A 576,716-nucleotide genomic window follows, 5' to 3' on the forward strand; every position below is an offset into this window, starting at 1 on the left:
TGATAGGAACAGCGCTGCTGCTTGGAATCTCTGAAGGCCAGTGCCAAAGCTTTAAATGAATGTAATGCACTGCTCAGCTGGAAGACAGAGCTGATGTCTCTGATGAGGAGAAATGTGATGGCGACACGAGACTCTCCTAATGAATCTATCAGAAGCATTATATATTAACTGGAGAATGCATATCAGATATGCAGGAAGAACAAAGTACAGGCTGTTTGAGTTGTCACCCGAAAAGAGCTGGAGGCTCACAACTAAAGGAGGCCACTCAACCTTGGAGTATGGAGGCTTCTCAGGGCAGGGCCTACCTCTATCACAGTGACAAGAGTTGGGAGTACTCTGAACTGCCTAAATGAAGACTTCAAACCTTCAGGGAAAATACTTTGGCGTCTGATCCCTTTTTTCGCCTATCAGACCCCACACTGTTCATGCCTAGTTCTTTATCTTCAGTAAGGTCTTAAATCTCAAAACATAATACGTTCTGAATATAATTGCTTGTCACAGAAGATAGGATGTAATTTCGTTGGCAGAGACGTAGGAAAAGATGAGATTTTCCTGGAATGTAAAAATAAACAATTGCTTCGATATGATCTTTCACCAGTTTTACTCATTAGAGTAGACTTGTGGGATTTCCAACGTTGAAGTATTTCTCATTGCTACCCAGAAACTAGATTGTCAGTGCTGGATTTATAAAGGGCCAGTGCGTACCGTGTAAACTCTTGTAAACTCGATGCAAACTCTTGCCAAAGTGAGGCTTTATCGTAAAGAAACGTGGTATAATAAATCAGTGTAACAGATTTGTATCTATCAGAAATGGTTCAGATCACTTCAAGGCTGAATGAGTCTTAATCGATTTGCCATTCAAGGTCGTTTACAAATGAAACTGCACAATGCAGCACTTCAGACCCTGCATAGATCACGGTGGCATTCATTCAGTAGAGACCAAATCAATACAGCGCGCTAGACCCTGATCGTTTCCGCGCCAGGGTTTTTCCTGTGTTTGTTCTTTCCCCTTCTCTGTGTTTGTGTATTCTACGATGCCACGATGCACAGAAGGCCCCTGAAGCTTAATCAATCTCTCAGAAAGTTATCAGTTTAGTATTGCTCACACTAAAATGCAGAAATTGCAATGTTATAAATACACTGATAATTTCTTTTAGGAATTAAGGGGCATATTATCAAGAAAGGGCGATACATTCTTGCCGCTTTTATCCACAGGAAACTGCCCCTAAAGCGGCGATAATGGTCTTGATAATATGCCCTTATGAATTCCCATAGAAGCCCAGGTTAACACCAGAATCTGGGCTTCTATGAGCTGCAGTTTCCTGACGATAAAAACGGCGATAATGTATTGCCCTTTCTTGATAATATGGCCCTATGTCTTCAGGCATTTACAAAGATCGCCATTGCGCATTCAACATTATTAACTGTTGTAAAACCTTATAATGTATCATGGCGCTTATTTGCAAGCCTTTTGCGCCGCTTGTCCTTTAATGACTCGCGCAACAAGCATCACTCTTTGGATTACGTGCATATGCCTCATTCAATATTGCAAGGCTAGTGAGGCATTCTCTTTCGTCTAGGTTGGATTTCCTCTCCTCATTATCACCTATCGACAAGAAATCACTTATGGAAGCTTGTGTCAATTGCAGCATTGGAGGAAAGAACAGAGTCAGCTAGAAAAAAACAAGCATGGGCAATGCCAGGAGGTCTGGCTTATAAATGAAAGTGCCTGCTTACATATACATCATTTATCTATCAATTGACTCATTCGTGCATTTGTCCACTTACTCAATAAAACAGACGCTCAATCTCAGCAAGCATGCAGCATAAATAAAAAGAAGAAAGGTTGTTGAGTGCTACCAGAAATTTAGAGAACTCCTTTTGTTGCTCTGACTGGATATGTTCAACGAGGGCACAGAAAATGGCCACCTGCCCGGCGAACTAGATCTAGTAACCATAGTTCAGCTTCACAAGGACGGGAGAAACCCAGACCAATGTGCCTCATATTGCCCAATCTTATTGACCAACAACAAATCTAAACTTTATGTAAAAATGCTGGCTAATAGACTACTTCAGGCAATGCCCACCCTAATACATACAGACCAGTGCAGCTTCATGACTCCAACATAGCACTCAACGTTGCATGTGTAGGGGGCAGACTGTGGTAGCATAGGAGAATGCTTAGCAGAGGAGAACGTATTCCTGCTAATCAATTTTGAAAATGTTTGACACTATAGATTTTGACTTCTTCGGTGAAGGTTTTATATAACATCCCCAGGGCAAGAGTGTATTGTGCTTTATCATATAAATTCCCAATAGAATGAGGTACTAGACAGGGAGGATTCCTGTCTTCTCTGTCAGGTACTCTGGCAATGGACACGCTGGTTACGTGGGTAAGATGCTCAAATGGAGGGGTTTCTCTGCAGACATGAGGGCCCATTATGATGTTGGGCGGATTGCGGATCCGCCTTTGTTTCCCCCCGCCATATTAGTATGGCAGGGGGACCTCGGCGGACGGACAGACAGTCCGCCGCTTTTCTGCCCCGGTCACCTTGCGGCCGGGGCAGAAAATGCAGAGAGTCCCTGCGGGGCCTGTTGCGGGCCCCCAAGGACTCCGGGGGATGGGGGGCGCAAATGGGGGGTACCTATGATACCCCCCAGCAGTTCCATGCACAGCATGGCAAGCACCGCGCGGTGCCTGCCATGCTGTGCATGGAAGTGCACAGCATGCTTTCCTGCCATTGTGGCGGGCGGTGCTAAGTGCACCGTCCACCACAATGGTAGGAATGCGGTGTGGTTGGTGCATCCTAATGCTGCAGACGGGAACCCCGCCCTTATGGCGGGTGGTCCCTACTACCGCAAGGATGGTTTGGAAGACTGCATAGCCTAAATGTAGATGATTTGTTGCTCTTCATATTCCTCCCGGAGTCTACAGGCCCATGAATATTTTAAATGGTAGACCTTTATGGGCAGGCCTCAGGCCTCTAAGTCAATTGATCCAAATCAAGCATGGTGCCTCTGATGGGCCACCGCAGAAACAACGAACTGGCAGAAGCAAATCGCAGACTGTAGACTGAGCTTTTAATTCCTAGGTTTACACATAGCATTATTACCGGACCTACCGGGTCCCTAAATCTGACCCCTTTGATGGCCAGAATGCAGGCAGACCTGGAGAAATGAGTTAATCTCTTCCTTATTATCCTCGGCAGAGCTGCCCTGTTTAAAATGCTGGTATTGCCGTGCTTCCTTGCGCCCTTCAAAATTATCCGCATGAGATTACTTTGAGTTGGTCCAGGCTACAATATGAACCTAACTATGGGATAAACAGGTCCCTTCCATAGTGCTTGGGAAATGCACTGAATGTACATTTAATGGGGGACAGCTGCTTTATGGCTGTATTTTCGGCCACAAATCTCATCATGCTAAAAGAATTGCTTCAGGGAGGGTGGGATGATCCAGCTTTCCAGACAGAAGTAACAATCATATGTATGGTCAAAATTATGAATATGCTCTATGGTGTGCCACTCCATGGCTCCCTACTGGAGTTGAAACAAAAACATTTTCAGGTGTAAAGATCAGCTTTATCTGGACAGGGTGGGACAGAACTGCGCGTTACAGACTATTATGCAAAGGGATATGATTTGGCCAAATTCCGCAGTTGGACGGGGTTAGAAATTGGGTCACTAGTTGGCAGAGGTGTGTGCGATTTATACTGACTAGGACCACAATCCTAGTCAGGGTACCTCACACACACAACCTCAATTCACCTGTGCTCACCCTCTGGTAGCTTGGCACACAACAATCAGGCTTAACTTAAGATGCAATGTGTAAAGTATGTGTGCAACACTTAAATTACAATAACACAGTGAAAACACCACAAAAAGACTTCACACCAGGCTTGAGATAGGAATTTTAAATATTAAACTGCAATATAGTGCTTTAAAGCATAAAGCGTCTAACAGGGACATCTGTTTGCGGTTGACAGGAGCATATCCAAACGTTTGTGCTGACATATACAGGAGGCATGCAGGCCATGCTGAAAACAGTACCTTTCTGCAGGCAGCGTAGACAGTGAGAGCATTGACGTCCCGGTTACAAGTCAAGCAGTCAGGTCCCGTTTCATCGGCGAACCCGTTTCTAATGAAGGCGATGCGTCATCATTGAGCCTCACAGTTTGGTCCTGCATTGTTGTCGAACCTCTTATGATGAAGGCGCTGTATCATTGTCGAGCCTTGCAGTCGTGTCCTGCGTCATCATCGAGATACGCAGGGATGTCCTCGAAGCAGTGCTGCATCCATGTTGATCTGGTGCGTTGGCTCAGATCAGCACAAAGTTGACGATGCATGGGTTTTGAAGAGAAGTCAGTTTTGGGCTCTGTACCCCAAGCTGACAAGGCAACAATGTAGCCAACAATAGCAAAGCACCACAGAGGGAATTGCATGACAGGCAAAAGATGCAACACAGAAAACACAAGTATCAGTGTCTGAATGGACTGAAGACCCTGTTACCCCGTCTAAATATGTGATGGGGGCAAACAGTTCGGTAATGTTGAAGTCACACATAGAGCATGGGGCACAGGCAACAAAATGCACAGCCCAAAATAACTTTATTCGGCAAGGACACTGACAAAACAGACAACAGGATTAACTGTCTTTATTGACATATTGCACAGATGTGACAGTAGAACAAAAGTAGACAAGAGCAGGGCACAAAATGCTGTTTAAATGCAATACAATCTGCACAGGCAAACTACAAACAGGAAGGCCAGTGTCCATGGCACAGGGGGGAGTCCAACACAGCAGAGCAACAGGGCAAGTGTCCATGGCACAGGAGGAGTCCAACACAGCAGAGCAACAGGGCAAGTGTCCATTGCACAGGGGGGAGTCCAACACAGCAGAGCAGCAGGGCCAGTGTCCATTGCACAGGGGGGAGTCCAACACAGCAGAGCAGCAGGGCCAGCGTCTATGGCACAGGTGAGAGCCCAACACAGCAGAGCAACAGGGCCAGTGTCCATGGCACGGAGGGGAGTCCAACACAGAAGAGCAGCAGAGCCAGTGTCTATGGCACAGGTGAAAGTCCAACACAGGAGAGCAACAGGGCCAGTGTTCATGGCACAGGGGGAGTCCAAAACACAAGAGCAACAGGACCAGTGTCCATGGCACGGGGGAGTCCAACACAGCAGAGCAACAGGGCAAGTGTCTATGGCACAGGTGAGAGCCCAACACAGCAGATCAACAGGGCCAGTGTCCATGGCACAGGGGGGTCCAACACAGCAGAGCAGCAGGGCCAGTATCTATGGCACAGGTGAGAGCCCAACACAGCAGAGCAACAGGGCCAGTGTCCATGGCACAGGGGGCGGTCCAACACAGCAGAGCAGCAGGGCCAGTGTCTATGGCACTGGTGAGAGCCCAACACAGCAGAGCAACAGGGCCAGTGTCCATGGCACAGGGGGGAGTCCTACACAGCAGAGCAGCAGGGCCAGTGTCTATGGGACGGGGGGAGTCCAACACAGCATAGCAACAGGGCCAGTGTCAACTACAGGGCGCTCAACAAGTACATGTGAAGCTGCACAGGCAAGGGCAGAGCAGCAGTGAGTGACAAGGCCAGTGGCCAGGGAGAAGTGCAGAGTCAGGACATGAGAAGCTGCACAGGCAAGGGCAGAGCAGCAGTGAGTGACAAGGCCAGTCGCCAGGGAGAAGTGCAGAGTCAGGACATGAGAAGCTGCACAGGCAAGGGCAGAGCAGCAGTGAGTGACAAGGCCAGTGGCAGGGAGAAGTGCAGAGTCAGGACATGAGAAGCTGCACAGGCAAGGGCAGAGCAGCAGTGAGTGACAGGGCCAGTGGCCAGGGAGCAGTGCAGAGTCAGGACATGAGAAGCTGCACAGTGTGTGTGTGTGACTGTAGCCTTCCATGGCCAGCCGCACCCCCAGGTGGCAAACAAAGGCCAGGACTAGCACACCTGTATGAGATATAGTTGTATGAGGGGGACTGCAATTCACATCTGTGTGTCATGCAGGCTTGGAGCTGGCTGTGTGTCGGGGACAGCAGGAGCACTTGACTGGGGAGACAGAGGCACAGATGATGAAGGCCTATCAATGGTTTGGCAAGCTGGAGGGCTGTTTGGACCAGGTGGTATAGTGGCACGTGGAGGTGGAGTCATGCAGACCTGTGACACAGTGTGGGTGGGAGAGGTTGGAGAGGTGCCCTTATACTTTTTGGGAATATTAAATGGCCTCCCTGTTTTGGGGTTAATGGGAACTGGTGAAGACACAACAGGCACACACACCAACAGTTCTGCATCAGGTGCAGAAACTGGCACTCCCTCTGGTGATGTGCTGGATCCTGCGTAATGCTTTGTCTGGCTATGCCTCTGGACCATCTTTCCCTGTTTGTCCGGTGTCCCACCTACAGTGCTCTCCTTTTCCTGTTTGCCCGGTGTCCCACCTACAGTGCCCTCCTTTGTGTGTTTGCCAGGTGTAGCACCTACAGTGCCATCCTTTGCGTGTTTGCCAGGTGTAGCACCTACAGTGCCCTCCTTTGCCTCCTTGCCAGGTGTCCCACCTACAGTGCCCTCCTTTGTGTGTTTGCCAGGTGTAGGACCTACAGTGCCCTCCTTTGTGAGTTTGCCAGGTGTATCACCTACAGTGCCCTCCTTCGCCTCCTTGCCAGATGTCCCACCTACAGTACCCACTTCCAAATGCTTCACTGGGCTTGGATTAGGAGTTGACGTGGTGGGGGGATGTTACCCTGTGCCCTTCCTGGGTGTAAACTTGCCAAACAACACCTCCTCAGTGGGCATAGACACTGCACGCCTACTTCTGCATGAGGTCTTAGGGACAGTAGAGTCCTTTGCTGGTGATGCCTCTGAGGCATGGGAGCCTGATGCCACCCTCACTGCTTTATCTGCCTTGTTCTTCCCTGACGGGCTCTTGTCTATGCATTCTGAGGTGGCTCTGCTCTTCCTAGGGGATGGTGTCTGTGGGCGGGATCGTTTGACTTGTGTTTGCTGTGTGCTCCTTGTACTGTATCGTGTTTGTGACGCATGCGCATCGTGGTCACTTGCATCTGATGTGGCCACTGACGGGGGATGGACAAAGGCACCTGAGCAGGAATGGGAGCATGTGCCTGGTGAAGGGCAAAGGTCACTGCGGATGACAAAGCCTGGACTGTATGGTGTGGCCCACCCAAGTCACAGTGTATACCCTCCATGTATGCAACCGCCTCGCCTAATTTCTTGTCATGCTCGCTGAAGGCATTGATCAGGGCAGTCTGGCCCAAACAAAGCTGGCGCAGGAGCTCTACTGACTCTGCAGTGAGGCCAGCAGGGGGGACAGGTGCAGGCTCAGCGGTGCCATGTGTGAATGTAACTCGTCCCCTCTTACGGATACGGGCAGCACCAGAGGAAGTCGATGGGAAGCCGGCCGCTGTGTGGTAGATGATGACGCTGACTCACCATCCCCTGTGCCTAACAACAAAGATGCATCACCACTGGCATCAGATGAAGTAGTACTCTGTGTCTCAGGCACGGATTCCTCCTGCATACTACGGTCCCCCTCAGATGCGCTGGTGAGCTCTGTTTCACTGACCTCCAGTGCAGCTGTGGTGCTACTTTCGCCACCACTGGTTTCCAGGTCCCGGGCCTCCGTGTCCACAGTTGATTCTGCTTGAGAGAGAGAGACAGGGTTGTGTTAGTGTCAATATCAGGACAAACCAATCCAATCACTGCAGTACAGGAGATGCCCAAATTGACATGCTGAACAACACACCCTGCAATCACATAGCAGCACCACACGACATAGATGACTACAGTGCCTGTAACACTGAATCTCTGCCATGACTGAGCCATTTTGAGGACACACACCACAACACCCTGCCTGTGGATTAAGTGTACCAGACATACAACTTGACCATCCCACACTTAAGGGCCTGATGTGTGGACAACACTCATTACTACAGACATACCTTCAGGGTACAGGAGGGGAACCCCCCCACCCCATGGGACATGACTGGACACAATGCCAAATGGGCCATACCAAGCATCATTTGGTACTCTGGCCACCTTGTTGTCAGATGTCCGGGCCTCAACGATCATGGGGCATGCAAAGTATGCATACATGAACTCACACTCAGATAGTAGACCCTGCTGTTCCCACCCTTATAGATTCCTCACACTCTACAAATGCTGAAGTACCATGTGTATCTTTACACATCTGGCAATGAGGAAGAATATCATGGAGGGTCACCTTTGTGAGGGAATTTTGTCACAATGCATGACACTGGCACACATCCCAGCAAACACTCATATGGTCCCCCGCTGCAACAGGCCCTGTACACATGCATTCACAGTCACCTTCCCCAAAAACTCACCCCTGCCTTCTTGCCGATGCTCCTTCAGACGTGCATCCAGCTCAGGATGAGTCACTGTCAATATGCGGACCATCAGTGGAGTCATGGTGTGCCGTGTTAAAAACGCCCAGTGCGCGGTATCATGCCCAATGTCAATTCAGCCACGGTTTTTTCAAGCCGACTGATGTCGTCCCTCCTCTTGTGGCAGTGTGTGCATTGTCTGTTGGAGACCCCCAGGGCTTGTACCTTTGCTGCAATGGCCCTCCACACGGCCTTACGCTGGTGTACCTTGAGCTGCAGGTATGGGAGAGAAGAAGGGGAAATGATCAGTCACACAGTGTCATGTACCAACATCTATCACCACAGTAGCAAGACACCTACTCATGACCATTTTTAAACTCCCAGCATCACATACTGGGGGATACCTCACAAGGGGACTCTGCATGGGCCAAAACCATGTGATTGCATGCATTCATGAGGGCGTACAGGGTCACAGATAATCACACACACATGCAGGATGACTGCACTGAACACCCTCGGTGGCTTGCAGACATCACCAGTCCCATGCATGTCTGCACACTACATACTTCACATTCATACCTGTGTGTGTTTTGAAGCACTGTGTGCAGGCACTGGGCCGAGTCTCTGGGTTCACAGTGATTCAGCCAAGAGTGGCACACAGAAACAATCTCCCAAGCAATTCCTGTCCTGGCACCTACATGTCCAACATCCTGTGGCCCTTGATGGCTGATAATGTAACATACACCACTCACACATAGAACTGCAGGCCGGTAAAACAGTGACATTGGGACACACACACTCCCTCGTCCTAGAGACAGCTTGTTTGTCAGTGTATGACACAACCCCACACCCTCAGGCATATCATGCTGCAGCACAAGTACATGTCTTACACCCCACCTGCCCTACAGCTACCTCGACAATGACTTACCACTACATTAGGGCCACCATACAGCCTTGTGTACTGTGCCAGCACCTCGTCCACCAGGACCTCCAGCTCCTCGTTTGTGAATGGACTGGCACGGATCTTCTCTGTCCTTGCCATCCCTGTGGCCACGGAACACCTGTGTTGGAAGTGACTGGTGAGGGGTCCCAGGCAGCAGAAGGAGAGGGTCCCAGGCAGCAGGCACTTCAGGCAGGAGAGGGTCCCAGGCAGCAGCAGGAGAGGGTTCCAGGCAGCAGGCACTTCAGGCAGGAGAGAGTCCCAGACAGCAGCAGGAGAGGGTCCCAGGCAGCAGCAGGAGAGGGTCCCAGGTAGCAGGCACTTCAGGCAGGAGAGAGTCCCAGGCAGCAGGCACTTCAGGCAGGAGAGGGTCCCAGGCAGCAGGCTCTGTGAGCATTGGAAATGTGAGGCTCACTCCCACAGATTTATAGCCCCCTGAGGTCATTTCTAAGCTGCAAAACTGCAACAATTGGTTGGTAAGTTCTGCCTCATTCAAATTTGACCAATGACCGCCTCCGCGGTGGTGGAGCACGCATACCGTGATTTTCAAAACTGCATCTACCACCGTAATCGTAGCTCCCATTGGCTGTAGGCAGCACTGCAGGGTCCGGGGTGCACTACCTCGATGGTGCGGCAATTGCAAAAACAACAAGTGATGGACCGAATGTGGATCAATGTCACACATTCCCCCAGTCAAAAGATCTGGGCCGAAATCCATCGTTTGTTTGCACTCCACACCACCCTGGGTTAGACAATGGCGATATGCAAATCAGCTCTGACCCTGTTGCCCCATGGGAACAGTCCAGTTCGAACTACAAAAGCCATGTCCTTCCCAGAAAGGAATCAAGCATCCGAGGACCGGACCGGTTTCGAGGTAACACCTCTCATCAGCCCGGCTAGCTTGACTCCAAGTGGTGTGGAGTGCCTGGGACCCACGTCTGGGCATCCCCAGCGCACTTAGGGCGGCAATTGCAAAAACAACAAGTGATGGACCGAATGTGGATCAATGTCACACATTCCCCCAGTCAAAAGATCTGGGCCCAAATCCATCGTTTGGGACTCCACACCACTTGGAGTCAAGCTAGCCAGGCTGATGAGAGGTGTTACCTCGAAACCGGTCCGGTCCTCGGATGCTTGATTCCGTTCTGGGAAGGACATGGCTTTTGTAGTTCGGTCTGGACTGTTCCCATGGGGCAACAGGGTCAGAGCTGATTTGCATATCGCCATTGTCTAACCCAGGGTGGTGTGGAGTGCAAAAAAACGATGGATTTGGGCCCAGATCTTTTGACTGGGGGAATGTGTGACATTGATCCACATTCGGTCCATCACTTGTTGTTTTTGCAATTGCCGCCCTAAGTGCACTGGGGATGCCCAGACGTGGGTCCCAGGCACTCCACACCACTTAGAGTCAAGCTAGCCGGGCTGATGAGAGGTGTTACCTCGAAACCGGTCCGGTCCTCGGATGCTTGATTCCGTTCTGGGAAGGACATGGCTTTTGTAGTTCGGTCTGGACTGTTCCCATGGGGCAACAGGGTCAGAGCTGATTTGCATATCGCCATTGTCTAACCCAGGGTGGTGTGGAGTGCAAAAAAACGATGGATTTGGGCCCAGATCTTTTGACTGGGGGAATGTGTGACATTGATCCACATTCGGTCCATCACTTGTTGTTTTTGCAATTGCCGCCCTAAGTGCACTGGGGATGCCCAGACGTGGGTCCCAGGCGCTCCACACCACTTGGAGTCAAGCTAGCCGGGCTGATGAGAGGTGTTACCTCGAAACCGGTCCGGTCCTCGGATGCTTGATTCCGTTCTGGGAAGGACATGGCTTTTGTAGTTCGGTCTGGACTGTTCCCATGGGGCAACAGGGTCAGAGCTGATTTGCATATCGCCATTGTCTAACCCAGGGTGGTGTGGAGTGCAAAAAAACGATGGATTTGGGCCCAGATCTTTTGACTGGGGGAATGTGTGACATTGATCCACATTCGGTCCATCACTTGTTGTTTTTGCAATTGCCGCCCTAAGTGCACTGGGGATGCCCAGACGTGGGTCCCAGGCACTCCACACCACTTGGAGTCAAGCTAGCCGGGCTGATGAGAGGTGTTACCTCGAAACCGGTCCGGTCCTCGGATGCTTGATTCTGTTCTGGGAAGGACATGACTTTTGTAGTTCGGTCTGGACTGTTCCCATGGGGCAACAGGGTCAGAGCTGATTTGCATATCGCCATTGTCTAACCCAGGGTGGTGTGGAGTGCAAAAAAACGATGGATTTGGGCCCAGATCTTTTGACTGGGGGAATGTGTGACATTGATCCACATTCGGTCCATCACTTGTTGTTTTTGCAATTGCCGCCCTAAGTGCACTGGGGATGCCCAGACGTGGGTCCCAGGCACTCCACACCACTTGGAGTCAAGCTAGCCGGGCTGATGAGAGGTGTTACCTCGAAACCGGTCCGGTCCTCGGATGCTTGATTCCGTTCTGGGAAGGACATGGCTTTTGTAGTTCGGTCTGGACTGTTCCCATGGGGCAACAGGGTCAGAGCTGATTTGCATATCGCCATTGTCTAACCCAGGGTGGTGTGGAGTGCAAAAAAACGATGGATTTGGGCCCAGATCTTTTGACTGGGGGAATGTGTGACATTGATCCACATTCGGTCCATCACTTGTTGTTTTTGCAATTGCCGCCCTAAGTGCACTGGGGATGCCCAGACGTGGGTCCCAGGCACTCCACACCACTTGGAGTCAAGCTAGCCGGGCTGATGAGAGGTGTTACCTCGAAACCGGTCCGGTCCTCGGATGCTTGATTCCGTTCTGGGAAGGACATGGCTTTTGTAGTTCGGTCTGGACTGTTCCCATGGGGCAACAGGGTCAGAGCAGATTTGCATATCGCCATTGTCTAACCCAGGGTGGTGTGGAGTGCAAAAAAACGATGGATTTGGGCCCAGATCTTTTGACTGGGGGAATGTGTGACATTGATCCACATTCGGTCCATCACTTGTTGTTTTTGCAATTGCCGCCCTAAGTGCACTGGGGATGCCCAGACGTGGGTCCCAGGCACTCCACACCACTTGGAGTCAAGCTAGCCGGGGTGATGAGAGGTGTTACCTCGAAACCGGTCCGGTCCTCGGATGCTTGATTCCGTTCTGGGAAGGACATGGCTTTTGTAGTTCGGTCTGGACTGTTCCCATGGGGCAACAGGGTCAGAGCTGATTTGCATATCGCCATTGTCTAACCCAGGGTGGTGTGGAGTGCAAAAAAACGATGGATTTGGGCCCAGATCTTTTGACTGGGGGAATGTGTGACATTGATCCACATTCGGTCCATCACTTGTTGTTTTTGCAATTGCCGCCCTAAGTGCACTGGGGATGCCCAGACGTGGGTCCCAGGCACTCCACACCACTTGGAGTCAAGCTAGCCGGGCTGATGAGAGGTGTTACCTCGAAACCGGTCCGGTCCTCGGATGCTTTATTCCGTTCTGGGAAGGACATGGCTTTTGTAGTTCGGTCTGGACTGTTCCCATGGGGCAACAGGGTCAGAGCTGATTTGCATATCGCCATTGTCTAACCCAGGGTGGTGTGGAGTGCAAAAAAACGATGGATTTGGGCCCAGATCTTTTGACTGGGGGAATGTGTGACATTGATCCACATTCGGTCCATCACTTGTTGTTTTTGCAACTACCTCGATGGTGCATCATTCAAATTCATCCAATGACCGCCTCCGCGGTGGCGGAGCACGCATACCGTGATTTTCAAAATTGCATCATGCCACCGCGATTGTCGCTCCCATTGGCTGTAGACAATGCTCCATGGCGGTGATGCACCGCAGGGTCCTGCGGTGCGCTACCGCGATGGTGCATCGTTCAAATTCATCCAATGACTCCCTCCGTGGTGGGGGAGCACGCATACCGCAATTTTCAAAACTGCATCATGCCACCGCAATCGTCGCTTGCATTGGCTGTAGGCAATGCTTCATGGCGGTGATGCACCGCCGGGGCCAGGCGGTAGCTACCACGACTTGGGCGGCGGAGCATGCCCAACGCCATCTACACATGTCCATATGCCAATGGCTACCACACTAGTGAAAGGGGTGGTGCTGGTGTCGCACCACCAGGGCCAGGCGGTAGCTACCGCGATTTGGGCGGCAGAGCATGCCCACCGCCATCTAACAATGTCCATATGCCAAAGGCTACCGCACTTGTGAAAGGGGTAGTGCTGGTCTCGCACCGCCAAGGCAAGGCGGTAGCTACAGCGATTTGAGGCAAATGCTATGGCAATGTCCATCGTGAACATTGCATCAGTAGACAGCAGCGACCTGGTTAAGGGCACATGATAGGGCACACAATGGCATTATCACATATGATACACAGATGGACGCATGTTATGTGTGAGGCACATATGTCTGTGGTCCTTCCCAAGTCACTTAGGCATTTGATGGTTGCTCATGCTACACAGTGTAAAGCTGGTGTGAATACTGTGTTCGGAATCAATGTGTTAAGTGTCAGTGCTGGTCTTGGCAATGCTTGTCCCACTGTATGGTGTTGTCACTTACATCTGCTTTCATTTTAAGCTCATGCACACTAGGGACATTTTTAATGCTACTGTCATCATTGTGTTTTGAATGTTTGCCAAGTTACATACATGTATTAATGTGTGACAGGTACAGCAGATTTGAATGAGACAGTCATGTTCATCTTACACACGTTGGATGGTACGGTACAAGGCGTACTAGTGTGTAATGTGTGTTTCTGTATGTGTGCATTCACATTGACCAATGTGTTGTTTGTGGCACTTGTGTATTGCTAATGGATAGGTGTGCACTCGGTGTGTCTTATATGTCCACCCATGTGACATGGTGTGACACGCATATATCAAGGCAGTCTATGCTTTACTGTCACATCCTTACATGTATGTGCAGTGTCCATCTCAGTATGGTTGTCAGTGACATGTGCCCATTTACATCTCTACTAGGAGGAGGCATAATCTCATACGTCACCTGACAGTGCTGGGGGACTTGGAGGATATAGCGATCATGCGCAAGTTTCGCCTCGACAGGCCAACACTGAAGGCCCTTTGTGATCTGTTGGAGCCCCACCTGCAGCCTCGTCGCCACTACCCAACAGCATTCACACCCACATACAAAGTGATGGCAGCCCTCCACTTTTTTTGCTACTGGTTCCTTCTAGGAGACTGTGGCCAGCGCTGCAGAGATGTCGCAACCCACGTTCAGCCTGGTGCTGAGGGATGTACTTGCAGCCATGATGTTCTTTAAGGATAGATACATACATTTCCCTAGGGGGGCAGAATTGGCTGGTGTGAATGGTGACTTCTATCCCCTTGGGCACATCCCACATGTTGTTGGTGCCATCGATTGCACCCATGTAGGTCTGGTGCAACCACAGGCGAGTGAGCACATTTTCAGAAATCGGAAACATTATCATTCGATCAATGTGTAGGTGGTGTGCCTTGCGAACATGACCATATGTTATGTTATGTTATGTTAAAATGGGACTTTTATAGCGCAACGGCTACTCCAAAGGAGTGTCCCGGCGCTTTGTGCTCCAGACCAAAGAAAAGCTGGAAAACATAACAGTAAAGAACAGGGGCCTGAAAGAGGGGACGGACTATCCAGAAAACAGCCAAGTTTTTAAGTCTTTCCTGAAGACAAGCAGGTTCGCGGTATTCCGCAGAGACACCGGTAAGGAATTCCATAGCTGGGGAGCAAGGAATCTAAAGGACCGGCCGCCTAGCCGAGCCCTTTTGATACGTGGTACCCGAGCCAAAGCCAATGTTTCTGACCTGAGGGATCGTGTAGGTCGGTAGAAATCCAACCTCTTCTGAAGATATTTAGCACCATTGCCATGCAAGGCCTTATGGGCAAGGGTCATGGCCTTGAACAGTATCCTCTTCCGCACCGGAAGCCAGTGGAGGGATACAAGAAGGTTCGAGGCGCTGGTGCGACGGTGCAGGCCAAAAATTGCACGAGCGGCAGCATTCTGGGTAACCTGCAGACGCTGGAGGAGATATTCTGGCAGACCCAGATAAAGGACCTTTGCATAGTCCAATCTGGATCCTATAAGTGCCTGAACAGTGATCCTCCGATGTTCCTCCGAGAGAAGGGGAAAGAACTTGCGTAGCATTCTGAGGATCCCAAAGCATGTTCCCGTAAGAGTCGAAACCTGGGATTTGAGCGAAAGCTCGTTGTCAATTTTAACTCCCAGGTTCTTAGCCCACTTGGAGGACTGAGTGGGAGGGAACATGTCAGCAGGCCACCATCCATGCCAATCTGGTTCCGATGGGCATCCGAAGAATAGTATTTCGGATTTGTCCGAGTTGCACTTGAGGCTGTTATGATGAAACCAGTTAAAAACAGCCCCAAGGCACTCGCGGATCCTTTCTCCATCGAACTCTTCGCTCTTACGGCAGGTGAACAGAAGCTGGGTGTCGTCAGCATAAGAGACGATCCGGGCCCCATAGGACTCCGCCAGTGTCGCCAGAGGGGTCATAAGGATGTTAAATAGAGTGGGGCTCAGTACAGAGCCCTGAGGCACTCCGACTCCCAATGGCGGCATCTCGGCGGACCCAGGTGGGACCCAGACCGTCTGCCGGCGGTTGGCAAGAAAGGAACGAAACCAGTTGAGCACCGTCCCCCCTAGACCGATGTCATGAAGTCTAGTGAGGAGATCCTCATGGGGGACGGTGTCGAACGCCGCCGACAGGTCTAACATGACTAACATCACCCTGCCTCCGGTATCCAGCACCTCCTTAACGATCTCAGAAACTTCCAGGAGCGCCGTCTCGGTGCTTAAGTTGGAACGAAAGCCCGATTGGGATTCATGGAGTAACTCATTAGACTCCAGGAAGTTAGAAAGCACGCTATGCACGTGTTTCTCCAAGATCTTGGTCAGTGCTGGAAGGAGCGAGATTGGCCTATAGTTGGAAGGCACCTCAGGGTCAAGATTAGGCTTTTTGATAAGGGGGATGACCATGGCCTGCTTCCAGGCCTGGGGCAGAAATCCCTGACTCAGGGAGAGATTAAGGATGGGATTAGCCATGGGGTTAACTGCGTCTGCCATTCTCGCTAAGAATTTAGCTGGGCAAGGATCTAACGGTGAGCCCGATTTAAGGTTCCTCATCAGGGCTAAGGATGCGGCAACCGGAAGGGGCGGAAAGTCTAGCAGAACAGGGCCAGAAGGCGACAAGAGAGCTGTCTCAGTCGGCATAGTAGACAGGTCATCTATAGATCTCAAAGGGAAAGAATCCTGGATTTGCCTGATTTTGGTGGTGAAAAAATCAGCAATAGTGTTGGCCCAGGTCTCCGCCGGAGCGTCCTGAGTAGAGATTGACCGGGGGCTGGTGAATTCACGCACAATTGAAAAAATCTCCTTACAGGAGTTAGCCGCGTCTTCAATCCTTTTGGCAAAGTAACATTTCTTGCCCTGAAGAATTAAATCATGATATGACTTCATCTTGATTTTATACCGTTGTTTAGCTTCAAGTTCATACTGGGCTCTCCAAGCCCGCTCTGCAACTTTACATTGCCTACGGGCATGGGCCAGTTCCTCCGTGAACCAGGGTGCAGAAACCCGTTGGGTAGCAGACCTGGGTGACTGTAAAGGAGCGAGCTCATTTAATCTGGCAATAAGCCAGGATTGCAGGCTCTCCAGATCTTTCTCCAAGTCGCCCGTACAAGACATGGGGTGATCTACCAGAGCCTGCGTAAGCAGATCCGGAGTCACCCGGTGGAATGCCCTATAACTGCTACCCTGCTGCCTCATGGCACTAGCTGGAGAAATCGTAATAGATGGTATTTCGAAATGGGCAAGATAATGATCAGACCATACGACTGGCAGAAGTGTTACAGCCATAATAGGTGAGGTGGAAAAACCTGATCAAGTGTGTGGCCTTTGTCGTGGGTCGGACCAGAGAGATAGGGGGAAAGGCCTAAAGTAGATGCAATATCCAGCAATTTAATGGCATCCTGATCTTGGTGGTCGTCTATGTGAAAGTTAAAATCTCCCGCCAATATACACCGTTCCGATCTAAGGACAAGGACCGACATAGCCTGCTGGAGATCATCAAAAAAGGATCCCACTGGGCCCGGAGGTCTGTAAACAATCAGACCCTTCAGCGCTTGTTGCGGCGATAGGGAGATGGTAAAGGCTAAGGAGTCAGCCCCTGCGATGGTATGTGCATGCGTGACCGTGCACGGAAGAGATTTTTTCACAACCAGGGCCACTCCTCCCCACCTGCCCTTGTCTCTATCCTGTCGATGGATGGTATAGTCAGTGGGGATGGCTGCCGCAATGTCCGGATGGGAGGAATCATTGAGCCATGTCTCCATATCACATGTGTGTGCAAGATTCCCCAGCTCTACCCATGATTCTTACATCTTGAGGAACAGCATTGTGCCCCGGATGATGGCAAATCTGGTACCCAAGCGTGCTTGGATTGTGGGTGAGTATGCCTAGTGGTATGGTGTGCTGTGTGTGTGACCTGCTGCCCTCTGCCTGTGCAAAATTGCAATGTGTGTTTGTCTGTCCTAGGTGACTCTGCATATCCCAGTCGGACATGGCTGCTAAGCCCACTATGGAATCCCAGAACCCCGGCTGACATCAGGTACAATAAGGCCCATGGCAGGACCCGACGTGTCATTGAGCGGACTTTTGGCCTACTCAAATCGAGATTCCGCTGCCTTGACAGGACAGGAGGAGCACTGACATACTCGCCTGGGAAGGTCTGCAAGATCGTTGTGGCATACTGTATGCTGCACAACCTGGCCATTCACAAGGGGATCCCCCTGCTCCTGGACCATGGTGAGGACCGAAGACCCCCGCCTGTTCAGGGCCATGAGTCCAGTGATGAGGACAGTGGAGAGGAGGAAGGAGTTGACATGCGTCAACAGCTCATCAACCGCTACTTCACTTGAAGGTGTGTAAAGATGTATGACTTCTACATTGTCTGTTGTGTTTGTTGTTGTTGTGCAGGGCTATCTGCAGATGGTACAGACAGGCACATGTTGAGTCACCTGTGTGTAGGAAAGGTGGCATTGATGTTCCATATGTGGAGGTATGCTGGACTCTATTTGTTAACACCTGCTGCACATGGTCTTGTATGCCTGTAGTCTCATGTATTTTCTGTGTAGTGTTATGTCCGTGATGCCACAATTACACCAGTTACTGTTGTTCTGTTGTGTCTCCCTATGTGCTTCAGAATAATCCTGCCCTACATACTGTACATCATTTGGACACATCATGGACATTTTCTAAACTGTAAATATTGCACTATAAACGATACAGCACAAGATCTGGTGCTTCAGGTTTTTTATTTGCAAAGTGGACATGTGAGGGGTGCGGGAATATTTACATGAAGGTGGTGAATGTGCAGTGATTTGACAGTCATGGTAGATGAGATGCAAGAGTAGACACCACATGGATGTGGTGACCCAGTCCAACAGACAATTGCCATTGCCAAGGCAGTGTGGGGAAGGACAGTCCAAACAGTCAATACAGTGGGGAAGAGGGTTGCCATCAGGGCTGGCTCCTTGACTGGCGTGTGGCTGGTGCTTTGCCTCCGGAGACTCCCAGGCTCTTCTTTGGACGCCCCCTTGATATTTTTGGCCGGGGGGGGGCCTACTGAATGGCAGGTGGCGTCTGAGGACTCGCCCCTCTCTGTTGCCGCAGGTGAGGATGGTGCAATTTCATCCTGTGGCACAACAGAAGGGGCGGAGGAGTTGGTTGTGATGCAGGCCTGTCCCTCAGCAACGCCACTTGCTGGGCCATGAGGTCCACCATTTGACCAATGCGTGTGTCGATGGACGTCATCAGCAGGATGAGCTCATGTAAAAGTTCGTCTGACCGGCCACTTTGTCCCTGGACCTGTTTATTTGAACCGATGACTCTGGTGAAGTGGTCCAGGGATGGTGTGCCAACCTCCTGAGGTCTGTGGGGGACCCTGGCCCTCCCACCTGCCCTGCTGCCACAGACCTGTTGCCTCACCACGGTGGGTCCTCGCACACTCTCCCTGCCCTCCACAGTTGGTGTTGTGTCCTGGTCGTCCCCTGGGACAGGGAGGGTGCTGGTGATGGTGGTGGCCTAAGTGGCAGCGGTGGAGGCACAGGCCATGACTGCAGGGGTCTGCTGTGCATTTGTTGGACAGCAGACGTGGTGGTGGGGAGAATTGGGTCCTGGGGCCTGTTGGGCCTTGGCACACCAGATGAGGAGGCCTGGAGCTCATCGTCCAAACTATCCTGGGAGTCAACATCCGAGAGTCCATGTACCGGGGGTGGAGACTGGCTCTGCTGATCGTTGTTGTCATCAGCAGCGAGTTCTTCATCACCTGTGGATTAGATTGTGAATGGTCAGTGTTGGTCTCTGTGCAAGTATTCTGTTAGCTGCATGTAATCAACTGTCTGTACACTACACAATTGAGAGATCTTCACTATTATTAGTAATGACATTACTGGCGGTAATTACATGGTGGAGAGGAACATGAATAACTGGTACATGTAATGTATCGATGCATTTCATGCAACTGCTGCTGTGTGTTGTGGTACAGACCTCCCTCCCCCATACAGGACTCTCATGCAAGATGGATACCTACCTGTTAGGTGAGGGTGGACAATGCAATGGCTGACACATGCTCCTGGGTGGTGTGGGGGGAGGGCTCCATCTTGGTAGGCTGTGTGACATGGGGCATGGTGGGAGTAGTAGTACAGGCCTCCCTCCCCCAAACAGACCTCCCATGCAAGATGGATACCTACCTGTTAGTTTGTTTGGTGTAATGCAATGGCTGCCACATGTTCCTGGGTGGAGGAGGGCTCCATCTTGATGGTTCTGTGGGACAGGGGGCACGGTGGGAGTAGTAGTGCAGGCCTCCCTACCCCAAACAGACCTCCCATGCAAGATGGATACCTACCTGTCAGTTTGTTTGGTGTGCTGCAATGGCTGCCACATGCTCCTGGGTGGGGGAGGGCTCCATCTTGATGGGCTGTGGGACGGGGCATGGTGGTAGTAGTAGTACAGGACAATGCAATGGCGGACACATGCTCCTGGGTGGTGTGGGGAGAGGGCTCCATCTTGGTAGGCTGTGGGACAGGGGGCATGGTGGGAGTAGTAGTACAGGCCTCCCTCCCCCAGACAGACCTAACATGCAAGATGGATACCTACCTGTCAGTTTGTTTGGTGTGCTGCAATGGCTGCCACATGCTCCTGGGTGGGGAAGGGCTCCATCTTGATGGGCTGTGGGACAGGGGACATGGTGGTAGTAGTAGTACAGGACAATGCAATGGCAGACACATGCTCCTGGGTGGTGTGGGAGAGGGCTCCATCTTGGTGGGCTGTGGGACAGAGGGCATGGTGGGAGTAGTAGTACAGGCCTCCCTCACCCAAACAGAACTCTCATGCAAGATGGTTACATACCTGTTAGGTGAGGGTGGACAATGCAATGGTGTTTGGGTTGTGCAAGGTAGTACTTATCAGTGTGTTAGTTGACATTAGTTTGTACTTACCAGCCTCCACTCCCCCGGCTACTCCTGTGAGACTTTCAGGATGCAGTATTGCAAGCACCTTCTCCTCCCATGGTGTGAATGTTTTTGGTGGAATGGAAGGGCCACCGTCAGTCCTCTCAGCCAGCTCCCGGTTCTTGCTCCTCTTCTCCTTGACAACCCTCTTGAGATCATGCCACCGCTTCATGATCTCCTTCTTGGATCTTTGGGTGGTCCCTACTGCATTGACCCTTTGAACTATCCTTTCCCACATGTGTGTCCTTGTGGCTAATGGTGTCTGTTGGACCAGGCTACCAAACAGTTGTGGTTCCACTCTCACTATCTCATCGACCATGCCTGTCAACTCACTCTCTGTGAATTTGGGCATTTTCTGTGCTGCCATGGTGCGTGGTGTATGAAGTGTTTATGGGTGCAGGGGTGGGTGTGGTGGGTGTGGGGTTGAGGTGTGAGGTGTGTTGTGTGGTGAGGTATTGTTGGTGCTGGTGTGTTGGTGGTTGTGATGGTGGTAGTTGTGGTGTTGTGTTCTTTTGCCTCTCCTGTCAGATGTGGTGTATGGCCTTTTCTTCTGGAGTGTTGCAAAGGATTGTGTTCAGTGAAGGGGCTGGTTTTATGCTCAGCTGTGTGGGTGTGTCCAAATGGTATTTTGATGTCAGGTGTGTTGTGGCTGTAGGCCAATGGATTTGTGTTATTTTTCGGGGATCTGTTTTTTAATTGTTATGCGTTTTGTGTATTTGTGGGGCATGGCTACTTTACTTTGTGCCAGTTTTGGCATGTTTGCGGTGTTTCGGCATCGCTGCGGTAACTATGCTGTGGCTCATCCGCTGTCTCTCCCATTCACTCCTGTTAGCGACCGCGGTGGTCGGAAACACCGGATCGTACCGCGGGACCATCAGGGATTTACTAATTTCCCGTGCGGAGTCTCCGCTTTGCTTGCGGCGGGTAATGATTTTTCCACTGTGTTTCCGACCGCTGTGGTTGGTTTTTGGACGTCTCCGCCCGCGTCGAGCATTTTTTGTTAGCCCGCTACCGCCATGGTCGGTCTTTTTTGGTGGTTGATCCTAATTTGACCGCCGGTTTATCTGCGTCCCGGCGGGCGGTTGTTTCCCGCCTCCATGGCGGTCGGGGTGATTTCCTCCCCGATATCCTAATGGCGATGGCAGGCCTGAGACATGTTTAAAGGGCCACCTGAGTGGGTGGCACAATCAGTGCTGCAGGCCCACTAGTAGCATCTAATTTACAGGCCCCGGGCACATGTAGTTCACTTAGCTACGGACATGGAAGTACATGAAATGTGCTAATTGAAGATATGGGAATGTTACCATGTTTTAGGGAAAGAGCACATGCACTTTAGCACTGGTTAGCAGTGGAAAAGTGGCCAGAGTTGTAAAGCAAATAAAAACAAAATTCACCAAAAAGGGAGGGAGGAAAGCAAAAAGGGCCAGATCCAACAGAGGGGAGCGCCAAGTGGGACCTCATTGGTAATTCTCAGCTAGGGGCACCCCAAATTGAATATTTCTGGGTTTAAATGTGGTATGCAACTTAAATCAGTCTCAATCCTAAAAATGCCTTCAACTCTTGCACGCTTTGAAGGCTCATAGGGACTCCATGGAAAACCCCGCTGAATTCAACCAGCTGGACGCCCAGTTGTGGCTAAGATTGAGGGGTGGGGTTTTTTTTCAGGTTGTATAGGTCACTAGTCATTAACTGGAAAGACCTGTTCACCTAAGTGAGTGTCAAATGGGAATACACAGAAGCCAGGATGAGAGGCTGTTGTTGAGGATGGGAACTTTGATCTCAAAGAGAGACATTGCTCTATTATGGAAATCCAACACCCTTTCAATGTTGGCAGCACGGTACAAGGTGATGGCCAAACTGTGGCAAGAATTTGCCCACACAAGCATGTAAAAATCCATACTGTCCTACAAAATGGTGGGTTTTTATTGGCTGAGCTGAGCAGTATGCCATGGTAACAAGAAGATCGGTAGTGGTGCTTCCCATAGAGAAAGAACAGCACATACACTAGCTCTATTTAGTTAGACAATAGTACTGGGTTTACAATGTGAAATGAAATCTTCAATTTGAGACGGAGTGCTACATAGACCACTGTCACTCACTACCAAGTGTGACTACTGCCCATCAAAGATCGGCAATTATTTAACTACAAAAGGAAGGGTCAAGAAGAGCACAATCCTAAGAACAAGTGACATTGAATGACTTATTAGTCGCAATAAATAATAACATCAGTTCAATTTCAAGTATCGTTGAGTCTTCATATTTAGACTGGATAACAGAGCAAATAGTTCATATTATATTTTTCTTTATTTGGAGTTCCGTCATGAAAGTAAATGTAGCATCAACAGAAACAGCCAACACATGTTTGGTTGGTACCTTCAATCAGTACCATGACTTTCTCAAGGCTAAGCGAAAGATAGTAACCATGATGCGTCGAGGCCTTTTCTGTGAGATAAAATATGACTTTGAAGTCAAGAACCACAAATGTGTACAATTAAGGTGAACACAGGATGTCGGAAATCGACACAGTAGTCTTGAAAGAGAAGAAGTCACACCCCTGCCGGAGTATCGGACCACAATGTAGATCAGGATTGATGATCATCCACGCAATAAAGCATAATTGATGTCAAAATCAAAATATAGTATTGTGAACCCGAAAAAGATAAGATTAAAGCCCTGACTAAGAATAAGAAGGACAGCAGTCCCAGGTGGAGAACCGCTGTCAAGTCGATACTTATAAATAAACAAGTCGCAGGGTATCGGCGAACTGAAGAGCTGCCCCAAAGTATCTAGAGGCTGTGATTGAGCAAAAAGGTCCGCATAGTAACGAGACCAAGTCTCGTTCAGTTCGCCGAAAGTCATATTTTATCTCACAGAAAAGGCCTCGACGCATCATGGTTACTATCTTTCGCTTTGCCTTGAGAAAGTCATGGTACTGATTGATGGTACCGAGGAAACACGTGTTTGCTGTTTCTGTTGATGCTACATTTACTTTCATGACGGAACTCCAAACAGAGAAAATTATAATATGAACTTTTTGCTTTGTTATCCTGTCTAAATATGAAGACTCTACGATACTTGGAATTGGACTGATGTTATTATTTGTTGCGACTAATAAGTCATTCAATCTCACTTGTTCTTAGGATTGTGCTCTTCTTGACCCCTCCTTTTGCAGTATGCCATGGTAACATGTGATCCGTGGTGTATGCAATACCGGAGATTGAGCGCTATGCATGCTAATGTTTACTTTTGCAGAAAAATTTATAAAATATAGTGTATTAAAAAAATATTTAAGTTGAAAAAAGCACAAGCCGCCAACTAAACTTGGCAAATACATGCATTCAATACAAAACTAAAATTGAACATAGCAGCAGGTGGCCTTCTTGCAAAGGTATTGTACATAATGTATTTAAAGTTTCAACTTTGTTGTCATATCTAAAGGCTATATATGGGTCATCTGGATTGAAAAAGCAATGATACTTGATGCATAGTATCATTCCATGGCTGATCAGTAAGCATCAGATTGGGTATCAAGTTTCGAAATGCCTAAATCTTTAGTGTATCACTGTGGTACTGATCCAAGGCAGCCAATCTAATGCTTTTAAACTTGGTGAATATCTTTCAATGGTAAGACAATGCTACACTGTGAGCATTACTATTCAAGATGGCCACTCAGTATAGAAATACTAGCCACACACTGCAGTTGAAGTCAGCATCAAGCAAGAGGCTGAGGAGGTCTATCTTTAGAACAGCAGGAAAAAAGAGCGCAAAGGAAAACAATTAAAGAAAGATAGCATAGCCCTAACTGCAGTTGATGTGTTCTTGTTCATATCCTGACCTATAAAAGGAAAAAAAAACTAAAGGAATGACCACCAGCCCAGACACAATGCACATGGAGGATTTGCACATGTGATCAGGCAGAATGACATTGCTTACAGGGCACTATTGAAAAAATGACAGAAATTGGCTAGGATATTGCCCCATGAACTGTGAGTCTTTGAAGTGACACATAATGTTAATGACACTCAAATAGTTAGAAGTGATCTGACGCAAAGGCCCTCAATGTTTGTATATGTTATTTTTTATTTATTTATTTGCATTACAAAGACTGGCCAAGCTCTCCCGAGATGATCTAGCAAGGGATGGGAATGTTCTACTTCCTGGGTTTATCAAAATAAGAATTCAGCACCAAAGCGCTTGCTAGCCACAGTAAATTGTGAAATGGTATATACAAAAAATATACCTGTCTACAGGCATTAACTTGTTATGATATCAGTCCACCCTTAAAGGCCTTTTGGCTTTAACAGATGATTTTCACAATAAGTATTCTAGACCTACTCCATATGTTGTTCTTTTTCATTATAAACAGATCAGACCTATAACATTTGACCTAACTTTGTGTCCTTTCCCAAGGAGCATGCAGCTCCACATACAAAGTCGTCCCCTTAAGCACCTGGAACTACTACGGAACTTTGGGGTCTATTAGGATGGCAGATGGACTTCAGTTCGCCCGCCTCCCTAGCGGTGCTGGGACTGGCCGCCAGTGGTGCTGCGGTCCCGCACCGGCAGTTAGGATGCCACTGCCACAGTGGTGGTGGCATCCCCCATATATTGCATTGTACCGGGCGGTGCTCTGAGCAGCATCCCCCACAATGCAATATATGCATGTTGTGCATTGGCATTGGTATGCACAACGAGAGAGGCACCGCGGGGTGCCGGCCACCTTGTGCATACCAATGTTGGGAGGTACCATCTGTACCCCCCAAATGCAACTTCCCACCTCCCAGGGGGGCCGCAACATGGCGGTGTCTACACCATGGAAGGCATGAAACCGCCACCATCCTAATATGGATGGTGGTGCCTGTAAGGCACCACCACCATGTTGTGGGCCATTTCCGCCCGGTAGGCAATCGTGACGATTGGCTACCGGCGTAAAAGCAGCAGATGGTCTTTCCATCCGCCGCGGTACCCCCACCATGCTAATGTGGCGAGGGTAAAAGGCCGACCGGCGGGGTGTTTTGGCGTGCGGATCCGCACAACATCCTAATAGACCCCTTTGTGGGGTAAAAAATATATTTTGCTTTTAGGAAATGTGATTATTGAGGGCCCTGCAGGTTACCAAATAATAAAGCTTTGCACTACCAAGACAAAACAAAACAAACATTGATAGTACTAGTACCAGACCTGTTGGCTTTGACAATCCTTATTCTTGGTTGGGAGGCTGCAAATTCTTGTGTACCAGCTGGTATAATAATTAAGGCCTCAACGAAGAGAGGCATTGCTAGGTATTATCCTGCAGAATTTAATGGAAATGTATGCACCGTTGCAAACATGTGCAAGCAAGTAATATTTCTTCCACAGTGTTGTTTAGGACTTCTTTATTAGCTCGGTCTCCAAAACTTCACAATATACAGATTCTCACCAATGCATTTCATCTTGTATGTTAAAAGACATTGATTTCCTCAAGGCTAGAAAAGATTAACATATATTGCAATCAACCTGAATACAGTAATCTTCCCCATTGTTGCCATAAAAGAAATTAACACCTAGGTGTAAAATTCCAAATCAATAAGTGTGTTGTGTGTCAAGACGGGACAAAATATCAAGTCACCCAACTGGGTTCATAGTGAAAGAAAAAAGAACATAAAATTATCCCAATAGGGTTGTCCCCAAAAATAAATTCTCTAACATGCAGAGCAGAAGTGCTCATCCTCGTAGACTTAATAATGTAAAGATTGTGGAAGTGTGTCAAGATCTCCATGCAAAAATTAATTTCACAACAAGGTGCAGATTAACAATATTTGTTATTCACTGAAAAAACAAAGGTTAGAGAGAAGTTATAGCTTGGAAGTAAAATTTAAACAACCCTATAAATTCACTAAAAAAACAAAAGGTTACAGGGATGTTATAGTTAGGTTCAGATTTTATACATGCACAGCCATAGAAATGCAGAAGTTATAGTTATCTCAAGTGACTATAACTCATGCCCTAAGGTAACTATAACTGCGTTGTCACCAATTCAGCTTTTCAAGGCAACAATTTTCCATTTAGAGCTTGGAAAAAGTTGGAATTCATCCTGCTGGACCATCATTACTACAGCATTCCCAATTTACCCTAGTCCTAATTGATGTTTATTCTCAATGGACAGAAAGAAATTCAATTAATTTCTGAACCAAACTCAAAAAGTATCACCAGTTTCCTAAAAGACTTTTTCTATGTGAGGGTTGCTACCAATTCTGAATGTCAGTCAATGGAGTCCAATTTGTCAGTGAGGAGGTCTAGAACTTCTTGATATTAGGTACATTAAACACTTGAGATTCTCACTTGATAACCCACAGACAGATGTTGAACACATGAAGCACATTTGGTTGAAAGCATCTTCTTAGCTCTTTCAATGAAGTGCATAATAGCCAATGGTGTGTGCTCTATGACTCCTTATTCTTCTACCAAAATATTACTATTTAAATTATTCAGCGGTCATAAACCAGGCACCAAGTTGTGTTCAGGATGGATGGCTAAGTGAGTCAAGCAGAGAGTGTTTTTTGATTTACTTGATAAGACTGCTAGACTTCATGTTACTAAATGAATGAATGAATTGAGTTTTATAGAGCGCACATAGCTGCCCTGAGGCGTCCAAGCGCTGAGGTTACCAACTGATGCTTAGAATGCTTGAGGGAAGGTTATCTACCCAACTACTAATTAGTGAACAGGAACGTTTTCAGCTGATCAACTAAATACACAGCAAGCAGCAGTTAGATGCGTAAATCCTGTGTGGAGGAGAAATAGTATGGGCTGAAGGAACTGTAGTTAGGTTTGTGGCTTTATCAAGAATATTCAGGAAATGAGAACACAGTTTAACATTTAGGGCTATAACACAACATTAACAGAAAATTTCAATAGAGGTGTTGAGGTGCTAAATTGAGAGCTCATGCTCATTCCAAAGAAGAAGAGCAGGGGGCTGACAATGTTTGTAGACTTGTGACATCCTCTGACACTAATATTGGTACATTTAGTAAAATACTGAACCAACATTAGTCCCTAATTGCTGGGGACGGAGGTCCTGGCACACCACCATGGAAGACAATTAAATTAAATTAAATACCTAAATAGTGCCAGTAAGACAATATATGTTAGTATTCAAAATTGGCTATGGATGAACAATAAGGGCATTTCCAAATATGGGGATGTAGTATGTGCAGATATGCTATAGATTTAAGAAGTTGTGTTATTAGTTGATAGGGGTGAGAACCCAATATAAATATTAATCACAATCCTTGGCAGATTGAACCAATAACTTTGCTAAGTAAACCTGAGTTCAACCCCCTGCTAGCTATGGCACAGGGCAGACAGGCTCAACTTTAGGTAATGAGTAAAATATTTAGGAACTATCACAATAGTAATTACATTTACAGGCAAAAAAATTGAAATCCAAAAATTATTTAGATAATTTGTGTAAAATGTAATCAGCAAAATGACCCAAAATTGAAAGAAATTTAAAAAGGGAAATCAGAGATATAGTTTTTAAAATTTAAATAAAAAATAGTGCCAAGAAGCACAAAGTGCCACTGATAGTGAATAGCTTTGGTTGAACCGGACCTAGGAGCAAATTGATGCGGACCCCAATGGAGTATGTATCAGATATACTAACCAGGGTTGTTTTAGTCAAAGACGTTTTCTTCTGACTTACTTTCTTTAAGTTCCAATCCACCACAGGAGTACACTTTCAAGGACCCACAGGATCACTAATATTAAAATTTCAAAGGAAGGTTTAGGCTTGTCAAAAGAGTTTGTGTTGATAAGTTGAAATGACAGTTAAAAGTGCACAGCCAAGCCACAGTGTTAGGCCCAGGGATATGCTTTGACCCTTCACTGTAGCGGTTGGCAGATATGGTTTTGCAGTCCACAAGTAACATTTCACTTGCATTCCCTAGATACACTTTGTAACATATACTATAGATTTAAAACTAAGTTAAATACACCAATCAGGTGTGTACCAGCGTTATCATTTTAAATATAGGAGCACAAGCACTTCACCACTGGTTACGAGTGAATGAATGAATGAGTACTTTATTGTATGATTACTTTAAATCATCACATTGATAGAAAAGAGAATGCAATAAAAACATACGGTTAAAACAAGGTGAATTCATCTAAAATTCAAGCAAGTGATTTTGATTACTTCGATGTCTTGCCTTAGGTGTAGAAATGGATGTGATGTTGTCTTTGGGCACATTCCTTGAGGCTGTTGTCAATTTGAGCAGTGAGGTACATCCTGGTGCTCAAGGAGCAGTATGCATTAGGACCGGCCCTCTTGTTGTAGTCCGGGTAGCCTGTTGTTTATCAGTGTCTGCACATGATCTATGTGGTAACTAGTCACAATATCGAAAAAAAAATATCGAATGGACAGAATATCGAATTGCAAAAATATAGTTGTGCGGAATATCAAAATGCAGGTAAGAAATATCGAATTCCACAATATCAGTGTTAGTATATGTGTTAAGAGTGTGTATTTTTTCGTAATGTATGTTTGAATTTTGTAAAAGTAATGCATTTTATGTTAATTTTTGTGTAATTTAATTCCGTAGCAGGTGGTGGGGTTATGGGGGGAATAGGGTAGGAAGTAATTTATTATAATATATATTTTTAACATTATTTAGAATTAATTATGTATATGTTAAAAATGTTTTGCAGGATTTAATTCTTTAGTGGGTTGTCCCTCGTGCGTTTATAGGGGAGTAGGGTGGGAAGTAATTGAATTGAAATAAATTAATTTATTATTGTATTACTTAATAATTTAATATTTAATATTTATATGGTTAATTAAGTTAATTAATTTATTAATAATATTTATAAATTGATTGATAATAATTAATTGGTCATTATGTTAAGTGTGTAATACTTTTTTATTAATTAGTAATTAATTAGATATTAATTATTAACAATTAATTTGTACGTATGTTAGTTAATTATATTGTTAATTGTAATGCATTAAATAATTATTTTGTCATTAAACAAGTTAATTTATTAATATGTTACAATATTGTAGGTGATATAGGGGGAAATGGTGGAAGGTTAATGAATTTTTACAAAATAAATAATTTTTTATTATTATTAATTATATTTCAGTAGTTTATATATTAAATGATTTCCCTATGCTATCCTTCACTTCCCTTACTTTTGCACTCCCTAGAGTGGGAATAGTAATTATTACCCTTTGGCTATCCAATGCTTTCCCTACTGTTGCAATCACTTGAGTGGGAATAGTAATTTTTACGCTCCCGCTATCCAAAGCTTTCCCTACTGTTAAAAATGTTTTGCGTAATTTAATTCTTTAGAGGGTTGTGCATTTATAGGGGAATAGGGTGAGAAGTAATTTAATTGAAATAAATTAATGTATTATTGTATTACTTAATAATGTAATATTTAATAATGTATATTGTTAATTAAGTTAATTCATTTATTAATAATTATTATTAATTGATTATTAATTCATTATAAATTGATTGATAATAATTATTTGGTCATTATGTTAAGTGTGTAATAATGTTTATAATTGGTAATTAATTAGATAAATATTAACTATTAATTTGTAAGTATGTTAATTAAATATTTGTTAATTTTAATTAGTTAATTAATTAATTGGTAATGACATATGTTAATTTATTAATATGTTACAATATTGTAGGTGATATAGGGGAAACTAGTGGGAGGTTAATTCATTTGTGCCAAATAATTAATTGTTAATTAACATTAATTATTTTTCAGGCTTGGGTATATTAAATTATTCCCCTACGCTATCCAACACTTTCCTTACTGTTGGACTCACTGGAGTGGGAATAGTAATTTTTATCCTTCCCCTATCCAACGCTTTCCCTACTGTTGCACTCACTGGAGTGGGAATAGTATTTTTTACTCTCCCACTATCCAACGCTTTCCCTACTGTTGCACTCACTGAAGTGGGAATAGTAATTTTTACCCTCCCGCTATCCAATGCTTTCCCTACTGTTGCATTCACTGGAGTGGTAATAGTAATTATTACCCTTCCGCTATCCAACGCTTTCCCTACTGTTGCACTCCCTGGAGTGGGAATAGTAATTTTTACCCTCCCGCTAGCTAACGCTTTCCCTACTGTTGCACTGACTGGAGTGGGAATAGTAATTTTTACCCTCCCGCTATCCAACGTTTTCCCTACTGTTGCACTCACCGGAGTGGGAATATTAAATTTGACCATTCCACTATCCAATGCTTTCCATACTGTTGCATTCACTGGAGTGGGAAAAGTAATTGTTACCCTCCCGCTATCCAGCGCTTTCCCTATTTATAGTATAGGTTTATTTATTTATATATGTAATTATATTTAAAATGATCCTTTTAACATTTCATTATTAAAAAAAGATAATTTTTTAATATTATTAAGTTAATACATATGTAATTAAAAATAAAATTGCATTTTTTTACGTACATTTAATATTTATAAGTTGTAAGGTTATTTAAGTATTTTCAAGTATATTTTACTTAATTATAGTTATTAATTCAAAAATGTTACATTAATTTTAGTAGATTTAAAAAATTCGATATTCTAACAAACTATATTATTTGAAACTATATTTAGGATTCAATATTTTTGTACTTACCTGTTTGTAGATAGGAGTTCGATATTCTGGTAGTCGATATTTTGTCAGGGATATTCTGGCAGCTCGATATTTTCATTGTCGATATTCTGTCAGTGATCCGTTCTATGTATTTGCTGAATTTTGCCAAGTGTGACGGGGAGTATAATTAAAACAAGAGGTTCAATGCCTCCATCACCGTGAGTGAGCCATACTGTAGGAAAATTTACTTTGAGAGCATGCAGCGAGCATTGAGCAAGACTGGGCAGCAACATATAGGGTGGAATAATGATTCATTTATAGTCACCTCATCTGCAACGTGTGACCTTAGAGAGGCTTTTCCAGTTGACATTCAGCTCCTTTATAGGTAGGGGGACTAGTGTAGCTCACATTGTTTGTCTTAGACATTGTTTTCCTAGTGATTGGTGTAGGTATATTTGTATTTTGTGTGCTATAAAGAAAACAGAATTAAGAGCGCATATGTGCCTTTCTCTAATAGCACTGTGGTGTCTGCTGTCCACTGGTTAAGAGTGGTAAAGAGCACCAAGGTCTACAGCCAACAAAATTAGGGTCAAGCAAAAACATTTTTAAATTCGGGGGACCCTGAGGAAAGGGCAATTTCTAACACTATCCCTTCATTTTCTAATTAATATTTACATCCACAACTTGAACACATGGATATCACTGTATCACTGTATAAGCATGTTATCATATTACACCATTATCTAAGTGTCCTTGCACTACATTGTCCGTTTAAAAAAAAAAATTTGACCTAAATTTTATGTCTTGCCTTTATCATAGGAGAAGGTGATTATGTTTAAAATCAAATTGTGAATGTGCTGAACATTTCAAAATCGTAAGTAAAATTCACAATCACAGCAATGGTTTCCATACTAATTTTTTGGGGTTTTGAAATATGACTGGCACAATGCAACAGCAAAATCCCTGAAAACAAAGGAAATTTGTATTTTTAAATGTTTATATTATTTTATTTAACAAAATGAATATCTTAAATAATTTGTTTAAATAAAAATACATTTGGAACAAAGGAACTTACCATATATTTTAGATGTGTATTGTTATAAAATAAATATTTCAAATATGTGCATTATATTACAAATTGAAATAATTTCAGCCATTTTCCTTGCTTCATTTGGACTTCAACCTTTTGTACTCCTCAAGGGAATGGTCTCCAATCAGGAGCTGGTGTTTCTCCAGTACCTTACTTATAGGGGGTTAGGGCAGAGACTAATTTCTTTGATTGGGGTCAGGTAAGGATAATTCTGGGTGGGACTGGGAATGGGTTTAGTGAGGTGTGTTTTGTGTGTGTGTGTTTGTAATTGTGTTTATTTATCTTTCTTTACATTTGCTTGTATCTGATTCTGCATGTTTTTAGTATGTGTTTCAGTTGTGTGCAGTAGTATTTTGGAATGTGTTTCTGTTTGTTTAAGCGTATGTGCCTGTTTTTGTGTTTTTTTGTTTAGAAGGTGTTTTGGGTGTGTGTTTGGGTGCATGCTGGTTAGTTATTTTGGATGAGTCTGTGGCTGTTTGCTTTTTGAAATCTATAGTGCTTTATGATGTCCTTGCAGCAGTGGTGTGGTTATGTTTAATGGTAGGTTTGGACAGTGGGTTTTGGGGATAAGCTAATTTTAAGGCCAGCTAGGAGTTTAGGAGTATGAGAGGAACCAGGATGGGTGGTGGGTTTAAGATTTAAGAGTAAGTGTAAATTTAGGAGCAGGGAAGGGTTTAGGGGTATGACATTTTTTTTCTTTTATGCCATTAATTATGATGTTATTAATTTAGTTAGCATTTCCATTAATAGGCAAAAGCACAGATTACTGCAAAAAATGATACTTAAAATCCAACTGCAAATTTTATCACATATTCACTAATTTTCTTGGTATTTTGTCATTTTCCATTATAAATATATCTATCAAAAGGTTTTTTAATTCAGTGGATGGCCTATGTTTTGCTACAATTTAGGCCTATCCTGAACAGCATTTTATACTATCCTTTACTCATGTCTACATTGTAATACACAGGAATAAAGATGTATTATGTTCATTATGCAGTATCCCTATGGCCTAATGATTATTCAGACCATTCTTCTGTATTACTCCATGTTCCTGCAAAGTAAGAAACCTTTTATGTTGCTAAATGATTAAACAGTCCTTACAATTTAAAAAAAATGAAATTATAAAAATGTTTTTCAATTGACCTATGGTTATATAATCAAACATGCTTTAGATAATTTATCACCATGTCAGCAATTAAACCCCAGCCTAAAGTTCTGACATTTGAAGACTCTAATGATACACGTAGATGTCCATGTGCAATAATACCCACCAAAAAATTCATTTTGAGAAGTATATGTGGTAAATATTTAATAATGCCATTCATTTCATTCAAATGATGGTTTTTTATTTTGTACACTCACATTTGTTGTTTTTACATTAAATATACTTCTTTAGCACTTGTAAATCAAAGTACTGTTGAATTGTTTACAAAGGTGAAAAACTAATAATAATTAGTTTACCATGGTAGTCTGGCATGTACACATGCCTCTCAAAAATTCATATTTCATGCCATTTCCTTGGTTCTAAGACAACTATTACTAATGTTCTTATATCATTACATAGATCCCTGAAATTAATTATGGTGCCTTCTATTTTCAAACTTCACTTAGGGGCCGATTCCGATTCAGTAACATCCTGTACGAATAGCCGTACGGAGCATTTTTCACATACGAATCGTATCCACGAATGTCCGCGTACGTACCATGTAGTATGATGCGTACCCAAAGCAGTTCTCCGTCCGAATCGTACCAAAGCCCATACGACTCAATAATCCGTACGAATCACATTCGGAACGCTAGTACGCGATGTCCATATGGATTGAAGCATCATTTTCCGACCCAGCAAGTACGATTCGTCCAGTCAACACTCCGCATGACTCTTTTTTTATGAGACCTCAAAACGTCCAGAAAAGTAGACTTCGACTTGAAATGCTTGCAAAACGGACCCCCGGTACGGTTTGTACATCCCATGATCTTAGGGGTAAGGTTCATACACCTACGATCATGGGGTAAGGTTTGTATACCCCATGATCGTAGGGGTACGGTTCATACACCTATAATCTTGGGGTACGGTTCAAACACCCCATGATCATAGGGGTGCGGTTTGTACACCTACGATCGTGGGGTAAGGTTCGTACCCCCCATGATTGTAGGGATACGGTTTGTACACCTACGATCATGGAGTACGGTTCCTACAACCCATGATCGGAGGGGTACGGTTCGTACACCCCATGATCGAAGGGGTACGGTTCGTACTCCTATCGTAATAGTCAACTAAAACTCTCTGCTTACGCAGACGATATTCTTCTATTTATATATAATCCTGAAACTTCTGTTCCCCCTTTATTATCTGAATTTCAATCTTTTTCACGGGTATCTGGCTATAAAATCAACTCGGATCAGACCGAAATTCTTCCTCTTACAAAATGTTGTCTTCCCCATCCCTTTTTCTCCACCGGGTTTGCCTGGAATAACTCAAAGATCAAATACCAAGGTATCTGGTTTTCCAATTCCATTGCCTCTTCGCTTAAATTAAATATGTCTGCAGTGTTATCCCGAATTGAGAAATTACTCTCTTCCTGGAATCCCCTCTTTCTCTCTTGGTGGGGTCGGTTGGATTCTATTAAAATGATGGTTACCCCAATTTTAATCTACACCCTCTCTATGCTCCCCGTTCATATTCCTGCCCTTTATTTTAAACGGATTTATTCATGTCTCTCTAAATTTCTCTGGAAAAATGAAAAAGCCAGAATAGCTCTGTCCTCTCTTCATAAACCAAAGTCTAATGGACGTGTGACCTTTCCGAATTTTCGTATATATCACACTTCTTTCTCCTTTCGTCATGCTTCAAAATGGCTCATATCTGATCCCTCCCCCTTTACTCCCCTTTGGCTCTCCATTGAACACATTTTACTATCACCCTTTTCTTTTAAGGAAGTAATTACTTTTTCTGCCTAAACTTCTCGAACCTCCCATCCCTTATTCAGACACACTCCTTCCCTCCTAAAACCTTTGGTCCAATCTGATACTATATCTCGTGAAGTTTTCTTGGACTCCCCAATTTGGCATAACTCTCTAATGCTTCTAAATAATAGACCTATTTTGTGGAAGACATGGAGATTAAAAGTTATTATTTGGGTTAAACATCTTTTGGTCTTACACCTTGTTTCTTCCCTCAGTTTCAGGCATAATTCCATTGCCCCCGTTCCTTTTTACAAAAGTTTACTATTCTTATGGCAATTATTCTTGATTTTTATTATTCCCTCCCCTCTTCAATTTCAATTTCTGTCCATCATCCCCTTTTTAAGATACTCCTATCCCTACCCAAAGCTAACCTTCTATTCAAATACTTCTTAGCCCCCAACTCAGATGGTCCTAAATCTAAACAGGAACTCTCTTGGGAATCGGATCTGGGATGCGAATGGTCTGTCTCCATCTGGGATAAACTTTGGTCCAGGTCTTTAAAAATTTCTCGTTCTGCCTCTCTTACTCAATCTGTGTTTTTTCTCTACCACAGGCTTTATCTTACCCCTGTCTCTATGGCTAATTTTTTTCCTTCTACTGACACAGACTGTTGGAGTTGTGGTTCCTCTAACGCTGACCTCATACATCTTCTCTTTCTCTGTCCTTTGGTTTCCCGCTTTTGGGAGAAGGTTTGGTCATATATTTCCCGACTGTTTAAGATTTCCATTTCCTATTCTATACCTCTTATCTTTCCTGACAGCCTCTCCGATTCTTTAGATCTTCCCTCACATAGCTGAGGTATTTTTGATCTCATGCATGCCCTAACCTTCCAACACATCTTTTTTAATTGACAATCTTCATGAAAATCTCCATTCACCACAGGTGGAATAGTCTCGGTCATTTTCATAGACTTGATGTTGCCTTCACCTCCTCCAGTAAACTAACGATAAATAGAGATCTCTTCTGGTTGCCACTAACGACCTTTTTAAACCATATTGTTTTTAAAAATAACTCACCCCTGACCTCCGAAAGCTTCAAACCCCCTTGAATGATATTTTTTTTGTTCTATTTTCTCACCCATGTTGACTTGCTAATGAGTTTTAATTAATTGATTGCTCACTCTGTTTTATATATGGTATGCATTGCAATATTTGATTATTCTTTTATACTAACTTGTTAGAATTTCTCCCTTACCCTCCCTCTTTCCATCTCTTGCCTTCCTTTCCTTCCTTATATGATATAAAATCCCCAAAATATGATTTTATTTTGCCTCTTCAATGTACTAGTCAACTTTCATGTACTATTTTTTGCTTTTACCCATTATCTCTGTATCGCTGGTGTTTATATTTTTTATGAACTTTCAAATAAGGCATTTTTAACACAAAAAAAGAGATGCCCCCTGAAAAACGGCCAGCCTCTGATGTGTTCCCTGACTGGTATACCCCAGCCTGCCACCACAAGACATGTTTCTGTACCCCTAGGGTGCGACCCTCAGCCTCTCCTTCTATCCGGAGCAGGCCCCCTTCCCGACTCCCATCCTTTTCAGTGGGAAGAAAGGTGGGAAAAATTAGCCAGCCCAGAAGGGGGAGGCAAGGTGAAGCCCACTCTTCAGTGCCTGCCATCTTGGCACTCCCCAAACAGGATTAGGGATTGCACTTACACCTCTACGTGGGATGAGTACACCAAGGGTGTAGTCAACCTAAGGCCAGAAGCCCATTGGCTACTAACATTGAGACTCCTAAAACACCCCTAAATACATTATTAGGGGTCAGCCCTGAACCAAGAAGTCAGACAAGAAACCACAAGAAGCAAAGAAGAAGAAGGACCGAATAGCTGTACAGAAGAGGAAGACGCCTACTGACTTGGCACCAGCCCTACCGGCCTGACTCCATCTCGAACCTGCTCCTCCGAAATACCGGTGTGTCCTGCAGCCAGGAATCTTGAGAAACCCGGAGGACCTGCATGCCTTCAATCCCAAAAGACTTTGTCTCCAGTGAACACCAGATTTGTTCAATCCACTCCACTCTGCACCCGCCGTGCACGGCCCGAGCTCGAGTGGGCAAACATCATGAGAAGGTCTCCCGGTGATCTTGACCCGAGAACTAGGGATCCCTGACCTGCCTCAAGCCTCCAGGCGACGCCTGCAGCCTAAATATAGAATCTCCCCCCAACCGCGACCATGAGCTAGTAAAAAGATCCGACCCTAAAAGGCACCCCTGCACCCGACACCCCACAGCCTTGTGTGGCCCAACCAACGGTGCCTAAAACAGCTCTCTGCACCCGGCCGCCCCAGTGCCGCTGAGGGTGCATCTTTTGGGCTGGCATAATCCCCCATTTGGCCTGAGCTTAAGTCCAGGAGCTTTGAGCAAACAGTGGCCTGCTCAACAGCAGCCGCAAACAGGAGGCACCCTATCCCCATTGCATAACATTGGGCCTCAGCACTCTGCACCCGGCCGCCCTAGTGCCGCTGACGGTGTAACAAGACTGCATCCTTGACCCTGGGGAACCCCTGAGTCTCACCCCAGACTACCAACTCCCACATCAAAGTCCTTACCTTTGAACCACTAACACTATGTTCCTCCTTAGGATAACATTGACTGTTTTTGTGTAGAGTTGGAAAACCTAAGAAATCCTTTTGAAATTGTACCAAATAACAAAAACGCTTTTACTTATCTGTTTTCAGGAAATGTCCCAGTGCAGTATCCAGGTATACTGCACTGTGTACAAAAAGTAATCTAAAGAGTAACTTACCTGTAATTTGACTCCAAAGCCTATACAAAGTATATGTACTGTATTTTCAAAGAATTGCATTTCTCAGTAGCAGTACTGTAATTCAAAACAAAGTGCATATACAATTACAATCCAAACTGAGGGGTCGATTATGATTGAGGTAAATCCGCATCCTCCTGGCTGGTGGAAGCCACCGCCGGCCCGGAGGTTGCGGATTCACCGCCGCGGACCCTGAAAACGCCCCCGCCAGATCATGATGGCTGTGGGAAAAGCGGCGGACATCAGGTCCGTCCGCCGCTGATCCGCGGGGTGTTGACCACAATTTGGTGGTGGTGCAAGACACCGTCCAGCCAAATTACCATGTGTGTGCAAACATGCTTTTCCGCTGCAGATTTTCCGCCGTGGAAAAGCATGTGGAGATTTGTTTCTGGGGGCCCTAGCGGGCCCCCAGGGTGTCAGGGGTGCACATGGGGTTACCTATGGTACCCCCCTGCATTTACATGCACAAAGCAGCAGGCACCGAGCGGTGCCTGCCGCTATGTGCATGTAAATGTAAAGCATGCATTTTGAACCTTGCGGCGGGTGCTGCTTCAAGCAGCACCCACCGCAAGGTTAAAGATACGGGATGTGACCGCCAGGGTGGCGGTCACATCCTAATTGGTATTGAGGGACCGCCGCTGCCCCTGCGGACGGTCCCTCCACCTCAGGTTGGCGGACGGACGCAGGTCCGTCCGCCATCCTAATAGGCCTCTGTGTTACAACTGTATATTTACTGCAAAGTATTTATCACTTACCTGTGCCAGGCTTGCTTAGTTCTAGTATATAAAGTACCTAAAAAAACTATTGGTCTGATGTTCTGTCTTTGAGTGTGTGAAATCATTTGCTGATTGAGTGTGTACAGCAAATGCTTAACACTGTCCTCTGTTAAACCCTTACTGCTCAGCCACACTACCACAAATAGAGAGTAAGGTGCTATCTAACTTTATCTCTGCCTACCTTTGGGGTTCCAATGGACTCTGCGCACACTATACCTCCCTTTGGTATAGTATATACAGAGCCAGCTTCCTACAACTAGGTCTACCCAACGCATCTGCTGCTCACTTGTTCAACAAGTATAAAAATCCACTGCACTGTAAATCCTGCAATGTCTGCTCAGATTGGCAGGCAATTTGAATTGCTCAACAGAATCTCTCAGTCCCCATTCAGTTGAGGGGAGTTCTGGGGGACCATAACTCGATGACTCACACTTCCTCTGGAGAAAAGGCTCTCTTATCTTTACTTATCAGATGTTTTGGTGGCCTTTTAGGATGGTCCCAGCAGCAGGATGGAGGAACTGTGCTCAGGTGCAAGATTGCCTGAGGAATGGCCATGCTTTCTGTTTTTTTAGTGAGTAGTTTATTATGTGTCGCTCCACTGATAATTTCCATGCCTATGTAGGAGAGGTGTAGAAATATACCACAGCTACATTATAGTATACTGCACAGGCATTGAAACTATTAAAAAAAGAAAAAGCAAATCGCACAACAATCCAGGTTTATGGGTGGTAACACATATCGCATTACAGTAAACTTATACAATGGGAAAGAAATATATGCAAAATGTGTAACATATGGCTTTTAGCCCTACTCCGAATACACAAATGTTGATGAGAGAATGCTTCAAGCCTCTTGTTCTTTTACCAATCATGCCACCTCAAATTAGACCCAGACATATGCAAATCAGTCTTGAACGTGGCCCAACAGGAACAGTCAAACCTGAACTACTAAGCCAGGTCCTCTCCAAAACAGAACACAAGCAACCCAAGACCAGTTATGTCCTTAGAAAATGTTCAAGTATTCCTCCAACCACCTTTTGTGTGTTTGATGAACCACCCCAAGCTAAATGTAAGCCACACCTGACTGAAACCCCCCAGTCTTGCTAATGAGCACTTATCAAGTTGAAACCGGCCTCAGTTTTTTTGGCTCTGGTTCTAAAGTGTCAAGTTTACCTATAATGAAGTTAATTATATTCTGGATATAAAAATATACTCTTCCTTAATATTAACCTCTCATACTGTAATGTGTTCATACACTGAGACTTTGTTATCTCAAAATATGTTGCTATAGCTTGCTTAAGTTCTTCTCTAAACACATTATCTAGTAGCATGGAGGGTTGAAATCCCCACAGTCATTGCGCACTTCCAGTATCCAATACACTTCTTTCTTAAAATTAAAGGTGAGGGGTCAGGCAGGCTTCGTGACATGTGCACCCTTTAGTTCAGCCTGTTATATCTCTAGTTCGCATACAGAAGTCTTGTCTTTATGCCAACCCATGTACGGTTTAGTGAAATGTTTCGTTTAGATCCTTCTCTAGCATCCAGATGTCCACCAATTATTGTTGGTGCATTATATCCATGAGGGTACTTCAGGCCCTGGCATGTTGCTGTTCCCTGGTAATAGAACTATAAAGTGTACTGGGTAAAGTAGTGTTGTATTCCCCTCCTCATATCAGCATGCGAGGCTGCAATTTGTAAAGAAAACTGTTAAATTCATCTTTCACTTCTGCAAGATCTATCTTTCCTATAGATTATCTTTGGGATTGCCTTAAAACATGTTTTAAGTAATTTCCAATTGGGGAAAAATAGAGATTTTCAGCCAGATTCATGAAGCATTTTTGCGGGCGCAAACGGTGCGAATCGCAGAATTCGGCCGTTTGCGCCCGCAAAAATTGCATTAGAAATTCATCATTGGGTCATGTACTCGCAAATTGAGAAATCGCAAAATATTGCGATTTTTCAAATTGCGATCACATTTAAGGAATCTCAATTTGAGATTCCTTAAATGATATTCATGACCCAATATAAAATTGTGAATTCGCTATTTTTGGACGCAATTTACCGCGAGGTCAAACCTCGCGGTAAATTGCGAAAACTCAGAAAAATGCATTTAAATGCATTTTTCTGAGTTGCATGTTACACACACACATGTCCTTTGGACATGTGTGTGTGCAACACCTGTGTCACATTTCATTTGAGGGGTGCTACAGGGTGTCCTGTGGACACCCCTGGCACCCTTCAAATCGCAATCTTATTTGCGATTAGCTAATTGCTAATCGCAAATAAGGAATACTCCCCATTCATTCCTATGGGCCTTTTGGCCCATAGGAATGAATGGCGAGTTATTCCTTATTTGCGATTAGCAATTTGCTAATCGCAAATATGGAATCAGTAGGAATCGCATTTTATTATGCGATTCCTACATGAATGCCGTTTTGCGAGTCATTAATAGCGAATCGCTATGATTCGCTATTAGGGGCTCGCAAAACGTCCCGTTGATGAATCAGGCGGTTAGAGTTTGGTGTCTCTGGACTTTCGATTTAAAATCATAATTTATGGTGAAGTTAGATTTTAAGTTGTAAGTCTGAAAATGGCATTTTGTAAAAGTTGACATTTTCTCACTTTAACCATTCTGTGCTTCTGCCTGTCTCCTGGGTTGGGTGACAGCTGTGCTTTGTGACTTCCCTCTAGACAGTCACACAAAGTGAAAAGAAGTGTGGCATTTGCATCATGATGGCCCATCACCAGGCTTATGGGCCTTCCTCAGGTAGATTGGGTGGGAGGAGTTGACACTTGCACCTTCATAGGGTTGTGCCTGTCCCCACAGACAGAGCTGCATACTCCCTTGTAGCGAATCTGGTCTTCAAAGGCCTCTTTGATGTCTACCCACTTGAAGGGCACATTTGAGTAGAATTACTGGACCCCTGACATCACCAAATCAGAACTTTGCCGGAACCAAGGACATTCTTCCAGGGAGATGAGCTGCTGTGCTCTAGGAAGGGCTGCCACTTTGCTAACTGCAGTGCTGTATTGACCTGGTGCCTAATGATTACTGTGCTCTAAGAGGGACTGCCACTTTGCTACCTGCTCTTTTGTGTTGGACTACTGCCTGCTGCTTCTTGCCTTCGAGTGAAAGGGACTTGCCCTGTTCTCTACATCCTTGAACCTAGGTTTCTCCAAGTGCTTGCTGACTTGCCTCCTGTTTTCTGAAGTCTGAGGGACACAAAAGACTTCTTGCAACTCAGCAGATTCTGCTGTACTCTGCCATCTGGGATTCCTACCCTTGCCTCAGGTGCGCCTCCAGTCGTGAGCCTCAGAATTCATTTCTGCAGCTGTTTTCTGCAAAAATCAGTGCAGTGACACCTTTTCTCTTATCGGATCCAATGCAGTGCCCTCTGATGCCAACACAGTGCTGATTAGAAGACGGCGTGGGTCCTGACTGCACACTTTGACGATGACACAGCTTCAATACAAAGATGCCGCGTGACTTCGACTCAGTGCTGATCCTTCAACACCAACTGTGAGGCTCAACTCCAACCCATCAACCAGTTTGCATGAATCAAAATCGATGCAGGGAGTCCTTGACGCCAACACTTGCTCCATACAGGGTATTTTTTCAGCGTGCCCTTCATGGGTCCTGTAGGCTGCTTTCCCTCCATCTCGGTCAGCATGAACTTTGAATTTATACCAGTCTAGTATGACCTCAGGTAACATTTTAGCGCTATTGACTTCTAAGCACTGTCTTTGCATTTAATCTTTAAAATGACATATCTTGACTTCTACAGATTGGATTGTTGTCATGTTGGTCCTGTTTAACTCAGAGAAATATTCTCTATTATGCTAAACTGTTTGGAGTCTTTTTGTGGTGCTTTTACTGTGTCACTGTAATTAAAGTGGGCACAAATACTTTATACAGTGCCTCTTAAGTTAAGCCTGACTTCTCTGTGCCAAGCTATCAGAGCCTGAGCACAGGTTAATTTAGGTTGTGTTTTTTACGTACCCTGAATCGGATTGTGGCTCCTGCTTGGACAGGGTGTATACTCTGCCAACCAGAAACTTCAATTTCTAACATATCCCAGCAAAGTTGCTAGACCTCTCCATCAGGGTTCTTTGCAGAGGTCAGTGTAGTCTCTCTGCAGTCAGTGTCCTCACTTTTTGCGTTGTTTCACATCAATAAGTCCTTGGTTTGTCATATTTTCATCTCCACTACAATTCAAATTCCTATTTTTACTGTTCTTATTACGGAATTCAGCAGTCATCAGGTGATCAGTTAATATATGCAGTTTGCCGTAGATATGGAATTGCAGTTTTCAAGGATAAACCATTGCGTATTGAGTGTTCAGTTCTTTCAGCTTTTGCTTTAGCAGAGAAATGTATTTTAGGTTTCTTGAACAGCTCGTATATGGTCTCAATACATCAACAGTTTCACTCCATCACAGCTGATGCATTTCATGCCCTTTTGCCCTATTTCAGTAACTGAGAAGTTATGCGATAATGGACACGGCAGTTCACCGGCCTTGCCATGTTCCCAACATTCAGTAGCCTCTCTCAACCACAATATTGGGGAAAGTTTGCTCGTCCAAAAATCGATATCAGCAATTTCTTTGGGAATTCTACCACCTTCCCATTGGCTCCCCGCTCCAGGATAGTGATAATACCTATGTTGGATTTCTGAGATCTTGCTTCCAAATCTTTATTTTTCTTTTTTATCTGTTCAAGTTCATCCACCATGTGTTTTAAGTTTTGTCACGGTGTTCAGAGCATCTTGTGTTTTTGATATTTGATGCTCTCAGTGACTAAGCATTGTTCATGTTCTTACAGTTTCCTTTACATTGAGCCTAACCTTTGTGTCAAGGCATATATTTTATTATCAGTGTTTGTGACTGCCTTGCGTCGTCAAAATTAACGTATAGAGGCTCTCATCAGTGTCTGTGTTTATAGGCAATTCAAACGTCAGGTTCACAAAGTTTATCATGGGCACAGGTAATTTTCTTAGTTTTGAAAGCTAGTTTGCCTTGCTTTGATTCACCTTTGTTTGTGCACCTCTGTATGTGCCTGTAAACCAAAGATGACTGTGTACAATATATTTTTCTTGTGTAATGCAAAGTTCTTAAATGATCGTTACTTAGGCCACAATGGTGAGCTACAAGTATATTGTCCTTCTGGGGATATTAGGCCTATATTATGATGCCAGTTGGACAAGCGTCCATCTGGCATTGTCGCAGTGAAGGGACTGGCCGAAAGGTAGTCGGCAGTCCCGACCGCCTAATTAGGATCCGACCACTGTGGAGGCAGTTGGAAACATGTCTTTTGGCATTGAGGCGTGTGCTGTGGACCCGGAAAATTGCCGCAGCACAAGCCCCAATGCTAAAAGGCATGTTTTTAAACATCCCTGCTCCCTGTGGCAGGCACCTCACTGTGCCCCCTGGCCACATACCCACATAATGGAGGCTGTGGAGGGACGGGGTCCAGCTAGGGGCCACAAAAGTCAGTTTACGATTGACTTTCAATGGCGGTTCCTTGCTTGCCATTTAGGCATCCGCATAACTAATTCTGCCATAAAATAAGTCAGTTAATCTGAATCTGCACTGCATTCAGCCAGGTGCAGTTGGGCTCAGGCGATTGCTCATGTTGGGGAGTTTCCAGAAGACCCGCTTCATGGCCCCCGATTGCATTGCTTATTGTCCCCCCAACCCATTTCAAGTAATCTCCTAGTCTGCGGCGCCTCTCTACTTGCACTGCTGGCCAAGCGTGACTATGCCTGGCCACTCATCCTCACTGGAGCTCGTCCACTGTGGTGGCCCACCTTCCTCCAGCTGCTAACCAGGTTTCATGGGATTTACTGGATGGGAACTGGAGCTTACAGATGCTCATTCTATTGTTGTGGCTTCCACCCACATAATACAGCTTGTAGCAGGCTCTTCTGTGAAGTAATTGCGCTTTTCTGCACAAGGCCACCGAGGCTATCTCAAAACGGGGCCATCTTTGTTAGGCTCTCTAGCCATGCCCCATTAAGTCCATCTGTAGCTCTGGGGCTGCAGGTAAGGGGGAAAACTCCTATCTCTTTTCTGAAAATATGGGTGAAGTTCGCTATTTCTATAGCCTTTGTGATTCTGATACATATTACTTGAATTGACATCAATGGAAGTTCCATGGAGGCTAAAGCAGCCCATAGGGGAAATTTCTACAAAGCAGTCACATGGGTATCTCTTCATACATTGATTTCCCCTTACAGACTGATTGGCCTACCCAGTCAGTCTAGAACCCTTACAGAACATATTCTTCACACATTCGCTCTTGAGATAGCAATCAACCAAGTAAAGGTCTCTCATGTTTCAGCACAGTCCTGATATTCTTCTTTACTAGATGGAAGCAGGGTGATGAACTGTTTTATGAACTGTTTTAACAGCTTGGTTCATCCACATGACATAACATTGTGAAGGGGGAGACACACAAGGAGGTAAGAGCCCAATTAGTTATCAGTATTCTGTATAATTAAATGTTCAGCATTCCTTGCCACAGCCCTGCACCTTGCCGGTCCTCCAGTGGGGAGGCAGTGAACGCACATTAATGACAGTCCATGTTTGGGATGAAGGCTTGATTGTGGCTCCCATGGGGCCATAGCAGGAGAGGAAGGAAAGGGGAGAAACTAATATTCGCAATGGATTGTCTTCATGGTTAGAGCCAGAACCACTGGAATTATACGGCAGGGGAGGCCAAAATATGCATCAGGATTGGCTATGTTACTCTTCAAGAAAAGGCGATTGTCCCGTATTGTGAAGCAGTATTAAGTCAATATGTTGAAATGTATAAACATGTTAACAATGTATTGGCAAAATGTTAATCTTTATAATATTTGTTTAACACTTAAATACAGCAATGAGCAACTGAAAGGTGTCCTATCTCTGTGTGAGAAATGATCTTCCACAGCACTGCAACATGCAGCGCAGTTTTAGTAACATTTGATTCTTTAGAGCTAGAAATATTGTTGTGTAAAAAAAATCTGCACTTAATGCAGAAATTGATGGATTACGTAGCAAAGGCAGAAAATGTATAAATATGAGGCAAGCACTGCAGCCACAGAATCACATCATTCCAATAATAATGTATCTTGCATGATTATTTTAAAACCACTACATGTGATAACGATTCATATGGACAAGTGTAAAATGGTAAGACAGTTACAATTAATATCAACTCATCTGCTTAAAGAAACACTATAATTTTCTAAAAGAAAGTATAGAAATACTGCAAATATGAGTAAAATTGCCTCTTGGCGAAGTTTGTCAAACAGTGCCCTGTGCCTCTCCAACATTACTGAAAGAGTACCACAACGAAGTCAGTCTGTATTAAAACTATTATAAACACAAAAAAGTGAAGATCTTGGCAAAGTTAATCACAGTGTGGATTAACAGTTTTATGCTTAAATTGTTTTATGCTGTAATGGCAAAATGGGACCTGCATTCCATAAGGATCAGGAGAAACCAAATGGGTAGGGTGAGCCAATATTCAGTGGGTTGACCTAAATGCTGCATTTCCCTCCTTTGACACCCAGGCTCATTTCAAGCTCGACTATGAAGAGTGTGTGCACTTTCATCCAGTATATATATTTTTTTGGTGTTCAAAATAGTTTATTCAATTTTATATTAAACAACTGACAATACAAAAAATAGAACTATGAAAATACCCAATAAGAACATAGGGAAATTATCAATGTCAATTACATTTCAACAAGTACAATATAATACAGCATAATTGAAAATTAAAAGAGAAGGAAAAGAAAATAGATATACATATATTATTAATAATCATTAAATTACAGCTACTAACATATATAAACTAAGCTATAATATCAATAAATAATTAGAGAAAAATACATTGTAAGTAGATAAATAATTATCAATAGGCTTCCAAAATAAATGATAAGGATTACAATTAAGATTAATACCATTCATAGATAAATGGGCTCCTCTTATAGTAAAAATAATCCATGACCACCAAACATGAACAGATAATAATGAAACATCTTTCCAACATGTTGTAATGGATTTTAAAGCTTCTGATAACAGGAAATTAAAAAATGTACCTTCTAATTCAAGCAATTTTTTCAGAAAGAATAACAGATTTACAAATTAATTGAAAAATCATCATGAATATTAATAGGGCCCCATTAGGATGACGGGCGGACATTGTCCGCCCGCCACCCTATCATAAAACGGGACCGCCCGCCATAAGGGCGGGGGTCCCGTGGGGGGAATTAGGATGTGCCCGCCACAGTGGCGGGCACATCCTGTAGTTTTTGCATTGTGGTGGGCGGTGCACTCTGCACCGCTCGCCACAATGTAAAAAATGCTGTTTTGCATTTGCATATGCAAAGCGGCAGGCACCGCGCGGTACCTGCCGCTTTGCATATGCAAATGTGGGGGGTACCATAGGTACCCCCCATGTGCCCCCCAGACAGTGGTGCCAACCTGGGGGCCCTGCAGGGGGCCCCCGCAGCAATCACCGCATGCCTTTCCGTGGCGGCATTGCCGCCGCAGAAAGGCCTCTGCTTTGTGCCATTGTAATATGGCTGGCGGTGTCCATTGGACACCGCCACCATATTAATCTATTACCGCCGCGGTCGCAAGCCGACCGCGGCGGTAAAGTGGCGGATGGTCTTTCCGTCCGCCGCTGTCCCCTCCGCCATCCTAATCAGGTGGAGGGGAACACGAGAGTGGTTGTCGGCGGATTGCCTCTGCCTGGGTGGCGGTGGCCACCGCCACCCTGGCGGAGGCAATCCGCCCGATATCGTAATGGGGCCCTAAGTATTTTTTTATAACATCCCAAACTTCAGTCCAAAATTTAAAACAGAAGGATGTTCAAAAAGCATATGTTTTAATTGAACAGAATGTAAAAAACAGTGCCAACAATTTGAAGTCGGGAGAAGTTTAGCTTGAAACAGTCCCAATGGAGACCATAAACAATTATATAAAATATAAGAATTTGTTTTCTAAAGCAAAACAGGTAACCATCCTGAAATATTATTAAGCCAAATAGTTTTCCATGTATAAATGAGACAATGAGATTGAAAGCTCATAATTCCAGAATGTTGAAATCACATTAATGTTGTTACTTTGAAATGCAATTATCTTTTTATACAATATTGAAACACCATGAGATAAAGTGGATGCAATTTAAATATCAATTGATAAATCTAATTTTACATTAAAAGGTATTTCATGAGGAAATGAATATAATATAGAATTACATAAAATTTCATATTTGAGGAAATCAGAGGAATGTAAATAAAATGTTGTCTTAAAAACAGCAAACTAAATGAAAGCATTTTTAGTAAATGTAATGCTCCAATTATACCATAATGAAATATTTTCAGTAATGGACATGGGTGATTGGAAAATGAAATCGAAATCATGTAATATTAACTTAGTGGATTTTTAAATAATAGATATATTAAAAAATATTTATTTATTGGACATAGTTAACAAAGTAGGTAAAGGAAAGTGTTCTATTAAACTTTTTTCTATAGATAGTCATGAAGGCGGATTAAACACATGAGAATGATTAAACCAAAGAGAACTTTGTTTTAATATAAAAGCTTTATGATAACAAAACTAGTCTGGGACACCAAAACCTCCATTACATTTAGGTAATTTTATTTTTTTATAACCAATACTAGGTACTTTATTGCTCCAAAGAAATTTAGAAAGGAGTTGATCTATAATTTTTTTAAACTTCATAGGAAATTGAGTAGGAATCATGGCTAGGGAATAAAAAACAAATTGGTGCTATAGTCATTTTTATGAAGTCCATTTTTCCCCACCATGAAAGATGAAGTGAAGACCATTTGGATATTTTATCCTTGATGTAACTTAAAATAAAATCACAATTTAATGACATTGTAGTTTTTTATAGAAGAGGAAAACAAAATGCCTAGGTATTTAAATGTATCTCTTTGCCAAATTGTATCCTTCATGGGTAACATATCTGGGGTGCAGTGCATCTTTATAGGGGACAAATCCGTTTTATTAGTATTTAACTAATAACCAGAAATCATGGAATAAGATGAAATAATCTCAAATAAAGGAGGGAATGAGGATAAAGGATTGCTAATAAATACAAGTACATCATCTGCATATACTAATGTTTTAATAGTAACCTCCTTAATATTAATTCCAGAAATATCATTACATTTCCTGAGGGAAACAAGCAAAAGTTTAAAAACAAGAAGAAATAAAAGCGGGGAGAGAGGACATCCCTGAGACCTATGAAAAGAGGAAATTGGTTTGAAGTTTGGCCATTAATAAATAAACGATATGTAGGAGTAGAATAAAGAGCAGATATCACATGAATAAATAAATCACCAAAATGTAATGCTATTACAGTACAAAATAAAAATTGCCAATGAACATTATCAAAAGCTTTTTCAGCCACTAATGCTAGTACTGCTGATGATAAAGCTAAATTGGACCCTTGTTCCATAACATGTAGTAATGTTATTGTATAATTTGCAGAATATCTATTTCTCATAAACCCAGACTAATCTGAATGAATAATATAATATAAAACAGAGGATAACCTAGTTGCAAGTATTTTGGCATAAAGCTTTTTTTTATTAATGAAATAGGGCGATAATTTGATACCAGTGTAGGGTCTTTAAAACATTCCCCTGGTATGCCATCTGGTCCCAGGGATTTATTTTGTTTAGGAGATTTAATGGCTAATAGAATTTCATCTTCAGTAATGGGCAAATCTAATTAATTTTTTGTTAATTGGGAAATCCTGGGTAGTCCACATTTAGTTAAAAAGGAGTCAATTAAAGAAGAATCATCAAAGTTAGGTTCATTACATAGAGTAGCGTAATAATTTAGAAATTCATTAACAATAACATTTTGCGATAGGGCGTTTTTCCCATTGGGGCCATGAATTGAATTTATTTGTGTTTTATCTTTTTTAAGACATAGATAATAAGCTAAAAACTGTCCTGATCTGTTAGCATTAAAACAGAATTAGGCTTTAGAATTAGAGTTGAATATCAGCTCTTCTGCTAAGGATTGAATTAAATTCATATCTAGGTTTTTGCAATTTCAACCTATACTGGGGGTCATTGGAAGCAATAAAAAGTCTTTCAAATTTTGAAATATGCTCATCCAATTCCTTAATTCTTGATTTACAAGTTTTGTTTTCATGTGCCGTGAGAGAAATGGAAGCACCCCTAATGTAAGCTTTAAAAGTGTCCCATCTATTCACCATGGATGTAGAACCTTCTGGGTTGAGATGAAAATATTCTTGAAGAGCATTTAAGAGTTTGGATTTTTGTTTTGTTCATTAAGAACAATACTAGTAATCATTTGCCATATGAATTGTGTTTTAAAATTTGAGGTCAATTGTGGAACAAATGATATTAGGTATGATCCAAAATATCAATATTACCAATAGTAGGAGTAACCACATAATTAATACGTTGTCTGGAAATTAAAAAATAATCAAGTCTGGAGGGTGAGTTATGTGGGTTAGAGAAAAAGGTTAAAAAAAATGTTTGGAGGAAAATGTAGTCGCCAAATATCTACCAATTTTGTAGTTTTAAGAAAATATTTAAAAGTAATAAGAACTTTAGGAAGTTGATATTTAGTAAGAAAAGTTCTATTTAATAAAGGACCAGATATAAGTTTAAAATCTCCTCCAACTATAAGAGGAATGTTACCTGACTTTAGTACTTCAGTAGTTAGCTTAGACCAAAACATAGGATCATCAGCAGTTGGACCGTATATAGTAAATAAAAACATAACCAAATCAATAATTTTATTTTAGCTATGACATATCTACCTTCAGAATCTGAACGATTTACTTAAAATTTGACAATGTAGTCTTTTTGCAAAAAGAATAGCAACACCGTTTTTTCTACCATTCGCAAGAAAAGAGATAATAGTATCAACTCACTTTTTTCATATAATCTAAGACTTTGTATTCAATATGTGTTTCCTGTTTGAAGCAAATATCAGCTTCACAACTTCCTAAATAGTCCAAAATCTTTGTGCGTTTTACAGGATATCTCAGACCCTTGACATTTAAAGAGATTATTTTAATATTATGAACATTAGCCATAGTAAAATAGAAAAGAAAAAAAAATTAAGAAGTGGAGAAAATTTAAAAGAGAACATAAACAATATTAGCCCTAGAACATGGAATAAGGAAAAAGAAGGAAAAAAGAAAAGACAAACAAACATGAAAAAGACGAAAACAATTAAACAGATTTGAAACGCACACACGCTTTACAAGCATGACTAAACCGTTGGAGCCCAATGTGGAAAAAACAGTTGAATTAGTCAGAAATACAGATTAAAGCAATATTCAAGTAGCAGAATCATGCGTATCCATTGAATGCTGTGAATGTTGATCCAGGATAAATTTTAAATCTTCCGTATGCCAGAAGGACTCTGAAAAATTATCTTTCCAAATTCGCATTGTTGAAGGATCAAAAAGACCCTATTTTAATCCAAGACTATCCAAGACTTTTCAATTGAGGACGAATGTCAGTGAATTCTTTACGAATCTTCACAATATCTTTTACGAAGTCTTGATGAATAACAAGTGTATTACCATTGACCATTAAGGAAGGAATTTCCCTTGCTGCTTTCCTTATCAAGACCAAATGATTATACGTAAAACCTTAAAAATCATTTGTCTTGGCTTAGTGTGATGAGGATTGCGATGAGATGGAATTCTATGCGCTTTATCGATTTCAAATTTCTCCGGAAACTTGAGGGACCATTAGAATGTTGGGCGGCACCACCGCGGTGCAGAAAAACACATTTTTCCACCCGCGAGCAGTGGCAAACACGTCCGCGATATTGGTATTGCTAAACATAGGTCAATTCCCGTCCGCCGCGGAGTGACGCACACCGCCATCAAAGAGAGCCGCCCACCACGGAGGTGGGAGTCAATGGAGACTCACCGCCACGCGGAATGACGTCCATCCCGCTCTACAAATTAGAATGCCCCAAACAAGCAGATGCACCGCAGCGGAGTCGCCGCACAATCAGAGACGGTGGATGCTCGACAGCGGAGCACGAAACCAGAGTCCCAGTCCCCTCCACCCGGTCACGTCGGACTCCATCTAGCACCAGACGCGTGAGGGTCAGACACTTACAGAGTCTTGTTTACATCAGAATTATCGCCAAACATCATTGTGAACATCGATCTGACCCCCATTCATTATCGCTTACAACCTCAGAGCCAGAGTTTACACTGCTGATATCCCTATGGTCATCTGACTAGCATTATCAGATATTTATTCCCCCCGAGTATCCGTAAGGAATATTAGACGCTCACAACCTCAGAGCCAGGGTTTACATCTCTGATATCCCTGAGGCATTCCGATTTCTACTATCAAATATATTTCCAATCTGAGTATCCAAGAGGAATTTTATGTCACTATCAACGGTGTCGAAGGACACCTTATTTCTATCAAAAATTTGAACCCATTCATTACTCACAACGACGTTTGGTATACAATATTGAAGAACTATATATATACAATTTTTAATCAGCTCTTCTACACATCTTGAGCTGCTCTAAGTCAAAGACGGGTCACCTGATGAAGGCTTCCAAGCCGAAACGCGCGTAGTGCATCTACCGCTGTGCCTGCATCATGCCTCTCTTTTCATGTTTTATGTCCAGTCATATGTCTGTCTTTATATATATGAATGAAAAACTCTAAATTATTTTAAAATATATTGAAATGTATTCTAAAAATATTTATCTACAATAATCAAAAATATATTTTTCACAAAAACAAAAAAATACATTTTGAAAATATATGTACTTGTGTAGTTAGTGATATTTTATGTATAGTGGGCCACTAAATATTTATACCCAATTGACTTATATGTCTAGTTATAGGCCTTTTTCAAATTACATGACCGCCATGGACCCAGCTCTACACGTGTTCCCGGAGCTGTACCGGCTACATCACTATCAACACATGGCCCACCGTGGAGGCCGCCACAGGTACGCAACTACACAAATACAACACACAACACACAGGCTGAAACAGGGTTCAAATCTACAACAGACACCCTGCTGGGGCAGTAACACATCCACAAGGTCACCCACACATGACCCACCTGCCACCAAGTCACCCCTCTGCATTCTGGGCACACATCGTCTGCGATCATTCACCAATGTCCAGGTCACGTCACCGCAGGGTCAATACAAGGGAATTCATGCGCACAATGCAGAAGACAGGGCCTGTCCAAGGCATGGGCCACACCATGCACTACACAACAAACAACCAGGGAGACAGACACTGCAGGAGTAGCTGCACAATAACACACAACACAGTTCCAGGGGAACACACACACCACAACACCATCACACACATGGAAATAAACATGAGTACAAGCACCAAATGAACACCTACAAGGAACAAACATGCACATGGACACACAGCCTGCACAGTTACACATACATACCACACACTGACACACAGACACCCACAATGCCAACAACAATTGAGCACAACAAATCTGCAAGCCAAAGTGGGATGTACACAAATGGAAGGCCATGGAGACACACAACAATCATGTGCACATCACATGCAAGACAAGGAACACAGAACACCCCACCCCCCTCAGACCATAAAACCACACATGGCTGGTACAGTCAGTAAAGTCAAACCACAGGCACCACAGTACAACAACACAGGGAGACAGCAAGGCATACCAGGTAAAGGCACAAGGAACAAAGGAAGGCCTGGAAGTCAGGGAACAGCCACACTTGCATACAACCACCTCACAGGAGTACACCAACAGCACAACACACAGGACCCATATACATCCTCCATTACTGACAAACACGAGGAGGAATGTACACACATACCCTCTCACAACAGCAGCACACAACACCAGTGCCACACACACTGAAGGCTGCCAATACTTGCCAGTCCATACACACAAATACAAACACACACCCTGGGTGTAGCCACAAACATCACCCACAGGGATGCCACAGCAAATGTATGTTGACACTTTTTGCACATTGTGTTTTCCACATGTTGGTTTATGTAGATGGTTGGTGCAGTGTAATATGTTGTTCTGTTGTGTTTCCCTAGGTGCCTCAAACTTCTCCTTGCCTAAATACAGTACATACTTCTGATACATGATGGACATTTTGAAGACTGTACATCCTGCACTAAAGACAATTCAGACTCAAAAACAGTGTGTAATGTATTTTATTTACAAAGTTGACATCTGAGAGGGTGAGCAGATTTACATGGAGCTGATGATGGGGCAGTAAGTTGACAGTCATGGTAAATGAGATGTAAGAGTAGATACCACTTTGATGTGGTGACCCAGTCCAACAAACAGGTGACTTTCACAAGGCAGTGTGGGGAAGGACAGTACAAACAGTAAATGCAGTGGGGAAGAGGGTTGCCATCAGGGTTGGCTCCGTGACTGGCGTTTGGCTGGTGCTTGCCACAAGAGACTCCCAGGCTCTTCTTTGGACGGCCCCTTGGTCGCCTCTCTCTGTGGCCGCAGGGGAGGATGGTGCACTGTCATCCTGCTGCAAAACACAGGGGGGTGGAGGTGTTGGTTGGGTGCATGCCTGTCCCTCAGTAACGCCACTTGCTGGCCTATGAGGTCCACCAGTTGTGCAATGCGGGCATCAATGGACCTCATCAGCAGGATAAGCTCACGTAAAAGATCGTCCGACCGGCCACTCTGTCCCTGGGCCGGTTCGTATGCTCCAAGGACTCTGATGATGTGTTCCAGGGATGGGGTCTCAGCCTCCTCGTGTCTGAGGGTGACCCTGGCCCTTCCACCTGCCCTGCTGCCACAGACCTGTTGCCTCGCCACGGTGGGTCCCCGCACACTCTCCCTGCCATCTTCAGTTTTTGGTGTGGGGTGGACATCCCCTGGGACGCGGAGGGTGTTGTAGGTGGCACTGGTGGTGGAGGTGATAGCCGTGGACGCACAGGCCATAACAGCAGGGGTCTGCTGTGCAGTTGGTGTAGCAGCAGACGTGGTGGTGGGGAGGATGGGGTCCTTGGACCTGTTGCTCTATGGCACACCAGATGGGCCGGCCCGGAGCTCATCATCCAGAAAATATTGGGAGTCTACATCTGAGAGTCCAGGTACCGGGGGGGAAACTGGCTCTGCTGGTCATTGGTGTTGTCCTCAGCAGTAAGTTCTTTCTCACTTGTGGATTAGACGGTGAATGGTCATTGTTGTGCACTCTGCGGGCATTCTGTTAGCTGTGTGTCATCAACTGTCTGTACACTACACAATTGACAGATCTTCACAATTTTTTCTATGTGCACTACTGTGTCTCATAACATGGTGCAGAGGTACATACATTTCTTGTACATGTTGTGATGTATCAATGCATAGCATGCAAATGGTACTGTAGTCATGTTCACAGGGACCTGTTGCCATGTAGGGACCGGCAAATCATCTTTTCATTGTTGTCACCTTGTTGATTGTAGGGGTAGGCGGAATTTGCATAATTAGGTTACGCAACTCTTAGCGAAAATGTCAAAAATCTTCACAAACACGCGGAAATATCGCAAAGACACTGAAGTTCTTTTCCCGCCTGTTCGCGATATTTTCTGCGTGATCGCGTTGGAAATGTCTTGCCAACTTGCCCATGTGGTCGCCTATGGGCGGTCCATCTTGTTTTTACTTGTCCCGCCCGCCCGCGATGCTTATTTCCTGCGCCGGGTCGCGCAATGCATGCTCGCGCCTGTTCGCGATACGTATTTCCTGTTCAGGAACGCTTTTATATGTTCGTGCCGCTTTTTTGCGTGCTCGGGGGAAAATATGGCACAAACTTGCCCATGCGGTCGCAATGAGCGTGGCCATCATGTTTTTCACTGTATTGCCAGCGACGGCTCGTGGAGGGAGTTACGGTGGGGCAGGAGGGTGGGGAGGGGGAGGGGCAGGGTGGAGGTTGCTAAAAACCGGCATATGGATAATTGCAGGTAAGTAAACAATTTAATTAATAAAACGAATTTCGTAGCTCGCACTGCATTGCATTTTGCGATGCAAGGCGCACTACGAAATTCGTTTTATTAATTAAATTGTTTACTTACCTGCAATTATCCATATGCCGGTTTTTAGCAACCTCCACCCTGCCCCTCCCCCTCCCCACCCTCCTGCCCCACCGTAACTCCCTCCACGAGCCGTCGCTGTGTATTGCTATGGTTCTGGGGCCTGCTTTTGAATCCTCCTTCTATCTTTTCAATCCTTTGTTTCTAGAAACTGTTTATTATCTCTCAGACTATTTTCCTGATTCTATATTTTTTGTTTTTGTGTACTTTTTGTGTGTTTTTAACTACTTTTTCACTCTTTTTCTATTACCTGCTCTTTTTATTTCTTTTACTTACTTTTTTTATTTTTACCTTTTCCTTCCCGCCCCACCTACCCCAGAACCATGTCCAAAGGGCAAAGGGCTAGATGCCGGAGCCAGAGTCGCCACAGCCTTCCTTGCGGAAGGCAGAGCAAACAAGGGGTGCAGGCACGGGCCTTATTTGGGGAGGTGGAGTTGGCTGCACTGGTTTTCTTTGTGCAGCCCCATCTCCCCTTAACCCTGGCAGCAGGTGGCAGGCCTGGGTCAGGGTATGGGCTCTGGGAGCGTCGACAGCGGTGGGGGAAGGGACGCCGGGCAGTGTTTCGCTGCTCTGGTTTCCGGGTGCGCCCAGACCCAAATGACGCACTGGTGGTTTGATATCCTGGAACGGGAGCAGGACCTGCTGAACCTGCTAGGAGTGGAGGTCCCAGGTCTTGATGAATAACTATTTAATTATTACTACTTTGTGTCTGTTCTTCTGCTCTGTGTTATATATTGCAAATATCTTTTTTTCCAACTAGCTTGAATGCTGCTGCTTACATTACAGTTAAATTACGTTTAAAAGTCTTCTGTGATTGTTATGACACAGGTGCTCTTCTGCGCTACTAATCTTACTTGTTTGCAACTTTGCGTTTGCGCTCGCTTGGCGTTATTATGTAAGAGTTTATTTTAGAGAAATTAAGTTACGTAATGCTATAGTGACTCTAGTCCTTACTTTGTCCTGTCACTAAGAGATAGGGGTGGATTGATACTTAGGTTTAGTTACTTATTAGTATGAGTTTGTAATTTTTTAGTGGTATGCGTGATGCCCCCTCTGTTACGGTATGTGCTGCTAGTTCTTACCCCAGTCCTTATTAGAACCTTTTGTAGTTTGTTCAATGAGTGGTAATAGGCTTAGCACTAGCAGAGCATCAGCACCAATCAATCAACCAACAATTTGGTGTATGCAAAAATGTAGTCATATGTCCTCCATTTGACCATTTATGCATTTTTTTAGAACTAAAAGAAGTGGAAATGCATACTTAATGTACAATTGGCACGCCTGTAATAGGTGTGCTAGGTCAGGTGGTACATACTACTTAGGCTTAGTTAATATTCTGGAATCAGAATGGAAGACAGGATTAGTGTTGATAAATAGTAAGTAGTCGATCCGGGAATCCCTCGATACTACTTGCTGACCAGATGAGATAGGTCAATTTATTTATTGCAATTGACAGTCCTTTAAAAATATTTTATTTGTTTCACACCAATCATCAATGTTTGTCTCTTTCTTATATCTTTCATTTTCAGCACCCAGGGACAAGCAAACAGGGTCTCAGTCGGCAGAAGGAGCAGAACAACAGGAGAAAAGTGACGAGGGCTCTTCTGCTGGCCCTGGTAAGCCTTCTTGTTTTTAATATTATTAATTCTTATTCCCGAACTTTTACTGCACCATATTTTTTCCGAACTATTGTTTCCGTTTCCTAATGCTATTTTTTACCAGCAAAAATCCTTTGATCTGTACTATTTGTTTCTAAATTTGTGTTATCCCAGCCTTTACTATGATGACTCTCTGTACTACTACTATTAGTCTGTCTGTAGCTAAGCTTGCCCAGTTGGCCACTCTTTATTTAAAAGGTTTTAAATAAAACTCAGATTATCCAGTAGCTCTAGCCATTGAGTCTAGTCCTTTGGGTTGTCCTCTTGTACTACTTCTATTTTTTTTGAGTCTTTGTTAATCGTGAGGCTTATTGACAATTCCCACCAACAGATGCCCAACCAGATTTTACTATTTTGATAGGATAGGACATACTACTACTGTTGTAGGGATCCTTTTGCTCGCTCACTCGTGTAAGTCCACACCAAATACCACTGAGTCTATGTAAGTTCAAAAGTTTGATTTTCAATTGACAAGCTCTGTACGTTGTTCTATAATGCAGCACCAACATGAAAATGCATAAGATTAAAACAATAAACATTGTTACACTTAGTTACAGTTACAACAACTACAAGTCCATAGATAAAAATGGGAAATCATGATAACTGAACAGTGGTGGAAGCACCACCATCCCCTTGGTAGGAATATAGTTTATATAAAATTATAAATGAAGATCTGGGCGAAGCGAATTCTGGGGACCCCTCACCTAGTACTGGTAATTGTTACATCATAAGCTCTGCAAAGCTCTGTTTCGTAGAAGGGAATCTTCCGTCTGTAATGAGAAAAATGGTGCGCGTTACTATATTGTAAGCATTTCTCAGCCATGCCAAAAAGTGTAGCATTTTTATGGGTAAGCAATATGGACTAACACCAGAACTCCATAATGTGGCTTGTTAATGTTTTGGTTGACCTGGTACGCAGCGCTTAGGCAGTAGCAGTATGAGGTCATGTGGGCTCAAAAGTGTCTTATACAACAAGCTGCGAGGTAACGTCACATGTGCAAAAATAAAAGACACGAAAAATGGTTGCATGGCTCTGGCTAACTAAGCAAAGACTAGAATGACCCTAGGGACCATATATAACTACTAATGTCTACACTACTACTACCTGATTTGCACTAGTGATGTATGTTGTATATGTATGTATTACTATTAACTCATGTTTCAATCTTGCTATTGAACAATAGGGGGAGGTGTATATGACACCTAAAAAATGTGTAATTATTTTTCTAGGCGCACTACCAACCACCAGTACCGGGGCCAGCGGCTGGTGAGGATGCAGCAGTTGCAGATGGAGCTGCAGGGGGTGAACCAGCACCAGTGGTGGGCGGTGGTAAGTTAGATTCCTAATTCTTAACTATTGACATTACACTCACTGCAAGGGTGTACAGTATGTATACTGTACTGTTGAGACTTGGTAAGTAAGAAGTTGTTGTGAACGTTTGAAGAGTGAAGACACCCTTTAATTGGCATTAGTAAAGACATTAGCGGCAGGAGTATTGAGTAACCAATGGCCTCTTCTATCTGATTTCACCTCTGCCTTGAAAGTTTTATGGAGAATACTAAAAGTCAGATCAGATCACCTGGTGCTGAACTAAAAGGGAAAGATGGGTGGAAGGAAGAAGGACGGGCGAGATTTCATATTTATGACTGACAGAGAGAAGGATACATGTGATGCCTGCATGCAATGCATGCATAGGTGGCTGATAGGTATCAGATGCATGGTTGTGGTTGAATGCCTGAAAAAATCCCACAAATGTTATTGCCCAAGGAAGTGGGAGGATAGGTACATACCACAAATGTTATGTACTGTGCTTCATAGTGCTACCATGCCTCTATGTGTATAATTAACTTGTCTTACTGTTTTTCTAAGAGTATATTTTACAATAGTCTTATTTTTCTTTTTGATATATAGCTACTCCTTCCACGGGGAAACGGGATCGGAAGGAGTTGGCCGTCAAGGCACGGCGCCAGAAGCTGGAGGCCATCCAGCGGGAATATCCTCGGCTGGTGGTCCTGGAAGAGGAGGAGGAGGAGGCCGCAACAGCTACAGCCTCCTCCAATGCCCCTGGGCCCAGCCACCGCCCTCCAGTGGTACGGCGCCACCGTCTGGCAGCCGCCTGCCACTGCCATTCCCTTACCATCATTGGTGCCCCTCCACTGAGGCTGCAACTGCAGCGGTTTGAAGTGCCGCGTCGCCCTTCTTGAGGAAGCAATGCGTGTCCTCCAAAGTCAATCCCCCGAACAAAAAGAAGAGACCCTGTTCATTGCCCCTTTTTTATCTATTGTTTTGGTGGGTGGGAATCGGGCATTGGGGTTTCTTTGTACAATTGGAAATTAGGTTAGACTTTTTCTTTATGGACATTGGTTGCGGTTAGGGAGAGGGGTGGGTCAGGTTTTGTGTTTTTTTTTACATAGTTTTTTTGTTAGGATTATTAAAGCAATATTTCTACTTTACATACAACGTTCCTAATATTTTGTGGGTGGGGTTATTGTTTTAAATCACACTGTTTCCTTGCTGGTGCAGAGCCACCCATAGCCAGTGATTGATTTAAATAATTGGCTGAATTTGTAAGACACAAACAAATAGATGCAGCACCCCTCACTGATTGAGTTGTCCTAACTAATACCGTCATTCTCTTCTAGTCTATGCATTCTTTAACTGGACTGAAATCGGTGTGTGAATTGATTGAAAACATGTCCATTATTAATTATGCCTCCCCCAAACTTCTCTTACCTTTGCTTGATGTTTAACTTACGGTACAAAAGGGGGTGGTGATGGACGAAGCATCTGAATCAATCAAACACTCACACCCAGTCAAAAGATCTGGGTTTAATCCATCACCGTTCTTTAGCCCCCTTTGCCACCCCAGTTCAGTCATGGCTATATGCAAATCAGTCTGACCCTGTGCCTCATGGGAACAGTCCAGCCCGAACTGCCAAGCCATGTCTTCCCTGGACCGGCAACAAGCTTCCGAGGTCCGGTTTCTGGCATTCCAGCCGTCTTCAGCCCGGCTTGCTTGAATCCAGTGGCAAAGTGAGCAAGGGACTCACGTCTGAGCATACCCTGCCACACTTATTGGGGCCAAAAGCGGTACAAAAGGGGGTGGTGATGGACGGAGCATCTGAATCAATCAAACACTCACACCCAGTCAAAAGATCTAGGTTTAATCCATCACCGTTCTTTAGCCCACTCTGCCACCCCAGTTCAGACATGCCTATATGCAAATCAGTCTGACCCTGTGCCTCATGGGAACAGTCCAGCCCGAACCGCCAAGCCATGTCTTCCCTGGACCGGAAACAAGCTTCCGAGGACCGGTTTCTGGCATTCCAGCCGTCTTCAGCCCGGCTTGCTGGAATCCAGTGGCAAAGTGAGCAAGGGACTCACGTCTGAGCATACCCTGCCACACTTATGGCAGCAAAAAGCGGTACAAAAGAGGGTGCTGATGGACGGAGCATCTGAATCAATCAAACACTCATAAGTGTGGCAGGGTATGCTCAGACGTGGTTACAAACTTTGAATCACAACAAATCCATCAACACTCTCTCAGGTGACTGACTGTCTCATTTTCTTTATTTCCAAATGCTTCTGCCAGTGTCTACTACTACTACCACCACAGCCATGGCATGTTAGGAAAGGAAACCATCATCAGCAAGCAGCCATCGCTGTGCCTAAGTTAAACATCAAAAAGGGGGTGGTGATGACTGTTCGAGGAGAAGTAGAAGGAAGTATAGTACAGAACTTACTGCGAAACAATATATGCCCAACTATTTTACAACAAAACATAATGGTGGTGGGGATAGCCTACTACACAGAGTTACAAACTATAGTTGTGTCGAGTCACTTGACTAGGCCTACAGTACACTCTACACAAGCGTATCAGTTAGTGCTGTGTAGGAGGATGACAACAAATCCAATTGATGCCGGCAATTAATGCGGATGTATATGTTCCTTTGGTAAATAAAAATCACCTAAAAAATACACTGCTCATCCGTGGGCAAGCAGAAGAAGATCCTCTCTTTGCCTTGAAATTGAAGCACTGTTGCTTTTGCCACATCGGCCCCAGCAAGCGTGTGATAAATTATTGGTGTACATTTAATTTAGTCACACCTCAATAAGTCACAAAGCCCGGGGGAAGAGGCTTAGGGTTTGTTGAATGTATGGGAAGGGGGGTTTGGCGAAAGTTTTGAAAATGAAAACAGTATGCATGGACAAATAACAAACGACAAACTCTGTAACTACCATATTCATATCAATATGTTAAGGGAGAATAAGGAAATGCATGCATGATGATGATTGATAACGAGACCCGGATTACATACAGTTTGAGTTCAGTTGTTTCGGGCTTACTTTTACAGATAGCAAAGAAAATTTTTAAATACCTGCTGCAGTACTTGTTGTGGGTTGACCTAGCGGGATTTAAATTAGCAGCCGTTCATTTTCCAACTTACTCGCTGCCTCAGCTATCCAAGTTTTGTAGCGGGCAACATCCATCTCTGAAAAAGGAATTCATGTCTTCAGTGCCAATTTTGCCCATGAATCCAGAATTGTGGCAGAAATATAATGTCCTTGTGACAAAATATTATTTTTCACCCTTGTATTGTCAGCTAAGCGACGGGCTAAGCTCTCTACCAACTCACAGGCTTCTATTTTTCCTCTACACCAGGGTTCTGCAAACCGGTCCTGGTGGGCCGGATCCATGCCAGATTTTTAAAATAACTACATGTATCTAATGGGGATATGCACAAAATCTGGCAAGGATCTGGCCCACAGGACCGGTTTGGAGACCCCTGCTCTACACCTTTGTATGATTCAGACACCGCCTTCAACTGATGCTCTAACATTTGCAATAATGGGATAGCTTGGCCCATAGTACAGTCCTCCTTGCTGACTTCACGTGTGAAGACCTCAAAAGGACGGAGCATCTCAGTCAGGCATTTAACTAGGCACCATTGGTCCATCTGAAAGGTCATGCCTTTCACAATAGCATCCCCTCTTCGCATGACATATTCATTGAGTGGCCTGTACTGCTCAAACAGACGATCAAGCATGTAATAGGTTGAGTTGCAATGTGTTGCCACCTTTTGGATAAGAGCTATAACTGGCATTGTATAGTCACGTTGAATGATCCTCAGCTGCTTCCGAGCTTTAAAATATGGCTGAAATTAGTGCATATTCTTCGGCAGGTGGTCAGTAAGTTGCCGACTATATGGGTTTTTTTTTCAGAAAGACTTGAACTATAATGTTTATGCAGTGCGCAAGGCCAAGTTCTTGAGCCCCTCAGCAGTGATCAATAACCCATTGCCCTCTGTGACCTTTGGCTGCTGTGGCGGTGTCATGATAGTTGATTGTGGTGTGGAAAACTCCTGTGAGATTCAGGGGTGTCCAGTTGGCAAACACGTAGACCTTGACTTTGGTCAGGTTCATTTTGGACAGTGCTGGGCAGTTTTTGGTAGATGTTGGCAGACAGGAGATTGACAAAGGCTCCTGTATCAATCACAACCGTTATTGTTTGGCATTGTATGCTGATGTTACACTTGGCAGAGCTGTGCACTGCAACCCTGCAAGGCTCTTTGTATATATCACATGGATTGTCCTTTGTCCAACTTCATCCATGTCATTCCCCTCTGCAGCTTCAAAATGAGTGTCTAGCACGCACACTGTTCTTGTGGCTCTGGAATTGGGTGATATAGGAGTCAACTGGCAGTCTTTGATGAAGTGATTCAACTTGCCACAGGCACTACACTTTTTACCTCTCACATGGCAGTCACCTTGACGAGGTGATGGACCTCCGTACCACCTGCATGTTTGACCAGGTCGCTTGGAGTGGGCACTTCGGTCTTCATGTAGCTAGGCTCCATGCTGATTACATTAATAGGCTGCGACTTGATCTGATATTGTAAAACTGCATCCATATGTGCTGCCCATACTTTGGATCACACCCAGGGAGAGTATGTCCCTCATGGACGAGTTAGTCACGTGCAAGACCTGCTCCCACAGCTTTGCTGAAGCTCACCCCTGTACAAATTGCCCCTGGACTTCATCATTGTAGGAAGCTGGTTCTTTATAGGGAAGACCACTAGGTGGTTTTACCATGCACAGAGCCCAGTGATTCCCTCAAAAGTGTACTGGGCTCTATTTAAACCCAAAGTGCTCTATTAGTGGTAGTGTGGGCGAGCAGCTTTAGGCTTAGCACAGAGGAGTGTAAGACATTTATTGAACACACATTGACCAATAACTGACACACGACTCAAAAAGGAGATTCACACTAATTTTATAAAAAATAAGCTTTGTTTGAGTTTTAATTTAATACCGAGATCTTCGCAAAAAGGTAAGTAAGTTCTTCAGGAAAAACACTTTACTCTTTTAAAAGTCGAAACTTAGTGCAATTTTCAAACAGTTCAATGTTATCCTTGGGAGGAAAACAGCAATGAAGTTTCAATGATAAGTACCCAACTTATAGTTCCATTCTTTGGGTTTAGGAGCAGCAGAGGGCAAGTTTCAGGAAAACACAAAGTCTGCACCACCAGTGGCACAGGGGCGGCTGAGTGGAGAGGTAAAATTCGGAGATGAGCCCAATGTGTTTCAATAGAGACTGGGGAGCTTGAAGCCATGCAGTTTGCAGGTAAGTAGATTGCTTGCAGGGACCAAGTTTTGGGGATTAGAGCAAGCATGGGGGGGTCAAAAGCCACCACAAAACATACACCACCAATGGCACAGGGGCGGCCGGGTGCAGGTTGCCAACACTGCGTTGGGCGCCTAATGCTTTTCAATGGATAAACTTGGTTGGACAAACAGGCTGCAGTCGTCAAACCGGAGCCTGTAGGCAGAAAACAGCAGGGTAAGTTGAGGTGTTGGGGGTTATGGGGATACCATCGGGTGAGGGCCCCATGGCCCAGGAGTTTCGGGGCAGGGGTGTACTTTGACGTCAGATTCTTCTTACCGAAGCAGGTCGCGGTCGGGGGAGCCACTGGATTCAGCCTGCAGGTGTTGTAGCGAAGTCCAAGAGAGGTCAGCCAACACAGGACTTGAGGTCAGGATTACTGGGGACCTGTTCTGAATCAGTGGGCCACCTGGACACAGGCCGTAGACATTATATGCAGAGTGGGCAGGACTTGCGGTTCGGGAGGGCACCAGAGTCCTCTGTGCAGGTTTTTTAGGGACAGATCAGCCTCCATCAGGAGTTCTGGTCTTTATCAAAGGTCAAGCAATCTTCCTCAGCTTCTGGAAGTTGCTGGCTGCAGGACAGGTGTTGTTTTCTTTTGCATGGTCTTTGGAGATGGAGACAGACCAGTAGGGCTGGGGCCAACTCAGTAGGTTCCTTCAGGCTTCACTGTATTGCGCCTTCTTCGTCCTTCCTAGGTCAGAAGGAACTCATTTCAGGGTATAGAGGAGCCACCTAAACATTAAATTAAGGGTGTTTTAAGGGAGTTTCAGTAGAGCCAATGGCCACCTTATCTGGAATGGCTACACTCTCAATTATGCCACTCTCCTGTGAGAGAGGGCATAGTCCTAGCCCTGATTGGAGGAGTTCCCACATCTTCAAGATGGCGGGGACTGAAAGGTGTACTTCACCTTGCCTCCTTCACCTTAGGAGTGGAGTTGGCAGAGGTAGGTAACCATTCTATACTTCCTAGGTTTTCTTGCAGTTTTCCTGCCCAAATTGGGAGTGTAAACTGGGTGTCTTCATCTGCTGCTAGCAGCAGAGGCTGGGGTCGCATTTACAAAGGCAGCAGGCCTTTGAAGCTTCCCTCTCGAGCACTGTGCCCATCCTGGGGGAGGAGGTGTGATACCTCTGCCCAGACTGTGCATTGTTTCTGGTCCCAGAGAGTAGAGGCTCTCGACCCAGGGGTCCAGAACCATGTCTGGTGGTGGCAGGTTGCCTACAGCCAGTGTGTGACTACACCAAGGTTGGTAGGTCTTCATAAGGCACCTCTGAGGGGCCCTCTGAGTACATGGTTCAATACATCTCACACTGGCATCAGTACCAAACACTCCTGGTTTCAGAGAATCCATCATGGTGCTGGAGAACTTGAGTTGTCGAGTTTCCAGCTCATGTACTTTCTACAGCTTCCCTGGCACTTACAATATCTAAGAATGAACTTAAATATTGCAGGGGCATATCTGTTCATGCACATATGTCCACACCTGGGGTATAGTGCACCCTACCTTAGGTCTGGATGGCCTGATACAGAGGTGACTTATCTATACCTTAGGCAGTGCAAGTTAACGTGGTGAGCCATGTCAACTTTGTTGTTTTGTCTTCACCAAGCCATGCATGCTGCAATGGCTGCCTGCAGGGCCTAGTTGAGGTGTCCCAAGGGGACCCTATCAGGTCCCAATTCCCTAGGTACCCCAGTACCATTTTCTAGGGACTTCCAGGGGGCCTGAAGGGCCGATTGTGGAATAGCTTTAAGGAAGAAGCCCTGGCACAGGTGACTTGGTAGGCAGGTAACCTTTGGACTAGAAACAAAACCACATCAATTTCCAGGCAAAAGTGGGGACTAAAAGAGGCGCTTTCTCCCAGTCATCCTCATTGGGCAGCGTACACATGTTGGCTAGTTCCTGCAGCCTTGCATAAAAGTCATCCACAGACAACAGGCTTCTGGTGTCCCTGACGCAGGGGGGGACTGTTCATAGTCCAGGTTTGCAAAAGGCTCAAAATCAGCAGTAAAGGTGTTATTGAGAGTAGTGTACATGCGGGAAGGGCTGCTTCCAATATGATTTTAGCTGTTTTGTGTATGTCAGCCCTTCCCTGGTGAAGAAGGAGTAGCTATTTCCTCTCAGAGGCAGTGCCTCCTGCTAGAAAGCAGGTTTCCAGGCTTTCGATCCACGCTTTCCACCTATCAGCCTGCCTCAGTGGTAGGCCTGTTATTACAAAGGCCTCCAAACCTGGTAGGATAATGCCATTGGTCAGAGAACTTCTGGAGCTTGCTGAAACTGTGAAGCAGCTCCTGTTCACCTGTATGGTACCGGAGGGATGCAGTCTCATGTAGGCACTTAACCTCCTCCACTGCCAAAGGGGATATTAGCGGGCAGTCTTTTGCAGCAGAACCCTGGTTGCCACTCCTGGTCTTCCTCAGGCAGAGACCTCAGGTTGAAGCCCTTCTTCGAGCTGGTGTGCTGCTCCCACCTGGTGGCCGAGCTTCCTGCTGGAGGCTGAGGAGGACTATGAAGCAGCGCCTCTGGAATTGAGGCAGAGGCCCTGTATGCTACCGGCTGCTAGGCTCGGGGTGCGCCATGTGTAAGGCCTGCTTATGCTGGTAGGCACTGCACGGAGTGCTGCTCGGGCTGCTGACCACCTCCCCAGAAGCTCACAGCTTTGGGTACATGACCACTCGCCCGTATGAGCCGGGCTGCCCTGCGAGGCGGATGGCTGGGGGTTCGGCCGTCCTCCTCATCACCTGGGCGCGAGAGTTGATGATGAGCTTCCCAGGGCGGGCCGGCAGCTGGTCATGCGGAACACCTGTCCTTGTCGCCAATGTATGTTGGGTCCCGCAGGGGGCGTTAAATACAAATACGACTGACATCAGAGTTGTAGGCTCCCCTCGTAGACTGATCATGCCTAGTGCGTCGCCAGCCTATGTATTCCGCTCCAAAAGTCGGGAAGCTAGAAGACGCAAAGGACTGCACGCCCGCAATGCGGCCCCCGGGGGAAGTGAAGGTCGGAGACCAGTCTTCCCCCGGGGTATTCACGCAAGGGCGGAAGGACATGGTGGGGGATGGGTTTGGAGGGTTAAAGGAAGGGGTGGGATTGGGAGGGCAGATATGGTGTCAGGAGAGGAAGATCCGGCCTCTTCCTGACACCTAAGCACCACCGGGAGGACGTAGAAAGTTTGAAGGGGAAGAAAGTTTTGTTAGGGACAGTGAATTAGTGATAGGCGGCCGATTTGTCGATCGGCTGGGGGGGGCTTGTTCCTTTGTTCCTTTCAGTGACATTTCACTTAGGGTAGGGCTAGCCAAGGGATCACGTGTTCGGGCACCCTGGTGACTCCCAGCGCGGCGGCTGGCTTCGGTGTGAGGAGCCCGGGTGACCAAGTGGGCCTGGCGGAGCGATCGCAGCCGGGCGTGTGCTACATGCACAGGCCTGGATGACTGGGTGCTGCGGCGTGGTGGCCTTGACGGGGCACCGCCTGGAAGTCTGCTGTGGCAGGTATGGGGAGGTTTTTCATGTTTGGGGGTGAGGGGGCGGGCGGGGGACCCCTTCCGGGAGCCGCCCGTGGCCGCGTTTCAGGCTGTTTGGGAGGTCGCCATCGCCCACGAGAAGGGTGGGGGGAGGGTAGGCTTCCCGGTCTACTTGGGTTGGGGGAGGGGCGGCCTGTCCTGCGTTGCTGGTGTTGCGGGTCCCCTTGGCCATTGTCGGACACCCCGGGTGCGGCTTGCGGACTTGTTGGGGGGGTTGCCCCCCCTCCCCCCTCCACCTTTTTGCCTGGAGGAATCACTATTTCAGCCAATAGGGCAGTGAGCACACTTGCAGATGGCGTACCATGTAGGGGCAGGAGCACCGGCGGTAGGTCGCCGAGCTCGCAGTGTAACCCCCCCCCCCTTCCCCCCTTATGCGTCTCCACCCTTTACAGCAGCTAGGACGGGGTCAAGGCCTGGCGATTGTCAGACCCAGTAGCGTTTCTTTGGTTTCCTGGGCTATTGCGGCACGGCGGGGGTTACAGCATTTGAGAGTGGCGGGGGCTGCTGTCATGCCGATGGGGGCATGCGGGTGGTGCTTTGTGGGGGTGCCCATGGGCGGACTCAGGGACTTCCAGCACGGTGAGAGGCCCGGTGGTGCTTGGGCCCACCTGGTTGGACCGGCCAGGTGGGGGGGGTAACCAGAGCAGGTGTTTGGGCCCGGAAGGAAGGCGTGATCCAGTGGGGCGCACAACGGCCTCCAAACGCTGTCCCGAAGCAGGAGGGGGGTCCGCGGCGGCCTGCCTTCTGTTTGGGGATTCGCGCAGCAACTGATACAGCGGGCTTAATTTGTCAATGTTATGCAGATAATTTGAGAGAGAAAGGTGGTTTGAGGGGGAAAGTGGAGGTTTGTTTGCTCTGGATGCGAAAGGCGAGGTGTGTGGAGTGGAAGGCTCGCAATGGGGGTGCAGTGTGGATGGTAGTCGAAGGGGACAGGCTGCGGCTGCGTGGTTTGCAATGGGGGGGGTGCATGGTGCCCGGACAGTTCATTGGAGTACAGGAGTCGTGTACGGCTACAGAATGGTTTGAGGGCACGGCAACCGAGGGAGCAGCAGCTCTGAGCAAACGGGATGTGGCCCTGGAGAAAAATGCCAGGAGGCCAGGGCGGCTACAGAATGACCTGCGTTTTATGGCCACGGTGGGCACGGCAGTTATGCACAAGCAGAAGATGTACCGGTTTACCCTCAGGTATGCATTTGCAGCTGCGGCTTGGGGGGACACAGTTGGTTATTGCAGGTGGGTGGTCCTTTCTTGGCTACCTAGGGATCCAGGGGGCGTGGCACGGGGGTTTTCCGGGGAGGCAGCCAGATTTTGGTGGTACGTTGTAGGTGGCATGCTTCACATCATGGCTCATAGGTATGCGGGGTAGGGGCCTGGCAGATGGGGCTATACACGCCTGGGGGGGGGGCTGGTTGTGCTGGGCTTTACCGGAGGTTGAAAGACTTAGTGTCTGGGATTTGTTGCATGGCAATTTTTCCTGTGGGCGGGGTTCACGTGAGCCGAGTGCAGGTGGGAGGTGCAGTCTGCAACAGCGAACACAGGTATGAGGGGTTGAACATGGGGTTTGTGGGGTGCTGCCATCAGGTTGTCGGGCGACTGGCGCATAGGCATGCCAGGGTATTTCGGCAGTTTGCGGGGGTGGAGTGATTTTTGGCAGCGGAATGAGGAGTATCCGGAGGCAAGGCATGTGGGCGTGGGTGCAGGTGGTGGCTGGGTGGCCATTGTTTGGGCGGGTGCGCATGAGTTTATGGTTCAGAGCTGTGGATCCAAAGGGGTCTGTGGGGGGGCAGGTTGGGTTTCTCGGGTGGTTTGTGGTGCCCGGATGGGGCGCAGGCATTTCGAGCGGAGCAGCGATGGTGCGGTAAGGATGTGACAGGGGTGTGCCCGGACTTTGGGGCAGTGGGGTGCCGGGAGTAGTGGCACTATTGTGTCGGTCTGTTCGGGGCAGAGGGGTGTGTCCAGAAAACAAAGGGTTGAGAGTGTAGGACGTTGGGGGGGTATTGGTTTACGTCAGACGGAGAAGGTAGGTTCTCTTGGTCTTTATTGGACTTGTGCGTAGGCGGGCTGTTTTGTGGCAGGGTCGTCATAATGAGGCATAGGGTTCTTGGAGTCCTGGGGGGGGCTGCTGACTCGGGGTGACGGAAGTACTGTCTGGTGTTTAGGGCGGCATAGGTATTGGGGGGCATGGGCTTTTTCCAGAGATGTTTGGGCCGACTGCCGCACGAGGGCTGGGGTCCATGATGTAGGTCTTGCAGGATTAACTTTCATTGTCTACCGTGGGATCGGGAAATGGAGCGAGAGCCAGGGCGGTCGCCTGGATGGGGGGTTGGCCTTTCTCCCGGCATTTCTGATGGCACAGGAGGCGCACGTGGTGGATGGTTGTCCAAGGGTGGGCACCTCTCATGGCTGGCGCCCTGGAACCCACGGGTACGTGCGCTCTGTAAATAAATATTGACATAACATAACATAACATGAAGAAGTTTGGCCCGAGAACGTTTATGCGTACGGGTGGCAGGCCCGGGTGGTGAAGGGTCGTTCACTGCGTGTAGTGGGGTGCAAGGGTAAATATCCATCGCACGAAGATATAAGGGTCGAAGTGAGGATGAACGTGCAGGAGTCTGATTCTTACTTGAGAATAACGTTTGTTCAAATTGCAATCATATGTTCATCGGAAGATCATGTTTTACGCTCTAGAATGCTTCTTTGTCGTCAGGTACTTCTGTGGTTAAACATGCCTTATGGATGTGATGCAATTACATATTGAAGGGGACCAACCTTACATGCTACACGGCGTTGGGGGGGGGGCACTCCCCCCACCCCCCTTTTTGTTCTACGAACCAGGAGCGGTTTAAAAAAAAAAACACTTTATTGGCTATCAGGGGATGCAGGGGATGGAGGTCCATGGTGTGGATGGTTGTTCACCTCGGAATTAGGGGGGAGGCACTTTGGGTGACCAGTATATTGGTCCAGTGAGGTTGCTTATTTTGCTGAAGGGCAAGTACAAGTGGCAGACGGTCGTTCGCCGCGAGGGGGGGCAATTATCCAAAGCAAGGAGATACAAGAGACGAAGTGAGGAAGAACAGGCGGGAGTTTGTGTCTTGCCAAAGAACACGTTTGTTCACATTGAAATCTGATCATCTGAGATCATGTCACGCTCTGGAATGCTTCTTTGTCATCTGGGAATTTTAGGATTGAGACGTTCCTTACAGATGCAATGCGATTACATGGTGGGGGAAACGAGCTCACGCTGCCCAGAGCTGGGGGGGACCTTTGTAAGAACATGGAGCGGTCAAAGACTATTGTTGTTCGTCAAGGGATGCAACGGATGGTGGTACAAGGGGTGGATGGTCGTTCACCTCGGAAAGGGTGAGGGCACCTTGGGTGACTAATGGATTGGCCCAGAACGGTTGTTTTTTGCTGAGCATAAGGAAAAGTAGTGGACGGTCGTTCGCCGCGAAGGGGGGGGCAGTTGGCCATGGGTCGAGGATGGGCCCAACAAAGGGGGTATGTGCATGGGACACGGGTCCAGGTGGGGACTGGTGGTTCACGGTGAAGGTGGTGTCTGTTTGCGGACTGAGATTGGCCCTGAAAGGTTACCAGTTCCACGGGATGCGGCCAGGTGATGGATGGCCGCTCACCACGGGGGGCACCGATTATTGGTCAATGATTGGGCCCGGGCATGGTGTTGTTTCATACGGGCATTGGTCCAGGTGGTGGATGGTCGTTCACTGCGTTGGGGGAGCACCGTACAACTGGGAGTGGCCCCAGGGGGGGGGGGGGGGGTTGTTTTCACATCATGCAGGTACTGACTGGATGGAATATCGCCACAATAAGAGCAATTTTGTTTCCTGGAAGGGTTTGTTCCGGAACGTTCCGGAAGTGCTAGGGACGCGTGTTTAGGTGGATGGTCGTCCACTGGGTGCTGCAGAGTGGGGTGGCAGTCTTAGGTGCACATGACTGAAGGGCACGTGGGCCCGCTATGGAAGGGCACCTTTCGCTATTCACGTTTGCGCCAAGAATGGTACTTTGCTGCAGGATACAGGGGGAGGTGATGAATGGTCGTCCGCTAGGAGGCCGCAGGGTTGGCTGGCAGGAGGCGAAAGGTGCGTAGGACAGTGGGGGGGGGGCAGGTAACCGCCCTCCGGGGGTTCCCTGGTTGGCGGTACTTTGGAGGGGTGGGGAGTTGCATACGGGCGGATCCACCCCTCGGGTGGGGGGAGAACGGTACACAGGTGACTGATAGCGGGACACGGGAGGCAATGAGCAATGAAGGCAAAGTCAACAGAGGATGCTTGGAGGGCAAGTGAAGGTGAGAATGGGGAAAGGAAGGAGGTTATCGAGTGAATGGGGAAGAGTCAAACAGGTGAGATGGTTTTGAGAAGGCAGAATGGAGAATGCCTGGGTATGGGAAGGAAATGTATATTTCTTGCATTGATGTACTGTTAATAAGTCTAAATGATTGCAACCTTGTCCAAATAAAATGGCCTTTTACACTTCAAGTAACAGCGTGGAGTGTAGTTATTGCGCTCTGTGTAACACAAACCATACAACTCGAGACCACCCCTACATGGCAGGCGCGCAACACCCATTGAACTCACCGGGCTTCAGCCCCCTCCCTCGTGTGTGGCAGACCGGGATGAGACAGATCCCGGGCACACACAGAGCCGCACCCGAACGTTTAACAGGTCTTTAAAAGACCATTTGAATGTTAATTAGGCCTTACACCCCTTCTAAGAGCCCCTGCAGCCCCACTCTGCCTACTGATTAAAGGTTCAGCCCCCCCACCCCCCCCCCGGAATTTGGCTCTAGTTGTGCCTCTGCTACATGGTATGTCCTGCATGGACACACCCACGTAATCCAGGAACACTACACAGGCCAGGGTGACACTTCATTAAGTTGCTTTGAAATATTAATATGGAAACAAATAGCAGGCATATGCAAATTTATTTCCGCTGCATACCGCTCTAAAAACACCAACAGTATGCATCTCCGTGAGGCTAAATCTATGAATATTTCTCTGGACAGATGGTGGAAAACAGCTTTGATATCGCATCGTAGAGTGAGACAAAAAGAGAACACCTCAGTGAGGTTCACGTGGAGAGTAAACTGGGACGGGGGAGGGTACATTCCCTTTTGTTGGTCTTTTAGCACTGGGTCAAATATTGGTGGAATGTAGTCTAAAAAAATCTATTGATACTTTTCGTGAATCACGCGACTGTACAATTGAAACATCGATCTATTTGTTTATGCTACATGGAGAAGGAATTCTGTCTTGGGGCTTGTGTTTAGTTATTTTCTAAATGTACTGGGGAGTGCAGGCTCTTTAAAAGTGTCGGTGTTATCTCCTCTGAAAAAATAAATATTTGTGCTCACAAAATACAGGCAGTTTTGTCCAACACAGCGGATCCCGTCATGCACGCACTGCTGCTAGGAAATATTACTTGTAGTTCTCAAAATAGACAACAGGTGGCGATAGTCTACTAGAAGCACCGAAAAATGCGATGATCGATCTGACGAATGGGCACTATTTTGTGTAGGTAATTAGAGATTAACAGGAGGCAGGAACAGGAACGGAGAGAGCACCGAATACAAGCCGCACGGCAGAGCAGCGCAAGGTAGCAGCCCATTCCATCTGCCGATAAGAGGGAGAAACATAGAAACGTCCTACTGTGCAGCTCTACCGGTAAGTTCAGTTCAGAACAAGTGCATGCATTTCCACAAATATCTCTTTCTAGTAACGGACAGTTCTTGTTGGTTACTTTTTTGGGTATTTTTTTTAATTATTGCTTCTTTAATTTGATTTGTTTGCTGTAGTTATATGGAGTTCAGAGTATATCTTGGAAGGGAAGATATTAGGTATGAAGCGCTATAAAAATAGGTATGATGATGGTGGGGATGATGATCAATATGCTATGTGCCTTATTTAGTGCATGGACATCCCTACTGTTAAGTCAGAGTTCGTTTGCTCCACCGTGCGCTCTATTATTTGATTCAGAGGTACACTGTCAATGATGTGTTCTTTGGAGATGTTGTTCACTTTTTTTTACCATCGCTCTCCTTGTCTCTTACAGTTTGTTCACTTTCAAAGACAGATTTGCAGCACAATATTCTGTACATTTCTGAGTGTCCTGCACGAACCCCCCCCACCCCGGCAATCCACTTGCCGTCGGCTGCAATTATTCTGACCATCGACGTGGTATATATCTCCGTGATAAAACACTACTTCACTTCCAGACAATTTCCAATTGCCACGCCTTGTTGTTACCCACCGAAAGGGCACATTTTGGACAGATTTGGCCCCAAGCGTATGTGACGCACCTTCTCCTCAAGTGTGCCAGTTTGAGGCAGAAGGAACTTTTTTCTCGCGCAATAGTGCACGCCTCCTCGCACTCATCATCATCATCTCAGCGCAGGCGAGACTAGTGCCGATTTCGTAGGTTTCAATCATCCTTTTACGAGAAAAACATTTATAAGCCTGGTAAACCCAGCTCTCTGGAGTTGTAGTGTTAAGTAGCTGTGTCTGACACGTGTGCTTTCACACTTGACCATTGGAAGGTGAAACATGCAAAGAGGCAGGCGCGCAACACCCATTGGACTCACCGGGCTTCAGCACCCCCACTCCCCCCCCCCCCACCCCCCCCCTCCTGTGTGGCAGCCCGGGATGAGACAGATCCCTGGCACACACAGAGCCGTACCCGAACGTTTGACAGGTCTTTAAAAGACCATTTGAATGTTAATTAGGCCTTGCAATTGTTTCACTCCTTCTAAGAGCCCCTGCAGCTCCACTCTGCCTACTGATTAAAAGTTCAGCCCCCCGAAATTTTTTCTTATCCCCCCCCCCCCCCCTGAAATTTGGCTCTAGTTGCGCCTCTGCAAAGAGGTAACCCCCACAGCTTACCTTGGGTCACAGACGACATATGCAGTCAGCTGGTGGGCCCTCCCAAACCAGATCGCCAGGGACGTAGCTTAATCATTCACATACTTTTTTTGGGGAGGTAATTGGTTGAATCTCAAATATCCCAACTAAAAAAGCAAGGGTTTGCAGGGTGGAAGGATACTATGACCAAGGTCTGGGAGGGACTGTTTCCATATGGAGCAGGGTAGGTACTGATTTGCAAGAGGTGGGCTTCTGTCCAGAGTGACACAGTGGGTGAAAAACGATGCCTTGGAACTACTCCGAGTGATTGCCACTGGTTGGACTATTTGCATGCATTCATGCAATCACCTATTGCACTCTATATATGTTTTTAAGATCATGACCTAAAACATGAACAAGTTAAAACCTATTAGTGAAATAAGAATGATGGAAATGCAGACACAGACATAGCAGTCCTGATTCAGGGGCCCGTGACCCAACTACCAAACTAAGAATGAATTGGAGGGAAGTCACAACCCAAACACGCCTGCTGAAGTTACTGCCCTCCCCTTCCCACCTGGGGCTGTTAGTTCTCCTTGCGAACTCATGACTATGTTAATGCACAAAGCAACATCTGGAGTCCCTGCCCTGGGATTGCTTATTTTAAATGTATTTTTACTGCACACACTTTTTTGTCTCTGGTAAAAGAAGCCTTGTTGATAGAGTTGTCAAAGCGGTGCATATGGGCAAGGCTCAAGTTTTTAGTCCTCGTCTTTAGAATATCAATTTATCAAGTGTCTTACGGCCCCATGTACTAAGCGTTGTCACAAATAGAGGAGGGCGGCAGGCAACTTAATAGGACGGCCTAGCCAAAGCCAAACCAAATGTCTGGATTGGCTCCCTGAGTATGCACGCAACCGGAGCCATGAAACTATTTGGCATCCATATTGCGAAGCAAACACAATGTAAAATATAATACACTCTCTTCAGAATTCAAAAAGTGTATTTATTTAACATGCAGAAGCATTTCACCTTAGTCCATCAGATTATGTGACTGCATAGACAGACACAAAAAACTGAGAAACATTCATGGCTCACCCCCAATGACAATGAAATCAGTGAACTAAGAGGCAAGTCAGTACTCGTAAACCCTAAAACTGGTCTACATTTTAAGCAGGGAAGCTGGTATTGATTCCAGGTAAACTTGTTTCACATTTTGAAATTCAACACTAGCAGGTTATCTCGGTCTCTCTTTCTCTCGCTCCATTACATTAAAGGTCCCAGTTTTGTCTTCCATTCTTGGCTCAGAATGAGAAAAAACTGACAGATAGCAGACCAGACTCAGGGAAAACCAGACCAAAATACCAAGCGAGGAATGCACTTATTTGGGGCAAGTCACGCCCCAAACATCGCACCTGAGTTACCCCTCTGTGGATCACATCTGAACCAGCAACATTAAGATAAGGTTTTCAGTTACTCTGAGATGTGGGCACCACTTCCTGTGCAGTGAGATAGGGGCACAGACTGTAAAAGGAGCAGTAATTCCCTGGCTCAGGCAGAATATCAAAGCTGCAAAAGAATGACCCATTACCCGCTCATCTGCCCGCTTTGCCTCAGTCCCTACCTTATGAGGAGCCCCTGCGCACCAGACAGGAAGTTTACCATTCCTCACAAGCTTCAAAATACACACAATGTATTTCTTCAGTGTCTACCCCTAGGTCATCAGTAAAAAGAGTCCCGCCCTCCTCCCAACTTCCTGTATGCAAAAGTTAAAGTGAGTTGGGTGATGTAATAATGGGAGAAAGGGAGGGACGCAGAGGATTCTGATTGGTGGTAATGAAGATTACTGGTTAGTTATCATTTAATTGCTTGCTCAGTGGGCAGGAAAGTGTCTCAGGCCTCAATAAAGAATGTGATCTATAAGATGTCCTGTGGGTGTAGAGCTTGCCAGAGCTCGTGTCTTCACCTATGTATTGTGCTCCCACTGGACTTTCACTTTATATTTGATCAGGTTTAATTTCGCGAGGCACGAGGACTTAATTATTTTGTTAAATGCTGTATGTGACTGTTGTTACTTAGCTTAGGTTCCCTGATACCCCCAAGGATGACTACAATCTCCAGAAATAAATACATTCATAAATAAATATCTTTTTTTTAAGTAAAAATATATTAAAAAATCACTTTTACAAAATCATCTCATTCATGCAAAGCAAATCTGCCCAAAAATCTGTTTAATTGCTCCCAGGGCCAAAATGTGTGCGCCGCACTGAATTTTCTAATATGGAACGCTAATGTTTTCATTAGCCAAACTAGAGCAAAATATTCCTTGTTTGTTTAACGCTAAACACAATGTTGATTTGCGACGTACTGCAAAGCCAGAAGAGTGCAGTACTCGTCTCATAGACAACCGCCCTTGGGATAATTGAGCACTATGTGTATTTTTTTCTGAATCGTCCATGTATTACGTGTGGAAAAATCTGACAATTTCCATTTGCTAATTCTTTGCACCTGTTCCCATTTGATGCTTGTATTCTTCCCTGAGCCAAGTCGTACTACTTTGCATCCCTTTAGTGGATATGTTTTTGTGTTTGATCTTAGGGCTCTTTGCCTGTTCTTACCCTGCTATTCACACTTTGCATGAATTATATGAAGTGTCACGCTAGTCAATGCGCTGACGTCATCTTTGACTGATAGTAATCATTTGCATATTTTAGCGTCACCTAGCATTGGTTTGCATCATACAGCAGAGACACAAAAGCATATTACCGGTGGGACTATCTTCTGGCACGTTACTTATTTGGTGTTATTGCTTAGAACAATGAATTCATTTTGGATAAACAGCATGGTCCCTACGCAATCATTTCAAAAGAATTTGTTTTGAAATGAAAAGTCATCATTTATTTGTGACATCACCCACTATAAATGTAGCTAATGCACTTTTCTGATCCCCTGACAATCTGCCATTTTCAAACAGTTCTGTTCACAGCTTGTGTGTAAGTTAAACCTGTTGTGAGATCCATAATGGTGAAATGTCCTTTCCACTGTTTGCAGATCACAGAGAAGTGATGGTGAGTGGAGCACTGGTTTCCATACACAGCCTTTGTGATGCACAGGGCTGACATGTCTCCTCTGATGCAGCCCTACGAAACACCAACCCCAGGATCTACTCTGTGATATCAGGGAGACCACAGTCAATCCTCCAGATAAAGCTAATACTGAGGACTGCTACTTCACTACCTCAGCCATGGAAGGTAACAGCTCGGACTACTCTACGCTTTACAACCTGCATGAAGGTCTCTACTCCCGCAACCTCTCCTACCCCTTTAACTTCAGCTACAGTGACTACGACCTGCCCCTCGACGACGAAGACGATGTTACCAAGACCAGGACCTTTTACGCTGCAAAGATTGTGATTGGGATATCGCTCATTTGCATCATGCTAATTTGCGGCATTGGCAATTTTATTTTCATAGCAGCCCTGGCCAGATACAAGAAGTTAAGAAACTTGACCAATTTGCTTATTGCCAATCTTGCTATTTCTGATTTCATTGTGGCAATAGTGTGTTGCCCGTTTGAGATGGACTATTATGTTGTGAAACAGCTCTCGTGGGAGCACGGCCATGTACTGTGTGCATCAGTAAATTATCTCAGAACTGTATCTCTGTACGTGTCCACCAATGCCCTTCTGGCCATAGCTGTTGACAGGTAAGTCTTTTCAATTCTGATGTAGGACTGTCTTCATATCAGTGTTCGTATCCACCCACCCATCCGTCCATCCATTCATCCAATGAAAAACAATGCTATGTGACCACGCTAGTGTACTTATGCTGAGTGCAAGGACGTGTGTAGGATGCTGTCAGAAAGATGATCTGTGACTGTGTCCTTCTGGCCTCACAGGCACTTGTCGGTATGTCCATTCCTAGCATTCGGACTCCTCCTCCAGGGGCATTGGTGAACATTATATATGTGGTTATCCTGTTACTGAAGCCCCAGTCACACTACCAGAGTGTGCGCATGTGCAAATGTGACTTCTATGTGAAAAGTTGTGCAGCCTTTGGCTGCGTCTCACTATGGATGAATGTATCAAGGGTCCCTCAGATCTTCTATGCCTCTCATTACCGCGCCCCCACCCTTATGGTACGCTACTCACTGTCCACTATGTGGGTGGATAACATTTCCGGCATTGCCACAGACCATGTTGCCTCTCTGCATGCTTTGCTTCTGTATTTGAAGCATATCCAAGAGTTAAGGAATAGCTTCACTTTAAAGGGCACATGCAGGTAATTAGATGAAGAAAGGTTGCTTTTTAAAGTCATCCACACAAGGAATGAGTGTGCACTCAATATCCCAGGTGGGGCGCTGCTGTCATTTTCTGTAATGTACATTTTTACTCTCTGCAGTGCAACCAACCAGATGACTGCTTCCAGAGGGGATGCGAATGATATAAACTGCTCGCACTTTGTTCTCTTTCCATCTCTCCACAAATGTGCTACTCTGCCGTCTAGATTTGCATACCACAGATGTCAATCACTGTCCTCCTCCTTTGTCCAGTTTTCAAGCAATTTTTTACATAGTATGTCATATCCGCGCTGTCATACTTATGAACATCCCAATTTTTTCAGTTAAAGCAAATGAGGCAAAGTGAGTCAAACAACCTTGCTGTGGATCATGGGCATTTTGGCAGCTGGGGAAACGACAATTTCAGAATTGCTCCTTTTCACCAGCAAGGCTCTATACAACAACTCAATCATTGAAAAAATTGCCCAGTACAACTTGTGTACATCTACTACTTCAGGCAGATGTATGACAACTTCTACCATAGTTGCGCTTTCACCTTCTCCAGATGATTCCCACCACTCATGTCCTTCCCACTTATAGGCCCTCATTTATGGGGATCTGAAATAGGGCAGTGTAGACAGTCAGCTTGCTTCTCTGCCCTAAGTCAAAGTGAAAGGGCAAGAATGCACTGTAATTATCTAATACAGTGCATTCCCGTCCTTTCCTCCAACGCTAGCGCTGTTTTGGCAGCCTAGCGCCAAAGCAGGCACGCTTGAACTATGATACAAGGGTGCCTGTGTTGTCAGCAAGATGGTTTTGTACGTGAAGGGTCACCTTACTGCACAGAAACAATCCTGAGAGACGTTTTCCTATATCTGTGTGCTGAACAAAGCAGCACACATGGAGAACGGAATAAACAAAGAGAAATACAATTATTTCTTCTCATTATGCCTCACCTCTGGAGCATACGTTTTTGGCACTTTCCTAGGGGTACACAGTCTCGTAAACCTGGGGAATCATCAAAATCCATGGGTGTTGTGTGGGAACAACCACGGAAATGCCCCTGGAATGCCTCCCGAGTGCAGAGTAAGGCGAGCATAGCGATTTGTGCAGCCTTGCTGTACTCCATCTCTCTGAGGCCACTCAAGACCATGCAAAATGGCTTTGCATGAACTCATAGATATGATTTTGTGGGTTGCAAAAAAAGTGATGCTCCTGCAACGCAAGGGGCTCGTAAATATGCCCCATGGTTTCCAAAGCTCCCTAAATTATGACTTAGTGTACTTGTCAAAAATAACCTCCTTGCTCTTAAACTTGTGTCTACATCTGTCTCGTTTCCATGATGCACCCTTGGAATGGAGTTATAGAGTTGGCCAAATATCCACAAATAAAGAATGGTTCCTCGAGGTGTTGAAAGACCAATTCCTTAGAGGTGAAGGACTCTGAACTGAAAGCCTTTTTTAGGTTTTCCTGCACAGCGCTTGTGCTGTGCTTATGAAATCTATTGTTTTTTTATATATATATATATATCAAAATGGGCTTCTCTTATCCGTTCCCAAGGCCAAAGTACTCATCCCAATCCACTTTAGTGGTTGCAATGTTTTTTCTTGCATGAAGGCTGCACAGCACTTACTGTTTACATATACTGTCTTCCCCCTGCTGCACGTATTTACGATACTTATCTTCTACTAAAGCTGTTCACTTTGTTTAAGCCCCATTTACTGTCAAGAATTCAGGGACTTTTATTTTTTTTATTTTTTTTATTTTTTATTGGAACACAACAAAAAGAGTACAAAAACAAAGTACACAAGATAATCATCACACAAGACATAATTCATAGTTCATTACACATTTCCAACCCTAGATTTGATAAATTGTACATACGAGCATACTACAATACTAACTGAAGGGAAAAAAAACTATACAGTAAAAAAAATACACACCAATATACCGACATCATAGGTTCTTTAGGTCTCATAAAATTCAGAGAAAGTCCCCCATATTTTCCATCCCAATCTTTTTTTCCGTCTTGATTCAGATAACGAAAAGAGACTCCATTCTAACTTATACAATTTATATAACCGAACTTGCCATTGTTGAAATAGTGGAGATTTTTCTTGAAGCCATTCTACTGCAATACATAATCGAGCTACTGTCATTATAAAAAAAAAAAAATGTCGAAAACAATAAAGTTCATTATTTTGACCATCATCAGTAATCTTCCCTAAAATCATCATTGATGGAGTAATTTTTAGATTGACCTTTAGAATTAACGACACAAAATTTTCAATATCTTGAATAAATTTTCCTAATATAGGGCAAGAAAAAAAAATATGTATGCTATCTGCATTGTCCATTTTGCAACGGAAACATTTGCCGTCATGAACTCTTCCCCACTTTAACATTCGAACCGGTGTGTAGTATAAATCAAAGAGGCTTTTAAAAAATTGAGCTTTTAAATTAGCAGACATCAATACAACTTTAGACAACAAGATCAGATTTTCCACTTCTATATCATTGTCTCCCAGTAGTTCCCTCCACTTTCCTTGTATTTTATCCAAATCATCAGGTTTCTCTTCCAAAAACATGCGATAAAGGACACCTATCTTAACTTGTTGTGCAATACCCTCTATGATTTTATGCTTTCTTAGGGATATTTTATGTCTAGTAAAATAGTCTCTTATTTGTAAAAACTTAAAAAAATAATTTCTAGATAGACCGAATTCTTCACCCATTTCTGAAAACGACTTACATTCCCCTGCACTTGAAAAAAAATCTCCCAACCTAAACACCCCTTTTTTTTGTAAGTTCCGAGCCGCTCCATCCGAAAATATCATGGGTAAGAATCTAACCGAACAATAAGGAGTATAATATGACAATTTCCTTATATCAATAGTATGGGCCACCCACTTCCAAGTTTTATAAGCACTAACCAGAACCTTAAATCGTGTCCTTTTATAGTAATTACCATCAATTTCATTGAAGAACATTTGTTTTGTATGTGACCCCATCAAGATCTCAAATATGGAGGGATAATTATGCATATGTTCCTTAGCATCTCTTATTAACAAAAATCTCATTTTTAGCAAAAAACATACTACATAATATAAAAAAAAGTCAGGTACCCCTAACCCTCCCCTTTCAGTTGGTAAAGTAAGATATTTCATTGCCCGCCTGGGTTTGCCGGGACTCCAAATGAATTTACGACAGAGAGATTGCAAAGCCTGCAATTTGGGTTTCGGAAATTCCAAAGGTATCGATCGGAATTGATAAAGAATTTTCGGGAGGACATTCATTTTGATGACATTGGTCCTCCCAATAATAGTCAAATATAGCCGCTCCCATTTCTCCAAAGAAGTTTTAATTTTTATGGAAAACGTTATTCCAGTTAGCATTAACCAGTTCATCCATATCAATTTTAATACGTATTCCTAAATAGGTAACTTCATCAACCACCCTCTCATCCTCCCAAGTTATGGCTTCTGAACAGAGAATTTGTGTTTTAGAGGCATTAAGTTTATATCCCGTTATCATGCCAAATTCCTTGGCTAGCCTCTCAATTTCCAAACTAGCAGTCTCCGGGGTATCCGTTACTACTGCTATGTCGTCCGCATAGGCGAAGACAGAAAAAGAAAAATCAGTAACTATAAAGGGGGGAATCAACCTATTCTGACTTAATAACTCAATAAAAGGATTAATATATAATGCAAATAATATAGGGGAGCAGGGGCAGCCTTGACGAGTCCCTCGGGTGATATTTATCTCTTCGGAGAGTCCGCCCAAAGTAGATATCTTGGCATTGGGTTTGAGATAAAGTGTTTTTATAGCCTTAATATATCTCTGACCAAAGCCCATTTTATCCATTAAGGTCCAGAGGTACTCCCATGCGACTCGATCGAACGCTTTTTCCGCGTCTAAAAGAAAAAGCGCTAACTTTCTTTTATTAACAGCAGCCAAATCAAACAGGGTAATAACTTTATTGATATGTTCAATGGTACTCCTTTTAGGAATGAACCCATGTTGATGTCTGGACACTAAAGATGATACTACCCCGGATAATCGATTAGCTAAAACCTTGGAGTAAATCTTATTGTCCACATTCAGCAAGGATATAGGTCTGTAAGACCCAACACTGTCAGTAGGTTTATCTTTTTTGCAAAACACTACAATTGTTGCTTCGGCCCATGTAGCAGGGGGATTGCCACCTTGAGCTGTCAAAATTACTTGATGAAGCTCATCTTTTATATTATGCAAAAAACGTTTATACACTTCAGCAGGCAATCTATCGGGTCCCGCAGCTTTCCCCAATGCTAGGCTATTCACTGCGATTTCCACTTCCATCATAGTTATGGGCTGCTTCAATTCATCAGCTAGTCCGGGATCTAAGACTTTCAGATCAACCAGCATCCTATCATACCATTGATCATCAGGCACTATACTATCTTCCCTAGCATAAAGCTTTGCATAATAGGTTTGAAAAATTCCCAAAATACTTTCATGATCGTGGTGTAAATTTCCATGGGAGTCTTTCATTGCACTTATATTATGGGCGGAATGTTTCATTCTGAGCTTTGTCGCCAAGGTCCGACCTATTCTTTCCCCAAATTCGTAACTTGTCATTTTTGAGGTTAAAAACTTTCTAGCAATTTCTTTATCCCAGAACCCCAAAATATTGGACCTAGCTTTAATAATCTCATTTTCCTCTTCAGCCAAATCAACGTTGCCCACTGCAATTTTTCTGGTTAAAAAAATCTCTGCCTTTCTTGAAGCTTCATAAAACTTATCCAGTTCCTTTTTTAACTTCTTACGCTGACCCATTGTGAAGTTAATACATTCTCCCCTAAACCCTGCTTTAAATGTATTCCATACTACAGGGATGCTGGCAGTGCCACGATTTTCATCAAAGAAGGTTTGTAATTCAGGGACTTTTAAACTACAAGATAAGCTCTCCTCCCAAGGAATAGGCAAACAGCTTTGAATAGTATGCAGGAATGCTTGCTTTTTAGGTCTCGCCTACTCAATGTGCATGCACTGTATAGGAGGGGACCGCATGTAATCAAGCCGCTTTTGTCCCCAAAAATGTGCACGCCTTGCATTGCTTTCAATGGCAACGTGTGCACGTTTGGCGATTCCCTTTCGGGAGTGAGCTTTGGCAACACCTGTTTGTAATTAACTTCCAAACAGATGGTGCCCAAGGCTCTTTCCCGCAAGGGAATCGCTGTTTTCACGGCCGCGCCTGTGTTTTTTCATTCGCACGCGCACCGCTTCTATTAAGTTTAATCGCCTGCCTGCAGGATACGTTAATCGCCGAGAGGGCAGAGTTGCTTTCTTTACACTTTAATGACTTGTAGTTCGGAGCATCGTTCATTTCAGAGCCAGATATACTGGTGTAGTAAATTCGAAAATGTAGAACGGTCCAGACACTTTTTTGCACTATTGGTATCGGACCTGGCCACTAGATGGCAGCAAACGTGCCCGTGAACACCAGATCTCGGAAGGACGAGAAACTAGGAGCTGCTCGTAGCTTCTAACTTTTTTTTTTAACTGCTGACGTTCATGTGCTGCAAGTGGTGTGAACAAAAGTTCACACAACAGGGTTTTTCGAGTTTTTATGCCATTTGTATATATAAGAATACCACTGGGATGCAGCTTAACGTACCTACCAAATAGTGGTTATTTTTATTATCAGTTCTTGCCTCCTTGAGTAGAAGCTGTGATGATTCATGTCATTATTGAGTTAGAAAAAATGGTATATTAATATTTTGAGCCCATCTCCCTGGTCACTGGCAGGGTTTGTTCCTGGGTCACGTCCGTCCTTTGCTAGTCGCCCCACGAAAGCGACTTCGCCTGCTCATGGTGCATGTTTCCTCCTTGTGCTCACTGGTTGGACCCATGATTAGAGCTCCCAAGGTGTTGTGTAGTATTTGCGCTACAGTGGAGGTGTTTGAAATGCAGCGCAGAGTCTCTTGTATGAGGTGTTACCGTACGCCCAGACTCGTGATGAGGTGCCTTCGTTGTTTGGAGAAAGGACGTTTTATCGTCTGCCCAATGGGATTCTCTATTCGCTACTGTTTGACGGATTATTACTTCTGCGGAATATGGGAGTTTAGGTGTACATAAATCTAGGCCATTAATATTTCCCTATGCATGAACAGCCCACTGTTACACCTGTTTTAAATAGATGGCTCTTGTGTACATCATTATTTTGCTTTTTTGTGAATAATTGTATTTCACGATCAATGATTTTGGCTTAATTTCTATTTCAGTCAATACTTCAAATTAGCAGTGAATTTCACTAACACAAAAACATAGTATTTGCATATGTGATGTGACATTTCAGGAATATTATATTAAAATACATGTAACTAAAAACAAAAGCATGTTCAATTTCAATTTACTTATTGGAGGAACACAAACTTTAAAAGACTGAGGATTTCGGGAGACCAAAAAAGCATGTTTTTATTCTTTGAATTTGCAGAAGCAAAAGAGTAAACTGAACACATCTCACACCTCTGGATGTAAATAACATATCAGCACACAAGTGCAGCAGAATAACCTACACTATCATGGTGCAAAACACCTCATCCCAAAGGGTGTCCCTAGACAGAATAAATCACCTTAATGACGGGGCCATTGATGCAAAATGAACAGCAAAATCTACATGTCTCATGAAACAATTATAGGAACGACACAAATGTGATCACGGAGCTCAGTCTCCCAGCTTCTCCACGAAAGAAACTACTTCGATAGAACTACCCTGAAGTCACCTGGCAGCTGAAGTCTTAATCTCCCTTCCCAACTGGTGCATCATCCTTAGTCTTCGTTGCTGCCTCGACTTACAGAGAACATTGACTTTACCTACCTACCTCTGCCCGTTGCCATGGACCGATCATTATGCAGTGCATTTTGACACCATGCCTGTAACATCAGTTAGAGGACGGAGTTTCCGTCCTCTGGCTGATAAATACTGGGCATGGAAGTCAGTAACCAAATCAGACTTTGTGTCGGCACTTAGTAACAAACCGTTAACATCTAATGACATAAATCAAGCTGTCGCTGATCTCTATAACTGGTTAAACACAGCGGCTGACAAGGTTGCACCTTAAGTGGCCAAGAAACCTTGATTTAAAAAGGTCTTGTCTCCCTGGTATTCGCCCAATCTCAAACTAATAAAGATCAAGTGTAGACAAAAGGAACAAAATTGGAGATCCCAATATGATGATGCTCACAAGAAAGAATACTGCGTGGCCTTGGAAGAATACAAGGCCGCAATTATACAGGCTGAAGCTACTTACTACACTACCAAAATCCAAGAAGCCGCTAACTCCTCAAAAGAATTATTTCAAACTGTCAATGCCCTGCTGAAATGCCCGTGTGATGTAATGTTTACACCTGATCAAAAATCTGTAGACAAAGTAGTGTTTTTTTTTTTTCAAAGCAAGGTGCAATCCGTGTATGACAGTCTGGAAGAATCAACAAAGAAACACAGGAGCAGAAGCCCTAGTTCAATCTGAATTTAGGGTGGGCCATGAACGTCTGCCCTCCTTCCCTCAAACTACAGAGGAAAAAGTAGCGGAATTGGTGTTAAACATTAAATCTGGCTCCCCACTGGACCACTGTCCATCGTATATACTGCATCTGGCAACAGAGGAGATCAGTATATCCTTATCTCCAGTAATAAATAAAATTCTGTCTGTAGGAGTCTTTCCCAAAGCATGGAAAAAAGATTGTATTCGTCCCCTTTTAAAAAAGCCCAAGTTGGATCCACATGACGAAAAGAACTATCGGCCTATCTCCTGTCTACCGTTTGCTGCCAAAGGGTAGGAAAAAGTAATAAATCTAGAACTAACATCATTCCTGGAGACCAAAAACATCCTAGATACCTCGCAACACGGTTTCAGCTCAAACATTCTACGGAGACAACCTTGATCATGGCAACAGAGGAAATCCGTAAGGTGACGGATGAAGTGGGAAGGGCAGTACTGGTCCTGCTTGATCTAACATCAGCCTTTCAAACTGTAAATCATACAGTATTAAATCAAAGGCTGCATGATGCAGGTATCAGTGGTACAGCGCTTTCTCTCCTGTCATCCTTTTTATAATCCAGAAAACAAATGATTTTTTTGGATGGATACAGTAAATGTACTGGTAAATAACTATGGCTTTACATTGGTGTGTTACGCCAATGATACCCAGCTTATAGTTTCTGTAGCTGAGTCTGCAGATGCTCGGGCAGCGGATTTCTGTAAATGTACTTCAGCTTTGATGACTTGGATGAGCTCGAACTTCATGAAGCTGAACGCTGAGAAAACTAAAGTCTTGGAGTTTGGCTCGAAAGACCCAATCTGGAATCAGCTGTGGTGGCCTAGTACAGCTGGCACTTGTCCAGTGCCAGTCATAAAGGCCAGAAACTTGGGAGTTATGTTTGATAAAAATCTCACCTGGGCGTTGCAGATTAATCAGGTTATGTCCACATGCAAGGGCTTGAGAAAAATTCTCCCTTACATTCCCTTCTCCCGGAGGAAAACAGTGGTAGTATCCACCATTTTATCCAGAATCGATTATTGCAATGCCCTCTATCGGGGAATGGGTGTTGCCCAATTGGATAAACTTCAGTCTATCCAGAATACGACAGCAAGAGTTTTGCTTGGGCTGCCTAAGCATCAGCCGACATCAAAAGTGATAAAGAATCTTCACTGGCTCCCGGTACGAAGACGCATTAAATTCAAATCACTCTGCCTGGTGCACAAAGCTTTGTTTGGAGCAGGGGCAGAGGATGTGCAAGCTCTGTTCTCACATTATTTCCCTCCCCGGACTCTAAGATAATCCACTCTTGGCCTTGTACAAATTCCAAAGATAAAAAGAGTACGCTGTGGAGGAAAGCGGTTTTCCTTTCTAGCGTCCAAACTCTGGAACACGCTACCAGTACCTCTCAGAAGATTACCTAACAGATTAGCATTCAGGAAAGAAATCAAAACATGGCTCTTTCTCCAAAACTAAAGTATGCGTTTTATGTCCTAGCTCATCTCTACCACAGCGCCAAGACGCTGGACTGTCAGTCAGTCAGTCAGTTATTTCCTCAGTCGCATGCTTTTACGAGATGCAAATAACTGATATGTCTCAGTAGTAGGAGATTACTCATTTAGTTAGTTCAGAGGGTGACTGTGCCCATCCTCATGGAACTATGACCTAATAAGGCACTAACACAAAGCGCCACATCAGTGGTAGTAAGCGCTATATAAATACAAGTTACAATTACTTCCGTCTTATAGGCCACCCACCAGCTTACAGCAAGAGAGTTCATCCAGATAGGTCTCAACGTCCATTTTGTAAAGCCCTTTGGGCCACATGGCACCAGTGCAATGTCCGTCAGAATCCTAATTCTTTTGTGAAGTCCTCTTTGGAATGTCATCCTGGACCGAGATTGCACTTATTTTGGAGTTAATAAGTACGGTTTTGGGTTTGTGCTCTCAAAACCATCATTGGAGAAGTAAAAGTTGATTGATGGTCAATATGGGTACAACACAGCACCTGGGAATACATGAAAGTAAAATGTTTGGGCCAGTCCCTGAGCCTTAGCTCCAAGACGCCACAGACTTTTAAGAACATCAGATATTATTTCAGGATAACGTACACGTGAGATGTAGTGCAGTAGCTTTGTAATTCTAAATAATATAGTAAAAATACTTTACAGAGCAAAGTTGTATCCTGGAAACATAAAACACAGAAAGATTTCAAACGGGGGCATATTGTCCTGACTCCATTGCATACGCAGAACAATTAGATATAGGGTTACCATTTTTCTTTACATTGCTGCAAATTACCAGCATTGGTCTTCCTGTATTTGAAAAGTTCAGTTTCAGAATGTTTTTCATTAAGTAGGATGTAATATAATGTCCTGATGATGATCCTAATATTGTTCTCATAGGATCGAAACGTCGTCGACTCTTTCTCCACTGCAAACACAATTTAATTTGTCATTGTTTTTGTGAAAAGGTGTTGCTGTTCATTTTTATTTGTTCTAACTAATGTGTGACACACAATCATCTGTTCTGGATGACCCCTTGTTTTGTTTTTGTGTTATATGTACCTTGCTGGACGCAGGACTGTGTCCCACTATATTTTTGTTTCAAATTTATGTAATATTAAACTAACCCTGTCCGACTGGACAGCTTTAATATACCACTTATTCTTAGTCTATATTAATTCCCCCTCCTCGTACTCTCCTTGTCGGGGCCTACTGTATTTGTGACGCACTGATACCCAAGGTCCCTGAAAATTACAATTGGGTTCCCTTGTTTCTAAAAACATGATACATGGGTGAGCATGAAGTTAGGAAAAAACACATCTTAACCTCGACTAAAATAACCACTAACAGGGGTTGATGACAAGTGCGTTTTTGTACCCCTGATTTATAACCTCTATGTTGTAGACTTAAGGGATGTTGTGTGTGATAAAAGATCATGGCCTCCAAACTTAGGAGGTAAAGCTGTTCCGATTTTGCAATACGCTGCCAAGACAGCCCTATTCTAAGGGATTGATGTATGTCTGCAGCCACTGTAAGTCCGGAAAAATACAATGACTGTCAATAGGTTGCATGTAATACATTAATCTTTGGCAGGAAAATGTGATAAGGTCGTCAGGTGGTGTTAATTATAGTCAGGTCCTCCCAGAGCAAGCTTCATAGATAGGTATGGTTTCAAGATGGGGTGAAGGCACCTAAAAACAACTTGCCACCCTGAGGCCAAAGCCATATTCACAAGTCTTTGCTTTAAATGAGGTAACAAAGGACTTTCCCTTACACTCCCCTCCTTCTCTCTCTTTATCTCAGTGTGCGTGCATCAGTCTCTCTCTCTCGACCTTTATCCTTATCGCAGAACAGCTCTTTAGGTTGTACTGTAGTGTCCATCAGCTAGATTCATCAAAGACCCGTTTTGCGAGTCTTTAATAGCGATTCATAAGGAATCGCTATTAAGGACTTGCAAAACGGGATTCATGTAGGAATTGCAAAAAATATTGCGATTCCTACATCTTCCTTATTTGCGATTAGCAAATTGCTAATCGCAAATAAGGATGCGATTTCAAGGGTGCCAGGGGTGTCCCAAGGACACCCTGTAGCACCCCTGAAATGCAAATTTACACAGGTGTTGCACACACACATGTCCAAAGGACATGTTTGTGTGTAACATGCAACAGAGAAAAATGCACTAAAGTGCTTTTTTCTATTTTTCCGCTATTTACCATGAAGTCAGACTTCGTGGTAAATAGCGACCACATATAAAATTGGTTAATGAATTGCATTTAAGGAATCTCTAATAGAGATTCCTTAAATCCAATTCCTCGCAAATGTGCAAATTCTTAATTAGCGAATTTTGCATTTGGGAAGATGAATCCCAAATGCAAAAATTGCACTCGCAAAGGGTCAGATTCTCATGCCCAGATGCATCAAACTACTTTTTTGCGATTCCTAATTTGCGAAATTTACCGAATCGCAAATTAGGAATTGCAAAATGGTATGCATCATTTTTCTCGCATTTTTTTTGCGATTCGGTAAAAATCGCAATTTTTACCGAATCGCATAAAAAATGCGATTTTCAAATTGCGAATTCGCAATTCCCATTCATTCCTATGGGCTGAAATGCCCATAGGAATGAATGGGAATTGCGAATTCGCAATTTGAAATCGCAATTCAACAAAGCATTTCAAGGGTGGAGAGGGGGGTCCAAATGACCCCCCCCTGCACCCATGAAATGCACTTTTACCTATAAGTTACAGACACACATGTCCTAAGGACATGTGTGTCTGTAACTTAACAGTTTAAAAAATGCATTTTTGTGCATTTTTAAACAATTTTGCAAATTACCACGAGGTTCAACCTCGTGGTAATTTGCACTTGCAATTTGAAAATTCGCACATTTTTTAAAAATGATGCATTGCATTTAAGGAATCGCAAAATTGCGATTCCTTAAATGCAATCGCATTTTAGAAAATCGCAAAATTAGCGATTTTCTACAAAAACAAATGATGCATCTCAAAAAGCATTTTTTCAATCGCAAACGGCCGATTCTAAGGAATCGCACCGTTTGCGACTCCAAAAATGCTTGATGCATCTGGGCATCAGAATCTGGCCCTTTGCGAGTGCAATTTAGCTTGATGAATCTAGCTGCATGTGCCTGCGCCTCTCTGCCCCGTTTCCGTCTTCTCTCACCCTGCGTGTTTGTGTCTCGCACGCTCTTTTTTATTTTCTTTAGTAGCGCGGAAATGTCACGTGTATGTTGTGCTCTTAAGCACGTTTCTTTTTTACTAATTTACCGTTAGTGGTAATAATCAGTTATTTGTGTCTGTGGGAAAGATTGCATGTAATAATAACATGCGTCAGGGAATTCCTGAAATGAGGAACGCACTACAGTGCAAGGCGTGTGTCCATTTTATCTGGTTTTCGTTGGTTTTAAATTCTCTTCCAGAGGCTCTGCCGGCCCTTTGTAACTCTAATCTTGCAATTAGTCACAAACAAAAGTAAACAAGCAAGCTTTGGGGAGGGATTTAAAACCCTCCGTTTGATCTAGCCGCGCATAGCACTGGGTGGGATTCCGCAATGGGCTCTACCCTCCCTTCCACCCCTTTTACAGGTTACAAGAGGGTGGTTTGCAATGACTCGAATGCACGACCTTCCTAGCCTATGCTACAGTGAATCCTCTTCTAGACAATAGCAGTGTTATATGTACACTGCAGCAGTTTACAAACATCTTAAGTCTACAAAGGCATGCAGAGTGCAATCTGTATTGTAAATTGATACTTGTATAGCGCACTACTCACCCGCATGGGTCTCAAGGCGCTTGTACGAATACCGCTGTGGAACCCATCCTGGCTTTCCCAGTGAGGCGTCAACTCCTGGGCACCCCCAAGGTGGAGGCCAGGCATCCTTAGCGTTGTGGGGGCCGTTGTGGAGATTAAGCAAGCTTTTGCCCAGAGTTGCAGAGTGGGACTCCATGATTGGAATAGGCACCGAGGCGAGAATTATCAGGTCCGTGGAAATTTTGAGCTTAAGACCCACCGAGGCGGGGAATTGAACCCTGGTCCCGGGCTAGACCTCTGCATCAGGGTCTGCCGCTCTAACTATTGAGCCACACTTTTCAGTTGTTGTCTACCGCCAATGTGTTTTTTCCTTTTTTTTGACATTTTTATTTAACATTACTTTGCGTTGTGTGTAGGGGAAGGGCACAAGTCCTAAAACAAGCATTGGCATAGCCAATAGGGTTCGCTTTTGGGACCTTATAAATGTTTAGCCATGCAACAGTTGATGTTGTTGCACCAAGGATATTGTGCTGGATAACTAAACACTTATAAGGTCCCAAAGGTGAGACCTATTGGCTATGCCGATATTTGTTATTACTTTGTTTAAAGCAGATGCTTTAGCCATAGAACGTTTTGGCATTTCCTATTCATGCATCAGTATCTTTATTTGCGATTTGTAGGCATTATGTGATTGATTTTACTATTATACAGGCAGTCACAATTGCAGTTAAAAGGTGTTTGATTAAAATGCAGGTGCAGTGATATCGGGCCCAAAAGTTGTCATAACTCCTTTTAACACATAATTTTGTAATATTTTTCTACTAAACATGCAATTGCGGTAACCTTTCAGTTAAAAGGAGCATTATTGTAATGGTGCAGCTGGTGCAGTGGTATTAGGGACAACAGTTCTAGGGACCCCAATAAACACAGATTATTACAACATTTTATTACTAAACAAGACATTCAAAAAAGCACTTATCCAGCAGGCAATATGGTTATAATGTCAGTGGTGCAGAAGGTGCAGTGACACCAAGACCAAAAGCCTCAGGCACCCTACTAAACACCTAATATTGCTATATTTTACTACTAAACTGGTGGTCACAAGTGCAGTTACCTTACTGACAACAGGGTCATTGTTTGAATGGTGCAGCAGGTACAGTGGCACAGGGGCCAAATGTTGGCTTAACTCCACTAAACATCAAATATTGCTATATTTTACTACTAAACAGGCAATCATGAGTGTAGTTATTTAGCAGGCACTAGGGCCATTATTTCAATAGTGCACAAGTGCAGTAGCACTGGGACTAAAGGAACTAGGCTCCCCAATAGGTACAGATTATAGCTATATTTCCTAACTAAATGGGCAGTCACAAGTGCAGTTATCTTCCAGGCACTAAGGCCATAATTTAAATGGTGCAGCAGGTGCAGTGGCACCATGCCCGGACGTTGTCAGAACACCCATTATTGCTATATTTTACAACTAAACAGTAGTCACAAGTGCAAGTTACCTTCTAGTTAAAAGAGGCATAATTTAAACGGTGCAGCAGGTGCAGTAGCACTGGGGCCAAAAGCTCTAAGGGACTCTGTAGGAAAGTAGGATTTGCTTTCATGGTTACCTCAACTTTTTGATGTTGTCAATAGGTTTTTTTTGACTAGTCTGACTGGGATCCTGCTAATTAGAACACCAGTCACTGTGCTTCCTCACTAAATGTGTGATGGTAAGTACTTTGGTACCTTCCCAATTGGCTTCTGGTGTACCATTGTAAGTCCCTACTATATGGTACTGAGGTACCCAGGTCATAGGTACACCAGGGGTCTCCCGTGGGCTGCAGCATGTTTTATGCCACCTTTGAGAGACCACTCAAATTGTGACTATAGGCCTGACATTGCAGCCTGTCTGCGCAGGTGCTGGCACCACTGACAACAGATATAACTTTCCTTATATCTGAGGTCACTACAATTAACACCTATGTCACCCCTAAAGCAGGATTTTCAATCCTGAAGGCAGGGTCCTGGGTTATAGGAGTGAGGGTGCCCCTGCATGACCAGGACACCCTCACAAAATCTGGATTTGATTATCCAGGCTCGGTAAGTGCGGTTAGTCATTTTGATGCATATCGTGGACATGCTTATTATGCGGTGGCTAACTTTATATTGGCTGTGCCTTACCTGGGCATGTTTGCTATCAAACATGTTGGAATCATACTCCAACACCATTGGTGGTGTTGGCCTGTGCACTGGGGGCTCCTCTAGGAAGCCTCCAATACTCCAGTTAACAACTTTTCATGCTCTGCTAGCAAGCTAGTGTTGCTGCGGAACACAGACATGATTCTGCCCTCCTGCTACTGAGATGAGCTTGAGCAGGGGAAGGTAGAACAAAAGGTTTCTGTCACATAAGGATGTGACCAACTCACAGACAGGACTTAGTGCATTGGGCTGGGGTGGGGGTGCTTGTTGGCACCACAGACCGCTTTGAAGGGTGAATTTGGTGTTCCTTGCATATTCTGGTTTGAGACAGTTCAGGTAGCCCTTGAATCCCACTCTGGCACAAAACTGGGAAACTGGACAAAGAACATGGGAGTATCCTCCCCTCTGTCCAGGCCCACATCTGGGAGGGACCCCTGAGTCGTCCTAACCCCTTTCCTAGGGTATGTAAGGGCTTACCTGAGGGTGCGTCATCAGATTTGTTGTTGAACTAGACTCAATTCTGAAACCACGTCACTTTTCGACTGTCTGGACACTTGGACTTTGCTAGACTTTGCCTGGACCCAAGACTGCATCAAGGAAGACTCCTGCTGATCCTGGTCTCGGTGTTGTGCAAGCCTTATTAGTTGTCTCTGTATGTGCTTCTTCCAGAATCTTACACATACCTGTGGGCATCAAGGGTACCCAAAGTAATCTAATCTCCCTTGGACTGAAGGAGTCAATTGACTGCAGCTGCAGGGACCACAACAAAGCCGACCAGTCTGCAGCTCCTGATGTCCTGCGGACTCTGAAAGGCTCAGCAACACAGGTGGTGTTTCTGCAACTCCCTTGAGGCCTGACCTGTCCTCTTAGCAAGTTTGAGGCCAGTATCCCTCACCAAACCGCTGTGACTGAACCCGTGTGCACTGCTCGACTTGCCATTACCAAGGCTTTTTGGCTCTGCAATCCAGAGATCTTTGAGCCACCGGACGCTTTAGCCTCCAGCATCTCTTCATGCTAAGATCTTTCTCCTCACCTCATCCTTTGGACAGTGGGCCTCGATCTTTGTTGAGCTACTCGAGGTCCTTTTGCGATGCCTGTGGCCTGCGGTTCCTCTTAAGGGTCTTCTCATGGTTCAGTGAGCACTCGAGATTGCTTGGGGCCTGCTCTGACTCTCCTGCACTTGGTGAGTCCCTTAGACCATGCTGGTCTAAACGTTGCTTCTTTATCATTTACCACGTCTGTCGCTACGGCCAAGACTTGTTGATGCTCCTGCCAGACACCGACCCCTGGTTCTTGACTTCTGATGTGGGATAACTTGTGCACAGCTCCTGGTCTTCCTCAGCGTCACCTGGTCCTCACAGCTGCAGTGACAAGGTCCGCATTATCACTCCTGCATCTTCCGTCATAGGTGGTCATTGCTCTTCCGTGCCTCCTGGTCACATAAGATGGCAAAGACATTGTCCCTTCTGCTTGTAGGTTCTAATGTTCAAGAATTCACCCTTGGATTCCACCAGACTCTTGCACAGTTCTCGCCAACAGCATCTTAACTGAAGTCCGGTAAATTTTTGTCTCTAACCAAGCAATAGCGATAATTATCGCTTTTGCTTGGTAATATGCCCCTATATTCACATACTATCTTTGTGGGGACTTGAACATCACTATAATCACACACTATCTCTCTGGGGACTTGACAATCACTATAATCACATAATACCTTTTTGGGGACTTGAACATCACTATAATCACACACTATCTTTGTGGGGACTTGAACATCACTTTAATCACACACTAACTCTCTGGGGACTTGAAAATCACTAAAATCACACACTATGCCTGTGGTAACTTGAATATCATTACCTTTACATACTATAGTTATATGGACGTGACCATGAGGTTCTCCAGACACTCTGTTGGTGGAGACTTGAACACCACTATAATCACACACTATCTTTGTGAATCCTGTCCAATCTGTGTGGAGAAGTTATTTACACACACTATATTTGTGTGAAATTGATCATGCTTACCTTCACATATGATCGCTGGGAGATCTTAAAAATCTTCATAACCACACACTATCTCTGTTGGGTCTTGAACGTCCTGTGTACTACACACTATTACTGAGGGGATTTGAACATTCCAATATTCACACACTATCTCTGTGGGGGCTTGAATATTACTATAATAACACACTAGCTCAGTGGGGACTTGAAAATCACAGTAACCACACACTATCACTGTGGGGACTTGAACATTCCAATAATCACACACCATCTCTGTGGGGACTTGATCACTATAATAGCTCACTATCCCTGTGGGGACTTGAATACAATTATCTTTACACACAATCACTGTATGGATTTGGCAATGATAATCTCCACACACTATGAGAGAAATTGAAGCAATTTCACATTACTCTGCCCGTTTGCGTACTTATGAGTAATTTGGCACAGACATCCTGTTGCAGGAGCACCGGAACAACAAATATAGCGAGCTTGAGTGGATGCGGACTGCTGCTGTTCGGTTTCTGTTACATTTAGAATTATTTTCTTAGCAAGAAATACAACATCAGGTCCTTTTTGTGCATTTTGCACTCTGAAAAAAGTGCTAAATCCTGGGATATGCTCCTTGCGTAATTCAGCAAAATTTTGTGTAATTTTGCTGTAATTTCGTATAATTACGCTACAGAAAATTATGCAAGTTACTCCCACTCCTACTTGTCTCTTAAGAATTTGAGCACTAAGCAAAGAGTTGCATACCGTTTTAAATTCCCTTCTGTAATCTTGCTATATGTTAATTTCTGGCACTTTATTAAAAAATGCATCTATTGTGTACCCATAGAATAGATTAAGCCATTAAATTTTGAAAAGATGATGATGTTATTTGCATATATTACTGATAAAATAAACATTTAGCCATGTGTGTATGACTGTATTCAATAGCAAATGATAATTATACAGCAAGTCTGTGCGCGTGATTAAATAACAAGATATTTGCAAATTTGAAGCAGGATCCTGTATTATGAATTTTTTCTTAACAGTTTTCCATTATTGGTATATTTTTAAAACATTGGGAAAGGTTAGTCCCCACTAGGCAGGTATAAACACATAGTTCCCACAAGGATGGTAACACATGTATGTGTGTGTGTGTGTGTGTGTGCGCATTAGGATAATATATCCTATACATTTGACGTAAGACTTGGACTTAGGTCGACTAGGTCTCTATTGAATATATCAGATTTAATTGGGAGTGCCAGCTAGCTCAGAGGTCACTAGAAACTTTCTTGAATAAACAAGAAGGGATTAGTTTCTGACAACCATAAAAACATGACAACTTTGTTTCCCTAAGAATAAAACTGATCTTCAGAGTCGTGAAAACAAACAATAGATATTTTACTCAGTCAATTGTGCATGATTCGTTTCATCAGAGGTGCAGAGAAATAGAGAGACAGGCGTTTTCAATAAAAGGATTTATTGAACAGTCTTCTTTCTTATGCAAGTAAAGTGAACTGCTACAATCTTAATACTGGTTGCAAAGTATAATGCGTACAGTAAGAAGAGTATTATAAAATAATACTGTAAAAGCATTGTATGGTTCCTAGACCATAGATAAATATATACATAAATAACAAAGGCTAAAAGTACTCAACTGGTGCTTCTAAAATACGCCTACCCCAATGTACCTAACCTAAGTCTAGTACGAGGGAAGAAGTAAGTGAGGTGTAGCATAAGTTTAGTTTTTCTTTGCCAAGAATCTAACCAAGATTTCTCTTAGGGTCTAATCAGCTCCATACCTTGGTTTTAGAATGTCGGAGGTCTGGTATCTCTGTCTCGGGACTCGATTTCCCAACACCCCATGAGGGTAGCTTGGATACACTGGAGCTGTATTCTCAGCAAGAGAAAGGACAGCTTCTCTGTCAGTGCGTCAGCTGGAGTGTCGGCTTCCTTCGGCACTTGCTGTAGCGAGCTGCGTCGGGCAAGTAGATAGTCGAGCTGCTCCGAACCACCGCGTGTTTGCTAGGGCAAGTGTAGGCATATTTATACCTTGAAGGTGCCTAGTTTGACGTAAAGTCGGACATAATAACGTCATCAAAGAACCCCAAGGGAATGGTAGTTCTTTGAAAACGCCATGATTTCTAGGAAAAATCAATACTCAAGCAAGGGGATGTCCCCGACTGCTGAAGCTGAGTTTTCCAAGAAATCGTTGTGGCTTTTTGGAACTAGTGGAAGTAGCCATGCATGATCTAATATCTCCCTGACCTATTTTTTAGCTTTTTGCTTTACTGGATACTGCCTCTGTGCAGTTGGTTGAGTTTTTAACTGGATGTTATGGTGAGGAGAATCCTCATCCCATCCCACATGATTTTTATATAATGCTGGAGCCTGGGCTACTGCCCATTTTCTGGCATAGGAGTATTTTAAATTAATTCGAATATGATTCGAGAAGGCTGGCATAATGATGTCTTCGCCGTGTGGGCACTCCCTGACAAATTTTGGTGGCCAGTTTTTTTCAGCTAGAAGAATGTCATAACCCTTAGAGAGCTTCTCCCAAAAGAGTGCTCTTATATTCCTAGTTATGTCCCCCTCCATCCGGAGCGTTACTTCATACAATTTATGGGGCACACGAACCCTGGTATCAACTGTTTCAACTTGAATGTACTCATTCAAGTCCACTGTCTCCAGATGATCCTTCAAGATCTTGCGAGCTATGGTGACCTCTGCTGCGCTATCCAGCATTGTCTTTAGTTGTGTGCTCAGGATCCTCGGCATGTCTGATTTGTAGACCTACTACCTTCTTTTTGGTGAATTGGGCTTTCTTATTTTTTGGAATGTGTTGATCGTCTTTGGACTTCACTCGTTCTTCCTTTTGTTCAGACCGTCCTCTTCTTTCCGATTTCTGTGAGGAAGTCTGAAAGGTACGGGAGGAACGTGTATCAGTATCTTGATATCTATAAGGTTTTCTCAAATTATCCCTGTTCCTGAGGTTATACCTCTTTTCAGAGGGCTTCTTTTGAGGAGACCTACCTCTGGACTGAGAACGCTTCTCATTAGAAGTTTGTTTAGTATTTTCCCACTTCTTTTTAGGAGTAGTGTTAGTGTTTTTAATAAAGACCTTTTCAGGATTTTCTGTTAGTTGGGGTTTAACTGGTTTCCCACCCAAACTATCTCCTCCTAGTTCTTCCTAGGATTTTTCTATTATTCTGGCCAGTTCATATGGTTGCTAAGTTATATCTATTTCCCTTATTTTTTGGCGGATTGCCATGGATGCTGCTTCACCTTTAATATAAGCTAATATTATAGCTCAGACCTGTTTGAAATCTTTCAGTAATTTCATACCCAGATTTAAAGCAGGCTCTTCCCCGTATTCATTTTGAATCTGTTTCAGGATGTCTGGTATCACTGCCATAGACGGAACACCATGTGTTTTTGTGTAGATTGCAGCAAAGGCTGTACCCCAAGTGGCGAAGTCCTCCAGGTGTGGTGTGATCCCCATTGGTAAACAGATTGTTAAAATTCTGTGTTTCTCATGAGGTGTACTATCAGGGAATACTGCCACTATTTGAGTCATTTTTTGAGCTATCCAGAATGGAATTTGTTCCCTTTTAGCAGGCACTTTACCAATGACTGATTGTATAGTCTGTGGTGTGATTTTATTTGTGTTCCCCTGGTGAGGGGTTTGTTGTGGAATCCTTATAGGAGGTTGGACTGTTAGAGTCCGCATGACATATTGAACGAATTGTCTATGTATTTTTATTAGTTGTTTTAGTTTAACTAATAGTTCTTCAATGTCAGGATGTGGTGTATAGCTGGCTAGTACCGGCCATGTTGCTCCTGGTCTACCTAGTGGACCGAGCCTGGTAATGTGATTTTGATGTTGTAGGGCAGCTTTAAACCAGAGCTGATGCTTTTGGTAAGTTAGTGGAATTTCAATGTCGTCGAAAGGAACGTATTCCGTTGAAGGCTCCTCCACTTTGTAGAAGTGGAACACATGTGTTATTGGATTTACTTTAGGGAAGTCAATCCATGAATAGAATACCTCTGTCTACCGATATTCGCTTCTATGACAAAAATTACCCTACCACCTCTTGATGATAGGCCATTTGTAATAAGCTTTATAGTGATGATTTTCCTTAAGTTTTCCGGGAGGATTATAGCACCTGGGTCATTTTGTTGGAAACCTGTAACGTCTAAACCCGGTCGGGCTGCAGCACCACCGGTTGCGTTATTGCCGTCGGTATTCAACATTGTTTAATGAAAGTTTGCAGAGCAAATTTCAAGGAAACAAAGATAAGGTGCACAATATTTTGGAACACTGTATCCTTCAACGTTGAACAAACCAAAAACGAATACATAGGATTTTCGTCCTACTAAGTAATGGCGGATATTTTATCCTTTTACCCACTCCAGATGTCTATTGGAGTATTTTACGCGAAGAGGGGTCTCTGTGAAAAGCACGACTGAGTTACTCTAGTATCTAGTGTTAAATTAGTGCCTTACCAAATGTTAGGCGCCATGAAGTGTAGCTCCTATATTCCCAATAAGCTCTGCGCATTGGAATAATATATCCTATAGATTTGACGTAGGACTTAGGTCGACTAGGTCTCTATTGAATATATTAGACTTATTTGTGATTGCCAGCTAGCTCAGAGGTCACTAGAAACTTTCTCGGATAAACAAGAAGGGATTCGTTTCTGACAACCGTATAAACATTACAACTTTGTTTCCCCAAGAAAACAACTGATTTTCAGAGTCGTGGAAACAATAGATAGAAATTTTACTCAGTCAATCGTGCATGCTTCGTTTCATCAGAGGTGCAGAGAAATAGAGAGACAGGCGTTTTCAATCAAAGGATTTATTGAACAGTCTTCTTTCTTATGCAACTAAAGTGAACTGCTACAATCGTAATACTGGTTGCAAAGTATAATGCGTACAGTAAGAAGAGTATTATAAAATATTACTGTAAAAGCATTGTATGGTTCCTAGACCATAGATAAATACATATATAAATAACAAAGGCTAAAAGTACTCAACTGGTGCTTCTAAAATATGCCTACCCCAATGTACCTAACCTAAGTCTAGTACGAGGGAAGAAGTAAGTTAGGTGTAGCATAAGTTTCGTTTTTCTTTGCCATGAATCTAACCAAGATTTCTCTTAGGGTATAATCAGCTCCATACCTTGGTTTTAGAATGTCAGAGGTCTGGTATCTCTGTCTCGGGACTCGATTTCCCAACACCCCGCAAGGGGAGCTTGGAAACACTGGAGCTGGAGTCTCAGCGAGAGAAAGGACAGCTTCTCTGTCAGTGCGTCAGCTGGAGGGGCGGCTTCCTTCGGCACTTGCTGTAGCGAGCTGTGTCGGGCAAGTCGATAGTCGAGCTGCTCCTAACCACTGCGTGTTTGCTAGGGCAAGTGTAGGCATATTTATACCTTGAAGGTGCCTAGTTTGACGTAAAGTTGGACATAACGTCACCAAAGAACCCCAAGGGAATGGTAGTTCTTTGAAAACGCCATGAATTGTAGGACAAATCAATATTCAAACAAGGGGATGTCCCTGACTGCTGAAGCAAGACATCGGTGTGGCTTTTTGGAACTAGTGGAAGTAGCCATGCCTGTATTTGGACAAGATGGGTTATATTTAAATATGGGTATGATTTCTATGCCTATATAAGGGCAATGTGAATTATAGCTATAAAAAGGCATCAATTGGTAAATTACTCTCAATTCTAAAATGCTTCACAACAGAATGTGTGTGTGTGTGTGTGTGTGTGTGTGGGTGTGCGTGCACGTGTGTGTGCATGTGGGTGCGTGCGTGCACATGCATGCATGTGTGCGTCTGTGTATGACAGGCAAGCAACGCCCACAGGGCTCAATAGGCTCCAGTCTCCCGTTGAGTGTGTCAGCCCGGGCTGAGACAGCTTCCCGGGCACATACACACACACACAGACAGTTTTGAGCTGCTGTAGGCTGGCTGGTCTGGTGTCCATCATATTGCAGCCGCACCAGAGTATTTCACAGGTCTTTAAAAGACCATTTACTTGTTACTGAGCTTTGTTGTCTTTTTTTACCGCTTCTTAGAGCCCCTGCTACTCCACTCTGCCTATTGCTGAGAGAATTAGCCCCCTCCCCAGAACTTTTTAGTAGCCCTCCAACCCCTAAAATGTGGCTCTGGTTGTACCTCTATAGTGTGTGTGCGTGTGTGTATATATATAGCGACGGTGGTGATCGTTCTGTGCAGCAAGTTAATGTGGCCGTTTGCCCCGAGGTCGAAGAAATCCATGGAGGTGCCCGTATTGCGGAACCGGGATTATTAATCGTACGGAGGAAACCTGCTTGCAGCCTGCCTGACTCGTGAGACTGCGGCATGCCTGTCGGCTACGGCGGACACCCGGAGAGGGTAAGTGCTGCTTGCACGAGTACTCTTTGATACGAACTGTACTATTTACACCTCTGTCCCGTTTGAAGCTACTGAGGCAGACCCCCGCCAACTGCGCTTCACCCCATGCAAGACTGTTAATTATTACGCAGCGCGTAACGAAAGTGCTATTGACTCTCCCACCATCATGTCCTTGATCGCGGAGATGGAGAGAGAAGCGGATGACGTTTTCAAAAGCCTCAATACAGTAACAAAAAAAACGGAAGGCTTGGCAACCCAGCAAACACCTATGAGCAACCTACAGACACTGTTCCAACAATTAGAAAAAATCCAAGAACGAGAAATAAGGAAGTGGTCAGAGGCGACGTCACTCCAAAGATACGTAGATTGCAACAGAGTCCTTGGGGTCTGCAGATTTTCACTATTCCATCCTATGAAAACCCGGACCCACAATTACTGAAGGATTGGGCAGCTTACACTGCGGACTCCAGCAAAGGCATGCTGTTAATGTTGATAAAATACGCATGGAGTGATAGGGATAAAGCCCTCGCCGAGATCCAGAAACTTGAGGAAGCAATCGCAAAGGATAAAGATACAAAAACCACAGATGACTTGCGTGTGAACATGCAAAAAAAACTGAAAGAATATGAAAATGGGATTAAGAAAAGGAAGCAAACAAAGTTCCAAAGGGACGAGCAAGATTATCTGACTGGTCGGATACTCACCTTTGCGAAGAAATTCGATGCCACCAGAAAAAGACTTGCACAGGGGTTCCAATCGGCAACAGCTACCTTTACCTCTGAGTCCGAAGTATCGACATCAGAGGATGAATCTACAAGAACTAGTGGAAGGAAGGATATAGGACCTACCACTGCAGCTCCTTTTTTAGATGAATTTCATGTCATGAAAGAAACGCGACAACGACCACAGCCCCAGATGGCGAAAAAAGCAGCCGCAAAAAGAGGAGGAAAACCAGGCGCGGCAGAAGGGGCCGCACAAGGTGCAACGCCTATGGTAACCCGCAGCAGCGGCAGGAGGGGGAGGTGGTAAAACAGGAAAATACCATCATAAACCTCTCACAAAGAAAACTTACAGTACATGAAGAGAAGGTGCTGAAAAAAGGTATGACCTTCTGCCCAACTGCTAAATTCGATCCAGTTCAAACTAGAATTGACATTTTTAAGTTTGTACGCAAACTAAAATTGGACAAAATATTTGCTACCCGCCCACAATCAGGATTGACAACAAATATAGAAACAACAATGGAATCAGGCAATGATCTCACTGATAATGACCTACCTCTCCTCCAAGTAACACACTCTCTGGCAGGTACGGAGGATGTGCCAAGTTCTAGTGAAGTATTCAGGAGAGAAGAAATTGTCCAAAAGAGGGATTCTAGCAATTTGAAAAGAAAATCAAGATTCCTACCACACGTAGCATACGATGCCATCGATGTCTTCAACAATGCGATCCTACAAGATCTGGATAAAATGACCACCAAAAAAAACGAAATGACTAGGAACAACTCTAATATATCGTGAATGGAATAGCAAGCCATCAAATCACTCAAGGAGGACAATACAATTGAAATCAAACCCTCTCACAAGGGGGGAACATTGTGATTTTTAACAAAGAGCAATACAAACTAGAAGCTTTGGAACAACTACAAGATAAAGACTGCTATGAGATAATTAATAAAAAGGATTTTGAGAAGTGCACCTCGGACTATCATTAGTTGTTAAAGGGGTGGTTGTGTGAAGGAATGCTCAGTAAAAATGAATTTGAGTACCTACATTGTGAACATCCAGTCATCCCTACCTTTTATCATCTACCAAAGGTGCATAAGGACATCAAGAACCCACTGGGGAGACCCATTGTCTCGTCAATAGGCAGTCTTTTAGAAGCTACTTCTAGATTTATTGACAACTATTTATCCCCTTTTGTTAAGGATTTACCTTCTTTTGTGAGGGATACCCAAGACTTTTTGAGACTTATTGATGGCATCGAATGGGAAACAGATATGCTCCTCATCACCCTAGATGTCGCCAATTTGTATACTTGTATTGGACACCAAGAGGGACTCTCAGCGATTGATTGGTTTCCTGGGAAGAAAAACATACAATTTCACCAAAATAATCGTATGCTTCTCAGAATGACTGAGTTTTCTCTCTATAATAATATCTTTCTGTTCGCAGGTGTGTTGTACCGACAAACCAGGGGGACCGCCATGGGCATGTGCTACGCCCCCAGCTACGCGAACCTTTTCGTGGGCTGGTGGGAGAAGCACGTGGCCTGGGGGGGGACCAACGAAAAATGGTTGGATCATATAATGATCTGGACAAGACATATTGACGACTTGTTTGTGGTGTGGTGGGGTGACAGACCCTCGGCTGAGGAGTATGTGGCAACGTTAAACAACAACAGTCTCAATTTAAGATTTTCCAACACAATTAGTGACAGATCAGTCCACTATCTTGATCTTGAGGTCTTTGTAGCAAGAGGCTCCATTCAAACAAAACTCTACCGCAAGCCAACGGCAGGAAATGCAGTGCTTCACGTGGCAATTGCAAAAAACATTAGGCCCAGATCCTTGTACTGGGGCGAATGTATGACATTGTTCTACATTCTGTCCATCAACTGTGTTTTTTTCAATTTTCACCCCGAGTGTGCTGGGTACGGTATACTCAGATGTGAGTCCCAGGCTCTCCACACCACTGGAGTCAAGCTATCCAGGCTGAATGAAGGCTGATAGCCAGAAACCGGTCCTTGGATGCTTGATTCCGGTCTGGGAAAGACATGGCTTGGTAGTTCGGACTGGACTGTTCCCATGAGGCACAGGGTCAGAGCTGATTTGCATATAGCCAGTGTCCAACCCAGGGTGGTGTGGAGTGCAAAAAAACAATGGATTTAGGCCCAGATCCTTGTACTGGGGTGAATGTATGACATTGTTCTACATTCTGTCCATCAACTGTGTTTTTTGCAATTTTCACCCCGAGTGTGCTGGGTATACTCAGACGTGAGTCCCAGGCTCTCCACACCACTGGAGTCAAGCTATCCAGGCTGAATGAAGGCTGATAGCCAGAAACCGGTCCTTGGATGCTTGATTCCGGTCTGGGAAAGACATGGCTTGGTAGTTCGGACTGGACTGTTCCCATGAGGCACAGGGTCAGAGCTGATTTGCATATAGCCAGTGTCTAACCCAGGGTGGTGTGGAGTGCAAAAAAACGATGGATTTAGGCCCAGATCCTTGTACTGGGGTGAATGTATGACATTGTTCTACATTCTGTCCGTCAACTGTGTTATTTGCAATTTTCACGTGGCAAGTCATCATCCTAGAAGCATGATAAAGAACATTCCGTTCGGGGAACTACTGCGCCTAAAAAGAAATTGCTCAGAGCACAATGACTTTTTACAGGCCCAAAATGCAGCAGTTTCTAGATTTCTAGAGAGATGCTACTCCAAGACATCCTTAGTTGAGGCCTCTAAGAGAGTGGAGCTCACAGACAGACATGACCTCTTACAGAATAAGAATACAAAGAAGACAGTGGAGTCCAAGACAGTGACAAGAATGATCACAACCTATAATATGAGATCTAATGATTTGGTCCAAATTCTCAATAACAACTGGCATATCCTTAAAACAGATATTGTCCTGAAAAACATAATACCCCCAAAACCTGCTATTACCTATAGACGCTGCCAGTCCCTGGGTGACCATCTGATGAGGAGTCACTATAAGGATCCCCCAAAAACATCTATATTTAAATCTGTTCATGGTTTCTACCCCTGCATGCACTGCAAAGCGTGCAAGTACAGTCATAAGAAAACCAGATATAACGGCAGACCCAATGATCCATGACCCATCAGAACCATCAACAAATTTCTGAACAACAATTCAGAATTTGTAATATACTGTCTGGTTCGCCCATGCTCAAAAAGATACATCGGGAGTACCATCAACCCAGCAAAAAAGCGTATCTTAGAGCATATGCGTGCCATCACTAATAAAGACAAAAACTACCCGGTGGCACGCCATTTCGAAACCCATCACAACAGTAACAGAGATTTACTATACTTCTTTCTTATTGACCAACTAAAAAAACAAGAAAGGGGTGGAAATAAAGTAAGAGCATTAAGGGCCATGGAATCAAAATACATCATTGACCTCTAGACAATGAAACCCGTGGGTCAGAACAACGATGAAGAACTTTGGATGCACCTGGAATAGCCAACCAGAAAGGGACAGTATATAAAAGAATAGAGGACAGCGCAAGAAAGGGATGTACCATGTTACAACGCATACCATTACAACTACCTACTATTACAACGCGACCATTACAACGCATACCATTACAACGCATAGCGCTTTGAGGTGCTGGATAGTGGTAAGTATAATTTACTATTCTAACTCCAGTCCCCGTGGACACTAGGGAAGGTGTTGGATAGTAAATTATACTTATTCCCTATCCTAGAGCGCCCCCCAGCGCAATGCGTTGTAATGGTATGCGTTGTAAAAGTTGCGTTGTAACAGTAGGTAGTTGTAAAAGTTGCGTTGTAACAGGTGTATACCGCTAGAAAGAGGCCATAAGAACATAAATCTGAACAGAGATAAAACACAGGCTTAACAACATCATCCATAACATCTCCCCTCCCCACTCCCAATATATTGGGCTTTATAACTTGTCAACCTGGGCAATTGGGAGATTCAGGCCCATTCAGGGCGAGATAGAAAAACATAAAACATTTGCCCATACAGGGCGGGATAATACATGCTTGTTCTGATACTGTACAGTAACATAAATGAAGGACCTCAGAAATATACGGCGTGTTATAATGTTGTTCACACACACGATAAAAGTAGCACTTGGTTAGATTCTCCGAGATTTATTTGAGAGATTTAAGAAACATATAAATATGTAATTTGTATATAGAACTAACTTTGCGATAATTCCAAATATGCACTTTTGTATCGACTACCGTGATGCCGAATTTTATGAATGAATTGTCCGTGTTAATTAACGTTTGACCTAACAAGCAATGTAATATACAATGAATTCTATGGGGTTTCCCCGTTTGTTTTTAACTGCACGAGCACTTTTTTGGAATGCCATACTCCTTGATAAGCTTATAAAGAACTCACTAATGCACATGTAAATGAATGCACATTGCAAGATGTCTGCCAAAAACCAACATGGCACTTTAGTCCTCTCTCGTTGTTGTTAGAGGGGTGAAGATAAAATGGCGTTCAATGTTATGCACTTTTGACACTAAGGAAACGCATTTGTCATCTTGGGGGCAGGGGGGTCTGCCAATAAATCGTTTTCAACATCTCAAGCTTGGAGTGCCGTCTACTTTCTTTTCAAAAGAAGCAAGTGTTCGTCGATGTACATATATACATCCTCCAGTACCTCCAGTATGCGCCAGGCAGCTGTGACATGATCAGCAGTGTATTGCAGGCGCATGAGTTATAGTTAGCAGTATATATATATATATATATATATATATTCACTGAAAAAACCATAGGTTATAGACCATATATAGTTAGGAATTAGCATTTACAAAACCTTGAAAATTCACTGAAAAAACCATAGGTTATAGACCATATATAGTTAGGAATTCGCATTTACAAAACCTTATTTTACTCACACAAAACCATTGAAATTCCATATATAGTTAGTTGCACTAACTATATATCGCGCAACCGCAATCCACTGCTGATGATGTCACATATTACATCATTCATGACATGGTCAGTGACATCACTGATGACATCACTGATGACATCTCAAATGACATCACTGATGACATCTCAAATGACATCACTGATGACATCTCAAATGACATCACTGATGACATCACTGATGACATCTCATTTGACATTACTGATCACATCACTGATGATATCATTCATGTGATAATACGATGAACCTCTTCAGACTCTAATATAACCTTAGATACAATCAGTGTAAACAGACACTCACAGACTGTCACTCATCCATGGAGTTACTCACACACCTAGTCAGTCATGCAAAGAATCAATCACACATCCATTTCCTCAACTATACAGTTATACAAACTTTACTTATTCAAACATATACTAACACATATTTACTCTCTTATACAATCCCTGATACAAGTTCACAATGATCCATACAGCCACTCACACATTCACTGGCTCGTATGCACAGTTATTTATATATGTCAACTCTCACATGTACTGTGTTTTACATATGTACTTACTTTGACATGTAGCACTGAGATATCCATTCACTCACCAATACACTCATGCACACAGTCAACCGCCCATACAGCTGTTTCCACATGCACTTTTGAAACCATACATCTAGTGAATCAACTGCTCACACATCTATGCACAGAGTCATACACCTCCCAGCCACCCACACACACACTCAGTCTCCCATACAAATACTTGGGCAACCAATCAATAACCCATATAGTTACTCATATAGCTACTTATCAACACATGCAACAGTTTACAGAACAACAGACATAATGATGCACAAATTAAGACAGTTTAGTCACTAACCCATGCACTCAGTGAGACACATTTAATCACTCACTCATACAGTCAGTCATGCACCTACTAAATCCTTCATCCAGACACTTATACATCCACTCATTCTTCAATATGTAAGACATATTTTAACTTTACAGAAACATACAGTCACTGGATGTTGTCATCAGTGATGTCATCAGTGATGTCATTTGAGATGTCATCAGTGATGTCATCAGTGATGTCACTGACCATGTCATGAATGATGTAATATGTGACATCATCAGCAGTGGATTGCGGGTGCGCGATATATAGTTAGTGCAACTAACTATATATGGAATTTCAATGGTTTTGTGTGAGTAAAATAAGGTTTTGTAAATGCGAATTCCTAACTATATATGGTCTATAACCTATGGTTTTTTCAGTGAATTTTCAAGGTTTTGTAAATGCTAATTCCTAACTATATATGGTCTATAACCTATGGTTTTTTCAGTGAATTTTCAAGGTTTTGTAAATGCTAATTCCTAACTATATATGGTCTATAACCTATGGTTTTTTCAGTGAATATATATATATACATACATATATAAACATATATCATCTGTATATCTTTATAAATACAAACATAAATGCATGCATACATATACTTATATGCATACAGATGCATGTTATTTACATGAAAGTTGAAAAAACACTAATAAAAGCAAAGCTAAAAAGCCACCTCATTACAAACAGAATGGCTTTAACTTAAACGAGGGCGAGATCTATTGCATTTTCAATGCTTGTTTACTTTGGTTCCATCAAGAAGGCATTCAGATGTGTCACACATTTGCCATAAATTCTGAATGTTAGCACTCTAGTTGCACATTAGATCACTGTAGTAAAGCTACTGCTCACCAGGGACGTCTGCTGCTGGTATTCAAAGTGCATGTTTCAGTCTGCATGTCAGAATTTTTTTAATGAAATTGAAGAGGGTTTGAGAAGTCACTCAAAATGTGCCCTAATTTTTCTTTCTGCAGCACTAATCATAATTCATATGGCAAAATATACCCCCTCATTTTGTTCCTTTTTAAATTAAATGTTTTAAGAGTTACCACTTTATTCCCATCACGATGGCTCCAGGTGTGCTATACCTTTGTAATAAGTAGGACTGTTAGCGCTCTAGTTGTTCTTTAGAACACTCTGGGACATTCTGTCATTGGGCTATACTTGGGCTACATCTGGGTGATATTTGGGCTACATTTGGGCTCTTTTGTCTCTGGTGGCCATTTTGGGAGACTGCATGTCAGAATGTTTTAATGAAATAGAAAAGGATTTGAGAAGTCACTCAAAATGTGCCCTAATTTTTCATTCTGCAGCACTAATCGTACTTTCTATGGCAAAATATACCCCTTCATGTTGTTTCTTTTTAAATTAAATGTTTTAAGAGTTACCACTTTATTCCAATCAAGATGGCTTCAGGTGTGCCATACCTTTGTAATAAGTAGGACTGTTAGCGCTCTAGTTGTTCTTTAGAACACTCTGGGACATTCTGTCATTGGGCTATACTTGGGCTACATCTGGGTGATATTTGGGCTACATTTGGGCTCTTTTGTCTCTGGTGGCCATTTTGGGAGACTGCATGTCATAATGTTTTAATGAAATAGAAAAGGATTTGAGAAGTCACTCAAAATGTGCCCTAATTTTTCATTCTGCAGCACTAATCATACTTTCTATGGCAAAATATACCCCCTCATGTTGTTTCTTTTTAAATTAAATGTTTTAAGAGTTACCACTTTATTCCAATCAAGATGGCTTCAGGTGTGCCATACCTTTGTAATAAGTAGGACTGTTAGCGCTCTAGTTGTTCTTTAGAACACTCTAGGAGGCTGCAGTAGAACACAAAGGAATCAACTGACAGTCTCTGTCCTTGTTGGATGTACATGTTTTACTGAGAATGTCAGACTTCATTTTCACATGACTGAGAAAGATAATGTGAATTTACAGAAAATATGCTTTCAGTTTAGCTTATAGATCCCCTTCCAAACCACTGTGGGAAAATCATGAGATATTAGTTTTCTTTCAAACAATATTCATGATATAACAGCAGAAGGTTTTTTCACATGGTAAAATCACCTTAGAACCCACCACAATTCCTAAAACGAGTATGGTACCATCAACAAATGATTTATAATGTAACTAAAGTCCTAAAACCCTCTATTAACTACAATGCTTTTTAATGAGGTGCTATCATGTATATTGGTCCCAAGATGGCTGCCAACACTTCTTGGATGAAGTGCTGACAGCCAATCAGATCAGATGTGTGGTTAGGCTCCGCCCAGATATATATCTTTTTTTGAACCTAAATTACTCAAAATCCACTGGAGCACATATATTGAGACCTAGCAAAGGCACATCGGGCTAACAGTCCCTACAATTTTGCCAAGTTTCGTGCAAATCCATTCAGCCGTTTGAGCTAAAAGTGAGGCCAACCGCCCTATGGAAATTAACATGGGAAAAACGCGTTTTGGGACCCCCCTTTTTTCTCGGCCCCCCCTTGATGAAACCCCCCCAAATTGTCAGGGGCTGCTCAGAAACAAAATGTTCCATTTTCCTGATAATTTCAGCCAATTCCGTCCACAAACGCCAAAGTTATTAGACATAGAATTTTCAAAAATCCCATAGAGAAAAAATCCTAACTATATATACCTACTGGCGACCGCCAGTAGGTAATATATATATATATATATATATATATATATATATATATATATATATTCACTGAAAAAACATAGGTTTTAGGGGTGTTTTAGTTATCTGGACATTTCACTCGTACAAAACCATCGAAATTCCTCTGTTATAGTTAGTTCTGCTAACTATAACTCACGCGCCTGCAATACACTGCTGATCATGTCACAGCTGCCTGGCGCATACTGGAGGTACTGGAGGATGTATATATATATATATATATATATATATATATATATATATATATATATATATATATATATATATATATATATATATATATATATATATATTCACTGAAAAAACATAGGTTTTAGGGGTGTTTTAGTTATCTGGACATTTCACTCGTACAAAACCATCGAAATTCCTCTGTTATAGTTAGTTCTGCTAACTATAACTCACGCGCCTGCAATACACTGCTGATCATGTCACAGCTGCCTGGCGCATACTGGAGGTACTGGAGGATGTATATATATATATATATATATATATATATATATATATATATATATATATATATATATATATATATATATATATATATATATATATATATATTCACTGAAAAAACATAGGTTTTAGGGGTGTTTTAGTTATCTGGACATTTCACTCGTACAAAACCATCGAAATTCCTCTGTTATAGTTAGTTCTGCTAACTATAACTCACGCGCCTGCAATACACTGCTGATCATGTCACAGCTGCCTGGCGCATACTGGAGGTACCTAGTGGGCTAGTTGGCCCCGAGGGACCCTCAAGATTGAAGAGGAAATAATTCCTCAACTTAAAACGCCTCACAGGGCGCGTTTGCACAATTGTGAAGGAAGGGGGCAGGGCCAGAGGTGACATGTCTGCAAACAAGCCCTGTGGCGAGTTTTAAGTTGGGGAATTAATTCCTCTTCAATCCTGAGGTCCCCTAGGGGCCAACTAGCCCACCAGGTACCTCCAGTATGCGGCAGGAAGCTGCGTTGCGGAGAGGTGTTCAGAGGCCACGTCCCTTTTTACAACAATCTGCAACGCAGCTCTGTTGCGCGTACTGGAGGTACCTGGTAAGGCTAGTTTGCCCCCAGGGGCCCTCACATTTTGTTTTATAATGCCCCTGGGATTTGGCCCCCCCGGGGGCTAATTACCATTGAAGTGCGGGCTTCGTTTTTTTGTGGGATTGGCATGATCCGTACACCCAGCGTGGATTTTGAAAATGTTAAAGAAATATTTTTTGGGGCCTTGGGGGTCCTTGTGGGACCCCCTGAGCAGGCCTAGGGGGTCAGGGTGTTTCTACTCTGCCCCTTTTTCGCGTCTTGTGCCTTTTTTATCAGGTTTCGTGTCCCTCTGTCCTACCTAGGCACAAGATGGCTGTCAACACTTTCTGATTTAGAGTATTGACAGCCAATTAGAATACAGCTCGTGCACGGCAGGTTGCCCGGATCCCCCGCAGCCATAGATATATATGTACTTTTAATTGTAATTTTCTCAGGAACTACTGAACGGATTTACACCGTTTAAGCAAAAGGCACGAGTCTGAACCAAGGACTACCTCTTTGCCAAATTTGGTGTAATTCTGTTCAGCAGTTCGGGTTGTAGCCACGATTAACCGTTCTTCTGGAAAATTGAATGGGGAAAACACTTTTTGGGACCCCCTTTTTTCTCAGCTCCCGCTACACGAATCACCCCGAGACTTTCAGGATAGGAGCTGGCCATTAGTTTCGTCCACCGGCGCCAAAGTTATTCCAAATAGAATGTTGCGGATTTCCTATGGAAAATGGGTCCTAACTAGAACTACCTACTGGCGACCGCCAGTAGGTAATATATATATAGTCCGTCCATCACCACCCCCTTTTGTACCGCTTTTGGCCGCCATAAGTGTGGTAGGGTATGCTCAGACGTGAGTCCCTTGCTCACTTTGCCACTGGATTCAAGCAAGCCGGGCTGAAGACGGCTGGAATGCCAGAAACCGGTCCTCGGAAGCTTGTTTCCGGTCAAGGGAAGACATGGCTTGGCAGTTCGGGCTGGACTGTTCCCATGAGGCACAGGGTCAGACTGATTTGCATATAGCCATGTCTGAACTGGGGTGGCAGAGTGGGCTAAAGAACGGTGATGGATTAAACCCAGATCTTTTGACTGGCTGGGAGTGTTTGATTGATTCAGATGCTCCGTCCATCACCACCCCCTTTTGTACCGCTTTTGGCCGCCATAAGTGTGGCAGGGTATGCTCAGACGTGAGTCCCTTGCTCACTTTGCCACTGGATTCAAGCAAGCCGGGCTGAAGACGGCTGGAATGCCAGAAACCGGTCCTACCTACTGGCGACCGCCGGTAGGTAATATATATATATATATATTCACAGAAAAAACCATAGGTTATAGTGGATATATAGTTAGGAATTTGCATTTACAAAACCTTGAAAATTCAATGAAAAAACCATTGGTTTTAGGCCATATATAGTTAGGAATTAGCATTTACAAAACCTTATTTTACTCGCATAAAACCATTGAAATTCCATATATAGTTAGAAGCGCTAACTATATATCGCGCACCCGCAATCCACTGCTGATGATGTCACATATTACATCATTCATGACATGGTCAGTGACATCACTGATGACATCACTGATGACATCTCAAATGACATCACTGATGACATCACTGATCACAACATCCAGTGATTGTATGTGTCTGTAAAGTTTAAATATGTTTCACATATTGAAGAATGAGTGGATGTATAAGTGTCTGGATGAAGAATTTAGTAGGTGCATGACTGACTGTATGAGTGAGTGATTAAATGTGTCTCACTGAGTGCATGGGTTAGTGACTAAACTGTCTTAATTTGTGCATCAGTATGTTTGTTGTTGTGTAAGCTGCTGCATGTGTTGATCAGTAGCTATAAGAGTGGCCATATGGGTTATTGATTGGTTGCCCAAGTATTTGAATGGGAGGCTGAGTGTGTGTGTGGGTGGCTGGGAGGTGCGTGACTCTGTGCATAGATGTGTAAGCAGTTGATTCACTAGGAGTATGAGTTCAAGAGTGCATGTGGAAACAGCTATATGGGCGGTTGACTATGCATGGGTGTGTTGGTGAGTGAATGGATTTCTCATTGCTACATGTGCAAGTAAGTACGTATGTAAAACACAATACATGTGAGAGTTGAGATATATAAATAACTGAACATAAGAGCCAGTGAATGTGTGAGTGGCTGTATCAATCACTGTGAGCTTGTATCAGGGATTATATAAGAGAATAAATATGTGTTATTATATGTTTGAATAAGTAAGATGTGTATAACTTTATAGTTGAGGAAATGGAGGTGTGATTGATTCTTTGCATGACTGACTAGGTGTGTGAGTAACTCCATGGATGAGTGACAGTCTGTGAGTGTCTGTTTATACTGAGTGTATGTAAGGTTATATTAGAGTCTGAAGAGGTTCATTGTATTATCACATGAGTGATGTGATCAGTGATGACAAATGAGATGTCATCAGTGATGTCATTTGAGTTGTCATCAGTGATGTCATCAGTGATGTCATTTGAGATGTCATCAGTGATGTCATTTGAGTTGTCATCAGTGATGTCATTTGAGATGTCATCAGTGATGTCATTTGAGATGTCATCAGTGATGTCATCAGTGATGTCACTGACCATGTCATGAATGATGTAATATGTGACATCATCAGCAGTGGATTGCGGGTGCGCGATATATAGTTAGCGCTTCTAACTATATATGGAATTTCAATGGTTTTATGCGAGTAAAATAAGGTTTTGTAAATGCTAATTCCTAACTATATATGGCCTAAAACCAATGGTTTTTTCATTGAATTTTCAAGGTTTTGTAAATGCAAATTCCTAACTATATATCCACTATAACCTATGTTTTTTTCTGTGAATTTCATTGGTTTTTTAATAGCAAATATGAAAAGCTTTAAAATGTCAAGTACGTGATAGATAAAAACATTTTCGTATTTATGCACGCTAATGTGCTTTGAACGCTGCACCCCCCCCCTCCCCTCTTTTGTCTTAGTAGTACTCTCTCTTTGCAGATACTGAAGGGTAGTTAACGCAGGCCTTTACCCCCGTTGTAATCCGTCGTGCCTCCTTGTCTCTCCATTTGATTGATTGTTGTCCAAGCATTTACTGTTTTAGAATTGGTTCTCTTTGGATCATTCTCTATTTACAAACAAGCACAAAGTCGCAATACTCTGTTTAGTCTTTGCAGATAGTGAAAAATCTTGTAAAAAAATAAAAGTAATCGAGCAAAATCAGTAGGCCACTAATTGGATCTCTTTTTGACCTCGCTAAAATAGAAATATTAGGAACAACCCTTCATGAGAAATACGAAAATAGTGAGATGAACTGAGCTCCACACCATGAGGGCTGCAAGACAGCTCGGCTCCATCACCCATCCCGCACAAAATAACGACAAACCCTATGCAAATATTAAAAATATAGACAACACACCAGCAAAGAAACAGGGTAAAACATTTTATTAAAAAACTATTTACATAACGTTGGTTTATAAGATGATGTCAGTAGTGGACCGATGTGTGAATAGATCGAAAACAGCACAAGGCTCCAAGATCCGGATGGCAAGCTCCTGGATGTTGGGTGCCATAGTTTAGAGTTCTGAATTGCAGCCTTTTTCAATGCCTGTGCTTTGTTGAATCAAAATGGCGGCTTGACACAAAGCTGACTCAAGCGTTACTACTGATGCTATGCAGACCAAAACTGGTTTTCAGTTTGTACATTTTTCTAGATTTTTCAATCCAAGTTTGGTTGACTTTGTAGAACGATGGCTTCAGATTTTCAACATACGGTGTGGTGGCGCTGACTGGGAGGGGGCGCTTCGCTCCTGCCCCCTCCCCAAGTAAGATTTTCATACGTGAAAGTACGTTAATGGTTTTGGTCCCTGAGATGCTTCGATGTCACTACCATTCTCAAATAGCATAAGTTCTGGATGTTGGGTGCCATAGTTAAGAGTTCTGAGCAGTGCTTGTAACACTGTCTGAAGCTTATTTCCACCTACTGCAGCTTCACTATTCTCAAAGTAAGTGAGTGTCGTTTGTGGACCTGACTGCATTAGAAAACAATGTGATATGTTACCTTCCTAAACAGCTTGACGGAGGCCCCTGAGGGGCGGTGTGATGGCCATGGACTCGGAGAAGACGCTTGGCTCCGACACCCTCCCCAAGTCTTATAGCACTGGTGTAGCCTGAGATCGCCCCCGACATAGGCGGCCGGCTCCCGGGGTCCGGCGGAACTTTTTGCCTTTTGATGACTCTTCAATTCTGGACCTTGTCCCACAATCCGTTTGACCTGAAGACAAGCTGTAGTGGGGCGCCCCTTTATCGTTTTAGTTGCCATTCCGCCCGCTTTTGCTACACTGTGCCTCTTCCGCCATTCAGCTGTTTACCGCCCGCTCTTGCGACTACAGCGTCTCGCTCACCATGTAGTTGAGATGCGCCCGCTCTTGCGGTGCAGCGATAGGCGGCTGCCACAGGACTCTCAAAATGGCGGCCGGCTCTTCGGTTTTGGGCCTGGTCCACTAAAATGGCCCTGGGACACCTTGGAACTCGGACGCTTGTCTGCTAGGGCTTGGGTCCCATTCTCGAAAAGCGTCCCCTCAGCCGTGAAGATTCTACAAAAGTCTTGGGGGCCTCCGACTCCCGCAGGCTTCTGGTGGGGAGCGGCTGCCATGATTGCTCGTGGAATGGCCACGACGGAGCTACGAGATGGTAGTGGTCTCATGCTGACGCCAGCTTTAGTCTGAAACATCCAGAAACACTATAGACTACCAATTCGATCAGTTCCGGTAGCGCCCCAACATGACCCGGAAGAGAAGAACTTGCCCTCCCCTCTTTGACTGATGGTTCTTGTTGCCTGTCCCCTCTGTTGTCATTTAACAGAACTTTTTGGACTGCTGAAAGGGGTTGTGTTCTGAACGCTGGTTGGTGGAGACATTTAGACTATATTCTTGACCTACGTTGTCGCGTAATGCGTTTTATGACACGCCGCGTTAGCGCACCCGGAAGTGATCCGAGGCGCGGCGCGCAGCGCGTAACGTAAGCATAACAGGTCATGTGACTTGTTAATAAAACTTTTCTTTGGTTCATTTTACTTTTGTTAATTTAATGATGAAAAGCTTGGTCATATGACCTAAAAATTACGCTTTTTATTATTTTCGAACAATATTTTTTTTTCAAACATATATTATAATATTCCAGGCTAATGTACTTTCCCGGAAAATTTACAACTGTCTTGCAAGTAAAATATATTCCTTTTTCGAGAAAAAGGGCGTTTCTTCCTTCCATGACGGAGCCGTTGAGTAAAAGAGATTCGGCCTGCTGTCTTAGTCGCCGATACGCCTGATTATCAGATTCTTATCGATCACTTTATGTTGCAGACATGAAAAACACAACTGCCCTTGACCATTTATCTTTACTGCGTTCCTACATATTATACCTTTTATCCGTCATGTAATTGGACTGCTTTATTTCACTTGCCTTTTACTGATTCGAAAACAGTCACTAAAAGTAAAAACTTTACAAATGTAAATACTACTACCGTGTTTTGTTTTAAAAACCTTTATTGTGAAAATGTCAGTATACAAATACGGGCCTATAACCACGTGGGCCGGCCACGGAGCAAACTGAAATCGTATATGATGAGGAGACATTTACACTGTAGAAGAACGTAACGAGCGGGCCATTAGGTGACAAGAACAAAGGTGTCTAACAGTTGCGGAATCGGTGGACGTACATTTTGTAATTAAAATACGACAGGGCCACTTACAATAACATTTTCTAGATATACATTTGCGGGCAAGGAGTTACGAGTCCCATTTATACCGGCGCCATTTTGGGCGAGGCCGGGCAGGTCCAAGATATAGTCAAAATGTCTCCACCAACCATCGGCCAGACCAGAACCCCTTTCGGCCCTTTATGCTACAAGATGGTGTCTTCCATTCAGAAAATATTGGTGGCAGCATTTTGAAAGGAAACAGAAACAGCCGTTCTCCTAGTGAGTTTCACATTGTTACATTTAGGAAGAATGTTGAAGAGTAGTATGTGGAAAATCTGAAGCCATTTTTCTACAAACTCTCAATCAGACTTGGATGGAAAAAAAAAACCTGAAGAATGTACAAACTGAAAACCAATTTTTGTCTGTATAGCACCAACAGTAACGCTTGAGTCAGCTTTGTGTCAAGCCGCCATTTTCATTCAATCAATAGCGTCCCCCTGCACACATTCAGGGACCTGGTCGTGTCTTCAGATGAAACGCATTGTAGGAAAAGAAGCAGAAAGGAAAAGGCAAAAAGTTCCGCCGGACCTAGTGAAGCTGCAGCAGGTGCAAATAAGCTTCAGACAGTCTTACAAGCACTGCTCAGAACTCTCAACTGAGGCACTCAACATCCAGGACTTGCCATTCGGATCTTGGCGCCTTGTATTTTTGTTTTGTTTTTGATGGAGGGGAAACAACAAAAAACAGGCATTGAAAAAGGCTCAACAGTGCAGGGCGCCTTGTGCTGGTTCCGACCTATTCACACATCGGTCCACTACTGACATCACCTCATAAACCAACGGGGCACCCCACGCCGACTTTCGGCGCAGCATTGTAGGATGGCCACACCAGTGCGGCAATTTGCTGGACACCACCTCGGTGCCATCCAGATCTCGGCGCGTTCGACTCACTGTACCGCAACAGTGACCGCAACTCAGCTGGACACGCCGTCTTTCGGCGCAGCATTGTAGGATGGCCACACCAGTGCGGCAATTTGCTGGACACCACCTCGGTGCCATCCGGATCTCGGCGCGTTCGAGTCACTGTACAGCAACAGTGACCGCAATTCAGCTGGACACGCCGTCTTTCGGCGCAGCATTGTAGGATGGCCACACCAGTGCGGCAATTTGCTGGACACCACCTCGGTGCCATCCGGATCTCGGCGCGTTCGAGTCACTGTACCGCAACAGTGACCGCAATTCAGCTGGACACGCCGTCTTTCGGCGCAGCATTGTAGGATGGCCACACCAGTGCGGCAATTTGCTGGACACCACCTCGGTGCCATCCGCATCTCGGCGCGTTCGAGTCACTGTACCGCAACAGTGACCGCAACTCAGCTGGACACGCCGTCTTTCGGCGCAGCATTGTAGGATGGCCACACCAGTGCGGCAATTTGCTGGACACCACCTCGGTGCCATCCGGATCTCGGCCCGTTGTGCTGCCTTCGGCCTATTCGCACATCGGTCCGCTACTGACGCCGCCTCACGTGCCAACGGATTTTCTACGCTTTTTGTAGCCCTATGCCGCATAACAGGTCATGTGACTTGTTTATAAAACTTTTCATTGGTTCATTTTACTTTTGGTTTCCTAAAGATGGAAGGCTTGGTCATATGACCTAAAAATAACACTTTTCATTGGTTTAGAACATTTTTTTTTCCCAAACGATGAAAGCCCCACCTTGTTTCTGGATCATTCAGACTGAAGCTGGCGTCAGCATGAGAGCACCACCATCTCGTGGCTCCGTCGTGGTCATTCCGCGAGCAATCATGGCAGCCGCTCCCCACCGGAAGCCTGCGGGAGTCGGGGGCCCCCAAGACTTTTATACAATCTTCACGGCTGAGGGGACGCTTTTCGAGAATGGAACCCAAGCCCTAGCAGGCAAGCGTCCGAGTTCCAAAGTGTCCCAGGACCATTTCAGTGGACCAGGCCTAAAACCGAGGAGCTGTCCGCCATTTTAAGAGCCATGTGGCAGCCGCCTATCGCTGCACTGCAAGAGTGGGAGCAACTCAACAACATGGTGAGCGAGACGCTGTGGCCGCAAGAGCGAGCGCAACTCAGCTAGATGGCCGCCACCTGGGGAGGCCCGTTCACGCCGGCTCCCCCACGCCCCCCCCCCCGGGCCGCCGCACGCCAATTTTCGGAGCAGCATTGTAGGATACCAAAACCAGTGCGGCAGTTTACTGGACATCACCTGGGTGCCTGTCGTACATGTTGTGTCAGCCATGTGACACTGGACACAGACCGCTACTGACGAGGCCTCCCCCCGCACCACCCGGGACGCCCCACGCTGTTTTTCTGTGCTGCATTGTAGGATCCCTAAACCAGTGCGGCACCCAGGCGACATCACCTGGGTGCCGTCCAGAACTCTGCACGTTGTGCTGCCTTGGGACTATTCGCACAACAGACCGCTACTGACGAGGCCTCCCCCCGCCCCACCCGGGACGCCCCACGCCAATTTTCGGAGCAGCATTGTAGGATCCCTAAACCAGTGCGGCACCCAGGCGACATCACCTGGGTGCCGTCCAGAACTCTGCACGTTGTGCTGCCTTGGGACTATTCGCACAAAAGACAGCTTCTAACCATTGTTGCTTTTTGTGTTGAGAAATGTTTAAATGTTTTTAGTTTTTGTTCCGTTCGTTAAAGTTAGTAGTTAATAAAGTTTTATAACCTTACTTTGTTGGAGTGTTATCTATTTTTTTAAAAACGGGTGAATGGGGCCTTGAATCGGGTTATTGTCATGTGTGGGCTTTGGAAGTGTGCTGCTGCAGGATCGGACATTTCAAACTCAAATGCACGTTCTTTTTCTTACCTTTCCGAAGCATGGAGCGCAATAGCAAGCAGAGAAAGGGTGATGCACGTGTTGAACACTACCTGACCTGGCAAGTTGCTGGCAGTGCCCCCCCGCCCGCTCCTGAAAGAGGGCACACACACACCGCCGCCCCGAGTACTTCACAAATCTTTAAAAGACCATGCGCTTGTTCATGAGGCTTAAATGGTTTATCACCTCTTCTAGAACCCCTGCATCGACCCTCTGACGTTTCATGGAAAAATTACCATGTAACACAATACCAAGCCCTGTCAGCTGAAACCCCCAAGGAATCGTGGGGCATATTATCAAGGGGGTTTATCTCTGCTTTTTTGGCTTTAAAAGCCATGAAAGCGGAGATAAAATTATTTCCCTATTACCAAGCTGTCGCTAACACCAGTTAGTGACAGCTAAAAGGAGATAGCGACCATCTTGGGCCCCGCTTTGCATGTCAATGATACTTATCACTAATGACATGCAAAGTGGCGTGCCAAGATGTTAGCGACTGGAAACAGTCCCTAACATCGCTACCTTCTATTACCAACTTTTGGAGATATTCGCGCTAAGCGCGAATATCTCCAAAATCTAACACCTGCCCTGAGCAGTTCTTAGCCATGTTATCCAATGGGAGGTGGATAACATGGCTAAGAGCATTAGATCGATAATACATGAATATCGCTGACTTTTCTGCGATAATAGCAAGGTTTATCTGCGATAAAAATCGCCGATGTGCGGCGATAATTTTTGTCTCTAAACAAGTTAGAGACAAAAATTATCGCTAGTTGTTCGTAATATGCCCCCGGGTTTTTGCTTGCAGAAATCGGGAGGCGGGAGACTAGCACTGAAATCAGTACTCATACGCCTGAATCAGGAGGATTGGCATGTCTGAATTCTCTACAGCTGGGGCCATAAACTACATCCGCAGGGTTAGGTGATAGCCTGGGACCAGCCTGGCATCTAAAATGGCTGCCGTGCACGACAAAATTGTGGCATTCGAAAAAAGGCAAGATGGCGCAGCCGCTGGAAGAGATGTATCAACATATATCAGCCTCCTCAGCCACCCTCAGGAAACATAGGGGATTAGGATACGTCTCCCGCACCCCCTTATACCTTGTACTTTAATTAACGAAGCACAAAATGGCGAATTCCCGTTTCGCTACCAGTTTGCGGCCCAGTTCGCGGCCCGTGAAGCGCTTCTACCGTGAAAAATCATTTTTTTTTATTTTCCCCACGGGACCCTTTAATAACCCCAACAACATTCCTAGGGGGTCAAGAGGGGGATACCTTGCCCCCTTTCATTAAATTCCCCCTTAGTTTTTCACCTTTTCTTCTCTCTCGATCCTACCGAGAGACAAGATGGCGGCCGCTCCGGACTGTCACGCAGCAAAAAAAAAAAAAGCTCACGCACAGCCGCTGGAAGAGATGTATCAACATATATCAGCCTCCTCAGCCACCCTCAGGAAACATAGGGGATTAGGATACGTCTCCCGCACCCACTTATAACTAGTAATTTAATTAACGAAGCACAAAATGGCGAATTCCCGTTTCGCTACCAGTTTGCGGCCGCGCTTCTACCGTGAAAAATCATTTTTTTTTTATTTTCCCCACGGGACCCTTTAATAACCCCAACAACATTCCTAGGGGGTCAAGAGGGGGATACCTTGCCCCCTTTCATTAAATTCCCCTTTCGTTTTCCACCTCTTCTTCTCTCTCGATCCTACCGAGAGACAAGATGGCGTCCGCTCCGGACTGTTTAGAATGTTGACAGACACCGGAGAGCCAATCAGCTTTCTGCGCGCAAAGTTCCGTTTCGCGAAAAGTAAGCGGACCGGATCGCTGCCCAGAGCGCTGTTACAGATATATATCTTGATTTAAACGTTAATTTCTCAAAATCCACTGAAGCACATATATTGAGACCTAGCAAAGGCACATCGGGCTAACAGTCCCTACAATTTTGCCAAGTTTCGTGCAAATCCATTCAGCCGTTCGAGCTAAAAGTGAGTCCAACCGCCCTATGGAAATTAACATGGGAAAAACGCGTTTTGGGACCCCCCTTTTTTCTCAGCCCCCCCTTGACGAAACCCCCCTAAATTTTCAGGGGCTGCTCAGAATCAAAATGTGCCATTTTCCTGAAAATTTCAGCCGATTCCGTCCACAAACGCCAAAGTTATTAGACATAGAATTTTCAAAAGTCCCATTGAGAAAAAATTCTAACTATATATACCTACTGGCTATCGCCAAAAAAAAAAAAAATATATATATATATATATATATATATATATATATATATATATATATATATATATATATATATATATATATATATATATATATATATATATATATATGTATGTATATATATATATATATATATATATATATATATATATATATATATATATATATATATTTTTTTTTTTTTTTTTTTTTTCGAAGACCATCTTGTAAATAGCCACTTTGAACACAAAAGGAAGACAAAACCACCTGTTTCCGGCTTCTATCCTTGCATGAAGTGCAAGGCCTGTAAGAATTCGCAGAAAGTCAAGGAGTATTGCATACCTGGTCAAAAGAGGAAAGGTAGAATAACCAAACTGTTGAATTGCAATTCTGACTACACAGTCTATTGTCTAACATGTCCCTGTGGAAAGAGGTATGTAGGGAGCACGGTTAAACAAACCAAACTCCGGGTCCTAGAGCATATGAGGGCGATTACATCAAAGGACCCTAACTACCCAGTAGCCCGTCATTTTGAACAGGAACATGCTAGTAATAGCAATCTTCTGACTTATTTCATTCTAGATCAGTTGGTCAGAACAGAAAGAGGGGGCAATTGGGTAAAAAGGCTGAGAACACTGGAATCACGATTCATTATCCAGTTACAGACCAAAACCCCGGGAGGGATGAATAATGAAGAAGAGATGTGGACTCACATCTGAGCATCCCTCCAATTGTTTCCTTCCCTCTTTGTTGAAGAACCAGTGATGTAAATTTGTATATAGTGTCCTTGAAACAGAGTAGAGTGAAGTTACCACGAATGTTTAGCATATTATTTTTCAATGTGTTGACTAATACAAATGCAGTTATTTATCAGTTGATTTGGTCATTGATGAAAGGCCTATTCAAGGCTGGAATGTAAATAATGTAAATAATCCATATGCCCATCCAGGGCTGAAACTGTATATATGACAACTGCGATGCAAAAATGGTAACGTAAAACCATGTGAACATAGGCGACTTTCACGATAAATTTTGAGTGAAACTCGCATTTATAGGTACTAGCGGCGCATTTACCATCTCAATCTATGGGTGATAAGTAAGATCGATCATTGAAACGAATTGAATGCTTTCTTTCTTAAATTTGAATGGTTATTACAAATGAATTAGTTATTAGCTCTTTCTCATTGTGTTTATATGTACATATGTAATATAGTGAATTACATATTCAAAGATGGCCGCCGCAAAAGCAGTGAATGTATTGTTCTGAGTACCTTCGTTTATGTCAATGCACATGAATTGACACGTGACCAATGACGATCACGATGTTATTTGATTTAAATTTGATTTGTAAATAGTGTCAGTTACACTGACGAAGGCGGAAACGCCGAAACGCGTTTGCTAACTGACTATCGAGGGAGTGTAATGAATAAAGACTTGGCTGACCTACGCCACATTTGCTTCGAGTGCTCTCATTCCTTGAAACCTGGGAGCTTTGGGGTTTCTGAGTTTTGCCAATATATATATATATATATATATATATATATATATATATATATATATATTACCTACTGGCGGTCGCCAGTAGGTAGTTATAGTTAGGATTTTTTTCAATGCAAAATCTCAAAATTCTATTTGGAAGAACTTTGGCGCCGGTTGACGAATCTGCCTGAAAACGTCCTCAAATTTGCCTCGCGGAGCTCCGGTCCTTCCTTGAAAGTTTCGGGGGGATTCGTCAAGCGGGGGCCGAGATAAAAGGGGGGTCCCAAAACGTGTTTTCCCCATGTTAATTTCCATAGGGCGGTCAAACTCACTTTTAGCCCGAACGGCTGAATGGATTTGCACCAAACTTTGCAAAATTGTAGGGACTGGTAGCCCGATGTGCCTTTGCTATGTCTCAAGATATGTGCTCCAGTGGTTTTTAAGTAATTTAGGTTCAAAAAAATATATATATCTATGGCAGCGCCCCGGTACGCGCACCGGGGAGCGCTCCGGGCGCGCCACGCGACTTGTACACAGAAAGCTGATTGGCTCTCGGGTGTCTGGAGCGGCCGCCATCTTGTGTCTCGGTAAAATCGAGACATAAGAGGTGTAAAAATCAAAGGGGGAAATGAACATAAGGGGGCAGGGATAAACCCCCCCTGACCCCCTTGTTTGATGTGGGGGCCATAAAAGGGCCCAGCGGGGCAAAAAAACATTTTTTTTTGATTTGCGCGGGGGGAGCGCCCAGTGCGACATCATCAGCAGTGGATTGCGGGTGCGCGATATATAGTTAGTGCAACTAACTATATATGGAATTTCAATGGTTTTGTGTGAGTAAAATAAGGTTTTGTAAATGCGAATTCCTAACTATATATGGTCTATAACCTATGGTTTTTTCAGTGAATTTTCAAGGTTTTGTAAATGCTAATTCCTAACTATATATGGTCTATAACCTATGGTTTTTTCAGGGAATTTTCAAGGTTTTGTAAATGCTAATTCCTAACTATATATGGTCTATAGCCTATGGTTTTTTCAGTGAATATATATATATACATACATATATAAGCATATATCATCTGTATATCTATATAAATACAAACATAAATGCATGCATACATATACTTATATGCATACAGATGCATGTTATTTACATGAAAGTTGAAAAAACACTAATAAAAGCAAAGCTAAAAAGCCACCTCATTACAAACAGAATGGCTTTAACTTAAACGAGGGCGAGATCTATTGCATTTTCAATGCTTGTTTACTTTGGTTCCATCAAGAAGGCATTCAGATGTGTCACACATTTGCCATAAATTCTGAATGTTAGCACTCTAGTTGCACATTAGATCACTGTAGTAAAGCTACTGCTCACCAGGGACGTCTGCTGCTGGTATTCAAAGTGCATGTTTCAGTCTGCATGTCAGAATTATTTTAATGAAATAGAAGAGGATTTGAGAAGTCACTCAAAATGATCCCTAATTTTTCTTTCTGAAGCACTAATCATACTTTCTATGGCAAAATTAACCCCCTCATGTTGTTCCTTTTTAAATTGAGTGTTTTCAGACTTACCACTTCATTCCAATCAAGATGGCTTCTGGTGTGCCATACTTTTGTCATAAGTAAGACTGTTAGCGCTCTAGTTGTTCTTTAGAACACTCTGGGACATTCTGTCATTGGGCTATACTTGGGGTACATCTGGGTGATATTTGGGCTACATTTAGGCTCTTTTGTCTCTGGTGGCCATCTTGGGAGACTGTATGTCAGAATTTTTTAATGAAATTGAAGAGGGTTTGAGAAGTCACTCAAAATGTGCCCTAATTTTTCTTTCTGCAGCACTAATCATAATTCATATGGCAAAATATACCCCCTCATTTTGTTCCTTTTTAAATTAAATGTTTTAAGAGTTACCACTTTATTCCCATCACAATGGCTCCAGGTGTGCTATACCTTTGTAATAAGTAGGACTGTTAGCGCTCTAGTTGTTCTTTAGAACACTCTGTGACATTCTGTCATTGGGCTATACTTAGGCTACATTTGTGTGATATTTGGGCTACATTTGGGCTCTTTTGTCTCTGGTGGCCATTTTGGGAGACTGCATGTCAGAATGTTTTAATGAAATAGAAAAGGATTTGAGAAGTCACTCAAAATGTGCCCTAATTTTTCATTCTGCAGCACTAATCATACTTTCTATGGCAAAATATACCCCCTCATGTTGTTTCTTTTTAAATTAAATGTTTTAAGAGTTACCTCTTTATTCCAATCAAGATGGCTTCAGGTGTGCCATACCTTTGTAATAAGTAGGACTGTTAGCGCTCTAGTTGTTCTTTAGAACACTCTGGGACATTCTGTCATTGGGCTATACTTGGGCTACATCTGTGTGATATTTGGGCTACATTTGGGCTCTTTTGTCTCTGGTGGCCATTTTGGGAGACTGCATGTCAGAATGTTTTAATGAAATAGAAAAGGATTTGAGAAGTCACTCAAAATGTGCCCTAATTTTTTATTCTGCAGCACTAATCATACTTTCTATGGCAAAATATACCCCCTCATGTTGTTTCTTTTTAAATTAAATGTTTTAAGAGTTACCACTTTATTCCAATCAAGATGGCTTCAGGTGTGCCATACCTTTGTAATAAGTAGGACTGTTAGCGCTCTAGTTGTTCTTTAGAACACTCTAGGAGGCTGCAGTAGAACACAAAGGAATCAACTGACAGTCTCTGTCCTTGTTGGATGTACATGTTTTACTGAGAATGTCAGACTTCATTCTCACATGACTTAGAAAGATAATGTGAATTTACAGAAAATATGCTTTCAGTTTAGCTTATAGATCCCCTTCCAAACCACTGTGGGAAAATCATGAGATATTAGTTTTCTTTCAAACAATATTCATGATATCACAGCAGAAGGTTTTTTCACATGGTAAAATCACCTTAGAACCCACCACAATTCCTAAAACGAGTATGGTACCATCAACAAATGATTTATAATGTAACTAAAGTCCTAAAACCCTCTATTAACTACAATGCTTTTTAATGAGGTGCTATCATGTATATTGGTCCCAAGATGGCTGCCAACACTTCTTGGATGAAGTGCTGACAGCCAATCAGATCAGATGTGTGGTTAGGCTCCGCCCAGATATATATCTTTTTTTGAACCTAAATTACTCAAAATCCACTGGAGCACATATATTGAGACCTAGCAAAGGCACATCGGGCTAACGGTCCCTACAATTTTGCCAAGTTTCGTGCAAATCCATTCAGCCGTTCGAGCTAAAAGTGAGGCCAACCGCCCTATGGAAATTAACATGGGAAAAACATGTTTTGGGACCCCCCTTTTTTCTCGCCCCCCCCTTGATGAAACCCCCCCAAATTGTCAGGGGCTGCTCAGAAACAAAATGTTCCATTTTCCTGAAAATTTCAGCCAATTCCGTCCACAAACGCCAAAGTTATTAGACATAGAATTTTCAAAAATCCCATAGAGAAAAAATCCTAACTATATATATACCTACTGGCGACCGCCAGTAGGTAATATATATATATATATATATTATGTATTCACATATTCATATATATTACCTACCGGCGGTCACCAGTAGGTAGTTCTAGTTAGGACCCATTTTCCATAGGAAATCCGCAACATTCTATTTGGAATAACTTTGGTGGACGGATCTTCGTAAAAGTTTCAAAACTAATGGCCAGCTCCTATCCTGAAAGTCTCGGGGTGATTCGTGTAGCGGGAGCTGAGAAAAAAGGGGGTCCCAAAAAGTGTTTTCCCCATGCAATTTTCCAGAAGAACGGTTAATCGTGGCTACAACCCGAACTGCTGAACAGAATTACTCCAAATTTGGCAAAGAAGTAGTCCTTGGTTCAGACTCATGCCTTTTGCTTAAATGGGGTAAATCCGTTCAGTAGTTCCTGAGAAAATTACAATTAAAAGTACATATATATCTATGGCTGCGGAGGATCCGTGCACCCTGCCGTGCACGAGCTGTATTCTAATTGGCTGTCAATACTCTAAATCAGGAAGTGTTGGCAGCCATCTTGTGCCTAGGTAGAACCGAGGCACAAGAAACCTGATAAAAAAGGCACAAAACGCGAAAAAGGGGCAGGGTAGAAACACCCTGACCCCCCAGGCCTGCTCACAGGGTCCCACAAGGACCCCCAAGGCCCCAAAAAAATATTTCTTTAACATTTTCAAAATCCACGCTGGGTGCACGGATCATGCCAATCCCACAAAAAAAACGAAGCCCGCGCTTCAATGGTAATTAGCCCCCGGGGGGGCCAAATCCCAGGGGCATTATAAAAAAAAATGTGAGGGCCCCTGGCGGCCAACTAGCCCACCAGGTACCTCCAGTACGGGCAACAGAGCTGCGTTGCAGAGTGTTGTAAAAAGGGGCGTGGCCTCTGAACACCTCTCTGCAACACAGCTGCCTGGCGCATTCTGGAGGTACCTGGTGGGCTACTTGGCTCACAGGGGACCTCAGGGTTGAAGAGGAATTGATTCCCCAATCTAAAACGCACCATAGGGTGTGTTTGCACACATGTTACCTCAGGCCCGCCCCCTTCTTTCACTATTGAGCAAAATATTTCTGTAAATTCTGCCGAACTATGAATTCCAATTTACTCACCTGTTATCACAAGAAACGTCAGTGCTGCATCTTTGAGCGCACTACTAATCCTGAAAAGTAATTCTAACCATACTTACAGTAACTTGAATATACTTCCATAGGCTAACATTGACTGGTTTCACTTGGAAATTCTTCTAAGTGTGGAGTTTTGGAACTTAAAAAAATTTCTCTAAAATCAGCCGAACTACGAATTCCGATTTACTCACCTGTTATCAGGAGAGACCTCAGTGCTGCATCTTTCAGCTCACTACTATTCCTGAAAAGTAAATTTAACTGTACTTACCAGTAACTTGAATTTCCTTCCAGAGGATATCATTGCCTGATATATAAAATATATATAAATTAAAAAAATTATTAAATAAAAAAAATTACTGTTTCAATATTTAAAAAAATAATACTTTTTCAAATAATATTAAAAATATGTAATGTAATTTAAAAAATAAAATATCTAAAAAAAATTTTTTAAATAGTGTGCTAAATCAGTATAAAAAATATAACAATTAATACATTTAAAAATTATCATTTACAAAACCTTTGAAATTCACTGAAAAAACCATAGGTTTCAGCCATGTTATAGTAAAAAATTAGCATTTAAAAAAACCTTAGAAATTCACTGAAAAAACCATAGGTTTCACACATGTTATAGTTAGCTGGATATTTCACTCCTACAAAACCATTGAAATTCCCCCGTTATAGTTAGTTCAGTTAACTATAACTCTCGCACCCGCAATGCACTGCTGATGATGTCACATATTATATCACTCATGACATGGTCAGTGACATCACTGATGACATCACTGATGACATCATCCTTTTGAAAGAGTGGCAGACCTCCTCTCACCCCAATATAACCTTTGATACACACATTCAAAAATAGAAAATAAAATTATCAAAAAAATGGAGATACCAATACCAGTTACAGCAACCTATTCAGTAATTCCAACATTTACATATGCAGTTACTCATACATGTACTCACTCATCATATGTACTCATACACCTATACATCCTGTTACACATCAACACTCATACATAAGTTACTCACACACATACTCACACATGCAAATCAAACATCCATTTACTTGCATATACAGCTATGCACACACCACTACACTTACTTCTACAGAAACATACACATACTTACTCTCTTAAACAATCACTTATAGAAACACATGGTGTACAACTGTTACCACGGATTTTTTACAACAGATTCCATGACCACTGATTTTTTACAGCGCAGGTCATGTTACAACGGATCCTTTTACAGCGCTATTCACTACAACGCAGGTACTATTACAACGCAATACCATTACATCGTAAGTATAATTATAGGTAAGTTTATTTTTTGGGGGGTTTTTGGGTACAGGGGTATTTTTAGGTTTAAGGGCTGGGTTTGGGTTTTGGGGTACAGGGGTATTTTTAGGTTTAAGGGCTGGGCTTGTGTTTTGGGGTACAGGGGTATTTTTAGGTTTTATGGCTGGGTTTGCGTTTTGGGGTACAGGGGTATTTTTAGGTTTTAGGGCTGGGTTTGGGTTTTGGGGTACAGGGGTATTTTTTTAGGTTTAAGGGCTGGGTTTGGGTTTTGGGGTACAGGGGTATTTTTAGGTTTTAGGGCTGGGTTTGGGTTTTGGGGTACAGGTGTATTTTTAGGTTTTAGGGCTGGGTTTGGGTTTTGGGGTACAGGGGTATTTTTAGGTTTTAGGGCTGGGTTTGGGTTTTGGGGTACAGGGGTATTTTTAGGTTTTAGGGCTGGGTTTGGGTTTTGGGGTACAGGGGTATTTTTAGGTTTTAGGGCTGGGTTTGGGTTTTGGGGTACAGGGGTATTTTTAGGTTTTAGGGCTGGGTTTGGGTTTTGGGGTACAGGGGTATTTTTAGGTTTAAGGGCTGGGTTTGGGTTTTGGGGTACAGGGGTATTTTTAGGTTTTAGGGCTGGGTTTGGGTTTTGGGGTACAGGGGTATTTTTAGGTTTTAGGGCTGGGTTTGGGTTTTGGGGTACAGGGGTATTTTTAGGTTTTAGGGCTGGGTTTGGGTTTTGGGGTACAGGGGTATTTTTAGGTTTTAGGGCTGGGTTTGGGTTTTGGGGTACAGGGGTATTTTTAGGTTTAAGGGCTGGGTTTGGGTTTTGGGGTACAGGGGTATTTTTAGGTTTAAGGGCTGGGTTTGGGTTTAGGGGTACAGGGGTATTTTTAGGTTTTAGGCCTGGGGTTGGGTTTTGGGGTACAGGGTTGTTTTTAATATATATTTACAATTTAAACAATTAAAATTAATTGTATTAATATATGTTTTATTTTTTTAATCATAAATAATTTAAATTAATAATACATTAATAATTATTTACTTTAAATATTAATTTTATTTACTTACCTGTAATTATACTTACGATGTAATGGTATTGCGTTGTAATAGTACCTGCGTTGTAGTGAATTGAGTTGTAAAGGGATCCGTTGCAACATGACCTGCGTTGTAATGGATCCGTGGTCATGGTATGCGTTGTAAAAGGACGCGTTGTAACATCATATATCCGAAACACATACTTATTTATACAGGAACTCTTCCAATCTCTCACTCTCATATATACGCACTTATATACATCAATACTCACATATACTAGTTTAAAACATATGTACTTACTCATAAAGACACTATTGGGACAGTCATTCACTCACTAACACACCCATATACAAACTCATCCACCGATACAGTCTTGCACACATGCTGTCTTCAAAACACATACAAACAGTGAGTCAGTCATTCATGCATCTATACGCTAAGTAATATCCCCACTGAACCAGTATACTGATACTCAAAAAACCAACTAATAAGCCATATAGACACTCATATAGCTACTCACCAACCCATGCAGCCACTTATACACAATGTGAGATACTGATACAGATATTTACATATTTAAACATTACTCGTTAATACATGTATTCACTAAGATACACTTAATAAGTCAGTTATAGAATACATTTTACAAAAAAAATTCATTTAGTCATTTCTTTACCCATTTATTCTTCCATCGACCTTTAGATAGACATATATAAAAAATGTTTATTTTTCAGAAAGACACACATTCACTGGATGATGTCATCAGTGATGTCATTTGAGATGTCATCAGTGATGTCATCAGTGATGTCATCAGTGATGTCACTGACCAGGTCATGAGTGATGTAATATGTGACGTTATCAGCAGTGCATTGCGGGTGCGCGCGCAAGAGAGTTATACCTTGCAAGAAGCCCATTCACTCCTAATATCAAATCTCTGTTCAGATCTGGGCATCGCCAAGGAGCGGAGCTGATGGGAGACTGAATGGCATTCCTTCTGACATCAGATTTAAGGACTTGGTAGCCATCCCGCTACATAATCAAGAAATTTCCCTTTGGATATTAAAATGTGCTGTATGAACCTAAGGGCACCGGTTTTAAAGTTATTCAATCTTAACGCAACTGTCTATGTGGCTGAGAAGACACAGTGACTATTACCTTCAGTTTATTGGGAGCCTGGGTGACTAATTTATAATCTATTGTTCACAAGGCTACAGAGTTTGACATTTTTGTCTACTGCAAAAATGAATTACAAAAGAAATATTTTATTTTATTTGTAAACTTCTGGTTCTCGCCATGATCCCAAAGGAAACGTACTTGTAGTTGATGGGAGATAAGCAATCAGGTGCCTGATAGTAAATTAATTGTTTTTGCTGCTTGATATTTGTACAATAATTGCATGCTGCATGAATCAGAATTGAAATAAGCAGATACATATTATGCCCATATGCTTTGGAAATGTCAATTGCCTAAATATTTTAAATACCTGCATGCTGTTTTGTACTGATAAGAGTTTTTAAATAATAAACTTTCAATTTGCTTTTAGATAAAGTGTTTTTCAGTTTGGAGCAGCACAGTCAAATGTCATGAATTGTATGGATGTTGCATTGAGATTCGGTATCAGTATTTTATCTGCCATGCAATTGAAACACTTCAAATCATTCTTTGTGCAAATGTTTTTTTTTGCCTTTTGGAATTGTAACTATTAATTTTTATATGCACTTAATTTCTATTAATGAGAGAACCATGTTTTCTCTGTTAGGTTCAGGAGGTGTATTAATCACTAGGAAAATGGCGCTATGCAGTTTGATAAAGGATTGCAGCGAAATGCGTCATGCATTTTAGTCCGGTGTTATTAACACAATGAACAGGTTATTTATATATGAGTGTGTGTATATATATATATATATATATATATATATATATATATATATATATATATATATATATATATATATATATATATATATATATATATATATATATATATATATATATATATATATATATATATATATATATATATATATATATATATATATATATATATATACATATATATATATATTTTTTTCATGACAAAGGCTTTGAAACCGAAACACATCTGATGTCAAGTGCGATTTATGTTCTGCCAAGCTGTTTAAATTCAAGCAAATCAACTCGGAGTGCCGTTCTGTAATTTAACATTGTGGAAACATTGGGATATATATGTCATCAGCGATGGCATTTGAGATGTCATCAGTGATGTCATCAGTGATGTCACTGACTATGTCATGAGTGATGTAATATGTGATGTCATCAGCAGAGCACTGCGGGGGCGCGAGTTATAGTTAGCTCAACTAACCATAACAGCTGAATTTCCCTGATTTTGTACAAGTAAAATGTTCAACTAACTATAATGTCCCTGAAACCTATGTTTTTTTCAATGAATGTGTATATATATATATATATATATATATATATATATATATATATATATATATATATATATATATATACACAGATTAGTTAGCCACCCATGCTTTCACTAATGCACATTTAATCACTCACGTATACAGTCAGTCATGCACATACTAAATCATCCATTCAGACACTCATAAGCCCAATCATTCTTCACTATACCTTGGCGTATGAATATATAAAACATACTTAAACTTTTCAGAAAGACACAGTCACTGGATAATGTCATCAGTCTATACGAGTGATGTAATATGTGACGTCATTAGAAGAGCAGTGCGGGGGAACGAGTTATAGTTAGCTCAACTAACCACAAGGCCAAATTTCTCTGGTTTTGTACCAGTGAAATGTCCAACTAACTATAACATTCCTGTAAACAATAGTTTTTTCAGTGAATTTGAGTCGCAAGATGGCTGCCAACACTTTTTGCTCAGGAGTGTTGGCAGCCATTCACAGTGAATTACATGATCGGGAGGGTCCGCAGTCCTCCGATATATTAATTTGTTTAAATATTAATATCTAAAAAACTGCTGAACAGATTAACACCATTTAAAAAAAGGGCGCTTTCTTAACCAAGAGCTACCTTTCTGCAAAGTTTGGTGTAAGTCCGCTCAGCACTTCGGGCTGTAGCCGTGGCTAAAGTTCGCTCAGCACTTCGGGCTGTAGCCGTGGCTAAAGTTTCCTATGGAAATTAACATGGTGAAAACATGTTTTAGGACACCCCCTTTTTCTGGGCCCCTGCTTGACGAATCATCCCGAAACTTTCAAGACAGGAACTAACCTGAGTGAACCATTAGTTTTGAAAAATTCGCAAAGATTCATCAACTGGTGCCAAAGCTTTTCAGCAAAAAAGAAACATGTTTTTTCAATAGGAAGGAGGTTATAACTATAGCTGCCTACTGTCGACCAACAGTAGGTAATGTATATATATTTATATTTACCTTTTGATATATATTGGATCCGATACTTTGTCCTTGATATTGTCATAGCCTGATATTTGAGATTCAATATTCGCACCAGTTATTTTTTGTAAAAAGTGGATGACTATGAAGAGATGTTTTATCTTCTCCTTTAGTACAGTGTGAGTGCTGACAACAAGGTATGAAAATATTTTATTGTGTCCACTTTTTCCACTTGATTCCAGTTCTGGTTGAGTTTTGCTGTGTGACACAACCACATGTCGAGATTTGCAATGCAAATGTCTACATGTTGTTATTATATGTACCAGTGATGTGTATGTTTGTGTATCCCATGGAGAAAAATCGTGGGATAATGAGCGAGTATCTTTGCATGCTTTTGATTGTATGTCTTGGTTTGTCTGTTTCCGTGACAACTGTACACATAGAGCATTAAAATATGAGAGACATAGAAATTATTCAATCCTAATGAAAGCTTCCTGACCCTGTTGTGAAATAAAGCTGAAACGTGTCATCTAGGAACTCTGGATGTAAAGACTGTTGAAAAGCATGCCACTAATTGGTGGTGAGGGCTCCTATTTTCAAAAGTGGACGTGATCTAAACATACATCCATAATCAAGACTCACCAGGGGGTTTTTGGTGCTTGGATATTGTGTTGTATGATGACAGGCTCTAAGCACCAGTGTGCTTAGAGTATGTAGCACAGGAAATAGATTTAAAAGCTTACCTCAGAGGCATTAAGGAGGAGATAAAAGGCAAATCTGGGGGCATGGTTGCAGGGCCCTACAGGACCCACAAGTTCTTCTTGTAATGTGTGCTAGGAAGCTGTCTCCTACAATAGTGGTTCTTAGCTAGGTATTCGCTCCGGGTCTAGATCCCTATTTAGGGGATTTGCAAATGTAGCACACATTGAAAGCGGAAATAAAGAGAATAAATAAAGGGTATTTTTTTCGTAATACCTGGCTGATGGAGGCATAGCATTTTGATGTATTTGCAGGATTTCCAGCTTTAGTAATTCTGGGTATGCACCAAAATCCATGAGTGTATGCATGGTAATGCCCATGCCCCATGCAGGGAATGCCTCCCTAATGCACAGTAATGCAAGGCAGGGCAACGGACTGCCTTGCCTTACTTTGGGGAAAAATCCCAATCAAATCAGATTTGCTTGGCTTTGTAGATCACAGGCTACATTGTTGCAAAAAGAGTGGAACATCTAGAAAGCTAAATGTTAGTAAATCTGCCTCATAGTTGGTATCCTTACCTTTTCCTTGATTCATGGGAGCAACGCAAGTACAGAAAAGAGAAGCTAGAATGAATGACTGGTGGCTTTGATTGAGGAACTGCTGTGAATCAACTGATAGAGAGCTTGCATTAGGAGCAAAACAGACATGCTAGAGTTTAGCATATCTCTAAGTCTTTTGGAATTAAAACAATTTTTAAAAAGCTCCTCACTTCCTATTCAAATTTCGATTTGTGTAGGTTTCTTTTGATTGAAATAATATGGTTTCAAAATTTGAGTATTTGCTTGACGTATACTGGTTTCTTTATATGTGTGTATGTTCATATTAAATAAATTACTTAGTCCACATTTCCCTGGCTTCCAGAGGAGATTCAGTGGTGTTCACAGAAGTCTATAGGTTAAAAACAGCTGTTCTATCAGGATACTGTGGTCCTATCAATGTTTACTTCTGAGAAGGCAAGCATAGGAGTGTACTCGGAAGATAAGTCTATTCGCAGGCCCTTCTACTCCCGTACAGTTACTGCTAGAAGGAGGGTTGGTGTAGGAGGCTTGCTCTCTATATAATTTACTAAAATAAAGTACACAGTGCAGAGGGTCCAGTGGCACCCGTACTGCTATAAGGAGGCAAAAGTAGATAGTACTAACTCTCTTTTTGTGGTAGTGTGGATGAGCAGTTAGGCTTATCAGAGGGTAGTGCTAGGCATTTATTCTGCTCACAGAGGCAATAAATGAGATACATACTCAAAAATAAATCTGAGGCCGATTTGCAAAAACAACAGTCATTTTATGTCATTTTTCAGACCAAGAACTTAGGGGGTCATTACAGTGGCACATCGTTGTGGGGCTTGGGACGGGCCTCCTTTAAGGCTGCTGGCCCGCACATGAGATTACGATGCGACCGCCACTGTGGCGGTCACATTGTGAATCTCTAGCATTGCGGTGGGTGCTGCTGGCTGCACCTTGGTACCCCCCAGTGCACCCCAGGGGGCCCACAACAGGGCCCCATATACAATCCCCACCAGCCTGTGAATGGCGGTTCCACCGCCATACACCGGCTGGAGTGGATGCAGCATTGTAATTTGGTGAACGGTACCTGCTAGGCACCGCCACCATTTTACAGATGCCAACTGCTCCACCATGCAATCAGACCGATTGCCTGTGTGGATCCATGGTGGGCATTTTTTGCGGTCTGCACGGTCAGATTCCCCCACCATCCTAATTTGGCGGTGGGATAATCACGGTCCGATGGTGGAAGGCCTGCCACCGCCAGCCATGTTGTGGCGGGCCCCCTTAGTTCTAAGTTAAGTCCTTTTTAAATAAATCACTGTTGTGTGCAATTATGCACAATATAAGTCAATTGGAGAAAATAGGAAAAAGTGTATAAAATCAAACAGTGGGTTCTCAAGGTACACCTTCTCGAATAAGGTAAGTAGCAGGGCTAGGTCAAATGTTCCAGCAGCGGAAAATCAGGGGCGTGCAGGATTCAGACGATAGCAGGGCACTAAGGTTGTTTGTAACCAGAGCGATACGAACAAAAAGGGGCACCTAAAAACACCCCACACAGAGGGATTCAAGGTGAGTTAGAGGGCGGATCCTACTCAGGGGAGCAGGTTGCAAAGGCTTCAGGACCACATGCACAGAACTGGTTCTTCGTTAACAAGGCTGGACAGACTGGGTGCAGAGCAGATAGGGCAGCCACCTAGTGAAAAGTAGTAACTCACAGCTAAAATACAGTTTTGCAAATATGTGTGATTCATGTTTTTTGTGTGAAAACCTTTATTAGATAAAACACTGATCCTGCAGCACATCTTTATTCACCAGAGTTATCTTGAAATTGTTATTGTTGCATTAAAACTGGGCACTCAAAGAATTCAGCCCTACCGCCAGTTGGTTTTAAACACGTTATTTAAACAAAGCACCTTCCACCACTCAGGTGAGGGCCAGGTGTCAGAAAAGCAATAACTCACAGCTATCCTCATAAAATACACAGTTCTGCGACTATGTGTGGTTCGATAGGACTTCAACTTGAGCCAGAGCCAGGCTTTTTCTGTGTACTTTCATTGGCTTGCCCACCTGCATGTCGTGCACATTTCAGAGAGCACTTTAGATACTCTTTTCTCCATATTCTCCTTCCCAGAACCTTACAGCTTATGATGCCCACAGCATCCTGCCTTCAGAGCCCTTGCAAAACTCTTTATTATTTCTTTTTAAGTTTGAAAAAAGAAATTTATTGAGGAATATTGCAACAAATGTATACATTTTCTTTGAAAATTCAAGAGTTCAAATTACAAAATGATAATCAACATACAGTAACAGTCAATGTAATCAAATCATTGCATGTATGAAAAAGGTTAAGATATCACTAAAGGGATAGGTAATAGAGCAGGAATTATTTAAGACTATGAAGCAAAACACTGAAAGGCAAGGAGAGCAAATATAGAGCATATTAAAAAACCAAACTATCTATATAGTAACCATGGGGGGGGTGCGTGGCTAGTCAGCCACTATGGCAGTCGGCTGTAGCTAGAGCTCCGTGGCCACCTGGGGGTAATTGCCTTGCCTGGGGCGCCCGTGGGGCCCCCTTCTTTACCCGTGACCAGCCTTCTGCGGTGAGAACCCCCCGGAAAACTCCGAGCGCTGCCAGTTGTGCCGACTATCGCGGAACTCCTGAGCAGAGGCCCGGGCCTGTTGCGGCCTTACCCGGGACGGAGGCCGGGCGCTGGAGTGAGTTCAGGGCCCGGACTGGCCCAGGTGCGTGAGGCCGGTAAGCCTGGTCCCGGGCCTCGAGGCCCCTGGATGGGGCTGAGCTTGCCCGAGAGCTGAGGTTGGGAGCTTCTGCTGCCCGGCACATCTGCATTGGCCAGATATTGCAGGAACGGATGGCGGTGTCGGGGGGTCTGTCCCGGAGGGCAGAGGTGGGGCCCTGGCTGCCGGCTTCCCTCAGGATGACGGGGACTCGAGTCCCCATTTGCCTACTTTGTGTCCAGAGGTGCCGGACCTCGAGGTGAGGAGGACGACGTTGGAGGCACTGGAGGGAGGGGGGCCCCTGCCTTTCCTCCCCCTCGTGCTGCATCGCTCACGTACCCTGAGCCAGGAGGGGGACGGCGTGGAGGCCAGCTCGCTACAAACGAGATTGCCTTGCTTCTCCCCCCCCCCTGTTTTTGTGCCCCACAATCTCTTCCCCCCGCCCCCGTCGGACTCGGTGTCGGGCTGGGGGGGCAGGAGGTGGACGCTGCAGATCCCTTACCCCGCACTGGTGCACCCTGATAATATGGAGGCCCGACGTGTCACCGGATAATACCAGGAGAGCAAGTTAGGTGGGCCTTGGACGGTGGAGAGTGGCTGCGGGGTGTCGGACCCAAAGACCATCATCGAGGAGGGGTAAAGGTCCTGTGCCGCTGCACCTTCGCTGGAACCTGTGACACCAGTCCCAGCCGGACGTGGGGAGTGGAGGACCCAGAGTGGCCCGGAGTGCACGAGTGGAGTGACCTGCAGGTGTTGTATGACTGGTGGACTGTTTCATTAGATGATTGCACTGGATGCGTCCCCCCGCCCTCTTGGGCCGGCCGGAATACCACCCTCTCTGCACCAGGGCACTGCGTTGTAATCTGCGTTCCGGTGCGGCGGAATCGGCGGAGTGGCGTGGGGAGGCGTCGTGCCCACGAAGACACCCTGTGCTACAGTGTCTGGGTTCGGTAGCACGCACGTGACGGAAGTTGGACAGTCATTGCCCTACCTTACCATGGTCCGAAAATGGGCAAGGGCGATGGAGGGCCGAGAGGGCCCGGCCACTGTGCAGCAGACCCAGAATCCTGAGGAGGAAGGGGCTCTGTCGAGGGCCACTGAATCGACCCCTGCTGGAGACCAACAAACGGACAAACTGGACTTGATCCTGAAAGAGATTAGGGATTCTAGGTCAGCGATGGAGATGGAGATGGGGGCCCTCACCACCAACCTAACCCTGCTTAAGGCAGACCACAATAAACTGGCTGACAAGGCCTTGCGGTTGCAGACCTCGCCCCGACGGTGGCAGACCATACCACCTCTATCCAGCAGTTACAGCAGCAGGTTGCCTCCTTGATGGACCGTGTGGAGGATGAGGAAGGTCTTCCGGAGCGCTGCGAGGGGACGCACGCAGCAGATTTCATGGAACAATGGTTCCGGGACCATGTCACTGCAGAGGGCCTGTCCTCACACTTCTGCGTGGAAAGAGCGCACCGCATCCCCACCGGAAGGCCCAGACCGGGCCGCCCGCCTCGCCCCCTGATTGTAAGGATACTAAACTATCGGAACAGGGATGTTCTCCTACAAAAGGCGAAGGAGAAATTCCTTATACAATACGAGAACCGACGAATATCCCTATATACAGACTATACCAATGTAGTGCAAAAGCAACGCTCTTCATACCTGGAGGTCAAAAAGAAACTTCAAAAGACCAAGCTGAAATATGCGTTACTGTTCCCTGCTTGGCTAAAGATCCTGTATGATAGAAACACGCATTTCTTTGAGAGTCCAACGGATGCAGAGGAGTGGCTGGAAGTGATGGGCATTGACGGTAGCCAGGAGGCTTCCCAGGGCACATCTACCGGTGGATCGAGGAAACGTTCAGGACACGATGGCGGAGACTCTCCTGTCTCAGAGAGAGGATCAGAACGAAGCCGCCCGTTGCGGGAACAGCAGAAGGAAGATCAACTGGCAGCCATCGCTATGGTGGGCAACTTTCGAGAGGATCCAGAGAAGATTAGTACGGACACAGACGACAGTACGATTCATTCTGACTCGGACCACAGCGGGGTTTTATTCCCAACTGTCACACCCAGAGCAGCAGATGATATGCTGGACAATTAAGAAACATAAGGCCCGGCCTGGAGCAGTTAGACCACTCGATGGCGTTTGGTATCTTTTCTGTGACACTTGGTTGTTAATTGTAACTTTGGTATGCGGGGAGGTACCGGGGGGATTCTGGAACTGTATTTTTATTTTGCTCTTGTGGGGTGGGGCCCAAGGGAGGGCTTGCTTCCCTGCGGAGTGGGAGCCGAGGGCGGGACCACCTCGGTATGCTGTACCCCGCTAGATCCTTATGTCCCCCCTATTAGGGACCCCCAGAAGGTAACCGTGATTAAGCTCCTGATAATATTGTCCTAGGTTGGCTTCACGTTGAGCCAGCTGCACCGGACTAGACGGCTCAGATGACTAGAACAATGCTTGGCCGCCCCCACAAAGGCGTACGCACCTGTGTTTGGATTTTTATGTTTATGATTTTTCTGTTCGGCTCAGCACTGTTACTTTGCTGCGCCAAGTTAGTTCTGTTTTTGGGAGGGAATTAAGATGTCTCCTGGTTGCTACTCATATTTTTTTTGTAGAAGGTCATATTGACTCAGGGGAGTAGTGTGGCTCACTGGTTAGAGGCGGCAGACCCAGAAGCAGAGGTCGGCCCGGGACCAGGGTTCAATTCCCGACGCGGCAGGGTGTTGGGCCAATGTCAGCGGGCTCGATAAATCTCGCCTTCGGTGCCACTCTAACCATGGGTCCCACTCAGCAACTCTGGGCAATCGCTTGCTTAATCTCCACAAACGGCCCCATCAATGCCGGGGATGCCTGGCTTCACCTTGGGGGTGCCCAATAGGGACCATCTCACAGGGAAAGCCAGGACGGGTTCCCCAGCGTTACACAGCGCCAGGAAACCTACGGGTAGCAGTGCGCTTTACAAGCTCAAATACATTTACATTTACACATACATTGAGACTCTGAGATCGGGCCGAGGGGATTATGGCTGACGTACTGGGGGTCCTATAGATTGGCTACCTGGAATGTGCTTGGGCTCGGTGCGATACAGAAAAGACATCGGATTCATGCGTTTCTACTGCGGCAACACACACAGATGACATTTATGCAAGAATCCCACTTAACGACATCAGAAGCTCAGACACTGAGAAAGAGATGAAGGGGCACTAGTTATTCCTCGTCTTACTCTGCCTTTTCCAGGGGGGCGACTATTTGGGTCCGACACGGGACACCCTTTGTAGAGATAGAGAGGAAGGTGGATGATCAGGGGAGGTACGTTCTGGTGAAAGGTACACTAGATGGCACATTACTGGTTATCGGAAGCATCTATGCCCCGAATTTTGATCAAGATACATTCCTTTGTAAGGTGAGTCAGGCATTATCGAACTGGGTAGATATACCTGGATCCTGGGCGGTGATTGGAACATGGTATTAGATGTGGGTCTGGATAGATCACACCCCCCCTCCAGATGTCTGGGGTAGCTAAACTGGCTGAGACGTTTACGACTTGGGCTACAGGCTGGGGACTAGTCGACGCCTGGCGAGAACTACACCCGACCCATCAGGAGTATTCCTATTATTCTCCAGTACATAACCTACACACACAAATTGATAGGTTTTTGTGTTCTCGATCCTTAATGACGAAGATTAGTAACTCGGAATATCTAGCCAAAGCTTTCTCCGATCATAGACCTCTGACACTTGACTTTCTTTGGGGTAGAGTGCCGTCCCCGGTGCCCACCTGGAGACTGAATCCATTGCTTTTGGAAGATGGCCCCTTTCGTACATCCCTGTCTGACACCCTAAATAATTACTTTCTCGAAAATTGGAATTCCGTAACGTCAAACCTGGTGGTATGGGATGCCATGAAGGTGGTCGTAAGGGGTGCCGCTATTGGTCAGTTGGTAGGGGCACGAAAGGAAATCCATAAGAGACTCTGCGAAGTCGAGAATCGACTGAAAACATTGGAGAGGGAGGCAAGTGAAGACCCAGGGAAGAAGGGGGAACTGCAAGCAGGGAACATTGACCATGCAGAACTCCTAGAAACGCTGAGGAACATTGACCATAAAGAATATTTACGACGTCAGCATGCTGAAGCTGACAGGTCGGGTCCTTGTTAGCCCGGCTGGTACGGGATAGGCCGGAACCCCCGGTGATTACCCAGATTTGTGACATATCAGGCGGCATAGTCCACACGCAGTCCGAGATTAATAGGGCGTTCCACGACCACCTACGAGCGTTGTATGCTCCTCTCCCCATAGAAGTCCCAGATCGTCTGGCGGAGTTTCTCCAAGACCTACCCTTCCCAGCCCTGTCAAACGACATACCAAAGGAGGTTGATGACCCCATCACACAACAGGAAATTTTGCGCTGCCATCCAGTCCCTTAACCGAAATAAGACACCTGGTATGGACGGGCTCCCAGTAGAGTTTTATCAGACATTCTCCGATATCCTGGTACCCATCTTAGAAAAGGTATATAGGATGGCATTTGAGGAGGGTTACTTGCCCGCATCAACGATGCAAGCCCTGGTCACATCCATACCCAAGCCTGGCAGGGATACGCTCGAATTGACTAATTATAGGCCCCTCTCCATGCTCTTCACAGAGTACAAGATACTCAGTAAGGTCATTGCTTTGAGGATAAAGCCCCATCTTCCCGCCCTGGTACATCCAGACCAATATGGCTTTCTCCCAGGTAGGAGTACGTCCCAGAATACACAGAGACTCCATGCCCTTATGACGGCCACACCACAGGAGTTCTCCCGTGCAGGCTGTGTGGCACTGGACCTCAAACAAGCGTTTGACTTTCTGTCATTGACGTTTATGTTTGAAACCTTGCAGCGCTTTGATTTCCCGGATTCCTTACTAAAATGAGTGAGACTTCTATACACAGATCTCTTGGCCCAGGCACGTACAGGCCGATACATTTCAGACAGCTACCCAGTATACAGAGGCACTCGGCAGGGCTGCCCCCTATCTCCCATTTTGTTTGTAATAACACTGGAACCCATAGCCCTCCGGGCTTACGGGGAACAGATGGGTATCTCGATTGGAGGAACACATAACCTGATTTCAATATATGCAGACAATATCTTATTGTACCTTCTTGACCTAAAAGAAGATCATTCCGCTATATCTGACATTTTTAACTGTTTTGAGGAGGTGTCCGGCCTAGCCATTAACCCTGGAAAATCTACTGGCTTCTATTTCAGAGACTCGCCACACCCCTCTCTCTTTCAATTTGGGAGATACCAGATCCCGGTAGCCCAAACCACGTTCAGATATCTGGGTATACAAATATACAGATTACCCGAGGACCAGATTGAGGGCAATGTTAGAAGAGCCATCACTAGCCTCCCCAGCAGTGTGGGGTTTTGGACGTCCTTGCCCCTATCAGTCATGGGTAGAATCGCCATCTCAAAGATGGCCCTGCTACCCCGCATGCTATATTATTTCGTTAACTTGCCTGTCATTCTCCCACAACAGATATTTAATACATTGAATACGATATTGATAAGTCTCAACTGGGGATCCGGCCGGAGGCGTATCAGCTTTGGAAAGCTCCAACTGAGGACTAGATTGGGGGGCCTCGGGGTGCCAGACCTGCATGGATATTACTATGCCAGTCAACTCCAATGGCTGGCGCGCTGGGTGACGGGTAGGAACCTGCATGAGATTGATTTTACGGTGGACCAACTGGCACGGGGAGAGTTGCACTCCCTGTTATTGCCCAGAAACAGGCTCCCTCCGGATTGCCATCCTCTCCTACGCACAGCTCTGGTATGCTGGCGGAAGGCACTAGCATTAACATCAGCGACAATGCCCTTTGCGGAGAACATTCCCCTACTAGGCATTCCGACACCATGAGGTAAACTCACTCAGCGCAGATTACGGCCCTGGACAGACACTGGGGTGGAGGAAGTGAGTGCCTTTTTCAGGGACGATACCTTATTGGATCACAACTCCTTTATGCAGGCCACGGGTGCTCCCTAGAGGCTATAGCTACTGCACGCTACAGTATCACATTACATAAGGATTACCTGGGCTCCACAGAGGACCAAACCTCCACAACTCGAACTGGTTCACTTACTCTATTATATGGGAGCGTGTGGCCATTTGGTACGGTGGCTCTACACTGGGATCAGGGCACATGCAGCTACTTTGCACAACACACTTAGAGATATATGGGCACAGGACACAGGAGAGTTACTGCCGGATAGGGCTTGGCAAACTTTTCTTGAACATCCCAGGAAGGTATCGAGGAATGTAAAATTTTAATTTATACAGGTTATGGTGTTACATAGGGCGTATCTTACCCCCCAAAGGCTGCATAGAATGTTTCCAGACTCTCCCCACTGTTGCCCCCGCTGTCAAGAGGATGAGGCAGGCTTCCTTCACACACTGTGGGCGTGCCCGTGACTGCGCGGTTATTGGGTGGGAATTTGCCAGGTACTGCATACAGTAACTGCCCTGCCAGTGCCAGAAGATGCTTTGTATTGTTTACTGGGGTCTCGGAAACGTCCCAAACACCAAAAGTCTAAATTGAAATTCCTAGACCTGGCTCTGTTATTGGCAATCAGAGCTTTAACAATGAGATGGAAGTCCCCCAAGTCCCCGGGACTATCATTGTGGCAGTCTGAATTGCTGAGGTGGGGTCGGGTGGAGGCTGCGGTGTTGAGACGGGAGGAGGAGAGAGGGCAATGGAAGCATATAATACACACACAAAGAGGGGGTGGGGAACAACAAATAAAGTGATACGAAGACAGTACTAAAAAGTCACAATCAATTGAAAAAACTGCCCTCACTCACACACAATGTGCGTGACATGCTTCATCATCGGGTCTGCTTACAAAACACCCCTGTGTAGCCACGCAGGAGGCGGAGCATAGGGGAGGGGGGGAACAAAAAATGAAAAACACACACTACTCAAAAACAACAAATACAAACAACATATAAGTGACACACAGTGATTACATAAATTGGTGTTGTCCGTCCGGACTGGGTCAGTGATAGACTAAAAGTGTAGATTAGAAAGTGCTCATTAAAACTGGCTCATGGGTACCCACCAGTATTTTATTCCAGGGTCCCAAGGTCAGGATTAAAAATTAAATTGAAGGATGTATATGTGTTTAGGCAGAGTCAAGGTCCACAAACACTACTTCTTATACTGCGGTGGTCAACATGTTTCGACCGTAAATCTGTTCCCTCGATTAAGTGGGTCACACCGGTCTTCGTCAGGACAGTCTGACTGTCCCAGTCCTGTTATGCCTCTTACCTCAATGCAGTGATGGGTAGAGGAAACCACGTGGAGGGTACTTCCACACCCATGGAACGTTATTACTACAATAAAGAAAAATTTTATTCACAACAGTATTCATTGTAGTATGCTTGAGTAGAGTTTTAAATTGCTATTGGTAGCCCCAAAATATTTCATGCTCCAAAATTAGTTGAATACCAAAAGATTGTTAATATCAGTAACAGACACGCTCCGAGGTGACACAACACTTCACGTATGAATACGGAATCTCCTAACCCTTTTGCTAAGGTAGCCAAATTCCCAAAGGTACAGGTCCCTTCATACACTGTGAAAGCATCCCATTGCACTAGACTGGGAAACTATGTTGCTAGAACTGGAAGAGATGGAATTGTCACAGTCGCAGGCAGATGGGATGTGAACTGAAGAAGAATACATTGTGTGTATGTGTGTGTAGACTAGGAGTACAAGAGCCCACAAACTCACAGGATTTGTTTTTTGTAACCCTTATGTTGTGCCGAGTTTGCTCAACATTATCGTTAAGGAGTGTCACTTTTTGGATTTACTATGACCAGGAGACGTATGGGGTAGGGGTGGGAGTGTTAGAGAGGGAGGGACGGACCGCGGGTTTGGTCCACTTAATACTCAATGGGACTAGGCTTGTTAACACCTTGCTGAACCGCATAATGACGGCTACACAAATGATACGATATCATAGCATATCAAACCCCCCCAAAAAAATAATGTGGGATATTATGCTTTACTGTTTTTCTTTTAGAAATAGTACTTGACATGATGCTATTACTAATGGCTGATGTGTTTGGTTGGGGGGGGAGTTGAAAATGACTGTACTATGGGCCTCATTAGGATGGAGGATTTTCCGCATCCTCTGGGCCCGCGGAAGCCACCGCCGGCCCGGAGGATGCGGAAAATCCTCTGCGGACCCACGAGAGACCCACCGCCACATTAGGATAGCTTGTGGGTCCTGGTTTCAGTCCGCTGCTTTTCCGCCGTGGTTGGCTTACAACCGCGGCGGAAAAGCACTAATATGGTGACGGTGTCTCTCAGACACCGTCAGCCAGATTAGGATGGGCACTGAAACATGCTTTTCCGCAGCGGCTTTTCCGCCGTGGAAAAGCATGTGTAACTTCACTGCGGGGGCCCGTTGCGGGCCCCCTAGGTGAAGGGGGGGAGTGGGGGGTGCACATGAGAGGTACCTATGGTACCCCCCTGCATTTGCATGCAGAAAGGGGCAGGCACCGCGCGGTGCCTGCCACTTTCTACATACAAATGCAATGCATGCATTTTTAACATTGCTGCGGGTGCAGCTTAAAGCCGCACCGCCGCAATGTTAAAAATAGAGGATGTGACCGCCAGGGTGGCGGTCACATCCTAATTGCAAAGGAAGAGAACTCCGCAGCCCATGCGGAGGTTCCCTCCTACACTATGGTGGCGGACGAACTCAGGTCCGTCTGCCATCATAATATGCCCCTAAGTATTAAGTGAAGATGACATGATGACATGATGTATGCAATATTGTGCAGTCGATAATAAAGAGTTAAAAAAAATCTATATAGTAACCATGATGAAGGGTCATACAAATGAGTATATAAGCAGAAGTAAAACAATTCAAGGTGGTTTGGGAACTTCTGACAGTAATGGCTGGGGATGAGCAAAGTTACGAGCAGAAAGTGTCCAAACAGATGGTTATGGGTGACCATATATGTGCTCTTTTAATAAGAAGGGATACCGGGGAGATGTATGCACGATCTGATCGGTGATTGTAGCATACACTATACCACCAAGAATGAAAAGAAAGCTGTGAAGATTGTTTCCAATGTTTAATGATTTTCTGGATGGCAACTGCAATTAATAAATCCACTATTGTGGTGCTGCAAGTAAGGGAGTGCCAATGTTTTGCGGAAGTACTTCAAAAAATATGTATATGAGTAAAACGGAAGTGTGTATTAAAAGTAGAATTAATTTGAGATCATACGTTCAACCAAACTAGGTGTGTGAGAGGGCATGAACAAAACATATGAAATAAATCAGGATGGGTATCATTACATGACCAACAATGGGATAGACTATCTGTATTGAATTTATGTAAACTAGGTAGCGTAATTATGAGTCTGTTATATGTAAATAAAAGGGTTTGAGTTGTACTGGCGGATCTTGAAGTCTTATGAAGTTTTAACCACAGTTTATCCCAAAATACAACAGAGCAAGAGGTTTGAAAGTCATGTTCCGTCTGTAATTCAATGTTAGTCTTATAACTGTGGTCTGGGGTTTAGTAAGTGATTGTAGATAGAAGAGGCACTTGGATGAGTGCTTAAAATAGAGAGAATATATGAGGTAATGGAGGGGAGATGGTTGAAAGTAATGATGATAAGGAGGTGGATATGATTAGCACTAGTGTAGTAAATCTAGTAGAATATGATTTCGGAAGATTATATAGTATTTGTGCTTCCAAAAATGTAAGAAAAGAGCCCTTTGGGCAAAGTTGATAAACCCAAAGTAGACCTTTTTCTGTACCAGCATTTTAAAAAAATAGGTTTGTTCTTCATTTTTATAGGATTATTATGCCAAATTGAAAAATCATTTATTATGTGAAAGAACTGAAAAAGTATAGATAGAAAAAGCTTATGAGTAGTGCAATGTATATGAAATAATAGATAGCGTGATTTATGGGTGAATGAAAGAAACTCTTGAAACAAAAAAGGAGATGAAAGGATAGTTCAAAATATTTCTAAATTGGATTGGAACCTGAAGGTGAATCAAATAACATTCAGAAAAGTGCTTTAGAAGAAACACATTATGATACCTTTGGAAATCAGGAAAATGCACACAGCCATGTGATTTATTCCATTTAAGCATAAATAAAGACTTTCAGGGATTTTTATGGTTTCATAAAAAGGTCGAAAAAATAGAAATATTAGGTCGGATTGGTGTAAGGGAATAGTAAAAGGAATAGCAGAAATAGTGTAAAATACAATAGGAGCAAGCATCATGTTAATAGTATCAAGTCTACCCCACCAAGATAAAGGAAGAGGGTACAATTTAGCAGTAGAAGGGGATAGTGAGGAAACAACTTGATTCATATTCAAAGTTAAAGTTTGTGTAATGTAAGAGGCAAACCAAAGACCTACATTTTTACATTTTTGAGAATTCCAAGCAAAATTAGAAAGAGAGAAATCTTGTTTATAACAAAGAATATTGATTGGGAGAATTTCACATTTATCATGATTCAACTTATAACCACAAAGTGAAGAGAAGGTGTCAACTTCCATGAGGAAATTAGGAAGGGAGGGGTCTGGTTTAGATAACAATAAAAGAATGTCATCAGTATAAAATAATATGGACTTTATCATGTTGAAAACCAGTAATTTGAGGGTTTTGTCCAAGTTTTGCAAGAAAAGATTTTAATGCTAGAATAAAAAGAAGTGGGGAAAGAGGACATCCTGGAAGAACCCCTATTCTTAAAGAAAAAGAAGAGGAAATGGAACCATTAGGAAAAATAAAAGCTGTTGGCACAGTATATAATAAAGATGTATACAAAATTAAGGCCCAAAACTAAACCAAGAAAATGTATGAAAAACAGAAGACGAATCCATGCGATCAAAAGCTTTTTCTGTGTCAAAGGAAATGGCCGCTAGTGAGTGAGGGTATTTGTTAGTTTTACTAAATATATTTAAGAAAAGTCTAGTATTGTCAGAAATAGATCTACCTTTAATAAAACCTGATTGCTCTGTGCAAACAAGCAAGGGTAAATCTAAAGAAATGGGCCTGTAATTCTTACATAAATGGTGGTCTCTTCCATCATTAAGAATTAGACAAATGACAGCTCCCTGAAAGGTACAACTGGAACTCTTAGAGGAGATAAAATGAGAAAATTGAGATGTGGAAAAAGAGATTTAGAAAATTGGGAAAAAACCTCTATAGGAAAACTATCTAGTCCAGGGGCTTTGCCAAATTTTAATTAGCTTCAGAGCTTGAAAGATATCTTTCAAAGAAATATCCTCCATTGGAGTAAATTCATTATCCGTTTGAAATTGTTTTTGAAGAGAGGAAAAGTAATGTAGAGCAGTAGAATCAGAAATGGAATCAGGTGTATAAAGATTCGTATAATGTTTCTTAAATTCCTCCGTAACGGTTGGGGTGTTGTATAGGAATGTAGGACCCGAGTGTAATTTTCCCCGATTCATGCCCTTATATAGGTATAAATCATCCTATCGTTATATAGGCATAGAAATCATAACCATATTAAGACATAGCTCAGGCAGTCCAAATACGGCATGGCTACTTCCACTAGTTCCGAAAATCCACAATGATTTCTTGGAAAAACCTGCCTTCAGCAGTCAGGGACCTCGCCTTGCTTGAAAATTGATTTATCAAAGAACTCATGGAGTTTTCAAAGAACTGAGTCTTTGATGACGTTATTATGTCCAACCTTACGTCAAACTCGGCACCTTCAAGGTATAAATATGCCCACAATCGCCCAGGCAAACACACGGCGGTTTGGAGCACTTCGACTATCTACCTACACGACACAGCTCGCCGCAGCAAGTGCCGAACGAAGCCGACCCTCCAGCAGACGCGCTGAGAAAGACGCTGTCTTTTCTCCTGCCGAGAAATCCAGCTCAAGTGTTTCCAATCTACCCTTGCGGGTTGTTGGGAAATTAAGTCCTGAGAGAGAGAGAGATACCAGACCTCTATCATTCTAAACCAAGGTACAGAGCTGATTAGACCCTTAGAGAATTCTTGGATAGATTCTTGGCAAAAAATACTGAAACTAAGCTACACCTCTCTTACTCGTACTAGACTTAGGTTAGGTACACTGGGGTAGGCGTATTTTAGAAGCACCAGTTGAGTACTTTTAGTCTTTATTTAATAATGTATGTATTCTATGTATTTTATGGCTTAGAAACCATATCATGCTTTTACAGTATTATTTCATAATGCTCTTCATACTGTACGCATTGTACTTCACAACCAGTATTACGATTGTAGCAGCTCATTTCTTCTCTTCTGCATGAGAAAGAAGACTTTTCAATAAATACTTTTTATTGAAAATGCCCGTCTCTCTATTTCTCTGCACCTCTGGTGAAACGAAGCATGCACAATTGACTCAGTGAAATAACTATCTATTGTTTCTGCGACTCTACAGATACATTTCTTACTCTTGGGAAACAAAATTGTCATGTTTATGCAGCTGTCAGAAACTAATCCCTTCTTGTTTATTCGAGAAAGTTTCTAGTGACCTCTGAGCTAGCTGGCACTCGCAATTAAGTCTAATATATTCGATAGGAACCTAGTCGACCTAAGTCCTAAGTCAAATCTATAGTATATATTATTCCAATGCGCAGAGCCTATTGGGAATATAGGAACTACACTCCAGGGGAAGAGACTGATTGTAGCATATAATCAATTCTGGTACGTTCTTTTGAGTGGCAAGAAGATTACCTGCCTTGTTTTGTCCTCCATAATAGCAGGCACTTCCTCTAAGGAGCTAGGAATTAGCAATTTCTACTGATAATTTGTTATATGTACATTTTTCCTTAACAAGATTGTTAAGATCTGATCTAAAGTTAGGAGTGTTATAGAGAGTTTCCAACAATTCGGCAGGTTTAGGAATATCAAGTGTTCTTTGAGAATTAAGGGGTCTATTATAATAGCGGGCGGATCGCCAGCGCCCATATGGGGGTGGCGACATGCCCGCCATTATCTACCGTCCACCCACCATTTCCCCACCGCCATATTAGGATGGCGGGGGGACACCGGGCGACGGAAAGACCATCTGCCAATTTTCCGCCCCGTCGACATGTTGACCGGGCGGTAAAAGGGCTGAATATGGTGGCGGTGTCTGCAAAACACTGCAATCCATATTACAATTCTGGCTGAGATGTGTTGGTTAACTGGGGTGTAAACCCTGGTCAAGCAGCAACCACAGTCCTTGTCAGGGTAAAGCACAAGCAAACTTCAATTTAACCTACACTGGTCCCCTTAGAAGCTTGGCATAAAGTAGTCAGGCTTAACTTATGGGCAATGTGAAACACACTACAAATGGAGCTTGCAAGAGGTTTAGAAAAATAGGGTAATGTTTAATAAATGAAACAAGACCAAAACTATAAAATCCAATTAGTAGAACTGGGGAGATTACATTTCAAAGTTTGCTTTGAAAATATTGCCCAAAAACACAAAGTGCCAATCTGGTGTCACTGGACTGGGATAAAGGTAAAAGTTCAGGCTGACAGCGATGGAGCAACAGGGGGTTATAGGGAGCTAGTTAGGCCACTGAACAGTGTACCTTAAATCCTCGTTGAGGAGCATTGGGTAGATCATGTGAAAGATGCGCCTTAAAAAAGTTGAGCCCAGGCTAATTTGGGGTTTGCTTGTGCCCTACCCTGAGAAGGAATGTGATTGCTGCTTTATCAGGGCTTACAACAACCAACAGCGCAATTTCCTACAACTACCAACCTAAAAACATTTGGGCACTTTAAGGAGTGATCCCTGACTTTGAGGCTTAAAAAGCAATCTACAAAATGGCTATATAAAAGGAACTCACCCATACGCACACTTTACATTTCCCAAGTCGTTGTAGGTATACCAGGGCTGTATCATATTAAGTGAGCCCTGGGAGCACTACCTTTATACACAGTTTTGGAAATGGCCCTTTTTGCAGGGTTATCCCCAAACTTTTTGCTTCTTCCTCCCTTGTTTTTCCTGACCTGTTGTTGTTGGCAATAGGACTCTGGGCACTTTACCACTTCTGTTCAGTGATAAAGTGCAAATTGTTATTGTGATTGGTTATCCTTGATTGGCATATTTGTATTACCAAGAAGTCCTTAGTAAAGTGCACTGAGTGTGCCAGGGCTGGTGGACAAATGCTACCAGTGGGCCTGCAGCACTGATTGTGCCACCCACACGAGTAGCCCTAAAATGGTGTCTCAGGCCTGCCACCGCAGTGCCTGTGTGCAGTCTGTGAACTGCCATGTCAACCTGGACAGTGTCCCCATTGACCAGGCCTAACCCTTCCCTTTCTGTGCACGTTGGTCACCCCTATAGGAGGCCCAGGGTACCCCCTTGGGCAGGGTGCAGTGTATGTGAAAGGTAGAGCATGTACTAGTGCAGGTGACATGCTCTGGTAGTGAATTATAGCCATTTTCGTTTTTCACTATTGTAAGGCTATCTTGCCCATAGGCTATCATGGGGAATGCTGGCTACAGTGTTTACTTGCATAGATTCCCATACCAGCAAGATAGGACATAAAAGTCTGGTATCCCTAAACACAGAATTTAATAACACATCTTTTAGGAAGGGTGGTTTTTAAATCCTGTGTATGAAAGCGGCCCTTTTAGAAAGTGGCTGCTTTCTTGTCTGACCTTTCTGTGTGCCTTTGGCTGTTTGTGAATTGACTGTCTGGTTTGTGAGTGACAGGGCTGGGGGATTCCAGGAGACAGAATGAGTCCGCCCAGTGCTGAATAGAGAGATCTGCATCTTGATGGGAGGGAGGAGTTGCACCTTGGACCTGAATAAGACTGTGCCTGCCCCCCCCCCCCCACAGTGCTGGCTCCACCCCCTGTGGTGCATCTGATGTCTCTGTCCTGCACTGTGAAAGGAGAGAAGGAATCATGTCAACAAAGTGCTCCAGGGCTGTGCTTTCCCTCCACAATGCTGGCTCCAAATCCTGCTGGGTGGCTGACGACCCTGCCCCTCTCTCTGAAAGGAAAGGAGAGGCCAGGAAAACAAAGTGCTCAAGGAACAACACCCAGAACTGGTTCCGACCGGGTCCAGAGCCCTCCTGCACAAAGGGACCAAAGACGTTTAGGGGTATAAGTACAAGACCCCAGACTACAGAAAATAAGTTCATCCTGGAATCAAGAAGGAAACTCTGACAAGGAGAAAGCTGGAAGACTGAAGAAGGAAGACTGCCCTGCTGTTGCTTTGCTGGACTGACCTGCAGTTGCTTTGCTTGCTTGGTCCCCTTGCTTGAAGAGATCTCCAAGGGTCTGTTGTGAACTGGCCTCCTGTTAAGAAGTCCCGGGAACAAAAGGACTTCACCTCCCAGCTTCCCTGAGCTCTGCTGAGAGAGTTCTGCCCTTCCTGAGTGCTGAATCCGACTGAGGGGCATCTGGAAGTTGTGGCCTGCTGTTTGGAAAGCTGGAGAACAAGAAACTAAGACTATCTTCAAATTTTCATGCATTGATCGCTTGCGGAGCGCATCCCCATCAGTGCAAGGACATTCCTGCCGCCGCGAAGATCGAGATCATCGCAGCACCTGTTGCCGCTGCAAGAACCGACGCACCCTTCGCTTGCGGAACGCATGGCTCCGGTGCGGGAAATGTATCATCGCTGCGAGTACCGTCCCCGAGCCTGTCATCGCTGGGTGAGATCATCGCACCACTTGCTTGCGGATCGCATCACATCGCTGTGAGTATCGTCGCAGAGCCATCGCATTCGAGGGGCCGCAAGAGGAGAAGATCAACGCTGCGCCGCGCATCACCACCGCACCTAGGATCGTTGTCGTCTCGAAGATCGTCGCACCGTGCCTTTGCGAGACGCTCCCTACGGAACCTACGCACTGGAATCCATATAAGGTATTTGTTGAAATCAATAAAGTCTGGTAGACAGCTCTTGTAGTTGTAGTTTATTCTTCATGTTACAGCTTGATAAATTCCAATGTAAGTCTTAATATAAGCCCCATCTTCTCCAACTGCTCCCCCTTCAAGTACAAACATCCATAACATTCCAAATGACATCATATAGCTAGAGCATCAGGCAGAGTATCAGGGCAAGGGAGATGCATCACATAAGAAGCAGATTACTACAGTATTGCCTCCCTCCCCATACAGACCCGCTGCTTCCAGCGGGGCTGTCGCATCGCCTCTCCAGGGTCTCAGGAGTGACGCATCGCTTGTTTTCCACCGCACCAGCTTCTCTTTTGGAACTTTGTCGCATATAAAGGTACTGTTGGCTAAACGTGACGCAACTGTAAACTATTAACCTTAATAACTCCTTTGAAACCATAATCTTGAACTGCGTATGCTGGATTTTTGTCGTTTTGGTCTTGTCTAGTTTACATTAAATACTTCTATTTTTCTGAACTGTTGTGGAGTCAGTTTGTGGTGTTTACATTATGTTACTGTGAGTGTTGGTACAAGTACTTTACACATTGCCGTTGATAAGCCTGTCTGCTCATGCCAAGCTACCAAGGGGGTGAGAGGGGATTAACTAAAGAGTGTATCCTTCTTACCCTGACTCGAAGCAAGGGTCCCTATTTGGACATGGATACCTATCTCTGCCAACTAGAGACCCCCAGTTCTAACACATTCTCTGTCACAGCTTTTGTCATACCACTGACGTAAGTAGTTGAAGACATGAAGCAGCACTATTTTACCATCTCAGATAGTGGTAGATGATTGCTTGTCACAGAAACTTTAAAGGCCACTTTTGGCTGTAAAAAGTGGCAGTATTTCTAGAAATAACTGAAAGAAATCAAAAGAATATAGTAGAATAGCATGCTCAAAGAAATGTAACACAAAGCATAACAGAGCAGCCTACAACACAACAATCAAAACAGAACACATCACAACAAACCAAATTTAATAGTGTAGCACAAAAACACACCAGCACAAAATCAATTGAACATAAAACTAGCACAACAAAATGCCACACGTGTTCTCACACATTCATGTAGCCTATTACCACTTCTAGAATCCTGTTTCATATTATGGTGGCAAAAGGTTTTGGAGCAAGATGTGAAGTAACTTACCACAAAAGATACAAAAAAGCATCAGTCAAAATATTTTGTGATCTAAACCCCGAAAGGTCTAATCACTGGAAAATTAACGAGTAGTGGTATCATTTGATTTTCACACAAAACAGAATAAAATGGTGCTGAGAAGGAAGGAGAGTGAAACACCTAGGGGGCAACTCGCCAATCACTAATAAGTGGAATGTCTGCACTAGATCACTCCTGTCTCAGCAAATTAGATTGAGTGCAACATTGTTAACAACCAGCCCTGGTGGAGTGAAAGAACAAGAGACTGAACCACAAAAAAACAAAGAATTCAAGAGCTAGGTGAGCAAATGTGTACTACTGTTGGTCCTCTGATTCAGCAAACACTACATTCATTAAGAACTAAGAGCCAGCAGATCTCCTCACATACAGCCCAGTAAAGGACATTTGGGAACTCAAACATTAGATTATGCTCAAAGAGAGAAATTTGCACTAAAGAGGTAACTTATGAAAAGAATAAGGAACCTATTTTGTGAAAAAAGCAAAATCCTATTTAACTCTAAATTGATAGATTTTACATGAACGCAAATGTAATCCACTTGACCTAGTTTGCAAATTGACATCCTAGAAGGACAGTATTGAACAAGTATGTTCAAGAGTGCATCTAACAGTGATGGCTTAAGAGACTACACAAGACCTTCTGAAATTATTCCAAAACTGCCTTAATTTGACAGGTATTTTAGAAAATAGGTCAGGTGAAAGCACATGCCAGAGCAACGTGCGGATCAACAAGATTGTGGACACTTTGTTGTATATATGTGAATCTTAAATTTATGCTATGTGTCACTGAAAGAGCACAAGGTATATGAATAGAAAGATAATTAAAAATATTAATTCATCCACCTTGAGCCATTAAAAGATATGTATAAAAATGTTAGCATGAATAACAATTATGACAAATACAGTTGGAAAAGAAATAGAGCGGAGTATTAAGATGATACCAATTGAAATTTCAGATCATTTGCACGGGATCAGCCAAATTAATAAATTGTTATCTATTTTAAAGAGATAAACATTTTTATGACAAAAAATTAGATATATATCTTATCTCACTTGTATTTATGTAGCAAGCAGTCACACTTTACACATTAACAGAAGCTCTGCCTCATTCGCATGTGAACATACTGAAAAAAAACTTTCTAAACCTGAATGTTTGATGTATTGTTAAACATGTTGCCACAATGTAATTTTGCTTATTAGTGATATATTCTTCTTTGCAGGGATGGAAAATGGTAGCATAGGTTGCCAGTAAGCAGAATGAAGACACGCAGACTAGTTCTTTTTGTATAATGAACAGCAACAAGGGGTTATAGCATGAAAGCACTTTTAATGACAATCTAGAAGATGGGACTCTATGGTCCAGTAAAAGGCTGGGTGCAGATACGCTAGACCGTAAAATTATTAAAACTATACCAGAGTCTGCAGTTCAGTGTTTTCTCTTTGGTCAATGAGACGGAGTGAAGGACTATAGTTAGAAAAGAGAATTACAAAAACATAGAAATTCACGGAAAAAAGCCAAAGATTTCAGGGACGTTATAGTTCAGGCTCAGATTTCACTTGTACAAAACTAGTAAATGGTAGCTGTTATAGTTACCTGAGCTAACTATAACTTATAATGCACTGCCTATGACCTCACATATTGCATCACTCATGACATGATCAGTGACTTCACTGATGACATCACTGATGGCATCTTAAATGACATCACTAATGACATAACAGATGACAGCATACACAGAACCCCATGCCTTCAGGCATGCACAGCTGGGCGTTGGGAACAAGTACTGACCTGTGGCCAACTACCCAGAGGCAGCCAACCCAAGAGTGCGGCGTAAAGCCATCTCCCTGGGCAGATTTCAGCTCTGGGTACACTATCCCCAGGGCCTGGTATTTTGGGGGGACATATATCTCCTTCCTGGACCGTTTATTTACTCGGGGACCCATCCTCCTGGGCACAACACTGTAATTATGGGGGAGGGGCTGGCACCCCCCTCTCTGAGCTGATATCAGGCCTGGGACCCCATATACCAACGCCCAGCCAATTAGTAAATGGGGAGGGGGTTGTGCAGCCCCTTTAGACTGATTTTTACCTGGGGACCCAATTCTCTGGGGTCCTGGCCAATAATTAATGGAGAGGAGGGCCACACAGCACCTCTGCCCGGAACATTTTGACCCCAGGAACCTCACCCACCGGGGCCTGGCCAATGATTAAAGGAGGTGGTGGGCAGCTCGGCTCCCTGGACTGAATGTGATTCTAGGCACCCTATCCCCTTGGGCCCGGTACCTTATAAAGCTCCCACCAGCATGGAGAGGACTTCGTGTTTGCTCTTACTTGGTGAGAGCTTTGAAATTTGTCCCACCAAACAAGATCAACTACAGATTTCCTTGCCTGCGCCAGTGCAAACGGGCAAAAACGCTACATCCTGAGAGTGGTCACAGCAGGACAAAGCTCGAGCGACCCAGGAGTCCCTTAGGCTATGAATGGCTCCGGAGAGGGGTTGCATGGCCCCCCTCCCTTTTCAAATTGAGGCTGGGCCCAGGGCAAAAATCAGCCTGGGTAGGGGGGCGCTTGGTCCCCCTCCCCATTATAAATCTGCACGGTTCCCATAGGATGGGACCCCCTGGCCAAAATTAGCCCGGGGAGTGAGGCTCAGGCCACCTCCCCCTTTTTTCACTTTGACTAGATGGTATCCCAAAGGCCAAGATTGTCCAGGAGGGGGCTGTGTACCATCCTCCTTATATATAACAAGGCTGTGCCCTGGGTGATGGGTTCCCCAGACCTAAAATCGGCCTGGGGAGGTAGGTCCCACAGCTCCGCTTCCCTTATCAATATTGGCCAGGCCCGGGAAAGAGGTCCCGGGACCAAAACCTGTCATCAGTGATGCCATAAAAGATGTCAATGGAACATGTTGTGACGGTCGTAATATGTCAGGGTATAAGTAGTGCATGGCGGGGTGCAAGTTACAGTTAGCTATGCTAATTATAACTGGTTAAATTCTGTGACTTGTTTTTTTATTTCAAACCGGTAATGTTGTCACTGGCATACTCATATAACTATAACATTACTTTAACCTTTGGTTTTTCTCAGTGAATATGATATGAAATTAGCCTTGCACTTGTCTTAAACAAAGTATGTGAAGGGTCGACAAAATCAAAGATAGGATGCTAAATATTAAGCATTTTAGGAACAAACCTCTGGAAAATCCTCCTCTTGAGTTGGCAAATCATATGGTCATTTTCAAAAAGCCATCTATAACCTCATTAAATATTATTAGTATTTGGATCTTTATGTGGAATAAAGGCAAAATGTAACTGCTGTGATATGTCCAGGCAGTTTAGTTGTTGAAAGATATTTTTTATTGTAAAGATAGCCAACATGTTAAATAACTTAGCCATATTTGGCTTGTGCTTTTTTTTAATACGAATATTTGATATGCTGAATGATTATTCAACCATTGTTAGTTGACACATGAGTAGGTACAGCAAACATGAGACACTCTTAAAGGGAGAAAGGTGCAGTGTATTGGTGTCAGAAATATTGAAGGACTGAATTCACATGCCCTTTTCCCATTAGGAATCACCATCCCAAACAAAAACACTAATATTGGAAGGACTGAACCTACTAAAGCTAGGCAGGAAGCTGCTGAGTAGGCGCACTGCAGTGCCAGTTGGGTGTAAAAGACGTCCTATCAGAAATCAAGCGCAGCCCTGAAGAAGACCTTTATGACATAGAGTGCTTGGTCCCACTTAGATAAGGTCAAAACGCGTCGGCATCGAACAGATAGAGGCTCGGAACACATTAGGATAAGGAGATACTGACCCAGTCGGGGCAGCCCAGTGGAAACACCCTGTTCCCCCATAACATCTTGTGCAAATAATCCCCGACCCTATATAGGACCTTGAATTTAGGACATTCTGAGGACTTAGTTATACTTGGTCCCAGCACTTTTTCGTTTTTCGACAGTATAGGACAACAAAAGCGAATTGAGAATTAAGTTTGTGCACCCAAAAAAAATGTTTGTGAAACATAATTGTTTAGTGAGTCTTGTCAAATATTGTGCAAATATTTCTGTTCAATTATTTTTGAGTGTGTCTAAATATTACATTCATGTATATGTTTTACATATAGGTGTTTTGTATAGAAATGTTCTTATGTGTGAATACGACAAAAGGAGACGTGTAAATATATCTGATGTAGGAAACACTTAACAACAAAAACAGTTGAAGTAAACCACAAAAATAAATTTTCGCCCCAAGTCAATAAAAAGGACTTGTATGGCCAAAAGATACAGCGATATCTATGGTATTTTGAGGTATTTGTGTTTATGGATTTGTCAGAATATGATTCCAGCCACTAAGTTCCTAAATTGAATCACCCCCTTGTTATATATTTGCAAACTATTACCAGCCGTGATTTTCCTGAATAGTTTACTGCAGATTTTAGTGTTTTTTATTTCAAGTGTGAGGTCCAAAAATTCAATGTTTTTTTATCAGTTTGGCAGGCAGGTAAGTTCAGATCATTGACGTTAAGTGTGTCTACGAAATCTCGTGCCTAATTTTCTGTCCCATTCCACACACAAAAAATATCATCAATGTATCTCATCCAGAGGACAGCGTGGTCTTCAAATTGTCTGGTCTTATAGACAACCTGCTCCTCCCACCAGCCGGTTACAAGCCTGCAAAGCTGGGGGCGAAGCAAGTTTCCCATCGCCGTTCCCTGGATTTGGTTGTAAAGGCAATTGACTAAAAGAAAAAAGTTAGTGCTTAGACATAACTGTATCATGTCTAAGAGCATTTCAGTATGGAAGAGTAGTGAGAGAGATCTGTCTTTAAGAAATGTTCTGCAAGCCTGGATCCCTAATTCCTGTGGGATGCAGGTATATAGGCTGCATCCATCCATACACATCAGTAAGTAATTATCTTTCCACTCAATATTATCAATACGTCTCAAGAAATCACTATTGTCTTTAACAAAAGATGGAATGGATTAAACACGGGTCTGAAATCAACATATTTGGATTTATTCTCTAATGCACTCTCACAAGAAGAAACAATTGGTCTCCCTGGCGGTTTAGTGGCATTTTTATGGAGCTTTGGGAGGAGGTAAAGCACAGGAATTTTAGGATATTTGCATGCTAAAAATGAGAATTCATCATGACTTAACAAACCCTCTTCCCTCCATCCTCTAAGTTTGTTGGCAATTGTTACGATAGCTTTTTCATACTCCTCTTTCGAGGAGATACAATACCTATTAGTGTCTGCTAACTGGTCATTCCATTCTTTACGATGCATATCTAGGGACCAGATCACAACATTACCCCCCTTGTCAATTTTGATTACAAAGTTTTTATTTGATTCTAACTCTCTCAAGGCATTTCTGTGAGTCTGTTTCAGATTATGTCTGTCATGTGATCTATGTGTGTTCAATTTCCTAAGTTCATTAATGACACCTTTCTAAAAGCAATTTATTGCCTCGCTATTGATCTGTGGCAAAAACATCGATTTAGGTTTAAAATTAGTTTTCGCCATTTTTTCAAGTTGGATATCTGTATCAGCTAGATTTAAATAACGGTCAGTAGAATAACCCCTTACATCTACTAACTCATGTACTGTTTGTAAGGTTTCAATGTCACTTATCGCAAGAGGAGGTTGATTAGCAATCACATCACTTATAGATCTAATTTTTTTTGCTTGAAAACCATTTTTTGAGTTTAAGTTTTCTCACAAAATGAAATAAATCAATCTGTGCCTCTGTATAACTAAATTCTTAAGTGGGACAGAAGGACAACCCTAATGATAGTACTTCAAATTGGTCTTTAGTAAGTTCAAAATAAGAAAGATTTACCACAGTCATGGTGTTCATTGTTTCTTTGCAAATCTGCCCCTTGTTCAAGTTCCCACAGGGCTGTCGGTTGAATTTGAATACTTTGGCCTGTTTCCTCCTCTCCCACCTCGCCCACGAATGCTTTCCAGGCTGTCGTTGTGTGCCTGTACATTTGTTCTCTCTTTGGCCATCAACATATACTCCTTTAAAAAGCGGGCCTTTGCCAGTTCTGTTTCATCCATGCCTCCATTGGCATTGTCATCTTTGTCACTGTCAAGTATTTGTGCCAGGACAGATGAAATTGCATCATGATGTTAGACCCAGATGCAGTTGGTTGGGGGTCGCAGTTTCCTTATCTCGCTCTGATCAATAGTTTCACTGCGCAATTTGTCAAATTTCTTGCCAAAAGTAAGGATCTGACCCCTACTATAGTCTATTTCGTCACGCTCAAACTTACTTAGTTTCTTCATTTTAATGTCTTCTTCAATTTTTGCTAATTTTTTCTCTATTTTCTCCATTTTAACATCAAAATCAGCTTTGCTATACAATTCTTTGAGTCATGCAAATATTTGTTCACTCTCTTCAGTAAGTTTCAAACTTTCTTTTTCTGCAAATTTAATAAATATTTTCAGCATGTTCATAGAGCAAGAGTGGTTATTCTCCATCCACTCTTCAATCATATCTGGATCAGGTTGTTGTAGTGTCGGAATGATAAAAATATGTAATCCTCGTGGCACTCTATTACAGTCTACATATTGTTGCAAAGCTGTGGTTTCCCACCACTTGGCTTGCTCCTTTTTAAGGACTTTCCATAAGGTATCCCACAATTTATTTATATTGTTGCTTGTACTAGTAGCACAGAGTTGTCCACTTGTGCCACTTGCAGGTTCTGCTGATTTAACGAACAGCTTAGATGCGGCCTCCTTTCATTTGCTGTTTCTTGTGTCCGACATTGTAATACTCTGCTCAGTCAGAGCAGACGTTTTATAGCGAAAACTTTGCTGTTGTTCGCGCACCTAAAATAAATGGGAGATACTTGTCTTTCACTCCCGTGTACAAACGTAGGCTCCCCAAAATAAAATTTAAGTTTTAACTACCCTAATTTGATTCAATTAAATAGTTCCCTGTTCTGTCACAATGAAATGTAAACAACATTATTGATGATGTTTATTGTGTTAAAATTTCAATAATCAGGTTGAAATTTTATTGAGATGGTGCGACATTTAAGTTGAAGTTAGTCTTTTATGTCTATGTCACGTGATATTGAACTTTATTAGTAACCACGTAAACACAGTCTATTGCCCGTGATGAAAGAGTGTGTTTAACTCCAAAACGTGTCGGACGATTGTGTCGATTGAATAAACCGCACTTTGAATGGAGCCCACGGTCCAGTGTTGTTTATATCCTCGGATTGAAGCTGACACGCATTGGTGACTGTTTGTAGATGTTGCGGGGGTGGCTACCCCTGCAGTGAGCCCGTCGTGCAAGAGGCTCAGGCTGAAGCCTACGATGGTGTTTGGATATGTATATATATATTTTGCAACCATAGTCCTGATAGTCCCAAACGCCAACTCCTCTTTGTTTTCAAGAAGGCGAGATCAGGAACGGACCACCACACAGCAAATGCAGTTTTCAGTGCTTCATTCTTCCACCATAGCAGACATGACGTGTTTCGACAGGGAAACCCATGCCTTGATCACATGACATGCCTCAACCAAACAAGTGAAATTATACTGAATATTCGAGCATGTGCTCCTCCCCCCAAGTCATAGAGGTGGACAACAGACTAAGCAATGTTGTCAGTATATAAATATATAAATAACAACGCATCAAAACAAATTTTAAAACCATGTTATGGGTAAATGTTTTTGAATCAGTTCAAATTAATCCAATGTTGGAATAAATACCATGAATGAGTCTTCAATGAATACATTTATAGACAAAATACTGGGCAAGTGCCCCTAATGTATCTAACCATTGAAAAGTCAATACTCTAGTTAGAAATAGGTCAACAACATATACTGATACATCTGATGATTTTGCAAAAGTGCTGTGTGCTCATAACAGCAAAACAGTAAATTAAATTAAATTGATTTAAAAAAACTGTGCGTGCTAAAATCATCTAACATAAAAGCAATTCCATCATTAAACTCATGAATAGCTTGCCATCATTTTTAAACAAAATATATGTATAAACTTCTTCACTATATTAAAAACACGAGGTCACTGCGGCGGACCACATTATTTCCACAGTTACTACAAGAAAATAAAGTGCTACATGCGAACTAGGTCTGAAGCCAGCAAACAATAAATAATTAATTAAAGTGCTTGTATTTACATTAAATCAGGATCATCAGTATTATTGAATTCATATCTACTGAATGATTGAGGACAAATGTAATTAAATGACATGTCTCAAGTAAGAATGTTAAAAGAACTGAACAGAGCTGATAATTTCATAGGACAAAGGTTAAAATCCAAATAGTAATCAACAGCCCTTCCACTCCACAGACACCAGATAAAAACAAGTAAAAGCAACAATTAGTAAAATCGGTTACAACCCAGTAAAGGTAAAGCTAAAATTCCACCTTAAAACCATCCACACAAAACTAAAATTTCAATCCATAAAAATCATCATCGTGAGATGTGTCATAACAACAAGAGCATAGCAGCAAATATAGAGATTCCCAGGATTATAACAAGTTGCATAAATCTTCCCCTGTGTTCAGACCATTTGGCATTTTGGTATCTAGCTGAATGATATAGTGGCTCTCCAGTTGTCTTAGCTTCCTCTCTCTGTTGCCACATCTGATGGATTTGAGCACGGCATCAATCACATAATAACTCAATCATTGAGATTATTTTGAGGTACTAATTTAAAATGTCGTTCCACCGGGTAACTGGAGTCGGAATTAACAATCGCACGAAGGTGCTGCAAAATGCGATTGTATACCTGCAGTTTAGTACTGCCTATATATTTTAACTGACTCGTACACTCTAAAATATAGACAGCATAGTCAGTTTTACATGTCAAAAATCCTTTGAATTTGCACATTTAAGGGGAAAAGGCATTCAAAAATTCTGTTTTATTTACACCAAATTTAAACGCTCTGCAGGAGCTACATTTAAAGAATCCAGTCCTATTAGACAGCCAATTCCCTTTGCCCTGCACGTCTGGACTTGATTTAACCAAGGCATCCCTCATGGAGGGTGTACGTCTAAATGTGATGGCTAGGTAGGCACCTATTTCAGGTGCTACTGTAATGTCAGATTTTAGAATAGCCCAGTTTTTATTCATAATACGTCTGACCAATCTTTTGTGACAACTATAGGTCATTTTTAATCTGACAGGTGCTTTTTCTACAGTATGCTCACTCTGTGTGGTTAACGAACTCACTCTGTCTTCACTAGAAGTCACTGCTGCGTTTTGTTGGTTATGTATTTTGGATAAAGATGTTTTTAATCCCACCATTCTGTAACCTCTTGCTAGGAATTTCTGTACAGATTCGTTTAAGCATGTGGCTAAATCATTTTCATTGCTGCATATCCGTTTTATTCGTAAAAACTCCCTATAGGGGATACTCATGATAGGTGCCTGGGGTGTGTACTAGTGGCGTGAAGAGTTGAATTCCCAGCTGTTACTTTTATATGTAGTCTGGTGTGTATGGTAATATTGTCGATATATACCTCTACATCTAAGAATTCAATCCTTTCCCTGCTGATATGGGCTGTAAACTCTAAGTTTAGTTTATTCTCATTGATGACATTGACAAATCTTTGTGCAGAATCAACAGACCCCTTCCAAACTGCACAAACAACGTCAATGAAACACCACCACTCAATAATGTTATCCATGAATATACCTCCTTGGACGTGACGAAGAACATGCTCCTCCCACCAGCCAACATGTAAACAAGCATAGCTAGGTGAGAAGCATACCCCCCTCGCCACGCCCTGAAGTTGCTGGTGAACCTCCTTATTGAAGAGAAAGTAATTGTTAGTCAAGCATGTATTTATTCTGGTCAACAACATTTTATTGTGTTCATTGAATCTAACATCTCTATTAGAAAGATATTGTTGGACAGCTGTGAGGCTGTCCTCATGATTTAGGCTAGTATATAGGGAGCATATATCCATTACAACGAAGCAATATGTATCATCCCATCCCTGATTCATTTCAAGAAATGACCAGTATCCTTTATATAGGAAGGAAGGCGCTCTACATATCCTCTAAGGAAAAAATCCACATATTTAGACATGCTTTCTAGTAGTCCTCGCTGTGCAGATATAATAGGACGACCCGGCACAGGGTTGATCTGTTTGTGTACTTTAGGTATAAAGTATAGAGTGGGTGTGATAGGGTGGTCAGCCTTTAAAACATTGTATTCATCTTTATTGATGAGACCATCCCTCTTCCACTGAGCTAATTCCTTAAAAACTAGATCTTTCACTGCTTTTAAATCATTAAAAGAAGCCTTCCTGTAACATGCCGGATCACTCAGGTGTCTATTGGCCTCCGTCATGTATGCCTCACGGGACTAAAGAACGATGTTACCCCCTTTGTCAGCATTATTTACAATTATGTTATTGTGGTCATTAATTTTTCTCATTAATTTGGAATATTGTTGCTCATTCTGAAGTACCATTTCTCTATTCACATTTTTCACACAGTCACTAAAAATGTCAATAGCATCACGTGGCATGGGCATGACTGGAATAAATGTTGAAGGAGGATGAAATATATATATACATATATATATATATATATATATATATATATATATATATATTTATAACTTTGCGTATTTGTACGGTCAATGTTTACATTTGATTAAGCTGCTAAGCATTTGCACTTTATATTGTACATATATCAATTATCTTATTGTGTGAATTATTGTATTTGTACAGTTGATATGCGGCGTATTTGCACACTTAATAACTTTGCGTATTTGCACGAATAATATGTTTACATGAATGCTGCTATTAATTTGCACTTTATGTATATAATTCCCTGCATAAATTGTTAAAAGTTTCAGCACAACCCCCAGAGTTAAGGGATAAGTCTTCATTGCACAATTATTAATGTCCAGGCACCGAAACTATTATCTTGGCTCCACTGTGTCATGGCCGAACCATTATGTCCACACAATGTAAATAGGTTGTAGCCTTAGTCCGTTCTTTATTTCAATGTCACTGAATGGGACCTTTTTGGCGCGTTTGCACTATCAACCAATGTATTTAAACTATGCTTATACCGCTTTCCCGCTGACAGTGAGCAAGGGCGTTCACGCCCGAAACGCGTCTGTTTGGCAGTGTGTTGCACCTCCGCACGTTATATGAAATAAAGGAAGAAAGAATACCTTGAAAAAGTCTGGCTGTGGATTTATCCATCTGTGTCTGCGTCCTGGGTTTGTTGTGGAAGCGCCGCATCAACCTCCGGTTGGAATCTATATGTCACAGGACGCGGTCGGCTCCTGTATACGCAGACCCTTCCTTCGGATTTAAGCAGGCTGGTAAAGACGGACCGTCAAGGAGTGTGTTGCTGGGAAGCAAAGCATATCAGCCCCCTGCATCGTGGCAACTCTCACGGAATTGTCCATTCCAGTGTCCGGGTTTTTGGTGTGTCGAGGGAACCGTCGGAAGTCGGAGCCGTTCGGCACGGAAGCCCAGGTGCGTTGGTGGTCTACGGAAGTGAGAACCCGAAGCAGGTTAAGGAAGTATCCGAGCAGCCAGCGGTAAGGAGACGCACGAGGCAAAAGTAGTCTCTTTCATTTTCCATATATCGTATGTGCATATCCAGTGAGGAGCAACCATGTCAGAGGAGCGGGATCGGGAGGAGGCTTTCGAGCAACTGTTTTCTAATTTGCCCACAGTCAAACAGAGCGGCAATGCTAGTAAAAACCCCACGGTGGCCAAGGATAACGATGTGAGGAAACTTTTGCGTGAGCTAGAAAAACGCATGAGAAGCGAACTCACAAAATGGTGGGAGATTCGCTCTTTAGAGAAGTACCGAGAAGTGAACCGGGTGCCAAGGGGCCTCAGAATTATGCTGGTCCCCAGCTTCGAGAATCCGAATCCATTATTGCTGAAGGATTGGGCAGAAAGTAACCTGGAAGCATCCATGAGACTTTTGTGCTTGCTAGTAAAATATGCGAGAATTGATAGGGATAGCGACCTTTTGGAAATAACAAGGATCAACGAAGAGCTAGCCAAAGATATATTTTCCAAAGACAGTGCCCTTATCGAGCAAACGCGCAAGGAAATAAAAGAGCGTTTGAGCAAACACGAAAGTACAATCAAACAGAGAAAGGTATACAAATTTGCAAGAGATGAGCAGGATTACAAATTGGGGCAAATTTATACGTTTGCGAAAAAATACGATCACCTGCGCAAACAAAGAGCTACAGGAAACAAACAACTCAAACCTGTGCCGGCACCCCCTCAAGCCCAATCCAATGAAGCAGGAGCAGGTTGTCTTACGGCCTCAAGCTCAACAGAAAGTCTTGTACCCAGCAGTGAAGAGTCGGATGGAGGAGCCCAAGGTTCAGAAGAAGGGGATTTGGGGCAACTCACCCTGGAAGAAGAAATGGAGTTCGTGAGGACTCAAAGAAAAGGTACTCTACGCTCGAGAAACGCGAAACCAAACACCGCAGAAACCAAAGACGTAGGGAACGTCGTAAATGCGCAAAAAAACAAAGGGAGGCCGCAAAGGAAGAAGAACGCTGCGAACAAGTAAAAGCAGTTGAGAAATCCATTGTAAATTTGACGGATGTACAACTTGACCAAGCTGAAAAACAACTGTTGGCTTTAGGACTTTCTTTTTGCCCTGAAAGCAATTTTGACTATGCAAATACGCGAGTGGATGTCTTCAAATTTATTAGAAAACTCAAATTGCGTAAATACTATGCCATTAAGGGGGGCTCAACCCAAAATAGAAAAACCGGCCCTTCCACTTCTAACCCTGATAGGAGTGGGTTGCAGGCCAAGGATTTACCTCTTCTAAAATCGATGCATGGATTACGCAATGAATTGACATCCACCCCTTGCACTCAGGAAGTGGCCAATGATGAGAATCTTGACATTGTCCAAAGTGAACCCAGTGGCTTCAAACCTTCTTCCACGTTCATTCCGTCTATGCCGAAGGATGCCATAGACACCTATGCTGATTTATTAACCGATGAATTGAAGAAATTACATATCCAAGTCTGTAGACAAAAGAATGTTAATAATGTCAAAACTAAACCATACTGCGACTTGATGAAAAAACTGCAATCGGACAATACCATCATAATTAATCAGTCAGACAAGGGTGGCAATGTGGTTCTTTGGAGCAGGGCTGAGTACATGGAGGAAGCGCTTCGCCACCTTAGCGACACAGACTGTTATGAACCCTGTGATTTCAGAACGGTCAAGAACATTCAAACAGCATATTGGAAGCAATTGAATGGATGGAAACGGGAGGGTCTTCTTACCAAGGAAGAAATGAAATATCTGTATAAAGATCATCCTGTTATACCCAATTTGTATTTCATTCCAAAGGTCCACAAGGGAATAAGACCAGTACCTGGGAGACCTATAGTATCTGCTATCCAAAGCTTATTTGAAAATACATCTAAGTACATCGATCATTATTTACAAGACTTTGTGACCACCTTACCAGCTTACATCAGAGACAGTACAGATTTTTTGAGAAATTTGGAACAATGTGAATGGTCTACTGATTTCCTACTAATCACCATGGACATTGCCAGCCTTTACACCAGTATATCACATCACGATAGTTTGAAGGCTTTAAGTTACTTTCTCGCCAAAAGACCTGTGGAACTGCACAGACATAACGTAATGTTGTTAACCATGGTTGAATTGTGCCTCAATAATAATGTCTTTTTGTTCGACGACAAATTGTACAGACAGCTAAGGGGGGTTGCCATGGGGGCATGTTTCTCCCCGACCTACGCGGGGCTCCACGTGGGTTGGTGGGAGGAGCATGTCCTCAGGACACAATATTCTACCATATGGCAAGAGAACATCATTAAATACATGCGTTATATTGATGATATTTTCATTATATGGCGAGGGAGTAAAGATGAGGCCACCAACTTTGTCAATGCCATTAATATCAACAATGCCAACCTCGTTTTTACTGCAGATATAAGTGAGACTAACATTAGCTTTCTGGACGTACAGGTCAGTATAGTTAATGGTGTAATAACAACAGGCTTGTATAGGAAAAGTACAGCGTGGAATACTATTCTTCACGCGCAGAGTTTCCATCCGGGACACACCACTAGATCTATCCCTTATGGGGAGTTCCTCAGAATTCACAGAACGTGTAGTTCATTAGAGCAAAGGAATCTCCACCAACTAGAAGCAACACAAAGGATGGAAGCGAGAGGTTACAAACCCAGTGCCCTTAGATCGGCTATGGAGAAAGCTAACAAAGTGGAAAGATCCAAACTTTTGCAGGCCTCCAGTAATTCTATATCTGTTACTGATCATGTAGTTGGCAACAGTGATCCTATTAGATTGATTACAGGTTTCAGTCGACAGGCAAACCAAATTTCCAAAATAGTCAGGAACAGTGGTCAGTTATTCTTACAGACCCAATTTTGAAACAGATAATGCCCAACAAGCCTGAAGTCACCTATAGGCGAGCTTATAGCATGAGAAATGCTCTGGTGTCCAGTTCCCCCGAAACAGCTAATAAGGCAGATTGGCTGTCGTCACGGAAGGGTTTCTTCCGTTGCATTTCCTGTAGGGCATGCAAATTTGGTATCAACACCAAATCGTATACAACGCCCTTTGACGACAAACCTACCAACATAAGAACCTATTTTAACTGTAAAACAGAGTTAGCTGTTTATGTTCTCACGTGTTCGTGTAATCTGAGGTACGTAGGGAGCACGAAATTACCGGTGCACCAAAGCATCCTACAGCACCTGAGAGCTATAGTGAACTGTGATAAAAGCTATCCAGTAGCTCGCCATTTTGATCAATTTCATAATCGAAACCTTTCCCATCTTAGTTATTTTGTTATTGATGCAGTCAAGACCAGTAAGAAGGGTGGCGATTATGAAAAAAGATTACGGCAGCTGGAGTCCCTATATATAGTTCGCCTCAACACCAAGATTCTGGGAGGTTTGAACATGGGGGAAGATCTCAGCACTTTTCTGTAATTATTGGTAGTCCATTTGAGAAATTGTGGACTCCGTGTACAGTCTGACAATCCTGTTGTCACCTCACATTTCCTGGTTATTGCCTCACCAGCATTATCTGTATTTAACACATTTACTTACATGCCCCAGTCACCATAGGCATCATGATTAACCACTATGGAAGTTGTCACTTTGTTTGTCATGTGGACAAAGAGGTATCATTATGTATTTACATATTTTAACCCACTGAAACAGTTTTGGTTTGGAATTTTTATTCCCTTCACACCCTGATGTCCTCTCTGTGATATATGTAGGACATCCCAGCACTCCTTCACCTTTTTGTTATAGTTTTTTTACATCTTTTTAAGCGGTAGAACTATACATTGTGTTAATCGGATTCAATATTACACGCGCTGGAATTCTTACTAATGAACACAACAGTGTTAACCATGTCAAGAATGTGCAACATACAAAAATTTGGACGTGCAATAGAATCGTTTTAAGAAAAAAAAATTCCCATTTGTTGTGGAAAGCTTGTGCTTTGAATCGCTTAAATGCAGGGACTTGATTACATTATTCTGATGTGTATATATATGAGATGCATAACTAACTTATTGTGTATTTGTACAGTTTTATAACTTTGCGTATTTGTACGGTCAATGTTTACATTTGATTAAGCTGCTAAGCATTTGCACTTTATATTGTACATATATCAATTATCTTATTGTGTGAATTATTGTATTTGTACAGTTGATATGCGGCGTATTTGCACACTTAATAACTTTGCGTATTTGCACGAATAATATGTTTACATGAATGCTGCTATTAATTTGCACTTTATGTATATAATTCCCTGCATAAATTGTTAAAAGTTTCAGCACAACCCCCAGAGTTAAGGGATAAGTCTTCATTGCACAATTATTAATGTCCAGGCACCGAAACTATTATCTTGGCTCCACTGTGTCATGGCCGAACCATTATGTCCACACAATGTAAATAGGTTGTAGCCTTAGTCCGTTCTTTATTTCAATGTCACTGAATGGGACCTTTTTGGCGCGTTTGCACTATCAACCAATGTATTTAAACTATGCTTATACCGCTTTCCCGCTGACAGTGAGCAAGGGCGTTCACGCCCGAAACGCGTCTGTTTGGCAGTGTGTTGCACCTCCGCACGTTATATGAAATAAAGGAAGAAAGAATACCTTGAAAAAGTCTGGCTGTGGATTTATCCATCTGTGTCTGCGTCCTGGGTTTGTTGTGGAAGCGCCGCATCAACCTCCGGTTGGAATCTATATATATATATATATATATGTGTGTGTGTGTATATATATATATATGTGTGTATATATATATATATATGTGTATAGTTACGCTCCAAACTGCGTCACAGGCAACCTCAGAGAAGACGGACACTCGGATGTGCTGAAAGTTGCTGGTGATATTTATTTTTTCATTAAGATTGCTTCGTGCAAAGTGGAAAATATATATATATATATATATTTATATATATATATATATATATATTACCTACTGGTGGTCAACAATAGGTAGTTATAGTTAGGACCTACTTTCCATAGGAAAAGCATTTTTTTGAGTTGTCAATATATTTGGCGCCGTTTGACAGATCTTGGAAACTAATGGGGCTCTCCGGCCAGCTCCTGTCTTTATAGGTTTGGGGATGATTTGTCAAGCAGGGGCCAAGAAGTAAAGGTGGGCCTCAAAACGCATTTTGTCCATGTTAATTTCCATAGGAAAATTTGGAACAGACTACAGTCCAAACTGCTGAACGGAATTACAACAAATTTGGCAAAAAGGTAGCTCTTGGCTCAGAAAGCGGCCTTTTTTTTTAATGGCGTAACTCCGTTCAGTAGTTCCTGGGAAATTTAAAAAAAAAAATATATATATATATGCTCGCCCCCAGTTATGAGCACATGGATCCAGCAATGTTAAAGGACTGGGCGGAGTGGAGCTTGGATTCATCGCGCCGCCTAGTTACCATGCTGGTGAGGTATGCGGAGAGTGACAGGCTGAAGCTGCAAGCAGAGATTGATGAGCTGGAGGCAGAAATTTCAAGCCTATGCGAGGATGACAATAGCATCGAGGAGGAGTGTAAAAAATATCGTGAGACAATGGTACAACGGTTGCAAAAAGAAGAAGATATCATCAGAAAACGCAAAACTTTTAAGTTTCAGCGTGACAAAACTGATTATAGTGAAGGGAGAATCTTCACGTTTGCACGGAAGTTTGATGCCATCAAAGCCTCCAAATTAAAGAACTCACGCTCAACGCAGAACAAGGCTCACAACACCACCCAAGCGCGGTCCGCCTCGCCCGGGGGTTCAAGCCTCACAGACCTGAGCTCAACCGTTGACAGCGGATCGGAGGCTGAAGCTGGCAGATACTCGGAGCGCTTGGGGTTTACACGGCTGACCCCGGAGGAGGAATTGGAATGTGTCAGGCAGGACAGGCGCGAGACCTTGCGCCCTCGCAACCCACTACCAGAAAAAGCTCAAACCAAAAACGACGAGAGCGCAGAAAATGTAGCGCCAAACGGAAAACCGAAGAAGCGAAATTACAAACGTTGGAACACAAACAAAAAGAAGTAACCAGCACAGCACCAAGTAGCGGCCAACAAACACTGGACAATGGTCTTTCTGTCATTAACTTGACCAACACTGCTTTTTCTGATGCTGAAATCGGCATCCTGTCCAAGGGATTATCATATTGCCCTCCAAGCAGTCTCAACTATGCGGACACCAGAATAGATCTTTTTAAATTTACGCGCAAGTTGAGACTCAAGAAGCATTTTACTAACAGCAAGTCACGGGGGTCGATTAAAAGGCCAGGTTTGGAATCTACCACCCGAGGCCTGGCAGTACACGACATCCCGCTGATGCAGGACTTGGCGGACTTGCGTGCAGAGGCCTCAAATTCACAAAGCACGCAAAATGAGGGGAGTATCCATACTGGTGGCCTTAGTGACCTAAAGCCTCGGTCCACGTTCACTCCCATAACCCCCTATGATAACATCGACATATTTCAGGATGCTGCCGTCAAACAGATCAAGGCACTGTATATTAAGACGCTGAAAGCCAATGATCGCAAAAATCATGACAACAATGAGTATCGGAAATTGATCACCAAAATGAATGCAGATGGAAATATAATTGTCAGACAATCTGACAAAGGTGGCAATATTGTGCTTTGGCCAAGAACTCAATATATGGAGGAAGCTTACCTACAGCTCAATGACCCAAACTGCTACAGACATTGCGACCTCACTGCACTAAAGAAGGCACAATCAGACTTTCACTCTCTACTAATGGGATGGCGCTCCAGCGGGCTGCTCAGTATGGATGAGCTAAAGTGTTTAAAAAATGACCACCCTGTGACCCCAGTATTGTACCTAATCCCTAAGGTGCACAAGGATGCAACAAAGCCGCCAGGTAGACCCATCATATCGGCGTGCGGGGGGTTGTTGGAGAAAGCCACCATTTATATTGATACGTTCCTCCAAGAGCATGTTTTATCACTAGAGTCATACATCCAGGATTCGAGTGATTTGCTAAGGAAATTGGAGGGTTTTGAGTGGAAGGATGACTACTGGCTGATTACATTAGATGTGTCGTCGCTATATACAAGTATAGTGCATGCAGATGGGCTCAGGGCTATAGAGTTCTTCTTAGGCAGACGACCCATAGAGATGCTTGAGCACAATAGGATGCTGCTAACAATGATCAGTTTCTGTCTGCACCATAACTACTTCATGTTCCTTCATCGATATTACCAGCAAGTCAGGGGTGTTGCCATGGGGGCCTGTTTCTCTCCTAGTTACGCCTGTCTCCATATGGGCTACTGGGAGAGGCAGGTCCTCAGAGGCATCCACCATGACACCTGTACCCATCATATCATCAGATGGTACAGGTAATTCGATGATATACTTTTGGTGTGGCGAGGTACACATGAAGAAGCAGTCAGCTTCATTGAAACCTTAAATTCCAACTCATTCAACTTGTCTTTCACGTCTCATATCAGCCAACAGGTGGCACACTTCCTTGACATTACATTAGAGGTCAGTGAGGGCAGACTGGAAACTAAGCTGTACAGGAAGCCCACATCGGACAATACCATCTTGCATGCGGGAAGTCATCACCCCCCACACTTGATTAGAAGCATCCCCTATGGGGAGATGCTTAGAATCCGTAGGGTGTGCAGTACGGACTCCCACTGCAGAAGTGCACAGGCTGCGAGCAAAGAAAGATTTCTTGCTCGTGGGTACAGCGAGCAGCTTATCAATACGGCTATTAGAAAAGCTAATGCTCTGTCACGGACCCAAGCACTGACCCACAGGAAGGAGCAGAAAAATAAGGCAACGAACAAAGAGCTCCCAATCAGACTTATCTGGACCTACAATAGTCAGCACGGGGCGCTTAGAAAGATTGTCAACCAATACTGGAATCTCATCAAACTTGATCCAGTTATTGGTGAGCACATGCCTAATAAACCAGCGATTGCTTACAGGAAGGCATTCTCCTTGCAGGATGCGCTAGTTAAGTCTAGCCCTGAAGTAATACCACCCAAAAACTGGCTAGCTGCCAGCCGAGGGTTCAGGAAGTGCTCTAGCTGCAAAGCTTGTTCTCAGGGGCTCAACAAAACTGAGTTCCGTACAGCATTTTCATTGGCACCCCGTAAGATTAACAAGCAACTTACGTGCAAATCGGAGTACGTGGTGTATGTGCTGGAGTGCCCATGTGGCCTGCAGTATATTGGCAGCACCAAATTGCAGGTCCACAAAAGGGTTCTCCAGCATATTAGAGCCATCAACACCAATGACACCACTTACCCGGTGGCACGGCACTTTAAGGAGTTCCATGGTAACAACAGTGGTCTCCTTAAATACTATGCCATTGACTCAGTAGGCCCACTAAGGAGGGGAGGTAACCGGGAAGGGATCTTGAGGGCACTCGAGACCAGATACATCCTGGAGATGGATAGCAAGAGCCCTAATGGCCTCAATTCAACAGAGGATTTTCACACTTGTCTGTAAATCTCATATATCTGAACAGCTATCTGATAACATCTCTGCCTCTCCCCCAGTAGAATAGTGTTTGGGAACTGCCAATTTGCTTGTTCCTGTTGTCACCTGTAAGACCATATAGCAGTGTCGGCCAAAAACAAACTAAAATGACTACTCATGAATTAACACACTAGGTCAGTATAAGGTAGTTTGTTGGTTGCTACTTTCCTAAGTAAACAAATGTCACCAAGAGTTTTTAATGTACACTTGAGAAAAAAAGTATGTTGCACTTATTACATTTTTCACCTTCCTTTTAGCATTCACATTAGAGATGGGTGATTGGTGTTGGAGTTTGATTTTTCTTGGTAATAGGGTGGGGAAATGTTAATATATATTCAAAACAGAGCCCAGAATAGCCAGCCGCAATGTCCATTATGATTAATTTCTCGTTTTGATACTTTATCAGCAATTTGGGGTAGGAGTTTGTAATCTTTGATTCTTATGGATGTATATATATTAAATCTACTGTATATATTTTAAAATAGGTGGTTCAACTGTCATATTGTGCACTGTATATACATGTACTGTTAGCATTTATGCTGTCAGCTTTTTTAATGAATCTATCACATTGACACCGGATAGACATTTGACGATTGCACTTTATGTAAATACATGTTTTCATATATTGCATGTTAGACATACTTCGTTTCCCCACTCTCCATGTATTAACATTAATTAATGAATTTAACTGGACTTACATAAAGGTCGGCTAGTGTAAATGTATTTATACAGTGATTTAATTGTCCAGGGCTTTCATTTATGTTTGACATGAGTTTCCCCGCCTTAAATTAAGTGCAATTGCAGACATTCTTTTCTGTTGCAGTTTGTTAACACTCCCACTGCATTCAAACTCACCAATCAAATGTTCCCCTCTAGTGTGAATGTCCCCTTTAAATTTCATGCACCTCTTTCAATGCGCCATGTGACCAAGGCCTCTGTGCAGGCCGAAACGTTATGCTGCCGTGGTGTACTATCGAATAAACTAAACTCACCTGCACTCTGGGTCTTCCTGTTCTTTCCTGTGTGGGTTCGGTGATTGCAGACTGGCGCAGTGAGAAGGACAGTGCGGATATATATATATATATATATATATATATATATATATATATATATATATTACCTACTGGCGGTCGCCAGTAGGTAGTTATAGTTAGGATTGTTTTCCATAGGAAATCCTCAACATTTTATTTGGAATAACTTTGGCCCTGGTGGATGAGTCTTTGCGAATTTCTCAAAGAAGATGGCTAGGTTCGCTGCACTCCTTCCCTGAAAGTTTGGGGGGGATTGGTCAAGTGGGGGCTGAGATATAAGGGGGGTCCCAAAACGTGTTTTCTCAATGTTATTTTCCATAGGACCTTTAGACTCGGCTACAGTTCGAACGGGTGAATGAATTTATAAGAAATTTGCCAAAACTGTAGAGTCTTGTTCGCAGATTACGCTTTTTTTGGAATGGTGTAAATCCGTTCAGTAGTTGTTGAGAAAATTAAAGTTAAAGTCAATTATATATCTATAGGCGCACACACGTGCGCGCACCCAAGCGGCTGCGCGCGCGAACGGAATTTTGCTGCGTGACGTCTGTTAACGTTCGATTCGAAGGAAATCAGGAAGTTTTGTCCGCCATTTTGTCACTGCAAGTAAATATATTGTTCATTTCAAAGCGTTGAAACATGGAAAGGGGAGAAGGTAGAGATTGTCTTCCTGCGTAGGTTTTCTCGGGGTGTGCAGTAAGGCCCTTAAACGCAAAAAGATATAATTTTTCCCCGAAAAAAAAATACGGGGTGCGCGCACCCGGTCGCGCACACCTATTTACAAGAGTGTGGAAAAGGAGGTAAATCAGAAGTTTGAGTGATTAGATATAAGGTGGCTCTGAAAAGAGCCCTTGTGTTAATTGAGTGTTTTCTGCATTTATAAGTAAGTACCGATGCAGACCCTGATGTTGCAGAGGAAGATTCTGTTTCCCTCATTCATGAAATGAACACCGTCTCTCCTATAGACGTCTTGCATGTGGTAGCGCAAGTTGTTGTGGTAAATAGAACCCATGCTATAATCTCTGAGGAACGCAGAAACAGATTTATTTACATGTCTCCTTGCTTTCTCAAATTGTGCACAATGGTGATTGGACCAATTCCATTTCTGTCTTTGGCATATATTGGAATATACCAAGGCAGATCGAGGAAAAAGTGTCATCAATTGTCGAAAGGTGTCTTTTAGAAGCATTTCCAGACCTACCCCAGTGATTGTGCCTAGATCGTTCCCACCACAGTGCACAATTATAAGGTCTGGTTCTGGGAGATGCATAAAAGTTTTCACCAATGGAATCAATTGGTGACATTTCAATCCTCTTTTGGAAATCCATGTTATGTGTACATTTGGTAAGCTGAGGTTGCAAATTCGTCTGCTTACTGCATATTTTTCACTCCAGTGAATATAACTGTGTCCTATTAGCCAGACCTTCATTTTCAAGGGATTTGTAGTCGTCCTCCGATCGGTTCTGGAAGTGGAATGGTAGTTAGAAGTTGAAATTTTAAATAAAGAAAAAGGAAGAGGCTGGGTGTGGTTAAAAAAATAAAAATGATTGGTTGATTGTAACAAGTGGAGAGTGAACAGGTCAATGTTTATGTTAAACGAAAAGTACTATTGGGTGTGAAAAAACAAGACATGTAACAGAGTTGTGGATTGGAAGGTGTTTCTGGAGGGAAAATAGTCTTCTTAGTTAGCTGTAGAACGTTAAGACATGAACTTTTGACCTGTGCCTTCAGCACGGTGCAGAATGAGGTGTAACCATGGAAACAGCCGGAGATGGCAGTGGTGATGGGTTCACTCTTTGGTGCCTCTGCATCTGAGTCTGTTCTCTGGTGGCTGGCGGACAACTGTTTGTTATTGTGGAGATGAAAGGGTGATAAGGAGAGAAATACGACATAGCGTCTGGCCTGTAGAAGCGTGGGAGCAGTGAAGCGGAACTGTGTCGGTGCTTAGTAACAGTAAAAAAAAAAATGTTAACAGTGGTATAACTGTCTTTACGGTGCGCGACCTACTAAGAAAGAGTTCACGGGCCGTAATTGGCTTGCAGGTTCTAGTATCAGTAAGTGAGGTCGAGAAAAGAAAACATTCAGGACTTTATTTATGAAGGCCTTGCGCCACCGGTGCGTTACTTTTTCCCATTTTAAAAAATGAGGCACTGGCGGCGGAAGGTCTTCATAAATAAGGTCCTCAGTGACTACAGTTAAGGTTATGTGGAACCCATGAATATTTTTTCAATATGAAATCATTTCAGTTGAGATTATGGATTAAAAGAGAAACCGTGAATATTTGAAATGTTTATTTAGAAATGTACTGTTTTAAAGGCAAATCATTATGTAATATGAGTACAGAAATTGCAAAAAACACAGTAATTGGTAGTGTCAGTAGTACACGGAATACAAACGCTATAGTTGAAGAAAAATGAATATAGTTGGAAAAAAACATTGTACACTCTTATAAGGAAGTATATTATATTTTAATAAATGGAAGAAGGTCTCTGGCCTTTCAGTTTGGGAACGATATATGAAAATGCAAGTGGTTATACATCATTACTTTATGAATCAGCTGTCAAACAACACAAAATTATAATGTCCACTGTTAGTAAAGCAAATTGGTCTGTTCTTCAAAAGAAAATATGGAAAAGAACGTGAAGAATATAGAAAACCAAAAGGAAATGAGGACGTCAATGGCTTGTTTGAGAGTTATTGAAGCATTGTTTAGGGAAAATAGGTAGCTTCTGCTTGCAACAGGAAATCAGTTTTATTATTTGAAAACATGTCAGCCATCCAATTGAGAAGATGAAAGGAGCATTCATGATCGGTCATTATTGGAGCGTCTTTTACCATCATAGGGCAGCTCAGTGGGTTTTCGATGTAGCTCTCTGTTAGGAAATCTTGCGCCGCTGCGAATATATTCCAATGACCCAGAACTCCTTGTATCGCTGCAAAGGCCATAAACCCTCTGGAAAGTATGTCAGTTATCCAATGGAAAAGAGTAAAGCAGTACTGATGATCTGTTATAATCGGAGCGTCTTTTACCATCAGAGGGAGCTCGGTGGGTTTTCGATGTAGCTCGCTGTTAGGAAAGAGTTAAGTGTCCATTGTGTAGGCAAAGTATGCAGCAAGTGCCTCTAACATGAAGTCATTGTTATCATCTGAAAACATGTCAGCCATCCAATTGAGAAGATGAAAGGAGCATTCATGATCTGTCATTATTGGAGTGTCTTTTACCATCATTGGGCAGCTCGGTGGGTTTTTGATGTAGCTCTCTGTTAGGAAATCTTGCGCCGCTGCGAATATATTCCAATGACCCAGAACTCCTTGTATCGCTGCAAAGGCCATAAACCCTCCGTTGTAACAAAGCTGTTCATGATCAAGTAACGGATTCATGAGGTGATTGTAATTCGGTTCAGGAGGTACCAAATTGCAGAGACATAAATCCAGGGCCCACGTGAAATCACAGCTCAGGCAATGAAATACAGGCTGCACACAGGTGAAATGCGAATATCGAAATGATAATCGATATGAAGTATTCAAAGTCGAGAGTGCTAAGATGCCGTAGTAGTCAAGCATCCTCTGGCGAAATAGTTCTAAGTGGCCCGGCTCGTTTGCGAAGGCAGGAGGGACATCCATTTTGAATTTCCCAAGATGGTACAGGAAACGGCGCAGCACTGCCGGTTGTATAGCAACTCCACAGAATTAGGTCGCCGGCTATGCAGTGGAGAGGAGCAGAATGACTTGATAAATTTTCTAGGAGTCTAGTCACTTATATATTGCTTAGTGGTTATTAAAAAAGTAGCTTTTTTTGAACTGGAGGATGCGTTAAAAAATAAGGGAGTGATTTGAGGGAGTTGTAAAGCAAGGTCAATTTTTTTTACATCAATGCTGTTTTCTGTGAATGTTAGCTTAGTGAAAGATATGTGTGTGAGCAGATGCAATGTTCAGTTTTAAATGTGACAATGGCGCTCTTGTTCATTTCTTCCGATTCAAGGTCGGTATTCGCTGCCAAATACAAAGATTAAGAAACGCATGCGTGGGGTACATAGTGTGCATTCTTAAAGGAAAGTAAATGAAGGGTTATTTTTACCGCGTTAGCATTGTCGTTTAAAAAGTTATAGTGATTTCTATTGTATGTGAAGAAAGTGTCACTGATGAAGACTGAAAATAAATCCTTATAAATGATACGGACTGGTGTATTTTAGAAAAGGTTTGTAACATTACATGAATTGTGGAAAAAAAATAATGTAATTGAAAGTGTATGGTTTGAAAATGAAAAGTAGAGGTTTATAGTTCATGTTTTGAAAGCAGTTCTAGAGGGTCAGAAGAAAGTGTATGGTTTGAAAATGAAAAGTAGAGGTTTATCGTTCACGTTTTGAAAGCAGTTCTAGAGGGTCAGATGCATGATAGATTTATTAAAAATAGAACATGTTTTTAAATAGTATTTTGGAAAAAATATGTGTATTTATGTACTATTTACATTATGTGCCTGTTGCGTATTCTTTGAGTTTTAGTAATCCTGTGTCTTATAAGTTTTCTAGGGGCGGTTAGAGGTTCATGGTGGGTTTGGGCAGGGAGGGTAGGTTGGGGGTTTGTAATAGGGGGTTCGGCTGGGGTGGAGTGCGGAGTTTAGTGAAAAGTGAGGGGGCGGGGAGTTACGGTGTTTGGTAATGGAGCAGAGTCAGAGGACGCCACATTTGTGTTATGGGCTGCCACGGAAATATGTATTTATTCTCAGAGGTTTATTATATTAAGGATATATATTAGCATGGTGGCTCTTGTCGTTTTGTTGTTTTGTGTATGTTTATAATGCTGGCTCTGTAGTTTTTGTTTATGGACCTTATTGCGACACACAGGGGATTTACGTTGCACAGTTGGCGATCAGAGACTTAGGAAATAAAACTTTATAATTGTAAGGGCTGTAAGCGATAGAAATCGCCCGTTCTCGGTGTAAAAAATATCACCGCTATTGGTGGTATTTTCTACGGTGTTAGTACTCGAAGGAGACTAGTAACATATATGTGTAATAAAATTATGTAATAGGCTCAGCATTTTACATTATCTTGGAGAGCAAAAGTTGATTTTACATAGCAATAAGTCTCTTATAATTAAGGGACGGAGTGTATATAGTGCTATTTAGTACTCTGCTATGTGATTGATGTCGAATATTTCATAAGAGGAGGCTTTAAAAGATTTACGATAAACTGGTTTTCTAGGGAAGTGGGTGGAGTGTTCCGTGTAAATTGCAGAATAGAAACTAGTAAGAACCAATTGGAAGTGTTGTTTTAAAGTCACATGACTGCACATGCGTGTCCCGACGCCTGTACGCGATAGGTGGGTGCGCGCACCCGGTCGCGCACTAAAAGAAAGCGGCGAGAAAATATCAGCTAATATGCTCTTCAAGCTTGTTTTGGTACAAAGAGTTAGTTCTGAAAAGAACTTTTTTTTTTTTTTTTTTTTTTGGGAAACAAGTGTTATGATGCTTTTTATTTCTTAAAGTTGCGACGACATTTTTCAGTATGTAATACTATCCAAATAAAGTGAAGAAATTTAACTTTTCTTGGAGCATTTATGACTCTCAATTATTTGTTTAATTAGAGTAAAGCTTTGCTCTCCGTATACAAGAAGTTCTCCACAGTTCGTGCATTTCATGTGCACGTTCGCCAGATATGGTCTCAAGTCCATCTCAGCACTCGATGGAGATACAGGTCGTCCACCGGAAGATGTGTTGATTACTTCTGATGGTAATAGCGTGGCCTCCGTTTTTCTTGTGAAAGGTGGTCGCACATTTTCATCAGATTGGGAAGATGAATGCGGAACGGTAGCCATTGTATCGAAGTCTTCGGGAAGATGTTCGACGTTGTTGTCTCTTGAGAGTAGAAAAGAAAGTGATTGTAGTGGGTGGAGTGCTGCGTGTAAATTGCAGAATAGAAACTACCAAGAACCAATTAGAAGTGTTGTTTAGAAGTCACATGACTTCACATGGGAGTGTCAGGTCCTGTACGCGATAGAAGGGTGCGCGCACTCGGTCTCGCACTAAAATAAAGCGGCGAAAAAACATCTTATAATATGCTCTTCGAGCATGTTTTGGTGGAAAGAGTTAGTTCTGAAAAGAACTTTTTTTTTTTTTTTTGGGGGGGAAAGAAGTGTTATAATGCTTTCGATTTCTTAAAGTTGCTACTACATTTTTCAGTATGTAATAGTTTGAAAATGAAGTGAAGAAATGTATCTTTTCTTGGGGCATTTGTGACTGTCAATTTTGAGTTTAATAAGAACGAGGCTCTGCTCTCCATATAAAAGAATTTCTCCACACTTGTTGCATTTCATATGCACCTTCGCAAGATATGGTCTCAAGTCCATTTCAGCACTCGATGGAGATACAGGTCGTACACCAGAAGATGTGCTGGCCACCTCTGATGGTAATAGCGTGGCCAGGGCTCTTGTCGATGCTTTTGCATAATGCTCAGGATGCCTTTGTTTAACATGCCGCTGCATGGTGTGTGCAGAAAAGGAATATTTTTTATTTGGATTTCCCCTTGAGAGCTCCGAATTGCATATCGTGCAGGTTACTTTTGGCGCATTCACTTTCTTTTGATCTTCAGGATAAGTGAAAAATTGCCAAATGAAAGATTCCTTTTTTCTTCTTAACGGTGGTCGCTCATTTCCTTCAGATTCGGAAGATGAATCTGGTAGGGAAGCCATTTCAGCAAAGACTTCCGGAAGATGCTCGACGTTGTTGTCTCTTGAGAGTAGAAAAGATTGTGAGGAAAGTGGGTGGAGTGCTTCGTGTATATTCCAGAACAGAAACTACTAATAACCAATTGGAAGTTTTGTTTTCAAGTCACGTGACTTTACATGCGCTTCTCAGGACGTGTAGGCGGTGACACTATGTAGTTACGAACGTGATTACATACTTAGGAACTAGCATTCAAAAAAACTATGAAATTCACTGAAAAAACCATAGGTTTTACACACGTTATAGTTAGGATGTAGCATTTGAAAAACCTATGAAATTCACTGAAAAAACCATAGGTTTGACACCAGTTATAGTTAGCTGGAAATTTTACTGACATAAAACCAATGAAATTCCATGTTATAGTTAGTTGGACTCACTATAACTTGCGCGTGTAATGCACTGCTGATGACATTACATATTACATCACTCATGACATGGTCAGTGACATCACTTATGACACCATCCAGTGAATGTGTGTCTTTCTAAAAAATAAATATGTTTTATATGTGTATATGTAAAAGTCGAGGAAAGAATAAATGTTTAAATTATTGTCTTAATGAATGTTTTTTTCAAAAAGAAATGATTGGATAACTGGCTTATTAAGTGTACCTTAGTGAATAAATATATTAGCGAGTAATGTTTAAATATTTAAATATATGTATCAGTGTTTCACTTTGTGAATAACTGGCTGCATGGGTTGATGAGTACCTACATGTGTAGGTATTTGGGTTCTTAGATGTTTTTTTAGTATCAGTATGAGTGTTTCTATGGTTTCATGGGGGTATTAGTTTAGTTTAGTTTATGGCATTTATTAAGTGCTTGGTTGCACAGAGAACAGTGCGTCCCCGCGCTGACAACCCTACCTACAACTCTTCGGCCGGGCATCAAGAGGCTGGACACAGGGGCAAGAATACACTATGCTGAGTTTAACCTGGTTTAATTACTAATCACATAGATGCATGAATGACTAACTCTCTCTTTGTATGTGTTTAGAAGACACCATATGTGCAGGACTGTATGGGTGGTTGAGTGTGTATAGTTTTATATGCAAATAAATGGATGTTCAATAGTTTATTTGCATGTGTGAGTATGTGTGTGAGTAACTTTTGGATGATTGTCGGTGTGTAACAGGATGTATAGGTGTATCACTACATATGATGAGTGAGTATATGTATGAGTGACTATATAGAACTGTTGGTGAATGAGAGAATGTGTATATAGATGGTGGAATTACTGAATTGGTTGTTGTAACTGGTATGGGTATGTCCATTTTTTTGAAAATGTTAATTTCTATTTTCCAATATGTGTTTTAAGGGTTACATTACACTTAAAGGAGGTCTGTCATCAGTGATGTCATAAGTGATGTCACTGACCATGTCATGAGTGATGTAATATGTAATGTCATCAGCAGTGCATTACACGCGCAAGTTATAGTGAGTCCAACTAACTATAACGTGGAATTTCATTGGTTTTATGTCAGTAAAATTTCCAGCTAACTATAACTGGTGTCAAACCTATGGTTTTTTCAGTGAATATATATATATATATATAGATAGATATCTTTGGTGACCACAGTGGATCTGCAAACCCATCCCGATCACAAGCTTCATTCTGATTGGCTGCCAGCACTCCAAACCAAGAAGTGTTCTCCCCTGTCATTCCAATCACTGCTTTGCTCCATGGAAACAAGAGCAGGAAACCTGCTTTCGCTTCTATGAAGCAAAGCAGATTGCTTTGAACAAGGGGAGCTGCATGTCAGCAGATCCACTTGTCAAAAAGCAAGGCGGTGAGCCAGCTGGGACCGTGGGGGCATTTGGGAACCCCCCCAGTCCCCAACGTGAGGCCAGGTCCCGGGGATGGGGTCACCAGGGCCAAAAATGGCCAAGGGAAGGGGGCCACTCAGCCCCCTCCCCTTTTAAATATATATATTTCTTTTTTAAAAAGAGGCAGAGCTTCGGGGGATAGGGTTCCCAGGGCCAAAAATTGCCTCAGAAGGGGGGCTGCGCGGCCCCACTCCTATAAATGGAAAATGTTTTTTTTTTAAATAGGGGTATCCGTTGCCAAAATCAGCCGCGGACGGACAGATCCTTCCTGGTTTCTTTTAAATGGCTCATGACCCTTAAAATACTAAGAGAAGCTTACACAGCTCCCTTCTAAAAAAAACCACTCCTCGCACCACACTGCAATGCAAACTCGCCTCCTGGCGCATTTTGCTTTGGGGGATTAAGTCTCCTTGAATCCTAAGGGCCTTAGGGCCCTTAGGGGCCAACTAGCCCACCAGGTACCTCCAGTAAGCCCCACACAGTGGGATTGGTGAGAGCTGGTCCGAGGTCACACCCCTTTTTACCCCTCTCTGCAAACGTGCCTCTTGGGGCACTGCTGGTAGGGTGATGAGGTCCTCTTCTGTCCTGCGGATCTCAGGACTAAAGTGAACTTCATCCCCCGAGCAGCAGAGTGGTGTAAAAAGTGGGCATGACCCCAGACCACTCTCAGCAATCCAGCTGTGTGGGGCTTAATAGAGATAACACGAGGGCTAGTTGGCCACCAGGGACCATTAGGAGGCAAGGGGACTACATCCCCCAATCCAGAGTGCACCAGGAGGTGCGTTTGCAGAGTGGTGGAGAAAGGGGGCATGGACTGTGTCTACCTCTCAGCACTCCCACTATCTGGGACTTACTGGAGGTGTCCGCTGCTGGGGGTCCTTAGGGGCCAACTAGCCTTCCGAAGGGGACTTAAATCCCCATTCAAGAGCATGCCAGGAAGCGTGTTTGCAGAGTGGTGGGCAAAAGGGGGTGGCCTGCTAAGAGAACTTATGAATCCTGCTGTGTGGGATTCACTTGAGGTAATAGGAGGGGTAGTTGGCCCCCAATGTTAACTACCCCTCCCCTACCCTCCAGTTACCTCCAATAAGTCCCACACTGTGGGATTGCTAAGACGTTCGGTGGCCACACTCCCCTTTCTCCACCACTCTGCAAACACGCTTCCTGGCAAAATACTGGTTTGGGGATGAAGTCCACTTTACTCCTGAGGGACTTTGGGGGCCAAGAAGCCCTCCTAATACCTCCTGTAAGTCCTACTCAGGGGGTTACTGAGCACTGGTTGGAGGCCCAGCACGCTTTCGCCACTACTCTGCAAATGCGACTACTAGTTAAAGAAGTATTTGTGTAATAGGTCTAGCAATTGTGAAAGTTAGAGCTATTGGCGTTGTAAATGTAAATGTTTTTTAAAACTGTTTTTTGGAGTAGAGTGGAAATATGTTGGGTGTAATGAAATGATGTGGCAATGTTGTGCAGTGAAATTATGTGTATAGAATGTGGTATTTAGTGTATGTAGAGTGGGATTATGTCATATTGAGATTAATTATGTGGCATGGTAGTCTTTGTTGAGGAGTGGTAACCTCAGGTTTAGTCTTTCTCATTGCCATAGAAGCTAAACTATAAAATCAATGAGACGAAAAAGAAGGAACCACAAGGAGCACTTCTGGACCTAGTCAGAGGTATGAGCAGGCCACTGGAATTTGCGACTGTTTGGCTGCACTAACTTTCCCACTGTTATGCATTTTCCACAATTGCGACATAATCCATCATTTGTTCCATAACCCGCAGATTTGTACAAAAAAAACCTTTTTTCTGGCTCAAACGTTCCCAAAAATGCTTCGACAAGTGGTATATTGTGTTGGAAGGCCCTTTGCAATTGTAGAATGGTCACCTCTTACTTATTGCTAAATGTGGGTGTTAGATTGGTACTAATGTGTGCAAACCACTCTGGCTTGTTTCTGCACCTCTTTTGCCTCTTTTTGCATTTCTCTTGATTCTTTCTACACCTTTTTTCCTTTTTCAGCACTTCTCTTGCCTCTTTTTGCACTTTTTTTCTGCACCACTCATTTTTTTCTGCAACTCTCCTGTCTGTTTCATTACTTTTATTGCTTCTTTCTGCACCATTGTTGCTTCTTTCAGCACTTCTCTTTCCTCTTTCTGCACTTCTCTTACCTATTTCTGCACTTCTTTACCTATTTACCCACCTCTTGCCTTTTTCTACACCTCTGTTGCTTCTTTCTGCACCCCTCTTGCCTCTTTCTGCTCCCCTCTTGCCTCTTTCTGCACCCCTTCCCTCTTTCTATACCTCTCTTGACTCTTTCTGCACCCTTCCTTTGTATTTCTGTACATCTCTTGCCTGTTTCTATACCTCTCTCCCTCTTTCTGCACCTTTCTTGCCTCTTTCTGCACCCCTGTTCCTTGCTTTTGCACATCTCTTGCCTGTTTCTGCAACTATCTCAGCACTTTCTACAGTGCTCTTGCCTCTTTCTGTAGCTCTGTTGCTTCTTTCTACACTTCTCTTTCTTCTTTCTGCACCTCTCTTGTTTTTTGTGTACTTCTCTTGCCTCTTTCTGCACATCTGTTGCTGATTTCTGTACTTCCTTTGCCTCTTTCTGCACCCCTCTTGCCTCTTTCAGCACCTCTGTTGCTTCTTTCAGCATTTTATTGCTTCTTTCTGTACGTCTCTCTTACACATTTCCACACCCCCTTGCCTCATTCTGTACCTCTTTTGCTTTCTTCTGCACTTTTCTTGCCTCTTTCTGCACCCCTCTCACTTCTTTCTGCACCTCTGCTGGTTCTTTCTTCACTGCCCTTGCTGATGTCTGCTACTCTCTTACACATTTCTGCAACCCTCCTGCCTCTTTCTGCACCTCTGTTGGTTCTTTCTACACCTTGTCTCTGTATGCGTGCCTGCTCCCTCCTTCTGTACATTGTTTGCCTGTTTCTGCAACTCTCTAGTCTCTTTCTACACTTTTCTTGCCTCTTTCTGTACCCCTCTTGCCTTTTTCTGCACCTCTGTTGTTTCTTTCTGCACTGCTCTTGTTTCTTTTTGCACCTCTCTTGTACATTTCTATACCCTCTTGCTTCTTTCTGCACCCCTCGTGTCTGCATCTGTACCTCTGTTGGTTCTTACTGCCCTGCTATTGCTTCTTTCTGCTCCTCTTTTGCCGATTTCTGCAACTCTCTTGCCTCTTTCTGCACTTCTTTTGCCTCCTTCTGCACCTCTGTTGCTTCTTTCTGCACTTCTCTTGCTTTTTTCTGCACCCTTCTTACCTCTTTCTATTCCCTTCTTCCCTCTTTCTGCACCTTTCTTGCCTCTTACTGCACCCCTGATCCCTTTTTCTGCACATCTCTTGCCTGTTTCTGCAACTCTCTTGCCTATTTCTGCAGTTCTCTTGTCTATTTTCGCATTTCTGTTGCTTCATTCTGCACCTCTCTTAAAAATTTCTGCACCCCTCTTGCCTCTTTCTGTACCCCTCTTGCCTCCTTCTGCAACTCTGTTGGTTCTTTCTGCTCTGTTCTTGCTTGTTTCTGCACCTCTTTTGCTTGTTTCTGCAACACTCTTGCCTCTCTCTCTACTTCTCTTGCCTCCTCCTGCACCTCTGTTGCTTCTTTCTGCACTTCTGTTGCTGCTTCTTTCTGCACCTCTTTTGCTTCTTTCTGTACCCATCTTGCCTCTTTCTGTACTTCTCTTGCCTCCTTCTGTACCTCTTTTCCTTCTTTCTGTACCTCTTTTACCTCTTTCTGTACCCTTCTTGCCTCCTACTGTACCTCTGTTGTTTCTTTCTGTACTGCTTTTACTTCTTTCTGTACCTCTCATGAAAAATTTTGCACCCCTCTTGCCTCTTTCTATACTCCTCTTGCCTCCTTTTGTTCTTCTGTTGATTCTTTCTGCACTATTCTAGATTCTTTCTGCCCCTCTTTTGCCTGTTTCTGCAACTCTCTTACATCTGTCTGCACTTCTCTTGACTCATTCTGCACTTCTGTTGCTTCTTTCTGCACTTGTCTTGCCTCTTTCTGCACCCCTCTTATCTGTTTCTGTACTTTTGTTGCTTCTTTCTGCACTTCTCTTGCTGCTTTCCGCTCCTCTCTTGCTTCTTTCTGCACCCCTCTTGCCTCTTTCTGCACCTCTCTTGCCTCTTTCTGGACCCCTATTATATTTTTCTGTACCTCTTGCTCTTTCTGCAACTCTCTTGTCTCTTTCTACAGTTCTCTTGTCTCTTTCTGCACCTCAGTTGGTTCTTTCAGCACAGCTCTTGCTTCTTTCTGTACTTCTCTTGCAAATTGTTGCACACCTCTTGGTTTTTTTTTGCACCCTGCGTCCAATTTCTGTATCACTCTTACCTCTTTTTATATCCCTCTAGCTCATTCTCCACCTCTATTGCTATTTTCTGCATTTCTGTTGTCCTTTTTTGCACCTCTCTTAGCTCTTTCTGCACCTCTGATGGTTCTTTATGCACCTCTCTTGCAAATTTCTATACCCCTCTTGTCTCTTTCTATACCCCTGTTCCCTCTTTCTGCATCTCTCTTGCCTCTGTCTGCACCCCTGTTCCCTCTTTCTGTACCTCTTTTGCCTTTTTCTTCAATGCTCTTGCTTCTTTCTGAACTTTTCTCGCCTCTTTCTGTACTCAAATGGGAAGTGCAAGCTGTCAAGTTTAAAGGTCTGCTTGCTCTCGTGACTGAGGTATGTGTCTCCTTGTATATGTATTCTTACATGTGTTAAGCATCTGAAGATGATAGCTTAAAAAGCAGGTAACTTCTCCTATAGTTGCTTCAATCTTTTCAGTTCTACTCTGTCATTCAGTTGCACGTGCAGACATATCTTATGTATATATGTGTTATAGAGCCTCTCAAATATAGTATTGAATACCCATGTGTCCTATATTATGAGCAGAAAGAAATACATACACCTTTTTTGTACACAAATTTACAGAGTATGCTATTTGAAACACAGGTATTCAAGTATTTGTATGTCACTGGGTAAAAGCATAGACATACATGCATACCCACACAAACATGTCAGATTAACAACAGTGATTGGCTTAGGATTGGTGTTTTATATTTGGTAGGCCGAACATTCTGAGCAGTCGATTAATAGTAAACCTTCAAGAGAAAAGAAAGATTTAAGACATCTTGAGAGATGGATTAGTGATTAGGCTACTGTGTATGAGTCTGTTGTAAGGTACAGTCAAAGTAATCTTCTTTCTGTACCTTTGTTGGTTCTTTCTGAACATTTTTTGATTCTTTCTGTACCTCTCTTCCTCTTTCTGGACTTCTGTTGCCTCTTTCTGCATTTCTCTTGCTTCTTTCTTCATGTTTCTCCCTCTTTCTGCACCTCTCTTACCCTTTTCTGTACTGCTCTTGCTTCTTTCTACACATGTCCTACCTATGTAGGCATAGTTAGAAATTAGCATTTAAAAAACCTTAGAAATTCACTGAAAAAAACACAGGTTTCAGATGTTTCAGGGACGTTATATTTAGGCTGACATTTCAAGAGTACAAAAACAGAGTAATGTGTCTGTTATAACTTGTGCCCCTGCAATGCACTGCTGTTGACATCACATATTACAACACTTGTGACATGGTCAGTAACATCACTGATGACATCACTGATAACATCTCAAATAATATCACTGATGACATCATCCACTTAATATCTGATGCAACTTGTCACACCCTAATATAACCTTTCATACACCCATTTTAAAATACAGACTACCAAATTCAATACCATAGACACACCAATACTAGTTAGTACATACCTGCTTACTGAGTCGTAGGTCTACACACACATCCACTCACTAACCCATACAGTTACTCATTCACACAATCACTCGTCTATACAGCCACACATACATGCTATCATATAATCATACAGACACTCACACACTGCCACTCACCCATAAAGTTACTCACACACATACTCAGTAACGCAAAGAATCAATCACATTGCCATTCACTCACCTATACAGTTATACACACCACCTCACTTATTCATATAGATACTAACACATAGTTAGTCTCTTCTACAATCATTCACACAAGCACATACTTGTCCATACAGCCACTCTCACAATCAGTCACTCTCACATATAGTTACTTACATACTCCAACACTCGCCTACACTGCTTTTCACGTATGTAGTTACTCTTACATATACCAATGAGACATCCACTCACTCACTGACACAGCCATACGCACACTCACTCACCTATACATTCTCTCACAGAAGCACTCATGTACCCATATAGCCCCTCACATACACACTAATAAGTCCATATACTTCACTGAAACACCTACTCACACATACTTGCAGGAAGTCACAAACTCCACCCACACACTCAAACACCCATACAGGTACTCAGACAAGCAATCAATAACCCATATACACACTCATGCAGCTACTAAGCACTCATGCTGCCACTTACACATCAACTGACAGACTGATACAGACATTTGGACAGATTAGACATTCTCCCATGCATTTACTAAGACACATTTAATCACTCACTTATACAGTCATTCACACACCTACTAAATCATCCATTCAGACACTCATACACCCACTCATTCTTCAATATAAGCTGGGGTGTATATATACATAACATTCTTAAACTATTTAGAACCACTCCGTCACTGAATGATGTCATCAGGGATGTCATTTGAGATGATGACAGTGACCATTTCATGAGTGATGTAATATCTGGCATCATCAGCAGTGCATTGCGGGGGCGTGAGTTATAACGGCCAAATTTCTCTGGTTTTGTACGAGTGAAACGTCAGCCTAACTATAACTTCCCTGTGTATGTATATATACTTATGGCATGTTCTATTGGTGAAGGACAACTCTTTGAAAAAGTTTCCACGGCGAAACGAAACGCGTCAGAACAGTCCCAATCCTGCTGTCCCCTTTAAATAAAATCGGCTTAAAAGTAAAGTATCGTGTGCGGCTCATTTTCTCTCCGCAGGGGGAGATGTTTTGAACATTAGTATCGGCGTGGTTCTGCCGAAGAGCAAACGCACCGCCACAAGAGCGCCAACGCTCTCCCAGCTCGAACCCAAGTGCAGACCCGACAAAACGGATCGGGAGAGTGGTGCCACCGAGGACTGGACCTCGGCATTGGTCCTAAGTCAGTCTCAAAAGCAGGCTGACATGGGGATACTTCTTGCCTGGAAGCGGGTTATTGTGCAACAGGATTCACTCACCACCCACTGGAGGGTTTGAAACATGAACAGCCGTTCGGACCGCAAGCCCCAGAATGCAGCAACAAAAAAGAAGTGATCTCACAGAGTTGTGCCATCGGAGGAAAGGAAAAACAAGGTTAAAAACATCGGGCTGTGGAACTTATGGCATGTTCTATTGGTGAAGGACAACTCTTTGAAAAAGTTTCCACGGCGAAACGAAACGCGTCAGAACAGTCCCAATCCTGCTGTCCCCTTTAAATAAAATCGGCTTAAAAGTAAAGTATCGTGTGCGGCTCATTTTCTCTCCGCAGGGGGAGATGTTTTGAACATATATATATATGTATATATATATATATATATATATATATATATATATATATACCAGTTCACATCCTTTGAGAAACCGGGACCCTCGGACTGCGGTGCAAAGCAGGGTCAAAGGCACCCTGTTCGTATTCTCTTTCACCACACGCTAACCAACGTGTAAATGCACTCGACCTCCAGACAATATTCACCAATGAATTAAGCCATCCAGCAAAGTTCGTAAGTGTATTCTTTATTCCAGCATGGAACACAGTTCATAGAACTAAACCCCCAACGCGTTTCAGCGACAACTCGCCTTGGTCACGGGTGAATAGTAAACACAAAGGTGAACATTAAATAAAGTTTTTCAAAACTTCAAGTGTAAACATAAACAACAGACATGGTGCTCAAAGTAAAAACACAGCGGCCATCTTGGCATGGTCATTTACTACATGGTGATGTGCCCGATTAACATAAAAACCAAGAATAAACGCCTGATTAGTACATACAATCATGCGTAAACTGAAATTTGAAATTTGAACAGCGTCCCAAGTGGGTGAGCTAAATAGAAACCTCCATGTTGTCATAGAAAACCATGACAACAAACATGACAGAGGAAAGCATATGATGTTCAAGGGCTAATAAGGTTAGTAGGTGACACATTTAAACCGGCTAACAAATTCCCAAGTGGGAAATTAAATTTACAAGGCCCATGGGAAACCAGAATGCGAATTGATATCTACACGGCAGTCATGTGCATAATCAATATTCAAATATCAGATAGATACTATCACCATCTAAACAATCTTCAAATCCCAAGTGGGAAAATTCTAAACATGACCCACGGGGTAATCAGTGATTCTGCGCAATCCTATACACATTAAATATTCGCATTTCAATTAACTTATATCACCATATATAAAAGGCAGAGGAAGAGGCAAGGTTGGAGAAGACACCACCGCATCCAGCACCAAACAAGGAGGGGCGGCAGGTGGAAGCGGCAGTGGAACCCCGTGGAAACACGGGGCCAAAAGAAACGAGGAAAATGAACCAAAAGAACGTGGTAAACCTCTCTTCTCGTTCTCTTTCAAAAACAGAACACAAAGTGTTACAATTTGGTCTTTCTTTCTGCCCAACCTCGAACTTTATTTACTCTCGAGAGCGAATTGATCTTTTTAAATTTACCCGCAAACTACGTTTGCACAAGTGGAATAAACTTAAAGTTAAGAATGCGGGGAAAACGATTGAGACAAACCAGCCAGCCACTGAATCCATTTGGGAAGTAGAAGCTTTGGCTGCTCTTAAAGAATTGGAATTTAATGTACCACCTGAGAGTCCCATTGATGCTGAAACGTTGGGGTTTAATCCTAGCTTGAATTGTCCCAACAATTTCAAACCTAAGTCTAACTTTAACCCCGTACTGCCAGCCTGTGGTATTGACGTCTTTGAAGATCTGGTGATTGAAGATTTGAAAAAACTGGCCAGAAAGAAAGACTGGATGTGTGACAATTTGAATAAACAGGAACGTTTGGCTGTAAAGAAATTGGAGGATGACCCTTCAATCATTATTCGTCAATCGGATAAAGGAGGGAATGTTGTGGTAATGGATGTTAAAAGTTATGTTGAGGAGGGTATGCGTCAGCTAAACAATGTTGATTGTTATGAGGTATCGTCCATTGAAAAGATTGAAAAAACTAACACTTTGTATCACAACATGTTGAAGGAATGGCATAGTGAAGGTTTACTGGAATGGAATGAATATTCCTTTCTATTGAACAGAAACCCCAAAGTGGCAGTATTATATCTTCTGCCCAAACTGCATAAGGACGCTGTCAAGCCTCCTGGCAGGCCTATTGTTTCGTCCATTGGATCTCTCCTTGAGAACACCTCGAAATATATCGATTATTTTCTACGTCCTTTTGTGGAGGGGATCCCCTCGTATCTGAAGGACAGTAGAGACTTCATTAATAAGATCAAAAATCTGGACTGGCATAACAGCTATCTTTTGATTTCTCTCGATGTAGGCAGCCTGTACACCTCCATCAGGCATCTGGATGGTATCAATGCCTGTCGGAGGTTTTTGAAGAAACGTTCCATCTCGTTTCGAGACCATACAGACATGATTTTAAGGATGATGCTGTTTTGTCTCGAAAACAATTTTTTCATCTTTAATGAGACATATTTTAGACAGCGCCAGGGGACAGCGATGGGAACTTGTTTTGCTCCCAGTTTTGCGAATCTATTCAAGGCAAACTGGGAGCAACAGGTGGCAGAAACCAGCATGTTGTACCGCAGCCATGTTAAAACCTGGCTGTGTTACATTGATGATCTTTTCATCATCTGGGATGGTCCGTAAATGCTGGCAGAAGACTTCATCCGTGAGCTGAATTGCAATGATCTTAACCTCACCTTTGAGGGTAAGATCAGTAATTGTGCGATGGAGTTTCTGGATCTACAAATTGAGGTGGAGAAGAATAAACTCGTCACTAAGCTTTACCGCAAAACGACGGCAGGCAACACCTTGCTCCACGCTGACAGTAGCCACCCGAAATCAATCATACGCAGTATCCCCTTTGGGGAGTTTCTCCGGGCTCGGAGAAACTGTAGTAAGGATGAGGATTTTGTGAAGGAAGGTGACAGAATGACGGAACGTTTCAAAGAACGAGGCTATAACCCACAGGTTATCCAAGCAGCATTTACTAAGGCTAGAAACATCAGCCATGACTCTTTACTGGTACCCAAGACTGACATACCTGAGGAGCAGGAAGTTGTCAGGTTTATTTCTACTTACCACGCTAGTTCGTGGCAGGTACGAAAAAGTTTCAAGAAAAACTGGAACGTGTTACTCACCGAACAGACACTAAAAGAAGTTTTAGGCAGCAACCCTAGCATCACCTACCGGAAGGCAGATTCTCTCAAAGATAAGCTGAGCAAGAATGAGATTAGGATCACACCTAAGAAAACCCAGGAAATAAAGGGCTTTTACACTTGTTTAAAATGCAAAGCTTGTAAATTCAGCAACAACGTAAAATCAGTCTACTATCCCATAGAAGACAGAGAGAAACCAATTACACAACATCTGAACTGCCTCTCTGATCATGCCATATAAGTACTGATGTGTCCATGTGCTAAAAAGTACGTAGGGAGCACCATGTTCCCTGCGAAAAAACGAATTCTTGAACACATGAGGGCGATTGATAACAAGGACCAGAGTTCGCCAGTCGCCCGGCACTTTGAAGAAAAACATAAAAGCAATCGCAATCTTCTCAAGTTTTTTGTGATTGACAGAGTTCCAGGCATGAGGAGGGGTGGTGACAGAATCCGTAGGTTACGCCAGTTGGAGAGTAAGTATATTCTTGACCTCGACACACGTATCCCAGGAGGCTTGAATTCTGAAGAAGAATTAAAATGGTACTTAGGAGAGTAAAAGGTGAAAATGGAAAGTATGCTGCCGGCATTTTAGTTCAGCTATAGAATGTATCGTGTTATATATTGATCTCCTAGCAATGATTCTAATGTTTTTAATCACTTCTTAATTGACACTAGCAGTGTATGGCCGCTCGTCAATGGCATTAAAACTCTGATGTGCCGTCTTTGTTGTTTTTTAGGTGACACATAGCTGTGGAGAGTAGACCGGCCAGAAGAACTGATTATCCGATGGGTCATGCTTAGAATTTCCCACTTGGAAGTTAAAGACTGTATATTTTATATATGGTGATATAAGTTAATTGAAATGCAAATATTTAATGTGTATAGGATTGCGCAGAATCACTGATTACCCCGTGGGTCATGTTTAGAATTTTCCCACTTGGCATTTGAAGATTGTTTAGATGGTGATAGTATCTATCTGATATTTGAATATTGATTATGCACATGACTGCCGTGTAGATATCAATTCGCATTCTGGTTTCCCATGGGCCTTGTAAATTTAATTTCCCACTTGGGAATTTGTTAGCCGGTTTAAATGTGTCACCTACTAACCTTATTAGCCCTTGAACATCATATGCTTTCCTCTGTCATGTTTGTTGTCATGGTTTTCTATGACAACATGGAGGTTTCTATTTAGCTCACCCACTTGGGACGCTGTTCAAATTTCAAATTTCAGTTTACGCATGATTGTATGTACTAATCAGGCGTTTATTCTTGGTTTTTACGTTAATCGGGCACATCACCATGTAAGAAATGACCATGCCAAGATGGCCGCTGTGTTTTTACTTTGAGCACCATGTCTGTTGTTTATGTTTACACTTGAAGTTTTGAAAAACTTTATTTAATGTTCACCTTTGTGTTTACTATTCACCCGTGACCAAGGCGAGTTGTCGCTGAAACGCGTTGGGGGTTTAGTTCTATGAACTGTGTTCCATGCTGGAATAAAGAATACACTTACGAACTTTGCTGGATGGCTTAATTCATTGGTGAATATTGTCTGGAGGTCGAGTGCATTTACACGTTGGTTAGCGTGTGGTGAAAGAGAATACGAACAGGGTGCCTTTGACCCTGGTTTGCACCGCAGTCCGAGGGTCCCGGTTTCTCAAAGGATGTGAACTGGTATATATATATATATATATATATATATATACATATATATATATATACATACACAGGGAAGTTATAGTTAGGCTGACGTTTCACTCGTACAAAACCAGAGAAATTTGGCCGTTATAACTCTTATAACTCATGCTAGGGGTTTAGGCTCCGCCCAGATATCTAAACTTTTTATATTTTTACCTTCTAAGAAACTACTATTTGAGATGTCATCAGTGACCATGTCATGAATGATGTAATATATGACATCATCAGCAGTGGATTGCAGGCGCACGAGTTATAGTTAGTACAACTAACTATAACGGAGGAATTTCAATGGTTTTGAAAGAGTGAAATGTCCAGCTGACTATACCATCCCTAAAACCTATGTTTTTTTCAGTGAATTTTTAAGGTTTTTTTAAAAGCTAATTCCTAACGATAACATGTCTGAAACCTATGGTTCTTTCAGTGAATTTCAAAGGTTTTGTAAATGACAATTTTTAAATGTATTACTTGTTAAATTCTTTTTTTTTTATACTGATTTACAAATTTTTTTTAAACTATTTATTTTTAGATATTATATTTTTTAAATTACATTACATATTTTTAATATAAATTGAAATAAATGTTTTTAAAAATATTGAAATTCTAATATTGTTTATTTTATTTTATATATTTTTTAATATATTTTTAGATATTTTATATAGCAGGCAATGATATCCTACGGTCGGAAATTCAAGTTACTGGTAAGTACGGTTAGAATTACTTTTCAGGATCAGTACTGGGCTCAAAGATGCAGCACTGAGGTTTCTCCTGATGACAGGTGAGTAAATCGGAATTCGTAGTTCGGTTGATTTTAGAGGAATATTTGTAAGTTTCAAAAATGGACACTTAGAAACTTTTTCAGCCAAAAGCAGACAATGATAGCCTAAGGAAGGAAATTCAAGTTACTGGTAAATACGGCTAGAATTACTTTTTAGGATCAGTACTGGGCTCAAAGATGCAGCACTGAGGTCTCTCCTAATAACAGGTGAGTAAATCGGAATTCGTAGTTCGGCTGATTTTACTTCGGTCCAGTATATATAGAGCCACTTTCCTACACAATTCCCTCCCTTCACCACTGTACAAACATGCCCTGTGGCGCATTTTAAGTTGGGGAAATAATTCCTCTTCAATCCTGAGGATCCCTAGGTACCAACTAGCCCACTAGTCCAGTAAGCCCCACAGAGCTGCATAGCAGAAACATGTACAAAGGGGCACGCCTAGACCACCTCTCTGCAACGCAGCGCATTGGTGCTTACTGGAAGCACCTGGTGGGCTTGTTGGCCCCCAGGGTCCCTCACTATTGAAGGGGAATTATTTCCCCAACTTAAAACGGCCACAGGGCGTGTTTGCACACGTCACCTCAGGCCCCGTCCCCTCCCTTCACCACTGTGTAAACGCTCCCTTCTAAGTAAGGAGATTTATGCCTAGGTGCATCAACCTATTTAGGAAGTGCAAACGGTGCGAATCGCAAAATTCGGCCGTTTGCGATTCCTAAATAGGTGTCTGGGATGCATCAAGCATTTTTGGAAAATCGCTATTTTTAGCGAATTCCAAAAATGCGATTGCTTTTAAGGAATCGCAAATTTGCGATTCCTTAAAAGCAATGCATGATTATTTTTAAAATTGCGATTTCGCAATTAGGGGGTGCAAATTACCACGAGTTTGAACCTCGTGGTAATTTGCAAAAATGTGTCAAAATGACCAAACATGCATTTTTGAACACTGTCATGTTACAGACACACATGTCCTTAGGACATGTGTGTGTGTAACTTGCACTTTAAAATACATTTCAGGGGTGCAGGGGATGTTCCTTTGGACCCCCCCTGCACCCATGGAATGCATGAACATTTTGCGAGTTCCAAATTGCGAATTCGCAATTCATATTGATTCCTATGGACCTTTTGGCCCATAGGAATCAATGGGAATTGCGAAATCGCAATTTGGAACTCGCAATTTTATTGCGATTCGGTAAAAATTGCGATTTTTACCGAATCACAATAAAATTGCAAAATTAATGATGCATTGTCATTTGCGATTCCTTATTTGCGATTCCTTATTTTTCGCAAATAAGGAATCGCAAATGAAAACGTTGATGCATCTACCCATAAGTCCCCTTGAATCCTGAGGGTCCCTCGGGTCAAACTAGCCCACGAGGTATCTCCAATAAGCGCCACAGAGCTGTGTAGCAGAGAGGTGTGAAAAGGGGCATAGCCTCTGAACACCTGTCTGCAATACAGCTCCCTGGCGCATACTGCAGATACATGTTGGGCTAGTTGGCCCTCAGGGGCCCTCAGTATTCAAAAGTAATTAATTCCCCAACTTAAAACGCACCACGGGGCGCGTTTTCACAGTGGTGAAGGAAGGGGGTGTGGCCTGAGGTGACATGTCTGCAAACACTCCGTGTGGCTCGTTTTAAGTTAGAGAAATAATTACTCCTCAATCCTGTGGGTCCCTGGGGACCAACTAGCCCACCAGGTACCTCCAGTATGTGCCAGGGGGCTGCGTTGAAGAGAGGTGTTCAGAGGCCACACCCCTTTTTACAACACTCTTCAACGCAGCTCCGTGGTGCTTACTGAAGGTACCTGGTGGGCTAGTTGGCCCCAGGGACCCTCAGATTTGACAATGAATTAATTCCTCAACTTAAACCATGACACAGGGTGTGTTTGCACACATGTGAGCTCAGGCCCGCCCCCTCCCTTCACCACTGTGCAAACGCGCCCCGTGGCACGTTTTAAATTGGGGGATTAACTCCCCTTGAATACTGAGGGTCCCTGGGGTGCAACTAGCCCCCCAGTTACCTCCAGTAAACGCCACAGAACTGCGTTGCAGAGAGGTGTAAAAAGGGGCATGGCCTCAGAATACCTCTCTGCAACGTGCATACAGGAGGTTCCTGGTGGGCTAGTTGGCCCGAGGGACCCCCAGTATTCAATGGGAATTGGCGCGTTTGCAGAGTGCTGCAAGAAGTTATAAAAAGAATGTACAAGTCTTTGTGATTGGAAAATGTCCATCCCTATATATAATTCAGCTCTCTGTTAAAACAGAAGACCACGTCAAACAATTTTTTGTGTAGATCAACTGATGAGTATGTAGTTTAAGTAGTGCAAGGTCTTGGGCTATGATATCCGCCTTTTAACTTCAGAATCCCTCGTGGCGCAGTCTTTCTGGGTGACGTAGTCTTCTGTTCTAACAGAGAGCTGAATTATATTTACGGACAGATGTTTTCCCATTCACAAAGACTTGTACATTCCTTTTATAACTACTTGGTCATCCATGCGAAATAGTGATCGAAGCCTTGAAAAAGTTTCTATGAAACGAAAGACATGTAGGCCGCTGGTTCAAAGGAGGACTATCATCCCAAGCTGCTTACTCTTGACTATATTGTTTTTGCTCCTAAATTTGTGACTGCTGCTACTTAAAATCGATTTGCTTTAATATTTGTATGAACTGATGTGAAATTATGTAAGAGTGCTGAGGTTTATAATTGTATTTCACATTTTCACTGGGTCCAATTGGGCTACGGTGTTCTGGCACCTTAGGTAGTGGGGTGCAGTCTTCTTCACCACGAGTGGCACCAATACTTGGATGTTTATACTAAATGCACTAAAAGATTAGGGCCCAGATGTAGGTAAATCTGATTTACCGACTCTAGAACACCGAATTTTACCGATTCGGTTTTCTAGATTCGGTAAATCAGATGTAGGTAAAAAATCGGTAATTTTTACGGAATCTGTATGATTCGGTAATTACCGAATTGGTATGTACCGATTCGGTAATTGCCATTGATTCCTATGGACCTACAGGCCCATAGGAATCAATGTCAATTACCGAATCGGTAAATACTGATTAAGTAAAATTACAGAATTTGCAAGGGTGACAGGGTGTCACTTTGTCACCCTGATGCACCCCTGATTTTGGCTTGTGTGTCATGTGGCACACATACATGCACTAAGGGCATGTATGTGTGTCACATGAGACAGGTGTACATGCACAGATGTGCATGTACACAGGTATTCGTTATTTACCATGCAATAGTATTACATGGTAAATAACGAATTCTTAGGGGCCTGTGGCACTGTTTGGAGTACCACCTACATCTGGATTTACTGATTCGGTATATTTACTGATTCGGTATTTTACAGAATCTGTAAATTTACTGAATCAGTAAATTTACAGATTCTGTATATGTGACGGCCCCTACATCTCCATTTGCAAATACCGGTCGGTAACGGCCGATATCGGCCGTTACCGACCGGTATTTGCCGACCTACATCTGGCCCTAGATGTGCTACCAATCAAACCAACACTGCCTTCTGTAAATATATACACATATATATATATATATATATATGAGCAGAATCCTCTCTGTAGCAAAGAAGGAGAGAGACCACACCGGGGAGTCTTCGGAGGAAAGAACTTTATTTTGCCAAATTGAACCAAATGTCAGGGCGGATGCATTTCGGCAAGGGTTTGCCTTCGTCAGCGCCAAATGGTCACACAGGAGGCAGTTTGTATGAAAGGTTTAAATACCCTTTCTCCTCCCGCTCGATGAAAAAGGTAGCTCCGCCCCCCATGCAGCATGTGTTCTTGTTGGGTTTCGCTGTAGGACGCCCAGTGCGTCAGAACTACAGAGTCCAGAATGCTGTGAGCTGATCGTATGTGCAATGGGGGTAAGTAGAATCAAGCTCGCCGTTTTTCACCTTTTAATGTACATGGCTGTGCCTCCTCAGCTCCCCGTTCTGTGCACACCGTGAAGTCCCAGCAATTAATTCGACAGGGGTCGGACTGACATTACAGTTCACCCAACGTGAAGCACAATGGCTTGCAGCACTGCCAATCTTCTTGCCGGTTCTTGGTGCAGGAACCAGACCATCCCATTACCATGGAAAACGAAATTTCACCACTGAAGTGAAAAAGCCAGCTTGGTCCGGTCCACTCGAGGCACAGGGATCTCTCAGGGCGCGTTACTGGAACCCGCGCTGGGAATATGAGCAGAATCCTCTCTGTAGCAAAGAAGGAGAGAGACCACACCGGGGAGTCTTCGGAGGAAAGAACTTTATTTTGCCAAATTGAACCAAATGTCAGGGCGGATGCATTTCGGCAAGGGTTGGCCTTCGTCAGCGCCAAATGGTCACACAGGAGGCAGTTTGTATGAAAGGTTTAAATACCCTTTCTCCTCCCGCTCGATGAAAAAGGTAGCTCCGCCCCCCATGCAGCATGTGTTCTTGTTGGGTTTCGCTGTAGGACGCCCAGTGCGTCAGAACTACAGAGTCCAGAATGCTGTGAGCTGATCGTATGTGCAATGGGGGTAAGTAGAATCAAGCTCGCCGTTTTTCACCTTTTAATGTACATGGCTGTGCCTCCTCAGCTCCCCGTTCTGTGCACACCGTGAAGTCCCAGCAATTAATTCGACAGGGGTCGGACTGACATTACAGTTCACCCAACGTGAAGCACAATGGCTTGCAGCACTGCCAATCTTCTTGCCGGTTCTTGGTGCAGGAACCAGACCATCCCATTACCATGGAAAACGAAATTTCACCACTGAAGTGAAAAAGCCAGCTTGGTCAGGTCCACTCGAGGCACAGGGATCTCTCAGGGCGCGTTACTGGAACCCGCGCTGGGAATATGAGCAGAATCCTCTCTGTAGCAAAGAAGGAGAGAGACCACACCGGGGAGTCTTCGGAGGAAAGAACTTTATTTTGCCAAATTGAACCAAATGTCAGGGCGGATGCATTTCGGCAAGGGTTTGCCTTCGTCAGCGCCAAATGGTCACACAGGAGGCAGTTTGTATGAAAGGTTTAAATACCCTTTCTCCTCCCGCTCGATGAAAAAGGTAGCTCCGCCCCCCATGCAGCATGTGTTCTTGTTGGGTTTCGCTGTAGGACGCCCAGTGCGTCAGAACTACAGAGTCCAGAATGCTGTGAGCTGATCGTATGTGCAATGGGGGTAAGTAGAATCAAGCTCGCCGTTTTTCACCTTTTAATGTGCATGGCTGTGCCTCCTCAGCTCCCCGTTCTGTGCACACCGTGAAGTCCCAGCAATTAATTCGACAGGGGTCGGACTGACATTACAGTTCACCCAATGTCAATTACCGAATCGGTAAATACTGATTAAGTAAAATTACAGAATTTGCAAGGGTGACAGGGTGTCACTTTGTCACCCTGATGCACCCCTGATTTTGGCTTGTGTGTCATGTGGCACACATACATGCACTAAGGGCATGTATGTGTGTCACATGAGACAGGTGTACATGCACAGATGTGCATGTACACAGGTATTCGTTATTTACCATGCAATAGTATTACATGGTAAATAACGAATTCTTAGGGGCCTGTGGCACTGTTTGGAGTACCACCTACATCTGGATTTACTGATTCGGTATATTTACTGATTCGGTATTTTACAGAATCTGTAAATTTACTGAATCAGTAAATTTACAGATTCTGTATATGTGACGGCCCCTACATCTCCATTTGCAAATACCGGTCGGTAACGGCCGATATCGGCCGTTACCGACCGGTATTTGCCGACCTACATCTGGCCCTAGATGTGCTACCAATCAAACCAACACTGCCTTCTGTAAATATATACATATATATACATATATATATATATATATATATTCACTGAAAAAACCATAGGTTTCACACCAGTTATAGTTTGGTGGAAATTTTACTCGCATAAAACCATTGAAATTCCCACGTTATAGTTAGTTGGACTCACTATAACTTGCGGGTGCAATGCACTGCTGATGACGTCACATATTACATCACTCATGACATGGTCAGTGACATCACTCATGACATCACTGATGACATATCAAATGACATCACTGATGACATCATCCAGTGAATGTGTATCTTTCTGACATTTGAGATGTCATCAGTGATGTCACTGACCATGTCATGAATGATGTAATATGTGACATCATCAGCAGTGGATTGCCGGTGCGCGAAATATAGTTAGTACAACTAACTATATAGGAGCAATTTCAATGGTTTTTTAAATGCTAATTCCTAACCATATAAGGCCTGAAACCTATGTTTTTTTAAGTGAATTAGCAAGGTTTTTAAAATGCTAATTCCTAACTATATAAGGCCTGAAACCTATGGTTTTTTAAGTGAATTTGCAAAGTTTTTTAAATGCTAATTCCTAACTATATAATTTCTGAAACCTGTGTTTTTTAAGTGAATTTGCAAGGTTTTTTAAATGCTAATTCCTAACTATATCAGGCGTGAAACCTATATTTTTTTTCAATAAATTTCAAAGATTTTGTAAATGCTAATTCTATTAGCGGATAACGTTTATATATGTTATTATCCTTCTGGGACCACCTGAGCAGCCATCTTGTTTCTCAGGAGAAGTGAGGCACAAGAGAGCACAAAACAAGAGTGGAAAATGCGAAAAGGGGGCAGGGTTGAGACCCCCTGACCCCCTAGCCCTTCTCAGGGGGTCCCAGAAGGACCACCAAGTGCAAAAATGTTTTATATTTTTTTTAAATCGCGGGGTATGCGCACAGTACGCGTACCCTACGCGTACGGTGCGCGTACCCCGCGTTTTTTTTTGATTGATTTTTTTTGCCCTTGGGGGTCCTTTCAGCCCCCACTTGACGAATCCCCCCGAACCTTTCAGGGAAGGAGCGGAGCGGACCTGGCCAAAATTCTGGAAAATTACACACAAATTCCTCAATCGGCGCCAAAGTTATTCCCAATAGAATGTTGAGCGCATGCAGATATATAATTTTCTCAAATTCATTTTCTCAACAAATATTGGAGGGATTTTCACCAAATATAGAAAAGGCACTACTGCATACCTGTCCCTACCATTTTGCCAAGTTTGGTGTAATTCCGTTCAGCCATTCGGGCTGTAGCCGTGTCTAAAGGTCCCATAGAAAATGCCATTTGAAAAATTTCAAATTCAATTTTCTCAAGAACTACTGGAGAGATTTACACCAAACATACAAAAGGCACTGCTGCATACCAGTCCCTACCATTTTACCCAATCTGGTATAATTCCATTCAGCCGTTCGAGCTGCAGCCTTGTCAGAAAGTTTCTATAGGAAATTAACATGGGGAAAACACGTTTTGGGACCCCCCTTTTTCCTCGGCCCCCGCTCAACAAATCCCCTTGAAACTTTTGGGGAAGGAGCGTAGCGCAGCGAGGCAAATTGAAGGAAAATTACAGGCAGTTCCCTCAATCGGCGCCAAAGTTATTCCCAATAGAATGTTCGGAATTTCCTATGGTAACTAGGTCCTAACTATATATACCTACTGGCGACCGCCAGTAGGTAATATATATATATATATATATATATATATATATATATATATATATATATATATATATATATATATATATATATATATTCACTGAAAAAACCATAGGTTATAGACCATATATAGTTAGGGATTAGTATTTACAAAACCTTATTTTACTCGCACAAAACCAATGACATTCCATATATAGTTAGTTGCACTAACTATATATTTTGCGCACCTGCAATCCACTGCTGATGATGTCACATATTACATCATTCATGTGCGAGTAAAATAAGGTTTTGTAAATGCTAATCCCTAACTATATATGGTCTATAACCTATGGTTTTTTCAGTGAATTTTCAAGGTTTGTAAATGCTAATCCCTAACTATATATCGTCTATAACCTATGGTTTTTTCAGTGAATTTCAATGGTTTTTTAATAGCAAATATCAAAAGCTGTAAAATGTATTCTTATTCTAATTCAAAAAGATATTTTATAATTTTGTAATATATATTTAAAACAAAAAATAATAATTTGTTTCGCTGCCGGTCCGCAAAACCGGGCAGCTTCCCGTTAGCTTCATTTTGTTCAACGATCTGGTAAACGTTCCGTTAGCGCAACTACCGCGTTAGAAATCAACATTGTGACGCGTCGTGTAAGCGCGACGTAACACGTTACCGCGTAATGCGTCTTATGACGCGCCGCGTTAGCGCACCCGGAAGCGATCCGGGGTGCGGCGCGGAGCGCGTAACGTAAGCATAATAGGTCATGTGACTCGTTTATAAAACTTTTCATTGGTTCATTTTACTTTTGGTTTCCTAATGATGGAAGGCTTGGTCATATGACCTAAAATAACACTTTTCATTGGTTTAGAACATTTTTTTTCCCAAATGATGAAAGCCCCACCTTTTTTTTTCTTACTCTGACTTGTAAAGCAAAGGACCCAGATGCATTTACAGTTTATCACTAACAATGTTCCAGGCTAATGTATTTTCCCGGGAAATTTACAACTGTCCTGCAAGTAAAATATTCCTATTTCGAGAAAAAGGGCGTTTCTTCGTCCCATGAGGGAGCCGTTGAGCAAAAGAGGCTCGGCCTGCTGTCTTAGTCGCTGATAGGCCTGAATATCGGATTCTTATCGATCACTTTATGTTGTAGGAGTGGAAAACACAACAGCCCTTGACCATTTATCTTTACAGCATTCCTGCGTATTATACCTTTTAACTGTCATGTAATCGGGCTGCTTTATTTCACTTGCCTTTTACTGATTCGAAAACAGTGGCTATTATTCAAAACTTTACCAATCTAGGTACTACTACCATGTTTTGTTTTAAAAACCTTTATTGTGAAAATGTCAGTATACAAATACGGGCCTATAACCACGTGGGCCGGCCACGGAGCAAACTGGAATCGTATATGATGAGGGGACATTTACACTGTAGAAGAACGTAACGGGCGGGCCATTAGGTTGCAAGAACTAAGGTGTCTAACAGTTGCGGAATCGGTGGACGTAAATTTTATAATTAAAGTACGACAGGGCCAGTTACAATAAAATTATCTAGATATACATTTGCGGGCAAGTACCATGGGTGGCGTTAATTCGAACTTTCAATAGTACAGTAATCAATAACACATCAGAACTTAATATCAATAGGGATGTCCAAATGTTCAATCAGTACTCGTCCCCGCCCGCCATGTGCTTCAAAACTGCATACGTATCTCGTGATATCAAGGCTGGGCAACCAGTACACAACAAGTACACAACAAGGAGCTGCGAGTCCCATTTATACCGGCGCCATTTTGGGCGAGGCCGGGCAGGTCCAGGATATAGTCAAAATGTCTCCACCAACCAGCGGTCGGACCAGAACCCCTTTCGGCAGTCAAAAAAGGTTCCGTTAAATGACAACAGAAGAGATAGGCAACAAGAATCATCAGTCAAAAGAGGCGAGGGCAAGTTCTTCCCTACCGGGTCACATTGGGGCTCCACCGGAACTGATCGAATTGGTAGTCTACAGTGTTTCTGGATGTTTTAGACTGAAGCTGGCGTCAGCATGAGAGCACCACCATCTCGTGGCTCCGTCGTGGCCATTCCGCAAGCAATCATGGCAGCCGCTCCCCACCGGAAGCCTGCGGGAGTCGGGGGCCCCGGTGACTTTTGTAGAATCTTCAAGGCTGAGGGGACGCTTTCGGGAATGGGGCCCATGCCCTAGCAGGCAAGCGTCTGAGTTCCAAGGTGTCCCAGGACCATTTTAGTGGACCAGGCCCAAATCCGAAGAGCCGGCCGCCATTTCGAGAGTCCTGTGGCAGCCGCCTATCGCTGCACCGCAAGAGTGGGCGCAATTCAGCTGGATGGTGGGCGAGACGCTGTAGCCGCAAGAGCGGGCGCAACTCAGCTGGATGGCGGGTGAGGCACTGTGCCGCAAGAGCGGGCGCAACGCAGCTGGATGGCGGGTGATGCACTGTGCTGCAAGAGCGGACGCAACTCAGCTGGATGGCGGATAAGACACTGTGCCGCAAGAGCGGGCGCAACTCAGTTGGATGCCAAGGGGCACCCCACTGCAGCTGAGAAGCCTCCACCTGGGGAGGCGGGGGAGGCCCGTTCGTGCCGCCTCCCCCCCCTGGGGCGCCCCACGCTGACTTTTGGCGCAGCATTGTAGGATGGCCAGACCAGTGTGGCAACTTGCTGGACACCACCTCGGTGCCGTCCGGATCTCGGCGCGTTGTGCTGCCTTCGGCCTATTTGCACAACGGTCCGCCAAGACGCCCACGGGTATATGCAGCGCTTTATAAATATCAAAAATAAATAAATAAAAATAAAAATAAATAAATACTGACGCCGCCTCACAGGCCGACGGATTTTGTAGGCTTTTTATAGCCAAAAGCAGACTAAAAGACAGCCCAAAGTAGCTCATTGTTGCTACTCCGGAGAGGGAAGGGCAGGGACAGTGTCAAGCGGACAGTGAATGCTTTGAGATGGATGTTGCAGCAGGCTGCCATGTAAATAGTTGTTTAAAATGTTTTTTTTAACGTGTTTACTTTGTTGGAGCGTTGTATATATTTATAAGTTATTAAAGTGTTATAATCCTACTACTTTGTTGGAGTGCTATATATTTGTAATGTGGCAACAAGCACAAAGATGTTACTGTATAACCAGAAAAAGACATAGTCCAATTGTGCGTGATTTAGTCCAATCTGGTGACGCCGATAGTGGGTATCAGCAGACTTTCATTTGTATAGGGTTTGTCGGTTATTGGGCGGGGTGGGTGGTAGGGCAGGCATGCTTAGGCAGCGAGGGCGGCGGAGCCGAACTACCTTGTGGCCATCCCGACCGCGAGCTTGGCTCCTCCCCCTGGTTTCATACTTTTGCGGAGGGCTATTTCCTGGTGTTTCTTGTTTTAGCAGGGTCAGAAAGAATCCTATCAGTGGCCTACTGATTTTGTTCGATTCCTTTCGTTTTGCAATAATTTGCTAGGAAGGTACCGTGGCTAATCCGTATTTTGTATATATGTCCTCTTTATTAGGGGTGACCTCCGGTGGGGCCGGATGAGCTACCTCTAATAAATGGTCCGGATAGAACCAATTACCAATCAGTGGGGAGAAGATTGGCATTACAGATTACAAAAGGGGGGACAAGGGTCCGCACTACCTATCTTACAGTGAGAATCACCATTGCTCCCCCCCCCGACTGACACCCTCCTTTGCCTCAGCTTGGATCATCATTTGCTAAAGTGTTCGAAGACCCCACCGTGAGTATAACAACAACCGGGGCCTTACTGCAAACCCTGAGAAAAACTACGCAGCAAGACAATCTCTACCTTCTCCCTTTTCTATGTTCCAACGCTTTGAAATGAACAATATATTTACTCGCAGTGACAAAATGGCGGTCAACACGATTTCCTTCGAATTGAACGTTAACAGACGTCACGCAGCAAAAAAAAAATTCCGCTCACGCGCAGCCGCTGGAAGACATGTATCAACGTATATGAGCCTCCTCAGCCACCCTCAGAAAACCTAGGGGGTCAGGATACGTCTCCCCTGCCCCCTTATACCCATTTCCCACATTGTTTTTCATCCATCTTGTGATTTAATTAAAACGAAACACAAAATGGCGAACTCCCGTTACGCTACAGGTGAGCGACCCGGTTCGCGTACCGGGAAGCGCTTCTACCGCGAAAAATCGTTTTTGGTTTTTTTGCCCCACGGGACCCTTTAATAACACCAACATCATTCCTAGGGGGTCAAGAGGGGTCTACCTTGTCCCCTTTCATTAAATTCCCCCTTCGTTTTTCTCCTCCTCTTGTCTCTCGATCCTACCGAGAAACAAGATGGCAGCCGGTCCGGACTGTTTAGAATGTTGACAGACACCGGAGAGCCAATCAGCTTTGCTACGCGAAGTTCCGTTACGCGTCAAGTACGCGAACCGGAGCGCTACCCGGAGCGCTGTCACAGATATATATATTTTTTTGAACATTAATTTCTCAAAATCCACTGGAGCACATATATTGAGACCTAGCAAAGGCATATATTTCTCTGAGTGAGTCACTGTTAGGTGCGAGCAGGCTCTAACAGCAGGCTGCATGTTATGGCCGGAGGGCGGACCATGGTCGTGCTTCCCTCCCAAGCTCCAGAGCGTTTGCTTCCCATACCTACACACGGTGCCTGGCCGTGGGGAGGAGAACCATCCATAGCCGGTGACAACACACATCACAAGCTATGCGAGGCTGCTGTTTTGAACTTTACGAGACTAAGTCAGCACCATGCTCCAGATGCAGATTGAGCCTGCTCGCACCTAACAGTGACTCACTCAGAGAAATATATTTTTAACAGATTGGAAGACCATGCCTGAACTTACTAAAAGGAGACTTACCTGCATCGTAAACTCCATCCCCCAGAATGCACCAGAGGCCAGCGCGATGTAACCACGCCCCTGGGATGAGAATGCACCAGAGGCCAGCGCGATGTAACCACGCCCCTGGGAGGCGGGAATGGTATCAATAAAGTTGGATAACGAAAGATGCAGGGCTCATGGCGTGCTCTTTGTTTGCCCTAGAGGAAGGGGTGTGAGCCCCGAAACGCGTTGGCAGAGACAATGACAAACACGAAGGTAACAGCAGGCTGCATGTTATGGCCGGAGGGCGGACCATGGTCGTGCTTCCCTCCCAAGCTCCAGAGCGTTTGCTTCCCATACCTACACACGGTGCCTGGCCGTGGGGAGGAGAACCATCCATAGCCGGTGACAACACACATCACAAGCTATGCGAGGCTGCTGTTTTGAACTTTACGAGACTAAGTCAGCACCATGCTCCAGATGCAGATTGAGCCTGCTCGCACCTAACAGTGACTCACTCAGAGAAATATATTTTTAACAGATTGGAAGACCATGCCTGAACTTACTAAAAGGAGACTTACCTGCATCGTAAACTCCATCCCCCAGAATGCACCAGAGGCCAGCGCAATGTAACCACGCCCCTGGGATGAGAATGCACCAGAGGCCAGCGCGATGTAACCACGCCCCTGGGAGGCGGGAATGGTATCAATAAAGTTGGATAACGAAAGATGCAGGGCTCATGGCGTGCTCTTTGTTTGCCCTAGAGGAAGGGGTGTGAGCCCCGAAACGCGTCGGCAGAGACAATGACAAACACGAAGGTAACAGCAGGCTGCATGTTATGGCCGGAGGGCGGACCATGGTCGTGCTTCCCTCCCAAGCTCCAGAGCGTTTGCTTCCCATACCTACACACGGTGCCTGGCCGTGGGGAGGAGAACCATCCATAGCCGGTGACAACACACATCACAAGCTATGCGAGGCTGCTGTTTTGAACTTTACGAGACTAAGTCAGCACCATGCTCCAGATGCAGATTGAGCCTGCTCGCACCTAACAGTGACTCACTCAGAGAAATATATTTTTAACAGATTGGAAGACCATGCCTGAACTTACTAAAAGGAGACTTACCTGCATCGTAAACTCCATCCCCCAGAATGCACCAGAGGCCAGCGCGATGTAACCACGCCCCTGGGATGAGAATGCACCAGAGGCCAGCGCGATGTAACCCCGCCCCTGGGAGGCGGGAATGGTATCAATAAAGTTGGATAACGAAAGATGCAGGGCTCATGGCGTGCTCTTTGTTTGCCCTAGAGGAAGGGGTGTGAGCCCCGAAACGCGTCGGCAGAGACAATGACAAACACGAAGGTAACAGCAGGCTGCATGTTATGGCCGGAGGGCGGACCATGGTCGTGCTTCCCTCCCAAGCTCCAGAGCGTTTGCTTCCCATACCTACACACGGTGCCTGGCCGTGGGGAGGAGAACCATCCATAGCCGGTGACAACACACATCACAAGCTATGCGAGGCTGCTGTTTTGAACTTTACGAGACTAAGTCAGCACCATGCTCCAGATGCAGATTGAGCCTGCTCGCACCTAACAGTGACTCACTCAGAGAAATATATTTTTAACAGATTGGAAGACCATGCCTGAACTTACTAAAAGGAGACTTACCTGCATCGTAAACTCCATCCCCCAGAATGCACCAGAGGCCAGCGCGATGTAACCACGCCCCTGGGATGAGAATGCACCAGAGGCCAGCGCGATGTAACCACGCCCCTGGGAGGCGGGAATGGTATCAATAAAGTTGGATAACGAAAGATGCAGGGCTCATGGCGTGCTCTTTGTTTGCCCTAGAGGAAGGGGTGTGAGCCCCGAAACGCGTTGGCAGAGACAATGACAAACACGAAGGTAACAGCAGGCTGCATGTTATGGCCGGAGGGCGGACCATGGTCGTGCTTCCCTCCCAAGCTCCAGAGCGTTTGCTTCCCATACCTACACACGGTGCCTGGCCGTGGGGAGGAGAACCATCCATAGCCGGTGACAACACACATCACAAGCTATGCGAGGCTGCTGTTTTGAACTTTACGAGACTAAGTCAGCACCATGCTCCAGATGCAGATTGAGCCTGCTCGCACCTAACAGTGACTCACTCAGAGAAATATATTTTTAACAGATTGGAAGACCATGCCTGAACTTACTAAAAGGAGACTTACCTGCATCGTAAACTCCATCCCCCAGAATGCACCAGAGGCCAGCGCAATGTAACCACGCCCCTGGGATGAGAATGCACCAGAGGCCAGCGCGATGTAACCACGCCCCTGGGAGGCGGGAATGGTATCAATAAAGTTGGATAACGAAAGATGCAGGGCTCATGGCGTGCTCTTTGTTTGCCCTAGAGGAAGGGGTGTGAGCCCCGAAACGCGTCGGCAGAGACAATGACAAACACGAAGGTAACAGCAGGCTGCATGTTATGGCCGGAGGGCGGACCATGGTCGTGCTTCCCTCCCAAGCTCCAGAGCGTTTGCTTCCCATACCTACACACGGTGCCTGGCCGTGGGGAGGAGAACCATCCATAGCCGGTGACAACACACATCACAAGCTATGCGAGGCTGCTGTTTTGAACTTTACGAGACTAAGTCAGCACCATGCTCCAGATGCAGATTGAGCCTGCTCGCACCTAACAGTGACTCACTCAGAGAAATATATTTTTAACAGATTGGAAGACCATGCCTGAACTTACTAAAAGGAGACTTACCTGCATCGTAAACTCCATCCCCCAGAATGCACCAGAGGCCAGCGCGATGTAACCACGCCCCTGGGATGAGAATGCACCAGAGGCCAGCGCGATGTAACCCCGCCCCTGGGAGGCGGGAATGGTATCAATAAAGTTGGATAACGAAAGATGCAGGGCTCATGGCGTGCTCTTTGTTTGCCCTAGAGGAAGGGGTGTGAGCCCCGAAACGCGTCGGCAGAGACAATGACAAACACGAAGGTAACAGCAGGCTGCATGTTATGGCCGGAGGGCGGACCATGGTCGTGCTTCCCTCCCAAGCTCCAGAGCGTTTGCTTCCCATACCTACACACGGTGCCTGGCCGTGGGGAGGAGAACCATCCATAGCCGGTGACAACACACATCACAAGCTATGCGAGGCTGCTGTTTTGAACTTTACGAGACTAAGTCAGCACCATGCTCCAGATGCAGATTGAGCCTGCTCGCACCTAACAGTGACTCACTCAGAGAAATATATTTTTAACAGATTGGAAGACCATGCCTGAACTTACTAAAAGGAGACTTACCTGCATCGTAAACTCCATCCCCCAGAATGCACCAGAGGCCAGCGCGATGTAACCACGCCCCTGGGATGAGAATGCACCAGAGGCCAGCGCGATGTAACCACGCCCCTGGGAGGCGGGAATGGTATCAATAAAGTTGGATAACGAAAGATGCAGGGCTCATGGCGTGCTCTTTGTTTGCCCTAGAGGAAGGGGTGTGAGCCCCGAAACGCGTCGGCAGAGACAATGACAAACACGAAGGTAACAGCAGGCTGCATGTTATGGCCGGAGGGCGGACCATGGTCGTGCTTCCCTCCCAAGCTCCAGAGCGTTTGCTTCCCATATATATATATATATATATATATATATATATATATATATATATATATATATTGTGTCCACCATGCCACGTTTCTATAAATTGGATGATTTTTTATTGTTGTTATTCTGTGGTATACATATATATATTTTTTTTCTGCAGGTTTTCACAAGAGTTTCCTATTGCCTAATTGTATTCCATGTATCTAACATCTGAATATGAGGTTTTTCTAAGCATTTGCACTTTAGCATTCAAGCACTTTGAGACATTGGTTTACATATTTTTGTGGTTTAGGCCTATGGACTTGGATTTTTCACAAAAACCACATTTTTGCACTTGCAATAGACATACATTTTTCTATGTTATACTCTCTGATGAAATTAGGGGAGATTATACGAGAAGTATTTATGTTGTGTTTTTTCCATCTTGATAGATGAGATTGTTATGGCAAAATATCTGATTTGATTTGTATTAGATTGCTTGCACTTTGTTTGACATCCGGCCTTTTCAATTGTACTTGAGCACTATGCTTTGATTTTGTCTCTTTGTTTAAACATCTTATGCATTTGAGCATTGATTGTCGACATGATGTTTAGTTAATGCTTGTTTGCTTTGTTGTAAACCCTTGCGTCCTGTTTCTTTAGGCGCTTGGGCTTTTAATTACTATTTATTTCACCGCCTTCTTTCACTTTTTTGCTGAATAAATATGCACTGCTGGCACTTTGATTGGCGTTATGGCTTGGTGATTTAACATCGTATATCTAGCCTTTGGAGTGGAGGTCTGCGCCTACTTTAACCGCTACCTGGAGCGGTTGGGATCCTTCTTTTTCATATATATATATATATATATATATATATATATATATATATATATATATATATATATATATATATATATATATATATATATATATATATATATATATATATATACATATATACATATATATATATATATGCAGGTTCCATATCCAAGCATGCAAAACCACAGTCCTCGTGGAAATGAAGATATAGACACGGTCCTCAGATTTGTGCTAGAGTTTTATTTTCGGTGCTCAAGCATCACGACGCGTTTCGGTCCCACCTTGGACCTTGATCACATGACACAGTGTAATCAATCACATGGGTTTAAATGCTAGTTGAGTTTGATGACATCAGCATAGTACCATAGACATAGAAGAGTTTTCAATGAAACAAAGACCTCAAATGTTTTGCAGTCATAGTACATTATGTCAGTATCAAAGGTACATAAAAAAACCCAAGTTAAAAAGACGTGATAAAGTGCAACAGTATTGTAAACAAGGTAAAAGACTTTAAATTGCCTTGTCAGAAAAGTGCTTGTGCAAGTGCAAATAGACAGGATTAAAATGTAGAAAGTGCGCTGTGATGTTAAACAGGAGTCTTCACAATTTTGAGCCCAAAATTGGTTGCATGTAACGTGCATTGTTGATCTCATGTGTTACGGTATAAATACCAAGTTGTGATAGTTTTTAATGTGCAAAGCACATGTATAACAGGTTTCAAACTGACGGTATAAATACCTGATTGTAATAGAGAATACACATATGTTACAAGACTTGATTGCAGTGAAATTGCACAGGAGAAAAATGTGTCTAATTATAGACATTTGGAGCCCCAATAAAACAAATCAGAAGAGAAATGACTGAGAGTTTTAGTTACATGGCTAGATCTGTTGTTATGTCCAAATGATTGGTTGAATGTGAAAGAACCTGCCAACCTAAGATCATAGTATATATACATATATTGTACCAGTAATATCCTAGTAAAAAACCTCATGTTATTAGTTGTGCTCATTATTTCATCGAGAAGCTGCTCACAGATATATGTTGTATACATAGTCATACAAACTTTTTATATATTGTACTGTATGCTGTCTATTTAAATAAATAGCTTAAAATGCAGGTATCAAAATTACATCCCAAATATCATATCAGATTAAATGTTAATAAAACATGAATAATAAATAGGATAAAATAGCATACATTATATGTGAGCAAGCTATAACAAGGGTGTTAAACTTACATGGATATGTGATTTGGAAAAAACTGTGAAGCACTATGCTAGGATTGGCGGGTTTATCAATACATTAAATCAATTGAAATCAGCCATTTGATATATTACTAAGATGTATGTGGTTGAGGTATGTTTACAGGCAAGTTGACAAATCCTCACTCATATTAAGACCCGTGGGCTGTTTGGTATTCAGCTCGAGGATATATCTCGTTTCCAGCTGACGCAGTTTTTCCTCGCGGTTCCCACCCCTTCTGCTAGCCGGTACTGAGTCGATGACAAAGAAACTGAGTTCCCGGCTGTTGGAATTATGCACGGTCTTAAAATGTCTGGCCACCGGATATGTGTTATCTTGGTTAGTTATGGCCCTAAGATGTTGCAAAATGCGTTTATGTACTGGGAGTTAGGTACTTCCCACGTACATAAGTTTGCAAGGGCAAGATAACACATATACTGCAAACTCTGTTTTGCAGGTCAAAAGTTGTCTTATTTTGTGTTTTTGGTGGTCAAAGGGCGAGATATAAAATCTCATGTTGGTGCCTTGTTTGCATGCCTTACATACTTTACAGTTATAGAATCCACTATGGGTTTTCAGCTAGTCTGTGGACTCTATCACTTCTGGACTGGTTTTGATGAGTTCATCCCTCATAGAACGGCCTCTGCTGTAGGTGATGGATGGGTGGATCGGCAGAGTTCTACCGATGACCGGGTCACACAGTACTAGAGGCCAGTATTTGCTGATAATGGACTCAATTTTTTTGTGCTGTTGGCTATATTGTAGTATTATTCTAAAGGGAGTACCCCTATTAGAAGTTTTTCCTACATTTGTTTGAGTTTGCTGAAACTCCAAGTTGCCACCTCCAATCTCATAGAACCGGTGAAGTAGGAGACAGACCACAAGCTTCAGGTAACTGATTTTATTTGCAGATTTTTCTGGTGCAACCAACCATGACGCGTTTTGGGCTATGCAGCCCTTGTTCACATGCAAGGAATAGCTACATTTGGTGATATTTAAAGTGCAGTTTGCTCCGCCCTCTAGTCGCCTCCCACAGGGTCATGTGGCCTACTAACATAAACAACAGACTTAATGCGCCTGAGTTCGTAATTAAACAACATGATTTAGTAAAACTGTGCATATTTGCTAATAGTAAATGCAAAAATATGCACCAACCACAGTAGAAATTATTAGAAATTAAGGTACATACAAATACATACTCTGCATGAATGCATTTATGAGATATAGACACCATTTTGTATAATTTAGCATGGAGTTCAAGCCATCAAGTGAAAGAAAAATAACCGGATAAATCCGTTTTGTCACCATGAATATGGATGAACAACATTAATAACTGGAATGGTGTCCTTTCTAATAATTTCAACAGACCTCTGTACACTTGCATAGAGGATTGGGAGGCTAGATGTGCAAATGAGCAAAAAAAAGTGCTATAGTGTCAAACACCTAAAGCTAAGACAACCTTGTCTAGTGTGCAGAGAGGCTAAATCTAAAGTGCAAATATTCACATCACAAACATGATAAAATTCATGATATATATGTTAATGTTTGTAAAGAATGCATGTAAAAACGTTACCAGTAATAAAAATATGTGCAAAGCCATATTGTATAATAAAAGGTAAGTATAAAATGCTATTCTAAAAACAGTAATTCATCATGATTTTACAAGTGAGGAATAAATGTAGTGATTAAATATACAGTGATAAAAATAGAAGTGTGAAAGGGGAGGGAGGCCACTGATGTACAATGGCCGAAGGAAAGAGACACACTAGGGAAGGGGTATACTAAAATCCAATAGATAACAGGGAACCTGACTATCTATTATACATCATAAATAGTAATGGTTTATCCCTTCTTGTATATCCAAAGAAGTATGGGTGGGCAACAGGAAACCTGACTACCCACCCAACTTGAAATAACAAGACTCAAGATAACAACAACAACAGCAAGTTCTATAAAAAAAGTTGTGTATATCCTCAGTATTATTGAGCCCATTGGGCCACTTACTATCGAACTGAAGAATGAAACGTGTTTCTAACTGTCTCAGTAGCAACTCCCTGTTGCCTCCTCTGCGCGAGGAAGGTACCGATCCCACCACAAAGTACCTTAGACACTGCAGATCTTGATTGTGTTTTAGCGCAAAATGGCACGCCACTGGGTAGGCCGGATCGTTATGAAGTATTGCTCTGAGGTGTTGAAGAATTCTGACGTGCACCTGGGCTTTGGTACTACCGATGTAGTTTAGTCCACAGGTGCATGTCAGAACATAGACTGCAAAGTCAGTTTTGCAATCATGGTTGCTCTTAATAGGAGTCTCAGTCATGCTAAAAGGTGTGCGGTAATGAGTCTTGTTTACACCAAATTTGCATGCCCTACAGTGGGTGCATTTATGAAATCCAGCTTTAGTTTTTAGCCATGTGCCCTTTGATTTCAGCTCAGGACTGCTGATATCTAAAGAGGCTCCCATATTTCTAGCCCGTCGAAAGGTGACAATAGGTGTACGGGGCAAAGTGGAGTTGAGAATATTATCTGTCAAGACTATTGGCCAATTATTCTGAATAATCTTTTGAATGGCCTTTTCTTCACTGCTATAAGCTGTGATAAATCTAGGACAAGTGGTGCTTTTCAAAGTTGAATCAGCGATGGAATCAGTGTCACCAAAATCAGAATCCTTTGTCGGCAATAGGCTCTCCCTGCTTCTTAACCTTGCTTTAGCCAAAGCTTGGTTAAAAGTGCGATCAGAGTAGCCTCGGTCTTTTAGACGGGCCTTTAGTTCAGTGATACAACTTTCAAAATCAGTGGTAGAGCTACAGATTTGTTTAATCCTTAGGTTTTCTCCATAAGGAATACTAGATATGGTATGCTGTGGGTGGAGACTGGAGGCATGTAGTGTGGTATTGCCTGATGTGGGTTTACGAAATAGGGTGGATTCTATTCTGTTAGCATTGATGTATAACTTGACATCCAAGAATTCTATTTGGGTAGGACTAATATGCGAAGTAAAGTGCAGATTGAGGGAGTTGACATTAATTTCATCCACAAATAATTGAGCCTCCTCTGCACTGCCCTGCCAAAGAATAAAAATATCAATATATCTGAGATATTTAACAATTTTTTCTCTTACCCACACTTCGTGCGTGACGGCGAGAACCCGCTCCTCCCACCAGCCTACGTGCAAGCACGCATAGCTGGGGGAGAAGCAGGATCCGATCGCCACGCCTCGAAGTTGTCTCCACAAGTCCTTACCAAAAGCAAAATGGTTATTATTGAGACACCAGTTCATCAAATCAAGAATAACTTTGTTGTGGGCGTATAATTCCGCAGATCTTTTGCCTAAAAAGTGTTTAGTAGCCCTCAGTCCCTCTTCATGTCCGATACTCGTATACAGGGACTCAACGTCCAATGTCATTAGTAGCATGTCTTCTTGCCATTCTAAATCCTTAATTTTCAATAAAAAGTCACTAGTGTCCCGTACATAGCTGGGTAATACGGTGACCAGGTCCTGTAGAAAATAGTCTATGTAGCGACCTACATTCTCACCAGCACTTTCTATAGCTGAAATGATCGGTCTTCCTGGGGTGGGAAAAGTTCCCTTATGTACTTTGGGAATCAGGTAGAAAACCGGCATTACTGGAAATTCTTTATTCATAAATTTAAATTCTTCTCCAGAGATTAGCCCTAATCGCCGGTATTTACCCAAAAGTTTTTCCAAGGTGACTTTAGCCTTAGTGCACTCTTTATCGTTGCTTTGATATAGCACAAAGTATCATGCAGTTGCCTGGGGGCTTCTGTTATATAGTCTTTTTTGGCCCAAATTACCAAATTGCCACCCTTGTCTGCTGTTTTTATCACTATATCAGGATTGGTGCTGAGCTTTTTGACAAGAGCGATATATTCAGCTTCTTTGTGATCATAATGTTTTCGTTTGCGGTTACATGATTTGGTATATAACTGCTTCATCTCATTTACTATACACTCCTGGAAAGTATCTATGGCGTCTTTTACCATTAAAGGAGTAAATTTGGACTTCTTCTTAAATGGTGCAATACCTGCTCCTTTTTGAGTGATGTTGATTCTGGCAAGTCTAGTTTGGGTGTTATCATCATTGTCCTGACACATAGGCTGTGAATCAGTAGCTTGGCATAAGTCATTGAGAGTCAAAAAGGTGGGTGCATCTGCCGCTCTTACCTCGAGCACTCCGTCCGGGGTGCTAGAATCATCAGCAGTTAACTTGTCTACATCAGTTTTCAATTTCTGTGTGGCGAAGAATTTCTGCAACTTGATTTTTCTAATAAACCGGTACACATCAATGTGGGTTGCCGCATAATCAAAAGATTGCGCCGGGCAAAAATTAAGTCCTAGAGCTAGGAGTTGTTCTTCAGTTCTACTTAAAGTAATGTTAGACAAGTTGATCACAGAATTATTATGTCTTATTTCCTGCGTTGCCATGGTACTTTTGTTTTCTTTGTTTTCTCGTTTTTGTTTGGCTTGTTTTCTGCGTTCTCGTCTTTTTTGGTTTTTGCCTTTGCTGTTGATGTTTGGCTGTTTAAGCGTGGGCACAGTGTCATCAGTCTTTCCACCACTAAAAAATTGAGTTCCTCTTCCAGATTGAGGATAGGGGCTGCTTGCAGATTTCTGTCATGTTCTTCACTCGTGCCACTTGACATAGAAATCGTGTCTTCATTAGTTACTTCGTCTTCATTGTCCGTCGGTTCTCCATGTACCATCTGTGATGTTGCAGGTCCGGACTGCTTCTTGATGTTGCTGCTTTATTGCTGTCTTTTAGCTACGCTATACTTGCATGCAAAAGTAAAGATTTGTCCATGAGCATAGTCCGCCTGATCACGTGCGAACTTGATGACCTTCCTCGCTTTGATTTTGTCCTCATGTTTTTTTAATCTTTCTTCCATCGCCTCCCTGAGTTTTTTAATCAACTCGGTTTCTTCAACTTTGGCGATCTCACTGTTCAGTTTTTCAATGTTGGTTAAAATTTCAGCCCGGTCAATTACTGCATATTTAACCAGTAAATGGACAAGATTCATTGATGCTGCTAAGTTGAGTTGACCCCATTTCTTGAGCATCGCGGGGTTGGTACGGTCAAAGCTCGGCGCGAGCATAATACGTAGTCCTCTAGGGACACGACCGACATCAGCATATTTTGATAAAGAATAATGCTCCCACCATTTTGTTACCTCCAAACGTTTTTGTTTTTCCAAGTTGCAGTATAATGTCTTGATATCACCATCCTCATTACACCCCGTCCCGGCCGGGACATTTAGCGATGTATCTTTGGAAAGTGAAATCTTGTCAAATAGTTGCTCCGCCTCCGCCTCCCTTGCACGGAAAGCCTCCGCAGACATGTTGGTTGACCAGAAAAGCCACGAAACTTGCTGCAATGCACTGACGAACCGCCCGTGAGTCGTTTATGCGGTTTCCACTTGAAAGTGCTCGTGATGTGCCTGAATGACCTCTCCACCTATGCGCTGCCGTGTATCAGTAACGGCGATGCGATCCTCCAATCAAAGGACAGAATCAGCCGACCATGCCCGCGACTGCTGCAGGTAACTCGCCAACTTGTATCGAAGACTGCAGTAGGGGGCACCCGTAGAATTCCGTGTAGGAGAGCTTGCAATTTTGGTATGAAATCCAGGGGCCACTTGTAGAGAGGGGGTCTGTGGACAGAAGCAAACCAAACTTCTGTATTGACATGTGCTGAAACTCCAAGTTGCCACCTCCAATCTCATAGAACCGGCGAAGCAGGAGACAGACCACATGCTTCAGGTAACTGATTTTATTTGCAGATTTTTCTGGTGCAACCAAACATGACGCGTTTTGGGCTATGCAGCCCTTGTTCACATGCAAGGAATAGCTACATTTGGTGATATTTAAAGTGCAGTTTGCTCCGCCCTCTAGTCGCCTCCCACAGGGTCATGTGGCCTACTAACATAAACAACAGACTTAATGCGCCTGAGTTCGTAATTAAACAACATGATTTAGTAAAACTGTGCATATTTGCTAATAGTAAATGCAAAAATATGCACCAACCACAGTAGAAATTATTAGAAATTAAGGTACATACAAATACATACTCTGCATGAATGCATTTATGAGATATAGACACCATTTTGTATAATTTAGCATAGAGTTCAAGCCATCAAGTGAAAGAAAAATAACCAAATATAGAAAAGGCACTACTGCATACCTGTCCCTACCATTTTGCCAAGTTTGGTGTAATTCCGTTCAGCCATTCAGGCTGTAGCCGTGTCTAAAGGTCCCATAGAAAATGTAATTTGAAAAATTTCAAATTCAATTTTCTCAAGAACTACTGGAGGGATTTACACCAAACATACAAAAGGCACTGCTGCATACCAGTCCCTACCATTTTACCACATCTGGTATAATTCCATTCAGCCGTTTGAGCTGTAGCCTTGTCAGAAAGTCTCTATGGAAATTAACATGGGGAAAACAAATTTTGGGACCCTCCTTCTTTCTCGGCTCCCGCTCGACGAATTCCCCCAAAATTTTCAGGGAAGGAGCGGAGTGCACCGAGGCAAATTTAAGGAAAATTACAGGCAGATCCCTCAATCGGCGCCAAAGTTATTCCCAATAGAATGTTCTGAATTTCCTATGGTAACTAGGTCCTACCGCCAGTAGGTTATATATATATATATATATATATATATATATATATATATATATATATATATATATATATATATATATATATATATATATATATATATATGTATTACCTACTGGCGGTCGCCAGTAGGTATATATAGTTAGGATTTTTTTCCCTATGGGATTTCTGAAAATTCTATGTCTAATAACTTTGGCGTATGTGGATGGAATAGGCTGAAATTTTCTGGAAAATGGCACATTTTGTTTCTGAGCAGCTCCTGGAAATTTGGGGGGTGGTCGGCAAGGGGGGGCTGAGATAAAAGGGGGTCCCAAAACGCGTTTTTCCCATGTTAATTTCCATAGGGCGGTTGGCCTCACTTTTAGCCCGAACGGCTGAATGGATTTCCACCAAACTTGGCAAAATTGTAGGGACTGTTAGCCTGATGTGCCTTTGCTAGGTCTCAATATATGTGCTTCAGTGGATTTTGAGAAATTAACGTTTAAAACAAGATATATATCTTTAACAGTGCTCCGGGCAGCGATCCGGTTAGCGAACTTTTCGCGTATCGGAACTTTGCGAAGCGAAGCTGATTGGTTCTCCGGTGTCTGTCAACATTCTAAACAGTCCGGAGCGGCCGCCATCTTGTCTCTCGGTAGGATCGAGAGACAAGAGGAGGCCAAAACAAAGGGGGAAATTACCAAAAGGGGGCATAGTAGATCCTCGTTGACCCCCTAGGTTTTATGTGGAGGTTTTAAAAGGGCCAAGGAGGGTCAAAAAAAAAAAATTTTTTTTTTTTTTGCATGGTAAGCGCCAAGTTCGCGAACCGGAAACCGTTCTGGGCAGCGTACTATAAGGATAAAAGAATGATAGACTTTTCTAATACTGTATGTTAATTATTTGTTGTTTTTGTTGTTTTTTTTTGTTTTCTTTATTTTATTTTTTTTTTTATTTTGATTGTGTGTCATAATTCATTAAACTTTTAACATTCAATAAACATATAAAAATAAATAATGTGTCAAACAATTTTTAAATTAAGAAATTAAAATTTATTTTTCATTTTGTTTTTCAAAATTTAAAAGAAAATCTAAAAAATCGTGATCATTTTTTTCTTCATTTTTTAGTAGAAAATCTACTGCATCTACGCATTGGACAAGTTCATTATTTATTGTGTCGTCGTAGAAATCCATGTCATCTTGTGTCGGAATTTTTTCTTCTGTTTCAGTTTTCATGTTGTTTTGTTGTTCTTCCATTTTCAATTCTGAAAAATGAATTTTTAAAAAATATATCAGTACAGAAAGGGCATTGTTGGGTTTCAGTACAGATTGGCAGTTTGGTTATTTATATAGTGTTTTTTTCACAAAGAAAGGTGTCGCCTGCAATTAAGGTCTATTGCAGGGGGCCCCCTCCTTGGGCCTCCCATGGATGGTGTCAGGAGGTATAGGGGAGGGAGAAGGAGACGCTCCCTCAATTGCAAGGAGACCATTCACAGGCACTGAGGGGGCCCATTGTCCAGCATTTTTGCGCACCCACAGTTTTAACTTTTAGACCACAATCAATTCTCACACCTATGAAGGTGTGAGATATGCGTGTGGATTTAAAGTTAAAACTGTGGGGGCGTCAAAATGCTGGACAATGGGGCCCCCTCAGTGCCTGTGAATGGTCTCCTTGCAAGGGGCCACTTATGTAAATTGGAGGGGGCTTAGCGCACGTTCCTTTTTAGCCTATGGTCTTGCAAATTCTTGGAATGGCTCTGCCATAACTAAAACAGAGTAGTCTATTTTTTCTATAAGTATTACAGAGTGATAGAATATAATTCTCAGAAAATGTTTTTCTAATTAGGTTTCAGTACAGAACATACTTAAGTTGTATAAATAATATCTTACCTTTCAAATATAAGTTGAAGTTATCAGTTGATTTTTTGTTGTGCACTTCACGAAGTAGCAGTCAAAATAGCTGTGTTTCCTTCTCTTCCTTTATATATATTCAGGTATCTAACCAATCAAACGTCAGGTAATAAAAGTAGAAAATGAAAGTAACATTTTCATTGGTTGTCAATTCCAACACTTCAGATGTGTTTTGTGAAGTAATTTACCTCATGGTACTTAGAGAGGTCTACAGGCTAAATGGCTAAATGAAATTTCAATCAAATTTGTGAAAATGAAAGGGATTGTTATGTAGTATGAGCTAATCTATATTTGGTGAGAGTGTCTCTAGTCGTTTTCTGTAAATTACTTTCCCACCTTTTTTTAGGACCGCTTCCCGGAAAGCGGCTCGGTTAGCGAACCTTAAGCGTCACGGGAGTCCACCATTTTGTGTTTCGGTCGCATTAAGATACAAGATGGAGGGCAAATAATGTTTAGAATGGGTAGAAGGGGTCATGGTAGACTTATCTTGACCCCCTAGGTTTTCTGAGGGTGGCTGAGGAGGCTTATATGTGCGGAAAAAAAACATTTTTAAAAAAAATTCCGCGAGGTTAGCTTTCGGTTAGCGAACTGGATAGCGCCCCGGGGAGCGTATTTTGTGGAAAATTAGTGAAAAAATTAAAAAAAATAATAATTGTGTGTGATCAGATGAAGGGTAGCTCTAAGAAGAGCTTTTGGGTTTATGGTACATTTTGGTACTTATAAGTAGGTACCAATGCACAGTCTTAAATTCAGAATGAAAATTCTGTTGCCCTCATCTGAGAAGTGAACTCCATCTCCTCTGTAGATATCTTGCATGTAGTAACGCAAGTTATTATTGTACAAGGAGCCCATTCCATGGTCTCTCATGAAAGCTGAAACAGATTTGTTTACATGCTTCCTCGCTTTCTCAATTTGTGGACAAAATTGGTTGGACCACCTCCATTTCTGTCTTTGGCATATATTGGAATATACCAAGGCAGTTTGAGGGAAAAGTGCCATTAATTGCTCAAAGGTGTCCTTTAAAAGCATTTCCAGACCTACCCCAGTCAAAGTGCCCAAATCATTACCTCCACAGTGCACAATTAACAGGTCAGGTTTTGGCAAATGCATAAAGGTTTTCACCAATGGTATCAATTGGTGACATTTTAATCCTCTTTGGCCCAACCACTTAATTTCCACATCTTGTAAATTGAGGTTAGGTAAATTTCTGTTCTCAGCATACCTTTGAGCCCAGTGGAAGTAACTATGTCCAACAATCCAGACATTAAACATGGTGGGAGAAGGTTGTGCTGCAGTCAGATGAAGTGTGGTAATGAAAGGGCAGTTGAAACAGTAGGAGTTTGTAAAGAAAAAAAACTGTGGATTTCCAATGCTAATGATTCATTAGCAGTGATTGGTGCATTTCCATTTCTGAAAACAGAAAGTTAGGGTGCATGGATGTGTTCTTTGAAAGATGTAATTTGAATGGTCAAGGAAGAAACATTTAATGAAAGATTGCACTGGATACGCAGGTGCACTGAGAGTTCAGAGTTCAATTGAAACATTGTTGTGTCAATTTGCAAACATGAGAGGTCTTCCAGGAGGTGGTTGCTATGGAAAAAAGGCAGAGAGGGCAGAGGGGAATGGAAAGCGTACCTCATGGGGCAAGTTTCTTGTAAATACGCTCCCACTTGCGGTTGGAAAATTTAGATTTTGATTATGGGAGTTACATAGGCATGTTAATAATGTCCCAAAAATGGTGTAAGGGCATAATCAAAATCTAAATTTGCCAACCGCAGGTGGGAACGTATTTACAAGAAACTTGCCCCATGAGGTACGCTTTCCATTTAAAAAGGGTAAAATAACATAATAGACACTCAAATGCCTTATAAATATGACCCAAAACAACCTATGAAGCTCTAGCAGTACATATCCAGAAATGTAATTGATTTCAAATAATGATTTTTAAACACAGCATATAAATCAATTGTATACCTGCATTCAAGAGGAAATGACTGAAAATGTCCTTGAGACACATGAAAGCGTTTTTTGGAATGCCCTAACACCATTGTTTGGACATTATTAACATGGCTATGTAACTCCCATAATCAGAATCTAAATTTGCCAACCGCAAGTGGGAGCGTATTTACAAGAAACTTGCACCACGAGGAACGCTTTCCATTTAAAAAGGAAAAATAACATCATAGACACTCATATGCCTTATAAATATGACCCAAAACAACCTATGAAGCTCTAGCAGTACATATCCAGAAATGTAATTGATTTCAAAAAATCGTTTTTAAACACAGCATATAAATCAATTGTATACCTGCATTCAAGAGGAAATGAATGAAAATGTCCTTGAGACACATGAAAGCGTTTTTTGGAATGCCCTAGCACCATTTTTGGGACATTATTAACATGGCTATGTAACTCCCATAATCAAAATCTAAATTTGCCAAGCGCAAGTGGGAGCGTATTTACAAGAAACTTGCACCATGAGGAACGTTTTCCATTTAAAAAGGAAAAATAACATCATAGACACTCATATGCCTTATAAATATGACCCAAAACAACCTATGAAGCTCTAGCAGTACATATCAAGAAATGTAATTTATTTCAAATAATGACTTACTTCATTGGTAGGCCTTCACATGTATTATCTCCTTTGTTTTCTTCAGTGAAAATCTTATCTGCAACCATGTGTTGGCCTCACCTCAAACAAACAAAACAGGTGATGGACCGAATGTGGATCAATGACACACATTCACCCCAGTCCAAAGATCTGGGCCTAAACAAACCTTTAGATAGGCCACACCTTATCGTCATCCTGAATTAATCATTTAAAATATTAGGGAGAGATTTATGATTGTTGTATGCCTGTTTTGTACCACTGTGTGTCATTTTTGTGATGCAGTGCTGGTGCAAAAGATTTGCTATGTTAAATAATAAGTAGGGCATTAAGTTTTTGATGACTGTTATTCATTTACTGTTTGGTAATAGTGGCTAATAACATTTTTTATTATATTTTTCCACAGATTCAACTGCAGATCTTTTCTTACTTTGAAAAATGCCAACGAAAAATCGAATTAGAAAGGCTAGAAAACGTCAAAGACAGCAGGATGATCTTTTATTGCAGCAGTCCTCTTCCCCAAATACTTTTCAAAACACCAAGAAAGCTCCGGGTAAGAGCACAAAATCATATGGCTGAGATACCCGCCACCCCCTCTCAACACAATCCCCAAGGATGGGAAACCGGAAACGGTTCTGAACTTTTGGAAGGCGGGAGGGAGTGACCCTCCCGCCCGTATTTATTAAAATATGAAACAAAATCAAAACATTAAAATAACAGTTTCATATCATGTACAATTTCATTTCCACATTACGATGTTTGGCTAACCTTAACAGATCTCTAATACAAAGGTTCTCCTAGCCGAACTAACATCCTACAAAACATTTGACTTGAAATTGTACATCCTAACGTTAAGGGCCAACGGCAAGGTCGTAACCGGTGTCAGATCCCTAAACCAGAAATACCCCCCCTCACTTGTGAGGGGAGCGACCGCACAGAGGCGTACCTCAAGTGCATCTACCAATTTCCCTTGGACTTGACGGGGGCCCCAATGAACTCGACGCCATTTAACGGTCGTCCGAGGACTCGTGTGAGGTGTCTAAAAGGTAGCGTAAACCCCCTCCCGAACCCCACACAACTTACCCCATCTGCCGTCGCAGATGTCCTGGCCCCGGGAAATTCCCCAGGAGGGCCCGTAGCCCCTCCTATCCAGGAAGGGGCCTTGACCACCTTTCCTTTCCTTCCGGCAGCCTATCCTTAGAAGGGACCGCCTCCCCGTTGAGGGGCCAATGGCCACCTCCCCCGAGCGCTCCCATCCGTAATGGGTGATGCCCCCCCATAGGGATCTTCCAATTACTGCTCACCGATCATGACCTTACCGCCCGACCAAAATAAATACGACAATTTACCTAAATTACTAAATTACCAAACAACCATAACCATTACAAGCATGATTACTGATCAACACTAGTGCAGAATTACTTTATTTGAAAAAGCATACTGAAAAATGACCATTCTTTATTGCATACTCAAAATATTACGACAATCATCACAACCTGCAAGAAATAGAGTTACCACATCAAAACTTTATTCAAAACAACTAGCTGTCCTCAGGGGCTGGTGGGTGGGTCAAAATTGGCTCTTCGTTCCGTCTCGAGCTCACGTGCAGCGGGGAGGTGCAGCTTCAGAGCACAGGAACAAGAGGATGCTTTCTTGGCTTGTTGCTCCTTTTATCCGTCTTCGGGCGGGCGTAAACCCGCCCCCGCCTGCCTCCGCGTCAGTGTCTAGGACAACCCACTCCAGGGCGGGAAAAGGCGCGCCCCGGCTACGCCGCTTCGGGCATACCAGCCGAGACTCGCCTCCCGCCCAAGATGGCTTCCCGGGGGGATCGTGGTACTCCACCATACGTTCGGGGGGACCGAATGGTCGCCCCTTTCCATTCTTAAGAAATATTTTTAGTAAAAAAAGTATTTATCCCAAAAATGTTTCAGTTCAGAAAAAGAAAAGCAATTTAAATGGAAAGGAAAGACCCATCAAAAATGTTACTAGTAGAGGAAGAGATAACTCTGTGCATGATAGTAGAAGGAAACAACAGTTTAGGGACATTCGAAAACGAATGTTCCGTAACAGGATAATAGTTAATTTATTAAAAAATATTAAGAAAGGCCAACAGAAAGCGGCATTTTATAAGAAGAAGAAAAATGTAGAGAAAATTATTGATCATGCTTTTGAAATTAAGCGAAAGTTGTTTATTTTGGTAATCAATAGAATTAGGAAACTAAGCAAGGTAATTTCTGATTTCAAAACAAAAAGTAGATGGAAGAGAGTAGTAAATCGTAGTAACTTTTGTGAAGTTTTTTCCGGAGAATGGATGCATAGTTCAAGTTGTGAGGCATTTTTTAATGAGGAGAGTTATTTTCAGGATAATGATTTGGTGTTTGCAGTTGACACCAGTGGTCGAGCTTATGAAGTGAAGGATGGTTGTCCAGTTGAAAAAGAAAAACTTGTGACAACAGAGACAGAAGAGGCGCTAAGTGATGAGGTTTTAGGAAGACGTCCTAAGGGTCCTGTGTACATTTGGAAGTGTAGTTCTATTTGCAGTGTGCGACAGGTTTCCATCAATTTGCTTTGTGATTTTATACGGACATTTAATAAGAAAAGTTTGAAGCAGAAAATGAAGTTGTTGCAAGATTTAGATCCTTGCAGAGTGAGACAAATGACAGGTTTGCGTGGTCATTCACTGGCTTGTCTTTCCAGGAGAGTATGTCAGAGTGTTTTTCATCATTTCAGGATGCTAGCAGTGCATCATAATAAAGTGAGAAAATTAGTGAGAATGTTGTATTATGCTGAGTCCAGCAATTATGCTTAAACAATTATGTGCTGCTCTTTTGCATGGTTCTGAAATAGATGTGAAGAATATTTGTGAAGAAATTGAGTTTTGTTACTTTGGTAGTAAAGATGAGAATGTTCAAATTGACCCAGAAGTAGAGGGTAATGTTGAAGATAATGTACAGGTTTCCAGTACAGATAATTTTCAGAAGGAAATTGCCACGTTTCAGATGAAATCAAGTGAGAGGCCTAATTTCACTTGTGTGTGTTGTCGACGCACTTATTATAAGAATCAGACTAAGTTAGTGGATTTATATGCAAAAAGTGAAAGGGAAAATAATAGTGAATGGAAGGATTTTGCCACATACTTGATGGTAGAAAATTATTTTGATTTGGGATCGGATCAACGTGTGTGTACTTATTGTTGTAATAAATTAAACCAAAACCAGATGCCTGCTAGGGCAGTTCATAATAATCTGGAATTGGTTGAGATTCCTTCTGAATTGAAGGATTTAAATACTTATGAATCTATTTTGATTCAAAGTATCCATCCCTTTCAGGCTAATGTAAGAATGGAGCCAAAGACAGGGAAGTTGCCTCCAGCAGATTTACAGAGAGGATTAAAGGGAAGAGTTGTTTATTTGCCTCTAGATTTGAACAAAAACATTAACACAATTGGAGTAGAAAAAGTGGAAGAGGAACCTCTGGTTATCTTGGTTAATGGGGTTCCGACAAAGAATAAGAAAATATGGCAAGATTTAGTGGATGTTAGGAAAGTCAAAAAGGCAACATTGTATTTGAAGAAAAATAATAAGTACTATAAGAATGTATATGTTGCAGAAGAGGAAGTAAGTGATGAAGAGGATAGCGATTTGTGTGCTGGCCAAATTGAGAAAGTAGAGGCCTCTAAAAGTGAAGAAATATATGAACATTACAGTGTTCATCCTTTGCATTCCAAGGAAGTCATGGGGAATGCTATTGAGTTGTTTCAAATTAAACAAGCCAAAGGGAGTCCCATTAGTGTTTGGGAGGAAAGTTTGGAAGCTCGGTGTTTCCCACAGCTATTTCCCACAGGTCGAGGAGGAAGATATGATGAGCGACCTCATCAAATTCCTGCGTCTGAATACCGGACTTTACGATTGTATGCAGAAGATCCTAGGTTTCGTCAATGCATTCCCTATTTGTTTCATCTCCTGTTTGAAAGCGATCTGTCTGGACTGTCATATGCAGTGAACCACATCTTAAAAAGTGGTATACAGATGCGAAACATCTCGGCAAGTGATTTTATGCATAAAGTCAATGTCCAAGACAGTATTTTGGATTCTCACTTAATTAATCTCATGGCGTGTCAGCGTGGTACTAATGAGTACTGGTACCGTCGTCATGGTGATTTAAAATGTATGCTGAGGAACTTAGGAACTCCGACATGGTTCCTCACTCTGAGCTGTGCCGAGTATGGCTGGGAAGACTTACTTGAATTTCTACGCGAGGCAAATGAAAATATTGAAAACATTGAATTCAAGACACCTGGAGAACTGTGTTCTTTGGATCCAGTGAATGTATGCAGGTACTTCAATCATAGATTTGAAGCTATGATGTCTTTCATCACAAATAAGAAGAATCCACCTCTTGGAGAGGTGTTGGATTTCTTCTGGAGAAAGGAGTACCAAGCAAGAGGTGCTCCTCATATACATATGTTGTTGTGGATCAAGGATGCACCTAAATTTGGAACAGATGCGGATGACTTAGTGATGAATTTCATAGAACAGTATTCTACGTGTGCTGTTCCAAACGCAACGGAGAAGAAAAGCCTAAGAGAACAAGTTCTACGTTTCCAAAGCCATCGTTGTGGAAAGTACTGTCGTCGTAAATTCAGAAACAAGGACAAGTTCTACACCAAATGTCGTTTCAACTTTCCACGACCGGTGATTTCTAAAGGAAGAGTGAACAGTTTGATGTCTTCACTGCGACATAATGTGACGAGGAAATCACCCAAAAATACATACAATTTAAAAAGGAACGAAGAGTCCAAGTACATCAACGACTACAACCCAGTGATTTTGTCCATGTGGAATGCTAACATGGATATACAGTTTGTGGCTGACAACTGTATGGCTGTGGCTCGGTATGTGACATCTTACATCACCAAAAAAGAAAAGACAGAACTGAAGGATATGTGGGAGGACATTTCCCATGAAAAGAGCCTCAGCAAGAAGTTGTACAGTTTCAGTCTGAAGATGTTGTCGCATCGAGAAATCGGAGCTTACGAATGTTCTGATCGATTGTCTTCAGCAAGTCTCTATGCCAAATCCAGGAGTATCGTTTGGGCGAGTCTTGGTCTTGCTGCAACGCGAAATCGAGTTCTAAAACCTGTCCGGGAAATTGAGTATTTGGCAGAAAAGGAACCAAACAGTACCGACATTTTGAAGACCAACATGTTGGATACATATTATCCAAATCGAAGCAGTCACCTTGAGAATGTTTGTCTATATGAGGTTCTACAAAATTATATATTCAAGAGGAACATCAAAGAAGATATTGAGAAAGGAGTGTATGCTGTAATTGGAAGTGGGGGATGCCTGGTCAAGCAAAGAAAATGCCAATTAGTAAACCATCGAAAATTGAGTGGCGAATCTCCAGAAAAAAAGGAGTTCTTCTATTTAGCACTTTTGCAACTTTTCAAGCCTTGGCGTGCAGAAGAGGAACTGCTTGGAGATTTCCTCTGTTACAAAGACTCTTTCACTGCTGCTAAGGAGACCATAGAATGTCCTGCTTTTCCCAAATATCAAGAAATGCTAACTTTGGAAATTGAGCAGGAAGCAACGATTGCAGCCGAGATTGCCAGAGACAGTTCTCAGGACAGTCAGAGTTCTGTTTCATTGAGTCAAGATCCACTTGGAGGACCTATTATCGAAAATGAAGCTGCCACTGCTATGAATGAAGTGGAAAGAGCCATGGCACATGCTCAGGAGGATTCAGTTAACTTAGAAGACTTGGAAAAACAACTCAACGTTGAGCAGAGGAAAATATATGATGAAGTTACCAAGCAAATTGAGCATGGATTAAGTCATGAGAAGAAAGAGTGCTCATGTACATCGTTGAAGCCTGTCCGACTGTACGTGAGTGGAGAAGCGGGAACTGGAAAAAGTTTCCTCATTAAAGCAATTTCTTGTTATTTGCAGGAAAGGACTGAGTCATCGCTGTCTTGTGTTGTCACCGCTCCTACTGGACTGGCAGCACATAACATTAAAGGTATTACTTTGCATCGTCTACTGATGCTGCCAGTGGAGCATGACAACAAATTACAATACCACAAGTTATCTGGGGATGCTTGCTGTGAAGTTTCAAGAGTCTTGAGGAAAATGAAACTACTTATCATTGACGAAGTAAGCATGGTTTCCAATGTCATGCTTGCCTTTGTGCATTTGAGAATGCAAGAAGTACTTAAAACTGAATATGATGTGTTATTTGGTGGCAAACACATCATTGTTTTCGGAGATCTTCTGCAGCTGACACCAGTAAAAGGTCAACCTGTGTTCAAAATACTCACGCATGAAGATACCAGGAAGTGCCTAGGGAGCATTGGCAACGTCAATATATGGTTAAACTTCAATTATGCTGAACTGCATGAAAATATGCGTCAGGCGAAGGATGAAGATTACAAGAAAATTCTACAAGATATTAGAATTGGAAAAGTGACCGAGCATGGAAAAGAAGCTTTAAATGCACGATTACTTTCAAATTTATATCCCGAACAAGAGATTGTGCCTGAGAATATTTTTCAGAAAATTACTGAGAAGAAATCCGGAATATGTTTGATGCCAACTCTTGCAGAATGTGCCTTCTTCAACAACAAAATGTTGAATTTAGAAAAGCAAGAGATTGTGAAACTTGAAGCTATTGACAAAATAGAGCATATGGGATCAACAATTATTTTGTCAGAGAATTTGAAATCAAAATTGGATTCATTAGAGAAGACTATATCTAAAACAGCGGGTTTTGAAAAGACTTTGAATGTGTGTTTAAATTGCCGAATCATTTTGAGAAGGAATTTACATGTTGAAAGAGGTCTGGTAAATGGATCAATGGGTAATGTTGTTGATTTTGAGAAATACAGAAATAGAGATGGAATAGAATTTTTAAAAATTAAATTTGATGGCATTGAGGAAGTACAGCTAATTGGTCGTTGTTCTGCTAGGTTTTTGCTTGTTAAAGACTTATATGTTCGCCGTAAACAGTTTCCTGTTTGCTTGGCATATGCGGTGACAATCCATAAATCGCAAGGTTTAAGTGTAGACAGTGCATTGGTGAATATTGGCAGTTCTGTGTTCAAGGAGGGTATGGCATATGTGGCATTGTCACGAGTTAGAACTTTATCGGGATTGTACTTGATTGACTGTGATGTCACAAACATTTGTGCGGATCTAGATTGTGTTAAGGAATACAATAGGTTAAGAAGAGAGTATGCGCCACATTTGCCTCAATATCCTTTGTTTGAGAAACGTGTGGTAGGCCGGAAATGTAGAAATATCAGTAATAGTAGGGAGGTTGTAGCAAAAAGACCAAAAGTCAATGAACCGAAAATTGTTAGCAGAAAGAAAGTGGATTCTGTTGAAGATGTTGTCGGTTTTCAATTTGAAAACAGTTCTGGTGTCAACTGCTATGCAAATGTAATGGTTAATGTTCTCTTTTCACTAGAGAGTTTAAAAGAACAGATTCTGTTGAATTCAGAACAAATTTTATGCTGTTTGTTGAATTCTGTTTTCGAGAAATGTAGCACTGATCGAACAAAAGTAGAAAGTGTGTCTGAAGTTCGTTATCTGTTAGATGAATGTTCAGGTCAAACAGACTTCTCTGAAAATAATCAGCAAGATTGTCAGGAGTTTTTAATGTATATGCTTGATGTATTGCAAGATGAGGGTGTAGATGTAGATCACCTGTTTGGGCTTTCTTATCAATGGCAGCATGACTGCGAGAACTGTATGGTATCAAGTACTACTAGTGTAGACTCAGAAAGATTTATATATTTAACTTTGCCAGACAGTAAATCAGTCTCCTTTAATAAGCTAGTAAATGCAGCGGATCACAACATGGAGTGTAGCCAATGTGAATCTGAAATGATGTCAACATTATTTATACGTAGATATGGCCAGTATGTCATTTTAATGATCCAACGATGTAGGCCTGATGGATCAAAATTGTCAACTTTAATAAAAAATGTTGTGGCTTCTCAGCTGTCAATATCAGGAAGGACTTTTGTAACTGTAGCAATTATCTATCACGATGGTCCTTCAACAACATCAGGACATTATACAGCTTATTTAAAGTCTCGAAACGGCTGGTCATTCTGCAATGATTCCGTTGTAACTTTCAAAAAAAAATTGCCGTTTGACCTTAAAAATTCTTATCTGGTGTTTTTAAAACCAAAATTTTAAAGAAAGAATCTCGGGATTTCCTGTGAGGAATTGCAAAAGGTTCATCAAGTAGAGGGAATGTAAGTCTGCAATGCTGTCTAGATTATTGGTCCAAAACTTTTAATTATAATGTCAATTTAAAAATCCAACTATATAAACCTGATGCAAGTAAGTCTGCTTCATAGTAAGCAGTATCAGTGTCATAGGAAAAGGAGAACATGAGTGACAAAGAAGGGTAAGATATTAGTAGTCCAGGATTGTGAAAATAATCTTAAATGTTTTCTTTTTGAAAGTTGCGAAAATAGAAAATGACGGGATTTGATTGGAAGAATTACAAGAGTTGTGAATCGCTGCAACATGATTTGGCCTAGTGGAAACATGTGGTAGAATGTGAGAAGTCTTTTCTTGTATGTAACATATTTTTCAAAACGATGGAGGTTTTCTTTCAGAAAGTGGCGGGCTGAAAATATTTATAGCACAACAGAGTGGACGCTGTTCATTTGACATCCTTCGACGTCATTGAAAGTAAGTTAATTTTAAGGAGTTTTGAATTCAGATTTCTTAGGTTGTATGGGTTTTTTAAACACAATCATTTTGATTGTGTTTTTTTTTCCCCGCTGTTACATGATGAATACCTTCAAGTCACTGATTTAAGTGAAATTTGATACATTCTGAGAACAGCAAAAATAAACCATTTAACATGTATAATTAATGTTCTGCTTTTTGTACTTATGATATACATTTAGAAATGTGAGGTAGATATGGAGAAACTGAGTCTTCTGTAAGTGTCAATTTTAATGCTTACAGTGCTGTACTTCTGGGTACTGTTTTTTTTTAAAAAAAGGAATAGGCCTCACCTCAAAGAAAGCTCTTGAAAGCACACATCTTATTTGCATCCTGAAACAATCATTTAAAATGTTAGACACAATTTTATGATGGCTTTACATCTTTTTTGCGCTGCTATTGCATCACTATTGTGAGACATCAGCAGTGCAAAAGAAGCACCATGTTCCAAAATAGGCCTCAGTTCATCAGCATGAAGATACTGTTTGTTTAAAATATATATCTTTAGGATTGTGTAGGGGACGTAGAGAAGCAGAGGCTTCTGTAAATGTCAAAGTTGTTGAAAAACTGTTTCTTCTTGAACGTTTTCCCTTTTCTTTTCTAATTTTTAAATACATGTTTTAATATTTTTGGAAATGTTTGTTCTCTCTTTTACAGATTGAAAGTATGAAAAAATATTTTAAAAAGGTAACAAGAATTATAAGGTAAATGTTTTCTACTCTTTTTACCCGCAATGCACTGCTGATGATGTCACTGACCATGTCATGAATGATGTAATAAGAGGACATGACTTACTTCATTGGTAGGCCTTCACATGCATTATCTGCTCTGTATTCTTCAACAAGTGTAAAATTGATCTGTAACCCTGTGTAGGTCTCACCTTAAACAAACCTCAGGAGAGATCACACCTTATCGTCATCCTGAATTAATAAATAGATCTATTAAACAGTATCTCTGGTTTACTCCCTATAGCTGTCTTTCTTTTAACATTACTCTCTGTTTACTTCCCTTATACTAACTCTTCTTTTTTTAAAAAAAATATTTTTTTGGTTCGCTTCAAGTTCGCGAACCGGGCAGCGAACCGGAAAGCGAACCAAATAGAAATAGAGCTTGCCAGAGTGCTAAACATTCTAGCAATTTTATTTGAAAGGGGAGGTAGTTCTGAAAATAACTTTTTTTTAATGTTTTTGTTGTTTTGTTTTTTTGTTTTTTTTTCTGAACATTTTTTGTTTTTTTTGTATTTTTAGAACAGTTTTATGTTTTTTTTGTGTTTTTCATGGAGGGGGAACAACAAAAAACAGGCATTGAAAAGGGCTCAACAGGAGCAAAAAAAAAATTACTGTTTGGGTGGGTTAGGGCACTTATGGTTTTCAAACACCAAGTTGATTAAGTTCACGCTCATGTTCCCACATGAGAGCAGAGCACCACAATATGTGCACGTAAACTTCATGTGTTTGAAGTTTGGCTGTATGTTTGGCACAGTTTCCTGTGCCTCTCTTCCTGCCACCTGGCCATATGGCGATGCATAGTATAGTTGCCCATACTATACTTTTTGTCAGTGCCTCTAGATAATCTGTATTTGCAGATTAGGCAGGTGGCATACTTGGCATTGACCTTCTTCTCCCCTCGAGGGATTGAGAAAAACTGCCATATAAAACTTGTTTTCCTTCGGGAAACACGGGGCAACACCTGTATAAATTGAGGTTCATCTGTGTCCTCTTCTTCTAGGTCCTCCTCTTCCTCCTCTCTGTTGGAGATGAATTGTGATGGTGGTCCTCTCTTCTCATGAGGAGGTTGAGGTGGTGGTGGGGGTCCACCAGCTGAAGCAAGGATAGAAGCCATTGCTGAAATACTGGAAAATGGTCTTTCTCTCACCAAGATGAAAGTCAGAGTGAGGAAAGAAGGAGGGGTTTACATGATTTGGGAAAAGCTAAAGTTCTGAACCAATGAAAAATGTTATTTTTAGGTCACATGACCTAGTCATACATCATTTGGAAACCAAAAGTGAAATGAACCAATGAAAAGTTTGATAAACAAGTCACATGACCTGTTCCGCTTACGTTACGCGGTGCGCGCCGCGTCCCGGACCGTTTCCGGTTCGCGGTCCGGAACACTTCCGGGAGCGCTAACGCGGCGCGTCATAAGACGCACTACGCGACAACGTGATATGTCGCGCTTCCGCGACGCGTCACAGTTGCGCTAACGAAACGTTTACCGGTTCGCGGACTAGGTCGCGGCATCAAGTTGAGCTAACGGAAAGCTTCCCGGTTCGCTTACCGGAAGCAAAGAAAAAAAATATTAAAAAAAAAATTATCAATAAACATCTAAAATATATTTTGGGATTTAAAGAAGAATACATTTTACAGCTACAGATGTTAGCTTTTAAAAAACCAATGAAATTCACAGAAAAAACCATAGGTTATAGACCATATATAGTTAGGAATTTGCATTTACAAAACCTTGAAAATTCACTGAAAAAACCATAGGTTATAGACCATATATAGTTAGGGATTAGCATTTACAAAACCTTATTTTACTCGCATAAAACCATTGAAATTTCATATATAGTTAGTTGCGCTAACTATATATCGCGCACCCGCAATCCACTGCTGATGATGTCACATATTACATCATTCATGACATGGTCAGTGACATCACTGATGACATCACTGATGACATCTCAAATGACATCACTGATGACATCTCAAATGACATCATTGATGACATCACTGATGACATCTCAAAAGACATCACTGATGAAATCACTGATAACATCTCATTTGACATTACTGATCACATCACTGATGATATCATTCATGTGATAATACGATGAACCTCTTCAGACTCTAATATAACATTAGATACAATCAGTGTAAACAGACACTCACAGACTGTCACTCATCCATGGAGTTACTAACACACCTAGTCAGTCATGCAAAGAATCAATCACACCTCCATTTCCTCAACTATACAGTTATACACACCTTACTTATTCAAACATATACTAACACATATTTACTCTCTTATACAATCCCTGATACAAGTTCACAATGATCCATACAGCCACTCACACATTCACTGGCTCTTATGCACAGTTATTTATATATGTCAACTCTCACATGTACTGTGTTTTACATATGTACTTACTTTGACATGTAGCACTGAGATATCCATTCACTCACCAATACACTCATGCAGACAGTCAACCACCCATACAGCTGTTTCCACATGCACTTTTGAACCCATACATCTAGTGAATCAACTGCTCACACATCTATGCACAGAGTCACACACCTCCCAGCCACCCACACACACACTCAGTCTCCCATACAAATACTTGGGCAACCAATCAATAACCCATATAGTTACTCATATAGCTACTGATCAACACATGCAGCAGTTTACAGAACAACAGACATAATGATGCACAAATTAAGATAGTTTAGTCACTAACCCATGCACTCAGTGAGACACATTAAATCACTCACTCATACAGTCAGTCATGCACCTACTAAATCCTTCATCCAGACACTTATACATCCACTCATTCTTCAATATGTAAGACATATTTTAACTTTACAGAAACATACAGTCACTGGGTGTTGTCATCAGTGATGTCACTGACCATGTCATGAATGATGTAATATGTGACATCATCAGCAGTGGATTGTGGGTGCGCGATATATAGTTAGCGCAACTAACTATATATGAAATTTCAATGGTTTTATGCGAGTAAAATAAGGTTTTGTAAATGCTAATCCCTAACTATATATGGTCTATAACCTATGGTTTTTTCAGTGAATATATATATATATATATATATATCCACAGAACTACAATCTTCGCTCGCACCCGTTGGGAATTGAAACAGGAGCACGAACCACGATTCAGTGCAGATTTAACTTTTATTGAGTTCCAACAAACACTGCAGCATGACACGTTTCAACCCTGGAGGGTCTTGATCACAGAGTCTTGATCACATATATATTACCTACTGGTGGTCGCCATTAGGTAGTTATAGTTAAGACCTTGTTTCTAATCAAAAAGCGTTTTTTCTTTTGCCAATATCCTTGGCGCCAGTTGACGAATCTTCACGAAATTTTCAAAGCGAATGGGGCGCTCCGGTCAGCTCCTTTCTTGAAAGGTTCAGGGTGATTCGTCAAGTGGGGGCAGAGAAAAAAGGGGAGTCCCAAAACGCATTTTTCCCATGTTAATTTCCATAAGAACTTTAAACAAAGCTACAGCCCAAACTGCTAAACGGAATTACACCAAATTTGGCAAAAATGTAGGTCTTGGTCCAGAAAGAGCCCTTTTTTAAAATGGTGTAAATTTGTTCAGTAGTTCTAGAGAAATTATAAAAAGAAAAGTTTCAATATCCGAACACTGAGGAGGGTTCGCGAACCCTCCCGGGCACAAGCTTCACTCTGATTGGTTGTTAACACTCCAGACCAGGAAGTGTTTGCAGTCATCTTGTGACTCAAGTCACAAGAAAACAGTGAAAAAAACATTTAAAAAACAAGAAAAGGGGGCAGGGGAACAACACCCTGACCCCCTAGGCCAGCTGAGGTGGTATCCCAAGGGCCAAAAAAAGCATTTATTTTTTTAAAATGGCCAAATTCACGCTGGATTCACGAATCAGGATCAGAAAATTTTAAAAAACGAAGGGCTCCAGTGCTTCGTTTTCTATAGGTCACCGGGCGGGGCAGGTTCTGGGGGCAATTAGTCATTTATTTGCGAGATCCAGCGGGGGCACCCGCAACCCCGGGGACAGCCACCTCTCCGGGCTTAGTTAATTGAATGGAGGGCACACGGCCCCCCCACCCGGTGGGAGAACTTTACATTTTCCCTGCCCACGCTCTGTGCCATGGAATTAGATCGTGTCCTGGGGGTTCTGAATACTGTCATTGAGCCGGCTCTTTGCATTGGGGTCCACAAGGCAATTGTATGCCTCAGGGAGGGGGGTATGCGCGGCTCCCCTCCCCTTCATGAAATTACTAGACTCAGGGGATGGGGTCCACAGAGACTTGTGCAGGCTTGGGTAGAGGGCTACAAGCCCTTCTTCCCTTAAATAATTGTCACACTTTGCTCCAGCTTTAGCCCACCAGGGTAGGTTTAGTTGCGTGAGAGGTACCTTTTTTAAAAATGTTTTGAGGGTTCTGGGACTCCACCGCCAACCAATGGGCTCAAGGTATTGCTACCCAGCCCCCTATGTCTTATTTTTGTATTTTTTCTAGGGCTCAGGGCTTGGTCCCGAGTCCTAAGATGGCAGCCAGCACTTCCTGCTCGAAGTCGTGGCAGCCAATCAGATCTTTTTTTACATCTGTCAGCTCTACAGATCCTTTGTGGCATGATATATACAATTATTTCATCTTATTTGCTCCAGAACTACCAAACAGATTTCCACAAAACACAAAAAGCACTCTTTCTCGGCTAAGATCTAACTTCCTGCCAAAGTTGCTGTAAATCCGTTTAGCTGTGTCTAAAGTTCTTATGGAAAATTGTATAGGGAAAGGGAGTTTTGCCCCACCCCCTCTTTTCCCCGGCCCCTACTTTATTGATCACACTGAAAGGGCTAGGCCCATAAGTATGGAACCCATTTTAGAAACAAAATCTGATGATTCTTTTTAGCAGCCTGGAAGCGTAGAGAGGAGAAAATTCACTGTTCGTACCAATTAATTAAACAAGTAATTTTTTTGGGACACATAGTAACCACAGACAACTAAGTGAGATTAGTTAATTTATTACAAAGCCAAAAATAAATGAACATAAAGACACCTCAATATGAGGGTGTAGAAGTACATTGGAATCAGCTTATAGCCAAATAAGTGTATCCAAATTAGACGAGGTAACATAAGCAAAAAAATCAATACAAGATGAAGGATGCAGAGGATCAAAAAACATGAGTCAGGTTTCCCTGTAACGAGGGTTGTTGAATATAAAGCCTTAATCTATACCTACACTATCACTAAGATTGCATCCCTACTTAGGCATCTTCAGAAAATGGATGAAAAAAGGTGTCAGCATGTGGAGTCTTCCAAAGAAGTCTCTTCCCAATTGATTAAGTCAGTTAGCATGACGCTATGAAGAAAAGCTTGTTCTAATATACTCTCTCCCCAAACACAAAGGAAGAAGTGGGCCATTCCCTACTCTCAACATCACATTATTTCAGGTGTCTTTCCCAAGAGTCTTTGTGGATCACGCCATCTGCTCTTGGTACAATCCTAATAGTAGTTTTCCATGAGATAACAATGTTCTTGTTTTGCAACATTTTGCCCTTGGCTCCCAGGCCTTCTCCTGTATGAAGCACAACAGGCTTCTTTTACCAACTCAAGTTTACGACGTAACTTCTTCTCTCCTTGCCTGACTATTAAAATACAGACATTATTCTTGCTAACAAGAGCGCTTCTATAACCTGGAACACAAAATCAAATCCACAGCTCACATGAAATGCAGCTTTTAATTATGAAGCAAGAGTTTCCAGGGAAATGCATTTCAGGCCTAAAAGATTCATCTAACATAAGAAACCAGCATATTAACTTTATGAATTTGCATAGGTAAATAAGGCACATTCAATTAATGCATTTACTTACATGTAAAACAATACAATTTATAAAAATGTTTAGTACAGGAATAATTGTCAGCTTCACAACACAAGTTCTTCACGTTAATGTTTTCTGCTAATTCCTTCACTTTCTACATTAATTCTCCATGTTACTTTTCAATGACCTAAGCACATCACGTTTTGAGTTAATACATTTCACAATTTTAATATCTCATATTATTACAACAAAGGATTATATGCGGGTGCGCTCTACACGTGTGATTGTAATGCACCCCTTTCGAGAAACACGTCATTTCGGCTAAATCAACACCAAAACTTTCCAGGCTCAAATTAGTCAACAAGTAGCATGTGTTTGGAAAGTTTTGAGGAGATTTTTCAAACGGGGCTGGCGAAAGTTATTAGCCACACAAACTATCCTTACTATAACTACCCAGTGACAATCGCCTATGGGTAGTGATAGACAGACAGACAGACAGACAGATAGATGCATATAGAGGAATGCATATTGATATGTGTGCATATGTGTATTTGTATATACTGTACCTTTTGAGAAAGTTCTGGATCTTTGCGTATATGTACATGCATATTATACCAGTGAAATTTCAGAGCAACTGTACTAATAAATGCACATTATGGCATTTATATTTACAGTGCGAAGTCAATTTCCACTTTATTCGCACAGTAGCTTGACATTCACATGAGAATCATTGTTTGCAGCCTCACATATTGAGTGGCACAATAATGTTACACATGAAATCAGCTCTCCTTCCAGTCAGCAGGCCTCTTCTATGTGGTTTTACCTTTTTGCTTAAACTTAACCACTTGCATCCTACTTGTGTTTAAATACATTTTGTTAAAACAAACCCACATGAATATGGGATGGCCTAGACCAGCAAACAGCGTTTCCAATGCTGCTGTTACCAGGCAGGTAGGTAACAATGCGGCCGTTACAATGGCTGCATTGTTACCACATGTGGCTTTACATCGCAAATCGTTTCTACGACTTGCGCTAAGTAGCATGCAACACTAGGGAATGTATTGGATTTGATATCCAACACATTCCCTGCTGTTGCGCTAACTGGTGTAGGAATAGTAATTTATGCTCTTCCTAAGTCCAGCACGCCACCTAGTGCAAGTCGTAGAAACGACTTGCGATGTAAAGCCACGCGTGGTAACAACTACTTTGTTATAACGACCGCGTTGTAACCTACTGCGTGGTAATTGCACGCGTAGTAACGTGCTATATTCGCCTAAACCCTATATGCAGGTGTGCATAATATAATAAACTATATAATACAGTTCAGTTCAGTTCAAAAACCTTTATTTCGGTCACTAGGACCATAAAAGCATGCAAAAATAAAGGAACTGCATTATTGGTTTAAAACATTCCGAACAGTGCAAAAGGGACCTATTAAATCAAGGACAATTTGGCTAGACATAACAACATAGCATTTTGGTAATAGAATACAATAGTAAAGATGCGGGTGAGAAGAAAAAAACACAAAACATGGGCAAAAATACCAGATCATTTCATATAGTGTTAATAAATAAGCCCAATGCATATGACAGAACAGCAATAATATAATAAACTAGCAGCCCGTCCGGGAGCAATCAGGCTTCAGGGCCCCCGCCGCCCCTACATTGTCCGTGGGTCCCCCGAAGTAGCAGCCCGTCCCGACCTTGGCTCCAGGGCCCCCGCCCGCCACGACATTGTCCGTGGGTCCCCCCGGAGCCTTACCTCATCCGCCGCACCTCCCCGCGCTCCTGAGTTCACCGGTCCGCCGCTCCTCGCCGCTCCTCCCCGCCTGTCTGCCGCTCCTCTCTGCTCCTCCCAGCCTGTCCGCCGCTCCTCCCCGCGCTCATGTACGGCGCTCCTCCTCGCGCTCCTGGACGCCGCTCCTCCCCGCGCTCCTGATGTCAGCACGCACATCGCGGCCGGCGCTACTTCTTTTTTTTCTCGTAACGTAAATTTTTTAAATAACATATTTTTTTAATTTATATAGCCTATGTCTATCTTCACACCTTGACAATTACAACGATGTATCGGGTGTGTGGATTGGCGCTGTGGTTCCCGAGTTTACCCGCCTCAAAGATTCAAAGTTCTTCCTTTATAATAGTAGTATAGATAGTTAAAATCACTAAATTCCTATAAAAACTACATTGAACATTAACATTTTAAAAGCTTTTTTCCATTTATAGGTAATAAAATAGTCTATGCATTGGACTCTTGTGATGGTACTGCAGTCTGGCTACCAATTTTTAATTGTTTTTTTTCTTCTAAAAAATCCCATTGACTCCACCACATTGCATTTAGGAACCGAGAGAGTTATCGTACTTCAAAACTCTATATGCCGCCATACATTGCACAAACCCTAGATTTTTACACAGTTGTAGAATCCAACATCGCCTTGCTTTTTTGTAACCGGGGCAAAAGAATAGAACATGCAGTTCAGATTCCTCCTGGTTATTACAGGCCGGACACCCAAGTAGGGGCAGATCAGCCCATTTGGAGGTGAAAGCCCGGAGGGGTAGAGTGCTGTGTCTGAACTGAACATATAATTTCCTTGCTATGAGGGGTAGGATGTCATCCAGAAAGAGTTCTAGTTTGTAGTTCTCCTTAACAATGAAGAACTGGGTAGTTAAGGAGCCTAAATTCGGGTTCGCCTGGATGGACTCAAGCTTTTGGGTTAGATACACTCTCCGGAGTTCGGCTCAAAAAACCAAGAAGCTGATTTCCTCAGGATTACACCAAAGGGTTGGTTTGCCTATCCTTGCACATAAGTGCCTTACATACGCAAGCCAAGGAACTTTTTTACTACACCTGGATATGCTAATAGCTCCTTGGTTTCTGCTTAGTACTCAGCCAATTCAGTGGTCACCCAAAGCCTTTGCCAAAAAATTAGGGGGCGTAGAGCAGCCTCATCCTCAATGGGGGCTATGCCTAAGTCTAGCCACAAGGGGATTAACAGGGTACTAGGCGGGAGGCCTAGGATTTGTCTGAGGAAACTTTTCTCTTCTTTACTTAAAGAAGCAGGGGAGCAGGGGCGCTAGGTGGTGCCGGACTGCAATGGCTGCTTTGGTGTAGATCTCCCGCCGAGCCGGGCGCTTAAAGCAGCATAACCCCCATCCTGCCATCTAATATCCTGCCTAACACATCACCAACTGACCCCGGACGGCCTACTGCAGCTGCGGTGTGATTTTGGAGCCAGAGCTCCGGCTGCCGCTACAGTAAAACGCTGGTGAGAGCCGTGGCGGGAGGAAGAGGCAGTTCGCGCCAGAGGGCAGCTGCGGCCGCTAAGATCACACGAGGCCGCGGCTGTGAAGGCCTGCACGCGACGTGACAGACGACACTGGGCAAGGCCTGGAGGCTTGCCAGATCGACCCAGCGGTAATCCGACCATTGGCGCCTACACAAGAAGGACATATGGGGCACTCCTACAACTTGGAGCAACTCACCCAGGACGAGCCTCCTGCAGTAAATACATGGCGGAGGAACTTGGGCCCTGTAGGGCTGAAGAGGAGAGAGCAGGAGGAGGCTGGGCACGGGTGAGAACTGCTGCAGAGGCAGGGCACAGGTACAGATTGAGCTGGCTTGGACACATTTGAAGGGGATAGCTAAGGCTGAATGAGACTAATGGCGACGAACGGTACAGTGATAGCCGCCATTTTGCAACCAGACGCGACGCTGAGCTAAGGAGGCTGAAGCAGGCATACTAGTGCTGGAAGGCGGTAGATTAGACACCCTGCTGCTGCGCTGGTCTGCACACATAGTGCCTTCACCATTGCGGGCTGCGACCTCTTCCCCAGCTCAACATAGCAGAGCCGGTGGCACTGCCACGGGAGCCTCTTGAGGATCCGCAGAAGGCCGCCATTTTGGAAGCGGGTGTGCCATGGACACTAGCTGCTTAGAGGGGCCTCGCATAGTGGGGAAAAGCACGGCGCTTGAGATTCTCAGGTACCCTGGGACCCGATATTGTTGCCTGCAAGTAGAGAACATTTGCGGGCTAGCCTGACCTGGGCCATTGAGGGGGTCGCCCTGATCTAAATCTGGACGGAGGCCTGGGACTGAGGGAAAGCTGACAAGGCCGGGCGCTGTAAGGTTGCCTGCCGGGAGAAAACAGGGTCTACCCTCCGTTCATCAGTCGCGCTCACGCCGTGGACAACCTGCCGGCATGGGTTAGATGGAGCCAAGACAGTCGAAATTGGGGTTCGACACCCGCAAAACACCCAGCTCATCGTCCAGGGGCCAAGGTGATGACGACCCGCAGGAGACTAGAGAGGAAGGCTGGAAGGCTTTGCTGGTGGGCATGCAGCAAAGTGTCACCTCCATAGACTCAAAAATAGCCTCTATGAGCCACAGGCTGGACAACGTCGTAGCAAAGCTGGACAAACATGAAGAGCGGCAGAAGGAAGCTGAACATAGGGTGTCTGATCTGGAGGATGGAGCGGGGGCGAGTAAACAGCATATGTTACAAATGGACAAGCTCTTTAAAGTCATTGCTGACAAGAACGAAGAGTTGGACGCCCGCTCCAGGAGAAACAACGTTCGCATGCTAGGCCTAGCTGAGACCACCAGCACGGGTAGGCTGGAAGATTTCATGGAACGCCTACTTATTGACCTATTTGGGAAGGACTCATTTTCAGCTCATCTGGTTATCGAAAGGGCTCACCGATCACTGGCGATGAGGGCTCCCCCGGGCACCCCCCCACGCCCGGTCATAATGAGGTTCTTAAATTATCGCGACAGAGACACTACGGCTAGCGAGAGAAAAAGGGGAAGTGAGGTACGAGAACACCCCTCTATCCTTCTACCCTGATTTCACCCAAACAGTGCAGGAAGCCCGACGCATATTTCTGGCTGTGAAGAAAAAGCTGCAGTCCCAAAACATCCAGTATGCAATACTATATCCTGCGAGACTATGGATTCACCACAGTGGAACTCAACACATCTTTAACACTCCACAACAGGCAGAGGAGTATCTCAAGTGCGACAGACGATCGTCTTCCCGAGAGGAAGCCGCGAGACGCCGATCAAGATCACACTCACCGCTGTTGGAGCCTTCTTGAGGATTGCGAGTGCCTGGATCCAGGAGCTTGGCTGCCAGCAGTGGGGCTACTAAAAGACGCTATGCTGACTGGTGATGTATAAACTCAGTTATTGCCGAGATGGCACAGATGGTCGCCCGGCCGCTCGCCTCTGTCCCGTCAGACCGACCCCTGAGGTTCAGGAGGTTGCGGATGGGTGAGATATTGAGGCTGAATGGTTATGGCGGGAGCCCCTAGTGGCCCCCTATTGTGGGCATTCCCCCTAGTTTCCGTTTTCTTCTAAATGGTTCAAAGGTTGAGAGCGCAGCAGCTCTGTTTTGGGGTGATTGGAGGGGGGTGTTTCTCCCTGGCAAGTTGGGGTAGCCGGTGTGGGTGATGGGGGGAGGGACATGGGACAAAATAATGGGCAGAGATTCTACCGTGAGTATGTGAGTAAAAGAGGCGACCAAGACTTCCCACAGCAGGCACACCCCGATAGTCATGACTGATGTGAGCAGGGACGGAACAGATCATTTCCGGGAACGTGAGGGGGCTGAATGACCCTAGAAAGTGACTGCAGGTGTTAGGCTACCTGGACAGGCATCACGTCCACATCGCCCTCCTACAGGAGACACACTTAGCAAAGGGGAGTGCTCCTCGCTTTGCATCCAGATGGGCATCATATAGCTGCTTTGCATCCTTTTCATCCTACTCAAGGGGGGTAGCCATACTAATTAAACGTGGAGTCAGATTTGTGGAGAGCGGGACAGACTTGGACCCCGAAGGGAGGTATTGCCTGATGTGGGGTAGGCTTCACACACACGATATAGTGCTTGCAACTTATTATGGGCCGAATATTGATAATACGCTCCACATGCTCACACTATGAAGCCAACTGCATACGCTTGACTACAGGTATGCTATATGGGGGGGAGACTTCAATACTGTAGTAAACCCCAGCTTGGACTGGTCCCATGCCACTGCAGTGCATTATACCACCTCACAGCGTACCTTGCAGGACATTGTAGACACAGACAGCTTGGTGGACACTTGGCGCCACATGCACCCATCCAGTAAGGCAGGAACGCACCACTCAGCCGTGCACAATACATGGGCCAGACTGGATTATGCATTTGTCACAAAAGGCATGGCACACTGGGTGGGCGGGTAACCCATATGGCCAAAATGTTCTCGGATTACTCCCCAGGGTTAGTTAACGTGAGGCCCCCGGTAGACTTGGCACCATACAGTAATTGGAGACTTAATCCTTTGCACCTGCAAGATGCTGTTTTTATGCAGAGATAGAACAGGAGATAAAGGAATTCTTCCCCAGGAATACGGGATCTGTAGCTAGCCTCACGACGGTCTGGGAAGCCTTCAATGTGACTGTGAGGGGGTGGTGCATCTCCACGGGTGGGGCATATTGAAAGATCTGCGACAGACCCTGAGCACTCTGGAAAAAGAGATTAAAGGGCTTGAGAGGGAGATTCATAACCGGGATGAGGCAAGTACTCTCAAGGCTAGCCTGGGGAAGAAAATGACGGAGTACGGAGAGGCCGCAGAGAGGGAGTGTAGATTTCGAGGGAAGCATTGCACTGCCAGGATATATGGAGAGGGGGCTAGGCAGGGGAGATCCCTAGCGGGAGCGGTTAGTCCCCCCAGATTCCGCAACTATGTCATTGAATGGCAAAAATAAGCAGGGTAACCCTTGTAGGCCCCTTCCGTACCAAATGTCAGACCTCACTAGGTATTATAAACAACTTTACACGTCACAGAGACAATGCACACTGTACCTTGGGGACTACTTCGAGGATGTAGCCCTCGCATGGCTGCGAGATGTGCAGCGTAAATTCTTGGCTCTTGATCTTGAAGTGGATGAAATCACTGATGCTATATTGAGTATGAAATTGGGCAAATCCCCGGGCTCGGACGGGATCCTAATAGATTTCTATAAGACCTACGTCTCCATTTTTACCCCCAAACTCAAGGCGGTATTTTATGAGGCGCTGGAAGAAGGTACCCTACCTGAGACCATGAGAGAAGCTCACATCCTATCGCTGCTCAAACCCGGTAAGCCTCCTGACCAGGGTGACTCATACTGCCCCTTGTCACTACTAAACAGCGATACTAAAATTCTGGCGAAAGTGCTTGCTACTATTTTAAATCTCCTCCTAGAAAAATGAGTGTTGCCCGATCAGGCAAGATTTGTGCCAAATCTAGCCACAGCCCATAATCTTCGGACCCTATTGGCAATTATCCAGGACATAGACCCAAACTGCGCAGCGGTGGCTGTCTTCCTGGACGCCACCAAGGCGTTCAACTCGGTGGAGTGGGACTACGTGCTGGGGACTCTGGCGTACATGGGGATGCCGGAATCCGTGCGCTAGGGTTCTCCTTAATGGGTCCCGCTCGGACACCTTTTCCATAACCAGAGGAATGAGGAAGGGGTGCCCCCTGTCTCCCGTTCTGTTTGCCATAGCGGTGGAACCCCTGGCAGCTAAACCGAGGCAGCACCACAATCATAGAGGCCTTATCTACCCCTCCAGGCAAGTCTTAGTTTCCCTATACGCCGACAACATTACCCTGTACATTCATAAACCACAAGACAATCTAAACCCTGTATTGAGGGAGATCACTAAATTTGGAGCAATTGCCGGAGTACAAATGAATTGGGGGAAGTCCGCAATATTCCCACTAACCGACCGTACGCCCTCACACCTTCTGGACTACCCACTGAAATGGGAGAAGGAGGATTTTAAGTATTTGGGGATCCACATTGCCAGGGATAAAGAGGCCTTAACGAGAACAAATTATGGGCGGGCCATGACTAAGGTAACGGATAGCATCACAAGTTTGCTCAAACTGCCCCTATCAATGGCCGGGAGAGTATCGCTAATCAAGATGGTCATAGTACCCACATTTTTATACTTATTCATCCCCTACCACCCGGGAGCTCATTTTTTCACAACGCTGAAAACTCAGTTAGTTAGGTTAATATGGGGCGGAAAGAAAGCACGGTTGAAGTTGGATACCCTTGCACTACCGTACCGTCATGGAGGATTCGACGTGCCCGATTTTGAACAATACTACCACAGTTCACAGGCGCATTTCGAGGTGTATTGGTTTCACCCCCCTACCTTCATGCCCCACCTTGCGGTAGAGGATGGGCATATGGCTCCAGCCCCACCATCGGGGTATGTGTTTATCCATACTAATATAATAAAGAGAGAGCCCAAACCCTTGAGGCGGGTAATCTCAGGAACCACAGCACCAATCACAACACCCAATACAGCGTTGGAAAGGGCAGTTGCAGCAGAAGGACATAGGCTATGCAGACGCCCACCATATACATTTAAAAGGTAAAAGAACTGTGCCAGCAAAGTAGTTGCTTGTGGGCGTTTCTGCGTTGTGCTGTGGGCGTTTGCTGAGGGCGTGACAAAAACTGGGGGAGTGTGGTACGTTCCGCCCTTCATGCCATGTCTCATATCGTGTGCTAATCCCACCCTTCTCTCTTTAAATACCCCTGCACCCCATAATCATAACCCATCCTTACTCCTTAAAATACCCCAACATCCTTAAACATTAACCCATCTTAACCCTATAAATATACCCTGTACCCCAAAACCCAAAACTATCCCTAAACCCTAAAAATACCCCTGTACTCCAAAACCCATACCTAGCCCTGAACGCTATAAATACCCCTGAACCTCAAAACCCAAACCTCCCCCTGAACCCTACAAATACCCCTGTACTCCAAAACCCAAACCTAGCCCTGAACCCTAAAAATACCACTGTACGCCAAAACCCAAACCTACCCCTGAACCCTAAAATACCCCTGTACCCCAAAACCCAAACCTAGCCCTGAACCCTTAAAATACCCCTGTACCCCAAAACCCAAACCTACCCCTGAACCCTAAAAATACCCATGTACCCCAAAACCCAAACCTAGCCCTGAACCCTAAAAATAACCATGTACCCCAAAACCCAAACCTAGCCCTGAACCCTTAAAATACCCCTGTACCCCAAAACCCAAACCTACCCCTGAACCCTAAAAATACCCCAATACCCCAAAACCCAAACCTAGCCCTGAACCCCAAAAATACCCCTGTACCCCAAAACCCATACCTATCCCTAAACCCTAAAACTACCCCTGTACCCCATAACCCAAAACTATATCTGAACCCTTAAAATACCCAAACACCCCAAAACATATACCTCAGTACCCCAAAACATATACCCATATACCCATACTTTCCTTATCCAAACATTTAAAAAAACATGCTTTTACCATTCATGCATTTACAACGAATTTCGTTGTAAATGTATGCGTGGTAAAAGCATATAAAATGTAATGCCATGCGTTATAATGGCATTGCGGATTCATGGTACTTTCGCAATGAAAGTTTGCGGAGTGATGGTATGCGGAAAGAAAGTTGCAGAATAATGGGTGTTTACCCTCCCCCAGTAAGTACATAGGTGGCACGGCGGCCCACATCTCCAGCAACATATTTTTTCACCACCCATTTGAAAAATGCACATGTCTCTCTCATTGATGGCCAGCACCGACATACACTTTTAGACACACCTCCCGCCACAAGTTCTAGAATTGCGAACTTTAGAGCTGGGGAGCTACGTTCGAATCTCGGCATCAGCTCAACATCCTGTGATTCCAGGCAAATCGCTTTGTCTCCCCGTGCCTACCACAAATGAATGTGTTCTTCTGTAATGTAAATTGTGCTCATGCCATGTTGTCGAGTTTGTGCTATATAATATTGCAAGGAAAAATAAAGTAGGGAAACTCCAGTTCATACACTCCTGAATGTGCACTCTTAAGTGCTTCAGCAGTGCACTGTGAATCGGAGCGTTTCCCAGGCCTGTCACAGATAAGAAATGCTATCAAAACGAAATCCTACAAAACAATATACTACTGGCTGGCAGCAATTCCTACCCGGACAACGTCGGCACGGGCTGCTAGTGCCTTATAAGGAAAGAGACAGGGACCCGACTACTGTGGACTGCACAGTCAAAGCCTGGCACTGGTTGGCGAAAGCTGAAGGAGTGCCTCAACTTTACTCCCCAAGAATACCTCTGAGTAACTGCCCGTATCTACAGGTTACGACTGAAAAGATTTGCTAGAACTTACTGACTAAACTGGAATATTTAACTTGGGGGGACTTATACCTTGGGGGTGAATTCCAGACTAAGAAACAGTTCTTTGGGGAAGCCCCACACACATTTATGGACCTCTTCCTGTACACCAGTCTTAGGCAGAGCGTTAGGGCCAAGTCTCCGGACTTCCCAAAGGAGCCGGAGATGTTCACCTCTCTCCATTTGATACTGCAGAAGGACGCACCTGTACATGTCATATCTATGCCATTTGCTAGGGTACGCACTGCTCCTCCTAATACACAAGTCAGGGCGAGGGCAGAATGGGACAGAGACCTGGCTGACCCACTTACTGATGATCAGTGGGAAATGGCATGTCAGCAGACGGAACTAGTATCTGGTAGTAGCAGGCTACGACTGCTGCATTTTAAATTCTTGCACCGACTATATCACACGCCAGCGCACCTGCATAGGCTGCATCTCCGGGATGATGACAGATGCCTTAGCAGGCCCGGACTGGCCATTGCGGGCACCGGGCAATCCCCCGGTGGGCCGCATGGGTGGGGGCCGGTTTTTGCCCCCTGGAGGCCGTTTTGTTACTGGACCGTTTTTGCAGCTTAGCTGCAAAAACGGTCCTGTATCAAAATCGGCAGAAAACCGGCCCTGGCAAAGAGCGCGGTCGCACCCCCAACCCCCTGGGAGGGGGGGCGGCATGGCCGAGCACTTTGCCAGGGCCGGTTTTGGTTCCCAGTCCGGCCCTGTGCCTTAGATGTAAGCAAGGCCCTGCAGACTTCATGCATCTGGCGTGGATCTGCTCTGGCGATGCTGAATACTGGAGGGAGGTTTTTTCAGGACTGACTGAAATGTTCGGGACCCATATTGAGCCACTCCCCACCAGGGCCCTACTGGGCCTGGTGGCAGATATTAAGACTCCACATCCCAAATTTCTCATTATGGGCATTATGCTAGCTCGAAGACAAGTGGCATGTAGATGGGGCAGGGCAAGGCGCCTAAATTTAGGGGTGGGATACAAGATATGACCACGTGGCAGGAATATTTACAAGCATATGCAGAACAATTACCGTTGAAGTCCCGGTCAAAGGATATTTAGGGCCCATTGATAGCTTACCTTGCAAGGCAGCAGGCAGAGGACGACACAAGCGATATGGGAGCAGAGGTAGAAGAAACTATTGCATGAGATGTGAGGATGCACGGGCGGAGAGGAGGATGGGGCGAGGGGAAGTAATGGAGTTATGTAGTGATGGAGGGGATAGATGCCAACTTTGGGGTGTGTGGCAACGGGTAGCCTTTATATCGAGGCTGCTGCTTGCTGGTAATTAGGATAATGAAACTCACATGCTGGACTCTACTATGAACTTGTTGCCGGACATTACTCACTTAACGGAGGAATACATTAGCAGAATCTAGAATGATACAAGGGAAGGGTAAAGGCGGGGTGACGTTGGGGGGGATATATCTGGGTTAGGGAAAGCATACATAAATATGGTATCATTGCTTCAAGGATGTACAACATGTATGTTATTTAACGGTTTGTACTTTGGAAAAAGAATACAAATAAAGGTTTAAAAAAAAAAAAAAAGAATCAGAGGATCAGTGGCCCGAGTTCTGCCCCATACAGCGTAGCTCCCCTCGCTTGCGCCCTATAGGTCTCAATGGCAGGGGCAATGGGTTTGTAAATTGATTCCCTTACCAATTTAGCTATGCCCCAAGAGGTCTGGGCTAGTTTAAGCTTGGTTTTGGCTATTTGGGGCGCCCACTCCATATTTTCAGTAAGGGTGACGCCCAAATAGTCAAATACAGAGACTCTTTCCAGAGGAATGCTGTTTTATTGGGGATTTGAACGCATTTTCGTGGGCGGATTAACAACCATGAACTTTGTTTTCATGGTGTTAATCACCAGACCCCTATTATTACAAAAGAGGACAAACCTATCCAATATCCTCTGAATACACATCATCATCTTAGACAACAGGAGAGTGTTGTCAGCAAACATCAATGATGGTACCTTTGAGTTTGCTAACTTGGCATCGTTGTCCTCAACCTCTAAAAGTTGAGCAATGAGTGCATTGACAAAGAGGCAAAACAGGGTTGGTGCGAGCACACAACCCTGTCTCACTCCTCTGTCTACTGGTAGTCTGTTGGTTAATTCTCCACCCCTGCCACATCTTACTTGAGCATAAGTGGCATCATGTAGCTTGATAAGCATGCTGAGCAAATAGGAGGGAATCCCCAGTTCTCTTAGCACCCCCCAAAGTTTAATTCTTGGGATCAAATTGAAAGCCGTTTCAGGTCCACAAAAATCAAAAAGAGGCTGCCACCCCCACAATTTTTGAATGAGTGCAGGGACATCGTAACCTTCTTAATGATTCTCCTCTCAGACGTCATCGCTCCTCCCTACACCCAACAACGGTAATAAATATCATTATAAAAATAAAAAAGGATTATTAAAAGAACATGGTGGGTAGCATAGGGTATGATGTCTCCTGTGCTCATTTCTAACCATAAATATAAAAAAGTTTTTAAAATACCTAATACATATTTTTCATAAATACAATGAACAAATATCATTAATACAGTTAGCTATTTCAATATATAAAGAATGTTAAGTGCATATAAATAAAAAGATACTCATGTGTTACATATAGTCAATATATTAAGAATGTTATGAAATGAGCTTTATTTAAACTGTATCAGTGGGAAATGATGAGTGTTTCTCATCCAGAGAGACTAGTGCGTCATGAGATGAAGGGTGGCAGAAGTGAACATCAAGCCTGCTTCTGCTTGGGTAGAAGGGCAGGACATAAATGAGAAGGAAAGAGGGAAGATCATAAGGGTGGTGTGCCTCCTATATGAATCCTAGCTCTATTGTTAGAGTCTCCAATTGTCTGAGGTGAAAGCTTAGTGACTTTGCGGATATCTGTAGTGTGACAATAGGAAAAATGTATGAAGGAAGGGGAGGAGGAATATAATTTGTTGTTTTTTGTAGGACAGGGAGCTGGTATTAGGGTGGAGATTAAAAGAGGGCACAGGATTAGTTCCTGATGCAGTTGACATGTTGTCCATTCCTTTTTACACGTATTTACTATAATTGATACTACGAATCAGTGTCTTCAGTAGAGGCTCATGGAGGGAGTGCTGCGTGGCGGTGGGGTGGGGCAGGGGAGGGGCAGAGTTTGGCATTTCAGCATGTGCAATGAAATTAGTTTTATTTATTTCTTTATATATATTACTCCAGTCGGCCGTGAGCCGGAGTTAACCACCCCCCACCCTGCCCCTCCCCCATTCACCCCACCTCTCGCACCACTCCCTCCACGAGCCGCTAGTGTCTCATTGTTTAGGTTTTATTTATTTTATTTGAGCTAGACAGTTTGTGCGCTGGCTCTTTGGCGGGACCTGCTGTAATCAGTCTATGGGCTTGACTTTTTTTTTTTTACCGCCTTGCCTGCTATTTGCTGAACACAATGTAATTTGTCCATTCTTGTTTTTATTGGTTTAAGGCCTGCATTTGTTTTGCCTCTTTTACGAATGTCCCTAACCGAGAGCACCGGCCAAGTACAGTCTTCTTCCTCAAGGTAGTTTCATAGCATTGCATTGCCAAACTTTTTTCCTTTTTACTTTGGTTATTTAGGCTTGAAGAACTACTATTTCTACTATCTATAGCATCTGTATTTTAATCAGAACTTGCCCCTTTTTATGTGCATTGTTAATTTTTTTATTTTGCAAGCACAACAGCTTTTACTATAGTGGGTGTGCACCTTTTTTAGTTCAGGAGGAGAAGCCAATGGTGGCTGCCCGCCTTTTTTTCAGCAATAACAACATTTCCCCCTACAATGGCTGTCAGAATTATTTATGCACGTCGCTTTCACGTTAAAATTCACCGTTTGCGGACACTTTCTTTTTACTTACAGTGTGACCTGCCACTTTTATCTCACAGCATGGCCCGGCGGCTTTTTAGGTCTTGCCTACTGATACAGCACCATGTGGTGCTCCCGTAAGCGAGACTTATTGTTGCCAACTCGCTTAGCGAAGTGGGACAGGAGAGGTGCATAAGCTTGTAAACACATTGGAGACAATGGCTGTGACTGCACGCTTTTGGAGACATGGGCTGTGAACGTGTGCGTCTCTCCTCGCTCTCCCCCACGCTTTCACTTTCGCAAGCGAGGGTGCCTGGACAGCCCATGTGCATGCTCACGGTGTCTTGTTTATTAAGTGACCGAGTCCATGCCGTGTTTTTGCGTTATTTGGAGCTGTGAGCGCTGGAGTCAGGGGTGCTGTGAAGAGTGCCGTGAGAGCCACAAGGAGAGCTGAGAGTGGTGAGCCCGGCCACCGAATGACACCAATGGCAGCACTTCTGTTGTCTCCGAGCAACGGGCAGACGGGTTGTTAGTGCTTTGCCCTCTGCTCTCGCCGGAGAGATGCTACCGAGGCCTGAGGAGACACTGTTGAGCACAGAGTGAGGTGAGGAAGGCGGGGGAGCTGGGCACCTGCAGTGTTTCCATTTGCCTTCCCCTCGCTCTGTCTTGCTTGCTTGTTGCCTGTGTTCTCCCTGTGTCAGCGGCGTGTGGTAGCCCCGCTACCGACTGCAACACCGCCGATAACCAGTGCTTTTCAGCTGCCCGGCCATCATCGCTCGCGCTCTGCTCTCCTGCCCCTACACCTGATCTTTGCTCACGTGTGGCTGAAGTGGATGTTAGTCCCTCCTGCGAAGATAAGGTCAAGGGTATGTCCGGCTCTGTGAGTAGGGGTGGTGACGAGCTGCTTCAGTCCGAGGTTGCCGAGAAGGGTGGTGGAGTTGGGGTCGCTGCAGTTGTCGAGGATAAAGTTCAGGTCTCCAATGAGAGTTTAGTCTGTGGAGGTGATGGCGTGGGGTGCGACGAGGTCAGCAATGGTAGTGGCGGAGGAGACACGAGGTCTTGGGGTCTGTAGACAAGGGTCCCTTGCAGCATGGTTCTGAGGCTGGTTTGGATCTGGAAGTGAAGGTGCTCTGTGTTGGAGGGGGGGTCCCTCGTGCTGGAGGTGGAGAGTTGGAGGGACCTCTTGTGTGCAATGTCAAGTCCACCTACTAGACGGTTGGGGTGGGCCTTTCTTTGGATCTTGTATCCTTCGGGGATGGCGGTGGTAATGTCTGGGGTTGCGTTGGTCCAAGTTTCCGTAAAAAAGGAAGAGGGTGCCGAACAGGTCCCGGATCTCCGTGGCGTATCTGTGGATGAAGCGCACATTGAGGAGTATGCAGGTCAGGGCTTCGGTGGTGCGGGCGTCCATTGTAGGTTCAACGGCTGAGGGAGGGGGGGAATGTTGATTCTGAGGGATTGTCTGCAGTGTCTGCATGAGAACTGGCAGTGGTTGGTGTTCAGCTTCGATCTCTGGTAGTTGTTGTTTCTACCAGGGTTGAGAGCGAGGAGGGCAGTGGAGTTGTAACGGTGGAAGGACGTTGATCCGTTCCTGGTGCTCTCCGCGGTCGGGTCGCGGACGGGCGCAGACGGGCTTGCCTGTGGTGTGCCATTAAATAGGGGAGGGGGAAGGGAGGCACAGCTTGGAGGCAGGAATTGGCAGGCGGAGGGGCCACGGGGGCAGCAGCTGTGAGTGGGAAGCGGGAAAAATGGGCAGAGAGGGCGGGACGTCACAATAACAAAAAAAGGCATAATAAGTGAAAAGGGAGTAAAAGCACAAAAGGATAAAAGCACAATGAGGAAAGGTAGTCAGGGAGACAACAGGGCAAACCAAGAAGGGTGGTAACCTAGACAGGAGCCAAGGCTCGAACCCCTACCTGCACTGAGTTTTGCCTAGGGCAGATGCACAGCACAGCCACTGGAGCTGTGGAGGGAGAGAGCAGGTCCATGGCGGAGGTCAGAGGTCTGGGTAAATGTTTTCTTAAGAAATCTTAATACCTGAGTGCCAATCATTGCGCACCCACATTATAAAATTATGTTACCTTGTACCACACACTTAACTCCTCATCTGGGCTTACATACAAAACAACATTTGTAGGGCTAGCAAACAGACTAACCTCAGAACTAGTTTCAGTATATACAAAAAATGGAATGCCTATAGTTGTGCTCTTTAGTATCTATAATATAGACCTTACTAAAAATCACCCCTCTAGCCTCTGCATGGGCTCAATATACTGTGATTCTGGTCAAATCACTTAATCTCCTTGAGAGATTTCTAAATGAATAAAATGTTTTTTGTTAAAACCCCGCAGAGACTGGCTAAAGGTGTCACATGACAGCTTGGCACTGAAAGCGATCCTAGAGCATGGACAGTATCAAGCTATACACCTGGTCTTCCCCCATGTTCATTAATAAAGCTATTTGTTGTGCTCTTTTTACAATCAAATGTTTTGCCAAGCTTCACTAAAACCAAAGAAAGCTACATGGCCTTTTAAATCACATTGCCTTTTATTTATGTGTTTTGAAAAGGAGCAAGCTGTCAATCAATCAATCGATCAGAGTACTTGCAAAGCACGCTACTTACCCGTGAGGGTCTCAAGGCGCTGAGGGGAGGGGTGCCGCTACTGCTCGAAGAGCCAGGTCCTGAGGAGTCTTTTGAAGGCGAGCAGGTCCTGGGTCTGCCGTAGGTGGGTAGGGAGGGTGTTCCAGGTCTTGGCGGCGAGGTAGGAGAAGGACCTGCCACCGGTGGTTGTTCGTTGGATGCAGGGGACAGCGGCGAGGGCGAGGCTGGCAGAGCGGAGCTGGCGGGTGGGGGTGTAGAAGCTGAGTCTGCTGTTAAGGTAGGCTGGTCAAGCGTTGTGGAGTGCTTTGCATGCGTGGGTGAGGAGCTTGAAGGTGATCCTCTTGTCGATGGGGAGCCAGTGTAGGTCTCTCAGGTGGGGGGTGATGTGGCTGCAGCAGGGGACGTTGATGATCAGTCGGGCGGAGGCGTTTTGGATGCATTGTAGTCGTCGTAGGTGTTTAGTTGCGATTCCTGCGTAGAGTGCGTTGCCGTAATCCAGTCTGCTGCTGACGAGGGCCTGGGTCACCGATCTTCTTGTTTTGGTCTGAATCCACTTGTAGATCCTGCAGAGCATGCAGAGGGTGTTGTAGCAGGAGGAGACGGCACCGACCGGTTTAGACATGGAGAGGGAGGAGTCGAGGATGAATTCCAGGCTGTGTGCATGGTTGGTGGGTGACGTTGCTGTTCCCAGTGTGGTCGGCCACCAGGAGGCATCCCAGGCTGATGGGGTGGGTCCGAGGATGAGTACCTCTGTCTTGTCCGAGTTCAGCTTCAGACGGCTGTTCCTCATCCAGTAGGCGATGGCCTTCATTCCCTCGTGGAGGTTGGTTTTGGCGGTGTGCGAGTCCTTGGTGAGGGAGAGGATGAGCTGGATGTCGTTGGCGTAGCAGATGATGTTGAGGTCGTGCTGGCGGGCCACTTGTGCAAGGGGGGCCATGTAGACGTTAAACAGCGTCAGGCTGAGGGATGAGCCCTGGGGGACGCCGCAGATGATGTCGGTGGCCTCGGATCGGAAGGGCGGGACGCGAACACTCCGGGGATGAAGGACGTGGTCCAGTCAAGGGCCTTCTCTTGCATTCCGGCTTCTAGGATGCGTGTCTTTAGAGTGCGATGGCAGACCGTGTCGAAGGCGGCTGACAGGTCCAGGAGGATGAGGGCTGATGTTTCGCCATTGTCTAGTTGGCGCCTGATGTTGTCTGTGGCGGCGATGAGGGCTGTCTCAGTGCTGTTGTTGCGTCTGAATCCAGACTGGGATGGGTCTAAGATGTTGTTGTCTTCCAGGTGGCAGGCCAGTTGCATGTTGACGATTTTCTCGATGACCTTTGCTGGGAACGGGAGCAGGGAGATGGGCCGGAAGTTCTTGAGGTCCTTGGGGTCTGCCTTGGGCTTCTTGAGGAGGGCGTTGATTTCGGCATGTTTCCACCTTTCCGGGAATGTCGCTGTTTAGAAGGAGATGTTGATGACTGGGGTGCAATTGCAGCGTCTGCTTTGTTGAATACGTGTTGTGGGCACGGGGATCCTGAGTTGATGGAGTTCATGACCTTGCGTGTCTTGTTGTCATTGACGTTGGACCAGGAGGTCAGGCAGTTTGCGCTGGTGGTGTTCACAGGGAAGGTGGGGTCTAGCATAGTCGGATCGGTCATGGTGTTGAAGCTGTCCTGGATATCAGCAATCTTCGGTGAAAGAAGATGGCTAGTGAGTCGCACAGTTCTTGTGAGGGCGGTATGTCGTTTGTGCTGGCGCTGGGGTAGGAGAGTTTCTTTACGATGTTGAAGAGGTCTTTCCTGTCGTGTGCGTTGTTGTCCAGGTGGTCTTTGAAGGAGGATCTCTTGGCTAATCTGATGAGGTGGTGATATCTGCGGGAGGCATCCTTGTGGGCTGCGTGGTTGTCTGGAGTGCATTCGTGGAGCCATATCTTCTCCAGTTTCCGGCATGCGCGTTTGGAGGCCTGCAGATCGTCGGTGAACCAGGTGGCTCTCTTGCTGGTGTGGTTGTCGGAGGGTTTCTTGAGTGGGGTGAAGGCGTTGGTGCAGTCGTCGAACCACTGTCTGAGGTTGCGGGCTGCGATGTCTGGGTTGGTAGGGTCGGTGGGTGCGTTTTGGGTGAGGGTGGTTATCAGCTGGTCTTCGGTGACTTTGCTCCAGCAGCGGTGAGGTAGCTGTTGGGTGCGGTGGTGCGTGGTTGGTTTGTTGAAGGTGAAATGTATGCAGTGGTGGTCGGTCCAGTGGAGTTCGGTGGTGTGGTCGAAGGCGACGTGGGTGCCTGTGGAGAAGATGGGGTCCAGCGTGTGGCCGGCGGTGTGGGTGGGTGCGGTGACAAGTTGTCTGGGGCCGAGGTTGGCGAGGTTATCGATCAGGATGGCGGAGTTGGCGTTGTTTTTGTTCTCGAGGTGGAAATTCAGGTCCCCGAGGAGGATGTAGTCCATGGAGGCGAGTGCGTGGGTTCGTAAACACACACTTTGTACTTAAAGTCCTTGCTCATGAGAAGCAAGGCTGGTACTAACTGTACCACTTTTACTGCCAGCCTTGCTTCTCTCTCATAATCAACGATTATAAGTATAAAGTGTGTGTTTATGCACCACTTGCAGGTTTTCAAAACAAATGAATAAAAGGCATTGTCATTTACAATACCATTAGCTTAAACTCTCACCAATGCAAGGCCTTTTGCATTGCAAATGCTAGTCTTACCGCCTTCCAAGACGAACGGAGAAGATCAGGGCAAAGGCTAATGGGAGTGGGGGGAGATACACCGAACCCATCACATCCACCACATCTTTTTTTATACAGGTTAATCTCCTTTAATTTATGTTTTGTGTACTTTTTCTAATTGTATCTGACTTTGCCTTTTTTTCCATTTTAGTTGCGCTAAGTTAACTCCGCAAATCTCCTTCTGTTTTATTCACATTCCCTCAGCTAGGACCAGGCTGGTAAAAAAAAAGCATCTCTGGCAGATTTTGTCAAACAAGCACCAATTATACTTATAGCAAGCAAATGCAGCGACTGAGTCACATGCTAAAACGAGGGTTTCGGGAGTTATCTCGCCAAGGAATTGAAAAAGATGTCAAAAATGGTGCATTTTATGGCACGCTTTGCAATGTATATTCATTATATATTCAAAAAATATAACCAAATTTACAGGTCTCCGTGGAACTTAGTCATTGTGTGTACAACAAAGGGTATAGAGGCATTCCAATGGAAAGTGCTGCTCTCTCAAAGTCAGAAATCTATTATCTACCTATCACTCCTTTGCTCCCTTATTGTCACTTTTCGCTTTATCTCTCATTATCATTTACTTGCTCTCTTGCTGCTCTGTTCTCTCACATTACATTTTTTAGCTTTCTATTTCATGCCCATTCTTATTTGTCTATTTAGGTAAATGTACTTCTACCTCACTTCATTTGATTGTCAGCCAGTCTGCTTTTTCTCAACATCACTGTTTTGGTGCTTTCTTTGTCCACATTATTTGTCTACTTAAACTGTACCTTCATTGCCTATCATTTTTTGTCACTGCCAGACCTTCTTTGGAGCAATTTTAATGTCTATAACTGAGCAATATGTAGCAAGAACAATTAAAAAAATACCATGTGTGTAGCCCAGCATGCATTACTAATTGGGGCTGTTGTCTCCTCCTAAGAATGTGTAAGCTGTAGCTGAGAAAAGGCCTGAGAATGAAAGAGAAGGATTTGTAAATGACACATGTAGCTGGAGAAGGGCCATTACCTCCGTAATGAGGATTCTTTTAGCTCTATTTGATGGGGTGGATGACATGTTTTCTGCCATTGTTGTGTGCTGCTTTGAATGCCATCACCTGATGACCTGTGTCTTAACATAATGACAACATGTGACATCTGCCCATCTCTAGTCTTATGAGAACGCAGACATCATTGTCTTAAGCAATGAAGGAAGTTTGAAATCATTAGGTGGATCCCTCTGGTTAAAGCAGGTTCCTTTAAAATACAACATACAGAAAATTACTTGCCCACGGTCCAAAAAGGCAGGGCATAATTCCAAGTCACATTTGTGCAAAAACTATCAGGAACAAACTCATGTTGGTGAAATGTAGTTTTAACTGATTAAAAGGTGTTAAGAGTCTTGATTTCACTGAATTACATCAATGGGAGTTTGAAGGTGTAGCATCCAAAACCAGCAAGTATATGTCTCAGTTATGATAGTTGATAATTCCGATTCGGAGCGCGCGGCGGCGGATAGATGGCCGTGACCTGAGAGGGCTCCGCAGAGTCGGCACTCCTCTTTCCACGAAGGACCCGCTAATTGACTCAGTTCCCGCTTTTTGTTGCTAATAACGATGTCGGAATCTGCCTGGGACATTTTGGTGGTTTTTTTCGACTACAGGAGATTGAAGACAGGTATGTTCTCCTCCATTTCTCTACCCAGCTCCCTCAGCATTTCTCGTTCAGCCGCCATCTTATAGCTTTGAGACGGCGTGAATATCGGTTCTCCTCACGATTGGGGTTTCATTAAGCAATGCTTCCCCAATGGTAAACGGATTTTACTATTAATGTTTTTCTTTTAGCTTTACTTTATTTTTAAGGGCAACATATTTTTCTGACTGACTCTATGCTCCTCAGCTATTTTATTGGTGACGCAATCGTACGCTGAGCTATCTTGTTCCTGGGCTGGCGAATGAATGACTTTTCACATTTACTGATGTATTGTCCACTGCGCCCACAACTTGCTACACACTGCGTCCCTTTCAATTCTGTTCCCACCTACTACGTTGCAGAGCATACTCCTCATGCTGTTAACAGAATGATGTGGCAACATTTATTTCGGCTGCAGAAGTGCTAATTCCTTTTACTAGACATATTTTTTGACGTACTTGGAGCTCATTGGCAGTGTCTTTTTTACAAAGGATACTGTTACACGCCGCGCTACTTTTTTCCTGGAGTGTTGTATAGCTGTTCTTCCACATATGTGGATTTATCTCTTACTGCGCTCACACCTTGCCGCATAACGCTTCCAATTCACGGCTGCAGGCGCTTATAGAGATTTCTTTTTTGTGCTCTTTTATGTGACTATCCTTATCAACCAGCTATGGATCTCACACAACCAAATAAATCACATGGTTCTTCCGGAGTTGTACCTGGGGGTCGTAAGGAGCCTTCAAATAATGCCGGCAAACACCAGAAAAAAGATACTTTGTCTCCAACTAAATCTCCTCTTCCCATTACATTAGAGGATATAATGGATGAACTACGTCTTATCCGTCCATTTATGTCAGACACCGCATCCACTCTTCAAAGAATTGAAGACAAATGGTCTGGCCTGGACATAAGACTATCGGATGTTGAACAAAAAATCAGTGATGCTCAAGATGTCATTGTAAAAGTTGACATTCTCACTAAGGAAGTCCCCCTTCTGAAAAAATCTACATAGGATTCAGAAAATCGGAATCCTCGCACTAACTTACGTATTTATGGTAGTCCAGAAGGTTCAGAAGGTTACGACATGATTACCTTCCTGAAAACTCATGTCCTACAGATACTTGGACTCCCAAAGACCATTGATTTCAATATCCGGAGAGCTCACAGGCTAGGTCCTCGAAATGCCTCATCGGCTACCAAACCAAGGGGTATCATAGCCTATTTTTTGTTGTACTCTGATTTATTGACTATTCTCAATGCGACTAAACAACATAAGCAGATGTTTTGGTCTGGACATAACATTTTTTTCATTCAAGATGTCTCCAAGCAAACTGCTGCCAGACGCAAGGAATTCTTAGATCTTAGGCCAGCTTTGAAGTCAATGAATGCTCGTTATGGCCTCATACACCCTTGCTTCTTTAAAGTAACTTACAAGGAAAGAACTTTTTCATTCGACGAACCAGCTAACCTCTGGGATTTCCTCCATACTCATCGGGAAGAGCAGATGGAACTGAGCAAACATTAATTGTATTTTTCTGTTTCGTTTTTCTGGCTTCCTTCTGTTCTCTCCCTTTGGTTCATGCTTCTGCCCTGTTTTTCGGTTAATTGGTCTATGTTTTCTTGTCTGTTTTAGGTTTGATCATTGTCATGATCGCGAATTCTTGTGTGTTCCATTCGTATCATTGCTTGTCTGATATACTCTGTTGATGTACACCCTTTTACCCTGGTAAGTCCCCCATTTATATTGTCTTACAGCTCTGTTTGTTTCGCATATCACGTTTGTATATTTATTTCCTTCCTATTACACTACAATTTAATGTCGACTCTGTCTTTCCCCTCCTGGCGATATGGTTGTCTTGGTCCTTTTTTTCCGTCCCCCATCCCCTTTCATTGTATGTTTTTCCTTTTTTGTTGCATGATGTTATTTTATTTCACAAATCGTTGTCTGTTCAAATACAAAATGAAATTTCTGACTCTAATGGTAGATGGTTGTTTCTAGATAGTATTGTAAATAATGTTCATCTATCTTTTTGTAACGTTTACGGTCCCAATGGCGTTGATTTGACATTTTGGAATGACTTTTCTTCACTTCTCTCTTCTCATGTGAATGATGATTTGATTGTGGGTGGTGATTGTAATCAACTTATGGATCCTTTTCTGGATGGTAAGTCACAAGCACGATATGTTCCCAATAAAATGCAAAAAATCATTTCACAAATCCATCTCCTCTAGAGGCCTAATAGACTCATGGAGAATATCTCATCCCGATTCCCTAGAATTTTCTTTTTTCTCTCCAGTGCATACATCACACTCCTGCATTGATTACATTTTTCTCTCACACCATGCCTTTCAATTTCTGACTAACTCTGAAATAGGTTCCATTCTCATTTCAGATCATGCCCCGGTTATCCTAGATATGGACTACCCTTCACCCATTCCTGCCTCTCGTCGTTGGCGTTTCAATAACTCACTTCTCCTTGACCCCCATTTTGCCGATCATTTTGTGCTTTTCATGGATGAATTTTTTGGTAACAACCTAAACACTGCCTCAGATTTTCATTTTCTTTAGGATACCTTTAAGGCCGCTGCTCGAGGCTGTATTATAGACTTTGTTTCCCGTAAAAAGAAACTAGCCCTCAAACAAGCATCACACATCCTCCAACACATTAAGGTCCTTGTGATATTTAACACTGTAGCTTTAATAGAATCTTAAGGACATCACTAGCTATGTCACTGTATGTGTCATGGAAATGTCCTAATTGGTGTGAGTTGATGTCTGCTGCTGTATGTGGATGGGATCTTTATTCCTGGATTAAACTTCATCTCATGAATTACAACCTCTCTTGGATTTATTGAGAATACTTCACTGGCGTAGTCGGCTTACATCCTCTTCCCTCAAAACAAACAAAGAAGAGAAAAAAAAAAAAATAAACAAGTTATGCAAATTACACAAAATTATCAAGATATACAGATCATACAAAATCAGAGAGATAACTAGGCCTTTTAGACACTCGTGTTGAAGACGGACATTTCCATGACACATACAGTGACATAGCTAGTGATGTCCTTAAGATTCTATTAAAGCTACAGTGTTAAATATCACAGTCCTTGAGCACCTTTATTTTACTACTAATTCCCCTGACACATTATCCTTCCTCATCAAAGCTAAAATGCAATATAATAAACACTCTTGGGACTCTGCTTCTAACCAACTCCTTAAATTTAATGCCAAAATGTATGGTGGACGTAATAAAGCTGGAAAATCGCTTGCAAACTATCTTAAAATTAAAAAACAGAAATCCAAGATTGTTGTCATTAAAGATTCTCATGGGGTTTTGCAGTCTTCGGATGCTAAAATTCTTGATTGCTTTGTTCAATATTATTCTTACCTTTACACACCTGAATCTAATCCTTCGCCTGAGAAAATTGATTCTTTTTTCCAATCTATCCCTAAATCCCCCAATAAAACCATAGACCTTTCCTCCCTTGATGCTCCTATTTCGGAGAAGGAAATTGTTACTGCGATTTCTCTTCTTCCTAGGGACAAAACTCCTGGTCCAGATGGTTTTACGGTGCGCTTTTGTCTTCATTTTAAAACAGTTCTAGTACCACATTTACTTACTTTAATTAATCACTTCCTAGCCACGGGCGAATCCAGAGGTTCTTTTACGCAAGAAATGCTTTGCCTACTCCCTAAAAAGGACAAAGATCCTTCCCTATGCAAAAATTATAGGCCCATTTCTCTTATAATGACTGATTGTAAAATGTATGCAAAAATTTTAGCTATTCGCATTAATACAGTCATCCCTGATCTAGTCAATATATATCAATCTGGCTTAGTTAAAGGTAGGTCTAGCAATGATAATTCAAGAACCCTTCTTAATATTATATATCTTGCTGCCAAGATGGATTCTCCCGTTGCAGCAATTACTCCAGATGCTGAGAAAGGTTTCGACCGAGTCAACTGGGATTTTATGTTTGGTGCGCTTAGATGGCATGGTTTCAGCCCCCATATTATTATATATATGCAATTGTTATACTCTGATCCTAAGACTTCTATTTGGGTCAATGGTGCACAATCAAATTATTTTTCCCTTCATAGAGGAACCAGGCAAGGTTGCCCTCTTCCCCCTCTTCTCTTTATCCTTGCTTTAGAACCCTTCTTGGAAAAAATAAGAACTTCTTCCTCCTACTCCGGATTCGTATATAGGGATGTTGAAATTAAATTTACAGCGTATGCTATTTTACTTTACATTTCCAACCTGACTGTCTCCTTACCTGCACTTTTCTCTTTACTCCATGATTATTCTTTAGTATGCGGCTATAAACTGAATATTGATAAATCCAAAGTCCTTCCTCTTAACAAGTTACTATCACATTCCCCTGCTGATAGGATCAAATCTAAACTTGAACTTCTTTGGGAATCAGATTTAGACCAAGAATTTTCTCTACAAGTTTGGGAATCTATCTGGTCTAAAGTACATACAGTTTCTTGCTCGGCTAGAACTACACAGACTTTTTATTTCTTTTATAATAGGCTCTTTTTTACGCCCTCTGATTTACATAAATTTAAAATACTAGACTCAAAAAGTGTTGGTCATGCTCATGTGATAATAGTGACCTTCTTCACATATTTTTTCACTGCCCATTGGTCAAATCACTTTGGTCTCGCATTTGGTCTACACTTAACAATATTTTATCTACTAATGTCCCCTTTGAGATTGTACATGTTTTTTTGGGTGGGTCTTCCCCCGTATGGAATGTTCAGTGCAGTGTTCGTAGATTTATTGGTATGTTTATTGCGATTTCATTTCAGATAATTACTACCAACTGGAAAGACACTTCTAAGATTGTGTATAACGCTTGGTGGAATTTGTTGTGCCATCACCACAGACTTGATTATGCTTATGCTACAACTGTACCCCAATTAATCAAAGGAGATTTGTTATGGCTACCTTTTACTGATTATCTTTCCACAAATGCTCCTTGATTAGTTTTACTCTTATTCTCTATTTTTTATTGTAATTTGGTAACCTTATGTATTGATTTAATATTCTAGGTTGCCCTTTTTCCTCTCCCCTCATTCCCCCTCCTCTCTTCTTCCTTTTCTTTCTTCCTTTTCCTCCTTCCCCCTATGATCAAATCCCCACAAAAGCTCTTTTATTGGTACAGTTTCTACCCCCTTTTTTAGGGGTGTGTAATTCAAAGGTTTTTATTTATTAGATGCTCTACTTTCCTTCTGTATCTCTTACCTCTGTAATGATGTTTTACGTTGCATACTTCTTTTCAATAAAGCTTTCTAAAATAAAAATAAAAGATAGTTGATAATTCCTTTCTACAGTAATGCATGTACCCAACCTCCATAGCCCTAACACAATGAAGCACACTTTAAGCACTACTGTTTCAGCTAAAGTAGAAAATGCCTGTGTTGGACTCAGTGTGTGAGATTCATTTCATCTTCCTTGTGATGCTGTGTGTGAAGCACCCCCCACCAGGTAAAGATCCACGCCTCAGCAGAAGATTTCCCCCCTCGGATTAGCCCTTAGAGCAGAGGTCATCACTGCTCAATGTTGTGGGAGACAGTAGACAGATGGCAATTGTTTCTATTCCTTACGGGCATGAACTTAGTTGCAGAAACAAATGCTTCTAGGGTGTCTGCATTTTCACTTATCACCGTCTGATTTCATGCACTTCAAGACCCTTTAGGCCCAAGTCACAAATTGCATTTTAGATACACAAAGTAGTACAATGGTGCTACTGCTTACTTAATACAAAATGCATTTCACAAACCTACGGGTGAAAATCACCATCTCCATCTCCCCCTTCTTTACTGTGGGATAATCTCCACTCACGTAAGTTGTCTATTTACTAGTAAATGTAGGAATGGCCGGGGGAGTGTTGAGAACATGTGAAATACTTATTGCTAAATGGTAGGAGTTTAAGGGGGAGTAAGAAGGGGTTTATGAAGGGTTAAGGAGGGCTTTAATGAGAGACATGCTAATACAACCAATCAAATACAACACTGGGGAAGAGTCGCTTGCTGATAAAGGCAACTGGTTAATCTTGACCCTGGGCATTCAGTACTGTAGAATCCCATGTTCTAAATCATCAGTTTAGCAATACACTCTTTACTAAAGCCAAGTGCCTTCAGAACAGGTGCTGAGCACATAGCTTCTTTAAGTTTGTCAAAGGCCTATAGACATAAGTCAATCCATATGACTTTTCTTGGTTGTTACTTGGAGGTTAGCTATGTTAAAGGTGCCACAATGCTACCATATGCTTTTACAAATCTCTTGTAGTACCCATTTAGTTTTAAAAATGCTCTGACTTGGGTCTGAGTTTTTTTAACGTTCCCAGGACAAAATTGTCTGGATTTTGCACTGGAGAGGTTGTGCATAGCCTTTGCCTACTTGGTGGCTTGACTACACTACAGACCCCTGGCCTACCTGCCACTTGTGTGCATTGATAGTTAGCCCTACCTGTTGAACGGCTTGAACCCCTTCTTTTGGGTGACCAGGTGATCCTCCCAGATGGAAGTAAAGACAGCAATATCTTCCAGATATGCTGGACTAAAGTTTTCCTAGCGTAAAAGTACTCTATTCACCAATTTTTCGAAGGTGGCAGATGCATTTTTCAACCCAAAAGGCATCATTTTGAAGAGAACGGGCCCTTCTGGGGTTGAAAAGGCAGACCTCTTCTTGGCTCCTAGTGTGAGGGCTATCTGTCAATAACCTGAAATCAGGTCAAAGGTGCTCAGATATTTTGCAGCCCCAATTTATCAATAAGCTGGGGTGAGCATCAGTCTTCCTTTATCAAGGATTCTGTATCCACACAGTCACTGGTTTGCCTCTTTTAGTATTTGGTGTGGGTGCCAGAACTACTGGGCGGGCCCAAGGACTACTAGAGGACTTAATCACCCTCAACCCTACTATCTTTGAAACTTCTGCTTTAATGCTAGGCTTGACTTGATCTGACACCGTGAATTTTTCACTTTTTACAGGTAAACTATCACCTGTGGCCACATCATGGTACACCATGTTTCCAGTCCTGGGGACCAGTAAAATAGGTCAGCAAACTGCCCAAGCAGGTTGTAGCATCCCTTCTGCTGTTGACTGGTCAAAGTGGTAGAGAACTACTCCCTCCACTAAACCATCTTTGACATTGTTTTGAGGAGGTGAGGTTCTAATTACAGCACTCCAAATGATAAAAGTTCCTTTAGTCTTTGTCTGTATGTTGCACAAGTGAACAAATTTACTGTTGTCACCAGTAAAATTTACAAGACGACACAAAATTTAAACAGCATAAGGGCAAATTAGTGATCCAATGTAGAGTCAAGAAAAGGTCCTCTTCAGATACCGTTATTTTATATTTTCTCCTTTATTCAGATTTCATAAAAAGACAAGTTTTCCCAGCATAAACATCGCCAACACGTGTTTCGTCTCCCACAGAGACTTCATCAAGGCTGGAATAGTTAAATCATACATATATATTACAATCCATACATAAGCATATAAAATACATAAGCAATACAAGAACATAATGTACAAGACACACAAAGAAACAGAGGTTATGTTACATAGCATATAATATAGATATAGTAGCATACCCAAAGGACAGTATGTATATATAAACAACATCCTAATACAGGAAAATGACAATTAATGAGAGTCTACACTACTAAGAGAATACTTTAGAAAATAGACAAGTTAGACTCCCGTTGAGAGGTCCTGTGTGTGGCAACCTCACAGAGTTCACTAAAAGATCGAAAATGGTTAAAAAGAAAACACAAACACCCACCATGAAAAATAGAAGATAGATGTTCGGTAATCGGCTCAAAAAATGAGGACACAATGTTAAATGTTGGAAGTGGGATGCCTAAAGAGACAAGAATGAAAGTGTATATATAAGGTTAACCACTTGGCTGCTAAGGCTCATTAGGCCTCTATAATGAGATTTCCATTGAAATGAATGGGAGGGGCATGACGAGTTACCCTTGTCATTAGCAGCCAAGTGGTTAAGATCAAAAGTCCCTGGAAGAAATCTCACACATATAATAAATTCATAATATGTACAAAGACTGTAACGTAAAATGGTGAGCAATAGCCAAGGAGACCATGAATAATAAGAGACTGTTCATGCCAAAGTTGTACAAATAGAAAATATTCTCACAGTGCAGGAAAAGGCAGAATCCAATCATAGAAAGCATGGAAGTAATAACACAGGCACTAAATTTCTTAATATAAATCCTTGAGAAGAAGAACTGCGATAAAGAAACATATAACATGAAACCTATAATTATGCAGAATAATGGTGAGAACAGATGATGACTCACCCCAAAACTAGAAAATAGGTGAAGGTACACGGCTGTAATCACTTCAACAAGTAGGTCGGCGTGGTTGTCTCAACAAAAAGTATAATCTATCAATGATATAAGGATGTAGATAAACTCAAGAGAATACACATATACAATATGTTGCCTATACTTATTGAAGTAGGCAGATAATAGCCTAAAGAAAAAGTATCTCAAGAATAATTAATAGTGGGTAACGTGATAAAGTATCATGAAATCAACAATACTCCACAATACATTCATAATCCAAATGCAAGGCTATAATATTATCAAAAAGAACAGTCATCACAACTACCCAATATGCTAATATGAACAGCATTAGGTATAAGTGCATCAAAGATCACAGTTAAGCATTCGGAATACAGGCCAAGTAGTCCCAAAGCGAGAAAAAACTATGCTAAGTTAGACCAGTATCGTTGTTTGTAGTACAGAGATTAATGTTAACATTAATCTATCAAAGAGAGAAAAAAAAACACAGCTCGTTCCCAAAGCTAAGAAATAAGGCCAGATTACCTAACATCCTGACTGCATCTTTAATAATAATAGATGTTAGTGCACAATTAGAATTAATGTCTCCAATCTCATTGCTAATAATGCAGAAGATAACATAAGCATGGTTGTTGATGGAGAAAGAAGCAACTAGTTGTAAATACCAAAACTTATGAAACAGTGACTGAAACCCCTAAAAATGAAAAATACATAATATGTAGGTAATAAAATGGAAACTCACCAAGGGCGAGAATAGATGTAAGTCAATATAATAGTCCAAGGATGTAGGAGAGATCCCATAAAGTAAAGTTGAAGATTTCAACAATGAACGAGAGAATTAATCGGACTCCCTGTAGAATATGAGCCGTCTGCGTTGGCAACCATAGTAAGTTGCAGTCTAAAGAAAGAGAAGTAAATAGCGGAGTCCAGTTACAATTGACTACAATAAATGATGCCCGCAGTGAAAGTGCTTGTATAGGCCAAAGGCACCCACTCTTAATGCTAGATGGGAAACACATTGTATAAAATAGAATAATACAGCCTCTATCCCTTTATGCTATATTAGCCCATCTGTTTACTCACACACCAAGTGGCAGAAAGCCTCGTAGTATGCTTCGTCGCCCGCAATAGCAAGCGAGGCTTAGAGATAAACGGCATTTTATACTCCGTAAGGCGAATAGTGCGGGAAAATGCCAATTAGTCGTGGACATCGTGAGGGCCATAAGAATCATGGAGATCGAGGACAGACCAAGCGGCTGTAGATGTCAAGGTAGAAAGTATAGGTGGCGGCCATATTGGAAAGTCACTCGTGTAAGCAAATAGGGGGTAAGACATATAAAGTATGTCTAGATGAAAGACAATCGATCACCCAGTTACCATAGATTGTATTTGGGACAAGATCAAAGGCCAATCTCGAATTTCCCAGAAAAACGCACAAGTTGTTGCATAATAAAAATTCGCACAAAACGGAGTGTGTCGTAGACAAGAATGGCGGGGCACGCAATTGGATTGATTACTACTCGATCTCCATTCACAACTAGATGGAGTCCATCTTAGAGAGTCCCACATATATGCTTGAACCCAGAATAGAACGGGGTTTCAAAATGAAGAGATGAGAATGTTGACCAAAGGCAATCTGTCCCATTGTAGAAGACAGACAAAACCGGTATAGACAGTCAACAAAATGAAACATGAACAGTAACAGAAGTAAAAGGTCATAATGAGAAAACAAGGAACAAACAAAAACAGTATCAAGGAAAGAGAGGCAAGATAGCCATCTAGATTAACAGGTGTTGTAAATATTAAGCAGTGCACTATCAATCACAGTATATTAGGCTGAGAGAAAAAAAAGGACATGGGTGACCAGACAACAGTATAATGTGTAGAGCCATACATAAGTAGTCCAATACATATTATAAGTTTTGAAAAGTATCAACCATATGAAAAAATATATATCATAAGCACGCTCATAAAGCCACAATCATAGGGGATAATGACGATAAATGAATTACAGAGTCTATGAGTAACTGGATCATTTCATTATTTGAGAAACACATGTAGTTCACGATCAGTGTTTAGTCCCCTATCAACCGCTCTCAGTTTGATCAACCACTGAGATTCCAGTTTTCTCAATGTAGCCACTCTATCCCCTCCTCTAGGATTAGCTTTCACCTCAGCAATACCATGACATTTATTTGCCAATATTTCACATTCTGCATGGGCAGTATTATAATGGACTGCCAAGGGGTAGCTTCTATTGCAATTGCGAATGGCTCGTACATGCTCCTGTATTCTCTCTTTGAGGGGTCTAGTAGTGCTGCCAACATAAATTTGGCCACACTTGCAGATTATACAGTAAGCAGTGAATTTGGTGTTACAGTTGATAAACTGATTAATGTGGTGGGTTTGTTGAGTATTGTATTTGAAGGTCTTCTTTTTGTCATCAGCAAATTGACATACACAGCAGTGGCTACATTTGTAAAAACCTTTGGGTTTGTTTGGGAGCCACATGTTGGTAGTACTGGTTTTGACAACATTGCTAACTATAGAGGGACTAATGATGTTCCTGAGAGTTCTTCCCCTTCTATAGGTGATCTTAGGTTTGTTCGTCAAGTATGGATCCAAATCCGGATCCAATTTGAGAATCCTCCAATGCTTGTTGATAGTCCTGTAGATTTGATTACTGTGAGAATTGAATTGGGTAATGAGAGATATTTTGTCCTTATTATTATAGGATCTTTTTTTACGTTTGAGTGTATCTGATCTAGAAATTGTATTGATACGATTGTGGGCTTTATTAAGCAATATCCTATCATAGCCTCTTTTTTCGAAGCGTTCCTTCAGGTTGGTTATTTCACATTGAAAATCATTATCAGAGCTGCAATTGTGGCGTAGCCTGGTAATTTCCCCAAAGGGAATGGCAGTTTTCTGTGAAGTGGGATGGGCACTGCTTGCATGTAACACTGAGTTACATGCAGTGATCTTTCTGAATAGTTTACTATCAAGTCTGCCATTGTTTACAAATAAGGTGATGTCCAAAAAATCTATACTGTTAGTCCTGTAGTTGGAAGTAAAGCTCAAATTGTAAGTGTTATTGTTGATATAGGTAACAAATGCATTGAGTGAAATCTCATCCCCTCCCCAAATCAAAAAAATGTCATCAATAAACCGACACCATAATATGATGTGGTTAGTGAGATCAGGAGGGCCATGTTTCCATATATGAGATTCTTCGAAGAATCCCATATAGATATTAGCGAATTAAGGCAAAAATTTCGCCCTCATTGCTACACCCGAATGTTGATGATACCAGGTGCTACTATGGATGAAAAAATTATTGTTAAGGGCAAAACGGGTCATTTCCAATATCATCTCAGTATGATAGTATAGGGTGGGATCACGTTTGGACAAGAAGTAAGTAAGGGCTTCCATACCTTTGTTTACAGGTATGCTGGTGTATAAGGCACAGACGTCTAGTTTCACTAATAGAGCATCATCCATCCAAGTCATATTTTATAGTTTGTTAAGGAGGTCTTTTGTGTCTTCTATAAAAGATGGGAGATTATGTACAACTGGTTGGAGGGTGAGGTCTATATATTCTGAAATATGCTCTATTGCAGAACCCATACCCGATATTATCGGTCTTCCTGGTGGCATGGTCGTGCTCTTATGAACTTTGGGCAAGATGTACATATAGGCCGCCAAAGGATTAGGATTGAATAGATATTTAAGTTCAATATCAGACAGTACCCCAGCGTTGTGCCAGTATCTCAACATTCTATCTAGACGTTGGTTAATGTCCTGAGTGGGATTGTGGTCAAGTTTAGTATAAGAGTTAGTGTCATTGAGCTGACGGTCAATTTCTGCAAAATATTCAGTTTTGTTCAATAAAATAATGTTTCCCCCTTTGTCTGCTTCCTTAACAACTGTGTCATGATGGTTAGAGAGCAGTTTGAGAGCTGTTCTTTCTTGGGAATTGAGGTTATCACATTTAGTGAGTGATACCCGGTTTAGTTTATCCTCAAGTTTGTATAAATCTTCTGTAACAGTTCTAAAGAAGCAGTCAATTAGGTTATCTGGCTGAAGCTGAGGCACAAATGTAGATTTGTTCCTAAGACCGCTCTTTGACATTGGTTAACATCAGGTCTGGGAATGGTTCACTTTCTTCCTCTTCTACAACATCTGTCACCATGGACATTGTAATGTCAGCTCAGTCACGAGACAACTTGAGCCTATTCATATGTATGATCCTATGTGGGTTCTTTGGGGTACCTGAGTCCACCAGGTACATGACTTCCCCCTTCTTTTCCAAGACAGGGTAATTCCCAGTCCATTTCTCTTGGAGTTCTCTGGGTGCTGCAGGCTCTAACACCCAAACCATTTGCCCAGCCCGTTGGTATTATAATCTTCTTTTGAGTATGGGTGCATCTTTTCTTGACTGAATTTCTTGAGGTCCTTTCCAAGTTTTTCTAGCTTGCTCTGCATTAGCAATTCCTTTGTTTCATCCATTTCTTTGTTTACTTCTTCCAATTTCTTTTTTTGGGTCTGTGGGTTGATGCCTTTTTTGAGTTCATTTTCCAATGTTTGGATTTCTTGTAGTAATGCTTCAGACAGTCTTTTTGCTGTTTTAATGATCAGTACAAGATAATCCAACGTGCACTTCCATGAGATGGAAGACCAATCTCTGCGGAATGCCAGATCATGTAGAAAGATTCTTGGTGCATTATTTACCCAAAGGCCCCTTGGTGCTGTTTTGTGTCGTAGGTATTCGGTCATGATGATACCGTGGATGGCGGTTCGTATTTGTTCTCTTTTCTTTTCTGAGAGTGAATCCCAGTTGTCTGTTTGGGCCTTCAGACAATGCAGGACCCTTTTTTCTAACATAGTCGCTTAAGTCCAGCCTCTCAGCCCTTTGCCTAAACATGTTCCCTCACAAACTCCACAACAGTAATTTCTGTTATTTAAACACTTAAGAAGAGACTATTACGTACTCTGGTGCCTTTGTACATGCAGCTAAACGATAAAATATGTATTGTTTTCCTGTTTTTTGTCCCTCTTTTACAGATTAAAAGAGCATGATTGGCCACTGACTATTTAACCAGTAAGCCATCGTAGTAACTGCACAAATGGTGTAAGTAACTATTCTATGTTTGTATGTTTGTTTAGTCCTGACGAAAGCCCTGCAGACTCCGTTGAGCCATAGGGGGTTGAAACATGTCAACACCATTCTCTAAGCTATACTTCTAGATCCAGTCACTTGATCTAGTACAAGTACCAATCATTTTACTCCTTAGATCCACACCAATTAATAAAATCCTGGGGTGTGGACCTAATTTTAAATCCATTTTTTTGGGGTCATTTTTTACTTCACCTTTCTTTTGATCTCTGGACACTGCAATTCTAGACCAGAGGAGCCTCTGGATGAGGCAGGCACCTAGCACGTTTTATGGTATTCAATGATAACTGCCACAACAACAATGTAGGGGCGGATGAAAGATATATACCGCAATACCAACAAAACATTGTGTTTTTGAGGATACCATAATTAGTCTAACCAAAAGTTTAGAATTGTTGCAAGTGTCCATTTTTCGCACCTGATAACCTCCATACTTACCCAGGGGAAGCAAATGGACACCCATTCCTCCTCCCTATCTCATTGATTACTAAGTAAACCCAACATTACACCTTTCATGTTCTTGTTAAAACTTTCTACAAAGGCATTACCTTGGATATGGTAAGGTGTGGTGAATTTGTAAGAAACCCCAAACTCATCCCACATTGCTTTCAGATAGGCAGATATAAAGTGTGTGCCTCTATCCGAGATGCCCTCCTTAGGAGAATCCACTCTGGTAGAAATGCCAAGTAGACCTTTAGCTACTGCAGGAGCAGTGACTGCTATAAGAGGTATAACTTTTGGATATCTAGTGGTATGTCCACTACTACCAGGATAAACCTATGCCCAGAGGCAGTAGGTGGGTCTAGGGGACCAACCATATAAATTCCTTACCTTTCAAAGGGAGTCCCCGCCAATGGAAGTGGTTTGAGGGGAGCCTTTGGTTTGCTAATTGCATTGCCACTGGCTTAGCAGGTAACACAAGAGTGACAACATCTATTCACCTTTTCTGACATCTGAGGCCAATACACGTAATTGACCAACCACAAAGGCACCCCTGTTAACTGCACCTCAAACAGTGCATCCTTTAAGCATCTTTAGCCTGCTTCCTCAGCATCAGGACAACTTCATTATAGTCTACAGTGGTGATCCTGTAGAGCCTGGAGCTTGCCCTCAAAATGCTCTGGTGGCTAGGTAACTGTTCAAAGTATCATCTCTGGCCCCCTAAGCCTCCAACCTTCTAGATTTGGATGCCCAAGCTAGGTCAGAGCTGCCGAACTAAAGCTATCAAACTTTTCAAAAGTAAGCCATCGTAGTAACTGCACAAAAGGTGTAAGTAACTATTCTATGTTTGTATGTTTGTTTAGTCCTGACGAAAGCCCTGCAGACTCCGTTGAGCCATAGGGGGTTGAAACATGTCAACACCATTCTCTAAGCTATACTTCTAGATCCAGTCACTTGATCTAGTACAAGTACCAATCATTTTACTCCTTAGATCCACACCAATTAATAAAATTCTGGGGTGTGGACCTAATTTTAAATCAATTTTTTTGGGGTCATTTTTTACTTCACCTTTCTTTTGATCTCTGGACACTGCAAATCTAGACCAGAGGAGCCTCTGGATGAGGCAGGCACCTAGCACGTTTTATGGTATTCAATGATAACTGCCACAACAACAATGTAGGGGCGGATGAAAGATATATACCGCAATACCAACAAAACATTGTGTTTTTGAGGATACCATAATTAGTCTAACCAAAAGTTTAGAATTGTTACAAGTGTCCATTTTTCGCATCTGATAACCTTCATACTTACCCAGGGGAAGCAAATGGACACCCATTCCTCCTCCCTATCTCATTGATTACTAAGTAAACCCAACATTACACCTTTCATGTTCTTGTTAAAACTTTCTACAAAGGCATTGGAGAAGTGTGGCTCAGGGGTTAGAGGCGGCAGACCTGGAGCTTGAGTTCGGCCCGGGACCAGGGTTCAATTCCCCGCCTCGGCGGGTCTTGGGCTCAAAAATTCCACGGACTCGTTAATTCTCGCTCCGGTGCCTTCTCGACTCACGGGTTCACACTCTGCGACTCTGGGCAATAGCTTGCTTAATCTCCACAACGGCCCCTCGCGGTGGGATGCCTGGCTTTCACCTTGTGGATACCCTGCCAGGGTTATCTCACAGGGGAATACCAGGACGGGTTCCCTAAGCAAGCGCTGAGATGCCCCAGGGTAAGTTGTGCGCTATATAAGTCTCATTCATTTCATTTCATTTCATTACCTTGGATATGGTAAGGTGTGGTGAATTTGTAAGAAACCCCAAACTCATCCCACATTGCTTTCAGATAGGCAGATATAAAGTGTGTGCCTCTATCCGAGATGCCGTCCTTAGGAGAATCCACTCTGGTAGAAATGCCAAGTAGACCTTTAGCTACTGCAGGAGCAGTGACTGCTATAAGAGGTATAACTTTTGGATATCTAGTGGTTTGTCCACTACTACCAGGATAAACCTATGCCCAGAGGCAGTAGGTGGGTCTAGGGGACCAACCATATAAATTCCTTCCCTTTCAAAGGGAGTCCCCGCCAATGGAAGTGGTTTGAGGGGAGCCTTTGGTTTGCTAATTGCATTGCCACTGGCTTAGCAGGTAACACAAGAGTGACAACATCTATTCACCTTTTCTGACATCTGAGGCCAATACAAGTAATTGACCAACCACAAAGGCACCCCTGTTAACTGCACCTCAAACAGTGCATCCTTTAAGCATCTTTAGCCTGCTTCCTCAGCATCAGGACAACTTCATTATAGTCTACAGTGGTGATCCTGTAGAGCCTGGAGCTTGCCCTCAAAATGCTCTGGTGGCTAGGTAACTGTTCAAAGTATCATCTCTGGCCCCCTAAGCCTCCAACCTTCTAGATTTGGTCGCCCAAGCTAGGTCAGAGCTGCCGAACTAAAGCTATCAAACTTTTCAAAAGATGACAAACATTTTGTTGACAAATGCTTGCTTAAGGTTGCATTAAAAGCTATTTAGAAGTTCTAAAATCTGTATCTCCGGAACCCTCTGGTGGATTTTGACCAGCAAGAACTTTCATAAAAATATGCTCTATGTTTATAAATTTTTTCTGTCTTGTTGTGTGGCTTCCTTATTTCTTTGTTTGTGTTTCTGTTGAATGCTTTCCACATTGTTCCATTGCAAAACCAACCTGCTCGAAGCAACAGCTACCCAGGTTTGAGCTGAAGGTTTACAACCAAGCCTGACTGGATCCAAGACAGTTATTACGAGTGTGTTACACTATAAGGCCCCAAAGCCATATAATATAAATCACCGACATCCTCAAAGTCAGTTATTCAACTACAATCTGCCTTAGATACTGCTATTGAATCAAATAAACCTATAACTAGAATTCTATTATATTCACATGTCTTGTAGAGTGCATAGCTGGTCAACACAGGCTTTCCAGCATTTTCGGTCCTACCTGAAGTGATGGATGTATAGACATAAAGATAGGTTTTCAATTGTTTTCTGAAGCTGATTAAGTTGTCATCTAATCTCCGGCTGGTAGGTAATAAGTTCCAGAGTTTCGGAGAGAGGTAGGTGAATGAGAATAAAGCTAATCCAACCACAGCAAATTAAAAGACCACTTCACAGCTGCCGAAATAGTGAATCAAAATACGTTTTCAAAAAAGCTTTGAGGAAAGCAAACATGTCAGCCAATATTTAGCATTGAAAATAAAGATGAAATAATGGTATTGTTAAATACATTTTTGATACGGCTAAAAATAAAGTTTTTACTCTGCCAAATTAAATTGGAGAGGTTTTTCTTAAGCACTATTTAGAACATTATGCTGTAACTGAAAAATCCACATCTAAATGCTTTAACAACTAGTTGAAAGCTATTCAGTTACCTGTTCTATCAGTGGAACAAACATCAGCAGTTGTTGCACTTATTACATTATCATAGGTGGAAAGTTACTTTAAACATTTCTGAATGTGAAAGCTTGTGTGAGGGTAGGTCAATCTGAGAGGAGTATAAATGACTTATCCACCAAATAAGCAAATTCTACCAGACTCTCTTTAATGAAATTCTAGAAGACAGGGACCTTCCCAGCTCCTTCACCGCGTCAGTTCTCGTAAGATTTCTGAAAAGGGCAAGCCACAAAAAAAACCTTGGTTCATAATGTCTGATCAGCCTACTAAATTGCAAATATAAAATCTTTGAGAAAATCTTAACAAGTAGATTGGCCCATTAGCACAAACTTTGGCCAATTTAGGTCAAAACATCCTTATACCAGCAACACTGATAAAAGCTAATACTAATTATTTAATTCAAGCTATTGATTATTACTCAGTCAATGAGACCAAGGCAGCGATCATTATGCTTGATACAGAAAAAGCATTGAATTGGTTCAGTGGGGGGTGTTATTTTCTTTGTTGATGAAATTCAGGTTCCTACTAAGATATATTGACTTGCTGCGAAATTAATATAAAAAGGTCAAAGCCAAAATTATAATTAACTCCAAGTAGTGAGGCACATTACTACTAGGCATGAGACGAGGTAAAGCCCTATGTCATCTGCTGTTTTCACTCTATTTATTGAGCCCTTGGCCAGTGCACTCAGGCAAGATTTGAGCATTCTGTTCCAGTGCGGCGAAAATAAAATTGTTTGCAGATGATATGATGTTGTATTTGGCCATGAATGAAAATGAAATCAAAAACACAATTGAGGAATGTTTTGTATAGAACGTTACAAATGAAATCATTCAAAATCGAAAGCCCTGCTATTAACAGCTCTTCTTTACTTTTGCCAGTTGAAATGCGGGCACAATATTCTACTGGCCCTCCTATTGGATATTTAGGATTCAAGTTACAACAAATGTTGCTGACTTATTTGGCTAAATTGTACCTTGAACCTTGACTAAAGTACCTGGGCTATTGAACCAATGGCAGTCATTAGCTTTTATGATCATTGGGCGAATTGCGTTAACACAAATGGCCATTCTCCTCTTGTTCATATTTCTTTTTGCCAATGTTATGACCCAAGTCCACCAGTCCTCTTTTGATGAAATCAATCAAATGATGCGCCATTTTCTATGGCAGTGCAAAAAACCCTACACTAATCTAAAGACGTTACAATTAGATGTAGAAAAGGGAGGATTGGCACTACCAAGAAAAATTAACTAACAGGCTGCCTTGTTAGATTCGGTTGTGCGAGCTGCAATCACTGGTACCCATTCAAACGAATTTTACCTAGGTATGATGTTAAGTGAAGCAGGCATCAAGTTCTCTACATTCTTTAAAATATTTAGGCTGCCTAAGTGAACTAGGAATTAAGACGCCCCGCTTTTTTAGCTAATAGATTATGTACAGTATGGCAGGAGTTTCAAATTCATTAGCTTCACTTATCTTTAAGCGAAAGAGATTGCTGTTCATTAGGTCTACAGTAAAATACATCAGCTATATCTAATTGGAAGAGGGTGAAGTGTTTCAAGCTTGGAGACTTCATACAAGCTGGATTAGTAATACCATGGCAGCAGTTAGTTAGTAGCCATTCAGAAATCGCTCCTAAATTGTGGCTCCATTACATACAAAGCAGAAACTTTTTTAGTGGAAGCAGGTAGTCATCTTGCAAATTAGAGGAAAGTGTAATAAAGACCTACTTTGTTGCCCGTTTTATAGGTATAAGCAATTGGCATTATTTGCTACGTTGGAAATTAGTAAAATACTTGAAACCTTTTATTTTTAGATACTAATGCCGCCACCTCAAGTTGTAAGATTGATAGGCATTGTTGGGGAGTCTACAAAAAAATCAGTTAAAAAGCAATCTGTTCTGCAAATTACTGAAGAATGCCTTTTTTTCAGCAAGTGGATTTTATATCACACTCCACATTTTAGTCTCACGATATATCCCACTTTCTCAGTAGCACAATGAAGGTTTTGCAAACGCTGATGGCAAATGGCTAGAAATATGCTTTACATGCTCTCATCTTTATCGCTTTTGGGTCTAGGTAATCGAATGTATTAGTTAAAAACTTCAGATGACCGTATGACGTGATCCCTATGCGGCCTTATTTGGAATGATTTCACAGCCTAACAAGATCAATGTACGGCAACAACAAGTTTCACGTGTAAATTTGCTAGGTCATTAATGTTACAAATGTGGAGATCAGTTGAGGTACCTATTTTTAGCCAATAGCTAAATAAGTTAAATGGGTGAAGCAGTATAAGAGTTTATATACTGAAAGAACGTTAAATTAAAAAAAACGAGATGTGGAGACATCTGCCTGAGTGAGCCTTGCTTTTAAAGCTTTCTGATTATGATCAAATGAACTGTTGATTAACGAATTAGTTGTTATTTGACTTGAGTAATACAATAAGTTTATGCTATCTAACTGTAACGTTGTTGCAGGGAAAGACGGGATTAATATATTGAATTATTATATGTAATTACTTTTCTACTTAATAGAAAAACTACTTATTTTAGTACACAATAAAATATAAACATTATTCTTCAAGTGGAATAATTTTAACTAAATCTTTAAACATATTTAAATGAAATATTTAATTCAGAACTAGTTTATAGTGCTTTAGCATGTATTTTGTTTTACATTTGGGGGGGGGGGGGTAGGAGGGTTAATATAGCGCAAGCTCGACCATAAGGCATCAGACTGCTTTACATGAGCAGCAGTTGCCTTAGAAATGGACACATATATTTTGTTAGGCACAGGGAGGTTAAGTGATTTGCCCACAATCACAGGATGTTGAACATCCCTGCAGAGACTCGAACCCGGTTCCCCAGCTTTGAGGTCGACCACTCTAGCCATTAGACCACATCCTCTCTCCTATTTAAAATAAATATATAAAATGAGTTTACATTAATAGTTATAATTAATGTATTTTTACTCTTACTTTTTCAATTTTCCATATACTTTGATTTTGATCCAGTGGCAGAGAGGTCTGCTTATGTGCGAAAAGTTACTAGTAGTAACTTTACACTGTTGAAATTTGGATCCCTCCCCATTTCAGGGAGTGAAGACATGCACGTCTATATTTTGGTGTAAATTTATACTCAGAAACAGTGAATTGTCAAAAGTGGTACATTTACTACAAAGTATACAAGTAAATTTTCGTGTAGATTAACTCACATGTAAATTTACCTTTATGTATATGCCCCATCACCTTTGTAATTGATTTTACTATGTACCCCGTGGGCAACAGACTCTCTACCCCCAGCATGAAAACCAGCCTCCATCTCCTGCATTAAAACACATCCCCATCCTTCCAGCTTCTGGGGAAACACCTGGTGTCTGAAAGGACCATCACAGGCCTGTGTTCAGTCTAATTCCTCCTGTCTTCTTTTTTCCTTTTGTTTTCATCCATTTTTATTACTGAGGCAGTAACTTCTCACTTACTCCTCCTATTGTTTTAATCTTTCCCAATCACCCTTACATTCTCTTTCTTCCTTAATGTGTTGCTTTGAATTTGAATTTGAATTTAAAAATATTTATAAAGCGCTCGACTACCAAGCGGTTTCTTGGCGCTAAGGATGCAGACCCATGGTAAGGGCAGGAAGTGGGCTGCTAGTGTGGGAAGGCTTGGGAAAAAAGGAAGGTTTTAAGAGCTTTTCGAAACTCTGAATAATGAGAAGAGGACCTAAGTGAAAAAGGAAGGGTGTTCCAAAATACGGGGTGAGGGTGGAGAATTTCATACCTCCCAGTTTCTTCCTCCTGAATCGAGGAACCGAGAGGAGGAATTGGGAGGAAGAGTGCAGCTCTCTACAAGGGAGATAGGCCTTGATTTCTGAATTGATAAATGCGGGGGCCGTCCCTGCCCGGGCCTGAAAGGTGATACAGCCCATCTTAAAGAGGGAACGTTCCCGAATGGGAAGCCAATGTAAGGCTTTGAGCAATGGGGTGACGTGATGGGATTTGTGAAGATTATAGACAAGTCGGGCGGCCTGGTTTTGAACCAGCTGAAGTCGCCGTAAATCATAAGCAGGGATACCAGAGTATAAAGCGTTGCCATAGTCAATACGGGATATGACCATGGCTAAAAGAATAAGTTTAAGGGCAGGAAGGGAGAAAAAACGTGAAATCTTTCGGATAGTGCGGAGAATCATAAAGCAGGAGGAAACAACAGAACTAATCTGGGAGTGCAAGGTAAGATGATCATTCAATTTTATGCCTAAAGTCTTTACTGAGGAAGAGGGGACGGGAGGAGAACCCAGGGAAGAATACCAAAATCAAGGGTTCCAGGGACTGGAGCGCCCACCTGTAAGGACCAGGTCAGTTTTGTCTGGATTTAACTTCAGGTGGTTGTGATTCATCCAGTCCCTGATGAAAATCATAACGGATTGGAAATTATGAGTGGCGTCTGGGGAAGAGGACAAAGTAAAAATAAGCTGGAGGTCATCGGCGTAGTTATACACCGTGACCTCCATTTCCTGTAGTGCAAAAACAAGAGGGAAAATGTACAAATTAAACAAAAGGGGGGCTAGGGAGGAGCCTTGCGGTACGCCGCATTGAACCTTGCGGGAAGGTGTCAGAGAAGTCGGCTAGATGGACAGCCTGAGTACAGTCCCTCAGGAAGGAAGAGAGCCAAACCAGGGCCGATCCCCTGACGCCAACCGCCCTGACACGGGTGAGCAGGATGGAGTGGTCAACCGTGTCAAAAGCGGCGGATAAGTCAAGAAGGACCAAGGCCTGGGGCAGATTGGTGTCCATTCCCTCTCTGAGTTTGTCCATAACGGAGAGGACTACAGACTCCATAGAGTGCCTGGGGCGAAAGCCTTGCCTGGCACGGGGCTAACCTGCCAGTTTCCTCAGCAAAGGCACTGAGCACTTTGATGACGTGTCGCTCCAGTATTTTGCCTGAAAAGGGAAGGAGGGAGATGGGGCGATAATTGGCCATAGAGGTGGGGTCTGCACCGGGGTTCTTTAAGATGGGAATTATGGTAGCAAATTTGTGAGATTGAGGTACGATGCCCTGGGCAATGGAAGTGTTGAGAAAGGTAAGAGGGGGCATAGGACATAGGTGGAGAAGTGTGGCTCAATGGTTAGAGCGGCAGACCCTGATGCAGAGGTCTGGCCCGGGACCAGGGTTCAATTCCCACGCCTCGGCGGGTCTTGGGCTCAAAATTTCACGGACCTGATAATTCTCGCCTCGGTGCCTATTCCAATCATGGAGTCCCACTCTGCAACTCTGGGCAATAGCTTGCTTAATCTCCACAACGGCCCCCACAACGCTAAGGATGCCTGGCCTCCACCTTGGGGGTGCCCAGGAGTGGACGCCTCACAGAGAAAGCCATGATGGGTTCCACAGCGGTATTCGTACATGCGCCTTGAGACCCTTGCGGGTGAGTAGTGCGCTATATAAGTATCAATTTACAATTTACATAGGACAGGCGAGGTAAATTTGTCTAAGGATTCGTGCAGGGCAGATGTCGGAGGGAGATCCGGACTTGACCCTTAGAAGTAGGGACAAGAACAGCTCCCTGGTCAGAGGAGGAATACAATCAAGAAATAACTGGTTGGGCGGAGGCTGAGGGTCGGAAAAGGAGGGGGAAGGGGGCGAGATGTTAGACTTGATAGTAGTAGTTTTCTTGATAAAAAAGTTATTGAGCGAGTCGCAGAGGGCCTGGGAATGGGAAGGTTTGAGGGTAGCTCTATCAGAGAAAGCTAGGTCCTGCACAATTGAAAAGATTTCTTTTGGTTGATTTTCGGCGGACAAGATTTTCAAGGAGAAATAATTGGTCTTGGCAGAGAGAATGGTTTTCTTATATTGATTGAGAAGTAAGGTATATTTTAGTTTGAGTGTAGGACAGTAGGCGCACCTCCAGGCGCGCTCTGCCTGCCGAACCGCAAGTTTCCTCTCTTTGAGATCAGCGTTGAACCACCTATTTGCGTCATTGGCGCGCCTGGTCGTAACGCGCCTTAGAGGGGCTACTTGGTCACATCCACTAGAAACCATTTATTGATAGTGTCTACTTGAGCAGAAGAGGGGAGGTCTTCAATACGGGGAGTTGAGGCAGAGAGAGAAGAGCAGAGGGAGACCTTGTCAACATGGTTCCAATTGCGCACCCAGGTGTTCCTAGGGAGAGGGGATCTTTTAACTATAGTAGGGTGTAGGAGGAAGGAAACTAAAGAGTGGTCGGACCAGGAACATGGAGTAACTACAGGGAGAGAGACAGGACAATTAAGTGACCAAACCTGGTCCACAATGTGGCCTTGTGTGTGGGTAGGGGTATGGACGTGGGATAAGAAGTTGAGGCTATAAAGAGATTCCGAGAATTCTCTGGACACATGGTCCTCGGCAGGATCTAAAGGCCAAAATTTGAAATCCCCTAGCACTAGAACGGAGGAATGGTTCACAGCTAGGGAAGCCAGTAGTTCCTGTACAGCGGGGATAAAATGAGGCATTAATTGAGGGGGACGATACATACGCAAACAGGTCAGAGGCATTTGGAAAGAGGCAGAGTGGACAACTAAATAGTCGACCGATGTGATGGGGGGCTCGATAGCAACTGAGAATGAAGTTCAGATCGAACAATCAAGGCAACGCCACCACCAGATTTCCCCGTGGGTCGGTTAGCGCGGAGAGCATAGTAGGACGAGGGGAGGGCCGCTAAAATAAGAGGCAGAGAATCAGGACAAAACCAGGTCTCTGTAAGAAACAGAAGATCCGGTTTGTAAGTGTCCAGCAAAACAAATAGTTCGTGGTGGTGTTTGCCGGCCGATGTGGTGTTCAGGAGGCAGACCGAGATGGCAGGGACACCACAGGATGGGGAAGGCCGTTGCCGGGGGGGAAGGTGAGGGGAGGGCAAGGAAGGGGAGTGGGATGTAAATAAAGGATTGGGAGGTGTCTGCCTGAGACCGAGAGTAGCAATATGGGCAATGGTGGAGGATGCCAGTGGCCACGAACCTTGAAGGGAGTGGAGCAGTGCTGATGAGTTGTTGATAAAACCGGCATAGTGGGGTGCCCCTAGCCCCGGCCGGCCACGGACGGATGCAGACGGGCTTGCCTTTTGCGCGCCTTTGGCGCGTCGCCGGCGCGCCCGCTGCGCGCGTCCATTGCACGCGTCCGCTGCGCGTTCGCATGGGGCATCTCTTTGTAGCACTAGGTGCGCGATGACTGGTGCGCCGACCTGTGAGCCACCGCTGCCCCTCCTAAAATGATGCCCGCAACCCCGTCAACCCTCCGGAAGAAACGGCACTCAGCCGTGCCGGACCGGGGCTAGGGGAGCGGGAGAAGGACTAGGAGGGCAGGCAGCGGCAGCAAGTAAGAAGAATAGCACAAATAATAATTTTAAAATTTCCAACAGTTAAAAAATCGATCCTTTCCAGCCCTATCCACTATTTTCCAGAAGTGTCCATTATCTTGAATTTTTGACTATTTTATTTTTAAAATGTAAAAATAAACCTTTCAAAGTGATACATTAATTTCAAATTAGTTAAGTTTTTTTCTAGTACACCTGCTGCTGATGTTAATGCCATTCATCAATAAGTCAATCGTACAGGTTCTAGGGAGTGTACGCTGTCACTCTCCGAATAAGGGTAGAGTACAGCGGAATGACAGGATACCATCTGAAAATTAAACAATACCATCCACAAGTATCCTGTACCCTCACTACTAGAAGAGTGTCCAGGTATTTCTCAATAACCTCAAAGGCGGTGCCCTGAATTAGTTCTTTTGTGAGCTGTTTAGTGTCATGCATCATCATCGGGTCTCATCTTCACCCCTATAAACCAGGGGGGTCTAGTTGTTGTAAGATAAAGGTACCTAGTAGGCACCAGGGTTTCCCTTTATTGTTGGGTGTCCCTGGTATGTTTAATAACTCAGTGATGCGGGTGTTCTGAAATGGATATAATGTCCTCACAGTCGTTGGTATGCTGACATGTTTCAGCCTAATTTGAAGGGCCACTTATGGTCTGGAGCCTTCACCCCAACCAATGTGGAATGTAGGGTGCCTCTAAGGGGTAACGTTGTGGAGTGTGGGAGGCCCTGGACAGCAGCATTATCACCATCCAGAGATGCAAGAGTACAGGAGTTTAAACAGCAGTTCTGAAGGAACAGTTTGACATCTTTGTTTATTTGCCAATGTGTTCCTTGAGAGTGATGTTGTTGTCCAGTCTGAATCCAATTGACTTGGCATACGTTGAAAGTTGAAGTCCAAAGCCATCAAGGTTCATGGTACTGAGGGAGGTTTGTACCTTGTTTGCCTTGTTAGCTTTTTTGTCAAATAACTGGACTTCCATCTTGATAAGGTTGAGCTTTCAGTAGATACTGGCCATCTAAGTCTGGGGGATGTAAAAGCAGTGTTTGAGCCATTGAATCATTAAGTGGGGGAGACTTTTAAGTAGAGTTATTTATCATTGGCAAAGATGTCTCAAAAGAACCAAGTGATGGTACTCGGTTAATAAAAGGCCAATAAAATAACACTCCCAGAGATGTGTGTACCCAGATTTATCACCCAAAAATGAAAACAGGAGGGTTACTAAACCCTACCTACCTGTCACTTTAAACATCTGCCATTTAATAATAAATAAAAGTCACCTGCTTCCATACCAAAGTGGTATCTATCTTATCTTTTTTCAATGGAAACCACACACATAAGCAGTACAGCCCTTTGGATCATCACTGACATCTGAGCATAAGAATAAAAGATTAGACATAGACTTTCAAGAATTTGAGGCAACCATTGCAGACGTAAAGGCTGTTTTGTGTGAAAAAGGTTTATGGTGACCATAAGGTTGAATTAATTCTCTTCATCTTCATGTTTATAAACCTTGTTAGGAGGCTGAACACTCCCACACTTAAGATGTCTGAAAAAGTAGCCTCATCCACCGTTGCAGCTTTTGCACTCTGATACATTTTTGGGAACATAGGCAGTCTCTTCATGTTTGAAGGGGAAATAAAGACCCTTCTGACCATGGTAATTCAGCTGCACTGAAAATACCACCACAGTATGCACTGGCTACAGGATATGCTACAGTGCTGAGTTCTGGCCACTGTTCTATTTTCCATGCCAATAGGTCAATGACTCTTGATCCAAATAGAATTCCGTTCAGTCATCAAACTATTCTTGCAACATCTTCTCTATTGTCATAATTCACATTTGCTGTTTCCTAGTTCCTGGACCTGTATGCTTGATGTACAAGACAACCCTTCAGGGTGGCTGGTTGAAGTTGTTCTGTTAGTGTTGACGATTTAGTAACAGGTGTGTCTTGGGAAGGTGATAGTTTTACCACTGATGGGTGCTGCTGCTGCAAGTGCTACATGATTCTGGACTCTTAGCCACTATTATGCACTCCAGAGGTACGTGGAGACAGTACTTCAGTTCTTCTTTGCCCTCGAAGTTGCAATCTTTGCTCTTCTGTTAAGTAAGTTTTTGGACGGTGCTATTCTTATGAATGGAGACTTCCACTGATAAGAAAGGACTGAAAGGTGGTAGCCCTTGTTTGTACCATGCATGCAGTATAGGAGCACAGATGCACTGTTTTGGAGACATGCTCTCTTGTGCAGATTATTATTTGTATCCAGAGGAAATATTAAGCTATTGACTAAGCCACCTGTTTCTTCATTAACCTTGTACATGATGCTTCCACTTTATGTAAACAGGTTGAAATAAGTGCAACATTGGCATTGCATGGTTTGACTTCCCACATCAAAATCTCAAAAGGCACTAACATTTGGATCAGGTACTCTATTAGTTCCCTTCTGTCAAACGTCTTTGATATTATTTTGACAGTTTCATCCACTCTCCTTTGTAGCACATACTTATTGCTTGACCTGTACAGTTCGAACAGGTATTGTAGCACTAGAGTAACAATAAATTATGACCTCCTATATGAGAATATTTGAGGAGACTCTATTAGCCTGCTGAATGATCCTTGACTGCTTCTGGGCTTTGAAAGAATAGCTAAAATGTGTGCACATTCTGCTAGAGGTCATCACTTTGTTGTGGCATACTTCTTTTTTGAGGCAGTACTGCACAATCAGGTTGATACAATAAGCTAAACACAGCACTCTGAGGTGTTTTCCATTTGCCTTGGCTTTGACAATATTACTGTCTTTGCCAGGGAGAACAAATCCAACAATGAGATATCCAGATTGAAGTAATTCCTAGACTTTGGTGTTAAATTCTTACATGAAGTTGGTAGCTGTGTGTGTTTTCTTCATGGGCATACTACAATTGCTGCCTGTCAACAAATGAATCAAAAAACATCATTAACTGATGCGGCAGCAGATAGCCTTTGATAAATGTCCTGGATGCAGTTGTACATATGAATGATTCAACTTGACAGCTGGTCCACATGTTTGAAATGAAATGATGGCTGGGCAGAGCTATCCTTCATTGCAACAGCCAATTACAGCACATTACTGTGTTGCTATGACACAGCACAATTGAATTATACATCAGGTTTGGAAACTTCCAGTGTGGACAGAGGGCTTCCATAAATTTCGGAAATCTTACTCTGTAAACTAAAGGAATTTTATGACAATGTTTTGACCAGTTTGCTTTTTTATTATTTGAACAGCTGAAGCTTTTGTTGGTATGGCGATTTCTTGGTGAACATATCTCTATAGTGAGTTTTTGTATTTGTTTTTTCTGATCATTCCGCCGGAAACCAGCTCAGTGGAAGAGGTAGACTGCTTGAACGCTGTGGGTTGATCATGGAAACCCCCTTTTGCTTGAGCCAACCGGAGGTTCCTGCTGTGATGGTGGGCAGCAACTGTGGGAGGGATTGTCAAAGCTGGTTTTTGTTTTTTTGAGAAGGTAGGATTGCTGGAATTCCTAAAAGAAACTGTAGACAGGAGGCATTTGGCAAAACAGGAAAAGTATGTTTAATTAAACAGTTCGGCCAGGAGAACAGTCTTAGGCACTAGGTCTGAGGACTGTCTCAATTTACATCGAGTTTGAGGTTTCTTTAAATACAATATTACAACAGGCATAAAAGGTTTCCACCATACCTTATACTGTGAGGAATGTTGTTGCTGCCTTAAGACTCATAAATAATTGTGGTTACTAGAGGTTAGCCAGGCCTGGTGGCTCAGTGGACTAATGCATCCACTATTGGGGCCTGTGTTCGACCTCATGGCCAGCGGGTCCATGATCCCAGCGGGTGCACTCAGCTGGGAGACATTGTTTACAATGAACGTGCTACAACGCATTCCATCACAACACGGTTGTTACAACGATCGCATTGTTACATTGCAAACCATTACAACGCAAGTTGTTAAAATAACTTGCTGTAGGGGGCAGAAGGTGTTGAATTCCAAATCCAACACCTTCCCTACTGTTGCACAGACTGGAGTTGGAATAGAAAGTTATTCTATTCCAGCATTTAGCACCCCCTACAGCAAGTCGTTGTAACGACTTGCATTGTAATGGTTTGCGATGTAACAACGTAGTTGTAATAGAATGTGCTGTAGCGTATTTGTTGTAACATCACATATTCCACTCAGTCTTTCATCCCTCTGAGATCGATAAAATGAGTACCATTGAGTTGGGTAGCAATAAAAATCTGTTATTCAGCACCTTGATACCCTCGGGTGATATGTGCACTTTACACATTCACGTGTTAAGTTATGTTAGAGGTAGGTCTTGACCTACTTGTACACAGTGTGGCCATGGTGAATATATCAGGCATGGGTAGCACATGACCACTATGTGTGCTAAGCCCTGATTGGCTAAATGTTACTTACTCAAGTAGATTCTGACTTTATGGTGTATTCAGTGGGGGTGGGTGGAGTTTGTGGAGTGAAAAGAAAACTCAGTGAACTTCGCCTAACTCCACACGAGCAGGCGGAATTCCAGTCGCCTACCAATTTGCGCTGATTAGTGCTGTCCGCGTAGCAATACTTGCTCGAATGAAACCAAGCGGCCCTCCACGTGTGCAGCCATTTCTCCCCCATTCCTGTGCATGGTGGTGGGCCTACTTCTGAATCCTAACTATATCTTTGACATCCTAATCTTATTTTAGTTATCCTCCCCAGTTTTAAATGTATTTCCTTAGTGTGCATATTTGTGTTGTTGTATTCTACATTTTTGCTTCTCTTTTATTTTCTGTGACTTTATTACTTTTGCGCTAACTTCCCCAAACTTCCAAATTTCTCCCTCTCTGTCTCTCTTTTTCCATAGTCACCCAGTGCCATGCCAGAGTGTGGGAGAGGTGGTGCCAGTGCAGTGACACATATACCTGTGAGCACCAGCAGCGCCAGGTGGTGCAGCTTGGCGCCATTTATAGAAAGAAGGAGGTGGCCACACTCAGATTTTTTGTGCAGCACCATCCTTCCATGCGAATAGCAGGCGTCAGGCTTGGGATTGGGTATGGCCTGCGGGAGTATCAGCTGCTGTAGGGGAGGGTGTGCCGTTGCATTCGCCTATGCGCTGGGCTTTGGTGCATCCAGAAACAGCTGATGCATTCTGGGCTGACATTCTGGACTGGGAGATGAACCTGATCAACGGGCTGGGCATCTAGGTTGCAAGGCTTGGTGAGTACTAGTAATTAATCATTACTGATTTGTTGTGCCCTATACTATATTGCTATTTTTTTTCCAAATAGCATACTACTCAAACTCAAAGGTGAGTTATGTTCACATAACGTAATTTTATGAATAATATGTGATCCAATTTGACAAAGCCAGCTGCTTGGTGCTACCTAGTTCTGCTCATTGCTGTGGACACTCGCTAGGGCTGATTATGTAAAAACTTATGCTGACACCTCTGTCCCCCTGTCAGTAAGACAGTGGCACTGAGGTAGTAGTAGTAAGATGTTATGAGTGAGTTAGCGTTCTCTGTGTCTTTCTTTTTATGTAGCTGCTACAGTCCTAAGTAATCTTCCAGGGATGTAGTATGCAAAATATGCATCCGCGCATTGAAATGGTAAACTGACTGGGTTAACACATCAAAGTGGGTTAGATTTCTGAAGCAAAGAACAAGTGTTTCCAAATGTAGCTTTGGAAATTTGAAATAGGGCTTAGGTAAGGTTTTGGAAATTAGGAATAGGTCAACTGGATAATATAGGCATATTGTTTTAGAAAAGTATAATGTCAATATGTTACAGCATTTGCCTTTGTTCTGTAATATATTGACATTATACATTTCTAGGAGATGAATTACATCACTAATCTATTTTTATCACCTATTTTATTTCTTCAGTACCCAAGGGCAAGAAAAGGACATCATAGGGTCTGGCTGAGCAAGGTGCCACCACCAGTGCAGTGGAAGGTGGAAGTTCCACCGCCACCACCAGTGCTGTGGTGGATGGCTCTGCTGGCCCCAGTAAGTTTGCATTAATTTAATTTATTTCTCCTACTTTTACCCCTCCCCATTAGATACATTTTTCATCTTTTCTGTTATACTGAGACTTTTTTAAATGCTCATCATTCTATTTAATGTTTATTTTTGTTCCTTATCCCTCCCGCAATATAATTTTCTCTTAATTGTTTTGTTTCTTAAGCTGAGTTCCTGCTTTGTTGGTACTAATCTGTAGCTTAAGCTTTCTTCTGATTGGGTATGCTGTCCCTCTCCCCTACCTATATACCCTGCGGGCTAATACTGTAAGACTAAGACACTAGATTAGGTAGTGTACTGTGAAGATTGCAGAGTTCGAAGATGCAAGCACGCTTTTCCATGCTTTTTTGTTGAGAAGGCTTGTGACCATAGTTATGGTGACCTCCGCAATGCTGTGTTGTATGTATTATTATTTAGAAACCCTAAAGTTTCGATGACAATGCTGCATGGCAGGAGAGTAGTATGAGGATGGTCCCAATGCATTTGCTAATCAAAACCATATGTCCTTAATGACCAATTTATTCTACCACTTCATTGTGCTTAAAATACCTCATTCATCTTATCTCTGTCACTCCATTATGGTTGGCTTGACTACTGGCTTTTCTAGCATTGTCAACCAGCAAAATGCCCAAAGTGATATTTTAGATGGGAGAGAAGATACAGTGAACTGAACTGTAGTCATGTGCGCTGTTGTATTTTGTTTAAAAATTAAAAAGGGGGAGGTGTATCTGGCATCTAAAATGTGCTTTGTTTTTATTAGCCACACAGGTCGCCAGTGACGGGGCCAGCAGCACCAGTGCATCAGCAGCAGATGAAGGGGGGGTCTCTGCGGCAGCAGGGACGAGCAATGGTAAGTCCAATGGTAAGTCACATTGCTTGGCTATTGACAATTTCTAGTATGCTCACTGTATTTGTTAAGTGAGGCAGATCCCACCTATCATCATTTATCCATGACATCCCTGCCCATGGCACTTTGAGCGTCGAGACTCGTGGGCCATGACACCACCCAAATGCAGCATGGTTCAATCTGGTACTGCAGTGTTGGCTGTGCAATGTGTGTCTGCTTCTGCTAATGTAGTATTTACAAAGCTATCAATGGATTGCCTACTGAAATGATAACAAGGTGTCTTTCTCTTCCCTCCCGGTGCCCACTCAGTTACTCACCTCCTAGTATCACACTCCTTTATTCACTCCTAAATTCTTCTGCCCAGCCTACCAGAAACATTGGAAAGAAACGTTTATGTCATGCGCCACATGTTACTGGACAAGTGATTCATATGGCTTCCATAATGGATTTACGCCTGTTCAAATCTGACATTCATCAACTTTCAGTTTGACTGACTAAGCCTAAGCTGAGTCATCAGTGAGCCACCCCTCCCCCAACTATTCAAAAGTAAAACTTCTACCGTGCCTACCCAGCCTTTTCCCCGTACCTTACCCTGCTGCAGCTGACTAAGGGCCTTAATTTCAGAGTTTTGGCAGAGGGAGTTACTCTGTCACAAACGTAAGATATATGCAATGAACCGTATTATGAATCGTAATAGAGCGGAGGGGATAGCTGTCATGTTTGTTACGGAATAACCCCAATGCTAAACTCCAGTCTAAGTCAGTCTTTAAGTCACGTTTCCTTCACTTACTGAAAAGCAAATGTATTTGATTCAAATAATTTGTGTTTGAGATTGAGGTCAGGAAGTAAAGTGAGATTAAGCGTCTGTGATTGTGTGTTTTGCGGATGGGATACTTATGACGAATGTGCACAATTAAATCTGTATATACCGTTCCTTTCTCTGTATTGCAGTGCATTGTTTTTTCAATGTTCACATTCAGCAGACAGGATATCTATTATCCTCATGCTATGCATGACGTTTGTGACATATTAATATTCATCTGCCTCTTTGAAATCATGGTAGAGTTGAAAGAGATTTGGAGAAGAGCAGGGGCATTGGAATCAAAGATAATTATTTGTCCATTGCAGCTGCCCCAGCTGCAGACGGCAGAGAGTAGCAAATTCGAACCTGAGGTGCTAGCTAGCACACTTCCAGTCATTTAGCACAACAAGAATAGAATACTTGTATTCCATAGTGGATAATACCGTATTCATTAAACAGAGTTATCTTTCTTTTTTTCAGACAAAGTGTTCGTGTGGTTTAGTTTTTTTAAGAAACCCTTTACTATCAGCCAGTCAGTGCTTTTATGCAAGTCATGTGTTGTTAAAATCATGTCCCTATGACTCACCTTACAAATCACATAAAAAATTCCAATGGTCCAAGGGGACCAGCAAATGCATTTATACTGTGCCACTAAATAATTTGAGAAAGCTAGTGTTTGCACAGAGCATTCTTCACAATTTGTCTTTCTATTTTTCTTTCTTGATATAGCTACTCCAGCTTGTCCACCACCACCATCAGCCCGGCAAGAGATCACAGCCCATCTCTGGTGGTAGAGACTTGAGGCCATCAGGGAGCACTATCAGCGGCTGGTGGGTGAGGAGCACCTGGCACATGATCCGGCTCCTGCTTCTGGGCTCAGTTCCACCGGCCACACACCTGTGCCTTCACCCTCCAGGCCACACCAGCATCATCGGTGGCTCAGAACTGCCCATGCTTGTCCCTGTGCCAGCCCCCTTTCAGACCAGATCCACCATTACCACGTGCTGCGCGAGCTGCCGCACTTTGGACATGGAATGGCACACCTCGAGGTCTGCATCCAACATCTGGAGACCCTCATAAAGAATGCCCCCTTCAAGCTCTTTTTTTTGTTTCAGAGGGAGGGAGTTGTGGATGGAGAGGGTGGGAATTTGGGCATGGCATTTCCTGATAATTTTGACATGGTTTATATTTATTTGGGACGGATAAAGAATGTGGAAAATGAGTGGGCCTGTTGTCTATATCACTGCCTAAAAGAACTGATGCATATGGAAGAAACTGGTAAGTAAATGAGCAACTTAATGCAAATTAAGAGGAGTGCGGCCCTTCTTTCCCGGGAGACCAGGTATCTTGGTTAAAAAAAATATATATATATATATATATACATGCTTTACAAAGTTACCCCACAGGGTGGAGGCACGCCCAGGATCGCTCAGGTCCCCACCTGACAGCCTCTGCATTTCTTTGCTGCGACGCGTTTCGAGCATCAAGACCTTCATCCGGCAGCCATGATGAAATTGAATGGCAAGCAAACACCAGCGTATCCCCTTATTTGGGTTTATAATTCCTTAATTTCAATCACAATGAATTCTGGGGCTGGTAGTTATCAGCAATCATCCTGATGAAATGCCATTACAATTTTCAATGATTAAAAACAATCAAAGTCGAGGAAACAAAGTCAAATGGGGAATATTTAAATGTGACCAGGTATCTCCCGTTCGGCAGTGCCAATCGGTGCTGGGGCGACCGCAGACCCACAATGTTCCTGTGGTGATGCCTTCTGTGACCGGGGGTCGGCCACTAGTATGCTTTACAAAGTTACCCCACAGGGTGGAGGCACGCCCAGGATCACTCAGGTCCCCACCTGACAGCCTCTGCATTTCTTTGCTTCGACGCGTTTCGAGCATCAAGCCCTTCATCCGGCAGCCATGATGAAATTGAATGGCAAGCAAACACCAGAGTATCCCCTTATTTGGGTTTATTATTCCTTAATTTCAATCACAATGAATTCTGGGGCTGGTAGTTATCAGCAATCATCCTGATGAAATGCCATTACAATATTCAATGATTAAAAACAATCATAGTCGAGGAAACAAAGTCAAATGGGGAATATTTGATGAATTTCGTTGCCCGCGCGGCATCACCAAATGTGATGCAGCGTAGGCAACGAAATTTGTTTTATTCATTTTTTTCGTTACTTACCTGTAATGGTCCATATCCCGCATTTTCAAACCCCCCCACCCTGCCCCTCTCCCGCCTGACGTCACCACCCCGGTATAACGCCCTGCACAGGCCGGGCCTGGCTTTTAGTCCTACTGGGATAAAATAATTGATAAATAACAACTATCTACATTGAGCATTGTGTTTGAAATGATGTATGCCTGTTAGACTTTTCAAGAAAGAGTACCCAGAAGACAACAGCTACTGTAGTTTTATGTGATGGACTGTTTACAAATTGTTACTCAATTGGCTGTTGAGTTAAACATTTTTACTGGTTTATGTGTTAATTTGGTTCGTATTTTGCATATAATGTTTTATTTTCATGTTTAACACAGTATGTATATATGTATATTCTTTATGTGGTGTGTCGTTTTCAAAAGACATGTTTCAATAATGTCTGAAAAAAACAAAAAAATACATAAGAAAAAAGTAATTAAATGACGAAAGACCAATCGAATTAGACAATGGTCTCAGTCTCTTTAATCATTAAACAGCAGTATTAAATGAACAGTCAGGATTTTGTGTGTATATAAAGTTTAATAGGTCCTCCCTGACCGGTTTTGGGCCAAGCCCCTTTGTTCAAATTCTTTTGGTAGTGGTAGTGTGCTAACAGGTAAAACATCACAGAGAGGTCCTACTCCCACCTAGATGATCTCCAACTGCAAGATTAATTAAAAGGATCACAGGCAACTATATTGAAAGACAAACCAAGAGTTAGTAGGTTATACATATACATTTATATTATAGCTTTAGAAATACTGAGGACTGACTTCTACCACAATGACACATCAAAGAAAGCAATACCACATTTTATAAGAGAGGAGTTGGCCTAACGGCTAGGGCGCTCAACCTCGGATCTGGGTTCGAGTCTCGGTAACAATGCCAAAACCTCCTGTGATTTTGGGCAAATCACTTAATCTCCCCGTGCCTAAAATGAATGTGTGTCCTCAAGTAACATTACTGGTGCTATGTAAAGCGCTCTGATATTCGGTTCGGTTCTAGTTCGAGCTATATAAAACTCAGCAAAAAAAAAAAACGAGCAATAGTAAATTATTCTGAGTAATGGTGAGCATGGAATTTGAAAACCAAAGCTGTGAAATCCTCAAGTCAGGAAAAATCTACTCAAAGTCTATACTCTATAGTCAACAAGGTTCAGTGTTTTATTTACGCATAACGAAGGCCTAAAAGATGATGTTGCCGTTGAGGAATTAGGTTCTTTATGGTAGAGAAAATGGGACTGGTGTTGGCTATTACTCAGATAATAGAAGATCCTGCAGTGAGTTGGTGTTGCATTTAACCACATCTGCCCTGCTAAGTGTGTGATCTATTGGGTGTATATTAAGACACACCTCCATACAAATCACACACTCCGGGAGAAGAGGGTTTGGGTGCGATGAATGGATGGAATAGGGGATTTGGGGAAAGGCGTGACAAAGACAAACACAACACAAGAACAATATTCATGAGGGTGGGGGAAGCACATCATCATCATTATCAATCTGTTGTGGAAGGAAATGAAGAAATGAGTAAGACACAGTACAATTAAATGCATTTGCAAACAGTCCTTCTTCCTCAGAGACCCAAGTTATCAGCTATCTAAATGTTCTGTCTTCTAAGTTTGAGAAATATAACTTATTATGGGGGAGTGAATTGAACCCACCCCGTTCTAAAAAGGATTGGTAAAAGAAATATGACAATGTATTGCCAAATAGGGTGGTGTATCTGCATTCTCCTCTGGAATGCCTGTCACTCCTGGGTGCCTGTATGGACCGGTCCAGTAGGTAAGCAGGAGCGTTGAGCTTAGCTTTTGCCTGTCATTGATGTAGAAGACAAGAAGTCCTGAAGATTGTTAAACAGAAACTGGATTGTAGAGTCAAGGAGAAGGAGACAAGGAAGGTAAGCTTCATGAGTAGTATACTAAGAAGACTCAGTGACAGAGCAAACAACAAGATGACTCAGAGTTTAACTTTTGACACCAGTGCAGCAGACAAACTCATCAGAATTTCCCAAATTAACGTACCTCTCTCCATTCCACATAACTGAGGACTAGGTATCAGAGTGATCGTACCACTTTGAAGTCAATAACTTCCTTCTTACAGCTGTTTTTGAGGTAGCCCCGCCTTGAGTCCTTCCATCCTCCACCCTACTCTGAGTATTTCCTTCCCAACCCAAGCAAGATAGACATGTAGTGAACTGCTGTTGAAGAACAAGTAGAGAAACTGAATTGCAGTATTTTGTATAAGTTTGTGTTTGTTAACTAAAGTCACTGATCTGGTCTCTGAAGAACAAGAAAAAAGGAGTGGCCCTACATGTATATCTCGCTAAGAGTGAAAAGGCCAATCACCTTCAGGAAAAATGATCACCCATCAGTCCCCAACATTGAAAATCATCAAACTCAAGTTTATAAATTATTTGAACACCCTCCCTCATTGTCTGACCCTTATGAATCGTAATCATCACTCACAATCACTCAATAATATATTAGTCATTAGTTCAATAGTTACCTCTTCAAATCCAAGCACAGGTAGGTTAGGTAGTAGGTACACAATTGTATCTTTGACGCAGGCAACACGTTTGAATTTGGTATTGGGACTCTTATAAATCGATGATCCGGCCTATCACTTGGAAATACACTAAATGGCCTGCTTGATCTTGTACGGGGCACGTGTCTAACGAATATCTTTTATTCCTGTACACAAGTGTCTCTTACCTGTTGGAGAGCAGCCCTTCATCTTACTGGTTGGAACGAATGCTTAACCAGGATATCCCTCTTGTGGCGGGGAATGTGGCCTGGTCAGCTATCGGCCCTGGAAGGTTTTGTGCCTTGGAGTCATCTTGGGATCTCCTACCTCGGAGATGTTTATAAGGGGGGAGTATTATATCATTTCAGAAATTGAAGGTCAAATATTCTTTAACTCAGTCGCGATTCTTTCGGTATCTCCAACTGTGCCACGCTTTGCTGGAGCATGATTTACCAGAGAATTATTTGGCGGAATACAGGTAGATGAAGGCGAAGATCTTAAAGGGGTAGCTTGGTAAAGGGGCTACATCAGTGATTCATAGGTCGCTGGTGATCCACATTCCGAGTGGCCTTGAGAAAGCCCGACAGAGATGGACATCCTCATGTTGGACCTGTATGAAGATGATTGGAGGGAGGCTATAATCAAAAACAGGAGGACCCCCCCCTAAGACTAAATCTATTAAATGGCGAACACTCTAGTCCATAACAAACATCATTGTAGTCCTACACAGAGAGTAATTATTTCAAAAACATATATATCTATTTATTATTATTTTCCGAAGTTTTCATTTATAGGTCATACAATAATAAAGGCACAAATGTATATACAAAATCTATTTACATATCAAAATGTATGCGGCACATACCCTCTCACATCATCAAAGTAACCACCAATCACACCCATATAAACCATCATCAGTCATACCAATCAGCAATATATACAAAAAAGTACAAACACTTTACAAAAAAATGTACATCATCAGAAACAAACATACACAACTGAAACAAAGCAAAACAGAAAAAGAAGAAAGGCGCCGACGCGCGTTTCGGAACAGGACCGATATTCACCAATCCTTCGTCAGGGCGCAAACAATAACAGGTATTCTCTTCTGTGTGATTTTAAAAGCAGTTCCATAGGTTTGAAGTATACATCAATAGTTATAAACAGTAGTATGTAGAGAGCTAGACTCAGGGCTGCCACTTCATATCACAATATTCAGTCATAAGACAATATCTGCAGGGACAATAAAACACACCATAAATATGGCCATTCATTATAATACATGTTGCTGGAAAAGGAGTACCCGAGAAAAAGAGAAAAAATGAATAAAGAAGAGATACGTCACCTGAGAAAGAAATATAAGAGCGTATGCATAGACCGTGTCCAAAGCAATAAGGGAAGGAGTGCATATAGATTTGTGTGAAAAATGAAAAGATGAGGGATACCGTCGAGTAGCCATTTATAACCCCAAGGCAAGTTGAATTCAAGCCACTTTCGCAAAGTGCATCAAAGGAAAGTGATAGACCATCACCATACAGTCAAGAATGGAATACATAGCTGGAAATAGAGCTCATGCTACTCTCGCAGCATGCTTTTAGAAGGAAAATATTCGCACATACCCCTGTCCACAAACATGGGATTGCGTGGAAATGTAAACAAGAGGTCAAAATACTTCACGACGAACTGAGATAGAATCTGGGAAACAAAAGAAGTGATTAGTTTAACATGGTCCTGTTTGGAACAGTCCAAACCCAAAACGATCTAATTAGAAAACCATAGGGGCAATAGTAACCATCTCTCTCCACTAAGGAAAGGTGAGGAAAAACTAAGGGGCCGATTAGGATGGAGGATTTTCCGCCTCCTCCGGGCCGGCGGAAGCCACCTCCGGCCCGGAGGAGGCGGAAAATCCTCTGCGGACTCACCAAAGACCCACCGCCACATTACGATGGCTGGTGGGTCTTGGTTTCTGTCCGCTGCTTTTCCGCCGCGGTCGGATTACAACCGCGGCGGAAAAGCTCTCATTTGGCTGGCAGTGTCTATCAGACACCGCCGGCCAAATTAGGATGCATTTGAAAACATGCTTTTCCGCGGCGGTTTTTCCGCCGTGGAAAAGCATGTGTACTTTTGCTTTTGGGGGCCCGTTGCGGGCCCCCAGGGTGTTGGTGGGTGGGGGGTGCACATGGGGGGTACCTATGGTACCCCCCAGCATTTACATGCACAATGCGGCAGGCACCGCGCGGTGCCTGCCGCTTTGTGCATGTAAATGTTACACATGCACTTTTCACATTGCGGCGGGTGCTGCTTGAAGCAGCACCCGCCGCAATGTTAGATATCCAGGATGTGACCGCCAGGGTGGCGGTCACATCCTAATCGCACATGAGGGAACGCCGCAGCCCATGCGGACGTTCCCTCATACTCTGGGGTCGCGGACGGACTCAAGTCCGTCCGCGATCCTAATCGACCCCTAAGTCTCTTTCTTAACAAAGGGCCAGGCAGAGATATTACAAAAGAACGCAGCTGCACCCTGAGCGAATATCGGACCTACCGCAAAACGAGTGTTGGAAGGAAACAGCTTGGGTCCGGTTCTAATATATGGAGGGGTCTCCTCCTGAAATCTGGACACCAATCTTCCCCTCTCAAATGTTATTTCCGGTAGAAAATCCTCGCACTCTAAGGGAGACAGAATGAAAAGATGAAGGGCCAACCTACCGCGCTAGGGCTGAGCTCAAAAGTGAAAGGCAGAGGTAAATACATACCGAGCGGGGCACCGTGTCCCGGGCGGGCTTCTACGCAAAGGGGCACTAATAATTCCAAAACGGCCTGAGTTTCGACACGATCGTGTGGGCTGCAAAGAAACAGGCACAAAAATAAAAGGGTTACGGAATCAAATCGGGAAAGGGCTATGTCGCCTATAAAGCTAATTTGCGGATTCGAAGGGGCAGAGCCTTACCGGCAGGGAGTTGCACGTTCCTCAAAAGAAAAGTCGTGGCAAGGCGTCCATCTGTGAGTCCGGGACCTTCCAGAAATCACACGGAGAAAAGGTAGTTTAAATACCCAATGCGCACGCCCGGAGGGAATTCCTGACACCTGGGAGCCAACCCCGGGCCCGCGCGATCATGACAATAGAGAGGGGACTGTAGGCAGAGCTATCTGGGCAACAGGAGGGGCTACACTAGCCGTCAAGAAAACATAAACAAAGTACTCTGCGGCGTTTATAGAAAAGAGACAGGATCTGAATAGAAAACAGAGATGACACAAGTAAATAATCAAAAAGGGAAATACCTAAATAACAAAGAGGGGCAAAGGACAAACAGAGACTTCTTTTCTAGAACGAAGGGTAATAGCCTAAGCATAATAGATACTGCTGTGCCGAGCAGGATTTAGACTGAATTCAGAACCTGAGCACAGGTCATTCAAGGTCACTACGCAGGTCATCAAGTCAGGGCATTCTGCCACGAAATGGATTCATTCTTTCCAATTTCCGCAGTACGCAGAGTGTAAATCCAAAACACCTCTCTCTTGGCTCTATAGCCATTGATATTATTGTCGACCAGTTTGTGAACTTTCTCTAGAATTCTCCATCTCAGATCACTGAGACAATGCTGTTTTTCCTGCCAATGGCCCACCAATGGGGCGCCAATTTTGTTGTTTCTGATTGCTGATTTATGCTCACTGAGTCGGAATCGGAATTCACGACTAGTTTCGCCCACATACCCCAAGGGGCAGGGGCACACAATGAGATAGATCATGTTAGATGATCTACAGTTCATCATCTCTTTTGCGAAAAATGTATTTCTGCCCCAGATCAATTCGGAAGAAACGATCGCTGACTCGCAGGCATGGCAGTGGCCACATTTATGGGTGCCCAGTACAGGATTGGATCCTGTGATGGATTTCTGAAGTACTAGCGGTCCTGTGGTGAGTTTGGAATGGACTAGATGGTTTCTTAAATTCTTATTTCTGCGGAATGCAAAAATAGGTTTGGGGATGACTGTTCCTGTTGCTCCCGAGTTGAGTCTATGTCACTGAGAGCAGACAATTTGTCGTATCTGGTTGTTATAATCAGAGTGGCGTGTGACACAGACCAATTTAGACTCATTCGCCTTCTCTTCGTTGTTAAGAAGCGCATCTCTATTATAATACTTCGCCCTTTTGTATGAGTTTTTGAGTAGTCTTGGTGGGTATCCTCGTTTGAGAAGTGTTGTTCTTAATTCTTCCGCATGTATTTCAAAATTGCGCACGGTCGTACAATTACGCCTCAGCCTCAAAAATTGGCTGAAAGGTATCCCGTCTTTCTGGCATCGAGGGTGAAAACTCTCATATCTAAGGATAGTATTGCGTGCCGTAGGTTTGACGTACAATGATACTTCAATTCGGCCATCAGATGCTACTATCCAGATGTCCAGCAATTCGACCCTGATCCTACTTTTGTTGGTACTGAATTTGAGGTTAGGATTGCAAAGGTTTAGCCAAAGGGTGAATTCCTCCAATTGCTCTTCCGGTCCGCTCCAAATAAAAAAAAATATCATCAATATACCGATGCCACTGTAGGATGTTTTCAAAAAAAGGAGCAATCTTGTTATAAATAAAACGGTTGTCGAACTCACCCATATATATATATTGGCCACATTTGGGGCACAAGCTGCGCCCATAGATACTTCTTGTACCTGCTTGTAGATGGATCTATTGAATTCAAAGTAGTTCTCTTGAAGAACTGTACTCAGACATTCTAATACAAATAGGTTATCCAGGTGGCCGTTTGCTCTCTCTAGGGCTGTTTTCACTGCCTCGATTGGAGGGAGGCTTGCAAGGCACTAAGAGAGCTGGCGATCTCGGCGAGGCTGTGTATGATACAATTCAACTACTTACAAACAACATATCTCACTCCGAGGCGCTTACAAAGCTTGTTCCCTGATGCACAAGTGGCACTCGCATGGTGTGCGCTTCTCACAGTGGATTTCCGTCATGTAGCCTGGGAATGTTCGGTGCTGATGCCCATCTGGGAGGAGGTGGGTCAAATTATTTCTGCTGTTCTGGGCTGCTCCCTGGAGTTGGCACGTCGCATTGCCTTGCTTGGGTTGCTGGATGAAGTGGAGGGGCCAAGAGCTGACCGTGTCTTTCTAGGAATGACTTGCTTTGTTGCCAACCGGGAACATTCCCGCTCATGAAAACAACAGAAGCCGCTGAGTGTTAGGAACTGGTGTGCAGGAGTGGACTGTAGCAGTCACCAGGTGAAGTCAGTTTTTTAGGTTTATGGCTGTCTTTAGAAGCATGAACGTTTATTGCAGATATTATGGCCTATCGATCTGATATCGCAATGTTACACATTATTAATGTTCGGGCTTGTTGCTAGTCATGCAAGTATAATGACCATATCTTGCACTATGTGACGCGGTGTCTTGACACAAAACTTCCAATAAAGTTGGTATTAAAAAAAGAAGAAAAGGGCATCCTTATAGAAAGTATCAACAATTCAGCTCAGGGTGTCCCAGCATTTCTGATGTCAAAGGGAGTAAATACTGTACCCTATAATCAAGATGATATGGCATATGATGCTCCTGCCTAAGTTCAATCATAGCTTCTTATCCTACACACACACACTAATTTATCAACTGGCTGCAGCCATATGTTTGCTCTTAATATACTATGATGGGTTCACTTATTTTCCAGTGCTTCAATCACAGAAGTCGTTAAAATCGCTCTTCCAAAACCTAGTAAAATATGTCATATGCAAAAAGACCTTAACTCAATTTTGCAAGACCATAGGGACTTGGGATTGAGGTGGAAAGTGTCCTGGTTCATTTGACAGCACACAATCAAATTATGTTACGAGAAGGAGATTTATGACAGTGGGATTATCGCTCTTTAATTTGAAATTACCTCTTGAACCTGAGGAAACTATCTACACCAGACTTGACATGATGTAGAAAGACCTCTTGCCATTTTAAAACTAATTTGCCATATTTCTGCCGAGCACTTGAGATGGAACATTGGTTCACTTCAGTAACTATGCAGCTGATCGGATATAAGAAGGTGGTATTTTATTCCCTTATATGCTGCAACAATTGCATTCTTTACACATAGCAGTCGTCTTTTCTTGACCTTGTGGTTTGACCTGCTCCATTCTCATAATTCGACTATTCTCATTAAAAGTTTCCAACACCCTTGCACTCAAATGACTGCATTGTTAGATCTGGTGGTGGTAGTTGCACTGCTTAATTTGAGCCAGTGGTTACAGGTGGGGCCGATCAGCACTTTCCTTTGAGAGATGGGGCTTATTTTTCATCTACAAAAAAAGAGAAAGGCAGAAAAGTGGAAAGAAGTAGGAAGAGAAAGTTCAAGTTCATGAGTCAGTGACATAAAGGGATACAGTAGGAATGAAAAAGAATATGTAAGAGTGAGATAAATGGGCAGAGGGTGTCTGGTGGTGATTGAACGAGGCACGATGTGGATTCAAGACTAGTCAGCCTTGGCATTCAGCAACCCTAACATTTTGCAGCGCTGGTGGGGGGCTTCTGTAAAAAATGTGGGGGCATATTACCAACGTGTAGCGATATTTACCGCTAACGATGCTTACCAACAAATGTTTTAACGCTAAGCATCGCCGGAAATTATCGCAGAGATAACTTGCTATTAGCAAGGTTTATCTCAGTAGTGTCACGCTGACTGCTAATTGAGAGATTATCGCTGGAAAACCAACAATAATCTCTCGAAGTTTGGCGATAGCTTGATGATAGGGGCTCACAAACTTAGCCATGATATCCACCTTCCATAGGATATCATGGCTAAGTCAGGAAAATACCAGGTGTAAAAAAAGCAGTGCTAACCGCGGTTAGCGCTACTTTTTTTATCACTAACAGGGTTAGCGAAATCCTTGATAATAGGAGAAGTGTCGCTTAACAACATTTCTCCTATTATTTTTCTCTGAAACGCCCCCTTTGCATCTCATTAGAGATGCAAGGGGAAGCGTAGAGAAAAAGGGTGCTAACATGCGAATTTACGTGTTAGCACCCTGTTGCTGATAGGGAGATAATTTTATCTCCACTTTCTTGGCTTTTAAAGCCAAAAAAGCAGAGATAAATCCCTTGATAATATGCCCCCTGGGCCCCGGAAATGATTATTTTACAAGTTAAGCACTGGTGTATTGCTACACTTGATACATTCTGGGATCAGAGCCACAGCTGATCTACTACTTCAGCTATTTCACTTGACAGTGTCAGGAATCAGGGAAGGAGTAAAAACACATTTTGAGTATAGTCCAAATGGAGACCAGAGGATCCATTGCAGTAAACACGATTTCAAGTCTAGTTTTGAATCTATAAGTGACTAAAACGGATGGAAAAATGGCAGAGCTGAGCGAGGATCTGACTCAATTTTCTCAAACATGTAGCCAATAGCAGCACTGCCCCAGTCCGAATGAGATGGTGAATGCGATTTATGAAATTAAGGATGCACACGAAAAGCATTTATCTTTAAGCTCGTGTTGTTTAATTATAATTTTATACTTTGATGACCACGGTTATATTGGGAAAACGATACATTTGGGAAAGGGGAAAGAACGGATATAGAGGTATATAAATAAAAAAGGGGGTTAGTCATTTTTTTAATATAATTTCTGATGTGAAACTTTCAGGTTCAGATATTTCCTGTTATCTAACAAATGTGTAGTTAAGACCCGGCTTGGTCTTTTGCATTAAGATAATTACTAACATTGCAGTGAAATGTATCTTCTGCAGTCATTTTCTTAATTATCTTCTGGCAAATGACACATTCTCACATGAAAAGTTGTCAAGTCTCCGATGAACTAATTGTCACCGCAAGAAAGTACGTGAAAGGCTTAATATCCTTCTAAGACACAAGTGCCTTTATTAGGAGAGACACTGACATGGAGAGAATAGAGTTAATGTTTAACTTAATTCCTTGTTGTTACCCTTCTTTGTCACTTCCTTCTCCAGTGTTATCAATTATTTAATTTCACGTGTGCTTGTCCTTAAGATCTAAAAAAATATTCCAATGGGTTAAAGTTTCACAGTGATTTTGCTAAGGGTTTTTTAATTTTTAATTTTATTTCCTGGAATGCTGCATTAATTACCATCTTTACAAATAGGAGTCATCTTTTTTTCTGACATTGTGGTTTGATCTGCTCCATTGTCATGATTCGACTATTCTCATTAAAAGTTTCCAAGACCCTTATATTCAAATGCCTGCATTTTTAGGGCTGGTGTAACAGTGCAGCTGTCTTAGACATAATATTATCAATTCTTTAAATTAACATACAGTGTGATTTGGCTCCCTCATGAGGAGTATTATTCTCCCACCTCATGCAATGGTTCGTTTGATGCATCATTACCCCTCCTATGAAGGGGCTGCATTGAAATGTATGAGAGACTTCAGTACATAGGGCCAGATTACAAGTTGAGGTTTTATTTATGGCCCTTGAAAATTAATGATACCATGGGGTAAGTTATTTATCGGGTGCAATAAATAACACCTTTTTTAATTTGTGGGGAATAACATGCAGATTTTTGAGTTTAACGCACCAACATCCACATGATTTGTTACCTACCATATGTTTTCCCGTTTTACTTTTTGGGAAGTTTGACCTGCCAATGTTTAACTAATGTTGGGTTATTTAACGCATCCAAAAATTATTGGAAGCGTTAAATAAAACCATACTTGTAATTACGTCCCTTGCTCAGAACAGGGGTTTAAGCATGGAATAGAATTAACTGTCCAACTTGTACTAGGCAGCAAGAAGGCATCCTGGTTCAACGATGATCTTAAGAAATCCAAGAAACTCTGCCGCTCCCTTGAGAAGGCCTGGAAAAAAGACCCAACCACCAGCACCAAGGACGCCTTCAAAAACGCCACCCGCATACACCACCAACTGATCCGGAATGCCAAGAAAACTGCTTTCAAGGACCGACTAGATAACAACGCCCACAACAGCAAGGAATTATTCAACATCGTCAAGGAATTTACCAACCCCTCGGCCAACTCCAACGACATCACCCCCTCTCAAGCCCTCTGCGACTCCCTAGCCTCATTCTTCCACAACAAAATTGCAGACATCCACAACAGCTTCGACAACCGACCCGAAGACCAACCCACCCAGCCACCTGCAGGACCCCCACCCCCCCTGAACATCCTCAATGACTGGAAGCCAATCTCCACTGAGGACACCATCCGTCTGATGAACTCTATCCACTCAGGATCCCCCACAGACCCATGCCCTCACCACATCTTCAACAAAGCAGACTCCATTATAGCACCGCACCTCCGAGACGTCATCAACTGCTCCCTCAAATCCGCAACCTTCCCGGAAAGCTGGAAACATGCCGAACTCAGCGCCCTCCTGAAGAAACCCACAGCTGACCCCACCGAACTCAAAAACTACCGCCCCATCTCGCTCCTCCCATTCCCGGCCAAAGTCATTGAGAAAGCGGTCAACAACCAGCTCGCCGCTTTCCTCGAAACCAACAAATCCCTCGACTCCTCACAATCCGGCTTCCGAGCCAAGCACAGCACTGAAACCGCCCTCATCGCAGCAACAGACGACATTCGAACTCTACTGGACAATGGAGACACAGTCGCCCTCATCCTCCTCGACCTCTCCGCAGCCTTCGACACGGTCTGTCATAGCACCCTTTTACAACTCCTCAGAAATGTCGGAATCCATGGAAAAGCACTGGAATGGATCACCTCGTTCCTCACCGGAAGAACCCAGAGAGTCCGCCTCCCACCATTCAAGTCAGAGGCCACTGAAGTCATCTGCAGCGTACCACAAGGATCTTCACTCAGCCCCACCCTCTTCAACGTATACATGAGCCCCCTCGCGGTCATCGCACGCCAACACAACCTCAACATCATCTCCTACGCCGATGACACTCAACTGATCCTATCACTCACCAGAGACCCTAACACTGCCAAAACCAACCTGCATGAAGGAATGAAAGAAGTAGCCTAATGGATGAAACACAGCCGTCTGAAACTGAACTCAGACAAAACAGAAGTCCTCATCCTAGGCACCTCCCCCTCCGCCTGGGATGACTCCTGGTGGCCAGAGGCCCTTGGAAAAGCACCTATCCCGACGGACCACGCACGGAACCTGGGCGTCATCCTGGATTCCTCACTCTCGATGAACAGACAAGTCAACGCCGTTTCTTCATCTTGCTTCAACATTCTTCGCATGCTCAAAAAAACATTTCGCTGGATCCCCACCGAAACTAGAAAAACAGTCACTCACGCTCTGGTCACGAGCCGACTGGACTACGGAAACACCCTCTACGCCGGTACCACCGCAAAAATCCAGAAAAAACTCCAACGCATCCAGAACGCTTCAGCCAGGCTCATATTAGACATCCCGCGTAAAGAACACATCTCTGGCCACCTGAAAAACCTCCACTGGCTCCCCGTCAATAAGAGGATTACTTTCCGGCTCCTAACCCACGCACACAAAGCACTCTACGAAATCGGACCAGAATGCCTCAACACACGACTGTCCTTCTACACCCCCTCCCGCCAGCTACGATCCTCCAACCAAGCCCTTGCCACTGTACCTCGCATCAACAAAACCACCATGGGAGGTAGATCCTTCTCCTACCTGGCAGCTAAAACCTGGAACTCACTTCCCACTCACCTTTGCCTTACTCAGAACCACCTAGAATTCAGAAAGCAACTTAAAACGTGGATATTTGACAAGTAATTCCCCACCCTTCTTCAAGCGCCTTGAGACCCTCTGGGTATGTAGCGCGCTATACAAATGTATTGACTTGACTTGACTTGACTACTCAGACATAGAATCACACTAATAACACTCATTTAATAATTTGGCCCTTCCTGCACAAAAACATTCCTTAGAGGCATATACTTCTATCAATATCTGCTGCAGAATGCAACACACATGGAAGTAGGAAATAGGAAATAACAAGGAGAATTAAAGATAATTATCCTTGTTATGTCTTTTCTGGGGAGGCGTATCTTTTTGGCGTATTTCCAGGTTTACCAGGTTTGGTAAATCTGGAAATGAATCAAAAACCATGGGAGTTGCATGGGAACACCCATGAAGAGCTCATGGAATACCTCCCTTGCGCAGAGTAATGCAATGCAGCGATTTAAACTACTCTGTATTACCCTCAGATGTTTTAAGCCATTCAAAGCCATGCAAAGTGGCTTTGCATCACTTAAAAAATCTGTGTTAGTGGGGTGCATCACACATATACCACACTGTGTGGTGCAAGCATGATGCAAATCTCTCATAAAATATGCCCCAGTGTCTCCATTGTATTCTGTTTCGTTCACCAATAAAAGAGCTGTTAGACATTTGCAGTAACAATACAAGGAATTACTTCAGCCCAGCTGTATTATGTTATAACAATTGTTCAAACGATAACAAACAAGAGTTCAACGCAACAATATTGAGCTTTAACAAAACATTCCTCTATATTTTAGGGTGCATTGTCTTGGTAAATGAGGCTCAATTGTTCTATAAGTAAATAACGACAGGTAAGACTGTCCAGGTTGTGGTTGGCATACATATGAGGTTTTTGCTTCAACAATGCCTCAATTGTAAAGCAACATTGTCAAAAATATTAGATTCTGGGCCCAATAAACAAAGGTAAACTGAGACGAAAGTCTAACTTTACAACTTTCGGTGATTACTAAGGGCATTTACAAGTAGTAAAGTTAGACTTTTTACTTAAATTTTGGTCTGAAGCTTAACTGAGACAAAAGGTCCCCCTCAGTGGTCGCATTCTAATACCTACTGTGGGGTCCCATCTGCAACAGGGTGGCACCCACTATCCAAATCAGGCCCAAAATTTCCAGTTGAATCGGAAATAAAATGTAGTGAAATTGCTTGGTTTGGAAAGGTCTAAAAATGCTGAATTACTGTGAAAATTGCCTCAGATGAATAGGATTCCCAAGGCAAATTGCTATTTCTATATGGATCCTCTGAAGGCAGAGTTTGAATTTCCAGTATTTATGACTCCCAAAATTACAGATAACTGTGGTGTTAATAATTTTGACAATAGGAACACCAATGCAATATTACACAACTGTTCTTAATCAGTCTGTGCGTGTGACTCACTAATAAACATGTAGTGCTGCAAAGAGGGTACATTACATCCTAGCACCTTTGAATTAATTACAACAGTATAATGTAATAAATACATATATTTAGATAGGTATTTAAATGTTGGCACCAATTTGTTCTATTTACAACATACTTATATATTTGTGTTTCAGCTCTTATATGTTTTATTCACTTTACATCACCTGTTGCTCCGTAACACCTTTTATGCACTATTTTTCACTTTTTATCGCACAACTGTGATGTTATGCTCTTTAGCAGTCCTTTTGATATAACTCACTTTTTGCTCATACAGTATTCAGAGAAAATCTTGAAAAAAAATCACAATACCAAAATATTGTGTCCAAAATATCACAATATGGAAAGATCGTCAGCAAGAATTTTGTTGTCAAGAATATCGATTTTAAGGTAAGTAATATCGATTTTTTTAAACAGCAGTCATTACTATCTTTTGCAAAAATATAGTTTTTAAAATATCGTTTTTTAATTATTGTTGTGTATTTTAGTGTATCTTTTAAATGCATATGATGTTTATTTTTTATATTATTCTTCTTCGTTTTTAAATATATTGGATTTTTTTTTGTGGTTCTTAAACTTAATGTGATGATTTTTTAAAATTTTTAGTGACGTGCCGGGTTGTGGGTTTATAGGGGTGTAGGGAGGGAAGTAATTTTATTATAATACATATGATTCTTTTTTATTTAATAATATTTATGTCATTGCTATTTAATTACGTTAACTGTGGTATTCATTGTTTTATGTACTTTTATGTGTGCATTGTGGACTTCACAGTGGTAAAGAGTGGGAAGTAATTTACTCTTAATTAATTAATAATTAGTTGTTAATTAATATTAATTAATTGATAAATATGGCAATTGTGTATTTATTTTTAGATGTGGGTTGTGGGGTTTATAGAGGTAAAGGATGGGAAGTAATTTTCTTTAATTAATCCATAATTAGTTGGTAATTAGTATAAATTAATTGATAAATATGTTAATTGTCTAAATATTTTATTTTTAGGCGCAGGTTGTGGAGTTTATAGGGGATGATTCTGGGGAGTAAAATAATTTAAATGAATTAATAATTAGTTGATAAATACTATTAATGATTTAATTGATAATGTATTATGTTAATTGTGTAAATAATTTCCTGTTAAATGTTATGAGTGTGTTGTATGTTTTGTCGAGGTATACTGTAGGAATTAAATTAAATATATTTAATTAATAATTAATATTTAATTAATGATAATTTGTTTGCTGATACAAACCAGCCAGCCCATCCGTAACCCCAGCAGAACAAATGCATCTCCTCTGCTGCGCGGCACAAGCCCAAGCAGAACTGATGCATCGCCTCTCCTGCGAGGGGACACCACATCGACCTCGCAGCCTGCATCTGAACCACCACCTATGCAAAGCTTTCCTATGGCAGCCCTTCACATTGCAAATCTCTCATAAAAGGCTGCCTCAACAATTACGCATTTTCGTGCAGCTCAGCCTCAGAGCTCCTCTGAACCAACTCATTGCTTCGATTGTGCAACGCATCCTTAACGCTGGACATCACAAGCCCTCATTGACAGGATTCTCAACGATGACACAAGCCCTCGCATTGCAGATTCACAGCACCTTGTAACCAATGCATTGCCTCAGCTGCATGACACATCCTCAGTGCTGGACCTCACAATGTTCCATAACAAGGATTTAAGGCATTCTTGTTCAGTGGGCTTGACTGGGTCCCTGTAGCTGGCATGTGCTCTGTTATGGTTGGACTGAACTTGTAACTTTCCCCAGTCTGGCACAACCAGATATCCATAGTTGGTGCTTTGTGCTTTTTGTCACTATTTTCACTGAAATCTTTAAAAGTAAATTTGGTTCTACTGTACGGATTTCTGTTGTTTTGGTCTTGTTTCATTTATTAAAACATAGTCTGTTTTCTAAATGTGGCGTGGGATCCTTTCATGATGTGTTGTCACTGTGTTACTGTTTGACGTGTTGCACAAATACTTTATACATTGCCTCTATGTTAAGCCTTACTGCTCTGAGCCAAACTACCAAGGGATTGGTACAGGTTAATTTAGTGTTTGCTTGTAACTTCACCCTGATAAGGATTGAGTCTTCTGCTTCACTAGGGTCTGACCCCCCACAACCAGTAACTCAGGGGCATATTATCAAGGGGGTTTATCTCCGCTTTTTTGGCTTTAAAAGCCAAGAAAGCGGAAATATAATTATCTCCCTATTACCTAGCTGTCGCTAACACCAGTTAGCGACAGCTAGTAGTAGATAGCGACCATCTTGGGCCCCACTTTGCATGTCAGTGATATGTATCACTAATGACATTCAAAGTGGGCGTGCCAAGATGTTAGCGACTGGAAACCGTCGCTAACATCGCTATCTCCTATTACCAACTTTTGGAGATATTTGCGCTAAGCGCGAATATCTCCAAAAACTAACACCTGCCCTGAGCAGTTCTTAGCCATGTTATCCAATGGGAGGTGGATAACATGGCTAAGAGCATTCGCTCGGTAATGCAGGAATATCGCTGATTTTTCAGCGATATTCATGCATTGCGGCCGATTTTTATCGCATTTGCGATAAACCTTGGTAATACCAAGGTTTATCTGCGATAAAAATAGCCACAGCTCAGTGGTAAATTTTTGTCTCTAACCAAGCAATAACGATAATTATCGCTATTGCTTGGTAATATGCCCTTAGTTTCTTACAACAACCCATACTAGAGAGATGTGAAGCAATACTGTGAGAGAGCCAGCTCAGTATTATGCCTCGAACAAGGAGCAAAGGAGAAGCCCAATCAGCAGCCAATTCTCTGACACAATGAGCCATTGTGATGGTGTCAGACTAGTGCCAAAGTTAGCTCACCAGCCTTTTTGTTTAAGGTTTATCTGAGGGGCACAATTTGGGACAGAGAAATCTCAAACAAATTATAGATGATTTCTTTGTCTCTAACCTCTTTGCACTTCAGCTAGGATTTGAAGGGGTCTTGGTTTAGACTTTGGTGGTGAGTAGTGATCTGGGATTCCCCAGTGACCAGTGTCCTGTGCTGGCCACTGTGATGACTGACACCTATCTTATTGATTCTTTCTTTGAGAGTCTTAGGTTGTAGATAGAACACAGAAATGCTTTAGATAAAAACGTTTTTAGAGAGCAAACTAACCTATGCCAAAGACACACATTAAGTTCAGTTATAATTCTGGAGTCTCACTTAACAAATCTCATTTCATTTATTCTAAATTGAACGTATATTCTTCATCCCTTCCCACTAGTCCATACTAGTGTGTCTGGTCCCTTTCTCTTTGGGCTTCAGCCTTGTGCCGCATGTAAATTGGTACCAGTGGGACTAGCAGTGATGGTGCAAATATGCACATTTACTAAGGATTATTGAGTGATGGTATACATTTGTGTATGTAGTGGTGGGAACCAGCATATGCTTTTAATTACAGAGTGAAGAGATAGATCTGAGCATTCACTAATGACTACTGGTTGGTTGGTTTAATGTGGGGAAACTCAAAATTTCTAAGTAGTAGTGCTGATCTGAACATTCATTTTGTGTTAAAGAAGCCAAAATGTTTAAGCAATGGGGTCATATGGGCAGCCTGACAAGATTTCTGAGAGATTGTGCAAAGGGGAATGTGCTTTAAGGAAAATGAGTGATAGTATAAATCTAAATTGCACTAATGTTTTCTGAATGATTGTGCAAATCTTAGCATTAATAAATTCAGAATCAAGTAATAGTAGCATCAAGGAATAGTAGTATCAAGTAATAGTGCAATTTAGTAATTTAGCATCAAGTAATAGGGCAGTGGGAGCATGAATTCAAGGTTACTGATTGATGATGAAAATTAATCACCCGTCTACCTATTCACCCTCACTTTCATTCACTTATCTATTTGTACACTTATCTATTCACCTATTCATTCATCCATTTACATTTGCTCATCTATCCTTGCACTCTCGTCTATTCATCCATCTGTTTCGTTACTTATTTTTTACTTGTTGAAGTTTCTGTATTCCCCCTAATACTATTTCCTCTGCGCGAAACCTGGGTATTAAATTTGATGACCAACTTTCATTCAAGCAGCAAGCGGTAGGCGTGGCTAGCTCATGTTTCCAGATCATCAAATCATTGAGGAAGTTTTTTGATCTTCTTCCTCTGGCAGCCAGGAAGACGGTAGCAGTAGCATTGATAACATCTAGACTGGACTACTGCAACAGCCTGTATGCAGGTACCAACAAAGCAGTGCTGCACAGGCTGCAGATGGTCCAGCATGCTGCTGCTTGCCTGGAACTTCGATGGCCGAGAAGGTCATCTGCCTCGGCGGCGCTTAAGATCTTACACTGGCTGCCCAACCACAAGCGTGTCCTATTTAAGGTCCTTGTTATCATCTTTAGAGCCTTTCAGTCACAAGGTCCGAGATATCTGTTGAATGGCTTTAAACGCTACGTGCCAGCACGCTGCCTGAGGTCTGTCAATCAGAATCTTTTGGTGACATTCAGATAGGCCACCAAAGGGGGGAAATCTCTTTTTTTTCTAGGCTCAAGAGCTTGGAATAAATTGCCAGCTCAGCTTCGGCGTATAGTCAAGGAGAGTGAATTCAGGAAGTCTCTGAAGACATGGATCTTCTCACTCTCCGATGTGGCTTGCAGAGCACTAGTGTAAAGCTTGTAATGCGTTGAAATTGCCTTCTGTCCACCAACCTTTTCCAGCAGGGTTGAGTGATGAGCGCCAAGATGCTCCTTGGAGCGATAGCGCTATATAAATGTGTGCTTACATTACATTACATTTTCTCACCTAGTTATCCATGTTTCCACTCATTTATATAGCCTCCCATGTACACAACTTACTTAACCATTCACCCAATCATTCATCCATGAACTTTGCACTATGTATAGTCTTTCACCTGCTGCTTCATTTGCGTATTCACCCACTTACCCATTTACACAACCACACTCACAAAGTTCGTAATCAGTGAAGAATCACTTCAGTTTTAAAAAACACAAATGATTATTATGTAACTTGAGCTCAGAAACACTGTCTTATCACATAATTTAAAGAGAGGAAACAGTGACTGTTACCAGGAAAGCCAAGCAGACATCATCAAATAAGGTAGCATTTTGGAATATCTATTGTTGGTGGTTGTAAGCAATGTATGACTGCCTAAAGAGAACAGTTTTTCTTTCTACTCTGAATGGATCGTTTAAGACTTTGATCCGTATGATTACCCTGGAGAATTAGCAATGGATGACCAAAGGTCTTCCTTATCTGGGCCTATCCGTGGTACAAACGCTACCCAAGACTGTAGCAGTGAATTATGGGTCCCTGGCCACACATATTAGCCAAGGCCTAGCAATATGGAACCGAATATTCTTGCCCTGGTTCAGACGGATCACAGTGGTGTTAAAATGTCCATCCTTCCTCACATCCTTTATATCTTCCAAACAGTGCCGCTGACCCCGCCTGCCGCCGCAGTTTGTTCTCTCCAAATTGACACCAACAATTTCATACAGGGCAGCAAGAAACCTGGGGGCAGATTTACAAGCCCCTTGCGACAACTTAACGCCGCCGTTGTGGCGCCGTTAACATTGCGCCATGATGCGACATATTTACAACGTGGCATAAGAAGTGACGCAGCATGTTAGGGATAGGCCTACCTAACCATTGCTGGAGTTGCGTCGTGCTTGGAACACAACTTCAGCAATGCGCTGCCCTTACGCCAAAAGATGCGGCACGCATCTGTCTATCCTTGCACCAGGGTGCGCTGCATTGTAAATGTGACGCATCCATGGTGGTGCAAGGGTTTTTTTAAGGGACGCAAATCAACTGATGCATCTCTGCTAATATGCAGGGATACACCAGTTCTTGTAAATCTGCCCCCTAGACTTTAGAAACACCTACTGTACCGGGTGAAACAAGATTGTGGGCTGGCGGTGCCCTTGCTGTCACGCTATTAATAAGCTGCCCATCTCCTCTTCCTCAATGAGTGGAATAGATCCTTGACTGAGAAACACTGGGTCTTTATGGACCAGGCTATGGCTAGAACTCAAATATGGTAGCAGTATGGCTCCCCCGCCAGCAAAGGGCTTGGTGAATATACTCTTCACCTGTGACGAGCACGCCCCTGAAAGTATGGGGCATTGTAGCAGGCCTAACTACTTTTCCCCCACCCATGACACCTCTTTTTGCTAACCCAGATTTTTCCCCCTTAGGGGGCAATGCAGCTTTCGCAGATGGGTAGAAGGGGGCTCAGCTGCCTATTTGACCTGAATGGTCACATTCCATTTGACCAACTCAAACTTGGCTACTCTCTGAAGGAGGCAGAGCTGTTCTCATTCCTACAGCTTCACCAACTGGTTATTGGGTCCTGACATTCGACCGGGGGTAGGTCACTGATGACTCCATTTGAAAGGTGGTTGTTTCTTAAGGCAGACAGCAGGCAGTTGGTCTTGGAGATTTGAGCCCATATAGGCAGGACAGGGCCTCGCCCCAAAACCCTGGGCCAGAGGAGGTGGAAGGGTGAGCTGGGTAGATCCTTCATGGACAAGGAGTGGGAGGACATATATTTAAGAGTCCACCATACAGCACACACAATTATGAACACCAAAAATGCCTACCAAAGTTGAGTTGGGATTTATAGAGCGCATAGCTACCCTAGGGCTACCCTAGGGCATCCCAGCGCTACTGACCATAGATCCAAAGAGAGGGGAGCAGGGGGGAGTGTTAATCAAGGGAAGAGCCAGGTTTTTAGTTGTTTCCGAAAACTGAGGTGATTATGTTCTCGCCTCATGGTAAGTGGGAGGGAGTTCCACAATCTGGGGGCGTTGTAAGAGAACAGGCGGCCGCCGGTTCTGGCCTTCCTAATCCTTGGGACGCTGGCAAGAGCGAGGGAGTTGGATCTTAGTGGAATCTGGACCACTCTGGGGATTGCTGGAGAGGCTGTGAGAGGGCTGGAACTTTAATTCACCTCCTATGGCACTGGCGAGTTCTAGATGACATTGACATGCCTTCAAAACTACCATCCCAAGAATTCCAGCATACACTCTTTTGAGGCTCCCGAACGCACTGATGTTCCCTCTGTGTTCCCTTAGGTGGAGGCAGATGTCCCTTGCACTGAATGCAGATCACCTGGTAATACTCTCACACTGGGGCACCAGACCATGCGGCTCGGTTGCATCAACTATGGTTCCTTTTAGGAATGGAGAAGCTCTACTTGGCATCACTTCTGGGGGGGTTCCTCCTACTCAGAACTGTAGGCCTCTTTCATTTGTATCCTTTCCAGGGAATTTAGGGAATTGACCTGCCCATTCGTATCTCCACAGTTTATAACTGAATCCTTAGACTACCTCCTCTGCGAGTTCATGGGTGCTGTTAGATGCTGCTTAGATGGGGACCCACGTTTCAGGCTATTTGACCACTGCCTGTATCTCTTTTTATTAGAAGCTTGGAAGGAAGGAGAGTGGTGTTCGGGGGAGGTGGAGGGGTTTTTATACCCCTTTTTGTCTTGTTTTATTTCATGTATTCAAAACTCACTTGATTTTCTTCACCTACTTTACTGATAGCAGCAATCCATAGCGCCAAGTGAATGTGTCCGACCCTGATGGGTTGTAGGCGGCATGCTGTGTCTACATTTATTCTATATGTGAACTGTTTTAATAAACAGAATTGATCACAAACTTTAGGTGGATTTGATTCTGTTACAAATAAATGTATCAATGGAAAGTCTTAACAGTGTGCAGCATTCTTCATGTGGCAAACACTGTTGCTTTGGAATATGGTGTGGAGTCCATGGGGTACAATGAAGAAGATGAGAAAAAAAGAATCAACTGTACTATGCAACAGTAGGCTGAGTCATATGAATAGGCAGGGACATAGTAAGGCAAGGTGAAAACGTCCCCAAATTGTAGCAACAATCTAGAAATGTTTAAATAATGGGGCCTTCCGAGGTGTAAACAGATGCTCAGTCACTGAAGAATATTAGCCATATCATGTGCTACTTGATACTGTCAATAACATTAAAAACAGAAGAAAGAAATTTAATCTTGGGAGGTTTTTGTAACTTTATTGAAGGTGATAAAGAACATTGCTAAAATGGCCACACAGCAATCTGCCTTGATAAAGCAATTTTCGTAAAAAAACTCGTCAGCAGTGATTGTGATTTGGAATATGTAAAATTGATCAGGAAGATCATGAATCATATTACAAGAATCAATATTTTGAAAATAGGACTACGATTGATAATATTTGATGGGCTTTCCCGGTCATTTCATATTGAAATGGGGACGCTGCTATATGACAATGTGTCAAGATGACTAGAATCAATGATACGATTCTTCTAAATTCATAAAACAATATATGTTTATGTTGACAAATTTGTAGAGTGCATGATCATTGTGAAGTCTCATGGTGCTAGTAGCCAGATAAGCAACAGACATCTATGAAAACAGAAATGTTTTTAGTTTTTATTCAGAATTCTATGTGAGAAGTTGTGGATCTTTCTCAGCCTGTTAGGAAAAGGATATGCCTCCCACCTAGGTGTTCATATTAGCGGAAATTTCAGAAGCAACAACTTAGCAGGGACCATTGTGGTTCATATAAATGCAGTCAATCAGTCAATGAGGATAAGAACTATGATTTCATTTTATCGACCAAACCACATTCTACAATTAGTTCTGGATTTTATAAGAAGCCAATGAATTTGATCTAAGAGGGGCATTGCTTTCCAGAAACAGGGAGATTGAAAACCTTATCTGGCAGTTTGGTTGTGGACACATTGCATCTTATATATTAAGGAGTTATTTATGCCAATACAAAGTTAATTCAATAATCAGGTTTATAAATGATGAAAGTACAAATTTCAGCATGATGAGCATCCATTAACACCTTCGATGCTGATGACGAGCTCAGCTCGTCATCAGCCACGGGGGCGTGTGCGGATGATGAGCTGAGCTCGTCATCTAACGCGGCTTTTGAAAAAAAGCCGCGTAGGGGAAAAATCACTGCAGCAGCGATGCGTTAAGAGAAGAGGCACCAGCTTATACAGTCTTCTTAAGAGATATTTATAAGCAGTATCATCTGTGTGTATAGGCATAAAATTGCAGATCTTATGACTCAGGCTAGACAACGATTGACCCTACATGTTAAACATTTATGAAGACATGGCAAATCCCTGAGGAACTATACAGTTAACCTCAAGAGACTTGTATGAGAAATTAATCTCTACGAATGTTGGGAGGCAAATCCGTTAATCATCTCAATCAAGGATTTATAAAGCATGGCAAATCACCTGTGAGGGGCTCAAGGCACAGAAGTGACTATCTGCTATTTTATTTTGGTAATGGGAAAGCAAGGAGAAGGCACCCAAAAAGCAGGGGAAGATCAAAAAGAAAGAAATGAACACAAAGGGAAAGCAATGAAAAGGCACTCAATAAATGGAGAAAAAGCAAGGAAAAAAAACTAAAAATACAGGGAAAAGCAAGGGAAAGACAGGAGCAAGAACGACGCAACAGCATGGGGTGAGCTGGGACTGGGGCCTTCTGAATGGGGTAACCCAGTGGCCTCCATTAAGTAGGTCCTGAGAGGAGGGAGGGATGCTGCAGGCGATGAGTGGAGGCGGGAATAAAGCAGCAGGCAGGAGTGGCAATGAGGGAAAAATCAATGAGAAAGCAATGAAAACAAAGGCGAAGCAAGGAAAAAGCACACAAAAAACACGGGAAAAAGCAAAAAGAAGGCAACAAAGTCGTTATTCTTCTCCATAGGTCCTTGTCCAGATTACAAGGGCCTAATCAGAAGTGCGGTGGTTTCCTGACAGCCACACTCGTGGCGGAGCAGCTGTACGCCAAACTGCGCCTTTCAAAGTCGCACCAGCAGTGGATCACCGGTTGCGCCAGGAAACAGGCCAGGGAACAGACCTTCCCTGGCAGTGGGTGGAGCTCGCCACAATGTAAAATGCTCAGTGGAACTGCACCAGTCCTGCTCAGCATATTACGAGTTACTGCACTGCCAGCCATTTCATGGTGAAAAGGCTGGTGGTGCAGGAACAAAGGGATACATTCAGGGGGGCACAAAATGTTCCCCCCTGTCTGAATTCCCCCAAAGTTCCAGCACGGCATGAATGCCACCGCCCATGCCATGCTGGAACTTTTTTTGCCGTTTTCATTATGGTGCCTGTTTTCCAGGCACCACCATGGGAAGGGCAAGGGACCGTCTGCCTTACACAAATTAAATTCGCAGTAAGGCGGATAGTCCTTGCGCATCTTTGGCTCAGCTGTGACTGCGGAGAGCCGGAGTAACTGCGCCAAAGTCGTACTCGGCCCCAACTTCCGGACAGAAGGCTAGTGTAGTTGTGCCCTCAGTCAATCTTTGTGGTGTTTGAAGTAGGGTTGTGAAAATATCATGAGAGCTGAATACTCTGAGTATGTACATATGTTTTAATGAGGAAAGTCACTTTGGTCTCTGACGAAGTAGAGCGCTCTAGACAACTTTATTGAGGTGAAGCGGGGTGCATTCCCAGCGGCCATTCTGGGTGTGTGTAGTCAGTTCAGGTGCGTTCAGGATGCAGCGTGTCATTCTTTCGGATCCTCGGTGATGTCCGAGCTGACGTCTACAGTTCGTCTATGAAATGACTTCATACTGAACTGAAATCTTCACTTTCAGAGTTGACGTATAGAAGTCCATCATCCTACGGAGCTTCTATAAGACAAAATAAACCAGAACGACGTTTGAATGAACCAAGCTCACTCCTGAAGCTTTCTCCACAAGCTCGCCTATAATACCTAAAAAAGGAGAAAAGACATTTGTTAGAATTTCATGTATTGCCCTCAGAAAAGACACTGCTAAGACTGTGAATATTTTATCTAAAGAGGACATTACTATAGGAAACAGTGATTTGTTTCGAGCAAGATGTTATTGTGTGAAGCTAGCGTGTTATTTTGTTAATACAAATACATTTAGATTGCTGTAGAAAGTTATTGTTGAAGGTTCAGAAGGTTATGTTGATGACAATAATCATTACCTTCAAAAACATTCTCAAAAACATTCAGTAAACATTGTGGTAGAGAGCTTGAGCTGTATGCATCGGATTGTGTGACGTTAACTCAAGGTGTCTTAGGATCCTGTTCATTTTGATTACTAAAAGGGAGTTAGGTAACGAAATGTTGTCATACAACAAAAAAGGTTGCGGGGCTTATTTATGGGCCCTTGCGTAAATTTGGCACCGCCGGTTTGTCATTTTTTGTGACGCACCAGCGGCATAAAAAATGCGCTATTCTGCGCCATATTTACAAAGTGACGCATCTAGGTAGATGTGTCACTTTGTAAACCCCTGGGCAACATTTTACCTGCTCCAGGTATAATGTATGCGGGGGGCGTTCAGATGCAAGAAAGAGTCATTAGAAGTGACGCAGTGAAATCTATAAGATTTTGCTGCGCCCTTCTAGGGCGCGAATGCGTCAATATCTTAGGCCTGCCTCATGGCAGGCGTAAGACTGACGCAGGATGGGATTGGATTGGATTGGATGCGGATTTATAAAGCGCGTGGTTACCCTGGGGCGTCCCAGCGCTGCAGGAACATCTAACATGGGACTTGTCCATGTGTAATGGCCCATTGCTGGAGTTGAGTCACTTTTGTGACTCCAATGCGTCATTTTTGCACCTACAGCTACTTCAGTAATGCTAGTGTATCTGTAACTCCTTGCGAGATGATTTGTCATACTGTAAACATGATCCATCATTGGTGTTGCAAGGAGGGAGTAATGAAAAGTGACGCATCGCTGTTTTCTCACGGCGATGCAACACTTTTTATAAATGAGGCCCTGCATGTTTTAAAAATCACTTATTAAAACCGTCATTAAAATTCCACAGATGGCGAAGGAAACGGATGGGCAGTTGCACTATATAATATGTGGTGGATTTTATTCCATTGGAGAAAGGGGACACAAATATAGTAGGTGGGAAATACCAGTGATGTCTTGAATAATTTTCAGCAATTGTTTAATTAATTTTTTTTAAAAAACATTAAAACACTAGTTGTTTTGTTTTATAGCATGTGCCACAATAAACAACAACCCACCTGAAGTTGTGCCCAGAGAACTTCATTGCGCGCCAGAAAGAGAAGGGCACAGCTTCCCAGACCTCTTTTTGTCTTAATTCCATCCCCCTTTCCCAGTGTCCCTGGTCCACATCTGCACAGAAAATGTGCGGGCGGGGTCAGGGCGAGTGAGGGATCAGCTTCATGTCCCTTCCCTAGGCGACAAGCAGATGCCACAATAAAGCAATGGCATGTCATGTGCTATCAAAGTTGGATACAGGTTAGAGTTTGTTAGAGGGGCTCCTTCCTTTAAAGGACTTGAGACTTTGCTCTGTGCCAAAAATGTATTCCTAATAGAAGAGAGAGGACTGTCCAGTATTTGACAAAATGTAAAAAGAGATTATTTAGAGGAGAAAACTGACTTAGATTGCATTGTAAAATGTACATATGGACTGTCAGGGACGGGGGTACATTGTTTCCAGCTCTCGAGAACTGGTTTAGACGGGATATGAAAGTATAAATGTGACCTGTGATGAGAGGAGGTTGTATCTCTGACTGCCATAGATTAGTTTGTAAAGCAAACGCTTTCTTTTCAAATTTTAATGAAAAAAACAGTTTTTATTTGGAATATGGATTTTCATAAGGACCGTTATTATACTTTAAAAGCTTCATATGACTTGCAGATGGGACATTTGATTTATTAGTGCAATGACTTATAGCTGTTTTACACCTGTAGGTTTTGCCTTCTTCTCGTGGAAACAGGCATAGCCTGCTTGTCTGTTACCAAACTCAGAGGTGGGTGTCTCGTCATGATATATGTATTGTTAAAAATGCATATTATTACATAAAAAAATAGATGGTTAGACGTATTTGCATCAAAGATTCCAAAGAATTTCTTACATATAGGTGGATAAAAGAGGTAAATCGGCTTTGAAGGGTGTGGGCCATATTACGTAAAGAAATCCCCTATATAAAGAATCATACAAGATGTAGTAATGATAAAATGCAATATGCAAATTATCTGAATTTTCGTGCAGAATAGTTGGTATCAAAAACCCTCCCCGACTTAACTCTAAACAATCTTGAATTTATTTCAACATTGTTTATGACCATGGTTAAAATATTGAAGATAACAAAAAAGGAAAGAATTATTCGCAATGGAGTTGAATGAAGAGGGACACAATAAATAAGGAATATTTAAAATGCTAAAAGTCGAAATGCTTTTGTAACCCCAAGAATTGATAAGCATCATTGGGCTAAATCACCTTCTTGCCTCCAACATGCTCTAAGGACTGATGTGAAAAAAAGATAGTTTTGAAATTACAAATTCTTAAAATGGTCAGGCGCCCCCTGCATTTCGAGGATGGTGGCGCCATTAGTCACGCGACGGCAGGAGCCCCGCCTTTTCTCAGAATTGGAGACATCGGAGAGTGAGACAGTGCAGTGACATCATCAGGGTTGAAGGGGCCATTTTAGCCAGTGCAGCCCAGGAGTGGCCCTCTTTTTGCCCGCTTCTTCTCGTCCATTGCTGTTGGTGCTGTAGTTGCTTGTTACCCACCCACGCTTCCCTTGACTTTGGCGGTGTCCCTGGCAGCAGAACAGTGGGGGATACCCAAGAATTGGATTCAGGGACTGGTCTGACCCCTGGGTGGGGTGTTATTTTGTGTAGATATTGGGCTGGTGGGAGGGGGTTCTGACCTGCTGGTGGTTCTAGACCCTCCTGCCCTACCCAGCGATGCCTGGTTGGAACTTCTTGGGACTGCGCCTGAGTTCAGGTACCCCAGCTGGGCCGGTGTGCTAAGCGGTGCCCTTGGTATAAATTGGCTTGGTAGCCCACTGTGTTGGAGAGGTTGGGAGACGTTGGTACCTAATTTTTCCTACCAAATGTGTTCGTTGTTATTGTTTATGGATGCCCCAGGGTGAGACCTTGGGAGATCTATCAATATGTCAAGTTGGGGCCTTCTGGCATAATGCACACAGCAGATGTTATGTCAATGTGTTTTGAACTGGCTAAAATTGCAGAATATGTCTTTTTGTCTGGAGTGTCCTTCTTTCTTGTTGCATATGCTACACCCCTTTGTTTTCCTGACTGTCTTTGCCAATCAACAACGTTTTACGTTGTTGATGTGAATAAAAGGCTACGTGCTGGGCCAACCACACAACTGATTTCTTTATTTCTTGAGCCTCTGCAATGGGTGGGCAGCTATTGGCACACGGTGCCGCACTACAATGTTTGCTACTTGGAAACCCCTAGAGCTGCTGTCTAGTGAATGATTTCACAAAAGGTGTCAAAACCAAGCAGGCATCATCAAATGAAAGAACATTTTACTATGCCTACTTTTGGTGATAATCGGAGATGCAGGGCAAATAAAACCATTTATTTCCTGCATAATGGATATGACACTTTAACGTTGCAGAAGCATTGCTGTAGTATGTGACATAACAGTTACTTCAGCTACAAATGGATGCCACAGACCACTTGAGTATTGACATTAAACCTCCCTACATGATTCTAAGAGTCAGAACCAGTGCGCAGAGTGTATTATATGGCATCGAGTTGTCAGAATGTAAGCTCAGTCAGTGTGAGAAAACGTGCGAGTCTGAGTAAAGCGAGAGTCGCTTTAAGAGAGAGGCAGGCTTCAGTTGATAGGGGCTCCCTTAGTCACAGCAGATCTGGAAGGGCACGGTCCTGGGTGGTATTTACTGTGTAAAAGGTCACATTCAGCCTTGCAGCGCTTTGCACAGCTTGCAGAGAAGTAAGGCATGAGATGGCCACAGCTGGAGACATCTTTTACACCATAAGGAATTTTCAATGTTATATAATCATGGCACTTCTGCAGAGACATGGGCACGTGCAATCTCACACAATATTATGATGATTCAGTCACAGTCTGAGGTTAATCAAGGTTAAGGGCAGCTAACAGGCATGGAGGTCAAACAGTTTTAAGGGAAAGTGCTCTTAGCTTTAGGCTAGTTTCTTGCTATGGAAATATCACATATCTATGTATATGAGTGAAATCGAAAGGTGTAGAATTCATCATAGTCATGATAGTGTGAGCATAGGGTCAGTGTAACTGGCCAAAAGAGGGCTCATGCTCCATATTGAGCATTTACACTCCTTAAAATCGCATTGTACAGCGCATGCGCTGCTTGGCTACTGGCTTTGTGAAAGGCAAGGGTTTACAGAGGTGAGAACAGCAATAGGCAGCAGCCATTGGTTATCAATGATAGAAAATCCGGAGTCTGGTGCCAACAGGGAAAAACAAGCATTGGCTGTGCATCGGTTTCGCCAATGTGATGAATAATAAGTGAGGCTCCATGTTTTCCATTTTTACAGATTTTTGCAGATAAATACAGACAGAAAATACTGTATTTCCTGTCTGTGTTTATTTTTTAAAGCAGAAAAATACAGATAATTTGGCTTCTTTTGAGTGACTCACCATGCTGAGATTAATGACTAGCAAGCCAATAGCTGTACCTAATCGCAGCATTGGGAGCTACAAAGATCAATGAGATGTTCTTAAATTACTGCATATCTCAACATGTATATGTGCTATTATGCTACTTTTTTAATGTGAGTTTTTTTATTTTATTATTTTTAGCTGAGTAATGTGCCAAAACCTGACAGGCATCAAAGTATAAGTGCACGTTTATCAGTTTAATAAATGCAGAAATATACGAGTTATCACCTCATCTGTTCACAAAACACAAAATAAATATGGATAAATACCAATAAGCTGGCCAGAAAATAAATATGGATAAATACATATGGAAATGTTAAAAAAATAAATACCATAAAACCGGGAGCCCTAATATGAAGCTGTGTCTGCACACTGCACGGTGGGTGATTGTGAAAAGTTGGTATAAGTGCTGCGAGGATGAGAAGGGCATTGGCTCACCTGGCAGTGCAGGGACACTCCTTTTACGTTTTGCCACTTCAGTGCAGGCTCTGTTCATGTGCATGATCTCTGGAGGTGTAGTGAGTGGGCGCTCTTCTGGAGATCCCATCGCTGAGCAGTGAAAGGGACTCACTATTCACAAGTCCATCAGAGGCGCCAGCGGGCGATGGAGATGGACTGAAGCCCCACAGCCCCCCAGGTTAAAGCGGCTGTGCTGTTATAAGGCAATGCAATGTCGTCTGTGTACTGGATAGCGGGGAAAAAGTCTCACTGGGGAAGAGGGCGGTCCTCACCGTCCCCGGCTTCAGAGGATATTCTGAGTGCTGCTACTATGGAAAGGGTTCAAGTGTGCATAAAAACAGTATCCAAACTAAAATATAGGCGTGCTCAAAGTCCCTCCTCAGAGCACCCATCCAGTGCAGGCTCTGCTGACTTCAGAAGCGCGCAACAATACTTATATATGTGCTACTCACTCAGCTTGTGTTCCACTCCGAGGAGCTCCAAGCCATCCCTCCATGCACACGAGGCACACAGGCAGCCAGTACGAGCACCAGCTCCAAGAGATTACACAACATCACACTCCTCTCTGGACTGCAGACATATCCTCGCCCTTACGATAACTGAAAACAGAACTAGATGCTCACTATTTTCTACTAGAAAGGAGGAAACCGTAAGATAAAATGAAAACGTTCACCAGCACATTCCTCCCACTATTTGAAAAAAATTCAAAGGAGTGGAGAGGATGTGGCTCAGTGGCCAGTCCTGTTGAGTCGAAAGCTGGGGATCTCGGCTCGAGTCTCAGCAATGCAACATCCTGTGATTCTGAGCAAATTACTTAATCTCTCCAGGTGATAAATTGCACTATATAAATGCTGCAAGATGAAAAAGCAGAAAGAGGCAAAACCTTATGAAAAAAGGGTTTCACCAAAGCGGATGTTAACAGTATTTCAGCTATGAGAAATTGATAAGAGAATCAGACGAGAAACAAGCATTGGTAAATACAAGAACATATGCTACAGTCGAAAGAAATGGAGAAAGCTTAAGTGCCAATCAGAGGAGCCGATATAAAGCCAGGAAAGAGAGGGGCGGGATTTAAGCCCCTTATAAGTTAATATTAAAAACAATAGATTTCATAAGCACAGCGCAGGCGCTATGCAGGCAAAACCTAAAAAGGATTGGCCTTACCAAGCTGATGCAGTAGTTGACTCAAGGGCCCCCTGCTGTGTGCTATGCTGGGAATAATGACTGTAGGATTGATGAATGGATGAAGAGAGCTGACCCAAAGTGCATCTGTAACTGTGTAGACGGCGTTAGTGGCGGAAACAAGTTGGCTTTGTTGCTGGTGATTTTGGAATAAAACACTTCTGGCATTAATACTCCTGAGGTATTCCGATTATTAACGACAAAGGATGCACACATTGTTTTCTACTTATTTTATGTGCATGTACTTTGTTATAATATATTTCTGTGATAACAAGAGGCTGGTAAAAACCGCTAAAACTATCTCTAGTCAGAACTAGAATCGCCTAGCAAATGATAGGTAATGAACATGCCTCCACTGACCACAGTAGACAATGCTTATTTGTTATCTAAATGTGGCTGAGCAACATACAAAGTATTAAGCATGAGAAAGATAAAAGAGAAACTGCACAGATCTGCAGCCAAACAAAGCAAAAGAACAAAAAAAATGAAGTTATGCCACTATCAACCAATTTACTGCTAAGACCACAAATGGAGCATTATTTCCACATTTAGGATGCTTTCTCTACTGACGATAGAATGAGTCGTGAAGGCTCAGAGGCTGCTAACAAAATTTTGACTAGTGAAAGCAGCGAGTAATATGAAGAGAGGGTCAACAATGAAAACATGCATATTCTGCAATACAGGAATGGGGCACAATAGAAATTCTGAGTTCTCTAAGGAAGATATGCACAGAAGATACGCATCTCTAAGGGAGATATGCTCTAAGGGAGATACGCATTGAGACCTTCTCTCTCATTAGTTCATTAAGCCTGTCCTAAACTGATGCACAACTACAAAACTATTTGCTTTTCTTACTTGGCCACTTTGTAAATATTTCCTTACAACAAGTGCACAGATACAGTCACATGTGCTGGATTATACCTCTTCTGAAGAATCCTTATTCAATTCTATGGACCCAGTCATTTTTTTTACCTATTTCTTCCTTAGCTTACTCAGAAAAAATCTCAAAACAGGTATCTATGGCTCAACCTTGTGACCCAGCTAGTGCCTAATTTGTGCTGGTGGTTTCCTGTGCTTAGCACTGGCACTTATTTATCAAGGCCGGGTCTACACCTGAGTGCCATCTTACATCAATGACTTCACAACGTGTGAACTAAATATAATCGACTGTACACTCTTCCCTGTGAGAAGTGCTTAACCGGTAATAAATCTATGCCTACCCTTCAGTCAGTGTTGCAGGTGGGCGGGCCACTGATTGGGCTGGATTTGGTCCTGACTATTTGCCTACGCTGTGGTAGATGCGGCAGTATGTGTAACCTTTTTAAAATCCCACGCCCCAGTTGGCCTGCTATTCATGAGGCACACACATGCATGAGTCACAATATACGCACCGGCAGTTCAGCACGATGGCACTATTATTTGAAGCAGAGTGTCATGCAGTGTGCAGCAGCAGGCCTCTAAATGCAGTAACCGACTGTAAACCAGTAAGTAACCAACATTGCTTTTTCTTAAGTGTGGTCCAAGTGGTGGTTGTAGTGTAAAAAACTTGGTATGGACGCTAGGTAACGACTCCTCCAAGTTCCAACTCCGACATAGAGACAGCACCGAATAAATAAGATGAAGGATGGGGCAGATGCCTTCGATCCAGCACCAGACAAAGCCAATAACCGGATCCAACAACCTATTTATTAATAATCCAGAGAGACACGTTTTTCAATTTCACAAGAGCTGGGCAACTCAGTGAAAACTGGTAGCTTGCTCTCGCTCAGCTTGAGGCTTTCTTGGACGTAAAACCCAAAATGGCCTTAACTTTCATTTGGCTTCTGCGTGCCACCAACGCTGAATCCCGACACACAATGAATTCAAAACAGAACACTTACCCCGGATGAAAAAAAAAGTAAAGAGAAAGAAATATTCATCTAGGGTCGCCCAGTGTCAAGTAGTAGTCTATGATAGTAGTTAGGTTGCGTGACCGGCCCTTGCAGAAATTAGTTGTTTCTGACTGCATTAGAGTAGTGTTGGTGGAACATGACTGGAGTCAAGTCAAGTCAAGTCAAGTCATAAAATGTGTATAGCGCACTACATACCCAGAGGGTTTCAAGGCGCTTAGGAGGGGAGGAGGATTATTTGTCAAATATCCACGTTTTAAGCTGTTTTCTGAACGCTAGGTGGTTCTGGGTGAGGCGAAGGTAAGCGGGGAGTGAGTTCCATGTCTTAGCAGCCAGGTATGAAAAGGATCTGCCTCCCATGGTGGTCTTGTTAATGCGAGGTACCGTGGCGAGGGCTTGGCTGGAAGAACGTAGTTGGCGGGAGGGGGTGTAGAAGGACAGTCGAGAGTTGAGGCAATCTGGTCCGATGTCGTAGAGTGATTTGTGTGCGTGGGTAAGCAGACGGAAAGTGATCCTCTTATTGACGGGTAGCCAGTGGAGGTCTTTAAGGTGACCAGAGATGTGTTCGTTGCGTGGGATGTCTAATATGAGCCTGGCTGAGGCGTTTTGGATTCGTTGGAGTTTCTTCTGGAGTTTAGCGGTGGTGCCTGCGTAGAGGGTGTTTCCGTAGTCCAGTCGGCTCGTGACCAGAGCGTGGGTGACTGTTTTCCTTGTTTCGGAGGGGATCCAGCGAAATGTTTTTCTGAGCATGCGAAGAATGTTGAAGCAGGAAGAGGATACGGCGCTGACTTGTCTGTTCATTGAGAGTGAAGAATCCAGGATGACGCCAAGGTTCCGTGCGTGGTCTGTCGGGATGGGTGCTTTTCCAAGGGCTTCCGGCCACCAAGAGTCGTCCCATGCAGAGGGGGATGTACCTAAGATGAGGACTTCTGTTTTGTCTGAGTTCAGTTTCAGACGGCTTTGTTTCATCCATTCAGCAACTTCTTTCATTCCTTCGTGTAGGTTAGTTTTGGCGGTGCTGGGGTCATTGGTGAGAGAAAGGATCAGTTGGGTGTCGTCCGCGTAAGAGATGATGTTGAGGTTGTGTTGGCGTGCGATGGCCGCGAGGGGGCTCATGTATACGTTGAAGAGGGTGGGACTGAGTGAGGATCCTTGGGGTACGCCGCAAATGACTTCAGAGGCCTCGGACTTGAATGGAGGAAGGCGGACTCTCTGGGTTCTTCCGGTGAGGAACGAGGTGATCCATTCAAGTGCTTTTCCTTGAATTCCGATGCTATTGAGGCGTTGTAGAAGGGTGCTGTGGCAGACTGTATCGAATGCTGCAGAGAGGTCGAGGAGGATGAGGGCGACTGTGTCTCCATTGTCCAGTAGAGTTCGAATGTCGTCTGTTGCTGCGATGAGGGCGGTCTCGGTGCTGTGTTTTGCTCGGAAGCCAGATTGTGAGGGGTCGAGGGATTTGTTGGCTTCGAGGAAGGCGGCGAGCTGGTTGTTGACGGCTTTCTCGATGACTTTGGCCGGGAATGGAAGAAGCGAGATGGGGCGGTAATTTTTGAGTTCGGAGGGGTCCGCTGTTGGTTTTTTCAGAAGGGCGGTGAGTTCAGCGTGTTTCCAGTCTTCAGGGAAGGTGGCGGAGTTGAAGGAGCAGTTGATGACGTCTCGGAGGTGTGGTGCTATGACGGAGTCTGCTTTGTTGAAGATGTGGTGAGGGCATGGGTCTGTGGGGGATCCTGAGTGGATGGAGTTCATCAGGCGGATGGTGTCCTCAGTGGAGATTGGGTTCCAAGCGTTAAGGGTGTTCACGGGGGGAAGAGGGTCAGCAGATGGTAGGGTGGGTTGGTTTCCGGGTTGGTTGTCAAAGCTGTTGTGGATGTCTGCAATCTTGTTGTGGAAAAAAGAGGCTAGGGAGTCGCAGAGGGTTTGAGAGGGGGTGATGTCGTTGGAGTTGGCTGAGGGATTGGAAAATTCCTTGACGATGTTGAAAAGTTCCTTGCTGTTGTGGGCGTTGTTGTCAAGTCGATCCTTGAATGCTGTTTTCTTGGCTTTTCGGATCAGTTGGTGGTGAGTGCGGGTGGCGCTTTTGAAGGCGTCCTTGGTGCTGGTGGTTGGGTCTATTTTCCAGGCCTTTTCGAGGGAGCGGCAGAGTTTCTTGGACTTCTTGAGATCATCGTTGAACCATGAGGCCTTCTTGCTGCCAGGTTTGCTTTGACGTTTTTTCAGTGGAGCTAAGGTGTCGGCGGTGTTGGATAACCATAGGGTGAGGTTGGCGGCGGCTTCGTTGGCGTTAGAAGAGAGGGCTGGGGAGTTTCGAAGGAGCGATGCGGAGATTTGGTCCGTGGTGATTTTCTTCCAGTTTCTTTGCAGGGTAGGTTGAGAGTGGTTGATGGGTTTCGGCTTGTTGTAGGTGAAGTGAACGCAGCTGTGGTCGGTCCATAGGAGATCCGTAGTGTGGCTGAAGGAGACATGATTGCTGGATGTGAAGATGGGGTCGAGTGTATGACCTGCGATGTGGGTGGGGGAAGTGACTAGTTGTTTAAGTCCTAGGTTGGCGAGGTTGTCCAAGAGGGTGGTGGTGTTGCGGTCGTTGTTCTTTTCAAGGTGAAAGTTGAGGTCTCCCAGAAGGATGTAGTCTTTGGAAGGGAGCGCGTGTGGAGTGACGAAGTCCGCGATGTCTTCACTGAATTTTGCGCGGGGTCCTGGCGGTCTGTAGAGGAGGGTGCCTCTGAGTGTGGTCTTGGGGTCGATGTGGATCTGGAAGTGAAGGTGTTCGGAGTTGGCGAGGTTGGCGTCAGAGCTGGTTGAGATGCGGATTGATTTCTTATGGACGATAGCGATTCCTCCTCCTGTGTGGCTGGTACGGTCTTTGCGGGTGATTTTGTAGTCTTCAGGGATGGCAATGGTGATGTCTGGTGCGGAGGAGGCATTCATCCATGTTTCCGTAAGGAAGGCGACGTCTGGAGAGAAGGTGTCTAGTAGGTTCCATAGGTCAATGGCGTGCCTGTGCACCGATCGAGTGTTGAGAAGGATGCATTGTAGGTGGTTGGGATCGGGATTCTGTGGTGTGGTCGTGGCGGAGATGTTGTCGGTGCCGCTGAATCTGCAGGAGTAGCAGGAGAAAGGTCCATGGGTGTGTCCAGGAGCGGCTTGGACGCAGGTGGGGGCGCGACCGGGGTCAAGGGCTAGGAGGGAGGTGGCATCATAGGTAATGCGGGGGGACTGGGGAGCGCGAGGGGCATGGGGTCTGGTGCTGGGCGCGGTCCAGGCGCGGACGGGCGTAGACGGGCTTACCTTTGGCGCACCTTCGGCGCGGATTGGGCGCGGTCGCTGCGCGTGGACGCTGCGCGCGGGAGGAGCTGTCATATATGGATAGTGGGGAGGGGGAGGGGCGAGGGCGGTTCAGCTGGGAGGCGGGGCGGGCTTGGGCGAGCACAAACAACAACACCCAAAATGGCAGCGGAGGGGAGGGTGGAGAACAGCGCTGGGGACAGTCGCGCCAAATGTGGAAGGCTCTGCGCAGGTAGAGCGGGTCAGGGGAACACAGGTTCAGGAGATATTGTCCAATTGCAAACAAGTATACTCGGAGCAGCGAGGAGTGCAGCACAATGCCAATAAACAGAAAGCACAATCAATTAAGTGCGGAGCAGCGAGCAGGGCAGCACTGTGGTAGAAATCAGAAATGTAAATTAATGAGATGCGGAGCAGCGAGCAGGCCAGCACAATGCCAATAAATAGAGAGCACAATCAATTAAGTGCGGAGCAGCGAGCAGGGCAGCGTTATGCAAGTAAACGGAAGGAACAATCAATTAAGTGCGGGACAGCGAGCGTGGCAGCGCTATGCTATGAATCAGGAAAGCAATTGATGAAATGCGGAGCAGCGAGCAGGGCAGCGCTATGCTATTAATCAGGAAAGCAATTGATGAAATGCGGAGCAGAGAGCAAGGCAGCACAGGCTAGTACAACGATACCGGGTCTCGCCAGGGAGACTAGGGAGCGACCACTCAGCACGGCGGTGGAGAGGGGATCACAGCGCTTTTGGGTATGGAGGCGCTGGATATCGTCAGTGGGAGGGCGGTTCAGCTGGGAGGCGGGGCGGGCTTGGGCAAGCACAAACAACAACACCCAAAATGGCAGTGGAGGGGAGGGTGGAGAACAGCGCTGGGGACAGTCGCGCCAAATGTGGAAGGCTCTGCGCAGGTAGAGCGGGTCAGGGGAACACAGGTTCAGGAGATATTGTCCAATTGCAAACAAGTATAATCGGAGCAGCGAGGAGTGCAGCACAATGCCAATAAACAGAAAGCACAATCAATTAAGTGCGGAGCAGCGAGCAGGGCAGCACTGTGGTAGAAATCAGAAATGTAAATTAATGAGATGCGGAGCAGCGAGCAGGCCAGCACAATGCCAATAAATAGAGAGCACAATCAATTAAGTGCGGAGTAGCGAGCAGGGCAGCGTTATGCAAGTAAACGGAAGGAACAATCAATTAAGTGCGGGACAGCGAGCGTGGCAGCGCTATGCTATTAATCAGGAAAGCAATTGATGAAATGCGGAGCAGCGAGCAGGGCAGCGCTATGCTATTAATCAGGAAAGCAATTGATGAAATGCGGAGCAGAGAGCAAGGCAGCACAGGCTAGTACAACGATACCGGGTCTCGCCAGGGGGTTATAAAAGTGCATCAAACCCCAGGTTCTTCAAGGCAACAGAGGTGCCAACAGTGAGGCTTTCTTAGCAGTAGCAGCTCCTCCGCTGAGGTGGAAGAGCGTCACCCCACTGAAGAAAGGGAAAAAGAACACAATATCACTATTTGTTATTATTCCTATGGCTGTCAGTGGCTCTTGGGTGGAAGGGGGCTGACCAGAGAAGAGGAGGAGTGGTGTACACTCCCTAAGTGTGCATGAGCTGTTTGGACGGCCCTATTGGGCCGACCAAACAGTTAATGTGCACTTGCATGTTCCTACCAGGCTGCATTACACAGCCTGGTCAGGAACATGCATAGGCTCCCTGTTCCAGTCTGAGCGTCGATCCATGGCGCTCAGACCAATCACAACGCTGCATCGCAGCATTGTGATGGGCTTCAGAGAGCCTGTGCAGGGTGCTTCCTGCTGCCGGCCGGGAGTCTGCAGGAAGATGACAGAAGACGCAGGAGAGGTGGTAGCCAGCCGTCCGGTCGGCCGTTCCAGGTAAGTGGGCTTTTTATTTTACATTTTTCGTTCGACCTTCATGCCCCCATCCCCCCATCTCACCACCCGTGCCCGGTAGCAGCTGCTACTGTTTCTTAGCAATTCAGAACAGATAGTTGCTGCTGCTATACAATGTGATAACAGAAAAAGTGGAGGTTGCAGATTTGCTTTAACAGAGGGTTCACACAACAAGGTGTTCTTATTGTAATGGGTAGTAAAGTTTTGGAGATACTTTAGTGTTTTAGAGAACTGTGAATGTCTACCGATTATCACTGGAATACGAACATCTGCGCATGAAATGCAGGCACTGACATTTCACTGCTTGGTAGATTCATCTGAAACTTGATTTTTTAAACTCTTCGACACGACCATTGTCTTGTGTGACACATTCATCCAGTCATGGCTTTTCAGGCACCTAAGAGTTACACACTATGACTTATAGTTTTTTAGAAACCTTGGGCCTCATTTATGAAAAGTGACGCATCGCTGCGTGAAAACAGCGATGTGTCACTTTTCACTGCGCCCTCCTTGCGACACCAATGATGCGTCATATTTACAGTATGATGCATAATGGCGCAAGGAGTTACAGATACGTCAGTATTTCTGACGTATCTGTATGGCGCAAAAGTGACGCATTGCTGGAGTGTGTCACAAAAGTGACGCAACTGCAATGTGTCCTTTCACATGGGGCAAGCCCCATGTGTAAGGGCCTGTGTCAGTCTTATGCCTGCTGTGAGGCAGGCGCAAGAAATTGACGCATTTGTGTCCTAGAAGTGGCGCAGTGAAATCTCATAGATTTCACTGCGTCACTTCCATGACTAATTCTTACGTCAAAACGCCCCCCTTGCGTACATTTTACCTGGCGCAGGTATAATGTGGCGCAGGGGTTTACAGAGTGATGTAGATGCGTCACTTTGTAAATATGGTGCAACAAGGCGCATTTTTTACGTCACTGGTGCGTCAAGTGATGCACCGGCGGCGTAAAAGTGACGCACAGCCTCATAAATGAGGCCCCTTGTACGCAGCCACAATCGACTGCTAATTCCAAAATGAAACATTTTCAAAATGAAACATTTTGCTGGCTAAAAATCTAAGACTGTCTGAAGGAGTCACACTTGACGTAAGACTACTTAAAAGCTGTGTTTGGGGTGGCCAAGATGGCGACGGAGTGAGACGCACCTTGCTGTCCCTCCGGCGCCGACTTCTGAACAGCTTCGTATAGCACCCCCGGAACCGTGCTTTGCCCGGCGGTTTTGATTGCTGAGAGGAGCCGGCGCATGTGGGGAGACTCCTGGTGGCCGCGTTCGCTCCTCGGAGCCGTCTGGAGGGAGAGAGCCGCTGCGGAGACGGCGGCGGAGGAAGGCCTGGTTGACCCCGGACTGGCGTAGGAGAGGTCGCCGGACCGGAAGTGCAGGCCGGCGGCAGGCGTGACGAGGTGGAGGCCGGGTCTGCTTGCAAGCGCGGAGCCCGGGGGAAGACGGTGGTGCTATCGAGGGGCGGTTTCCCCTGAGGTGCCGAGGGCTCGCCGGAGCAAAGCACGGCTCGGCGGAGCGGAGGAATCGAGTCGCAGACGGAGGTGAGCGACCTGGAGGGGGTTAGGAAGTGCACAGGCCCCCGATCTGAAGAGCGGAGGGGGCCTCTGAAGCACGTGGCGGACGCTGCGCAGGAGTGGAACTTCGTTCTGGCTGGGCCATAGAAGCGGGAAGAGCCGGTGGGGGCGGTGTGACTCACCCTGCGGAGCGGTCATCTTGGGGGGCCCGTGGCGGACTGCAGCCACGAGTGGTCCTAGCGCAAGGAGCGCCAGGGACAGGCTGGACTTGCTGCCGTGGTGGAGCCGCCACGACACCCCTGCTACTGCGGCGAGGGCGCTGGGACCGGGAACCACCATTGCGGCCTAGGCTCTGTCGCAGATTCGGCCAGGGGCACAACGAGTGGCTACGCACTTGGCGCCATCGAATGGGAGGGCCGGCGGAGTCCTGGGTTGTCCGCGCAACGAGGATCCCTTTCATTTGCAGGCCCCCTACGCTCTGATGGGCAGAGAGCGGGGAGGTGACACCGAAAGGCCTAGGTGTAACAGCGGAGGGAGATACACGATTGCTGAGGCGGCCCTAGAGCACTGAGGACAGGCACGGAGTGGTCGGGCGGTGGGGGGCACAATCGGAGGCCCGGCCCAGGGGCGACATTCGGTGGGCATCACCTGGCTCAGAAGACCTCACACATATTGGGGTGGCTGCGCACGACCACCAGAGGAGCCCCCCGGAGCCTTGGAGTCCCAAGATGGCGGGCAATCCAAGGAGAGGGAAGAATGGCAAGGATGGCCTAACCAGGGGATCCCAGCCTCCGGCATCCCCGGGGTCGAGTTCCTCGTCTGCGTCGAGGGACGACGAGGCACCAGCCACCAAAGCATTTATGACAGAGCTTTTTGCATCCATTAAGGAAGACATTTCTGAACTACGGACTCAACTCGCATCAGACCTTAGGGAGGTGAGAAGGGATCTGGATGGTGTAGGCGAGAGGGTGGCTACCTTGGAGGACCATGATCTTAATGTGGCGAATGATGTACACCAGTTGCAACAAGATGTGCTTCGCCTCACGGAACAAAACCTGGACCTGCAGGCACATGCGGAGGACCTGGAGAACCGCTCCAGGTGGAACAACATCCGCATCAGATCAGTGCCATGGGACGGGGAGTCTGGCGACCTGAGGGGATATGTCCTAGCGCTGTTCCTACAGATTTTGGGCGACGAAGAAGTTAGCGAAATCAAGATGGACAGGGCCCATAAGGTTGGGCTTCCTAGGCGTGGAGGGGGCCCTCCGCCGGACATCCTGGTCTGCGTCCACGATTTTCAATTGAAGGAGCGCATTCTGCGGAAGGCGCGGGAGGCTCCATCTCTCCAGTTTCGTGGTCATCACCCTCAACTGTACCAGGACCTGACAGCTACCACTCTGCGGAAGCGACGCGAGTTCTGACCTGTGACTGCATTCTTGAGGGAGCACAACATCGCCTATTCCTGGGGCCACCCGTTCCGCATCATATTCAGATGGCAAAACAGGCTTGAACAGATCAGGTCCCTTCAGGTGGCGAAGGATCTCTTGGGCATCGACGAACCGGAATCATCGTCTGGCAATAGGAGCCCTTCTGCGAGGGGACGGCGGAGGTCCCCCTCCTGGCACAGAGTGGGCGGGGAGGTAGGGAGGAGGATGCCTGACAGGACTACCAGCCTACAAGAAAGAGACAACGCGGTGGCCTTGGTTGCCTCTGCCACGCTGCCGGCCTCCCAGCTTGGTTCCGGGGCGGCGTGATTTGTGGAGGGTGATCTGACTGGCGCCGGAGGGCCATGACCATGCAGGTACTGTGGGTTCATTTGTACTTTGTGGGAAGACGCCCCGGTATGTGGTCTCTGGGAGGCACCGGCTGGTGTCTGTCCTCCGGCTCCTGGAGGACTTTTTTGGACCTTCTGAACTGTTATCTTCGCGGGAGGTTTGGTCCTTCCTTCTTGTGTGGTTTGGTTTGTACAATATTGTGTGTGGGTTTTCCGGGGGGGGAGGGCCTTGGGGGGAAGGTTTGGGGAGTTGCGGGGGGATGGGGGGCCGGAGATGGTGACGCGAATGAGCTATGGAGAGTATTGCTTGAATGTATGAAGGTGGAGGCGGTGAGCATGTGGTGGGGTGGTGCATGACAAACTTGCAGTTGATTCAATGTTGGGATGGCGGGGTGAGGGGGGGGTCTGGGGACCCTTCTCTGTATTGCCTGTGGCCGAGGGACCTTCCGGCGAGGGAGGGGGATCTGATAAGGTGTCTGTAGACGGTTCTTGTTTCCCACTTTATTATGCCTGTTAGCATAGGGATTTGGAACGTTAAGGGGCTGAATTCCCCACAAAAGCGACAGAAGGTGTGGAAATATATAACTGACCACCAATTGGATGTTGTGGGGCTTCAAGAGACTCACCTAGCACGCAAGGATGAGCTGCGCCTTAAGCATAAGGCTTATCCCCTAATATACAGATCCTCTGCCTCCACGAAGCATCGGGGGGGTGGCTCTCCTCTTTCGCGCTGCGCTGCACTTTCAGCCTGTAGAGATACGCACAGATAAGGACGGCTGTTGGCTGATGGTGAAGGGGCTTGTGCAGGGGAGGTTGTGTACTTTCGTTGTGGCGTATCTCCCCAATGCTGGTCAAAATAAGTTCCTGCATAGCCTGCTGCAAAACGTGGGTGACTTTGTTGACGGGCACTTGTTCCTCATGGGCGACTTTAATTTGGTGTGGGATGGGGCAGTGGATTGCTCCGGCGCTCACAGGGCTGATACTGGTGTGTTCTCTACCTTGTCACAGCAGATGGTTGGGGATCTGGGGCTGGTTGATGGGTGGCGTTTTTTTCATCCTACATCACGGGATTACACATTCTTCTCTCATGTACACCACTCATACTCACGACTGGACCATATATTTCTCAGCCAGGCTCTTAGAGGAGATGTCCTTGACTCTGCCATTCTACCGCTTTCAGTTTCTGACCACAGCTTGCTGGTGCTTACCTTGCGTTGGTCATCGACCGGCGACGGGCAGCGGAAATGGTACTTCCCGGCATCGGTGGTCCGGGATGATACCTCTAATAAGGTGCTGCGGGTGGCTATAAGGGAGTTTTTTAGCTCAATCCAGCATCCGATACCTCAGTCTCCAATACTTGGGACGCCTTTAAGGCGTCCGTCAGGGGCACGTGCTTGGGCCTCAATGCGCAACTCAACCGGTTGCGGCGCAAGGAAAGGGAAGACCTGGAGGCTGAGCTGGCTTCCCTCGATCAGGCGCATAAACTCAACCCCTCGAGAGTGACCCTTTGTCCTCTGACGGCGGTACGGGGGAAATTGAGAGCCCATTATAATAACAGGGCTGAATTTACCCTATTGAGGTTGGGACGACAATCCTACTCCTGTGGTAACAAGGTGGGAAGGCACCTGGCGCGTCAACTACGCGATAGGAGGGAGCGTGAATATATCGGAGGGGTTCGTGATGCGGCAGGAGTGTTGCAACATCAGGATGAAACAAAAGCGGCCATTTTCGGCCGCTTCTACTCGGACCTCTACACGGGGGACGGGCTAGACGCGGGAGCCCAAAGGGAGTATCTGGGGCGCCTGCCCCTTCCCCAGGTATCAAGGGAGTGGAATGGGTTGCTGGGGGCCCCGATTACCAGGGAGGAGGTGCTCGAGACCATCAGGAACTTGAAACCTCACAAGGCTCCTGGACCGGATGGCTACACCGCCATTTTCTATAAATCATACGCTTCCGAACTTAGTGATTTTTTGGTATCCCTTTTTAACGACATGGCCGTGTCCGGTTCCTCTGCCGGCTCCTTGGCGGAGGCGGTGATCACAGTTTTGCCAAAACCAGGGAAGGATCCCACCCAGTGTGCCTCCTTCCGCCCTATAGCGCTTCTCAATATAGACGCCAAACTATACTCGGCGATCCTGGCGCATAGGCTGCAGGACTTAATGCCGGCGATCATACACCCGGATCAATCCGGTTTCATAAAAGGGCACCAGACACACGACAATACGCGGTGGGTGGTTCATTTAATTGAAAAAGCAGACAGATTCCATATACCGGCAGTACTTGTGGGTCTGGACGCCGAGAAGGCCTTCGATAGGGTGGACTGGGGTTTCTTGTTCAACACGATGACGGCCTTCGGTTTCTCGGAGACATTCATCACCATGGTAAGGGCTAATTTCTGCTGCCCCCGATCACGGGTTGCGGTGAATGGACATATGTCGGCGTTCTTTCCGCACTCACGCGGCACTAGACAGGGGTGCCCCCTGTCCCCCCTCTTGTTCGCGCTGAGCATCGAGCCATTGGCGGTGGCGGTGCGGGAACATGAAGGGATCCGAGGCCTGCCCTTCACAGGGGAGCAACATAAAATCTCGCTCTTCGCGGACGATATTTTATTCTCTACAGCGGACCCGGAGCATTCACTGCCATGTATTAGGGAGGTCTTACTGAAATATGAGGAGGTGGCCGGCTTCAAGGTCAACTACAGCAAGTCGTATATCCTGAACCTTACTCTCTCGCAGGCTGAGGTGGATCGTGTGCGGCCATTGACACCGTTGGCTTGGGCCACCGGTTCGATCGTCTACCTAGGGGTCCATCTGACTCCGACGGTGGGCGGACTGTTCTCGGCTAACTTTCCATCCTTGTTAGCGAAAACCCGGGCTGAATTGGATAGGTGGAAACCTAAATTTTTGTCCTGGCTGGGCAGAATCCATGCCATTAAGATGGTTCTCCTACCTAAATATCTGTATTTGTTTCAAGCACTGCCTATCCCCTTGGACGGTGATTTTTTTTGGCGGCTCAAGACTCAGATAATGCGATTCGTATGGCAAAGGGGTCAGGCGCGTTTTTCCTTTGCGGTCTTACGCCGGCCGAGGTCCGAGGGTGGAGTGGGGCTTCCTGACCTGCAGCTCTATTACAAGGCGGCACAGCTGAGAGTGTTGGTGGAGTGGTCGCAGCAAACATCGGAAAAACATTGGCTGCATATGGACCGGAGCGTGGCTGGCAGGTCGATATGGGACTTGGCTTGGAAGCCAAAAAAGGACCGCCCCCTCAACGCGTATATTAGTACCCCTACGAGTACAACGTTGAAGGTTTGGGATACACTCGCCACGGACGACCGCTGGACTACATTCCCCTCGCCATTCACGCCCTTGCACTTCAATCCGGCCTTCCCTGCAGGTGCTTCATGAAGGGCCCTTTGACGTATGGAGGGAGGGAGGCTGCAGAGCCTTGACCCATCTGTTTCATGGTCAGGACACCCTCACTTTTGCTAATTGTATGAGGGACTATGGAGTCCCCCGGTCTGAGCAATTTCGTCATGTTCAGCTGCTTCACTGGGCCACGTCGCCTGGGATATTGGAGGCGGCTACAAGACCACCGTCGCCCTTTGGGGCCTTCATACTACGGACATCTGCCATGAAGGGGGCCATCTCCTTTCTGTATCAGCTTCTGCTTAAATCGACAATGGCGCCTCGGCCTCGCTATATGGGGCAATGGGAAGAGATGTTGGGGAGAGATGTCTCGGATATAGAGTGGTCGGCGCTTTGGCGGGACTTGACAACATTTAACCCCTCACTACATTTGAGGGAGGCTCACCTCAAGACGGTCATGCAATGGTATATGTGCCCGACCAGGCTCCACCGCATCTATCCGGCCGCCTCCAATAAATGCTGGAGGGGATGCGGATTTCTCGGGGACTTCCGCCACATCTGGTGGGATTGCCCGGTGATCCGACCGTACTGGGAGGAAATTCTCTCGCACATCAGGGACATCCTTGCTTATCCCATTGAGGACTCCATGGCCTATGTCTTATTAGGATTGCATGAACCTGGACTTGAGTATCAGACCAGGGCGGATAAAAAGATTTTGTGGCTATGCCTCGGAGCTGCAAAGCTCACGTTGGCCGCTGCCTGGAAAAAGAAAGAGGCTCCAGCGATCTCTTTGTGGCACGCGCGACTCTGGAGGTTGCTAAGCATGGAAAGGGTGGCGGACATCTTCCTTGGCCAATTCAAGAATTTCCAGTATCAGTGGGGTCCCTTGGTTACTTTCCTCTCTAAGGGGCTACCTTCAGCTGTATGTTATGCTTCTTTGCGGTCACTACACCTCTTTCAAGTCTAGTATGGTTGAGGGTATGAGTGTTGGTATGGATGGAGTCACCACCTTGGGAGGGGAGGGGGAGTTTAATGTACTGGTTTTCAGGGCTGTGGAGGTGTTATTACCTGGGTACATAGCCTGCTTGCCTGGATATGCAGGGTCGGGGGCCGGCCTGTTAATATATTGACTATCTGTATTGTACTGGCCCAGTTGACAGGCTTTCCGAGCCATTTGCACTACTGTTTTCGATACCTGATCTTCGTTATCGGACTGGATATGCTTAGGTTGTCTTGGGACGCTAATGCTTTACGACTTCTGATTTCGCTCCCTGTGTGGGGTACTGTGCGGCACCTCCGCAGCCCTATGTTTGTTTTCCTATGTAACTCAAAATAAAAATTTTACAAAAAAAAGCTGTGTTTGTTATGTAGTGAGCGGTCTAGTCCATTTACATTGCTACTTCTTGATTCGCATATACATCCAAATATACATTTGGTTAGCCTTTTTGATGAAAGTGTAATATTCTACTCTCGTCATGTATGACAACAATCAAAAAAGCCAGTTATTTTGAGTATTGCATAGTGTATAGCGAAATGTTTTTACCAAGTTTCACTAACAGATATAGCATGGGCAGCAGCAGGGCAAGTATTTTTAAAACAACACACATAGATTAGAAAAAGAGAAGTGTGAGTGTCATTGGGAAGGTGCATGAGAGTGAGAGTGTGTTTGAGAAAATCTTAGAGTGTGAGAGAGACTGTGAGAGTGTATGAGAATTTGAGCAAATTAGAGATTATGTACACAGTGTGTATGTGTGTGTACGTAAGTATAGCAGGGTGTGAGAGTTGTATGCTTATGATTGTATTCCTGGCCCTGGCATACTGGAGATTATTCATGGCTAATGGGCAAGGGCACCCTTGGCATATGAATACTTATTCTGGCATAGTGGATATAATTCTTGGTAGGTGGGGGAACCCATGGCAAAATGCTGGTTCTGACATTTTTGTAGTAATTCTTGGCATAGGCGAGGGCACCCATAGTACAGGGGCACACAAGTCAAATTCTGGTCTTTGCATACCAGAGGTAATTTTTAAATATGGGGCACCTATGGTGCATTAGGGATATGATTGTATGTGTCAACACAAAGCTCCTTTGCACATACCCCAGTATTGTCCTTTCCCCAAATCGGCATATCGAGCACTGGAATATTTCATGTGTCCTTTTTCAATGCATTAGTTATTTTAGTTAATTTATTTCAAAATGATGCTTTAAATGCACATTGGATTTATTCTGTTTCAAAATGTTCGTGGGGCGGGGAACCTACTATCATAATCTTACTTGAGGAAGGCTCTCTTGCTGAAATTCAGGTTGGATATTACATCTGGTTTTCAGCATTGACATTTGAGGATGTGTGTGGAGCCAATAGAGGAAGTGGGTGGAGACAGTGAAGGAAGTGGGTGGAGTCGGGGTAAATGGGTGTGGCCTCCAACACATATTTGAGTATCTGGATTTCATATTTTATTAAAAAAGCACCAGCCCCAGCTCAAACAAATACCATGCATTACTTTCAGACCCCATGTGTGATCGTTGTCATGATCTTTCTAAATCTTTCTGAATAATTTCTCCCCTTAAGCCATGCTCTTCATTTTCAATGCCCATATGAGGCTGGAAATTGAGATGAGACTCTGGGTTGAATTTCTTTATTTTTAATGTGTTGCTTCATTGATAATGTCTCCATTATTGTCTAATTACTATATAAGAGTAATGTCCTCTTTACTTCACAAGTGGTTTGTAAAAATATGTGTCCGTCGATGATGTTCAACTTCTTTTAGGGGGGCCGGGCTCTGTTAATGATAGCTATGTACTTTCTAATATAAAGACACAAAATGGGGGTATGACACAACAGCTTGTGGCAGGAGAGCTGAGGGATACTTAACTCTGGCAATTACCCCTCTAATCACAGCTAGTGAAGGGGAGGCAAAGGAACACACCAGGTTGTATTCCTCCTCAATTCAAACAACACAGGCAATATTTTGCACCCCTATTGGGGAGAGTTCAGAATCATTCCTATGGAGGGGTGGCAGATATGGTTGGTCTAGCAGTTCTCCTCAAACAATTGGAGATCACTGGAATACTAATCAGCCACCCAAATGATGGGAATGGGGAGTTGGGAAGTTGTACAGTTGTAGCAGGTTTTTGGGATTAGGTCAGATGGGGAATTGCATACTTCAAACTGTACACCAGTGGCAGGCTTGGTTGGGAGAGATAGCCCCACAAGAAAACACACAACCTACGTGAAATTAGCAGCACTTACAAAATAATAATTTGGAATGTAAGTGGCCTAAATGACTTTAAGAAGCTTTACAGAATACACTCATACTTAACGTGATATGGAATTAGCATTGTGCTGCTGCAAGAGACCCATGTATGCAGGGACACAATTCCCAAGGTCAGAAAATAATGAAGGGGACAGATTTATGCAATTTCCTACTCTAGATAAACCAGGGGGGTCCTAATGTGGTGGCACCAAATGACCCATTTTCCCTGAAGGACACAGTAATAGATTGGGAGGGAAGGTAAATATTAATAATGGGAACGCTAAATTCCTACAATATATGCCTAACTAATGTGTATGCCCTAATATAGATGATGGTAACTTCTCCCCTGAGATAGTGAGGAACCAGGCACCTTACATAGAGGCAGACATTATTTGGGCTAAGAGAGGTATATTGTGTGCTTGATGGAGGCCTGTATAGGCACCCCCACTACATGGCATTCAGCCAAATATAACGAATACCAGAATTGAGGCTACTGGCTACAGTTACTCACATTAGCCTGGACAGATGTTGTTACAAGAAGAAAGGAGTGGAATACATGGGACGATATCTGTCAGTCCACTCTCTGTTGTTGGCTGGCTATGTGACAAAGTAAGGCGTAACTAGGGTCCAGCTCTAGGGGTTGCACACAGTGGTGCTGTCAGACATGAAATTCTCCTGTTGGCTCACCGAAACACTTAGAAATTACTTTGACACCAACACAAATATAAAGTAGCAGGGTGATACAGTGGGAGGCCATGAAAGTGGAGGTATGCGGGGAGAGCATGACTCGCATCAGAGGAGTCAAAAACGAATTGGAGCAAGCTCTGAAAAAGCAAGAGAACCGATTGAAGGACCCATCCACCCACAAAACACAACATAGAGGGCTGCCCAGAAGGCTATGCTCATTTAAACATAGGTTAGTCTGGACCAATTTACGATAAGGACATACCAACAGTTACTTAACAGGGAGGGAGACAAATCCAGCCACCTGCTGGCGTGGCTAGTTTGCTAGGAAATGTTGCACGCCCCTATTCTGTGGCTCCCAGACAGGCATACATGGGTCATACAAACCCAAGAGGGCATCAATAATATATTCTTTCAACATATGAAGGATCCTTACTTACAAACCCAAATGGTTGCTACACAGAAAATAGCTGACTATATCGCGCACCTCCCATTAGACAGACTAACCCCAGAACAGAGGGAAGCGTTAGCGGCCCCCTGAGCAAAGAGGGCATTATGACAGTGATCAAGGGTATGCCAAAAGCAAAAACTCCCGGAGAGGATGGTCTACCGGTTGAGATCTACCATCAAAATGGAAGTCTACTGCCAGATAAATTGTTGGCAGTGAATAATCAGGCTTACACAAAGGGCATATTACCAGCTTCTATGAGAGAGGCAAAGGCCATATGTTAGGTTTGGGGGTCTCTAGTTGGCAGAGGTAGGTACCTTTGACCAAATGGTGACCCTTGCGTCTAGTCATGGTAAGGGGGTACACTCCTAAAACAACCCCTGCTCACCCACTTGGTAGCTTGGCACGTGCAGGCAGGCTTATCTCAGAGGCAGTGTGTAAAGTATTTGTGAACACATACAGTAACCCAGTGGCAACAGTACAGATGGACACCACACGAGTTCTAGTATAAAAATAAGTATTTTTATATAGACTTAACACAAGACCATAAACAACAAAAATCCACAATACTGTACTTAAAAAATGGTAGAAATAGCTTAGTTCTCTTTAGATGTAAAATGTGACACTTTGAGTTCAATGTACCTTTGGATGCGTAACACTATACAACAAAAGTGTTGCAGGGAAGGTGGTGCCTCGGTTCTTTACACACAAGAACAGTGATGCGTCTGGTTCCTACTGCTGCGTAGGGGTTGCGTCGGTTCTTTTCCGCGGGAAGGTGATGCGTCAGTTTCTTACTGTGCTTCTGTGGCGATGCGACCCGCAGTGCCGTGATGCGATGAAGATCTGGTGCAATGAAACAAAATGGCGTCTTCTTCTTGATGTAACAATGAAGTGTGCATGCCCGACGACCGTGCGGCGACTCAACGATTCCTCTGAGCCGCGACAGGCCCTGTGACATACTTCTCCGGTAATGCAACAGCATCTGCTATGACGTCGACACTATTCTCCAGTGATGCGAGGCACTTTGGGTGATGCGATGGTGACACGGCAGCAGCGGTACGCTTCTCCGGTGATGCGACGACATCTGCTGTGACAGCGACACCCATCACCAGTGATGCAACAACAACGGTTGTGGCGGCGACATGCTTTTTCGTCTTGAGTTGCACTTCCAGCTCCCAGTGACACGCAGTCTCTCAGAAAGCCCAGCTCAACAGTAGGCACTTTAATTCCCAGCAAGGGAAGGTACGGGAGCTGGTTGGTGATGTCTGTTGTCCCTGAGACTTCAGCAGGAGGCAAGCTCTATCTCAAGCCCTTGGATATCCTTTACAAGTTGAGTTAAAAGTAGCACAAAGTCTTTTCTCCTTTCTTTAGCAGTCAGGCAAACACTGCAGGCCAATCCCCCAAAAAACACTCAGCTTAGGGATAGTCTCCTCCTCCGTTTCTCTGATTCCTCTCCTCAACAAAGGTTCTTCTTGTTTCCCAAAAGTGATCTAAAGTTCTGGGGTCTGGGTCCCCATATTTATCCTAGCAAATCCTTTTTCCTCTGAAGGCAGAGGGTCCTGTACCCAGTCCAAACCAGGTCTGTGTAGTCCTGGAGCACTTTGCTGACAAGACTCCCTCTTTTCGTTTGACAATGTGGGCCAGGGACATCAGACACACCACAGGAGCCAGCATTGTGGAAGGCAGGCACAGCCCTAGTCAGGTCCCAGGTGCACTCCTGCCACCCATCTACATACAGATATCTCTATTCATCCCTGTGCTGACTCACCATGTCTCCAGAAATCCCCCAGCCTCTGTCACTCAAACTCCAGACAAGGAATACACAACCTAGCAGAGGCAGGCTTGGTCAGTTAGGCAAGAAAATACCCACTTTCTAGAAGTAGTATTTTCAAACACAGAATGTTAAAACCCCCTTCTGAGTTCAGGTATACTACACTCAAATTTCTACCTAGTTCCATGAGTCAGTTAGGATTATAAGATGTAATAATCAAACTGCCCATTCTGGCCTGTGGGGAACCGATAGCCTTGCAATAGTGAAAAACGAAAATGGCTGTAATTCACTATTAGGACATGCAACACACACCAGGGCATGTCTTAACTTTTACCTACAATGCACCCTGACCTTGGGCCTACCATAGGGGTGACTAATATGCAGAAAAGGGAAGGTTAGGGACTGACAAGTGGGTGCACTTGCCCAGTCAACATGGCAGTACCAGACTGCACACAGGCTCTTCAATGGCAGACCAGAGACACACTTTTGCAGGCTGCTTCTGTGGGTGGCACAACCAGTGCTGCAAGGCCACCAGCAGACTTGGGTTTGCAAGCCCTGGGCACACTCAGTGCACTGTACTAGGGTCTGACATGTAAACCAAACCAGCCAATCATGGAATCACTAAACCATACATGAATTTACCATAGGGAGCACTTACACTGTGGCACTGAATAGCAGTGGCACAGTGCCCAAAGCATCTATAACCAGCAAAAACACATGAGGCCACAGCAAAAAATGGAAGGGAGACCCACGCCAACAGTGCCAGGTCTAACACCATATTAGTACCCAAATGTGACAGAAACCTGCAGGATGTTGTTTTTAAAGACCTGGTCCATGACAAAAGTGCATGTTAAAATATTATGCAAAATACTAGCTAATCAACTCCTTGCACTAATCACTACCCTTGTGCATGAAAACCAATGTAACTTCATGACTCATTGGAGCACCTGTTACAAAATATGTAGGTTTAAACATGTACTCCACTTGGAGGGATGATCTGACCAGGATTGTGCCTTGACACTCCTCAACATTGAACAGGCCTTTGATTCCATCTCCTGGGGCTACTTATGGGAAGCTCCGGAATAACGGGCCAGTGCCAGATATAAATAAAATGGGAGAAGCTGTTATACATTAGACCGCTGGATAGAGTATAGGAAGCATGCATAATTTCAGACCAATTCAACATGAGTTGAGGGACATGACAGCACTGCCCGTTGTCATTGCTATTGTTTGCCTTGGTGAAAGAGCCACTTGTGTGTCTGCAGACTACAGACAGAGTTACATCCCTGCAGTATTAAACTCCGGCGTTTAGTTAACATGGTGTGCATGTACAAAAGTGACTCACTGGTCTATTTATGGCACCTGACTTACTCAGTACCGATACTGTTGCACCCACTGACCGAATACTGGGAGGTCTCAGGCCTACAAACAAATTGTACCAAATCAAAACTTTTTCCAATCAGAGGCTGCAAGACCTGGGGATTCAAAAGCTACCAGTGCTGGATATTCCCTGGGAGACCTTCGACTTCCAATACATGAGCATTTGAATCATGCTAGATGAGGCAAATAGTCATGGACTGAACATGGGCCAAGTGTTGGATGAGCTGCATGAGTCAGTTAGATTCTAGAATACTATATCCCATGGCAGTCATAGACAGAATAACAATCGTCAAGATTGTAGTCTTGCCCAGATGCTTATACATCCTACAGGGGCCACATACCCAATTCTGAGCCATGTGCTCACACATTTCTCAACCAAACATTGACACATTTGATTTTGCTGGAAAAGAGAAGAAGAGTACGAGACTTTCAAACTCGAATAAGAAAGAGGAGGAGTGGAACTACCAAGCCTCAAGCTATATTACATGACCACTCATCTGCAGCATGCAGACCATTGACAGGATGAGGAAGATAACTGGTAAAAAAGACTATGGAGGGCGGACCCTTGAGGGGGAATCATTACCAACCTTACTGATGAAGGGACGGGGGGATGCCACAATACCTACTGTATGTTATCCGCCAAGTTGGTAGGACATGGCACAGGGCCATCACAAAAGTGCTTAATTCTCACCTTTTGCAAAAGCTGTGCATATATGGGATATCTCTCCCTTTGCAAAAATGACCACAATCTTGTCAGCAGAGAGGTGGAAGAGAGGGGATGCTCAACACTTGCAGACTTTTGCCCAGATGCTAGATGCAATACATTTGATCAGGGTCAGATGACTTTTGGGCACCATGTAGGGTAGTTCCTCTGATATGCAAAGCTAATGTATTCAGCCAAGGGGGTCTAGACCTCCTTTCCAGAAGCCCCATTCCCTCCGGAATCCAACATAATAGTTATGCTCCACGCCATCCTGGGATGCAGACACTTGATCTCTTACCTATATCGTGCTCTGTGTGCCAGAAAACCAGCTATACCATTACCAATTCGGGACACATTAGACATAAATCAAGAAGGATAACTAGCCATAAAGGAGTGGCAAGAAGTATACTGAGGAGTCTCAACAGTCTCTATTAATGCACAGTTTAAAGTTTATACAATGCAACTACATCCACATGACATACCACACTCCTTCAAAACTATGCAAAATGTATCCAACCGTCCAGGTCAACAATGGACGATGCGGACAGACAGACTATGACTTTCAACACATGACATGGTGGTGCAGGTCCTTCATACCTTCTGGCAGGACGTGGCCCAGATGTTTGGAAAATACACAAAGAGAGATAATGCACTAATAATCTAAATATTCTCCCTAAGGGGAACAAGCAAAAGTGTGTGAAGGTAATGCTGTTTAAGCTAGACACAATACTAGCCAAGAGGCGCATAGTCATACACCGGGCAAGTCTAGGGGGCCCACGACCAGCGCATGGAAAAGGGACCTGAAAAAATTGGCAACTGCAGAGGAGGCACATATGAGACTAGTAGGAGGTGGTGATAAAATAATAGAAGACCTGGAAACATGGGAAGAGATGCTACTAGAAATCTCTGACCCACCGGGAACTAGGCCCCCGTTAACCGACCCAGGGTAAATTAAGGGACCCTAAGCACCTATATGCCCTCATAAGCAACAAACAAACGGAATGGTGGGGGGTGAAATGGACTAGACCATAGTGCTGGGGGCGATTAAACCATGGAGAAATAACATTCATTCTGAAAGGGCACAAATGGAACCTGGGCAAGCAGCTGGTCTTGGGTATATAGGGGTAGTCAGGGTACGGCTCATGATGGCAATGATATGGCGACTGCAAAGTAACCCTTGTTGGGAAATTGATACCTGTAATGCAACCTCTTTTGTTGTATTCCATTTGTCCTTTTCTGAGTAGAAAGAAAACAATAAATGCAATTTAAAAAAATTTAAAAATACATTATTTTAATTTAAAATGTATTCATGGGTTCTATTTTTCGATCCAGTCTCCATTAGTTTCTTTGGCAGGGTCTTGCATTATCTTTAGTAAAATATGTGTGGTGCTGGCCTTACTGCTGCTCAATTTTGTTTACATTCATTAATGTAGCACCACCCCCGTTTTGGGGTATACGCAACTATCACAGTATTTCTTGATTCATGATCACCAGTCCTTAATAATGCACTTCTACCAGTGTTATCTTAGCACTCTGACTACATGTCAGAACAGCATAGCACTTTAATGATGGTGAAGGAAAATGCTGTTTTAAACCTTGCATTGGCTGAGGCATATTTGCTAGGCATTAGGCCCCAACAGTGTTTAAGAAGCTTAAGACCTGATTTAAATCATGGGGTATAGAAACTCCATCGCAATGATGATGAAGTATCTATACTGCCAAGAATTCTTATGGAGGTAGACCATAGTATTAATCATGGCTACTCCACCTCCCCTGTGATTAAACTACTGCAACGGCTCTACGGAGTAAGTGCCATAGGAGTCAGACCTCTAATTCTGCCTACCTAATATAGATGGCTGGAATTAGATGTCAGTTTTCACTGCTCATCACCACCAGGAAAACCCTTGTGGCAAGAGTCTGAAAAATCTGTTAAATGCTCCCCTCGCCAGGGAGTTGACTCCCATGGCACGGGGAGCATTTTATAAAAATAAAAAAATAAAAATCTCACTTTGGAATTTGGGTTATTAGTTTAGGGGTTAAGGGGGGTGAATCTTCTTCTCAAGCAACAGACACAATCTCTCTCAGGGTTAAGCACAAAAGCGACCTATGTTTAAGCCTATGGCGGAAGCCGGGAGTGAGCTTGTAATTTTAAAACTTATTCTGTGTGATACTTTGTACTTTTAATTCACTCACCCCTTGCACACGAACAGCGATACTAGCGCTGCAACGATTCCTTCACTTCGCCATTACTGAGGGCGAGGCGCCACATCTGACACGCCCACCTCAGCTGGCCACGCCCCCTTATTCGACTATATAAGTGCGCGCAGCTGGAAAGCGCGACACTTTGAATCTTGAGTCTCCTGAGGCGGAAGCCGGGAGTGAGCTTGTAATTTTAAAACTTATTCTGTGTGATACTTTGTACTTTTAATTCACTCACCCCTTGCACACGAACAGCGATTCTAGCGCTGCAACGATTCCTTCACTTCGCCATTACTGAGGGCGAGGCACCACATCTGACACGCCCACCTCAGCTGGCCACGCCCCCTTATTCGACTATATAAGTGCGCGCAGCTGGAAAGCGCGACACTTTGAATCTTGAGTCTCCTGAGGCGGAAGCCGGGAGTGAGCTTGTAATTTTAAAACTTATTCTGTGTGATACTTTGTACTTTTAATTCACTCACCCCTTGCACACGAACAGCGATTCTAGCGCCGCAACGATTCCTTCACTTCGCCATTACTGAGGGCGAGGCACCACATCTGACACGCCCACCTCAGCTGGCCACGCCCCCTTATTCGACTATATAAGTGCGCGCAGCTGGAAAGCGCGACACTTTGAATCTTGAGTCTCCTGAGGCGGAAGCCGGGAGTGAGCTTGTAATTTTAAAACTTATTCTGTGTGATACTTTGTACTTTTAATTCACTCACCCCTTGCACACGAACAGCGATTCTAGCGCTGCAACGATTCCTTCACTTCGCCATTACTGAGGGCGAGGCGCCACATCTGACACGCCCACCTCAGCTGGCCACGCCCCCTTATTCGACTATATAAGTGCGCGCAGCTGGAAAGCGCGACACTTTGAATCTTGAGTCTCCTGAGGCGGAAGCCGGGAGTGAGCTTGTAATTTTAAAACTTATTCTGTGTGATACTTTGTACTTTTAATTCACTCACCCCTTGCACACGAACAGCGATTCTAGCGCTGCAACGATTCCTTCACTTCGCCATTACTGAGGGCGAGGCGCCACATCTGACACGCCCACCTCAGCTGGCCACGCCCCCTTATTCGACTATATAAGTGCGCGCAGCTGGAAAGCGCGACACTTTGAATCTTGAGTCTCCTGAGGCGGAAGCCGGGAGTGAGCTTGTAATTTTAAAACTTATTCTGTGTGATACTTTGTACTTTTAATTCACTCACCCCTTGCACACGAACAGCGATTCTAGCGCTGCAACGATTCCTTCACTTCGCCATTACTGAGGGCGAGGCGCCACATCTGACACGCCCACCTCAGCTGGCCACACCCCCATGACGCCCTTCCCCACAGACATAAATTATGTGTCTCGCTAGGAAGCGCAGCGGACGGGCGCAGCGGGCGCGCCGTCAGCGCGCCGAAGGCGCGCCAAAGGCAAGCCCGTCTGGGCCCGTCCGGGCCTGGACCGGGCCCAGGGCCAGACCCCCTGCCTTTTCCACTGATTCTACCCGTACGTGTTGGACCAACACCCAACTTCATCTACTAAACTCCTCCCCTTGCTCGGCTATCACCCGCTGCAACCCAGACCACTTAGAATCTGTTCCTTTCCATTGCCCTCAATGCAACTTCACTCTCCCGTCCTACCAATCTTGCCTGCCTCCTCGTCTCACACCGCAGCCCCCCTCATCTAACCACCGGACTCTGAAAGCTGGCTTGATCAATTGCCGGTCTCTCCCCCGTCATGCCAACGACATCTGGATGTCTATCTCCTCAGACGAGTGGGATATTCTATTCCTCACTGAGTCCTGGATCACTGACTCCTCCTCTCCGGATATCTATCTGGCCATCCCCCCAGGATACGATATAAAATGCATGAACCGGGCTGGTGGTAAATCTGGAGGCGGACTTGCCGTCATCCTCAAATCCCATCTTCAGCTGACCTTTACCAAACTTACTAATATTGGTATAATTGAAGCCATGTACTTCTCTATATCTGACTCCGCGGCAGTTATACTGGCTGGCACATTAGTTTATAACCCCCCTACCGCCACCTCCCCTTCTCTCACTGCCCTCACCCGCCAACTGGCTGATCTATCCCTCAAACACCAATATTTTCTAGTCCTAGGTGACTTTAACCTCCACGTAGATAATCCTCTCTGCGTGAAGGCGAACAATCTGTTGGAAACTATGGAAAGCCTGAACCTCAAACAATTAGTCACCGGTCCCACTCATGTGGCTGGTCACACCTTGGACCTCATCTTCGCCAATTTTTCGACTATCACTGTCCTCCCACCCCTCCCCCTCACTTGGTCCGACCACTATCTTATCCCCTTCTCTTCTGCCCTCGGCCGGAAAACTGTCCCCCTGGCCCCTAGGAAGGAGTTGGGAAGAAAGTGGCACAAGGTCACATGTGCCACCTTGGACCCGGTATTCCACTTCCAGACGGAGCACCTCTCCTCTGATATTGATGGAAATGTTTTTAGGCTAAATGCTGCCCTTGTCAACGCTATTGACGCCATTGCTCCCCAGAAAGTCATTGCCTCCACTAGATCTCGACCCTCCGCCCCCTGGTTCTCTACCTCCCTCCGTGAGAAGAAAAGCAGATGCAAAGCACTCGAACGTAAGTGGAGACTAAACTACGACCCTGAAGCTAAACTTACCTACAGATCTGCCCTGAAAATTTTCCTCAAACAAAAAAAAATCGCTATCAAAGATCATTTTTCTTCTCAAATTATCAATGCCAAAAACTCGTCTAAAACCCTCTTCACCATTGTCAAAGACTTCATTAATCCTCCGGCTAGGGCCACTCAGACCACTGCGAGTCAGGCTCTATGCGAGGGACTCTCAGATTACTTCCTTGAAAAAATTAACAAACTCTGTGTCTCCTTCCCTAAAGGGCTAGTCCCCCTGCCTCCCCCCACTAGTCCCCCAGCTTCTCCGTCCTTCCTCTCCTTCAATAAACTCAACCGGGACGATGCCATTAGGTTACTTACCCACTGCAAATCCGGCGCCCCCTCTGACCCTGTCCCTGCGAAACTCATGGGAGAACTGGCGCCTTCGCTAGCCTGCTCCTTCCTCTCCATCTGGAACGCCTCTCTTCACCATGGCTTCTTCCCTACCACTTGGAAGGAGGCCTTGGTGATTCCTATCCTAAAAAAGGCGGATGCCGATCCCACTGTTTTCGCCAACTACCGCCCCATCTCCCTTCTCCCCAAACCCGCAAAGGTCCTGGAAAAAGCAGTGCAGTTGCAACTCACGGAATATCTGGAAAACCACTCTCTACTGCACGACTCACAATCCGGATTTAGAGCTGGATTCAGCACTGAGACGGCATTGTTGGAAGTATCGGAAACTATTCGGGAATGCGTGGACAGGGGCGAGGAGGCCATGCTGGTCCTCCTCGACCTGTCCGCAGCTTTCGATACGGTCTCCCACCCCATCCTCCTTGACCGACTCAAACAGATAGGCATTGGCGGCACTGCCCTCAGCTGGATCGAGTCCTTCCTTTCGGGAAGAAGTCAGAGGGTACTGCTGCGGCCTTTTAAATCGGAGGAAAAACCCCTGTCATGCGGTGTGCCACAGGGCTCCGCCCTCAGCCCCCTGTTCTTTAACGTCTATCTTGCCCCACTGGCCGACGTTGTGGAGTCCTACGGAGTCAGGGTGGTCTCCTATGCTGACGATACTCAGCTGGTGTTTTCCTTCAGAGACCACTCGGACTCCGCATTCACCAACTTCCGCCAGTGCCTCAACAACATCAGTGTCTGGATGACTGATAACCATCTCAGACTAAATGCAGACAAGACGGAGGTGCTGTTTTTCAATCAGAAAGATCCCATTCCCTCCTCTTGGTGGTGGCCCACGGCACTTGATCCCGCTCCCTCTCCCGTTCACTCTGCTCGTAACCTGGGTTTTCAGTTTGACGACTCCCTCTCATGCAAAACTCAGGTCAATAAAGTGACCTCTGCCTGCTTCCTGAAGTTGCGCATGATCAAAAAAATACTCCCCTATCTCCCTCTGGATTCCCGCCGTACAGTTACCCAAGCCCTCATCACGTCCCACCTGGACTATGCTAACAGCCTCTATGCTGGTGCCCCCCAGTATCTGTTAGACCGGCTTCAGATTGTCCAGAATGCGTCGGCCAGACTGATTGGTAATATTCCCTACCGTCAATCAGTATCCGCGTATCGTAAGGAACTTCACTGGCTACCAGTGGCCAGCCGTATCCAGTTCAAGATCCTCACCCTCACCTACCGAGCCATCAACGACCTCGGACCCAACTACCTGAAAAAACGTGTCTCTATATCTCGCTCCGTCAGATCCTTGAGATCCAATGACCTCCGCCTCCTGATCTCTCCCCGTTTCAGACTATCTAGAATGGGTGGCAGAGGGTTCAGTGTCATTGCGGCAAAACTGTGGAACGCTCTGCCAATCGATCTGAGATTCTGTCCCTCCGAATCCATCTTCCGAGCCAAACTCAAAACTTGGCTCTTCTCTGGACTCTGATTTTACCCTGCTGTTCTCCATGCTTTATGCTCCTTCTTCTCCCCTGGAGGCTCAGGTTCTAGCACCGGGACACCCCTTCGGGGGTAGCTGTGCGCTCTATAAACCACATTAAATTAAATTAAATTATGGTACCTTGGCACAAAGCATTCAGACCTAACTTAGAGGCAAAGTGTAAAATATTTAATGCAGCACACAAACAGCAATAAAGTGAAAACAGATAACATTAAAAATTCCACATCAATTAAGAACAATAGAGTAAACTTTAATGGATAAACTGAGATCAAAATGCCAATAATTAAATCAGTAGAACTAGAGCTATGCAATTTCAAAGTATTCCGTGAAAATAGCAACTAAAAACACAAAGCTCCACTCATAGTCATCTTGTCGTGCTAGCCTTGGGGAAAGGCAAAAGTTCAGGCTAACTAAGGTGGATCTTCGACCAGATACAGGTACCAGGTTAGTTCTGCTGGAAAAGTTACCTTCTCAAAGTTCAGCGTGAAGAGTCCAGTTTGTGACGGAGAAGATTGCGAGAAACAGGGAGAATGTTGTGAATGGTTGTTGCAGAAGCGTGAGAGCAGGCCTGGCATTGCAGACGTTCATCAGTGTAGTGTGAAGGTCCAGTCGGGCATCATGAGTGACCGTTGCTGGAGCTTTACATTAGCAGTTACCACGGGCTGTTGTTGCTGTAGTGTGAAGTGTAGATCTTGCATTGCAGTCATCACTGGTGGTCGCTGTAGCAGGAAGAGTTGTTTTCACTGGAGCTTTGTGTTGTTGTTCGTCTCAAAAAGCAGTGTCTTGGCACAAATTTGCCTCTTCATGTTCGCAAAGAGCCCAAAACATCATGATTTCTCCATTTATTTACAGAAGAGTGTACTCTGATGCCAGCCAAGGGTCGAAGGTCCGGGGGGGCACCGTTTGTGGATGAGAGACTCACTCTAGGACAGGCCAGCAGGGCTCAGCCAGGTCCAGGCAGGTCCAGTTGCAACACATCAGTTGGGCAGTTGCAAGGCAGCCCCTAGAGCTTGTTGCGCCGCTGTAGCTGGAGGTCAGGCAGCTGACCCATGCAGTCACTGTGGCAGTCCATTGTTCAAGGAGATGGTCCTCTTTCCTTCAAAACACAAGGCAGTCCTCTGAAGAACAAGGCTGGTCTCAAGCACCAGGGCAGTCCTCTGGTAGCAGCAGGGCAGTCCTATGAGAATCAAGGCAGGCCTCAAGCAGCAGGGCTGTCCTCTAAAGTACAAGGTAGTCCTTCTGAAGTCATCCACAGGTCCAGGAGTGTAATTAAGAGTGAATCAATATTTATGCCTGGGGCCAGCATTTGAAATGGGGGGAACACCATGGCATACTCCACACATTTAGCTCTGGCGAGTTTTCCCTTCCCCTGTCAAGGATGACAAAAGGCTTTTGTCAGGTCCTTTGTGAGTGTGCTAGAGGCAGACCTTTGAAATGTTAGTCAGGCAGGAAACAGCTACACCCCTTCCATCCTGCCAGGGCTACCCATCCTGCTTGACCTAGTTCCCTTTTATATCACTGTCTGAGAGGAATGCACAAAGGCCAACTGCCAATTACACCCAGTCATGTGACCCAGGGCAAAGGCTGCAGGCACCGAATAGTTAGGGAAAGAAATTGTCAACTTTCTAAAAGTGTTATTTTCATAAGTGTGACTTAAAATACAACTTTATCATTAAAAAGGGCTTTGAAATACAATTCATCGAGAGTATATATGGCATTTATTCCTTGTCCCATTCAAAAGTTATCACTTATTAAATGTGTCAAAGGAGCCCAATGCTATCCAATCAGAAAGATAGGCCTTATAGTAGTAAAAAAAGGAGTTTGTCACTATCAGGACATGTGAAACTTAAAAACCCATATCCTACTTTTTAATTACAATGCACCCTCCACCATGGCCAGTTAAGGGTATACCTTAGGGGTCACTCATATGTATGACAAAGAGAGGTTTGGGCATGTCAAAAGGTTTATTTGCCAGGTTGAATTTGCAGTTTAAAAACGGCTCACATGTTGTAATGGAAGACCCAAGACATGTCTTAAAGGGATACTTAAGTGTGTGGCACAATACGTGCTGCAGGCCCACAAGTAGCATTTAATTTACAGGTCCTGGGTGCACGTACAACCACTTTACAAGGTACGTATAAGACATTAACTGTGCCAATAGGGTGTAAAACAATTATACCATGTTTTAAGGAGTGAGCACAACCACCTTAGGGCTGATTAGAAATGGTGATTTGCTCAGAGCCCCAAAGCAAATAAAAACTTACTTCAGCAACCATGAGGGGAGAAGGCATAAAGTCTGGGGGAGGACGAAGTCTAACTAACCATAACTGTGATTGCGTATCCAAAAATTAAATCTTTAGTTTAAGAAATCAGGTTCTCTTTTAGAAAAAAATACATAGTTTTTTTTTTTAAGTTTCACCCTGAAGCCAGCCACCCCAATTCACAAACAGGAAGTTGGTAACTGTTCAGCGATTTGCCATCCGAATTAAGGTTGCAAATCATCGATACATCAGGGACCAAATTGCTACTTGGAAGGAAGGCCAAAAACACGCCTCTTTCAATTATTGATTTGGAAATCATTTCTAACTCCATTTACTGATTCAGAAAGCTTTTCCCAATTGCTAAATTAATTTTGTAAATAAGAAAAAGTATTTTAATGTTTGCAAATCCTTAAAGTTAGTGATTTGTGGGATTTACAACAGCTAAAAAACTGAGGGCCATTTTAAGAGCCCCTTTGCAGTACACACAGAAAGGGGAAAAGCCTCTGACAATTTTTTTTTGTGCAGGAAGGTACACCATGGTGCAAGAGTGCCTGCATTGGTGCTAGGCAGCCCACTGCACACCAGCACAGGGAACAGCCACGGCCGGCAGTGGGAGTACCTGCAGGGCGGTGGCGTGGGGAGGGGGAGGGGTAGGGTGGGCTGTAATAATGCATGGATTACGGAGTTTTACAGGTAAGTAAACATTGAAATAAATAAAACGAATTTCGTTGAGCGCACTGCATTGCATTTGGGGATGCAGTGCACTCAATGAAATTCGTTTAATAATTTAAATATTTACTTACCTGAGAAGGTCCGCAAGCCATACATTACTACCCCCCACCCTGCCCCTCCCCCTCCGCACGTCACCGCCCTGCAGGTACTCCCACTGCCGGCCGCGGCTGACAGGGGAAAAAACATAAAAGCGCTGTAATGCTATAAATAAGGTGCATTCCTGCTCAATACCAGTGATGGAGTGCAGCGCAACAAGGTGACTTGCTACGCTGCGCCACCTTTTCATAAATATCACGCTTGGTACATCTGGACATTCTGCTAAGATTAATAATTCCATACCTATCCATGTATACTTACCTTGATGATAAAGTAATAGTCGATATTCAATGTTTTTCTAGGTCACAATAAAAAACGCAGTAATGTGGTGGAACACCTTTAAAATCCCATAGTAAAGCTCTTACGTGAAAACAATAATATTCCCAAACAAACTTTTTTGTCATTAAATCCCATTCTTTTAATCCAGTTGTCTTTCTTAAAAAAAAAACATTAGAAGTGATTTGTATGTCAGATTATGTCAATATTCACTTTATATTCATTTAGTCTTCTATTCTCATGCCTGTTCTTATGGCTAATTTGTTTTCTTACTGAAGGAATGAGTTCAAACAGTTGTCAATCTTTGTTTTGCTTCTTTAAGTTTATTGTTAATGAGCCATATACTTCAGCCTTTTATGTTTACTATTCTGCCCTATTGTTTAAGAATAAGAAACTGTTAATTAACCTCGTGTTTGCACCACGATATCCATATTTAAATCGTTCTCTTCTCTTTTAAGAAAAATCATCCAGAACGCTTTTTTCTCTTGTTTGTATCTTTCTTTTTACACCCATTCTGATTTGTTTAGGGAGTTCCCGACTCATAAATTTGGTCTTAATATTTTCATCTTCCCTTTGCTTCTTTTGAAAATAAGTTGCGTTGGAACATTATATACCAATTTTCAATCGAACATAGCTTTCCATTCCTCGCTTTTGACAAAGATCTAAGGGTTGAACCAATATACAGTTTAAGAGAAGAACATTTCATACAATAAGTGCAGAAACCGTGTATTCTTACCTTATTTTGTGTGCTTGCCTTCTTTTTATTGTACATATCACCAAAATGTGTATGCCTATCCTTAGTGAATTCAAAGTTACACTTTCTGCACAAGTTCGTTTTGGGACCCAGTTCGCATTCTCATTTTTATGTTTTCTACGCTTTATTTTGTCACTCTGGCTCAAAAGAGTTTTTATGTGTGCTGCTTTCTTAAAAGCAACTGAAATATGTTTGTTCACTAACCATTGGAGTCTTGATCTGATGGGTATCCGGATTTCACACATAATGTACTGTTTGCTGGTTTTAGTATTCTAAAAAAAGGACCAATAAATATATCGCCCTTTACAAATGATTTAAATCAAGAAATACAATACTTATGCTGCCCCATTCTAATGCCAGTTTGTGGCTTTGAAAAAAAAGTATTGCAACGCGGACCATTACTTTGCATCAAATACACGTTCCATGGGGTTGTTTGTGCCAAAATGGTGTGCATGCCTGGCGCTGACGTAACAGAGAGAAATATCTTTATTTCTCCTTGTTATTTCCTCTCTGCATTTGACAAAGACACCCTTGCACTATGGCAAAAAGCTGCCTTTGTTGGAGTTAGGCAGTCCAAAGTGCACCAGAGGGCAGAACTGTGCCATTTCTTTGAATATATGGTGCAGTTCTGCTCTTTCCCAGTGACACAATGCAACACAGCAACTTTTCTGGCCACTCCACATTGTGCCACTAATTTGTAAATATGCCTAGAAGTTTTTGGGGCAATTAGAACATGCTGTGGAAGGCATTCATATTTTAAAGTGGCTTATTGAAAGACAAGTTTTATGAATAGTGTTGTAATTCATGTAAGTTTGCTTAACAGTCTGCTAAAGTCAAAGAGGCAAATTTTGAGTCTGGTCGATGGCCCACTGGTCTCTGCTAGATCAGCAGAGGTACCTTTCGTACTCTGGTGGATGGCTTTGCACCGTATCTGTGGTGGGGGCCTCACCTGCTTCAAAACAATATCCAGCAGGGTGGTTGCTCGAAAGGCAGAAGAGTTTGCTAAGTGGGGGCCAGCAAACATTTTAAAAAGTTATCTTCAGAGGCAGGAACCTTGACTGGAATGTCCACTGCCTGTTGATACTGTGCATGGAATAGGATGGGGTGGCCTTCAATATGATCTGTTGTGGATGGGCCAGTAGGCCAAGAGTTGTGACTGGCAGAGACCCAGCTGAGGCTCCGTCAGTGGAAACCATGCATTTTACCAATTTCTGCATAAAGGGAGTTGGGAGGGGGACTGCGAGTTTGGCATGACAGGCGAATCGCCATGCATTGGTAACTCACTCACTCCACCAAGCTCTAAATTACTCTCAAATACAAAATAGAACATATGTATGGCATCAAACATGTTTTTCTCTCTTAATGTATGAACTGTTTGTCAAGGTTTTGACTTGTATGCATCACAATACCTTTTTTTTTTTTTTTTTGCCCTTAGGTACTTGGCGATTGTTCACCCGCTGAAGCCTCGGATGAATTATCAGACCGCCACGTTCCTCATTGTACTCGTTTGGGTCGTTTCTATACTGGTTGCTATACCTTCGGCCTATTTTGCTACAGAAACTGTCTTGTTCATTGTCAAAAGCCAAGAGAAAATATTTTGTGGACAGATATGGCCGGTCGACCAGCAGATCTATTATAAATCCTATTTTCTCTTCATTTTTGGAATTGAGTTTGTCGGACCAGTGTTCATGATGACTTTGTGCTATGCCAGAATCTCCAGAGAACTCTGGTTTAAGGCTGTGCCTGGTTTCCAGACTGAACAAATTAGGAAACGGCTTCGCTGCCGGAGGAAGACAGTGATGGTTCTGATGTGCATTCTGACCGCCTATGTGCTTTGCTGGGCGCCATTTTATGGGTTCACTATTGTCCGCGATTTCTTCCCTACCATATTTGTGAAAGAGAAGCACTACCTCACTGCGTTTTACATAGTTGAGTGCATAGCCATGAGCAACAGTATGATTAACACCATGTGCTTTGTAACAGTTAAAAATAACACCATGAAGTATTTTAAGAAGATAATGCTCTTGAGATGGAGGTCGACATACAGTGGTAGCAGGACAAGTGCCGACTTAGATATTAAAACAAGTGCAATGCCTGTCACGGAGGAGTTGGACTGCATAAGATTCAAATAAATAAACCAGGGGTTCGAACAGATGTTGAAATGAGCATACTGTGAACGCCATTGTCCAGAAAGTTACATGGTTTTGTTTGTGCCATGCCTTCCTAAGAAATGACGTGGTGCAATTACTTCAGGGTTCCATATTAGCTGAACCCTCCACAGTACTCGAGAAGACTTGCTACAGGGTTCAAAACATTTTGGTATCCCTTGCTTTGCTTATGGCGTCGTAGAATTTAGTTGCCTTTCCATCATTATGCCATGCATATTTTAGTGGGTCAATTAATGCACAAGCAGGGCTTCAAAGGGAAACGTTAACGTTCTCTGAAATCATCAATATTTCACAGTTGTCCTTTTACTCAAAGTGTTGATGGGCTTCGCATTTTAATGTCGAAAGGTGCTTTGTTTTCAGGTCAATATTGTCATTTTAGATGAGTAAGGGAGGGCTCTGTTTGAGGTTTAAACTATAGAACACATGAAAAGACAAGAGACTAAATTAAACCTTCTCATTTTATCTGGACGTTTGTAAACTTCTTGTGATTTGAGGCTTTGCCACTGTACTGTTTACTATCTGCCATCTTCAAGACATTTACGTCCTACTTACTTTGTCAATGCATATGTATCGTTATGGTGCATTTTGTGAGTACACTATAGGCCGAGTGTATTGGCCTCCAAGCATATACTTGTGACATTTTAAGAAGCATTCCTTTCCGATGTGACCAGAAATATAAGTGGTGTCATAGTTCCAGTGAATAGTTAATGTTTATACTGTTGTATCACGTGCTTAATTGATAGCCGTTTTGAAACTGCTCAACTTTTAATGGGTGACTATGCGGTTTATGATAATTGTTTGCTGACTTAAGAGTTGGAACAACACAGTCTGTTATATTTTCTATGGAAGTATAGTTGTGATTGAGCTTTAGTAATGGTGCTGGCGCCTTGCCACAATGAATATTCTTATATTTGGTGCCACTGAATAAAAGCCCTTGGTAGCCTTCATGTGATGGCAGAAAATAAAAAAGCTGCATGTTAAATCTTTTTATGCTCGAAATAATTTTTTTCTACTATAATTCAGTTGTCATATGCTGCCACATTTTCTCCCACACTGGAGGATTTCATCTCAGTTCCTTACTTCTTACAGCTTAAGGTATGGAACATTTACTGAAATTCCTCACCACACTCTTTCTAAAAAGCGGGAGTACATTATTAAAGAGTCAGAACCATTTTAATACTTCTAATTGTACAGAGCAACACCAGATTCGCTGTCTAATCAGAGAGCTAGTTACGTTTTAATAAAGGCTGAAAGGTGATTACTATGCTCACTCTTTCTTAAAACAACAAGGACAAAGAGAAAAACCGAAATATGTCGATTTTCTTTAGTGTATTCAAACTCACACAACGTGGAGGATCACATATGCATACACATATGCACATCTGCAAAACCACTAGCAACAAATCCACATGCACCAACCAGGTACAGCGGGAAACAAACACAAGTACATATGTAGAAATACTTCCTCATACACCTCTTTTTAACTTTATTTAAGTTAATACTTTGGCGTGAGAAAAGGACACTTCCAGCACAGATAAGATGCCTGAACCAGTCATAATAACAATTCGGAGACATGGTTAGCATGTCACAAATGTAGAGTAGATGAACATGTTGGTGGTGTATATCGAAATATGAAAATAGGCATTGTCGGTACCAGTCGTCACAAATAAACATAACACCAGTGAGAGTCTTCTTGCAACATTCATGCATGCAGTTGCACTAAAGGCAGAAGGTAGGTCCTGTCAGCCACCTCCGCACTACCTCTGGCACACCTCAGTCAGGCCCCCTATGTATAGCAGGCAGTCACTGCCTGGGACACTCATACAATGCCACCCAGTTCCTCATCACCTTCCGCATCGTTTCTCACATCGGTCAAATATTCCTGGTATAGGTCTCATTGAACTCTTGGGCGACTACGGGGTGGCATAAGGTCATGGTAAGCATCTGACTGTGTATTGCAATATACCATATCAGTATGTCATTCTGTCGCTGTGGGGAAAGGTCCCTTCAACCAGCGCATTTGAATTCTACACCACACCAATAGGAGGCCGGCAAGTCTGCGGAACATCGCTGTCATAATCCAGAAGTGCCACCAGCAGTGTGTAGGCCAATGCCTCCCTGTGATTCCTCCCAAAAACTTGACTATCGGAAGCCAAAAGTGCTGCAAACCAGGGCAGTGCCATGCTATGTATGCAAACCTAGAGCCCTTCGTGCTGTAACTCCGATAGTCATCACGCAAGCTGTATCTGAGTAATGGGGCCTGGGTATAATATACCCAATTGCGATATTTAAAATGCATAAGTCGATTGTGGCCATTCAATGACATAGTACACACTACAGAGGAGCAATAAATCCACTGTTGATGTCTAGATATATGTCCTCTTGCCAATCACAGCAAGTTTAGTTTTCGCACCCCAGGTGCAGAGGAGTATCAGGGCGTGCTGCCACCCACGGCAATATGGCAAGGCTCACACACAGACCTCGGGGCTAACGGGACTCACTTACCTCTCACCACTACAAAGCACTAAGGGGGGCGGACCAAAACGAGTCATCCAGCCCCAGTGGACCGGCTACCAGAGGGGCACATACGCCAGATCCACCAGCCCTGATGCACCGCCATTCACCCATGTCCACCGCAACCGATGCAGATTCCACCCCAGGCATTGGCTGAGAGGGCTTCACCCAGGAGGCAGACATCAACAGGCAGGTCCTCGCCTTGAAATTTGCAGTGCAATAGGCGTGCCAGTGCATGGGCGCAGAGAGCAATATTTTTGAAGTGATCTGTACCACAATGGAGCAGGATTATGCAGGATACAAGAAACAGCTGGAGGAGTCCGCCTAGCAGGGCCACGCAAGCTCCACCCTCATATTTGCCCATGCATGCAGTGTCATGTACACACAGAAAGGTGCTAGAACAATGTTTTCAGTGGAGATTATAATGTCAGGTCTTGAAAGGATTAAGGGTGAGAAAAATCTAACTGCATAAAGAGGGGGTACATACCAATGAGTGTTTAAATAGTTGTTATAACCTTGTGTATACCACTTATACCAAACCTGATGTTTTTTGTATAGTTTGGACCCAAGCAGTTCTTACATATATCCGCATCCACATACTACAATGATTTCCCTGTAAACAGCTATTAGAGTGGTCTTTTAAAAGCATCTTACTTATTTGCAGTCCACTCCAAATAAAGCCCCATTCAGCTAAGATGACCTCATCCCTCGCAGCCGGCCCGATAAAACCCGCTGTTGGGAAATCGTTGTTGAATTTGTAGGCGGATATATGTCAGCACTGCTGATCGGGAAATTAGGAGGCACGGATGACCTAATGAAATACGGTGCTCATGACATTTTGGAAACCATTATTTTAGAAGCAAAATAAAAAATAATAATAAAAACCTTTTGCGTGATAGGTAGAAGTTACACAGAATGAACACTGAACTATAGCCCTGATGACGTCATACGTTGGACGAAACGCGTTGGCTGAATTGATTAGGACCTTCTGTTGATGAACTGCTACAAGATTTTCAATTAATATTGATGAACTGTCATAATCGTTGTGGAAACACTATCCTAAAGTGACAAGCAATAAATTGTGGATCTGTGGATTCAAGGAAATCTGTCGTTTTAATTGAATCCGTTGGGAACAAAGTTGCATTTGCAAATACTGATTACTGAATATGGCACTCCCTTCATTGTGGAATTTTTCTTTGGAGGTGGTCCTGCAGCGGTGGGGTACAGAAGGTTGAGCATGATTGGTTGTATTATTAACATTCAATTGATATATCAATAATCTTGTCCTGTGCACACCAGTTGGAAGCCCTCGCCTCTAGGAATTATTATTGATAGTTTGGACCGACTGTCTTCTCATCAAACATTGGAATTAAGAGTCAATGTGCCTCATGTGTATGTTGCATCTTCAGGACTATTTGGAGCGCCTTTACTTTGTAATGGAAACATATGCTTTTGACAATTTTTCGTTTGTTCATGACCTCTTCAAATTGCATTATGCCACAAGCTGAGTGTCACTAGGTTGAAATTGAACCATTAACAGAGAAGAACAATATATAGATATTTGTACTAAAATGGTTAGCAGTAGTTTGTCAAAAGAAGTTGTCTATTTTGTTATCGTTTTCATGAAGGGGACCAGAAAAAGTTGCACAACAATGATGACCAGGGATGACTAGAATTTCGATTGTATAGTTTTAAAACGATGCAGCGTCAATCCTTTTTTTAAATGGTCTGCTTGCTGTGTTAATAAATATAATGGGCCAGACCCAGTGCTGATATGAAAGGAAATGCTACTGGAAGAAACACACTTCAAAGGCCTTTTATTGCTCTTTAGTCATTTGGCCTTTAAGGTTTTCTGCAGGTTCTGCAGCATGGCCAGCACCCCAAATTCGAGCTCCGCCGGGCACAAACATGATGTACGCATGCATTCATTAAGGAATGCATTCATGTTATGCAGAGAGGGATTGGCGGAAATCTTACACCGAAGGTAAGAAGGAAAAGTATAAAACTTGTATTGCCAACAACAAGCTAGCTCTCTTTGAAGCTAAAAAGGGATACTTCTCCTTACAAATAACCATGGTGGAATCAAATTCTAAAGAATTGTTTAAAACGATTTGCTAATTAGCCAAACCCACTACCCCTAAAAAACAGGGTGATGTAGAATTCTGTAATAAAATGGTGGATTTTTTTCAAAACTAAAATTGAAATTATCTTTACTTCACTGGTGGGTCAGATCAACGGTAAACAGATTGATTCATATCCAATGGCTTCAGGTGGCCTAATCACTACCGAAGGTTCATTGGATCATTTTACGCCTATTGAGAGTGCTGATTTGATCAAACCGTTGCACACCATAAAATCTGGTGCTCCCAGTGATCCATGTCCTGTGGGAATCGTTAAGCAAATCCCGGAAATTATTGGAGAAGTACTAACCCCTCTACTTAACGCAGTTTTACGGATTGGAATCTTTCCTAGAGATTGGAAAAAGGCCTCCGTGCTGCCTTTATTGAAGAAGCAATCCATGGACCCTAAGGACCCGAATAATTATCGTATGATTTCCACACTCCCATTACCAGCTAAACTACTGGAGAAAGAAGTGAATAGCCAACCTAGCAATTTCATCTTGGCTAATAACTCCTTGGACCCTTCGCAGTTTGGGTTTAGAGCCTTTCATTGTACAGAGCTGGCTTAAATAAAATCAACAGAGGAAATGAGAGGGGCCGTGGATAGGGGAGGAAGGCCTTCTTAATCCTCCTGGACCTATCCGCGGCCTTTGATACAGTCCACCCTAAGGTCCTGCTGAACCGGCTCTCTGACATTGGAGTGAAGGGTTTGGCATGGAAATTGCTTCACTCCTTTTTGGCTGATAGGTCGACCTAGATGGGAACGCCTCTGAACCCTTCTCGTTTCCCTGTGGGGCCCCACAGGGCTTGTCGCTGATCCCCACGCTTTTTATTATCTATGTGGCCCCATGGCCAATGTCATCCGGTCGTTTGGGTTCCAGCTCACCTCCTATGCTGATGACACACAGATTGTGCTGTCGCTGACGGAGGGAGTGGAAAGGGAAGCAGGGGATAGGTTTCAGAAGTGTATGAGCTCCATTTCCACCTGGATGTCATCAAATTGTTTAAAGCGCAATTCAGCTAAAACGGAGGTGTTAAAATGTGGCAATAATCCCTTGGTCTGGACACCGGACAGGTGGCCTGAAGATCTCGGATCCTGCCCAATACCCTCGAGGAAAGTCAAGAATCTCGGAGTCATGGTTGATAACAAACTCACCATGGGGGACCAAGTGAATCAGGTGACATCAGCCTGTTTCATGGTCCTCAGAATAATAAAAAAAATCAAGTTCTTCCTCTCAGCCAGCAACCTAAGGATGGTTGTTACGGCCCTGATTTTGTCCCGCCTGGACTATTGCAACAGCCTCTATTTTAATGTACAGAAACAACACATGTGCAATTTGCAACTGGTCCAGAATGCGGCAGTAAGATTGCTGTCGGAAACTGCTAGGTTTGCCTCGGTTAGAGGAGAGATGAGGAAATTACATTGGCTCCCAGTCACACTCAGATCACGGTTCAAGGCCCTCAGTCTGGTCTTTAAAGAGGGGAATGGGATCGGCCCGGAGTTTCTTAAGCACAGACTTACGTGGTACGTCCCAAGCAGAACCCTGCATTCTTCAGGTGCTAAATTAGTTCAAACATCCATGTTTAAGAAAACCAATTGGGGAGGCAGAAGCTTTTTTCACTGTGCCTCTAAAGCATGGAATGAACTCCTGTTCCAACTAAGAAACACTGCAGATCTTATTTCTTTTTGCAAGGGTTTGAAAACTTGGTTTTCTCTCAATAACAATCTTAATCTCTTAATGCTTCCCAGGTCACCAGTACTCAGCACCAGGACACCTCAGGGTAGCAGTGCGCTTTATAAGTGCAAATAACATAACATAACATGTTTGTTGTTGAGCAGATGAATGTGTTTATGTCTAGGTGGCTGATATTGTCTATTAAATGAGGTTAGAAAAATGTCAAATGAAAGTAAAACACCATGTGTCAGCCTTTTTGTCTATGCCCTACCTACCCTTGTCCCTCCCGTTTTGAAATATGCCCTCCGGCCTTTTCTCTGCTCGCATCTACTGTACTATGCTCCACCTCCATGAACACCATGAAGTGTTCCAGCCTGCCAGAAACTGCTGTGTAGGACGTTTTCTCTGTCACAAGGCTGCCACTTTGGAGAGTTCAGAGACCATCCAAAGGCCGCCGTTTTCGAGCGTGACCGTCCAATCTCCACTATATGATTTTCAGTGTCTTTGGACTCCGTAGAAGCTATACGTATTACCGGGATTCCATTTACTGTTTTCCAGTACATTTTTTTGAATGGTGCATTCAGTTGTAAAGATTGTGAAACTTACACATATCAATTATTTTTGTAAATATGACTGACGTCATCAGATAACAGAAGTGCTAGAGCCAAGCATCACATAGGTGCTCAGCCCTTCCCATGTGATTTAGGACTTTGCCCCAATAAAATTAGATGAAGGAACCAAGTGATTGGTTGTTGCCCCAAATGCATTTTATCCTGACAACACAGGGGTCCTAGGACAGTGCATATGCAACGCACATTCCTTTTTCCACCATCGAACATTTCAGTGCAATATTTGTGGAGTTTCAGGCAAGGTGCACAGCTGCACAGTGAGAATATGACCCAATGATTTTTGTGGGGCAAGGCTACAATGGTGCTCATCCAATGCTCCCTTTTTCAGCAATTATGAGCACCTCAACGCTCCTCCCCCCCCAATAATTTATATAATAAACTATGAGCTTTCAATGCTATCAGTATATAGTCAATTTACAAGAGACTTCAGTTAAACTCTTAATGAAACCAAGCTTTATCACTGCTCTGGAACAAGTCCCTCTCTTGTAAACACTATATCGGAGTTTCAAGACTTTACAACTCAGCATTTATATATTCCAATTAGGTCAGGCTCTCATGACAATTTGTGCCTGGTTAAGGTTTTTAAAGCTTTAGTTGATATGGTTACTCCACCCTACTTAACTGCTCCTTTGAGGCAAGTATTGTAAGTAGCAGATGGAAGAGAGTGTGGGGAAAGCTCTTCTAAAGAAAATAACTCTAGATAAGAGATAAGATAAAGAGTATGATTTGTTAGAGCCCGCGTAAACTTTGTTTAGGCCTGGGGTGGGAACAGAAATTGTCCTTGTCTTCACCCTGAGCAGTTTGTGACTCCGCTTGGATAGGAGCCATCCCAGATGAAACCTGCTTCTTAATTCATTGGCCTATTTTAATACGGTCAACAGTTCAATTTTGATTGACCGCTTAGCTGACATAGGACTACAAGGCCCTGTGGTTGACTGGTTTCTGGTGTTTTTTAGATGCTGGAGTCAGATTCTCTCAACTGTGTTCTTCAGATCGAGAGAGTCTTTTTGACTTGTGGGGTTCCTCATGGTGCATCTTCGTTCCTCTACCTTTATAATATCTAATATAATGCATTTTATCAAAATGTTTCACTTCTCTAACGTGAAATGTGTCTCATGGTGTTGATACCCATCTGTTTCTCAGCTTAAACCTCCATCCAAAGGAAATTCCATCAGCTCTGAACCATTGTTTGACCTCGGTTCAGTCTAGAATGGGTAAAAACTAAATTCAGAGGACAATGACATTCTAATGTGTCTAAGACTACCATTGGAGAATTAACCTATGGCCAGTAAAGCCTAGAGGCCCTGACGGACCCGATTGAGGTGGTAAGAAACCTGGGCTTTAGGTTAAACGAGGGACCTGCTCATTTACGTCATTTGCAGGTTGTCAGGTGTCACAGCTGTGACCTCTAACTTGTTCCCTGCTGGTCCTGGCACTATATATGCGACGCCTGGCCTCAGAGGAGGCAAACGTTTTCCCCCTCTGAGTCCAGGGGTCACAAAGTAAGTGTCAGGAGTAGCAGAGAGCAATCTAGATATCAAAGTTGTGACCCCTTACTACATCCAAATGACGTCCAAGGACTTACTCTGGAATCCAAAGTCTTCACAGTAATATCTTCCTGCTCATTTCAACTAAAATACAAAAAACAGATTGCCGGCCGGGTGGAGCTGGGGCACAATATAGTGGCAGTGCCTAGAAGGCAATAGTCTGGCGGGGTTGTGATTTTGGGGCCCGATGCGGGCCCCAGGGTGGTGGGGGTGCACTTGGGGGTACCCATGGCACCCCCCTGCAGTTCCATGCACAAGCTGACAGGCACCACGCGGTGCCTGCTACGTTGTGCATGGGAATGGACAACATTTTAATTTGGCATTGCGGCAGATGCTGATGTAAGCAGCACCCGCTGCAATGTTAAATATGCAGAATGCGACCGCCAGGGTGGCGGTCGCATCCTAATCAGCTGTGCGGGAGATGGTGAGCGGACTGAAGTCCGCCCGCCATCCTAATGGGCCCCTAACTTTAAACAAACTTCAGTAAAAAAAAAAAAAAAATACAATCCACTTCCATATAGAACAGTCATATAGGTATAACTTAGCAAACAATACAGATAATTTTGCAGGTCAATGATAATTGAATTTGTTTTTTTTTTAAACATTAATACTTTATATTATGACACTATTTTCAGTCAAAATGACAGAAAGAGTAAGATACATCACCACACCCTAAGGGAAATGTTATGGCAGGGCCATAACAAAATATGATATTGTTTTAATGTAAAGGAAAACAACCATTCCCTAATGTCAGAAATCAAAGTAAGGCATGCAGTATAAGATTTAAAGTACCAGTTCCTAAGCCCAAAGCTAAGGTATTAAAAGATGTACTTCCAAAAGTCCCTGACCACACCAGATTTCATTTACCACCATTACTCACCTGAAAATGCTTAGTAGCATGAACTGAGAAAGCCACCACTGACACAACTCCTACCCCTAGAAGATATAAAGATATCCAAATTCCTGAAAACGGAACTATCACACATAATGAGGTAACTGTCCTTTTATACGACAACCTACACAGCTAAACCATATCATAATATTTTCTATGACTGATAATTTACAAAAATTAGAATAATGTCAAACATAGATCATGGATGGTGCATTTAAAATGTGCCCCAAACCATTCACTCACACATGGTGAGTGCCAAAATACTAGTATACCATTTATATATGCCATACTACCTAAAAAACAAAGTTACAAATAGTACTTATTTAGAATTATTAACCCACATTAAAAGTAAAAGAAACAGATCACTCAGATCAAAGACTTTTGAGGTGGGGACACAATACACACATTCGACTCTCTCAAACAGCAATATAGCCTACAAGACAGTGAGTATTATCGCTACCTCCAGGTTAGACATGCACTCCGCACACACATACTCAGAGGCACCACGCTTCCAGAAGCCTCTCCTCTCGAAGATCGAGTACTAGATGGGTATATCCCAGAGAAGACTATCTCTTTAATATATAAAAAGCTTATTAACAATATGAAGGACCCTCTATGCCATACTCGAACACAGTGGACTGCTGACGGAATGGGGCTAGATGACGAGGACTGGACAGAGGGAGTCTCCTCCCCGAGCTCGGTTGCGATCCGGATGAGACTTAGACTGGTGCAACTAAAGATTTTTTATAGGTCGTACATCAAAGGGCCTCCCTGGTACGAATGGGTCGCAGTGGGAGTGGTGAGTGCCAAAGTGGGTGTGGAGAACTTGGCACATTTATGCATACTCTGTGGCATTGCATGGAAGTACAGGAATATTGGACAAAGGTCCATGATGATATGCACGGCGCTCTGGGGGTGGAGATACTACCGGAGGCCTGGAGGTGTATATTGAATGTAGGAACCCACAGACCTGAATGTGTACGGGAAACAGTGGGTAACACTGGCTTGTATGGTAGCGAAGCAAAATATTGCTCAGCTGTGGGGAGCCAGTCAGCCACCCGGGTCACCAAATGGGAGGAGGACATGGACTGGTGTATGTTCCGGGAGAAGGCAGTATTTGTTGCCAGGGGTTGTCCCGAGAAGTGGGGGAAGATATGGGGGGCCTGGAATAGCCACGGTGGAGAGATTTGTGCGCCCCCGGCGCTGCAAGCTTTGACGGAAATGCTAGAATCCCCATGATAGGTAACGTATGTATCGTCTTTATGATCCTGTACGAGCGACACTTTAATTTCTTGACCAATGAGGAACTGTTAACCCACCCAATGTTTTTCTTTTCTTAGTAAATCTGTTAATAAAAATATTTTTTTTAAAGTAAAAGAAACAACTACACCACATATAACATAAAATATTAATATATTTTTACCAAGCCGTAATTCAAAGTATCATTAAATGTTACCCACATACAGCCATACAAGGCTGTAACTACCACTTTGATCAAAGTATTAGGAGACTCCTCCAACAATATACAGCAAGGGGCTGATGACGACTTTGGCGGTGCGGGAGCAGGGCAGTACGGCTCCGCCCCACTCCTGCACAGCCATAGTCGACCACCACCGACCCATCAGATTAGGAGTTTCCTCCTGATCAAAGGCACAGCAATCGGAATGCCACAGCAAGTTCCTGCATGGCATCCACTATTTAGTCCATGCAATGTAGGAGCTGGGTTTGCATGCAAGGGGTGGCACACCATGTGCCACCTGCATGCATTTCAGTGTACAGGGGCAACAGGTGGCCCCACTGCCATGAAAAGACTGGTGGTGGGAAAACTCAGAATAAAGTTGGCACTGCCACCGCAGTAGCACCAAGCAAATTGCTGCCCAAGACTGATGCACCAATACCAAGTAACACAGTTCCTTGGTGGACGAGGCGGTCTCAAAACAGTCCAACTGCTGTACTTGTAATACGGCGGTTGCACCACTGGTGCAGGGATCCCGGACTGCAATCGCACCTCCACCACTGGTTTGGCAGTCCGATGGACTGCCTACAACATAATTAGGCCCTAAGTATAGAGTAAATGAGAAATAGTTGATATGCCTTTGAAATTAAAGAAATTATAGCACTAGCCTATGTCCCTGCCACAGAGGCAGGTAACTACTACAACTTACTAATTGAAAGTCTTTTCTACCAGTAAAATGAAATGAACACAAACTAAGTCCTCCAATGCTTTGAAAACACCTGAGTTTGTCAGACTAAACCAATTAGGACACAGATACCAACCCAACTTCCAAATACCATGGTAGAATGTCTTTGACATCACCAAGGCACAGGAAGCCAAAACAAGCAATGCAACTGAAGGTTGGCACAATGTCTTCCAATCTAAACTAGACAGAACCCAATCTACACGGTACAAATTCATTGAAACCCTACAAAAAGAACAAAGCTACTGAGAATTGGAAATGGGGCAATCAGTAACTCAAATTAAACCTAAAGTAACCAAACAAATCATCAGAATGTTTGACATGCTACAATGTAAAGTAAAACTCTGTTAACAACAAAGGAGTACACTCCTTACGATCAATAGCCAAAAAATGTAATCACCTACACAACCCTCATTAAACCAAAGTAAAAATCCAAACCGGCAACACAAAATAGGTTTTCAACTCAATAAGAAATAAGTTATTTTAACACATCAGTTCAAAAAGATATATAAACAAATAAGAAATTAAACTGCTGACTAAAATAATATGTATGTTAATAAATTAAACACCACCTTCCAAATTTTATACTATCAATACAATCAGATATAGCCAATGAAATAAAAGACAAAAATAGAATATAATACTCAACCATCACATCGAATACAAACTCATAAATAAATATATAAATTCCCATCCAACAATAAATAACTTAAACATAACTTACAGTTTAGTAACAATAGATTTTCCTCTATAGCGATGAACTCATAAATATAATCCACCAAAAAGGGAAAGATAAATGTGTAGAAGCTCAAAACAAGTTAAAGAATAACACAGGTTCACTAGAAATCCATTGAAGTAAATTCTTAAGGAATCATAAAACCCCCCACGAATTTGGAAAAGATAAAACTTCTCCAAGTAAACTTAAAAATCTAAGGAAATCATTATTAAAAATATTGGTTTGCTCGAAACCAAAATGATTTCCTTTAAACAAAGAAACAGAAAATCAAAATGTTCCTACCGCACTTTCAAACAATAAACCTCTAAAGAACAGACAATACCTACCCACAAAAAAGTGTAAATTAAAACATAAAACTAACCTAAGAATTAAGTTATACAATGCACATAATATAACAAAATATAATATTTAACAATTAAAGCTTAGTAACGATTACAAACTATAACGATCAGAAACGAATAATCATCAAAATCTACCATTAAACTTACCAAAAACTACTAAAAACGCTCTACAATTTACTACTAGTTCCTACATTCCACTATTCCCAAAATGCTATAAATAAACCTTAAAAATGTCTTATCTTCAGCAATAAATTGCAGCACCTTACCGTGACTTTCATCCTGGTAAGTGAACACAAAATTGGACAAATACACTACAAAAGATACGTTAGCGAAAAAAAATGGCTACTGAATGAAAATAAAAAAGACTATTATCAGATAGAAAACAATGGGGATAAAATATAAAAATGTTTATAACATGTTTAAATAACATTAAAATTTGTTGAATGTTAAATGTCGTGTACTTGTAAAGCGCACAGCAAAGGGGCGTCCCAGCGCTGTATACCGCTGGGGAACCCATCCTGGCTTTCACTGTGAGATGGTCCCTCCTGGGCATCTCCAGGGTGAAGACAAGCATCCCTGGCGCTGATGGGGCCGTTAGTAGAGATTAAGCAAGCTATTGCCCAGAGTTGCTGAGTGGGACACATGGTTGGAGTAGGCACCGAGGCGAGAATTATCAAGTCCGCTGACCATGGCACAAGACCCTGCCGTGTCAGGAATCGAACCCTGGTCCCAGGCCGACCTCTGCTTCCAGGTCTGCTGCCTCTAACCAGTGAGCCACACCACTCCACTGTGTAATAACAATGTAAAACATATAACAACATTGTACAAATATTAATCACTTCTTTAAAGTGTGCAATAAATGATACTGTCAAAACAATAGTATTTTTTGTCCTTAAAGAATTGTAATGCGTTATTCCCACTCCAATGCATAACATTTTATGGAAGGTGTTGGATGATAAAGGGTTTAGATGTACTATTCCCATTCCAGTTTATACCACTTTTGGGTAGGTGCTGGACACTAAACCACTAGTCCAACTCCAGTCTATACCATTTTGGGGAAGTTGTTTACACTAAAGGTCTTAAATAAATTATTCCCACACTAGTCTATACCATTCCGTAGAAATTATTGGTGAGAAAATGGTTGAAAATATTATACTTATTACCAAAAGCTAATGTAAATGTCAAATAAGCATAACTGTATTAAAAATGACTCTTAACTTGAAAATATTTACTGTTTCATTAAATGAACATCTTGAAATACATAGAATATATTTGTAAATTAAATTAAAGGAGCATAATATAGGTACCCAACATTAATCACAAATGGCTACTGTTAATTATCCCCAAAAAATCATAAATATATTATTTACTATATGTGTAAGTGTTAACATAACAGAATTCAGTATTATAATTAATATCATATGTTGCTATGTATGCAATCATTTTAATACATATTAATTATATTTGCAAATTAACATTTAAACTGATAAAAACACTTACGCATTAATAGAGCACAAAAAAGTCAAATGAATTATTAAATATTTTCTACACAAATATTTAACAATGTATTTAACCTCCAAGCTATTGCAAAAAGATAGCAGGCAAGTATCCAACCTGTTATGGGGTAACAAACCAGCACGTATAGCACAGAATAAGTTGACCCGTGGGTGGTACGATGGCGGGATAGCACTCCAGAATATACAATTGTATTACTGGGCGGCGCAATTAAAGGTGACCAACCAGTGGATACATGCCCTGCAGACAGACCCCGCATACAGTGCGGACAAGTTTCTATTGGGACCTGGAAATGTACTCTCTGCACTTTACAACAGAGGACATACCCCTGCATTAATAGGACCCACACAGCACACTGTCAATATAGGGCATGCGGCGCAGGAAAAAATAGGCTGGCAAGAGGTTCTAACCCAACGTACTCCTCTTTGTGACACTAAGGGATTAGGACGACTCAGGAATAGCAAGGGCTTTGAACACTGGTATGCCATAGGCATATCCACGGTGGGGGGTGTGTGGTCCAAGGGGAAAGTAGTCACCTTCGAGCATCTTCAGCGACAATACGAACTGGCACCCTCTGAAATCTTTTGCTATACGCAGATAAAACATGCACTGACCACGGCCATGCCACACGGTCCCGAGGTACCTGAGGCCTCCCCCTTGAAGGGCAGGCCACTGACAGAATGCATGCAAAAGAGGGCTATGTCATTCACTTACCGGAAATTAGTTAATAACCTTCCGGACCCCACGACACCACTCAGGGATAAATGGACCGGTGACTTATGCAACCTTAATGACACAGAGTGGCAGGAGGCACCCTCATGAGTGCAGCCTAAAAACCTACATCGAACCTATTACACTAGACATTCCATATACAAGATGAGAAAAACACCGCATACATATTGCCTTAGAAGTTGTGGGGAAGAAGGTACCTTTTACCACACCATATGGCACTCTCAAAATCGCTGACTACTGAGAGAGAGAAACACTGTTTATTTAAACAATAGTCTTTAAACAATGAGATTGGATAAAACATGCTGCACATCAATATCAAAAAAAGTACAGAATTTATAAAACCAGGCTATTATACTCTATGCCGCTTCCTATATGTTATAATTTTTTTTTTTAAAAGACATTCTATGGGTAGTACATGGATAAAATCGTTAAAATTTTTAAACGTGCTATACATAATAAAACTGGAGGTTAGTACGTTTAAAACCGAGGCACTTTCCATACGTTTCTCATTACAGAACTATCTGTTATCTTATGGGCTTGCTGTCCCTCGTATATTTACTTTTACTAATTTCTGACAATGAATACAAATAGGATCCTCAATTTGCTTTCTTTTGCTGTTCCTGAGCTAAGCGCTTCACCCCTGACTACTGGAGGAAAATGATGAGAACAATATCGCAGACAGCAGGGGTTGTTGGTACCAGAACCATAGAAGTGTTTGTTAAATGTATGGGAGCCAAATGACCTTACTCATCCAGTGCAGAATTGGGCCATGCTGGGGATAATGGTTGCTAAACATAATATTGCGCAAAAATGGGGGGTGATGGAGGTGCCGTCTCTAACCGTCTGGTGCAAAGACATGGACACATCGATGGTGGCTGAAAAGACAGTGTTTATTAGTTGTGGCTGGCCCCGGAAATGAAGTAGGGTGTGTGGAGCATGGAACAAATTCAGGGAAGACATTTGTGAACCGCCATCAGAACGAAATGAGGACAGTTCGGAGGAGGAACATTAAAGATAGTGTCATGGCCTATATGGGAGGATTACATATAGACTCTGTTGATCTAGTTGAGACTTTGTATATTGTTTTTGTACTAATGATGTGGGAATGTGGAATGATATGCTACAGTATGATTGTATTTCACCTGAGATTTTGAGCTACGCTGATAATGAAAATAATAAAAAGAATAATAAAAGAAATAATGTATTTACCTACAAAGACATTTGTACAACTTAATTATTTTAAAATTCTATGAAATTGTATCATTTGCATTCCATATTTAAATTTGGAAATGTGATATTCAAAATAATAAAACATATAAGGCATATCTAATAATATATTTAATTAGCATTTTAAAAATCTATGTCAAAATGTATAAATTAAATTTGAAAAAAAGAAAGTAGAATGTTTTTTATTAATGCAATACAACATGTATATATTTAAACAACTTTATAAAATGTCATTAAACATTTCAATGAAATGTAACATACAAATAAATTAATATGAACAATTAAAACAATACTCCCAGTCCTGTTTCCCCTTAAAAACCCAACATCTTGCTCTTATAGCTTAAATACATATAAAATAATTAAAAACCTAATTAAAAAATTTTATGAAATCATTTCCAAACTTTTAACAAATTACTATAAAAATTACCTAAACACATTAACATAAAATGTAATATACAATTATGATAAAATAAATTAAAAACCCATTTAAATTAATTAGCCCATAAAAGTGACATTTTTAACAACAAAACGTTAATAACAATAGTTTTAACGGAGATATCTAAAACAACACTTAAAACAATATTCTTACCTTTGATATTTCTGTCGATTAACTTTTTGACAACATGATATTCTGGATGCGATATATACGCAGCACAATAGTTTTTATATTAAATATTTTGTCCATACATAGTTGTCTGTGAACAGTCCACATTTTAGTGCAGCACCCGGAGCAAAAGTGATGGAGGATTGTGGATGAGAGGTCAAAACATAATCTTAGCAAGATAATAAGCAAATGTATTTATTCATTCAATTACTTCATAATTTAGGTTTCATTTGAATAAACTGTCAAAGCTTAAGAATAGTCAAGATATTATCAACAGTGTTCTTTACAAGTAACAAAATGTTGTATTTAAACACTTTTATAATGGCATATAAAAGCAGAATATATCTGTGACACTTTTTGACACTCTGTGTGTTGCCCTACTACGGGTGGAATTACTCCTGCCCCAGCTGTAGCAACCAAATGCCTTCTTAGGGATACTATATGGGAGAATTAGGAATTGTATGGGTATTAATACAAACTATTTACTATGTTATGTGTAGGGGTTGGTTTCTGTGCTTGGGTATGTGGGATATATGTGGAATGTGCGCATATTTTTGTAGGGTCAGGGTAAGAAAAGGTGGTATAAGCCCTTAAATCCTGCCATTTCTTTTTATTGTATCCCACAGTGCATGCCTTTACCCCGGGTACATTAGCTGAGTCTATAAATTACTGTCTCATGGCTGCCTTCTCCACTTCACAGGGGTTGGTTGAAGGCAGAAATGCTCCATACATATCATGATATGAAGCAGTTCTGCTTTCTGTTTGCACTGGCACACTTTATACTGACAAACACCAATGCAGGCACCGTAAGGCAAGGTTGCTTGTGTTACAGGCAAGATTGTTTTTTTTACAGGAAGGAACACCTTCCTGCACAAAAGCATTCCTTAGAGGGCATACTCTTCTTTCTATGTGTGCTGTAGAATGCATGCTATGTTTAAAGAGTAAATAAAAAGGAGAAATACAGATGTTTCTCCTTGTTGTGCCTGACATAGTGTGGGTTAGCACTTGGACACATTCCCAGGTTTGCAAGTCTCTTTAAATCTAGTAATGCATCAGAGGCCATGAGTGGATGCAAGGGAATGCCTTGGCTCCACCCATGGAATGCCTCCCTAAATGAAATATAACGTAACACACCACAAGCCACTGCTGTGTGTTACATTTCTGTACAAAGCCATGCAAGGCCATGCAATTCAGGCCTTACGTGGCTTTGTAAATATTACTGCAGCCTTTGCATTGTCCTAGCGTTGCCACACTTGATGCAAGGACAATGCATTGGCTTCATAAATATGAGCCCAATTTTAGAACAGTGATTTCTGGGATTGTGAATGAAATCCATGAGCAGATCTTGCGTAAATGTAGGCTATAACTCGGTAGCTAGAGACATCTAGTTTTAAATACCAACCAATAGGAATAGGATCCACAGTGTTTAGTACGTTGATACACCATGATATTTGCACAATGGGTGCACATGATGTTGACACGTAGTGAAAAGGCTAGTGGTCACATTTCACAAGGGATAATGAACACTTTAGCCAACTGTCAGAACGGATATATGATGTTAGCACGCATACTTTTAGCACGCATACCATTACCACGCATTTTTTACAACGCAGGACCTTTTACAACGAATACCTTTACAATGCATTACACTACAACGCAGATACTATTACAACGCAAGTATAGGTAAGTATATAATATTTTTAAATAATGTAATTAATAATTATTTAAATATTTTAATTAATTATTAAATATTTTATTATTACATATTTTAATTAATTATATTAATTTTTATGTAATAATACCCCTGTACCCCAAAACCCAAAACCAACCCTGGACCCTAAAAATACCCCTGTACCCCAAAACCCAAACCCAGCCCAGAACCCTAAAAATACCCCTGTACCCCAAAACCCAAACCCATCCCTGAACCCTAAAAATACCCCTGTACCCCAAGACCCAAACCCAACCCTGAACCCTAAAAATACCCCTGTACCCCAAAACCCAAACCCAACCCTGAACCCTAAAAATACCCCTGTACCCCAAAACCCAAACCCAGCCCTGAAACCTAAAAATACCCCTGTACCCCAAAACCCAAACCCAGCCCTGAAACCTAAAAATACCCCTGTACCCCAAAACCCAAACCCAACCCTGAAACCTAAAAATACCCCTGTACCCCAAAACCCAAACCCAACTCTAAAACCTAAAAATACCCCTGTACCCCAAAACCCAAACCCAGCCCTGAAACCTAAAAATACCCCTGTACCCCAAAACCCAAACCCAACCCTGAAACCTAAAAATACCCCTGTACCCCAAAACCCAAACCCAGCCCTGAAACCTAAAAATACCCCTGTACCCCAAAACCCAAACCCAACCCTGAAACCTAAAAATACCCCTGTATCCCCAAACCCAACCCTGAAACCTAAAAATACCCCTGAACCCCAAAACCCAAACCCAACCCTGAAACCTAAAAATACCCCTGTACCCCAAACCCCAAACCCAACCCTGAAACCTAAAAATACCCCTGTACCCCAAAACTCAAACCCAATACCCCTAATTAATGTTTTTAAAAAAGATAAACGTACCTATACTTACGTTGTAATGGTATGCGTTGTAAAAGTATCTGCGTTGTAGTGTACTGCGTTGTAAAGGTATTCGTTGTAAAGGGTCCTGCATGGTAATAGTTTCGTTGTAACTGTATTTCGTGCAAAAAGATGCGTGGTAACAGTTACATACCGTCAGAACTCCTTTCAGCTCTTGGAGAAACGCTTCTAAGTAGCCCTACAACTTTACTGGGAATTATAATACAATGTTTAGTACTCATAAGTACAAAGTTTAGTCAATGATTATATGTGATCCTATGAATTACATGTACTCCACTTGGTATTTATAATTTTGTGACATCATGTAAGTTGTATCACTTAATTGTCACATCAAAGTATCATGAGAGTTCAAAGCATGTTTGCTGAGTAGAAAAGCTGGATAATTGCACCCCCAAAATATTATTATATCTCAGGCATGTTGATTTGTCAGAGAAAAAATGACATTGTCTTATGGGTTGTGATCCTTTCCGTGAGTATTTAAAACAGAAATTTGGTGTTTCTGCACAGATTCCCAAACATTTCTTTAACATTCTGGGGCTGTTTCATGAAAACATTTATGAGTAAAGTAAATAGCTCCACAGGAGTACTATTTTTCTACTATAACAGCCTTTGTAAATCTGTCCAAAATATTCAACTCCTAAAATAAAAAGTACAAAGGCGTCACTGTTACTGTCTATGTGTACTAATTGTTAATAAATTGTATCCAGACCTATTGGCTTTATCAGTGTGATGTGCCTTAAAACACTGTCAGACCTATTGGCTTTATCATTGTTTTGGCCTAAGACAGAGCAGTGTTTAGAAAGTGGTGTGAGAACTATTGATATCGATTTTGGGCAAGAAGAGCAGGGAATAGCAGTCTAAATCAATGCAAACCATTAAATAAATTATAATTGATGAATTAAGAATGCAAGAATTTTGAAAGAGGAAAAATATAATGGAAAATAGATAGTATTCGTAAGTTTGGTATGTCTGTGCATGCTGGTTGAATGTTCTCAGTTTATTCCCTACAAATGGTGTAAAAAGGTATCTTACAGGTCATGCTAAAAACAAATGGCTTTATTACTAGTGCGGTGGTCCTGGGACCACCGTACTCACGGTGGCAGTGCAACCCCTACCACACCGGTGGTCAAACCGCCTTATTGCATGGTGATGGTGGGACCTCCACAAGACAGCAGCCTCTGCCTGGATCCAGGATCCCACAGTAGAGACGGTGTTAAAAGGAGCTGTATATTACAACCTGTATTTCCACCGCCCATTTCATGATGGGGAGTCCACCATGAAAAGGGTGGTGGAAATGCTTGATAATTCTGCCCATGGAGGTGTATGAGTGTGGCACCTGTAGTGCTCCCTGGAATGGCATCTACGCTCATGCACTGTGTAGCATGCATGATATGGTGCATGCCACACGGTGCTGTAGTATCTGTCACAATGATGGTACGCTGGTGGCGGTCGCAGATGATGACTGCCAAACTCGTAATAAGGCCTTAAGTGTTTGATGGATGTAAGGAATTAATCAAAAGTCAATTAAGGTCCCTTTCTCCACATTAAATTAGCATCTGCCTCATTGAGAGTCTAGAGCCTTATTACAAGACCCCCATCCTTTGCTCACCACCTCTGCCACATTCCTAATAATACATTGGTCAAAATGAGCTGTACTTTATCCCCCATGTTTAGAGTATGTCATCCGATGATAGAAGTATGGTGAGCAATTCTGCCCATCTGTAATGGAGAGAAAACTATACATATTCACTCCCCTCAATGCCAAGCAGCTTGCAACAGAACCAAGGTTCCTCTGTTTCTACAAGCTTGTGAAATGCATCTTTAATTAGTTGGGGCCATACTAGCAGATGCTCATCGAAATCAAAAATATGAGTATACACAACGAAACCAGTTAACTTTTAAAAAAACATAGAGCCTGATTACAAGTTTGCTGCTCTTCCTTCGGGCAGCCACACCAGCGCCTCGCAGGAAGACCACCAAATCGAAGTCAGACCGCCTGCCGGATTACGAGTTTAATCCTGGTGGGCGGTGTGTGCTGCAGCCTTCCCACTGTAGTACCTTTTTAAGGTTAAAAGGAGAGCAACAGAAAGGCAGGGTAGAGGGACCACAAAAGCATGTTCCTACATGGTAAGAAATGCATAATGTCATGCATTTCTTCCAATGCAGAAACTTGCGGTGCAGAAATACAAGGGGGCACAACATGTGCCCTCCTGCATGCACCCCCAATCACATAGGCCATGGGGGGCCAGAGGGCTCACTACATTGGATAGTGTTGCGGTGAGGCAACTTGTATTATGCTTGGTGACGCCTCAGCGGCCCCACCAGCATATTGCTGCCTTAGAACGTGCAGTGGGATCAGCGGTCCAGTCTGGGGGTCCACAGACCATCACTGCAACTACAGTGCTTGTGGTAATAAGGTCCATAGGGCCAGATGTAGGAGAGTAAATACCGGTCGGTAACGGCCGATTTCGGCCGTTACCGACCGATATTTAGGATTTGGCATGTAGGGGCCATCATTTTACAGAATCAGTAAATTTACCGATTCGGTAAATTTACAGATTCTGTAAAATACTGAATCGGTAATTTTACAGATTCGGTAAATCCACATGTAGGTGACACTCCTAAGAGTGTCACAGGCCCTTAAGAATCGGTATTTTACCACCCAATCCAATTGGGTGGTAAAATACCGAATTCAGGTGTGCATGCACATCTGTGCATGCACAACTGTGCAATGTGACACACAGACATGCCCTTGGGCATGTGTGTGCCACATGGCGCACAAGTCCGGAATTGGGGTGCTAGAGGGTGTCAAAGTGACACCCCCTGCACCCTTGCAGGATTCAGTATTTACCAATTCGGTAAATACCGAATCGGTATTGCCCATTGATTCCTATGGGCTTCATGGCCCATAGGAATCAATGGGCAATACCGATTCGGTATTTACCAAATCGGTAAATACCGAATCCTACCGATTCGGTAATTCTCAATTTGGAATTACCTACATCTCCCCCCTTCATATTTACTGACTCTTAAATACCGAATCGGTAAAATTCGGTATTTAAGAGTCGGTAAATATGAATTACCATATGAATTACCTACATCTGACCCATAGTATCTACTATGAAAATGTGGCATCAGCAATGCAGGTCAATTTATACTTAGGAGAAATATCATCAAGGAAAAATAATGGAAACCTTTATACATCTGTTAATGTTACCATGTGACATATGATTGCACACTGACCCTATTGAGTGTTGACACTTCAATTCTTCATGCTTTAATGATTTTAACATTAATAGTTGTGATTATCAATTCTTACAAAAATATATCTTAATATGTATCAATTATGTAAAAATATGTTCTCTTCCAAGAGCACCGAAATGTACCTGGTAGTTTGACCATCACATGAGATGTTAAAAATGATGCACAACATTCCATTTTACAAAAAACATAATAAGTCACCCATCACCTTTTTAATTTACAAATGTTTACTTTTATGGTGTGTCTCTGCAATTGGTAGATATTTATTGATGCAAACTACAATATTACAAAGTACCACGTAAGTAATCCAGGTGGTTATTTTTCAAAAATAATACACAATATTCATGCTTCAATGGAAACATTATGTTTTACTACAAACTTATATTTTTACAAATAAATAGCGTCTTTAGTATAATGATTTCTTAAGCACATGATTTTTATTTCACAAATAATAGCAAATTGTGCTGACAGTTTAGATTCCAATGATACAAAACAATTATTCCATATAATTTATTTTTTACAAAATGTATAACCCAGGCATTGGGTTATGAATTTTCAAATTAACCCCTGATGAAGGATCCAGGTTGTTAATCATAGTTGTAATTTGGATTCGCACATCTGCTCAACATACACAAATCCTTTCTTCCTTCACTGCAGTAAACATAATGTTAAATAAAAACAACAAAATAAATATTACATCCAGATTTATTTGATTTTACAATAAAAAAATAATAAAACTATTTAAATATATTTGTAGCTGCAGGTAAAACATATTTTACAGACGCATTGTCTGATGTATTTTTTGTTAATTATGTATAACTGAATATTTGAAATAAGTTTTTGGTACAAATATGTGTTATCAAATATTTGTTTTTTATTTATTCATTTTGCATTTCCTATTCAGATGTGGTGTATGCTTGGACCAAAATAACCTTGGAGTGTGCAATTTATTTATTTATTTATTTGAAAGTTTTAAATAGCGCGAACAAGATTGATAGTCAAAACAAATCTAAAGCATTTTAAGTTGCATATTTGAACCACAAAAGGCAAATTATGCTTGTCTGATGATACATATACATCTTTGTAGTTAGCCAGGTCCCCTCTGCCCAGATGACTAGTCCTTTAAGAGTGTAGCTGGGGGCTATGTCACATCCGCATTCATCCACATCCCAGTCAAGAAGGAGACAGTGGCAGCTGCACTTGAGGAGGTCTGATGTGGTTGATGATGGTAGTCAAGCCCACATGCCCTCCAGATGAGGAATAGACTTCTTTGCCACCGACGTTTTACATCCATAATGGTGACATACCATCAATCGGTGCAATCACTTTCACTAATATAGTGGCATCTGAACGGTTGATCCTGCTGGAGTCCACCAGTACTTATGCAGAATTGCAGATTAGAAAAGAATTATTCTGATTGACATAGAGGGCTTTTTTCCATTGACTCCTCAGTACTGCAGTGCTGGTATTGGTCCTGTGGTAATGAGGAATCTGATTGGCTGGCTGCAACATCCACAGAAATATTGTGGGTGCCATTTCAGGAATGAGGGACTCGGACCCCTTGTTCGGAGTTTTCTTTTAAAAGGTATAAAGGTGCAGGGCTGAGGGACTACGATACCCTGGCGATTGTGTGGCGGTTTAGAGGGATTGCCTGGGGCCAAAATAAAAAATGTAAGTTAATGCTATGAGTCCTGCTAAACTCCCACAGAACTCACTGACGACTGTGTGACCCAGAGTGGTTTTCCTTTGTGGTCCCACAGTAGTACTATGGGTTTCAGTAAGACCACTCAAGTATTAAAATGTCAATGTTGCACTGTCCCACAGTACCTTTGAGTGTTGCTTGTGCAGCAAAACAATTAAATGAAAAATGTAAAGTGGGTGTCCGGGGGGGGTTGTAACTGTGGGGGCATGGTCATAGCCAATTCATAGGCAATCTGAAGACAACCACACGGCGGCCGTGTACGAAAGAGGGTTGGCTGTCTGCAGGGGGTTGACTGTAGGGTAGGGCCACAGGCAAAGCTACACAGCCCACCCCACTGTAGCAGTGTGCCATAGTGCTTAGCATGGGAGAGTTGTGTTCAGGGCTGGCCATAGGTCAGACATTGGAGCCTATCGAACACCATGCACAGCTGGTGGTGCTACACAACAGGAGTTTTGCTACCTGTGGCTGGGGTGTTGGTCCCACAGGAGGTTTGGCACAGAGCCTGGAGGCATGCAAGTCCCACCATCCAATCCCTTCCTGTGCACACTATGCTCAGTTTACCTTACATTAAAAAAACATAGAAATTCCCTAAAGTGAGTTTTAACCTTTGGTTTTAGCGGTTGATTTAAATTTTTTTTAAGTAAAGTAAGATATTATTACCATGGCTAACTATAACATCACTTTAATTTTTTTCCCTAACTTTCAATTTTTTTTTTAAAGGTGAAGTAAGATCGCAATACCATACCTAACCATCATGTCACTTTAAACATTGTTTTTTAAAAGTATTAATATTTATTGATATTTAAACGGCCTAATCATCAGAAAAATTCACAAACATTTACCAGGATACTGCTAAAAACTAAGAACATTCAGAGGTTTCCAGGCAGACTCGTGAGCACATTTATCAATTCTATTTTTGCTTGAGCCAATATACACTTGGGGCCAGATGTTCGACCATTTTTAGCAGTTGCAAATAGAAAATCAGACTGTGTGCGACCACTAAAAAGGGTTGTGGTATGTACAAACCCTATTTTGAGAGTTGGTAACCTTTTACCCTCTCGCAAAATACGGTTTGCTTGTCGCTATTAGGAAGGGGTGTGCCAAAGGCATCCCTTCCTAATAGCAAGTCACACTGGTATCTGTTTTGTTACTGCAAATGTGGTTAAAAAGAAATCACTGTTACCACCTAGTTCAAGTAGGTGGTAAGCTAGTCGCAAATGGGAAGTGGTCACCAGGGGATCCCTTACCTTTTGTGTTGGGCACTGGAAATATGTTTTAGGACCAAGCAGTGGTCCCATGTTACCACTACCTACTCTTAAAAAATGAAACAGAAATGTTTCATTTTTCATTTATAAATGTGTTCCATTTTCCTTTAAGGAAAATTGGATGCATATTTTTTAATGCTTAATTTCAAAAGCAGTCACCGACATGGTGGTCTGATGACCCCAGCAGGCCACCATCCGCGAGTGCTGGCCATTCCCAATGGGTCACAAATTGCGACCTGCCGCATGCCCTTGGAAATCGCTAAATGTGTCTGAGAAATGTTAGTACATTCTGTTTTGTGAGCCGCAAAAAAATCACAATATATGACCGCTAAATGGAAAGGTCATACATCTGGCCCTTGGTTCAATTAAAATTCTGCAAACCATGTGCTAAGGCAGAAAACAATTAATACAGTGAGGCAAATTGAGAAAGAAAGTACAGTGTTTGGTGCTCTCCACACCAGATACCTCACTGGTGTCAATTTATAAAAAATAAATACAAAAGTGGGAAGGGGTGCACTAAAAAAAAGATAAGCTAAAGTTACTGAAGATAAATATTCATTGTTTCTCTGTGGATTTATTATTGTGTTTCACCACAAAATATCTATACATTTTAAGGCAATTTTCGGAAGCTGAGACAATAAATACTGCTATAGCAATTATAGTTAACATGTGCATAAATCCCATCACAAAACTCAATCTATTATTTATAGATATAGATGCACTGTTAGTGTCTAGCCATCCAACATGTGCTTCTCTTCCTTCATGCATTTTTCTTAATGCTTAGGGCCATATTATAAGTTTGGCAGTCTCACCGCTGTACCACCACCATTGCCGTCCCAAGAAAACCACTGAGCCGGTGGTCTTCCGCCAGCTGTATTACATTGCATGTTGTCTGAACCGCTTACTTCATTGATGGAATGTGTCCCGCCTGGGCTTCCAGCTGAGCCAATTACAAAAACACAGCAGTACTGGCGACCCCCTTGCTTTTTTAAATGTGGCCCACAATGTTTTGCTCAGGATCACAACCATGTCTCACCAACACATACATACAAGTGTCTTGTCTTATGATATCTTTATTCCAAGTTCCAATCACAGGATGACATTATGCCAGAAGCATAGCAAATCATAAATGTCTCAAATATTCTGTGTCAGTGATTACATTTTCAGGTGCAGACCATAACAACATGGAAGGAGGGAATACCTCAAACAATTTCCTAAGAATAGGCAAAAAGAAATTGATCTATGTGATCATCTTGGTCCATAACGCCTATTTCGCAAAAGGAATCCCACATCATTTAAACTAATAAACAGACACATGCAGTACAACAGTTTCTGATCATAAGGTCATACCTATCTGTCAGTAATGTGCCACAAGCACTTTGGCCAAAAATGAGGAGAGAAATTAACAGCTACATACAGTTTATACACAAGCCAATGTGAAGGAAGACTAGGATGATTTGTGCCCAAAACAACATTTAGTTGGAGCACTTGATGCCACACGACAAGGAAAAAGTCCAATGGATTCCTTTGAACTTCCGTCCTGTCACTATGCAAGCTGTCTTGGTACAGGTTTTGCACACCCGAAGTCTATGATAGGCATTCCCATGAACAATCCATGTCCACTTCGTACGTCCAAACAGCATCATGAACCTAATAATGTCACAACTCTGAAATGTCCAACTGAAGATGCCACAGTGTAGGTACATAAAACAGACCAAAACAAAAAGATTAACTATGAAACCATACATATTGCACAATTTACAGAGTAAGCTTCTGGAGTACACAGTCAATGACAAAAGTCTGAGCTAAACAAAGCAACACTATGAAAATGAGCATGTGTCAAAACCTTCCTCCACAAACAGCTTTCACCAGCATTTGCCAGAGCTTTAGCTTACTAATACTTTCCCTAAACATAATCCTCACATCATCACAACAAGAGTTGCCTTAATTGCCTAGGGCCTTATTATGACTTTAGCGGTGTGAGAGCGGGCTGCCACTCCAGCTCCCCGCTCCCTCTCTGCCACAGCTAAAAGTAGACTACCCACCAGATTCCAACTGGAATACATGTATTGCAGTCCTGGGGCAGCTGGCCCACAATGGTGCCTGTTTAAAGGCTCATAGGAATTATGAGTAACAGGCATCCTAATGGGAATGTCATTGCAAGTTCCTGCAAGGCATGGACTATGAAGTCCATGCCCTGCAGGGACTGGGGGGTGCATGCAGACAGGATGGCACAAATGTGCCCCCTGAATGCATCCCCTGGTGCAGAGGCAACAGGGGGCCCTCTTCTTCTCTGCTAAATTTTTTATGGCGGGCTCACCACTATGAAAACTGTGTGGGAGAGGAAACTGGTAATATGATTGGTGGGGCTGCAATGGACCTCCAAGCGTATTACAGCCTCAAAACCGCCACAACACTGCCAGGAATCTATGATCCATGGCAGTTGAGGTAGTGCCTATGTTGTCCAACCACCCAAGTCGTAATGGGGCAGTCAGACCACCGGTGGGGTTATGCCCCCACAGCCACTGTGGTGGTCAAATGGGCTGGCATAGTCATACTATGGGCCTTAGTCATGACATCTCACAGCATACTTACACTCATGAGAAGAAGTTGTCGATGAGATCAGCTCCTTCATCTTCACCACTATTCCCATCATTTGGCATTTCAGGATCCTCACCCGATGGCACTTCATGGTCTTCATCTTTTGCGATATAAGGGATGTTCTGTTGGAGGGCGATGTGGTGGAGCATGCAGCAGGCCAAGGTGATTTGATACACTTTCTCTGGTGAGTAGAGGAGGGTTCCCCCAGTCTTTTCTACACATCTGAATCTGGCCTTCAGGAGCCCAAAAGCCTGCTCCACTGGCCATCATGTTCTCCCATGCGCATCACTGAAGAGAACTTCCCCTGGGGTAGTTGGATTCCTCAGGGATGTCAACAGCAATGGATGGCTGGGATACACTGAGTCTCCTAGATGGAAGGCAGACATAATTTATTTATTTATTTATTTTTAGAGTTTTCTATAGCGCGAACTTGAACCGATTAGGTTATCAGAGCGCTTTACATAGCACCAGTTCCGTTACATGTTATCACAGCAGTTTACATAGAATCAGTTACGTTACACATTTCAGGAACTTGAACCGATTAGGTTATCCAAGCGCTTTACATAGCACCAGTTCCGTTACATGTTATCAAAGCACTTTACATAGAATCAGTTACGTTACACATTTCAGGAACACGTTTCTTTTTGTTCTAGTGAATAGGGTTATCTCTTCACACGGGGGAAGGGATACACCTGGCTATATTCCAACAGTCACACAGGCGACTAGTCGTTACAGCTATAACTCTAAACACAGGGAGGGGATACACATGGATACAATCTAAGAATCACATAGGATACTAGTCATTAGAGTTATCTTCTATCTACACAGGAGGGATATGACTGGAAACACTCTACGGGTCACATAGGGGTGGTAGAGAGTACAAAGGTCCACTGCAACCACTAGTGATAAGAGTCAACTACATACACATAGGAAGGGATATGACTGGTTAAACTCTAGGAGACGCATAGGGGTGGTATATGGTGTAAGGACTTCAGCGAGTACCAAAGCTTAGCATTATTGCAATCGGTCAAAGGTCTACTGCATACACTAGTGATTAGAGTTAACTCTAAGTGCAACAAAATCTTACACATTCATATTACCTGACAACACCCACATATAGTTAGGAAAGACCAACCTTATCAACGAGCCAGAGCCTGTCTGGTAGTAGTTGTGACATTAGCTGGGGTATGATGCTCTTCCGCAGTATGAAGGAATCATGGGCTGATCCTGGGAACTGGACACAGACGCTTGAGATGTACAAATCCACAAAGAAGAAAACGTGCACGTTGATAGAATACAAGTGCTTACTGTTATGGTAAACTTGTTCACCGGCTTGAAGTGGTTTTAAGGGAATATGTGTACCATCAATGGCTCCAACCACATGTGGGATGTGATGAAATCCATAGAAGTCAAACTTCACATTGGCTAAATCCTCACCACTTGGGAACTGGATGTAGCTGTCAATTTGTCACATCATTGATGAAAGCATGTCTTGTAGTACACCACTAAACAATGGCTGTGACATACCACTAGATATAGCCACAATGTACTAAAAGGAACCTGCCACCAGAAAATGCAAAACAGCCCACAATAGGTGGGATACATGTAGGACTAGCATTCTGAGGAAGGATATCAGGCTCCAACTGATGACGTATATCATGTATTGTTTGCCTATTCAAATGAAACTTCTTGATGACATCCCTTTCTTGCAAGGTCTGATGGTTTGGAAATGGACAGTAAACTGGAGGCTGTCCTCTCTTCCCGCTCCCATCCCTCACAATTTTCTCACCATGAAACGGGCGGTTGCTGCCATTTGGGGGAGGGTCAAACCTCACCTGGTCCCCCAATGGCCAGGCGGCTAGGCGCTATTCTGGAGCCAGTTTGGTTACAATGAAAGTGCCTCTTCTGCTTCGGGGCGCTTTCGGGAGGCTGGAACCGGATCCTTCCCGGGCTCTGGTGTCCGTTATGGCGTCGGCCATAGAGGACCCCTTCGGGGGTGGCCTCTGCAAAAGGAATGCTAAAGCACTCACTTTTAATCTGGTGTTTCAACCCCCACGGCCAAGGCCCCTCTTTTCACAAGAAGTGCCTTCCTCTAGGATGGATGTACTTTTTAAGCAAATAACTTCCTGGACAAGCTCCCCTGTGCTTTATTCTTTGATTACAGTATTCTGGTCCTGAGGTGAGGGTCGCTCTGACTGTTGAGGTACATGACACAGGCTTAAATCCATTAAAACATGTAAGACCAAGAAACCAATGCATTACATTATCATGGTTGGTAGAAACAGCCATTTTTGTTATTAAAAACATGGATCACAAGCTTTTATGATAATCTCTTTAAACAGAGCTTTTGGGAATGTGTTTTGTATCCTTCTAGTTCATTTCATTAACTCTTGGTGACCGAAAGACTGTGTTGAGAAATTAAACGTGCAACCTGCAGAGGTGAGAGTTTAATCCACTGAATAAGATTGATACAAAGTGCTAAAAATGATATAGGGACAGAAGGAAAATGTTTGATTATTGTGGCACAGTGTAATCAAAAGCATTTTCACACATTTCACTAAAGCACAAGACAGCAATGGCATGGGCGGCCATTGTGGAAGGCTCCTTAGGACAAGAGGCAGGTACTCTACAAGAAGCAAGTGAAACATGTAGATGCAAAAGACACAATGTCCCTCTATGCTGTCTTCTTGGATTGTATAGTAACAGTTTACACACAGATTTAGGTAACAGATAGAGGTCTCAACAGCTATTCTATTGAGATTTAACATGTAACCATTCTGATCTCAGAATGAGCTATTACTAACATCCCTCCTTCTCTCAGAGCTGAGCGCGCCGTGATGCCTGGCAGTAGAACAGAGCATCACAGCAGCACTCTATCTCAGTAATATAAATATTAGTGCACAGTTTTTTTTGCCAATGTCCCACTTATTGGATGCCATTGCTTGGTGTATCTTCGGATAAAGGTGCAATGTAATTCTTGAGTAGGAGGGTTCCATGTTCAAGACCTCATAACTCTGGGAACTCAATATTTAAACTCCACCAGTTTTGCTAAGCAAAGAGCTCACAAAGATTTAAAAATTGACGGGTGGCAGAAGCACCCTCTGCTGCAGTGGGACTGTCCCAACTGCCATTTTGGGAATATCAACTTTACAATGCATCCTTCACCAAGTAGCACCTTTGCCAGGTAGTGTTTACTGTGCAGGAAAGTACCACGAAGGCTATTTATAGGTACCTTACAATGCAGGACTTTACCATGCAGGTAAGTTATTTTTTTTTAATTACATAAGCACATATATAGTTCAGTGTAATTATGTGAAATATGGCACTGAAGTAGTGGGCCTCAGCAAGACCTACCAGTGCTAGGTGCTCTCCCTTCTCTGCACAGAGTCCTCAGACCAATTGGAAGAAGTTGGTACAGAAACTGGAATAGAAAAGACAGAGTTTATTAAACCTCATGAGGTGGAACTACATTCACACAGCACCCTTCGGTAATGTATGAAGTAGCACACTGAATGGAAGGAGCTTGGTCCTTTCATACCCACACAGGGGCTCAAATGAAGGCGGTACAAGTAAATAAATGCTGGTTTTAGGTACATACAAGGTCATACAGAAAGTGTACAGGCAACAAGTGGGAGGAGCTAACAGTTTGCTAATTCTGGTGGACACATCCTGACAGTTACAGACTACAGCAGCTGCAAGCTCAACTGAGCATGTGCGAAGGTGGAAGATGCTAAATATATCTCGTCTCTAGGCAGATTTCAAGAGCAGTTAACAGAAAGGTAAGACAGAGCACATGGCGAGCACATGACAAACAAAATGGCTGACAGAAATACAAAATGGATTCCACAAAACGGACAAGATAGTATCTAAATACAGGATGTCTTCTGCTAATGCTTAACCTAATTGCTGCCAAATTACAACAGACGACCCCTTCAGCATTAGCTGAAGACATTTGTTTATCTGGGGTAATTTAGATACGCATACTGTACATTGATGCTCATCATCTCAGTGATTTCTTTATTTAACATTTGTTGTGCTTTTATTTCTGCAATATTTCTTTTGACAGGTGTACAAGCAGTGATGCACATGGAGCAAAGCATAGGACCACATTGTATACAAGTACAGCACGTAAATATTATCACCAGGAGTATACATAGAACAGTCAGTAGCTTCCAGCCCCAAGTAATAAAGAGTGTCGATATCCAGTTCAAAAATGTCCATGTACCAGTCTCTGTGTGAATTTCTGCAGCAATCTTATGCAGTTTTGAGATTGCATCATATACTGAAGGTGAGTGATCTGGTATAAATACGCAACAACCACTACCGATGATGCGACGTGCACCATCTCGATCAGCCAAAATCACATCAAGCGCCATTCTGTTTTGGAGTGCTGCAATCCTTGCAATTTGCAGTTCCTCTGTAATATTCCCAAGTGTCATTGCTGTTTGATTGGTGACAGCTTCCACAACACGAGTCAATCGCCATATCTTTCTGCTATTCAATGCAGCACCCACAAAGAAGAACAGTCCCAAATTGAAATCAACATATTGTTGCAAAGTGGTATCAGTCGGATCGACCTCATCTGTACTTATTGTTCGTTTGTTATCTATTCTTGGAAATGTCACTATACAACTTTAAATTTCGGTGATACGATGGAGGGGCCAAGAACAGAGGTGGTAACAAAAATGATATGTAACATACCCCAGACCACCCAACCGGTAATTGATAGTATCCTTTATTACCACTCACAAAATACGTGTTATGTGAATACGTAAAACTGCTGTTATTAGCACCTTCAATAGTCAATGTCAAAATACATTCACTCCGTCCTACTAGAATTCTTCCAGCACTGCCAATACATAAATCTGCTTTAGCTCTGGTCACAGAAACTACTAAAGGTCCAGTGTTCTTGATGTTCCTCATATTCGTGAAGACATATGGTGTCGAAATATTGTCCGGTTGATACTCTTCCCATTCCAATTTAGTCCCTTCAGCTTGAGGATAACCATCTTTATTCTGAAAGCGTACTTTATTTAAGTGAAAGATAATTCCACAAACTGAAGGTTTTCCGGAAGCAAACAGAAGTGCATACCAAGCTTGACAAGAACCATTATGGGAAAACGGTAGAGGAATAAAAGTGTTCCTCCTTTCTTTTGGTGTGCAGGTATCATCCCACACACCCAACAGTTGGTAGCATTCGTGGCATTGTGCATATGATGCAACATCTGGATGATTTTATTATTTAGGTAGGATTGTCGATGCTTCTGCTCAACAAACCCTATAGCACAAATGATTCTTTTGTTATTCATTTCAGCAACAGCGATAATTCATCTTTCTAAAAACTCGTTGAAAACAATTGTTGGAGCTCTTATCCCTGGGCAGCCGTTGATTTCTTCACCACGGGCAAAGACAGGTGTCACTACACTAAGCAGGACTGATCCCCCCCTTGCCACATCGGCGTTCTGTTTCACTAACCCAGGGCGGTAGCTCAACCAGTCTTTTTCGGCAAAGCAGATTCTATCCTTGGTCTCAGCTGATATCGGGATTCTCCAGCGATTAAGTGGTCCGGGAAGAGTTTCTCAGATTCGTCAGGTGAGATAGCTTGACCTTTCTCCGTCTCCAGAATCTCTCGATGGTTGGTCAGCACAGCAGATTCCACCAAGGCAGGCGACACACGTTTGCAGTGTGTGCTATGGACCCAATTCTTCTTGTTCGTCATTCGAACTGCTGTCCTTGTCACAAGGAGCACCTGCTCTGGTCCTCTGCACCTCGGCTCCAAGCTGTTTGATCTGTCGAAGACCATGACCATCACGTGGTCGCCAGGACGGAGTTCGTGGGCCTGTAGATCTGTCAGGAAGCGCTTCTCAAACCTGTTGATAAATAGAGATCAAACTGTCGGTTAACTGTGCCAAATATTCATTCAACAGAACACAAGGAACATCTTGTATGGGGTGTGGTTTAGGAACTCCCCAAATGTTCATCGGTCCCCCAAATACTATCTCATACGGTGTAAGCCCAGATCGTGAGTGTGGCACCGATCTTATGGACATCAATGCCAAAGGTAGTGCATCTGGGCATTTTAAAGACGTGGAAGCCAGTATTTTTGCCAACTTCAATTTTAACGTAGCGTTGTACCTTTCCACTAATCCTGCTGATTGCGGGTGGAAAACTGTATGGAATTTATGTTTGATCCCTAATCCTTTCAGGACATACTCAATAACTTGCCCAATAAAATGCGGTCCGTTGTCACTCCACTAAAGCTTATAAACACCATATCTAGGGAAAAAACTCCTATAGAAGCACCTTTGCTGTGGTGAGAGCTCTATTATTCTTTGTAGGGTATGCCTCTATCCATTTGCTGAAGGCACACACCACCACTAGGACATATTTCAAATTATTGCAGCGTTCAAGTTGGATGTAATCCATCTGCAAAACTTCAAAAGGTGCGGTTGGTGTAGCAAACCCTCCGGTAGGAGTCTGTGTCCCTTTTCCAGGATTATAGTGCCAACAGATCAAACAGGACTGTACTACTCTTTTAGCTGTGCTGGCAATTTCAGGATGCTTGAAAACTTGCGTAAGCAATTTAGTTATTGCTTGGGCTCCAACATGTGCCAGCCCATGTGCCATTTCAACCATAGGTTGTAAATAGGCTGCAGGCAATTTCCACTTATTCATTTCTTTGTAACGCCAACAACCCTCATGGTCCAATATTCCTTGACCTTCTTTAGCCCATTGATCAAGTTCTGCTACAGAAGCAGATCTCTGTATATCCAATACTTCTTCTCTAGCGTCATGCCAATGCTCAGCTTGTGATTTTACTACGTACATGGATGTAGTGCTTCGCTGCATCGCAGTCTCACGAGCTACGCAATCTGCAAAGGCATTGTCTTGTCCTATTTTTTCAATGATTTTCTTGTGTGTGCTACACTTCATAATAGCAACTTTCTTTGGGTACGTAAGTGCAGTCAAGAGATTATGTACTAATTCTCCGGGCATTATCTGCATCTCGTGGGATGTAAGAAAGCCTCTTTCCTTCCAGAGTAGGCCAAAATCATGAACCACTTCAAAAGCAAAGCGGCTATCCGTGTAAATGTTCACACACAAGTCAGTGCTAAGTTCACACTCTTGTGTCAAAGCTATTAGTTCAGCTGCTTGAGCCGACTTCTGAGGTATGCGAGCTGTTTCTACTACTGTCTCAAGGGTGGTAATTGCATAAGCAGCTGAAGTCGTGCCATCTGGTAACTTCAAACAGGACCCATCAACCCACAGTTCCCCCTCTACATCTAAAAAGGGCATATCTTACAAATTGATGCAACCCTTTGTTTGTTCCTCAGTAAGGAATATACAATTGTGAGGCTCCTTTGACTGAGACTGAGTCGCAGGATATGGCAACAAAGTGGTTGGGTTCAGTGTTGCACACCTCTTCAAGGAAATATTAGATGCTAACAATGTCAATTCGTATCCTGTCAGACGAGCACTAGTTAAGTGTTGTGTCTTAGTCTGATTCAAAAGGGCATCTACTGCATGGGGTACTAGCACCAACCGTTTGTGTGACAAAACTATCTCTTCACTCTGACATATGGATACAGCTGTCGCTGCAACTGAACGGAAGCACCCAGACAACGCACAAGCAACAGGATCAAGGCAGCTGAAAAGTTTGTGTAGGGACGCTGCTTGTCCCCGTATGTCTGTACTAAAACTGACAATGCACAACCATCTTTCTCGTGTACATAGAGTGTAAAAGCCTTCGTGTAATCTGGTGTGCCTAACACCGGTGCAGAACAAAGAGCTTGTCTTAACTGACGAAAAGCGTTCTGGCATTCATCTGTCCATGGAAAGGGGATCGGAGTGTTTTTAGTCAAAAGCGCTAGCAGGGGTTTAACAATGTGTGAAAAGACTAATATCCATTGCCTACAAAACAAAGTCAAACCAATGAACGCACGGACATCTTTCTGTGTGGAAGGTACTGGGGTGTCTAAAACTGCTTGAATGCGACCTGGTGTCGCACGGCCCTCCTTAGACAGAAGGTGACCTAAATAGGTTACCTTCGGTCTACAATATTGCAATTTCTTTCGTAATACTTTATGATGGTGTGTAGCAAGAAAAGAAAGCAAAGACAAAGTACATTTTTCACACTGCTCAGGCGTATCAGCTGCCAACAAGATGTCATTGACATATTGTATGAGAGCCACTCCTTCAGACAAAGTAAAGGAATCAAGTTGTCGTTTTAAGGCTTGACTATAAATACTTGGATTCTCAGTGTACCCTTGAGGAACTCCACAAAATCTGTATGATCTATAAATCAGAGTGAAACCAAACAAATATCGGCTATCAGGATGAATAGGAATCGAGAAGAAACCATTCTTCAAATCGATTACAGAAAATGTAGTTGCTGTTGGAGGGACCAGGGTAAGTAATGGCGTTATGTCAGAAACCACATGGCACTGCGGTACTACAATCTTGTTGACTTCTTTAAATCAATGATGAATCTATAAATCCTGTTGTCAGTATCTTTTTACAAAATGGGAAGAATCTGACTATTGTAAACATTGTAAGGAACTTCTTCCACAACCCCCACTTTAATAAATCATGAACAATGCGTGTAAGTGCTTCTTCTCCTTCTCTAGAAAGTTTATACTGAGGCAGTCTTGGTAAAGAAGCACCCTCCTTGACACTAACATGCACTGGTGGAATAACCATTTTATCCTACATCAGTGTCTGAAGAAGCCCACAAAGTACTAGGGAGTGAAGCTAATGCAATGTCCTCTTTAATAATACAGGATCTCTCAAACCCAGGGTAGTTGTCATTCAAAATAACCCATACTCCTTCAGGAGAACATCGTATCGTAGCGCTGAAATATTTGAGCATATCAAGACCCACAATATTATCTGGTGTGTTTGGAGAGAGCAAAAACGGACATGGAGCAGTACACTTATCAACATGGAATGCAAGTGGTTGTGACAGTGGGCTGAGGGAAGGTGTTTCATCGAAACCTATCGATGTAATAGTTAAGCCAGACAGGGGAGCCCTAGGAACCAAGGGGCATATTATCAAGGGGGTTTATCTCTGCTTTTTTGGCTTTAAAAGCCAAGAAAGCGGAGATAAAATTATCTCCCTATTACCTAGCTGCCGCTAACACCAGTTAGCGGCAGCTAGTGGGAGATAGCGACCATCTTGGGCCCCACTTTGCATGTCAGTGATATTTATCACTAATGAGATGCAAAGTGGGCGTGCCAAGATGTTAGAGACTGAAAACAGTCGCTAACATCGCTATCTCCTATTACCAACCTTTGGAGATATTCGCGCTAAGCGGGAATATCTCCAAAAGCTAACACCTGCCCTGAGCAGTTCTTAGCCATGTTATCCAATGGGAGGTGGATAACATGGCTAAGAGCATTAGCTGAATATATAAATGATATTCATGCTTTGCGGCGATTTTTACCGCATTTGCGTTAAACCTTGGTAATACCAAGGTTTATTTGCGGTAAAAATCGCCGCAGCGATGCGATAAATTTTTGGCTCTAACCAAGCAATAGCGATAATTATCGCTATTGCTTGGTAATATGCCCCCAAGTGTTTAGACAAGGCGCTACGAGTAGCTCCTGTATCAACCAGAAACTGATCAGTAGAACCCAAAACATGTGCTGTAACATAGGGACCCCTCTGATCTACTGGAACTTCAACTGATTCCTTGCCCCATCTTAGGCAATCCTATGCATAAGCAGAATCTTGAAAATCAGACAGCACATAGTCAGACATTTGATATTGGTTCAGTCTATCAAAAGTGTTCAACCCCTACTGTCCAAGTGCATTAGCATCAAACTTAGCACGATCATTTGTGCTTCCTCTAGGCCCTGGATATCCTGAACGATTTCTCATTTGTCCCCGACCACGTGGACACTGCTGAGCACGCAGTACTGGACAATCAGAAAGCCAATCCAAATTTCTTGCAGTACGCACACTGATCAACAGACAAATTCAAACGAGTATAGGAAGGAAAGGACAAGCCATAAGATCCATGTGCACCTCTATCATTACCTTTTGAAGGTGGGCCATAAGCTTGACCCAACATAGCCTTTGTTTTCTACTCTTTAGACTTTCTTATCCTCATTACTTTTAGCTTCTAATTCTAGTCGCTCATAATACTGAGCCATAGTTAGGAAAGGAACCAGAGAAGAGGTAGTCTATGAACTTTTACTCGCCTTTAGGCGATTAGCTATTCCTGGCAAAAGGTTTGCAACATATTTATCGACAAACAGATGCCTACCCTTGTCATCTGTCAATGACTGGCCACTAAAATCGTGGAATGCTTCTTCAAAGCGTGTGAAGATGTCAGAAACTGATTCATCGACCTTTTGCTTTCAAGACGCTAACACTGTCCAATCTATCTTTTTAGGGGGAATGATTGTCTTTAACTTAACTAATATAGCTGCCGGAAGATTTAAAATTAACTGACACGGTTTCTGTGCAGGTTCTCTATCTTCGTCTAACTGCTCCAAATGTCGCACGATCATCAACTTTACGCACAGTTCTCCACATATCAGGCGGTAATATTAGTCCAAAAAACAAATCAATATCAGGCAAAGTCATAGTACAAGAGCTAATGGCACTCTCAACTTCCTCATAAAAGGCTGCTGGATTATTTCGCGGATCAGGCAATGCATTTTCAAGGGCCTAACAATTGCTCTATTACAAGAGTGTAAACCCAATTATAAAAAAAGTACCCTTTGCATCTGTAGAAGTCTTATCATCACTTGTACCCGTTCCCTTAGGAGGGACATATAAAGGCGCGGCATCCCCCATGGGTTTCACATTAATTACAATATTCTTATCTGTTTCAGGAGTAGAAGTTCGTGCCATGTTGATTCGGGATGTTGGTGCAGCTGCGTCTGCTGCCTTTTTCTCCTCTCGCAAACGGGCTGCGTCAACACGCAGTTTAACCAAGCGTCTGATCATGTCAGCCACCTGGGAGAAGACAAAAAGACTTTAGCGTAGCTGTTTACAATCAGCTGCTACATCATCGGGCTCCATGTCTACCGAATATTTTCTAAACCGTTCAATAACCTCTGCGGCAAATGTATCGGTAAAATATATTTGCTCCCTTTCCTGAAAATCTTTTATACTATCTAAAAGTTCAGAAGCAGCTTTAGTACTAAGAACGGCTTTACGTGCAGCGGATCTAATCTCAGACGCACGTTCAGCAGATAACATTGAGTAAGTTTCTCGAGCTTCGTCCTGATCTGTAGAAGAGTCCTCATCTGATTCATGAAGAGCAGAAGGAAGAGTATACGGAGGTGGACAACCATCTAATAAAAGAGAGAATCATCTTGGGGAATATTAAGAATAGGATAAAGAGATTTACGAACAGCGTATTGGCCATTTACCTGTAAATGACACTCCCTATTTTCCCTCTCTAATTTCTCTATTTTTCATTTCCAATGATTTCGCATGAATGCTCTTACGTTGTTCTTTTTCAATCAACGCTTGCTCACGCTTCATTCGCTCATGCACTTCTTTCTCCCACATTTGCACACAGTCAAACATATCTTGACTAGCCTTTCGCTTAAACATTCGTTGCTCCGCATACTGAATCTTTTCGCAAATCAAATGACTTCATGGTACATCACTACACTCTATGCTATTCCACTGGATGCCAGTCCACTCAACAGCACTCCACTATACACAACCAGGGCCGAACTGGCTGTATCGGTCACCGGGTGTTTCCCTGTGGGGCTGCTAGGGTGGGGGCTGATTATGGGCCCCTGGGGGCCACTTTTGTTACAAGACCGTTTTTGCAGCATAGCTACAAAATCGGCCGCTGTAACAAAATTTGGCGAAACGGGCGCTGGAAAACAGCTCGGCTGCTCCCAGGGGGGCCGACCGAGCTCTTTGCCAGGGCCAGTTTTGGTTCCCAGTCCGGCCCTGTACACAAATGCAGTATACCCCACTCCACTCTGCCACAATCCAATGTATGTTATTATAATGTACAACACTACATTGTACGCCAGCCCACTGTATGTCACTACACTCTACTCTTCTACAGTCTAAGCTATTCCATTGTAGGACCATGCTATTTCACTATGTGCCACACCACTGTACATCACTAGACTTAATGCTGCTAAATGCAACACTATGACATTATATGGCACTCCACTCTATGCTACTCCACTGTACTTAACTGTGGTCTACACTATTCCGCTCTTCCCCATTCAAGTGTATGCTATTCCACAGTACGCCAATCCACTGTATGCCTACAGGGTGGTCCTGTTGCTATTGGGCTGTCAGAGCTGTCTGCTCCTTGCTGGGCAGTCTCTTACCTGAAACGGTGGCGGACAAACGCTCGTCAGACCTCCATCATAATGAAGCCCATGATTAATAATCACTTCTATATCTATTGTACAGTAACAGTAAAAAATTATATGAAATAATTACATTCATTATAATTGAATTAACAGCCCACTATTATAGTAATAATTACTAACATAAATGTAAAAAATAAAATACACATTACATTTAATACATTAATTTAAAATAAAATAACAATTAAACAATATACATAATTAAGAATTGACAAGAAAAATGTATTTAAGAATAAAATTATATTAATTACAAGTTAAAGTCCCACCCTATTCCACTACAAACCCAAACCCTGCTACTTCCATATAAATGATTAATTCAATATAATAAAGAATTTTACATTTTAAACCTGAGATGTTCTGATCCACAAACTTTTTGCACTTTATTCATGTCACACGATATTTTTAATTTGATGTTTGTGTCATTTACCCAGCAGGTTTTCAGATACAGTAGGACTACCATGTTGAGACCACCTTGAGCAAAGTGAATACAGAGAGAGGCTACTAAATTAGCTTGACATTGCATTTCAGTGCTGTGATGTGGAGATATAAACTGAAAAGAAACTCTAAAATGAGATGATTGGTACTTGATATGGCTAATTGTTTCATTTTTAAAATATTTTCTTTTATTAAAAGTATCATGTTAAAAAGGCAAAAATGCAAAATTTGCTTAACTGCTCTGTGATTAACACACTCGCATGCAAGACCACCTCCTCCTGCTTAAAAAACCAAGAGTTGGACTTTAGATGGCAGCAAAATTGACCTTCATCTGGACATCAAGAAGAGTGTGCATACCAACGCTGACCGTTTATTTATAGACAGGGTCTCCTTGAACCCTTCCCATGTCAGGCCTTTGAATGAGCCCTCAAACTCCTGAAACATCCTTGCTCCAATTGTCTACAGGGTAGAAGAAAAAGAAACAGTACTGAGCAGCAAGGAATCAAGCCACTGACTGAGATCAGTGTCATACTGTGGCCCATCGGAATTACGTTTTGCCTACTGGACATACTAGAAGGAGGCGGGAGGAATGGAAAGGAGTGCCATGCTGGCCAACCAACTCTGCTATAATTCATGGCATTAGGTTATGAAGAAGAGGTGGGTAAGGCAGCAGAAAAAATTAGGAGGAAAAAAAACAAAGTACAAGGAGGTGCAGAAGAGGGTGCATGATTACATCTATACATATGAAGCTGTTCCTCAGTATGAGATGCTGCATATTTGAATATGTGCTAGACCTAGGCACAAACTACAAAATACAATTTGTTGATGGTTGAAATACCTGAACTGATCCCGACCACTGGTAATAACACCGGGCTGTATGCTAGTCCACTGTTTTTACCCACCATACCTTTCTAGACAGAGGCCCCCCTTATCCATATCAGTACTGACCCTGCTTCACAGGTGAACAGTATATTCCGCACTGCCAGGCAGGGTCCCCTCTAGAATTAAACACAAGCAACCCATACACTGGTTTCAGTCAATTTCAGAAGGGTGCAGCTTGAGTCTCATGGTGCATTGAGCATGGGATCCATGTCTGGGCATTCCTGTCACATTAAGGGTGTCAGTTAGTCAGTCAGTGATGAAAGTCTTTATTTCGATTTGTATCATAAAAGAAAAATAAACATCAAACATATAATGCATTTCATGATTATTAAAAATCCATAAATACTATACACACTAAAACCTAGAATAAAACAGTATTAAATATCACACCGAAAGACACATGACAGATTCCATAGAAAAAGGAGAATATCTTCAAAAAAGTATTAAAACCATTATCTAACCCACGAACATTACTTGAGGTATGGCTCAGGGACTCAGATTCCGTAATCGTATAGACCAGGCCCAACTAGCGAACTTTGACACACCAATGACAATATAGTCGGAGGTGTCCGTTTTTCAGAATCCTACTTGCAGTCATTACAGATCTAGTGCCCAATGAACAACATACAGGCCTTAACCAGACGCGTCTGTGTAATGAGTACATTGTACAACAAAATAAGAAATGATCAATAGTTTCTGCTTCCTTCATACAAAAGGGACATTTGTCACTACTTTCTGGGTTCCAAGAGTGTGTTAACCCACGTACGAGGAGTGAGCCCACTGTCAGCTGGTGATACAATTTTCGATCGAGTGGTTTAGTTATAATGTCCCAATATTCTTCATAGCTTGGAACTTCCTTGATGGCTAGAAAGGCCGAGGTCATAGAGGACCCCCACACAGTAGATAATCTCTTCTCCTTGATTCTTCTCCAATACATTTCTTTAAAGATCTTCTTAGATGGAAAATTGGCGCTAGCTGGATCCACCCACAGGGCCTCCAATCCCATATCCAGCAATGACGCTCTAAGAGCGGATAGCTATGGGACCCTAGAAGCCCCCTGTAATCCCTCTATCTCCAAGATAGCCGCAGCATACATGGACAGTCCCGGTGTAGTCCAGAAGCGCCGCCAGAACGCCAGTGGTCTATACCGTACCATGTCCTCTATCGGATTACATCCTAAGTCAAACAATAGGGGGATGCGAGGAGTAGATGGGGGTAGACCTATAGCTGTTCTAAGGAACTTGTTCTGTGCCACCTTTAATCTAGATAAGTCGCTATAACCCCACAGTTCAGCTCTGTATAAAATGGAAGGTAACATTTTTGAGCCATAAATTTTAATCAGGGGGGCCAGGGGTTTGGTAAATGAGTTAGAGTGTTCCTTCAATAAGGCCCCCCCCAAGCTGGGCATGTTTAAGGGACAAGAGGTCTAGCTGGGGTTTCCAGCTTAGGTTTTCACTCAGGGTGACACCCAGATATGTAAAGACCTCTGTTTGGTCCAAGGTGATCCCACTCATTTTAACCTTGGTTTTAACAGCTCTTGGGCCCGAAGGACGATACATTTGGTCTTTCCAACGTTCACCTCCAGCTCATGCTCGCTGCAAAAAACCCCAAAACAGGACAAAGCTAGCTGTAAGCCCTGCCTCGTTTTAGAAATTATGAGCGTGTCGTCACGAACATGAGCAGGGGAACTTTCCTGCCAACAAGGGAGGGCGCATTGGTCGGGAAGTTAGAAAAATAGTTTGTCACAACATTAATAAACAGGGAGAACAGGGTAGGTGCTAATACACACCCCTGTCTAACCCCTTCAGCGACCTCAAATCTATCTGTCCCCTCTCCTTGCTTGCCCCATCTGACTTTGGCATAGGTATTTGTATGCAAATTCATAAGCAAAACCACCTGCTCTCTTGGCATGCCCAACCCCAGTAAGACTTCCCACAGCTTGGTCTTGGGTACTAGGTCGAAAGCAGACCTGAGATCAACGAAGGCCTCAAAAAGTAAACCCCCGCCTCTAGTAGTACCACTTTCCAATATAAAAGCATGAACCTAAATACCTGTTTAAGGGTCCCCATGTGCGGGCAAAAGCCTGCCTGTAGTGGCGATAAAATATCAAAATCAGACATCCAGCACTGAATTCGACCCAAAAGAAGGCGTGCCACAATTTTTTGTACCGCATCAATAAGGCTAATTGGGCGATAATTAGCCGGCGCGGAGCGGTCGCCTTTCATTTAAATTGGAAGGATCTCAGCCGCCACCCATGAATCAGGAACCCCTGCACCTTTCGCAAGGGCATTAGCTAGTGATGTCAGGTAAGGGACCCAGAGATCATGATCCTGTTTAAATATGTCAGCCGGAATAGAGTCGGGACGCAGTGCCTTACCACTCGGGATGGCCTTTAGGACCGCCCTTACTTCACTAGGGGTAAATACCAAGGCTTCATCACAAGTAATGGGAGGCAATATGGCACTGGTATTAGGCTTAACTTTAAATTGATTGCCATAATACAAAACCCATTCCTTTGGCTCCACAAAATTTGAAGGAACTGCATCTTTGGGGCGGTTGCCCCATTTGAGATAATGCCAGAATTTGATCATATTATGCCCCTGACAAGCCTCAAGCAGTTCCCTCCAACGTTCCTCATCCCAGTTCCTTTTAGCTGAGATTTGAGAAGCCTTGTATGTGGCCCTACAACTACGAATAGTATCCTGGGCTCTAGATTTTATGGCTGAGTGCATGGCTCTTTGAGCCTGTCTACATACATTGTCAAACCATGAGCAAGGTCTCAGCTTTTTGCTTCTGATATTAGGCGGGAAACTCTTAACAAATATTAATTTAAGACTTGTAAAGAGGTCGCTATGTAAGATAGGAATATTTTCTATAAGCTCTGACTGCTGCCCAAGACAATGGATTTTAACTAATGTGGCCATGAGCAAGCTCCTAATCCGGGACATAGCACCTTAATTTAAGGCTATTTTCGGCCATCTTACCCTTCTTTCATCGTTGGCTAAGGTAGCCTGAACCATAAGAGTTTCAGCCAGAATAGACTCAGAAAAGCTATTGTCTTTTATAGAGAGTACTAGGGGGTTGTGGTCACTTTCAGCTCTACATATGACCTCCATGTCTAACAGGCCAGACCACATCTCTAGATTTACCATAATGTAATCTATACGGGACCCAGATCTCCACTGTCGTATGTCACAGCCCCTAGCCTATCTGACTTCAGCCTACCATTGACTGCTCGCATGCCCTTATCCAGTGATAACCCCTTCATAAACAGGGAAGCTTCTGTCCATTTCTTAATGGGTTGTAGTTCCAACCCGGGGATACCCCACAGAGAATCCTCAGCCTCTGAGAGCCTACCATCCTCCATACCTAGGGGCTCGAAGCAGGTATTGAAATCTCCCATCACCACCCTGTTTACACTATTGGGTAAGGAGCTTAAAAAGCTCTCCAGTAAGAGAGCAACCGGGGAACATTTCCCCCCTGGAAGACCCCTCATATAAATGTTAATAAGGATAACATCCAAACCCTTTGAAAAGCTGACCCGAATGGCCAACATGTCCAGACTATCAATCGGGATCTCTACCACTGTCACACCCTCACGTTGGTGGACCCAGATTGCTAAGCCTCCCACTGGTCTACCTCTTGCGCCCTTCACCGCTGATTTAAAAAAAATCAGAAAACCTGGTCGAAAAACCTGGGATATAGCCCAAGTTTCCTGAAATGACCAGATATCTGATTTATCAATAAAGCTAGCCCAGTCAGGTAGTACAAGCTTGGATTCCAGGCCAGCTATGTTCCAAGATGAAACCTTTGCCATAGGAACAACCGGTCTACGGGTCTCCACCTGGCAAGCCATAGAATTGACAAGGATTGTGCTATTTATACTTGAGATAGGTGTTAAACATGGGGTAGTGAGAGGGGGGGAGGGTCCGACTTCTGCGATACAAGGTTGTCATCAACCCCCCCAGAGACAGAGGGAAGACAGCCAGATTGCTGAGGTTTTATCTGGACCTTCTCTTCCCCAAGTCAGTCGATTTCCCCTAGATTTGATAGTGAGACAAAACGGTTAATTGTGGAGATTGGGTGGGTAAATCGAGTATTAAAGTGATTGAACCTATGATGTTGAAGCTCATCCCTGAATACCGGGGTCGGGAGACTCTGATGGAAATCATGCATTTTCAGTGTGAGCAAGGGCGGAACCATATTTAATCTAGGATAAAAATAACATAGGCTATGCGATTGTATCCCACCCTTCCTGTAACTCTCCCACCCTTCACAGATGCACGTTACTGCTCTGGGATCTCTGAAGTTTACAATCACACAATCCCCTTCCCTGTCCTTACGTCTACTGCCCAACTAGCTAACCCTCCTTACTAGTAGAATCTCCCCGTTGATATGAGCACGGAGAGGTCGAAAATTGCTAAGCCAAAAGATGACTTTAATTTTCAGTTCCCTATGGTTTTCCAGCTTGCCCTGTGCCAGCTCTGGTACTCCTAACAGAATAACAGTATAGGGAGCTGAGTCAGGCGGGAGGTCTAGAAAGGGTGTTTTTGACTTCCTACCTGTATTTTCGATGACCCCCCTCCTTTTGGGTGGCTACTAATGCCAATGTAGGTGATTCTCTCTCCTGCCTAGCCGCACTTGTGGTACTACAACACTCTTACTAGTGGAGGTGCCAGAGTATTCTTCATTTAGATTGCCCTTCATTTCGGTCTGGTTTTGGCATGGGGGTGCTGAGGGCAAAGAATTCCTAATGTTAGTCGATAGGACAGTACCAGAATCCAGAATTTGGCCTCCTACAACTGGACTCGTTTGTTCACTACCTCGACAAATAACCTTTTCTAGAGCCATGGTGTTAGTTTTAACTGTCTTATCAAAATTCCCCAATTTTTCGAGAATCCCTTTAATCCTCTCAAAAAGAGGAAGCATCAAACAGTTCATAAGGTGCTCTATTTGGCCCAGTAGTTTATCAGAAGTCTGGGTTGGCAGTTCTACAGAATCCCTGTTCGCTGGCACTAGGGGGGAATGTATTAAGTTACTAACTCCCGCAGAAGGCAGGGATGCAGTGACTTTACACTGGGTAGTCATTTTAGCGAGTTTAGAGTATCTACCCTTTTGGGCACCTCCCCCTAGCTTCCTTTTCCCGTGTTTAGCCGATGATACTATGGTACTTGCAGAACCCAGCCCCGGTGGTGTCCCTAATAGAGTGGAATCAACAGAGGAACTATCAGCAGATACCGCAGAACCCTCAACCGCACTGCTGATGTTCAAACCAGTTACCTCTCTGGAGGAGTGGAGGGAAGAGCGGTCCGGCGTGGTTGCATCCCTTAAAGTACCCATTGAAGAGCGTTTATTAAAAATAGGTTCATGAGACAGTCTCTTCTCTGGTAGAGCAATATCAATTTCCAATACAAAGGCTGCCCGCGTTATAAATTGGTCCATAGTTCTAGAAATAGACCCACCCGTTATGCTAGTGGCGCTATTTTTTCCCCTTCCCTTCCCTGGAATGGGTGACATAGTGGAACCTCTACCCTAATGGTGAACAGGAAGAATCTGGATAAAAGTAGAACGGAACAATGGCACACTAGCTGGGGAGATCCAAAATTAGAACATTATAACACCTCACTTAACATACAACACTACCTTACAGGCTCATAAACAAACAGTAAGCATGAAATAAAGAGTCAAAATACAGTAAAAATAAAAAGGGGGTGGCCCAGCCCAGCCTTGTCCAGCCCCGGACGGCCACAGACGGCCCGCCCTTTGCCCGCGTGCTCCCACGATGTGGGGAGTGACGCGGATATTTGTGCGCCTCCTGGCGCGTTAATCCGGTATGCGGCTTCCGGCCGCAAGGTCTGATGGGGCTTGGAGTCCACTATGTGCCCACTCGGCTGCCGCATTATGGATGAAGAAGCGCAGCGGCGGGGGCCAAGCGGGAGCACCACACACCACACAGGAGAGCGGGGGCGACAGAAAAATCAGGTTTGTTTGTCCGGGGGAATACGTAGGGATCACCAGTTCTACCAATGTCTGTGGGCAAAGAGCGTCACGCTCCGCCGGGAGTGACGCGGATATTTGTGCGCCTTCTGGCGCGTTAATCCGGTATGCAGCTTCCGGCCGCAAGGTCTGATGGGGCTTGGAGTCCACTATGTGCCCAGGAACTCACCCCCACTCGACTGCCGAACTATGGATGGGGAAGCGCAGCGGCGAGGGGCGAGCGGGAGCACCACACACCACACAGGAGAGCGGGGTCGGCAGAAAAATCAGGTTCATTTGTCCGGGGGAATACGTAGGGATAACCAGTTCTACCAATGTCCGTGGGCAAAGGGTGTCAAATACAAAAGAAATCAAGGTGGTGAATGGAGTGCCTGAATTACTATCAGCCACTGGTGATCGTTCAGGGTAACATTCTGTTCTATTAATCACCTGAGCATGAAGCATATGATACTGCATATAGCAGTTGATGGTGGCAGTTCTGCACATGGCAACATATCAGCTTATGCAAATGCATGTTTATGAAATGGACTCATGCCAAATTGCTGCATTCTATCAAAAGAATGCAGACAGTCCATGTCTGTCCATGCTATCCCATCTTTTTTCTACTAACCACTGCTCTGCCAAACTAAACTTACAAACTTACAAATGATGGGGCAAGATGGGGTGAGATGCATTTAAAGGGACATTTTCGTCATTCCAAATTTATTTGTTTCCCATTTTTGCTTCAGTATGGCTAACATTTTTTGCTATAATCGCAGTCTTTAAGTACCCCCTCATCTGTTCACATCCAACTTGCAATTATTTGTATGTTCAACATACACTTCATAGATCAATGGAATAAGAGCTACCCTGCATAGTCTTTTTCTTGTACCTTCTTTCATATCTTTTAAAAGTGCACCAATACATGGAATTACACCAAAACGCTTCTTTCAAACTAATGGCTGATGTGCAAAGCCATTTAGCGGTTGCAAACTTGCTAAATCTCATGGTCGACAACCACTAAGGGCCAAATTACGACTGTGACTGTGACTGTGACAGTGCAGGAGCAGGGGTTCCATTCTGCTGCCCTGCTCCCACACCACCAACGCCGAGTGAGCACTGCCTGCCAGATTGTGGGTTTCCCTGTGTCTGGCGGACATTTCTTTGGCGGTCCTATGGCGGTGCCTTTGAAAATGAGTACTGCACTGGGAGCGCCAAAGGCAGTTCAAAAGTGCAGAGTCCATGCTGTGCAGGAACTACGGTGCATGCACACAGGGCGGTACAACATGTGCCCCTCTGAATGCACCCGGTGCACAGGGCCAAGAGGAGGCTCATTAGGGCCCCCTTCTTTCCCACTGCCAGCTGTTTCATGGAGTAAGAACCCTTATGAGATCCCGCTGGCGGTGAGGAAAGTTGTAATATGCTGGCAGTGCTGCCACACACCACCAAGCATATTTTAGGCCCTCAGACCTCCACATCACCACCAGAGATCTCTGCTCCCTGGCAGTTGCAGCAGTGCCATGGCGGTCTGACAGTCAAGTTGTAGTCTGGCAGTCGGAGCGCTGGTGCAGCAGTGCCTGGACTTCCACAGCTGCATCACCATGAGTTTGGCGGTCCTCGGACAGCGCACCTTAGTCCAATGGTGTATGCATGATGCTTAGCATACAATTTGTTCTGGAAGGGTACAAAATACAATTCTTAGACAACTTTTAAAGGTTTTCTACTTTGTATGTGTATTGTATAATTGAGCACACATGAAAAGCTGTCAAGATTGGAGCAATAAAAGCATTTGTCCTTGATATTACCAATGTCAAAACATTGTGATTTTGTATGCAAAACCCTGTGCACTTTTTGTAGTAGGTAAGGTTTTGCATGAAAAAGGATGTTTGCATGGGAAAACACATATACCACCTATGGAATGCTATGTGAAGCTCTGCATCATTTGTGGTGACTTTCCAGTGGAAAGTATATTTCAACTAAACCACTTACGTTGATTTGTGCCTCTTTTGTAACTTAAAACCCAGTGCAAAATGTTAGTAAATATATCCTTAGGTGCCTATATTTGTCCCACAGACTGCAAGTTCCATTCACAGTAACATACTGCTTGTGAAATCCCCATTGACCCTGCAGATGCTACAATTGAATCCCCTGACATTAGGGATTTGGGCGCTGCTATTGTATTGTACAGTGGTTCATGTGGGGTGCCACACAGAGCACAAGTCGTAAAAAAGAAGTGGGGGTACGCGGACGTCACGACAAGAAGTGACATCACGAAAGGTAGCTTGCACTCAGTTGCAGTTTATAGTTATCAAGCTCCCGGTAAAATAAGTGGGGGGGACGCCATCTACCTGCATGTTACCCCGACTCGAGCACTGGTGCCACAGCAACTTTTTGGACAGGTAGCATGCTACACTATGAGGGCGTGTGTGGCTGTCAGAGTGTTGTATTTATAATCATTCTATACGGAAGTGTTTTGACTTCATGGATCAGTAACCAGAGAGATGCTCCTATCTTGTCTTGGGGTGCAGTGCCTATGAGTGGAGCAGGAGCAGTGAGAGATACGCACTCAAATTATAATATAGTTATGACTAAAGCATAGAGGCAGTACACAGCACAAGCCTTATCAGAGGGACGGTCAGGTGATATGTGTATATACACTAAAAAAGAGGGGTAAACAGAGATGGCTTGGGAATCCATCTGGCAACATCTGCAAGAAAGGATTATGTAAAATGTGTAAAATGGTAGTGTGTGAAATTTGCATTATTTGTGCAGAATCATGCAAAATGTCAGGTAAATTATGTGAAATCAGGGGTAAGGATGCAACTGCAAATCCATTATTTACTGCTGTATGTGAGCACGAAAAAAAAATTCCAGTAAAAACATAGCACAAAAATACATTAGTGGCACAAGCAACAGAAAGTCACGTTCTGGACATTCACATTATTCCAATGCACTTGCAGTCAATGTTTACCACAAATGGCACGTAGTTATGTGAAATGGCACAATTTCGGGAATTCTGCATAACAAGTGTACCATGAAATTCTATACATTACGCAGTTTTTCTTTTTATAATGGCTATTTTTTTTATTTGTTCATGGAACGTTTGTGGGCTGAACAACAGGAAAAAAGGGGGGTTATGGCACTGATTTTAAAAAACATGGGGGTGAAGCTTCTTTGTGTTCAGGAAACACATATTGTGTGGAATAACAGGGATTGCTTTAAAGATTTGAGTCTTGAAGTTTTGGTATGTACAAGACAGGGATCGACAACAAGAGGGGTAGCGATCTTAAAAAAATATGGCTGGGGAGAGTGTAAACGAGCTAAAGCCCATTCTTATGGAAGATGTGCTATTATTGAATTGCGGGTCAGTACTTTTACTGTTACTGTATGCTCTATATATGCTCCACATGTAGATGATCTGAAAATGCTTAATGAAATTAGTATAGAGCTTGCTTTGTGGCCCGCCCCGCTCGTGATCTGTGAAGATTTTAATCTCCATTTACCGGGAGACTTTGATATCCGCTGTAATGGCTGCTACCCTGGTAGAAAGCACGAGGTCTTTAAAGCCACAAAAGGCATTATCAACGAGTTTGGTTTAGTAGATGTTTGGTGGCTTAAAATCTCTGATACTCCTAGTTACACTTTTTTTTCCGCCCGCATCAAAAGCATGTTCGGATTGATTATTTTTTTGCCCCTTTAAAATTGTTAACTAATGATAAGATCGAGATTTTTCCCAAAAATATATCCGACCATAACCCAGTCATTCTTGAACTAGTAGCTGATACTCCGTCTTATCCCATCAGGAGTTCATGGACTTTCGATCGTCAGCTTCTGGTGGACCAGGCGTATTTGCAACACATGATCAAATGGATACCAGACTTTTTAAAGTTTAATTTAGGATCTGCCCCTGTGGGAATTGTCTCGGACGCTTTTAAAGCCGGTGTTCTGGGGAGACCCTAAGTTTTTCTATAAATAAACAGCGTAGTATCATGGCTAAACAAGACATTGAATTGACTAAACTACATGCGTTAGAACTGGCTTTGATGCGAACCATTAACTCTAATCAAGAATACGAGCTGAAATTGCGAGACCTAGCAGTTCAAAGAATGAAAATATATGAATGCCTTGCAGAGAAATTAGCCGCCCAAATAGCAATCCATAGTGCGGACATGTATGAGGTTGGTGAAAATTCAGGACGATTATTAGCCAAGCGGTTAAGACAGAAAGTAGTGGCTTGGAAAATAGAAGCCATACAGGATGTTAATGGCGTAAAACAGACTGAGTCGAGAAAAATTCTGAAAACATTTAGAGAATTTTAGAGTAATCTTTATCTAAACGAGGATTCCCCCCACACTGTAGAGGAGGTAGCCGAGTTTCTTGGTGATCAAGAATTTCCCATACTTACTAACCACCATAAGGAAGTGTTAGAGGCAGATTTTACGGAACAGGAACTTGAAGTGGCAATCTTCTCTTTAGCCATAGGTCCTGATGGGATTCCTTTGGAATTCTTTCGAACTTTTTTCTCCATGCTGAAGGATCATCTGCTGGAAGTTTTTCTTATGGCACAAAGAAGTACACCTCCTGCCTCCTGACAGAAATCAATAATTACAGTGTTTTTAAAGAAAGATAACCCCCCTTTGCTGCCAGCCTCATACAGATCAATATCACTAATTAATGCTGATAGCAAGCTTTACTCTAAAATTTTGGCTACCCGACTTTCTTCTATGATTTCTTCCTTAGTCCCTCATTTATAACATGGGTTTATCCCCGGTCGTGATACAACAGATCACATACGACGAGTTATTGCCCTAATGGATTGGGCAGAGGTGACAAAAACATCTATAGGCGTGACCCTGTTGGATGACGAGAAGCCATTTGAAAGTGTCGCTTAGCCTTACCTCTGGGAAGTGCTGCGCCTGAAGGGGTTCGGGCCACGAATCCTTCAGGCAATTAAGACCTTGTACTTTTCCCCTAAGGTATTTATACGCTTAGCCGGAACAGAATCGAATCTTTTTCCGGTTCTAAGAGGCACTCAGCAAGGCTGTCCGTCTTCCCCTTTATCATTTGCATTATATATTGCTTTCTTTTTGGTTAAATTAATCGAATGTAGTCATATTAAACCTGTTAGTGTAGGTGAGATGGAATATAGTGCACTAGCTTATGGCGACGATATCGTGGTAATAACCACCGATCTGCAGCCCGCTTTAACATCCGTTGAAGCTTTGGCGAAGCAATTCGAGCACTTCTCGGGATATAAGCTGAACATAAATAAGACCCAGATTCTGTATGTGGGGGATAATTCTCCGTGAGGTGTAACTGTCGTATCAGAGGCTACGTATCTTGGTATTAAAATTACTTCGCCAGTCAGTAAGATCCCAGAAATTAACTTTAATCCAGTCTTAGATAAAGTTAAATCTACGTTAGAACACCTTAACAATCTTCATCTATCATTACATGGAAGAGCAAATGTTTTGAAAATGATTGTACTTCCTAAATTCCTTTATTTATTTAGATCTGTCCCAATAGAATTTTCTGTTACCTGTTTTAAAAGACTCGAAAATATTTCCACAAGATTTCTTTGGGGCTATAAAAGGAATAGAAGGGCCTATAAAAATATGGTTCTTCCCAGATCTAGGGGCCAATGGGGAATTCCATATTTTTTATTTTATTATTGGGCTTCGGTTCTGCAATTTATTTTTCCCTTAGTTGTTGGCAACAAATGTAAGTTATTATCATGTCATCATCCTTCAATATATAAATTTGCTCTAGGAGAAGAGGTTAATGGTTGCTTTCTGAAAATACTTGAACCTAGGTATTATAAAAAAAATCAAGTTTAAGGTTCTTATTGCTGCGTTCTCAATTTGGAAACAAATTAAGCGGTTTTTAGGGTTACCTCAAATAAATCGTTATACTCCTTTTCAGGCAGCAGGAATTTTTCCTAATATTTTTCGAGATTCAACAGCCAGAAACTGGTATCAGCTTGGAATCAATAATTTAGGAGATATGTTTCATGACCTTCAACCACTGTCCTTTATTGAGTTACAACGGAAATTTGGTGTACAGAAGAAAGACTTCTTCAAGTTCTTGCAAATTCGAAGCTTCTATGGACACTTGGGTCAATATAATGTACGTTTTAAGGTATTTCCTTTGATAGAGGGGATGGGAAAAGGGTTCCCAATAGGTTTTTTTTATGCTCAATTAATTTCGCTACTTTCAGATGATTTGGAGCAACTTCAGGAGAAATGGAGAAGTAAATTAAATGTATTGACAATTGATCTTCACTCTTCGATTTCTTTAGCCAACGATGTGTTGATTTCCGGTAGAATGAGGGCACAACATTATATGGTTTTGTATGATATGTATTACTCCCCTAGGATAGTTTCCAAATGGAGTACTGGCGCCGGAGCAAGCTGCAGCAGATGTGGCTTTTATGCTGCTGATACGCAACATATGTTTTTTCATGTCCTAAGTTGGCTGATTTATTAGGGTCGATTTGTCAGTTCTTGAGAGAAATACTTGACTCCTCAATTTCCATTTCTGCAGAGCTGGTTTTGTTTGGCACTGAGTCTAAAGTGCTGCCTATATCGGAGGAACGTTCTGCCTTTTTATTTATTAGTATGGCTTTGCTGCATGCCTGCATCACTAAAGGCTGGACATCTCCAGATCCTCCGTTATTTTTCTCTTGGAGGGCTCAGCTGTTATCTAGGTATAACCTTGAAGTTTCCATATTTAAAACTAAGATTATTCGTAAACGGAGTACAGGGTTAAAAATTTGGACTCTTATAACTGATTGGATCTAAATGAATTTTCCTTACTTTATTTCTAAAATGTTTTTTTTTTCTCTTTCTCTCATAAACCCCGGTGTTGTGCTTAATCTTCTGAGTTGGTATTTCTTGCTGCCCTCATTTAATTATCAATGTTTAAATTGTTTTTTGCTGCTTTTGTGATAATATTTGCATTTGATTGTATCACACAAATGCTTTGTTTACTGTGTATTGATTGATTGGTTTTTCCCCTTTTTATATCCATTTTGCTTCTCTGTATCTTGCTTGTTCCTTGCATAAAAAAAGTTTAAATAAAATTTTAAAAAAGCCTAAAAATGACATCAAGCGGTAATGACGGGAGCTGGTACTACAAAAAGTAGTCATGCACCATTTATTTCAAAGGCAGGGATACTGCCTAATAATGTACAATGATATGTCATTTACTTTGGAGAAGAACACCATGAGATGCGGAGAGATCAGTCCCCTGGAAGACTTTTAACCAGGCCCACTGGAATTATTTGGCAGTGGAGGGCCAAATTCTGCGGCAGGTTTGAGGTCATTATGCGGCATGAATAGGCAAATTATGTTGTGTGATGTGGCACACCTTGTGATAGTATTACTTCATTAGCATTTCATTTTTAAACATGTTAGCACTGCCTGGGCATTAGTTTAATACTCAAATATAGCAACAAGTAACAGAAAGGTGACCAGTCAACCTTTGCAAAGGGCATTCCACTATGGGCAACACGTGTCGCTGCATTTTTAGTAACTTTTGAACCACCTGAGCTAGAAAGAATTTTTTTGTTTAAATCAGCAGATTGTGTGGCAGGTGAAGAATTATGTGGCAAATGCAGCAAATCCACTATAACCATATAACTATGCGGAAATTGCAGTGGCCCGCACAACCACACAATTCTAATATCCCTGCTTTTAACTAAAAGAAATGATGCTCAAGCAGTGATCTTATAAAGGGCAGGGTTTTTTTGTAAGAAAAAGAAGACCATTAGACTGTAAAGGACCCGCCTATGAAAACACACAGACATAAGCATGCAGTCAACATTTGTGCCTAAATGTATATTTAAGTCAAAGATATAGGTTTTCCTACTAGTTCTGGAAAAAAAGTAATGATTTAGATTTTTAATATAAATGTGTTTTAATGGGCATTTGCTTCTGTGGCCCGGCTCTTTCACACTAGTTAAAAAACGTGAAATATAGTTCTTCAACCGGTTAAAGACTTCAGAAGCCGACTTCGGCTCTTTTAGTGGGGTTGCTTTATTTTACAACACACTTGAGGACGGGATTGTAACTACTAAAAATAAGACAAGAGAAATTGTACTCTGTCGTCGAGTTTGTGAAACAGTAATCTGGAACTATGAACAACACTGATGAATTTTTATGTGTGTAAATCATAAAATGACAATGAAGACAAAAAACGAATGTTAAAAGGCTGCAGCTTTGAAAATGTTTATTTTTCAGGGAAATATTTACCTTGCTGTAAGCCTGTGTGCTGTGGGCATGTGAGACTGTAAGTGAGTGCAGTTCTCAAAAATCTGCAGACACTGGTGCGGGGGTCAAAGCGACTTGGCTGGGGCTGGGAGTGGCAGGCTAGGCCCTTTGTCCTGCAAGAGCGTTTCTTCGCACCTGTTCGCAGCATCCCTTGGAATGACAATGCAAGCCCTCACCTCGCATCAGCAGGAGGGGGAGGGGACTGTCTCAAAGGATGCAGGTGAACAGCGCTTTCCTCTTTGAAAGTGTAAAGGTCTGCCCACGCAGTAACAGGGAGGGAGTTTCCATTCTTAAGCCCGGGAGAAGGTGCAGTTCAACATATTTACCAGTCAATTAGGTCACAGAGGGTCAGGATCTCGCAATGGCACAGACCGGTAAGGTACAAGTTCAGCAGCTGCTTGACACTTTCATGTGCTGTATCTACATTTATTTGTAAACTAAAATAAATATTCCCGGTTTTCATTTGGCTTAAACAATGAGTTCATTTATCCTGATTCTGGTTCTTTTCCTTCTTCTGAAAAGTAAACATGACGTGGAGAATGCGAAGACAGTGGAGGCCTTTTAACTGAGCTTCCTCTGCTGAGCAGCCAAGTTTAAAAGTGTAAATGCATGCTAACGCACTCACTTTTAATGTGGTGTTTCAACCCCCACGGACAAGGCCCCTTTTTTCACAAGAACTGCCTTCCACTAGGATGGATGCATTTTTGAGCAAATAACTTCCTGGACAAGCTCCCTTGTGCTTTAATCTTTGATTACAGTATTCTGGTCCTGAGGTGAGGGGTCTCTCTGACTGTTGTGGTACATCACACAGGCTTCAATCCATTAAAACATGTAAGACCAAGGGGGCGTGGCTTGCACGCCGCTGCAAGATGGCGGATCATGCTTGAGCTCGGGAACCACAGCGGCTGTCGGGACGATTTTGGAATCCTGTTCGATGCCGTTTTTCACTCCCGAATCTGTAATAATGCTTCGGAATGTGCCGTGAAGGTTTTCCTGCACACTACATCTGCTGAAAAAGGCTGGAACTGCTCTTTTCCTTCTGTGAAAGCCTCGCTATTGGAGCTGCTGCGAGCGGCCGCCATTTTGTTTCTCCGGTGGCGACGCTCGTATTTCTTCTCACAGGCGCAATGTACTACAACTGACATTCCTTACCTCCCTCCGCTGTCTTTTTATGATGCCCTATCTCACCTGGAGTGTTTGCGCTGTGTAACCGGTTATAGAGGTTACCTCTCACTAAAAAGACATTGTTCCTTCTGCGCTCTTGTAGTACCTTCCATGCTTGTACCTCAGCTGTACCTCAGCTGCTTCTAGCCGCCATTTTGCGCTCTAAATGTCACGGCCATACTCTGAGCTTTTTTTTTAGCATACTGTGTTTATTTTTGGTGTGACTTGCTGAAGTGCCATTTGTGTCACATTTGGCCTTTCTTTTTGGGGTTTTTCCCTCTACGCATTCCTATTCTGCCACATTTTTGGGTGCGTTTATTGGATCTTGCTCCTTTGGCAGACACCATGGGCCCTTCCCCCACTACTAAAGACTCTAAAGGGACTCTAAAAAGGTTTAAACAACAGTCCCCCACTCCTGAGTCTTCTCAGAAGGATTCTAATACCACTCTGGGTGCTATTTTGGCGCGCCTTAGTGCTGTACATGATGTTGCGCAATCTACCAAGACTAATACTGATTTATTACAGGTTGATGGTTGCAGCTATCAGGAATGACTTTAAAGCTTTATCTCTCAGAGTTACAACTGCAGAATCCCGTATTAGTGTAATGGAGGATAATACCCATCAACATTCGAAGGCTTTCCACCAGATGGAACGTTCAATAGCGGCTTTGCGTAGAGATCTCACAGAGCAAGAAGATCGTAATCGGAGGAGTAATTTACGTATTTTTGGTCTTCCTGAAAATGCAGAGCAATCAGCCTTCTATCCACTTGGCTTCCTTCTACCTTACAAATCTCCTTTCAGAGAGACTTTGAAATTGAGAGAGCCCATCGAGTTCCTACATTCAAACCTAAATCTTCCACATATCCGAGGGCGGTAATTTTTAAACCGCTACAGCACCAACATTCGGAACAAATTTTGGCTCATATGAGAAAGGTTAAATCGGTGGCTTGGGAAGGACATCGGATTTCTATTTCACAAGATTTTTCTAGAGACACTGTAGTTCGAAGGAAAGGATTTCTAAATCTGCGCAAACGTCTTCTGGACATGAACATTCCCTTTTCTTTTGCTGGTCCTTCCAAGTTCCATATCACTTTCAAGGGTTGCTATCGTATTTTTGATGAACCTGCTGATCTTTCTTCCTTTTTGGATAACCAGTCGGAGACACAGATGGACTCTTCGTCTGCTCCTGGTCCTTGTCTTCTGCTCCTGGATCTTCTGGAACTTGATTCTTTTTATGTTTCTCTTTTTGTGTAAATCCTTACATATTTCTGTCCGCAACATGTAACTGTTTCAATTCTACGTGTTGCCTTTGACTCATCTCACCTTCTCAGGTGTTTTGTTATTCGTATTTCTTTCATCATGGCTACCTATGTTTCTCTTCGTAGCCTTTAGGTTTCTTTGTTCTCCCTGACGTTTTGGTCTCTTCTTCTTTTTATGATATTTCATCTGCGTTAGTTGTTCTTTTTGTGTTATCAGTTATTATTCTTCTCTTTTAGTGTTTCTTTGATGGTGGTCCAGTGTCACTATCTTTGCCATTCGTCTTTAGTGGTGCTTTTTTGTCTTTTTCTAGTTGTTATAATTTTGGTAGGATTTTTCGCCTCCTCGTCTCTTCCTTGCGTGGTATTACCTCGCGTCGTATTGTCTTATTGCCTTTCCTTCCCTACATTGTCGCTCGCCTTATATGTTGTTTTGGTTTTTCATTCCTATTATCTGGTTTTCTTTGTATATACTTCTTTTTTATACGCCACAATTATTCCTTCCTCGTTTTGTTGTAAAGTTTCTTTGTAATATTTCTGTTTCATTATTGCCTACAGTCACAGGTCTTATTCCTTCTATCTTTGTATGTTGAACATCCTTTGCTTGTTGGATTTCCTGCTACACACTTTCACAGTACTTCGCACGATGCCAGTTTTTTCTTTCTCTTCTGTTCATATTTTCTTCTATGTTTCCTTTCTCCTTGTCTCTATTGATCATATGTTGCTCTATATCTTTTGGTTCTGTGCCTATGATGTACGTTCAGTTTATCCTCGGTCCAATACTTTATAAATTCACTGTTCCCTCTATCTAACAATCTCATTATACGTCTTTTTTGCTTGAACTTGTGATGAATTTCTATTTATTGTTATTTCTAGTTCATGTTCATTCATGATGTTTACTATTATAGTACTTATTAGGCATTAAGTAGTCTGATTCATCTGTTTCCTTACTTTACTGATGGTTTATACCTTCTGTATATAGTCCCCTATGTCGTTCAGCTCCTTTACTGATTTCTACTACCCATTTCTGACTCACAGTTTTGCATTATGTTTCTCTCTTATAGCATTTCTTATATGATCACTCTGTGTACTTTGTACTTTTGGTACATGACAGTGTATTTGTTTCCTTTTTTTCCATTTAGTTGTCTGTTTGATTTTTAGATTGCCTTCTTTTTATGATGATTGCTTGCTTATATATTTCATGATGTTTTCATTTTTCTTACTATTGCGCTTTTATTTTTTTATTTTTTACTTAACCCATAGTCCTCTTACGACCTTTTCATTTTTCTTTTGCTCTTTTTCTACATTGCTCTGCTTCCTTTATTACCCTTTTTAAATATCACCTACTTTACCCGCTATTCTTGGGTTGTTATTTTTAACTTGATTATTGGATTTTTCCCGGCAGTCTGCTTGCTCCCGCATCCATGTCTCCCCTGGTATGCATTTGGTCCTCTCTAGACCTCCCCTGGTGGGTCTCTTTTCTCTGTTCTCTCTATTCTTTTCTGATACTTCTCTTTCCACTTTCCTTTTCCTCTTCCTCTCTTCATTCTCTTTCTTCCCCTTTTGTCTTCTGGATCCTCCTGTAGTGTTCTCTTCTGCTGCACAGCGCTGTTGGTCCTTGATCTGTGTTTTGTTTGTCGTCTTACTCTCCTTACTATGTGTCTTGCTCGGTTTTTATTTCTATGTTAACCTATGTCTGGGTTGAATGTAGTTTCCCTTAATGTTAAGGGATTAAACCATCCGGTTAAGAGGGCTACGGTTCTTGATTATTGTAAATCTCTCTCTTCTAATTTAGTCTTCTTACAAAAAACAAAGGTCTCCTATAAAGAAGCATTGTTATTACAGAAAGAATGGGTTCTTGATGTGATGTGTTCGGATGCCCTTGGCAAAAAGAATGGGGTCATAACACTTATTTCTAAAAAATCTGGATTGTCAGTCATATCTGTGGAGCATGACTCTGAGGGACGATGGTTGTTGTCTCGTTTGTCTAATGGCTCTGCTGATCTTTATGTTTTGCCCCAAATGCTGATAATCCTTCTATTTGGCAAAAGATCATTAAACAATTAGCTCTTACTCCACATAATGGTAATTTGATCGTTGGTGGTGACTTTAATTTACCACTTGATCCAGTGTTAGATAGAAATTCGTCTTTCTCTTTCCGCCCTCCGAGATCTCACAAACAATTGTTGAATATGTGCTCTTCTGCCAATCTCCAAGATATTTGGCGCCTCCATAACCCTACAGGTAGTGATTTTACCTTCTTTTCCTCTCCTCATTCTAGCTTTTCCCGTATTGACTATCTCCTACTGCATTCGTCTTTAGTACAACACTCATCTTCTCCGTACATTCACCCTATTCTTATCTTTGATCATGCGGCTGTTTCTTTTTCTCTCCTAAATCTCGCTCCTAAGAGTAATCCTTCCTCTTGGAGACTTAACACGGAAGTTCTCCATGATGCTGTTCAAGTTCAAAAGATACAAGATGAGATTGACCATTTCTTCTCTGATAATGAAGGCTCAGTTAGCTCTCTGGTGGTCTTATGGGACGCTTTTAAATGTACTCTCCGAGGACACATTATTAAAGTTATGGCAAAAAGAAATGCTGACATCAAAAGGGAACTTGGAGAGTTAGCAGACAGCATTAAACAGCAAGAGCTTCTTTTTCAACGTACTAATGATAAACAACTGCTGCAATCCATTAAGAATTTGAAATATTCCTATAACACTATCGTTACCAAACGGGCTCATATTGGGGTCCAGCCCAGAAATCCAAGAGGTTACTCTTGAAGAATAGAGCTGGTAAGATTCTTGCCGCAACTTTGAAATTTCAGGAATCTAATTTTAAATCCTCTCAAATCTCTGCTATCACTGATAGATCTGGGGTTAAAGCATTTCAAACTAAAAAAATTCTTGAAGTGTTTCGTGACTTTTATAGTTCTCTTTATACCCCTCATCCTTTGAAACCTGTCAGGAATTTTTAAAAACTATCCCTCTACAATCTGTCTCTTCTGCGGATGGAGAGAAATTGGGTGGCCCCATTACATCTGCTGAAATTATCACTGCTATCAAGTCAACCCGGTCTGGCAAAGCTCCTGGGCCGGATGGTTTTCCCATCCTGTTTTACAAGACCTTTCTTCCTTCTATGGTCCCTCATCTTAAAGCTGTTTTCGATGTATTTATTCACGAGAGCGCAGTTTCTGGTACGGCGGCAGATGCTACTATTGTCGTAATTCCGAAAGACGGAAAAGATATCTCAGACCCTAAAAACTTTTGCCCTATTTCCCTTCTAAATATGGAGGCTAAAATCTTTGCTAAGATTCTTGCCAAGAGGTTGGAATCCTATATTCCTTCTTTAGTTCATTCCTCTCAAACGGGTTTCGTGAGGGGTAGGCTTGCTAGAGACAACATTCGCACCTTTTGTCACATTCTCGGTACAGCTAAACGATCTACGCTTCCTGCGGCAGCTCTCGCCTTAGATGCCAAAAAGGCTTTTGACAAGGTATCTTGGCCTTTTCTTCATGCTGTTCTTCGTGCCCATAATCTTGGTGACTCTTTTGTTAACATGGTTATGTACTTATATGCCCAACCGAGAGCTGATATCTGTGTCAATGGGGCCACTTCTGAGTTTTTTAATCTCCGTCAAGGTTGTCCTTTATCCCCGCTTCTGTTTTTATTAGCTATTGATCCTCTTCTTAGACTCATTGACCTACATCCAGATATCAAGGGATTTACTTTTGGCCCGCTTCGCATAAAAACAGCGGCTTATGCGGATGATGTTCTTATTTTTCGGATGATATTGCTTCAGCTCTTCCCGCGCTTACAGATATTATTGCTAGGTTTTCTCAGGTCTCTGGTTATACGCTTAACAGAGATAAGACTGAGATGTTTCCCTTGAATGCTTATTGTTTTCCTGCACATATGGGTACAGCTGGCTTCAAGTGGCAATCTAAACATCTCAAATATCTAGGGAATTGGTTTTGTGGTACGCTCTATGATACGGTGGCACATAATGAAGCGCAGACTCTTCTCAAAGTTTGTCAACTTCTAGATACCTGGTCCCCTAAGTACATCTCTAAGTGGGGTCGCATCCAAACTCTCAAAATGATGATTACTCCTATTATTAACTTTGTTTCCTCTATGCTGCCGATAAAATTGTCATCTTCCTTTTTTCGTGAGATTGACTCCATTACTTCTAAGTTTCTTTGGAGTGATAAGAGGGCTAGAATTGCGTATAAATCTTTGAGGAAACCTTATGAGATAGGTGGTTGTAATTTTCCTGATTGGGAAAGATACCAGACTGCTTTTTTAGCTTCCCAAGGTGCTTTGTGGTTTTCCTCGTCTCCTGTGCACACGCCTTCCTGGGTTTTCATTGAGCAACATCTCTCTTTTCCCTTACCACTTTCTTCTTTTTTAACCACATCCACCTTATCTTTTCCTTTTTCCAGCTCCATTATCTTAGATACTATTGCAGCAGTAAAGTCTGTGGATAAGAAGATGGCTACCCCGATCCATAAATCGAAGTGGTCTTCTTTATGGCGTAATCCTAGATTAAAATTTGTTATTGATCCTGTGTTGATCCTTTCCTGGTCCTCTAAAGGAATAACTTTGGTTCGTCATCTGTATGACTCCATTAATGATCCATTGCCCTTTTCCTCTTTAGCTCAACAGTTCTCGCTCTCCAATTTGGACTTCTATACTTTAAAAAAAATCAAAGTAGCTCTTGCTAAAGTACGTCTGTAGCCCGATTCTCCTACTGTTATGTTATTTTCCTTGTGGCTTCGATCTGGTCATATAGCTTCAAAAATCTATAAATTTCTGTCTTCTACTTCCTCTGCCTTACCTACTGTTACCCAACAAAAGTGGTTACATCATTTTGATAAGGATCTTACCGACCATATTTCGCCAGAAACCTGGCGACTGATTCTCTCCGTTATAAGATTGCCCTTTCATTAATCCAATCTAATTTTTTTCTCTCAACCTTCTCCATTGGACTCCTGTGCGTTTGCATTCACTACACTTGAAGGATGATGATCTCTGTTGGAGCTGTGGCCTGGCTACTGGGGATTATTTGCATATGTTCTTTACCTGCTCTCTTTCACAACTCTTCTGGGATCTCAATACTGATTTTCAGCTTTCCTTCCCCATGATTCTTTTGGCCCTTTGGCTTCCAGAGTACCCTTGCCTTTGGATGCCCTTGATTTGCAATTGCTTGACCTTTTGTTGACGGTTGCTATTAAGGTGATCCTTATGGAGTGGAAGTCTTTTTCTTCCGTCTCATATCATACATGGGGGGGCATGGGTTTCTTTTTTACGTAGCGCACACATTTCAGTCGATGTGGCTCATCTTACCCCTACGATTTCTAGTAATGTTTGGAAAGCCCTAGATGCTTGTATGGATTTGGCTTCGAAGGATTTGGTTGCCCAATATCCTTTTATGCCCTCTACTTGACTGTTGTTTGTTATTTGTGTAATGTGTGTTTGTAGTACTGCAGTGGATCCTTCCTTTTCCTTCCCTTTCTCTTTCCTTCTTTTTGCTATCTTCTTTTCCACTTTCTCTCTCTGTCTTCTTTTTTTCCCTTTTTCTCTCTTTTTACTTCTTCCATTCATGATAGGGATACCTTTTTACGGACACGTTGGCTCACAGATATTCCCGTTATGAGTTTCTTATAGTTTACATTTATGTTGTTTTGAGGGAATTATTTGTACTTGATTTACTCATCAATACTTTGTCTATGGATTTCGATTGTATCACTATGTATTGTATTTAACTACTTCTTATACTTTTTAAAATAATAAACTTATTAAACACAAAAAACATGTAAGACCAAGAAACCAATGCATCAAACTTTCATGGTTGGTAGAAACAGACATTTTTGTTATTAAAAACATGGATCAAGTGCTTTCATGATAAGCACTTTAAACAGAGCTTTTGGGAATGTGTTTTGTATCCTTCTAGTTCATTTCATTAACTCTTGGTGAACGAAATACTGTGTTGAGAAATTAAACGTGCAACCTGCAGAGGTGAGAGTTTAATCCACCGAGTTAGATTGAAATGCAGTGCTAAAAATGATATAGAGACACAAGGGAAACGTTTGATTATTGTGGCACAGTGTAATCAAAAGCATTTTCACAGATTTCATTAAAGCACAAGACAGCAATGGCATGGGCAGTTATTGTGGAAGGCTCCTTAGGATAAGGGGCAGGTACTATACAAGTAGCAAGTGAAACGTGTGGATGCAAAAGACACAATGTCCCTCTATGCTGTCTTCTTGGATTGGATCGTAACAGTTTACACACAGATTTAGGTAACAGATAGAGGTCTCATCAGCTATTCTATTGAGATTTAACATGGAACCATGCTGATCTCAGAATGAGCTATTACTAACATCCCTCCTTCTCTCAGAACTGAGCGCGCAGTGATGCCTGGCAGTAGAACAGAGCATCACAGGAGCACTCTATCTCAGTAATATAAATATTAGTGCAGAGTTTAGATCAACCCATGCCAATGTCTCACTTTTTTTTTGCCAATGTCTCACTTATTAGATGCCATTGCTCGGTGTATCTTTGGATACAGGTGCAATATAATTCTTGAGCAGGAGTGTTCCATGTTCAAGACCTCATAACTTTGGGAATTCAATATTTAAACTCCAACCTTTCTTTTCACCCAGGCCTTTCCTTCTTAGGTTCCCCAGATTTCCTTCTTAGGTTCCCCAGATTCCCTCTGTGAGCCCTGACCAGGTCCCCAGCGCCAGGAAGCCGCTTGGCCGCAGTGCGCTTTATTAAATATCTTTTTCATTTCATTTCATTTCATTTCAAACTCCACCAGTTTTGCTAAGCAAAGAGCTCACAAAGATTTAAAAATTGACGGGTGGCAGAAGCACCCTCTGCAGCAGTGGGACTGCCCCAACTGCCATTTTGGGTATATCATCTTTACAATGCATCCTTCACCACGGAGCTCCTTTGCCAGGTAGTGTTTACTGTGCAGGAAAGTACCACGAAGGCTATTTATAGGTACCTTACAATGTAGGACTTTACAATGCAGGTAAGTTATGTTTTTTTAATTACATAAGCAGATATATAGTTCAGTGTAATCATGTGAAATATGGCACAGTTACATTAAATTAATTTCAATCACATGAAACAGAAATCCGTCATTTCGTATTACATATTAGCACAGAATTTCCCTGCATTAGTTTTTGGCACAATGACATGTTAAATAAAAGCACTGTGAACATTTGCGTTTGGTTGTTCCTGTGTATTTGTGGCAAGTTGTTTTACAGTGAATTACACTATTCACTGTAAATTGTTACCACAATGGGCACGTAAATTGGCATAATGGCTTAATTTTTCTCAAATTACACAAATTAAGCCAGCGTAATTTACATTTTGTCCAGACCTAGATATGAAGTGGGTAATATTCCAAAAATGTTAGGATATCTGGACCATTGGATTCTGCATGACTTCTATGGAAGTCAAGCTGAGCCCAAAATTGGCGATTGAGCTTTTTCTCCTGACATCCAATGGGGTCCAACAATTATCCTGGACTGTACTGCCCTCACACTCACATCTAAGCATGCACAAATTTTGCGAATTCGCGATCCGCGAATTTGCGGATTTGTGAATTCGCGATCCGCAAAATTCGCGAATTTGTGCAAATTTGCGGATTTTTGTTTTTTTTGCGTATTCGCGGGTTTTTTTGCGTGTTCGCAGGGATTTTTGCGTCTTCGCGAGCCGCTTGCATAGCGAAGTTACCCATGCAGTCATTTATGGGAGAGGGAGAGAGAGATAGATAGATAGATAGATAGATAGATAGATAGATAGATAGATAGATAGATAGATAGATAGATAGATAGATAGATAGATAGATAGAAAGAGAGAGAAAGAGAGGGAAAGAGAGAGGGAGAGAGAGAACGAGAGAAAGAAAGAGAGGCCGGATCTCAAAAGGGCCAGATTCCTGAGTTGCCCCTACAGAACATACAGCTTTATTATTTTAGCAAAATGCATATGAAAATTGTGCTGTAAAGGTCTCTTTTAGTTTAACCCCTCCTGACAACTCAAAATGGGTGTATTTGCCATCCTCTCCCTTCTTCCTGTTTTTTATATCTGTAAGTGCTTCCTGATAAGGTTTAAATCCTTGGACAGGTGCCTCGTTGCCTACTTGTAACTATTCTCTGACCCTGCTTCAAGGGTCAGAGCAGGGTCAGAGAATAGTTGCAAGTAGGCAACGAGGCGCCAGGAAGCAATTAGCAGCAGGTGTCCAAGTTGAAGTTAATTTGTTTGTAACCCTTTTGTAAAAGGTTACAAAGAAATTAGGTTCAACTTTTGCACCTGCTGCTGTAACCCTTGCTTGGCTGAAAATTCGTCCCCGCTGATTTGCGGACTTTACAGCGATTTCGAGAGATTCGCGGATCGCGAAATCGTGGAAAATCCGCAAATTCGCCCGCGAAACTGATTTTACGCCCACCCTTACTCACATCACAGTAACATTTTGCAGGTACCATTACTGGACTCAGTGGCTCAGTACCGAAGTCCTGGAAAAAAGAAACTGAATAAAGGCACATTGTAGGCACCCCTTGGTCATCAGGCTTCTTACACAAATAATCACAACAGTGACATCAGACAAGATTTAAATTAGCGACCATTACATGCAGGATTACTTATAATGACCACCACTGGACATCTGGCAAGTTCACCAACATTGTCCTAAGAAAATGTGTTATCAATGTTGATTTGGAAAGCCTTTAGATGCCCCCACTGATTAAAATAATGAGTTTCTTAGGGCCCAATGTACCGAACTACTCTAATGAGACCAAACAAGGCCCTCCTGTGAGGTTTGTCTGTACTCCTGTGGGAGTCTGTACAAGTGTCTGCCTCACGATACCTCTTAACTGTGCAAGCTTCCTTGGGAGTACCACAGTACTAGAAAGCAATTACAAAGTACTGAATGCTGGGGTTGGTCAAACATGGGGTTGTGTGCAGGGCCCTCTAGTCATCCCTAACAGCAAATGGCCAAAGTTCAAGTGCAACAGGAGTGGCTGCATGCAAAGGGTTGTATGGAGGTCCAATTTAGAATTTGACAAAAAATCTATGAAAATACAAAAGGTTAAAGTGATGTTTGGTTAGATTAGGTTCTAACACCTTAATATTTGTTTTGAAATAAAACAGAAATTCACTTAAAAAACAAGGGTTTAATGTTACCTTATTATTAGGCAGTGGAAGGCGAAAAAACTATTGTTAAAAACCCCTAAAAAACACTGAAATACACATGTTATAGTTAAGTCAACTTCCTATATCTGGCAGCTTCATCGTGCACTGCCTATGACCTCACAAATGAAGTTAATTATCAATCAATCGATTAGGACATTGTTAAGTGCACTACTCACCTGGGAGGGTCTCAAGGCACTGGAGGATGAGGGGGGTGATGGTGAGCAGCTCCGGTCAGTCGAAGAGCCAGATCTTGAGGGTCTTTCTGAAGAAGTGCAGAGAAAGTACCACATCTGATTTCCACTTGGAGCTCCCTCCAGGACTTGGCTGTGATTTAGGAGAAGGATCTTCCACCTGTTCTGGCTCTGCGGATGCGCAGGTTTTGGGCAAGGTTGGCAGATCAGAGCTTTCTCTTGGGTATGTGGAAGAATATTCTTTCTTTGAGATATTGGGGTCCGGTGTTGTGGAAGCATTTGTAGGCGTTGGTGGATATCTTGAAGGTTACTCTCTTCTTGACGGGGAGCAGATGTTGGGTGATGTGTTCTTGTCGATGGATGTTGAGGGTGAGTCTGGCTGCGGTGTTCTCTATGGTCTGAAGTTTGCGGAGCAGGGACTGGTTGATTCCAGCATAGAGGGTGTATCCGTAGTCCAGTCTGCTGGGTATTAGTGCGTGGGTCTTTCTTGATTTTGTTGGGGGATCCATTTGAAGGTCTTGCGCTGGCTACGGAGGGTGTTGAAGCATCAATCAATCAATCAAAGACATTTATAGAGCGCACTACATACCCGTAGGGTCTCAAGGCGCTGGGGGTGGGGGGGTGCCGCTACTGCTCGAACAGCCAGGTCTTCAGCTTCTTCCTGAAGGAGAGGTGGTCTTGGGTCAGGCGCAGGTCGGTCGGTCGGGAGTTCCAGGTCTTGGCGGCCAGGTAGGAGAAGGACCTTCCTCCTGTAGTCGCTCTTCGGATGCAGGGGACGGCGGCGAGGGCGTGGTTGGCTGATCGGAGGTGGCGTTTGGGAGCGTAGAAGTTGATTCGGCTGTTGAGGTAGCTCGGGCCTTGGTCGTGTAGGGCTTTGTGTGCGTGGGTGAGGAGGCGGAAGGTGATTCTTTTGTTGACGGGGAGCCAGTGTAGGTCTCTCAGATGTCCGGAGATGTGGCTGGTTCGTGGGATGTCGAGGATGAGTCTGGCTGAGGCTTTCTGGATCCGCTGGAGTCTCTTCTGGAGCTTGGCGGTGGTACCGGCGTAGAGGGCGTTGCCGTAGTCCAGTCGGCTAGTGACGAGGGCCTGGGTGACGGTCTTCCTGGTCTCGGTGGGGATCCACCAGAAGATCTTCCGTAGCATGCGTAGGATGTTGAAGCACGCCGAGGAGACGTTGTTGACTTGCCTGGTCATGGAGAGGGAGGAGTCAAGGATGAAGCCCAGGTTGCGTGCATGGTCTGTCGGTTTGGGTGCGGTGCCCAGGGCGGGAGGCCACCAGGAGTCGTCCCAGGCGGAGGGTGAAGAGCCCAGGATGAGGACCTCCGTCTTGTCTGAGTTCAGTTTCAGGCGGCTGGTCGTCATCCACTCGGCTACCTCTTTCATCCCTTCGTGCAGGTTGGCTCTGGCGGCGGCGGGGTCGTTGGTCAGGGAGAGGATCAGCTGGGTGTCGTCGGCGTAGGAGATTATGCTGAGGTTGTGTTGGCGTGCGATGGCCGCGAGGGGGCTCATGTAGCATGGGTCATGAAAGAGGGAGTAGTCGAGTATGATGCTGAGGTCAGTGGGGATGGGCAGTCTGCCGAGGGCATTGGGCCACCAGGTGTTGTCCCATCCGGTGGGAGAGGGTCTAAGGACAAGGGCCTCCATCTTCTCTAAATTGAGCTTCAGGCAGCTGCTGCTCATCCGGGATGCAACTTCCTTCATTCATTCCTGGAAGCTGAGTTGGGTGGTAGGGGTTTCCTTGGTGAGGGAGAGGATGAGCTGGGTGTCGTTGGCGTAGGAGACTATGTTCTGTCTGTGCTGTCTGATGATGGCAGCTAGTGGGGCCATGTAGATGTTGATAAGCGTCGGGCTGGGAAAAAATCCTTGAGGTACTCCGCAGTTGATCTCTACATGTTTAGAGAGGAAGGGTGGCAGTCTGATTCTTTGCGTTCTGTCGGAGAGGAAGGAGCGGAGCTATTTGTGTGCGGTTCCCTGTATGTTGGCATCATGGAGTCTGGCGGCGAGAGTACGGTGGGAGAAGGTGTAGAAGACTGCCGAGAAGTCGAGTAGGATTAGCGCCATGGTGTGTCCTTGGTCAAGGAGGATGCGGATGTTGTCTGTGGTGGCCAGTATGGCGGTCTCTGTGCTGTGGTTGCTTCGGAATTCAGATTGGGAGGGGTCGAGAGTGGAGTTCTCTTCAATGAACTTCGTTAGTTAGGCGTTGAGGGTCTTCTTGGTGACTTTGGCTGCCAAGGGGATGAGGGAGATGGGTTGGTAGTTCTTGAGGTCTGAAGGATCGGCAGAGGGCTTCTTGAGAAGAGTCTTGACTGCTGCGCATTTCCAGTCATCAGGAAAAATTCCAGTTTCGAAGGAGGTGTTGATGGTGCATCGTAGTTCCATTGCAATGGCAGCGCCGGTTCTGTGGAACATGTGGGAAGGGGAGCGGTCCGTGGGTGCTCCGAGTGGATGCTTTTCATGGTTGATTCAGGTGTCTTCTGTGGTGGCTGGGGTCCAGGCGGAGATGATGGGTTGACAGTCGTTGGTGGGGTAGTGAGTAGTTTAGTCGTCCTGTGTCAGTTTGTTGAAGTTGTCATAGAGGAACTTGATTTTTAGATGGAAGTAGGCACTGAGCTTGTTGGGGAGCTCCTGGGAGAGGGCGATGTCCGCAGCTTCGCTGGAGGGTTTAGTGAATTTTTGGCTGATGCTGAAGAGTTCCTTCTAGTTGCTGGGGTTGGAGGTGATCTTGTTCTGAATGAAGGTTTTTTGGTTGCTCTGATGAGTTGGTGGTGTTCTGTCATGGCGTTCTTGTATGTGGGGTGGTCTTCCGAAGATTTGCTGCTCCTTCAGTTCTTCTCGAGACGTCTGCAGGTGCGTCTGGATTCATGGAGGTTGGGGGTGAACCAGTTGACCTTTCTGGCATGTTGTATGTCTGGGTTGCGGAGGAGTGTGAGTTCGTCTGCGCAATTGGTGATCCATCTGAGTAGTTCTTTTGCTGGGACCTTGCTGCAGTTCCTTTGAGATGGGCCGGGTATAGGTTTGAGGGCGGTGGGATTGTTGAAGTGGAAGTGAACGCAGTGGTGGTCAGTCCAGAGGGGCTGTGGGGTGTGGCTGAAGTTGACGTTGTTGCTTCCTGCAAAGATGCCATGTGGGTGGGAGTGGTGATGAGCAGTTGCAGTCAGAGGTTGGCGAGGTTGTCCAGGGGGTGGTGGAGTGGGGGTCTTTGGGGTTGTCAAGGTGAAATTTGAGGTCGCTGATGAGTATGTAGTCTGTGGAGGGGGAGGCACGGAGGGCAACAAGGTTGGCGATGGTAGTGGTGAGCACTGTTCAAAGTCCGGGCGACCTTTAGGCAAGGGTGCAGCTTAGGGTTGTTCTAGGGCTGGTTGAAATCTGGAAGTGGAAGTGTTCGATGTTGGTGGAGTAGTTGTTCATGGTGGAGGTGGAGAGATGGACGGAGCTCTTGTGTGCGATGGCGAGTCCTCCTAATGGGCGGTTGGGACAGTCCTTCTGCTGGATCTTATATACATTGGGGATGACAGAGGCAATGTCGGTTGCAGAGGAGGTGTTGGTCCAGGTTTCTGTGAAGAAGGCGAGGTCTGCCGGGAGGGTGTCAAGACGGTTCCAGATCTCTATGGTGTGTCTGTGCAGGGAGCATACATTGGGGAGGATGCACTTCAGGGCTTTGGAGGTGTTGGCGTCAGGTGTGGGGGTGGCGGCCGTGGTGGTGCGGAGGGTGGTGAAGGTTCGGCAGCAGTGGCAGCAGGAGAACTGGCGATAGGTGGTGTTCAGTGTGGACAGCTGGCAGTTGTTATTCCTTCTGGGGTTGAGTGTGAGGACGGCAGCAGAATTGTAGCGGTGGGTGGTCAGAGAACCAGGGTCGCTGGCACTAGTCTGATAGCAGGCAGGCTTGCCTTTGGCATTCCCGTGGCGTGCCCGCTGTGCATGGCCGCCGTTAAATAGGGAGGTGGGAGGGAGGCACAGTGGGAGTGGGAAACCGGCAGGAGAGGGGCTGCAGGGGCAGCAGCGATGGGAAAGTAGGGCACAACAGGAAAAACAAGGAGAAGGAAAACAGGCAAAGCGGCAGAAGGCACAATAGCAAGCACAGAGGCACAGATCTAAGGCACAATACCAGAGGCACTGGATAACACTAATTAGAGAAATAACAGAAAGCAAAAAGTGGGAGAGTAAAATGGCGCAGAGTAAGATAAATCACAGAGCATAACAGACAGCAAAAGATGGCACAATACCAGGGCACAGAATAACACAGTAGAACGGGCACAATATGGTATTTCTCATATTGCTGAAACTTCAATATGATGTTCTAAAAGTTATTTTGTAGCTGATGGCTGTGCAGACAATTAAGATCTCCAAACACACCATTTACCTGTATCATTCTCATTTTTTTGTTGAATATTTTTTATTGCTTTCTCAACATATAAGCACAATACATGCCAAAATGCGAAATAAGGGTCGCAACAAGTCATTGCTTAAAGATAATTTCAAACAATAATAGTGCACATCAGTATAGTAGTCGCATATCACATCCTTCCAGATGAAAAAAAGGAGAAAAGGATTAATAAGTGAATGAGCACTCGCAAATGGCGTAACATGTCTAAGAATAATCCACTACAACATTGTACAGTAGGCTCGTGGCGGACAGAAACAACGTGTCAGGCAATCGGGAAGCTTCATGCTCCCCAGGACAGAGCCTAAACAGGTATATGAAACATATGAAAAGAGGTGGTTCAGAGAGTGGACAGCCACAGAGTCCTAGTGTGGAGATGTCTCAATATCATGGGCATAGCGTGTGTGGACAATGCCCTGTATGCATATAGCTCCCTCAGCCTACGCCTAGCAACAGGGGTGTAATGCATCCTCGAAGGCTGGTGCATGAGGAGATGTATTAGGTCCGCAGGCAATGTATATATATATTGGCAGAGTCAAAACATCATAACCATCGTGTCTGATAACAGAACCATCATGACACCAAAAACTCGGTTAACTAGGGGGGAGGAGCAAAAAGAAAAAAACAAAAAAAAGAACAACAAAAGTGAGGAAGGCCAACATGATTAAGAAGAAAAAAAAAGAAAGAAAAACAACTTAGGGAGAAGTTCAAAAGAAATGCAAAATATTAAGAATGCAACCAGATAGGTCATCTGTATCCATGGGTGTGTGCCCCTGGGTCCGGTGGAGGGGAAGCACGGGGAGCAGGGAGGTTATCTGGGGCCCAATATGATTATGGGCCACCGGTGCCCAGTCTTCTGCACCGAGGAAGGGGAGCGGGGCAGAGGGGGGAGCCTGGGTGTCGTCCCGTAAAGTGACAATGGAAGTATGCAGCGCAAAAACAGCACACCATGTGCAGGCGCTGGGAAAAGGAGCTATAACAGTATGAGTGCAACACTCCATCTCCTCCGCCGCCCCAACGGTGTCTACGGGGGATAGGATCTAGGTAACAACCCCCTGGTCAAGACATGCCTGGTGGAAGGACCGCAGAATGTCATCCCAAATCTGCGCTATGGGGTACTTTCTCAGCCCTGCCGTCTCCTCCTTGTGTAGGGTGATACTCTGCTTTTGCCCAATTATCTAAAGAGGCGCACCAATGTGTAACATGCGGGGGTGAATCGCATTTCCAGCGCTTGGTAAGGAGTCTCTTGGCTGTAATGAGCCTGAGATCCCAGAATCCAGAAGGGACTTTGTTGTGTTTCGTTCTTTTATAGAGGCCCAGTAAACATACCTCCTATGTGTATTGTAGATCCGCGCCTGTCCCTTTCGCCAACAGGGACGTTACTGTGCGCCAATATGCCTGGATACACGGACGGACCAGAACATATGGAGGAGATCTGCGCTAACCAGGAGGCACCTCGGGCACGCGGAGGTATGGATAGCGAAGTACCGGTTAATTTTATCTGGCGACAGGTATGCCCGGTGCAAGACATAAAACTGGATAAGCTTAAAGCGGGAGTTACGTGGGATGTTGATAGGACCGGCCATGATCAATGCCCATTCCTTGTCCGTCCATTCCCTCCCCCTATCCGCCGCCCATTTATCATGCAGTGGCTGAAGAGAGCACTGTGTGTGCTTTAAGAGAGCCTGCGCTAACCAGTGAATCACGTGTGAACCATTTCCCATTACGCGCAAGTATTGCACCAGTAGATGTGTCAGCGGTTCCTTCGAAACGTCGCCCCAAACCTGCGCATATGTGCGGATCATGGACGCGTGAAGGAGAAACTGTCCGACTGGGAGACCGGTGTCTGCTGCCAATGCCTCAAAGGGAAGTAAGGCGCCATCTGTTAACAAATCTGCCAATGTGTCCACCCCAGCCTGTGTCCAACGTTCTAATGCAGCCTCCGTCGCCACCCCACCATCTCGGGGCTTACCCATTAGTGGGGGTATCGGTGCGTAAGGTTTCGTGGCGTGGGTGAGTTTCAAGCTGCGGACATAGCATTTGCGGGCCACAGCCAGGTGTAACTGCGATGGGTAGGGAGTTTTAGTCAAGGGGTGGAATAATGTGAGAACTTCCGTGTGAGTTAGCATTGTGGTGGCCGTGGCGGTATCACTCAGGTTCTTCCCACTCAGCCATCCGGCCACCCACTGCAGCTGTGCCGCCAGGTAGTAACGTTCTTGGTTGGGAACTGCGAGACCCCCAGTGTCCGTAGGCACATAGAGCTTCGTCAGTGCTACTCGGGGCCTGCCGGTGTTCCAGATGAGGTTCCTGATCAGAGTTTCCAGCTCACGAAAGAGTGGGGTTGGGACATACACAGGGACATTAGAATAATAGTACAGTTGCCTTGGTAAGACTATCATCTTAGTCAGCGTTACCCTATTGGGCACATTGAGGAGGAGGGTCTTCCAGAAGGTCATTTGTGCCCGCAAGGAGGAGATAGCTCTCACCTGATTTCCCTCCAATACGTCAGGTAGGGTTCTGTAGACGTGGATACCGAGGTACCGGAACGTGGTGGGGTACCAAGTAAATCATGCATTGCTAATGCAAACCTCACATTCCGGCATGTCCGGACTGAAAGAATATATTCCAGATTTGATCCAGTTAACCCAGAGTCCTGACATAGTCTCAAATGTGCGGAAGGTGTCCGATACTGCCTGTTGTAAGCAGGTCAGATCTTTGACATAGAGAAGTAAATCGTCAGCATGTAAGGAGACCGCATGGATTCCGTCTGCCAGTGGAATTCCCAATCCGCACCTTGGGTCCTTAGCAGTGCTGCGAGGGGCTCCATAGCCAGTGAAAAAAGTAGTGGGGCAGAGGGCATCCCTGTCTAATACCCCTTTTGACCCTGATAGCGTCAGATAGCAATCTGCCTATGCCTATGCAGACTTGTACTATTGGTTTTAATACAATAGTTTCACCATATCAATATAATCGTCACCAAGGTCATATTCCGTAATACTGCGATGAGATAGGCCCACTCCACCGAATTGAAAGCTTTGTCAAGGTCTAACACTGAGCAGTCAGACCTAGGCCATTGTCGTGCGGCATATTACTGTACTCTGATCAGTCGCCATATATTATGAGATGTGCTGCGTGAAGGTACAAAGCCATTTTGATCACTGTGGACCAGTGTGGATGCCAATATCTTATAGTCGGTGTTTAAGAGGGCAAGCGGTCTATACGAGCCCAGATTAGTGCCGTCTCTACCTGGATTTTGGAGGGAGATGAGATTAGCCTCATTTAGCGTGGGAGGAAGGGAGGAGTCCTCGGCAGCTGCCGCCTACATCTTGATTAGTTCGGGGATCAGTATATAAGAGTAGGCCTTAAAGAACTCTGCGGGCAGGCCATCTGGGCCCGGGGATTTGCCATTGGAGAGGGCAAAGATGGCTGTGCGTAACTCTTCAGGCGCGAGTGGGGCCCCCAAGTCATCTCGGTGATCATCTCCTATTTCTGGTAGTGCAATGTCGGAAAGACATTCAACAATATCAGTGAGGGGTACCTGCAGTCGAGAACAATATAACGCATGATAATGGGCAACGAAAGCTGCGTGAATTTCGCTTTGTGTATAGACCACCTCATCAGGGCCGGTGACCAGTGTATATCGTAGCCACCGGCACCGCCAGGTCCTCCTGGCTAATTAGCCAGGCCAAAAGTTTCCCAGGTTTATCGCCCAGGTGGTGTGTGCACGCTGAATGTGCCGTGTAATTAAGGTGTCGTAGCCTATCCAGCAGTCGGGCGTGGTCAGCTCGAGCCTCCAGCACCCGCTCCGCTTCACCCTCCCCCGCCTCTTGTTCCCACTTGAGCAGGTCTGCCTCAATCCACGTCAGATCCCTCTCCAGTGACCTCCGCATATTAGCTTGTATACCCAGACAATGGCCCCTGATGACGACTTTAAAAGCCTCCCACTTTATTTGGGGGGTAGATGCAGTGCCTGCGTTCTCCTCAAAGTAATGTGCCGTTTGTGCATATAAGGAATGCCGGAAAGGGGCATCTAGAAGCAGGTCAGGCTGTAACCTCCAGGTGAGTACGGGTGGGCGTGGTTGTCCCCATGCCAATTCCAGTACATGTGGGTTGTTGTTGGAACGAGTGCGACCCATGTAATAGGTGTCTGTGACGAGGGGGAGCAAAGCACTGGATAGCATATAGCGGTCCAGTCGTACATGTAACGTATGCACTCGAATAGAAGGAATATACCCTGGCGGCAGGATTACGAGTTCGCCAGGCATCATGCCAGTCCCATTTGAGGCCCAATTTACTAGGGCTTTCTGAGCTCCCTGCGCAGGCGCGCCAGTCAGGGGTGGAAATGTCGATCTAGTGCACTATCAAGGATACAATTATAGTCGCCTCCCAATACCCATGCCAAGGTGACAATTCTACAGACATCTGTGTGAAGAAACGAGTCTGGTCTGTATTGGAGGCATATAGCGAGACCAAAACCACCGGGTGACCATCCAATCTGCCATTTAATATCACAAATCTACCCTTTGGGTCTATGCAGGATTGTGTGACTATGAGAGGGGTCACGGGTCTCACCCATATCAGGGCCCCACGGGCGTAGGACGAGTATCCCGTTGCGCAAAGTTGTCCTCGTCATCTACGGCGTAAAGTGTGCGCCTCTGCAGTGTTCAAATGTGTCTCCTGTAAGAGTGCGACATGGACATGATGACGTTTAAGGTAGGAGTAAATCTGGTACCTCCGTGATGTTGTGTGCATACCTCATACGTTCCACGTACATAGCTTTATCGCTGACATCATGACACTTCAGACAACTTCGCCATCCGCTCCCCGCCAAACCCCACAATAGGTGCAATACCCGTCCGCCGCGAGCAACCCCACAGCAGACCAACCAAGACACACACACAACAGCCTGCATTGCAAATCCAAATAAAAACCTGAAAGACTGTGACCTATTTAATACAATAAGCCATGAAAAACAACACTAATGTAAAAATACCAAAAGGTCGGCTGCTAAACATGTAGCCGTCCAAACTCTCTAGTGAGATAATGAACATACAAATCCAGAGGGGTCACTGTGCACTTGGCACGGTTATTAGGTCTTAGCAACCAAAGAAAAAGAAAAAGAGAGCTGCACCCCTTCCAGGCACCCCAATGAAAAGTACTCCAAGAGGGAATAAAGAGGGGGAAAGGCATATGTCCCGCCGCCCATGCCGTATGCGGGTCCGGCCAGCACCAGCAAGGTCGTGCAAACCCCAACGGTCCCAGCCAGCCAAGACCACAGCAGCCGGGCCCCAGTGGGCAGGAGCACCCGCCAACTTCCACCAGCTGAGCGACATTCCAAAAGTCAGGAGACAGGGGCCAGTACTCACTGCGTCCCGCGGTTAGCAGGCCAGCGCCCTTAGATCCCTAGGACTGGTCCCTGGAGCCGCGTCCGTGGCCGGAGAGCTGCCGAGTTCCGCCAGCATTCGTAGGGCGGCTTGTTGTTTGTGGCGCAAGAGTTCCGCTGATGGACTGGTGCCCGCTGCCGCCCGCGCTCTAGAGGCCCGTGATGATCTGTTCCTGCGGTGCCGCCAAAATCCACGGGTGCGCTGCGAGCCAGGGGGCCCCGTGGTCCGCCGGGGCGCCGTTTCCGTTCCACTGTCCAACCACACCCCGACTTCCTCCGGGTTGGTAAAGAAGTACGTTTTGTCCTGTGCTACCAACCGCAGTCTGGCAGGGAATAGGAGGGAGTATTTGAGGTCCAGCTGTCGCAGGCGCTGTTTCAAGGCGAGAAAGAAATGTCTCTGGCGCTGGACTTGTATTGTGTAATCAGGAAAGAACATTATCTTGGCATTGCCGATTCGGACATCCGGAAGTTTCCTTGTTTCGCATAAGATAGAATCACGGTTGCGCTAGTTCAATATCCGAAGGAGCAGCGGTCTGGGATTGGATCCCGTTGGAAGGGGCCGTGTCGGCACTTGGTGTGCTCGTTCCACCACAAAATGAGGCAACAGTGTGCCCTCAGGCAACAGAGTTTTCAGCCAGTCCTCTACATGCGTCACAGGTTCCGTCCCTTCCCACCGCTTCGGCACACCCACTATTCTCACGTTGTTCCTCTGTGCCCGTCCTTCTGCATCCTCCGCACGTTCTTCCAAGAATTTGACCCTGTTGAGGAGGTCCTGCACCTGCTTATCCGTCTGGGTGACCCGGGGTTCAAGGTCCGAGATGGCGCCCTCCAAAGTCGTGGTACGTTCTGCCAGTTTTTTATGGTCTGCCCGTAGGTGGGTGAGGTCGATTGCGACACTGTCTATTTTAGTTTTCAGTGAGGTGCGGGTGCGGGTGAGTTGGACAGATTCCTCCAACCTCTCCATAGCAGCCAGCATGATGTCGAGTTTGGCAGCCATCTGGTCAGTGTCCGCAGATTTTGCAGGCTTTTCCATCTTCCCCCGCAACTGTGCGCCCCCAGTGCCAGTCCGTGCCCTAGTGCCCCCAGACATGAGCAGTGTAGTGGGCGTAAGGCCTGCCCCTATGTTAACAGTGTCCAGCAGTGCGTGGGGTGCCAGTGGGGGGCCAAGGCGGGTCAAGAAGAGATATGAGCGGGCGCAGAGGATTGGTGAGTGATAGAGACTACTCACAGCATCAACAGCTTCTCCCGTCAGCGCCACTTCCATAGCCAGGCAAAAGTCAGGAGTGGGGGGGCGGCATATCCATGCCCGAAATTGGCCGGGGGGCACTAGGTTCCAGTCAGGAGGATAGAAATGTAGTGGCTCTCATGCAGGCAGCCAGGCAGGATTCCCGCCCCAGGGCGGTCGCAGGTTGTTCCGCTGGTGGCTACTCTATGTGTAGTTCATCACAACGGTACCACGGTTGCTTCTCTTTATTACTCGCACCCATCAGCGATTCCGTGCAGCTGCAGTTGGCGGTCCCCCAGGCTGGTGCTTCACGCGGAGCTTGGCCGCGCCGGACCCGTGGGCTGCTAAAATGGAGGGCCAGCGCCACTCAGGGCTCCGGTCAGGCTTAGTACTGGGTCATCGCGGCGCCCGCTCCTGGCACTTGGGCCGCCCGGGCAGCAGCGCAGGTCATGTCCCCACAGGTCTGTCTTGCAGGCCCGGCCGGCGGGCTCAATCTCTGGCCCCTTGTGTGTTGAAGCGCTAGTAGCGCAGGCCCCGCCCTCGGCAATTGGAAATTGGCTCGCCCCGAGGCCCGGGGCCGCGGGTGTTGAGGAGTGCCCAGAGCGGGCGGCAGCCCAGGAAGCGAGGCAGTGTGTATGGGCTGATTAATCGCAGGAACAGGCGTCCCGGCGGGCTCAGTGCCCCAGGGCAGCCGCGATCGCGTCCCCCGTCAGGCCGCGTCACTTGGCCCAGCGCGCAGGTCGAGCCCCGTCCTTTCCCAGGCTCCTCTGTCGGCCCGGCCTCCAGGCACGCGGCCGCTGCGTCGTGAGGAGTCGCGGTGCGGCCAGGAGTCACCAATCAGCCCCGAAGTCAGCAGGGCGGCGGCATACCGCTTGGGGACACCGCACTTTCATTTGTAGCTGGCCGCAAGGTAGGGTAGCGGATAAATGGCCGGAAGAAAGCTAGCTCGGAGCGGAGCTCTACTCAGGGATGTCCTTCGCCATTGCGTGCATAGCCACGTCCCCGACCTGTATCATTCTCATGCATGAAGTGGTGCATGTGAGTAGTTGGGAAAAGCACATTTAAAATGAATGGGATTCCACTCCCTCCTCTTCAGACTATCAGGAATACCATCATCTTTCACTACAAAATGCAACCCTAGTCATTCAATCATCTAGCCAGTATCTAAAAGTTCATATTACATTGTGTATATTAATATACAAACAAAGGAAAAGCAAATTAAAGAATCTAAATTCCTGATACAAACATTAAAATGTAACAATAGGCATTGATGCTGGTAGATTATGTGCACAAAAATGATAACATCAGTTTATATTGAATATCAGTGTAGTGCACCATCATTGTTTTGTTGTAGATAAGGATAAAATGGCAATAGCAAAGAATTTTGGGACTTAAAAGTGATCTATTTTGCTTTTAGTGATGTTCATAAGAGCACTAACAATTTTCAGGCGCAAACAAATCTAAATTAAGCAGCTTCATGTAAACAAGTTTTATTTTAATAAATAGAAAAAAAGGTTAATATTCCTGAAAAATAGGATAAACACAAGTTATAAAGCTTTTCCTTTCAAATGTCAGGCCTTCTGGCTGATAGTGGGTTTTTCTGGTGAGCAAAGTGTGTTTAAATGCAAAGTGTGTTTAAGACCGCAGTACCGAATCCTGCCTACTGGGGCAGAGCTGAGCAGAAATATAAACACACTTGATTAAACACAGGTCACCACAAGGTCATTCTTTTAAAAGTTGTAAAACTTGGCACAGCTGATGTTTAAGCAATTTTTTATCATTTAGAAGACATTGCCTTGTTGGGACCTGGGTTCAAGTCATCAGTGTGCAATCAAGTCCACACAGCGTGAGTATGTTATCACACTCAAGTCCCCACAAGGATACTAACACAAACCCACACACACACAGAGCAGCATTTCACAAACACACCTGTATCCATTCCAAAAAGCTGAGTAGTAAGACTCAGACTCTTGGTTTTACCTTTGAACTGCAGCAGATACTTGATAACTTCTTGCTTCTTGCTGTTGATGAGATAGTCCTGAATCTCCAAGTGCTGCTCTGAGTTCTTCCATGATACTCTTCTAGTCGTGAGTGCCTCCGAGTAACTCTGTACCGGACCAGTCATCATCATCATCATTATCATCAACAATCCCAAGGACCCAATCAAGACAGATGTGGGGTGCTGTGTACTGCTGTTGCAGAACATGTAGAGAATGAAACATAATTGCATAGGGTTTTGTTTGATAACTAAAGAGACTATTCTGGCATTTGAAGAACCAGAAAAAAAGGATAAGACCCCTGCAACTCTAAATCTGGACAAGAGTGAAAAGGATGATTATCATCTACATGGAAATTAAGATAAGCACCCATCACTTTAGTCCCAAACAATGCAAATTAATATTCATCTCAAGAAATTTCCAATATTACAGTTCAACACCCACCCTCCCTGAGTGTCTGCCACCACATGAATCATCCATCAACCTAAATCATTACTCACACAATCAGTCACTCACTGTTGCAATAGTTGAAGTTACCTCATCCCATCCAAAGTAAGCAAGGGTACTTCAGGTATTGGGTATTCAATCATCTTTGATGCAGGCAACACATTGGAATTTGGTATTGTCAGGCAACCCTTCACATAATAAATGATTTTATGGGGCAGCCGGTCTAGTACTAAGGGATGCAAAAAGCGATAGACATTAGGCAATAGACATATGAGGGGAGCAAGCATTGTCCCCAATGTCATGAAGGAATTGTGAAGGCTTCTTTAATGCACACTAGTTCAACTGCAAGCTGACAATATATATGTGACTCATAAAACAAAGTGTGGGCAGAATACATATGACACAAAAATAATATTGTTCCTCTAGTTAATTTTTTCTCACTTTTTTGCAAAGAAAAAACTAAGCTCAATGAGAAAATTAAAAAAGTCCAGGAAGTAGGTGGTCGTCCTCAAACTCAGGTGGTCAGCTAACACAGTTGATTTAATTTTGGACCAATCACCCTCTTTCTACCCCTGTGATTCTATTTCAGGAATGGTGCAATTGTGTGGTATAAAATGTTGGTTCATTTTGATCATGATTAATATCTCCACTTTTTGAGGTGAGAGACCGTCCCTTCTCACTGTGATGACCAGACCAGATGCACTAAACACACGTTCAGCAGAAACACTGGCGACAGGACAAGCCAGCTACTTTATTGCTAGCCTGCTGAGCTCTGGCCATTGGTGTATCTTCCCATACCAATACATCAACGGATTTTGATCCACATAGACCTATTTTTAATCATCCAGATACTCCTGGAACATAATGTGGATGGTCATTGGTGCTGCCACTAGCTCTACCTATTTTGCCGATGCCTCTGCACTGGACGTTAGCCAATTGAAACCAAGACAATGCAGAGGTTGGGTCCGGTCCTTCTTTTGCTATTGTTGCCGGTGTTCTGGTTGATGGTGTTGTTGGCTGCTATGAGACAAGACTGCCCTCTCTGGAAGCTGAAGGCAGCACCCCAGAACTGTGGGCTGGTACTCGAAGTTCCAGCCATTCTTCCAAGTCTCCGACTTGCTCTACAATCCTCCTCTTCTATTTTGAAGCAACCCCTTCAGAAAAAGGGATGAAAGTAGGCAGAATTGTTTTTACCGTGGTTTGAGTAGTGTGGCACATATGTACTGTTTGGTCTCAATGATGTCATGTTGCGCCTTATATTATAAGCCAAAATAATTAAACAACAGGGGGTGGTGATGGACAGAGTTTCTGAATTAAGCAGAATACTCCCACCCAGTCAAGAGATCAGGGCTTAATCCAACACTGTTTTTTTAGCTCACTGCACCATCCCAGCTCAGAACCTGGCTATATGCAAATTAGTCTGTCCCTGGCCCAGTGTATCATGGGAACAGGGCAAACCAAACTACCAAGCCAATTCTTTTACTGGGAAGGAAACAAGCTACCGGGGACCGGTTTCTGGCATTTCAGCTGTCTTCGGCCCGGCTTGCTTGAATCCTGATGGTGCAATGAGCTAGGGACTCACGTCTGAGTATACCCTTCCACGCTTATGGTGGACAAAATAATTAAACAACAGGGGGTGGTGATGGACAGAGTTTCTGAATTAAGCAGAATACTCTCACCCAGTCAAGAGATCAGGGCTTAACCCAACACCGTTTTTTAGCTCACTGCACCATCCCAGCTCAGAACCTGGCTATATGCAAATTAGTCTGTCCCTGGCCCAGTGTATCATGGGAACAGGGCTAACCAAACTACCAAGCCAATTCTTTCACTGGGAAGGAAACAAGCTACCGGGGACCGGTTTCTGGCATTTCAGCCGTCTTCGGCCCGGCTTGCTTGAATCCTGATGGTGTAATGAGCTAAGCAGAATACTCCCACCCAGTCAAGAGATCAGGGCTTAATCCAACGCTGAAAAGCCAGAAACCGGTTCCCGGAAGCTTGTTTCCTTCCCAGTGAAAGAATTGGCTGTGTAGTTTGGTTTGCCTTGTTCCCGTGATACACTGGGCCAGGGACAGACTAATTTCCATATAGCCAGGTTCTGAGCTGGGATGGTGCAGTGAGCTAAAAAACGGTGTTGGATTAAGCCCTGATCTCTTGACTGGGTGAGAGTATTCTGCTTAATTCAGAAACTCTGTCCATCACCACCCCCTGTTGTTTAATTATTTTGTCCACCATATGCGTGGAAGGGTATACTCAGACGTGAGTCCCTTGCTCATTGCACCATCAGGATGCAAGCAAGCCGGGCCGAAGACGGCTGAAATGCCAGAAACCGGTCCCCGGTAGCTTGTTTCCTTCCCAGTGATGGAATTGGCTGTGTAGTTTGGTTTGCCCTGTTCCCATGATACACTGGGCCAGGGACAGACTAATTTGCATATAGCCAGGCTCTGAGCTGGGATGGTGCAGTGAGCTAAAAAACGGTGTTGGATTAAGCCCTAATCTCTTGACTGGGTGAATCTGCTTAATTCAGAAACTCTGTCCAGCACCACCCCCTGTTGTTTAATTATTTTGTCCACCATAAGCGTGGAAGGGTATACTCAGACGTGAGTCCGTTGCTCATTGCACCATCAGGATTCAAGCAAGCCGGGCCGAAGACGGCTGAAATGCCAGAAACCGGTCCCCGGTAGCTTGTTCCTTCCCAGTGAAAGAATTGGCTGTGTAGTTTGGTTTGCCCTGTTCCCATGATACACTGGGCCAGGGACAGACTAATTTGCATATAGCCAGGTTCTGAGCTGGGATGGTGCAGTGAGCTAAAAAACGGTGTTGGATTAAGCCCTGATCTCTTGACTGGGTGAGAGTATTCTGCTTAGTTCAGAAACTCTGTCCATCACCATCCCCTGTTGTTTAATTATTTTGTCCACCATAAGCGTGGAAGGGTATACTCAGACGTGAGTCCCTTGCTCATTGCACCATCAGGATTCAAGCAAGCCGGGCCGAAGACGGCTGAAATGCCAGAAACCGGTCCACGGTAGCTTGTTTCCTTCCCAGTGAAAGAATTGGCTGTGTAGTTTGGTTTGCCCTGTTCCCATGATACACTGGGCCAGGGGCAGACTAATTTGCATATAGCCAGGTTCTGAGCTGGTATGGTGCAGTGAGCAGAAAAAACGGTGTTGGATTAAGCCCTGATCTCTTGACTGGGTGAGAGTATTCTGCTTAATTCAAAAACTCTGTCCATCACCACCCCCTGTTGTTTAATTATTTTGTCCACCATAAGCGTGGAAGGGTATACTCAGACGTGAGTCCCTTGCTCATTGCACCATCAGGATTCAAGCAAGCCGGGCCGAAGACGGCTGAAATGCCAGAAACCGGTCCCCGGTAGCTTGTTTCCTTCCCAGTGAAAAGAATTGGCTGTGTAGTTTGGTTTGCCCTGTTCCCATGATACACTGGGCCAGGGACAGACTAATTTGCATATAGCCAGGTTCTGACCTGGGATGGTGCAGTGAGCTAAAAAACGGTGTTGGATTAAGCCCTGATGTCTTGACTGGGTGAGAGTATTCTGCTTAATTCAGAAACTCTGTCCATCACCACCCCCTGTTGTTTAATTATATTATAAGCCGAGCGCAGGACTTTAGCTCTCAGCCAAGGGTTGTGCTTCTGTGTTTTCATTCACACCTGCAGGGGCAAACCTTTTAGATGCTTTCTTTACCTGGTCTTGTTGGAGATGCAACAATTAGATAGCTTGACCCATCGTACTATTCTCCTTACTAACTTCCCATATGAAAACCTCAAAAGGGAGTATCATCTGTGTTATGCATTTGACTAGGCCCCATTTGTCCCCATCCATGTTAATTGCTTTCCCAACTGCATCCTCAGCTCTTTAAATGACATATTCATTGATCTGTTTCAACTGCTCAAACAGATGTTGCAGCATGTAAAAGGTGAAGTTCCAAAGTGTTTGCACCTCCTGTATCAGGGCTTTAACAGGTGCTCTAATATTATGCTTAAAAGAATGGCTGAAATTGGTGCAGTTTCTTCTGCAGGTAGTCAGTATGTTGCTGACTATGTCTTCCTTTCTGAGGAAGTCTTGCACTACCAGCTTGATGCAATGGGCAAAACACAGGACCCTGAAACTGACTACAGTTGTGTTTGTTTCACTCCGATTGATGATCCATTCGAAGGGGTTAGTAAAATCTGACCTTGAAACCAATGCAAAAGTCACACAGGACAAGGGGAAATATTCAGTGACTTGATATGTGGGATGAATTCCAATTGGGGCTGACATTGTATTGGGTGGTTTTTCATTTGTTAAGTATTTCAGCTTGTTTTGGCCAATGTCAATATCACGTAGCTTGCACTTCTCTCTATGATGTGGGCTGGATATATGTGTGATGTGTGCAAGTTAGATATTGGTTTATCCACACATGGAGGGTGTTAAGTTGTCATACATTTGTGGACATTTTTATGGACGTGTCCATTTTCGTGTATATTAGACCTACTTTGTCTAATTGTGTGACAAATGCAGTTACTGCTTTGTTCCCTTTGATGACTTGCACTTACACATTTCCCATATATACATAGTACTTGGTTATGCTATTGGTTGTCTCTAATGTACTTTACTTCACAGGTCCTGTGCACATAGAGGTTGTGAGGCATTTGCAAAGGGGACTGTGGCCCAGGGCCCCAGCCTTTTAGAGGTCATCCTGGTAGAGGCATGCCTATTCTGCAGAGAGTCTTTACATTGTGACCATTGAATGCTTCTCACATGGATATTTAGAATCACATGTACCTGACATTACCTTTTAATGTGGGTATGGTGTAACAGTACATTACAGAGATTTAGCAGAGAAGGTGTGTTTCAGTTTATGACACATCCATACAAATGTAACTTTGATATCACATCAGGACCTTGCATGTGAGCAATGTGACGGTGTGATAGAGCTCAATAGGTGTGATATTGATGAGGAGGTATTGTTGTGTGACACAATTTAATGCACACACCATTATCCCTGATTATGAGATTTGAACACATGTCGACTTTTGTAGAGTGTGCCTGTGCAGTGTCAGCGACCTGGCCAAAGAGAGTATCATAGAGCTGTAATTGGATAATTGAGAACAATTTCGAACAGGGCCCCACAAAATATGCTTGACCCATGGACCCCAACCACTTGTCAGGTCAATGTTGTGGCATCTATTTACTGAGGAGTTGATGGAAATAGGTAAGAATATAGTTTACTGTTGGGTGTGTCCACCACAGTGTCTGTTTTGGACGTCATCAAGCAGAAACAGCAGCAGAAGGACATGTATGATCGGCTCAATGGTGGCAGGTGAGTTTCAGCCTTATATCCCTCTGTTTTTACCAGCTCAGATGTGGTGGTTGGACTGCCTCAGTCAAGTTGGTGGGAAAGCATACTGAGATTGTGTGGGCGGTAATACTGGTCCTCTAACATATGCATTGGCCTATCCAGCCGCTGCCACAGTCGCAATTTCCTGGCAGTGATGGCGGGACCCCGTGGTCTTTCATTTAGGTAACTGCATGCATCATAATAGGGTCGGCAGACCACCAATGGTGCAGCTGTGATTTAATCCTGGTTTCAACAGGGATACAATAATCATTAAACTCACGATAAGGCACTTAACCCGTTAAGCGCGCCGCAAATTCCGCCCCAGTGCGGATGTTCCATTGCACGGGCGGGATAGGAGCGGACGTGCGCAGCACTAGCGAGGTAGTGCATGCGATGTCCGCCGAACGTTTGTAGCACTTAAAGCGTTAATTCCGGAAAAGTTATCTTGTCTATTATTTACAAGAGATACATGGAGAACAGACAAATCATGATGTGATACAAATACATTTAGTAGTGGTTCCTTTATATGACCGTCAGTTTTAAATACAGGGAGATCTATTGAATATGTTTCAAGCAATGATCTTTTAGATTCAACTAAAATGGTATATTAATCATGTGCATGACATCAACATCTCATTTATCATAAATTCTTCAAATCCGAGATTATACTTAAATTATGTTAATTAGTACAATTATGTTAATTAGTACATACACGTTTAGGCCTATGGTTTCAAATACACAGGGTTTTTCTTCCATGCAGCTCTTAATCACATTTGACTTTTTTCTGCAAAGAGGAAAGAGAAATTTAGTATTGCACATAAAAGAACTGCATTTCTGACCTATCAAAGCAGAAAAAGGGGTCAGAGGGGAGTGTCGTGGAGATGATCACAAAACATTTTAGACGGGCACAATTTCATGTTGTTGGTTATAAATTAGGGCAGTGAGTAATGCAGACACCTCCAGTCACTGTATTATGAAACTTGTTTGTATAAGTGTCAATACCTGACAAGGATGTGGATAGTTTGTGTAGTATTTTGTTGTGTTTGATGTGTTTGCTGTGGTGGTGTGTGTTCTATTGCTTTTTTGCTGCGGTATTTTTGTGCATCATTATTGCAATGTGATGACAACTTATAAGGTGGTTATTTCTGTGGCTTTATGTTTTCTAACTTTACTGTTTTATTGTGTTCTGCCCGGTTATGTTTTAATTATATTGTTTTGTTCCTTATTGTATGCTATTGTGTTATGTTCTTTTTTATGTCAATGAATGTTGATACATTTCCAGCTAAAAGCAGTACATCTTTAAAATTACTGTGTCAAGTTACCGTTTGCCACTGTCTGGGGTGAAAAAATACTGTAGCTTCAGCTATTTCAGACTCTACTGAGCCCAAAACTGTGGCAGAGACACTGTCCTTGCTAAATAAGCACTTGCAGTGCCCAGTTTATGTGATACAGCCATCTTATTTCACGGGCCTTCCAGCCCTGGACACTGGAGTGCCCACTTCATTCCCTGTGCGTAGATATACTCACATCCAAATATTTGACACAATCAATGTTATGACTGTGGAACTAATGTTTGTGAATTGTAATAGCGATTGATTTCCTAACAAAAACTATGCCATTGTCTCTGTGGGTAATCCTCGAAATGAATTGTTTTGTCCTCGGAAGTTGCAACGGTATAAAGGCTGCTCAGATTTTGCAGGCTAGAAAATGGCCGAGGTGGCTAGATGCAGCTGTCATCTGAAATATTCAAAGCCTCAAGCATTTTCCACGGATTTACATCTGTTATTTGGAAATACAAAAATAACTTTTCCTTATCTGAGGCACAATGGAATTAGAGATACAGCACCTGGAATGGATTAACTGCTTCAGGAATCTGTCATTCACGGCTAGCACAGTAGGTCACTCCTTAGCAATTGTAAAGATGATTCGATTTGAGGAAGCAGAAAGCAGTGAAATGCCATGATTCAGACATGCAGATTCCACACTCACACCCTGTCTCATGAACTTTCTGGGACAGATTGGTGTTGTTGTCATATCGCAGTCCAGCAAGCAAAGTCATTGCACCCTGCTGCGTTGCGCTAAGGGTGGAGTCATCACCCCTGTATTGGTTCAAAAACAAGCTTCCTAGCGGCACACACAGCCTTTGCACCATGCTATGGAGGGGTGTAGGTGCTGCCTATTATAGGCTGTGTACTGGAGACCTACCGTTCCAACACACAATCCTATTCCTGGACACATTCTGAAACCTTCCACACATGTATGTGTGATGTGCAGTGCAGCACACGTAATGCATGGAATGTTTGGAGAAATAAAAACATTTCTCCTTTTTGGCGCCTGCTTTATGGATGCATTATTTTTACGCAAAACCCGGCCTGGCTAGCTTACTAGATCAGGTTTTGTGTCAACAGCTATGGGTGCTTGAGCTGATCCCCCTAAATTACACCCAAGCAGCCCTAGTGGAAGTGGGCGACGCCTATCTGAACCACTTACTTGCTGTCACATTGACTCTGTGCATTGTTTCCTTGTTGCTTCTTCCTTTGACGCCACTGTACCAGCTGGCCATTTCCCTCCTGCCGCCGCAGTCACCACCTTGCCGTGGCCGCAGTGTGGAAGGAGACCTTGGACCACACCACCCAGACTTCCCAGCGGCGGAAGTCGTCATCAACACCATCGCCCCAGGAGGCGCATAAAATCAAGCGCAGCCCCCGCGTCGCGGGACCGCGTGCGGGCTAAGCCCCGGCAAAGGGCGGGCTCTCTGTGGTCCTCAGTGGCCAGAGGAGGCTGGGCTGGGCATTTACTCTTTCCTCTCAAATACAGGCTATTCAGGACTCTGCAACATAAGGTACATTGAACGTTAGTTCCAGCATTTACTGACCTATTGCCATATTGTTTTAGGTCTGGTTGTACTACTACTGACTGTACCCTTGTCCATATAGTGAACGAGTACAGAGGTGTCTTGGATTATGACCTCAAGGGGTGACAAGGGAAGGAAATCCCTAGTGGGTGAGTCTGTGAGGGGGACCCTTGATCAGTTTATTACAAGGGCGGCCTCAGTGCTGGAACATGAGATAGCCATCACTGAGCGCCGCCTTTCTACAGAACTTATGAATAGACGCTCATCGTTAGGGCCCCTCCAACTAGCGAACACTCCGACTCCGAGTTCAGGGAAGGAAAAATCCATACATAGTGATATCAGTGTTCCCTTTCTACTTCAAGATGCTAAAACATTATCTGAGCTTAGCAGGTCATCTAGTTACAAGGATTCTAGCATAGATCCAGTATTAGAAATAATCTCAGAAGAATCCTTGATACCTAATCCTCTAATGTCCAATCCAAAAAATAAATCTCAAGTACCAACACAACCTAAAGGGCATACATTAAAGAAAAAGAGGGGGGGAAACATACATAAGGGTAGACAGGCTAAACTACCTAATACTTCCCGACACCCTCCAACTAGTTATATTATAGGAACTGAGAATATAGCTTCAGCTCAGCCACCGACTCCCTATCCCTCAAACCAAGAGTTAATGGGGAATATCGAGGTTCTAGTGATGTCTTTATTATTCCCATTGGTGGAAAGAGTTAAAAGGTTAGCCAATCATTTGGGGTCAATAGAACCTGCTATTACCTCAAACACAGCTTTACTAAAGGATTTAGTAGATGACAGCAGGAAAATAACTATAACAGCGAAACCTGGGATACATAATACAAGTAAGGCGAACCCCCACACTCACTGCCTGATAAAACATAAACTCCAACGAAGATAATCAGTGACCTAAATACATCTAGGACGAAAGGATCTGCTGAACACGTAAATAAGTTAGTGGATATACATGGAAACAGTGTTAGGGACAAGTTAAATACCAGGAACCTTAATGGCCCCAATTTACAAATTGATCTGCCGCCAGAAGCGGACCCTTACGTTGCGGTACTGACAAGGGTCCCAGAACTGAAAATAGGGAAAACAGAAGGGTATTCTGAACTCTAAAATAAAGTTATTTACTGGCTAAGGAACAACAGACCATTACCCCCCAACATCAATGGGGAAATCCTGCACATGAGAAGGCACAGATGATAGGACAGAGGCCTAAAGACATTCAGGGCGATGTTATAGTCATCAATTTTAGGGACCGCAGGGTTATTCCATATCTCAACGATTGGTACCACGTGAGCGGAGGGGAGGGGATCAGGATACACGATCTGAGTTATTTTTATCCTAGGTCCCTATTACCCAGCAATCAAGGTTAATGAATCCACATCAGAATACTCTGGGGGGGCTCAATTTTCAACATCCATACCTCAAATTGATTTGCCGCATTTACGGGTCTGGATGGGGTAGATTGACTTAACAATGTACTGCCCACGGCCCCATGCGTATCAAACCATACTGACTCACTAAATGTTCCCAAGCATCTTGCATCCAGTATGTATGATTTAAGAAGCTTGACGTTTGCTTGAGATATGGTAGGCGCATGTGAGAAGAGAGTTATTGAACAGTCCTGTTCATTTGTAAAACCCCAGATAGCACACTCCTCGCCGAATCCTAACCCTCTTCCTGAAATAGATAAAAAGAAATCAATGTTAGACATTATCTTCTGGGACGTGGCTGGGCTACAGAATAAATTTATAAATACAAACTGGAGAGCACAAGTAACAACACATAATATTATTGGCCTACAGGAAACATGGCTATGTACCCCAGTACATTTGCTGGGATACAAAACTTACTTTTCAGAAGCCGTTCCATCTCCCACTGGAAGAGCTAAGGGGGGCTTGATAATATATATATCTAATGCCCTGCCTGCTGACAAAATGGAAGTTCTAAGGTTAGGAACTAATTACCAGGTCCTTATGATAGCCCACAATACTGCCTCCATCTCCATTATTATAAATTTTTATAATAATTTGAACACATCAGAACTAACTTATGTTTTAAAAAAGATTTCTATTTTAATCCAGGATTTATCTCAGAAATGTATTAAAAAGTCTGTAACATTAGTATGGGGTGGCGATTTTAATTTGACATTCCGTAAAGGAAGCGACACTAAAAACTGTGGAATTGAGGACGAGGATGGGAATAACTTGACACACTTTTCACATACGATCAGTGGAGACCACATGAACGAAATAATGGCAGCTACGAACCTGGGCTTTGCAAACGAAATAGTCTGCCTTCCAGTCCCCTTCTCTACAACCTTTAATGGGAGAGGTTCTACTAGTAATATTGATTTTATACTCACCTCAAATAGTATTACACCAAGATTAGGCAAATTTGAAACAATCATGAACGCAGTTAGCGATCACTTTCCAAATAGAGTCTTAATAAGCGGCCCCTCCGCTATGACCGAGAAAGCTCATTGGAGAATCTTGGACCAGCAATCTCTCTACTTAGACAGACTTAATGGTTTTTCATTGAAATGGGGTAAGGTAGACAAAGAATTAATAATGAGCAATGTATTAAAGAAATCCCTGCCCTCTGTGCTTATTTGTTTAGATCTGTCCGCTACCCCTGAGCTGGTACTGTCTAGTTACAATATTATTACTAAAACAATAAGAGACGAATTACTATGTAACAAGAAATTGAAAGGGTCTACTAGGAGGGGTTGGTTTAACACAGACTGTACAAAAGCCTATACAAAATTAAAGGTAGCTTTAACTAAGGAAATAAGGCAGAGAAATGAAATAGCAGAACTAAGGAAAAGTTACAAGTTAGTGCAAAAAAATCGTAAAACCTAGATTAAGGATACTTTATGGAAGCAGCTGCACGAGAGCTGCACCATGAAAGATAATACTACCTTTTGGAGGGTAGTTAAATCTCCCTTTCTCTGTGATGGTAATGATCCTCCGAAGCTGGAGGTGGTGGTAGATGCCGCCGCCTGGCTCGAACATTTTTCAAACATATTCAGAAAAGAAGATGAGAGCCTATTATGTCCACTGGAGTGTATGAAGCAAATTAATTACCCATTACAATTAAAGTTTGCACACAAAGAAATCATCACTGCCCTTAAAATGTCGAAATCCGGTAAAGCGCCAGGCCCCGATGGGGTCCCAGTGGACCTTTTTAAATACAATTTAGACTTGTGGTGTCCTATTTTAACGACAGTCTTGGAATCAGTTATCAGTAGAGGATTAGTCGAGTCGTGGTCCACGTCAATCCTGGTACCAATTTTTAAAAAGGGTGATCGTCACAGCCCGGCCTGTTATTGGCCCATTTTGCTTTTGGATTCCCTCGGTAAAACTGCTGGACGAATTCTGTTAGACCGTCTCCAGGTCTGGGCCTCTGATAATAGCATACTATCAGACATACAATACGGCTTTCGAAAAGGCCTGGGCACGGTCGATCAACTTTGAATCTTGCCCTTTAAATAGGGAAGTACATTTCAGCAAAGGGAGGAGCCCTGTACATGGTCTATGTAGACCTGACAGCAGATTTCGACTGCGTTAGTCATTCAAAAATGTGGGCCATAATTTTAGATATGGGGGTAGATCCCCCGCTGGTGAATTTCCTAAGAGAGCTCTATTCAGATGCATTGGCTAGGGTAAGATATTGGGTAGAAGGAGAGCTGACGGAGCCATTCAGGATAGAGAGGGGGGTCAGATAGGGGTGTGTTCTGGCCCCCTTCCTATTCACACTGTATACAAATGGGTTGGAGTCTGAGATGGTTAAAGAGAGCCAAGACCTACGAGCAATATGGCGTCGACCTATACGGCCACTTTTATATGCCGACAACGCCGTCATCCTGGCAAGAACCCTGGTACAGCTCTAACGCTCATTAACCAGCTATTGCAACTTTAAGAGCTCCCTGAATCTTAAAATTAACATAAAAAAGACAGTGACCATGCATATTGGCTTGAGGAAAAAAAAAAAAACTAAAGACATATTCGTCAACAATTTTAGCTTAGAGTCCACAACATCGTACCCTTATTTAAGGATTCTAATAGACAACAAGCTAAATTGGGTAAAGGCTATTCAAGCTGGGAAGCTAGCATTTTTAAGGACTACGAAAGTACTGGTGGCATTTGCTCAAAAGCTTGGCAAGAGATCGCCTGAAGAAATGCTAAAGATCTATCAGTCAAAATGCACCAGTGTTGCCAGTTATGGTTCAGGTTTATGGGGGTATTTAAACACGGAAGCATTACAGAGAGTAGAGAACTCCTTCCTCCGATATCTTTTGTCAGTCTCCCAAAGTACAACGACATATGGCTGCCACCTAGAATTAGGACTGGATCATATATCAGATATTTTCAAGATCCAGCCAATAATGCTATGGCGGCATATCTGGACCACTGAACAGTGTGAGTTAACCTGTTCCCTAATAGAGGAATGTATGCTACTAGACAACATGCAAAAGATTAGATTGTTAGCTTACGTAAAATCCTTTTTTAATGATTTAGGCCTTCAGAGATATTTTATACACCCACATACTATCTCCGAAATACCCAGAAGAGAGCTAAAAAGTATCTCTCTCCTTCACCTGGACGATCTTCGACTAATCCAGGAGATAGGAAAAAGCTCAGTGCAACATCTGCTGACTATTCAAACCACCTTTTCGATCCAGCCATATCTGCAGTATAATCTAAATCAATTTGAAAATGTTTTGCTTATTCGATTTAGACTAAATACTTTCCATAGGCTGATTATGTTTCCAAATCAGAACGACTGAACTTAGAATTTACCACCATGTCCATGTGATTGTAATTCCCTGCAATCCTCTATCCATACTTCCTTGTTCTGCAAGTTTTATGAGGCTCCACGCAGACGATGGATTGTCCCGATATTGAGACAAATGGGACTTCGAACTTGCCGCCCAGCGTTCCTAGCACTACAGATGTTAGAAAATGAACTATATGCTAAGTTCATTGCTTGTTTTTTAAAATTTTGTATAAATCACCGTCCAAATCTTAATTTATTAATTACTGTTTTATTCTTTAGTTGAATCATGTATTTTTTTTTTTATGATTTTAAGTGTAAATATGCTAAGTTTGTACTTTTATGATTTTCATCGAATAGTGAAAATCGAATAAAGATTTTGACTGACAACATTAACACTTTGTACCATTGCAAACTTAGGCAAAGTGGTACAGTGTTGATTTGCTTTCTAGTGCCAAACTTTGTGGCATTAGAAAGTAGCCCTTTAGTAACACAAGTTGTTCTTTGTGATGTTGACACTACTTTGCTTCAGGGGGGCATCCCACAGGTGGTTGCATAGGAATTCCAACGCTATCGCCCATGGTTTTTGATGCAAAGCCCCATGTATTGAAATTTGAGGGTAGGTCTTTGAGGCAAAAAAGAACATCCCCTTGAGCTAGATGATAGCAAGTTGAAGAGTTTTAATTTCTCCCAACTTTTCTCATATCGCTTGTGTGCTACACTGAACGGCACACGTCAAACATGTTGAAAGTTTTAAGGGTAGTATTTATACCGGAAGAAAGTCTTTCCAGCATACGACATATGCTAAACATCACACAGACTTTCACACTATGGTTATATGGTGTATGTATGGTGCTAGGCAGCCTGTTAGTGCACCAATGCTAAGGAAGTGAGCAGCAGCACTTTATATTTCTAAACATAGATATGCAACGTTCTCTTCCCCTAGTGTAACATTTTTTTTATAAATATGACTTAAAATATGGAATTGTTGCCAAAAATATTAACTTAACATACTGGCTAAATTGTTACATTTTGAAATATATACATTACATGAAGATAGATGTGTAAACATCATATCCCTTTTCAAATGTAAATGCGTGCATACGGTTGAAAATCGAAAGGCAATAGAAATGTGAGCCCTAAAAAATGCATAAACACATAGATGACACAATATGTTAGAGGGGGGAATTTTGATTATGCTCCACAAACATATGAAGGCTAACCCTGAAGGAATTTGTTTTCTGCCCTCTCCCTCATACTCTCACCGAGTATAACTGGTAAGTGAAGGTCTAGGCCATGTTTCATGCATGCTTCCAGTGCTTACTATCCAAGTGACACAGCAACATGTGCATGGTGCTGTTTCCTGTTTGCATTGTACCTGATGCCACATACATGCCATAAAATGTGTACAAGATATGCATTTTGATGCGCCCTGCCAAGTTCATATGTAAATGGCACACCTGAATATTTCATCAGGAAATGTGAATCATGAAAGCCTATAAAAGAAAGGTTGCTTTTAATATGTCAGCAACTGCTCAAAGATAAGCTGTCATCAAGAAATTGTAGCTCCGTGAGACCATATGCTGTTTATGATGTACTGTTATTTTGCATGGAGAGCAAAAGAACAATGGGATTGGTTGGGTCCCCTAAGCGATCACCAGTGGTTGGACAAACTGCAAGTATTCCTTCCCTCACCTTTTGTGGGTTTGATGTACTGCCCAGACATGGGTCACATGCTCACTGTACCACTGGAACCCAGCTATGCCTGTCTGATCAGCTCTTAACAGGGCAAAACCTGTTAAAGTTACCTGGTGGTTTAAGCAGGACTGTTCTCATGAGGAGCAGGGTCAAGTCTGAATTGCATATAGGTGAGTCCAAACAGAGGTGGCATGGTGAGCAAATGAATGATGGGTTGGGTTGTTGCCCCAAGAACTTCCGGGTGGTTAGACAAGTTGCAAGCATTTTTCCCATCACCTTATGTATATTTCATGTACCGCCCCAAAAGGCAAATGTGTGCCCAGACATTGACCCTTTGATCACAGTGCCACTGGACCCAAGCTATACCAGGCTGATGAGCTCTTATCATGGCAAAAACTGTTCTAGTTTGCTTGTGTTTAGGTTCAGTGAGGAACTGGCCTGATCATGGTCAAGGCTGCTTTGCATTTAGCTGGGTTCTAACTGAAGTGGCATGGTGTGCAAAACAATGATGGGTTGAATTTCCCTGAACTACCCTGAGAGCTCACCAGTGGTTTGTCAAATTTCAAACATTCCACCCATCAACTTTTATGAGCTTGATTAGTACCAGCACAATACACAATATAGCTGTTGTAGAAATGTTGAATGTAGGTCACACAGAAAGATAACAATTATTGAAAAGGGAATGAACACTGTGAGAAAACAACTCATTTTTCAATGGCCACTGTCCTTTCTTGTGGATTGATTCAGTAGTTTTATTTACTATGTGCACTGGGACACTGCTAACCAGACCTATGTGCATGTGCTGTGCTGCTTAATTAGCATATTCAAATTTCCTATAAGGCCATAATATATGGTTCCAAAAGTGTTCACATGGCATGACAAATTAATGTCATCTATGGACTAGAGCACTATTCAGACCCTCCAGGATTTCACGATTTCGCGGTAATCACAAAAGTGCCTGCGGAATCGGCACTTTTGTAAAAATGCCGTGATTTTTACAAAAGTGCCAGCGAAATCCAGATGTCCATTGCTGCATCCGTGCTGCCAGTGACTTTGGACCCTTTCCATGAACATGGTTGTTTCTTAAATAATACATCTGGGTCCCCCTAGATTTAATCTACATGGGATATATATGGTAAAATGCTTATTTTTTTACATTCAATAGGTCATTGCGGGAAACACAGAATCTCTGCATTTTCCTACACATTGATTCTCATGTCTTCTTGTAAAAATACAAACTACTTCTTTTTGTTGTGTCTAATTTTACCCTACAGATTCTACTTGTATTCGCCAAGTATGCAAATATACTCTGTCTTTCACATAAAAGAGTAAGCACCAAGAATGTTAGAGGTTTGTGGGAAGGGTGATGGCATAATACTGCAATAGTATAAAAGGATATTAAAAGTCAGTTAGGAGTTCCAAAACTTTATAAAGGAGCTCAGCTTTCTGCGTTGCTCGTCTGTATGATAATAGAACTCCATGGCGACTTGCCTTATAACGTATGTATGGGGATAACTTATGGCATGTATTGCTTACCAAGTAGTCATATATCAATTGTTCCACACTAATTTCATTTTGAATGTACACAGAACAAATATGTATTTTGTTGAAACACACGAGCACAGCTAATATAGCAAACAATTTACAAATACGGCGATTGTTTTTTAATCAGTGAACAGTAAAATATGGGCAATATTAATCAAATGTCATAAACTCTGAGACAGAAGCACGTGTTTCTCAGCTGGAATGCTTTATGCCTATTCACGATGAAGGCAGATAGAAGACGATCTAGACACCCAGAGCGCCACTTCCTCCACCTAGAAGGGATACCAGTGGCCTGAAAAGTTCATTTTTCCAAGATTCTAAAGTCTCAGGCGACCAGAGGAAGACTTGAAGGAACCCTTTCCAACTGATCACTAACAGGAAATGACGACGTTCGTGCCAAAGTGCTCTCTGAAAATTGGTTTAGATCGCACGTGTATCATCGAATTGAACATATCTTACAAGTTTAGGCTGAAGCCAGCAGAGTTATCCCTAGAGTCCACAGACCTAACTGCCGCAGAGCTCTGGCAGCAGAACTAACCTTCGAGTCACATAGACGGTAAAGGCTGCAGCAATAAACGCCAGAGCTATCTCTTGATTTACAAGAGAACTGGTGGAAAAGTGTGGTGTATTCCCAATTACGCCCATGCAAAAGCAATTCTATCTACATATATCTAGTGAAAAATCGTGCTTGTGAAAATGCCTTCAGATTAATTGGACTTTTTTACTTTTTTCCCCATGTGGAAAACATCCTTCTGTGAGGAAAAAAAACCCTTGTTGCGCTGTGATATGAGTATTAGCAGGGCTTTAAGTGGGATGAAAATACGGGGGTCTCTCGAAGGGGTGTGGCAGATGTAATTAAGGGTGTGGCTTTAAAACACTTAATCAAAAAATCTGTGCTTAGCATTGTGTGCCACCCGACTTGTATTTAGCTGTTTCTGTCATTGCAACCAGATATGTGATACAACAAGTAAAATCATACCTACAACAAGTCAGGACTATTGGCTTTGTCAATGGTTATTAGTTGCATAAGATAAATAATTGCAACTATGGCTTGTTACATATAATATTGAAAAAGCTTCCGCTTAAAGCCCTGGTGACGCCACAATGTTGCTGCTCTTGCGTTTCAAGAAGAGAAGGGAAATCCAGAAAGAAAATGACTCTTTAAAGGATTTCCCTCCCCCACAACGCTCACCTGGCATGACGTCAGTAACTTCTCCACTAGTCAGACCCTCCAGGATTTTGGAATTTTGCGTTTTGCTGCTAAATCGGCACTTTTGTAAAAATGCCGCGATTTTTACAAAAGTGCCCACTAAGATATCTGTGTTTGTTGTAGGAAAAACTGCCAAATAAAATGCTGCAAAATTGCCGCTAAATTTGCATATTTGTGCCGCTAAATTTCCATTTTTGTGCTGCTAAATTTGCTAATCCATGCCGCTATATCCTGGGGGGTCTGACTATTGTAACATAAATTAGTGTAATAAGACAAATATGACTCCAGGCCTACCATTATAGCCTGGCTGCGGCAGTTGTAATGGAAAAAACAAACGTATCCACATCTGGGAATACCCTGCCAACTTAGGGCAAACAAAGCAAACACAAGGAGATAAAGTTTTCATGCACACCCCCAGTCACAGATCTGGGTTGAATCCATCATCGTCAAACTTATTTTGATGAAGGACTCCACAAGGTTTAATTTTCAAGGTGTTTCGAATCACTAAGGATTCACGGTCCTTATCAGGGCCTTGACTGCTCAATTTTGGTGGAGGAATGATATGTAGAATGTAATAACTGCTGCCCACCTTCACTCTTATCTGCTTGAATCCATTACACAACTCTAAGCGCAAAGAAGTCTGCCTTACATCGCCTGAGATAGACAGATTCCATAAGTTGATTGTGAGTTCATTAAAATGTCTTAACATCAATCATACCACTTTTATTTAGTTTATTAAACACTTTTTTAGAGTGAAATACAAATGTAAACAATTATCCGTTACTTTAAAGTGGAAAATCAAGTTATGAAATAGAATACGTAACAGAAAAGGCAACAATAAACAATGTCTAAAACATGTTGGAAGAAGTTGTACAATAGACTTGTTATAATAATATTATAATTCTGTACTTATGATATTGAAATTTCTATAATTTGTACTTAAGAGAAAAGAAAAAGAAGGAAGAAGATGGAAGGAAAAAAACACTAAAGAAGAAAAGAAAGAGAGATATAAAAAGAAAGAAAGAATAAAACCATATATATTGTGTATCTATACATATACTACATAATAAACTGTATAAGGTATTATAACTTATTCCATACAATATTTTAATTTAAAGTAACATTGTAATTAATATAAAAACAATTGTAAAATAACAATGTATTATATTGAACAAAAATAGAAAATAAATCATGGGGGTTTAAAACCATTATAGAATCCGTGGAATGTTTAGGCTTTTTTGTTAAATTAGCATATACCAAAGAATTTCTTTATTTATCATCTGCAAAGTAGATGTAGCTGATGCTGAATCAAGCCTAAGATGAGAACAAAGAAGATTCCACCAACTGGTGACATTGAGGTTCATGGCAGTCTTCCAGTTTGATGTAGTGATTCGAAAAGCAAAAGCAAGTGACAGATCCAGAAATTTCCCTAATTTAGAGCGTTTGGGCCAAGAGCGTGAAGAACTTCCCAGAAATATATGTGTAATATCAAAGGGGAAATTAATAGGGCAAATAATGGAAATAGTTCGACAGACCTGTGACCAAAAAGCAGTGGTTGTCGGACAATGGAAAAACATATGTATATATGTACCAAGGAGGGTTCCACAAGACCAACACATATTTGAAAGACTTTGGTTTTATTTTTGCAAAGATAGTGGGGTAATCTTTAGCCTGTTATAAAAATAATAAAGGGCTTGTGTAGTACTAGCATTGGGTGAAGTATGATATATTTTGGTCAAGATTGAACACCAAACCTTTAAAGAGAAGGGATGTTGAAGATCAGATTCCCACAATGTCTCAACTCCAGACCTGGGATGAGAAGGAGTAATGTAATGCAAATATTTGTATATATATGGCACTTTCAGCGATGACAAAGGTGCAATTGAATCAGGAGGTGTGGAACTTATCTGAAGCTGCGATTGAGTAAGTGTGGAGATATCTTGTCAAAGAGCAGTCTTGATGACTGATATTAAGTAGCATAAGTGGAAGAAAGAGCAAATTTGGTTTGGTATACACCTGTTCCAACGCAACTTTTACAACTACCTACCATTACAACGCAAGTTTTACAACGCATACCATTACAACGCATTGCGCTGGGGGGCGCTCTAGGATAGGGAATAAGTTTAATTTACTATCCAACACCTTCCCTAGTGTCCAAGGGGACTGGAGTTGGAATAGTAAATTATACTTACCACTATCCAGCACCTCTAAGCGCTATGCGTTGTAATGGTATGCGTTGTAATGGTCGCGTTGTAATGGTAGGTAGTTGTAATGGTATGCGTTGTAACGTCATACATGCATTTGGTTTGAATTAGGGAAAAAGGAAGGGGAGACATAGCACATTTGTTTCATTTGGATTATACCTTCCTGAACCCATTGTTTCCAAAAAATTGTTCGATTAGAGATTTGAGAGATGTATTATGCAATATAGAGGATTCCAAAACGTCTTGTATTGGGGTCAAGGGCTTCACGAGAATACGAGAAGATATCATATTGGAATATTTAATAGGCGGAGCAGAGAAGGTTTGAGGAGGTTTCAAAAAGCATGGTAAAGAATAAAAAGGTAAATGCGACACAAGTGAATCCTCCAGTTTGCATCAAATATTATTGGGTGGAGAATCAGTATCTCCCATACATGGTAGCACCTGTTTTAGTAAGACGGCATAATGATGTTGCTGAAAATTTGGAAAACTGACCCCCACGCCCAATTCTTTGGGCTTTCGTAGAGATGCTAAGGAGATGCGCACCTTCTTACTATTCCATAAGAACAAAGTAATCGATGTATTCAATAGTTGAAATCATTTTAAGGGTAATTTATTAGGTAACATAGACAGGTAAAAATTGATGACCGGTAAAAACATCACCTTAACAGTAGGCAAACAGCCCGGCCAAGACAAATATAATAGAGACCACCTCTCGACATTTGAAGGATCTTATGATGAACATCCTCTAAATTTATCTGAATAGTCTTTGCCATAGAAGCAGAATATTTAATTACCAAACACTTGATAAATTGTGGAGACCATTTAAGTCCAGTGCCATCAAACATAGCCCTTGGACAATACTCAAACAGAGGGATTGATTCCGATTTTGAAAACTTCAATTTATATTCAGATAACCCAGAGTATGATGATAGTAAATTTGTAAAAGCCGGAATTGGTGTTTCCGGATCAGAGACATAAAGAATCACATCATCGGCGTATGCTGAGAACTTAATCTCTGTATCTATGTGTTGAAAACCATGAAATGAAGAGGAATTTCGAAATGTGTACAAGAAGTGTTCAAGTGATAAAATAAAAAGAAAAGGAGACAAAGGACATCCTTGTCTGGTGCCCCGTAAAAGGGGAAAATATGAAGACTGGCAGCCATTTAAAAAAATAGACTTCATCAGGAAGGAATATAATATAGCTTTAATTTGTCATGAAAAAAAGAAAGACACATCCAGTGTAAGAAGAATAAGATGGAGGGGTAAAAAAGCGCAAGACCAAAGACAAACAGTAGATGAAAAATCATTTAAATGACAAAACAATAGCGACTCAGACAATCAATATATTGGAAAAGAAACAGAGAATAGAAAAAATAATCGAGTAACAAGGAGAAAAAGACATTACATCAATCCACATAACCATGACCCATAAGATAACAAAACAGATATGTCAACTTATAGGAATAAATAATACATTAGTGTACTAAAGAAATATCTTACCAAAGAATAATATGAAAACAGTAGGTCTAGGGGGAAGGTACTTGGGGAACAACACACCAAAAGTGGGAGTCCAGATTAGGCAACACACAGCTGCAAGAAGGAACAAATAAATAAGAAGGTTAAACAAGTAGACTAATTGGGTAAAGACAACAACCATATTAACAGACACATTTCAATTGAACATGGTACCACTGATGATGATATGATTAGTTAAGATATGTATTCAATTGAGCGACAAGGGTAAAAGAAAAAGTCTATGACTAGTAAAGTGACATTAAAAAAAAAAGTTCAGACTTTTCCGAGATCCATTGCTTCGCCCTTATGCTGGAGAATAAATTTCTTCAGGTCTTCAGGACATTCAAATGAAAAGGTTTGGTCCTTGTATGTGACTTTAAAGCAGCATGGGTGCACAAGTCTATATCTCCATATCTTGCATTCATAGCTCATAGTGTTGGCCGGAAAGATAAAAATGTCCTCAGTCGGGCATCAGTTGCATGTGCTACATCTTGGGAAATAAAGACCCTCTGACCAGACCATAGAATGTGTTTCCTTTGTTTAGCTGCAATTAAAACCGTAAGCATTATGTCTTTAGACATACCATCAATTTTGACAGCTGCATCCTGTAAGTCACTAATCTGTTGTTCGACACTTGACACCCTGGACTCTAGCGTAGACCAATTTTCCTCAATCCGTTGAAGTGTAGCGTTAGTCTCCATGACAACGTGTTTCAAATGCTTGATCTCCTCCATGAAGTCTTCTAAAGTCATATGTAGAGAAGACTTAGTAAGAGAACCGGCGTCTTATTTTTGCCTCTTGGGCGGAGCGTTTGAACCTTTGCAAGCAGAAGGCATGACGGTATATGAGGTAACGGCTTTCAGAGAGGACTCCATAAGCCTGCACAAAATAGTAAAAACAGCAGTGAAAAAGACCTAATGCAACACACAGAAAAATATCCACGTAGTAAGAGTTGCTCTAAAATATCAAGTGTGGCCTCTAATAGTTAAATGTTGAGTACAAGAAATTGTTATGTAAGAGCAGATACCAAAAATTATCCAAGCGGTCAGCCCACCGTGTACAAGATGACCGGCATGACATTTTTCTCTGAAATTGTAGCGTTTAAACCAAGCAGATAAGCATTTAAAAGCAGATTCTAAAAGCTTGCAGTCAAAAATTTCTATCTCAATAGTTTTTACTTAACAGGAGCTGAGTACAATGCCATGAATATACCATGGGTCACAGTAGAGTATTTCTTAGAATTTTGAAAATATATTTTGAGATTATATTTTCCAGGCTTCTCTGTTTCCACTATAAACTTGAGAGCCGTGTATATACACCTATATCCTGGTGCAACCTGGAATACAAAGCCAGCATCAACGCGCTCTTTGGTAGTCAAAATGGTGGCCGAGACCACCGATTCTCAGATGCATCACGTGGGGGAGCAAAGACAGGGTGAATGGCTTGAAAATAGCTAGAAAAGTCAAAATGCCTTGCCTCCCCTTGTTTGCACACCAATTCTGTTTGAATAGAGTCATCAAACTCAAGCACACCCGCCCATAGCTACTTCACGCCTCCATCACCGAGTGGAGCTTTAGAAGCCTGCGGCCATCTTGCGGACCGCTTGGCCATGCACCCCAATCATACCACTTTTAATTGCTATCCTCCGATCTAGGAAAGGATGAGTGAAATTTATTGGGATTCATTTTTAGATATGTTTAATTGGTCATTTTATTTAGAAGGTAAAAACATATCCTTTTATGAAACATGCAATCTCTACACAGGAACTTAGGGACTTGTCTTTTTGCCTAATGGAGAGATGATAGTCATTTGCAATTTAATGTTGCTGAGCTGAATTGTTCTTAAGCATAGCCTAGCGTGAACCCATGGAAGGCTTCAATTTCCAGCAAGTGCAGGCTTGAACAAACTTGCAACATTGTATACTGCCCTCTCTTAATTCGACTTCCCTGTAAGTTTTTGATTTCTGTTCAGGCTCTTTTATGCATGTGGTCTACTTTTGACATTTATGCTCTAATGTAACTGGTACTGAATGAAAGTGTGCAAGGCTCCTTTCATTAGCAGTAACCCCATCTCGGAGAAAGTCACACTGTGGCTTTCATCAGTAGTTTGCATCATTGTTTCTTTCGCATAACAAGGAGGATCGGAGAACGGATGAATCCTCTGGCCTGTGCAAAATACCACCATTCTGCCCATCTCCACATACCATCCCAAAAGAAGTGATCATATTTGAGAAGGCAGTCCTTTCATCGCTCAGCCATTTAGAAAACAAAAACACATTTTGTAAAAATAATATAACAAAAAATCAGGCACTTGCAAGTCAAGAATTCTAGAACGAAAACTCTGTAGTGATCTAGCATGTCGATAAAGGAGGAGCAGTGGTCTTATGGGCAGTGATAGCCCAGAGGCCAGGCCCTGTAGCTAACCCCTGTTGCACATTGGAAAATCTGTATGCTGCAAGCTTTTATTATAAATAGAACAGGTCCAAGAAGCGGTTGGATGTGGAATATGGTCAGAAAACCCCTAAAATTCACTGGAAAAAACAAAGTTGAACTGAAGTAATCGTTATTTTTGCTTATAAGATCTTAAAATATATCATCAGTGATATCAGAAATTATTTATTTGAGATATATTGATAGATGTCATCCATATTATCATTTAATATCTAATGAGTGACATGTAGAATATTTAAGCAGTGTATGATGGGGATGTGAGTTTAGTTTACCTAACCCTAACTAGCAAAGGTCAGTGGTTTCATTTTCAGTGGTTTGAGTGTCCCCCGGCAACTTCCTTTGGTCAGACAACTTTTACGTGGATCCTGTTCCTGTGGATATGTTTTTCCCACGATGAAAAATATCTCAAAATAACTCTATTTACAGTTTTCATGATGGCTAAATAAAATCAACAGAATTCACCAATCAATTCCATTTGTCAAATAAATCATTAAAATGTAATTTTGGAGTCATTAATAACTGTACTGCAACTTTAAACTTTAAATTGCACACATATATCGCAGTGTTAATCCTTTTGAGCCAACCCAGCACCCTTTTCAATACTTATATCTAAAAAGAACTGAAGTAGTTTTTCACCAAACCAATGAAAGCATGCTTTCTGTGTAAAATTCTACTTTCATGGTATGTTTGGTGTAAATCTGTTCAGCACTTTAAGGCTATAAGCCTGAGTAAAAATGTCTCATGGAAGCCAATGAGAATAAAAACACATCTTTTTTTTACCACTACCGACTTTAAGTATGGGCACAACTAATTGCTAAATCCATAGGGTGGATATATACCTTTGTGTGTGCATGTGTGTGGGTGCATGTGTGCATGTCAAAACAATGATGCTCCTTCAGGTTCAGAGTACAGCATAACCTAAGCAAAAGAGTAAGCAGGGAGCCTTGGGTAGTTCCCACATGTAAAGTGGAGAGCAGTTCATTTGTGTGGAATATGCTACAACATCACAGACATTCCCGAAGCTGACAAATATCTGCTTTGTGCTGTGTCCTCTGGCTTCTTTGCTCTCTCTTTTTTTTCTCTCTCTCTTTTTTTTGCACTTTTCTGCACTTGTTTAAGTTTATTGCTTATATTGCTGTGGAGGCTGAGACACTTAGAGAGAGAAATACAAAGGTGGGACTATGGTTTTTTGTGGACTACTTCCGGCGTGGCGGACGGCCGGGACTCTTGCAGACGTCCATCATTCAGGGTTTCCCTGATTGCTCAAGAAGGGGGGGGGAGGGTGGGTGGGGGGCGGGTGCAGCTCTACCTTATTTAGGGGAAACGGGGTTCAGAAACTATGTGCAATTTCTTTTCACTTTTGTATTACACTTGCACACGCATATGCTAATTGACTGTGTTGTTCTTTTTGCGAAAATCGCTCTCAGGCTCTTCTATGCAAGGCATAGAAGGCACGGAAAGTCCCTATATATCCTTTACCATGGCGAATGCGGATACATTAAGAATTGTATGTGTGAATATCTGTGGACTGAACGATCGCTCTAAACGACAAAAAACTGCCCAGGGGCTTAGAACCTTGAGGGGGGATATTTATTGTCTTCAAGAGACCCACATTGAAGGCGCACAGATACACTTGCTGGACTCTCTGGGGTTTAAAGTTCTGGGGACAACCAGTCAAGGCTCCAAAACTAGAGGGGTGGCTACTCTCACAGAAAAAAGACTTCCTCTCAACACTCCCCGGCTTAAAGCAGACACACTGGGTAGGTGGGTCATAACTGAGTGCCTTCTCCACGGCAGTATTCCCTTCACACTGTGTTCGATCTATGGCAGCAATATTGATGACCCGGGAATTATTAACTACATCTCAGGCGAACTAGCCCACTGGCCCACCCCTATAATCCTCTGTGGAGACCTCAACCTACACTTGCCCAGCAATTGGGCCACCGACAACAACTGGCGGTATACAGGCAGGAAACCACTGGTATTCCAGGCACTGAATAATCTGGTAACAACACACGGGCTGAAAGATGTCTGGGCTTACCTACATCCCTCGCTGTCTGGTCACACTTTCTTCTCGGCGCCTCATTGTACTTTGGTTAGGCTAGACTACTTTTTTATTTCCTCTGTACTTCTTAGCAACAGCTCCATCGAAAATTAGCCCACGCTTCCTGTCTGATCATAATCCTCTTATTCTTAGCATAAAGGGGCTGGGAAACCCAAGAACACTCTCCTCCTGGAGCTTCGAGAAAGCGCTACTTCAGGACCCACTGTATCAAACGCACATGTGGGCCTGGTTACAGGACTTCCTAGATACCAACCTAGGGTCCGCGTCACTGCCAATTGTCTGGGACACACTAAAAGCTGGCATCCGGGGAGAAACACTTGGCTTTTCAGCAGGAAGAAACAAGAAAGAGAGGCTTATTATGACTGACCTTCAGGGAAAGCTTAAGGAGGTTGAACTCAAGTTAACCCAAGCCATCCACTTAGGGCTAAATATAGAGAGTATTCAAGATGAGGTGGTCCTTGCTAGGTCAAAGATAGGAGCCATATTCACTGAAAAAGCAGCTGCTAAATGGACTTGTATGCAGAAAAAAAGTTACGAGTGCAGTGATCGCATTGGACACCATCTGGCAGTAAGAACGAGACAGCAGGTCTCCCATAATGAGATACACGCAATTAAGCTCCAGTCAGGAGAAGAGACCAATGACTCTGAGCGAATAAGAGAGGGTTTTCTGGAGTATTATGCTAATCTCTACTCAGAGGAGAATGATGATCTGGCGGGCTCCCTTAAGGCTGACATAAATAGATACCTTACGGCGGCCAACCTACAAACGCTCTCTTCCGACTCTAGTGAGGCCCTAGATTTAACTCCCACCTGGGAAGAGATTCTGGCTTCTCTGAACTCTCTTCCTGACGGAAAGGCGGCTGGGGTAGACTGTATCCCAATAGAGTTCTATAAGACCTTCGCACCTGAGCTCCAAAGATTAATAACTGATTTAATGACTTCCATTTTCAATGGGAGCACGCCTCTTCCGTCATGGTCTAACGCCAGGATTGCAATTTTCCCTAAAAAAGATAAATCTTCCCTTGACATGAGCTCATACCGACCCATAACACTCATAAACACTGACTCCAAACTTTTCTCCAAATACTGGCAAACCGCATCTCCAAAGTCGTGGAATCCCTTGTCTCCAAATACCAACACGGGTTCATCCTGAAAAAAGGAACAACGGAGCATATCAGAAGAGTCATTACTTTGTTTGAGGCGGCACAGGTAGCAGGGGACCCCATGTCTCTAACACTACTGGACTCCGAAAAGGCCTTTGACCGGGTTGCCTGGAAATACCTGTGGTTGGTCATGGACAGGATGGGTTTTGGGGAAAACCTGATCCGAGCTGTACAAGCGTTATATTTAAATCCTACCGCTTGCGTCACTTTAAACGGCCAACTCACTAAACCATTTAAGATATCCCGTGGCACAAGGCAGGGGTGCCCTTGTTCCCCTCTGCTTTTTGCTCTTTACTTAGACCCCTTCATTAAACATATTGAAAATAGCCAATTCATCCTACCAGTTGACTTCCAAGGCTGCTCCACTAAAATCCTTGCTTACGCAGACGATTTGGCCATAACCTCTCCAGATTCACTAAGCGCCATAACATGTCTGGAATTAGAAGCTAGCAAATTTGGCAAAATGTCTGGCTATACCCTCAACAAAAACAAAACACAGATAATAACTAACAGTCAAATCTCCTGGACCGATTCCAGAATAGTTTCTAAAGCCAAATACCTAGGTGTCCACGTATCCTCTAATCTGGACGAAATTGTCCCCATTAATTTACTACCATTCTTAACACAAACTAAAAAAGCTCTGAAACAAATCGACAACTTGCACCTCACTCTAGTTGGCAGGTGCAACGTCATTAAAATGACTTATTTTCCTAAATTGTTATACTTTTTCCGCACGATCCCCCTAGAATTCAACAAAGCCACCCTTACGAAATTCCAGCAAATCTATACACAATTCATCTGATCATATTCTCAACCTAGGAGGGCCCTCAGACAATTATGCCTGCCAAAAGATTTGGGTGGCTGGGCCTTCCCTAATATCACTCTGTGCTACTGGGCTTCTGTTATGCAATATAGCTCTGACCTACTGAAAGACCAGCCTTACTCCTACTTGATAACACCGCCCTCCCCTTTTTAACTACTGGTTGGGGAAAATACCTGGGGATGCTTACTAAGAGAAACCACCTTTGGATACTTTAAGGGGGCAAGATTTAAAACTCTTCTTAACTCATTTAAAGTCTTTCAAAACATCTGCAGAAGTTAAGGCATAGGCAGGTTTAATTTTTACTCTCCTATCTTAAATAACGCTCATCTTCCCGACATCTTTGGGAAAGCTTACTTCTCCGATTGGCACAGGGCAGGCATCACAAAATTGGGGGACCTATGCCCAGATGCATCAAAGTACTGTTTTGCGATTCCTAATTTGCGAAAATTACCGAATCGCAAATTAGGAATCTTAAAATGGTATGCATCATTTTTTTCACATTTTTTTTGTAATTTGGTAAAAATCGCAATTTTTACCAAATTGCATAAAAAATGCGATTTTCAAATTGCGAATTCGCAATTCCCATTCATTCCTATGGGCTGAAAAGCCCATAGGAATGAATGGGAATTGCGAATTCGCAATTTGAAATTGGAATTCAACAAAGCCTTTCAAGGGTGGAGAGGGGGGTCCGAAGGACCCTCCCCCCCGCACCCATGAAATGCACTTTTACATGTAAGTTACATACACACATGTCCTAAGGACATGTGTGTCTGTAACTTAACAGTTTAAAAAATGCATTTTTGTGCATTTTTAAACAATTTTGCAAATTACCACGAGGTTCAACTTCGTGGTAATTTGCAAATGCAATTTGTAAAATCGCAATTGTTTTGACAATGATGCATTGCATTTAAGGAATCGCAAATTTGCGATTCCTTAAAAGCAATCGCATTTTTGGAATTCGCTAAAAATAGCGATTTTCCAAAAATGCTTGATGCATCCCAAAAACCAATTTAGGAAGTGCAAACGGACAATTTTTGCGATTCGCACCGTTTGCACTTCCTAAAAAGGTTGATGCATCTAGGCACTAATCACAAACGAGGGAGTTATTCCTTTCTTTGACCTTCAAACAAAGTACAACCTTAGGAGAGAAGACTCTTTTAAATATTTCTCTATCCACAGCTTTCTCTTTCGTAAGGTTGGGGACCCCTCAGGATTTACAGAGGTGGAATTTCTTAAGGGGCTGCGGAAACCATTGACTCCCCGTATCGGCTTTTTGTACAGTATTCTAAATAAGCGGATGCCAGATGACCTTTCAAAAATCGCAGACAAGTGGCACGACAAACTTGGCGCCCCCCGAAATGTATTTTTTAACTCTATTACTCTGTCCCAAAATATCTTGCTCTCTTCAAAACTACAAGCACAACACTTTATGTTTTTTTTCTTTATTACACTCCAAACAAAATCGCTAAATGGAGGACAGGCCGAGGCACTCTTTGCCCCAGATGCGCTATATTTGGAGCCGACTCCGTGCATATTTTTGCTTCTTGCCCAAAGCTCACTCCCATCTTAAACCGAATTCAGGGGCGTCTAAGTCAAATCTCTTCTCAATCAATCACCCTTAATTCTACCACTATCATGTTAGGCACACAAACAGAAACACCACACTTTCAAGGGAGGGACTGGTTTTTATAGCCATGGCTGTTTGGAGAATCTGCATCGCTACAGCCTGGCTTGATCCAGAGCCCCCCTCCTACTCTCAATGGCTTGCACGATTTTTAGCTACGTACCATCTTGAAAGAGCAGTTTATGCCAAGAAGGGAAGCAGGGGGCGCAAAAAAGGCCTAGAAGTTTGGGGCAAATTAACGGATTGGCTTTCTCCGAGTGAGTAAGAAAGGCTTGTTTCTGTCATCATTCTTGGGTCTTTTTCTTTTTTTACAGAAACTGCCATACCAGGAAGACATATCCATGTAGTGTTTCAGATTGTTATGTTCTTCATTGTTGTCCTCGTTTTTTCTTGTCGTATTGCAATTTTGGTCATCTATTTTTCTTCTCTTTTTTTTTTGCTGTTTCCCCATTTCCTCATTGGTACCTTTGTGACTTGAAGGGGAGGGGGTGGAGGGGGGATGGTGGGGTCACCGTTGGATTTGCCTACAGCCAGTTATAGTTGTATAAATTTTGCAATTTGAAAGTAAAAAAAAAAACGAAACATAAAAAAAAACAGACACTCCCGAAGCTCACCTCAAGTGTCTATTGTCCTATCAGAGTTTTTAAGCATAAGATTAGCACAGTGCATGCCTACTGAGCTAGAAAGCAACAAAGCCTTTTGCTATTTCATAGCAACATCTTTATGCAGAGGATTAGCGAGTGTCATACATAGCAAGCTGAAACATGAAAATAGAAATTTTTGACCATTTCAGGAACAGTACTACAGCTTTGGATTGATAAAATAACATCCAAGCCAATTCATAACGAGTTAAAGCAACGCCTGGCATGTGTTTTGCTCTTATTAGTGCTTGTCAGCAATAAATATCTTTGTCCAGAAACAAGGGAGCAAACAGTGTAAGTCGAAGCAACACTCTTTCATGGCTTAGAGGGCCACACAAATTATGCAAAAGAGGAAGCAGGGAACATTGGAATATTCCCAAGTTTTAGGAGGAGAGCAGTTACTTTATATGCAATACTGACAACAACACCAACACTCCAAATCTGCTCACTGGAAATCTATGATTTTCTAGCAGAGTTTTTGAACATAGAACAGACAGTGGCAACCCAAACCAATGTTTTCAATGTGTTCATGGTCTGCAGGCAATGCAGCCTCCCCGCAGCAACATAAAGCACACAGTAAGTCTCCTGGGTCATTGAATACATAACCCAGAAGAGCTTACCATATTGTTTTCAGCACCCTGAGCTGGAGCCGTATTCTCTTTAGCTGGACTGTAGGGACTTCTTGTAGTTGGTTCTAAGGCTGCATTTCATGGTTTGAAAACGTTTAAAGAAGACTTCAACATGTGGTAATGTTGTTTTAAAAGGCTTTATTGAAAATATTAATGGCAATCACTTTTATAAAACACTCCTTTTGATACAATTATCACATATACATTGATTATAATTATTGGAGACTTTTTGCTAAAGACAAGAGTTTTGCTTTATATATTTCGATGGTGTGGCCCCTTGATATAGGTCAAATGTTTATATTTTGGTGTTAGTCAGTAGTCCTGCCTTACTTAAAATGACACCATTTACATTACATCCATGCAGGCCCGCATGGGTTTTGGGCACTGCCAAAGCCAGAAGCTGCTCAGTTTTTAATTAAGTAGATTTACATTGCACTACGCTCAGAGAGGCCCTCAAGGGAAGCACTGGAAAAAAGGTAAAACAGGAGGAATACAAATTCATGGATCAAGAATGCACTAAATGGTGCTAGCTCGGAAATCAAGGAAGCACTGCAGGCAGAGCTAGTAACAAGGAACAGAAGTTAACTAAAGTTCAGGAACTCAGTAAACAAGGGGACTGTCAAATAGGAAAACTGCTACTATGAACAATACTGGACTGAAGGAAATTGGGGTTTAAAGGAGCTCACTGTAATCAAATGCCTCAAGTGTGAGCAGGCTAGCTCCTGTCAGCCACAGGTAGCTAAATTCCTCCACCTTTCCATGGCCTGTAGGGTCAGAAATAAAGCAGTTCTGATGAGTTCTAGGTGCTGGAGTTTTTAGCAAGAGCAAAGTGGCTTCCACAAAACACAGCATAGTTCTGGAATGAATGCTACTTTTAAAAAAAAGTCCCAAAGGCTGACAAATTGTGTATGTATGCACTGGAAAACCTATAACCTTATTAGAACAAAGGACAGTCACCCAGGTAAGCTCCCTTGTGATGGACAAGAGAGCACAACAAGCAAATTGTGACAGCTACCAGGAGTAAAAGAGGGTGGAGGAGGCATGCTTTTCTCATTGCCTTCCCTGTATCAAGCAGTCCAATAGAAAGCCCTCGAAATGGGAAGAAGGATCACCATTTTACTTATCCCTGCCCTTTGCAGCATATGAATAAGTATCACTACTTGGCCTCCTGGAGAACCTTCTCTGCAACAAGTGAGAGTGTAATAAACTCATCTTCTGGGTCTTTCACCTTTCACAGCAAGCTCAAAGGAGTTCTCATGTCATAAACTCATGTGCGACTTGAACCTAATGGCTCAACGGTGGAATGACTTTCCTGCGCCTGTTCACAAAGATCTTGACTAACATTTTCCTGTCCACATTGATGAGTGGAATAGGGTGATGATTTGCAACCTATTGAGAGTCATTCTAGGTTTGAAGATCAAACATATCAGAGTTGTCATGGTTGTAGATTTACATATCCTGAATAAATTCCCAGTTTGGACAAAGATTTGTTTTTGATGGGAGTTCGGTTACCTATACTGAAATTTCCTCCCTCGTAATCTCTATACCAACAACTCTCTGGCTTCAGGTGACAGAGACTGCTTAGAAAGATTAAAGAAAAACCTGTGAATTATATATGTTGATATTCTGGCCCCTTGATAAAGCCAAAAGGTCAAATGTTTACATTTAGGTGTTCTGGCTCTTTGACAAAGTCAGAAATCTGTTTCACTCTTCTTTTGTGTCTTCCATGTCTGAGCTAAAAAGATGCTTGAAGAAAGGTTGCATGAATAATGTCCCATGCTCAAAATACATAGCTGAAAAAAAGGGGTGTGCCTCCTTCTGCTACAATTGGGCTGCTAATAGCAGTCCTGTCTTTTGCCATGTTCATACTGTTGCCATGTGATTCTGGGTAGTGCATATTCCACTAATGATGTATTGAGATAACTTAGAACAAACCTTTCCTTTTCAAAATTCTAAAGGGTTCCAAGATATGATTCTGTTATGCAATATTCTATGTTTATATGTTCATCTCTGCGAGTCCGTAGGCAAACACAGAATTTTGCATCATTATCCCTCTTAGGGCCGCCTTACAAGCCAATCATGAAGTTTAGGAGGATTCTGAAGGGCCCCCTTTCATATCCAGAAGAACATGAATGTGGGATCTAAGAGTGGCCTTTTCAATGGGTTGCTAATATTTTCTGATGTTCAGTTACAAGGTTTTGGTTAAGTAGTCTCACATGTCATAGATCAAGCTACAGCAGAGATGGAGCAGAGATGGAGATTGGTCTGAAATATCCTTCTTCAGGATGAAGCATTTTTACAAGTCATACAGTAGAGAGCTTGAGTTCAAGAAGTAGTTATCCTTGAGCATGAACCTTGGGCACACAAAGTAAATGCATAGCGTCAATCTCTTGGGTATTTGATATGCCAAAGGTCGAAAAAAATATGAACCACATGACTTAATTCAGAGTCCCCTGACATTTGCATTTATTTTTTCTGAGCACTTGATCTATTGCAGATATAGATGTAGTGCATGGATTTTACTAACGTAATGCGCCAGGTTTGCAACACTTTTACGTAGTTATGCTGGGATTTTTGACCCCAAAGTAGCCAAAACTTTTGATGGGCACTACTTTACGTTACTTTGCATCAAGGAGGTGTTCCATGGGAGGTACGAGGGTGTCACCATGCAATCATCCGTGGATACCTACAAGCATGCGTAGACAGGGATTTTTGTCAAAAAAGTATGCCCCCTTGAAATAGGGGTAACAAGGAATTTCTTTTTAATTTTCCTTTGATTTCCCCACTTTGCATGACTGCTACATGGTGCATCACCCATACAGAGCAGGAAAAGTGTTAAACGATGAGTTTTGTACTGAAATGTCTCATTCCAATATAAAAACGGATCCCTGCAGATTGCAAACAACTTGCATTATGGCACAGTGGTTTGTGTGTTGGGGCATGACAGCCTAAAGTGTGCCAGAGAAGACAGAGAGGGAAACAGTGCCATATCTTATTAGATATGGTGTTTTGCTATCTCCTTTTTATGCGACACAGCAATATTAGTTGCTGTGTTGCAATACATAAAGTTTTTGTAAATCAGGGCCAAGGTTTATATTTCAGTCTCCTCCTTTAACCACATGGCTGCTGCGGGGATTTTTGTCCTGTGCTGGAAAATCATTGATGCCATTATTCATGACGAGCTCAGCTCGTCATCAGCACACGACACCCGTGGGTGATGACGAGCTGAGCTCGTCATCAGCAGCGAAAGGGTTAAGTTCCTTCATCTGTCCACATTTGGTCAGCATTATGGAAAGTCTAGAAGACAAACTGGCTTTAGAATCTTTTGAGCATCAATAGGTCACCACATCAGTTTGGATCCTATAATAGATGTCATCACAAACGCACATCTTCTTTAAGAATCAGTCCAAGAGTGCTGCAGTTGGCAGGGAAAGGATTTCGAAATAAAAATACCTAATATTCCTAGTTGAAATTTGTGTTACAGGGCATAATCCTAGGTAAAATTTATGCATTTCAGGCTACTCTTGTTAAGTGGTATTCCGCTATTATACCACATGGTGTAATTAGTTGCTGTTTGTGGTAAAAAATGTACCACAAATGCACGGGCACAACTTGTTAGAATGCAAGCAGCTGTTGTTTGCGGTAATTTCGTTTTTTTACACAATTTGTTGTTGTGCAAAATGCATCTTTATGTCCAAAATGGCAGCATGGACTCATTTCATGCTAAAATACAGCCAAATGCAGTTTGCACGCTGCATAGTTAGGCACATTTGTTCTGGATTTTACTCAATTTCACGCAATTATGCAAAAGCAAATTATACACATTTTGCACACCCCTAACGTCTTTGCCACCTTTCTTAGTACTATTGTTTGGGATTTTTTAACATCCCATCCAGTAGGGAAATCAAAATTGTACAGTCCCTTTACGACCCTCCGATTTCCTAGTAAGCATTCAGTCTACAGCCAAATCAGGTGATTTAGAGGTCAAGGTATGCGAATACTTTCTTCTCACAAGGTGCAACATCCCATTTAAATTAAAGGATGTCACTGAAAGAAGCTCTTAACAGGGCATCGAGGCCAACACTGAGGTAGCTAGTCTTCGGGAGGAGCTTGAACACTGGGCTATGTTATGGATCCAATCCAGGGAGGCTGTCTCCGCTGCAGGAAATAGGTTAAACGTCAAGATAGGTGGCAAGAGTAGCATCTCTCCATCAGGATATACTGAGTGAACAATTGGTAGGTTCAGGGATTGTTTGTATAATGCACAGGAAAACAGTAAGTTTGTAAGGAGCTTTCAACAGTGTTGGGAATAGAGACTATCTTTCCCAGACGTCTGGGCAAGATGTCTATTTTTGGTCAGAGAAGCGGGAATTGCAGGCTCCTCTTTGGAATGATATTATGCAGGACTAACAGGATGGTTGTGCAGAACTTGGGCTGTTAGAGAAGCAGAAGTAGGGGGAGAAAAAATGTAGAGTAGAGAGGTGTGAAAAATGCTCAGACCCAGGTGGTCTTGATGGAGCAAGGATTCACACATAACGTGACTTGCTTGAAATCAGTCCTCTCGACATAACGTTAATGCGCTAAACCAACATGTTTGTTTTATTAATATTGCATTTCACAAAACATTGGGTATCTAAAAGAAGCTTGCATATGTGTTTCTACTAACGGTAATCCACTTGCACTAAAGATGGCCACTGCTACGCTGGATTTCTTACTGCGCATGCGTCTGTCACACTCACGTGACATGACGTACTCTTTGCTTGGAGGGAATCTTTCGCTTTTGCGCATTAAAACTAAGATGGCTGCTCTGTGTTACAGCATGCATGAAGCTTGCACTGCTGCTTTTGCTAAGCTATTCGTTCTGCTTAACACTAACGCAATAGTTAATATAAAGTAATAGGAATAGAGTAGAGATAATTGGTATACAGTACATTCATTTATTATTTGTTCTAAAACTGTTTCTTTTCTGCTTTACTATCAGCTCGTGTTTAGGCCTGAAATGTATCTGTGACTCCATTTTGAAATCCACTGCACTCCATATTGAAAACTTTGAGCCTGCGCACCAGAGACTGAAAACCATTGAGTCATGCCATTGAATGTGTGCCAGGAACAGTCTTGACCAAGATGCGTCTGGGAACCTCACCTCCTGAACTCTACAGAGGAAGCAGAATTCTCATATGAAATAAATTGTAACCAATATTGGAACATTTATTGTCGGGTGGAATAAAATATACAATGGAAAATAAAAATTGATGGGCGGGAACGTTAATAGAATATTAAAAAGAAAAAGTGTAATTTTGGTATGGTGTGATGACCTCTCCTCATTCCTTGTTCAATCAAAATTGGAGATCCTTACACTTGCAACATTGGGGGGTGGTACACCGACCTGGAAAATAGTATAACTAGGGTAGGGTTAGTTAGCTAATTTGTCCGACTTGTCCGGATAGCTGACCTGTCACTGACCCAACGCACTCAATAGGGATCGAGAGTAGAGGTGCTGGCGGAGCACTCTGTTAGAAGGTTCGAAACCCAGATCGGGGTTTGCAAGCTAAAGTGCTGGCGACGCATTTTTTCGGAGAAATCGATAACTCTTAACGGGTTCTGGCTGTTAGCTGCAGAGAGGGAGTAACGCAGGCGTTGCAACTTTAACTGTGGGTGCCGGTCTTAGCCTGTGGTGGTCCTGTCCTGATCCAATTTGGTTTTACCTGTCCTGATTCAGATCTGCACCTGCCTGCCTTTATGGTGCCTGCATTTTTGGGGGTTCTGTTTTTTAAACTGACCCGTGGCCAGGGTTAGTTCTTCACACCATTCTAGGTAAATATTAAATGTGGGTATTGTCATTGTACTCTTTCCTTCTCTCTTCCCACCCTAATGTTAATTGATAAAAGTTTTGCATATTGTCGTATGTCATTGTTCTGATTCCTTCTCTTTCCCCACCCTCTTGTCAAATGTGTAAAGACTGCTTTATAAGAACTCTGCATATTTTCATTTTAATCATTATTTTCCTAATTGAGAATTTTCGAACATTCAATGCTTGGATCATGACATTTTAAAGATTTTAGATAAAGAGTTTAAACCTTTCCCGAGTTGTGGTTATTTTATGAGTGCAAATGTTATAATTCTACCGATTATTCTAACACCTTTGATCCCTTAGGACTTTGGGTACCGATGACGAAGATTGGTAAGACAATGGTATAGGTCCTAAATGAAATTCATAAATCACTGATCAGAGTAAGCGCACAGGTTACCTTATTAAACTCATGAGTATAATTTGTGTTTTTTTATGGGCCCAGGTGAGTATGGTAAACTGAGTCGGGTGACCTGCGCGCTCTATCAGTAATTTCATTTGGTAGCAGTAGGATGGTTAGGGTTTTGGTAAGATAGGTAGGTAGTCATAGTTAGCTGGTTAATGAAAAATATTTTTGCAAATTTGAAAAAATATTATTGATTGTATTGATTTATGTATTAACCAAAATTGTTCGTACCTGTTATATGTTTTGTCTGGAATCCCCTGGGGCAGAATAGCGGGTTGTAAATGGAAGCAAGACTGCAGTGAGGTCACTTACCTGTAGGAAATAAGGGCATGGTTAGGTAAAACCAGAAGCACTATTTAGGGTTTTTCAGAATGAATGAATGTATGAATAAAAGATAGCAAAGAGTTCGCTAGCAAAACTTTTTGTGTGATATCACCTAGAGAGGGTCACACGGAAGGAGTAGCAGGCTCTTCTGAGCTTGATTGATTGCAAAGGGGTTCGCTGCTGAAACTTTGGCCTTAGTATATCCCAGCTGGGAAAAGTCTAAAGGAGTAGCAGGTTCTCTAATGCTTGCGTGAAGGGTAGACGGAAGGGCTCTACTCGTAGTATATGAAGAGTAAGCGGAAGGGATTTACTCGTAGTGAGTGAAATGTATCTTTCCTTTGAATTAGTCACTCAGGTACAGTGACAAATGTTTTTACGTTGTTGAATAATAAAAAACTGCATTAAAAGTGAAAGAAATTAAGTTTTCGTATTACCTTGCAAAGGAGGGGGTCAGTCGCGGAGCTGCACTGACGTCACTCAGAGCTGCGCTGGTATTGATTGAGACAGCGGGTGTGTAGCTGAGATAGTAAATATAAAGGAGGGGTGAGTACAGGATCGTGAGAACTAGTCTCATGAGAGGAGCCGCGCAACTATTGGTTGAATTTATTTGAATTCAAAATTTTGATTGGTCACTGAAAAATAAAAGACGCTCTGGTAATGGAAGTAATTTGTAAAAACAAATTGAGAATACCCAGAAGATTTGCGTTTAAGATATATGTGGCATGTAGGTCCGCTTGTAGGAAATAGACCCGATAGGGGATATTTAGGGTTTGCACAAGAGCAGCATATAAGAGGAAGTCTTTTTATCATGTACGGAGGAACGAGAAAGATGTCATTCATTAAAAGAATTAAGAATTATTTCAAGAAAGATAAAGACATTAAAACAAGAGAAGGGATTATTATTCCACCACCAAATACGCCCTCATCATACATGATGGTAGAAAAGGGTTATCACACTCGTGTCTGGTTAGAAAATTGGTTGGAGTGACTCCAAACAGTTGGGGCCAAGCATCATGAATGTTACAGGCGAGGGCACTCACATGTCATCAAGACACAAGTGGGGCAGGGTGTTTGGTTTACCCCCACAATAGTCACCAATATGTGTATATTATGAAAAATTGTAATAATTGCTTTTTGAGCCGGTACGGGCTTTGAATGGCCATTGTTCACTTACAGGGCACTGGTCACAGGTAAGGAGCTAACTGAAGAGAATAAACAAGCATGGGTACTGGCTGATGTGTGTAGCAGTGTAAAGAACATGCATTGACTTGGGTAGGCCCAAGCATGATCATACAATGTAGAGAGTGGTCAGCCAAATTGGACTGACCACATTGCCATCAAAGCCAGGCACCCTTGCACCATGATGTAAGCTAAGCTGGTCTTTTACCTTGTCTGCCCTCTGTGAACCTGTAGTGTAGTTCCTATTTTCCCTACAGGCCCTGGGCATTGGAATAACATAAACAGCAGTGTAGACGTAGAAGTGCGGTCTTCCAGGACTCTACTGACTATGCTAAACTTAATTGGGTTTGTTACCAACTAGCTCAGAGGTCACTGGAAACTTTCTTGACTGAATAGGAAGTGATCAGCTTCCCTGGCACAGACAAGAAGGGATTCAGTTTTCCAACAACCGTATAAACATGACAACTTTGCTCCTCAGAATAAGAGTCAATCTCTAGAGTCGTGTGAAACAATAGACAGTTATTTTACTCAGTCAGTTGTGCACATTACTTTCACCAAGATGCAGAGAATAGAGAGACGGGCGTTTTCAATAAAAGGTATTATTCATTGAACAGTCTTTCTTCTCATGCAAGAGAAATGAATTGCCACAATTGCAAGACTTGTTATTATAAAAAGTGCGTACAGTAAAAGGAGGATTGCGAAATAATACTGTAAAAGCATTGATATGGTTTCTTAGCCATACAATGGTTAAAATGAATAAAATATATACATTCATATATACATTTAGCTAACGTACTCAACTGGTGCTTTTAACTACGCCTACCCCAGTGTACCTGACCTAAGCCTAATACTTGGAAGGGAGTAAGTAAGTAGCAGTTTAGTTAAGTTGGTTTTGCCAAGAGTTTGCTTCAAGAATTCTCTCTAAGGGTTTAGTCAACACCATACCTCTGGAATAGAATGTTGGAGGGCTGGTATCTCCTTGCAGGACTCGATATTCCAGTCACCCGCAAGGGTAGGCTGGAAACGCCGGAGCTGGATTTTCTCGGCTGGAGAAAAGACAGCGTCTTTCTCAGCGCGTCAAGGAGGAGGAGGGGCAGCGTCCGTGGGCTGCATGCATCTGCTGGGCTCTGCAAGGGACAGCTGTTCTGCTCCTGTATTCACCACACCATCGCTCTTGCTTAAGGCAACGTTGGTAATATTTATACCTGAAAGGTGCCTTGTTTGAGTTAGGTTTTTGGACATAAGACGTCAATAAAGATGCCACAAGAACCGGTCGTTCTTACAGTGCTCATTAGAGTTCTATTACTAATCAAAACATAGCAAGCGGGGTTTTCCCAGGTTGCTGGGGGTTTTATCTTGTTGAAGAACTCGGAGTGTAATCTAGGAATCTAAAATAGTGGCTTCTGCTGTGTCATGTACTGTAATGAGCTGCAGAGGCGAGTTTCTGAAATATGGCTGAAATATGTCTCTGATCGTTTATGCCATTATAGGGGTATGAATGGATTATAGCCGTATAGGGGCATAAGGTCACAATATTGATCGGGGTCCTAGATTAGAACAGGTCAAACCTGATGCATGATGTGCCTGGTATCATGCAAATACACTGTAACAGGGCCTACCTATGTCCATCATTAGGACATTCCAACATTGCCTTATGCTACAAGTCTAACGCACAGACAAGACAAAACATTTGTGAAGTCAATGTACTGTGCTTCGTATGAACACAATGTACATGTTCAGCATTTTACAGAGCAATGTGTCATCTTTTAGTTTTATAGCTGGACCTAATTCATTCACCCATGGCAAAGTGGACAGCTTCAGAGATCACAATGCTACCAGTGAGTATCGCCTGATTCTTTCTGTGCCCTGTAAGGATTGTGTGTGGTCTCATAAATTGGTTGCAGTGAGATGTATAGCAGAAACAAGGTTTGCCTTACATGTGGATTCACAAAAGAAGTAGGACAAATTGCTAAGTGAATTTATTTCCAGTGGTTGCAGGTCCACTTGAAGGCTACTCTGAATCTTCTGTGCTTATCTTGTGGCAGCTATGGTGTGGATGGTTATGGCACCTGACCTACAACCAACTGATGGTCATTAATTCAAATGTTTCTCACCCACACTAGGGACAGAAAGTGACAATCTGTTATCTCAAAATATGTGACAGAAATGTTGCATTGGATAGGCTGTGATTTTCCTGACACAGCATGTTTGGCCAAGTCCAAATCTGAGCAGGACACAGGTGTGGTTGGAGTGTAACATAAATCCCAGACAATATTCCCAATTCGCAATAGCACATCTAATGGTGACATGTGAACAGCTTTTCCAATTTATTTGTGCTTCTATTATGTGGTCACATCATACCTTGCCCATGCGTGTAGAAACATTCCTCCAAACACCCAAAATTTGTACAGTCTAAATGACTGAAGGCATGTCAGATATTCATGCCACTCAACCAGCAAGTTGTTCTGGGATCCATGCATGTAAATGTAGGTTAGCGTCTAGCCAAAGTCTGGATGGACTCCAATGGACTTGGGACACCATGTGACCAAGCTTGGCATACAGAAACATGAATACTTTCTATTTTAGATGCTGCATATGTATTTGTGGGATGAACTCATTGTTGTACATGCATTTGTTCAGCACACAAGTTACCCTACAACAAGTTGTTATAACAACTTGCGTGCTGAACAAATGCATGTACAACAATGCGTTCATCCTTTTGGATGCGCTGTAAAGGCACAGTGGGATTCCGGCTTCCATCTGAAGGACGTTTCCGGCCTTCAGGTGCACTCGGAGGTAACTGATACTGCAAGTGGATCTGTTTTATAAAATTGAATCGAAACAGTGTCAGGTTGATCAGGACGTATGAGAGACATTAACATATGAATATTGCTTTTTTAATAGGAAGCATGCTAGACGGTAATTGGACACAGCGTGGAGGAAACTAGTGCTGAAACTTCACTCTGCAGGGACTGTGGAATTTACCAGTGCAGAGTTCCTGAATTCCACACACTCCGGGAGCGGAGTAAACATATCTCCACCTGGGCCTAGCTGCTAATAGTTATTCATGCATTTAATTGATGACAACTTGGACGAATTCAGCTTGATCTGATATATATGTCCTTCTTCTCCAACAGGCAACATGACCACTAAACAGGAGAAGGCATATAGTATTCCCTTGGAGAGGTACCGCCACATCAGGCTCATAGCCAAGGCCTACAGGCACATGGGTCGGCAGTATAAGCACTTGAAGGCAGCAGGGATATGGAAACCACCACACAGAGGAAAGAAAGCCATGGACAGAGCAGGCACCAGGCCAAAAGTGAAGGTGTCTGATGGTGGTGATCCGGGGGCAGTTCTGGGACCCTCAACAGTACTGCCAGCAGTGGCTCCACAGGCACAGCACTTGCTCAGCAAATGGAGTAAGAAAGGCAGTTTCTGAAGGACAATGCAGACATAAACTTGAGCCTGGCAGGCCCAGAACTGCAGGTGGCAACACTGATCCGAATGGTACACACCTTACAACAATCAGTAGATAGGATTGAGGAGCAACTGTAGGACATCCCTCCAACTTTCTCCCATCCCCATTTTATATTGATTGTTTTTAGTGTACGGAGATTTAGAATAGGTTAGGATAGGTTTTAGCATAGTGGTACAAAAGAGGGAGGTGAGGGACGGAGCATCTGAATCAATCAAACACTCACACCCAGTCAAAGGATCTGGGTTTAATCCATCACCGTTCTTTAGCCCACTCTGCGACTAGGCATGGGCGGAAAATCCGTTCCGCTCGCGGATTTTGCGGATTTTCGGGAAATCCGCAATCCGCGAGATTTGCGAATTTCCTGAAAAATCCGCAAATCCGCGAGCAGCGGATTTTGCTCGCACTGCTCGCACTGTTCGCGTGAGTTCGCGCCCCGCGAATAAGTGCGAAATTGCAGAAATACGATCTAAGCAAAACTGAAAGTAACTACTTACCAGGTTCAAAAGTTCAGGCACATCATTAGTAGCCATTTCCTGTAGTGCTTCCTGAGGGGCCCCTCCAGAGTTCAGTTGCCAGTTGCAACTATTATGTGACCCTGCTCTGAACCTCAGAATAGTTACACATATGCCACAAAGGTCCTGAATTACAGCTAAGGGAGACAAGCAGGAGCCAGGCTGGAAGTTAAAATCCATTAATCAGCCCCTAATTCATTATTGTCAGTTGGGGCAGGGCAGGTGTTGTAACTAATTTTGCAACAATGAAAGCACTTAGCAAGTGCAAAAGATCACTAATCAGGGCACACTAAGGAAGCAGGTGCCAGCTAAAAAAATATTCTGTGACACATTAATCAGCCCCAAATTAATTCAGGTCACTTGAGGCAGGGAAGGTGTGCTTTGCTTTGCCGAAAATAATGTACACTGGACAACCAGAGGGTGTGGTGATGAAACAGAGGGTGGCATGGGTGGGCCAGAGGGTGGCATGAGTAGTCAGAGAGTGGCAGTGGTGACAGAGAGTGGCAGTGATGAAGAAGAGTGTCCCAAACAGGTTGGACACGTAGAAACAACAAGTTCGCAAAACTTGCGACCCGACAGGTAAGTTCGCAAATTGCGAAATTGTAAAAACCCTCGCGAACTGGCAGAAACACGGGCGAACACAAAAAAAAAAAAAAATCCGCAAATTCGCGGGAATTCGCGGATTTTGCGGATTGCGAGTTTGCAAATCCGCAAATTCGCGGATTGCCAATCCGCAAAATCCGCTCATGCCTATCTGCGACCCCAGTTCAGACATGGCTATATGCAAATCAGTCTGACCCTGTGCCTCATGGGAACAGTCTAGCCCGAACTGCCAAGCCATGTCTTCCCTAGACCGGAAACAAGCTTCAGAGAACCGGTTTCTGGCATTCCAGCTGAATTCAGCCCCGTTTGCTTGAATCCAGTAGCAAAGTGAGCAAGGGACTCACGTCTGAGCATACCCTGCCACACTTATGGCGGTCAAAAGCGGTACAAAAGGGGGTGGTGATGGACGGAGCATCTGAATCAATCAAACACTCACAACCAGTCAAAAGATCTGGGTTTAATCCATAACCGTTCTTTAGCCCACTCTGCCACCCCAGTTCAGACAAGGCTATATGCAAATCAGTCTGACCCTGTGCCTCATGGGAACAGTCCAGCCCGAACTGCCAACTCCCTGGACCGGAAACAAGCTTCCGAGGACCGGTTTCTGGCATTCCAGCCGCCTTCAGCCCGGCTTGCTTGAATATAGTGGCAAACTGAGCAAGGGACTCAAGTCTGAGCATACCCTGCCATACTTATGGCGGCCAAAGCTTGTTTCCGGTCCAGGGAAGACATGGCTTGGCAGTTCGGGCTGGACTGTTCCCATGAGGCACAGGGTCAGACTGATTTGCATATAGCCATGTCTGAACTGGGGTGGCAGAGTGGGCTAAAGAACGGTGATGGATTAAACCCAGATCTTTTGACTGGGTGTGAGTGTTTGATTGATTCAGATGCTCCGTCCATCACCACCCCCTTTTGTACCGTTTTTGGCCGCCATAAGTGTGGCAGGGTATGCTCAGACGTGAGTCCCTTGCTCACTTTTTCACTGGATTCAAGCAAGCCGGGCTGAAGACGGCTGGAATGCCAGAAACCGGTCCTCGGAAGCTTGTTTCCGATCCAGGGAAGACATGGCTTGGCAGTTCCGGCTGGACTGTTCCCATGAGGCACAGGGTCAGACTGATTTGCTTATAGCCATGTCTAAACTGGGGTGGCAGAGTGGGCTAAAGAACGGTGATGGATTAAACCCAGATCTTTTGACTGGGTGTGAGTGTTTGATTGATTCAGATGCTCCGTCCATCACCAACCCCTTCTGTACCGCTTTTGGCCACCATAAGTGTGGCAGGGTATGCTCAGACGTGAGTCCCTTGCTCACTTTGCCACTGGATTCAAGCAAGCCGGCTGAAGACGGCTGGAATGCCAGAAACCGGTCCTCGGAAGCTTGTTTCTGGTCCAGGGAAGATATGGCTTGGCAGTTCGGGCTGGACTGTTCCCATGAGGCACAGGGTCAGACTGATTTGCATATAGCCATGTCTGAACTGGGGTGGCAGAGTGGGCTAAAGAACGGTGATGGATTAAACCCAGATCTTTTGACTGGGTATGAGTGTTTGATTGATTCAGATGCTCCGTCCATCACCACCCCCTTTTGTACCGTTTTTGGCCACCATAAGTGTGGCAGGGTATGCTCAGACGTGAGTCTCTTGCTCACTTTGCCACTGGATTCAAGCAAGCCGGGCTGAAGACGGCTGGAATGCCAGAAACCGGTCCTCGGAAGCTTGCTTCCGTTCCAGGAAGACATGGCTTGGCAGTTCGGGCTGGACTGTTCCCATGAGGCACAGGGTCAGACTGATTTGCATATAGCCATGTCTTAACTGGGGTGGCAGAATGGGCTAAAGAACAGTGATGGATTAAACCCAGATCTTTTGACTGGGTGTAAGTGTTTGATTGATTCAGATGCTCCATCCATCACCACCCCCTTTTGTACAGGTTTTAGGATAGTGGCAGGACCTGTTGTTTTTTGTGTATTTATAGATTTTAATATCTATCTGTTGTTAGGTGGGATATAGGTGGGTAGTTTGCAAAGTGGGTGGGGGTAGAATGTTTAGTATGAGTATAAACAAAATATAGAAATTATATATTTGTTTCGGTTTTAATGTTTAGGTAGTTTGTGTATAGGTGTAGTTTATGTTTGTCTCATTTGGAAAAGGGTATTAATAGAGGTGGGAGCTTGATGTTTAATCTGCCTTTTGTGGTATATGTGTAGAGTAGGATAAGTTAAGGTGAGGTAGGTTAGGCTAGTTTTAAGTTAGAATAGTGTAGTTAATTTAGCACACGTCAGTTTAGGCATAGTCTAAATTGAAATAGTTAGTGTAGTTTAGTAATATTTAGATTGTAGCACTGTTATGATGTTTTGCACTTTCACAACTGCTTACTTATTAACTGCATGTGAGAAGTCATATATGCCTTGGTTGGGTTGAGTACATGCTGTAGGATTTCCTGTCAGTGTTTCTATACATGTGTAACTAGGTGAAGCACCTAAGGAGTGGATCCTCTCACTTTTACAATAGAGTCACTTAAGGGATCTTCAAATATGATAGTGCACTGCATGTTCAATTTTGCTGTGAATGGACACACAGCCCAAAACAGATATTCCTCTACTGTTGTACTGTGTGCATAAGTGATGCTACATGTTTTCTATGGATGATTAGGTCAAACTATTGTGACTAATTAGGGATGTGTTGGGTCACACATTGATGGCAACCACTTACACACAATTTTAATGTCACATCAGTGTTTGCTGGCTAGTATCCATGGAAGTATCCTCCGCTTTGCCAGCAAGTTCATTCAGTCTTATTGCTGATTGCAGCATTTTCTGCATGTGACCTTGCTAGTATCGATGCACATAGGGTTCACATGTACAATTTCGCATGGCCTGAGCAGATTTTCCCATGGGTCTATCAGCCATATTCATCAATCTCCCGTTTTGCGAGGCCCTAATAGCGAATTATAGCGATTCGCTATTAAGGACTCGCAAAACGGGATTCATGTAGGAATATGCAAAAAAATTGCGATTCCTTACAATTCCTTATTTGCGATTAGCTAATTGCTAATCGCAAATAAGGAATAAATCCCCATTCATTCCTATGGGCCAAAAGGCCCATAGGAATGAATGGGGAGTATTCCTTATTTGCGATTAGCAATTAGCTAATCGCAAATAAGATTGCGATTTGAAGGGTGCCAGGGGTGTCCACAGGACACCCTGTAGCACCCCTCAAATGAAATTTCACACAGGTGTTGCACACACATATGTCCAAAGGACATGTGTGTGTGTAACATGCAACTCAGAAAAATCCATTTAAATGCATTTTTCTGAGTTTTCTCAATTTACCGCGAGGTCTGACCTCGCGGTAAATTGCGGCAAGAAATTGCGAATTCGCAAATTTAAATTGGATGTTGAATTGCATTTAAGGAATCTCTAATAGAGATTCCTTAAATGTAATTCCTCGCACATTTGCGACATCGCAATTAGCGATTTTTGCATTTGGGATGCTGAATCCCAAATGCAAAAATCGCTCTCGCAAAGGGCCGGATTCTCAGAATCCGGCCCTTTGCGAGCGCAAAAAAGCATGATGAATCAGGCGGTATGTAACCAACAGCCATATTCATCAATCTCCCGTTTTGCGAGGCCCTAATAGCGAATTATAGCGATTCGCTATTAAGGACTCGCAAAACGGGATTCATGTAGGAATATGCAAAAAAATTGCGATTCCTTACAATTCCTTATTTGCGATTAGCTAATTGCTAATCGCAAATAAGGAATAAATTCCCATTCATTCCTATGGGCCAAAAGGCCCATAGGAATGAATGGGGAGTATTCCTTATTTGCGATTAGCAATTAGCTAATCGCAAATAAGATTGCGATTTGAAGGGTGCCAGGGGTGTCCACAGGACACCCTGTAGCACCCCTCAAATGAAATTTCACACAGGTGTTGCACACAGATATGTCCAAAGGACATGTGTGTGTGTAACATGCAACTCATAAAAATCCATTTAAATGCATTTTTCTGAGTTTTCGCAATTTACCGCGAGGTCTGACCTCGCGGTAAATTGCGGCAAGAAATTGCGAATTCGCAAATTTAAATTGGATGTTGAATTGCATTTAAGGAATCTCTAATAGAGATTCCTTAAATGTAATTCCTCGCACATTTGCGACATCGCAATTAGCGATTTTTGCATTTGGGATGCTGAATCCCAAATGCAAAAATCGCTCTCGCAAAGGGCCGGATTCTCAGAATCCGGCCCTTTGCGAGCGCAAAAAAGCATGATGAATCAGGCGGTAAATTTCCTTGGTAGGTAGTGTCTTTACAGTCAGCACATCCACCATGGTCAACTTGGTTCCAATCATGTACAGACACAACACCCTGATTCAGGTAAAATAATTTTTGGGCACTTAAACCAAGGAGCAAGAGGAGGTCCTTGCAACAAAAACCCCAACATAGTTTATGAGCCATAGGATGTCCAGACAGAGTGCATGGGGGATACATGTGGAGGGGAGGAGTGTTTCAGAGATGAGGAGGATTAAATTGACATTAGGGAAGGTAGGCCACCTAGGTAACTCACATAAGGGTAAGATTAAAAGGTGTCAAAGCAAGTAGAACAACGTCCCAGTTGAGAAGTACATGGCATGGTCATAAGCACAGGTCAAAAGAGAAACTGGGCATGTGGCACTGAAAAATGCTACCATGCAGTTTTACACTGGAAAGAGGTGAAGTCCACACCTTCCTCCCCTGATGTGTGTGGGGCCGCCCATGAGGAGAGTATTGTCTGTGGCTGAGGAGTAAGAGGCACTCACACACCTCAGGGGCTGAAGATGTGGATCACCTGTCCACAGCAGCATTTGTATGTGCCAACAAGTAAGGCAGCGCAGCACCAAGAAGGGTCTTCTGGTTTGCCAGCACAGCAAAAACCTTGTGGTAGTAGGCACCCATTGTTGCAATGCTGGAATCCTGCTTCCGCTTCGTGTAATCCAGGTCAGTTGTTTGTGCCTCTGCCTAATGACAACAGCACTGTCTGCCAGGGACTGATCCATGCCATTGAGCGGAGGGTAAGTGCCTCTTTTAGCTGCCTAGGTGTCCTTATTGGGACTGAGGCACCTATGGACTCCCCCTAGGGTGCCCGCCATGGTCTCCATCCCCGCCCGCACCTCATCTCCCAGCTCCCGCTGGACTCCTACCTCACAACATTGGAATTCAACTTGGCGGTCCTCTGAGTCCAGGGCTAGAGGTGGGATGGCAGGTGGTGTTTATTGTTTGGTCGGTGGATCCCCTGGGGCCTCTGCAACGCTGTCGGCCCTTCCTTCAACTGAGATGGTGCTTGAATGGAGGCCAGGGTTTGTAGGAGGGGGTCATGGTCAAGGGTTGGAAGGCTACCATCCTCAGCAGGATTTATTCATTTTTTGGTTACAATATGCTCCTCATTCTATGCCATCAATGAAGGTTGCCAGTACAGGACACCGGGTGCATGAATATCAGTCCATGAAAGGAGTACAGGGTTCAATACGAAATAAACGCCATATCAAAAAGACTAAAGCAGACAGCAAACACATTTACAGCACGTTTATTGATAATATCCACATGCATTAAATCTTACAGTCCGACCTTGGGGTGCGTTCTGTGGTATCCAGCATAAAACATAGCATATTCAACATACTCCAATGTTTGATTCCAAAGCTCTCCACCCACTCAGGAAAGAAACAGAGACAGCAGGCATCCAACTTATCAAGCATAGCAGGACAGAAGCACTGCTTCTCTAAATTTGCCTTACAATATTAGGTCACCAGGTGCAGTTCAGTAGACCCCACAATCTAATAACTATTACACATCCAGGGGAGACTCTTGTGTGTCCTGTTGTTCTTTTACCTTATTCTACCAATATTCAGCAATAGGGACCCTGTGGAGACCCCTGGCCTTTTTCCTCTGCAATGCAACTGCCTTGGTCCTGTCCCTTTTGAGTATTGTTGCACACCAGTGCTGTAGTATCAGGAGTGTGGTGGCTTTCAGTGCATTGTAATCATACAACGAGCGATGAGCATCGCCAAGTCCATGAATCCGCTAGTTCCTTTTCGGAGTTTTTGGTGCCTATATAGCCCAAGTAGTACCCCAGCCAAAGTATATCTGTGACTTCAGTCCACAGAGGTGCTGCATCTGGGAACGAACAAAACCTGTGCTTCATATCCGTGTTGTGGGCGTGGCACCTTGGGCAAAGAAAGGAGGACCCAAATGTTTTATATAAGGCACCATGGGTGAGATGTACCCTATGCAGTATGTTACATTGTATAAGCTGGAATTTGGAAATTCCAGACACCCTGCATGGGTGATGGATGGTTCGTTCCCATTCTTTGGGCGTTAAGTGGCCGCATATATTAATTTCCCAAAGTCAGTGTGTGGACGACAAAGGGTCTCTTGTCGTGTTAGGCAAGGCTTTGACGAACCAGGTTATAAGTCTATGGGCAGCCACCATGACGTGTAGGGTGTAGGTCAGTGGGTGTTGTTCAGGTTCGGTGTCTGCAACACTCCACTAACATGCCAACTTCACTGTCAGTCTCCCATGGGCTACGAAATGCCCCACCTGCAGTTCACACTCTTTCTGTAGCTGTCCTGTCTGTGAACATACCTCCCACTGAGGTAAACCCTTCCACTCTCAGGCTGCCAAGCCTTCCCTACCTATATCTGTGCAAAATTACATCTTGAGGCTCAGACTAATGGCTGGAGTGTATGTGATTATATCTGGCATAAGTATTAAACCTCTCTAATAATTCTGACAGACCACGCTCACCAAACCATTCATACCTCAAGTGGTTATAGTTCCAGGAAGCAGCATTGACCCTATCACTTTCTGTGCCCTATGTGTCGACAATCCACCTACCACGTTGATCAGTTGCCTCCCAGCTAACCATCATGCAGTCCACTGCAGCTGCGCTGCCAAATAATATTGTTCAAAATTTGGTGCTTCTAGTACTCCTCTCAGGGAGCCCACTGTGGACTCTTTCATCCTTGTCTTTTTAAGGTCACTTATAAAAACACAACCACAACATATGAAGACCCTGCCAAGATGCAGGGCTTCATCAATTCCTGAAAATCAGAATAATCGATTTTTCCAGAGCCTCGACATCTCAGAGCACCTTTTATAACAGTTTCTTTCTTTTTATCTTGTTTCAGTACTTTACCATTTAGTTTATTAGTTTAATGTTGTTTGTTATATTATATTCCAACACTTTATTGCGACTCTTTTTATAATGACTGATTTCTCTCCTCCTTTACAGGATTGTTGATGTCTTTGCCTGCCCTGTAACCTTGTCCTGTGTGATGCGGTCCCTCTTCGCCCTCTGTTCTGTTGAGTTTAGGCATATCATCTGTTCCATGTGGTTTCATCCCCCCCACTCTTTTATGGTACTTCTAGGTATGTTTTACGTTTTGCATCTTTCGCATTTTTTTTGTTTCTGTGCTACTTCTTTCCTAGTCTTCTGTTCCACTTCTTTTTCTTTCCTCAGGTCATTGTTTCACATTTGTATTTGTATTTACTGTCTTTATCTTTAATGTATTATTTTATTTTCTTCTTACATGGTTGGACTCATATTTGCTTTGTCTTTTGCTTCTTGATGATTTGTCTAGATCATTGTCTTTTTTCTTTCTTGATGACTTTTTCCATGTAAATGGAAGTTGTCTTGTGGAACGTCAGAGATTTGACTTCTCCCATTAAAAGACAACGTGTTTTATCGCACAAATCTGATTCACTAGTTTACGTGTGGTCATAGACGCTTATCGTCTTAGGCTAGGCTTTTCCCCACTGGTATGTCCTCGGTCCACCGCAGCGTTAGTCGGCTGAGTGGAGGGAGATTCAGTTGTTAGGGAGACTCACTTCCACTGGGCCATTTTCTCGCCGCCATTTTGAAAGAAGGACGTTCTAGTCTCCTTCAACTCATCCAGGCTCTGGACATAAAGAGAGGCAATGGTGCCGACGCGCAGCGGACATGTGCAGCGTGTGTGCTGAAGGCGAGCTAAAGGCAAGCCCGTCGCGCCCGTCAGTGCCTGGATCGCGCCTAGCGCCCGTCCCCCTGGTCCTCTCTCACAAAACACTGCAGGCACCATTATGACGTAAATAATTAATTTACTCTCTTAATTTCTATGCAGGTAAGTACTTAATCAATAATAACTCAATCGGAATGAAAGAAAACAGAGTCCGTGGTGTTAGAGTTTCTAAGGGTTTTATTCCTCATAAAGGAATCAGGATATCATGTTCTGACCACCACAGGGGTGTCAGAAGGGATAGAGCGCTCAACTTTATTGACAGTACATAGCTTATATATTTGATTTACACCATAGGAATCAATGTAAGAGGCGTAACAGCTGAGAGAAGACAAGATAACATTATACACGTGATACTAGTACATCATCAAGAGGCGTAAACTAGGCGTGAACCAGAGGTGTGTGCTAGAAACGTCACTGATAGGTGACGCAAGTGGGTGGCACCAAGGGGTGGTGCTAACAGAATGTTGCAATGTCAGCAGAAATCGGAAGCTTGGATGCGCGCGCAGCTGCATGACGTGTGATTGACGGGGTGCAGGGGACTTGACATTTACACTGATGGAAAGAGACAGAAGTCTGGCATGTCAGATCAACTTGTACTTCTATCATATCTGATATCTGGTGTTTAGGAACTATACTATCTGGACGGAAAGGTCTCTAGGGCAGAAGCTATTCTATGCTAACTGTGGATGCGTGTATAAGCGCCTGAGTGTCTACATGTGAAGCGTGGGGCACGGGGCCTTCCTTGGAAGCATGGCAACAGAGGCTGTGATTTACTTGCATTAAGACAGGTCGGCCCTTTGGCTCTGCAGCTGGAGAGGATGTTTACAGGATCTAGTAGGCAGGAATGCATTCTCGAGGGGCGGAACAGATAACTCGAAGGTTATAGTCAGTCTTGGCAGAAAGCAGGCTTGAGCTGAGCGCGAGGGGCCGCGCTGAAAGTAGGACAGAGTTCACGGGTACAGAGGTAGCCTGGGCAGAGTCAGGAGCCACAAAAGAGGTTCAGATGGCAGGAATTCAGGGCCTACTCTTGCTAGAGCAGGAAAAATACGAAAAGTGCACTACAAAAAGACGGTGGCATAGCATACTTAGGAACGGACTATATAATCCATTCATGGTGGATCTGAAAGAGGACATGTTAACGTTGGACGCAAATGTATTTGCGTCTTCATAGCTGGCACAGGAGGGAAGTTACATGCACTTTAAGCTGGTACATGGAGTCGGTGGGGTACGCGTTAGGGAACACAACATGGCCAAAATTTAATTTTCCTCATTCCCTCCTTGTTCCCTACGGACCCTTCATGAAATATCGATCCTCATGAATCGATCAGTCTGTTCTTGTAACATCATTTGTTCTTCTTTCTTTCGGTTACGTTTTGAGTGAAAACTGGAATGTTCAATACAAGAGGTGGCACACAGTCCACAAATCGCTGGCCCGCACTGCAGGCACAGGCAGCAACTGAATACTAGGACTAGGCCAATGCCTAGGAAGGATAGGATCTTCCATCCCCAAGCTGTTAACGTTGTCCAGAACCAACCGGACCAAGTCCAGGTGCCTGGATTCTGATGTATCTGATTTGCAATTTTATGAAGACGGGTGATAGCTTGATATACAGATGGTGCATTTTGTGGAATGAAAACACAGCAGCTTGACCCGATGACCTTACAGGCTCCACCTCTATCTGCCAAGATGACGTCAATTACAAGACGATTCTGAAGGACAACAACCCGCATAGCGGACTGCTCTTCTGTTAAGTTACCTAAGGCGGAGGTAGTTTCATTTACTACGGCTTCAAGTGTTCTAGTTAATCTGCGTATTAATTTACTATTCTGGACAGGGCCTAAAAAGAAAAAGAATCCTTTATTAAAATCGGTGTACTGTTCCCATGCCGTTTCTGTGTAATCGACAAGTGGGACATCTCTTCTGGGTCTATTCTTTACTAGATTGCTATTTCTGTGGTAATCAGGAGGAGCTAGAAAAACAGGTGGCAGAAGGAATGCAATGTAGCAGGTACCATCCCAATCTGGAGGTAGACGAATGTATGCGGTATGACCACAAACGAAGTAGGAATGACTGATAGCTTTGAAAGATGATTTTCCATGATCTCTGAATTCGACCACAGTAGTGCATTTACTATGACCTAAGTGTACTGAACCTTTCTTCTTGATACATAATTCACCAGTGACTGGCAGTACTGACATAATAGGTAGAACTGGTGTGGCTTCGGATTCGACAGTAAGAATCATAAGGCTAATTGTATAATTACCTAATCCATACACTTCATTTTCTAGATCAGTTCCTATTCTAGTGGGGAGTCCCTCCTTATCCGGGTAACAGACGTCTAGTAGGACCAAGTTCAGGTTTCCCCAAACCCAACCCCCATCGAAAACAGCAATGTCGGGATCTAAAGAATTAATTATTTTGAACCATGCTCCACAGGAGCCATTGTGAGAGAACGGGTACGGAAAGAGAGGCAGAGCTCCCTTGTAATTCTGGTAGGGAGGGAGTCGGCCACATATCCAGCAATTTGTAGCATTGTTAGTTTGATGAGAATGATGTAACATACTAATGAATGTATTGTTGCGCAGCGCGAGTCTGTAGGAAAGCTCATGAGGAGGTAATTCACTAAAAGTGTGTTCAACAGAGACATTGTAAGCAGATTGTTCACGCTTGAAAATAGGATAGTAGATAGGTAATAAGATGCTAGCAATAATAATTAAAACACTGAGAATAAACATTATTATTAGTGTCACTATGCAGTGACTACGGAGTGATTTGCAATATGTACGTTTCTTTGCTTCTCTCTCTCTATCTTGATCTAGGGGATACATGTCAGAAACTATTTAACCGATTCACCTAGGGGAGGACTTAAACAATTAAACTGTCTGACTTGCTAGATCGTAATTTCATGCGGTATTGTTCTTGAGGAGTCTTTTCTCGTTTGGATTCGGTAAAGTCTTTGGTAACACAGTCTTTGGCGGGGGTGGGTGTGTCTTGTTCCGGCTTCAGTCCTGGGAATGTTTTGATATGGCTTAGGTGGACCCACCCCTTTCTGCCTTCCAATTTGACTGCGGTCCTTGTAGTAAGAAGAACGGTCTTCGGAGACTTCCAGCGGGGCTCCAACGGACTTTTTCTGTCGAAGTTGCGGACGAGGACAGTATCCCCGGGGCGGACGTCATGCGGCTTCACATCAGTGTTGTCAGGGAAGGCTGCGGCAACCTGTGAACGACATGATTGGAGTGCAGACATCAAGGAGGCAAGGTAATCTGTCAACATATTAGAATCAACATCTGTAATCTTTTTAGGAATGGGCGTCCCCCACATATTCGGTGGTCTTCCAAAGACCACCTCGTACGGAGATAGCCCTGATCTCGAATGGGCGACCATTCTCATATAGAATAGTGCCACTGGCAGGGCGACTATCCAGTCGACTCCTTTTTCCTGACATATTTTGGCAAGGCGGATCTTTAATGTCTGATTATGCCTTTCTACAAGGCCTGCTGCTTCTGGATGTCGGACACAATGGAACTTCCACTGGTATCCCAGTAACAAGGAAACTTGTTTCATTAATTCGGATGAGAATGGCTGACCGTTATCTGAGTACACGACACGAGGCATGCCGTATCGTGGGAAAAATTCACGAACCAACTGTTTGGCAGTGGTCGGAGCAGTGTAATCTGGGACTGGGTATGCTTCGGTCCAGCGGGACAGAGCACAGACAACTACGAGAACATATTTAAATCCTCGACAACGGTCCATCTGGATATAATCCATCTGGAGGACTTCAAAAGGGTGATCGGGAGGATGAAATCCACCTTGCTCTACAGGGACGCTTTTACCTGGATTGAACTGACAACAGATCATGCAAGTACGCACTTTCTGTTTTGCTGCTGCTCGTAAGTGTTTATTGTTCCAGAGATTTTGTAAACTGTCTAGCATTGCTTTCTCTCCTAGATGTGCAGGACTATGTGCTGTATTTATCATGACTTGAACCATAGAGTCAGGGAGAAACCATGTAGATTTTCCCTTCGTCATCCAACCTTGATCTGTCTGGATCCCTCCTAGTTCGATCCATTTCTTTATTTCTTCTGGAGTGGCATGTGTCTGAATGTCAATAACATCTAGTGTGGGATCTCTGACTGTCATACAGTTTGTCGGATCTGTTGTCTTTGTTGTGTCAGTTGTCTGAGTGTGAGTCAGTGCTGTATGTTTTGCTGTCTGATCTGCCAGGTCGTTACCCTGGGAAACAGAATCTGTGGCTTTAGTGTGTGCTTTACACTTCATGACTGATATGGCTGAAGGCAGATGTATTGCTTCTAACAGTGCTTGAATGAGAGGACCATGCTGTATCTTTGTACCATGAGAGGTCAGAAAACCTCTTTCTTGCCAGAGCATGCCGAAGTCGTGTACGACTCCGAACGCATAACGGGAATCTGTGTATATGTTGACATTTCTGTTCTTGGCTAGAATACAGGCTCGGGTCAGAGCGATGAGCTCTGCCGCTTGAGCAGACAGTGTATCAATACGGTGTGTTTCTTTAACTTCAGTTTCAGTGGTCACGGCATACGCGGCCACTAACTCTCCTGTACTTGTTCTCATGCATGAACCATCCACATAAAGTGTCAGGTCTGGATTTGTCAATGGAACATCTGTTAAATCTCGTCTGGGCTTTGTTACTGCATTAATGATCTCTATGCAATCATGTGGAGCTGGATCTATCATAACTGTAGGTAACAGTGTTGCTGGGTTCAAGATACTGCAGCGCCTGATTTCTATGTGTGGCTGGAATAATGTCAATTCGTAACCTGTCAGTCGTGCTATAGTCAAGTGCTGAGTCTGGGTTCTGTTTAACAGAACCTCTACAGAATGTGGAACTTGTACTGTTAACTGATGACCTAAAACAATTGAGTCGCTTTGTCTGATTGCTAACGCTGTTGCTGCTACTGACTTTAAACATGCAGGGAGTGCCTGTGCTACTGAATCCAATGTACTTGAAAAATAAGCGCAAGGCTTATGTGAACCTGCTTGATCTTGAGTGAGGACAGACAACGCTGTACCGTCACGTTCTGTAACAAAAAGTGTAAACGGTTTGCTGTAACATGGTGTTGCTAAAACTGGCGCTTGGCATAAAGCTTTCTTTAATTCCTCAAAGGCTTGGGTATGTTCCTGAGTCCAAGGGAGGACAGTCGAAGTCGCTGCCTCCTGTGTCGTTAACTGGATGAGTGGTTTAGCTAGAAATGCATATTGAGGAATCCATTGTCTGCAGTACGAGGTGAGGCCTATGAAGGCCCGCACTTCCTTTTGTGTCTGGGGTCGTGGCATGTTTACAATTAACTGAATGCGATCGGGAGTGAGCTGTCTCCCCACTTTGGACAGCAAGTGACCCAAGTACACAACTTGCTGAACACAGAATTGTAGCTTCGAAGGAGACACCTTGTGTCCCTTGTCGGCCAGGAAATGCAAAACTGTCAGAGATGCTTCTTCACATTCGGGCTCACTTCGTGCGGTGATCAGTAGATCATCGACGTATTGCAGTAAAGCGGTATTAACTGGCATTTGAATACAATCTAGTTGTCTTTTCAGTGCTTGACTATAGATGCTGGGGCTTTCTGTAAATCCTTGAGGTGCGCGGGAAAATTTGAAACTTCGTCCATTTAAACTGAATCCGAAGAGATATTGGCTCTCCGGGTCAATAGGTACACTGAAGAAAGCGTTCTTGAGATCGATTACAGTAAAGAACGTTGCTTCTGAATCAATAGCAGTCAATAGGGAGGAGATATCGGGGACCACAGGATACTGTGGTACAATACATTTATTCAGTTCTCGAAGGTCAATCACCAGCCGATATACTGGCGGTGCATTGCGGTCTGTACGTTTAAGAATTGGAATGATGGGTGAATTACAGATATTGGAGTCGGTCTCTACGACCACTCCCTGGGCAATAAGCTCTTCAATTATTTTCAGTAAAGCCACTACAGCATCGGGGGGTAACTTGTATTGTCTGATTCTGGGTAAAACAACTCCTGTCTTGAGTGTGACACGATATGGAGTGATATGCATACAACCTACATCAGCTGGGCCCTTTGCCCATAAGTGATCTGGTACATTTTTCAATCTGACATCAAAGTCACGTAGAACATAATGACCCTTGAAATCCCGTAGAAAGAGTCTGACTCCCTCTGGGGAACAGCATATTATAGCTCCTAGAGCCTTCAGTGTTTTAATTCCTAACAGATTTTCTGGACATGATTTCGTAAGCAACAAATCTGTAACTCGAGATAATGGACCCACAGCTAGTGGTACTGGTTCCGATACTTAATTTACAATAGGCTGTCCTGAAAAACCAAGGGAAACATTCTGTGAGCCTGAGAGGGGTGCCCCTGGGACTTCATTGTGACTTATTGTAGTGCGACTTGCCCCTGTGTCAATTAAAAACTTTCTGTCTTTTCCTAATACGTGACTGTGTACATAAGGACCTTCTTGATCTACAGGAATCTCAATAAGAGGCAAATCACTTTCCCTCCCTAGGCTGTTTCATGTATAACGCTGATAATCTGGATATGCTGACTGGGCATACTGGTACATCTGTTGTGATACTTGCCGAGTTGCGGCAGCGGGCTGTGTCTGAGCATGCTGTGGCTGCGGTACGGCTACTGTCTGTACTGTATGGGACTGATCATGCATAGGCTGTGTATTCTGCATTGGCTGTTCGTTCTGTGAGGTCTGTTGATGACCCTGTTCATGTCTAGGCGGACGCGGTCTTTCTTTAGTTTTACCTGTCTCGATGTTATGTTTCAGGACTGGACATTCATGTACGTAGTGACCTGGCTGCTTGCAATAATTACATGTCCCTTTAACGGGAGCGGCAGAATGATTGGTCTGGGCCCCACCTTTTCTATGACCGTCGGCTGGAATCGTCTGAGCTACTAACATTTTCATTTTCGTGTCTTTCATACGTTTCTGTTCCTGATCTTGTTCTTCCCTAATTCTGTTCTGGTGATATTGTAACATTTGTAACATCTGAGATGGCGTATTTGCCTGCCAAGTACTTTCAACTTTGTACACTCTATTTTTGACTAATGGTAGGGCATTCTCTACTAATTTTGTTACAAAAAGGTGCGGATATGACTCACTACTAGTTTTTAGACCACTATTTATGATGAAACATTTCTCGAATCTTGAATAAAAGTCACTAGTATCTTCATCTTGTTTCTGTTTACAGGACGAGATTGCGTCCCAATCTTCCTTTCTTGTTGTCAATAATCTTGGCAAAACCTGTACTATTAAACCTGGTAATGCTTTTGTCTTGTCCCCAAGGCCTACCCCTGGGACTCGTTTGCTTTCTTCGTCTTCTATTTCTGCCCATGCTATCTTTGACTCTCCTACCTCCCAATCCTTCTCCTTTAATTTTTCGTAAATGCCCGTGGGCAACAGTACTTTTAACATTTTCATAATATCATCATACGTGTAATCTCCCATCAGTAACATGTCTTTAAGCTCTCTATGAAAACCTGCAGGGTCTTTATCATGGCACGGAACTAATTTCTTCATTTCTAACAGTTCTAACTTAGTCAGTGGTGTGTGAACATACACACGCTTCAAGCGTTGGTCCTCACCCATAACTGGATGTACTTCTCGTAAGGGGTTCTGACTTTCAATGCCACCACCGCATTGCATGTGGTACATTTTCCTTTCTGGAGGCGGGGCGGGAACATATTCAGGACTAATGAAGGTGTTATACTTACGTCGTTGTTCTAGAATTATTTGTATTAATTTGGTACTAAAACCTCTCCATCTATCCATGAGTAGTGCTTCTAATGTTTCATGTAAGGGACCTGGATCAGAATGATGGTTTCTGAACTTGATGAGGAGGTGCTGAATCATGTATACACCTGCTACTTTCTGCTCTTCCGGGGAAAGGTTCAGGAATGTCTGTACTAACGTGTCATCATTATACATGTCTGGGTTTTCGGCCCATAACACGGCTGACCGGGCTAGTTCCTGTTCATCCATAGAATTGAGTACATGGTACCCCACTCGGTCTCGAAGCCTTTTATCAGTTTCCTGGAACTGATGTTCAGAAGAATTCGGATTTGTTAAAGCAGAGAAAAGAACTCTCTTGCTTTCTGGACGGACACCTTTCCTAAGGTAGGCTCCCCTACCTACATATGCTATAGTATCTGTAGACCTTCCTGGTGCGTCATGTTCATCTTCCTCCTCGGAGGAAGCTTTATCATTCTCTTCCTGGTGTGCAGTCAATACTGCCTTTCTAATTTTCTGGGACATACTGGCTATGCAAGCCCCTTTATCATGCTTTCCTTCGGCTATATTTTGACCCCACTTGTTTAATGCGTCTAATTCACTTTGATCTGTCCCGGGCCTGTCTCGTTCTCTTATTAAACAATTTATGAAAAATCGTAATATCTGTGCTTGAATGTCAACTTTCTGTTTATGCATGGCAGCTTTGACACTGTCGGGGTCTTTCCCGGTCTGTATAAACTTATATATTCTGTCGAGAAGTTCCTGCATTCCTACATAGCATAGCAAGCTATCGGTGGCAGATCTTAATCGTAGTGATGCTAATATCATTAAATCGTCTTTTCCGGGTACTGGATCATATCTGCAAACTGACATCTTCTCTTTAAATGCTTCAAGCCGGGATAAGTGGGGAGACTGGAAAGGATTCTGCGTGTCCCTTAAGTTTAATCTGTGTGTCGGTGGCGGGGTCTGTAGACCCGCTGTCGCACCTCCTGAGGCGGATGCTTGAGCATTATCTCTCCGCGGAGTCTGGATCTGAGTCTGAATTTGTCGTTTAGTAAGATCAGGTAGGACTGGTTTCGGTAGGTCTGTTTTGAGTACGGGAAGTGGCGGAGCTATCGGAACAGAGGAGGTCTGTCGCGGTACCGGCGGAACATTATCTGGGGGCGCAGTGCCACCCCCATCCCTGTCAGTAGGCAGGGCACGAACAGGCAGATTGGTATAAGCTGGTGCTACATCCTCTAGATACGAATTCAGGAATATGTCTTTAGTAGTTTTATGCATTACTTTAGTTGGAACTAATGGTGTCGGTAAGTTTTTCGGTATCTCTGATTCAGTTTCAGATGTGCCGCGGAGTCTGGATCTGAGTCTGAATTTGTCGTTTAGTAAGATCAGGTAGGACTGGTTTCGGTAGGTCTGTTTTGAGTACGGGAAGTGGCGGAGCTATCGGAACCTACTGACAGGGATGGGGGCGCAGTGCCACCCCCATCCCTGTCAGTAGGCAGGGCACGAACAGGCAGATTGGTATAAGCTGGTGCTACATCCTCTAGATACGAATTCAGGAATATGTCTTTAGTAGTTTTATGCATTACTTTAGTTGGAACTAATGGTGTCGGTAAGTTTTTCGGTATCTCTGATTCAGTTTCAGATGTGCCGCGGAGTCTGGATCTGAGTCTGAATTTGTCGTTTAGTAAGATCAGGTAGGACTGGTTTCGGTAGGTCTGTTTTGAGTACGGGAAGTGGCGGAGCTATCGGAACAGAGGAGGTCTGTCGCGGTACCGGCGGAACATTATCTGGGGGCGCAGTGCCACCCCCATCCCTGTCAGTAGGCAGGGCACGAACAGGCAGATTGGTATAAGCTGGTGCTACATCCTCTAGATACGAATTCAGGAATATGTCTTTAGTAGTTTTATGCATTACTTTAGTTGGAACTAATGGTGTCGGTAAGTTTTTCGGTATCTCTGATTCAGTTTCAGATGTGCCATCTGCTGCAAGATACATACCGTTTACAAGATTATTTCGGGCTCGGTCTATTTGTTCTGTTTTTACTCGGATTCCTTCAGTAACTAATTCGTTTTCCTGTTCTTTATCTGATTCTTTAAGTCTATCCTCTCTACGGAGTGCTTTGTCAGCACGCTTACGTGATTCCTTACGCCAAAATTCTATGGCGTCCTTCTGAGATTGTCTAGCTTTCTTTTTCCATAATGCTTCTTCTACCCTCATGATGCACTCGGCATCCCACGTTCCGGTAACAGGCCATCTGTGTCTTTCGTCTAGGTGCTTGGTGTAATCGGCCCATAAATCTAGATATAATATGGCATCTATGCCGTGTTTCTGGTACATAAAATTGCCTGGAGTGTCCCTAGGGGGGATAGGAATTTCTTCCTCCAGTAACCCTTTCCTAGTTCCTATCTGTTTTAACTTGTTGAAGAACGGCATCTTGTTTACTTATTACTGAACGCTAGATCTTTATTCCTTAATACTCCTGACAGCTAGATTATACGAGGAACACAATAATACACGTTTACACAGTCACATTCACATTCATACCACAACATTAATCACATAAAAACATTGAAAACATAGATGACTACCCCCCTATACTGTATGTACTGCTCAACAGTACGGATACACTGGTGTAACAGTGCAAAAATTCGGAATACTTGATATACTGCTAAACAGTACAGATACACTGCCTAAAAACAGTGCAGACCGGACTTGCGTACCCAAACCCGTCTAGATACGACCCAGCAATGGTAGGTACTCACCGGGAAGCACGGAAACAGAAGGCCTCGGAAAACTCGACTGGACTCGACTCGGAACTTCGGAAAACTTCGGGAAATTTCGGAAAACTTCGGAAAACTTCGGAAAACTGGTGGGCCTCTTCACACCTCGGACCTTGCTTCTTTCGGCTGGGCTCTGGTCGGGATCCTCCGCACTCCTCACCGCCTCGTCTGGGCACTGATCGCAGTCTTCGTCACCTCCGTGGGTCAGAGGGAGATGCAGGAAATCCTGCCAGTACACGTGTGTTCCGTCTAACTGATGGCAGGGGGCAGAGTTTGCAACGCACCAACCGGCGCGTGAGGTGGGGGAGGGGTCCCTGTTCGGGCGCCAAAATGACGTAAATAATTAATTTACTCTCTTAATTTCTATGCAGGTAAGTACTTAATCAATAATAACTCAATCGGAATGAAAGAAAACAGAGTCCGTGGTGTTAGAGTTTCTAAGGGTTTTATTCCTCATAAAGGAATCAGGATATCATGTTCTGACCACCACAGGGGTGTCAGAAGGGATAGAGCGCTCAACTTTATTGACAGTACATAGCTTATATATTTGATTTACACCATAGGAATCAATGTAAGAGGCGTAACAGCTGAGAGAAGACAAGATAACATTATACACGTGATACTAGTACATCATCAAGAGGCGTAAACTAGGCGTGAACCAGAGGTGTGTGCTAGAAACGTCACTGATAGGTGACGCAAGTGGGTGGCACCAAGGGGTGGTGCTAACAGAATGTTGCAATGTCAGCAGAAATCGGAAGCTTGGATGCGCGCGCAGCTGCATGACGTGTGATTGACGGGGTGCAGGGGACTTGACATTTACACTGATGGAAAGAGACAGAAGTCTGGCATGTCAGATCAACTTGTACTTCTATCATATCTGATATCTGGTGTTTAGGAACTATACTATCTGGACGGAAAGGTCTCTAGGGCAGAAGCTATTCTATGCTAACTGTGGATGCGTGTATAAGCGCCTGAGTGTCTACATGTGAAGCGTGGGGCACGGGGCCTTCCTTGGAAGCATGGCAACAGAGGCTGTGATTTACTTGCATTAAGACAGGTCGGCCCTTTGGCTCTGCAGCTGGAGAGGATGTTTACAGGATCTAGTAGGCAGGAATGCATTCTCGAGGGGCGGAACAGATAACTCGAAGGTTATAGTCAGTCTTGGCAGAAAGCAGGCTTGAGCTGAGCGCGAGGGGCCGCGCTGAAAGTAGGACAGAGTTCACGGGTACAGAGGTAGCCCGGGCAGAGTCAGGAGCCACAAAAGAGGTTCAGATGGCAGGAATTCAGGGCCTACTCTTGCTAGAGCAGGAAAAATACGAAAAGTGCACTACAAAAAGACGGTGGCATAGCATACTTAGGAACGGACTATATAATCCATTCATGGTGGATCTGAAAGAGGACATGTTAACGTTGGACGCAAATGTATTTGCGTCTTCATAGCTGGCACAGGAGGGAAGTTACATGCACTTTAAGCTGGTACATGGAGTCGGTGGGGTACGCGTTAGGGAACACAACATGGCCAAAATTTAATTTTCCTCAATTAGGTAGTCTTGAGATACACTAATGGCATATAGATTAAACAGGCCCATCATAACTCCATGTCATCCCCCTGCCCGAACCAAACTGGATGTCTTAGACTCCAGTCAGTAAGGAAGCAAGCATCTATAGGATCAACCAGCCAGCCACATGGGAATGGCTCTGGCCCAAACAGCTCAAATATATCCTGTAGCTATTGAACACAAGATCTCTAGTAAAACATCAGCTAGAATTTTATGATCTTGTTCAAATGCAAAAAGCTGACATGACTTTTGCAACGGAAACATGGGCAGATGCTATGTCTGGCCCAGGTATCGTTGCAATAGCATCCCCAGCTATTCCGCATATCGGCTGGACAGACAGCTAAAAAAGGAGGAGGACTGGCAGTGTTCCATCCTAACCACTTTAATACCATATTCGAGCCACTAACTACCTCTGGTTTTGAGGCTTTAGCCTTCTTGGTACAGCCACCAGATTGAATGGCAGTTAGGGAATGTTAGTATATCGTCCTCCAGGACCACGATGTGGCTTTTGCTTATAAGCTTAGTATGCTAAAGGAATCTTCGGTCACTAATGAGAATTTCCTGGTGTTGGGAGATTTAAACTTTTACCTGGAAAAGGTAAATGACCCATATTCCCAAAAACAAATTGATGCAATGGACATATTTGTACTATATTTAATTACCGATTGTCCAACTCACAAGGCAGGACACATTCTAGATGGTATTTTCCCCAATTAGGTTGACACCAAATTATTCCCATCTTTTCCACTAACTTGGTCTGACCATTGGGTGATTAAATGGCTGATAAAAGATCAAGAAAACCATCATGCATAGACCCCTGTCGAGCAATCTCAGGGCAGACCCTGGCATAACATTCGGCCAGCTGAACTTGGAGACGCTATTACCCCCGATCCATGGCAACCATGGGTTAACCTGGAGAAAAATGTTGAGAAATTTACATGCTGGCTAATCCCTGCACTGGACACAGTAGCACCAATTACTCTTAAAACCAAAGTAAAAAATATCCAATGAAAACCTAAGGCCATCAAGTCAGGACTGTCATAGACAAGAACAAAAATGGAGGAGAAATTATGAGGTGGAGGAGAAAAATAGCTATAAAGCTAAATTATTCAAGCATAAAGAGGTTATCCTAGCAGCAAAGACCGAATACTACTCGGAGCATATAAAAGCAGCTTGTGATGCAAACGAAACCCTTTTCTTAGTAAAAAAAAAACTGGTAGCACCAGCGAGCCCAATTCATGCAGTCATAAATAAAGACTTTTGTGATAGACTGGCAGTTGTTTTTCAAGAGAAAGACGTTAATATATACAGCACTTTTACCACAAAAAAGTAGCCAATCATCAGGATAGGCACACTTAAATTGACCCTCCAAGTACAATTATATTCTACACTTTTGAGACCCCTTCAGTGGAACGACTCATAGAGTTAATTCCTATCAAATAAATCCGGTGCGCCGCAAGATCCCTGCCATCCCAGTTAAATGCACATGATACCTGCTCAAGTGGCAAAATACTTGTAACCAATCTTCAATAACATGTTTGACGAAGGGATCCTCCCCTCCCAGTGGAAACCTCTTTATATTCCCACTATTAGAAAAAGACAAATTGAACACCCTGGACCCCAACAACTTTCAACCTATATCAAGACTCCCTTTTCCCACCAAGTTTGCAGAGAAAATTATGAATGAACAGATCTCAGAATATATAGAGGAAAACACTCTGTTAGATGACACACAATATGGTTTTAGAAAAAAATCATAGCACAGAGTCTGCCCTGGTGGTAGAGACTGAAGATATACGAGAAATACTTGACAGAGGGGGGGCTTGCTGGATCTCTCTGCTGCCTTTGATACGGTCAGCCGCCATGAGATCCTGGCTGACCCAATGCGAGGCCTGGGGATAGAGGGCAGATCGCTGGCTCTCCTGAAATCATTTATGGCAAATAGATAACATAATATGACAATGGGTAAATGTGCCTCTAGGCTTTTTCCCTTGCCCTGTGGAGTTCCCAGGGATCGGCATTAAGCCCAACTCTATTCAACCTTTATGCCACGTTACTTGCGTCAATTATCAAAGACTATGGTTTAACCCTAGCATCTTATGCGGATGACACCTGAATTGTGGTGACATTGGCAAACTGTGAAAATAACCCAGGTGAGGCATACAGCCTATGCAAGAGTAATGTGAGCAACTGGATGGATTGCAACTGCCTGAAATTGAATGCCTCGAAAACTGAGGTCATCATTTTCGGCAATAAAACCTCTCTTTGAACACCAAATTGGTGGCCTCCAGAGTTTGAGTCATTGCCCACACCTTCATCTAAAGTAAAGAACTTAGGATTCTTCATAGACAGCGAACTGAAATTCAAGGATCAAGTTAACAAAATTACATCTCCCTTATTTTGCTCTTTAAGGCATATAAAAAAAATAGAAAAAGTCTTGCCTTCTAAACTTTTAAAAACAGTTACCATGGGAATGGTCCTCACAAGGCTTGACTACTGAAATAGTCTCTACCTTACTCTTGCATCAGGTCTTTTGAAAACGTGGCTGCTCGTTTATCTTTAAAATACTCAAATATGAATTGAAGGCCATCAGGAAACTGCATTGGTTGCCAGTTAGACAACAGTGTAAATTCAAAGCCCTCTGTCTGGCATTCAAATCCCTGCACGGACTCGGGCCAAACCATTTTAAGAGGAAACTTAAATTGTAGGTACCAGCAAGGACATTTTACTAGGGCTCTGCCAGGAACTTGATGGTCTCCTCATTTGAAAAGGCCACTTGGGGCGGAGAGTTTTTTCAGGGCTACTGGAACAGTCTGCCACAAACCCTGAAAACAGCCCCCTCCTTACTTAGTTTTAGAAAAGCCTTAAAAACCTGGCTCTTCACACAGGATTAGAAGACACCTTGTGTACTCGCTCATTCCATTGCAGACACTGCCGCTGCCTTAGTTGAACTTTTGTAGCTCCAAGACGCCCCCGGCATGAGCTGTGCTCTATAAATTACAATTACATTACATTACATCGCATCTGTCTAAATTGGAGGCTGATATAGCTTTTTTACAGGAGTCTCATTTCATGGCAAATACATCCTTAAAATTGAAAAGCGGTTGGGTAATTTTTTTTTACCAGGCGATAGCAAGCGAAATTGGGTAGTAATTCTCTGCCGTAAATCACTTTCTGTTAAATTGCTTTCCTAAAGAAATCAGATGATGATGGAAGATGGTTGTATGCTAAATTTGCTGATTGGGAATGCTCTGGGTTCTTTACTCAATATTTATGCTCCCACTGCTGTGAACCCCTCTTTTTAGACGTCTCTTGCTCAACTTATTTCACAATGCATTGATGATAATTTTATCCTTGCAGGTGATTGCAATCATATTGTTAAACCCCTCATAGATCGCAATGTGTTGATCTGCTTTACATCACATAAAGTACATACATTATTTGTCCAAACTATTCAGCAATATAAGCTTATTGATGCTTGAAGACTTTGCAATCCCACCAAGAGTGAATACACTTATTATTCCCCATCTCATCAGACCTAATCACCAATCGATCATTTTTTTATATCACACAATATTTGCCAATCATAAGAGATGCGGATATTGGCTCCATTCTAATATCTGAACATGCTCCCATCTCTATTCAATTGGATATTGTGCAAAAACCTAACACACCTAGGAAGCAGCGTTTTGATAATGCACTCCTTTTAGATCCAAAATGTAATTCCTCTTTTGTCTCAATTTTTAATTAACATTTTTCTTTCAATCAAACTGACACGTTATCATTTTCTGTTATTTGGGATGCTGGTCCTGGACCAGGGTCAGCGGACTCGATAATTCTCATCTCGGTGCCTACTCTAACCAGGGATCACACTCGGCAACTCTGGGCATTAGCTTGCCTCATCTCCACAACGGCCCCCCACATACGCCGGAGATGCCTGGTTTCACCTTGGAGATACCCAGTAGGGACCATCTCACAGGGAAAGCCAGGACGGGTTCCCCAGCGGTCTACTGCGCAGAGATACTCCTTCGGGAGTCGATTCTAGCCCATTACAAACCCACAATTAAAAATGTATTAATTAATTTAAACAGCGGCTAGGGATTTTATTATTGGCTTTGTTTCCCAAAAATGCAACACTTCAAGCAAATTACCTAAAGACCTCTTAAACAAGATAAAGAGCTTGGAGCATTCCTAATATACCTTATAAATCAAAGGTTCGCCTATCTGAGCCTCTCAATGCCAAGTTTCAATTAAAGTTTCAATTTAATAAGGAATCGACAGATAATGCCTCACTCTATTTGTTAAAGTCTGGAGGGCAGAACAAGGCTGGTAAACTATTAGAGAATTATCTGAAAGTTAAACATAACAAGCTCAATATTTAATCTATTATGGATGGGCAACACTCATTGAAGTTTAAAGATTCTGAAATTTTAAACAAATTTCTTCTTTTTTATAAGTCATTATACACACCTGAGAATTTGTCCTCTGAACGTCACATTTCTCAGTTTCTCTCAAGCATTCAACCCTCTTCTGGTACACAATTAGACTTCACCTCCTTAGAATACAATATATCACATCAAGGACTCTTTACTGCTTTACAAACACTTCAAAAAGACAAAGCATCGGGTCCAGACGGTTTCACTGTTGAAATTTTTGTATACATTTCGCACAATTACTCCTCCCCAAACTACAAACTCTCTTAGAATTCTTTTCACATTCAGGCAAAAATTCTGGTTCTTTTTTAGATGCTCTAAATTGCCTCATTCCTATAGAGGGGAAAGGTTTACAGTACTGCAAAAACTACAGGACTATTTCACTAGTTAATATTGATTACAAGAGTGTTTCTCAAGCTTTGACACTATGTTTGAAATCTTATTTTACCCAATTCATAGAAGTGGAATATTCTGGATTTATTAAGGATCTTTTTATTTCAGATAACACTTGCTTGGTTTTTCACATTTTGCCCAAATCCTCCCACTTATCTCATTCTCTTGCAGCAGTGGCCTTAGACGCGGAGAAAGTGTTTGGTTGAGTTGATTGGTCTTATCTTTTCCAAACACTTAAGTGGTTTGGTTTTGGTCCTAAATTTATATCCTTGATTTTGCTTCTTTATTCACAGCCACAGGCAGCTGTTTGTGTAAATCGCGTCACATCTCCATATATCAATCTAGGCAGAGGTGTTCGATAAGGGATAGCCCTTATCGAAAAAGGCTCTAAGGGCAAATTAAAAAGGAACAGGAATAGAGGATACTCTATTCCTGTTCCTTTTTAATTTGCCCTTAGAGCCTTTTTTGTCTACAATTTGTCAGTATCAAGACATACATGGATTTGATTTAAAAAATAAACAAATTAAATAGGTAGCATATGCTGATGATGTATTGTTATATATTTCCCAACCTCAATCCTCTATCCTTGCTTTTTACAAGAAGTTGAGCTCTTTGCCTCTGTTTCCAGCTACAAACTGAATAAAGATAAATGTGAGATACTGCCTCTGAACATATATACTTTCATCAATGACTTCACAACCTCAAACTTTATATGGAGCCCCGATCATAGAAAACGTTTAGCTTTATATTTTACTCCTTCAGTTCTAGAAACACTTTCCCTGTGCATGGACAAATGTTCAAAGAAAATTTCCACATTAACCACCAAATGGCATCCTTTATATCTATCACGTAGGGGTCACTTAGACACCATCAAGATGATGCTAACTCCCATAGTATTATACACAATTTCTAATATACCAGTACCTATTCCCTTTAAATAAAATAAAATACAAATCTGACCCATCTTTACTTTTTTGTAATAATAATAGGTCTTGTATGTCACTACTAAAATTAGTACAGCCAAAGTCTGAAGGTGGTGTTAATTTTCCTGATTTTCCCACTTACCAAAAATCTTTTTTACTCAAAGGGGCTCTCTGAATCATTTTTGGTTCAACCTCTGTGGGTTGAACTTGAGTGTTCTTATCCTTCTCCTTTTTCATTTCAAGAATATTTATCTTTCACTCGCAAGCCACAATCTCTGTTTACTCCTATCCTTAAACACATGTGTTAAATGTTAGAATCTGGATCATCGATACCCAGATTATTTTCTTAACTTCGCTATATGGCATAATAAGATGTGACTGATTCATGGTAAACCGTTGTACTCGATATCTAGGAGACACAAAGGTTTAATTTGGGTGCACCAACTCTTTCTACGGGATGATGTCATATCCTTCTCACAGGCTTGCTGGCTTTTTGACCAATCTCTTTTCAGTCTAAATACATTCTCCTGAAGCGAGCTTTTCACAATGCATACGCTAAGTCTCTATTTGACAGCACTCCTATTTCCTCTCCTGTTAATCAATTACACCTTCTACTTTGCACTTATCCTAGAGATACTGGCGTTTATACTCACTTGCTTACTTCAAATATTGCTGGAGACAAAACTAAGGTTGAATTGTCTTGGGAACGAGATTTAGAAGTAGATTGGCTGCTTCTCCTATGGAATAAAATAAGGACAAAAATGAGGAAATCCTCTAAAGCAGCATATGCCACACAAACACTCTTTTTGTCCATTTTTGTCATTAAACAAGAGACATACTGACACTCCCGATACCTGCTGGACATGTTCCTTCACACCCACTGATTTAAATAACGCACTTTTCCCATGTCCGCATGTATACAATTTCTAGAAAAAAGTTTGGTGTCAAATAAACCCAATTTTTGGTTCCAAAATTCCTTTCTCCAACACTCACTTATTTTTCGGAAGGTTATCTCCTGCTTGGAATAATTGTAAATATAATATAAAGATTGTACACCTATTGTTGGCAGTTGCCTTTCAACAAATTACCAAAAACTGGAAAGATTTCACCAAATTATCCTTCCAAGCCTGGTGGTACACAGTCTGTCGTAATTATAGATTGAAAAATCAAATGGGGGATGGATCACTTGCCCTGCGCAACCATGGATTTTGGGAATTTTCGTACACTGTACCAATAAAAAACCCTCATTCATGTACAGAGGCTGGTGGTGGCGGTATATCTTGATTCTACGCCTTACTCTTTAGGAACGTGACAGCATCATCATAGGGTTAGTAGTTATGCTTGCTCCACACGGAGGTATTCCCCTGGTTAGAGCAGTAGTGATCAGTAATACAGGGGGTTTTGTGGTGAATCTCACAGCAAAGTGTTTGTAAAAAACTCGTATAGCCAGATTGAAAAAGTTTTTTTAATTGCTCTGGGTTCGGAGTTAGTTTAAAATCAGTTCCGTGCGTAGGGGGATTTATTAGGAATCACCGCACTTAAAATTGTCCGTAAAAAGGTCGACATGTTTCAGCCTCAATATTTGCCCATGTGGGTCAGGTGGAATTTCTTCAGCACCTAGAGAGAAAAAGATTTAAGGATAGGAAAAAAGTGAAAGAGACCAATGTGCCTCTGTGATTATAGACCATTGAGGGCTAGAGTCTTGAGGAATCACGGTGTATTAACCTGATTCCTGGGAGGTCTAGTTGTACCTGTAAATGTAAATGTAAACAAAATGGAGGGGGGGAGGAAACATAATAAATGAGTGAGAATGAATGCAATTCATTCTCCTTACTGTTTATGTGTCACAACAAAAAAATAACTAGAAAATGGCAACCCCCTGTATTACTGACCACTACTATCTAACCAGGGGAATATCTACGGGTGGAGGAAGCATAACTACTAACCCTATGATGATGCTGTCACGTTCCTAAAGAGTTAGGTGGAGAATCAAGATATACAGCCACCACCAGCCTCTGTACTTCAATTAGGGGTTTTATCGGTACAGTGTACGAAAATTCCAAATAACCCTGGTTACGAAGGGCAAGTGATCCATCCCCCATTTGATTTTTTGACATATGAACAAGGAAGCTGAATGGATCACAGTTTCTTCTTTCTCCCTCATTTTGATTTGATAAAGTAAGTATAGATTGGACATGGCCTTTGTACATCCTACTCACATTGCTATGAAACTCTTGCACTTATGGTCACCTGTTACAATGTTCATAAATGCTAATGCAGGATGCTCTTTCTCCCTAACTCCTATTCAACAAGAAGATTCTCAACCTCCTTGGTAATGTACTGATTTGTTTCTGTTAATATCATTATTGTATTGAATATATTAAATGTAATATTTCTTTGATTATAATAACGAATTCTCCTTTCCTGCTCTTTGTCTTTGTGTATTGTCTCAAACCACCTCAACCATGTTAGCCTGACCTATGTACTCCACTATTCTGTTTTAAAGCTTTATCTCTATTTATATGATTATTTATTTCTTCACTGTATTACATATTTCTATTTTAAGCTCTTTCAATAAACTTACTTCTGAACTTAAGGATATGTTGGAGTTATCTACTATAGTAAGTTAAACAGATTCTGGTTTCTTGCACCAATAACAAGGATGGCATGACAGCAGGTTGTCTAAGGTGCTGTGGGAGCATCTTTTTTAGGGAGTTGCACACGCTGTACTACAGGAAAGTATGCAGCACTAACCTAGTATCTCTACTGTCTCTGTAGTGTTCCTGAGCTCTCAATTGCCCATTGGTGAATAGATTTCCCAAGGGTTTCACTCCCATCCTTGAGACCTATGCAGCAGCCTTGGGTGATTACCAGGAGACAGGGTGAGGACATTTCACTTTCAATTGCAAGGTATGTGAGTTCTGGGGCAATGCACCTAAAAATGGGCAAATTGCTCTTGGCAAATGTGATAGTATACCTCTAAATCTGGTGCAGAAATAATATATCAATGCAAGCTTGTTCTAGCTTACTCTGTTGTATGCCTGCCCATGCTAATTTGATCATTAGAGATTTCAGAGTGCTAAGGAACACTACAGCTGAGGTGATCTGTATGTTAAGAAATTGATGGAGCAGTCTGGGATGGATTAGCATTTTATGATAGCATCTCTATCCTGGATCTTATCATCTCCAAAGCTGACTCTATCCAACTCGAATCAATCCAACCCTGTGACTGGTCTGACCACTTCATCATCACTTTCTTCATTATCGAAAAAATCAAGCTCATTCCGGCTCAATCCACCATATCTAAGGTCTGGAAGAGAAACCTGAAGAAACTCAACCCCAACTCACTACCCTCCCTCAACCACAATTTTCTCTTACCCCCCCCCCCCCCCCATTGGCATTGTTGACGTACAGGCTCTTACCGACCACTACCTCAACTTGATGTCCTCAATTATCAACGCAGCTGCCTCCCTTCAATTAAATAATGTTTCCTCAAAAATCTCTAAACCATGGTATCACAGGATTCTTAATGATGATAGACGAGCGATGAGACTGGCAGAATGTAATTGGAGATCTATCCCGTCAGCTTTACACCTCAAAACGCTTAAGAAAAAGAGAAACGCTTACTTCAGAAAAATCAAAAACGCTCGAGAACTGCTTTCTTTAGCCTCCAGCTTGATCAAGCAAAAAAACAACCAAAAAAACTGTTCGAGTTAATAAAAACTCAATCCAGAGATGTACCTCAAACTCTCTCAAACACCTCTAATGCACTGCCGTCCTGTGAAGAATTCTCTTCCTTCTTTAATTTAAAGACAGACAACATCAAGAATGACCTCCTCACTGATCTAAATCTCTATTCTAACCCTGACAGTAAAACGCCCATTGAGTTAAAAAACAATGCTTCGTGGTCATCCTTTGAAATGTACTCGGAAGAAAAAATTGCCAAGATTCTTAGCACACTGAAGCCTTCCAATCACCTGACCCTCTACCCGCAAATGCCATAAAGAACTTCATTCCATTACTTCTCCCCCTATTGACCAAAATCATTAATAGCTCACTCCAACAAGGATGCATCCCGGATTCCCTCAAAGTGGGACAGGTTTCGCCCATTTTAAAGAAACCCACAGCGGACCCCTCCGAACTTAACAACTATTGCCCTATCACCAATATCCCTACCCTTGCCAAACTAATAGAAAAATGTGTGCACCTTCGACTGACTAAACACATCAAGCACTTTCACCTCCTCAACCCATATCAATCAGGTTTCCGAGCAAGCCAAAGTACTGAATCTGCTATGACCCACATCATTGATGATGCACTTCAAAAACTTGATCAGAATGGTTCCTGCCTCCTCATACTACTCGATTTCTCCTCAGCCTTCGATACGGTCAAGCATGAGAATTTACTTGATCTGCTGAATCTCAGAATGGGTATCTCAGGGACAGTTCTCAATTGGTTCACCTACTTTCTGCACAACAGGACCCAAAACTTCAAGAGCAATAATGCTATGTCTACTCCAGTCCCTGTAACACTTGGTGTCCCTCAAGGATCCTCCCTCTCCCCTACTCTGTTTAATCAAGTCATGGAACCACTTACTGTACTACTCCAAGCATCTAATGTTCAATTCCACATGTACGCTGATGACACCCAACTCTACCTCAAAATACACACCCTCGATGACATCAAAATACTCAACAAACGCTTAGGAACACACAGACCTGGCTAGCAGAGAATCACCTCAAACTTAACTCGCTAAAAACAGAATTCCTCCTAATAGCTCCTCACTCCAAAATCCCCATCACTCAGGCCTGGCTTAACCATCTCACTGCTAACATTCAACCTACTATTGTGGACTCTGCGAAATCTTTGGGCATAACACTCGACGGCAATCTCAACATGCATCATCACATCAGCAATGCAACGAAGGGAGCTAATTTCCACATCAATACATTGTGTAAATTGAAACCTTTCCTCCCTCCCAAGGATTTCAAAACTGCAGTCCAAGCCTTGGTCATCCCACGAGTGGAATATGGAACTGCTGTCCTCTGTGGTCTCTCCCCCTATCAACAATCGCACCATTAAAAGCCTCTATTAATGCTGCAGCCAGACTTATCACAGGCTCGAAAAAAAGGTCACACATCACTCCCGATCCAAAAGCTCTAAACTGGCTGCCCTACGAAGCCAGAATACATCTGAAAATCGCCTGTATGCCCCACAAAGCTTTACACCACAATTCCCCCAGTTATCTCGCGCAGAAACTGACAATTTCTGGTGGATCAAGAGCGACAAGAAGCGCAGACAATCTGCTTTTGAAACCCAGGAGATTCCACAAGAAAAAAACATATAAACTCTCCTTCTCAGGAATGGCGCCCAGGATATGGAATGGCCTTCCTCCAGAAATCAGACTTATCTCTTCCACGACATCATTCAAAAAAGAAGTAAAAGCTCTCCTCTTAGCCAAATTTACCTGAACTTTGACTATTGTAATATGGTAACTCAATACTTTTCCTCCAAACAATATTTATATTGTTTTTTGTATGTATATTGACCGCCTTTCATCGTTGCCACCTATATTGGTATTCTTTATTTTGTCACCATTTACACCTTTCTTTTCTCAAATGTTTTTCCTTAATTACTATTCATTTGCATGCATGTTCACACTCTGTTTGTAAAGCGCTCTGATATCTGTAAGGATCTTGTTCGCGCTCTATAAAACTTTCAAAACAAATATAGGCACTGTCACCAACGCTGGACTGGCCGTACCAGGCATCGGGCATTTACCCGGGAGGCTGAAGAGGAGGGGGCCTGGTTTTGTTCATGTGGGCTGTTTTTTCAGCAGAGCAGTAGTTTTATAAGCACTCCAAAGTTCCTTGTATAGTCAGCAGTTTTCCAGCAAGTAAAGAGAGTCAAGTTAACTCTGGTGATTAATGTGCCTGCCGGAGAGCGATGGAAGTTTTCTCTAGTGGCAGCTTTGACTTAGTCAAATAAATATTTTGTTTTCCTAAAGTAGCACATTTGCTGCAAAGAAAATGTACAGTGCAGATCAAAGAACAATATTTTATGTTAATGGCTCAGTGGGTTACTGCTTTTGTAACAAAGATTATTTTGTTACTGTGCAGTTCATAAATTGTAATCGTAATCTTGCACAGTGAGATATGAACTGCCATCAATAGCTGCATGCAAGCTGCAAGGTATAGGTTGAAAAGCTATTATTAAAGTTAAACCCCTACCACTGTGATATGTTTTGTATTCGGAGTTTGTGTTTCTCCAGACCGGGCACTCTTAAATGTGCCTCCTATTATGAGTGGCATATGAATTCTAAACATTATAGTCCCCTTTGCCTTATGTAATATTCTCTATACACAGATTTACACAAGTAAGATTCATTTTTCTGAATGTGTGTGTGACACCCTACACTGGTACCAGAGTTGCAGAGTTGGTCATCATTTACTTTGCTTTAAAGCTACTGAATACATAATGACACATTTATTGTAGTAGGCACCATTTTCTGTCGAATTTTCTAGGGGTCGGGCTTGCTCACTGCACTCACTATGCACCGTACGGGGGGCTGGTCTGACTAAATTTGCCAGGGCTGCTTTGGGTTCGGCACTGTCTGTCAAACTCTAGTTCTTATTAGGGGTGTGCTATATCCATGGAATCTGCTTTCCTATATTTATGCAAAATGGTGGCAATATTATGCAAAATTATGTTTTATTACTTTAAGTGCAAATCCATAATTTCAATCTTTATTTCAACACATTTCACGTTAAAAAATAGTGCAAAAAACGAAAGCATTGATAACAACAGTTGCTCACATTCTCTGACCACGAGGGACTGAACGATAACATTCCGTGGCTCAGTTTATCCAAAAGATGAGAGAGCCTACTCATTATTGTCAAAGCTAATCATTATGATAACCTCTCTAACGTGTCCTACAAACAATATAAGAAACATAAGGGACCGATGAGACACGAATAATGACTATCCTTGGATTTAATCGAACACTGGAAGTAACTGATTTGAAATCCAAATGCCCTGTACTGGAAAGCACTTTGTGTTTTACATCAGCACAATGACTATGAAAGGTAATCCATAGTATCGATATTCCTTCATAAGCTTAAGTACTTGTGCCACAAAAATATTCTTTAAAACTATTAGTGGTTATTGCATTAAAAATTAAAATAACCTAGTCCCTTTTTTTAAATCAGAACGTGCACATTAATAAAGAAGATCGATTACAACCTCGGTTTCAGGGTTTCCATACCAACCGGGCATAACCTTCGCGCTCAAACCACGCCCCTTAGTGAAAGCCCTTAAGACCTACCCGGAAACAGAATCTCTGTTTCCGGGTGACAGCGAGCAGCGTCTGCAACGTAGACGCGAGGAACGGACGCAACAGGTATCGAGGGAAATTGGAACGAAACAACAAAACCGCAAGTATTCTTGTGCCTTTCTGACATTAACCCGAGACTCCGTTTTCCCATTTCAGTCCTTCCTGAGCCCTGCATCCGATAGGAGCGCACACTATAGACGCTCAAGGTAACAAAATATATTTACCACGTTTGTTTTCACGATCGGCTGATCACACAATTGTTGGCACTATACCAAACTCTTAAGCCCGACCCGCCTACCTAACAATTGAGAGAACTATTGATGAGGGATAAAAATACGACATATTACCATGTGGGCATCACCTACACAAACACCACTTTGGTGAACCCATACTTAAATTTTTTTAACACGAGTGAATTTGAGAAAACGTGCATGATCCACCATCTCTGAGCATGCTATAAACCACTGCACTAGCGTGGAGTGTGAGATGAGAGAGTTGACATTGCCATGAGATACTGTTGGTTTATGAAGTATTGCCATTTTTTAGTTGTGAATGCGGTCTAACAAATGATTAGACTCACTAAGCAGATAAACTGCTTTATTTAAGTCCCCTTGTAATTGTTTCCCCCTTCCCCATGTATGTTGTATAAGCATCATTGTTACTTTATTTCCAGGTACATTGAGACCTTGATTCAAAGAAAACAGGTTAACATATCCTATTTTCTGATCACTTTTTTGAGAGCACTTTATTATTATTATTTTTTCCCTCACTCCTGTCACACAACGGTCCTGACGAATGCCTGTAAGCCCTAATTAAGGCAAAGAGGGCAGAAACATGTTGACCATTCCCTACTTCCCCTTCACAAGTTTTTTAACTTATAACTCTGGGTGCATCTATGACGCATAATACACCAAAAGGTGCACACCTATAGAGTTTACTAGACCCGAACCCAGTCTTAATAAATGTCAGTCATCTGGTTTTCCGGGCCTTTTTAGATTCCTTATCACTGGCTCACTACTGGCACAACCTTGGGTTAGATCCTCCAGGTGGAGGCTGCATAACTCACTGACCCAATGATTATGCACACACGTGACATATACAGCGGAGAATCAAGATATACCGCTTGAATACCATCGTACCCATCACGTGCATGAGGGTCTTTTACTTTGGGACGCCACACCAACAGACTCCTGCAAACCCGAAGGTTGTACAGGACAAGTGATCCTTTCTCTCTTGATTAATGCATACTACGTTTGGAAACTGAAAGGATCTGCCTTTCCACCTCCCCCCCTTCTGATTAGAACACATTCTCTTGGTGCCATGCATTCACAGTAATTGTTTACTGCATATAGTGTGTAATTATACAAATTTGCATAATGTTGTAATTTCAGGAATTTTATGATAGCATTTTGACCGGCTTGTAAAAGTGGAATTTGATCCATCTGGCAATTACGTCTCTTAGTTGGTCTATCATTGCCCCATAGTTGTCTCTAAACATCACCAATGACGCGTTTGGTGAACTTTGATGACCAATTACCTCACTGAGTCTTCCATCCATCTCAGAGACAACTCCAGACGAGTTGGTGTTGTACTTTTCACCAATGGGAAGACAATGGATTTGCATCAGTTAATTTTAAGGACAGAAACCTCACCATATTGTATGATCTCGTGAAGAACAGGTGAGAGTTGTGTTGCACAAAATAACGTTGTCTGTGTATAAATGTACAAAATAATGTTGTCTGTGTACAATGATATTAGTATCCTTTTACCTGGAATGTTAAACAGCATGCAGGAGTAAAGATAGGGCAAATTCCTTCCTCGTGCCCCGTTTACTGTCAATCAGGGCAAAGTCCGTCCTCGTGCCCCGTTTACTTTCAATCAGGTCCCATAGTATCCCATTTTGCCTGAGACTACCTGTGGGGCTCGAATATAGCAAAGAAACCCAGGATAGATCATCTTGCCCAACTGCATACTTGGTGACATCGTTTTTCACCTTGACAGGCTCTCAACATTGTACCACTAGCTCTCTTGCACACAAACTGATGGACCTTTCCCTTATTAATCACCTACAATCAGCTCGTACATCTGAAATCATTCTTCCTATTATCAGGCATCTTCAACCTCACCAGATCACCCATATTTATCCTTTGACACACAGCAAAAACTCCATACTGGTATTTGATTTTGCCTTGCAACCTTCAACTCCTGCTCTTTACATCAACCATATTTGCAACCAAACCAAATCAGTTATTTTAACTCTCCATTTTCAGTACAATTCTGTTGTTAAAGTTTGATATTCTGGTGATCTCTGAACAATTCAAGAACCTCCGTGTGCAGCACATCATCAGCCACTGTACACTGAATGGAATAATGCACAATGCTTTTTGCGTGTTCCATAAGCCTTTATCGATTATATAGAGAGAGGTTCTTATACATTAAAATCCTTTTTATCATTTTTATAGATGAACTGCACTTCATCATTGTCAGGAGTAATTAGAGAAGTAAAAAGTAAGACACTTTAGCACACTCCTAGCATCATCATGCAAGACAAAACATAATCGATTTTGAATAAAAATGCAAACACGTACTGGAAAATAAAACTCTATAAAAAATAACATTGTCACAAGGCTTCTCAGATAACTTAGTGAGCTGTATAGGAACTGTCACTAACGCTGGACTGGCCGTACCAGGCATCGGGTATTTACCCGGGAGGCTGAAGGGGTAGGGTCCTGGTTTTGTTCATGTGGGCTCTTTTTTCAGTAGAGCAGCAGTTTTATAAGCACTCAAAAGTTCCTTGTATAGTCAGCAGTTTTCCAGCAACTGAAGAGGGTCAAGTTAACTCTGGTGATTAATGTGCCTGCCTGCTGGAGAGCGATGGAAGTTTTCTCTAGTGGCGGCTTTGACTCAGTCAAAAAAATATTTTGCTTTCCTAAAGTAGCACATTTGCTGCAAAGAAAATGTAACGTGCAGATCAAAGAACAATATTTTATGTTAATGGCTCAGTGGGTTACTGCTTATGTCACAAAGATTATTTTGTTACTGTGCCGTTCATAAATTGCAATCGTAATCTTGCACAGTGAGATATGAACTGCCATCAATAGCTGCATGCAAGCTGCATGATACAGGTTGAAAATCTATGTTTTCCCCATTCTTTCGTTACCCTGATGTTGCTAAAAAGTTTTTTGAGGGTGGAAATAAAGTCTTATTATTAAAGTTAAACCCCTACCACTGTGATATGTTCAGTATTCGGAGTTTGTGCTTCTCCAGACCAGGCACTCTTAAAAGTGCCTCCTAGTATGAGTGGCATATGAACCCTAAACATTATAGTCCCCTTTGCCTTATATAATATTCTCTATACACTGATTTACACAAGTATGATTCATGTCTCTGAATGTGTGTGTGACACCCTACACTGGTACCAGAGGTGCAGAGTTGGTCATCATTTACTTTGCTTTAAAGCAACTGAATACATAATGACACATTTGTTGTAGTAGGCACCATTTTGTCTCAAATTTTCTAGGGGTCAGGCTCGCTCGCTGCACTCACTATGCACCGAACAGGGAGCTGGTCTGACTAAGTTTGCCAGGGCTGCTTTGGGTTCGGCACTGTCTGTCAAACTCTAGTTCTTATTAAGGGTGTGCAAAATCCATGAAATCGGCTTTCCTATAATTATGCAAAATGGTGGAAATATTATGCAAAATTATGTTTTATTACTTTAAGTGAAAATCCATAATTTCAATCTTTATTTCAACACATTTCACGTTAAAAAAACAGTGCAAAAAACAAAAGCATTGATAACAACAGTTGCTCACATTCTGTTGGTGCCATTTATTCACAGTAATTGTTTACTGCATATACACGTACATGCATCAAGCCGAATTGCATTCGCAATAGTGCGAATCGCAAAAATCAGCCGTTTGAAAATGCAATTTCTCTTTTTGAGATGCATCATGATAAAATGTATTTTTGGCAATTTCAGAAATCGCAATTGGAATTGCGATTCTTTAAGAATTCGCTAATTCAAGGAATCGCAAAATAATATGAAAAAAGTGTATGCATCAAAATTCGAAAGTAGCGATTTTCTAAGGAATCGCATTTAAGAATTCCTAAATTTAGAAGTACTGAGAGCAGGTGGTAATTTTTTTTCTGGGAAAACATGTGAAACCAATTTGTAGGGTACTTAAGGGGTTCCACAGTTGAGCCAGAGCTCTTTGAGGATGGCAGCAGTCATTGTCCTGGCACGTCGCTGGAGGTTGAGAGCAGCAGGAAGGAGAAGGAGGATGCTCAGTGAAAGGATATTTAGATTGCGCATCACTTTGTTTGGCCAGACACAGGCTGAAATATATGACAAGTATAGGCTTAATGCTGACTCCATAATAGATCTCATTGCTGGATTAGACCCTATTTTGCGTAGAGAAACTCGTAGGACCCTAGCCATACCCACCCATGTGCAGGTGTTATGTTCTCTACACCTTCTAGCCTCGGGGTCCTTCCAGGGAGTCATAGCTGTTGCCGGGAGGGTGTCACAGAGTGCACTTTCGAGGTTGTTTTAATGATTTCCTAAATGCAACGCTGCAAAGGATACGTCATCACATTCATTTTCCTAAAATTCTGCAAGAGTTGATGGAAACAAAGTTGGACTTCTATAACATGGCTAATTTTCCTCATGTCATAGTTCCTATTTGACCCCATCTGTGAATGAGTATATTTTTCGCAACAGAAAGAATTATCACTCTTTAAACAACCAAGTTATTTGTAATTCCAAATCACTCATCACAGACTTAGTTTCAAGTTACCCTGGGAGTGCCCATGACTCCTACATTTTCAAACATAGTGCCATCCATGGGCGACTGTTGTCAGGTGAATTTGGAGATGGATATTTGCTTGGTAAATACTGTTCTCTTTGCTAAACTTCATTTTTCTCACATGCAGTCGCATGATATGTTAACTGCAATTGTACCATTTTACACCCCCATAGGTGACAGTGCATATGCTGTGAGATCATATATACTTACACCATACCTTAATCCAGCAACCCGTAAAGAACAGCACTACAACCATGCCCATATACCCACCCGAAATGTTGTAGAGAGGACCTTTGGGCTCATGAAGTCTATGTTTCGGATACTGCACAAAACTGGAGGAGCACTGCAATATCGCCCTGAGGTGTGCTGCAAAATAGTCGCGGCATGTGCCATGCTGCACAACATTGCCACAAGGAGAGGCTTGGAACTGGATTTAGATGACATGCTACCAAACCAGCCACAACAACCACATGCAAGACTTCATGGAGCAGATGCAGCAGAAGGAAGGCGAAGGAGAGCAGAAATCACTGAGCATTATTTTTAAAAAAGGTAAGAAGTCTGTTAATATTCAGTAAATCTGAGTTAAATTTATTTGAAATCATAAAGGAAGTAATGAGAAACAAAGGTCAAATTATTGCATGAAAAGTGTAAATTATATCAACATGTAGCTTTTGAATTTCAGCAGTCTCTGGCCAATATTTTCATGATGTCAATCCTTTAGAAGGCAGTCCATTCATGACTTTATTTTCTCCCTCTCACACCTAAAGCTTTGCTTTTTGCATTTCTCTGAGCTGAAGATGTGCAACTTTTTTGTTCAACATGTCTTGAGCTGTGGCGTCCAACAACTGTATCTGATTTAGATTCACAACTGGGTTTAGCACTCTCATCATTATTGCCCCCATGTACTGATGGAAGCACACTCATGTCTTCTTGCATGACATCCTTGGTAATTTTGTTGGACATCATTCCTTCTGAAAGCTTATTACAACATTTAAATAATTCCTTTTGCATGCACAGTGTATTTGTTATCATGTTAGCATTGCTATTGCACAAGCGATGTATTGCTCTAGTATAAGTGTGCATGCTAGACATTAATCTCAAGGGCCTATTTCAATTGGCAATGTTCTGTGCTTGTATTGCTTCACACATGGTTTCCATGGCTGTTGCCATGCGGTCCAGTTTATTACTTGATGCCATATGTGCACTTTCAATCACATTTGTCAATTTTAAAAGACTGTTACTCATGGTACTGATGTCTTCACTACTATGATTGAGTTTGCCCTTCATTACCCTTATATCTTTGCCTTGCAGCCTTTGGACTTTCAGGAGTTTTTTTTCAACTACACTGGCCTGGCACTCATCTTGTGAGGATGACCTCTGGTTTGCTGGACGTACCCTTCTTCTGTAAAATTGTTGCAGTCTACTACGTTGACTTATCTTTGTCTTTTGAATGGCATTCATTTGAACTGCTTGCTGCGTATGTGCATGTGCATTGGGCTTTTCTTCAGTGTCTGAATCTTGTAGTTGCTGAACTCTTTTCCTTGTTTTTTTCTTTGCAACTGTGGGTGAGGATGTCATTTCATTTTGTACTTGTGTGTTCTCAAAGTCAAAATTTATAGTGTTGCCCAAATCAATTGTTTCACCCTCTTTTTCAATATATATAAAAGAAAAATGTATGCAATGTTTACTTTTAAAATGTCTGTAAATTTGAATTAAACGTGAAAGTATGCATTTTTGATTCAAAATAAACAACTACTTTGCTTAAAAAAGTTTACTCACAGATGTGATAACTAACTTTGCAATTGGAAATCATATTCATCAGAATGACATTTTTAAAATGTTGAGAAAACTACATCTCCCCTGATGCATTGCTTCAATGCTAAATTATGACTATTACTTCAACCTCTTTGTATGTGCTTAAGGTTAAATGCTGGGGATTACTTAAATCATTTGAAGAAGAATTAAAAGGCAACTACACTCTGAAACATATTTACAAAACAAAAGATGACAATTACACACTTACCTTGCGAAGTGCCAGCATGCTGAGAGGTGTCTATGTCAATCACTCCAATCACTGCTTCAGTGACCAGGGTCCCCTCAACCATGTCCTCCAGTGGGGTATTTGGTTTGTCCTTTGGGGAACCTCCACCAGTTTTATTTGCACTTTTAATCCTGCAAGCAATTTTCTCCTTGGCACGGCTGCGTAAATCATACCAGCGTTTTTGGAGATTGGTAATGTCTCTGTGGGCAACCCCCACAGCATTCACTTTTGATTGTATAGCCAGCCACAGTCTTCTCTTCACTCCTTCAGGGACCTTAAGGGAATCTTTGCCAAAAAGCTGATCATGCCTCAAAGTGACCTCTTCTATTAAAATCTCAAGCTCCTGGGCACTAAACTTTATTTTCCTTTTTCTGGCATGCAGGTCTTCAACAGCACTTTCAGTAGCCCATACTCCTGCAAGAGCACACCAAAAACACTCCTCCTCTTGCTGAAAGCAGAGCTCCAACTGCCAAAAGCCACTCCTGCAGTTTGAACTAGGCTTCAGGTGTATGTAATCAGTGTACTGGCTTCCTGGGTGTGTCCTCATTGATATGCATCAAAAAGCGAATTCGCATATTGCGAATTCGCAAATTGCGAATTCGCAATTCAGAAATTGCATTTTTCTTGCGATTCGGTAAAAATTGTGATTTTTACCGAATCGCAAATAAATAGCGAAAAAATTGATGCATAGCATTTTGCGATTCTTTATTTGCGATTCGGTAATTTTCGCAAATTAAGAATCGCAAAAACTATGAATGATGATAGTGTGTAATTATACAAATTTGCATAATGGTGTAATTTCAGGAATTTTAAGCTACAAGAGTCAAGGGAAATTCACCGAATTACATGGGTAATGCCTGCGTAATTTACATTTTGGCTACGGCTAGTTATTTTTACTTGTTTTTCAGATAACACATTTCCCCGCTTTGGCCTTGACATCCTCAACTCTCCAACAGTAGAGTTTTTCTAACCTCACTCTTTATCAGTGTCAGAAGCAGATGAACCTCAAGTCCAATTGTCAACAATTAAACACTTACCAAAAGAGATAGCCCAAATTTGTCACGCTCCACTGATGTATCATCCAGTGGCGTAACATAACTTGTACAGTAACTGTAAAGTACATGGAGAGCTCCGCCCCCACACTCTGGACCCAGAAGCTCTCAGCTATGTATGAGGTGAATGAGGGGGCGAGCTCCAGGGGCCCGCCGCCTGTGCCCAGTGACAAAGGGGCCCCTGGAGCTCGCCCCCTCATTCACCGCAGACACTGTGAGGGCTTTTGGTATGCCACTGGTACCACCTTCATGAGAGAGTTCAGTGGCAGCTCGGGCATAGGTTGCAACATCCTAGCCAAACCTGTTTTTTTCAGGTCAGTCATTATTTAAAAACTACCCTATGACAGCCAATATGGCATCTTTAGACAAAGTGTGTCTTCAATCCTTTTGTTTGATACACAGCTCAACACCCGTTTTCTACTACTGCTGCTAAACATTAACATTACACACATTCACTGGGAATATACACTATATTCCCAATCCAATTCACTTGCAAATTGTTCTACACTCTATAGTGGAATCTTTGACAAGAGATCTGCCGTATGTGTTTGTCCCAGGTATCCGGAAACTACAGCCCTTAAGCTTAGCACCTAATGTGGCCAATCCGGCAGTGGACCTACTCTTGCATATACTACAACCAGTGCTTAATTTGCTCCAGTGGTTTCTAGTGCTTAGCACTGGCACTTATTTCTCAGGACTGTGTCTACACGGGGAGGCTGCTCTTAAGGGGCTGTCCCACTAAGAGTTAACAAAAGATAAAATCACGGACTGCATCCATAAAAGGCTCTGTGGTGCTTAGTTTCGGCAGTACCTAACCTGAAACTCGGTTTTTTAAGCACGGTGAAAGTGAATGCAGCTGCGCATGTGTGAGCCTGGGCAAGAATGTACTCACCCTGGAGGCACAAGGCAGTGTTGTGTCATCAGAATGGTGGGTGTTGCATTTTGCAATGCCAGTGTATTTGCTTTGTAATATCTATTAATTTTTGTGGTCTGGGGGTGGGGGGGGGGGGGTGTCACACATCATCAGAGAAAAGAGAGGTAGGGTTGATTAGGTATAAACATGCAAATCTCCACCACTCCATGCTGGCCTCGGATACGTTTGGTTCAAAGAGGACGAGCTGGAGGAGGGGCTCGCAGCTTATTTGACAATTGGCATGCGTGAGAGAAGAAGTAGCAGGTGCAGATCATTGTGTTTGTAACTCAGAATGGTGTGCTGTGCTTCTTTTACTACAGTTGCCTCGAGCAGCAGGATTTCAAATGTATCAATGCTGCCAAATGCTCCCATCTTTGGAGCTGCAGTGTGCCTTTGTGGATTGGAGCCAGGCTGCAGCCCTAGCCCACACATCACCATTGACCAGCTGACTGTCTCATGGGAGAACGGGACATCTGCATTAGGTATGCAAAAATAGCAGCTAGCACATCATAGCATTAATGCTGTAAACAGCGTGTTTCCATTTGTAGGTCTGATTTGGAGATGCCATCCGAAGTCAATCTAACAATGCTGTTGGACTCCCTGCAAATTGAAAGAGACATTTGCATTACAATAAGGGACATGCAAATTCGCCTACTTAGGTTTCAATGAGGGAAGTCACCCTTTTGCAGTTAACAAAAGCGGCCATACACCTGTGTTGAGTGTGCACATTTCATCTGCATAATTACTTCGTACAGATGCTTTAAAGGTAGCAATGGCCCCCAGAAGTGTTCATACCTGCGTCCCATCTTTATTGCCCACTGCAATTAAGAGAAGCTGGGCAGATTCCTCACAGCTGCTGGAAAGAGGAACAGGAATGGCTCCTTGATAGCCTATCAGTGCATTAATTGATTTAACTTTAAAAGTTCTGGTCTCAGAAAGAGGGTGATCCTCTAAAGGTATTAAATGGACTTAGTGAGTGATCATGTATATCTACAGTTCTATCTAGTCCGAAGTGCAATTTAAGTCTCTCTGGGGCATATTATCAAGTGGGTTTATCTCCGCTTTTTTGGATTTAAAAGCTAAGAAAGCGGAGATAAAATTATCTCCCTATTACCTAGCTGCCGCTAACACCAGTTAGCGACAGCTAGTAGGAGATAGCGACCATCTTGGGCCCCACTTTGCATGTCAGTGATATTTATCACTAATGAGATGCAAAGTGGGCGTGCCAAGATGTTAGAGACTGAAAACAGTCGCTAACATCGCTATCTCCTATTACCAACCTTTGGAGATATTCGCGCTAAGCGGGAATATCTCCAAAAGCTAACACCTGCCCTGAGCAGTTCTTAGCCATGTTATCCAATGGGAGGTGGATAACATGGCTAAGAGCATTAGCTCGCTAATGCATGAATATCGCGGACTTTTCAGCGATATTCATGCTTTGCGTCGATTTTTACCGCATTTGCGGTAAAAATCGCCGCAGCGCTGCGGTAAATTTTTGTCTCTAACCAAGCAATAGCGATAATTATCGCTATTGCTTGGTAATATGCCCCTCTGTTTTCTTCATGTATGAGTGAAAGGTGACTGCTTTGCCTGCTTGAGTGCAGGGCGAGTAGTGTGCCTGTATGAGTGCGGTGTGCATGTATGAGTGCAGGGTGAGTGGTGTGTCTGTATGAGTGCATGGTGACTAGTGAGCCGGTTAAGAGTGCAGGGTGAGTGGTGTGCCTGCATGAGTACAGGGTGATCAGTGTGTCTGCATGAATACAGGGTGAGCAGTTTACCTGTATGAGTGCAGGTTGTGTGGTCAAAAGAGAAGCCTGCACAGGTGTACATTTCTCACTCTGGTATGTGCAGTTTGCAGATCTCCATTATATGCGCTGTAATACATCTGCACATCTGAAAAGTGTACTTTTCATATACCACAGCATTACATACTATGCACATACAAATGGTTGGCATTGTATACTATAGGCATATCTATGACATTGCATTTTACACAAGCCTATGATATAATCACATTTTGGAGACCTGATATATACATATAATCAAAGATTTTAGATTCCCATATTCAACCAATCAATCAGGGGTTTGTAAAGTTTAGCTACTCACCTGCGAAGGTCTCAAGGCACAAGGGGGGTGGTTGTTGAGTGCTGGGGTCATCTGAAGAGCCAGGTCATGAGGTCCTCCCTGAACGGGAGCAGTGTATGGACTTGGCCGAGGTGAAGGAGGAGGTCGTTCTAGGCCTTGGCTGAGAGGTAGGAGAAGGACTTTCCTCCTGCTCTGGTCTTGTAGATGCATGGAATGGTGGCCAGAGAAAGGTCAGCATATCGGAGATGGCTCTTTGGTGCCTGGAAGGAGTGCGGTTGTTTAGGTGTGCTGGTCTGATGTTGTGGGGTGCCAGGATGCTTCTTTCCGGTCCAGGGAAGACATGGCTTTGCAGTTCGGGCTGGATTGTTCCCATGAGGCACAGGGTCAGACTGATATGCATATGGCCATGTCTGAACAGGGGTAGCAGAGTGAGCTAAACAATGATGATGGATTAAACCCAGATCCGGTGACTGGGGGTGAGTGCTTGCAATGTTCAACACTCTGTCCATCATCCCCTTTGGTTTTGCTTTATTTGCCCTACGTTGCCAGGGTATGCCCAGATGTGGGTCCCTTGCTCACTTTGCTACTGGATTCAAGCTAGCCTGGCTGATGACGGCTGATTAGCCAGAAACCGGTCCCAGGATGCTTCTTTCCGGTCCAGGGAAGACATGGCTTGGCAGTTCGGGCTGGACTGGTCCCATGAGGCAGAGGGTCAGACTGATTTGCATATGGCCATGTTTGAACTGGGGTGGCGGAGTGAGTTAAAGAATGATGATGGATTAAACCCAGATCAGTTGACTGGGGGTGAGTGCTTGCAATGTTCAACACTCCGTCCATCATCCCCTTTGGTTTTGCTGTGGAGGTCCTTGAATACATGAGTGAGGAACTTGAAGGTTATTCTTCTTTCGATGTGGAGCCATTGGAGATTTTGGAAATGTTGGGTGATGTGGCTGTGACGGGGAATGTCTAGGATCAGCCTGGCTGCGGTGTTCTGGATGGTCTGGAGTGTGCAGAGTAGTTTCTTGTTGATTCCGGCATAGAGGGCGTTGCCTTAGTCCAGTCTGCTACTAATGAGGGTGTGCATGACCATTTTTCTGGATTTGGAAGGGATACATCTGAACGTTTTTTCAAGTATGAGGAGGGTTTTGAAGCAGGCCAAGGATACGGCATTGATCTGATGGTTCATCATGAGCAATGAGTCAAGTATGATGCTGAGGTTTTGTGCATGGTCTGACGGGGTGGCGGGGTTTGCAAGGGTGGATGGCTACACGGTATTATCCTATGCAGAGTGGGTGGAGCCAAGGATGAGGACTTCTGTTTTCTCAGATTTGAGTTTCAGTCAGCTCTTCTTCAACCAGGTGTCAATGGTTTTCATCCCTTCTTGGAAGTTGTGCCTAGTGATGTTGGGTTCTTTGGTGGTGGGAGGACGAGCTGGGTGTCATCAGTGTAAGAGAGAATGTTGAGGCCGTGGTTTCTGATAATGGTTGTGAGGGGGCCATGTAGATGTTGAAGAGGATGGAGTTGAGGGAGGATCCCTGGGCACTCCACATCTGGTCTGTTATGGTTCTTAGAGGTAGGGTGGGAGACTGACTCGCTGAGCTCCGCATGTGAGAAATGAGCATACCCAGTAAAGGACCTTTTTGTGAATTCCAGCATTTTGGAGTTTGGTGGCTAGTGTGAGGCGGGAGACGGTGTCCAAGGCAGCTGAGAGGTCTAGGAGATTGGGGACTGCCATTTGGCCCTGGTTGAGGAGGGAGCAGACGTCATTGGTGGTGGCGAGTAGGGTGGTCTTACTGCTGTGGTTGCTGTGGAATCCAGATTGGGAGATGTCCAGGACATTGTTGGTTTTGGTGAAGTTTGTTAGCTGGGTGTTGATGGCCTTTTTGATGACCTTGGCTGTGAAAGGAAGCAGGGAGATGGGCCTGAAGTTCTTGAGGTCCGCCGGGTCTACGGAGGGTTTCTTCAGGAAGGTGTTTCTAGTCATCGGGAATGTGATGGTTTAGCGGGAGATGTAGTTTGGGTGCAATGGCTCTGGCGGCTCTGAGGATGATGTGGAGGAGGCAGGGGTCTGAGGGTGCTCCGGAGTAGATGTTCTTCATAGTCTTAGGGTGTCTTCTGTTGTGAGCATGGTCCTTGTGAGTAGGGTCTGTTGGGTGGCGTCACTGGGGGTGGGAACTGGAGGGCTGCAGAGGTCTTGGTTATCAAAGTTGTCATAGATCATCTTAATCTTGAGGTAAAAAAGGTGCTGAGCCTGTTCCAGAGGTCTTGGGAGGGTGGGACATCTGTTGTTGTGCTGTTTAGTAAATTCCTTGATGAAGGAGAAGAGTTCTTCGGTGTTGAAGCATTGGTGAGGATTCTGTCTTGGAGCAATTTCTTCTTTGTGGATTTGATGAGTTAGTGGTGTGCTGTTGTTGCTGCTCTGTAGGAGATGCATGTTTCTGGGGTTCTGTTGTTCCTACATGCCTTTTCAGGTTGTCAGCAGGAGCGCTTGGATTCTTGGAGTGCAGGGGTGAACCAACTTGGTTTCTTCATGTGTCATCCTGTGGGTTTCTTGAGGGGGAAAGTGTGTGTCGGTGCAGTGCGAATCCATCGATGGAGGTTATATGCTGCGGTGCTAGCGTCTGGAGCCATTGGTGGTGATTGGATGATGAGAGCGGAGGTTAGTTGGTCATCAATTACATTATTCCAGATTTTGCAGGAGAGGTGTTGGGAACGCTTGTGTACAGTGGATTTACTGAAGGAGAAGTGGATGCAGTGGTGGTCTGTCCAGAGGAGTTCCATGGTGTGGCTGTAGGAGACGCTGTTTCCTTCTGTAGGAAGTAGTCAGTGGAGGCAAGGGGTCAAGTGTGATGAGGTCAGTGATGTTGTCAGTGAAAGGAGCACTGGAGCCAGGTGGCCTGTAGTTGACGGTTCGGCAGAGAGTCGTTTTAAGGTTGGTCTGGATCTGGCAGTGGGGGTTCTCCATGAGGGTTGTAGTGTCGTCCTGACCGTTGGTTGTCATGTGGAGGGTGGTTTTGTGGACAATGGCGATACCTCCTCCTGGGCAGGTGGGGCGGTCTTTGCACAGGATCTTGTATTTGTCGGGAATGGAGGTGGCGATGTTAGGCACAGAGTTGGCGTTGGTCCAGGTTTCTGTGAAGAGGGCGACATCGGGCGTGTGGGTGTTGAGGAGGTCTCTGATTTCCATGGTGTGGTTGTGTAGTGAACTCACGTTAAGGAGGATGCCGTTAAGCGGTTTGTGAGCGGTGATATCTGGTAGGCTAGGGGCTGCTGCTGGGGTCCGGAGGTGGGTGAAGGTGTTGCAGCAGTGTTGATAGGAGATCATCCCTTGGGTGCAGCTCGGCATCAAAAGATGGCAGTTGTTGCTGCATGGAAGCGTGGAAGGTGCTGGAGTTGTAGCAGTGGCAGGGTCCCTGCAGTCTGGTCGCAGACTGGCACAGATGGGCTTGCCTGTGGTGTGGCTGCCATTAAGTGGGGGTCGAGGAGAATGGTTGTGGGAAGGACACACTGGGCGGGGGAGGGGCCACGGGCGCAGCAAAGGCATGCAGCAAGAAGAGAGCAGAGAGAGGAGAAAGAAAAGAGGAAAAAAGAGAGAATAGGGCACAGACAGAGAGAGCAGAGAGAGAAAAGAGAAACACAGGCACAGAAAAGCCAAGAGGGGCAGAACAGTGGAAGAGCAGAGTCCTCTCCCAATGGCCACCATTGATGAGGCGCAGACAGGGGCCTGAGGGTGGAGGAGGGACTCGAACACCCTGCAACAAGTGATCAGGGGGCGCAGGGGCAGCACCTAATAGTGGAGCTGAGGGGGGGGAGCGAGCAGTGACACTAACCAGGTCATATTGGGCATATTACAGGGCTGCAATACAAAATGGGTTTGCAATTCGTTGTTTGGAAGGGGCGTATTTATGGCATCCTTTCCAAATACCAAATCGTAACAATATGTATGAATGTTATGTGACAGTGAACGCAGTCGCAAAACATTTGCATTTTCCCACTAACTTCAAGTTGGTGGTAACCTATTCACATTTGTGAATGTATGCAAAACCTTTTTTACTACCAGGCAGTATTCTCATTGACCAATGCCTGCACTTAAAAAATTGAAAGTGAACAATTAATTTTTTTTCTAAACGCAACCTTTTTTCCTTTAAGGAAAACGGGCTGCATTAAAAAAAATTGCTTTGTTGAAAAGCAATCATAGACATGGAGACATGGTGGTCTTCTGACCCCAGCTGGCCACCATAACCGTGATTTTAGCGATTCCAAGGGAGATGCAAATTGTGACCTACATTATTAATATAGATGAAGTAGGTAGATATGCGGTACCCTGCAAATCGCTATATGATACATACATTTGTAATAGCGATCACCTAATTGTGATTCGCTGAAAATCGCAATTAGATAAACACTAGTACAAATGTTGATACATGTGGTAGTTAATGATTTGCATAAATCAATTACAGGTTTTGTATATGACAGAGAGGTGTCTAATAAACAGGTAGCAGAGTCCAATATATTCTTCATGTGATAGATGCCTTCATAGTGGGCTTGTGCCTCTGAGCTCGATAATGTCAGAAATCCTTTGGCAACAAAATGTGCATACATCAGTGGCAAATTCACAAAATCTCAGAGCAAAAGAATTGAAAAGTGTTTATGATGGGTTCGGTCTTTTACTGATAGACTGGTCTAGGGCAGTTCATGGTGTTATTTAAAAAATTAAGCCTGGGGAGACCCAAAAACTGTTGTATAGCATTTTAGGACCCTAGTGCAATTTTCTCGATGCATGCCGTTATATAGGTATAAATCACCTTGTCCTTATATAGGCATATAAATCATAACCATATTTAGACATAGGCCATGCAGTCCAAATACGGCATGGCTACTTCCACTAGTTCCGAAAATCCACAACGATTTCTTGGAAAACTCGGCTTCAGCAGTTAGGGACTTCCCCTTGCTTGAATATTGATTTGTCCAAGAACTCATGGAGTTTTCAAAGAACTGAGACTCTTTGATGACGTTATTATGTCCACCTTTACGTCAAGCAAACGCACAGTGGTTTGGAGCAGTTCGACTATCTACTTGCCCGATGCATCTCGCTACAGCAAGTGCCGAAGGAAGCTGACCCTCCAGCAGACGCACTGAGAAAGGCGCAGTCTTTTCTCCTGCCGAGAAATCCAGCTCCAATATTTCCAAGCTCCCCTTGCAGGGTGTTGGGAAATCGAGCCTTGAGACAGAGAGATACCAGACCTCCTTCATTCTAAGCCAAGGTACGGAGCTGATTAGACCCTAGGAAAAATGTTACTAAGACCTGCACTTTGACCATACTTGTGGAGATATTGTTAAACTGAGCAGTAGCATTGAAATTAAGTGTATTTTTACTTTTAGTAAATATGCTCATTTGATCACACACTTTCCTTCCATGTGTTATGTTCTCTCTCATTAATTGTTCTGTAAAGTTTCAAATTCGTTTGGGGGTAATAGAACAGTCAATGCTGCCATGTAAGTAGCCACTGACTCACCACTTTCTCTTTCCCAAACAAAACACTTAGGGGTTCAATTATGAACCCCAGTGTCACTTTTGTGCCACTGTTGTATCACTTTTTGGGACGCAGCGGCAGTGTAGAATATGCGCCATGTTGCGCCCTATTTACAAAGTGATGCACCTAGGAAGATGCATCACTTTGTAAAGCCCTGTGCCACATTATACCTTCACCAGGTTTAATTTAGACAGGGTGGGCGTTCCCCCACAAAAAGCCTCTTAGAATTGACGCATTGAAATCTATGAGATTTCAGTGTGCCACTTCTAGAACGCCATTGCGTCAATATCTGACGCCTTCCTCACAGCAACCAGAAGACTGACACAGTGCTATAATCATAGCCCTCCCCTCTGCACTGCTGGAGTTGTGTTGCACTTCAGACACAACTCCAGCAATGCCCCAGTTTTGTGTTGACAGATAAGTCAGTAATATGGACTTATTGGTCATTCCTTGACATATGATGCGTCATACAGTAAATATAACGCATTCATCATGTCAAAAGGAGGGCACACGGAAAACTGTTGCCTCGCTGTATTCACACAGCGATGCAACAGTTTTCATTAATAAGGCCCTTAGGGCGGTATTGTGAGTTCAGCGGTCCTTGGACTGCCATACTCGTGGACCAACAGCTACCACCTCGGGAGGTCCAACCACCGTAGTAAGGTGGTGGCAGTGGGACCACCACAAGTTTGCTACTTCCACCAGGATCCAGGATCCTGCAGCGGTGGCAGTCTGTGAAGGGGCTGAATATGCTGATGGCGCGGATCCCAGCACCACCGAGCATATTACAACCTGCATTTACACCGTCCAATTCATGGCGGGCACCCCGTCATGAAATGGGTGTCAGAAATGCAGGTAGAGCACATCTGGCCGTGGGGGTGAGAGTGGGGGGCATGCACAACATGGTTAATGGCACACCATGCACATACGTGCTGCAGGCTTTGTCACAGCGGCTGGTATGTTGTTTAGGCTCTCCTATGAGCCTAATACGCCCGCTGCTACGACACCACCACCGCACCACCGGCCCGTCCTGCGGCGGGTAGGTTCACCACGGGCTTGGCGTTTTTCCTGGGCCCTCCCCAGTAGCGGTTTAGAGGAAAACTATCAAACTTGTAATAAGGCCCTAAATCCTGATTTAAAATCAAGCCTGGGTACTTTTTCGGGATCCTATAATGGAAAGTGCCACAGAGCTTAACTGAAATCTGCACCAGTTGTTTGCACCTTTAGCGCACTTTGTTGTTACAGAAAGGGCCATATATACTTGTGCAAATCCTTTTATAATATGAACATGCCAGTACAAAATATGTGCTAAAATGTTTACAAGGGGGTGGCATACTCTTTGCCTGGGAGCTGGATCCATGCAAATGATGGAATCCTTTTGCATGGTGCCACTACAATACTGTGTATGTGGGCACCATGACAAAGAAGTTGTCAGGAAGCACAGTGGTTATAGATCACGCAGAGGTGGCACACAGTCAATAAGCTCCACTCTATTGCTGCTTAAAAGGAACAAAGAGGATTCCAGGGACCCCCAAATCATTTCCATAGAGTAGAATGCAGTCACTTACTGCTTCCTCGCGGGGGTGGGGTGGAGGGGCGGAGAGGGTATCCCTGCTCATCCTTTAACCTGGGAACAGGTCGCTGGCATGAGTTTGTGCATGCCCTCTAACCAGCGTATTGACTGTAATACAACTCATTCTTACAGTAGAGTTGGATAATGCACTCTAAATGTAATATGGCCCTAGGAGTTTTCAAGTCTCACTATAGCTGCTCATGTACATTGGACAGAAATGCTGAATGATTCAATTAACAGCAGAGATGATGGATTCTTCCAATAACATACCAGTCTTGTACACAGACAGTCATAGCCAGGCAATGGTAGAGTGATCAGACACCACAAAGATGCAGTCAATGTGAAGTTCCCTTAAGAACACTTAAGAAGGCTTGACAGCAAGTGGCAAGTGCGGGTCATGAGACAGAAGAGCCGAAGCACTGCTTGAAGCCATACACCACTCGTCTTGCCAGTCCGTGTTAAGGATTTAGAGGTCAGAAGACTTCTACTCTGATGGGGCATTCCTCTGGTTGTTATGGGGCAACCTCTGCTCACACGCATCGCTGTGTAGATGATGCACGGAGCTAGTGCACAGTCCTTACTTTGGCAGTTAGCAGTGATCACTTTCTATCTTCCTCTGCCAACATCCATCACCATTTATGACTGGTTCTTTCTGGGGGCACGATGAAGCAACAGTCCACAATGCATGGACGCAGCTCCCCTTCCAACTGCTGACCCCCTCAGAATTTCAGAGCACATGAAAAACACAGCGGAGACCACGGAACACAGAGTCAATAGAACACAAAAACGTTTTTTATTTTAATGGAAATTTATTTACATTTATGAAATCTACTGGAACCGGTTATTTGGGTTAACTGATAGGTTTTAACTAAGGTTTTATCACTAATAATAGAGAAAAGAAATCACAATTTGCATGAAAGTTATAATTCTAGTATTACGGCTGCATGTCAGAAGCAAATCACTTCAATATTCTGTACTTGTGAATTCATATAAAGATTGCTCCGAGCAATTTCTCACTCTATAAGCAACTTCTGCGAGGAATAAAATCAATATTAAAAATCTTTAAAAAGGAGTGATTGCTACCTTGTAAAATATGAGCATTAAGCTGTCTTCTGATTGAGTTATTAAATGACAATGAGTCACGGCATGCCGCCGTTTTATGTTGAACATCACGTGTCTACTACTAGGAAATCCTTATAGGCACAGTAAATGTTTAGCTTCCCATATGAATAGAAATGAATTGCTCATCTCAGTAAATTTCATAGCGAAAGTGTATTTTCTTGTCATGACAATGAATGACTACAACATTTTATCTCAAGGAAGAGAGTTTCTGACCTCTACTCTTTGACAAATATTGGCAACAGAAAACGTGCTCTAAGTATCCTAAATAGTAGAGAATTTTTTTTAACATTCAAATCTGGTGAAACCAAGTAAAGCACCTCTTTGTGCTGAAGTCAAGTAATTAGCAAGAGAGAATACTTACTGAATGTGAGGATTTGTATGTATTATATGATATGGCTGTGTGGCCTTATCATGGAGTACTCACTAGTATCTCCCTAAGCTCCACAATAATAAACAGCAATGCAATCTATGCAAAAAAGTATAAAGAACAGTTCCACTCAGGTGCAGAAGTAATGTCTTTCTTGGAAGAGAATATATCCGTTGAAGTAAAGTGATCCATAAATCCAATGTTATGATTGTCCAATGTTTTTTAATGGTCGTTTCTTCAAATAAATCCTTTACCAGGCACACAGCCAACACGTGTTTCATCAGATGCTTATAATTGCATCAACTGACTTCATCAGGGCTGCAACCCAGAAAATAAAACATTATATAAGTAAGCCAATCTGACACTAATTTCTTAATAACCATCACCGAAATTCAAGAGTTAAAAAGAAAAGTAGCAACCAGTTAGAGAGACAACCAACCAACTAGTGTAAATCAATAGAAGGCCACCTAGGTGAAGATACATATGCACCATAGTTTGAAAGATGTGCTCAAGTTTACAAAGTAAAAAGTAGTCCCAACGTACCATATAGAACAACTCAATGTAAAGAGAGAGTAGTTTACCTTAAACGTTATCTAGTCCTTCCCTGGACTATTAGTCATAATGTTCAAAGTCTGAGACAAGTTTGAAAATGCCTGGAATAAAGGTATACCGACCTAATCAATCTTTAGTCAATATATATCAAATCCAATTATCAATATACTAAGTACTAAGTTGTACCTTACTGAACATTTATGGATATGTATGTGGCATTTACTGTATAGAGACGTAAGAAACATTTTCGGGTATAGTTGGGATTTTGATACATGTAGCTAGATTCAATGGTTATGACTAATAGTCCAGGGAAGGACTAGATAACGTTTAAGGTAAACTACTCTCTCTTTACATTGAGTTGTTCTATATGGTACGTTGGGACTACTTTTTACTTTGTAAACTTGAGCACATCTTTCAAACTATGGTGCATATGAATATTCACTAAGGTGGCCTTCTATTGATTTACACTAGTTGCTTGGTTGTCTCTAACTGGTTGCTACTTTTCTTTTGAACTCTTGAATTTCGGTGATGGTTATTAAGAAATTAGTGTCAGATTGGTTTACTTATATAATGTTTTATTTTCTGGGTTGCAGCCCTGATGAAGTCAGTTGATGCAATTATAAGCATCTGATGAAACACGTGTTGGCTGTGTGGCTGTTAAAGGATTTATTTGAAGAAACGAACATTAAAAAACATTGGACAATCATAACATTGGATTTGTGGCTCACTTTACTTCAACGGATATATTCTCTTCCAAGAAAGACATTACTTCTGCACCTGAGTGGAACTGTTCTTTATACTTTTTTTGCATGAACTGCATTGCTGTTTATTATTGTGGAACTCAGGGAGATACTAGTGAAAATTTGTGATAAACTCTGGATTGCTATTCAGGGTTTTCTGGGGATTGTATGGTAACCGGTCCCTTTCTCTCTTGGAGTTCACTAATATTACAACTCATTTGCTATTTTTTACCCCGTGCTGTGCGCCTGACTTTTGACCTGGTTGCCAATTCTATAAGTGTTATCATGGAATACAATTGCAAATATTGTATTGAGTCCAGTACTGTGCTTAATTTGAGCAGGTGGTTTTCGGTGCTTCGCACCAGCACTTAATTGCCAATACCGGTACTTATGACGATCTGCCTCAAGGTGGCGAAGTTTGTCTACATTAAAGATGAGCACACAACAGTTGTTTATTAAATAAATGAACATCTAAAGAGACTAATACCTGTAGTTTTAATCCTTCTCATAGCTTTGGGGGCCTGGAGTAGTCTGAATGGTACTCTTGTAGGAGTGTGATGAATAGTAGTTGCATTGGTGCTGTCACTGGCAGGCGAATGGGTTGTGCAAGCTGCAGTGGCCTACCAAGGAGCCCTCTGGCACTTCTTTCTTTACATATTCAGCAATGGTCCACTCAGGCTCATTTGTATCACTTTAGTTCAACCCTGGGTAGATGTGGCTTCGAGCAGCAAGGCTTGACGAAGGAACTTCATGAAAGGCATGTAACAGCACCAAGCAATGCAATAAGAATCCGGCACAATAAGAAAGAGACACCACAACAATTTATAAACAAAGAAACCAAGAAGGCCAGTAAGATTAATTTGGACAGTTACCTGGCCACCAGAGCCTTTTCCTGCGCAGTTCCAGCCATCAGAAAATGTCCGACATAGACAACAATGGAGGGGTCCTAATGCTGTGTATGCAGGATGAAAAGATGCTACTGGTGGTGGGGGCGTGGTCATGTGCCACGGCTAGATGGCGGCTCTGAGCGGAGCTCCGCTCAGACGCAGAGCTCTTCGGAAATATCAACTGTTTCCTACAGCGTTGGAGGCAAGGAAACATCGTCCTGATGCCTCTGAATGGTCGGAGCGGCAATTGGAGCAGTTCCGACACTGAATGTAGTCTTGTGTGACCCAGCGGCAGCGGTGGTGAATTTCCCTTCATAAACGCGAGAGGCCGCCATTTTGTGCTTGCTGCTCACTACTACTTCAGACCGCCTACTGAGGTAAAACCATTTTTTTCTCTTTCTTCCTTTTTCTATTTTAGCTGTTGCTACTTTTAAGCATGAACAAATACCTATTCAGCTTTGCCTATTTTATAATGGCACATTATGACTAGCTGAGCTCTCATTTTCTACTTTTTTTCACATGTGGGTGCCTCATACTCTACTTTCTTTTCTCTGCAATGTGTATGTCTGCTGAACACTTTTTTTGTCAGAGCAAGAAGGATCTTGAGAATGCTCTTCTGATGATCTAATATTCCTTCTGCATTCTTGTCTACCATTGCAGTGTGCTTATTTAGCATATGGGCAGGTTAAGATCTCCATTCAAGGTTCTTCATCATCCTTCTCGACATTTCACAATGGCTAGTGAAATTCCAACACCTGTAAAAGCTGCATCTTCTGGTACTATAAGCATATGGGCAAGTTGAGCTCTCCATTCAAGGTTCTTCATCATCCTACTCGACATTTCACGATGGCTAGTGAAATTCCAACACTTGTAAGAGCTGCATCTTCTGGTACTAAACCCAAGAGGGCCAAAAATGCCCCCCATCTCCCATCTTGTCATCTCAAAATTGTGTTCTTGATACCATTCTGGATGAAGTGAGGGGGCTGAAATCTTTTATGTCCTCTACTAATGAGAAGCTTCAACAAATTGAAGACAGATGGATTAATATGGAAGCTAAAGTGTTTGATATGGAACAGCGCATTAGCAATTTACATGATGTTTCTACTAAAATTCCTATGCTAGAACATGAAATCCAACGTCTCAAGATTCATACTGAGGATCTTGAAAATCTTAACAGACCTAATAACCTCAGTCTTTATGGTTTACTAGAGAATTTGGAGGGACTAGACCTTCTTCTTTTCCTCAGGAAATTCCTGCCAGAACTATTAGATCTTCCACTAGAGCCTTCATTAAATATCCAACCTGCACATTGTCTTGGGCGTTTTTAACCAAACTCTTCGAGACCTAGAGGAATTATAAAGTTATTCCTGGAATTTACAGATCTCATGCGTGCTCTTAAAGCAACAAAGGTGAAAGGTCACCTCATATGGTCAGGTCACATGGTTTATCTTTCACAGGATCTCTCCAATGCCACTAATGCAAGAAGAAAGGAATTTTTGGCTCTTTGCCCTCAGATGAGACAATTGCATATTCGCTATGGCATTTTGCACCCTTGCCTGTGTAAAATTACTCATTATGGTTTTACTCGTTCATTTGATGATCCTGTTAAATTTAAGTATTTTCTTCAGAATATTTCACTGAGCCCTGTTGATGGTTCTATTCAATGTCCTTAATTGTTTTGTATTCTTCTATACCTGGTTCCTTATGGCTGTTCTTTTTCTTACTTTTTAATATTCTTCTCTCTGTTGTTCCATCTGTTTTCGGTGCTGCTTCACCCCATGCTCAGTCTTTTTACTATTCAACTTAGATCTAGATTTCTTTTCTTGATATATTCCTTTTTCTTACTACTTCCTTTTCTTTGTCTTTCCCTCATTGTTTGTTCTTTCTTTATATTTTTTATGTTGCTTGAGCTCATTTGCTAACTGGGGTGGCATGGTGAGCAAAGGAATGATGGATTTAACCCAGATCTCTTGACTGGGGATGAATGTTTTGATTTTTTCTACATTTCGTCCATCAACTGTGTGTCTTTTGTGCTCATTTGCATAATTTTTTGTTGTATATTCTGTCCTTCATATCTCTTTAATAAATTATGTTTTTTGTTCCCAGCTGTATTCCTGAAGTGTATCATCTCTATTCGTGTACTTCCTACCTCTCCTCCCAATATGTGCAGCGTTGTCACTTGGAACGTTCGTGGTGTGGGACACACCGTTAAAAGACAAAAGGTACTCTCTCATTTGTCTAAATTGAATTCTCATGTTGCATTCTTACAATAAACTCATTGTAATGATGTGGATTCTCTTAAACAATGGATGGGGCAAGTTGTTAATTCTCCAGCTTCTAATCTTAAATGTGGTATTGCTATTCTTTTCCATAAGTCTTTGAAGGGTACAAACGTTATCTACACAGTGTGATTCTGATGGACGCTGGGTTATGGCTAAGGTGGTCATTCACAATAAAGAACTTGTTTTACTTAATATTTATGGTCCTGTTAAACCAGATCCAGACTTTTGGAATAGTATTAAGATTTTACTTTCCTCAATTGCCAATCCTAATATTATTGATGCAGGTGATATTAACCAATGGTTAGACCGATTTTCTGATAGATAGTCTAAAGACAAATTTAATCCCAATAAATCCCACAGATCATTCCAATTTGCTGTTGTCTCGAGTCCATTATTTGATGTTTGGATGACCTGTAACCCTGATTCCTCTGAATGTAATTTTGTTTCTAATGTCCATCATACTCGTTCTAGAATTGGTTATATTTTGATTAGTAAATATTTACTCCCTTCCATCCAATTTTCCGAGATTGGGTCTATTTTTATTTCTGATCATGCCCCTGTACTTTCCATTTTTGACCTGTCCTTGAACGCTCCAAAATTTGGTAGTTGGAAATTCAATGATTGTCCGTTGTCAGATACTAACTTCATTTCTGAGGCCACTGGCTTTATCAATGAGTTTTTTTAATACTAATAACCCTTTGGACACTTCTTTTCCAAACACATGGGATGCTTTTAAGGCTTCTTTTTGCGTCTTCACGTTTGTGCATTCTGCCAGAAAGAAGAAAACCGCCAAGGTCAAGTGTACTACTCAACTGCAACAACTCAAATCACTGGAACACACTTACTTTACTTCTAAATCCCCCCTAAATCTTCATGAATGAATTAAGATCAAATCTCAAACTTGCCACAGTCAGTGCTTCCAATGTCCTTCTTTAAATAAGTAAAAATACCATGGGGGCCAAAATAAAGCAGGCAAAATGTTGGCCAATTTTTGAAAAATTTAATCTGAAGGTAAAAATATTGGTCCTATTCTCAATAAATTTACCAACAAACTAGTGTCTTCTGATGAAGATATTTCTAATATGTTTCAAGATTATTACCAGTCACTCTACTCTGATGACACATATCCCTCTAGTCAAAATATTCACACCTTTTTTTAATGGCTTTCCTAAACCTCCATCTTTGTCTGACAAATTTGATTTATTAGAAGAGGAGATTACTATCATGGTAGGGTAGACTAGACATGATCAAAATGATGATTGTTCCCCATGACCTTTACACATTATCCATGTTACCTTTTCAGAATCCTGTTTCATTTTTTCTAAAATTATTTCTATTTGTGTCAAATTTTTATGGAATGACAAACATCCTCGTATTCGTATTATAAAACTTAAACGTCCCAAGACTGGCTGTGGTGTCCGCTTTCCTGATTTTAAACTTTATCACTGTGCATTTTCAATTAGACAGTATTTTGCCTTAATTTATGACTTTGCTGATGAACCTATACCCCGTTGGATTACATTTGAATGCTCCTTATTGAAAGACTTCTCTTTGAAGAACATAATATATATGTCAAACTGTACTTTCATATAAAATAATTCTATTTTGAAATTTTCCCAACAAGTATTGTATAATACCTTTTCAGCTGGTTTTGACTCCGACCAATGTTTTTTATCCTCTACTATTCGGTATAATAAATGTATTAAATTCAGACGTAATCTGTTCTACTACAAACACTGGAAGGAGAAAGTAAATTTGTTTATTTATCAGTTAGTCTCTCAGAACTCTGTTATTCCCTTCTCCCAATTACAGTCTCAATATGATCTGCCCAACTTGTTTCTTCATGAATACCTCTTACTGTCAGATGCATTACAGTCCTATTTAACAATTAATAATTTCCCCTTAATCTCTCCCTCACTTATCCCTGCCACTGCCATTTATAGTATTGCTCATGATTTTAGACCTAAAGCTGCTTCTATTTATAAGATGTTGTTGACACCCGTTACTGCACGTTCCAAATCACATACTGAATTACTTTGGGAAGCAGATCTGTTCTTATCTCTTCCTATTCCCTCATCAGGTAAATTTTGGCTTAAGTTATTTAAAACCTCTGCGGCTGCTCGCATCACTCTATCTTTATATTTTATTTATAGTAGAGCTCTCACTACTCCTGTATGTCTATCCAAGATTTCTCCTTCCTCCTCTTCCCTTTGCTGGTCATGTTCCACGACCACTGGGACCTTAATTCGCCAATTATATGAATGTCCTAATGTTTTCAAGTTATGGACAATCTATTTGCTCTAAATGCATGAAAATATTTCAATGTAATAGTCCGTTATCAATGCAAAATGTGTTTTTGGGTACTGCCTCACTGGCTTTTTATGTTACTTCCCCTACTTCTTTGTTGCTTGATCTTTCTATTGCCCTAGCATTTAAAGTAATTTTGTCCTGCTAAAAAGATAATTCTAAATTATCTTTGCTAACATGGTGAAATTATATGTGTGATGAACACACAATTGCTACTTTTTCTGCTCTTTCCCTATCTCAGAAAAACTGTGATTACCTTTCACTTTTTTCCTCTCCACAGATGCACCTGCATCTTAGTCTGCATCTTAATCTTTATATATATATATATATATTTCTCTTTCCCTTTTATATATCCATTTTATATTTTGTATTTTTCTTTCCTTTTCTTTTTCTTTTTCTTTCTCTTTTCTTTTCTTTTCTTTTCTTCCTCTTTCTTTTCTCTTTTTTTCTTAAACTATTCACACACATTTTTCTTTCATTTATTATGTTCATATCATATTTGTAATAAGTTCATTTGTTTGAAAATGTTTTTCTTTCTCTAAAAATTCTATACAAAATTATTAAACAAACAAAAAAAGATGTTCCTGGTGCTGTGTGACCAATGGGGCAGAGATGCAGGTGATACCTTGGTCCATGGGTGGCGTGGGCAACTTTGACCACTGAACTTGGGATCCTGTGAAGTCCTCTTTGCAACAGTAGAAGGCTGGCTGAGACTGGGCTACCAATCTAGGCACATAGCGAGTATCTGTAGTAGTCTAGTGTGCCTCTTGGGTGATGAATCTGGGCTCTGATGGCACTACCGGGTACAGCAGAATCAGGTGCAACCTTTGGCCATCGGAGATTGGTCACTTTGGGCACCCGGCATCAGGTAGCAGCAAAATGTGTGCGGTAGCTACCAACTTTCTGGTTTGGGCTTCTCAGCTACCTTGTCCCTGGAGCTAGTTCTAGGGGATCAGCCAACTGACCCTTGGAGTTACTTCTTGGATCTGGGGCCGGGAATCAACTTTTCCCCAAGCCAGGAACAGTCCAAACTTTACTAACCAAAGTAAGCAAGTGCTGTCATTCCGATGGTGCATCCTCTCTTCATGCAGTTTCAAGCAGCAGGGTTGACCTTCTTCAGTCCTTTATCCATATCCAATGTGATCAAAGGTCCAGGGTGCCAGAGGTACCCATTTTATCCTGGAAAAGTGCCACGAGTGGACAACGCGATTACTAGCCAATGGACTAGTAGGTCCCCTCCTCTTTGATAACACAGTTCCAGTGATGTGTGGCATATGGAAACCACAGAGTGCAATATTCTTGCCACTCCCAGGATGTCGGGACCTTCTATCGACTGTGAGGAGCTTGGTAGCCCACCCCAGAGGTGTTGCTGCCTAAGGGCTACGCTCTCACAGGAAAACCCGTTTGGTGATGTGTTTTCCTTTCTGTTGTTGTCTCCAATTGTCTGCAGGAATGAAAGGCAGCCTGCTCAGGAGTGGTATCTGCATCGACCCTTCAAAAGCAGCTTACGCTTTGAAGCTTGCCTTTTGGGATAACAACCAGAGTGGCCTTCCTGGGAGAGGTGGTCGCACCTTACTCTGCAGTAACTGCCTTTTTCCTAAACATGGGAGCCATTCCCACGTCTCCCCAGCTGGGCAGAAAGTGGTCTGTGTGCCTGAGCCTGTGTGAAATGGAAAAAACACAGTTTATGGACAGAATGCAGAACAATGTCATACATTCACCCCAGTACAGAGATCTGGGCCTAAATCCATCGTTTTTTTGCACTCCACACCACCCCAGTTCAGACATGGCCATATGCAAATCAGTCTGACCCTGTGCCTCATGGGAACAGTCCAGCCCGAACTGCCAAGCCATGTCTTCCCTGGACCGGAATCAAGCATCCTTAGACCGGTTTCTGGCTATCAGCCATCATCAGCCAGAATAGCTTGATTTCAGTGGCATGGAGAGCACGGGTATTGGACTTGGCCCTTCTGGCAGGTTCACCCCTAAACTTTTTGCTTTTAATGGTGAACTGGTGATGGTGATTTTTGGTTTCTGCGCACTTTCACTGTGTCTCAGTAGAAAGTGCGTGCGCACTCTGAGTACATGTGGTGAGATAGGCCTGCCCTCCCATAGGAATGGATGGGGAATGTATGTGTCCCTGGTAGTTCCTGATGTGTGGGGTGTGCAGGCTCGAGTCTGGTATGTGCGGACTCGTGTGATTGAATGCTGTGAGATGATGTATGTGGTGTGTATGTGTCTAGTGTGGAAGTGCCACTTCTAGACATGGTGTGCGTGTGCAGTAAGTATGCTGGCACGTGATTGGCAGAAGCTGGCTGGGAGCCTGGCTCCAAGAGTCTGTGTGGGTCTGCCCCAGTGGTGAATGGAGAGATTAGCATGCTGATGTGAGGGAGGGGCTGCACCTGGGTCCTGAATAGGGCTGGGCTTTTCCCACACAATGCTGGCTCCACCCCCTGTGGTGCGACTGATGACCCTCGCCTGCCTGGTGAATGGAAAGGGTGGCTGGGGAAAACAAAGTACTCCAAAACCATCTGCGTCTGGTTTCTCCCCCACCCTGCACCTTTAGACAAAGAAATTTCATGTATAAAAAGAGGCTGTTCTTGTTCTGCAACTTGAATTTGCCAGGGGCGTGCTGCTGCTGGGGCCCAGGGGAAGGCTTGCCTCCCTGGGCCCTGCCCAGCCCCTGGACACCTGATGGACTTTTCCTGATCCTGGGAAACCTTGGATGTTATTTACTTTGGCCCTGGGAGGGCTGCCTCTCTTTAAAAGCACCTGGCTCCTTTGGCAGCATGGGAGCGCTGTGCTGCCTTTCTTTTGAATTCCCCCACTAGTCTCTGCAGCAGGCGAGGGGTTAATTGGCGTCAGGTCTGCTCTCCCAGCTCGTGGGCATGAGGAGACTGGGGAGGCTCGTGCCCTGATCGCCGCCGCCGCAAAGGCGTTGTTGGTGCTACAAATGGGGCTATTTCTTTGCAGGTGCCACCCTGCCTATGCCCATATTTTTATTTGACTTATTCACGGGTGCCACCCCATTTATTTTTAAATGCCCCGAGTGCGCAGGAGCCTACTCTGCGACTTTGCCCACCTTCAAGGGTGCCCACCCCTCATTTTCCGATCCTAAGAATCACTGCCGTGGCCCTCTCATGCCGCAAATCGGAAATCAGGCGGCCGGGAGCCTGGAGTGGTGCGGGCCTGCTGCTTTCTTCAGGAAGTCCCGCCCACCGCCGCGCCGCAATTGGCTGCCTGCCCGGCTGAGGAGAGGAAGAGAAGCTGGCCGAGTCCCGGCCTCCTGCGGCCCGGGGCTCCCATGAAGTAGGGAGAGCCCCGGGGCCGCCAGCGGAGAGGGTCCGCCGATGCCCAACAAGCGAGAAGAGCCCTGGCACCGAAAGGAGACCCGCAAGTCCCCCCGAGTCCCGGTGAGTGAAGGAGGGGGGCGGGAGACCTGGTCGGTGCTTCCTTTCTAGGGCAGCCCCGCTCAACAGAGGGCTGCCCCAACGGTTGTCCCCTGCAGAGCCCCAGTGAAGGGGGCCCTATGTTGTTGGTGCCTTCAAGGCACAGTGTCCCCCCTCCTCGTGCACTGAGCGGCCCCCGATGGCAGCGGGCCGCTCCCACATTTTGGGCCTCAGTATTTAGAGCCTCGAGGGCCCCGTGGCTCCAACGATGGTGACATTGATTTCTTTAAGGAGCCAGAGGGCTCCCCGGCACGGAATTATGTCAGAGCCTAGAAGGCTCCAACCTTTTGGGGTCACAGTAGTTCCTCGAGCCTTGAGGGCTCCAAAACGCGCAATAGGTATCTCTAGAGCCAGAGGGCTCCACCATCCTGCGCATTCTTGTTTTTTTCAGAGCCTAGAGGGCTCCAACCTTTGCACAGTTTCGCTCCTAGGGGCCAGTAAGGGCCCCTGTTGCAGTTTTGTTCCAGCTGCCCAGCAAGAAGTGGGCAGCTGCACCGTTTAGGTTCTTTCTTTTAGGGACTTGTACTTTGGACTCAGGAGTGGGTCGCACTCCTTCTTCCCTAAACTTGGCCTTCCCCAGCTGCGCAGCACTTAGTACCAGCTGCAGCGTTTAGGCCCGGTTCTGTCCCTGTCCTCAGCTGCCCAGCAAGTAGTGGGCAGCTGCTACGTTGTTTAGGTTTTGGCGCAGTGACGCAACCTGGACTTGATGTAAGGTCTGTGCTAATGTGATTTCTGTGAATTGTGTTTTCCTGCACCTCTGAATGTGTTTTTATGCGTCATGTGCCTTGTTATTACACCTCTGAATGTGTTGTTTATACATCATGTGTTCTCCTGTGCTGCACCTCTGAATGTGTTGTTGATGCATCATGTGCCTTGTTCTTACACTGCTGAATGTATGTTTATGCATCATGTGTTTTGTTTACATGCTTATATCCCTACAGGTATTGTGATACTTAGGTGTTTGTTCTTGCTAGTACAGGTGGTGCTAGTGAGGTCCTGGTTCCCTGCGTAATATTTTCCTAAGGTGGTTAGGGTTGCTTAGGTGGTACCTAATATTTACCAGTGGTTACTGGTTGTGTACTTTATGTTCTAATTTGTGCCACAGTGATTTTATACTCTGTGTTCTAAGTGCTAGTTCTAAAAGTGCTGATTCCTGACAGTGGTCCAGGTGGCCCAGTCTTGTACATATCCCCTGGAAATTCAGCCCGTGCCTGCTGGCACATTGTAAAGTGTGTGTTTTTTATCTAATGTAAAATGTAATGTAATGTAAAATTTTTTTATAACGCGCAGCATACACCGGACGGTTTCTTGGCACTGTTCACTTTATTCGGTGAGAGGCAGAGGGCGAGGAGAGGAAAGCTTATGTGTAGATGCTACGGAAGAGGTGAGTTTTAAGGAGAGACCTAAAGTGAGGGTAGGAGGGAGAGAGTCTCAGTTCCAACGGAAGAGAGTTCCAGAATGAGGGTGCCAAAGAGGAGAATCTGAGACCTCCGTGTTTTTTGCGCCTGAAACGAGGTGTCTGAAGGAGCGCAAGATGAGAGGAACGGAGGTGCCTGGAGGGAGCGTAAGGGTGCAGGAGGGAAGAAATAAAGGAGGGACCGATGCCGGCCAACGATTTATGAGTCAGGCAGCCCAGTTTGAATTTGCAGCGCTCTGAAACAGGAAGCCAGTGAAGGGCCCTGAGGAGGGGGCGAACGTGGTGATGTTTAGGTTGGTGATAGATCAGGCGAGCTGCCTGATTCTGTATCAGCTGCAGTCTGTTAATTTGGTATTGTGGAATGCCAACGTACAAGGCGTTGGCATAGTCAATCCGAGAGATGACTAATGCCAGCAGTGCAAGGGTGAGGGCTTCAGTGGTCAGAAAGTGAGCTATTTTTCGAATCTTCCTGAGCTGGAAGAAGCAGGAGGACACAGTAGCACTGACCTGGTGCTTCATTGAGAGGTCCTGTGAGATGAAAACCCCCAGGCTTTTCACTTTGTCAGCAGGGTGTGGGGGGCCGAGAGAATGGGGCCAGAAGGTGGAATTCCAGGGATTGGATGGGCCTCCGACAAGAACGAGCTCCGTCTTGTCGGGGTTAAGTTTAAGATGGTGAGCGCCCATCCAATTACTGATATGGCAGAGGGTGGACTGGAAGTCTTGAGCCGCTTCATCCGAGGAGTCGAGATTGAAGACGAGCTAAATGTCATCTGCATAATTGAATGCAGTGAAATTCCTGCCACGGAGGGAGCGGATCAAGGGGGTGAGGTACAGGTTAAAAAGAAGGGGTGACAGGGAAGAACCCTGCGGAACACCGCAGGTGACCCTCGTCCTGTTTGCCGTAAACTGAGAAAGACTGACCGATTGATGGCAGTCCACTAGGAAGGAGCGAACCCAATTAAGGGCCGTCCCACTAATGCCCGCCTCTTTGACACGGTCGACTAAGATGGTGTGGTCGACCGTATCAAAGGCCGCCAACAGATCTAAGAGCACCAAGGCTTGACTGATGTTGGAGTCAGCGCCTCTACGAAGTTCCTCCATAACAGAGAGGATAACCGCCTCTGTCGAATGGGCAGGTCTAAACCCTGCTTGCTGGGAGTCTAGGAAATTGGAGTCTTCAATAAAGGAGCTGAGGACGCTGGTCACATGGGTCTCAAGTACCTTGCTCAGGTAAGGAAGAAGGGAAATGGGACGGAAGTTGCCCAAAACAGTAGGATCGGCGTTGTTTTTTTTAATATAGGAACTACTTCGGCGTTCTTGAACTGACTTGGGACCTCGCCGAGCAAGAGAGAGTTATTCAGGAGGGCCAGTGGAGGGGCAGGACAGGCCGAAAAGGCGGCCCGCAGAATCACCGGAGGGCAGCAGTCTGTGAGGGAACCGGATGAGACTTTATTTAGCAGGGAGAGGAAGTCTGCTTCTGGTATGGGGGGAAGCTGAGTCAAGGAAAGGGGATTGAAAAGGGGGGCGGCCTCTGGGAGGGATGGCGGCGGAGCAACAGAGGAGATACTATTTTTGATTTTGCTGATTTTGTCAATAAAAAAACAATTAAGGGAGTCGCAAAGTACCTGAGATGGGAGTGGTTTGATGGTCACCCCATCCGGGTGTGAGAGCTCCTCCACAATAGCAAAGATGTCCTTGGATTTTTGCGCAGAGTTGAGAATTTTTGTGGAGAAGTAGGCAGTTTTGGCCGCTGAAATTGCCTGTTTGTATTCTCCGGATAATTTTATAAAGTGAGATTTTTCTGAAGGGTCGTAGTTTCTGCGCCAGCGACGCTCGGCTTGGCGAAGTCCCAGTTTTAAAGTTTTAAGGCTATCTGAGAACCAGAGATGTGCGTCGTGAGGACGTTTAGTTCTGATAGACTTAAGAGGGGCGACCTTGTCGCTGGCAGACTCCAGCCATTTGACAAGGGCGGCTTCCTGGGAGTCTAGGGAACCTAGGCGGGGCGGAGCTGAAGATGTTAAAGAAGAAAGAAAAAGGTCGAGATCTGCTTTATTCCAGTTGCGGGCCAAGAGGCTAGGGCCACGGCTACGGGGGGCGGTGGGGGGACCAGAAGAAGGAAAGAAATTAAGAAATGGTCTGACCAGTGGCAGGAGAGGATCGTGAGTGACTTGATTTCAAGGTTGTAGGTCCACACCTGATCCAGGGTGTGGCCTTTGGAGTGGGTGGCTGTGTGAACGTGTTGAAGGCCATTGAGCCCCCTTAATAGATCAGTGAAAGCCAGGGAATGGGAGCTTTCATGTGAGTCCGACAGCCAGTAATTGAAGTCTCCTAAAACCAGGAGTTTGGAGTTGTTGATTGTGAGCTGAGATAGTAGATCGCCAAAGAGAGAGGGGAAATTGGGCATGGGTTGAGGGGGGCGGTATACCAGCACAGAGGTAAGAGGGGACACCGAGGATTCGAGTCTGATAGCCAGGCAGTCAGTCTGGGGGATGGTAAGTAGAGAGAGGGAAGTGAATCTGATGGAGAGTTTAATAATGGCGGCTACGCCACCTCCAGATTTACCAGCTGGTCGGTTGGCTTGGAGAATATAATACACCGGAGGAATGGCTGCCAAGATGTCGGGGGCGGAGTCCTCATTCAGCCAGGTCTCAGTAAGGAGTAGGATGTCAGGACGATCTGAGTCCAGGAGGTGGCATATGTCATGTTGGTGACTGACTAGTGACTGAGTGTTAAGGTATGTGATTGCTAGTTCCATGTTAGCAGGTGCCTTAGCAGACTGGGTTATGGGAGGTGGGAAGGAGGCAGTGTGCTCAGGGGAGATAGAAGATGGGAGGGCCTTGAACTCTGGGAAAACAGTACGGGCGTTAAAACACCGAGTTGGAGTAATTTTGAGTGGCAGGTAGCTTCCAGCGGCCAGAGAGAGTGTAATGCAATCAGGTCCCTAGGGGCATAGGATGTAAATTGGGCAGAGTGACGGGCCCCGGGCCCCAACCGGCCGCGGACGGGCTTGCCTTAGGCGCGCCTTCGGCTAATGTGTTTTGGTGTTATACAAAGGCTATTTTTATATATAACCTTGTGTGGAGTTTCCTTTGTGGTGGGCCTTGGGTGTTGTTGCTGGGTGCTCGCGCAAACACTTAACCTACATAGCCTCCAGGTTTAGCCTTGCTGCTCACGCCACATTACCTAGAGGGTGAGCAGGGGTTATCTTGTCATGTAACTCCCTTGCCCTGACTTAGGAGTGGTGGTCTCTGACTGACTTTGGCGCAAGCCCTGGCCAGCCAGGGTTCCCATTTCTAACAACGGGACTCATGTCTGAGCCTACCCGTCCCACCCAGGATGACAAATGCAAAAACAACGATGGATTAAACCCATATCTATGACTGGGGGTGTATGTTTTGTCATTATGCAACATTCCGTCCATCATCCTGTGTGTTTTGATGTGTTTTATTTTTAGAAAGTGGACATGTCTCTGCTCTTACTGCTCTGTGTGCCTTGCAGCCTGTCTCCAATACACATCTGGTCTGGGTGACAGCTACATTTTGTGCAGTCTCTCTAGACAGTCAAAAGCACAATAAGGGAGGGGTGTGACAGAGAGCTCATCTGCATTCTGATAGCTCTTCCTGGGCAGGAAGAGAGAGAGGAAGCTGACACTTACATCTAAATAGGTAGTGTTCTTTAACCCACAAAAGGGCTGATTTCCCTTCTGCAAATAGCCTTGGAGACAGGGCTGGTACAAAAGGGGACGTGCGCACTTCGAGTGCCTGCGTTGTAGCCACCCACAAATCAAATGCATATTTGGGTATAAGTACTGGGGCTCTGGCCCTACCATGACCGTAGACTACTGGACCTGTGAAGAACTCTGCCAGGCGTAAAGATTACTATGCTGCAAGGATTTTACTCTGCTTAAATGACTGTTCCAAAGGAACAGCTTCTCTGCTTTGCTGAGCTGCCCTGCTACCTGCTGATCTTTGCCCTCCTGAGTACAGGGACTAGAACCATCTCACTTGAACCCAGAGTGACTCTGAGGGCTTGCTGGCTTGCTTCCTGTTTCTGAAGTCTCAGTGCCATGAAAGATCTCCTACAAACTCTGCTGCTACTGGCCTCTGTCATCTATGAGTCCTCCCTTGCCTGAAGATCAAATCCAGTTCTGGTCTACAGAAGTGGGACCTGCAGCTGCTTTTGTATCAAAATCAATACAGTGACGACTTTACTCCAAACGGAACCAACGCATTGCCCTTTGCATTGACACAGGAGTCGATCAACAACATTGCATCGATGCACTGCGCAGCTCAACAATGAAGCAGCACCTGCATCATAAAGGGGTTTGTCGATGAAGCCTTCATGAACAGTGCAGATCGGCGCTAATGCATTGCTTCCATCCATGGGATCAACGACAAAACAGCACCTCCTTGATTCTTTGCACCGAGTCTTCAATGTTGACATTTGCTCCTTTGAAGATACTTTGTCAACGGGAACTGTCTGAGTCCTGTAGCTGGCCTGCCCTCCATGACAGGCAGCCTGAAATTTGGATATAACCCCGTCTAGTCTGACCTCAAGTAACCCCTTAGCGCTATTGACTTCTAAGCTATATTGTTGGTTTGATTTGTTCATTTTGGCCTTGTTTTACTCATAACAATAGCCTCTACTTTCAAAACCTGTCTGCAGTGTGGTGGTGGTGGTGGTTGTTGTTGTTGCACAAATACTTTACACATATCCTCTTTAGGTAATCCTGACTGCTCAGTAACAAACTACCAGAGAGTGAGCACAGGTTATCTTTTAGTGTGTACCTAGCTTACCCTGACTGGGATTGTGGGCCCTACTTGGACAAGGTGCATACCTCTGCCAACTAGAGACCCAATTTCTAACAGTCCCCTTAAGCATTCATCCTCTTCCTTTGACAGGAATTCTTAACTTAACATACAAACCCAGTCTTTACATTTCAAAATAAATGTGCAAGGAATAGTTCAATGTTTATATCCGAAACACACACAACTTCCGAATGTTCTCCATAATCTAAAATGTCAATTGTTTAATCCTTTTGTAAGCAAAAGGTCTTCACACCTGAAATCAACATCCATGTAGCAAGGTCCTTAATTAGGTAACACTATAGCATGATTTCTAAAGAAGCCAAGCACCACAAGGAAAGTTCTACCTGAATGTCCAAGATGGTCACCCTTTCTCAAAACAAGCAGGAGTCATGGCCAACTGGGAAGCTAGTTCACTGCTAGTACTCTGCCATGCATCACCAATACTCAGTAATGACTACCGTACTTTCATTCTTTTGAAAAGCTATCACAAAAGATGTTTTCAAAGTATTGTTTCCTGACACTTGGACCAGACTTAACAGTAAGCAGCATTTCCAGCATCGCTTTCTGACAGAAGGACAGTGACCTTCATTTGATTGTAAACTAAAGTCTTTTTGAACAATTGAATCTTACAAGTGAAACTTCTCATATGTGAATTTAATTTGAAATGGTAGTCTTAGAGGAACCACAGGGACCATCATCTTCTGATTTGTGCTCTCAAATACTCAGCAGCCAAAGTATCTAGGCTACTTAGCCTGATTTCATACAGTAGACTTAATGAACCTGAACATGGTGTGAAGCCTTTGTTTCACTCTTTTGGCATTCTTTTATTAAATAATTGTTTTTTTCTTTTGTTAATAACTATGTTGAAGAGATAGGTTTACCTTAACATTAGTAGGTGTGAGAAAGAGAGTTTCTGATCCATTCAAACGACGTTTTTAACATTTTTGAACTTCTGAGTTTTTGTGTATCCGCTGAGAGTGAGGCCTCCTACAGCAAGCTTCTAATAACACTTTTTTGAGCTGAAACCGCAATGCCAACATTTTAAAATAGGGCCTGCCACTATGCAGGTGGGATACGATGCCCTGTGATGGTTACACAGGAAACCCAAGTTCACACTTGTGTGCAGGCTGAGGGAGGAATTCTGTTATCTTACTCCGCCTGGTTTCAACACACAGGTATCCCTGTTGCTGTAAGTATTTGAATACATTGGTGATGGGCTGCTTAAGCATTGTAACTCAATTAGGAATCTTAAAAGCAGTGTCACCTTATTGTTGTCAGATGTGTAAAACTGTAGTACTTGACTGGTAAGAGAAGAGTTCTTCCACACACGTGATTGATTCTGACATTATGAAAAATCGCATGATGCTTTGCATGGCTAGGACCAGCCTGCGGGCTACTCCGTGGAAATGGCATTTAGGACAAAGGTGTGATTTCTTGATTGGATGGGGACACCCACCATATAGAACCCTCCACCTCCACTTTTAAATGACTGCTCAGGGGCAGACCCTTTGAGAAGAGTGAAACCACAGAAGAGGAAAAATGGCCAGTTTCTTTTTTGAAACCCTACTCCCCTGAACATATAGGATCACATCTGGAGCACTTTGCATTCACACCTGGAAATGATCCTTGAATTTCCTCTGGTGTATAATGAAATCTGAACAGTGTTAAATGGGATATGCACCTATATTTAAAGCCTCTTATTAGTTTTTTTTTCACAGTATTGAGCGTTTTCTATCTTTGTTAACAATACCAATGCAGGCAACCATTTTTCCTGAATTTCATGAGATAGATCATGTTCCTCTATCATTGTTTTCCATATTGATGGAACTGACAGTTTTCCCCATATTTTTCTTAAGCCTCCCTTTAGACATTCAGAGGCGTATTGTACTTTATTATATCTTATTCTTCCCTTAGTTATAGATATTTACAAAAATGCTCCTTTGGTTGGTAAGTTCAACTGTTCATTAAGCTGTGAGAAATACTTTAATGTACTTTCTTCCATTATGCCTCCAAGATTGAGCATGCTATGCGCTTTCCATATCTTATTGCCTTCTCATATGTCAGTATTAATATTGGGACTATCCCAATTAGGAGTAAGCTAGAAAAAATACGTAATTTTTAGTGTCTTTGAGACATATTTTTACATTTGTATGGAAGTATGACTAATTGTAATACCACAGTTTGTTGTTACACTGTTATGGTATGTTATTTGGGCTCATAAAGAGCAAACACTAGTGTATTAAAACACAGCACTTTTTCTTGTCTAGACTTTCAAAGTAAAAATCCTATTATCAACTGTCTGGCTCTCCTCTTACCCCAGTAGGGTGGCCTTTGTGATACCTACCTTTGTACTCCCTATACCATAGGATGGAGAGCCTCGTGATTGTCTGGTCACTACTGCCAATCTTACAAATCAGCAAATTGACCTCAGTTATACACTTCTGCCTGATTGGGATATTGTAGTCTATGTTCATAAATCTTCCGTTTCAAACGATTATCAGAGTTTGATGGAAGGTTCACCGTATGCAGGTTACAAGAGCTTGGAGAAAGGTTAGCTATAAGAAAACAGCATAAACCATTAGCAACCAATGTTTACTGTAGGTGTATTCCGTTCAGGCTGCTAAACGTGTTGCGATCATAATAGCTTGTATCTTAGTGACAAACAAGACACTAACTTATGTGACTCCAGATATGCTTTTGGAGTTGTGCCAGACGTTTACCCCTCTGGATGAGGAAGGTCTCCTTTGCCTCAGCAGGTACACTAATTAAGAATGCGGTTTATGTAAATAATGTGAGCTTAAAGCTCTTGAGGTTTGTTGTGTTTCCTTTCTTTTTATGTTCTTGCCTAAGTCTATGTTGCACCCACCATGAGGAAAGCCACTGTTTGAGGTCGGCCTGCTCTCAGTCTCAGGAGCTCACTCCTGCACCTACTCATTAAATTTATTATATGAGATATGTCGGTGTGTTGGCACTCGTGGGGCATCTCAATTCCTTACATAATGTTGGGGGTCCCTTATTCTATTTTTCTGGGATTCATAGCTTTAAGTATGTGTATTATTTAACTCCATCTTGTCTTCATTTTTATGGGGTCGCAAGAAGGCCCGTATGTCTTTATCTAAGTTAACAAGACCAAAGGCAGAGGGTGGGGTGAATTTTCCAAATTTTTCGTTGTTTCATAAATCTTTTTTATTAAACCAAGCTTCTATATGGCTCGATGTTTCTCCTAATTTCTCTCCCCTATGGACAACACTGGAATTGGAATACATTTCTCCCTTCTTTTTCCTAGAATATCTTTCTTTTTCTCGTCCACCACAATCTATTTCTACTCCAATTCTCAAATATATCTTAAAAATTCTACCGCCTCCTTTGATCTCTTCCTTTCATGATCAATCCATATGGCACAATTCTTCGATTTTAATAAATAATAAGCCTTTCTTCTGGAAGTCATGGAGAAATCGTGGTCTTATATGGGTACGTCAATTATTGCATCAATCCTGTATTCTCCCATTTTCAGTTGTTGCAGAATCCTTCCATCTCCCTTCTTCCTTTCGCATCAATTATCTCAGATTAACACAAGCACTTCAATCTGCATTTGATCTGCATGTCCGGCTATCCTCTACATCATTTCAGGAGTCTCCTAGCATATCTCAACTAAGAACTTTACTTACTAAAGGATCTAGGGCGTCAAAAATATATTCTTTCTTACATGCTCCACCATCACCACGCACTAAGACAAAGGTAGAGGAGGCATGGGAAGTTGGCATGGGCCTTTCATGGCCTATAGATCTTTGGGATAGGCTATGGGTTAAATTACGAAAATCATCTAGGGCTGCAAACACTATTCAAACTCTATTTTTCATCTATAATCGACTCTTACTTTCCCCATTAACACTTAGTAAAAGATATCCTGCCCTTCCTCACGCTTGTTGGTCCTGCTCAACTCCTCAGGCGTTTCTATTACACATGATTTTCAAATGCAATCTGGTTCACAAGTTTTGGGTTCAGGTTTGGTCTCAAATTAATAAAATCTTCTCCACTACACATCCGTTTCATATATCACATATTTTATTAGGTAGTATTTCACCTATCTGGAACCCTCACAATCTTGATATAAAAATAATTGACTTACTTCTTGCAGTAGCTTTTCAGCAAATTACCAAAGCTTGGAAAGACTCCACTAAACTCTCTTATCAGGCTTGGTGGTATGCTGTGTGCTATAATCATAGATTGGATACAACATATGTTTATCCACCTGTTTTAGCCCCAAAACTAAAGTAGTTATGGGATCCGGTTACTTCATTTTTGGATTCTTGTGCCCTTCGCTCTCTGCCTAAATCTCCCTTTCAACAAGAAGTTGCTAAACCTCCTTGAGTTCCTTTTCTTATATTGTCTTTTTTTATTTTTTTCTCTTTTTCATAATATTCACAAAATTGCTATGTTGTTTAGTATTATATTTCATAGTATTGTATTACTCTTTATCTCCTAGCTGGTATTTTTCTTTTTATCCTTTTGTATTTATCTACATACGAACTGTTTTTTCTTATCTATTTGGGATTTTTGATTATTGTTCTCATGTGTTTATTTATTCTTTTTGTATCAATTTTATGCATTCGTGTATTTAAATTGTTTATATGACTTTTTCAAAACTTTCAATAAAGCTTATTTTGGAATAAAAAAAAAAAAAGTATGTGTATTATTCAGTTGCCCAAACCCGGATGTGACGTTTTCTTCCACAGTCACTGAGGGACTGTGATCAAATCAAATTTTGTTTTCTATCTTTTGAAAGTTTACTTACTTTGGAACGAAGTGCCACAGGGGACTTGCTTTAAGGCAATTTTGATATTACTGAAAGTAGTTTCCTTTGATGAGACTGCTACATAGATGCGTGGTATGCGTGAGAAATATTAGAAGTCTCCACAATTACTTGGTGTACTCATTTTACCATCAGTACTCTAGCTGGGCGAGTGGATGCATGTGCGACCCACCAGCACTCATTTCTGTGCACAAGGACTTTGACAAATGACTGTGTGAAAGTAAAGTATTTAATTAGGAAATTGTATTTAAGATAGGTTTAATTCAGTTAGTATAACAAGGCCAAGTTGATAGGAGTGCTTGTCACACTGCAGAAAATGCATGTTTATTTGTTGTGCACGAGCTGTACTTGTACAAGTGTTTTTTTTTATTTCATCCAAATTCAACTGCAAAGCATGGCCTTTGTCCCATTGTGCAATTCTGACATTTCTCTAGCATCCTCAGAAATAGACGACTTACTTTGCAAGACAACAAGCTTAGGTTCATAGTATGACTTTGGCTGTCTCGGAGCGGGCCGCCACACTCCCGCCCCGCTCCGAGACCGTTAAAGTAATTAAAGATAATTTACAACTTACCTATTTATTTGACCTCCTGGAGTCAGATCGCCCTGCTGCCGTGTTCGTAACCGAAACATGGCTTAATGACAGCTCTGGCCCAGATATCGCCATGGCTCTCCCCAATGAATATACCTACGTAGGGAGAAACCGAGCGCTTAAAGACGGCGGAGGAATTGCTGTCATTTTCAAAAGAGAGTTCTCCTGTAAATGGGAAGACCTTGACTTCCCTAACTGTGAGGCGGGCCTGTTTAAATTAACTCTCTCCCCCCAATTTACCTTTACAGGTATCCTGATTTACCGCCCACCGGGGTCAGCGAGCGGCTGGGCTGCTGCACTTCCCGAGCTCATTGCTCCTTTTTTAGCACAATCCACTAATTTTACTATTGTTGGGGATTTAAATATTCATTTTAATTCTGTCTCGTGCGCTATTGCTAAACGCCTCCTACAGGACCTTGAAGCTCTTGACCTGCATCTCCTTAACTCCGACCCTACTCACAAGGCCGGTAACCTTTTAGACCCTATCATTTCCAATTTGACGAGCATTTCTTATCAATCCTCTACCCCTGTACTCTGGTCAGATCATTTTTTAGTGAATTTTTCTATTAAAACTTGTGTAGCTGATACTCCCAGGCCAGACCTTCCCCACAAAGCTAGCAGGAACTGGAAACGACTAGATCTAGACAGATTAAATTCTCTTCTGGCCAACTCCACCCCGTCTGTTTCCATCATAACGATCAAAGAGCTACCTGCCATTAGTTCATGGCTAACTACAGCTCTGGATTCCTGCCTCCCTACCCAAAAAAATAAAACTCAAATTCATCACCCCCCGGCTCCCTGGTTCAATGACTCCTTACGCCTTGAAAAATCCAACTGCAAAAAGCTAGAACGTATTTGGCGTGCTAAATATAACCCTGAGCACAAAGCCAACTATAGGTCCGCCCTTAAATCCTACCACATGGCATGTGACACCGCTAGAGCTAACTTTGCCAACAACACCATACTTACGGCTCAAAACAGGCCCAAGGCCCTGTTTAAAATTGTTAAGGAGCTCTCAGGTGCTTCCTCAGTTCCTAAAGATCCCTGTCTAGACACTGCACAGTGTAATGCTCTAGCCAATTTTTTCCGGGAAAAGATAGATAAAATCTATGCCATTTTTAATTCCACTCCTGACACCCCTACTCACATCGCTCAAAATCCCGACAACCCTCCCCTGGATACCCCTCTCTGTTCCCTGCCTACCACTTCCCAACTGCTTTCCTGGGATCCCATTTCCCCCGTACTTCTAAAAAAGTACCTCCAGAACATCAAATCTGGCTCTCCCCTTGACCCTCTCCCCCCTCAAGTTCTGTGCTCCCTCGACCCAGCTCCACTCCACATTATTTTGGATGTCCTCAACGCCTCCTTGGTAGAAGCGACTGTCCCTAAGGAATGGAAGCACGCTATGGTGGTTCCATTATTAAAGAAGGCCAATGCTGACCCTAACAATCCTTCCAACTTTCGCCCTATTTCATTGCTTTCTTGCTTCTCCAAGATTTTGGAGAAACATGTTAATTCTTTACTTAGTTCTTTTGTTGAATCCACCAATTTTCTCCATTGTTCTCAATCCGGGTTCAGGGCTGGTTTCTCCACGGAAACTACCCTCCTTGGCGTGTCAGAAACCATCAGACGCCAAGTGGATAACGGCGAGACGGTGGCACTCATCTTGCTTGACTTGAGTGCCGCTTTTGACACCGTCTCCCATTCCATCTTATTATCCACCCTGGAGGCAGTAGGTGTCGGTGGTACCGCCCTGGCCTGGATTGCTAACTTTTTGTCTGATCGCACGTTTCAGGTTTTTTCCTCTTCTTCTGCTTCATCCACCTTCCCTTCCTCTCACGGTGTTCCCCAGGGCTCCATCCTTAGTCCCCTTTTTTTCAACCTCTACGTAAGGCCTCTTGCGTTCCTGGCTGAACAGGCTGGCCTCACAATTTATTCCTACGCCGATGACACTCAAGTCATCTATTCCCTATCTACTAATAAAAACCTCCCTTCCTCCTCTCTCCAAATTGGACTGAAGCATATATCGGACTGGATGTTAAAGCACAAACTGAAGCTTAACGGGGATAAAACAGAGCTGCTCCTGTTTGGCCCCGACACCTCTCTCTGGGGCCCACACCATTGGCCTCCGGAGATGGGTCCTCTACCCACTCCATCAGTGTCTGCTCGCAATCTCGGTGTGATCTTCGACAACCAACTTACCTTCAAACATCATGTAGTGAAAGTTGCAGCCACCTGTACGACCATCATCAGATGGCTGAGAAAGATCACATGGATGCTGCCTACAGACACCTTGAGGACAGTCGTCCAGGCCCTTGTCATCTCACGCCTGGACTATGGGAACATCCTGCTCTTAGGTGCTGCCAAAGAGGTAACCAGAAAATACCAGGTGGTTCAGAATATGGCAGTCCGCCTGATTTGTCATCTTCCTGCCAGATCCTCGGTCACCCACCACAGTCGGAACCTGCACTGGTTGCGCATTGAAAGCAGAGTGCACTTTAAAGCACTCTGCTACATGCATAAAATCATGACTGATAGAGCCCCGCGCTATCTTGCTGCTCTAGTTCAGCAATATGTTCCCCCCCGTACACTTAGGTCCTCATCGCAGAACAAATTTAAAATTCCGCGCATCAACAGAGCCAAAATGGGTGGCCGCTCGTTTGCTCTGTTGGCCCCTTCCTTATGGAATTCTCTTCCTCAGTCCTTGCGCACGGAATCGTGCTTTCTGAAATTCCGTAAGGGAATAAAGACCTGGCTTTTTAACAACTAATGTTCCTCCCCCCTTTCACTGATCAGTTTGCTCTAGCGCCGGGAAACCTCCGGGTAGCTGCGCGCTTAATAAATGTAATAATAAATAAATAAATAAATTAATGTGTGACTTATTTTTACTCTAGCGGGTGATTGCTTGGTGGTCCCACTATGGTACCTTTGAAACAGGCACCGCAATGGGAGCATAAAAGGCTGTTCCTGCTGGGCTGGAACTCGGGGTGCATGCACACAGGGGGAACAGCATATGCCCCCCTGCATGCACACCATGGCGCAGAGGCAACACCCCTTTTGTTTCCTCACCTTCACACTTTTCATGGAGGTCACACCGCCATGAAAAGTATGGCGGCAAGGAAACTCCTAATATGATTGGCGGACCACCTAACTCGTAATAAGGGCCTAAGTGCATGATGAATTAAGAATTGCTTTTTCAATTCATAAATAGCGAATTTTAACGGTTCGATATTTAAGAATCGCAAAATGCAATGTATGTAGGATTTGTAAAAAAAATTGCAATTCCTACATATTCTTTATTAGCGAATCGCAAATTGCGATTCGCTATTAAGGAATGCTTTCCAATTCCTTCCTATAGCAAATGAATGGGAAGACATTCGCAATTTGGGATTACCAAATTGGTAATCACAAATAGCGAATGCAATTACAAGGGTGATAGGGGGACAAAAGGCCACCCTGATGCAACCCCAAAAAAGGTAAGTGTGCAAATGTGGCGAACATACATGCCCCAAGGGCAGGAGTGTGCGCCACTTAGCACTTAGAAAAATGAAAACATTGCATTTTTCTATGAATTTGCAAATTACCACCAACTTGAAGTTGGTGGTAATTTGGGATACCTAAATGCAAATTTGCAATTTCCGATTGCTACATGAAATACATTTAGGGAATCGCAAATTGAGATTCCCTAACTGCATTAGCAATTTAGGTAATCGCAAAAAATTGCGATTACCCATACTCCAAATGCCAAGAGTTTGATACATTTGAAAAGGCACTTTTGCGTCTGCAAACGGTCTGCGAATGCAAAAAGCCTCGATACATCTGGCCCTAAGCCTCCATTGTTATGAATGGGCAGAAGCAGTGTTTTCTTGTGTCATGTTTTTGCATTAATAAAACATTTGATTTCTTCTGTGAAACGAACAATGTTGAAATAATTTCTTAAAGGCACATGGCATTTTGTCTAGTTTTATGCTTATGTCCAATGACTTTTACTTTCTGTAATTAGTCTATTATTTGAATAAATCCACAAATACTGAAAACTCGAAAAGCCTTATTGTATAGGTTTTCCTAATGGTCTCCAAGCGCTCTCCGGGAATGATGGGAACTCTCTGGTACCTACACTTCTGGGACAGGACTAACATGGATTGAATTGATCCTTGATCATTCCTGCACATGAGTCTTATTACCGTCCCAACAATGCCATATCATGAATGTTTCAGTGTTTTTAGACGATGATTTTGAGAAATTATACACCAAAAATATTTTTTTAGCGATATTTCCTTACTGTCATTGTGCTGTATTTACATAAGAACAGCAATTAGTTTAATATCTTTTATTAGCGTCCTGAACCCCCACCCCACTTTAGCTGAAACAGCAGGGACTGAGGTTCTTTATGGGCCTGGTCTGTTTGCAGACAAGATGTCACAAGCTCATCAATAACACTATAGAGGAATACAGTGTCAAGAGAAGAGCAGCCAAAAGAAAGGAATAATAAAAGATGGGTGAATAAAATCGGAAACTATAATGGAATATTGATGGAAGGAACAATGAAAGGAAGTAAGGATGGATGCATGAGTGGGTAGATGAATGAGTGGCTGGATGAGTTGGTGGATGGACAAGTGGGGTAATGGCTGAGAGAATGGATAGATAGATGGAAAGGTGAAAGGATAGTGGAGGAAATGGCTGGATGGATGGATGGGTGAATGGATGGATGAAAGGATAATTAAATGGTTTACTTTATGATAAAAAACTATATGGCCGATGGAAGCAGGCACTGCCAACCCAGTAATGTTTAGTCACTCTATTGCAATTTTAAAATGTTAAAAAGCCTTTAATGTTAATATCTGATTAAACCGTAATCTTGACAACAATTTTACGACACAGAAACATGTATTAATTGTAACTGGTTTCAGGATAGGGATATTACTTCCAGATTTTAGGACACAATAAGTAACATGCTCTTTTTTTATATTTTAAACCATTTATATGTTGCTAAATTATTGATCCCTTATTTGCATTATGACATTGTTATGGTTTTAATTAACTTAAACAATAAAGTATTGATTGATGGATGGTAGAGTGGATGGGTGAGGGAATCAATGGCAGTGTGAATAAATGGATGGATGGTTGGATGGAAGGGAGAGTGGATGGATGGATGAATGGTAGAGGGTATGGATAGATGAATGAATGGATGGCAGAGTGGATAGATGGACGGATGGATGGAAGAGTGGGTGGATGGATCAATAGATGGGAGAGTGGATGATGGGTTATTAGATGGAATGGGGAAGCTTGAATGATGGATGAAAGTTTGAATGCATAACAGAATATAGAGGGCAAATAGTAGCTGGAAGAGTGAAATGATAAATGGATAGATTCTCCGATGGAAGAGACAAGGGAACTCTTCTGAGGAGGGTTGAACTCACTTGCTTTGCGTGCTTGGTGCCATTAGAGCTGTTATTCAAAGTGGGGGGTATTTTATTTCCTTGCTAGTCAATTGTTACAGAGAGTTCAAGTAGAAGAACATCCACACGTTTCACTCCTATAGCTCGCAGGCCTGAGGCTTTCTCAAGGTTTCTAAGATGATGCATTTGAATATCCTCGAAAAGAGCCTTATTGGAAAAAAAGGGAGGTCAATCCCTGTATGGGTTGTTGTGAAGTTTGGGTGAATGGCCTGCAAAGAACAAAATGGCGAGGGTAGCTCTTACGTAAGTTTGCCAGTATGCAAAGGCATGGCTGCAATGACAGGAGCGGAAACTCGTCAGTCTTTACTATAAAACAGAAGCTGTAGCAGTCAGCTCGAAAAGCATGAGCCATGCCAAGTGAGTTTTCAATAATCTCTACCGGCTGCAGGATGGAGGTAGTGGCTGGTAGTGACTGTGGTAGTCGGATGCGAAAGACAATGCGACACAGTTTCTTAGAGTATGCTATACCTTTTGCTCTACTGTAGAGACTTGTGTTTTCTGTCTTCTGCCACCTCGGACATGGCTCAAGGACACTTGGACAATAATTAATATAAAAAACCATTGTTTCATTGAGGGCAGTACAAGTATAGCATATACAGAAGCAGTGAGCAAACAAATCAATGGATAACAAAAACAGAAAAGGTCCAGATAGCAAAAACGTTTGTATTATTAATCCAATTATTTATCAGTCATACATTCAAAAAACATAATTAAAGGCGTGCTCAGTGCATAGTGTGATCACGGAGTGCATATTTACAAAGTGACAATCTGTATAGTATATAGGCTGGTGTCAGTGAAAACACAAAAATGTAGAGTGGATTCCTCCCTCTGATGCATGAAGTCGGTGAAACTGATATTGTGATCGTTAGTATCATCAACACCATTTCAACTCTAAGATCATCACTAGGACCAAAAGGAGTGAAGACTGAGCATAGCTGTCAGGAATAATCGAAGAAGAAGAAGGTAGAAAATATTTAATCTGAGGAAAAAAATGAAGAGTTAAGAATGGAAAAAAAGCCAAAGCAAAATTTCTACTCACAAAGAGGTAGAATTAATTAATTTTCTGAAGGCCTGAAAATAATAAATTCAGAAAGATTTTAAGGGAAAACATTGACTTATAAATGCAAAAATTGACTTTGGTGCCAAAAAATGAGCAATACGTCCAATAGACTGTGCATGTAGACTGTTGCTGGGTATGTTGCACTTTTGTTGAAACTTATCACAGGGAAACTATTCGTTCCTGTGGAAACAGCTGTTAAGATAGGTAAAGAGGAAGCGGATCGAGAAAAAGCACGTACTTGTAAGAAAGAGGCTGCCAATGAAGGTCATTCATTTGGTATGTCTGTGGCAGATAGTGAATTGCTAAGGCGTGTTATTAGTTTCCCGAGGATGAATAGTAAGAGGTCAATCAAAGTCTGTCCTCTGCATGAAAGCTGCAAACTCAGTGACGCAGCGCCCGGAGGAAGTAAATCAAAATGACGAAGTCAGCACTTAAAATGTCAAGATTTTCAAAAAAGGTGCGAGCAATCTCAAACGAAATAAGCGTTTGTAATGCAATGGGTCTCGTATTTACACAAATTTGCTCTGTTGGCATTGTAAATGACAATGTGTTTTATTCATGTTTTGGTTTTGAAAGCATAAATAAACGGCATTGTCATTTGCAATGCTAATAGCTTAAACTCTGGCAAATGCGAGTCCTATTGCATTGCAAAGGCTTGTTTAAAAAGTGGGGGTTGTTGGGGGGCGCACACATCTTCAAGTAGCGCTGCTGGGCCTGAATAAACAATAAAGCTGCCTTTTGTGTTTGCTCGGATCGTGTATTGTTATATTTGGGGGTTTCAAGTTGGCACAGGTAGGTACTTGTGACAAATAGGAACCCTTGCGCCTAGTCAGGGTAAGGGGGTACACTCCTAAAATAACCCCCGCTCACCCCCTTGGTAGCTGGGCACAAGCAGACAGGCTTATCTCAGAGGCAGTGTGTAAAGCATTTGTGAACACATACAGTAATCAAGTGACAACACTAGTTGTACATTAAAAATAAGTATTCTTTATATAGATTTAACTAATAAGACCACAAACGACAAAAATACGCAATACTGTACTTAAAATGGTAGGTTTAGCTTAGTTCTCTTTAGATCTTAAAATGCAACACTTTGAGTCAATGTACCTTAAGATGCGACACGCAGGGCAACAAAAGTGTTGCAGATATTGAGATGCGGCAAAGATCCAGTGCAAAGAAATAAAGATGTTGTTTTCTTTTTGATGCAGCACGCTTCTCGTATGTTGCGAGAAGTCTTGACTCAATGCTTCAGTTGCAGCGGCAACACCCTTGTTCCGTGAAGCGGCGACAGCGGCTTTGGTGGCGACACTCTTCTCCGACGATGTGAGACGCTTCCACTCAAAGCAACAGCTGCAGCGGCGCCACCCTTGTTCCGTGATGCGAGGACAGCGGCTCCGATGGCAGCACGCTTCTCCGTGGATGCGAGGCGCTTCTTGTTGTGCGGTTGTAACGACCGGATTTTCATACCAGATATCACCAGCTCACCAAGACACCACCAATCCAGCCGAAACTTAACCATCTCCCTCCCCAGAGCCTACTTACCACAGTACGTAGGTACCTTCCTGGGGATGGGGAATTAGCAATATACAAGCTCATATCATCAAAAACACCACTAAATCTATAGGATTACTAGGAATACTCACTATTTACTAAGGAATTCCATATTCCACACCACACTCATACCTTATAGTCTCGCGGCAACTCAGGCCCAGACTATGCTACCCTCCTCCTCATAGTGAAGGGGGCAGTTCTGATCATTTACCATTACACACTGACCTCAATCAGTGCTCACACAAGCCACAATCCGGTGGGTATGCACATTGACCACAATCAATGCTCTCATTAATGCCACTCTCTCTAGCGGTAATCTCACTACACACCGTATCCTCCCGGTGCTCTCACTTCCGTCACAATCTGGTGCGGATACACACTGACCACAATCAATGCTCTCACTAATGCCACTCTCTCTAGCGGCAATCTCTCACAAGCCGCAATCCAGCGGGTATACACATTGACCACAATCAATGCTCTCACTAATGCCACTCTCTCTAGCGGCAATCTCACTACACACCATATCCTCCCGGTGCTCTCAGAAGCCACAATCATGCGGGTATACACATTGATCACAATCAATGCTCTCACTAATGCCACTCTCTCTAGCGGCAATCTCTGTCCTATGAATACCTTCAGCTCTCTCTCTCTCTCTGTTGGGAAGTTTCTCTATATATCTAATATCTACTGGGGATGTCTCATACACAATTTTTATCCCTTATGTGACGAATAGGAGATCCAATCCTCTCACACAAGAATGGCCAAATCACAACATGCAAAGGTTATTCTCTGATTTAGGCGCTCCCTGCTCCCTTGCTCAGTTACCACTTACCCGGACGGGGAACACATCTGTCCACATAACAGCATCTGACTAGAATAAAGGTTAGTCTCATCAAGAAATAACACTTGCACAGCTGTTAACTAAGAACTGTGGTCCCTTTATTACACAATAGCAAATTATAACATCACAATAACTAGCAATCTAGACATAGCCTGAAAAGTAAAGGGAAATAGGTACATCTAAGGAATACACAGATCTGCGGGGTCTCTTTATTAGAATGAAAACAAGAAAGCTTTATTACTAACACATCCACATAAAGCTGACAGGAACTGTAGATAGCTAAAAAGGGAAATAATGGATTATAACAGGACTGCACACCGCTGAAAGAAAAGGGATTAATCAGTGTAACAATACAGTAGGGAATATAGCTAGGAAATAAAGGGAAGTGAATGATTAAGTGTAAAGCAAACTAGTTTAGAATACCTCACTCTATAAGAAAGGAATGTTTCTCTCTCCCTGGTGCAATCAGGGCTCTCTCCCTCTGTCACCATGGCTTCACTCCACTGGCTCAACTGCTCCAAAAGCTCCACTGGCAGCTCCAACTCTTCCATCTGACTGGCAACTGCTTCAATACATTCAGACAAACTGGCAGCTCCAGCTGACAGTTCCAACTCCAAGGATCATCTCTGACTGCTCTCTTCAGCTCTAAAGACCAACTGACTTCTACCATTCCAAGATTCATCTGACCGCTCCAAGATCCATCTGAGCACTCTGCCTCTCTGCACTTCGCTAATATGGAATGCTCTCCCCTAGTAGAAAGTTCCAGCCAGTAGCCTCCTCCCACGAAATTCATGTAGCAGGCTCCCTGCTCCAGACGCTCTCACAGTGATCAGCTGCTTGTTTCGTCTAGAGACTTGAGCCCAAGATACATTTCTTGATAAGATTCAGCTCCGGCCGGTTCTCTCTAGTTTGCAAAGAGCAAACAACACCTCATAACTAAAACATCACACTTTGACCTACAAGCATCTCAGTCTGCAGAGGCAGAAAGCAAAATGGAGTCTCTCTGGTTCTGGGCCTTGTAGGCCCGAAAAGGATGAAATAGACACATAGCTCTATCAAAGTACATACACAAACCCTACCAATAGGTAATATGAAGTCAGCACTACAGGAACCACCCTCTACTATAGGTCTTCAGGCCTGAAAATGATGAAAGGACACATAATTATGTCAAAGCCAATAGGCAATAGATGGATTTGAGTCAAAATAAGGGATCTATCATCATATAAAGCGGCTATCCTCTCGTTTATGCTTCTAGGTCTGAAAAGAGTCCTGAAAAGGACCAAAACAAGCTAAGAATAGGGATCTAGGATGGTAGCAAGATAAAGTCACCATCACTCAGAAATAGAACCAAAAACCCGGTCAATACATTCCACCCTTGATTTTAATTGCTAACATCCGTAAACAACAACAAACAAATAAACAAACATCAACATAACCTGTCAAGAAAATCAAAAACAAAAAGAATCCCTAATGTGAATGACAACTAAGAAAATACCATCTAACACTTGATGTAGGGAATGTAAATATGACAACCAATTGAAAACTAATCAAAGCACCATTGATCTGAACGTTGAAATATAACTAAGATTGATCTGATAACAACAGAAACTAACCAAAGCACCCTTGAACTAAATGTGCCTCAACTTCTGGTGATTACTCATGAAATCTATTGATGTGGGGAAATGTCTGTCAAATAAAAACAACAAAGGGCCTAAATGAGGCCTATCTACTTCGGTCAACTTAAGAAACTCATTGAAAGGATTTTGTAAAATCTGACAAATAAACATAACAAAGGGTCCTCAAAGTCTGGGCAACCATTACTAATAGATCTAGGACATAACCTGACTAAAAGACACACCTCCCATGATAACTTAAAGTCTAAGGTGACCACCCTTGGAACTAATCCCACTGATCTAATTAAGAATTCATGGATCAGAGTGGAAGTGTAATAGTAGGGAAACAAGAACAACCCCATCTCTACAAAAATAGCTGATGTAGCATTATGCATATTAAGCAGGAAATCAGAAAAAGTGATCTAAGTGTGGTGCATATACTCTTCTACAAGATAAGCCAGACATAAATCGTCTGTCCAGAAATCCCTACAACCAAAATAGCTAAATCATAGACTTAAACTTGGAAAACTGAGTGATAGGAGACCACCCAAAGCCAATTGGCAAAGGTCATAAGTCATCTAACTCAGGAAACAGTTTGCACCTAATCCCTCTGTATCAATCTGTGGAACACATGTGTGCACCATCATTCAGAACACTGCTTTCCCTTCATTGGCAAGACTGTTTAAAAGAAACAGCAAACTATAAAGTAGGTGAGAGATAGACAAGTGCAAAGTCAATCTGTAGCAATGATAGAATAGCACAGCATACTAAAATCAAAACATCATGTATCACAGGGCATCAGATTACTAAAGCAGCTCACTAATTATACACTACACTTTTTTTTTTAGGAAATCCAGATATGTTATAGTGTTTTAACCTGACTGCTGAGGCAGCCAACTGTAGATTCTAATACTAATTTTAAAAGTTCAGTCAATATATTTAAGTGAAAAGTTCATTTGTGTAAGCCACGACCCTCCATCTTCATCTGTATCCTTTGCCAAGGAAGACTCCCATCCGATCTCGTCATCCATGGAACATCAGCACCCGTCTGCCATCAGCTGTCTGCATTGGCTTCAGGCTTGAAAACAAAAAAAAAACTAAAATAAAAATAAAAAAGACAAAAAACCAACAGGGCGGGGTGGGGAAAGGTGTCACTCGCACCCCCCGACAGCAAATCCCAGCAACCTAAAACAGAAGACAAGTATCATCAATCTTGCAAAAGAAAACACAATTTTTTTTTATGTCCCTCTAAGAACCCTGTGGTTTATAAAATCCTACTCTAAGTTTGGGAAAAGTTTAATAAAACTATTTGCATTATATTTTCTAAATTTGTTTGGGAAAAATCTAATATTTTCTTACACAGCCAGAAGGGCTGGGCAGCTAACTTCACTACTTTCTCACTCCTTGCTAGCATACCCCTCCCTTCAGAGATGTCCGCGTCCCAGGGCTGGCTCAGTTTCAACCATAACAAGCAGGAGACGGGCTGCTCTTCTGCGATCTAAAATTGAGTCACTGCCATTGCTGATCTCATTGCAGAAGCGAAGCTCCTGCCAATTATTCTGTTTACATTACTGAAAGGAAAACTATTCATCTACAAGCATCCCATATCTCTAGCCAGGGAAGCTTTCTGGGCTGACTGTATTTATCTAACTCCAAGGGCCAAGCGTCTGCCAATTTTTCTGTTTATATTACTGAGGGGAAAACTATTTGTCTGCAAGCATCCCATATGTTCTAGTCAGGGAAGCCCTATGGGCTGACTGTGAGGAATAGCGATCTGACCCCCCCCCCCCTTATATCAACATTTCTCTGCGGAAAGAACTGAATCATAGCCAATAATAACAGACTGGGTGTCTCTGCTCTCATAAGTCACCCCTCCCTCACAAAAAGC

General features: G+C 43.3%; 1 protein-coding gene across 1 annotated transcript; it reads left to right on the plus strand.

The window, feature by feature from the left end:
* Window positions 1-73,549: 73,549 nt before the first annotated feature.
* Window positions 73,550-365,534, plus strand: PROKR1 (prokineticin receptor 1). Its single transcript, XM_086925441.1, has 3 exons — window positions 73,550-73,638; window positions 77,863-78,516; window positions 364,790-365,534. Exons 2-3 carry the CDS (start codon window positions 78,056-78,058, stop codon window positions 365,484-365,486), a joined length of 1,158 nt encoding a protein of 385 aa, XP_086781567.1. The 5' UTR covers window positions 73,550-73,638; window positions 77,863-78,055; the 3' UTR covers window positions 365,487-365,534.
* The last annotated feature ends 211,182 nt before the right edge of the window (window positions 365,535-576,716 follow it).

The sequence above is a fragment of the Lissotriton vulgaris genome, chromosome 6 (genome assembly GCF_964263255.1).
Source record: "Lissotriton vulgaris chromosome 6, aLisVul1.2, whole genome shotgun sequence".
NCBI classification, from domain to species: Eukaryota; Metazoa; Chordata; class Amphibia; order Caudata; family Salamandridae; genus Lissotriton; species Lissotriton vulgaris.

Bases quoted from the DNA above. Each gene is read 5' to 3' on its own strand.
- PROKR1 (XM_086925441.1), top strand. From the start codon at position 78,056: ATGGAAGGTAACAGCTCGGACTACTCTACGCTTTACAACCTGCATGAA. The intron at 78,517-364,789 runs GTAAGTCTTTTC...TTTTGCCCTTAG, and splicing joins CTGGCCATAGCTGTTGACAG to GTACTTGGCGATTGTTCACC.